The sequence below is a fragment of the Saimiri boliviensis genome, chromosome 10 (genome assembly GCF_048565385.1).
Source record: "Saimiri boliviensis isolate mSaiBol1 chromosome 10, mSaiBol1.pri, whole genome shotgun sequence".
Taxonomy (NCBI): Eukaryota; Metazoa; Chordata; class Mammalia; order Primates; family Cebidae; genus Saimiri; species Saimiri boliviensis.
In genome coordinates this window covers 91,157,321-91,715,022 of record NC_133458.1, presented here as the reverse complement: position 1 = coordinate 91,715,022, position 557,702 = coordinate 91,157,321, and the positions used below count along the sequence as shown (strand labels likewise).

General features: G+C 40.6%; 4 protein-coding genes, 1 non-coding gene and 2 pseudogenes across 21 annotated transcripts; 3 read left to right on the top strand and 4 right to left on the bottom strand.

The window, feature by feature from the left end:
• Window positions 1–5,680: 5,680 nt before the first annotated feature.
• CYCS (cytochrome c, somatic) lies at window positions 5,681–13,582 on the top strand. Its single transcript, XM_039473018.2, has 3 exons — window positions 5,681–5,801; window positions 7,488–7,664; window positions 7,774–13,582. The coding sequence occupies exons 2-3, from the start codon at window positions 7,496–7,498 to the stop codon at window positions 7,920–7,922; spliced, it is 318 nt and encodes a 105-aa protein (XP_039328952.1). The 5' UTR covers window positions 5,681–5,801; window positions 7,488–7,495; the 3' UTR covers window positions 7,923–13,582.
• Window positions 13,583–139,907: 126,325 nt separating this feature from the next.
• OSBPL3 (oxysterol binding protein like 3) lies at window positions 139,908–340,070 on the top strand. Of its 6 annotated transcripts, none has more exons than XM_074379625.1 (23): window positions 139,908–140,000; window positions 236,645–236,881; window positions 258,617–258,733; window positions 258,889–258,942; window positions 259,838–259,951; window positions 263,781–263,948; window positions 264,539–264,662; window positions 266,414–266,517; window positions 266,721–266,813; window positions 267,919–268,075; window positions 277,024–277,154; window positions 280,486–280,593; window positions 287,376–287,510; window positions 289,090–289,183; window positions 295,096–295,346; window positions 298,912–299,049; window positions 310,169–310,232; window positions 313,267–313,345; window positions 314,740–314,884; window positions 320,435–320,579; window positions 323,758–323,884; window positions 326,226–326,348; window positions 329,803–340,070. In XM_074379625.1, exons 2-23 carry the CDS (start codon window positions 236,789–236,791, stop codon window positions 329,897–329,899), a joined length of 2,661 nt encoding a protein of 886 aa, XP_074235726.1. In that variant the 5' UTR covers window positions 139,908–140,000; window positions 236,645–236,788; the 3' UTR covers window positions 329,900–340,070. The 6 variants fall into 6 exon arrangements, with proteins under 6 accessions (XP_074235726.1, XP_003935188.1, XP_003935185.1 ...); XM_003935136.3 differs by lacking the exon at window positions 139,908–140,000 and adding an exon at window positions 142,141–142,470; XM_074379626.1 differs by lacking the exons at window positions 139,908–140,000; window positions 236,645–236,881 and adding an exon at window positions 142,141–142,470.
• On the bottom strand, window positions 197,058–197,803 carry LOC101043986 (large ribosomal subunit protein uL30 pseudogene; annotated as a pseudogene).
• An 11,940-nt stretch (window positions 340,071–352,010) lies between the features above and the next one.
• GSDME (gasdermin E) lies at window positions 352,011–436,654 on the top strand. 7 transcript variants are annotated; one of them, XM_074379624.1, is made up of 11 exons: window positions 363,779–363,863; window positions 372,689–372,918; window positions 387,357–387,549; window positions 413,615–413,786; window positions 415,423–415,543; window positions 422,226–422,390; window positions 423,231–423,358; window positions 425,134–425,323; window positions 428,653–428,726; window positions 432,173–432,421; window positions 433,283–436,654. In XM_074379624.1, the coding sequence occupies exons 2-10, from the start codon at window positions 372,708–372,710 to the stop codon at window positions 432,404–432,406; spliced, it is 1,488 nt and encodes a 495-aa protein (XP_074235725.1). In that variant the 5' UTR covers window positions 363,779–363,863; window positions 372,689–372,707; the 3' UTR covers window positions 432,407–432,421; window positions 433,283–436,654. The 7 variants fall into 7 exon arrangements, with proteins under 7 accessions (XP_074235724.1, XP_003935184.1, XP_010343989.1 ...); XM_074379622.1 differs by lacking the exon at window positions 433,283–436,654 and adding an exon at window positions 371,872–371,993 and having other exon boundaries at window positions 363,806–363,863; window positions 432,173–433,100; XM_074379623.1 differs by lacking the exons at window positions 363,779–363,863; window positions 433,283–436,654 and adding an exon at window positions 352,011–352,168 and having other exon boundaries at window positions 432,173–433,100.
• Window positions 376,349–383,810, bottom strand: LOC141580149 (NADH-ubiquinone oxidoreductase chain 1-like; annotated as a pseudogene).
• LOC141580189 (18S ribosomal RNA) lies at window positions 379,005–379,959 on the bottom strand. Its single transcript, XR_012512274.1, has one exon. It is a non-coding gene; the product is annotated as an 18S ribosomal RNA (ribosomal RNA).
• A 331-nt stretch (window positions 436,655–436,985) lies between the features above and the next one.
• Window positions 436,986–556,088, bottom strand: PALS2 (protein associated with LIN7 2, MAGUK p55 family member). 6 transcript variants are annotated; one of them, XM_074379621.1, is made up of 14 exons: window positions 553,575–554,714; window positions 552,919–553,092; window positions 505,456–505,574; window positions 488,006–488,158; window positions 473,794–473,946; window positions 472,797–473,024; window positions 464,311–464,352; window positions 462,514–462,645; window positions 460,525–460,624; window positions 460,119–460,187; window positions 457,919–458,080; window positions 449,944–450,146; window positions 448,734–448,862; window positions 436,986–441,940 (listed from the first exon to the last, which is right to left on the bottom strand). In XM_074379621.1, the coding sequence occupies exons 3-14, from the start codon at window positions 505,570–505,572 to the stop codon at window positions 441,764–441,766; spliced, it is 1,665 nt and encodes a 554-aa protein (XP_074235722.1). In that variant the 5' UTR covers window positions 505,573–505,574; window positions 552,919–553,092; window positions 553,575–554,714; the 3' UTR covers window positions 436,986–441,763. The 6 variants fall into 6 exon arrangements, with proteins under 6 accessions (XP_074235722.1, XP_039328955.1, XP_039328954.1 ...); XM_039473021.2 differs by lacking the exons at window positions 552,919–553,092; window positions 553,575–554,714 and adding an exon at window positions 555,783–556,088 and having other exon boundaries at window positions 505,456–505,577; XM_039473020.2 differs by lacking the exons at window positions 552,919–553,092; window positions 553,575–554,714 and adding an exon at window positions 555,783–556,088.
• Between the last annotated feature and the right edge of the window lie 1,614 nt (window positions 556,089–557,702).

Sequence of the window (557,702 nt, the reverse complement as noted above, 5' to 3'; positions counted from 1 at the left end):
TGATACAGAGAGTACACTGTTCACAGAGGTGGTTTAACAATTCTGTTATACTTCCAAACCCAATATTTTCCATTAATTTTTTTTTTAAAGATGGTGTTTCTCCATGATGGCCAGGCTGGTCTTGAACTCCTAACCTCAGGTGATCCACCCACCTCGGCCTCCCAAAGTGCTAGGATTACAGGTGTGAGCCACCATGCCTGGCCTCTTTTCCATTAATTTTTAAAAGCTGTTTACAAAAAGTATTATTCTACTTCTACTTTTAAAATATCAGGCATATCTGAAAATCTACAAAGACTAGATATTTTATATCAAAACCTGTCTACTGTATACACAGTAGTTAAATTGAACACACGTTACAAGGGTCACAATCTGAGAGATCTTCTAAATATGACCATTATGGCCTTGAACCATTCCATCCTCATTTCTTTCTCTCTGCCTTCAATCCAGTGGACAAACATAAGGATGTGTAATGCCTAGAGATGGTTGAACAAATTCATATCCAAAAGTCATTTACAGATGACAAGCTTGCCTATGAATTTCAACACAAAGTGTATAAAATGTGCTAATTCTACTAGGTACTTTGCATACACTGACAACCTCTTTAACATCTAGAGATTGAATGTTGCAAAATTCAGACTCATTTGTCCATTATATACACTATATACACAGCAAAACAAAACGCATAAGACATAAAGAAAAAAACAGTTCCTGACAATGTCCAAGTATGAACACACTAGCCATTACCTTTTCTAAACCACTGAACAAGTACAGACAATACTATACTGCTCACAGAAGTGATGTAACAATTCCATTTTCAAAAGGCAATATTTCCTATGAATTTTAGCAAAAACTGATATTTTACTACCTCTACATTTAACATACATAAGGAGTTAATTTGTCCACTATGCACAACAGTCTTGAATAAACTGCACACATGTAAGAATAGTTATAATTTTAAAGAGTCTTTGAAATACGAACATTCTGGCCTAGAACCCTTCCCATCTCCATCAACCCAGTGGTCAATAATGCTCAAATTTTCAGAAGACAATCTTTTCCGGAATTTTAAAACAATGTATAAACACACTCATTTACTAACCCTACTTTTGTCATACACAAGCAACCTCTTTAACATCCAGAAAGACTAGATAATGTAAGTTAGGTATTGTTTATCCTTTACATACACAGATAAAGTAAAAAGAAATGTACAGAAGTAAGGAACAATGGTTAATCTTGCCTCACTGTGTTCGCTGGCATGAGCTCTTTGCACTTCCTTTTCTTCTCTCCTCCCTGAAACAGTGCACAAACACAATGTGTACTACTCAAGAGGTGGTTTGGCCATTCTCCCGGCAAGCAACATTTCATAAGGAATTTTAACAAAAAGATAAAAATTTTAACACTGTATTATTTTACGACCTCTACTTTCACTTTTTTTTTTTTTTTTTTTTTTTTTTTTAGACGGAGTTTCGCTCTTGTTACCCAGGCTGGAGTGCAATGGCGCGATCTCGGCTGACCGCAACCTCCGCCTCCTGGGTTCAAGCAATTCTCTTGCCTCAGCCTCCTGAGGAGCTGGGATTACAGGCACGTGCCACCATGCCCAGCTAATGTTTTGTATTTTTAGTAGAGACGGGGTTTCACCATGTTGACCAGGATGGTCTCGATCTCTCGACCTCGTGATCCACCCGCCTCGGCCTCCCAAAGTGCTGGGATTACAGGCTTGAGCCACTGCGCCCGGCTACTTTCACTTTTAACATATATATCAGGTACTGAATACGAAGCCTAGATACTTCAAAAAAGTACTTAGCATTGTCAATGATATTCATAGTAGTGAGGAATAAAATGCACACAAAAACGATTGTAATATGAAATGTCTTCTAAATACAGCCAGTCTGGCACAGAACCTTCTTCTCTTCCTTCTCAGGTCTTCCACTCCATGTCCTCTAACCCAGCAGTCCCCAACCTTTCTGGTATCAGGAACCAATTTTATGGAAGACAATTTTTCCACAGACCAGGGCACGGAAGAGGATGATTTCAGAATGATTCAAACACATTACATTCATTGTGCACTTTATTTCTATTATTATCACATTATAATATATAGTGAAACAATTATACAACTCACCATAATGTAGAATCGGCTTGTTTTCTTGCATCTAGATGGTCCCATGTGGGGGTGATGGGAGATAGTGACAGATCATCAGGCATTAGATTCTCATATGGAACATGCAGCCTAGATCCCTTGCATGCACAGTTCACAGTAGGCCTAGCGTTCCTATGAGAATCTAATGCCACCATTGATCTGACAGGAGGCGGAGCTCAGGCAGTAATGTGAGAGAAGGGGAGTGGCTGTAAATACAGATGAAGCTTCTTTTGCTCACCCCCACTCACCTCCTCCTATGTGGCCCCGTTCCTAAAAGGTCATAGACTGGGCCACAGACCACTATAGGTCTGTGGCCCAGGGTTTAAGGACCCCTGCTCTAACCCACTGAACAGACATGGATGCATGTTGCTCCCAGTGTCACTGAAACTGCCTTTGCAAAAATTATGAAAGTCTAAGAAATCTGACATAGCTATTTCCATCTTGCTTCTAACTTCACAAGCTGTGGGTTCATTCCTGGGCATAGGCCAAGCTAACTATGAGAGGAATTTATAGTTTAACTATAAGGCAAGGACAATAATAGCTCCTTCCTTCCTGGAACTAACCCCCTACTTGTTCAGGAACCGAAAACCACCCTTGACAAACAATGAAAGGTCACAAGGTTAGGATTATGGGAGGGGCCTGAATTGCTAAGAAGTAGGTGTAGTTAAGTGATAACCAGCCACTGTCCCTAGCTTGCTTTTTTTTTTTTTGAGATAAGGAATCTTGCTCTGTCACCCAGAGTACAGTGGCCTGATCTCAGCCTGCCGCAACCTCCATCTCCCACATTCAAGCGATTCTCCTACTTCAGCCTCCTGAGTAGCTGAGATTACAGGTGTGACTCACCACGCCCAACCTTTTTTCTTTTTAACTGTAACTTTTCTATGTTTAGGTACACAAATACTTGTCAGTGCATTGCAGTTGCCTACAATATTTTGTACAGTATCATGCTGCACAGCTTTCTAGCCTAGAAGCAATAGGCTATATCATATAGACTAAGTGTGTCTGTTTTCACATTGCTATGAAGAAATACCCGAGACTGGGTAATTTATAAAGAAAACAGTTTAATATACTTATAGTTCTGCATGACTGAAGAGGCCTCAGGAAACTAATAATCATGGCAGAAGGGGAAGCAGGCACATCTTACATGGTGGTAGAAGAGAGAACACAGGGGAAATGCCAGACCTTTATCAAAAAACCAGTTCTCGTGAGAACTCCCTCACTATCAGGAGAACAGCATGGAGGAAACCATGCCCATGATCCAATCACCTTCCACCAGGTCCCTCCCTTGACATGTGGGGATTAGAATTCAAGATGAGATTTGAATGGAGACACAAAGCCAAACCATGTGGAGGCTATACCATACAAGATTGTGTAAGTGCACTCTACAATGTTCACAACAACAAAATTAGCTAACATCACATCTGTCAGAATATATCCCTATTGTTAAGTGATGTATGGCTGGACTGTGGTTTTGCCTATATAGTACATATATAACTATGATATAGTTTAATTTATAAGGCACAGTAAAAGACTTACAATAATCATGAAGTAGAGCAGTTATAACAATATACTATAATAAAAGTTATGTGAATATGGTTTTTCTCTTCAAAATATTGTAGTATTTTCTGACTGCAGTTGTCTGCAGGTAACCGAAACTGGAAAGCAAACTGGATAAGGAGGGACTACTGTAGTTATCTGCTATGTTGTTGGAAGGAGAACTCTAAAGCATTTGTTTTATAATAGTTATACCTCTTACCAACGACTATCCATCTTAAGTGATAAGATGAAGGTGGGGGAGTAGATATAACAGAAATGAATATGAAACAAAGCAGCTTGTGGAACGTTATTATTCTTTTCAACTCATTCTCTTAGATACCTCAAGTAAACTGTAAGTATCATGAATCCCTTGAATACATATATAACACAAAGTTTATATTATCTGCTTTACTACAGGAAGATGCTAACTACTCATTTTTGTGGTTGTTCTGTCTCTTCATCTTCCCATTACTGTCAATAACAACTCTTTATCCACAATTTCCTTAGTTTAAAAAAAAAACTTCCTGTTTTCTATTCTTCTTTTCATAAAAATAAATTTTAAATGGCTTCAATCCATTCACTTGGCTAACCTACTTAATTGGCACATCTGTATGATATGCAGTATCAGCACATGAAACCTCATCAGTCAACTCCTTTATGAACAGAGACTAGTAACTTCTGATGATAGAACAGTTATCCAGTTAAGGATAACACTGTCCTTAGAGGGCTATGAGGGGCAATATCAGGACCTGGCTTCTTAAGGATATGCTGAATTTTCAACGTGTTGCTAAGCTTGGTCTTTTTTTTTTTTTTTTTTTTTTTTTTGAGACGGAGTTTCGCTCTTGTTACCCAGGCTGGAGTGCAATGGCGCGATCTCGGCTCACCACAACCTCCGCCTCCTGGGTTCAGGCAATTCTCCTGCCTCAGCCTCCTGAGTGGCTGGGATTACAGGCACACGCCACCATGCCCAGCTAATTTTTTGTATTTTTAGTAGAGACGGGGTTTCACCATGTTGACCAGGATGGTCTCGATCCCTTGACCTCGTGATCCACCCGCCTCAGCCTCCCAAAGTGCTGGGATTACAGGCTTGAGCCACCGCGCCCGGCCTAGTTTTAAATTATAATAACTAAAAGCTGTGGTATTAACACCTTTATTTCTAATAAGACCACATGCATAAGCTTACTTGAACATGACATTTACCTAGGTCAGAAGGGATGCAAATCCTCTAGATTTCCAAGAATTCTCTAATCATCTAAACATGTTTCTTATTAGATGGTGCCAACACACCCGTGTTCTTTCTGCACACGAACGTGAAGGGGAGGAGGGCGTTGGCAAAAAAGTCGCCGACAAGTAAGGGGCCAGAGATAAAATAATTGTCTGCTGCAAATGCAGCACCTTCCCCGTTCTTGGGGCGTCCAACAAGCGGAGAGCTAGAAGATGACTGAAAGTAACACAGCAGAGGTGAACTAGAACAAGGTCACGAGCAAGTGCCCAACTCGTCTAACTCCTGGTTCCAGGCTGTGCCTCTGAGATGCTGCTGGCGCCAGCCATGGTAGTATAACAGAGTCTGGGTAAAGGTCGTCTGCTGACGAGACGGTAGCTGGGGGACCTGTAAGTGAGCCAGAATTAGGGCGTCTTCTCCGGGACGTGCGGAACGCCCTGCCCAAAGCTCATTACGTCACCAAGCCTGTTACTTTAGCAGAGTAACACGCCAAACCACCACCAACTCCGCCCCACCCTCCCCTCCTCTTTAGCACACGCAAGCGCACAAAGGCCTGCGAGTGACGTCACCCCTCCCGGCACCACGCAACGTCGTACTACCAAGGGCCTGTCGTAACGGCCCGGCAAGAGAGGCCTGGAGAGGAAGGGCACGCACGCCGCACATCCTACCCTGCTCGCTGGTATGCGCGCGCAGATCCTTGGCGCAGGCATTGGGACTGGAGCCAATGAAGCGCGGCAACGTCACTGCGTAGCCGCCAGCTCGTCTGTACGTCAGGGCGCGGAAGGGCGGAGCGAGTTTGGTTGCACCTACACTGGTACTTAGGCGCGGACCGGCGTGTCCTTGGATTTAGAGAGCGGGACGTCCGACTTCTGAGAGGTAACGCTTGTTGCGGTAACGACGAAAAAGGTGAGCGCGGGTCGCGGAAGCCGCATCTGGTTAGGGGCAGAGCTGTGGGGGGCACGCATTCTCGAGCGACCGAAACCCACCCGGGGAGCCTTCGAGGGGAGCCCGCGCAGGGTGGCAAGGCCGGGAGTGAGGACCCTGGACTGTGGTCAGACGGGAGCCGCGCGATTAACGGCTTGAGGTGGGGCGGAGGCCTAACTAAGGACAGGTATGGTCTCGGTCAGTTACTGGAGATGGCAAGACGCGCCCTCTTTCGTCGTGGTTGTTGAAGGGCTATGGAAATGATAGGCCAGACTTCGCTCCCTTAAAGCCGAAGAGTAGCGTTTCACGTTCTGCTTCAGAGGGCAAAAGCTGTTGTTGCTCTAATAAGGGGTCGTTTCTTTTCGTGGGCTCATGTTTCTTTTGTCGATCGTTTTCGCATCCTGGAAACGTGGGTTTCATCAGTCACCTTGAAACCGACCTGGATGGGTGACCTCGTGGTCACCTCGCGGGCAGTCACCGGTAGGAGAGTTGGGATGTCTTGGAAGCACCGTGCAGCCTGCGCCTGCGCTCCAGTTCACGAGTCTGAGTGTCAAGCTACTCTTGTGACCTGGACAGGTAGAAACAGTCAGGAGCGTTTATTTTATTTTTATATTTTTGAAGACGGAGTCTAGCTCCGTCACCCAGGCTGGAGTGCTGTGGCACGATCTTCGCTCACTGCAACCTCCGCCTCCCGGGTTCAAGCAATTCTCCTGCTTCAGCCTGCCGAGTAGCTGGGACTACAGGTGTCCACCACCACGCCCGGCTTTTTTTTTTTTTTTTTTTTTGATATGGAGTTTCGCTCTTGTTACCCAGGCTGGAGTGCAATGGCGCGATCTCGGCTCACCGCAACCTCCTCTTCCTGGTTTCTAGCAATTCTCCTGCCTCAGCCTCCTGAGTAGCTGGAACTACAGGCGCACGCCACCATGCCCAGCTAGTTTTTTGTATTTTTAGTAGACACGGGGTTTCACCGTGTTGACCAGGATGGTCTCGATCTCTTGACCTCGTCATCCACCTTCCTGGGGCCTCCCAGAGTGCTGGGATTAAAGGCATGAGCCACCGCGCCTGGTCTTTTTTTTTTTTTTTCTTTTCTGTATTTTAGTAGAATTTCACCGTGTTAGCCAGGGTGGTTTCGATCTTCTGACCTCGTGATGGCACCCCCCTCCCCCGCCAAGCCTCCCAAAGTGCTGGGATTACAGGCGTGAGCCACCGTGCGGGGCCCCAGGACCGCTTTTTAAACATTTGTGCTTTGCATTATCCTCAGGGAGAGGTGGCTTTACATTGTAGTACGATTAAATGATTAGGCTTTCTTAAGAGTTGCAGTTGTGGTGATTTTGACTTAATGTTCGCTGTTCAGCTTCGTATCTGTCGCTGTTTGTGACGATGACCTTATCTTCTGAAACTGAAGTTTGAATTCCGTTCCCACTTTGCTTGCTTGGGTTTTAACCTTCCTTTACGTATACACGCAAAAATAGGTTTTTAAGGAGCTGCTCCTAAAAAATGTTTTTGGTATGAAAGAGTATTTGGTATAAAGAGTATTAAAGCAAAAGAAGATTCATCTTGGTATTTAATAAATTATCAATGGATTGGTAATTAAGTGACCAGAGTGGTCATTAGTTTACACTGCATTTGTTACCTGAAGAAAAATTAAGTTGGGTCTTTCGTTTTTAGAATTAAATATGGGTGATGTTGAGAAAGGCAAGAGGATTTTTATTCAGAAGTGTTCCCAATGTCACACCGTGGAAAAGGGAGGCAAGCACAAGACTGGACCTAATCTCCATGGTCTCTTTGGGCGGAAGACAGGTCAGGCCGCTGGATTCACTTACACTGAAGCCAATAAGAACAAAGGTAAGAGGAGAACACTTGTTAAATGAAACAGCACAAAACTCATGAAAGTAACCTGTGGCAAACTATCAGGAGTGTGAAATACTTAACGGATGCATTCTTTATCTTTTAGGCATCATCTGGGGAGAGGATACACTGATGGAATATTTGGAGAATCCCAAGAAGTATATCCCTGGAACAAAAATGATCTTTGTCGGCATTAAGAAGAAGGGAGAAAGGGAAGACTTAATAGCTTATCTCAAAAAAGCTACTAATGAGTAATAATTGGCCACTGCCTTATTTATTACAAAACAAATGTCTCATGACTTTTTTATGTGTACCATACTTTAATAGATCTCATACACGAGAATTTACATCATGAATGACTGACAGAATATTTTGTTGGGCAGTCCTGATTTAAAACTAAGACTGGCTTGTGGTTAAATGAGTATGTTCAGTTTTTGGATTTTAATAGTAATTCCAATTTAGTAAATTCTATTACTGTTTACCCCTTCTAAAGATATGATTAGACTTCCTTAGTAATGCTAAATTTTTCGCAGAGATGGTGAGTGCCATCTTAAAACTTACTGGAGATTGGTTTTATATTTAGATTTATATAACTGGTTATGTGAATATATTTAAATATGGGGGGAATTCCTTTACTGTCTCAGAACCAAGCAAGATTCACCTGTGTTTTGTGTTCATTTGCCTCTTAAAGGCAAGGGTTGAAGATAAATGGGTAGCAATAGCTAGTTTATATTTTTGGCCTTAACTATGCCAATCTAATTAGAATTCCCTTATTTAAAATGGTTCCTTTTACTTATTGAAAGGCATTTTGTGTGGTTTATGTGTAATATCAAAAATTATTTAACACATCACACATTTTATAGATGATCTATAAGGTCACATGCTTTTAAAATAGTTGCCAATTAAACTTCCCTCTCGGATTCTTTACTATCTAAGTCAAACTAAGTTATAATTTAGGATTGTCTTTAAACAGCCATTCAGAAAAAAAAAACTGTACAACTGCTGTGTATTTGTGATTGGGAATGGTGCTTTTGCCAACTTAAAAGGACTAAAGCAGAGGAGATATACAGAAATTTAAAAATGATGTGTGATCATAAGACTTAAGATAATTAAAAAGAAAACCACAGATCATGATTTTTTGACTGTGCTTGATTTCATGACTGATGACAAAATTTTAATGATTATAAAGTGCAGGAGCCCTGAATATCAATGCAGTGGTGTTAATCATGGTGCTGGACTGTTTACTTGGTCCTCTAGAAATGCCTGAACTAGAGTAACACTTCACTAGTTCATTCTTAGTTTCTTTGCCCAGATTGAGAACTGTACCATTTATGCCAGATATGGACAGAAAATGCTTCTGGTTATAGTTTTGTAATGTGTAACAGTGTATAATTAATTATATACTGAATTATTTCATGCATGATCTGTGCCATACACATTTAGAGTAGTCCTTGGAAATTTTATGGAGATGGTAAGCACAAGGTAAGTCATAAACAGTAATGAGAGAAATAAATATATGCTGGTGGAGATGAGAGCCTTATCTTTGTGGGACAGTGAGAAGACTGGGAAGAGGGTCTCACCATTGGTGTCAGAGGTGATAGGGATGATTAGATAGACCTTTAGGACCTGCAAACAATTTGTAACTTGTGGGTCTTAAATTTGTTTATAGAAGAAATGTGGAAAGTCTGCTGTAATTCAGCTTTGAAGTCCTAGTATGAGTTATGGTGGGTAATTTAAAAATGCATCCTGGAAATCCTTTAAAGGTTTCAGCCTTTGAAAGGCCTTGTAACAGAGGACTTGGTGACTGCATAGTTAGTGGTATTCAGGGACAGTGTAGCAATTAGCTTACAAGGGGACAATTCTGGACTAATGTGAAGGCTATAGATAGTTGTTTTTTGGTTTTTTTGTTTTGTTTTGTTTTTTTGTTTTGTTTTTTTTTTTTTTTGCATCCTGGAAATGACATAGGACATAAACATATTAAGATACAAAGAGAAATTTGGCCTAATCTTTAGAATTGCTCAACCTTTCATCTAGCTTAGTTGTGGGGGTTTTGTTTTGTTTTGTTTGTTGTTTGTTTTCAGACATGGTCACGCCCTGTCACCCAGGCTGGGGTACAGTGGCTCTTATCTCGACAGACTGCAGCTTCCGCCTTCCAGGCTCAAGCAGTTCTCTCACTTTTGCTTCCCAAGTAGCTGGGACTATAGGTGTGCACCACCATGCCCAGCTAATTTTTTTGTAGAGATGGGGATTTGCCATGTGGCCCCAGGCTGGTCTAAAACTCCTGAGCTCAAGCAATCTGTCCACCTACCTCCGCCTCCCAAAGTGCTGAGATTACAGTTGTGAGCCACCACACCCTGTCTGGTTAGATTTCGGGTTCAGAAATCTTATTTAACTCAGAAGTAAACAGCCCAATAGTAACATAGGTTTTTTTTTTTAATTTTTTTATTTTTTTTAATGAGTCTCTCGCTCTGTCGCCCAGGCTGGAATGCAGTGGCGTGAACTTGGCTCACTGTAACATCTGCTTCCTGGGTTCAGGTGTTTCTTTCGCCTCAGCCTCCTGAGTAGCTGAGTTTACAGGTACCCGCCACCACACCCAGCTAATTTGTATGTTTAGTAGAGACAGGGTTTCACCATGTTGGTCAGGCTGGTCTCAAACTCGTGACCCTGGGATCTGCCTACCTTGGCCTCCCAAATTGCTGGGATTACAGGCAGAAGCCACTGCGCCTGGCCTAGGTTTAGTTTTTTTTACAGATTTAAAATTTAAAATTTCTATACGTCCTATGTTAAGGTCTGTGTTGGCACACATGAATAACTGCCGTGTTCTAGGCCAGTATACCCAAGTATTTCTGGTGGTTTATCATGTAAGTGATTCTGTAATTTTTTTTAAAAAGGACATTTCTGTCAGATATATATACTCAGAAATAAAGAAATTGGGAAAAAGAGCTAGCACTATAACCCACATGCGCTTTCATTTCTAATGCTTCTCTGTAGGTGGCGAGGCTGATAGTATCCAAAATAAGGACCAGATGTATTTAGGGGGTATTCAAAGTGCCACCTATACTCGGCATTTTATCTAAAACAGTGCTGCCTAATGGAACTCTCCGTGACGATGGAATCTTCTAGACTTTTGCTGTCCAACATAGTAGCCACTAAACTAGGCGGCCCCCTGAGGCCGTTTCTCCGGCCCCCCGCCGCACTTCAGGAAGGGGCACCTCTTTCATTGGTGGTCAATGAGAGGAGCACAGTATGTGGCGGCCCTCCAAAGGTCTGAGGGACAGTGAACTAACCCCCTGTGTAAAGTTTGGGGATGCCTGCACTAAACAGATGTGGCAGTTAAGCCCTTGAAGTACAGCTGGTGTAACTAGAAAGTATTTTATTTTCAATTTACATAGGCAAAAATGGCTAGTGACTACTGTATTGACAACCTGGGTCTAGGACTAGAAACAGTATGTCTGTAACAAAAGTATTTCCCCTGTACTCTGTTAATCTAGAATTGGCCAGGCGCAGTGGTTCACACCTGTAATCCAGCATTTTGGGAGGCCAAGGCAGGCAGATCACTTGAGGTCAAGAGTTTGAGACCAGCCTGGTGAACATGTTGAAACCCCATCTCCACAAATAATATAAAAATTAGCTGGGTGTGGTGGCAGGCACCTATAATCCCAGCTACTTGGGAGGCTGAGGCACAAGGATCACTTGAATCCGGCAGGTGGAGGCTGCAGTGAGCCAAGATTGTGCCATTGCACTCCAGCCTGGATGACAGTACAGTTGTTTTTAAAAAAATCTAGAATTCTTACAAGTGCAATATATTGCCCTTTAAAACAGATTTCCAGTTCCTGTTGTGCTCACCTTTATACTACTACCATGTTTTACCTGTTTGTAAGTTGGCAGTTTATTTTAGATAGGTAACACTATAGTGTAGCTAGGGATCTACCTTTTGTCATCTTTTTCTTGCACTTTTCTCTAATTTCATTATAGTTGTACATTATTTTTGCTTTAACCACTGAAGATTGCGGTAAATGATAAAGGGTGTGATAGAATCTACATGGCTGTCTAGAAGAAGGCCTTACCAAGGACAGTTGATTGGCTAATCTCAGGCTGTTTCATATCAGTAAAACTGGGGCAAGAGTAAACTACATAGCCGGGCATTGTGGTGCACACCTGTAGTCCCAGCTACTCCAAAGGAGGAGGATTGCTTGTGTCCAGAAGTTCGAGGCTCCAGTGTAGCTGATTGTACTGCTAACACTCCAGCCTGGGCAACAGAGTAAATGAAAGTCTGCCTATTAAAACATGGTCTAGGTGTGGCTCACGCCTGTAATCCCAACACTTGGGGAGGTCGAGGTGGGCAGATAACCTGAGGTCAGGAATTTGAGACCAGCCTGGCCAACATGGTGAAACTCCTGTCTCTACTAAAAATGCAAAAATGAGCTGGGCGTGGTGCTTGTTACCTGCAATCCCAGCTACTTGGGAGACTGAGGCAGAATTGCTTGAATCCAGGATGTGCGGAGGTTGCAATGAGCTGAGACTGCCATCACACTCCAGCCTGGGCAACGAGGGAAACTCCATCTCAAAAAAGTTTAAAAGTAGACCCGCAATCAGTTTTCTTACAATGGACGATAGTCATTCATGAGCTCTTTTTGGCAATCCTTGATTTTAGCAGAATATTCTGAAAACCAAGTAAGATGTTGCCAAGTGTGGGATGAGAGCTTTGTAATTGAAGGCTTATGCTTTACCTAGTCTACAAATACACCTCTGATGATCAGAAACTCTGTCTCCCACATTCTCTTTTAGGCAGTGCTGGGGTACATGCTGAGCTGCTGCTTTGGCTGTATTATCTGTGCCTCTGACTGACCATCATTCTGGTGTTGACATCCTTAAGAGTTTAGTACGAAATATTGGGTTTCCACTTTTAATAGGCTCCAGCTTATCTTAGTCAGAGTTTGGGGTATTTGAAAACTGGTCATACCCTTAGGCTATCATTTCCATCGGAAAGCTAAGTAAACTTTGTTCATTTCTCAGTAAATGAGCAGGTTGTATGTGTCTAAACACTAAATTTAACATTTTAAATTTAATCATTTGTCTATAGCTTGAACAGTGTAGTTTGAAAAAGGACCACTGGACTAGTGTAATGCAAAAGATGCTGGGTCTAGGATTAGGAGAAAATTATGTTTTGTGTGTCAATAAACAGGCCGGGTGTGGTGGCTCACGCCTGTAATCCCAGCACTTTGGGAGGCCGAGGCGGGTGGATCACGAGGTCAAGAGATCGAGACCATCCTGGTCAACACGGTGAAACCCCGTCTCTACTAAAAATACAAAAAGTAGCTGGGCATGGTGGCGCGTGCCTGTAGTCCCAGCTACTAGGGAGGCTGAGGAAGGAGAATTGCCTGAACCCAGGAGGTGGAGGTTGCGGTGAGCCGAGATCACGCCATTGCACTCCAGCCTGGGTAACAAGAGCGAAACTCCGTCTCAAAAAAAAATAATAAATAAACAATAGCCTGTGGACCCAATATGACCAGATTCCTATTTTTATCAAGAAAACTGTATTGGATCACAGTCCCATTCATTAATGTATTGATTGTCTAGGGCTGCTTTGGGGCCACAACATTATAGGTTAGTGGTTGTGACAAAGCCTAAAATATTTAGTGTGATACTTGACAGTTTCTCAGTCCCTTGTTGAGAGCTTTGTTTTGCCAATCTGTGATTAACACAACCTTTTGTTTGCCATTTGGAGAATGGGAATAATCACCTCAAAAGATTCATTGAATGATGTGTGAAAGCCCATAACTGGCAAGCACAGAAAAATTTGTTCATATCCACGTCAAATTCCTTGAAAGTCCTATAGTGAAAAATCACTACTTCCCAAGGTTAGCAATAACCTTTTGTCAGTATTTTCTGTTCTCAATAAATGTGACACCTGACACACTTGACTGCTCTTGTTTTCTCACTTCCCTTAGTTTAAGTTAGTTTCACATTCACATGAAATGAAACAGACATTGAAAATATCCTTATGTATATATAGCTGTGATCTGTTGATAACCCATGTACTACAGCACGACATTTGCCCAAATTCTAGTTGAACTTGAATTGCTCTGTAGCTAACAAGGTGCATTCACATCTCAATTCATCCTCACCACTTCATAAGGTATTGGGGACAGGTGTAGGCTATTTTATAGAAAAGTTAGGCTCAGGTCCTTACTGCTAAAGGTCACACAGACACACTATCTTGTTAGGAGTGCCACATGTAGTGACACCTGCCCTTCCTTGGTGCCTTCTAAAACTCCATGTAAACTGGGTCATTTCTCAGCCTCTTTGCAGAACATACACAGTCAATAGAAACGCTTTCCCCAGGCCCATGCACATCTCAGCCCTCACAAACAGTATGCTCCTTCCACAAGGTACACAAAAAAGGTCATGTAGTCTTGGCATCTTGCAGATCATCACTCTCCTCTCACAGGCAGAACTACTTGTGTGAGATTTCTGACATCTGCATGGATTTTTGAACCTTTTGCTGTCATCTGTGTCCTTGTAGATCATTACATTCACTGAGCACTTTACCTGGCTTCTTATCTCTACCCCAACCCTTACTTTTTTTTAAAAGTTATCCTGATAATAGCCGTATACAATTGAAAAACCTATCCTTAATGCTACTGTAGCCTGAATTTTTTACTTAATTTTAACTCTTCAGAGGGCTTTCCCATCATTTTAACTTAGACTTATGAGTACTCCAGAACTACTACACCTCTGAAATTTGACATCCCAATATACCAGTCTTTGATCACAACCTCATACTGTTACATGTCTCTCTTATTTCTGCTGTATCTCCTTGTACTCGTCAAAACCCCCAGGTCCTGATCATTCTCTTCAACCCGCCTTCCTCAGCCAGCTTCTCAGTGTATCTTTTCCAATCACTGCATTGCCTGCATCCTCTACCTCTGTCACTTGTGTTTTCTTTTGTGGCATCTGTTCTGCAAACAGTCTACGAACAGCCCAGCCATCTTTCTCCACTTCCATAACCTGATCTGAGAACTGTTGGAGAAAATCACACTGCAATCCATTGGCATCACTGTAAACTTGCTGTCTTTGATTCAACTGAACCAGCAGAAACCTTGTGCAGCTGTCCTTGTATGTATCCATTCTTATCCCAGTCTTCATTGTTACTTTAGATGTTCATCCTGCTCCTCAAGATTCTTATCCCACCCCCACAGCCTTTCTTACAGCAGACGGCCTTGCCTTCTGTTTCAGATATGAATTCTCTACTTCCTGACTACAGGGAATGTTTCTATTGTACTCCATCCTTCACTTTGAATGATGTTCTTAATTCAGGTATGGTTTAGAATGGTCAATTATATCAGAACAGTCACTTTACATATTATACCCCAGCATGGTCAATCTAAAATTCCCACTCCTTTGTCCTCTGCCTCCCTCTCATAAAAGTTGGAAGAACTGCATGTCTACTTTCTTTTTAGCACAGGAACTTTTCATAGGGAGCCACACTTAAACAATACAAATAAATTCTGGAAATTAATATTACTAATTCAGCTTAAGTTTAACAAAATTAGAGCTGTCTCTACTTGAATTGGGCATGTGTAGTGCATCTAGACCAAGAGATGACACATATTTGCAGTTTCAGGATGGCAGGGGAAATCTAGATTTTTCAGTCACCTGTACTGAGTTGGGGCATATTGTGTTGTCAGTACGATGAAAACTTCCATACTTTTTTACTGGTGAATGTTAGAGGAAGACAGCCCAAGGATCTGAGACCCACTTACACTGCTTAATAATTAAACCTTAGGCACATTAATCCTTTCTGTACTTTACCTTCCTCATCTGTAAACTGCCACTAATTATTTCAGCCCTTAGGGTTGTTTTAAGGATTAAACGAGAGCATGTACTTGTCATGCTGCCTGGCAGCCAGTAAACAAAGATTAGCTATTTTTGAACTAGATGGGTAACAATTTATCAAATTGTTTAACAATTGGGCATGCTGCCTGGCAGGGAGCGGATGCTCACTGACACGATTCTTCCAAGTAAACAGGATGGTTTAGTGGGAGAGAAGAGCCTGGAATTAGATTTATATTCCTGATTCTGGCCCTTAATTCTAACCATTGACCTATCAAGTGATGTCTCATGTACTTTTAGTGACCTGGACCAAGAATCAATGAACTTCAACCTCCACCAATTGCGTTTACCTTGAAAGCTTTTCTAAGGGGGGGCCAAGGCTTGTAATGAAAAGGTATGTATATACTGATATGTATATACTCTCATCTAAGTGTGCCTAGTTTCTCTAGTAATCTAAGAAAGGTGTAATTTTTTTGTTTGTTTTGTTTTCTTGAAACGGAGTCTTGCTGTGTCACCCAGGCTAGAGTGCAGTGGCACGATCTCAGCTCACTGCAACCTCCCCCTCCGGATTCAAGTGATTCTCCTGCCTCAGCCTCCCAAGTAGCTGGGACTATAGGCACATGCTATCACGCCCGGCTAATTTTTTGTATTTGTTGTAGAGACAAGGTTTTACTGTGTTAGCCAGGATGGTCTCTATCTCCTGACCTTGTGATCTACCTGCCTTGGCCTCCCAAAGTGCTGGGATTACAGGCATGAGCCACTGTGCCCAGCCAAAAGGCACAGTTTTTAATATCCCATTTATTGGGATAATGCTAGCCTTAGTCAATTTCTCCTGAATCTTAAAATCAACAAGAAGGGAAGCAAATTGAGATGGGACTATGTGCATTAGAGGCAGCTTAAAGTGGGAAATGTTTAGGAGGTTGGCTGTAACCGTTCACTGTTACCCCAACCAGGATGATTTATTAGGATGTTGGATCCGGGTCATAGCAAGGTGCCACCTGGAGGGCCCTTACCTGTGAAGAACTAGTGGTTCTGCCTCTCATCCTGTCACAAAGCATTGCTAACTAGTGTTGAGCAATATTCAATAGTTGTTTGATTCTGGAACATTACCTCCTATAATTCTTTTTTTTCTTTTTTTTTTTGAGATGGAATCTTGCTCTGTTGCCCAGGCTGGAGTGCAATGGCACAGTCTCAACTCAGTGGAGACCACCTCGTAGATTTAAGCGATTCTCCTATCTCAGCCTCTTGAGTAGCTGGGATTACAGGCATGTGCCACCACACTCACCTAATCTTGTATTTTTATTAGAGATGGGATTCTGCCATGTTAGCCAGGCTGGTCTCAAACTCCTGACCTCAGGTGATCCACCTGCCTTTGCCTCCTAAAGTTCTGTGATTATAGGCGTGAGCCACCGCACTTGGCCCCGTCTATAATTCTTGAATGGGGCATATGTAATAGTGATAACTAAAAATCACTATGCTAGCCAGATACAGTATGTTGAGTGCACAGATTAGAGATGGTATAGGAAAAGACCCATGGGCGAGATTTTTAATTTGCGAGTCTCCTGAGTCAGACTAGGTTAAGCAATTTATAGAAACAATGCTTACTGGGAAGTGACAGGCAGGGCCTGCCCATTTCACCCCTTTCTAACCTGGTATCTCTCAAGATAAGGTAATGAAGGAGGACTTTTTGTGCTGTACCTCAAGGTCAGGGAAAGATTCATTTAGGCTGAGCATGGTGTCTTATGCCTGTAATCCCAATGCCTTGGGCTGAGAAGGAAAGATCACTTGAGGCAGAAGTTTGAGATAAGCCTGGACAATACAGGATGGATGGTTATGGAACAGTTCAGAGCAGGTGACCCAGGGGTGACTCGGGTCAAAGCAGGTGACCAGGGGAACAGATGTGAACTACTGATTAGAACTGGTGGAAAAGTTGTTTATGGAAACTAAAGGCAAGGGGATGCAGAGAACCAGGAAGTTACGCTTTAAAATGGAGAATTAAAGACTAAGAGAACTGAACATACTGACATACTGATTCTTTGAAGAGAAACTTGGAGTTCACCGTATCTAACAATCCCCCATCTTGACCTTTTACAGTTTTTTTTCTCTTCAAACTTCCTTAACATGTCTTGGCTTAGTTGTTCTGTCATCCCTTTGATAGCATCCCTGGTGTAATTAATAAACTGCTAATCATAATAGATGTATTTAATTTACACATTTATTAATTGTCACCCACAAAAATACTGACTTAAGTCCTGCAGCTATTTGATCTCAGGCTTTAAATTTATTTGGTTACTCCAATAATGTTTATATAAATCTGGGGGTTAAAGGACCCACTGTGAGGCACTTATTTTTTCATGATGTTTCATTTTCTTTTTTATCATGTTGATGGAACGCTAGGGTGAAAGTGATGGCCACTTGGACACAGCATGAGTGCTGCTCTGATTACTTGGCAGAGTACCCAGCAATAGTCCCCTGCAATACCATCACACATCTGCTTGGGGATGAACAAGGGCAGACTGATTGGTAAGCTCTTGAAAAGGCTTGGTTTCACTGCATCCTGTTATGTCTTCAAGGAATGCCAACTTTTCCCCCGGCCCTGAAAGGTACATGGTGATGTTAGCATCAGGGGCTGGAGGCCAGATGACCCTGGTGGCTGAACCTCAGGGAACAGCAGTGAAAGAGTCTTGCATGACTCATTGCCTCAGGCTGTGAGGTTCTGAAGAGAGCTACCATACAGCTCATGCCCAGTCCATGAGAGGACCACCCAGGCAGAAGGGGAACAGTTTGGGTCTCTGGCCTGCCTGTCGCATAAGCATAATAGTCACTCTTGTTTAGTGTGCAAACAGAATATCATCCATTCCAGCCACAAGCATTTGTGTCCTGATACACTGTTTCAATTGCTATAGTTTGTTTTAAATCTTTAACCTCTACAACAACTACTTTGGTTTTATCATTGGGTAGATAATGAGAAAGGTTTGGTTAGCGGAGCCCTTAGGAGAGGGAGAAGGGGGTGCAGTAGGTGAGGAGGCAATGAAGCGCATTTCTTTTTTTTTTTTTTGAGACGGAGGGAGTTTCACCCTTGTTACCCAGGCTGGAGTGCAATGGCGCGATCTCGGCTCACAGCAACCTCCGCCTCAGTTCAAGTGATTCTCCTGCCTCAGACTCCTAAGTAGCTGGGATTACAGGCGCACGCCACCACACCCAGCTGATTTTTGTATTTTTAGTAGAGACAGGGTTTCACCATGTTGACCAGGATGGTCTCCATCTCTTGACCTTGTGATCCACCTGCCTCGGCCTCCCAAAGTGCTGGGATTACAGGCGTGAGCCACCGCGACTGGCCAATGAAGCGCATTTCAAAGGATCCTATGGGGTCCTTCACTGAGACTTCTGCTTCTATACCATAGAAATGGCTTAATGAAGGGGAAGAACTCTGGAAGCAGAGACAGTAATCTGTACTGGATTGCATTGGTTTAGCTGACAATGGGAGGGGTAACTCCTTCAGTAAAATGAATATATAGTTTTAAGAAACTGCAAGTACTACTTGGGGCAGTCCATCCTTGCTCTTTAGTATTTTTAGAGCATTGGACCAACTTTGGCAGAGGAGTTCTGTTCTAAGAGGACAAGATCTCCAGTTTATACTGGAATCTTTGTGAAAGTCTTCTCAAACTAACTTATTCCAGATAACTTTTTTTTTTTTTTTTTTTTTTTGGTCTGAGGAGAGTTAGGAAGGATAAAGATACTTTTCTGAAGTGGAGAGCTGCCTCTGACTTGGCAAGTCTTCACAGGATGTAACAAGGGCAAGCATCAAATGTAATAGTTTGAGGTGAAATTGACTTGGTTATATTAATAACCAGGTGGTCAGCAATAGAATGAGGAAAGAAGAAGGAGTACTAGAATAGATGAATAGATGAAAGAGAGTTAGATTTTTCTTAGCTTTAGTTTGGTAGGGTTTTCCCCCAGGACTATGGCCCATGACTCTGGAGGGGGCGGGGTGTGATGGGTCCATCCTTTTTCTGCTGTCGTTTGGAAACTGCAGTTTCAGTAGTTAGGAACACTAGGTAGGGTCCTTCCCAGGCTGCTTCGAGCTTTTCCTTCTCTCCAAGTTTTGACAAGGACATGGTCCCCAGGCTGATGCTGGTGTGCTGGAAATGCTAGGGGTGGCACCTGTGCTAAAAGACCTTTACTTCTGAGGGAAGGGAAAGTGGAAGATAAACCAAGTATGTGATTTCTAAGTAACTGATTGTTTGTTTCAAATGTAGGGAGACCAGTAGTAGAATGTGGATAAGGCAATCCATAAAGCATCTCATAAAGAGAGATGCTTTATGCCTTTTCAGGGAGCAGTTTGGACTTTTTTTTTTTTTTTTTTTTTAAATTAATAAAGACGGGGTTTCACCATGTTGGTCAGGCTGATATTGAACTCCCAACCTCAGGTGATCCTCCCGCCTTGGCCTCCAAAGTGCCTGGATTACAGACGTGAGCTACCACACCCAGCCGCAGTTTGGACTCTTAACAGGATAATCACCTCCCTACTTTCCCTGGTGAAGGTGGGTGCCAGGGAGTATGATGTTGCAATGTTATATCCATTACCCGGGCTAATTTCTTAATGACATGTGCAGTGAAATGAGTCCTATTATCTGAATCAATGTTCTCTATTAATCTAAACTTGTATATAATATTTTCAACTAATGCCTTGACTACATTATTAGCAGTTGTACTTGAAAAAGAAATAGCTCCTACCCAATGAGTAAGGTGATCTACTATAACTAATAAATACATTAGATGACCAATTGGAGGCATCTCTGTGTAATCAATCTGGATACTTTGGAATGGCCTTAAGCCTGGATTCTTTCCTCTGAGGGGTAATTTTTTTATAGTTCATTTATTAGTTTTTTCATATACTCAGCAACTGTCTATAATGCGTTTGGCCAGCGTATAAATTCCTATGTACCCATAAACTCTGAGGACTGCATCACACATGGCTTGGGGCCCCCAGTGGGTTTCTTGATGCAGTTGGAAGCAGATTCCCCTCATAAGGGGTTTGGATGACATTTCTCTCTGGTCTGGCAATATTCATTTTCCTTCTGAATTCTTTTTAGTACCTATTTTTATTAGTTGTTAGACCAAAGAAAGCCAAACAACATTTTATGTTTGGCAATGCTTCCTGTATGATTTTATACCAGATAAGCCAAATTTCATCTTTATATTAGTGTGCTATTAATATTAAACTCAATTTTAGTAAAACCTTGTAGATGTACTTATTTATCCACATTTAATGTCTGACCATCAGATAAGATTTTTATAGACTCTTTTTAACCCTGTATAATGGCAACCAATTGTTATAAATACATTTTCAGTGCCACAAAAGAAGTAGCACTCAAATATAAATTTTCTTAGCACAGCAATGTGCTTCTATAGAAGGGTGCATCTTACAGATGGAGCAATGGCAAGTGTACATCTGGACAAGAGAAGGGAGGGGATTCTTATTCCTGACTCAGGTAGCTCCTACTGCTGTGTCATTTCCCCTATTGGCTAAGGTTGGACTGCACAGTCCAAACTAATTCCGACTGGCTATTTTAAAGAGAGCAGAGAGGCCGGGCGCGGTGGCTCAAGCCTGTAATCCCAGCACTTTGGGAGGCCGAGGCGGGTGGATCACGAGGTCGAGAGATGGAGACCATCCTGGCAACATAGTGAAACCCCGTCTCTACTAAAAATACAAAAAACTAGCTGGGCGTGGTGGCGCGTGCCTGTAATCCCAGCTACTTAGGAGGCTGAGGCAGGAGAATTGCCTGAGCCCAGGAGGCGGAGGTTGCGGTGAGCCGAGATCGCGCCATTGCACTCCAGCCTAGGTAACGAGAGCGAAACTCCGTCTCAAAAAAAAAAAAAAGAGAGAGCAGAGATACGAGCCGGAGTGTTGGGGTGCGTAGTTTGGCGGGAAGGACAGTTATGGAACGGGTCAGAGCAGGTGACCAGGGGTGACTCAGGTCAAAGCAGGTGACCAGGGGAACAGATGTGAACTACTGATTAGAACTGGTGGGAAAGCTGTTTACTGAAACTAGAGGCAAGGGGGGCACAGGGAACCAGGAAGTTAAACTTTAAAATGGAGAATTAAAGAATAAGAGAACTGAACATACTGACATACTGATTCTTTGAAGAGAAACTTGTAATTCACTATATCTGACAGAATGGATTCTCTTTTCAAATCTCCAGAAGGAACTACCTCTTTTGTCTCCCTGATTTTTAGCCCACTGAGGCCCATTTTGGCCTTATAGCCTCCAAAAGGGATAAAATGTTTTTTAGTAAGTTTTATAATAATAAAGTAAATTTTTATAATAGTGGTGGCAAATTAACACAGACACCTCAAACCTAACATGTCCAAAATTATTAACTTACTCCCCGAATCTGATCCAATTATATTATTTACCTTTACACCATCCAAACCAGAAATTATTCATATATCCTAGATTGTCCCACTCTCTCCTTCTCACTCATCACTGGGTACTTTCATTTCTATGTATTATCTTTCAAATCAGTTCCTGATTCAAGCTTGCATATATTCCATCTGTACTATTACTGTAGCCCAGTGGTTCTCGACTGGGGGCAAATTTGTCACCTAGGGAACATTTGGCAATGTCTGGAGACATTTTTGGTTGTCACAACTGTGTTGGGGGTGCTACTGGCTGGCATTTAGAGGGTAGAGGCCAAAGATGCTACTGAACATCCCACAGTGCACGACAGCCCCCACAACAAAGAATTATCTGGCTCAAACCATCAATAGCACCAAGGATAAGAAACTGCTGTAGTATCCCTACCTCCCATGTTAAGCCACTACAGTCATGTTCATTATAAATTCCAATTCCGGGCCAGGCGCGGTGGCTCACGCCTGTAATCTTAGCACTCTGGGAGGCCGAAGCAGGTGGATCACGAGGTCAGGAGTTCGAGACCAGCCTGACCAACATGGTGAAACCCCATCTCTACTAAACATACAACAAAAATTAGCTGGGCGTGGTGGTGGGTGCCTGTAATCCCAGTTACTTAGGAGGTTGAGGCAGGAGAATCACTTGAACCCAGGAAGCAGAGGTTGCAGTGAGGTGAGATCACACCATTGCATTCCAGCCTGGGTGACAGAGTGAGATGCCATCTCAAAAAAAAAAAAAAAAAAAAAATCCCAATTCCCTGGTGAAATCTATTTTGTTATTAATCATAACTTGAAATCCCTGTTCAATAGTATAAATATCTGGATCATTTGTGAATCCATTGGCTTTTATTTCTTTCAGTTTTCAGTCATTTTGTCCTTTTTTTTGAAATGCTAGGTCATTTTTAATTGAATGCTGACTTGGGGTATGAAAAGTGATAGTGTCTCTGTAGGTTATCTTACTCCAGAGAAAGTTTACCCTTTCTTTTGTTAGATGGAAAGATTTACCTTAATCGTTTAGAGACTGGGCTGAGCTGACTCAAGTCTGGTTGAAAATATGGAAACTTTTACCTCTGGCTCAATTCTTTTTTTTTTTTTAAGATGGGGTGTCGGCCGGGTGTGGTGGCTCAAGCCTGTAATCCCAGCACTTTGGGAGGCCGAGGCGGGTGGATCACGAGGTCGAGAGATCGAGACCATCCTGGTGAACATGGTGAAACCCTGTCTGTACTAAAAATACAAAACATTAGCTGGGCATGGTGGCACGTGCCTGTAATCCCAGCTACTCAGGAGGCTGAGGCAGGAGAATTGCCTGAACCCAGGAGACGGAGGTTGCGGTGAGCCGAGATCGTGCCATTGCATTCCAGCCTGGATAACAAGAGCGAAACTCCGTCTCAAAAAAAAAAATAAATAAAAATAAATAAAAGATGGGGTGCCATTCTACTGTTCTGGTTGCAGTGGCATGACCAGGGCTCACTGCAGCCTCAGCATTCCAGGCTTCAAGCAGTCCTCCTACCTCAGTCTCCTGAGTAGTAGCTGGAACTAAAGTATGTGCCACCATGCTTAGCTTATTTTATTTTATTTTTTTTTTTAGAGATGGGGTCTCGATATTCAACTCCTCTTAAAGTATAGCTTTTTGGAGTTCTAACAGAGCCTAAGGAGTTGACTGAGTTCATCCCAAGGCAAGTCTTTAACCTAGTCTCTTTGACAAAATCTCTGTTCTGCTCTTTAGGGACTTTCTGCTGGGCTTCATAGCCTCTTGCCTTGTTCAGCCTGAAAATGTAGCAAATGTCTTAAGGGCAGGCTGTTGGACACATATTCTGCCTCTTCCTTCTCACTGAGACATTCATCCTTCAAGTCTAAGGTTATTGTTTCTGTATCCCCAAGATGCTGCCAAAACTCTATGGTTTCTCTGCCTTTCTGAAGAGGGCCTCTGCCCAAGCCCTGTCCCTAGATTCTTAGGCTTTTGCCCCACACCCAGAATTGGTAATTGCCCGAAGGAAAAATGCAGCTACAGCATGTCACCTCACCTCTCTGCAATTCTTTCTCCAAGATCTTCTCCTTTCTAGTCCTGATTGCTTCTTCATTATCTTCAAGTAGTTTTTTTGAAAAACAACGAAACAAAAAAATCCTAGCTGGCCAGGCACAGTGGCTCATGCCTGTAATCCCAGCACTATGGGAGGCTGAGGCAGGCGGATCACCTTAGTTCAGGAGTTCCAGACCAGCTTGACCAACATGGAGAAACCCCATCTCTACTGAAAAATTAGCAAGGCATGGTGGTGTGCACCTGTAATCCCAGGTACTCGAGAGGCTGAGGCAGGAGAATTGCTTGAACCCAGGAGGCAGAGGTTGCGGTGAGCTGAGATCGTCCCATTGCACTGCAGCCTGGGCAATAAGGGTGAAACTCTGTCTCAAAAAACAAAACAAAACAAACAAACAAAAAACCCCAATAATAGTGGCTATTTTATAACTACGATATTTTGTGCTTCAACTGCATGGATACCAGGTGTTTTCTATGCCTGGTCTCATTTAGCACTTAATAATCCTGTACATATTGGGGATGGGGATGGCAGCTGTTGACTGCACTTGAATCGGGAAACAGAAGCTAGGAGATGTTAGATTGTTCATTAGTAAGTTATATAACTAAGATTGAAAGTCAAGCCTCTCTGACTGCAAAGTTCTTCCTCTTCCTAATACAGTTCTACCTCCTACCCCTTAATTCTCAGTATCTGATGTTACATAACATTTCAAACTCTGCTCAGTCATTGCAACTACCCATGGGTCCCCAAGAGAGAATGTGGATGTCTCAGAATTGTCCATCACCTTGACTTAACAGTTCAAGTGCAGTGACAACATAGGACATTTTTAGAGGCTGACAATAAAATTTTAAAATATTATGTCTTCCATCAATAGATGATGGATAAAGAAAATGTGGTCTATATACATAATAGAACAGTAGAATACTAGATAGCCTTTAAAAAGGAAATTTTGTTATTTGTGACAACATGGATGAACCTGAAGAACATTATGTCAAGTAAAATAAACTAGGTTCAAAAAGACAAATATTACATGATATCACTTGAATGTAAAATCTGAAAAAGTCAAACTCATAGAAGGAGAGGTAGAATGGTGGTCTCTAGAGGCTGGCTGGTGGGTGGGGAGAGAGTGGAGAAAGGAGAAATGGTCAAAGTATGCAAAGTTTTAGTGGTTTATTGCACAGCAGGGTGACCATAGTTAATAACGTGTGTTTCAAAATTGCTATAAGAGTAGATGTTTAAATGGTTTCACTACAAAAATGATAAGCAGGTGATGCATGTGTTCATTAGCTTGAATCTTTCCATGTGTATGCATATATCAAAACACATTGAACCCCATAAATATATATAAATAATATGCCTAAGTAGTAGTTAGTGACTGAGAACACCCAAAGAAGACTGGAAGCTTTAAGTACCTTATTATCTCTCAAAAGAAAAATAAAAGAGATTATTGGTACAATCATTGGTGACTTGCTGGTGGAGTTAAGGCACTACTGACCTTCTCTGAGCTGTGCAAAGGTGAGGAGCAAAAGATGTAGACAAAGAAGTGGAATCCTGGCCTGTGCAAACACCTAGCTATTCCCTCATTGGGTGACTCTCCAGACTCTATTCCAGGTAGGTCTACATGTGCTGTTAGTTCCCAACCCCAGTTAACATTTGTGTCACTCCTACAGCCGGAACTGATCTTTTCTTCAGCACAATTTGTTTTAAATATATTCTAGTAAGGGCTCCTAGAAAAGAAAAGAGATTTCATCAAGATATCTCAGATAAAGGAAAGTTTTCGAGGTCTGGGCTTTTAAAAAATAAGATATACTGCCGAGCGCGGTGGCTCAAGCCTGTAATCCCAGCACTTTGGGAGGCCAAGGCGGGTGGATCACGAGGTCAAGAGATCGAGACCATCCTGGTCAACATGGTGAAACCCTGTCTCTACTAAAAATACAAAAAATTAGCTAGGCATGGTGGCACGTGCCTGTAATCCCACCTACTCAGGAGGCTGAGGCAGGAGAATTGCTTGAACCCAGGAGGCGGAGGTTGCGGTGAGCTGAGATGGCGCCATTGCACTCCAGCCTGGGTAACAAGCGAAACTCCATCTCAAAAAAAATAAAATAAAATAAAAAATAAGATATACTATCAATAATGAAAAGTCTGAAGGCCAGGTGTGGTGGCTCACACCTGTAATCTCAGAACTTTGGGAAGCTGAGGCAGGAGGATCGTTTGAGCCAGGTGTTCAAGACTGCAGTGAGCTATGATTGCACCATTGGACTCCAGCCTGGGTAACAGAATGAGACTCTGTCTCAAAATATAATAATAATAATAATAATAATAATAATAATAATAATAATAATGAAGATTCTGATGTTTTACTCTACTTGGAAGCTAACAAGTTAGCCTACTAACATCTTGTGGATGCTGGCAAAAGACACAAGACTCTTGGTCAGAGACAAAGGATAATTTATTAATTGCTAGAATAGCAAAAGCCAGAGTCTCAGCATTTCTGTGTCAGTTCCTCAACTCCAAGTCCCACAGGGTGACACAAAGAGGGCCAGATATTACCTGCACCTGCAGTGGGAAAAGTTACACTAGGATCCCAGAGCACAGGGAACCTGAATCTTTTAAAATGAGCCTAAGCCTGAATGACCTTTGCCCCCTTTAGGAGATACTGTCTTTATTTTTCTAGTCAGTCAACAAAACTTGCCTTTTGCTCTAGAGGAACACACTATCTTTATTTCCCAAGGCTGTTCACCCACAACTAAGTCTCTATTCTCCAGAACAGCACATCTGTTCATAAGATAATTGGACGCATGGAGAACTGTCTCCCAACACACCCAACCCATGGAACTTATGGCAATTCAAGGACAAGGCTGGGCCTCACTGAGTCAGGAGCTAGAGGATGGCAGGGTGTGGGGATCTTAACTCTGGAGGACTACTGTTACTGTGATTCAGCTACAATCCACATGTCTTACTGCCCTGCTACCAACTGGAAAATCCTTTTAAAATTTCAGTGCAAAATACAATTGGTACAGATCTTTTTAAATCCCAGACCTTAAGTCATATATTGCTGATTAATTTGTGTTCTAGCTTTGGTCCATTTTTAGCAATGGCTTAGATAATAGTGGTTGGAAGAGTTCATATGGTCTTAAAAACTTCCATGTGGGTGTCCATGCCTCTAGGAGGGTTCTATTAGTAATCTCTCTTCCCCACAGAAATTCTGAATAAAACGACAACTAAAAGAACAAGGCAGATGAAAAACTACCACCTAATCTACTGAAAAAGATGAAGCTGGAAAGTTTAGGGCAAGAGCAAGCAAGCCTACTAGCTGAGCCCCAGTTAGACAGATTTCAGCACCCACTTGCAGGCAGTGCTGGACAGAGGAGTTAGAACATCTGCTTCCCTGAACTGTTAGCTCCCAAAAGGAAGGAGAGATTCAAACCATACATCCCTATTTTAATTCTTCCTAAATTGACAGAGGAAGGGGTAAGGGAGTGAGGAGATGCCATGAGTTCTATTAACTGAGCTTCCTCTACATAGATGGACACATTGGGCTGTATTTTTTTTTTCTAATAGTAGAAAGCAATAGCCACTGATATTAGAAGATCTTCAGTCTCTTACCCATTGCTCCCACCTGCATTGCATGCTGGGCATCCCCTTCACATCATATATTTCCCATCACAGTCTCTGAGGCCCTGGAGGGCAGGGTCAGTATTCTATTTATCTTTGTAAGTAGAACAAAGATTTTTTGTATCCCTAACACTTAATATACTACTTGGCAATAGGAAACTAATAAATATTCCATGAATTAATATGCATGATCTCCCCAAGTATAATTTAAACTCTGCGATGGCAGAGACTACTTTATTTAATTTCTATTTCTCACACTGTTGTTAATCTTACTTGATTGCATGAACCAGAGATCTCAGACTCCTAGAAATGAGGTTGTACTGGAAAAAAACTTACTGTAATGTTGGAAGCTGGAATGACATAGGCCTGTAGGAGTAACTCCATTCACAATCTGAGGCAGCTTTAGGGACCATATTGATAGCTTTGCCCCTTCAGCAGTTGTTGGATCTTTCATATACTTTGCTGCTATTAGAATGGCTCCTCTTTTAGTCTTTGCTTCTCTTTGATGTTTTCTCTATGCCTGTTATTGACTAGCTCACCCTGCACACATTCAACCACCTAAGTGAGAAAATTCAGTTGACTTGATTAACTCTCCTTGATAGGTACAGTGTTTTAAACCAAGCCACTTCATAGGTTGCTTGGTGCCCATCTCTGTCCTGACAGCCTTCTTTTACTCCAAAAACCACCTAGAGCCTGGATCAGTTAATTCAGGACTCTCAGGAAGGTACTTTTCCTAGGAAGAAGTTGGTGGGCCTGACAGACCTCGTGACTGGAATTTCTAATAAGGGTCTTACACGGAGTTCAAAGTAAATGTTTATTTATGTTATCTGAAGAGTGAGTCTGAAGAATTTCATGACTGTGTATAATTTATTCAATCCTATTCAGTAAATTCTAGACATTTGTTTGAGCCTTAACACTGAGCTAGGGTACAAATATTCTATTCTGTGACTAGTATCTGTCAGTCATTTTGAGATTCTGGAAGAGTTTGTGACTCTCTCTCTTCACAGTCATTTCCCTGCCTTTGACTAAAAAGCCAACTTATTTTTTGAAGTTAAACATTTTCCCCAGGGCATTGGAGAGCTATGGCACTTTGTTTTCAAATGATCATTCACCAGAATGATATATTCTTTCCTCTCTCAGATTCAGGACAGCACTTTTACAAAAATAAGCCATTTCAGGGTAGTCTGATTTTGCCTTTTAGTATCACCTTACGTCTTTCTTTAAAATTTAACATGCATTTATTTATTTATCTATTTGTTTTTCTAAAAGGTTTTTGAGATAGAGTCTTGCTCTGTTCTCCAGGCTGGAGTACAGTGGTTCAGTCTCATCTCTGCTTGCTGCAACCTCTGCCTCCCAGGTTCAAGCGATCCTCCTGCCTCAGCCTCCCAATAGCTGGAACTACAGGCATGCACCACCACACCCAGCTAACTTTTGTATCTTTTTTTTAGTGAAGCTAGGTTTCACCACATTGGCCAAGCTGAAATTCCTGACTGCAAGTGATCTACCCACCTCGGCCTCCCCAAGTGCTAGGATTACATGCCCCACTAAGAAGAATTTTTAACACAAAGTTTGGCTGGGCAAGGTGGTTTACACCTGTAATCTCAGCTACTTAGGAGGATGAGGTGGGAAGATCACTTGAGGCCAGGAGTTTGAGACCCTGTCTCTAAAGATGAATAAATAAATATGTATTTTGTATATTCTATTAATAGTTTACATATGTTATCTCATTTAGTCTCTCTTACAGCCCTATGAAGTAAGTGTTTTTAGTGTTTTGCAGATTAGAAAATTAGATCTCAGGGGCCGGCTGTGGTGGTTCATGCCTGTAATCCCAGAACTTCGGGAGGCCGATGTGGGTGGATCACTGGACACTAAGAGTCTGAGACCAGCCTGGCCAACATGGTGAAACCCGGTCTCTACTAAAAATACAAAAATTAGCCCGGTGTGGTGGCTCACACCTGTAATCCCAGCTACACGGGAAGCTGAGACACAAGAATTCCTTGAACCTGAGAGGTGGGGGTTGCAGTGACTGGGGATTGCACCGCTGCACTCCAGCCTGGGCGACACAGCAACACTCCATATCAAAAATAAATAAATAAATGAAAGGAAAGAAAAAGAAAATTAGAGCTCAGGAAGGTTAAGTAATTTGTCCAAGTGTGCACAACTGATGAGTACGGGAATGGAGGTTTAAAACCCAGGGCTGCCAAGGGCTATGGTCTTTACACTCACTTATGTTCAATCACTTTCTAGGCTCTTTCGGAACACAGAGTAGTATGTGGTGGATCGCAGAAAAGTGAAACTGCCTCGCAGTTCTCTTCTTTCTTGCTCCCCACCCCTCCCTCCATAGTTGCATTACGTGATGCAACTAACTGAATTACCTTTGTTCCATCCATCCACCAATATCTATCACATATTTTGATGCTTAATATATAAAAATACCTATTGGAAGCCTAAAAATTAAAAAATTTAAATTTAGATGATTTAATAACACATAAGGTCAGATATGATCTGGGAGCTATCAAAGGACTAAATGAGAAAAGAAATTAAAAATATAACAGAAAATAAGAAAAAAAATAAAATGTTCTTTTAAAGAGTAGGGTGAAAGAAAAAATCAGGAATCTAAAGAACTTTACATTCTTCTCAATTTTTCCTGGAGTTGGCTCTGTGTACACATGATTCTGAGTGTGACAGCAGCTTTTTAAAAATGGTAGCCAAGGCCGGGCCCGGTGGCTCACGCCTGTAATCCCAGCACTTTGGGAGACCGAGGCGGGTGGATCACGAGGTCGAGAGATCGAGACCATCCCGGTCAACATGGTGAAACCCCGTCTCTACTAAAAATACAAAAAATTAGCTGGGCATGGTGGCTCGTGCCTGTAATCCCAGCTACTCAGGAGGCTGAGGCAGGAGAATTGCTTGAACCCAGGAGGCAGAGGTTGCGGTGAGCCGAGATCGCACCATTGCGCTTCAGCCTGGGTAACAAGAGCGAAACTTCGTCTGAAAAAAAAAAAAGAAAAGAAAAAAAAAAAAAAAAAAAGAAAGGTAGCCAAATTCTAACACCTCACATAAAATAAAAGATAAATAAAAGATGGGATGAGAAACACACCTTGGCAAATCAGGGCGAGCTGGCATTGCTTTTCCTTATAGTGAACACAAGAGGGCACTAAAGTCCACAGTGATGCGCAGGCCGCTAAGGCCCACAAGGCCCACAAGTAGCGTTGCAGCATGTATACAAATAGTTGTTTTCAAGTGATATTTCTTAAAAGTTGTACCAAGTGTTAAAAAGACTTATAGCTTCTCTCCTCGTCACATCTACCTCTAGTTTAGCAGATATCTGTCTCAGTTAATTTTATGATTTTACATCCCTGGAAAATTTGCCAGTCACCAGATTGAAGGTCTGAACATTTCTAAAGAAATGGAGAGAAGGTTTGTAAGGCATGGGAGCATAGAAAGAAAGGTTGCAGAAGCCTCAGTAGGGAGCATGAAAGCTTTCTCAGTGAAGGAGGAGCCTTAGCAAAGACTTCAAATATTGCATTCCTATAAGAAGACCTGCACCATCTTAGCTAAAGACCATTCACTTCCCTGAGACCATTAACTCTTCACATCAGCCAACCCCCATGCTCTGGTTCCATACTCACAAAGCAACCTCTGACAATTATTTGGCTTCTTATGAGGGTCTGTGTCCAGGGATGGAGTGCTCAAGAACAAAACAAATGTCAAAAGTTCTCATTTTCCATGGCAAAACAGAACAAAAATGGAAATATTAGAAATAAGTAGTATATTTGGTAGCAGTTATATATATATTATATATATTATATATATATAATATATATTATATATTATATATATATTATATATAATATAATTATGTATATAATATATATAGTATATATATAGTATATATATATAGTATATAGTATAATATATAGTATAATATATATTATATAGTATAATATATAGTATAATATATAATATATAGTATAATATATAGTATATATAGTATTATATAGTATAATATATAGTATTATATAGTATAATATATAGTATTATATAGTATAATATATAGTATTATATAGTATATAATAATATATAGTATTATATAGTATAATATATAGTATTATGTAGTATAATATATAGTATAATATATAATATATAGTATAATATATAGTATACTATATATTATATATATTATATATAATATACTATATATAATATTATATATAATATATATTATATATATTATATACTATATATTATATATAATATATAGTATATAATATATATAATATATATTATATATATATACTATATATTAATATATAGTATATATATAATATATATATACTATATATATATATTTTTTTTTTTTTTAGACGGAGTTTTGCTCTTGTTACCCAGGCTGGAGTGCAATGGCGCCATCTCGGCTCACTGCAACCTCCACCTCCTGGGTTCAGGCAATTCTCCTGCCTCAGCCTCCCGAGTAGCTGGGATTACAGGCACACACCACCATGCCCAGCTAATTTTTTTGTATTTTTAGTAGAGACAGGGTTTCACCATGTTGACCTGGATGGTCTCGATCTCTCGACCTCGTGATCCACCCGCCTCGGCCTCCCAAAGTGCTGGGATTACAGGCTTGAGCCACCGCACCTGGCAGTAGCAGTTATATTTCTTACTTATTTTGGGAGAGTCAAAGGACAAGAAAGATTTTTTTTTTTTTTTTTTTTTTTTTTTTGAGACAGAGTCTTACTCTGTCGCCCAGGCTGAAGTGCAGTGGCATGATCTCGGCTCACTACAACCTCTGCTCCCCAGGTTCAAGTGATTCTCCTGACTCAGCCTCCTGAGTATCTGGGATTACAGGCATATGCCACTGAGCCCAGCTGATTTCTGTATTTTTAGTACAGATGGGAGTTCACCATGTTGGCCAGGCTACTCTTCATCTCCTGACCTCATGATCCACCCTCGTCAGCCTCCCAAAATGCTGGAATTACAGGCGTGAGCCAGCGAACCTGGCCAAGATTTTTAAATGGCACCTAAATTTTAAATCTGTGTGTCAGGGAAAACCACTAACAGGAATAGGAAAGAGTTGGGGAACAATGGGAATTAGGGTTTTGCCATGAATTTGAGGTGCAAGCTGTTTGTGCAGGCAACTAGCAAGGACGTCGGAAACGAGGCATTGGTATTTAAGAGAAATAGGGAGGAAGATACCTGTTTAGGTCTCAATGGCATGGAAAGATTATTGCGTAAATGGGATTACTGGGGAGGAGCACGGAGAAAGAAGAAATGAGGCCCAAGGGGCCAGGCGTGGTGGCTCACGCCTGTAATCCCATCATTTTGGGAGGCTGAGGAGGGTGGATCACCTGAGGTCCGGAGTTCAAGACCAGCTTAGCCAACATGGTGAAACCCCGTTTCTACTAAAAATACAAAAATTAGCCAGATGTGGTGGCAGGTGCCTGTAATCCCAGCTACTCAGGAGGCTGGGGCAGGAGAATTGCTTGAACCCAGGGAGCAGAGGTTGCAGTGAGCTGAGGTCACACCATTGCACTTCAGCCTAGGTGACAAGAGCGAAACTCCATCTCTAAAAAAAAAAAAGAAAAGAAAAGAAAATGAGGCCCAAGGGCAGTTTCAGGGGACTAGGAAGTAAAACTCAAGAAAGACAATGACAGGATACTGTGGTGGTGTCACAGGGAGGACAGATGTCATTTGGAAGAGTAAGAGAGTAGTATCAATGCTGCGGAAAAGACAAAAAGGATAGGGACTGGACTTTTCCATTTAAAAATCACCAATGACATTCTCGAGGACACGTTTCAGCAGAGAAATTGGGTTAGAAATTAAATGCTAACCAGTTAGCCAGTAGGTGGCCCCGGAACATCTTGTCATAGCAGCAGCAAGGAAACCCTCAACTTGCGAGTCAACTGGGAAAGGACAGGCCAAGGATGGATTAATCTAAATGTCAATAAGGATAGTAATAGGATTAGGTCTCTCTTGCTGCTGTAACGAACTGTCACAATGTAGTGGCTTAAAACAGCACAAAGTGGTGCTTCTGTAAGCTCAAAATCCAATCCAGCTCCCACTGACTTCAAATCCAAATGTGGGCAGGGCTGTGTTCCTTCCTGCAGTTATAGGAAAAAAATCTGTTTCCTTACCATTTCCAGCTCCTAGAGGTTGTCGCCTGCATTCCTTGGCTCGTGGACACTTTCCTCCATCTTCAAAGCCAGCAATGATCGTTTCATATTTCATCGCTCTGCCCTCCTCTTTTACCTGCCTTGTCTACTTTTCAGGACCTTTGTGATTACATTGGGCCCACTGAGATAATCCAAGCTAATCTCCCTATTTTAAGATCAGCTGGTAAATAACCTTAATTCTATTTGCAATCTTAATTCCTCTTTGCCACATAACATAGCATACGAGTTCCTGGGATTAGGACATAGATCTCTTTGGGGGAAGCATTTTCTGTCTACCACAGCACTACAACAGACTGACACACATCAAATATGTTTAAATGCATGAATTCAAGATAATATTAAGACAAAACTCACTGCCGGGAAACTGACACAGTGCTTGAAAACTGGTAAATACAGAGAAACGATCAAGTATTAGTCCTGCCTTTCCTGTAAGAACTGTTACCTTGGTAACCAAAAAGTTGATTAAAAGCTTTCATTAGAAAAGTTATTAGCTGGAAAGCTAATAAATGAACAGTAAATGCCACCATTTCCCAATGCTCAATGAATTAATGAATCTGAGCAGTGATTATCAGTGATGGCTAACGTCACAAAAACAAAACAGGTATCTGGATATTCTGTCTTCTGACAGGAGTACAGAATACCACCTGAAACTCCTTCTTGCCAATACACTTGATCCCAAAACTAGTGAAGTCTCCAGTTTCAACTACCAGTTTACGGGAAATACAGGGGACAAAGAAACACTCAAAGTAACCACATAGCAGCAATGAACAAAACTCAGACTGTGGGAAACTCAACGAGACAGGTGACATATTTCTTCAAGAAATTTTAAGAACAACAACAACAAAGATAGAGGGAAACTTATAGTTGGAAGATGTAGAAATGAAACATATTAGCAATGACAATGCATGGATTTTATTTGGATCCTAATTCAAGCCAACTAACTTAAAAATGTATAAAGCAGTTAGGAAAATGTAAATAATGGCTGCATGATTAATTGATGATATTAAGAAAGTGTTTCATTTTCTCAGGTGTTCCAGTGAAATATTTACAGATTAAGTGAAATAATGTCTGGGATTTGCCTCAAAATAACCTAGAAGCAGGGACAGGAGTAGGTTGGGGAACAGATGAAACAAAATTGGACAAGATGAGACGATTACCATAAACTGATAATTGTTGAAACCAGGGAATGGGTTCAGGGAATTCCATTATACTGCTCTCTTTCTCTTTTTAAAAATCCTTACAGTTTTCTACAATTAAGAAAAAAATACCATTTAAAAAGGTGGTTGAGCCCCGGCGCAGTGGCTCAAGCTCGTAATCCCAGCACTTTGGGAGGCCGAGGTGGGTGGATTGCTAGAGGTCAGGAGTTTGAGACCAGCCTGGCCAACATGGTGAAACCCTGTCTCTACTAAAATAAAAATTTAGCTGGACATGGTGGTGTGCTCTGTTGCCCAGGCTGGAGTGCAATGGCATGGTCTTGGCTCACTGCAACCTCCACCTCCCAGGTTCAAGCGATTCTTCTGCCTCAGCCTCCCGAGTAGCTGGGACTACAGGCACGTGCCACCATGCACGGCTAATTTTTTGTATTTTTAGTAGAGACAGGGTTTCATCATGTTAGACAGAATGGTCTTGATGACCTCGTGACCCACCTGCCCCGGCCTCCCAAAGTGCTGGGATTACAGAGTGAGCCACCATGCCCAGCCATGTACTACTTTTTAAAATACTTTGATAAAAAGATGGAGAAGAGATAGCTAAAATGAATGCATGTGTATGTAAAATGATTTTCAGTTATTGAACCACATTAATAAAAAGTGCAAATAATATAGAGAAAAGAAAAAGAAAACAAAATTTTTCTACTCTAATACATATATGGTTACAATTTTGATGTATTTTCTTCCAGTGTTTTTCTCATAATAATACTTACTAGATATTATTTAGCAAGCTCGTATTACCTGAGAAGCATTTTTCTAAATACTTTAAAAGTATTGTGTCAACAGATGAATGAATAAATAAAATGTGGTATGTCCATATGATGAAATATGATTTGGCCTTGAAAAGGAAGAAAATCTTGACATCTGGTACAACATAGATAAACCTTGCAAACATTAACATTATGTTAAGTGAAAAAGCCAGACACAAAAAGATAAACATTGTATGATTCCACTTACACGTTGTACCTAGAGTAGTCAAATCCGTGGAGATTTGACCTCTAATACAATAGAGGTTTGCTTTCTGTTTCTGTGGATTTTGATACTCTAGGTACCAAGGGCCGGGGGAAGGAGGGAGTGGAGAGTTGTTGTTTAATGCGTAGTGTTTGGAATGACGAAAAAGTTCTGGAAATGGATGGTAGTGACAGTTACACGATATTGTGGCTGTATTTAATGCCACCGACTTGTGCACTTGTTGATGGTTTAAATGGTAAATTACAAGTTATGTATATTTTACCACACAAGAATTCTCGTTCAATCCTCCTATTGTAAGATAGATTGCACAACTAATCAATGGATTTGAACCCGCAAAGTCTGACTACAGAGCCCATGCTCTTTGCCTGTACTGCCTATAGGGCATACATGTACACGCGTACAGTACATAAAAGTGTGGATACTGCTCTTCCCACATGGGTTAAGACCCATGCAAAGTGAGAATGTGAGCTGGCAGAAGACCAGTCAGCAAGGGTCTGTGCGCAGTGCAGCAGCTCTCAGCATCCTGAAGGAGGTCTGGAGGAAGAAGACCAAAAGGATGACCACGCCTAGGAGATGAGCTGGGCAGGCTTGCGGGGAAAGCAGGGATTCTGTCTTCTGCCCCCTTCCCCACATCTGCCCTCACTCAACCCAGTGCTCCGGCCGCTCTAAACTGCATGCCATTGATTAAATACCATCATGATCACCACCACTGACATCCTTGTCACCCTCATCTGTAAAATGAGGGAGCTGGGCTGTAGACCCTGAATTTCCTTTCCAGATAGAGCATGCCAGGAGGAAAGCGATCTAAAACTAAAAAACTAGAAACCTACAGGAATAAAAAATCTGAGAGCTGGCCAGCAGGTGTTAGGGGAACTCCTAACTACAGCAGCACCTGCCACCTTTCTGAACCCAGAGCAGAGTTCACAAGTTTGTTGGTGTTGGTGTTTCCACTGTCTCAGCTGCAGGCTGACGGGAGAAAGCGCCGACTCATCTAAGTACTGCATTACATTTTGTGTCCACTGGGTGGCAGTGTCAACATTTTATCCTGCTTGCCACTTTATCCTCGGGAGCAGCCATGCCAGATTACATCTGTGTGAAGTTCCACCTTTCCTGCTTCTGATCATTTTCTTCCCCTATTCTCCACCCTGTTAAAAGTGGAGCTGCCAGAGCCATGGTGACTGGGAAAGAGGAGCAGACGGTACAGGCTAGGCAACTAGCTGAGCTTCCCACCTTTCCTCAAGTTGGGGGAGAGGAAAGGCTTTCGTCTTAAAGATTTGCATTTTGACTAGTGCATGAGATAAAAATATTAACTAGTGGCTTGGCCCAAGGCAAGACCAGAGGATTTTTTTTATATATATATATATATTACCTAAGAGTAGAGCTGATACTGAGCCAGTTCACACTATTATGGCTGGACCCATTGTCAAGATACTCAAATCTTCCTGTTACTAGATGATAAATAGCCCCAGCCTGCACTCTCTGGTGCTCACTCACCACCCGGCTGCCATGCCCTGATGCCGGAACCCTCCATGAGCCCTGCCATGCAGAAACTAAAGAAGTCACACCTGGCCCATCAGGGGGCCCCCAGGAACTGCTCCATTTGGGCCAGTGTGAGTCCAATTGGGGCTGCAGCTGAAACAATTATTAAAATTGGCTAGAGAAATCACGAGACACGGAAGGAGCCAGTCCTACTAAGCGTTTGAGGGAGAGGAATAAGGTTATCTTGATTGTACTTGCTTTTGTTTAAAGCACCGATTACACAATCACTGACTTAGGAAAGTCAACAACCACAATGGCAGAAGGAAGGAAATGAAAAAGAGTTTGCAGGGTATAAGAGAAACCTATACAAATAAATTCCATTTCTACACCAAGTTAAAATAGATAATGACCAAAAAAATCCACTCATAACAGCAAAAAGGCACTAGTAATTCAAGACAGGAGACTTTGTCAAGGAAGCAATTTTTTTTTCTTTTCCTTTCTTTTTTTTTGAGACGGGAATCTCATTCTGTTGTCCAGGCTGGAGTGCAGTGTGGAAATCTTGGCTCACTGCAACCTCAGCCTCCCGGGTTCAAGCAATTTTCCTGCTTTAGCCTCCTGAGTAGCTGGGATTACAGGTGCGTGCCACCACACCTGGCTAATTTTTGTATTTTTGGTAGAGACAAGGTTTCATCCTGTTGGTCAGGCTGGTCTTGAACTCCTGACCTCGTGATCCACCCGCCCTGGCCTCCCAAAGTGCTGGGATTACAAGCATGAGCCACTGCTTCCGGCCGGAAGTAACTTCTAAATCCTGGGAGAAGATAGGAAAAAACAAAACAAAACAAAACAACGACAACAAAAAAACCAAGCCACATGAGTATGAATGGAAGAAAACTAAACATGAGAAGATATTAAAAGGCTCTAGGTCAGTAGTTTTCAAAGCATGTTCCTTGGGCCAGCTACTCTACTAAGAACTTGAATAGGGTATCTCTCTAACCCTTCATAGCAAGCCCATTGGTTGGACATCATCACCCACACCCAATGAGGAATGGAGGTTAGAGGGCTAAAGTGCTCAGCACCTGAAGTCCCTCCCAGAGTTTCTGAGTGGCAGCACCAGGGTTCAAACACAGCTCTGCTTGACTCCAAAGCTATGTTTTTCCTACCAATTGAGGCTGCCTCCCAATTAATAGGATGTGGTAAAAATAATTTCACGCCGGACGTGGTGGCTCAAGCCTGTAATCCTAGCACTTTGGGAGGCCGAGGCGGGTGGATCACGAGGTCGAGAGATAGAGACCATCCTGGTCAACATGGTGAAACCCCGTCTCTACTAAAAATACAAAAAACTAGCTGGGCATGGTGGCGCGTGCCTGTAATCCCAGCTACTCAGGAGGCTGAGGCAGGAGAATTGCCTGAATCCAGGAGGCGGAGGTTGTGGTGAGCCAAGATCGCGCCATTGCACTCCAGCCTGGGTAACAAGAGTGAAACTCCGTCTCAAAAAAAAAAAAAATAATAATAATAATAATAATAATAATAATTTCGCAAATGGTAAAGAGCTATAGAATTAAATCCGGATTAAGTACAGCATGCTCTACCCCCCTGCTCTTGAATGTCCAGAAGCCCTGGGCATTTCCGCACGTTTTATGTGTGTCACTTTCTTTGGGTTTCTATTAGCACACGCTTAGATCACAATGGTTTGAGAGCTGATAAATCAACTGATTTGCTTGCATTTGAGCCGGAAATGCAGGCTGAGTACCTTGTGGTCAATCGGTTCTCACTGCAAAAGGGCAAACCAAATTACATCACTGGCTACACTGGAACCAAAGGAGGAAGACGACTCCAATGAAGAACTAAGACCATGGTCTGTGTGGGCTCACAGGCTGGTTTCGTTCAAACAGACCTGTTCTAGCACAGCTTGAATTGGCCCCTCTCTGTCCTTAGCAAAGCATAGGAGAGAGGATGTATTTCACCTTGGTAGCCACATCAGGTGACAGAATTTAATTCCCTGGGGAAAATGCTCAAGATTAATGTGGCCAGTTGGGTGACGATGCTGAATTACCTCACTCTCAAATTACTCTCACAGATCGGTTGCTGATTAACATGATGTAGACCAGTGACATATTGTAGCTATGGTAATTTCCACAAAAAAGTACATTTCTGCGTGGGTACACATGTACATTTCTATGCGTATATATATGTACATTCTGGCATATATATAAAAGTACATATATAATCTTTTAAAAAATTTACCCTTATAACATTTGTTTTAAAAATTATCTTTTTTTTTTTTTTTTTGAGACGGAGTTTCCCTCTTGTTACCCAGGCTGGAGTGCAATGGCGCGATCTCGGCTCACCGCAACCTCCGCCTCCTGGGCTCAGGCAATTCTCCTGCCTCAGCCTCCTAAGTAGCTGGGATTACAGGCACGCGCCACCACACCCAGCTAGTTTTTTGTATTTTTAGTAGAGACGGGGTTTCACCATGTTGACCAGGATGGTCTCGATCTCTCTACCTCGTGATCCACCCGCCTCGGCCTCCCAAAGTGCTGGGATTACAGGCTTGAGCCACCGCGCCCGGCCTTAAAAATTATCTTAAGCAGAATCGTATGAGTTTACTGACTAATAAGATATTCTTCTGTATTTCAGCTTTTTGAAATCCTGTGTCTTCCCTTTAACAAAATTTGTCAAGATTTGCCACTCTTGCCTTTGTTCACAACTAGTATTCCCTGAAGCCTCTAATTTCACTAACACTAATTATAAATGGGCTTTTGATGGTTCAGCTGTTCCCTGTGGCAGGAAGACGAGAAGGGCTTCCAGAGAGAAAGCAAATCTCAGATTCTTTGTCCTTTTATCCTTTTTCTTCTCTCAGAAGTGCTTTTGCCTGACATCTCAAGACTTAGAAATTCACAACCTAGTAGGAAAAATAACACCCACTACCAGATTAACAATTAATTCAGCACTGCCCACTGCGTGAATCATGGGATTTCCAGTAGTGCACAGAATACTCAATGGGACTTCATTGCTGGCTGCAGCTAATAGCTGGAGAGAAGTCCAGGAACAGAATTAAGAAAAGGAAGAAAGTTCATCTTGTGGGGACAGTCAAGCAGGTTTAATGCATCCTTAAAATTACTCCTTTTTAATGTTTAGTATTTAAAGACAAGATCTATATTATTCTTCCTCTCTTTCGTAATTCAAAGATTTTCAGTCTTCGTTTTTTTTATCCTCCTCCTTTTCGATCTGTAAAAACCACGCTACCCAGAGAAGCCTGGGAGACGGGTCAAAGGTTTGTGGCTTCCCTCAGAAACTGTGAACATCAGCCCACGGTCAGATATGCCAGCAGCTGTTGCACCTTCCACTTGAGTTAGGGGGGTGTCTTCTAAATCACGACTTCCCTAGGGCACAGGAGAAGACAAGGGCAAGAGGAGCTCACTTTTCAGGCATCTTTCTGATCATATTAGAAATGCTTAAAATGAGGATGGGCTCTGATATCATTAGATTTAAGGCCTGAGTGTCATTTCAGTCTCAAGGGAAGTCTTAAAAACAGGCCATTTGGTGGAGAGCACTTGCAAGCCTCCAGAGGAAAAGGCGCTCAGAGTAAAAAGGATTGTGATATTTAACAGGCACGTTCTGCACATTCCAAGAAGTTGGGGTCGAGGGGGAAGCATTACCAAGTCCATCAATGTGCATAAATTACAGCGTATAAATGTTGCCATTGTAATCAAGTTTTCTTCTGTCAAGGTTGAATTAGACACAGGTACATTGCTATCAGGAATGTCTGGAATCCCTTGACAAGAGAAAACAAAACACTCCTGTGCTTATGGATGTTGGTAACAGTGATGGGGGTGAAATCTGTCACAGCCGGGAGTGAATTGAGGAGGAGAGCCCTGGCACTAAGTCAAATATAGTTAAGCTGTGGGTGGCGCACCTGGGAGGGTGTGTTATCCTATCCCACAAAAGAGGAGAGGGCTGACTTGTGTACCTACCATTCAGCAGCTTTGGGGTCTCTTCCTATCACTGCAATTTTCTATACATGATCTTCAGAGTGAGATGGCCCATTTGAATCGAGGTTTCACTAGTAAAGCTTTTCTATCTCTAATTATGGAGCAATCTAGCTTCTTCATGTTTGCGTTGATAGTGTGTTATGTGTACTTGTTCTGGCCTGATTCAGCAAATGAGGTTTGCTAGCTGTCCTCTAGCAAACACACTGAAATGCAACATTCATCTCAAGACCTTTGCTAAATTTTTTTTTCCCCTTTTTTTCCTTGAGGCAGAGTCTCGCTCTGCTCCCCAGGCTAGAGTACAGTGGTGCATTCTCAGCTCACTGCAGCTTCTGCCTCCCACGTTCAAGCTATTCTCCTGCCTCAGCCTCTCCAGTAGCTGGAATTACAGGTGTGCACTACTGCATCTGGCTAATTTTTGTATTTTTAGTGGAGACAAAGTTTCACCATGTTGGCCTGGCTGGTTTTGAACTCCTGACCTCAAGTGATCCACCCACCTCAGCCTCCCAAAGTGCTGGGATTACAGGACAGGCTGAGCCACTGCTCCTGGCCTAAAGATTTGATTTAAAAAAGACACAAAGCTCTGTGACTTTGGTGAACCTTTGAGCCTCTGTTTCCTTATGAGAATGATGTTAATAATATCTACTTCCTATGGTTGTGAGAACACGATAGGACTGTAGTTTGGTTTATTTGTTTTTGTTTGTTTGTTTGTTTTTAAAGCTAGAAAAAAAAGTACTCTAAAAGTTCCTGGCAGTCTTCTGTCTCTAGAAGTAGAAAAGCTATCAATTCACCTTTGGAGGAGTCTTTCTTTATTTTGATTAAACAACAACAACAACAACAACAACAACAACAAACAAACACCAGAAGGGAAAATTTTAGTTTTCAAAAAGACAAATCATCAGTGTAAGTGCATTTGTATATGCAGTCATGCATCACTTAATGATGGGGCTATGTCCTGAGAAATGTGGAGTTCGGTGATTTTGTCATTGTATGAACATCCTAGATAGTGTACACACACCTAGATAGTGTAGGTTTAGTAAAGGCTACTGCGCACCCAGGCTAGAAGCTACAGCCCACTGCTCCTAGGCTACAAACCTGTATGGCATGGTACCCTACTGAATACTGTAGGCAATTGTAACACAACGGCAAGTATTTGTGTATCTAAACATGTCTAAACATAGAAAAAATACAATAAAAATATGGTATTCCGATCTTACAGAACCATAGTTGTATAGGTAGCTCGCCATTGACCAAAACGTCATGCAGCACATGACTGTATTAATGCATTTAATCCTTCCAACATTTAGAACTGTTATATATATATATTTTTAACAAGTATTTAGTTGCACTTACCCACCAGTTATTGGTCTAAGTGCTTTGCAAATTTTAACCCATTCAATCTTCACAGCAACTCGTATTACAGGTATGAAGTAACATCACTTGCTAAAAGTCACACAGCTGATAGGAAACAGGCCAGGATTCACACTCAGTTAGGCTAGCAGCAGAGTACTTTGCCACTCTGCCACACCCCAGACTCTCGGAGTGTAGTGTCTGCCCTGTTTACCACCATATCCCAGCTCCTAGGAAAGGACCTGCACTCAAGTAGGCTCTCCAATATTGATTGAGCCTGGATGCCTGGCACCATTCTAAAACACTTTCTCCTTAACAACTAACCTAATCCTCTTAACAACCCTGTACTACATAGGTGCTGTTATTAGACTGATTATGTCATTATCCCCCAAACCAGGATATTATGAATAATCATACTGGAAGAACAAGGGTAAGTCAGGACTGTCCCAAGCAACCCAGAACATGTAGCAAACTGTATTATTATTACTGCTGCTATACAGATGATGAATTGGAAGCAAAGGAGGGAGGTTAATTAACTTGCCAATATCACATATTAGTAAGTGATGGCATAAGACTGAAAACCAGATAGCCAGACACCAGAGGCTTCAGTGGTGACTCTTCGGTGGGGAAGTAAAACTTAGAGAGGTAGGGTGTCTAATGTTACACAACCAGGTAGCCCCAAATCCCATGCTATTTCTATTATACATACTTCCCGTTCTAAGGCATTTATACTAAAGAGATCATTCATGAACCTCTTTGTCTGCCAAACCACCTTTGAAGAAAGAAGTGCTCTGAAGGGAATAAGCACTCTCCATACCTGGGAATGTGTTTTGCTAAAACCTGTGGGAGGGTATTCAGGCAATATTTGTTAAATATTAACTAACAAATATTTGAGATTTCCAGATATCTTTCTATTAATTGATTACTAGTTTAATTCTCTTATGGCCAGAGAACATACTTTGTGTGATTTCAGTTCTTTTCAATGTGTTAATTGTTTTATGGCCCAGAAAATTGTTTATCTCGGTGAATGTTTCATGTGCACTTAAAAAGAGTGTGTGCTCTGCTAGGGTTAGGTAGAGATAAACAGCAATTAGATCCAGTTGCTTGGCAGTGTTGTTCAGGGATTCTATTTCTTTTCCTTATTTTATTTTATTTTATTTTTTTTTTTTTTGTGAGATGGAGTTTCGCTCTTGTTACCCAGGCTGGAGTGCAATGGCACGATCTCGGCTCACCGCATCCTCCGCCTCCTGGGTTCAGGCAATTCTCTTGCCTCAGCCTCCTGAGTAGCTGGGATTACAGGCACATGCCACCATGCCCAGCTAATTTTTTGTATTTTTTTTAGTAGAGACAGGGTTTCACCATGTTGACCAGGATGGTCTCGATCTCTTGACCTCGTGATCCACCCGCCTCAGCCTCCCAAAGTGCTGGGATTACAGGCTTGAGCCACTGCGCCCGGCTCTTTTCCTTATTTTTTGAGATGGAGTTTCATTCTTATTACCCAGGCTGGAGTGCAATGGCTCGATCTTTGCTCACTGCAACCTCTGCCTCCCAGGTTCAAGCGATTCTCCTGCCTCAGCCTCCTGAGTAGCTAGGATTACAGGAATGTGCCACCATGCCAGACTAATTTTTTGCATTTTTAGTAGAGATGGGATTTCTCCATGTCAGTCAGGCTGGTCTCGAACTCCCGACCTCAGATGATCTGCCCACCTCAGCCTCCCAAAATGCTGGGATTGCAGATGGAGCCACCGTGCCTGGCCCAGGTGTTCTATTTGATCAGTTTCTGTCTACCTATTCTAACAGTTACTGAGAGGAGTGTTGAAGACGATTGTAATTGTGAATTTGTCTCTTTTTCTTTGCTGTTTCATTGGTTTTTGCTTCTGCAATTTGAAACTCTGCTATTAGGTGTGTACACAGTTATGATTGTTATGTGGTCTTGGAGATTTATCCCTTTTATCATGATGTAATCTCACTTTTAACTTTTTAATTTTTAATTTAATTTTACACTTTAGAAACAGGCTCTCATCCTGTTGCCCAGGCTCGAGTTCAGTGGTGCAATCATAGCTCACCGCAGCCTTGAATTGGGCTCATATGTTTCTCCCACCTCAGCCTCTCAATGTGTTGGGAATATAGGCATGAGCCACCATGCCCAGTCTATAACTGGGTCTTGTTTTTCATTCAGTCTGACAATATCTTTTAATTGGCATATTCAGATCATTTATATTCAATGTAATTATTGATGTGGTAGGATTTTTGCCCACGATTTTGTTGTCTGTTGGTTGTCTCTGATTTTCGTTTGTCTCTTCTCCCTGTTCTCTATTCTTCTGCATTATTGGGATACCTTTTTGGTATTTCATTTTAATGTATCTTTTGAATTTTTGCCTATATCTCTTCGTATTCTTTTCCTTTAGTGATTACTCTAGGGATTATAAATAAATTTCTAAGCTTTCATAGTTTATTTAGCATTAATATTTACCAGGCCAGGTAAAATGTAGAAGACTTGCAATTGTATATAGACTTCTTTGAACCAGTTTCCCCTAGAATTTTGTGTTATAGTTGTCACATATGTTACATGCATTACCTTGAAAATCCCACCAGATAATTTTATAATTTTTTTGTTTCCAATAGTCATACATATTTTAAAAGACTTAAGAGGAAAAAAATAATCTTTTATTTATATACATACACATATATACATACATTATACATATACAGATTCATACATATATATATATGATAAAACAGATAGCTCTCATTCCTGCTACTTTGTCTTTGCTCTTGAAGACCCAAATTTCCCTCTGGTATTATTTCCCTTTACCCTGAAGGACTTCCTGTAGTATTTCTTTTACAGTAGGTCTGCTAGAGACACATTTTTCTGTTCCTCCTCTCAGAATGTCTTTATTTCACCTTCATTCTGAAAAGTTATTTTTTCAGGATATAAAATCCTAAGTTGACAATTCTTTTCTCTCATCACTTAAAAAATATGTGTGGTTCCATTGTTTCTGATGAGAATTCTATGATGACTCCCCTGTGTGGAACATGTCATTTTTTCCTTTTTTTTGAGATGAAATTTCAATCTTGTCACCCAGGCTGGAGTGCAATGGCACAATCTCAGCTTATTGCAACCTCTGCCTCCTGGGTTCAAGCAATTCTCCTGCCTCAGCCTCCTGAGTAGCTGGGACTACAGACATGTGCCACCATGCCCGGCTAATTTTTTGTATTTTTGGTAGAGAAGGGGTTTCGCCATTTTGGCCAGGCTGGTCTCAAACTCCTGACCTCATGATCTGCCTGCCTTGGCCTCCCAAAGTGTTGGGATTACAGGCGTGAACCACTGCGCTCAGCGCAGATTTTTTCTTTATTTTTGTCTTTCAGAAATTTGATTATGATGTGTTTAGACATGATTTCCTTTCCATTTAATCTGTTTGGGGAATGACTGAGATATTTGAATCTGTAAACATGTGTTTTTCACCACATTAAGGAGTTTTCAGCCATTTTCTTTTTAATATTTTTTCTCGCTCCCAGTTTTTAACCTCTTCCTGGATCCTAATGATAAGTATTTGACCTTTCAATAGTGCCTGTATTAGTCAGTGTTCTTCAGAAAAACAAAAGCAATAGAATCTATCTATCTACTTTCTATCTAAATATCTATCTATCTATCTATCTATCTATCTATCTATCTATCTGTATCTCATCAGAGACTTAGGACAAGAATTGGCTTACATGGTTATGAAGGCCAAAAAGTCTCATGATCTGTTGTCTGCAAGCTGCAGAACCAGGAAAGCTGGTGGTGTAATTCATCTGAGCACAAAGGCCTGAGAACCAAGAGGGCCAATGGGATAAGTCTCAGTCCAAGTCCAAAGGCCCAAGAATCAGCAGCAATGTGTGAGGGCTGAAGAAGATGGATATTCCAGTTCAAACAGGAGTGAATTCGCCCTTCCTCAGCATTTTTGTTCTATTCATGCCCTCAATGGATTGGATGACGTTCACCCACGTTGATGAGGGTAATCTTCTTTACTCAGTCTACTGATTCAAATGTTAATCTCTTCCATAATCACACCTTCACAGACACATCCAGAAATAATATTTTAGTAACTATCTGGGCATCCATTAATTCAGTCAAGTTGACACATTGAAATTAATCATCACGGTGCATACATATCCCAGAGTCTCTGTTTTTGTTTTTGTTTTTGTTTTTTCCATTCTTTTTACTCTCTGCTTTTTGGGTTAGAAAATTTTCATTAATATATCTTCAAGTTCACTGATTCTTTTCATATTCAGTGAATTTATTTCATAAATTGTAGTTTTCAGTTTTAAAATAATTGGCTCTTTTCCACAGCTTCTGCTTCTTTTCTGAGGAATTCTATCTCTACAGCTAGAACTGTTTCAGGTGTGTTTAATTTTACTACAGATGCGTGCTTGTGGAGCAGAGACACATCGCTGCTTTAAAGTTGTCTTTGGGCCTGGCACAGTGGCTCATACCTGTAATCCCAGCTCTTTGGGAGGCCGAGGTGGGCAGATTACCTAAGGTCAGGAGTTCGAGACCAGCCTGGCCAACAATGGGAAACCCTGTCTCTCCTAAAAATACAAAAATTAGCTGGGTATGGTGGCAGACGCCTGTAATCTCAGCTACTTGGGAAGCTGAGGCAGGGACAATCACTTGAACCCGGGAGGCGGAGGTTGCAGTGAGCTGAGATTATGCCATTGCACTCCAGCCCGGGCAACAGAACAAGATTCTGTCTCAAAATAATTAATTAATTAAATCGTCTTTGGAAATCTTGGTGTTGGCATCTGTTGTCTTTTCTCTTGAGAACTGGTCATATTTACCTGGATCTGTGTCTGTCAAGTAATTTTGTATGCTAGATATTGTTAATGTTGTATTGGGTAGACTCTGAGTCCTGTTATAATCCTCTGGATCCCGGGGCAGAAATATTTTTTAAAAAAGCCAAAAAGAAAAAAATCATTTGGAAACTATTGACTTTTTTTCCTGTTTTAGCAGACAATCTAACTGATTGCTTTCAGAGCGTAAGTTCTGTAGACAATGGCTTCAATGTCAGTTCAGTTGGTTCTTTTTTTTCTTTCCTTTTCTTTTTCAGTCTGATGGATGGCATATGTTAGCCTAAGTTCAGTAGGTTCTAAACCTTTGTTGTTCTTCTGTGGGTATATCTGATTCATCTACAACTCAGGGACAGCCTGGGGTTTGCGCAGATTGATGCACAGATTTGGAGAATTCACATTTCCAATTCTCTCCGCTTCCCTCCCACTCTCTCCATAGCCCACAGAGACCCCTATTTCCCTCTCCTTTGGCCAGAAAGATGAGTTTCCTGTGGGAAGTTTAACCATCCACACTGCTGTTCTGCCATGCGGCTTTATGACTGGACTCTGCTCTCTCTGGGCAAAGCTATGAAAGAAAAGAGAAAAAAACGGGAAACTCATTCCCTTGCAGGTTCCTTCTTCAACTTTTGACTCCTTTTCATAACCTGCTACTGTTGTTCACTTTTCGGAACTTTTGGGTAGTTGCCTTTATGTTTTGGACAGTGTCTTTACTTGTAATCAGCAGAAAAAAGTGACTGTAAAAAAGGGCTTGTGTAGTGGACCAAGCCAGGAGCAGAACACTGTAAAAAATCTTAAAATACATTTACACTTTGACCCACTAATCCCATTTAGGAACTCTGCCACTAAGAGAGAAAATTGCCTGTACAGAAGGATATGTATATATGAATAGTTACTGCGGTATGTTTTGCAATGACAAAATTCAATTAGAAGCAAACTGAATGATCATTAACAGGAATGGTTGAATATACCTGCACTGGGGAATAATTTGTACCTATTGAAATGAATGAGTTGAATCTATATCCACATGGCAGATGATTGCTAGTTGTCCCTCAATATCAATTCTTCTCTGCTTACATAATATTAGATTCCCCCCCACACCTGCCCCCCTGCAGTGAAAGCCTACATTTCTCAGCCTTCCGGATATGATTTAGATTTGTGTCCCCATCCAAATCTCATGTCAAACTGTAATCCCCAGTGTTGGACGAGGGGCCTAATGGGAGATGACTGAATCATGGGGGCAGACTTCCCCCTTGCTGTTCTCATGTTAGAGTTCTCCTAAGATCTGCTTGTTTAGAAGTATGTAGCACTTCCCCCATCTCTCTTCCTCCTGCCTCTTTCCACTTCACCTTCTGCCATGATTGTAAGTTTCCTGAAGCCTTCCCAGCCATGCTGTACAGCCTGTGGAACATAAGCCAATTAAACCTCTATTCTTTGTAAATTATCCAGTCTCAGGTAATTCTTTATACCAATGTGAGAGTAGACTAATACACTTCCTTATAGCTAGGTGGTATTATGTGACTAAGTTCCAGCCAATAGGATGTAAGTGGAAGGAATGTATGAAAATTTTTGTCTTGCTCTTTTTTTTTTTTTCTGTCAAGACACATGGTCTGGCTCTGTCTCCAAGGCTGGAGTGCAGTGCTGTGATCATGGCTTACTGCAGCCTCAAGCTCCTGGGCTCAAGTGATCCTCCTGCCTCGGCCTCCCAAAGTTCTGGGATTATAGGCATGAGCCACAATGCCCAGCCTGCCTTGCTCTTAAAGGGAAGGAGCTTCTCCTCCTTTCCATCTTTCCTCCAACTGACTGAAATGGGACATGACAGAAGGAGTTGGAGTAACTGTCGTGAATCATGAGATGGAAGCTTTTCATTGAGCCACAGTATGAAAGGACATAGGTCTCCAACATAGTCAAACTACTATACAAGTCCTGAATCACTGATCCACATTTTTAACTGCGAGCTATATAAACCTATGTCTCATATAAGTTTCTGTAGTTTGTTGTCTCTTTAATGTAGCAACCAAATTTATATCCTACCAAATGTATCTACTGGCCTGAAAAGACATACATGAAATATCATTGAGAAAAGCAAATTGCTGAGTAATGTGTACATTATGAATCTATATTTGTAAATATCTATATTTATAAATATCAAATGTAACCTGTACATGTGTGTGTGTGTGTGTGTGTATGTGTATATATATATATATATATATATATATATATACACACATACACACATAAGGTTATATATCAACTATTAACTTTGGTTACCTCAAGTGTGAAGAATGGAGTGATGTTGGAGAATATTTAATATTTGCAATTAATATATATAGTTGGATTATTTCATTTATGAGAAAACATTACTTTTTGCACAGTGATTGCAGTCTTTTATTTTACAAAAACGATAGAATAAACGAATGAAATAAGATTTATTTACGATTTCCCTGGTGCCATCTCTGCACTGGTAAGAGTTGTGTTCAGTTAAGAACATTTATATCCCAGTCAGGTGTGGTAACTGATGGCTGTAATCTCAGCACTTTGGGAGGCCAAGGTGGGTAGATCACCTGAGGTCAGGAGTTTGAGATCAGCCTTGGCAACATAGTGAAACCCCATCTCTGAAAAATACAAAAATCAATGGGGAGCAGTGGTGCACACCTATAATCCCAGCTACTCGAGAGGCTGAGGCAGGAGAATTACTTGACCCTGGGAGGCGGAGGTTGCAGTGAGCCACTGCACTCCAGCCTAGGCAACAGAGTGAGACTCCATCTCAAAAGAAAGAAAAAGAGAAAGAGAAAGCAAGAAAGAGAAAGGAACGAAGGAAGGAAGGAAGCAAGGAAGGAAAATTTATATCCCTTCTTTAGATGGAAGAGGGAAAAAGAAAGAACCATTCCTCTGTTTGCTACTTCTTCATTGCTGTTAGCTGAAAATGTTTGTATCAAAGAGGCATAATCTGGAATGTCCCTTCCTGACTCCTTTAACAGCGAGTTTTGCTTAAGTAGCAATTCAAGCATAATTGCTAAAAACAAGTAAATTAGGTGAATGTAAATGGATTCCAAGTTTATAAATCAAGTTTTCAATGATAATTGTTTTATAAACTGTGCCTACTTAAAATTAGGTCCCAAAAAACTTGGGCAGGGGGAAACTTGAAGTCTTAAAATGAAATTATAGATATTCATAAAACAGTTATTTTAGTTGACAAAAATTACATTTACTTACTGTGTACAACATGATGTTTTAAAATATATATACACTGTAGGATGGCTAAATCAAGTCAATTAACATATGTGTTATCTCACATACTTTTTTTTTGTGATGAGAACACTTAAAATCTTCTCTCAGCAATTTTCAAGATATGATATAGTATTATTAACTACAGTAAATATGCTATGGAATAGAGTTCTTGAACTTATTTCTCCTATCCAACTATAATTTTTTATACTTTGGCCGACTTCTCCTTAACTCCCATTCCCTCCAGCCCCACATAACCACCATTCTATTTTTTGCTTCTGTGATTAATATTTGTTTTTATGTACTAATATTTGTGTGTGTGTGTGTATGTATCTGTGTATATATATATTTGGTTTGTTTCACTTATAAGCAAATATTACATTTTATAACTAAATTAAACTTTAAAACTGTATACTTAATTCTAAATTTGTAATTATTCTTTATTATTAATCACCACTTAATAACTAATTTAATTAGGCTGTCAGTGAAGAAGGTCATGGATAATGAGGAGAAAGTGGGTAGAGTCTCTAAAGCTCTAGCATGAGAAACGCAGTCGTGGTTCTTGGAGCCACTGTTCAGGTCTCCAGGCCCTGGACCTAAAAAGTCAGCAGGAAATGCTGCATCTCTGTCAGTGTTTCCCCATTGCCAGGACCTCGGTAGGCAATGAAGCCACCGCAACGATACGAGGCAGCATCCTCAGGAGAGAGCAATCAGCCCCGCTAATGGATGGCCATGTGCTAGTATTTGGTGTGGAAGAAGAGAGAGGAGCCAGTGCAGCTGTGAGGGGCAGCTCTGGTGAAACAGAATTACCTCTGAGCTTGGAAGCGAAAGGTGGAGCATCTAAGCCCAGCCCAACTGCTACTTATTGGCTGTCTAACCTTGGGTAATGGCTTAACCTAGCTGAGTCTCAGCTTTCTTGTCTATTACATAGGAATAATTACACCACTCTATAAAATTGTGAAAATTAAGTGAGGTAAGACTTATGAGAGCCCCCACATTTTGAATCACTTGTCAAGAGGTTGCTGTTTGTTCATGAAAATGTTCCTGCTGAAATTAGTGGCTATTAATAAGATTGTTTCATTTTTTGTTTGATAATAATCCAAATGACTTCATGGACATAGGTTTAATCAGAATGAATTTGGGGACATAGTTTTAATTTGATGTGAAGTTTCATGGACATTTAAAAAACATTATTTACTATTCATGCATTAGTTACATATAGTTACATAGTTTCACCTTGGGCAAGCCATTGACCCTCAGTTTCTTCTGTGTGTTGGGACTAATTATTTCCTGCCCTATGTTTCACACAGGATTGCTGCATTTCTAACTATGATATACAATTTGTGAAAGATATTTATAAAATGAAAGATGCTAAACATTTTTCTTTTGAGACAGAGTCTCGCTCTGTTGCCCAGGCTGGAGTGCAGTGCCACAATCTCAGCTCACTGCAACTTCTGCTTCCTGGATTCAAGTGATTCTCCTGCCTCAGCCTCCTGAGCAGCTGGGACTAAGGTGCACACCACAATACCCAGCTAAGTTTTGTTGTTGTTGTTGTTGTTGTTGTTTTGTATTTTAAGTAGAGATGGGGTTTTGCCATGTTGGGCAGGCTGGTCTCGAACTCCTGACCTCAGGTGATCCACCTGCCTCAGTCTCCCAAGGTGTTAGCCACTGGGCCCAACCAAGATACCATTTTTGAAAACGCTTTGTTTTTATCACAAAACAGAAATAAAGAAGAAAAAACCTTCAATTTCTAGCAAATACAACTGCCATTAATATTTAAATGAATCTCCTTTTGTTTTTTTAATATAGAGTATGTTTTAAAATTAATTTAAATCATACTATATGTATAATTTTATATTCTATTTTTCACTTTTTTATAGTAAGTGCTTCCTATACCATTGTATATAATAGTGAAAACTCTTAATGACTAAATAAGATTCCCTTGAATAGGCAAATTCTACTTTTTACTTAGGCTACAGGAATTTATCTTTCATCAATGACATGGTTTGGCTGTGTTCCCAGACAAAGCTCATCTTGAATTGTAGTTCCCACAATCACCACGTGTGGAGGGAGCGACCCACTGGAAGATAATTGAATCATGAAGGCGGTTCCCCCCATGTTATTCTCATGATAGTGAGTCAGTTCTCACGCGATCTGATGGATTTTAAGGGGCTTTCCCCTGTACTTATCTTTCCTTCTTCTCCTTGCTGCCATCTTTCCTTTAAAAATTACCCAGCCTCAGGTATGTCTTTATTAGCAGCATGAGAACAGACTAATACAATCAATATGGATGATGATGCATAGAACATCTTAGTACAAACGTTTCCATTTTAAAAATTACTTTGGAGTAGAATTCTCATCCTACAGTAATAAAACTGAATCACTAAAAAATGTCATCTTAGGATTGGCGAAATTGACTCTAAAATTTTGTGGGCAGGAAAAATTTATACAGTTTCTGCTTTCTGATTGTTTTAAAGGCATCTTTAATTCCTGGCTACTACTTCAAGAGAAAAACTAGAAATCACAAATGATGCATTATGAAAGTGATTTATGCGAAAGATGGCAGTACACAAGTCAACAGATGACAGTCAAGGAGAAGCTTTGGCTCTGCATCAGATGGTTGGAAAATAAATGTGCATTTATATGTTACATGATACAGTAAGATATTGAAGATATGTACGTATCTATTTTAAGGATCCTCCTCTTTAACTGAAATTTCTTTTTTTTAAAAATTTGAGACTGAGTCTCGCTCTGTCCCCCAGGCTGCAGTGCAATGTCACAATCTCGGCTCACTGCAACCTCTGCCTCCCAGGTTCAAGCGATCCTCTTGCCTTAGCCTCCAGAGTAGCTGGGATTACAGGTGCCCACCACTGTCCCCGTATTTTTAGTAGAGACAGGGTTTCACCATGTTGGCCAGGCTGGTCTCAAACTCCTGACCTTAGGTGACCCGCCTGCTTCGCCTCCCAAAGTGCTGGGATTACAGTCGTGAGCCACCATGCCCGGCCGAACTGAAATTTTTGATCAGCTGATCAACCAGGTCTTATAATATAATTAATATTATATTAATATAATTTAAATAGAAAATATGTTGGATATCAATCACGTAAAAATATAATACATAAAATATAATTAAATATATTAATACGAAATATTACATAATACATATGTAATATATATTATAGCTCAGACAAGAAGTTTCTGCAATACGATGTCATTTTCTCACGGGAAGCATTGCCAGTGTCTGAGTGTATCTTCCCAGAATGCAGATTCTAAGATTGTTGTTACGAAGAAGAGTGCTTGTGATATTTGCAATTTTCCTGTGCAAAATTTATCTGTATACATATTGTGCTTCTCATGAAAAAAATACTTCTATTAAAAAAAATAAGTATGCCCATCATTGTCTCCAAGTGAAATGACTGGACATCTCATTTAGCTCACCTTTTCTGTCCTGAGGAAGCAATAAAAGGAATCAAAACATTCTTCTTTTTTTGGAACAGTCACCTGCTCATATTGGCAGAATCTTAGTGGCCTAGAGTAGGGACAGACCCCCCCCCCCCCACCATCCCATGTGCTCAGTTTCTAGTGCTTTGGGCTGTTTGGGAAATGAAGACTCATTCCTTCAGGCAGAGGGCAGGAGCAGAGCCTGTAACAGCAGGTCATGCTTGACTCTGTGTGTGGTGGGAAAGAAAGGGATTGGAGCCTCCTTTCAGCCAGTCTTTGTCTCGGTGTCCTGACACTTCAGTCCCATCTCATCACTAATAATAACGATGATGACAACAATAACAAGAGGTTCCACCTGGAGAGAGGAAGCTTCTCCCAGTTTTCACAGATCATAAAATAGAGCCTGGGGGTCATATGGCAGTTTCAGTTTTCCACTTAGTTAATTTTATTTGTTACAGCTGTGCTTGCCTCTAAGGAAAGATTATGATTTGAGAAAAAAAATAACAGCAACAAAAACGCTATTACATTTGGCTCTTGACAAGTAAGATTTTATTTTATTAGCAATTTTTACACTGAGAGAAATTTTGGTTGACAGTTTTATTTTGTAAGATCTCCCTCTCTTAGACAGCCACAGATTTCTTCTCTTTGATCGGAAAATCTTTAATCCAATAAACATAAAAGACACACTGCATTATAGCCCCTTGCAAAGTGTTTTGTTTCCTAAGCATCGTATTTCACGTAAAATATTGTGAAATATTTAGCAGAGGTTGCCTTAGAAAATGGCACTTCCTAAAACTGCTCCCTCAAGTCAAATGTTTCTTCCCCTGTTGAGATCTCTGTGGCCTTGGCATTGTGAACATCCTTCTTTAAACATCTTCCCTCGCTTCTTTTTTTTTTCCGCTCATGCTTCTCTAATCATGCCAAAGATTTTTCTGCTGCCTCTCTTTCTCATCCAAATCCCTAGCCATGGAACATCCCTAAAATTCCTTCTCTTGCCTCTTAGTAATCCCCAAACCCTTCTCATCTGTCAACTCAGCTCTCCTGTCTAACTGATGCTTCACACATAGTAAATGCTCATCAAGGTTATACTGAATGAGTAAGCTCTAAACCTCATAACCGATTATTTCCTTTCATTCAATCCCAAGCTCCAGTTCCTCTGCCACTCCACACTCCGGACGTCTGACCTACACCGTAAGTCCTGCTCCTCACTACGTAGTCAGTTTTTTTTTTTTTAATCTCCCAGATCCCATGAAAGACAGAAATATTCTTTGTATTTCCTTTGTTTGGGCTTGTCCAAAGCCACACAACTCATCAGTGCCTGACCTGGGATCTTCTGACTCCAGGTCTGGTGGGGCTCTTGGCTTCTACTTTCCATCATCCAAACGCAGAACTTTAAAGCCAGTGTTGCTTCATCTTCATTCTTCCTCCCTCAGAACCATCTGTTCACCAAGGAATGGTGCTTCTGTTCTTAAAATGTCCCTTATATATCTCTTCTTTCTTCTCTGTTTTTCTGGTCACCGCCTCTGTCCAGTCCTAACCCCATCCCCTCGTACTTGGCTTCCTATGACAATCTTCCGCGTTCCGTAACTCTGGCTATCCTTAATCCATCCTGTACACCACCACGCTCCCTTTGCCACCTCCTTCCTCTTCAACAAATCAAGTTTTAGGCCCAAGAGAGTCTTTATACATTAGAGAGCTCAACTCATTAATTTACAAATGAGAAAGTGAAGGTCCCAGGAATTAAACAACTTGTTCAGGGAGTCACACAGCTAATCACTCATTCCCTACACAAGAGCCTTCCATGGCTCCCTCATTTCTGCTTTGTGGATGTTCAGCTCTATGTTCCATTCCATTCACTTTTTTTTGTTTTGAGAGTCTCACTCTGTCACTGAGGCTGGAGTACAGTGGCGTGATATTGGCTCACTGCAACCTCCACCGCCTGGGTTCAAGTGATTCTCCTGCTTTAACCTCCTGAGTAGCTGGGACTACAGGAATAGGCCACCATGTCTGGCTAATTTTTGTATTTTTAGTAGAGATGGGGTTTTGCCATGTTAACCAGGCTAGATTCAAACTCCTGACTTCAAATGATCTGCCCACCTTGACCTCCCACAGTGCTGGGATTAGAGGCGTGAGCCACTGCTCCCGGCCTATATTCCATTTCTCTTCCCTCTTCTTCCTTATTTGTTCCCCCGGAACAAGCCCACAATGGGGCAGATATAAAGTTCAAAAAATCTGCCCATGTCATTACTAGAAAAAGATTCACTTCTTGGAGAGAAAGTTGCAGGGCCAGATTCTTACTTCCAGGAGACCACATTAAAATGGCCTGGGGAAGGGAAAAGAGAGTAACTCAGAAGCCCAGAGGAGAAATGGGAAATACTCAACACAAAGGTGGAAGGTAGAAGAGACGCTGCTATCACAGGGCAGAAGAGAGGCTAGGAACAAGCTTCCTGCAGTTGCTCCTGTCCTGTTCCCCATATTACACACCTCTGTGCCTCGCTTCACACCAAAAATAAGCCATCTTCCTGCAAGCCTTTGTCTAGGGCTCTGCTTTTTGGAAATTCAGACTAAGACAACGTCTCAGCACAGGCTACTCATCACCTGTGAAAATCTGCAGTATAACGTCTGAACACATACAAATCCCACAGAGGAGTGGGGGCCTAATGACTGGAGGGTGGACAAAGAGAAGCAGAGGAAGGATTTTCTTATGAGTGGGACAGCAGTGTGACCTACCTGGTAAGAGTGTTTTAAAATAGCCAGGCATGGTGGCATGTACCTGTGGTCTCTGCTACTCTGGAGGCTGAGGTGGGAGGATCACTGGAGCTCAGGAGGTGGAGGCTGCAGTGAGCTGAGATCATCCCTCTGCACTCTAGCCTGGGTAACAGAGAGACCCTGTCTCAAATTAAAAATAATTATTGAAAAAGGGTGTTTTTGTTTACCTGGGAGTCTTGGGTCACATCAGAGAGTCTAACAATGTGACTTATGGCAGGGGCTTTAGGCCACCTGGTATCTGTTCTACCTCCAGAGGGGCTGGAAAATAAAGAGGAGCTGTTAGTCTATGTCACACACGTCTATGTGATTGAGCCCCAATGAGAACTCAATCACCTGGACATGAAAACTCAGGTGAGCTTCCCTGGTTGGCAATACTCCGTTATATTTCAAACATCATTGCCAGGAAAGGTGGTGATGTCCATGACTCCACTGAGAGCAGACAACTGGGAGCTCCATGTTTGAAACTTTCTGGGTGATATGGTTTGGCTGTGTCGCCACGCAAATCTCATCTTGAATCATAGCTTCCATATCTCATGTGTCCTGGGAAGGACCCAGGAGGAGGTAATTGAATCATGAGGGTGGGTTTTTCCCATGCTGTTCTCGCGATAGTGAATAAATCTCACGAGAGCTGATGGGTTTATAAAGGGCAGTTCCTCTGCACACGCTCTCTTTCCTGTGCGGTGTAAAATGGGGTTTTGCTCCTTCGCCTTCTTCCAGGATTGTGCGGCCTCCCCAGCCATGTGGAACTGTGAGTCCCTTAAACCTCTTTTTCTTTATAAATTACCCGGTCTTGGGTATTCTTTGTATTCTTTATTAGCAGCATGAGAACACCTCCATGATGCCCCATGTGTCTCTTCTTTTTGCTAGTTCTAATCTATGTTTTTACCATAGTAAATCAAAACAGTGGGCATAACAGTTTTAGATGAGTTCTGTGAGTCCTTCCAGTGAATTGTCAAACTCAAGGTTAGTCTTGGGGACCCCCTGAACTTAACAGTGCTATCAGAAGAAAAAGTGATCCTCAGGGCCGGGTGCAGTGACTCAAGCCTGTAATCCCAGCACTTTGGGAGGCCGAGGCGGGTGGATCACGAGGTTGAGAGATCAAGACCATCCTGGTCAACATGGTGAAACTCTGTCTCTACTAAAAACACAAAACATTAGCTGGGCATGGTGGTGCGTGCCTGTAATCCCAGCTACTCAGGGGGCTGAGGCAGGAGAATTGCCTGAACCCAGGAGGCGGAGGTTGTGGTGAGCTGAGATTGCGCCGTTGCACTCCAGCCTGGGTAACGAGTGAAACTCCATCTGAAAAAAAAAAGAGAGAGAGAAAAAGAAAAAGTGATCCTCTCCACTGCCAAATAGGACAGAGCAGGGAAGCCAATCTATTGTAGGGAAAAGGGGAAGATCAGTAAGCTGTATTCTTCTGTCAGATCCAGTTGTCCATTTCTTTCTGCGTTTGTTCCAGCTGGATCCCACCAGGCTTGTCATGGAATTCAGGGATCTGTTGTACCCATGACAGGGCTAAAGCATTAGAGATAGATCAGGGAGGTCTCTGTCCTCAAGCCAATGTGGGGTGAACCTGGGAATCTCTCTTAGGAAAAGGTGAGTTAGGAGGTAGGTGAGTGCAATGGACACTTTGAAGTTTTGACAACTTTTCTGTATGTGAAAATTGTTTCTCATTAATCAAACTTGAAGAATGTGAGGGAGCTGACAGGTTTCCTTATTAAATTCATTTAGGCTGAGGGAGCTAGCAGGTTTCCTCACTAAACTCATTTAGGCTGATGATCCTAATATTTCCACATCGATAGCAGAAAGTACAATATAAAGCACAGGGTAAGTACATGGTCATCCTAATTTTTAAATTAATCAATTGGTGTATAATTTCTTATAAGGTGAAAAAGAGGACTTTTGAACTTAATCTGAAAAGATGTCTTAAGGTATTCTTACAAGCTCACCTTTTGATGCTAATTTTAATTTTTCTGATTTGATTGGAAAAAGACATTTTGAAGAAAAAAGCACCCATAATATTATCCTCTTATCATGAATGTTTTCTATATTATTATGTAGCCTCCATATTATCTGAAATCCCTGCTGAATATTCTGTATCATTCATAAATATTCTGTATAGTTCATAAATGTTCGGTATCGTTCATAAATATTCTGTATAGTTCATAAAGTATGCCTAAAGAAGATGGCGCTCATGCTGTGCAGAGGACAGTTTAGAGCTGCATTGTTGATCAGCACCTGGTGTTGGAGCCAGCAGACATGAAGAACCTGAGTCCTCTAGTCATCTATGGAGGACCCCCCCACCATCCTGGAATACCTGCTGGATGGATTATATAAGCATCAGAATCTTGATTTTTTTTTTTTTTGAGCTCTTACATTTTGGTTCTATTTATGATAGTAGTTGAATCTACTCTAATAGTGCAAAAACTGATACCGTGTTAGCCGGGTGTGGTACCATGAAGAAGGGTACTGCTCTAAGAAGGACCAAAAATAGGTGGCATTGGCTTCACAGTTGAGCAGCAGGAAGGGAAAAAATAGTATGCTAGAGATCTGAACACTCTAAAGTCTGTGCTCTCAACCACATTGCAGAGCCAAAATAGGGTTCCTGACTCACTTGCTGTGAATGATTACAAGTGTGCTGATAAATGGATGCCCTCTGCCCTCCAAGGGAACTCAGTTCAAGGTGGCCAGTCCCAGCCTGGTTGCCTTCAGCCAAGAACAGCCTTCTGTTTACCACTAGTGGGCTATTTAAATCCTAAATAACTAGAAAGAAAGCAATTTTTTCATCCATTTTGATTGAAAAAGGAAGCAACTTCTGTAAGCTCTCATAAAATCACTCAAGACTTTGGTCTGTCTTGAGATATATAAATGATTAAAAGCCCTAGCCGATTTCAAACTAGTTTCTTCTCCCCCTTTTCTTCCAACTTCCTGGATCAAAGACTATCAAAGTCAGCATATATCGTGAGTCTCTTGTGTTAAGTAGATTACTTTGTTTTTCTGCCCTGGTTAACTATAATCCCACGTAGCATGGGAATTACAAGGAATTTCATTACTGAATTTCCTTTTCAAAAGTTTACTTAAATCAAGAATTTGCAGTTACCAAGAGTGACAGTGGGAAGTGGGGCAGTCCATGCTCTCTATCAGTGGGCATATTATTAATGCACTTTGTTCCAAATTGTGAAAATGGGCTAGCTGGTGCAGAGCCAGCAACAAACTCATGCCCAGGTGAGTCAGATTCCACAGCTGGGACACGGCTCCAACCTCGATGTTTCTTGGGTCAGTTGTGTATTCTCAAGGAGCTCTCATATCTTTTTTAAAAAGTGTATGCCTTAAAAAGGATTAAAATTGTAAATTTTATCATGTATATTTTCGCACACTGTTTTAAAAAGTATATGAGACAAGAAGCTTTACTTCTGACCTGTCTATTGTAAGACAGAATATTGTAGAATATCAACGTGAGAACCTTAGAGATTGCCTAGACATTTTGATTAGTAAGCACTGGATAGTTACTCATTTATACCTCAACTTATTTCAGAAAGTTCAAGGCAACTTAAAAGCTGTATAGAATATAGTGAGGCAAAACAGGTGTGGTGGCTCATGCCTGTAATCCCAGCACTTTGGGAGGCGGAGGCAGGTGGATCATGTGAGGTCAGGAGTTCGAGATAAACCTGGCCAAGATGGTGAAACCCCATCTCTACTAAAAATAAGAAAATTAACTGGGCAGGGTCGTGCCTGCTTGTAATCCCAGCTACTTGAGAGGCTGCAGTAGAAGAATTACTTGAACCTGGAAGGTGGAGATTGCAGTGAGCCGAGATCACACCACTGCACTCCAGCCTGGGTGACAGAGTGAGACTCTGTCTCAAAAAAAACGAAAAAAATTATATATATAGTGATGCAATATAAAAAGTACTAGGTAAGAACTTTAGAATTATTTTGATACTTTCAAAAATCGCCATTTTTAAAAGATAATTTTCAAAATAGGATAGGATCATGACATAAATTCACATGTAAAAATTAAACTGTATATTTATGGGGAAACTGGTACAGCAATTGTAACCAGTTTAAGGGAGAAGTTAGAAAACAGACATATTTACTTATCAGGAATATTGAAATGACTGTTCAGATGGAAGCAAAACTGGCCTCTTCCTCTGTGGAAGAAGGAAGTCAATTGACCCTCTACTATACAGGACAGAATTTGCTTATCTATAAACAAGACTTTTTCTGCGCTGCTCCCAATAATTACAGTGTACAGTTACAAAATGGCTTCCACATACTGGAAATCAGATAACCTTCAGAGGGTTGTCCTGTAGAGTCTAGACAATGCACAGTTTCTAAATGGAGAACAAATTTTTCCCTGTATATTAAAAAAGTCAAGAATAAAGCTAATGGTAAAGTACATACTGGGCTGGGCATGGTAGCTCACACCTGTAATCCCAGCACTTTGAGAAGCCGTGGCAGGCAGATCACCAGGTCAGGAGTTTGAGACCAGACTGACCAACATGGTGAAACCCATCTCTACTAAAAATGCAGAAATTAGCCGGGCATGGTGGTGTGCACCAGTAATCCCAGCCACCTGGGAGGCTGAGGCAGGAGAATCGCTTGAACCCGGGAGGTGGAGGTTGCAGTGAGATGAGATCGCGCCACTGCACTCCAGCCTGCATGACAGAACGAGACTGCATCTCAAAACAAAACAAAACAAAAACTATATACTAGGTTGGGATAGGTTGGAAATAATTCTATTTTCACAAACACAAATCCAAACTATTGCAAATCTAGAAATTTACTGGCACTTGCTTCATTCTGTATTTGTATCATTATCCAACTGGGAAACTGATTTGCAACTCTAACCCATGAACATTACGTGTCTTCTTTGTCTTTTGAGTTAGGATCTCACTCCCATTGCCTAGAATTGGAGTGCAATGGTGCAATCTTGGCTCACTGCAGCCTCAACCTCCTGGGCTCAGGTGATTCTCCTGCCTCAGCCTCCCAAGTAGGTGGGACAACAGGCGCACACCACCTTGTGCAGCTAATTTTTTTGTACTTCTTGTAGAGATGGGATTTTGTCATGTTGCTCGGGCTGGTCTCGAACTCCTGGGCTCAAGCAGTCTGCCTGCCTCAGCCTCTTAAAGTGTTGGGATTACAAGTATGAGCCACCGTGCCCAACCTATTTATCTTCTAACCCCTGTAATATTCCCATATGTATGAAAATGTTGTAGGATATTATTTTGGATAATACATCAAGAAAGAAACATTTTTCCAGCTGTGTGAGCTTCCTCCTCTATTATTTTGGATGTTTTCCTCTATTTGTACAGTTTATTCTTTTCATTTTTTAAAACAAACACTGAGAATAAGATGTGTCCCTGACACTAACGGGATTGGATTAGTTGTCGCATTTGGAGAATTGTAGATTTTTGAAGACCCTTTGTAGCATCAAGCTAGTGTCAGAAAAGATGAAATTTAGAGGTGCCTTTAAAATGTGGCACCTCTTTATGGGTATTAGGAATAGCTATAAATGAAGAGCCAGCCAAAATCATTGGAACTGAACATCTGCTACTGCCCGTTGTTTGAAGCCATAAGGTGAGACTCTGCTGGCCAGCGCTCATTCTGACCTTTGTCTGAGTTCGTATAGCCAAAGGACTGTATGTAACAGCACAAGCCACTCCTCAGAAAATTCAGGTCAGGGTAGAACCCAGCCCTCCAGATGACCAGAAGAGCAATTTAACTCTGAAGATGAATTCAGTTTATCCTTCTGACTCAATTTAAATTATGACTCTGGGCCCACATCCAGTCCAGCAGGAAAATGGTTTTTTCCTCTCTCTGGGGACCTCTTTCCTCAGATGCCTCCAAGCACTATTAGCGATGTTTATTCAGTACGAGAGGGTTAGGACCTGGGTACTATCTCCTGAGGGGAGGGAAAAAAAAATCCAGGCTGTCAGGAATTCAATTCTTTTCAGCGACTGCTGTTTTCTGCCACTAGGTGTCGCTATTGAAAGCTGAGTTATCCACCCATCACCCGACCCAGGTGTAAATTGTTTTATTGCTGTTTTTGATTTTATTTTTTATTTTTTAATTTTTATTATTATTATTTTTTGTAGACCGAGTCTCACTCTGTCACCCAGGCTGAAGTGCAGTGGTACAATCTCAGCTCACTGCAACCTCCATCTCCCAGGTTCAAGCAATTCTCCTGCCTCAGTCCCCCAAGTAGCTGGGATTACAGTCACCAAGCAGCTGGGATTACAGGCGCCCCCAACCATGCCCAGCTAATTTTTGTATTTTTAGTAGAGTCGGCGGTTTCTCCCTGTTGGCCAGGCTGGTCTTGAACTCCCGGCCTAAAGTGATCCACCGCCTCAGCCTCCCAAAGTGCTGGGATTACAGGCATGAGCCACCGCTCCCAGCCCACTTTATTTTTTTTTTAGGGACAGATATTGAAGAACATAAATAAGAGTTAAATCTAAAATCCTGTTACTACATGTCATGATGTAATCAGGTAATAATTTACAAGAGAAAGTTGGACATTTGCGTACATGCTTTGCCTGTTGTGGCCACCTATCTGCTCTAATCTCGGACGCTTACCTACAATTTTGTATATCCTAGGTTTTCATGAAGCAGGTGGGAAAGACTGGGGAGCACCCATGCTGGGATCCAAGCTTTGGCACACTGGGTTATTTGTTCTGAAATTTTCTTTGACTGTCTTGCATCATCAACCCTTTTTTGGATTCTACTGTCTCCTTCCCGTAGGCAAGCAAAACATGCTACAGTATTTCACATTTGTAAAAGGGTCCTCCTTTGACTCCACATCACATTCAGTTTCTGCCTGAGTTCTCAGCCTCTGCTGAAGAGTGCCAAGTATTGACTATTCTCTGCTGAAGAGTGCAAGTATTGACTGTCTCCACATCCGTTCCTCCCATTTGCTTTCCAATCAGGCTTTTATGTCCTTTGAAAAACACTTGTTAGCGGATCCAGTGTTCAGTTGATCTCTGTCCTCATCCATATTGGTTGTCATTTCCACGGTTGACCACACAGATGCTGAAACCCTCTCATCTGGCTGCACTCTGCTGACTTACCTGTGGCCTCACCGGCCTCTCCTTAGTCTTGACTGAATCCTCCTCACCCTCATAATCTCTCACAGTGGGGCACTCCTGGACTGGGCCATTGTCTCTAGGCATGACCACAACCTAAGTGAGCTCATCCAGCCTTGTGCTTTCTACCATCTATATATGCACTGTGACTCCCAAATGAATATCTCATCCCTCACCTCCTCCCCTATTCCAGCCTCCTCATCCAGCTGCATGTTTGACATCTCCACGTGGTTGTCTGAGAAGTGTCTTGAATTTAGCCTGTCAGCAATCTAACTTTGACTTTTGCCCTCAAAACCTATTCCTCCTTGAGTCTCACCCATTTCAGTAAATAGCGTTCCTATTCCTCCAGTTGCTCAGACCAATCACTGTGGAGCCATCCTAGATTCTTCTCTCAACTCCATCCCCAAATCCAATATAACATCAACTCCTATTGGCTACAGCTTCAAAATGTATTAGTGGTTTGTTATTGTTGCTTGAGACAAAGTCTTGCTCTGTCGCTCAGGCTGGAGTGCAGTGGTGCAATCTCAGCTCACTGCAACCTCTGCTTCCTGGGTTCAAGCAATTCTCCTGCTTCAGCCTCCAGAGTAGCTGGGATTAGAGAGGTACACCACCATGCCTGGCTAATTTTTGTATTTTTAGTAGAGATGGGGTTTCGCCGTGTTGGCCAGGCTGGTCTCAAACTCTTGACCTCAGGTGATCTGCCCACCTCAGCCTCCCAAAATGCTGGGATTACAGGAGTGAGCCACAGTGCTTGGCCCAAAGTGTGTATTGAACAGACCTTTCTCACCACTTGCACCATCACAGCTCCACAGTTCAAGTCACCAGTCTTCATTGGTACTGCCCCCAGCTCTGACCCTTGCCACCACTCACAATCCCTTCACATGGCACACAGAGTCAATCTTTAACAAAGTAAATCAGAATGAGTCCCTCCCCTGCTCAGAACACTCCATGTGTCATGAAAATGACTCCACGTGTCTCACTGTGGTCTGCTTAGGCTCCGATTGTCTTCTACTTTATCTTCTATGACTCTGACCCACTCGCTTACTCCAGCCACAGAGGCTTCCTGTTTCCTGAACCACCATGGGGCCTGTCCCTGGCCACTCCCTCTGCTCAGAATTCTCTCTTCCTTCAGGGCCTGGCCCACGTGTGGTCTCATCAGGGGGGCCTCCCTGATCACACTCTCTAAGGTGAAATTTTTCCCTTCCCGTCCCTGCTTTATTTATCTTTATGGCACCTATCACCACCTGACATTAGGCTGTATGTTAACATACTTGTTTTTCTTCTGCTATAAATATGTTTCATGAGGATAAGTCTTTGATGAATGCTGTATCCCCAGCACCTGACCAATAGTAGAGAGAGAGGACAGTCAGTAGAAGTTTACTGAATGAATGAATGAAATGAATGAAATGAAATGCATGAATGAATGAATGAAAAGATAGTATCTCTTTTGGAGATAGCTGGCTGTGGCTGGAGATGGACTCCAGGAACTGGAAGTTAAGGCTTCCTCAGAATATTTTGAACTGCTTTCAGTGTTTCTGAGTGTTAAACAGAGCATTACCTTGTAATGACCAGGAATATCATTCCTGGGCCTCTAAAGCAGCAGTCCCCAAACTTTTTGTCACCAGGAACTGGTTTTGTGGAAGACAATTTTTCTGTGGACTAGGGACGGGAGGATGGTTTGGGGATGATTCAAGGACATTATATTTATTATGTACTTTATTATTAGTACATTATAATACATAGTGACATAATTAGACAATTCACCTTAATGTAGAATCAGTGAGAGCCCTGAGCTTGTTTTCCTGGAACTGGATGGTCCAATCTCAGGCTGACAGTGACAGATCATCAGGCATTAGATTCTAATAAGGAGCTCACAGCCTAGATCCCTTGCATGTGCAGTTCACAATAGGATTTGTGCTCCTATGAGAATCAAATGCTGCTGCTGATCTGGCAGGTGGCGGAGCTTAGGCAGTAATGTGAGCAATGGGGAGTGGCTGTAAATACAAACGAAGCTTCGCTGGCTCACCTGCAGCTTGCCTCCTGCTGTCCAGCCCAGTTCCTAGCAGGCCACAGACCAATTCCAGCCTGCGGCCCCAGGGTGGGGAACCTCTGCTCCAAAGCCAGCCAGTCACTTTCACTTATTTCCTACACACTCTCATCACCAACATGCAGATACTTCCAACATTCCAATCTTCTCGGTCTAACACTTTCAACAATAAGCCAGTTATAACATCATCTTACAAAAGCATTCTCACAAAAATCCATTAAATTTATTGCATTTAAATATTTAGTTCTTGTTACTAGTCAATTGAAAACAATTAAAAATTAATTTCTTAGAAATTTACAACAGCATTGTTATGATTCCCAAGCTCACTAGCCATTTTTCTAAACTATCACCCCAATTATTTTCAAAGCTTCCTTCCAGGGGCAAATTGATCCTTACAGGAGACTTTTCACTATTCTCCCCAGCATCCTCGTGAAGCCATATTGAAATATAGACCATCTGGTATCCTGTTTCTGTCCACTGTCAGATCACCTGTGGTGCCCTGGGCAGATATCTCCACTGATAACTTGTAACCTTGTAATCTAATACGATCTCTGCCCATCCACATAAAGGGTTTGATGACCTAGAACCACTGCTAAGATCACAGTCACTGGTCCGCCATTGATCTTTTACTACTACATCACACAGAAAAGGAACTCTGTCCCTGGGCTCAGGGATGGGTGCTCCAGGCCAACACTATAACCATCTAAGACCATAATTCTTTGAGTATAAACCACTTTAAAGGAGTCCTTTAACCCCAAGAGACCCCCTCAGGGCTAGAGGAGCTGGATGCACAAATGGTTTCTAACTGCACCCCAGGGGGTCCCAAGGAACTGCCCCTCCCCCAACCTATGCATCTGGAGGTTAAGGGTAGGGGGATCCCTTTCTTCTCAGCCTGAGCCGGTCCCATTTCCTATCTCAGGACCTGACATTCTTTGGGTGAGGGAAGACCTGCTTCTTGTTATATAAACATCAGTTGTTTTTAGACAGTATCAAATAAGCCAGAAAACAAAGTGACGGAAAGTGTAAGCTGCCTCTCCTTGTTTAAAGAGAGAGAGTCAACCACTAACTTGCAAATTTGTAACTGTAAGGTAAGGTGGGATTAACTCAGCTACAAGGCAGGCGGCAAAAACCAACTACTGAACCTGGCTTGTTCTTTTGGACAACAGGTAAATAAAAATGTAGGTGGTTTTCAGTCTTTTGGATTATGTGCTAATTATCATCGTTGTTAAAAGGATGGGGGAAAACCTCTTCGGTGCAGTTTCTACCAGGGGGTGAGATGATATGAGATGTGGGGGAAGGGGCCCTCCCCAGGAGAAGCTTGGGTCTGAATATTGGCTAAAAGGTCAAGGAGAAAAACCAGTGTTAAGAAATGACTTTGTGAAGGACTTGGTGCAATTAAATGTTAATATTGCACTCTTTGTTCCTGCCTTAAGAACCTGTTCTAAGCCTTTTCTGTCCACTTGCTTTAAAACCTTTGCTCAGCTCCTTTAAGTTTAGCACAGCAACATTTTTTTAGAGACAACAACTTAGGGGTGGGGGAGACTGCTGCTAACAGATTTTTATGGTGGCTTATTTCTGGAGCAAGCTCTTAAAATCACCTAAGGCTATTTTTCTTTAGAACACTACCAGGATGAATGATGGGTATTTAATTATTTACAAAGCACTTTGCCATTGCTTTTTATTTTTCTTCACAGTCCCCTCATATTGATAGCTTCATATGGGATAATGTATGGGGAAGATTTTAAAGTACATAAAGTCAGATGATATTATCATATTATTATATTATTAGTATACTTCTTTTCCATATCATGGTTATAGCTATTAATCTTTCTAGGGAGCAATATGACTCAAACTATAAAGGAGATTTGCTCCATATCCAAAAAAACCCCTAAGAAATGGGGCATCTTCCTAACACTGCTCTCTGAAAGCACGGTCTAGGACATAAGACCAAAGGATCTCATAGGATCCCCACTGTCTCTGAGCGTGTTTATGCATACACATATGTGGGCACAGCCACACCTTCATCAACTCATAGTCTTGCAAGAAACAGGGAAGAGGGTCTGGAAGGTTTTGCCATTACAGGAATCTCTTTGCTGTTTGCTGAGTTACCACTCACGGCCAGTTGGAAACTTCATCGGTGATGTCTTTGACATTCACTGACCAGCTCATTCCCCATAGACTGCGTTTTTCACAGAAACCATCTCTCTCTGCTGTCACCTGTTCCACCGATCCACGCAGCTGCTAATTGACCTAATGAGCAACTGACAACTTGTTCTCTCTGAGGTGACAGCCTCACCATTCACCAGGTGGCTTGAGCCTCATGGTCTGTGGCTCCCTGCCACACCACACAGGGCAGCCTCCTGGGGGCGGTGACTGACAGTTAAGCTGTTACAGTGCCCCAGCCTGCGTGTTTGAATATTTCACAGCCTTTGCTTAGTGGGACTCAGTCTACAAAGACAGGCGGGCTGGGCATGGTGGCTCATGCCTGTAATCCCAGCACTTTGGGAGGCAGAGGTGGGTGGATCACTTGAGGCCAAGAGTTCAAGACCAGCCTGGTTAACATGGTGAAACCCTGTCTCTACTAAAAATATAAAATTTAGCCAGGCATGGTAGTCCCAGCTACTCAGAAAGTGAGGCGAAAGAAGTGCTTGGACCTGGGAGGGAGAGGTTGCAGTGAGGTAAGATCGCCCCACTTCTCGCCAGCCTGGCCAACAGAGTTAGACTCCATAAAAAACAAACAAACAAAAAAACAGTCTGAACTTTCTCATGCCTTCTGTGTCACTGAGTACATTCCAGGCCATGCAGCAGACACTTGCCTGTTGCTCTCCAAGGCCTGTGAGGCCTCCGCTTGACTGCAGTGCCTTCTGGAGCCGTGGAGCCAGACAAGGAGCTTTTACTACCTGAGAAAATGACACCAACCCCTAACCCCAATCAGCGACAGGGGCAGGATAGGCAGGGAGACTGGGAGGTTTCTTCCCTTATGCAGCCCAGTGAGAGGGAGAACTTCTCCAATCCAGCAGTGCCATGCAAGGGACAAAAAGGAGGGACAGTGACTTTGGGGGAGGGGACAGCACAGCAGGGGCATTTCCTTCCTTCACCAGAGGGATGCCAGGCATCTTTGTGCTCGTCAGTGTTCGCATCTTCTCTCTGGGTCCCTGTGTTTGAGGTGACATCAGGAGTAGACAGAATGGGTCCTCAAGGCTAACTCAGCCTCCCGCATTCCAGGAGAGGGGTAGTAAGCTCTCACACTACCCTCTGTGGCTGTGACCCTGCTGCTAGCCCTGATGGTATCTTTTCATGAATTAGAAAAGGCTCTCCTTCCCCAAGGCTGTAGACTGTCATCTATTGGAAAGTTGTTTTGGTAAATACGCACAATACAGTGACTAGGATGTGAATGGCGCCTTGAGGATTGTGCAGTGTGGTTGGAGCAGGTGGAGGAAGGGACCATCATGAGGCCTGGCTTTGGTGACTTAGGTTGACGTCAGGCCAGGTTGCATAGTCCTGCAGAGCTACCATAGGGGCTGTGGTGGTCAAGATATCACCTGGGGCCCAGAATAGGTAACAGAGGCGGTGGCCTGGACAGGGTTAGGTGTGTAGGGGTCTGATGGTGGCTGGGCTCAGGACTTGGCCACAGTGTCACGGGCTTCTCTGAGGCTGTCGGCACATCGGCAGAGGAGGAAGGAAGCTTCCTTGCATGAGAGGGAGAGCACAGGTGGGGCCGACTTTTGGGGAGCAGCAGCTAGAAATGTGGATTCTGCCGTGCAAGCAGGGATAGCTTGTTCACTGCCCCAGACCCTGCTGGGATCAGAAGGTCCCTGTGGGGGTGGAGTGGGGGTGAGGGAAGGCTAGGGGTCCTGCAAGTCTGCAGGTTGGGCCTTAAGCCAGAGAAAGCTGTTTGGTTGCTACTGCTGTGGTCAGGTGTATCCTCAGGAGGACAGGCTAATGCCTGGGATGCCCTTCACTGCTCGTCATCATGGCCAAGCTAAAAGAGTTTCACTGCTTTTCTCCCCCTGGCCCAGAACTCTGCTACTCCCCATCTGGTCCTCTCTCCTCTGCCAGCACTGCCATACTGATGTAAACAGAGGAAAGACTGGCAAGAAAATAAGATTCAAGAGACCCCTGTTCTCCAGACCCTTCCAAGCGGGGGAAGGGGAGGGAACGGTAGTTTAAGCCTGGAGTGCTGAGCTCTACTCACCGTGTAGTATCAGTTTCTATTTCTTGAACCCTCTCTATGAGCCAGGTCTTTTATATTTCTTTACTTTTAATCCTCATGACAACCTTATAGAGTGGTTCACACAGTAATAAGAATGTTCCCCAAAGGTATCTACATTTTGATCCCCAGAACCTGTGAATATTTTACCTTTCATGACAGAAGGGACTTTGCAGATGTGATTAAGTGAAGGACCTTGAGATGAAAAAAGTTCCTGGATTATCCAGATGGGCCCACAGTCATCACAAGCGCCCTTACAGATGAAAGTGCGAGGCGGGAGAGTCAGGGTCAGACAAAGAACCACGACCGTAGAGGCAGAGTGATGTGTAGTGAGAAAGATTCCACCTGCCACGGCTGGCTTTGAAGATGGAACGGGAAGCTATTAGCCAAGGAGTGTGGGCAGCCTCTGGAAGCCGGAGAAAGCAAGGAAATACAGAAGAAACATAGCCCTGCCACCATCTTGAATTTATCCCAGAGGGACCCATTTTGGACTTTTGACTTTTGGAACTGTGAGACAACACATTTGCTTCTTTTAAGTCAATGGGCTGGTGGTAACTTCTTAGAGCATCAATAGGGAACTAATATAATAGGTAACCTCATCTCCATTTTATAGTCAAGAAAGCCAAAACTTGTAAATTTTTGGTAAGCCAGGACTCAAGTCTGTTTGTCTGTAATTTCAAAGTCCATGCTTTCCCCTAGACTCTATTGCTGGCTCTTTTAAATTTTTATAACTAATGTCCTTACTGAAATCATCAAATATTTATTTATTTATGTTTTTAAAGACAGGATTTCACCATGTTGGTCAGGCTGGTCATGAACTCCCGACCTCAGGTGATCCGCCCGCCTTGGCCTCCAAAGTGCTTGGATTACAGGCGTGAGCCACCACGCCCGGCCAATCATCAAATATTTAATTGCACAACAACTACTTTAGAAAGAAGCACTAATGGCATACTTTTAAATATCTCTGTTGGCACAAGTAATTTGCTGATAGAAAAGAAAGTATCAGTTAAGCTTGGCCTGCAGAGTTATGAAAAGAAAACCAGAATATCCTAATTTCCCTGCAGGAGCGCTTTAAAGCGACTAATAAAACCATCCCTCTTTAGCTTGTTAGTCATTTGGTTAAATTTATAAATTAGCCTGTATGCTTTTAATAAAGCATTGGTCATTAAAACCAATCTGTCTTAATCATCAGGGAAAACTGTCTTAATCACCAGGGAAATATAAATTAAGATCATAGTGAAATAGCACTCCACACCCAATAGGAGGGGCACAATTAAAAAGACTGGGAAAACAAATGTTAGTGAGGATATGGAGAAACTGGACTCTCCTAAATTATTGGTGGGATGTGAAAGAGTACAGCTACTTTGAAAAACCACTTGGCAGTTTTTCGTAAAATTAAATATGCACCTACCCTAATACCAAGAAATTTCATAGATATTTATGTATGATAAATGAAATAGAGGTCCATAAAAAGATTTACACAAAAATGTTCTGACCGACTTTATTTGTAATAACATACTGGAAACAATCCAAGTGTTTATCAACAAGTAAGTGTGATGTAGTCCATGCAATGGAATACTACTCAGCAATGAAAAAGGATAATTGTTTTTAAAAGGAATGAATTACTGATAAATGCAGAAACATGGGTGAATCTTAAAATCATGTTGAGTGAAAGAAAGCCAGGCTCAATGGGCTATATACTGTATGATTCCATTTATATGAAGTTCTACATGGGGACAAAAACCTTTCATGGTAGAAAGCAGGACAGTTACTGCCTCTGGTTAGGTGGGGGAATGGGGAATGACTGCTGCGGAGTCATGGGGGAACTCTCTGAGGCGATGGAAATATTTTATATCTCAATTAAGGTGGTAGTTATATAGGTGTATACATTTGTGACGACTCATTAGCCAGTTTGCTTACAATCTCTGAACATAATTTATATCTCAAGTTCTGAAAAAAGAATCAGGAATGGAAACAAAACAATAGCAACACTGAGGTCCTTCAAATAATTGGCATGTGTCAAATTAGGGCTTGTATAAGGCAGGGGAATGGAGTGGTGGAAAAGAGCACCAGGCAGGACCCAGAGGCTTTCTGGGGTCTCAGTTCCTTCACTGCCTTGGAGATACGTACGACTTTGCAGGATTCACCTCCGCTCTCTGGGTCTCGTGGTGCTCAGCTGCAAAATAAATGAGCTGCATTAGATTTCCTTCTGGCTCTAAAACTCCATTATCTACTATTTTAAGTGGTAAATCAAATGACTTGAAAAGTTTCTAGTTGATGCAGCAGTGCTTTTCCAACATGCTCTTTTCTAATCTATGATTCAATTGATACTGGATCCCCAGTTAGCAACATCGTTCTCAGAGATTGCATTTTTCTATGGGAAACTTGGATCCAGTTTATCAGATAGTTTCCAGGAATACATCTTAGAGAAGAGCAAATGTGGGCTGCATACATTCAGATTATGGGCATTTTCCATATTCAGATAGAGCAGATATGTGCATATTCATGGAGTTATGAAAGTTACTGAGAACATATACTTTAAAAAGCTTTGGGCGAAAGGGTAATGTACTTCAGTAAAAATACCACTGGAAGTATAGACTTTGTGACCTCGGACAAGCCACTTATGTGTTCAGATGGCATAGCAGTCTCCTCACTGTCTGCTTCCCCAGGGTTGTTTAAAGATGAAATGAGGTCTTGTAAAATAGGTGAACACGTTTTACCTTGCAAAATGTTGTGCAAATATCAAGTGATTTGTTTTCAATGTGACTGGGGAGACGGGTGGAGCGGGTATCTGTGAGAAGACCATTCTACAAACAAGGTCTGGTCAGTACCAATGATTAGGGAGAAAACAATCCCTTCTACAAGGTTGGCGGCTCAGATGTAGGAGGCAATAAGAGCGAGGCTGGCTTTTTGGACAGAGAGGTAATAATATTTTAGAAGGATTTCCTAGGTTGTACTGAGCTCATCCAGATTTCTGCTGCTTCCTGTGGTCTCTCAGCTCTTCCCCATACATTGTTCCTGCCCCACCTCATCTGCAAGATGACTGACCTTTAGTTTACCAGACCAGACCAAAAACAACTGATGAGAACCAAATGTCCATGACTAGGGGTAGGGGAGGAGCCATGGAGGGTGCCTGGGGAAACTGATTGCATAAGACTGTGGAGGCTGCCCAGTGTGGAGCCTGGGGGTGGATGGTGCATTCAGAAAGAGAAAGAATCCAAAGAAAGCTTTATGGCAGATGGGGGAGTGTACATTGGAGGAAGCAGAGCCCAGGAGAAGGAGGTATGGGGAATGGCTCTCTTCCAAAGAGCGCAAACTCTCTGAAAGAACTGTGGCTATCTGATGGTGATGTTTCCCCACTGCAACCTTCCCAGGACCTAAAATAGCATTAGCCATGCAGTCAGTGGTTGAATGAACTGAATGAATGGAAAGGAAAAGAGGGTTACAGAGGCAGTATTAGCAGTGCCCACCTACCCCTTCTGTGCCCAGAGGAAGAGCATCCTGGCCCATCCATCTCTCTAGACTTGGAGGCTGGGACAGAGGAGTCAGAAGGTGATTGCCCAGATACCTAAACCATGCAAATCATGTAGCGTTAATATCCTTTTTTTTGAATATCCAAGCCTGAGAGGCATATTTGATCCTTTCCTTCCCTCTACACCCAATCAAGGAGCCCCGTTAGCAGAACCCTCAATATGTTTTTTGAACCTTTTTGTCTTCACTGTGGCTCATTAATGCAAACACTGTCGTTTCCCATCTGGACCACTGCAATAGCCTTCCATATATATATATATATATATATATATATATATATATATATATATATATAAAATTGCTTTTTAGGTTCTGGGGTACATGTGAATAACATGCAGGATTGTTGCATAGGTGCATACATGGCAATGTGGTTTGCTGCCTCCATCCCTATCACCTATATCTGGCATTTCTCCCCATATTATCCCTCCCCAACTCCCTACCCCCCACTGTCCCTTCCCTAGTCCCCATCAACAGACCTCAGTGTGTGATGCTCTCCTCCCTGTGGCCCTGTTTTCTCATTGTTCAATACCCACATATGAGTGAGAACATGTGGTGTCTGATTTTCTGTTCTTGTGTCAGTTTGCTGAGAATGATGGTTTCTAGGTTCATCCACGTCCCTACAAAGGACACAAACTCATTGTTTCTTATGGCTGCATAGTATTCCATGGTGTATATGTGCCACATTTTCCCTGTCCAGTCTATCATCAATGAGCATTTTGGTTGGTTCCAAGTCTTTGCTATTGTAAACAGTGCTGCAATGAACATATGTGTGCGTGTGTCTTTATAATAGAATGATTTATAATCCTTTGGATATATACCCAGTAATGGGATGGCTGGGTCAAATGGAATTTCTATTTCTAGGTCCTTAAGGAATCACCACACTGTCTTCCACAATGGCTGAACTAATTTACAGTCCCACCAACAGTGTAAAAGTGTTCCTATTTCTCCACATCCTCTCCAGCATCTGTTGTCTCCAGATTTTTTAATGATCACCATTCTAACTGGTGTGAGATGGTATCTCAATGTAGTTTTGATTTGCATTTCTCTAATGACCAGTGATGATGAGCATTTTTTCATCTGTTTGTTGGCTTCGTATATGTCTTCTTCTGAAAAGTGTCTGTTCGTATCCTTCACTCACTTTTGAATGGATTTTTTTTTTCTTGTAAATCTGTTTTAGCTCTGTGTAGATTCTGGATATAAGTCCTTTGTCAGATGGGTAAACTGCAAAAGTGTTTTCCCATTCTGTTAGCTGCCAGTTCACTCTAATGATTGTTTCTTTTGCTGTGCAGAAGCTCTGGAATTTAATTAGATCCCATTTATCTATTTTGGCTTTTGTTGCCAATGCTTTTGGTGTTTTAATCATGAAGTCCTTGCCTGTGCCTATGTCCTGAATGGCTTTGCCTAGGTTTTCTTCTAGAGTTTTTATGGTGTTAGGTCTTATGTTTAATTCTTTAATCCATCTGGAGTTAATTTTAGTGTAAGGTGTCAGGAAGGGGTCCAGTTTCTGTTTTCTGCACATGGCTAGCCAGTTTTTCCAAAACCATTTATTAAACAGGGAATCCTTTCTCCACTGCTTGTTTTTGTCAGGTTTGTTAAAGATCAGATAGTTGTAGATGTGTGGCATTGCCTCTGAGGCCTCTGTTCTGTTCCATTGGTCTATATCTCTGTTTTGGTACCAGTACCATGCTGTTTTGATTACTGTAGCCTTGCAGTATAGTTTGAAGTCAGTTAGCGTGATGCCTCCAGCTTTGTTCTTTTTGCTTAGAATTGCCTTGGCTATGCAGACTCTCTTTTGGTTCCATATGAAGTTTAAGGCGGTTTTCTTTCCAGTTCTGTGAAGAAGGTCATTGGTAGCTTGATGGGGATAGCATTGAATCTGTAAATTATTTTGGGCAGTAAGGCCATTTTCACAATATTGATTCTTCCTAACCATGAGCATGGAATGCTTCTCCATCTGTTTGTGTCCTCTCTTATTTCATTGAGCAGTGGTTTGTAGTTCTCCTTGAAGAGGTCCTTCACATCCTTTGTTAGTTTAGTCCTAGGTATTTTATTCCCTTTGTAGCAATTGCTCATTATTGATTTGGCTCTGTTTAAGTCTGTTATTGGTGTATAGCCGGCGTCCCCAAACTTTTTACACAGGGGGCCAGTTCACTGTCCCTCAGACCATTGGAGGGCCGCCACATACCGTGCTCCTCTCACTGACCACCAATGAAAGAGGTGCCCCTTCCTGAAGGGCGGTGGGGGGCCGGATAAATGGCCTAAGGGGGCTGCATGCGGCCCGCGGGCTGTAGTTTGGGGACGCCTGGTGTATAGGAATGCCTGTGATTTTTGCACGTTGATTTTGTATCCTGACACTTTGCTGAAGTTGCTTATCAGTTTCAGGAGATTTTGGGCTGAGACGATGGGGTCTTCTAAATATACAATCATGTCATCTGCAAATAGAGAAAATTTGATTTCCTCTTTTCCTAACTGAATACACTTTATTTCTTTTTCTTGCTCTGGCTAGAACCTCCAATACTATATTGAATAGGAGTGGTGAGAGAGGGCATCCTTGTCTAGTGCCAGATTTCAAAGGGAATGCTTCCAGTTTTTGCCCATTCAGTATGATATTGGCTGTGGGTTTGTCATAAATAGCTGTTATTTTGAGATACGTTCTGTCGATACCTAGTTTATTGAAAGTTTTTAGCATAAAGGGCTGTTGAATTTTGTCAAAGGCCTTCTCTGCATCAGTTGATATAATCATGTGGTTTTTGTCTTTGGTTCTGTTTTTGTGGTGAATTATGTTTATAGACTTGCGTATGTTGAACCTGCCTTGCATCCCCGGGGTGAAGCCTACTTGATCATGATGGATAAGCTTTTTGATGTGCTGTTGCAATCCGTTTGCCAGTATTTTATTGAAGATTTTTGCATCAATGTTCATCACGGATACTGGCCTGAAGTTTTCTTTTCTTGTTGAGTCTCTGTTGGGTTTTGGTAGCAGGATGCTGTTGGTCTCATAAAATGATGTGGGAAGAATTCCCTCTTTTTGGATTGTTTGGAATAGTTTCAGTAAGAGTGGTACTAGCTCCTCTTTTTATGTCTGGTAGAATTTGGCTGTAAAGCCATCTGGACCTGGACTTTTTTTGGTTGGTAGGCTATTAATTGCTGCCTCAACTTCAGCTCTTGTTATTGGTCTCTTCAGGGTTTCAACTTCTTCCTGGTTTAGGCTTGGGATGGTGCAAGTGCCCAGGAATTTATCCATTTCTTCCAGGCTTACTGGTTTATGTGCATAGAGTTATTTGTAGTAATCTCTGATGGTGGTTTGTATTTCTGTGGAATCTGTGGTGATATCCCCTTTATTGTTTTTATTGCATCTATTTAATTCTTCTCTCTTTTCTTTTTTATTAATCTGGCTAGTGGTCTGTCTATTTTGTTGATCTTTTCAAAAAACCAGCTCCTGGATTTATTGATTTTTTGAAGGGTTTTTTATGTCTCTATTTCCTTCAGTTCTGCTCTGAGTTTGGTTATTTTTTGTCTTCCGCGAGCTTTTGAGTTTTTTTGTTTTGTTTTGTTTTTTAATCTTCCTCCTCTAGCTCCTTCAATTTTGATGATAGGGTGTCAATTTTAGATCTTTCCTTGTTTCTCATGTGGGCATTTATTGCTATAAATTTCCCTCTCGACACTGCTTTAAAGGTGTCCCAGAGATTCTTGTAAGTTGTGTCTTTATTCTGATAGGTTTTGAAGAACATCTTTATTTCTACCTTCATTTCATTGTTTATCCAGTTGACACTCAGAAGCAAGTTGTTCAGTTTCCAAGTGGTTGGGTGGGTTTGAGTGTGATTCTTAATCCTGAGTTCTAGTTTGATTGTGCTTTGGTGTGATAGATTGTTTGCTACGATTTCTGTTCTTTGGCACTTGCTAAGGAGTGATTTGCTTCCAACGATGTGGTCAATTTTAGAGTAAGTGCAATGTGGTCCTGAGAAAAATGTATATTCTGTGGATCTGGGGTGGAGCGTTCTGTATATGTCAATTAGATCTGCTTGGTCCAGCTCTGCATTCAAGTCCTGGAGGTCTTAGTTAATTTTTTGTCTCATTGATCTGTCTAATATTGACAATGCAGTGTTGAAGTCTCCCACTATTATTGCATGGGAGTCAAAATGTCATTTTAGGTCGCTAAGAACTTGCTTTATGCATCTGGGTGCTCCTGTATTGGGTGCATATGTATTTAGGATCATTAGCTCTTCTTGTTGCATTGATCCTTTTACCATTATGTAATGTGCTTCTTTGTCGTTTTTGATTTTTGTTGGTTTAAAGTCTATTTTATCAGAGACTAGGATTGCAACTCCTGCTTTTTTTTTTCTGTCTCTCTCCATTTGCTTGGTAAATCTTCCTCTATCCCTTTATTTTGAGCCTATGTGTATCCTTGCATGTGAGATGGGTTTCCTGGATACAGCATACCGATGGTTTTTTATTTTTGATCCAGTTTGCCAGTCTGTGTCTTTTGATTGGGGTATTTAGCCCATTTACATTTAAGGTTAATATTGTTATGTGTGAATTTGATCCTGCCATTTTGATGCTAGCTGGTTGCCCGTTAGTTGATTCAGTTTCTTCATTGTGTCGATGCTCTTTACCATTTGGTATGTTTTTGGAGTGGCTGGTACTGGTCGTTCCTTTCTATGTTCAGTGCTTCTTTCAGGAGCTCTTATACAGCAGGCCTGGTGGTGGTAAAATCAATGAGCAATTGTTTGTTCATAAAGGATTTTATTTCTACTTCACTTCTGAAGCTTGATTTGGCTGGATATGAAATTCTGGGTTGAAAGTTCTTTTCTTTAAGGATGTTGAATATTGGCCCCCACTCTCTTCTGGCCTGTAGGGTTTCAGCTGAGAGATCTGCTGTAAGTCTGATGGGTTTCCCTTTATGGGAAACCCAACCTTTCTCTCTAACTGCCTTTAGCAGTTTTTCGTTCATTTCAACCCTGATGACTCTGATGATTACATGCCTTGGGGTTGCTCTTCTTGAGAAATATCTTTGCAGTGTTGTCTTTATTTCCTGGACTTGAATATTGGCCTGGCTTGCTAGGTTCAGGAAGTTCTCCTGGATAATATCCTGAAGAGTATTTTCCAGCTTGGATTCATTCTCTCCATCACATTCAGGTACACCTATGAAACCTAGATTAGGTCTTTTCACATAATCTCATATTTCTTGAAGGCTTAGTTTATTTCTTTTTACTCTTTTTTGTCTAATCTTGCCTTCTCGTTTTATTTCATTGAGTTGATCTTCAGTCTCTGATATCCTTTCTTCTGCTTGGTCGATTCAGCTATTGAAACTTGCGTATGCTTCATGAAGTTCTCATGTTATGGTTTTCAGCACTATCAATTCATTTGTATTCCTCTCTGAGCTATTTATTCTCATTAGCATTTCATGAATCATCTTTTCAAGGTTCATAGTTTCTTTGCACTGGGTTAGAACATGTTCTTTTAGCTCAGAGAAGTTTGTTATTACCCACCTTCTGAAAGCTGTTTCTGTCCATTCATCAGACTTATTCTCCATCCAGCCTTGTTCCCTTGCTGGTGAGGAGTTGTGATTCCTTGGAGGAATAGAGGCATTCTGGCTTTGGGTATATTAATCCTTTTTGCACTGGTTTCATCTCATCTTTGTGGATTTATCAGCTTGTGGTATTTGTAATTGGTGACTTTCAGATAGTGTCTCTGAGTGGATGTCCAGTTTGTTGATGATGAAGTTATTTCTTTCTGTTTGTTAGTTTTCCTTCTAACAGTCACACCCCTCTGCTGTAGGACTGCTGGAGGTCCACTCCAGGCTCTGCTTGCCTGGGGATCACCTGCAGTGGCTGCAGAACAGTAAGGGTTGCTGCCAGTTTCTTCTTCTGTTATCTTTGTCCCAGAGGGATACGTGCCAGATGTCAGCCTGAGCTCTCCTTTATGAGGTGTCTCTTTGGATATATGGGGGTTGGGGAGCTTCCTGAGGAGACAGTCTGTCCCTTATAGGAGCTCAAGTGTCGAGCTGAGAGCTCCGTTGTTCCGTTCAGAGCTGCTGGGCAGTTACGTTTAAGTCTGCTGCAGCAGAACTCATAACCACCTTTTTTTTAACCCAGGTGCTCTGTCCTGGGAAGGTAGGGCTTCATTTGTAAGTTCTTGTCATGCTGCTGCCTTTTTTCAGAGATGCCTCCCCAGCAAGGAGCTAGCATAGTCTCAGTCAGAGGTGTTGCTCAGCCAGCAGAGGTGTTGCTCAGCTGCCATGGGCTCTGCCCAGCTGCTCTGTGAACTTCCTTGCAGTTTTGTTTCTAGGGGTTTAGTTAGAACTGTGTTGGTAATGGTGGACTGCCTCGGTAATGGCAGACTGCCTTGGTAATGGTGGACACCCTTCCCCCCACAGAGCTGGACTGTCCTGGGTCCAGCTGTGCTTGCTGTGAAACTCTCAATCCAGAGCATTTCAGATTCCTTGTTTTTGTTGGAGTAGGACTGGCCAAGTAAGATCACCTTGCTCCCTGTTTCAGCTCCCTTTTTCTCAGTTGAATGGGAGACTCTGTCTCCTAGGCGTTGCAGTTGCCAGTTGAAATGGTGCTTGGATTTGTGTGAGTTTTTGCATGGAGATCTGCTGCACTGGCTGAAAGAGACCTGACTCGTGGCACTTTTTGGCCTGGGAATCTCCTGGTCTGTGGGCAGTAAAAATTCATTTGGAAATGTGGTAATCACTTACCCTCTGCATTTTTGCTGGGAACTGCAATCCAGAGCTGTTCCTATTCGGCCATCTTGGATCCACCTCTCCTTCAATAGCCTTCTAACCAGTCTACCTGCTTCCAGGCTGCCTTCCCATTCTCTCTCTATGTATCATTTATATATATCTTATATATCATTTAGACATCTATATAATTTACATATATATTCATATATGTCATTTCTATAGTGATTCCTCTGCCCAAAATATCCAATTACTTACAGTTACACACAGAACAGTGTCCTAACTCCAAGTGATAGCCCTGAGGTCCTGTGAGGTCTGACCTACATTTTTCTTCTCTATTTTGTCACCCACCATTCCCCACTTCTCTTACTTTCCCATAACAACTCTGGTCTTCCCTCTTTCCTCAAACACACTAAACTCTGCCTGCCTCAGGACCTTTGACCTGCTGTTTCCCCAGCCCCAGTGAATGTGGAATGAATGATAAGCTTGTCCTAGTCACTCAGGCAGCCTCTCCTCATGAACGTGCCTTGTCCTTGTCACCCATTAGGCCCTGTCTCCTTATCTTACCTTATTTTCTTTATAGAACTTACTCTCTATTTGAAGACCATTTTAATTGTTGTTTACGTATTTCTTGAATTCTTCTTCAGAGATTTGTAAATACTGTTGGCTGCTGAATTCCTTGTTTCCAAATGTTGTTTGATATATAGTAAGCACTAAATAAAAATTTCTGAATGAATACCTGCTTACCAAGTGATGTGATTCAGCCAGAGGACAGGGGTGTCTTGCTTCCCTAACAGCCTCCTACCTCCCTAACAGCTTAATTTCTCATATAAATAAATATATGCATGCTTGAGTTTTTATACTTAAGTGTCTGTGAGTTTGGTTAATGTGAGTCTGTTCCTAAAAGATGGATTCCCTTTTGGGCCACTAACAAATCAGGTATCTGAGCCTGCTCACCTTAAAGCCATATTCCACTGAGGACCGGCACGTTATGATGCCTTCCCTGGGTGAATGCATGACCTTCAGAGCCTTATCATGAATGTCCTGTGGTAGTCTTTATGGAAATTCTCAAGGAACTAGTAGAGAAGAGCTCCTGATGGGAAAATCTCTAAAAAAGAAGGAGAGGCTGTGTAAGCATTCAACGGCTCTTTCATTTTGAGCTTTTATACTTTGTGGAATCTTTCCATTCTGTCTCAACTGCCGTCATCACAGGGTATTCTCCTTTTTCCTATTTTATCTTTGGCATGATTGAGACAAGTTTACACTTTACACAAGTAAAAGGAAAACTCATTAGCTTTTGAGTGCTGGCTGCCAAGCACTAAGGACTTCACAAATATTATCTCACTTAAAGCACTATTTTTAAAAACTAAGGGAAATAGAATATAAACTAACTCGAATAGTCTGGGATTCAACATGAGGTAACATCTATGAGCCAAATCAGACTCACAGGAATCAGAGACCATACCCAGTAAACAGTATTACCGGAAATTTCAAGGATACAGGTAATTGTGGGGTACAGGGGAATCCTGGACACCCTGGTCCATCAAAGCTGCTCCCTGGTCCTTTCTTGCCAAATTAGGATGTGCTGTGGCCCAGATATAACACTTGAGGCCTCTAAGCAATGCATGTCATCACTAAAGCAAAAGAACAACCTAGGTCATAAAACAGCTTATTTTTTTATGGCCATCTTATTTATCTATGTTTATTTATTTTAGTTTTTTTTTTTTTTTTTTTTGAGATGGAGTCCCACTCTCACGCTCAGGCTGAAGTGCAGTGGTGTGATCTTGGTTCACTGCAACCTCTATCTCCCAGGTTTGGATCAAGTGATTCTCTTGCCTCAGCCTCCTGAGTAGCTGGGGTTATAGGCACCTGCCACTACACCTGGCTAGTTTTTTATTTTTAGTAGAGACATGGTTTCATCATGTTGGCCAGGCTAGTCTTGAACTCATGATCTCAAGTGATCCACCTACCTCAGCCTCCCAAAGCGCTAGGATTTATGTATTTATTTTTATTTCAATAGGTTTTCAGTGAATAGGTGGTGTTTGGTTACATGGATAAGTTCTTCAGTGGTGATTTCTGAGATTTTGGTGAACCAATCACACAAGCAGTATACACTGGACCCAATGTGTAGTCTTTTATCCCTCACCCACTTTCATCCATCCCCCCAGGTCACCAGAGTCCACTGTATCATTCTAATGCCTTTGCGTCCTCATAGCTTAGCTCCCAGTATGAGAAACATCTCATTTTTATACTCATATTAATAGTTACATAGTTTATTTGGCATAGTTTATTTAGCTGTGCCCTATAAATTCATAGATTCTAGGTGTTTTATCATAAGCCATCCTAGACTGACCAGGTACATTCTACTAAGTTATTGTTTTGTTTTGTTTTTAATAGATAAAAACTCTTTCACTAGTAAATACCAACAGTTACCTTTCGAGGAGGTCTGTATTAGTATGTTTACAAAGAGACTTGAGCATGTCAACTAACACACACACACACACATTCTCTCTCCCTCTCTTTCTAGTAGCTTCCCAGGAAAGTTTGCCGGCTACTCATTTTTTTCTTCCTCCAAGGAATAAGTTTCCGGCTACTCATTTTTTTCTTCCTCCAAGGAATAAGTTTCCGACTCTAAGAATTCCACTGAAATCAATGTAGTCCTTGTTTTCTTGTGTCTCCAAAGCCTCTCACTTTAGATTCACTCAGCCTCTCTCCTGGAAGAGCAAGCATAAATTTATAAACATAAATTCTCCTTAGCCAGCTTCCCACTAAGTTTTTTTTTTTTTTTTTTTTTTTTTTTTTAGACGGAGTTTCGCTCTCGTTACCCAGGCTGGAGTGCAATGGCGCGATCTCGGCTCAACGCAACCTCCGCCTCCTGGGCTCAGGCAATTCTCCTGCCTCAGCCTCCTAAGTAGCTGAGATTACAGGCACGCGCCACCACGCCCAGCTAGTTTTTTGTATTTTTAGTAGAGACGGGGTTTCACTATGTTGACCAGGATGGTCTCGATCTCTCGACCTCGTGATCCACCCGCCTCGGCCTCCCAAAGTGCTGGGATTACAGGCTGAGCCACTGCGCCCGGCCTCCCACTAAGTTAATGTTGGATTATGTTTATCTTTCCATATAGGTGTTTTTTTTTTTTTTTTTTGAGTCAGGGTCTCATTCCATCACCCAGGCTGGTATGCAGTGGTATGTTCATAGCTCACTGCAGGCTTGAACTCCCTGGGCTCAAGAGATCCTCCTGCGTCAGCCTCCCAAGCAGCTGAGACTACAGGTGTACACCACCACACCCCACTAATTTTTATATTTTATGTAGAGATGGTCTCGCCATGTTGCCCAGGCTGGTCTTGAACTCTAGACTCAAATGATCCTTCTGGCTTGGCCTCCCAAAGTGCTAGGATTACAGGCATGAGCCATGACACCCTGCCAGTTCTACATTATTTAAAAAATAATTTGTCGGCTGAGTACGGTGGCTCATGCCTATAATTGCAGCACTTTGGGAGGCCGAGATGAGTGGATAAACTGAGGTCGGGAGTTCAAGACCAGCCTGACCAACATGGAGAAACCCTGTCTCTACTAAAAATACAAAATTAGGCGGGCATTGTGGCACATACCTGTAATCCCAGCTACTTGGGAGGCTGAGGCAGGAGAATTGCTTGAACTCAGGAGGCAGAGGTCGCAGTGAACCAAGATTGTGGCATTGCACTCCAGCCTGGGCAACAAGAGCAAAACTCCCTCTCAATAATAATAATAATAATTTGTCTTTTAAACAGCTCTTAATAGTAATGTTTTGTTTCTTTTGTTCCACTGACTGGCATCTACCACCACCTACCAGTGTGATTAGGGTGACGTAACAGTGCTAGTACTGGAGTCCAAATTTCATTCAAATTAAAAGCCTACCACATGCCTGCTAGGTATTGAGGATGGAGAAAACATCCCTGCTCCCCGGGAACTCACAGTCCATTACGGAATAAAATTGTGTCTATCCCAAATCCTCCAACGTATGGAGTCACCCTGCCTCCAGTATTTAAATAAAAATGACTTGTAAAAGAGACCATAAACATAGTTATCTTCCTAATGGTGTTCTAGAACCAATTTAAAACAAACATTTTGGTCTTCTCAACACACCAATAAATAAGTAACCGCAATGGCATATGTTCCGTGCTACAACATAAGAACAAATATAAATCACATAGGAAGTAAATAGTAAATTCTTTTTTTTTTTTTTTTTTTTTTTTTGAGACAGAGTTTCGCTCTTGTTACCCAGGCCAGAGTGCAATGGCACGATCTCGGCTCACCACAACCTCCGCCTCCTGAGTTCAAGCAATTCTCCTACCTCAGCCTCCTGAGTAGCTAGGACTACAGGCGCGCACCACCATGCCCAGCTAATTTTTGTATTTTTAGTAGAGACGGGGTTTCACCTTGTTGACCAGGATGGTCTCGATCTCTTGACCTCGTGATCCACCCACCTCGGCTTCCCAAAGTGCTGGGATTATAGGTGTGAGCCACTGCGTCCGGCCCGTAAATAGTAAATTTAGAATAGTAAATTCTAACTGGGGGTGTGAAAGAAGACTCAGGAGTGGCTGGCTAAGCTGGGTCAGATGAAGGACATGGACTCTGTCAAGTGGAGGAAGGCCATTTCAGGCAGTGGATTTGTATAAACACAAAATACAGGCACAAATAAGAGAATATTTAGGGACCTCTGGTGGTTTCGTGTGACTAAAGCATTCAGTGAAAGGGTAAGTGAATAATGGGGAGGAGAGTCTAATATACAAAAGGCAGCTACTATACTCAGCATTTTCCAAACATAAGAGCTAGTCTGAGATAATTATCCTGAACAACCCAGGGGTACCCCAGGCAGGGCCAGTACTATGGTTAGGCAAGTGAGGTGCTTACCTCTGGTACAAAATTTAGCAGGGTGCCAAAAGCTTAGATGGTAAGATACATAACTTTTTTCCCCTGTGGATAAAGCGGAATATAATTATTTTAGTACAAAATTTTAAATAAAGACAGTATCAGTATTATGAAGTTTTCCTTTTGCCTTAGGGTCCAATATGGCTCAGCAAAGCACTGCTATATTTAAAATGTTGGCACTCGTTCATGATGAATTTTTTGTTCTAATTTTGATTTTTAAAAATACTGCATGAAAATATTCCTTATCTTGATGGCTGGGTTTTTTTGGCACCCCTGTACAAATCTTGCACCCAAGAGGAGTGCCTTGCTTGTTGCACCCTAGTCCGGGCCTGATCCTGCCAAGCGTTGTGTGTTAGCAAGTCTAGAAGAACCGTGTGTCACCCTGGCAAGAAGACATAGAAAAAAAAGGATAAAATTCACAGCACTGGTTGCCGATGGGATACAGAGAATTGGAGAAAAGGAGGAGTCAGTACGGCAGTTACTCAAATAATCAAAAATAGGTCTACCATACCATCCAGTAATTCCACTTCTAGGTGATATCCAAAAGAATTGGAAGCGCGGCTTTGAAAATATATTTGCACACCCATGTTCACGGAACGTGGGTCACAGCAGCCAAGAGGTAGAAGCAACCCAACTGTCTATCAACAGAGGACTGGATAAACAAAATGTGATATATACATACAATGGAATATTATTCTGCCTTAGAAAGGGTACCCTGTCATATGTGACAACATGGATGAACCCTGGGACACTATGTTAAGTGAAAAAAGCCCGTCGTCAAAAAACAAATATTGTATGATTTCACTTATATGAGGTACTTAGAGTAGGCAAAATTACAGAGACAGAAAGTCAAATTGTGGTATCAAGGGCTGAGAGAAGAGGGGAGCGGAAGTTATCTAGTGTCGGGTTTGTATTTGGAAGATGAAAATGTTCTGGAGATCTGTTTCACCACAATGCAAATGCTCTTCACACTGCCAAATTGCATTTTAAAATGGTTGATAAAATAGCAACTCAAAGTACTGTAAAATGTAAAAAGATGGTTGAGATGGTCAATTTTATGTTATGTGTGGGTTTTGTTGTTGTCTTTCTGTTTTGTTTTGAGATGGAGTCTCTCTCTGTCGTCCAGGCTGGAGAGCAGTGGCACCATCTCAGCTCATTACAACCTCTGGCTTCTGGGTTCAAATGATTCTTATGCCTCAGCCTCCCAAGTAGCTGGAATTACAGACACATGACACCACGCCTGCTAATTTTTGTTTGTTTGTTTGTTTTTTGGTAGAGACAGGGTTTTGCCGTCTGGAACTCCTGATCTCAGATGATCTGCCTACCTCAGCCTCCCAAAGGGCTAGGAATATAGGCATGAGCCACCACACTAGGCCTGTGTGTGGTTTTAAAAATTCTATCTTGGGTAACTAGACAGTATAATACCAAAGAAACTCCAGTATATCTGGACGGAAGATTGCAGGCTTAGTTTTACACATGAGTTTGGAGTGTTGAGGGACTTCGAAGCAAAGATGGGGGGTGCAATAATCAGTGATTAAGAGCTTGGCCTCTGGAGTCTGCTGCAGATCAGGCCTGGCTCAATCACTCGCTCTCTGTATGAGCTGGGCCTCATCTCCTTCTCTGTAAAATGGGGAATAAAAATACATACCTCAAGTATTGCTATGAGGATTAATGAAACCATCCATGTAAACCATGTCATGTCATGCCTGGACCACAGTAAGTACTTAATAACTTTAGCTATTATTATAATTTTGTGTTTAATAGGCAGTAGGAACCAGTTAGAGGTTGGAAAACAAATATAGATGTGGTATTTATTAAGTGCATTAAGATACGCCATTCAAGCAGCCAAGCAAAGTAAAATGCACCAGTAGTCCCAGCTGCCACCTGGGAAGCTGAGGCTAGGGGATCGCCTGAGCTCAGCAGTTTGAGGCTGTAGTGCACAATAATCTCTCCTGTGAATAGCCACGGCACTCCAGCCTCAGCAACATAGTGAGACCTTGTCTCCAAAAACAAAGATGCACCAAGTAAAATCAGTTTTGACATTGTACATTTTCATGAGCTCAACTCTTCCTGTCATAGTTTAAATACACAAATAGTATAAACACATAGTTTGCATTTCTGTTTTTGGAAGTATTGGAAACTAACTGGAGGACACCCACATCTGGCTCTGTGGATACCCAATAGTCCGGAACAACTGACCTCTTTAACCATGATTGCCATTTCAAGGACAGATGGTAACTTTAGAACAGCTGCTTCTCCCGCATCTTCCCTCTGAGTTTCAGTTTCCAGGCAGAGGGACACAGAACTTATAACTAAGTTTGGGTCATAGTGTTTGATACCTCTTGGTTCCATTGAAAGATCAGGGGCCACCTTGGCTAAGGTTATTAATTTCCCTATTTCTGAAATAGTCTATGAAGACTTACCTAGAACTCATACATCAAAGTCAGCAGCAATATTCTTGGAATAGTAAATTAACAATGTACCAACATATCATTCATAAAACAATCTATTTGTTATAAAATAACATAAATATAGTAATAGAAGGGTTGTTCTCTCATAAAGGTAGTCTTTCTTTCTCTTCCTTCCTTTCTTCTTTCCTTCCTTTCCCTCCCTCCCTCCTCTCTCTCTCTCTCTCTCTCTCTCTCTCTCTCTCTTCCTCTGTTTTTCTTTCTTCTTTTTCTTTCAGACAGAGTCCCGCTCTGTCACCCAGGCTGGAGTGCAGTGGCACAATCTTGACTCACTGCAACCTCTGCCTCCTGGGTTCCAGCAATTCTTCTGCCTCAGCCTCCAGAGTAGCTGGAATTACAGGTGCGCACCACCACGTCTGGCTAATTTTTGGATTTTTAGCAGAGGCAGGGTTTTGCCCATGTTGGTGAGGTTGGTCTCAAACTCCTGACCTCAAGTGATCTGCCCACCTCAGCCTCCCAAAGTGCTGGGATTACAGGTGTGAGCCACCGCCCCTGCCCCATAGAGGTAGTCTTTCTAAAAAGTTTTAATGATGTAGACAGTGAGAGCTAAGTTAGAAATTACAAATACAGAAAAGGAAAAAACCAGAATGAATCCTCTGGTGGTGTGTTGAAACCGGAGGTATCTTGATACAAACCCATAGTTTAAAATGCATACACACATATACAAAGCCATACATAGATATGTAGAGTTGGGAAAATAAATGCAGATGTGTGTACTATACATGGGTTAGTACACACGCTTGGATTTCCTATCTCTGCTGAGACAGTCTAGGAGCAATGACACTTCAGTAAGCAAAAAAGGATGAAGAATCAGTTACTGTCAAGGTTAAGAGCTTTATATAGTTCAATAATTCTTGAGGTCATCATGGTATCACTTCAATAACTGTTAAAGAAATACTGACCCTGAATCATAAGGAGAAGGTTAAAATGTAATCTGCTGTCACCATTTTCTGGTTAAGAAAGCATGCATACTTTGGGAAGCCAAGGCAGGATGATCACTGGAGCCCAGGAATTTGAGGCCAGCCTGAGTAACATGATAAAACATATCTGCAAGAAATACAAAAATTAGCCAGGCGTGGTGGCTCATGCCTGTGGTTCCAGCTACTTGGGAGGCTGCGGTGGGAGGATTGCTTCAGCCCAGGAGATTGAAGCTTCAGTGAGCCATGATCAAGCCACTGTACTCCAGCCTGGGTGACAGAGGGAGACCTGGTCTCAAAAACTAAACAAAAACAAAAATAAATAAATAAGAAAGCATGCAAAACACTTTCATCAGAACTTAGCAACCACGTCTTGGTTTCTCAATAACCATTTTCCAATGTAAGGAGCCAGGGTTTCTTGGAGAAGTGGTTGATTCCAGGGTAGGAAAAATTCAAAATGAGCTTGGAACATTTTCTGATGCGAAAAAATCAAGACGTGCTTGACAAAAAGATGGGGCTGGTCAAAAGAACACAAAAGCCAAAGCGAGGGGGACTCCCAGGAAGCCCAGATGGAACAATTTGAGGAACAAAGTAAATAATGATAGAACTGAGTATACTTAGTAAAACAAAAGAGTATCCATGAGTCCTTGCTAATGAACTGACTAGTTAATTGGTTAACTTTTAAAAGGAAGAGAAGGAACAGTTCTTTCTTAGAGAAGAATTCTAATTTAGAAATGAGGAAAAAATGAGGGAAATAGAAAATTACCACTAGGCAAGTGATGACCACAATACTATAGTATCACTATTGCAAGCAAAAGCCATCAATCAATTCCGAAATCTGTGGGTGAATGCTTGAGGAAAAACAGTTTATAAAGCATAGTCTGAAAGTAACTTACCAGATATTAGATTGATGATGGAGAAAGCCAACCAACACCATCTGAACTAAGCAATCAAGGTTAACATCTGTCACAAGAGACACAGACATCATATGCCCCCAATACTGTACACTGAGAAGATGACAATATCACTTCCATGGTATTCCTCCCCAAAATGGCTTCAATCTAATTACTTTTAAACATCAGACAAACCCAAAAGATGGACACTCTATAAAATCACTGACTACTACTCTTCAAAAACATCAAGGCCATGAAGGCCAAGAAAACATTAAGGAACCATCAGATTGAAAAAGACTAAGGAGACATGAAAATCAAATGCAATGTGAGATCCTGGACTGGATCTTACAACAGGAATAAGACATTAGGAGGGTAAACAGGCAGAATTCAGATACTGTTACTGTGTACTGTTTTTACAACATTTCTGTATGCTTACATTTTGTTCAAAATAAAAAGTTAAAAAAATTTTTTTTTTTTTTAAGACAGGCTAACACATAGTTGTACAACTATGTTCACTACAGCCTTGACCTCCCAGGCTCAAGCAATCCTCCCATCTCAGTCTCCTGAGTAGCTGTCATTATAGGTGCAGACTACTACACCAAGCTAATTTTTAAGTTTTTCTTTGTAGAGATGGAGTCTCACTACGTTGCCAGGGCTGGTCTTGAACTCCTGGGCTTAAGTGATCCTCCTGTCTCAACTTCCGAAAGTGCTGGGATTACAAGCATGAGAAAAATTCTGTGTGTGTATGTGTTTTTTTTTTTTTTTTTTTTTGGCATGGAGTTTCGCTCTTGTTGCCCAGGCTGCAGTGCAATGGCACAATCTCGGCCCACCACAACCTCCGCCTACCAGGTTCCAGTGATTCTCCTGCCTCAGCTTCCCAAGTAGCTGGGATTATAGGCACGTGCCACCACACCCAGCTAATTTTGTATTTTTAGTAGAGACGGGGTTTCTCCATGTTGGTCAGGCTGGTCTTGAACTCCCTACTTTAGGTGATCCACCTGCCTAGGCCTGCCAAAGTGGTGGGATTATAGGCATGAGCTATGGTGCCTGGCCAAGAAATTCTTAATAAATAAACTTTCCTGGGGAAAACCCCACAATGTATTTCATTGTTCATGAATTAACTCCAAATGCACTCTGACATTTTGTTAAAATAGACGTTTCTCAATATATAGTTATAACCGGTATTATGTACATACTGGTGTTCACCTCCCACTTGAATATAATTTCATTTATTCATTGAATAATTCATTTAATTATTTTATTTTTATTATTTATTTTGAGATGAAGACTCACTCTGCCACCCAGGCTGGAGATCAGTGGTATGATCTCGGCTTACTGCAATCTCTGCCTCCCAGGTTGAAACAATTCTCCTGCCTCAGCTTCCCGAGTTACTGGGTTACAGACACATGCCACCATGCCTGGCTAATTTTTTTTTTTTTTTTTTTTAGTAGGGAAGGGCTTTCATCATGTTGGTCAGGCTGGTCTCAAACTCCTGACCTCAGGTGATACGGCTGCCTCAGCCTCCCAAAGTGTTGGGATTACAGGCGTGAATCATTATGCCCGCCGGCCTCATTCATTGAATAATTGGATAGTACTTTGTCCCTGCTCTTGAAAAATTTACAGAACGGTGAAAACACACAAAAAAGAAATCAGTATAACATGATAAGCTTCATAACAGGTAGGTAAGCAAATGGCTGTGGGATATAGAGAAGCTACTGTCTTTCTCTTTTTAAAATGAATTCAGAGTCTAACATATTGCCATAATCTGCATAATTATGTATAAAGAGCATACACTCTTCCATAGTGTAATATACTGCAGCTGACACAGCTATTCTTTAACCAGAACAGAAGCATTGGGTTTTTGAGTTCTTCTCACTTTTGGGATACAAGAACATTTCCCCACATTGGATGTTGGGTCAGCAGCAAGATCAGTTAGAGGAGGTAGAAAGACTTTCCTTTGAAGAGAGGGAAGATGCCTCCCCACTTCCCACCTCTGCAACTGCACATTTGCTGTTGAGAGCCCATCGATTGCAATTTAATCAATTCTCCTGAAACAAGGTAAATTATGGGATGAATAGAGCTCACTTAATGAAGGGTGAGGTAAATCAGATTCTCATAAAAGAGCTTAACTAATTCATCTCATTTCTTAGATACAGCCTCCCCAGAGAACCAACTATCACACCACTTTTCATAATTGCAGGTAATTGAATATTCGGCACAATTCATTTCCCCAGCAAGGCTTCCCTGTCAATTCTGCCCCTAGGTAACTGTGGGGACTGGGGACCCTACTGAGTATTGCTGCTTTAAGCCTCCCATCTCACCCATCCCCCAGCGATGCCTCTCGCCCCAGTATTTTCAACCTCTTCCTCTCTTCCGGCTCCTTCGCTCATGCTGCCAACATGTAGTCATACCAGACCAATCTGGTTCAACTTTTATGTAACAAAATGGTGAGTTGTTTTTCAGTTGCCACGGACTCTCAGGTTACATAACCTAAGTGTGCCCAGACGAGCCAAGCATGCAACCACAGGGGGATCCTAAGTGCTTGGACAGAGGAGGGGGACTGAATTAAGAAGTGAGCACCACAAGGCAGGATTCAGGATCCAATCAGATCACGCCTCATTACCCCATGCCTACAGAATCTGCCTGACCCCCAGCTTGGGGAGGCACTGTATAGGGAAATATCCCAGGTGTTTTCCTTGCTGCGAGCAACAGAATCCCCTTGCTAAATCCTTCTTGGTTGTGATCACTGGGTTGATAGCCACCAAGTAACCTAACCCCCCTCACTGTGTGGGTGACGAACATGTCCAGGTCTCTCTCCCTTACTTCCTGTAACCCATCTGAAGTTGACTCAGCTATCCTTCAACAAAAGACAGATGGCTAGGAGGACTAAAAACAGTATTTGCTCTGCCCAAAGAAATAAATAAAGGTAGTAAATAAACAGAAACACTTCCTTTCTTAGACCCTTACCCATCTATAGCCACTTCCCTATCCATCTCCCTCCCTTCTCCAAGCCTTTGGTGTTTAAAGTCATTGGGTCAAACACTGAGCCCATAGTTTATCTCCATACTTGTGAGCAAACAAACAACCCTCTCAAACCAGTTTCCTTCTCTTCCATCATCTTGGTTGGTGGCTCCTCTAACACCCAAGTCACCCAAGCCAAACCCCGTATGTGGTCCTAGACACTTGCCTATCTCTTTATTCTTAGATGTCAGTGGTCATCAATTTCCACTAGTTCCACCACCTTAAGTCCTTCCAAATTCATTCTTTACCACTGACTCCCAATCCCTACTGCCATTGCCTGGACTCAGGCTTCCTCATTTTTGCCCAGACTATTGAGACAGTTGTTCCTCTGCTCTCCCTGCCCTCTGTCTCACCTGGCCTTTCATCTGTCCTCCACATGCTGCCCAGGTACAGCTGCCTCCCTATGCCCTAGAATGAAACATTTCGGGTTTCTCTTATCTTAGTGTGGGCTGCACAGCATTTCTTAATCTGGCCCTTCGCCACTTCAAATCTTCTTTTTTTTTTTTTTTTTTTTTTTTTTGAGACAGAGTCTCACTCTGTCACCCAGGTTGGAGTGCAATGGCATGATCTCGGCTCACCACAACCTCCACTTCCTAGGTTCAAGTGATTCTCCTGCTTCTGCTTCAGCCTCCTGAGTAGCTGGGATTACAGGTGCCCACCACCATGCCTGGCTAATGTTTGTATTTTTAATAGAGACGGGGTTTCACCATGTTGGTCAGGCTGGTCTCAAAATCCTGACCTTGTCATTTGCCCATCTCAGCCTCCCGAAGTGCCAGTATTACAGGCATGAGCCACCATGCCAGGCCCAAATCTCCATTTTCTACCTTCATAAGAAATTGTATTGAAGGCCTCTCTCATGCTAGAATGTATAACACTGAGAAAGGCAGGAGGCAGACAAATGACTAGGCAGATAGGGGCAGGTTCCCGGTGAAAACAAACCTTCAAGCCCGAAACTGTCCCAGGTAAGTCCTTGGTCCGGATTGAGAACCTGCCTTCCCATTTGGCCCACTTTCCTCTGATTGCCTCCAACCCTTCACCTATTTTACATATACCTACCCTTTCCTAATTGGTTTTCTCTACGGCCATGCCCACCTTTGAGTGGTGTCTTGTCTTTGACCTTTTTTGAATATTCACAAACCAATCAGCACATACTCCCTATTCTGAGATCATATAAAGTCCCAGGCTCAGCCATATTGGGAGAAGTTTCCTGTCTTTGGGTAGGAGAATCACCCACTCCCCCACCCTTGGGGCCCCATATTTTGCTGAGAGCTTTCCTTTCACTTAATAAATTCGACTCCACTCATTCTTTGATGTCCATGTGCCTAATTCTTTCTGGTCATGAGACAAGAACCTGGACCTAGCTGAGCTAAGGAGCAAAAATCCTTTATCAATGCTATGTATTTTATGTGAGTTATTTGATTTAAGATTCATAAAATTCCTTTGGTGATGGTATTATTTTCTCATCCCTTCTCCTCTGTCCTTATAGAAAGACAATTTTTAAAGTGAGGTCAAAAATTGCCTTCAATTATTTCCAAAGGCTTGTGAGAAAAAAATAAAATGTGAAAAGAATTTTGTTTAAATTTACACAGATTATAAGTGGGAATGCTGAGACTTGAACCCAGGTGTTCTGGCATCAGGGTCTGCTTTTGGCCACAAGCAGCCAATCTCCCAAGCTCCCAACCTGAACATGCACACACTAGCAAACCTGAATGGCCATGGTTTGCATATGCAAAATACAGTCTCATTTTCTGACTTTGCACCTGCTGTTTTCTCTCTTGGAATACACTTCTTCCACTTGTTTGCCTGATGAACTCCTATTTAGCCTTCAAAACCCTGCTCACATGAATATAACTTCTTCTATGAAGATTTTCTGATGTCCCCCTTCTCTGTAGATCATTATCCATTTTTGTTTTTGTCATACCTGTTTCCTTACATAGGTATATATTATATAATGCCGAAATTGTTTACTTTTCTTTCTCATCATTTGGTTAAGTCATGTTAACAGTCTTATTTGTCTTATTTCCCAGCAACTGGCAAAAAGGCTGCCACACAAAAGGTACATTTTTAAAACGGTTTTAAACTGAAAGGATCAGTTTCTATGCAGATTTTAGTACCTTTGGGTTTTTTGGCCTTCCTCCAAAAGTAATGTAACAATATTTGACAATTTAAAAATCAATTATATATAATAGCCCAAAGGTGTAAACAATCCAAATGCCTGTCGATGGATGAGTAGGTAAACAAATTGTGGTATATACAAACAATAGATTATTATTCACCTTTAAAAAAAAATAAAATACATGTTACAACACGGATATACCTTGAGAACATTGTGTCAAGTGAATAAGCCAGAGACAGAGGACAAATACTGTATGACTCTTATATGAAGTACCTAGAATAGTCCAATTCAGAGACAGAAAGTCGAATGGCGTCTGCCAGGGTCTTGGGGAAGGGAAGGATGGGGAGTTAGTATTGAAGGGGTAGAGAGTTTCAGTTTGAGATGATAGGAAGGTTCCGGAGATGGATGGTGATGATGGCTGCACAACACTGTGAATGTGCTGATGCTGCTGAACTGTACAACTTAAAATGGCTAAAATTTAAATTTTTTTGTTAAGTATATCTTAACACAATTAAAAAAATGAACAACAACAACAGAAACACACAAAAATTATCAAGGTCATCAAAAACAAGGAAAATTGCCACAGCCAAGAGGGGCCTAAGGAGGCACAAGCACTGACCGTAATGTGGTGTCCTGATGAGATCCTGGGACAGAAAAAAGTCATCAGGAAAACATGGAAGATGGAAAAGTACAGATTTTAGTTAATAACATATCCATACTGGTTCATTCATGATAACAAATGTACTGTACTAAAGTAAGTATAAGGACACTAATTAAGTAATGTTAGTATGGAGACTTGGATGTGAAATATGTAAGAACTCTCTGTACTATCTTCATCATTTTTCTGTAAATTTAAAACTGCCTAAAATTAAAAGTCTATTAAAAAAACAATTAGATTGCCCCTTTATTAGGGTATTCCAGTCCAATTAATCAAGAGTATGTATTTTTTAACAAATAAGAATTCGTATTTAAAAACCCAAATTGCAAATTGATTTTATACATTGTGATCAAGAAAAGATTTAGACATCTGTCTACTCTGCTACCTTTAGCTACTGACAATGAATATTTCATGTAGAAGACATCATTTAAGTGGAAAATGTAGAATGAGTGACTTTTATGACGCATCACAAAGGAGGACTAGATGCATTGGCAGGGAGAAAGAACATTTCCAGAGAAGGGGAACAGCACACTCGAAGACTTGCGTGTGTGCAGGAGCTCGGTTGCGTGTGTGGAGGAGCTTGGTTGGTCCCGGAAGTGGGGAGCAGCTCTCTCAGCTGTAGCTTGGCATCTGTGGACTTTCAGTGGGAAGGATGGGTTTTGGCTCTTGGGTATGGGGCCTTGGGGGCCGTGCTGAGGATCTGGATTCCAACCTAAACACCTCTCACGTGTCATGCATTTCCATCCTCTTCATCCCTGCTGCCTTTGTCACAGTCTGGCTCTTGCCTAGGGTATGACCACAGCTTGCTAATGGCTCTCTCCAACGCATTCTTGCTCTCCTCTGATCTATTGTCCACATTGCAGCCTGACAGATCCTTCAGAGCCCTTTCTTTAAATCTGTAGCAAGCAACAGTTGAATCAGAACAAGCAACAGTGGTTGCCAGGGGCCAGGGACTAACTGCAAAGAAGCAGGAGGGAATTTCGGAGTGATGTGCTGTATCTTGGCTGTGGTGGCTACTCACTGAGCCACACACTCAACAAAAGGGCATTGTATTATTTTTAAATTATACCTCTGTGAAGTTGATTTTAAAGCAACAGCCTTTGTCTTGGGAAGAAGGCCAGTACCCTTGAAGTGACACCACCCCCAGGCTCTGCATGACTGCCCCTTTCTCATACCCACTTCTGGTGGAACCCCCCCACCCCCGCCCATTCAGCACTCTGCACCAGCCTCACCAGGTTTCTTTCTGTTGCAGGACTCCATGTGCCCTGCTTCTCACCAGGAACTGTGCCCACACGGCTCTTTCTGGCCAGGATGCTCGTCTTCTCCCCGCGGCCCACTTCACCAGCTGAGTCCTGCTCATCCTGAAGGTTGCAGCTTAAATCTTAGATCTTGCAGGGGCCATTCCTGGTTCTTCTGACACCTGTTGGCCCTCACTCTCACTGCTGTGCAGCACTGAGCACAGCTGTGAGCAGCTATTCAGCATCTCCCATGCTGTCTGGACAGTGTGCTTCATGAGGATGGCTTATTCACCAACTCTTCTTACTGCCTAGCCCAGTGCCCGACATGGTAAGGGATTAATCAATATTTGTGAATGCATAAACCTATCTGAGGGTTTTAAATAGATTTAAGGGAGTTGATGTGTGTGTGTGTGTGTGTGTGTGTGTGTTCAATAGAGGTTTTCAACTAAGCTGTCTGAAAATGGCTAGGGCATCTCTGTTTCTCACAATGACTGAGGGATGTTATTGCTATCTAGGAGTCCAGGGCCAGGCATGCTAGATGTTCCTCAAGCCTCAAGACAGCTTCCTTGAGAAATGCTGTTTTAGAAAAATTATGCTACCGGTGCCGGGGATACATTTGTGCAGGATGGAGAAAAAGGGAGGGGAAGTTGAAATCAGAGTGACTAGCTAGAAAACTATTACAGTCATCCAAAACCAGGAGTGGCTGGTGACTGGGGAGGAAGTCTGTTTTACAGGGGTAAAATAGAAGCCAGATGGAAAGAGCCGAGGGGGAAAATTAGGAAGTGTTTAGGAAATAGAACCCACAAACCTGGTGATCAATGGACAAGAGAGTCACCCTTTGAGGAAAGAGAAGACATGTAAACACGAAGGTAGGAGAACGGGTGGATAGAAGATGTGTGACCTTAGGCAAGTTACTTAGCCTCCATGTGTCTGGTTTCCTTCCTTGTGAAATGAGAGAATACCCACATCACAGGGCCCTTGTAAGGACTACATGAATCGATTTCATCAACATAAAGCACTTGGAGCACTGCCTAACACATAGTGAGCACTAGATAAGCACTTGATAGTAATTGTTGTAGATATTGGAATAAATAGATAGAGAAATAGCAAGAGATACATGAAGGGAGGGAGGGATGAAGAGATGGATAAATGGCTCCTGGATGTGGGAGATGAAGACGGAGCATGGTTCCCAGAATGTCTTTGCAAAAGCAGTCACACATTTGAGTAAATCTAGCCACACTCTCCCCCTTCTCCAGCCGGTGTCCAGGATAACAGGGGATCTTTGTATCAGAGGACAGAGCCACGATGACTAACCAACCTCCTTCCCCCACAGGAGGCAGACAGCAGGCAAAGGGCTGCTGTGACAAGACTGTGCCACGACACCCCCTGCAGATGGCCCTGTAAGGCCCATTGAGCAGAACAGTCAGAAAGGGCTCTGGAGCCCTTGGTTCAGGGCACTCACAGGGGCTGCCAAACAGCTTCGTACTTTTCAACTCTCTCACCTTTCTTGCTCCCTAAACATTTTGTCACTTGCCCACGTTTTCTATTCTGCTGTAACATTTACCATCACATGATAAACGCAGGAGTCGATGAATATTACTTAAAGCAACACTGACTTGGGAATCAGACCTGTGCTCCAGTGTGGACCACAAAGCTAGTTGTTAAGTCTTGAGCCGGTTATTTAATCTCTCTGGCTTCCGTATTTGCACTTGTAAGCACACAGGGCAATGCCTTTTTGCTGGCAGATTATGCCTGCAGCTCCGTGCAGCCCTAACATACATGGGTCTTTGACTTAGCACCTGCAACCTGGGCAGTGTCTTCTCTCACTGTTCTTGCCCCTTAACTCAACTCTCCAACCCCACTCTCTCATCTTGTGTACCTCTGCCATTTCCTTGGCCTTAAATATTCTCCTCTTGTCTTTGTGCTAATCTCCTAGACAGTTTTCAAGTTTCAGTCTGAGTCATTCCTTGGCTTCCTTGAGTTGAGGCACTCAATCCTCTGTCCTCCCAGTGCACAGCGCACTGGGTGTGTACCTGAATGACAATGTTACCCTCATTGATTTCTTCACATTTCTATCTCCCCAAAAGGCTATAATGCCTTTAATGCAGGAATTATATTTGGTAAGTTTCGGAGAACAGAATCCCCTCTAACTGGTTTAAGCAGAAAGGGATATTAAATGGCTTGTAGCGTCACTGGGAGGGGAAAAGAAAGGCTCAAGATGAAGCTTCCAGGAACCACTCACGGAGCCACACTGCCGAACTGGGCCACTAAAGGAGAGCTGCTAAATCTTGTGGTATCAGGAAGTCTCCAGCTTGACAATAGCCTCACCATTAGCATAATGGGGAATTAAATCCTCTCCACATATGTCTCAGTCAAATTCTCAAAAGGAGCTAGAGTCTCTTTAGCTTCCTCATTCCTTATGGATAGTATTTCTTGCACCAGGCCACTCCCTTAATTTCCAACCAATTTAGAGACTGTTTGCTCTTGGGCTAGGTGCTAAGTGTATCCGAAGAGCTTCAGCCAAAGAAAGTCAAGTTCATCTGGTACAAACATGGTGAAGGGGCCATTGGCGATGAGTATGGCCAACACATTTCCTCTTTCCTAATGTCAAGGAGATTAATTTTGCCTTTATCAATAGTTCTTGGGTGGTGATTGGTGACAAATCAATCATCTGGCTGTATATCAATTAAATTTTTTTTTTTTTTTTTTTTTTTTTTTGAGACAGAGTCTTATTTTGTTGCGCAGGCTGGAGTGCAGTGGCATGATCTCGGCTCACTGCAGTCTCCACCTCCCGGGTTCAGGTGATTCCCCTGCCTCAGCCTCCTCAGTAGCTGGGACTATAGGCGCATGCCACCATGCCTGGCTAATTTTTGTGTTTAGTAGAGACAGGGTTTTACAATGTTGGCCAGGATGGTCTCGATCTCCTGATCTTGTCATCCACCTGCCTCAGCCTCCCAAAGTGCTAGGATTACAGGCATGAGCCACCGTGCCCGGCCAAAATCTGCTCTTAATCCTACCAGTCTCTTCAGCGGATGCCTGACACTGACAACAACTGCTTTAAGAAAACAGCCAGATCATAGAATCTTAGGGCTATGTAAAAATTCAGGGATCATGAAATCCAGTGCTTACCAAATACTGCTTTGTAGCGTACAGAGAAAAATAGGACAACGTAATGAGTTTTATTTTATCTAAATGAATTCAATGTAAAGACCTGGCTTTATTCTGGGATTTTAAAAAATCCTAGGGGGACATAAGTCCTCCTATTTCTTCAGCTATATAGGGCTTTTGTTTGTTTAGGCTTTTCTTGGCAAAATAAAAATTGGGTTGTCCTTTGGGAGTCCTTTCTTCAAGTTGCCTGTTGATTTTTGATCTTATTCTGTTCGTGCCCTCAAAGGCATATACCACAGCTTGACTATGACTTCATGTTACTGTTTCCTTGTCAATTTCATCCTTTATTCCTCATCACCTATCAGGACATGGACTCCAGCCTCTCAGCACACTGAATCTGTGCCTGAGCGTGTGGTAAGATCTCAAGATAAAGGTTTATTTACTGTGATTCTTTGTCACTGCTTCGTCCCATGTCACATCTCACAGGGAATTATTTTGACACTCTCCCCTTATAAATCAGGCCCAACTCATTTGTGACTTGAGCTGTAATTTGTAGTTTGTCACGGCATGTTTTATCTACTTTGACTAGGGTTATTTCTCTCTTTGTCTTATAATTTAACAAGTACATGATCTATTTTTACTTCTCCTAACTCTAGCTTTTATTCCACCTATCCTCCTGCTATGTTTTCCAGGACTTCTTTTTCTGGAATGGTTTCTCATAATCTCACTTCTCTTAAATCCAAACTTAATCTTTAGATACAAGAATCTGTAACTTTGTCTATCCATTCACAAACATTTACTTATTGATGATTTCTTTTTAGGTTGCTTCCCTGGGCCGGTGAGCTCTTGGACCCATTTCTTGCCCTCCTCCAGTTCTGCCCTGTGTCACAGGGCTGTGTGGCCCCATGCAGGCTGGGCTTTTCAGGGCCCTGAGTCCCTTGGTTTCTAGCTGGTTTTGTGCAATGGGAGACTGGCTAGTGGGGCAGGGAGAAGCTCTGTCTCCAGTAGCCATGTCTCTCCCCACTGGCCCCACCACTGCCAGGCAGGCCCATTAAGGTCCCAGCTCTGATGACACCACCTCTCACCCAGGTCCCCTCAGCCTAGCAGCTAGAGGGCTTCTTGGTGGTGCTCAGCTCTGGGGTGCACTCCTTACCCTAGCAACCACTTCCCTGCATTGATCTCTGCTCTGAACACTCAGAGAGCTTTCTCTTTTCCAGGTTAGACCCTAACTGGCATAAAAGTGAATTCTCAGAAGTGGAATTACTGCATCACAAACTTTAGGACTTTTTTTGTTTTTTTTTTTTTGAGACGGAGTTTCGCTCTTGTTACCCAGGCTGGAGTGCAATGGCGCGATCTCGGCTCACCGCAACCTCCGCCTCCTGGGTTCAGGCAATTCTCCTGCCTCAGTCTCCTGAGTAGCTGGGATTACAGGCACGCGCCACCATGCCCAGCTAATTTTTTGTATTTTTTTAGTAGAGACGGGGTTTCACCATGTTGACCAGGATGGTCTCGATCTCTTGACCTCGTGATCCACCCGCCTTGGCCTCCCAGAGTGCTGGGATTATAGGCTTGAGCCACCGCGCCGGGCCAACTTTAGGACTTTTAAACTGAAGGTTAAAGAAGATGACTGCATGCTTTCTTCTACTCCCAAAGGCCTTTCTCCCACCTGTAACTTTCTGAGCTTACTCTGGGCCCTTTCCTTCTACCACCCTCTCTGTTTACACATCTCAGCCTCTGGGGCATTGGAATATCTCTCTGATCACAGTTCATTTTTTAAAATGATAAACAAAGTAAAGAGGTGAGAGGGAGAGGCACCACTTCTTGTGGTAATTGTTATCTAGGCTTTTAGAACACACCCAGGCAAGTGGAAAGAATAAGTAATTATCTGGGTAATTCAAGCAAACATTGACTTCCCTTATCTGATGTGAGTGGCTAGTGGAAGGAAGAGAGAATTGTAATTAATTATTAATGTCTTTGAAATCTCAGGAATTAGCTAGAGAGTTGCTGAACTCACTACGTCATTTTTTCACCATGTCATTTTCTGTTGGAAGTCTGGTGAATAAATGATCTTGCTGGCCATTTCAACAGTTTCACCAAGTTTTGAGTTTTGGCAGGACTAAGTCAAAAAACAAAGTGACTTTTGTGGTTTCTGGAGCACAAAGACCTAGTGACTTTGACTTAGCAAGCCAGATAAGAAGGCTCTAGGCACTGCCTCCCCAGGCATAGAGATGGCTGCCAATAAATCTGAGTTACTGTATTTTTCGCTTGCATTTGACAGGGCCCTCACTAGAAACAAGGCTGCGGTCAAACTTGGGTCAAGGTCTGGCTTCATGTTGTGATTTACCAAATAAACATTATCAACCGTCTTTTTCAGGCTACTGATTTATCTTTAGCTTTCTCTGAATTTGTGACTCTTAAAGACTCTGCTTATTTGGCAATGTAATATAATCACAAAAATGAATTGTATAGTAAGCCAGTCTTTGAATGCAGACATAAGGAGGCAGCTGCTGTGGAAAGAGCCCTGATCTTGCAGTCAAGAGATCTGAGTTTGAGTCCAGACCTTGCCACTCACTAGCCGAACAACCACACTCAGCCACTAAATCATAATGAGTTTCTTATCTATTAAAATTAAGTGCTATGAAAGTGAAGAAGTTAACATGAGTGACATACAAGTGCAAATTAATATGATTATTAAATTTTTCCATTTTTTTTTTCAGTATTGGTTGTGGATTTGTGCTGACTTTTGCATCCTTTCATTAGCCCATTGTTCAAAGTGATGGATTAAACAGCACGTGTGTCAGAGTAGCTAGCCAGGGGCCACCATCGACATGGCTACACAGGGGCCGGGGTCTGAAAGCCACAGCTGAAGTGACCCTCTGTTTGATAGTCTGGTTTCAAAATGATTCACTGAAAAAGCCTACCCAGGCTCAGATGGGAGTACATCCCATTTCCTCTGTCTCCTCCCTCAGCTTGCCCTCCCTGACTTCCTGTGAGCACCACTATTTGGACATTCTGAGGTCCTCGAAGCTGTCCTCCCATGCAGCTGTGGGGATGGGCAACTCTCAACAAGCCAGACCATCTCAGGCCAACTGGACACAGTGAGCAAGAAAACAGTGAACAACCTTTTAAAACACACCCAGGAAATAACATTAAGCCGAGAACAAGGTGGATGTCATTTGCAATTTAATGTGGGGTATCACAGGAAAAAAGTGCTTTGACTGTCAGTGAAGCTTTGTTTTCCCAGGCCAGAGAGACTATGAGAGAACAATTAGAAATGAATGTACACATATTTGGTTTTGTTCTTATAAATGCTGGATCAGAGCATGCTGCCTCAACTGCCTACATCCCTTCATCCAGAAGAATTGCTAGCAGACATCCATCTTCCCTGCAGGATGAGAAACTAGGTTTCATGGATGTTCTTCAGAGATTGTTTTCATTCCTTTTTTTTTTTTCCTTGAGAGAAGGTCCTGCTCTGTCACCCAGGCTGGAGTGCTGTGGCACCATCTTGGCTCATTGCAACCTCCACCTCCCTGGTTCAGGCAATTCTCCTGCCTCAGCCTCCCAAGTAGCTGGGACTACAGGCATGTGCCACCATGCCTGGCTAATTTTTGTATTTTCAGTAGAGATGGGGTTTCCCCATGTTGGCTAGGCTGGTCTTGAACTCCTGGCCTCTACTGATTCACCTGCCTTGGCCTTCTAGACTATTGGGATTACTCCAGTGGGATTTTTTTGAGTGTCCCTAGGATTGTGATAAAATATTATAAGGCCATGAAAATGACATTGATCTAGGCTTAATGAACTGGTAAAACAAACATTTATGGGTATCTTCTATATGTGCAGTTCTAGTCAGTGCACTGAAAATACAGCAATGAATAAGAAAGGTGACCCCAGACCTCAAAGAGTTTATATTTCGGGTGGGCAGGGAGGGAGATAGATAAACAAGTATACAAATAAATATGCCATATCAATTCTAGTATCAATAAGTTTTAGTAAAAATAAATATGTAAAGCCTAGAAACTTATTATTTATAATAAATATACAAGAAAGAAGTTAGAGACAATTTTAAATGAGGTTGTCAGGGTGGGTATCTCTGAGTGACATTTGAATTGAGACCTAAATGAGGTGAGGAAGTGGCCTATAAGGCTGTTTGTGACAGGAGGAGCAAACTCTGGTAGAATCAGCATGAGCTCCTCAGCTCAGTGTATTTGCAAAACAGTGAGGCAGCCAGGGTGAGTGCTCGGAGTGTGATGAAGAGAGTACTAGATGGGTCTGAACCCAGCTCCTACTGCTAAGTAGCCATAGGACTTGGCTCAATTTGTTTAAATTCTAGGTGCCATGGATTCCTTGTAATTATTAAGGTTTTTTGGTAGCTATTAACAGAACCCAGTTTTGAGCTAGGCTTAACTGAAAAAGAGAATGCATAGTAAGTATACAAGAGTGCCTCCCAGAAGACAAGGGCAGGAGACCATCTAGTTCTCAGGACAGAAGTAGCACCAGGACTCGTGGCTAACAAGACATCGCCAGCACCCACAAAGCAAGACTTTCACTCTGTCTCTCACCTTTATTTATCTCTTAATGGCAGATTTCTTCATTTCTCTCTACTGTCCAGCTTTATCTTATAACCCCTGAGTTTGCCCATTTAGCCCAAATGCCAGCCATTCCCCTGTCCAGCCCCTGTTCTTGTCCAACACAAGCGTGGACGCAGGGCTCAGCACCACTCCAGAAACAGACTGCCCTCACCAAAACATAAGAGACCCATCTGACTTTACTGAGGAGTTTGCAGGACTGACAGTGCCAGGGTTACCCAGCATACTCCCAGGCAAATTCTTCAAACTCATCCTCTGCCTCCAAATCTTCCCAACAGCACCTCTAATTAGGGTTCTTCTCTTTTGCCCCTACTCTAAATACATCATTCAGTGTGCTCCTGGGTCACCCTCTTCTGTACCCAACTCCGCCAGGCTTCTCAGTCTCTCAACTCTTCCACTCAGGGGCACTAACTTTCCCCTGGCTTCTACAGCTGAATGTGAACACTCAGCATTGCCTGTCCTATCTTGGGAGTCAGCAAACAAAGATTCTCCATACCAGGACCCACTCTCTCAGAGGGTTAACTCACTCACAAGTTATAGTTCCAGCCCCTGCTGTCACTGAACCTTGATTCCAAACTCCTGGAATAGAATACCTGATTGGCTCACCTCATGCCTAATGTACACTGGAGCAAGCTGACTCTGGTCCAGTTCACTTGGGCCAGAAAGGAAGGTCCAAAGGTGACATTACATTCCTCATGTATGAAACAGAGACAGTAATACATTCCTTTCAACAATGTTCTGCTAGCTAAACAAAATAATATCTGATAGGGGGCATTCCATAGTAACTTGCACTCAGTAAATGTTACTCTCATTTTTTTCAAGAAACAAACCAAAATCAATGTACACATATCAGTAGCACTGCTATAAATCAACAACAGCCAAGCTGATAATCAAATCAAGACTTAATCCCTTTTACAACAGCTGCCAAAAAAAAAAAAAAAATGGAATTACCTAGAAATATACTTAACCAAGGAAGTGAAAGATCTCTGCAAGCAGTACTGCAAAAGACTGCTGAAAGAATACACAGATGACACAAACAAATAGAAACACATCTCATGCTCATGGATTGGAGGAATCAATATGGTAAATGACTACACTGGCCAAAGCAATCTACAGATCCAATGCAATTCCCATCAAAATACCAACATCATTTTTCACGGTATTAGCAAAAACAATCCTAAAATTCATATGGAACTAAAAAAAAAAAAAAAAAAAAAAGCCTGAATAGCCAAAGCAATCTTAAGCAAAAAGAACAAATCTCAAGGCATCACATTACCAGACTTCAAATTATACTACAAGGCTATAGTTGCCAAAACAGCACGGTACTGGAATAAAAGTAGACACATAGACCAAGGTAACAGAATAGAGAACCCAGAAATAAAGCTAAATACTTAGAACCAACTGATCTTTGACAAAGGCATACAAAAAATGTAAATTGGAGAAACGACAGCCTATTTAATAAATGGTGCTGAGAAAACTGGATAGCCACATCTAATATGGCCATGTGTAATATAATATTTAATGTCTGATAGGGGGCATTTCACTGTAATGTGAAGTAATTGCATAACAATGAAACTGAATAGAAGAATGAAACTGAATCCCAATCTCTCACCTTATACAAAAATCAACTCAAGACAGATCAAAGACTTAAATCTAAGACTTGAAACCACAAAAATTCTAAAAGCTAACCTAGGAAAAACTCTTCTAGACATTGGCCTAGGCAAAGAATTCATGACTAACACCCCAAAAGCAAATGCAACTAAAAAAAATAAATAAATGGGGCCTAATTTAAACTGAAAACTTCCTATAGCAAAATAAATAATCATCAGAGTAAACAGACAACCTACAGAATGGGACAAAATATTTGCAAACTATGCATCCAACAAAGAACTAATATCCAGAATCTTCAAGGAGCTAAAAAAAAATCAGAAAAAATAAATAATGCCATCAAAAATTGGGCAAGTAACATGAATAAACATTTCTCAAAAGAAGATATACAAATGACTAATAAACGTCCTCTTGCCTCAGCCCCTTAAGTAGTTGGGATTACAGGAGTGCACCACTACAACCAGCTAAGTTTTGGTATTTTTTGTAGAGAAGAGGTTTCACCATGTTGCTCAGACTGGCATTTAAGTGTTTAAACCTGTATGCCCTAAATGTATACATACACATAGGTATATATGAATATATTATATATTATGTATATTACATATAACAATATATAATATCTGATAGGGGCATTTCACAGTAACTTGTGAAGTAATTGCGTAAGTAATTATATAATATATAACAATATAGGCAGGAGCAAACAAAAGTGCTCAACATCACTAAACATCAGAGAAATACAAATTAAAACCACAATGAGATACCACCTTACTCCTGAAAGAATAGTCATTATTAAAAAAATCAAACAGTAGATATTGGTGTAGATGTGGCAAAGAAAGGAACACTTCTATACTCCTGATAGGAATGTAAATTAGTACAACTTCAATAAGAAACAGTATGATTTCTTAAACAATTAAATGTGGATCTACCTCAATCTAGTGGGATTCCACTACTGGGTACCCACCCAAAGGAAAAGAAGTCACCTTATCAAAAAGACACCTGCAAGCATGTTTATTGCAGCACAATTCACAATTGCAAAGATCTGGAAGCAAACTAAGTGCTCATCAAACAATGAATGGATAAAGAAAATGTGTTGTATATACACTGTGAAATACTACTCAGTCATAAAAAAGGACAAAATAATGTCTTTTGCAGCAACTTGAATGAAGCTGAAGGCCATTATTCTAAATGAAGTAACTCAGGAATGAGTGTTTTGCTTATGTTCTCACTTATAAGTGTGAGCTATGGGTACAATAAAAGCGTACAGAGTGATATAATGGACTTTGGAGACTCAGAAGTGGGAGAGTAGAGGGATGAGGAATAAAAAACCTACATCTTAGGTATAAAGTGCACTAAAATCTTAGACTTCACCACTACGCAATTCATCCATGTAACCAAAAACCCCTTGTACCCCAAAAGCTATTGAAATAAAAAATTTTAAACCAATAAACAACCCTCCAAAAATCTCTCCCTTGATTTTCCAAAATAATTCCAGCTTTACTATGCTGCCCAGTTCTAGGCCTTGTTTATAAAATATTCGTCTGAAAAACATAGTCTCTGAAGACATATTTAACCAATACAAAATATTATGACACAGAAGTGTCTAGATCTTGTTGCATCTCTGGTGCCCTTGTCCCTCGTGCTGAGGAGCTCTTGGTGTCTGATACGATTGTCCCCTTCCACCTCCTGGCCCATCTTTCCCTTTGCCCCCATTCTAGGGTCCTACACTGCAGATCCCAGGTAATCCAGTGGGGGAAGAACAGAGAAGCAAGGATGGGAATTGTCTTTGAAACGGGAGGGACTAGAAACGGGAGAGAGGATCTTGGACAGATTTTTGTGGTGAGGGGCAAGACGAGGAATAAGGAAAGAGCATTTGTTGTCACCACAGGCTATATCCATTGGATCCTCTAATGAGAGATTTGAGACATGCCAGTAAGACTGGGATGACTTCTAACTACCCTTAACTGCTGGGATTAATCTGCAACACCCTGCTGAGACCAAGCCAGGTGAGTGCCTGGGGGGTTATTTTGTCTTGGGGGTGTGTGTGTGTATAAAACCTTTATGTATAAAAATATATTAATATACTGTATATTATATATAACAATAAATATATCATATTATATATGATATATAAATATTCATGTATACCTATGTGTATACATATACTATATTTAGGGTATACAGGTTTAAATACTTAAATATCAGCCTGGACAACGTGGCAAAACCAAAACCCCACTTCTACACAAATTACTGGGCATAGTGGTGTGCACCTGTAATCGCAACTACTTGAGGGGCTGAGGCAGGAGGACGGCTTGAGCCTGGGAGTTCAAGGCTGCAGTGAGTTATGATTGCACCACGGCACTTCAGCCTAGGTGACAAAGTGAGACTTTGTCTCCAAAAAGTAAATCAGTAAATAAATACTTAAACTAATGAGGCATGAGATGATTGGAATATAAAACAACACAGAATATAGTCACGTATGGAGCTGAGCATAACAAGAAGCTTAAGGTATGTCTTGTGGGTAGAGGCAAACCTGACTTACAAAATCTTAAACCAACTGCTGTTTTCTGTGTATGAAAGATATTTATGAAAATTGTTTTGACATTTAGACAATCCATTCTGTGTGAAAAGCAACGTTTCCTCAGGGGAGTTTCTAAGTAATAATTTTGCTTTTCTCCTGTACAAACAGGAGTCTTTATTGATGTAGCATTCAGTATAAGAATGCCTTCCAGATCACCACTGCACCCTTTCACAAACCATCTTTGATGAAAAATTAAACAGAGACTAAGAGACTTCCTGCTTCACAGCTAATGGACAGGCAGGGATACATTCAGGAAACTTGAAGCAAATTGAAAATTTGCATCTAAACCCCTTTAAAATAAACCGTGTACTTTTCAAAATTCTGATTATAAAAGCAATGTGTACTATTGAATATTACATAGAAAAGAATACTATGTCGAAAGGATCTAGATATATCGACATGCAAACATACTTATTATTTGGGATGTGTGGTGGGCGGGGCGGTGGGGTGTTTTTTAAAGCATTTCACAAAATATTGAGGAAATCCAGGTGACAAACACAGATGCCCAGAGGCCAACAGATAGTGAAAATATGAAGGGTCAGACATATGACAGTAGGTGTTAAGCAGTTTATTTTGTAGGAAAGTACTACTTGTGTAGCTGTGCAACTGTTAAATTATTATGTGTGTTAAACAAAACACTATCGTAGGAGTATCTACTCCCCTACGGTTTTTTCTAAGCAATAAATTAAAACTCTGTGTATGCATTTTTCCTTGCCTATGTATGTATGTTTATATATGCAATGTAAAATACTTAGAATATTTACAAAGATAAATCTATGAACTGCTATTGGTGCTTATTTTTGGGAAATCAAACCCACCACCAGGAACGGGTAAGAGAAAATGTTAAAGGAAAATTTTTATGTTTTTCTCTTTTTTAAATTGCTTGACTTTTGCAATGGGGGTGCAGTAATATATTAATGAATAATTTCTGCTTTATAAAGATTAAGATGTAATTCCTACATTTTGTGTTAAATTTGGAAAACAATGAGAAGGATCAACAAAAATCACTCATAATCTTACAAACTGAGACATAGCTAGTGATCAATGTCTTCATCTGCTTGGGCCGCTATAATAAAATATAGATTGTGGTGTAAACAACAAATGTTTGTATCCCACAGTTCTGGAGGCCAGGAAGTTCAAGATCAGAGCGCCAGCAGGGTCTGGTTCTGGTAAAGGCTCTCTTCCAGGCTGGCAGATGACCGTCTTCTTGCTGTGGCTTTACATGGTAAAGAGAGAGCTATCATGCCCCTCTCTCTTACAGGGGTACTTAGTCTATCATGAGGGGTTCACCTGCATGATCTCATCTAAATTTGATAACTTTGCAAAAGCCTCACCCACTAATACCATCATATTGGGGTTTAGAGCTTCAACACAGGAATTTGCAGGAGACCCAAATATTCAGCCCGTCTGAATGCTAAAAGTTTGTTGGATAAACAATCTTTTATGGTATATTTCCTTCCAGTCTTTTTTTTTTTCTAAGTGTATTTAAGATCATTTGGATTGTACTGTATGTACATAGTTTTGTATACTGTCATAATTTCTTTCCTTATTTTCCTTATCATTTTATTAACACCTTAAGATAGATTAATATAGATGGAATTAGTGGGTCAAAGAACATAGACTTTTAAATATTTCTTATGCATATTCCTAATTAGCTTTCCAAGAAGGCTGAATAAATTTATAGTTCTGCCAACAGTACTTGTTTTCTATAAAACAAGTTTTTCTTATTGACTGTTATTGTTTATATATTATAAAAATCTTTGCATATTTGGGCCTAAATATTTTTTGTAACTTGTTTGCCTTATAATTATTTATAATAGCTGTTAAGATAATCCAGTCATATTTTCTTTTGTGATTTTAAAAAATATTTACGTTAGGTTTAACAAGTCTTTTCTTAGCTAGCTGTTGGAAAAAATATATTCTAATTGTTGTGGGTTTTTGTTTTTATTTTGTTTCATTTTTCTTATTCACATTTAGCTCTTTGATTCATGTAGGATTTATTTGGATGATATTGTAAGGCAAGAATCTAAGTTGATTTATTTCCTCCAAATACCTTTGATTAAATTTCCTTTTATTAATTGGATGATTCTTCTCTTTATAATTGATTTATACTGTCACCTTTATAATAAACTGAATTAGTTTATATATTATAACTTGCTTCTTAGCTATATATTCTGATTCCTGATTTGTATGTTAGTTCTCATGTTAGAATTTTGTTTTTAAATAGGTTTTTGGTTTTTCATGGGGCTTTTGTTATTTGAAGTTTTGTTTGTTTGTTTATATTTTTGTTAGGCATGTTTTCCCATAATTTTTTAACCTTTTCAAATATTATTTTGACCATATTAGTCTCTTTACTTTTCTGGATCAACTTTAGAAAAAAAATTTTTTTTTGAGTTCCAAAAAAGTCCCTTGGGATTTTAGATTAGGTTACTTAGAGCTATGAAACAACATGTGAATACATTTCGTTCTTTAATATTTAGTCTTCCATACTAGAACGTATTTTTTTTACATCTCTTCATTTATTCAAAACTTACTTTCTCTTTCTAGATAGGGAGAGAGAAATACACACACACACACACGCACACACACATACACACACACACACCCACACACACACATATACACACACACACACACACACACACACACCATAATACTGGAATTTTGGATATTATTTGATTGTTGATTGGCTCTTGACTCGCCCACTTGTCAAATGTCAGCAAACTGAAGTTTGAGCAGGCAGCTCCTTCTTGGGTAGGGAGAACGCAGTGACTAAGGCTCTGCATTCCCAGTGTTTTCCAGTGTAGACTCCCTGAATAAGATCAATGGAATGCATGCCAACTAATGAGGAGATTTCTGGAAACTTCCCTCTGTCCTGGAGTTCTCAGCCAGTCACAGGACCCAGAATTGTCACCATTAATATTTAAGCTAGAGTGGAATTACTACCAGCCAACATCTATTAAAAGCCAAGGAGTGGAATTAGATTTGAATAAGGCAGCAAGAAAGTCCAAGCCACCTTGCATAGGCTTATTCCAGACACTTTATTAATCTTGCAGTAATTCAACACACATTTTATACAGTTGAAATCATTGAATTCCACTTACTTTCTATGGTAGCATATTACATATATACGATGGTATAGTTGACTTCAAGTCACTACATTGCATGGCCCTTCACTATTCCAAATATTAAATCCACAGATACAACGGATATTCTTTTTTTTTTTGAGACGGAATTTTCGCTCTTGTTACCCAGGCTGGAGTGCAATGGCATGATCTCGACTCACCACCTGGGTTCAGGCAATTCTCCTGCCTCAGCCTCCCGAGTAGCTGGGATTACAGGCACGCACCACCATGCCCAGCTAATTTTTTGTATTTTTAGTAGAGAGGGGGTTTCACCATGTTGACCAGGATGGTCTCGATCTCTTGACCTCGTGATCCGCCCGCCTTGGCCTCCCAAAGTGCTGGGATTACAGGCTTGAGCCACCGCGCCTGGCAGGATATTCTTTAATTGGATTAGGGAGAGACAAATAAAAATACTTACCTGATTGTTTGCACCACAGCTAATTCTAAATTTCGTGCTCTGGAAAAATTATCTGGACACTTGGGTGGTTCATGAGAGCACCCACATAGGACTTGGTCCCAGGAACTGACATAGGATAGCAGCCACTAGCCCTCTACTCCATGAAGGGCAAAGGGCTCCGCTGACCTCTTTGCTACGCCTCCCACAGCCACCTGCTGTGCACATTATTTCCTCCAATATACCAGATACAGAGTAAGGATTCCCACATCTATGCAACTTCCGTGACAGTGCTTTGTAAGAAGGTGGCAAGTACCAGTGGGATAGGTAGTCAACTATTGTGCTCAACTTGAGAGGACTTGGGAAGACCCCTACCCCAGAATATCTCCCCTACTCAGGTGCTACAGTTCTCAAAACCCTGTTAGAAATTAAGTACTTTTGGGCTAAACATTCTTGATTCATTCTCTCTCTCTCTTTCCCTCCCTCCCTCCCTCCCTCTCTTTTTTCTTTTTTTTTTTTTTTTTTTTTTTGAGGCGGAGTCTCGTTCTGTCGCCCAGGCTGGAGTGCAGTGGTGTGTTCTTGGCTCTCTCCAACCTCCGCCTACCAGGTTCAAGCAGTTCTTCTGCCTCAGCCTCCTGAGTAGCTGGAACTACAGGCGTGCACCACCATGCCCGGCTAATTTTTGTAGTTTTAGTAGAAACGGGGTTTCACCTTGTTGGCCAGGCTGGTTTGAACTCCTGATCTCATAATCTGCCCACCTCCCAAAGTGTGGGGATTACAGGCGTGAGCCACCTCGACTAGCCTTGTTTCTCTTTAGATGTCATTTAATATGTAAATTTGGTTTTGGAGGTGCAAAATCATTAACACCTTACTTGAAAATAGTTTCTCAAAATTAAAGGAACTGAGACTATTTTTTTTTTTTTTTTTTTTTTGAGACGGCGTTTCACTCTTGTTACCCAGGCTGGAGTGCAATGGCGCGATCTCGGCTCACCGCAACCTCCGCCTCCTAGGTTTAGGCAATTCTCCTGCCTCAGCCTCCCAAGTAGCTGGGATTACAGGCACGTGCCACCATGCCCAGCTAATTTTTTGTATTTTTAGTAGAGACGGGGTTTCAGCATGTTGACCAGGATGGTCTCGATCTCTCGACCTCGTGATCCACCCGCCTCGGCCTCCCAAAGTGCTGGGATTACAGGCTTGAGCCACCGCGCCCGGCCATGAACTGAGACTATTTTAAAATGTAAACCCTGAGGGGTGGAGAAATCCTCTGAAAGCGGTGTTGGGGAGGAGGAAACGGGAGAAACTTGGAGAAGACAAATAGATGATTTTGTGATTCTGCCAGGCATAAGCCTTAGATACAGAACCATAACTTCGTATAAACCGTTATACATATGTACTGGTGTTATTTCCAGGCATTTTACACTTTCATTAACATTATTAATCCAACTTTCAAAAATTTATCTCCCCTTGTTTTAATCCCCTTCTCACCAAGGATTTATTGGCTGTTCTTGTAAATCCTTTATATTTGAGAAGAATAATGTATTAGTCAGGATTCTCCAGAGGAATAGAACCAATTAGATGTGTGTATATATCTGGAGAAAGAGATTTATTTTAAGAGATTGACTCACACAATAATGGAGGCTGGAAAATCCCAAATCTGTAGGGTGGGTCGGCAAGCTGAGACTCAGGAAGAGGTGATGTTGCAATTCATGTCTGAAGGCTATCTGCTGGCAGAATTCCTTCTTATTTGGGGGCCAGCCTTTATGTTATTAAAGCCTTCAACTTTAGTAAATTGATGAGGCTCACCTACATTTTGGAGGATAATATGCTTTATTCAAAGTTCACCAATTTATATGTTAATCCCACCCACAAAAACACACTCACACATATATCCAGAATAATGTTTGGCCAGGCTGGGCACGGTAGCTCTCGCCTATAATCCTGGCACTTTGGGAGGCCAAGGCAGGGGAGTTGCTTGAGCCTAGGAGTTTGAGACTAGCCTGGGCAATATAGGCTCTGTCTCTACAAAAAATTTTTTTTACATACTAATGATGTTTAGCCAAATATCTGGGCATCGTGTCCCAGCCAAATTGGCATATAAAATTAATTATCACAACAAATTTCCCAAGTCCTTCTCCAATCCTTAAATTTAATATAGTACAGATATAATTTAAATAAAAACTCCAAATCTTGCCTTGAGCTAGGGCTGCTGGTAAAGGCCAGACTCACTCATTGACTAAGTAGAATGATGCTACTTGCTATCAACTCAGAACCACTTGTTTCCCTATTTGTTAGACCAGCAGTTCTCAAAGTTTTTGGTTCCAGGACCACTTCATACTCTAAAAATTATTGAGGACCCCAAAGAACATTTTTTTACTTATTTAGGGTAAATTCTATGATATTTACCCTATTGTACCATAAAACTAATAATTTTTTAAATGTTTACTAATTCATACAAAAAAACTCAATAACAAGCTCAATGTTAACCCAAGAAACATTTTTATGTTCAGTAACTCTATTTCCCAAAACAAAAATAAGTACTGAGAAGAGTGGCGGTTTGTTTTGCATTTTCAGAAATGTGATGCAATATAAAGTAACTGGAACTTACTAGCTGTTTCTGCATTCAATTTGTTACTATCTATTCAAGTATAGGAAACAATCTGGCTTTGCACAAACATGGAATTGGAAAAGGAGAAGTATTTTATTAGCCTTTTTAGATACTTGGATACTGTTCTTCTAAACCATATGTTATTTACTGCCGAATATCCATTGTTTATCTGCCAGTAGTCTTTTTAAGTAAAAAGAATGTTCCACCGGGGAAATAATGAGCAAATAAAAAACACTTAGCTCAACTCACAGCTCAAACAGGTGTAAACCGTCTGGAAGAACAGATGTAGTCCTGGGCACAAAGGAGGGTACAGAACAGTGGCGTGTGACTCTGAAGAGGGGAGTGGATGATACCCAGCCCATCCTCTTTAGAGCTGACAAAGGATGGCTGTTTAAAAGGCTTGTCATGTTGGGGGTAATGAGTACATGTCACCTTTGCTTGACTTGTGACCCCAGAGTGCTCTCTGAGGTCTCCTGACCTTTTTGGCCTTCACCAACTGCTTTGCTCAGATTCTTAGACCTGCTCAGCAGAAGCCTGACTTTGACCTTGGCCTCACCATCTGGTTTTGGAGGCTTTGTCCAAGCTCAGAGCACTACTGTGCTGGGCTCAAGCTTGTCCTGCTTCTAACCCCTGACGTGTTCTCCACAACAGTGTCCCTTTGAGTCTGATGCGCTGATCTGCTCTTTGGTTCTAGAGCTTTTTATTTTTCCTTAGAATGTATGACCCAGCAATTTCAAGACATATGCCTGTCTTTTGAATTGAAAAAAAAGTTCTAAAAATAGATATTTTCTTTTTTAAAAAAAAATCTCTAAGTGGCTAAACAAATATCTACTACATGATGTCCTTGGGAATGAAGAAAAATTGGCATTTGAATAGAAAATATACATTGTCTAGGGCATATCCTTCTCAATGATCAAATCCACATCCTAGCTTGTTCATTGGCCTTTTTTTTTTTTTTTTTAGACAGAGTCTCACTCTCACCCAGGCTGGAGTGCAGTCGTGTGAGCTCAGCTCACTACAACCTCCACCTCCTGGGTTCAAGGGATTCTTGTGTCTCAGCCTTCTGAGTATCTGGAATTACAGGCACATGCCACCACACCCAGCTAGTTTTTGTATTTTTAGTAGAGACAGGGTTTCACCATGTTGGAGGCTGGCCTCACACTCCTGACCTCAAGTAATTTGCCCACCTTGGCCGCCAAAGTGCTGGAATTACAGACATGAGGTACCACACCTGGCTTCATTGTCTTTGAGTCCTGTTCATTGTCTTTGTAAGTTATAAGCAGTATAAATTCTGCCTTGTCCCAGGCAGTGATTTTAATTAACTCCCTCCTTCTGTGGAGAAACCAGTTTTGTCTTTATTTGCAATTATTTTGTGTTGGGTTTTCTATTACTTGCAGTCAAAAGCCTCCTAAATGACAAATCCCCTGTGAATCATGATCAGTATTACTAGCCTGCGGGCCCCCACAGGTTTATTGTATAAAAACTCTGAAAGATGTTTGATGAAACTTATTTTAAATGATGACATATAGTAAGTGGGAAGGATGACACATGTGTGCCCTTAGGTGGCCGGATGCTTTATTTATTTATTTATTTATTTATTTATTTATTTATTTATTTTGAGTCCAAGGATTAGAAAATATATCAGCTCATACAGCTCACTCTAGGCTTTAACATAGTTGCAGTTTTTCATTTTTGATACTAAGTTTCAAAACCAAGTCTTACTCACATTAAACTGGAAGTAGCCACTGGAATTCAAGGAAAAATGGTCAAGTAGAAAGGTCTTTAGTTAATGGAATATTAATAATACAGTGATCAATTCTACAAGGTTTAATTTATTGCCATTGTATTTCATTGTCAGCACTTCATCTGTTGATCATTTGTTTCAGTCCTGCGGGTGGCTGAGTTTGTAGCTCACCACAGAACTGAGTACTAGTTTCTAGCATAATACCCAAGGCCCTTCTGTCGTCTTTAAGCGATGGTACTTAGAGTTTGGATAAGCTCTTAGTACCTATACAAACCATTTGTGAATCCTCTTTGATGATTACAGTTACCATAAAATCTCTCTCCAACTACAGGAACTACCCCTGCCCCCCAATTTATAGTCACTTGTAAATTAGAGCTTGCCTTTTTTTTTTTTTTTCCTATTTGTCTAAGCATGTTCTGAAAATTGGGTTTCCATTTAGGGTGATAAAAATGTTCTGGAACTACATGTTTGCTATGTTTGCACAAAATTGTGAATGTACTGAACATCACTGAATTATACATGGTTGTACATTAGTTGTACACTGTAAATGGTTCAAATGGTAACTTTAATATATGTAAATGGATTTTGTGTAAATGTAACTTTAATGTATGTAAATACAATTTAAAAAATAGCTTGGGCCAGATGCAGTGGTTCTTGCATGTAATCCTAGCAATTTGAGAGGCCAAGGCGAGAGAATTACCTGAGGTCAGGAGTTCAAGACCAGCCTGGCCAACATGGTGAAATCCCCATCTCTACTAAAAATACATAAATTAGCCAGGTGTCCTGGCATGTGCCTGTAATCCCAGCTACCAGGGAGGTTGAGACAGGAGAACTCAGAAGGTGGAGGCTTCAGTGAGCCAAGATGATACCACTGCACTTGGACCTGAGTGACAGAATGAGACTCCATCTCAAAAAAAATGATTGCTTGAAAAGCCTTTAAATACCCACCAGTGAGTTTGATGTGAAGCCAGGTTTGAGAACATCTGCATGAGAAATAGAAGATACACCTAAGTATCCAAGCCTGACCTAAGAACAGTCCTCCAGCTCAGAAGGATGAGTTATAGGCACATTTGGTTTCAATCACCAACCTCTTATAGGTGTGAATCTTAAAGAAAGGTGTCTTCAATAAAAGAGCCAACATTAACTAGAAGACGCAATTCAAAATGGCAGACTGAACAGGCATTGACTTGCCCTTCCTCCTCAATCCCTTTTGACAGAATGAAAATAAAATCTGGGAGACAAAACCAGACAACCAAAATCTAATCAGCAGCAGGACAGAAGAGTGGACTTAACTGAAAATCGAATCAGAGGAAGACTGAGCCGAGGGGTTCCCCAGAATGATGGAAAATAAGAGAAAAAATGAGTTATGAAGGATAGATCTAAAGTTTCTAATAACTTTATTATGGGTCATCCAGAGAGGTTGAAAAGGTAAAAACAATAGAGTATTTCTTTTCTAAATCTCATAGCTGAAGAAACAAGTGTTCAATTTTAAAAGGGCTCACTAAGTACCTAGCAGAATTAGTGAAAAAATAGCCAGTAATTGAAGCATCCTAATGAAAAATCTGAACTACAAAAATAAAAAGTCTTGAGAACTTGTAGTCAGGAAATGGGAACAAATTACTTATTAAATCAGAACCACTGAAAATAGATTGTCAGAGAAAATGGAGTAATTCACTACCCTGCCAAAATATAAATCAAGAATGAGAAAAAACTAAAGATATTTTCAGATATACAAGGACTTAAAAAGTAATCCTTCACAGACTCTACATTAAGAATTACTCAAGATTGAAGGTATCAAAATGAAAAATCCAGGAAAAGAGAAAGACATAGGATACAAGAAAAATGAACAAAGATACTAGTATAACTTAGAGTTCAAATAATTCTTGGTAATACGGATAAAAAATTTAAGGCAATTGTTAAGTAATTATTCCTAAGAAAATATATGCATTACGTTAAAAATAAAAACTGTCACAATCCACAGTAGCACTGCTCAATAAAAATATAATGCAAGCTATAAATATGAGCCATTTATATAATTTTACATTTTCCAGTAGCCATATTAAAAAGTAAAAAGAAACAGGTAAAATTGTTGTTAATAATTTATTTTATATAGCCCAATATATCAGAAGGATTATTTCAAAATATAATCAGTATAAGAATTACTAGCTGAGATCACAACACACTGGCAAAAGAAAAAAGTAAAAAGGAAGACAAAAAAGAATTATTAGCAATAGATTTTACGTGTTTTTCATGCCAAGGTTTTGAAATCTGGTGTATATTTTGTTCTTACAGCATATTTCAATGCAGTCTGGCAACATTTCAAGTGCTCCACAGCCACAAGTGTCTGGACCCATCGTATTGGACAGCACAAATCTTGAGTTAAGAGTTCAGATGATTTTAAGAAAGTGAAGATGTACGTAGGGAATAAAAGCATGTCAAGAGTCTTATTCTCAGAGTAGGCAGCAAGGTAAAAAGGCTGACCAAAAAGTGTTAAGAATTACTATTAACCATTATAAATATGATGTATAAATTCTAAAATATTGAAGAAAAAAGTTTCTTTTGCTGTACAGAAGCTCTGGAATTTAATTAGATCCCATTTGTCCATTTTGGCTTTTGTTGCCAATGCTTTTGGTGTTTTGATCATGAAGTCCTTACCTATGCCTATGTCCTGAATGGCTTTGCCTAGGTTTTCTTCTAGGGTTTTTATGATGTTTGTTTTTTTTTTTTTTTTTTTGAGACGGAGTTTCACTCTTGTTGCCCAGGCTGGAGTGCAATGGCGCAATCTCGGCTCACTGCAACCTCTGCCTCCTGGGTTCAGGCAATTCTCCTGCCTCAGCCTCCTGAGTAGCTGGGATTACAGGCACATGCCACCATGCCCAGCTAATTTTTTTTAGTATTTTTAGTAGAGACAGGGTTTCACCATGTTGACCAGGATGGTCTCGATCTCTTGACCTCATGATCCACCCGCCTCAGCCTCCCAAAGTGCTGGGATTACAGGCTTGAGCCACCGCACCCAGCAATGTTTGTTCTTATGTTTAAGTCTTTAATCTATTTGGAGTTAATTTTAGTGTCAAGTGTCAGGAAGGGGTCCAGTTTCTGCTTTCTGCACATGGCTAGCCAGTTTTCCCAACATCATTTATTAATTAGGGAATCTTTTCCCCGTTGCTTGTTTTTGTCAGATTTGTTAAATATCAGATGGTTGTAGATGTGTGGTATTGCTTCTGAGGCCTTCGTTCTGTTCCATTAGTCTATATCTCTGTTTTGGTACCAGTACCATGCTGTTTTGATTACTGTAGTCTTGTAGTATAGTCTGAAGTCAGGTATCGTGATGCCTCCAGCTTTGTTCTTTTTGCTTAGAATTGCCTTGGCTATGCAGACTCTCTTTTGGTTCCATATGAAGTTTAAGGTGGTTTTTTTCCAGTTCTGTGAAGAAGGTCATTGGTAGCTTGATGGGGATAGCACTGAATCTATAAATTACTTTGGGCAGTATGGCCATTTTAAAATACTAATTCTTCCTAACCATGAGCATGGAATGTTTTTCCATCTTTTTGTGTCCTCTCTTATTTTGTCGAGCAGTGGTTTGTAGTTCTCCTTAAAGAGGTTCTTTACATCCTTTGTTAGTTGTATTCCTAGGTATTTTATTCTCTCTGTAGCAATTGTGAATGGGAGTTTGCTCTTGATTTGGCTCTCTGTTTGTCCATTTTTGGTATATAGGAATGCTTGTGATTTCTGCACATTGATTTTTTTATCCTGAGACTTTGTTGAAGTTGCTTATCTGTTTGAGAATATTTTGGGCTGAGACGATGGGGTCTTCTAGATATACAATCATGTTGTCTGCAGATAGGGACAATTTGACTTCCTTCTTTCCTAATTGAATACCTTTTATAACTTTTCTTGCCTGATTGCTCTGGCTAGAACTTGCAATACTATATTGAATAGTGGTGGTGAGAGACGGCATCCTTGTCTAGTGCCTGATTTCAAAGGGAATGCTTCCAGTTTTTGCCCGTTCAGTATGATATTGGCTGTAAGTCATCAAACAAAGGCAGAAAGTGAAGACAAAGTTTTTAAAAAAGAAGAAATCATGGCTGATATTTTAAAAATTATGGTTCATTGAAATTTTGGAATGCTGTGCTGCAGTTAAAAAGAACGACGTATGCCGTGTATGTGTCATAAGCAGTGTCAGACAGTGCCCAACAATTCCTGCTCGTTGACAGTTATGCCCTTGTGTAACTGCTTTTCGTTGAGAGTGGGCTGAACTTACTGACTCTCTTCTTAAACAGAAGTAATGAGATGTCGCTTCCATGATTAGGTCATTAAAAGGATTTGGTTTCCATCTTAGTGCACTTTCCTTTACTGTCTCAGATCACTTACCCTGGAGGAAGCCAGTTGCTATGTCCCGAGGCAACTCTGTGGGGAGGCCTGGGTAGTGAAGGCCTGGGGTGTGGCAATAGCCATGTGAGTAAGCTTGGGAGAAGATTCTCTCACTCCCAGTCAAGCAGTCAGATGAGACCACAGCCTCAGCCAACCGCTTGCCAGCAATCTCATGAGAGACTTTGAGCCAGGTCACCTAAGTGAGTTATATGTGAAACTTATCCACAGAAATGGTGAAATAATGACTGTTGGTTGCTTTAAACCCTTAAGTTTTGGGGTAATTTTTCTGCAGCAATGGATAACTAATACTTTAGCTGTAATTTAACATTAAGTATAAGAACTCAATTACTGTTTAATACATGTAGTAGGGTCCCATATATATTAAAAACACAAAAATAAAAATGTATAGGAGGTAGACAGAGTAAGATTACTTGACATGTAATTATTCCTGCCTTTCCTCTCTTCCTTATCCTCCCTTCACACACTAAAGTGAGTCTTCACCTCTTCCTACCTTGGCTTTTTTTCTTTTCTTTTCTTTTCTTTTTTTTTTTTTTTTTTTTGAGACAGAGCCTCGCTCTGCTGCCCAGGCTGGTATGCAATGGCACAATCTCCTCTCACTGCAACCTCCACCTCCCAGGTTCAAGCAATTCTCCTGCTTCAGCCTCCTGAGTAGCTGGGATTACAGGTACATGCCACCATGCCCAACTAATTTTTTGTATTTTTAGTAGAGATGGGATTTCACCATGTTGGCCAGGCTGGTCTCAAACTCCTTACCTTGTGATCTGCCTGCCTTGGCCTCCCAAAGTGCTGAGACTACCGTGCCCCACCGCACCCCACTTGTAGATATTGAATCAAGACAATACCTATAAAGGGATATGCCTGAAAGCAGGGTGGATTTTTTGAGACGCTAAGCTAGTTGACCCAGTACAGAGTTAAAGATTAGGGAGAAGATAAAATCTCTGTAAGATGTTGGTGGTATAAGACAGAGTCATCAATTATGACATAATTTGTACCAATAGCAATGACACAGACAGGGATGAGTGTTGGTGGCCCCAGTGGTGATATGAGACAGAACAAGAGAGGAAAATGGTGATACCACCAGTAACTGAGAGGCCTTTGCTATAAACACCTGTGAAACACCCAGAATTTAATAAAACAGTGCCCAAAAGGCAGCGTTTGTGTACTGTGGGAGAGTCAGAGAAATTCTGTTTCCTGACTGACTGGTGATCCAGTGTTAACCACAGGATTGCGAAGCCTGGAGAAATAAGGATGACATTTTCATAAGACTACTGACAGCCCCAATCATCTCCTAAGCAGTGCTCCAAAATATCACTAAATGAGGTCAGCTCCGGAGTGCAGAGAAGTGGGAACTCTCAAATAGTGCTAATGACAGTATAAACTGGGAAGAAACCAACTTAGTAGATGGCAGTTTGTCTTTTAAAATATCTGAAAGAAGGTAATTCTCCATCCATATTCCCATCATTCCCTAAACATCCTAATCATCCTTTGCCTCTGAAAGGCTGCAAGCCCCCAGGGGCATTACACTTACTCAGGTGGAATAACTGTGCTGCGTGTCTCCCTTGTGTTTAGTGCGGGGCTGGACACCATGAGATCCAAACATCCTGCAATGTGTGTCCCTGCCCATCAGTTCGTACAATCTGGTCAAGGAGAAAAAACATACCCAGTGAACAGTCAGTGACTGTGTTGGGCATATAAGACTATCTACTGACTGCCCAAGTACAGAACTAACAATATAGGAAAACCCTTCTTTCTTCCTTCCCTACCTCTAGGCATCTATTCTTTTAACAAACATTTATTAAGCACTTACTATGTGCCAACCTCTGTCCTAAGTGCTGGGGAAGAAGTCTTTAACAAAAAAACCCTGGAGTTCAAATATGTTGATATAGGTTGGTGAGACAGATGAAATACTCATACAAACAAACATGAAATTATATAAAATGAGGAAGAAAAACAATGTAGTGCTATGAAACTGCGTAACAATATGTATGGATGATGACGTGATGTAGTGGAATGACTGTGGACTTTGGAGCCTGAAAGACCTAGCTTAAATCGTTATTTCTCTACCTGGGATAAAGGGCCATTTGTGTTCCCTGGGGACACTGGGCACTGTTGGGTACAGTTTTGGTCATCTCAGTTGGAGGTGGGAGTGGAGTGGGGAGATGCTACCAACACCTATTGGGTAATGATCAGGGATGCCGCTAAACATCCTACCATGCATGCAGTGCTGCACCTCTCGACAAAAATTATCTGTCCCAAAATGACAGTGGTGCTAAGATTGAGAAACTTTGGTTTAGACTCTCGAACATGGTGCTCAAGTCTAGTTTAATTCCAAATTCCCTGCTCCTCTTACCAACTACCCTTTGCCTCCTACTAAGTAGCCAAAAGATGATATTGCTCATCTCGCTTCTCAAATTTCCTTTACTTCCTTGAATCTTTAGGCTAGGTCCCTGGATTCGCATCACAGTTGTCATTGCTGTGGTGTAGTAGCATGATGTCAGACTTCAGATTCCAAGAGCCCCCATTTCAAACTGACTTTGTCACATTCTATCCCTGTAGTACGGAGCAAGTCATTAGACCTCTCTGAGCCTTGGTTTCCTCAACAGTAAAATGAAAATGATGGCACATGTCAAGAATGTGGGCATAATACACACACAAGATATGGCTGCTGTTATGATTCTTTACAGTGGAGAATGTCATTGCCTATAAATATGGACTCCTAGATCCAGGGAAATGGGATAATTTGTCCAGAATTAGAACCATATCTGACACGTAAATTGGAATTTTATACTTTTGTTCATAAAATCTTTTTGAGACATGAAGTAAGAGTTGTAGGTTTGAAGAGAGAAAAGCATTGGAAATAAATATCTGTAAAAGAGAAAGAAACTTTGGTGATTGTATATATAGAGCCATAGTTTTCTCTTAAAGAAATCTGAGTACAAAGCTTCCAGCTAAAGCACTTTAGCTGTAACTTTTGGCAGCAGTGGTGTTGGGACTCAAACACCCTGTGTTTCTGGAAAGCTGGATCAGGATTTTTGTTCCTGGAAATGACATTAGATTGTCCATTTACATCCAGTAAGTCTATTAAGCACTGATTGTAATGCATCACAACACTCAAGATATTTGAGCATCAATTAATTCTATTACATTTCTGCCTCCTGGCTACCATCTTTTTTGACACTTTAGCTTTATCCAGATGAGCAAGTTGTTGTCAATGGATTTGTATAACTCTGATCAGTCCTGTGCAAGGAGGTCATGGAAGTGCCAGTGACCCCTCCAACTGAATGGTCAAGGGAGCGGTATACCCCTCAATCTGGAGTCTTGGAGGCATAAAGGATCATATTTGGATTACATTCTAATCCTGCTCAGCCACTCACTAGTGGTCCCACTTGAGTTCAACAAGCTTTCTGAAGTTTAGCCTCTTTATTTTTGTTTCCTGTGCCTGGCCCATTGAGAATGCTTTTTAAAGAGTTGTAAGTGTTACCACTGTGACATAGGTATTAATCTCCCTATTTTTATGTGGGAATATTGAGTGAGATTCAGAAGGGCAGACTCAAAGCCATATATTTGGTTGGTGATGCGACCAGTTTCTAAACCAAAGTTTCTCAATGTTGATATTATTGACATTTTAAACTGGAATGTCTCATTAATATGTTTTCATTGGTTACATGTTGAAACAACAACATTTTAGGAACACTGTATGAAATAAAATATGGTTTTAAAAGATAAAACCAGGCTGGGCAGGGTGGCTCATGCCTATAATCCCAGCACTTTGGGAGACTGAAGGGGGGTGGATCACCTGAGGTCAGGAGTTCGAGACCAGTCTGGCCAACATGTTGAAACCGCCAACTCTACTAATAATACAAAAATTAACTGGGCATGGTGATGCACGCCTGTAATCCCACCTACTTGGAGGCTGAGGCAGGAGAATCGCTTGAACCTGGAAGGCGAAGTGAGTTGAGATCATGCCATTGCACTCCAGCCTGGGCAGTAAGAATGAAACTCCATCTCCAATAAATAAATAAATAACCAAAAACCATAGTGAATACACGGACTCATTTTTATTTGATTTGGCCAAGGCCTCACTGACATGTTTTTGATACATTTTGAGCAGTCCTAGAAAGGTTTCCACACCAGCTCCCTCAGTCTAACTACACATGTCCCAACGTGTTCTTTCATTCCTGAAAGAAGCCATGTGGGTCTTGCCATGAATACACAGGCAAGACTGTAAAGAGATCCTTGAAAGTGCACCTGCTCAGCCTGCTGCTGAGAAAGAAAGAATGAAATTTGTTATTTCTTTTTTCTTTAGACTGTCACTAGGCTGGAATTCAGTGGCACAATCTCAGTGCACTGCAACCTCTGCCTCCCAGGTTCAAATGATTTCTCTGCCTCAGCTTCCCAGGTAGTTGGGACTACAGGCATGTACCACCATTCCTGGCTAATTTTTTTTATTATTTTAGTAGAGACAGGTTTTTACCATGTGGGGCAGGGTGGTCTTGATCTCCTGACCTCATGATCCACTTGATTCGGCTCCCCAAAGTGCTGGGATTACAGGCATGAGTCACTGTGCCTCGCCCAAAATTTATTTTGGGGTTAGCATGTAGACAAGCCACATTTGGAATGTAGAGAGCAGGTGCAGGAAAGAGTTAATGGCAGACCTGAGTCTGCTGTCCTTAGGAAAGGCCTGCATGCCAGGTTGGCCCTGGGCTGGCATCTGGGAACTCAGAAGTAGGGAGGGTTCCCACAATTCCTTGACTGGTAAAAGTGGCCTGAAGTGTGTGTGCAAACAGCGTGGTTGATGCTGCACACCTGCCTTCTTCTGGAAGTCTGGTATTTTAGTGTATGTTAGGCAAAGGGTGCCTATGTGGCCATCCCCCAACAAAAACTCAGGGACCTTGGCCTTCTTGGTTAATAGCAGTTCATGTGTGATGCTGGAGAAATCAGGCGTGTCCTGTGTGACTCCACTGGGAGAGGACTCTTAGATGCTTGTGCCTGGTTTCCTTGAGACAATACCCTATGTGTATTTTCTCTTTACTGGTTTTGCTTTGTGGTGTTTTGCTGAAATAAACCACAGCCATGCAGATGACTGTATACTGAGTCCTGTGATTCCTCCTAGCAAATCCTCCAACCTGGGAATGGTCTAGGAGATCCTTGATGCAGAAAAGCAGCTGTTGGCAGAAATAAAAGACCTTTTAAGCTAAATACTTACAAAAACTGGATACTTGACATCATTGGTACTTTTAAATTATTCAAGTAATAGCACTCCAGTTGGGATTACGATAGCATACACTTGAGTGCATAAATAATAATTTTCCGGATTAGAAGTGGGCCGAGGTAATCAAACAAGTGGCAGACTGTTTTTACCTTTTATGTAAAACTCTCCTGAGGAAACCGTGGGAGAGTTGGAAGCAGGGCCCAACCAGCTGAAAATTAATTGGAAACTTTTTTCTTCCTCTAAACTGTTAAAAGTCACTTAATCTCAGGTTATAACTTACTTGGAGAATTAGAATTTCTCTTGAAGATTTAGACTCAGCTCTTCTTTACTGGAGTAACAGCTACTGAAGAAATATATACAAATGTTGTTATCTGAAGCTAGAATGCAGTCTCTAGAAAAACTTTAGAATAATATCATTTTAAAGAACAGTCCAAAAGCACTTTACAAAAGGAAAATAAAAATGAATAGTGAATAATGGCTATGCAGGAAACTGAGGACGACTGTCCTAGGGGAATTATTTACTGAATCTTTGATTTTTAATGTGTGGTTCTCAGAGATTCTTTAGAATTGAGTGTCTGATCCAGCCTTGGTGCTTTAGGACTTGGAACTCTGCCCCAAACCTTGGAATTTCTCAGTGCACTTTGCCTCCAGTTAGACCATACTCAAGAGGGATGCAGGAGCCAAAGGGTCTGTGGTCAGATATGTTAGTGGAGTGCTCCACACTTCTCCCATTTCCCCTCTTCTTTGGGTAGCCACACTACACAGAACGTGTCAGCTACAGGCACCAAGGATCATCCTCTACTATCCAACTTTGGGCATGAAAAGTTCAGGATGTTTCTGATGACTCTGATGGAGCTGGAATACATGGCTGACAGTTTTGGTGTGCCCCATTTACTTTCTCTGTAGAACGGAGAGCTGTCTGGAGTTGCACTGGCTAGGACACAGAGCCACCTATAAGCAATGGGACCACGTTGCTGAGAGCGTTTGGTGTACACAGCATCACCTGGGGAAGCAGGAACTGATGAAGATAGAGGAACCATTCTTGGGCTTCAGCTGTGTGCAATCTGACATGTGTATCATACCAACAGATAAAAGGAATTAATCCAGTAGCATGAACTCCTTGAAAGATTGGTTATCCAACAATCTCAATTTTCTGAAACCCAGATAAAACTTAGACACAAAATACTTTGTTATGGCCAGAAAGAATGTCAAAAGTTCATATGCTTTCATCAAAAGCGTTGCTGCTTTGGTCCTCACCTAGAGTGTATTTATTATTTTATGGAAAAAAAATCTGAACTTCAGCCTCCACTAACACTGCTCTCAGTAGACATCAATACCTTCCTTGAGAAAATAATGTTCTTTCATTTATGAATTGATTCTCTTGTTAGCATTTTTAATGTTGAATCCTTTCTCCCTTTCTTATGACTTTTAATCAAATAATTGCATAAAGAAAATGTGATATATATATACCACAGAATACTAAGCTGCCATAAGAAAAGAATGAAATCATCCCAAAGGAGCAACATGGGTGGAGCTGGAGGCCATTCTCCTAAGTGAACAAACTCGGAAACAGAAAATCAAATGCTGCATGTCCTCACTTACATGTGGGAGCTAAACAGTGAGTACAGATGGACATAAAGATGGATATAATAGACACTGATGGATATAATAGACACCGGGGACTCCAAAAGGCAGGAGAGTAGCAAGGGGGCAAGGGTTGAAAAATTACCTGTTGGCTACAAAGTTCACTATTTGGGTGATAGGTGTGATGGGTATAGTGGAAGCCCAGACCTCACCATATCTCATTTGATATGTCCATGTAATAAACAAAAGAAAATCAGTTAAAGTAAAATTAAATAAAATTAGACTGGGTGCAGTGGCTCACACCTGCAATCCCAGCACTTTGAGAGGCTGAGGCAGGCGAATTGCCTGAGGTGGAGTTTGAGACCAGCCTGGTCAACATGGTGAAACCCTGTCTCTACTGAAAATACAAAAATTAGCCTGGCGTGGTGGTGCATGCCTGTAGTCCCAGCTATTCAGGAGGCTGAGGTAGGAGAATCACTTGAAAATCTGGGAGGTGGAAGTTGCAGTGAGCCAAGATTGTGCCACTGCATTCCAGTCTGCCTGACCAGAATGAGACTCCATCTCAAAAAACCAAAACCAAACCAAAACAAAAACCAATAAATAAAGTTAACCATTTAAAAGTGTACAGTTCAGTGGCATTTAGTACATTCACAGTGTCGTGCAGTGACCACCCCTATCTAGTTCTTAACCACTGCTGTCACTCCAAAGTCAAATCCCGAACCCATTATGCAGTTTCCCCCATTCTTAGCCCGACACAGTCACAAATCTCCACTTATTCCTATGGATTTATTTATTCTGAACATTTTGTATAAATGGATCATATACTATGTGGTCTTTTGTATCTGGCTTCTTTCACTTAGCATAAAATTTTAAGGTTCATCACGTTGTAGCATGCATCAGTACTTCATTTTATGGCTATATTTTGTGCACTATTATTCCATTTTGTGGATATGCCAAATTTTGTTTATTCAGTCTTCACTTGATATATGTTTGGGTGTTCCCACTTTTTTGCTGTTATGAGCAATGCTGTTATGCACATTTGTGGGGTTCCTGATCTTTTCCATCTGTTTTCTGATCTCTAAAACTGAGTTGGTAATGGTAATTACCTCATGAAATTATAGGATTAAATGAGGCTTAAGCACTTAGAATCGTGCCCAGAACATGGGAAAGGCTGAATAAATCTTTGTTTTATTATTTTCTTAATATATAAGCACTCAAAAATATCAGAAATTGGCTTGTGGTAGGACAAATGACTTTATACATCTCAATAATTCTTGAAGTCATATTATCTTAATTTAATAATTAATGTAAGAAATAGTGACCCTGAATTATAAGTGAAAGCTTAAAATGTCAACTATGGTCAGCATTTTTTGCGGGTAAAAAGGCAGGGATGAGTATGATACTATCTTGATGAATTTCCATCAAAACATAGCATTAGACAGGGAAAATAAATGAGGCCTCGTAGAGTCAAATGCCTTTCTAAAAGTAATAAGCTATGAGTTTGAAGAAGTGGCATGAAGATCAGCTCATGTACTAAGGGCCTTTGAATGCCGTATCTCAAGCAATATAATTATGTGATAAAAATTATAAATGAAGAGCACCCTGGAACTTCTGAGCCAAGCAGATATGAGATGTGAGTGGAAGCAGAGGACCAGAATGGATAATTGTACAGAGGTTGGGGGATTGTCCTGGAGAGGTGACTGGGCATATGAAGAAGAAGCAATGTACCCAGGAGCCACCTTGTATGAAAACTTGATAGAAAATGGGAAGAGACCAGCAGGAGAAGAGAGGATTGAGAACAAATGTTCTAAGCTTATGTGAGGAAGGGCAGGAATGTCGCACATGGGAAGTAGAGAGTTGGAAAGGGCAGGAAGGACTGCTTTGCCACCTCTATCTTCCCATATGTCTTACTTTCTATTTAGGGATCAAAGGAGATACAGCAACACATTTGGCTGCATTCTCAACATCCATTTCCCATTTCTCCCTTGCTGTATCAGTCAGAAAGGGTTGAGGCCTCACTGACATGGTTTCAGCACACTTTCAGCAGCCTTGGAAAGGTTTCCACACCAGCTCCCTCAGTCTAACGTGCATTTCCCAACGAATCATTATTTAATTTCCTAAAAGAAGCCATGTGGGTCTTGCCATGAATATACAGCCAAGACCAAAACGAAATACTTGAAAATGCTCTAGATCAGCCTTCTCTTGAGAAGGGAAAAATGAAGTTCTTTCCTTCTTCAAGGGGGCTCAAGGGACGAGCTACATTTCAAGTGCAGAAATGTGCAGAAAAAAATTAGTGGCAGGCCTAAGACGCCTTCCTTAGAAAGGCCTGCTTGCAAGCCTGGCCCTTGACTGGCATCTGGGAATCTAGATGTAGGGAGGGTTCCCACAATTCCTTAGCTCATGAGAGTGGTTTGAAGTGTCTGTGCAAACTGTGGTTTATGCTGCATACCTGCCTGCCTTCTATATTTACTAATTGAACTCCAGTTGTTTTTTCTTTTATTTTGTTTTTCAGGTATGAACCCTATGGTCTAAATCATAGCAGAAATTTTGTCTTGCCTAATGACTGCTTTAAGTATGAAGGAGCATGTGCCCCAATTCAGACCAATGATACACAAAGGTAACTCAGCTGGGGGCTTCTGGGAGAGGTTTTCAAACTTACAGAATGTGCTCAAGGAAGGGATGTTGTTTTCTGCCTCTGGACTGAGTATTTCTGGGCATGACATTGATAACTGCTGTGTACATCCAGACCGAGGAGGAAATCCTCATGGTAAACTTGGCAAAGCAGAAATACAGAAAGAACATGAGTCTTTTGCTGACATGTTTGAACTACTGAATGAACCCAGGCTGAAGTCACCATGTCTCCAGACTTCTTGCTGTGCGTGATAATAATACATTTTGTTTAAATGATCTTTGATTGAATTTCTCTTATTAAGTATCCTAGCAGACAATTAAAATATAATTTCACTACCTCGTTAAGTGAATTTAGATTGTAGTGTTTCCTTGTTGTTATTGTTCTGTAGAGAAGGAGCTCTTCCTGTGTTGCCTAGGCTAATCTGAAACTCCTAGGCTCAAGCAATCTGCCCGCGTCGGCCTCCCAAAGTGCTGGGATTATAGATGTGAGCCACTGATCCTGGCCTAGATTGTAGTTTTTGAAGAAAATGTATTTATGCAGTTGTTTAACCAACAATGTATAGAATGTCTTTTATATGTTATGTGAATGGAGGACATCCAAGAAGAATCAGAGAAAGGGCTTATAATTTCAAATATAAATAAATATATAATTGTTTACCCAAATAAATATATAATAAATATAACATGAGGCATCTTAAGTCACATGAGATACTACAACATAACGCTGGTGTTCTGTAGGTTGTTTTATACCAATGTTGTTCTAGGTTCATGTTATTTAGGACACAAGTTACTCCAAGCCCTGAGCAGAGCTATCTTCATGTCTTGTTGTCCAGAATTGGGGCAGAAACCCATTCATGCTTAGAGCAGTCACTGACAAGTGAATGCCCACCATGACAGATTGAGCCTCTGGGTCAGGACAGAGCTTGTAAAGTTTAGGTCTTTTTGATCTCCTCTTTGTACCCCTCCCCCTGCCCAGTGAGAGGAGTACTCACATGAGGGACTCCCCTAGCTTCAAGCTCCTTAAAGTGACAGTTGCTTGTGGTTCAAGCACACGCTAGCCTTCAGCTAAACACAAATGGTCAATCCACGGTAGAATGTTCAGCCTCCCAGAGCTCAGGCTCCTTTACCATATGGAGCTATTATGATTTTCTATTTCTCTTAGTTGGGAAGACGTTCCCCAGGTACCATCCTATTCAAGGAATACGTGGTTCAGCTCACTGGATAAACAACCAGGCTTTCTGACTCTTATCTGTTCAATGTATACTTATTGTCCACTTCCCTTAGAAATGTGACTCTATAATGTGGGAGAGAATGGGATGAGACCAATAGGCTCCAGTATCAACACAGCAACACCAGCTACCACAGGCTTGAGGAAAATAATTTTCAGACCCATATTCATGGGATGTCTTTTAACCAAGTAATTCAACTCTAGAAATTTCCCTAAGAAGGAACTTAGTGGGCAAATAGATACTTCATTGTAACATGATTGAAATAGAGATCAAGTAGATTTCTTTGTGAAATTACTAAAAAATAAATTTTTATAAATATCTTCCTTTCCTTAAGGACCTGCCTCAGCTGATCACATTATTACTTTCAATCTCTATAATAAACTATGAGGCACCTATTAGGAACTTCATTCTTTTTTTAAATTTCACTTTTTAAAAAAATTTATTTATTTTACTTTAGGTGCATACTATATCTGGCATTTCTCCCCATATTATCCCTCCCCACCCTCCCTTTCCTCCCCACCTCCTGCTGTCTCTCCCCTACCCCCCAACAGCTGTTCCCTGTGTGTGATGCTCCTCTCCCTGAGTCCATGTGTTCCCATTGTTCAACACCCACCTATGAGTGAGAACATACGGTGCTTGGCTTTCTGTTCTTGTGTTAGTTTGCTGAGAATGACGGTTTCCAGATTTATCCAAGTCCCCACAAAGGACACGAACTCATCGTTATTTATGGCTGCGTAGTATTCCATGGTGTATATGTACCACATTTTCTTTATCCAGTCTATCACTGATGGGCATTTGGGTTGGTTCCAGATCTTTGCTATTGTACACAGGGCTACAATGAACATACGTGCGCATGTGTCTTTATAGTAGATGCTGGAAAGAATGTGGAGAAATAGGAACACTCTTACACAGTTAGTGGGAGTGTAAATTAGTTCAACCATTGTGGAAGACAGTGCGGCGATTCCTCAGGGATCTAGAAATAGAAATTCCATTTGACCCAATAATTCCATTACTGGGTATATACCCAAAGAACTATAAATTGTTCTACTATAAAGGAACTTCATTTTTAAAATGAAGAGGCAAAAATTGAGAAAGGTTAAATTACTTGCCCAAGATAAAAGAACTACTAAGCTGAAAAAGTAGTAATGAAACCTAGTTTTTTATATGCAAACTTCAGTTATTTCTGTTGTGGTACAAGTTAAGTTGATATTATACATATATTTCAGGTCTTTTTGTAGTCTTCATAATGATCATACGAATGAATTAATATTTCATTGATAATTATGATATAACAATTAGGAAAACAGTATCAAATCAAAAATGTAATTTAAGTGTGTATTCACCCTAAAAAAAGGGTCTTGTTATATTGCCCAGACTTGTGTGCGGTGGCTTTTCACAGGCATGATCATAGCCTACTCTAGCCTTGAACTCCTAGGCTCAAGTGATCCTCCTACCTCAGACTCCCAAGAAGCTGGGACTGCAGGTGTGTGCCACCATGCTTGTCTAATTTCTTTTATTATTATTATTATTATTTTGCTATTGTTTTGCTGTTATTTTGTACACAGTTGCTTTTGCAAGAAATACTGGGGTAAAGCAAACACTGAAAGTTCATTCTTTTGGAATCATCAGACTTTCTTCCCCATCTCATAGTCCCAGCAAGTTGCACTCACTTCAAGGAAGGAAAAATAAGGATTATATGTGTATTGATATGCCTAATTCTAACCGTATACTCTTCACAGACAAGTTTATTTGTGGTTCCAGGAAATCAGTTTATTATCTTAACAGCCTGTAAGAGCCAGAGCAAGATAGTCACAGTTTCTTCCCTGAGTGCTAATTTCATCTGAGTGTGATATTCCAATTGCTGTGAATCAGTGGGGAATAGTGTGTAAGAAATAAGCATCAGGGAACAAGGAACTTTCTTTTGATGAAACCGCGAGTTGAAATAAGTTTTTTCATCTTTGTGTTAGCGTCTTCATATCTCCACAGCGTTGTTTAAACAGCAATTTATGGAATGTCTTTTATGTGCTATGTGAAGGGAGGACACCCAAGAATAAGAAAAAGAGCTTATAATTTAGAAGGGAATATAGAATGGGCACCCAAATAAATATATAATAAATATAATATGAGGCATCTTTAGTCACATGAGATACCACAACATAATATGAAAACACAATTTTCACCTTTGTGAAATAGTCTCAAGAGTTATTGTGAAATAACTCTTACACTCAATTCCCTACTGATCGACAGCAATTGGAATATCACACTCCAGTGTTGTAGAGTTAAGAAGAGGCTGACACAAAGGTGAAGAACTTACTTCAAGTAAAGGTAAGACTATACACAGACATGGGGGATTCCTAGTTTTAATTTCTGTAAAGAGGAAAAGATCTACAGGAACCCAGCTATGGCAGGATGGAGGCAGCCAAACCAAGCGCACTTCTGCCATTTCTTTTGATACATTTGGCAGAGTTGATGTAGACGTTGTAAGGAATAGGGAAATATATTGAAGAGGAAAGGGATAAAATAAAAATCAATTATCTTATGACCCTGGGAAAATAATAACTTTAAAGGGGGCAGCATCTTTCTGTTGTCAAGTTGCTATGAAATCATCTCTGACCTGAGCACGAGCCCATTATCTCTAATAACATCTCTGCTCACTGGGTCTGGGGTGGGCGTCCACCTCCCATCCCCCTAACTGTAGCCACCATTAAAGTTTATTCTTTGGGATTCAGTTTATTCATCCAACAAATATTTGAATGCTTACTAGGTGCTAGGTATTGAGACAGGCACTGAGAGAGTGAAAGTTGTCAGAATAAAAATGGAGTCATTTGTGTTAAAAACTCCGACAAATAGAGCTGGGGAAAGCCCTGAAGGGAGAGTTCCTAGGCTTGTATGCCTGATAACCAGACCTGTCCCCAAAGACTCTGCATAAACCATAACCTTGCACAAAGAGGCCCCCATAACCTTACACACAAAAATACTTCTGCAAGGGCATCAACCTAGCAACTGCCTGTCCAACCTCAGACTGGTGCTACCTTTGTTATTGATCCTTGAAGCCAAGGATAATTATCTCATAGATAATTAATATAATTCTCTACTTTTCTCCTAAAAGCCTTTACCTCCCTCAATACACACATGGGTGACTATGGCACACATACTCACATTGGAATGCCCTGTCCATGAATAAATACCATTTTATTTTAGAGAGCCTCTCTCTGTTTGTTATTTAGGTTGTCAGGAGACTAAAAATATATGTGATTTTCACCTTGTGGAGCCTACAGTCCAGCTAGCAGACAGAAATTAATCAGAACAACTACAAAAAGTTAACTTAATTTCAGCTGTGATCGGCGCTACCAAAACAAACAACTCCCCCACAACTCTCCAAAAACCACACAACTTAGTTTTAACCTGAGCAATGATAGGCTGAGTTGACCTGATTGTGAACGTGAAGGAGGACTCTTGAGGAACAGATGACTGAAGGAGCTCTAAAGGAAGTCTGCATTAACTAAATGAAGAGAAAGGAACAGCATATTCCAGCAGACAGTGGGAGAAGTTTGTGCAAATGCCCCATGCCAGGAAAGAACAAAGTCCCGGAAGCAGACCAGTGTGGAGAAACGGAAAGGCAGGAGGGGCAACTTGGCACAGGGTGAAGCTGGTTGGACGTCAGACCACATGGAATTTTGAGAACCATGTAAGTAGTTTTGTCTTTAACCTAAGAGCAATGGGAAACTGTGGAAGATGTTCATGATCAGATTTGGGTTTAAAAAAAAATGTGGGTCAGGCATGGTGGCTCATGTCTGTAATCCCAGCACTTTGGGAGGCTGATGTGGGCTGACAGCTTGAGCCCTGGAGTTCGAATCCAGCCTAAGCAACATGGCAAAACCTTGTCTCTACCAAAAAAATACAAAAATTAGCTGGGCGTGGTAGTATATATGCCTGTAGTCCTAGCTACTTGGGAGGCTGAGGCAGGAGTATTGCTTGAGCCTGGGAGTTTGAGGCTGCAGTGAGCTATGATTCTACCTGCCACTTCACTCTAGCCTGGGGGTAGAGTGAGACGCAGCTTAAAAAAAATCACTCTGGCTTCAGAGTAGAGAAGGGCTTATAGTAAGAGCAATGGAAGTTCCTGGTCTGTTGCAATTTTCCAGGCAAGAAATGATGGTGGCTTGTACTACAGTGGTGATGTCAGTGGTTATGGAGCTGGGAGATGAGGGGAAATTCACAAAGATGTTCTAAGTCATTCTATAATTATGGAAACATACCAGAAATTATAACATACAACAACTTTTTCAGCCAACATATTTGTTGGCGATTTGGAAGAAATGATACGGTGAATGTTGTGGCTTGGGCCACTCAAATTCTAACCCAATTTCCTTCTAATATGCTTTTCTATAGTGCAGAGGCCAGAAAGATAAAATTGCATTGCAAATCCCCTGCTGTTAGATTTGCAGATGTAGTTCAGAATGTACCAACCCAAGGTACTTACATAAAATATGAATTCAGGAAAGAGGTAAAAGGGAAGAAGCAGGATTCAAGGCATACTTTGTGTTGGTGTGGCTGGTAACAGAAAGGGTAGGGTTCTGGCAATTCTTTCTGATTTGACAGGTGGCCTCCTGATGGTGGCAGGAGCTATGACAATCAGCAGCCCAGTTTAGCAGTGCCTGGCCCCTAAATGCTTAAAACTCATGGGCTATTATGATTATATTTGGGCTATACAGCAGATAATAATATAGGATGTCTATGTGCTACAGAGACAGTGACTAAAGGATAATGAAATGCTCACCCCAACTTCTTTTTTTTTTTTTTTTTGAGATGGAGTTTCGCTCTTGTTACCCAGGCTGGAGTGCAATGGTGCGATCTTGGCTCACCGCAACCTCTGCCTCCTGGGTTCAGGCAATTCTCCTGCCTCAGCCTCCTGAGTAGCTGGGATTACAGGCATGAGCCACCATGCCCAGCTAATTTTTTGTATTTTTATTAGAGACGGGGTTTCACCACGTTGACCAGGATGGTCTTGATCGCTCGACCTCGTGATCCACCCATCTCGGTCTCCCAAAGTGCTGGGATTACAGGCTTGAGCCACCGCGCCCGGCCGCTCACCCCAACTTCTAAGGTAGTTTAGTCCTGAAGGGAATATTGTTTCATGGTTTAATGCGTATGACATTGGTGTTCCAAAGCCCCTGTTATATTCCTTTTTACAAGTAGCCTATGCTCCGCAGTATAACATGCTAAAACACCTGATTGTGTCAAATGCTTGGGAGAAAGCTAGTCTGTTGAAACTAAAGGTGGGCTGGGTGCAGTGGCTCATGTTTGTAATCCCAGCACTTTGGGAGGCCAAGGCAGGCAGATTGTTTGAGCTCTGGAGTTTAAGACCAGCCTGGGCAACATGGCGAAATCTCATCACTACAAAAAATACAAAAGTTAGCTGGGTGTTGTGGTGTGTGCTTATAGTGCTAGCTACTGGGGAGGTTGAGGCAGGAGGCTTGCTTGAGCCCAGGAGTCAGAGGTTATGGTGAACCAAGTTCATTCTGTGGCAGGCCAGGTCTCACTAATGCAGGCCTCCATAACAACTGTTTCAGTACTGACCGAGTGGTTAAGTTAAATATTAAAAGCCAGTGCCCTCATACAAAGACTGGGATGTAATAAAAACACACCAAGAGTTTTACCTAAGCCTTTCCTGAGCCTTAAAGCATGACAAAATAATGAAGGAGTTCTTAACAGGACCCATTTAGGATTAAGTAAGTTTTATTGTGGGTCTGAAGAAACTCCACAGGCTTCCATAAACAAGTTTATTGGGGGTCAAAAGGAATGCCCCAAACCTCCATGATTTAGCAGGAGACAAGGTAAGGGTAGCCATCCCAGCAACTGGACCCATTTAGATTACGTAAATTTACTGAGGCTCCAAAGGAAGGTCTTCAGGACTCAGACCTTAGTTATAGATTAAAAGAAGTTAATCACTTATGTCTTAAATGAAATGCACGCTTACATGTAGACATATAACTTAGAAAGTATACAAGCTCTGGAAAACTTTGTAATTTGGAGTTGGTCTGGTGATAATTTCCAGGCCTTCTCCCTGTAACCAGTTGCAGAAATAAAAACTCTCTTCCTTCCCGGTTCATCTGCACCTCCTTATTGGGCCACGAGAAATAGCAGCTCAACCCTCAGGCTGGTCTAGGAACACCACCATTGCACACCAGCCTAGGCAACAGTGAAATCTTGTCTCAAAAAAAAAAAAAAAAAAAAAAGGAAACTAAAGCTGAGCAATCTTCCTCTAGAATATCCGAGAAATCCCAGAAATTTTAAACAGCTGATGAAAAACAATTTAGAATTAGGATAGTCTGTGACCTTTAGTTGCATTGATAGTATTGACTTAAACTAAGCAGGAACTGTATCTGAACCAGGAAAACAATGTTTCAACTTTCTCAACAAGGATAACTTTACTGCAATAAATAAAAATTTTTGTTGAAAAGTTAAAAACGTTAACAAAGACATGCAGGAAATGGCTCTCTGCTCCTAATTCCCAAAATAATTTCTCTCTTCTTTGAACACATTTTTGGTACCTCTTAGGATGTTTTCCATTTTTTAGCTTGTGTTGTAGTTATTTATGTCCAAATCTGATCTGCCCAACATAGAAAACTATAAAAGCACTGAAGGGACGCTTACTGATTCATTTTTATTCACTTTAAAGGGCTTGCTAAGAATGATGCCTTATACAAAGGAGGCAATCTATATTTAATAAAGGAATTGGTGAATTCTTGAACAATCCTTGTGAGGAATTACACTAACAGTTGTAAAAGAATGCTAACAAGGTGTTCATATGCAACTAAATACTTTGATTCATTTATCAGATAAAAGTGAAGGAGGAAGAAGATGAGTAGGACTGTACAGGGTGGAGAGGGTGGCAACTCTGCTTTAGACAAGTGTTTTTCCACCTTCCCATAGGCAGTAGATGTGGCAAAAAGATGGCTAAGAGGGCTGGAGACTTAGCCTCTGACCATTTGTAGGCTGTATGATTATGGTCAAGATCCTGGGAACTTCCTGGGCCTTGGTCTGCCACCCCTTCATAAAAGAGGTTGATGAAGTGTTAAACAACAGTTCCTCCTCACTTGTAATTGTATCAGAAGACTGAAGCTATTAGGGATCTTAAAGGTCATCTAGCCCCAGAATGGCAATCCAGCATCATCATAGATGCCTATGAATGGCAGCTTTTTGCAGTGCTGAGAACTATTCACAGGCTCTATTTGCATTCAGTGGAAAAGGCAGCCTTGACTTAATAATGATGTCTGCCTAAGGTGGGAGGAGAGGTGGCAGCAAATAAGTGAAGATGTGCCATCCCTAATCTAGACCAATGCCTTCTCTTCACAGGTGAAAAAATGAGACCACAGCCCATATTTTGAGTTTACCATGTGCCAGGCACTGTGCAAATTACTTTTACATGCACAATTGTATTTAATCCTTAGATAACTTTAAGAAGTTAGCATTATTATCATTCTGATTTTACAGATGAGGCTTAAGGAAGCAAAATTTGCCTGAGTTTCACACCATAGAAACCCATATCCATAAACATTTCCCTATATTGCCTCCTGCAGGTTCTTACTATATGTTATGCCAGTGGTTCTCAACAGAGGGGATTTTGCCCTCCAGAGGACTTCTGACAAAAGTCTGGAGACTTTTTGTTAAGACTGGGGAGGACAGGGTGTTCCTTTCATCTAGTAGGTGGAGGCCAGAGATACTGCTAAATGCACAAGACAGCATTCCCCCAACCCCTCACCTCCAGCAGGAAACAATTATTTACCTAAAATGTTAATAGTGCTGAGCTTGAGAACTGTGCACTAGGCTATGCAGCAATTGTTTGCAAATGGATGGTCAAACTTTTCCTGCAGTCCAGCAGGTACATAAATATCTCCATTTTACAGACAAGGAAAGGTGATCTCGGAATCAGGTGGTCATCACAAGAGAGGAACTGAGGTAGTCTCATTCTAGAGGCTCCCAGTGTTCCCTTCCACTATACCCCATTATGATCAGTTTCCTTTACTATCAAAACATGCAGACTCAAGTAGCACCTGCTTACCTATTACCAATTTCAGAAGCTAAGAACACTGTGCCATCTGTGAAAAATTCCCACTGTGGTGTGTGTGTTTCCAAAGAGAAAAAGCACTTGTTCAACAGTTCAAAGCAGAGGGTCTCTAGGAACTCTTACTATGGAACCACTGACCTTTATTAACCATTCAAATCGTTGCTTTAAAATAAGACTCTGAGGAGAAAGCTAATTTTAGAACATTAACAAGCTTCTTCAAGAATAATTAGCTCTGCGTGGGTTTCAGCTTTAACTTTTTTTCCTTTTGATTTTAGGAGCTGGAAAGCCTGGAAGCTTATTTAGGAGTAGAAGAGGAAATGAAACTATGAAAAGCCACGGTACGATTCCTCCTTTTCTTGGAGGTAAGGCACAATCTGAATAATTCTCTCATCCTGTCTAATTAACTGCCTCAGGTACACACACACACACACACACACACACACACACACACACAGAGAGAGAGAGAGAGAGAGAGAGAGAGAGAGAGAGAGAGAGAGAGACAGAGAATGTACACTCTATTATGACTTGATTTGGAAGACATTAATGAAAAAGCCCAAAACGGGATGCTAGTTTAAACAGTAAAGCCCTATGCAAATAACATACTTTCGGATTGAAAGCTTGTCTCCTACAGAAAAACCAATGCTAAAGAAACAGGCAGAGAGATTCTGAAGGTGGAGAGCAAAAGAAAAAGAAATAAAATAGCTTGACCAAGGGCGGGGACTGGCAGGAGGAGGAGAGAGCAAGCTTCTCTCAAGAGGAATTACAGAAAAATGACAGGAGGCTTGGGAAAACCCAGTCTAAGTTGCTCCGGTGGCAGGGATGGGCGTGGGCAAGGTGCCTTCTTGGACCGTCAGCGCGCCTCCCAGACACGTCCATCCACCTGGCGCTGGTCGGGCTTCGCGAGGTGATTTAGGAACTGCAGAGTCATTCGATTTGAAATCTTCTCCAATAAGCTTCTCCGTGTGCCGACGCGGGCAGCGTGACAGTCGGTTTCTCGGCAGCAACTCTGGCGCCTCTCGCCCTCGCCCGCCGCCTGCCAGATCCGAAACAGACAGTCCCAGACATTCCGCGATGGGGATGGTTCCAGAAAGCAGAGATCTGAGCGTGGTGAATGATATGTGAACAGAATAGGTCCGGAAAGAGTCTCGGAAACCTTGAATTGAGGTCTGTTTGGAGACTGGAAATGCGTCGAGCGCCGCAGGTGGCAGGGGGATGTAACACTGTGGAATCCTTACTCTGTGCCAGGCGCCGAGCCCAGCGAGCCACGCGCGGCGCTCAGCTCGGGGAGGTCGGCCAGTTGGGTCTTCAGGGAGGCGAAATACCTTGCATTTACCATTCCTTTCGCCTGGAACGCTCTTCGCGAGACTGGGTGTGGCAGCTCCTTTCCTAGGCTCAGGAGTCTGGGTAAAAGCCAACCCCTCCTAGAGACCCTCAGGGTGAGCGCCCCATCACGCACTTCACCACTTTTGAAAGCTGGGCTTAGCCCTTCTCTCAGTACTAACAGTCTGTCAGTCTTTTGTTTTGTGCATAGATATGTATATTCTCTTCTTTATTGTCTTCCTTTCCACAAAAATGTAAGCCCCGTGAATCCTGGAGCCTGGTGCGCCTTTCTCACAGTTGCAAGCTCGCAACTGCTCCCGGCACAAAGCAGGTGCTCAGTAAATGCTCATGGCCTTCCCACCCCGCCACCTGAGGCACTCGACACATTTGCAGCCTGTAAACTGACCCCAAATCATCAGCTGCTTGCATTTGTGCTAGGATCAAAGAGGGCCATTCAGTTAGAGGAAAGTCAGGTCGGGTGGACTTTCCCGTCTTTCAGGGAGATTTAATAGTAATGACGGTGCTCTCCCCACCTCCTAGCCCCTTGCACGAGAACTGCACAGAACAAAACCACCCGGGCACGAATTTGCACAGCTGCCTCTGGAGGTGGGGTCACGGTCTGCGAGCCCGGGGTCTCACACTGAGGTTCTCCTTTGTCATCCTGTGCCTAGAGTCTTCCCTCCCTATGTTATTTCCTCCGTTCTTAGCTCCTCTGCCTCAGTCTGACTTCTTCAGGACGTCGAGTTCTCCTAGCCCGTGCTACCGTAAGAGTTCCCTGGAGCTTTCTCGGTAAACCTGCCCCTCCCGTGCCCCCGTCACTTCTTCCTCCTTCCCCAGCCCGGAAACGCCACTCGAGGAACATTTACGAACGCCTGCTACGTGCAGACACCTAGCTGGGCCGCCGGGAGCCCCACCCCGGGCCCCGTCGTCGCCGCCGCCGCCGCCGCCGCCGCCGCCGCCGCCGCTCTCGCCTCCCTCTGCGATCCCCACCCGTCCGGAATCCGAAGTCCCTAGTCCCCCGCTGCGTCATGGAATCCGCGGGCTTCTTCCGAGGGCATCGCCCCACCTCCTTCCCCGAAGGCGACTCCTGATTGGTGAGACTGTGCGTCACTCTGACGGCCTCTCGCGCCTCAGGGCCCCGCCCCCGGGCCTCGCAGGCCCCTCCCCTGCGCTCCCGCCCCTGCGCTGCTCCTCCGGCTAATCGCCTGGCGGCGCGCGTGGAGAAGTTCTGGGCAAAGTATTGAGAACTGGCCGCGTGGTCGCGGCGCCCGCCAGCCAGCCCGGGAGAGGGGAACCTAGCGCGACGCAGCCGGTGTGCAGCGCGGCTCCGGCCCGGCCGTCTGTCCGCGCGTGGCCGTCCCCGCCCCCGACTCCTGCGGCCGGTGCGGGAGCTGTCAGCTGCACGTTCCAGGGGTCGGGAGAAGCCCGGGTTGTCTTCTCTTGGGTCTCTGCGCGAACCCCAGAGCCCGGCACCGGGGAACTAGGAGGCGTCTCCGGCGGCACAGCGCTCAGGTGAGCGGCGGGTCGCCAGCCTAAATGCGGCCGGGGTGTCGAGGGGCCTGGCGGGCGGGCTTGGAAGGGCTGCGGTTTTGGTGGGCGCCGCTAGTCTCTGCAGGACCGGGGTCTCTGCCCCTGTCGCCCGGGGAGGAGCCGGCCCTGGGGCAGCCCCAAGCCAGGAGCTCATCCTCAGTGCCGGCTGCAGCTCCCGGGGAGGGAGGACCCAGGTTTCACCCACCCTAGGGCTCCGTCCTTCGAGGGACCGCTGTGGGGACTGACGGTCGGGAGGAGCCGAGCGCAGGGGCCCGGGGCGCAGGTGCAGGAGGATGCAGCGTGCGGAGCTGCCTTGGGCAGCCGGGAGGCGCTGCGCCGGTGCGGAAGGCGCAGGAAGCCTGGTTAATTGGGCCGAGCGCGACGCTTTACCACATCCGCGGGATGGGGCGCGCCAGGGAGACTGGGACAATGGTCCGTGGGGCAGGCGCTCCGCTCGCCCGCCTTCCCAAACCAGGCATGCTCGCCCATTAGCGCTGCCAGGTTCCCCGGGGAGCGTTTGTAGCTTGCGGAGTCGCTGATGGACACTGTCGTAGGTCGTCCAGATACTTCTTGAGCCGGGGCCGCCGCCCCTCCTTTGGCAACGCAACTTGCTTGCTGCCTTCTGCCCACTTGTGCTCGCCCTTTGCCCTCTCACAAGCCACCAGTCTCTTCAGTCGGGACTCTTGGAGCTGAGGGGACTGTGAAGTTGTCTCTTTCCATGTGTCTGCATACTGCGCAGAGGTGCTTGAGGCCCCCTAGGTGTTGCTCTGACCCTCAGAGTTTGAGTATTGGGCTGAGGGCATTCAAAAATATTTTAAACTACAGCTGCAGAATAGATACTTCCACAGGTAGATGAAAGCGAAGGCCTGTCTTCTGATCATCCACACTGTACCATCATACAAGGTGAGGTCTTTCTCCTGCCTAAGGATCAGTCAAGCAGACCTGGGCTCCTATGCATCCACCCTAAATGACCATCCCCTCCAGCCAAGTCACATCACCTTGTTTGTTGTTCCTCTCTCTCTCTGAAATTGCCTCCTCAGGTTATCTGCCTTCCCCGGCAAGAATGTAAATACCAGGAAAGCAGAGACCTTGTCTGTCTTGTTTGATCACTGATCCCGTGTGTCAAGAACATACAATAAGTTTGCAATAAACATTTATAGAATGAATAGATGAAACCTCTGTAAACATGAGGAATGGTGATTTTATATATCTGATTTTGCTTTTTATCCTTATCATTTTTTTACTTTTGGGAAAATTAACAAATAGCAATGCTAGGAACTTTTGTAGATTACCTCATTAAGCTTACAGAAGTCTGTTAGCTAGGTATTTTTAACCAGATGGGAATTGAGGGTCCAGCAGCTTGGCCAGTGTTGCCAGGGTTATCCTGGCAGAACTAGGATTCCAGCCCATTTTGTCTCTATTGTGCTGGACCTCTTCCAAGAAACTAAAATGTGGTTTCCACCAGTACAGCTAATAGACATTTAGCTTTATTTGTATCAAAAGCTGTGGCTTAGCCAAAAGATTTACTGTTTTATAATTGAGATATATTTTCAATAATCACTAATAGTTACATCATAACCCAGATACTACCAGGCTGCCATAAGCTGTATTATCTCATTTAATTTCCACTATCTTGCTGGGCAGTGTTGCGAGGTTATCTCCATTTTTGTGGTGAAGAAATGGAAACCAAGGTTTAGAAACTTGCCTAAGGTCACCAGTAAATTGCTGCTAGATTTTTTTTAATGGTCTGACTTCAAACCCTTAACTCCTTCTACTCCGTAAAGATTCTTGTCCCATTCTTTAATTAGATGTTAACTCATGGTAGAGTCCAGTGACACAGATATTAAAACCATCTGAGATTGGGTTATAAACTTTCTGGTGCCCGTATCAAGTGTCTAGTTGTACTGTTTTCGGAATCCTTAAGACTCTTACTGCCATTGATTTTTGTGGCTGAGTTTGTGGTTTGTGGGCCTGGTGGATTGGGAACTTTTAATATAGAAGGAAAGGAAATCCTCCTTTCATTTAAATCTAAAGAGAAATCTGATTGGTTTTATCCGCTGTGGTAAATGAACTTGGAACAGTGATGCTTTATACCTCTTAAAGAAAGTGCTGGAAAACCAACTAGTTCTTCTGTTCTCTAATGCAGAGTGGAGAGTTAGAAACCACTGCTAATTCCGAAAGCTTCTGCAGTAGGTTTTCAGTGAAACAACTACATTTCAACTTTGTCCTCTTGCACTGACACTGAGGGTGGAAAGTTGGGGAAGAGTGGCATGGGTGCCACCTAAAGGGCTCATGGCAAAAAGGGGATGGGTAAGGAATTAGTGATACCTTCTTTCTTCTACTTTATTCCAATTTGGGGGCCAATATAACATTTCCTCTTGCATGAGGGTCTGGATAATGCAGTTTTATTTATAATGTGCTTCTCAGCAGTACTATATTTTTCAATTTGTTAATTACATTTCAGGAATACTCCAGAGAGGGTTGGAGAACCCTGCAACCTACAATGCCTGAGGAAGAGCTTGAGCTGTAGGATACCAGGGTAGATGCAAACTGTTAGGTAGAAAAAGTCTTCCAAGCATAATTGAGAGTTATTTATGGTTTTCTACACATTCCTTTCCTAAATTTACATATTCATCAGTTTTCTGGCCCCTTTTGGATTTTTTTTTTTTTTTTTTTTTTAACTTTCAAATTGCTACAGTTGGGATCACCTTCAGGCCCACTGTAACTCTTGCCTCAGTGTCTCTCATGTTGGTCCTTTCCTGGAGGCCCTGTAGCATCTCAGTTCAGGATCTTAGGGACTTCTGCACTCTGTCTTTTTTTTTTTTTTTTTTTTTTTTTTTGAGACAGAGTTTCGCTCTTGTTACCCAGGCTGGAGTGCAATGGCATGATCTCGGCTCACTGCAACCTCCACTTCCTGGGTTCAGGCAATTCTCCTGCCTCAGCCTCCTGAGTAGCTGGGATTACAGGCACGCGCCACCATGCCCAGCTAATTTTTTGTATTTCTAGTAGAGACGGGGTTTCAACATGTTGGCCAGGATGGTCTCGATCTCTTGACCTCGTGATCCACCCGCCTTGGCCTCCCAAAGTACTGGGATTACAGGCGTGAGCCACCGCACCCAGCCTGCACTCTGTCTTAACATTGTCTGCAGGTGGGTTTTCCTGTCTCTATTTATTCCACAGTAGGTAAATTCTTTATGTACTATCATGGTGTTAAAAATTCTTGGGTGGCTTAAATAATTAACAGTAACATTAATAACAGCAGTAATAGCTGCTGAACTTTTATGTACCGGGTGCTGTCATAACATGCTGTACCTTCATTATTGCATTTAATTCTCAGGGCAGCATTGAAACAGGCACTGTTTTATACCTCCAATCTCCAGGTGAGGCTAGGAAAAGTTAAGTTCACAACTGCTTTGCAACCAACATATGGTGGAGCTCCGACTCAGTCTCCAAGTTATTTTCTCTACTTATTCGCCCATAGGTTCCTTACGTAGGGCTAAGGGCCCCATGGGGTCATGGGGTGTCCCTTATGCTGTGCTGAGGCGCACGTTCCGAGAAATAAAGAGACAGGACACGAAGTACAAGAAAAATGCAGCTGGGCTCAGGGGGTCCACGCCGCGTATAAGCAAAGATAGTCAAGGCCCCTAATGTACAGAAGCGTCTGTATTTATTGTGTATAGGTTAGGGGGCAGGGTAGTGAGTAAAGTCATCTTTCAGGATAGTGATAGGGTCATGAGCAATAAAACAAGGGGTCCACCCCCATTAGGTCACCTAGGCTAGGAGGTGGACAGTGTGCAGCATGGGGTCCATTCCCATTAGGTCATCGAGGCAAGGAAGTGGGCCATGTGCAGTAAGGGGTCCACCCCTATTAGGTCACCAAGGCATGGAGGTGGGCTGTGTGCAGTGATGAAGAGGGTGCAGTGTGCAATACCTCTATCTATGGGCATGCTACTTCTAGGAAGATTTATAGGAGGGTGCTTAAGTCCCATATCAGTGACTGAGCTGTCAGGGTCTACCACCACCTGCTGGCAGCTTCCAATGATTTCTACAGGAGAATGCTTTTTGAGCAAGCACAGTACAGAGCTGGTAAAGTTCACAGTCACCAAGGTGCGATTATCTGGAGGGGTTTTGAGCCCTCGGATGCTTGAGGGTTTGCTGGTCTGAGGGCAGCCTTCCACAAGAACTGGAGCAAGATCCTACAACTCCTTTATCAGGAGGAGCGGCTCTTGCTCTAAGCCTACCATACAGCGGGTGTCTTTACGATACAGAACGCTGCTGCCTGGGCCATGGATTCTTGTCCTGGTATAACTGTTTTCCCTTAAATCATGCTCTGCACTGTGTCTGCTCCAGACCTTCCTCCGACTATAAGCTGCTTATTCCTTAATTCATGCTCTGTACCATGTCTGCTCTAGGCATTCCTCTGATTATGAACTAAGATATAGTTTTATATATACATATATATATATGTGTAGAAATAACTGAATGGTAAGATATTCTTTAGGCACTCATTCTATGAACTAATATAAGATTAAATATAGAGGATTATATAAAAGGAAATAATTGAGTAGTAACATTGTAAACTGAGATATTCTTCAAACCCTAATTCTATAAACTAATATATGATGATATATAAAGGATTATATACAAGGAAATAACTGAGTAGTAACACTGTAAACTGAGATATACTTCAGGCCTTAATTATGCCCGGATTCTGCTTAGCTCTCCTTCCTTGATACCTGTTTGGGGTGGTTACCCACACCTTAGCGTAAAGTCAGGATCCAGCAGCCTGGGCTCAGCCTTGGCCTTCATCCCATCATTCCCCAACCCTGCGAGCTTTATTAATCAACCAAGTGTTTTGCCTTTTTCCGTCACTCCTGTTGCCTAGAAAGCTCTTTGGTATCTCCGTGTGAAAACCTAAGTCTTTCAAAGCTGAACTCATAAACTGCTTTTGTCAGCATAATCTCTCTAAACCCAATTTCCCAGAGCATTTGTTTTTTTAAAATATGAGAAACTTCCCAATTCAGTTTCTGATCATGAAGTATGTTGCTGGTGCCCTTCCTTCCTTCAGCACTTCTTTTAGCTTCCCCTATTCCTCTCACCCTGTTGTTTCCTGGCCTAGTAATTTATTCGAATATATTGCCTCCCTTACTGGATTTTAAATGCCTTGAAGAGGGGAGGGTGAGTGTGTGTTCCTTAGGTTTCTATTCCTTTATGTCACTAAACATGGTGTCCTGTCTATAGTAAGTGCTCAATTGAAAAAAAGAATATTAAACAATTATATTTGCTTGCTTTTTGTTAGAATATTCTGTGAAAAAGTAATTGGAATGTGACACTTTGTTTTCTAGTTTTCTAATTTGTTTTGATCCACAATATTTTAATGCCCTCATTAATTTATGATGAAGCAATAGAACTCTGGGTTAAATCCATGAAAAGCACCTGTTCTGGTTGCTCTCATTTTTGGACCAAGGAGATATTTGCAAGATCTTGAATTCACACATATAATAATCATTGTCTGTAGATAAATATCTTGCCTATGTTATGTACTATTTTTTCATATCTATGGTAATGCTGCCACTAAAAATGTACTAAAATTGTTATGGAATTCAAATGGAATTTTTGTCAATATTTTATGAATCAATTAATATTCCACATTTTAAAGCAGATTTGCAAGACCCTCTGAATCAACTCCTTCTTTCCTGTCTAGACTCATAGCTCACGACTCACCATTTATTCTGTGTGTTCTAGTTGCACTGAACTAAGTAAAGCCTCCACCCTTACCCCCAGGGCCCGTGCATGATGTGCTTGCCCAGTTTTTGCCTAATCTTCTGTCATCTTCATTATGTTTTCCTCCTCAACCATATTCATTCACCTGGCTCATTTCCATTCATCCGTAAGTTTCAGCATAGATACACCTTCTAGGAACCTTTCCTCTGCTCCTCCAAGTTGCAGTTGGAGAATGCTCACAGCACGCTGTGCCCACCCATTTTCTATGGAGTATTATCATACTGCTGTGTATCTAACTGGCAGTCACTTGTCTGAATCTTGCTCTGAACCACTGTTTGTCATTTGGCTTACACATTAGAATTACTTTACTTAGAGATCTTTAAACAATGTTCTCTACCCAGGCCCTATTATCAAAGTTTCTGGATCAAGTGGCTTGGCATGAGGAGGATTGGTCACTGGAATATTTTAAGAATATTTTTCTAAAGCTTTCTCATTCTGTATTACAGCTGGATAAAATTCCATTGTGTGAATGTTGTATACTTTAGTTACTTTAAAAAATAACAGCAGGGTAGGCATGGTGGCTCATGCCTGTAATCCCAACACTTTGGGAGGCCAAGGTGGGGGTGGATCACGAGGTCAGGTTTTCGAGACCAGACTGACCAATGTGGCGAAACCCAGTCTCTACTAAAAATACAAAAATTATCTGGGTGTGGTGATGCGTGCCTGTAATCCCAGGTATGGGGGTGAGGGGATGCGGGGGTAGGGGAGTGGGTGTGGTGGGGCTGAGGCAGGAGAATCACTTGAACCAGGAGGCGGAGGTTGCAGTGAGCTGAGATTGTGCCACTGGACTCTATCCTGGGTGACAGAGTGAGACTCTGTCTCAAAAAAAAAAAAGCCCCCCAAAATAAAAAAGACCCCCCAAAACAGCAATATTGAGATAAAATTCACATATCATACAATTCACATTTAAGGTCGAAAATTTAATGGTTTTTACTATATTCAGAGTTGTGCAACCATCACCATAATTAATTTTGAAACCTTTATCACCCCCCAAAAAAATTTGTACCCATTAGCAGTCATTCCTCATACTGTCCATCCATTCCCTCAGTCCCCATCCACTAATCTACTTTATGCCTGTATAGATTTGCCTATTCTGGACATTTCATATGAGGGGAGTTTGTGTGGCCTTTTGTGTCTGGCTTCTTTCACTTAGTATGTTGTTTTCTTTTTTTTTTTTTTTTTGAGACGGAGTTTCGCTCGTTACCCAGGCTGGAGTGCAATGGCGCGATCTCGGCTCACCGCAACCTCCGCCTCCTGGGTTCAGGCAATTCTCCTGCCTCAGCCTCCTGAGTAGCTGGGATCACAGGCACGTGCCTCCATGCCCAGCTAATTTTTTGTATCTTTAGTAGAGATGGGGTTTCACCATGTTGACCAGGATGGTCTCGATCTCTTGACCTCGTGATCCACCCGCCTTGGCCTCCCAAAGTGCTGGGATTACAGGCTTGAGCCACCGCGCCCGGCTAGAGTTTACATCTTATAAAACAAATATTTCTCCCTCCCCTAGTTATTTGTAGTAGACAGTGATCTGAAATGTTTAGAAGCTAAAGCTAATATGTATATTTTAATCTACACATAAGTATGTGTGTATATTTGTATATGTATATATTTTTAAATCTCAGCAACTCTTACTAAATTTGAAGTTGATGCCTCCTAGAATTAAAGCACGCACTAAGATTTTTGCTCATACATTTCATAAATATTTATTAAGCACATACCATGTGCCAGACACCAGGCTGGGTGCAGGGGATGTGGTGGTGAATTGAACAGATGTGGAACCTCCCTTCGAGGAGCTTACAGACTAGAAAGGGATGTAGACATTAAAGAGTAGGGGGAGAGAGAGAGTTCATTAATTACCGTGGGGAGATGTGGCTCAGAGGGAATGAGTCTGGCTTTTAATTGGGACCTTGGAGAGAAAAGTTCCATTTTTCTGTAGGTTGTGATTCAGGCTGCTGAAGGAAGAGAAGAGAGAATGTGGCTGGGGAATCCTCAAAGGAGAATGAGATGAGCAGAGTCCTGCCCTTTTGTGTTTTTCTGCCATTGCTGGAGGCCACAGGGAACTGAGTGGGAAGAAGCCTTAGCTCCTCTTTTGAGGTTTTGAATTTCTTTCTCTGATGAGACACACAGGTTTGTTTATTTGCTAATGGGAGTTGAATCCAAAGTTGAGTTTTTAACATCTTTGTAGCAGAAACAGAATGAGATCTAACGACCTATCCTCCAGCATAGCCCTTTATGTAGCTTAAAATAGCTTGCTGGCTGGATCCTGGTGTAGCTTAGTTGTCTAGCATCTGAGGCAAAATGGGTTAGAGGTATGTGAAATCTAAAAGAATACAAGGAAGCCCACTTGGATTTTTCTCACAGGTTTAGGGCTGCTTCATGCAAATCCCTGGTGTATATAGAATTAACTGAGGTTGCCTTTGGAGCTTGTTGGAGTTATCAGGGAATGGGAAACCAACCATCCTTCCTTTGAAGGTGGAGGCAATTATGAATAACAACAATAGCAGTACAGCCAGTAGCTAAGTGCCAGGCTAAAAGGTTTTTCTAATATCCTTTTACCCTTCCTGATTTTCATTTGAGAAATCACTTCTTGCCTTTGAATGTAGTCTGCTGGAACCAGAAGGAGGGGCCCTGTTCCCCTAAGCTGTGGCCCTGTGAGCCACAGTCATCTGACCTGTGAGGTCAGTCAGATGCCTCTCTCTGGACTGTGGGTGTGGGAGGGTCGTGGAGAGTGTGCTGCGAGGTGTGTCATGGCCAGGCCATCTGTGCATACAGCTGTTTTGATGTAGCTTTCCATCCCTCGGAGCTGTGCCTGGGCTTGCTTCTCCAGCCCCCTCGTAGTTCCTTGAACCGATTTTTTTATAATACATTTTCTCTGGCTTCATTTACCAAATTGTCTTCTGTTGCTTCCACCCAAAGAACCCTGCCTATCCAGGCCTAGAGAGGGTGAAATAGTTTACCTGTGGCCACCCAGAGAGCAAGCGGCGGAACTGGGGTACAGTCAGGTCATTTGGCCTCTGTTGCCAGGCCCTTGACCAGAGACCCCCTCTGTGTGCTGACCATCACTGGCCTGGGAGTCTGAGGATCAGAAGAAGGATGCAGTTCCAGTGGTATCCGCCTCTGGGGCCTTGGGCCACTACCTCTTTGAGCTGAACAACAGGGTAGACAGGGTGAAATCTGTACATATCTAAGTGACACCCAGCTTGAGAGGAATGTTCTTGTCCATGAGACTTTTGGACACATTTTGCCCCAGTTTTCTAAAGCATTTACTTTGAGGTTTGAGGAACAGTCTGAGGCAGTGGTTTTCAAAGTGTGACTCCAGAAGATGTATCAATGTCACCTAGGAACTTGTTCACCAAGTGGGTGGGGCCCAAACCCATAGATTGGAAACTCTGGAGGTGGAGTCCAGCAAACCGGTTTTAGCCCTTCAGGTGATTATGATGCACACTAACATTTTGAGCCCCAGACATTTTCATTTTATTAAAAACAGTTTATTATGTTCAGGGTGCTAACCTAGAAGCAGAGAGCAGGCAAATGTTAATTAGCCACAGCCCCTGACCTCAAAGAAAATTCACTTCAGTTGGAGAAATACACACACACACGTATATGTTTATAGCACTCCTCCTTTTCCCTACAATTGTGTTTTTTATATCTATATATCTGTCTATATCTATATCTCTATATAACGATAGATCTATCTCTCTACTTCTATAAACAAGATATTGAAATGCTATAGGAGCTCAGGAGGAGTGAGGGAGATGTTTTTGCAGAGAAGTGGGTGTTTGAGCCACGTCTTGACGGGCATATGGGATTGAGATAAAGGGATGAAGGGGCTGAGCATGATGGCTCATGTCTATAATCCCAGCACTTTGAGAGGCTGAGGTGGGCAGATCACCTGAGGTCAGGCATTTGAGACTAGTCGGACCAATATGGTGAAACCCCATCTCTACTAAAAATACAAAAATTAGCTGGATGTGGCGGTGGGCACCTATAATTCCAGCTTCTTGGAGGCTGAGGCAGGAAAATCGCTTGAACTTGGGATGTTGAGGTTGCAGTTAGCTGAATTCTTGCCACTGCACTCCAGCCTGGACGACAAGAGCGAGAGACTGTCTCAAAAAAAGAGAAAGGGATGAAGGGAAAGGTAGGAAGGACATTCTAGGCAGAGGTGCTAGGTAGGATGAGCCCAAGGCATAACATTTTAAAGAGTTGATGGACCAGCCAACTTGATAAAGAGAAGGACTGTATAATGGGAAAAGTAAGAGCATACAGGTAGATCGAGGCCCACGTGGTGTAAGTCCTGAATCCCATAGTAAATCCAAAGACTATTCTGTAAACAGCAAACATGGAGGTGAGATGGTAAGAGCTATCTTAGAAGAAAGTGTTCTGGTGGTGGCGGAGAAGGGCAGAAGCCGGGAGTATAGGCACAAAGTGAGGAGACCTGAACTGGGATGGTCACAGTGAGAGGAGAAAGAAGACAGATAACACCAAAATACTGGAAAGTTAGAATGAGAGCCCCTAGGAACTAGGCGTTGGGAATTGGGTAAGGGAGAAGATAAAGATGATTCCATAAGTGATACTAAATGGTGTTGGTACATTCAGGCAAAAAATAAAATAAATTTCACATTCATCAAAACTTTAAAACAAATAGGAATACTAAAAATAGAATACCCTATTTTAGTAATAAGATGAAAAATTCTTTTCTAGATAGGACACAAAAGCCAGAAGCTGTAAAATAAAAGATTGGTTTATTTGATTACATATCGTTTTTGCAGGCCCAATTTTTAAAAACTGTGTCAAAAGGCAATCAACATATTTATCAAAACAATTGTAATTGATATCACAAAGATCTACTTTTACCAATATATAAAGAAGTCCAAAAAATCAGTACAAGAAAGGCCAGTTACTGTAAAGGCAAAGAGTTTGAACACATAGTTTACAAAATGGCATACAAATGACTCTTAAATATATGAAAATTTTAACCTCACTCATAAAAAGAAAAATGCAAATAAAAACTTCAGTGCAATGGTATTTTTCACCTATCAGATTGGCAAACATCAAAAAATGTAATGGTGCTGGCAAAGGTTTGAAGAAACAGGTATTCATATATTGTGGATGGAAATGTAAATCGGTCCAAACTGTAGAGAGCCATTGGCAGTATCTGTCAAAATTGCAAATGCATGTACTCTTTGAATCAGCAATAACAGTCCTAGGAACTTTATCCTATAGATACGCAAATGCACAAAATTATATATATGCAAAATTTTTTCTTAACAGTATTTGTATAAATACAAGATTGCAGATAACTTAATTTTCATCAATAAGTACTGGTTAAAAATGAGGCAGTTCTACATCTGATAAGGAATGATCTGTGAGATTTATTGTAAAGTTAAGAAAGCAAAGTACAGAATATCCATATATAATATATATATATTTTATATGTATATATGCATATACACATGGACATATATTCATGCATATATGCACACATGCATAAAACTGGTGGGCTGAGGCCAGCACCGTGGCTCACACCTGTAATCCTAGTACTTTGGGATGCCGAGGTAGGTGATCACCTGAGGTCAGAAGTTCAAGACCAGCCTGGTCACCATGGTGAAACCTCATCTCGACTGAAAATACAAAAATTAGCCAGATGTGGTAATCCCAGCTACTCGGGAGGCTGAGGCAGGAGAATTGTTGGAAACCGGGAGGCAGAGACTGCAGTGAGCTGAGATTGTGCCACTGCACTCCGGTCTGGGCGACAGGGGAAGACTCTGTCTCAAAAAAAACAAAAAACAAAAAATCGGTGGGCTGAAGCCAGTTTGCACTGGCACATAGGAACCAACTGTGTGCATGGCTTACCAAGCCCTTGGCTGATTACTTCACGTTGGTAGTTTGAAATCAGACACAGTGGGAGTGTTTACACCGTGGAAATCAGGAAATAGAACACATCAGGACATTTTTGTTTTTGTTTTTCCAGAGAGTTGGTTGATAAACATTTCATTGTACTTACTGTATATATATAAACATAAAATATCTTTTGAAGGCTGTACAAGAGTTGCTGTAACATCAGACTCTCCCAGGAATGGGAGGCAGGATAGGTGTGAAGTTGAAATTGTACCTTTTGAATATTGTTCCAAGTAAATGTATTACTTGTTTGGAAGTAAATAGATAAAACAAACCAAAAGTAACAGCAGAGTTTCACGCTTATGTGACTTTGTTATTTATGGTGCCATTGACTACTGCTGGGGAAAATAGGAAGGTGAGTAGATCTTAGAGAAAGAGAATGTTTTTGATTTTGAATATGCTGAGCTTGAAGTGTATGGGTGGTATTGGTTCAGACATGTCCAGCAATAGCGCAAGAGAGAGGGCAGAGCTGTTGGTCAGTTCTGGGAGTCAGCAGTTTAGTTAAAATTGTGACAGTTAAGGGGCCCTTACCTGTACAACCTTTGGAGCAGGTCCCAGGAGAGAAAGGGGGAAGCATGTGGTACTTTGGGGAATGTAAGCCAAGAGGTAGGTAGGGGAAGAGTAACTGGTCACAAAGTTCGAAGGACCATAAAATAATAGTAATGGTAGTTTTTTAAATGAAGTATTTGCTGGAAATGAGATATTATTCTCTGTACTTTTTGAAAGAACATCATCTGATTTAATTCTCACAGTTATTCTCTGGGGTGAGTACTTTTTTCAAGATATCCTTGAGTTGGGGAGGATAATTTCAAAGAACAAAGCAGAAGAGATCTCTTGGGAAGGGTGTTAATAGAGCAAGACCTTGAAGTATGGTAGTATTTCAAATGGTAGAGAAATGAGAGAGAAAGACATGTTAAGTAGAGGGGAATGATGAGCAAAAGTGGAAACAGGGTTATCCCTTGCAGCTGAAGGGCAGGAATTCATGGGAACCCAAGGGTGGTGCATGACTACTTCATCCTCTGGCCATTGGAGAGCCACAGAATGTTTTGAGCTAGGGAATATATGTTAATCAGTTCAACTGGTAGTCAAATGCAAAAATTAAATGTTGTATGATTGGAAGACTTCTGTGTGTACCTTGTGGGAAGGAGGGATGATAGAAAACAGGAAAAATTACCATAAAAATTTGAGATATGGCTGGGAGCAGTGGCTCATGCCTGTAATCTCAGTACTTTGGGAGGCCGAGGCAGGCGAATCATGAGGTCAGAAGTTTGAGACCAGCCTGGCCAATATGGTGAAACCCCGTCTCTACTAAAAATACAAAAATTAGCCAGGCATGGTGGCATGTGCCTATAATCCCAGCTCCTGAGGAGGCTGAGGCAAAAGAATTGCTTGAACCCAGGAGGTGGAGGTTGCAGTGAGCCAGGATCGCACCACTGTACTCCAGCCTGGATGACAGAGCAAGACTCTGTCTAAAAATAAAATAAAAAAATAAAAAAAATTTGAGATAATGTAGATGACCTGTGAATACACATATTTAGAGTGTCTGCAAACAGGCAGTGTGATTGCTCGTGCAAATTCAGTTTCTTAAGCTGAATTTGGCGTGTGGCAGTGTATTGCTAATCTTATGTATTAGTCACTTAGGGGATATTTTTCCTATGTTTTCCAGAAGACTGTGAATGGGGAATAAGCAAAGTGGAGGTAAATAAAGAAATGATTATTTGTGATGCGCATTTGTATGTATGTGATTTATAAATGAATTCTGCCTGGGAAGTATTGATCAGCCTCACGAGGTACACACAGGCTCAGCCTCTTTAGAGAAGCGCTGTGTTTGTACTGGCAGTTCTTTTACCTTATAAACATGTATATACAAATATAGTGGAAAAACTCCACCCTGATTAGGTTTCCAGCTCAGTTTTTCTCTGGCTCAGTGTCTTCTTTAAGTGTGTTTTTTATGTGTATCATTAAGGAATGATACCAATAATAGGGTGTCAAAAAGGAAAGGCTTTGGCCTAAACATGGCTCAGAAAAAGGACTGCCTGGCCTTCTTCATGCAAACCTGCCCGTTGATCATACTTCTGACTTGTAATTCCTGTTTTTCTAGTCTTTGATCCTGTGGGGCAAAATAACATTCCAGCTTGTTTGTTACTTTCAGTTCTGCATCATTTGTTCCTTAATTAAGGGCCTGGAAGCCTCTCTTGTTTGTGACATCCAGAGGTCTTATTTTCCTGGGTGTTTGTAGATAGGTGTAGATAGATCTTGTATTAGATGACTGCCTTTTCTGACCCACAGATAAGACACCTTTGTCTGACAGATGGTAGGGATCAGAAGGACAAGATGTAGGAATTTTGGTTCCTTTTGTAAAATGTGCAGTGTGTGGTCTCCCCAGGTGCTAGATTTCCCTTCGTGGCTAAGAACTTCCCAGTCTGGGGAAAATACCCATGTTGTAGGAAGTGAAATCCCTGGGTCTTGCTGTAGCTAGTTAATTCAGACTGAGATTTAGCAAGTCATGGACCTCCCACATCCTTGTGAGCAGTACCGTTTCTCCTTCTCTCTCTCAGAGGACTTGTGTGAGACTTAGCCAGGTGTCAATGGATGTGAAGGAGGAAACAGGGGCAAGGCAACATTCCAGCTGGGCAGGGAGCCAGCTGGAGGGGTGGGGCCGCATGAATGGCACACACTCTTGAGGGCAGTGGTTCTAAACCTCGGCAGTGCCAGTGTGTCCTGGAGGGACTGGTAAAACACAGATTTGAGTCAGTTTCAGCGGCTCACACCTATAATCCCAACACTTTGGGAGGCCAAGGTGGGAGGATCGCTTGAGGTTAGGAGTTCAAAACCAGCCTGATCAGAACAACGAGACTCAGTCTCTACAAAAACAAACAAATTAATTAATTAATAAAGCAGATTGCAGGGGCCCACCCCCACAGTTTCCGATTTACGGGATTTGTAGTGGGACCTGACATTCTGTAATTCTAACAAGTTATTAGGAGATACTGACTCTGGTTCACAGACCTCTTAGCAAATCCAAGCATTGGTTCAGTAGATAAAAGACCGAGTCTTAACCAGCTGCAGTCCATTCTGATTCAGAGAAGAACCAGAGAATTCTGGTTATCATTAGCTTTTCCTAACCCTCTTATTTTATATAACATTTCCACATTTGTAAAGCACTTTGACATGTGTTGCTTCTCACAACAAAATAAGCCTGTTAGGTAGGCAGGGCAGGTATTAACCTTGTTGGGAGATTAAGGAAAATCAGATTGAAGATAGATGACTGACTTACTGTAGGGGTAAATGTGGTTGAACTCATACTTGTATCTGGATTTTCTTACATAGATTTATTGCTTCTTCTATATTACCTTTTCTTCCTTGAAAAATACTACATTTTTTTCAAATGATTTTTAGATAAAACAAAATTAGGGAGATGTAGAATCCTTTCTCTCATGCATTCACAATAAGTATTTTTTGAAGATATAATACAGAACACATACTTATTGTTGAATAAATGAATGGTTTCCATAACTCCCTAACTCTACTTCTGAACTCATGCACTTTTGTGGCCCAGTAGTATCAATTACAAATAAAAAGAAAAACAATAATTAATTATTACACCATGCTTATTAAAAATACTACCCAAAGCATTGCCTTTAAAGCTAATTAAAAGCTTAGCTCATCTGGTTGTGTAATGCTCAAAGTTTGTCCAACTTTACTTGTTTTAATCACAGCCCCTAACACAAAATTGAATTTAGAATAGTTTTAGAGATAGAGAAAAGATGTGAAGATAGTACAAAGAATTCCCGGTCGGGTGCAGTGGCTCCACACCTATAATCCAAGCACTTTGGGAGGCTAGGGTGGGCAGATCATGAGGTCAAGAGATCAAGACCATCCTGGCCAACATGGTAAAACCCTGTCTCTACTAAAAAATACAAAAATTAGCTGGGTGTGGTGGTGTGCACTTGTAGTCCCAGCTACTTGAGATGCTGAGGCAGGAGAATTGCTTGAACCCGGGAGGTGGAGGTTGCAGTGAGCCGAGATCGCATCGCTGCATTCCATCCTGGTACCTGGAGACAGAACGAGACTCTTGTCTCAAAAAAAAAAAAAAAAAAAAAAAAAAAATTCGCATATGCCCCAAGTGGTTTCCCCATTGTCAATATCTTACTGTGATACATTCGTGACAATTAATAAACCAGTACTGTGGCAGTATTATTAACCAAAGTCTATACTTTATTCAGATTTCCTTAGCTTTTCCCTAGAGTCTTTTTGCCATTCCAAGACTCCATCTGGGGTTCTATATTATGTTAGTTGCTATGTCTCCTTAAGGCTTCTCTTGGCTGTAATAGTTTCTCAGGCCTTCCTTGTGTTTGATGACCTCGAGAGCTTTGAGGAGCAGTGGTAAAATGTTTTGTAGAGTACAGTCTCCATTGGGATTTGTCTGATGATTTTCTCATAATTGGACTGAGGTTATCGGTTTTGGGGAAGAAGATCACAGAGGTAAAATGCCATTCTCATCATATCATATCAAGAATATATGTTTTCAGCATGATTTATAGTTTGGTTATGTTGACCTTGCTCATCTGGCTGAGGTAGTGTTTGTCAGGTTTCTCCACCATAACGTTATTTTTTCTTTCCCTTTCCGTACTATACTCTTTGGAAGTAAGTTATTAGGCACAGCTCATACTTAAGGACTGGGGAGTTACTCTGCACTTCCTTGAGGGTGGTGTAGCTACATACATTATTCGACATTCTTCTGTGAGTCGGATTAGTTTCTTCGCTTGCATTTATTTATTTCTTTATTTATTCATTCAATCTGTATTTTTTAATCAACGTGAATCCATTGATATTTATTGTATATGTTGAATTATAATCCAGTAGTACTCTGCTTTGTTGCTCAAGTTCTTCCAGCTTTAGCTATTAGGAGCTATTTCAGTTGACTCCTGTTTCCTTTGACATAAGTCTGTCATTGCAGATTTTTTTTTTTTTTTTTTTTTTTAGCATATCCTTACTTTCTGGTACTACAGGGTACTCAGGCTCATCTTGTATATTCCCTGTCCCTGGTCTAGAATCTTTTTTTGTGTGTGTGGGTGATGTTGGTCTTGATCCACTAAATTGATTTCATCACCCACTGCATGGTTTACTACCGCCGGTGAAATACACTGATCCATTTCCACTCCTCACATGTTAAAGATAAGAAAATAGACACCTCGAAAGGTAAAATGGTTTATCTAAGGTTATGCCTCTTTGGTAGCAAATCTCAGGTTAGGATCAGGTTAGATCAAACCTTCCGAACTTTTAGTCCTGTCGCTTTTCTGCTGCTCCATGCTGGCAAATTCCACCGCTCAGAGCCTGCTTCAGTGTACTCCCACCTCGCCAAGGTCCTTGTGCATAGGCAGTCAGATGTGCGCTCAGCGAGATGTGCTACCGTCTGCCCAGGGCAGATATCTGCAAAAAGGGGAAAGTGGGCTGGCTGGATTCTTTGTGGAGGCTGCTGTGGTGAGTCTGTGTTGCCTGGTTGAAATGGAGTTTTGTCATGGTGAACCTATTACAGACCCACGGAGCGGCACTGCAGACATCAGCACTTTGCGGCTGTGGTTTGACCTCATGACTGGCCTCTGTGTGGTGGGGAAGTGGGCAGAAGAGAGGCTTGTAAAATCCAACACTCCCTTCTTTGGGTTCTCTTCCTTTGCATGGGAGAGGATGAATTCAAGAAAGAAGTGAATTCAAGCAGCAAACCCCTCGGATTTCACTTTACCCTGTGAACTCCTGACATCCACAAAAATAGAACTGAGCAGACAGGTTTTTGGTGTTCTAAAAGCCCAGACAACCTGGTATTAGAATCGGGTGTGAAAAATCAGTTATGCCAAGAAGCTTATTTTCCTTTGTGAGTGGAAATAATTCAGTCATCAAAAGGTTCTGAAGATGCAGGGAGGAAGGGACAATCTTATTTTGTATTCATTTCTCAGAATGTTCCATTTCAAAAATATTTGAAAACTCTTTATTATAAATTGAGGGTAGGCACACTGGCTGAAGAACTATTCCTGTAAAGAGTTTTAAAAGAATTCAGCAATAGTGCTGTATTAGGGCATTTGTTTGCATGACAGTAACTCATCCAGCATAAGGACAATGTAAATGAATTTTTTGGCTTATGTTGCTAAAACGTCCAAGAGTAGGACTAGATTTAGGCACAGCTGGACCTAGGTAGGGCTTAAGTCATGCCATTAAAGCCCTGTTTTTTGCCATGTCTTAGCCTGTTTTTATGTGACTTCCTTCTCAGGCACGCTTTCTCTGTGTGTTTCTTAGCAGCCACAGGCTTGTTTCCTATCTGCCCAGCAACTGTTAGTTCTACAGATGCTTCTTGGCTCTGGTTATTCTTGCCTGGGTCAAGTGCCTAACCCTGAACTGGTTGCTGGGGCCAGAGTTGTCAGGGCTGTCACTGGCCAGGCATGGGCCAAGTGTCTATTTATTTATATTTATTTATTTCTTGGAGGCAGAATTTCGCCCTTGTTGCCCAGGCTAGAGTACAATGGCAATATCTCAGCTCACTGCAACCTCTGCCTCCCGGGTTAAAACGATTCTCCTGCCTCAGCCTCCCAAGTAGCTGAGATTACAGGTGTGTGCCACCATGCCTGGCTAATTTTTGTATTAGTAGACATGGGGTTTCACCATGTTGGCCAGGCTGGTCTTGAACTCCTGACCTCTACTGATTCACCCACTTCATTAAACCATAGAAAGATTGGTGTTCTGGTACCAAAATGGAGAGTTGACTGGGCAGACCAAAATAATGGATGTCTAGTTTTTTTTTTTGATGTTGTTAACACTGAGGATAAATGCTTGATGAATGAGTAAATGGCCAGCTCAATGCTATCCATGCATTTGTTTATCTAGTCTTTTACCAAGTTTTACTCATTTATTGTATGGACTTTTGAACCCTTCTAGAGAGAGCTCCTTGTTTAATGCACTTTGCTGACTGCCAGTATTTGTTGGGCCCTGTCTTAGTTTGTTCAGACTGCTATAGTAAAATACCAGAAACAAAGAAGTTTTTAAACAACAGAAATTTGTTTCTTTCAGTTCTGGAGGCTGGGAAGTCTATCATCAAGGCACCAGCAGATTTGGTGTCTGGTGAGGGCCTGTGTTCTCATCAATGACACCTTCTAGATATGCCCTCTAAATGGTGGATGGGGCAAGGCAGCTCTCTGGGAGCTTTTTTGTGAGAGCGCCAATGCCATACTGGAGGGCTCCATTCTCAAATCACCTCTCAAAGGCCCCACTTCTGAATACCATCACCTTGCTGCTGAGGATCTCAACATATGGATTTTGGGGGGACATAAACATTCAGACCATAGCAGGACCTCAGCAAATGCAACTTTTGTTAATTTGCTATGGTCTGAATGTAAATGTCTTTTGTTAATTTCAAGGTTGTTCAGCTAGACTTGGCTAGATGATAACGAGCCTGTCTTCTCTGAACCTGGTCAGATGCTGGTCTAATACTAACCAAGTCAGTATTAGATAGTTTATGATTGGTTTTGGCTGAATGGTCAGCCAAAAGACTATTTTTATTAAAGACATGAATGTCTTTAATAAATCTGCTTTGCTGTTGCTGAAAAGAATATATCTTCCTTTTTCCCGTCATGCCATTCTTAGTTCAGGTTATTAGTGGCTAATTCTAATCTTCCCTCTGTAAGGGGGAGAATAATTTTTTTAAAATCATTACATGAACAAAGAATTGTCCCAGGTTTAAAAAATTATTTCAAAGTTTAATTATTCAGATCCCTTGCTGGTTTTCATTGTTGCTACCTGCTTTCTGCAAATTTTGCTGCCCACCCAAAGGTAGGCAAGGAAAGACTGAGGGGTGTAATTTAAACCTTGATAGCAGCCTATCTTTTTTCTTATTTCTTTTTGGAAGGACTGTGTACTTGATGATATTTCTGTGCAAAACCAGTTTTGTCCATTGACCAACAAGAACTGTGATGGATTATTTGTGAAATTCAGTTAATCATCTTTTCATGTCTCCTTTTACAACAGGAAGTTTAAAGTTAACTGTGAAGTCACCCCTGGCCACTGGTGGTCACCTAGACTTCACATCCTTTTCTTTTTCTTTCCTCTTAAGTCCTGTTGGGATCAAATTAAAAATGAATTAATGCTAGGTTCAGAAGAGGGTAAATGTTTGGGGCTGTTCATCCATCTCAGAGTACCAGTTCTATATTTCACAGCCTAATAGAAAAGATTTTTAAAAATCTGCCTCCATTAGCACAGATAATTGAATATACTATATATATTGATTTTGTGTTGTCTAGCTTCTGCATTTATTTCTGCTCTGCTTGACTAGCTTAGCACCATCAATTTCTTTTCCTATTTTTAATCTGCAAAGTATTTGTATGTGGGTTGTGGTCAAGATTCATAAAAACCATTTTGATTAGGTTTCTCATTCATTTATGTACCACACAGGCGGGGTATGCCTTTGTATTTTGAGAATATTTTTAGAAGACTAATGAGGTGGAAGGATCTGTGTTTCATTTCCCTTAGTTTCCCTCTATTCAGACACCTGCAGTTGCCATTAATTGCTCCTCCTGTGCTACTCTCATGCTCTCTTTGTCTGTTGTGCAATGTTTTAAAATAATATTGGGAGGAAAGCTGGGTGCTGATGTATATCTGCCCTGGAATAAATAATCATTTTTTTTCTTGGTAGTTCAACAGAAGGTTCATTTAAGAGTAATAGCTATTTTGGTACCATTTTAAGGAAATTCCGTTGTCTTTCTCTGAAATCTTTGCCTGCTTTCAGTAGCTGATCTCCTTTGGTCACCTCACTTTATTCTTAATCAAAAAATGTGAATATCGTTTGTGACTCATGCGTTGTTTCGGGAACAGAAAATTTTTTGGTCCAAGTTATCTTTGCTAGGCTCTTTGGTCAAACTAGTGCAAGTCAATTGGATTTTACAAGTGGCTGATAATCACGTCAGCATTTAGATAAACATTTATTCATGAAAGGTGTTTTAAAAGGAATATATTTTCTTTTGGAAGTTTCACCTCTTGATTTATTTTAGGAACATTTTTGTTAAAGTATAAAATGCCTGCAGAAAAGTATAGAAAGCATCCATGTATAAACTAATGAGTTTTCAGAAAACAAATAACCTGTACATCTAGTATCCAGAACAAGAAACAGATTGTTACTAGCTCCTCCAAAGTCCCTTTAATATAGCCCCAGTCCCCATCCCTACCTGTAATGGGTAATTTCCATCCTGATTTGTAACACCATCAGATTAGGTATGCTTGTTTTTGTAACTTATGTAAATGGGCTCATGTAGATGCTTTAGGTCAGGCGTCCCCAAACTATGGCCTGCGGGCCGCATGCGGCCTCCTGAGGCCATTTATCTGCCCCCCCACCACACACTTCAGGAAGGGGCACCTCTTTCATTGGTGGTCAGTGAGAGGAGCACAGTATGTGGCGGCCCTCCAATGGTCTGAGGGACAGTGAACTGGCCCCCTGTGCAAAAAGTTTGGGGACGCCTGCTTTAGGTCTGTGAGAGTCACTCATATTTTGATGTGTGATTTTTAGTTTGTTTATTCTTATTGCTGTTAGAATTGCATTGTGTTAATATACCAAAATTTATCTGTTCTATTGATAAAGATTTGGTTTTTTTCTATTGGGAATTTTTATGAGTAATGCTGCTGTGAATACTCTCATATACAACTTTTGGTGAACATACATCTGCATTTTTATTGAATATATACCAAGGAGTAGAATTGCTGGGTCCCAGAGTTAATTTATGTTTAGCTTCCATTGATTCCCCCAGACAGTTTTCGAAAATGGTTGTGCCCATTTACACTTCTTCCAGCAGTGTATGAGAGTTCTAGTTGCTCTACATCTGTACTTGTTCTTTTCTTTTTCTTTTAGCCATTCTAGTGAATGTTTATTACAATTCATGGATTATAGAAAAGTCTGTAAGCCCCTTTAATACTTTTATCTTAGTTATGTTCTTCAGTCATTCAAGTCACAGCCAAGATTTCATGTCAAAACAAACATTAAACAAAAAACTTAGAGAAAAGATAATCAGCATTTAAGTTGTGATATGAATGTCTAGGCCAAAGAACAAGTCTGCGGATCCTCACTTTATTTATTATCCCCATCACTAGATTTACAACATTGCTTTGGAAGTTTAAAACCACATATACAGTTAGAAATGCACGGTCTTTTAAATTCAGTCTTCCATGCTGCGTTAATTGAGTGAATGTGCTGACATCACAGGGAATGCTAAGATGAAGAATATAGTCTGGACCTTCAAAAATTTCTTATGGGTACGTGGCAGAGTGAAGTGATGTTATTATGAAGCATTAAAAATGCACCCTGGGCACTCTGAGGGAGGAGGGATTAAGTCCTATGAGAGGAATACAGGAACACTTCATAAACATTGAAATGCCTTTGAACTTGACTGTAAAGAAATTTTGTAAGTGAAGGGGGAAATAATGGGCATTTTCCAAAATGTAGGCCATTTGCAAATAGTTCAGAGTGGCTGGATCATAGAATGTGCAGAGCAATACAAAGGAAGAAAGTTAGAGTGAAATAAATTTTCTTAAAATTTATGATTATATTATATGATTAATATATTAATGATTAATAATAGATAATTATAATAATATATATTATCTAGATTTATTTGATTATATTAATTGCTTCCTGAGAGAACGAGATCATCGACGACTTTGAATTCCAGTCTAACAGTTATATTTTGTAGGTTTTATAAAATTCATCCACGTGTACTCCCCTCTTTAGTTTTCACAGTAACCAAGTGAGGAAGCAGTTTTTATGTGTGTTTTACAGATGAGAAAGTTGAGACTCAGGAATTTAAGCAAAACCATTCAGTGGTTGATACTAGATTTGAGAACATTAAGTGTATTATTTAAGAAATAACTTAGATTTACTGTATTTTGTTACTAAAAGGACAAAAAGCAAAATACTAGAGTATTTTGAGGATGAATGTGTACTGAATAACAGCAGTTGAAGCTTAGTGATTTGAGATGTGTTTATTAGCAATTTTATCTGGATCCTTACCTGAGTACCCTATTACCACTGTGATCAAATTTCAGCTGTTCGACCTAGATTAAAGCTTGGTTTCATACTTTCTGTCCCTGGGTGGAAAAATGGGAATTGATTAGGAAAGAGGTAATTGAAGGCTCAATAAGTTTTTGCCTAATGCAACCTGAGGATTTGTTTGTTTGGGACATGTAGAACTGTAATCCTGTTTTTTGTTTTTTTAATTGACTGGAAGGCAGGTATTGGATTTGTTGGTAAATATTTTTTTCTTTTTTTGTCTGTTTTGCCATGTCTTAGCAAAGCATGGGTGACTTTAATAGGATTGGCCCCCTTTTTTTAAAGGGTTAAATTTTTCTCTTATTGGAAGCAATGGGTCCATTCAGGTACAGAGACTGAAGCTTTCTAGAGTGGCTTAAATAGCAGATCTACCTACTTAGTCTTACTTGACCTGTATAGCACCAGGCAAGGCAGACAGCGTGAGTTATTCTAGTTAGACTGATGAGCAGACAGAACTCATGGTTGCAAAGGGGTGTGCCCAAAATCTTACCACTTTAATTGATGGAACAGACAATGAATAAAAAAATCTAGAAATTCAGTAGAACAAAGAGAACACATTTTAAAAAAGAATTTCAACAGAACTCCTTGAGAAGAAGGTAATAATGGTTGAAGGGTAAAAGAGTTTAAAAAAGAAAAAATCCTGAATTTTCTTATAAAGAAACAAAACAGTATATCCCCATTGAAAAATAAAATTTTAATTATTAAGATAACGCAAGTATCTAAAAGACAGATGGGAAAACCACAAAATGTAGAAAAAGGCCCGTTTTACAAGGAAGAATACAAAGAATTCAGAAGGTTTGGTTCTAACAATGAGACTAACTTTATAAACAGAAAACCTTCCTTGATAAATGTATGCCTCATGTACATAAGGCAAAAGAAGATGGCCTTCGGATAGTGAAGTTGTGAAAATGGTAATACTAGTGCTTTACTCTTCAGTTCTTCCTAACAACAAATACACTGAAAGGGCAGGTGCGACAACCTAAAGCCAGAGTAGAGAAAACTAATGCAGGATTGGTTTTTAAAAATCAACTGTGTTCTCCTCTGAGTTGTCTCATCCATTAATGAATAAAACCATTCTATCCACTGGCATTCCTTTGCAGATGTGGAAATAGAACAGGGAAGGGTTGGTTAACTGGGAACCATCTGGCACCTTTGAGACTGAGTCCAGGTCAGGCTTTGCAGTATTTCAGTAACAGAAGCCTTTATAGCTAAGTGGTTTCATGCATGATGGGAAGCAGCACTGAGTTCACATCCAGATGACCACATCAGGTCATTTTCATCCTGGGAGGAATCAGTGAATATTTTCCATGGAGACTGATCCAGGCCCTGATGGAAATGGACATTTTCATTAGTGACCTGGAGTGGAAATTATACTATTAGGGTTTACATAATCTTATAGCTACAAATGCAGGGTTTTCTCAGCAGGACCAATAACTAGTTTGAGTGGAAATGATCTGAAAGATCTAATAGTAATTAGATCTAATTACTAATGCATCAAGACCCTTTGTGGGTCCAGGGGATACGACAGCAAACAAAGTCCCTGCCCTTCTGGAGTTTGCCTTATAAGCAAATAAATGTATGTTAGGTGATAGTAAGTGCTATGGAGAACATTAAAGCAGGGATAAGCAGGTTAGAGTGTACAGGAGATGGGACGCTCCTATTTGATTTTACATAGAAATGGCCAAAGACTTCTCTGATTAGATGACTTTTGAGCAGAAACTTGAAGAAATAGGAGAAGCACAGACTGCACAAATATCTACTTAGAGAAAACAGGAAGTGCAAAGGCTCTGAGGTCACCCTAGTAGCCGCTTCTCCACAGAGCAGGCAGGGAGAATCACTAGAATGGAAGCTCTAGGAGGGCAGGAACAACATGTATCTTGTCTACCACTGTATTTCCAGCGCTGGAAAAATTCCCAGGACGTTGTAAATGCTCAGTATATTTTTGTTGTTGCAATGGATTAATTGCTAAATGATACAGTAGCCCCCAAACTCATTATGGGAAAGTTTGCATTTTGCCTTATTGGTGGGGAATTAACTGGCAAATTAACCTGCCACTGGCTTTCAACAAATTCATGAATGATTGAACTGCAGCAGTTTATTAATTCAAAAATAATTTTTTGGAAGTCTATTATGTGATACTGTTCAAGTGTTGGCAATATGCATAGTAGTGAACAAAATAAAATCCCTGCTTCGTGAAACTTGAGATATGGCTAACTCCCTGGCAGAGCTGACAAATGGTCAGATACTGAGAATCAAGAAGTAACCAAGGCACATTACGGATCTTTGAGGCTATGAATATGGAGGGCATGATCACATTTCCCTTGTCTGCCCTGTTGCCTCACCCTCTACTTATCCTTAGATCTATTCCTTTAGCACTGTCAGCAAGAACCCTTGGCCAGAAGGACCACTTATCAGACCCCATGTGATACTTTTTATGCTCTTTCCAAAAAACCTTGTCAAAGTGTCTTCCACCTTTATAATTTCTAGGTAATATGGTTTAGTCATCATCTTCCTGCTAAAAATTTCCAGGTTTGAAATTAAAGAGAGTGTTGATGCAAGATGAATTTTTGTTTGTTTGTTTAGGGTCCACATCTTTAATTCCTTTCAATGTACTGTTGGAAGAACTCAAATTTTTGTAGGAAATGGGGTAAGGATTGCAGACTTGACTTTTTACATTTTGGCCCCCTCTCTTCCCCCCTCAACATTCTTTTTTTTTCCTGATTTGTGTGAGAGAATTGACCAGGCAGCAGTGAGTAACATGGGATAGAGAGAGTGCTGTTTGTCTAAACACTTTCTTTGCAGTAGAAATGCCAAGGTTAACTGGGTCTCTCATGGATATGTTCATATGAATTCAAGTAGTGTAGATGATTCTTGGCATAAGAGTAGCTGTAACAACATTCATAATTATATAAAACTTCTAAAGCTATTTTGGTCTGATACCTTTCCTTGGGACTGAAAGATTTTGACATCCTTATAGAGAAAGGATTAAAAAGTTAAGTCTCTCTGGGTACAGAGAATAAATAACTTCATGTCTAAAAATATCTTAATGTGCAAAAAAAAAATTAATCCAATGTGTTTGGACAGATTTTTCAGCACCACCAGATGATTTCTGCTGCTCAGGACAGTATTTTGGCTTAAGTGAGTCTGTGTTGGGACTTTATCACTACTTTGTTTGCCTACATGAAAATGATAGTTTTGGGAGAAAGTAGAAGAGTGGTATACCATGAAAGAGGAAGGAAGGTCTTGGTTGGAGAAGAGCTTCACAGGGCCTGTTGGGAGCTGCCACCTTCAGTGTACCCAGACCCTTTATCTGAGTTTGTTCTAAGATTCATCTGGTGACTGAGGAAAAGTTCCAGACTGTTGAATATCATTGTGATGATTACCATGAAGATTATTTTCTTCATGAGCTGTTTTGTCTCACATTTTGTAGCTTTCGAAAGCTATTGCTGGGGTACATCCTGCCTCCTTGTAGTTCATGCTGTTGAACATTTAATGGAAAGTCAGATGGTATTGACCATTTGTTAATTGGAGCTCCAACTGTGCCTTGATCTAAGTGACTTGGAGTTTTATTTTCATTCATTTATTGAGCACCTACTGTACCAGGATCTGAAACAGGTAGTGGGCACAAATCTGCAGCTTCTGTTTAGAGTAAGCTTCCTTCCCTGGCTGTGAAGTGTTTGATAAGTGATACAGTCTGACTGCTTTCTAATGTGCCTAATTATTTTTCTGATAATTTGTTTAGTTTTCATACTGAGAGTAGTAATGAATGCTCAATTAATAAACTTTTATTTAAGATGAATATTCAAGTCTGGTTACAATTCAGCAGACATGCAACACTTTTTTTTTTTTTTTTTTTTTTAACAATACTTTAATAAGACACGTTTAAACCCAACTTCTGACCAGCCTTTCTGGGAGGAATAGGAAATTAAAACCTGCTGGCATAATTTTTTTTTTGAAAGAAACCCCAGGGATTAATTGCTTGGTTGGGAAAGATACGGGCTTACTCGTTGGCAGAGCTGACAAATGATAGCATATTGAGAATTGAGCTGTAGTTGGATCGCCAGAGTAATCAAAGTGATGAAGCAAAACTACTCAAGTGAAGGCTTTAATCTTTTTATCTTTTACGATAGTATTATGTTAGCAAAAGCCCAGAGTATTTATTTACTTTTTAGAGACAGGGTCTCACTCTGTCGTCCAGGCTGGAGTGCAGTGGTGTGATCATGGCTCACTACAACCTTGAAATCCTGGGCTCAAGTGATCCTTCTGCCCCAGTCTCTCAAGTAGGTGGGACTACAAGCATGCACCACCATGCCTGGCTACTTTTTATTTTTATTTTTTGTAGAGACAGTGTCTTGCTGTGTTGCCCAGGCTGGTCTTGAACTCCTGGGCTCCAAAGATCCTACCACCTCTGCCTCCCAAATCTGCCTCTGAGATTTTAGTCATTTGTCATCCCAGAGTTATTTTAAATAAGATTGGGAAGAGGAGGCGGGTTGGTAGGGAATTGAATGGGGAAATATTTTATATCTGGGAACCTTGATGGTTCTCTTGTTTATAGATTCAGCTGATAGTTTGCATATTGGTAGGGCGGGCCTAGAATCCTGGAAATAACCTTACTATAATCTCCTTGAGTTGATGTAATGCACAGAGTTAAGAGTGTTACAGGATTTTGCCTGTGAATATACATATGCCTGGCATGACCTGTACTGAGATACATGGAAAATTTCAGTACCTAGTCTCCAAAGGTGGCTCATTGGAGGATCTTTCCTTATTTATAGAACAGCATCTAAAATTTCATCCAATTTCAGGATATTCCTTAAGGCTATTAAAAATAACATTTTATACATGGAAGATTAGACATACCTTCTGAGGTTTCTGAGGTTTCACTTTGCTGCAGGGCTTTGTATTGAATGTCAGGAGACTTAAGAAAACCAGGTATAATATGGCTAGTGATTACATGACGTTGGGCAAAACTTGAGCCTTGTGGGCCTGTTTCTCTGTCCTTAAAATAAAAAGTTGGACTACTTATGTTTTGCTTAGCATCTTAATTGTTTTTCTTAATTCTGTTTAGATTACATATCCTAACCCACATGAAATATTAGCCTATTGAACAGAATTTTGGGCATTGTTTCAGTGTCTGGGTAGTTCAAGTGCCTCCTGCCTATGGCATTCTAAGACTTGAGTCAAAGTCTGAGCTTCCTTTTTGAAGCTTGAAAGAATGGCTAGGGGGAGGCCTTTCTACATTCATCCCTGTCTTTCTTTTAAGTTATTAGCTGTTGTAATCCAGTTAATAATATCCCCAAGAAGTGTTGCTGTCAACAGTACTAGAGCTCTCTACAGTCTCATTCATGTCGGAATAGATAGATTCCTTTTTATGTTTCAAAAAATGAAAACATTTGAGGTCTCACTGGAAGTGTTTATTCATTCAAGCTGAAAGATGTACTGTGGGGGTTGTGGTTTTGGAGAGCTTCTGCAGCAGGTTTATGTCTAGAGTGTTTTGTCCCTGTTTGTGTTTGTTTAGACTGAAATTAATAGAGTTTTCTTTGCAAGCCGTGAGGATCATTAATACGGGTTTCTCCCCCGTGGTGTGTTTGTCAGCCTTTACATGGAAGAACAAAATGAAAGAACATTTTTTCTTTTAAGCTCAAAGTTTATGTCTTTATCATTAAATTGGGAAACTTGGGGAAAGAAGAAAACAACATCCTGTGTGTGTGAGGAGAGGGAAGGCATTTGTGTGTATGCCTAATAATAAAGTATAAGTCATAAATACTAATAGTCTTCTGGCTTTTGCAAACCAGATTTCTTTCCTGGCTCTAAAAGTGTTTTTATTTTTTGTGTCCACATCTGTAGTCATGAACTTGATGCACATATTTAATAATATTCAGTGATTTTTTTGGTTCACCGTTATTTTTCATTTTTCCCCTTTCTTTTTACCAGAAGGGATATGAAGTTAAATATAAATTCTCTATGCATAATTGAAAAAGTGATTTTGATTTACTTTTTACTTGAGCAAGGAGTTGCTTTTATTTAAAGGCATTTATATTGTTAAGAAGCTTGGGAAAAAAAACCCACTTAAGGATTTACTTACATAAGGCCACTAACAAATATTTTTAGATAAGATTTTGATTGATTTCTTTCACAGTCTAATTCCATAATCTCAAATTTCTTCATTTCTTTCCTCCCACTTTCCATTCTCTTGATGCCACAATCATCAAATAATTTGTATTAGGAGATTCTTTCTTTTTGTTGGGGCTGGTGAGGGGGAGAGAGATTGTTGTTTTGAATATTAAATGATCATTTAATGGGGGCTTTGATACCATAGCATGTAAATGCAACTTTAATCCATTAATTCAAATTTAAGGCTTAGCTTTATATAGTATGAAACTTAATTTTTTTTTTCTTTCAGCTCAAGTACAGTCTCCCTGATTTTGTAACGGACTTTTAACTGTTGAGCATTGACTTTAAACGTTCCGCTGTGGTGACTTGAGTTCCAAATTACATAACCACTTTAATTCTGCATAAATTTGTTCTGAATGATCCTTTTTCTTTCATTTTACCCTTATCATCTTTGGCTAAGAAATTTTACATGTTCTGTGTATTGAACTAAATAGTTTCTGCCTTTCTCTTTTGAGAACTTTGATGAGTTTGACTTCTTCTATATTTTTTGGATTTCAAGTTGTAAGTCCTAGTTATAAGGACTTAAATGAATATTGATATAGGCATATTGATTCTGTAGAAATCTGCTTTCACCAGTATGTGTGTGTGTTTGTGTGTATTTTTGTATGTACCTGTCAAGGTGCATGGATATGTGTTCCTAGAGCCTTAATTGCATTACTAATGTTTTTTTTCTGATAACGAAAGGCAGTGTGGCAAAATTTCACATTTCCTTAGGAACTTTTGTGCTGGTACTTCGTGCTGCTACAAATTATTTTTTACAACCCAGCTTGCTAATCCAATCATTTATAATGGCATTTAAATGATTAGATTAGCAATTATTTATTTTTGAAAATAATTGAAAGAAAATGTTCCACTAAAGAAGGAAAGAAAATACGCTGCCAGGTAAACTATGATGGCTGTTAAATGTGAGGCACACCTAATATCAGAGATATTAAAATGTGGGAAAGGGTGTGTTCCAGAATTGGTGGAACACAGGGATGTGAAGCTATGCTGTAGGTCTATATGACCTGTTATGGAAAGATGTTAGGAATACATTGTTAAATGAAAATGGCAAGTTATACAGCAGTGTGTAAAATGTGGTTCCATTAATGTGAATAAGCGGATTGATAAATTCTAGGTGAATTTACACTCAACTACTGACACAAATTCTCCCCAGTATGGTGAGATTACTCACAAAGTTTTCATGGCGAGGATGCACATGGTATGACGCAATTCACAAAGAAAATAAAGTAAAAGTCCAGAGAAATCACGATTTGCAGACTCTTTTGATAAGTCATTAACATAATAAAAGCCAGATCTGAAACCTCCTCCTGGAAATTGTTTTAATTAATTTCTGTTTCTGTTGACTAGGAGCAGCATAGTCATTAGGAACAACTGATTTCCTGTGATGACTCATAATTCAGCCGTATACTTTGTATCCATACCTCTGAAAAGGTTGTCCTGAGGGACCTCCATCTACCCTCTGAGTTAAGATACTTCTGATCCCTTTCTTCACTCTTGATGACAGAGGGCTTAGTGAGATTAGCTGGCTTTAATATTAGTGTAGGTAGACAAACATCAAATAAAGATGTAGAATTAAGGATCCTGAGATCTTTAATAGATGATTTGGGAATTATGTACTCAAAGAAAAGATGGAGACCTCCTTTTCCATAGAATGGAGAATAGAATCTTAGGGCTGGAAGAAAGTATTATAATATCACCCAGTGCATTACATCATCTGATTCTGTAATCTATAGAGCTTTGTGGATGGACATCATTTAGCCTCTAAAAGTTTTTTCAGTGACTCAGTATTATTGCCTGAAACCCATTCCAGCTCTCAAATTGTTAGAAGGGTCTTTTTTTTTTTTTTTTTTTTTTTAAGGATGAGGTAAATCTGCTTGCTTTGACTTCTACCCATAAGCTGTAGGTCTACCTTCTGAAGTATTAAAAGTCTAATGTCTTTTGTATAGAAATATTTCAACTATTTCCTCTGAAGTAAAATAAGCCTGATGTCTTCTGTACAACAATACTTCAAATATTTGAAAATACATATCTGTCTTCTCCTAAGATTTTCCTTTATAGGCTGTCATTCTCAGACTTGAAACCACTTGAGAATCTTCTCTCTTTCTCTTCTGTAGCCAAGGGAGACTGTTTCTCTGTGATCTGTCTTTGTTTTCTCCAGCTCAAGGGATTTATTTCTGTATAGATCTGCAAGCTTGCTGTATGGCATGTGATAGGTTGTCTTAGTTTGATTTTTTATTTCTAGTAAAAGATTTACAAATGAACATTGGATTAAAGAAATCATTCTTATTTTTATTTTTTTTTCAGATGGAGTCTTACTTTGTTGCCCAGGCTGGAGTGCAGTGGTGCTCTCTTGGCTAACTGCAACGTCCATCTCCTGGGTTCAAGTGATTCTTCTGCCTCAGCTTCCCAGGTAGCTGGGATTACAGGTGCACGCCACCATGCCCAGCTTACTTTTGTATTTTTAGTAGAGACAGGGTTTCATCATGTTAGTCAGGCTGATCTTGAACTCCTGACCTCTTGATCCACCTGCCTCCACCTCCCAAAGTGCTGGGGTTACAGGCTTGAGCCACCGGGCCCAGCAAAAAATCATTATTCTTAAAGTTTAATCTGTGATACAATTCTTGCATCTTTGGCACACAGTGAATGGATGGAGTTTTGGGGGACATTACAGTGTCTGCCTATACAGTGTCAAATCACCAACACCAGTCACAGAATCTGCTGCATTGGTAGTATGCAACGAGTGAGTGAGTGAGTGTGGTGTGTGTGATTTAATTAGCTATGTATGTATACATATGTAAATACACACATATTACTGGTGTTCAGATTATAGTTTAGTTTGTAGAATATTTTCAATGTTCAAATTTCAATAAATACTGTGCTGTCTGCTCAGAAATAGTGATTCCTAGATATTTTTGGCAATATTTGGCTTCCTCCCTCCCCATATAGATAAGTTGCTGGTATGGCTAGGGATTAAACATTATACTAAAAACGTGACTGAAATCCATTTCTTGACAGGGACTAAGGAAAGGTAGTTTCTGTGAAATAAAAATATGCAGCTTTCAGAAGTCACCAGGGGAGCCAAAGTAGCAGTTGGGAGTGATGCTCTGGAGGTTTCTGTTGCCTAGGTAAAGCCAGGCTCCATACATGCTGTGGGCTGATTCCTTCTGTAGCCATTGAACTATACCTGGAAGAGCTTTGTTCAGAGAATTTCCTAGCTGTCTTTTTCTCTATGTTAGTACATTTTTGGAAGGAGATAGTGAATACTGACATCCCACACATTTATAGGAATTCAGTTTTGCTTTTATTTTCTAAATCCTTTTTTTATGGAATTGTAGAAGTCTTTCTCAGAAGGGACCTTAGAATCTTAGAACTTCCATCTGATGTTTTACTCCTCTCTGCAACATCTTGACTTGACATTAAGGACAGGGCATATTGAGTTTACTTTTAGACAGCTCCACGCCTTGCTAGAACTCAGCAGTCCAGCTTCCTGTGGTACAGATTGTTTTCTTTCTTTTAAAATTTAAAGACATGAAAGGGGCAAGAATAATGAACAATAACGCTTATCCTTTTCATTTCGAGCACAAGCCAAACAGCAAAGCTTTGTTGGGTGCCTACTGGGTGTTGGGAAGAAAAAGAGTTAAGACTGTTCTTTCTCTCTCCTCCCTCTTCTCGTTGTCTCTCTGTCACACACACATCCCTGCTACTTCAGCTCATGAATCCAAAGTATATGATTTAAAAATGATTTCAGCAGAGGAGGGAGAAATGTTTGCCACATGGAGTGGATAAGGCACACCTGAGCCTGCCTGTCTTACTGGGTAGGATTCTATGGTTGTGTGATCTTCAGCTGCTTAAGAGTCCAACGTGCAGAAGCAGCTCTATAACTAATCATTCAGTTAAGCTTAGTGAATTCAACAAAACAAGATACTTGTACTGAGCAAAATAACAGATAATGTGTTACTTCCCTCTTAATGTCTCATATCTAGAATACTGTCTTCTACCTAAACACATTTAGTAACTAATGGAAACTCACCCCTTTAAGTTCTGTGGAAGTTTTAAAAACTGACCAGAAGTTCTTTCATTGATAAGTGGGGTCTGTGTACCCTCCTCTTAAATAAGAGTCGGTTTGTGTTTGCTCCAACCGAGAAAAGTACGGCAAAAAATAACACTATATGACAATCTAGTATTGTAGATTGTAAAAGGCTGTGCAATTTCTGCTTGCCTCTCTTGGGACATTAGTTCTGACCATGCGTACTGCCAGGTAGTAGTATGGCTACTGTGAGATTCCATGCTGGAGAAACCATGTGTAGGTTGTCCAGCCAACAACCCCAGCTGAGCTCGCAGCTGACAGCCAGCATTGACTACCAGCCTTGAAAGGGAGTCACCTAGGACACCCACCCAGCTGGGTCTTCAGATGACTCTAGCCCCACCCAGCTCCAGCCCCAGCTGGAATCTGATTGCCATCATCTGAGATAATGCGTGAGAGCTGCTGAGCCTAGCCTTTCCTGAATGCTTGACCATTTAAATTATGAGCCAGATGAAACCCTTGTTTGAAGCTGCTAAGTTTTGGGGTACTTTGTTACTTAACAATACTAACTGGACCAAGTACTAAGAAATAAAAATATTTAAAATCACATCTCTCTAAATTGTATTCTCCACTGTACTCTTCCTTTGAACAGAGTCTTGACATAACTCGAACCTCTTAGGAACAATAAGCATCTTCCCTCTTACATTGTGATTAATATGATTATGTCCTCAAGCTATAAATTGAGTTGCAAAGGGACTCTAGGCTGCTCAGCTTATCAGAGTCTTATGTGTACTTCTAGTTTTTTTTTTCTCCTTGCTGCCAGTAATCATTTCACCATATCAGAGTGTGCCACTTTCAACATCTTGAACCACGCCTGGAATCATTGTGTTCAAATTTAGATACTGCCCTTCATGCCAGATGTTTTCAACAAATATTTAATGAGTGCTTACCTTGTGTCTGGCCTTGTTCTAGGTGCTAGATGAGATGTTTAGCGTTAAGATAGCAGTGATTTTTGTCACTGATGTATCTCCAGTTTCTTGAATAATATTAATACTTGGTGTCACTAAGTCTTTGTTGAATGAAAAAATATACAGGACACTGTGTTTGGTGGTCAGAGAACATACTCATGATGGATTCTGCCCTTAGAAGAGTGAATAAGTTGGAGAAGGAACCAGAAACCATGTTGTGGGAGAATGAGTGAATTAAATGGAGCTGTTGCCTGGAAAAAGGAAGGGTTGATTGAAGGAGGGAAGTTTATCATGTGGAAGAGAAATGATACTAGATTTGAAATGAAGTGTTTTTCTTTTTTATTTGTTACTTTATTATCAAGTGATAATATTATTTAAGATAATACAGGTGATAAACTCTACCCAAGACTTCATAATCAAGTAATCAAGTCTTGATTGGGGCTTGCCACCAAATGACCTGGCAGTGGCAGTTTTGGTTTAAGAATGCTGCTTTCTCAAATGCGAGAAAACACCTAGTCACGGAATCCATCAGGAAAAGAAAATTAGATGTTGACACCATTGGCCAGAATTATTGTTTTCTGTTTTGTGTTTTCTAAAATATTTCTTGACAATGATGTGGTTGTTCATTCATTTAAAATGTCACTATTAAAGCAAATGAGAAGGGCCTTATAGAGGAGTTATGCACTCTGCTAGGTAAGAAAAATACAAATACCATTTTGTGGCACAAACCTTTGGATAAAATAGTGCATACAGAAGAACGTTTGGCATTCCTTTTGAAAGAGAGAGGATGATTGGGTTTATTGAGATTTTAAATTCTTCAATATCACCAGGGCATTTTTAATACTTGAAGTTGTTTGCTAGTTTCACCACCATAGTTCCAGTAATGATCAGGTAAGTTTAATGCAAATGAGAAAATAGAGGTCTTGCTGAAAGTCTCACAATAAGTTTAGGAGGTGTAAACAGCCATAATTGTAACCAGACATCTTAATTTAGAATACAAAGAATCCAATGATCTCTTCAAGTCAAGATAACTTTTTAATCTTTGGTTTCTCCCTAATAAAAATGTTTTCTTAAGTAATTATTTTTTTACTTTAGACTGGAAAATTTTAAATTTCTTTCTTGGTTATTCTTTACTTATGAAAGGAAATTATTGACTTCTTATAGTCTCCTATCCACGCTAGGAAGACTGATTAAATAAAAGATTCTTAATTCAATTTTTATTGTCTCTTCCAGTTTGTGTTTAATCTGAAACATAAGGTACATTTCAGAAATTGATTTATCTGGTGGAGTACAATTACAAATATCAAGATTCAAAATGGACCAACCAAAGGCACATCTGTTTATGATATTTATTCTGGATAGTGGCATCTTCAGCAGTCCATTCCAATTTAGTTGTGTCATAGTGAAGATATAGTCAGCACCAGGGAACATGAAAGCTTTTCTTAGAGTCACATTTCCATTTTAGTAAATTCCACTTGCCTGATCTGTTTCAAAATTGAATCTGTTTTTTAGCATGACTCTAATAGGACATGGGTTTCCTTGGAGATATGTAGAGATACAGAATTATAGCGTTAACTTTGATCTTCTCTCTAGTTTAATGGAACTGTTCTTAGAAGAGTTTCCATTTTTTCTGCATACCTTTCTTAGAAAGGTATGCCATTATTTCAGTCATTAAAATATCCCACCAAAGCAAATACAGAAACTATGCAGGTAAGATTTGAGGTGATAAATCTCAGGTTATGAACATGGTGCTTGATTGCAGGGATGATTTCGGAGGTCAGGATGGGGATTAGGGGAAATGACTGCTTTTTCAAGTATCGCTCCAGATAGACTTTTTAGAAGGAAAGACTGTGGATCAGTGTACCTGGCAAATACCAATCCTAGTGCCAGCAATTTAAGTTCATATGACTGTGGAAGGAGACCTAGCATGTACCTGATATTTTCCTGCTCGTTAATAAAATAAGAGAAAAAGGATTCTGCATTCTCAACTGTAAAATTCTGCATTCTCAACAGAGATGTATAGAGGGAGCCTAGGAGGGAATTCATGACACCTTGTTCAGAATTGAGCCTATTTGTTTTTTAAAATATTGTGTCACTTGTCCTCTAGGTGATGACAAATACAGGCATGCCTTGCTATGCTGAAACTTAATCCATGGAAATGAAACCAGTGTTCATCATTCATACATAATGGGACTAATCTGACATAAATACTTGATAACTATGTTCGCAGTCTTCAGGCTGTTTTCTTTAGTCGTGCATTTCAGCAAACATGTACTCAGACTATTTACATCTGTGGGGATCCATAGGCCCCCTTTCTTCTGCTTCATTTTTGTCTGCCTTGTGTTTTTTAAATGTCATATCAGTGAATCTGTTGATAACACCAGCTTAGGCTTCACAGAGGGCCAAGAACCTGGGACCTAGGAATATCATGAATGGGTGTGTCATCCTGCACCAGAATCTTTGGAGGAGGCCCAGCCTAGAAGCTAGAAACCATATTTGTTATTTTTGTATTGGAATGAAATAACTAAATGAACAGACTGAAATGTTTTTTGTCCTTCCTTTAAACCTCTAAGGTACAAGCAGATGTATACAGTCTGTCTCACAGCTTGAGTATCCTTGTCTCATTCACTGTGTCATGACTGGCTGTGATGTGACCTAGAGTATTGCGGAATGAGAGGGTCAGATTCTTCAGCATGAATCTAGCTAGTGTGCTGGGCATGGCACTGCACCAGGACAACCATGGAAGGGATGTAAATTAGTTAATTCATGAACCCCTGGGTTGCTGTAGCCAGGAGAGACTATAGTAAGGACTTGATGATCTATGGCATAACAACATGGGAAAACTTTCTGAGGTTCCATTTTACCTGGGCATTTCTTCTAGCCCTGGGCTGGTGTTCTGTTTGAAGCCAGAGTGAGATCGGCCTTTGCAGGTGGACATTGCCATAGCATCTTACCTTTGCAGAAAAAGCAATAGTACTACTCAGCTCTTTAATTTACGGTGTCACACAGTTGTTTGTAATGTAGTCTCTTAATCACAGTTGTGAAATCTGAATAGTGACAGGTTTTGGGCTTTTTGTGGAGCTCATTTGATGACAGAGTTTGCCCTGCCCTGCCATGAGGCTATTCATGATTATTATCGCACTTGACAGGGATGTTCATACATGCAAAAATATCAGTGTGTTTGACTGTGAGGTGCTGCTCTAAGCTCTGCTGGAAGTGTTATAAAATATATGACATGTGTATCATATTACCTTCAAAAAGCCATTTTGAATATTCCTGGCCTTGAAGGTTTCAGAAAAGGAACTGAAGACTTGCACCTAACAAGAAAAATGGCCATCACCATAGAAACACAGAAGCTTTCATACTTTGCATTTATCCTAAGTTAATATTTTAGGGACTAAATTCTCTACGGTTGAGTAGATGAGACCTGATACCAGGATATCCATATTCTGTTGGTGATCAGTGTGGAGCGCATGGATTATCATGGGACAGAGAAGAGGCCTGTGAAGGATCTAAATCCAGGAAACAACAGAAGCAAAGTGTCTGGAAAGGTGCCAGACAGACATGCTTCAGGCACTCCTGGCTCTAAGTGCACTTAGTGCCGTGGTCAGACGTTGGGGTTCTTAGCTGTATTTAGAACTACAGGTTCATTATATTAGTTGTATAAAAGAATACCTATGCTTAGGTTGACTATTAAGTAAATTTGGTTTAGTTCATTCCATATTGTATGAATTCCAGTTTTCAAGTAACCCCCCCCCCCGTTTCCTTATAAAGTTCTGAGGTTAAAAAAAAAAGCATCTTGAGATATTTTTAAGGGAAGACTTCTTGAGTGAGTCAGACACAACATTTCTGGTGGTGCCCAAAGTATTGGAGCCGATAGGCAGTAAGCGTTACAGAACAAAACTTCTGCTGGATTATATGTTACAAAGAGAGATGTGAGCAAAACACAGCCCTGGGTCCTTAGAAAGACACTGAAGTTTGGATACGGATAACTATGCAGCCTGTCTGCCCTGGCTTGAATTGCATTTAGGATAAGTGGAGTAAAATGTGAGAGAGAGAGGGGGAAAGGAAGGTTGGGTTGGTGCTTGGTGTATAGTTGGGCTTCATGTTGTACATCATTTGTTCACAAGTTTGGCATTTAGAATTCCATGCAATGATGTATTATACTTCAGATAACTAAATATGTTATTTTATGCTAAGTTAGAGAGCTCTTTTACTAGGTGTGATTATGGTCAAGTGGAGAACGGATTGCCATTTCTTGATTTTTGTGGCAGGAATACTCTGACCCATCTTACGGGATGCAGGTGCTATAAGAGCTTGAAAGTTAGTGCTCTGGGTGAGGAGTCACTGCAGGTCTTTGCATAGAGAGGAGTAATCAAAGAGATGCTTCAGGAGGATTCAGTTGGCAACTGTGTGTGGCATGGTTTGTGGAGAGAGCCCACTATACCTTAGAAAGCTAGGTAGGAGCTATTGTAGTCATGTAGGCAAGAGATGATAATTGCTACCTAAACCTGGCAAGTAGCAGTGGGAGTAGAAAGGGGGGAAATGTTGGGAGCAGAGACTTTAAGGAATATCCTAAATGCATTGGATTCATCTCCACTTTTCTCATTTTATTCCTCCAGGGCTCTTCTAAATTGATAAGAAGAAAGACCCAATTAGGAGGAGTTGTCTGATAATAGACTGGAATTTTTAGGAGTTTTCCCATGGTTCAGGGCAACATTTTTAATGCATATGTGAAAGGTCATCTCCCTGAAACTACTGCTAAGGCGAATGGAATTCTCCTTAAAAGAAAGAAATGTTAAGAAGATGATGTGGGAGGTGTGAGCTTTGGTATGATTTTATGATTTTAATATTTACAGAACCTTTTGCTGTTTTGACACACCTTTTCCCATTTTTTTTTTTTGTAGCAGCTATTCCAAACCTTTATTATTCTCTTCAAGCGTACAACTTTCTTTCACAATCTCGTTCTCACCATTTGAACTTGTTTTAATTTCATCTGGAAATAGAAGTCATGAGGAAGAAATTCTCCCAACTTTATTTTTATTTATTTATTTTTATTTTACTTTAAGTTCTGGGATACATGTGCAGAACATGCAGGTTTGTTAGATAGGTACACATGTGCTACAGTGATTTGCTGCACCTGTCAACCCATCATTTAGGTTTTAAGACCTGCATGCATTAGGTATTGATCCTAATGCTCTTCGTCCCCTTGTCGCCCACCCTCCTAACTTTAGTTACAGCCTCCTGTTACTGATTTTTTTCCCCCTTCTCAGTGAGTGAACTAGGCTATTTCATTCTAAATCTTCACTGTCTCCCAAGGCCTTTGATGACATTTTGGCCTGTCTGTTAATGTTTAATACTGTTGACTATTAGGATGATTTTGGCTGCAAGTAATGGAAAACCCAAATAGATGAAACTACATTTAAAAAGTCTGAAATAGGGGCAATTTCAGAGTTGCTTAATTCAGTGGTTTGATAGTGTCCTCAAGGACCCAGTTTCTTTAGTCTTTTCTCCCTGCATGGAACATGTTAACTTTTTGTCTCCTGAACTTTCCCTAGGGTTCCATTGGCCAGGATTGTTTCAGATGCACTTGCCTAAGCCAATCAATAGCAAGGGGAAATGAGGTTACCTGATAGGTTTAGAATTATTAAGATTTACAGCTAGGGTTGGGGAGGGGCCCAGGCTCTCCTCAAGCACATAGCTTCCTAACAGCTGAACAAAATTGGAATTCTTGTTAGCCAAAAAGCAGCACAGGAGAATGGCTGCTGGGCAGACAATTACCAGTAGCTTCCACCTCCTCCATCCTGAAAGACTTTGCTCCTTTGGATTATGGACAATGATTTTCTTTCTTCTTTGAATATTCTTGACGTCTTAGTTTCCTTCATTGACCTTTTCTCTTTCTTTCTCTTAAATATTACGTTTCCTGGGATACTTAACTCACCATCTCTTTTTGTTCAATGCTGGTTCCTTGGGCTGTCTTAACTGTTCCTATGATTTAATCTGGTATCTCTTTGCCAAAAATTCTTAAATCTTTATTTCTACACCAAGTCCTACTCCTTGCGCTCCTTCCTTTTGTTCTTGTGTTCTGCATCTTAATTAATCACATCATTTACTATGTCAAATAATATTGTCTTCCATTGTGTACTTTTTCCTTAGTAACAATCTTATTTTTCTTTCTTAGCCACATCACAGTTTTTCTGTCAAAAAACGAAACATATCAAACAAAAATTTTTCCTTGCAGCTTGTTATGGCCGTGTGACTGAGGTCTTGCCTGTGTATGTTACATAGGAGTATTGTATAGAACTTCTAGGAAGCCTAACAAAAAGAAAACTGTTCAGCTGGGAGGTATACCCTTTTACCCATCAACTTTTCCTTCTTCTGCCCTTCAAATTTGAGAGATAACTAGAGTTTCAGAAGCCATCTTGGACCTTAAGGAGACCTTGAAAATTGAAACTGGGTTAGAAGGATGTTGGGTCATTATAACCATGCAGCTGCCGTACCTACCTGTGGATTTTTATATGGCAATGTATTAGTTCAGGCTGCTATAACAAATACAATGAACTGGGTAATTTATAAACAATAGAAATGTGTTGCTTACAGTTCTGGAGACTGTGAAGTCCACCATCAGGGCTCTGGCAGATTCAATGTCTGGTGAGGGCTCTTTGCATCACAGATGATGCCTTCTATATGTCCTCATGTCGTGGAAGGCAAGACAGCTCTCTGGGCTCTTTTTCATAAGGTCATTAATTCCATGCAAGTGGGGAGGCCTCATGACCTAATCACCACCCAAGGACTCCACCTCCTAATACTATCATCAGGTTGGTGATTAGATTTCAGCATACCAGTTTTAGCGGGACAAAAACATTCAGCTCATAGCAGCAAATAAGCCCTTGTTTACTTAGACCACCATTTGGAGATGAAGAGGAAGCATCTTATTGGTTGCAATTAAATGTAGTTCCTAACAGATATTTCTACTTTTGTTACTCAAGCAGAACACTCCATAGTTTTCTTCTCTGTCCTTCACTGTCCACATCCTAATTCATGGATTATACTTTGGAAATAGCTCTTGATTCTGGAAACATAATCTAAAACCAGAACAAGAATATCATTTCTACACTCATAGATTTGTTCAAATTAAATAGTTTGATTATAGCAAGTATGGGCAAAGTCATGTAAAATGAAAACTCATGTTTTATTAATGGGAATATCATTTGGAACAACCAGTTTGGAGAATGATTTGGTAATAAGTAATTATTTAGTTTTAAGGTGTTTCATGGTTTATGCCTTATAGCACTATAAGCCTGCAGTTCTATTTCCAGGTATGTAAAAGTGTGGCACAGGTATTGGGACGTATTATATATGTTCTGTTCAGTGCTGTATTGTTTGTTAGAGCAAAAAAATTGGAAGCAAACTAAATGTCCATGAGTGAGATGGACAAATAACTATAGTGGATTCATTAAATTAAATTCTGTAGAGCAGAAAGAACTGAAACTATATGTATCCTTATGGGTAAATCTTAAGAATAATGTTGAACAAAAGAGTCAAGTTGGGGATTATATACAGAATGATACCGTTTATAATAGTTAAATAATTGAAATAAAAATTTACTGATATGGTTTGGCTGTGTCCCCACCCAAATCTCAGCTTGAACTGTTGTTCCCATAATCCCCACATGATGTGAGAGGGACCTGGTGGGAGATAACTGAATTATGGGGGAGGTTCCTCTTATCTTGTTCCTGTGATAGTTCTCAGTAGATCTGATGATTTTATAATGTAAGGGCATTTCCCCCTTTTGCTTGGCATTTCTCTCTCCCGCTACCATGTGAAGAAGGACATGTTTGCTTCCCCTTCTGCAATGATTGTAAGTTTCCTGAGGCTTCCCCAGCCATGCTGAACTGTGAGTCAGTTAAACCTCTTTTCTTTTATGTCTTGGATATGTCTTTATTAGCATCATGAGAACAGATTAATACAGTATCCTTTTCTGTGACAAATGCTGTTGCTGCCTCTACTCAGGACCTTATCGTTTTTCACCTGGTATATAGCATTAAGAGCTCAGTAATTGATTTTCCTATTCCATTCTTTCCATTCCAACTCACTTTTGATACTGATAGCAATCTAGTCCTCTGTTTAAAAGCCTTTGAGTTTCCTACTGCATGTAGGATAATGCAGGCAAACTTTTATCACGGTATTCACGATTGTTTCCAGGATCATGTCCCTTCACACCTTCCCTAATTTGTACATACCTGTTCTCCAGCAGGTCCTCAAAGTCTTTGTGCCTGCAGGCAGTCTCTGTGACTGGAGTGACTCTTTCCCTTATTTTCATTTTCTCTTTGTCACCCAGCAAAGGCCCACATAGAAGGTTTCAAGGCCCACAGCCAGGGTCCTTCCTTTCTCAGAGTTATTCTGCTTTCCCACTTCTAAACAGAATCGGCTGTTTTCTTCTCCATATACTTTGAGGATATTATTCTCATTGGTGGTATAAGAACTTGGCTTACCATATAGCGTTGCAGTTTTGACTTTGTTAAGAGCAACGATCTTTGTCTTGTGCATGTTAAGGTCTTGGAGAACCTTTGCATAATTTCAGCACATAGTCTGTGGTCATTAAAGTTTATATTTGAAGAATATATTCATGTTTGTGGATTGTGAGAGGAAAAGCTCGCCCTAAGTGACAGCCTGTATTCAGTGTCTCAGTTTCCTTTGAAATACTCACATATGTTCTTACATACTCACTGAGCTTCATGGGGAAGGACTTTTTAAGTTTATCTTTTACTGGAACCAGTAACTTAAGATCCCTTCATTATGAAGTTGATATAGTTGTGTTTTAGAGGAGTGATACACAGGATCGTACTTTTCAACCAGAAGAAATCTTAAGAATGAATTCTTTTTTTTTTTTTTTTTTTTTTTCCCAGGAAACAGCTGGAGTAAGGAATGAATTCTTGATAAAAGTGGTTATAAAAAAAGATTCCTGGCCGGGCGCGGTGGCTCAAGCCTGTAATCCCAGCACTTTGGGAGGCCGAGGCGGGTGGATCACGAGGTCGAGAGATCGAAACCATCCTGGTCAACATAGTGAAACCCCATCTCTACTAAAAATACAAAAAACTAGCTGGGCGTGGTGGCGCGTGCCTGTAATCCCAGCTACTTAGGAGGCTGAGGCAGGAGAATTGCCTGAGCCCAGGAGGCGGAGGTTGCGGTGAGCCGTGATCGCACCATTGCGCTCCAGCCTGGGTAACAAGAGCGAAACTCCGTCTCAAAAAAAAGAAAAAAAAAAAAAAGATTCCTTCTTTGAGAATACACAGTACATATCTTTTTTGGGTCTTTTTTTCTGCTTTATTAAAGTAACTCATACTCATTGCCAAATAAATGCCAGAATACATAAAATAGAATTTTTAGAAGAAAATTAAATGTTGGTGTTCCCTCCACTCCACCCATGGGGACATAGAGACATATTATGTGAGAATTGAATCACTCTATAAATTTTGTTTTGTAACTTAAAAAAAATGTGTCATCAATCAATAGATCTTTATCATCATTCTTTTAAAATATAAGCATACTTTATAATCTAAATTGTATACATCTGAAGTATATGGCCTAATCACCACCCAGGTCAAGATATAGACCATTTCAAGTACTGCAAAAAGTTCCCATGTAGTTTTCTCTGTGGTGATGGACAGTTCTGTATCTTGTTTGTGGTGGCAATTACATAAACATATATGAGATAAAATTTTATGGAAATATATACAATACATATATATACACATACACACAAAATGAGTACATGTAAAAATTGGTGAGTTTCTGAGTAAGTTCTGTAGCTTACTATAATCTGCGTAAACTTTGTAGCCTAATTAATTGTATTATTGTGCCAATATTAATTTCCTGGTTTAGTTTTTTTTTTTTTTTTTTTTTTTTTGAGACAGAGTTTCACTCTTATTGCCCAGGCTGGAGTGCAGTGGTGTGGTCTCGGCTCACTGCAACCTCCGCCTCACAGGTTCAGATGATTCTACTGCCTCCATTTCCCAAGTAACTGGGATTAAAGGCATGCACCCCCATGCGCAGCTAATTTTTTTTTTTTTTTTTCATTTTTAGTAGAGACGAACTTTCACCATCTTGGCCAGGCTGGTCTTGAACTTCTGACCTTGTAATCCACCTGCCTCAGCCTCCCAAAGTGCTGGGACTACAGGTGTGAGCCACCGTGCCTGACAATTTCCTGTTTTGGACTGTACTTATATATAAAATATTACTATTGGTGGGTGCTGAGTGAAGAGTACACTGGACCACTCTGCACTATTTTTGCAACTTCTAGTGACTCTATAATTATTTCTTTAATTAAAAAACCTCCCTCGTGCTTGTTTTATCATTTTAATGGACGTCTTATAGTTGTACTATACATTATTTATCCAGTTTTCTCTCCATTGAGATGTTTTCCTGTTCTTTGACTAGTACAAACAACCTTGTGATGAGCAACCTTGTATATATGTCTTGAAAGGGGCTTAAAAAAGGAAAAGCCACTAAAGGTTCGTGTGAGTATTTTAAATGGCTACATACAATTTTTAAGAAAATGCATTACATAAAATGAAACAAATCCATGTGGTAGAAATAATTAAGTATATTGAAGAAATAAATGCCCCCAGAAAGAAGGCATTTCAGCAAAATTATGATTTCTGGCTTTTCCATCTGCCTGTTGCCAAAAGTCCAAGGGTGTTGAATCTCAAGCCAAGGAATAGAAGACATAACTGAAAGCTGGCCTAATTCGAACCCATGTCATTACATTGCTTCTGAAGGGTGAAATATTTCTTGAAAAGATCCTTTGAAAAGTAATGTGTATGGCAAACTCTATTTTACAGTCTTTATTTAAACGATAAAGCTGTCTAAGTAGTTATGCTAAGTTTCCTTGATATGGTTCTTCCTGATTTCTAATCCGATTTCGAGAAGACCAGCTTGCATGTCAGGCTTCTTGAAAGCCTGATGTACTTTGTGCTACTCCCTAGTGGTTGGCCAAAAGATAGATGTGTTTTTGGTAACACATGCATTATATGAGAGTTATTTTCCATCTGTGCACAGCAGGTACTCTCTTCTCTAACAGTAAATGAAGGTGTTTTGTTTGGTGGTGTTGACAGTGTTCAATTCACTTATGTTCTATTCCTGGCTATTATTGTGTCTTTGATCCGAGGAGCTCAGCTATCTGTGATTAAAGCTTAAAACTCAGACACAAGAAAGGATTATAATGAAAAGGTTATTGCTTCTGAGACATCCAGCAAAGCAGTCTTACACTTGTCAATAAGATCAGTGTTGAACATGCCATATCTGTGTAATATTTGAATAAAAATTTGTTGAGATGATTGATACTGGTGTTTTTCAAATGAGGCCTGTATTGAAGTGGTGAGATTTAATTTTACACGTAAAAGACTGCTCCAATATAACCTTATTTTCCATCGTTTACAAGCTTTAACTCTTGGCTCCAGCTGAGAAAATTAACTTTCTCTCAGATTCTCATTTTAGAGCTATTACACACATGGCCTGTCTGTATTCTTAAACTTTACTTTTCTCATTTCATCTGTGGAGGTATTCATAGACTAAACTGATTTAATGCCAACAAATCTTAGTATTTTTTGTTTTACTCTTTCTATTTATGTATACTAAGTGATATAGCTCTTGTGTATCTATGTTTCACCGTATATTTGACTGAAATTCCAAATTTTGATAGCAAAAGCGGATAGTAACTTTGGGAATTACCCATTGGTTTGCTTTTCTCATAATTATTTAAATATAAATTTCTGATCAGAACTGAGAGCATAGGCAAATACTTGCCTCAGCTGGAGTTTAAGATAAATAAATAATAGAAATGCAAAATTTACACAAGCTTAAAGTTTTGCTCAGTTACTAGTTTTTCTTGGGAATGGAATCATAATCAGAAATATTAATGATTTAAGTGTTTTGCACAGTAGGGTGAATCTTGTTTGAGTTTTAGACTAGCTTGTGACTGTTAGTAAAGTTTTCTGGATATTTTTGTTCTCCTGATGTTGGGTTTCTTTTTACATATTCATAAACTTAAGATATTGTTATGCACATGAAATTATTCAGTAAAATTTGGGGACCAAATCAGAGTCCACTAAGAGAGAAAATGTTTTAAAGGGTGTTTGTTGGCAAGATTGCTTTTTACTTTCATGGACTGGTTCTTTTTTTTTTTTTGACTCCAGAACATGGTTAATAAATTGTCAAGCTGAAATGCCTCATATTTGACTGCCTTTTTGGGAGTTTGCAGGTGTCATTAATGATCTTTTCTCCCTTGAACACGTGTAATTGAATATCCCTGTCCTCTTTATTCCCTGTTTTAACCTTGAGCAGTGAACCCCCCTCTCAGCTGGGTCCCAGTTCTGCAGGCGTCTGTGTGCGTGGCCTGTTATTACTCTCTGAATCACTGCTGGCCTTATTAAACTATTTTGGGCAGCAGCCTTTCCATTCTCTGCCTGTGAACCATGAAGACTGGAGTTGTTGCAGCAGCATCAGGTCTGGTGTGGAATTTGAATACGGAGGAAAGACAGTTCACTGGTTTGTAACATGGCATTCTGCCTTACAGAACAGTGGGGGTCTGCCCACAGGGACCACTTTGAGTCTTGAAAGTTTTTGTTTGTTTTAAAAAGTGATCTTAGAAAGATTGTTTCTGAATGCTCAACATTTAAAATGCTTGAACATAAGGCAGTTTGGTCTTTTCCCCTGTCTTAGTCCATTTGGGCTGCTATAACAAAATGGCATAAACTGGAAGTTTACTTCTCATAGTTCTGGATGCTGGAAAATGCTAGATGGAAGTGCTGTTGGCTTTGGTGTCTTGGAGGCTCATTTTCTGGTTGGTTAGACAATGCCTTTTTGCTGTCCTCACAGGGTGGAAGGGACAAGGTAGCTCTGTGGGGCCTCTTTAAAAGGGTGTGTGTTAGTCTCATTCATAAGGGCTCTGCCTTCATGACCTAATCATCTCCCAAAGACCCCACATCACAGTGCCATCAAATTGGTGACTAGGTTTTAATGTATGAATTTCATGGGGACTTAAACACTCTCACCAGAACACCCCCTTTTCCCTTTCATTTTCTCTAGCAGTTTATGATCCTGGGTTGTGTTGGTGGTATTCTCTTGCTCTTGCACTCTAGCCTAACTCAGACCCCAGGGCCCACAGCTTGAACCTTGACTGGGAAAAGCGGCAAGTACACTGGATAAAGAGGTGACTTCCAGTCCGAAATGCCAGCATTCAGATCCCAATGATGGTGGACAAATATGACCTTGTTAAGCCTCAGTTGCCGAAGCTTTAAACTGGGACAAATGTGCCCATTCAGTTCTTATTAATTAAATGAGACATGGTTTATGGGAAAACTGACCACTGATTTAGACCGGTCTGTTAGGGAAGGCCCTCTGGCCTTTGTTAAGGAGACATTATCATTCATCTAGTCTACATGTTTTATAGTTCAGTCACTGAGACCCAAAGGTTATGTTTTCCCAATGACACATAGTCGATGTGGGAGGAAGAGAGCCCAGGTTTTCTTACTCCTAATGTTTTTCCATTAAACCTTAGCTTCCCCATATATTGCTGGCTCAGGACCACATTTGAGTCAGTCTCAGTCTTGTTGATGGACATGTTTGTTGTTCGTCAGAAAATGCTTTTTTCGTATGCTATTGCTTACTTCTCTTTATTTCCTTACATCCCCTTCCTTTGTCTTTAAGGGAAGACTATATTCGTCGTTGCCTGTTACTGCTATAGCAAATTAAGTTGCTTTACGCTTAAGTTGTTTAGGTTTATAGTTTGAGCCAACACAATTTTATTTTCTTACCGATCTGAAGGTCAGAAAACTAAAATCAGGTGTCAACAGGCATTGTTCCTTTGGGAGGCCCTTGTGGAGAATTCATTTCCTTGCTTTTTCTGTCTTTTAGAGGCCACTTGTTTTCCTTGGCTCATGGCCTCACATCACAACTCCTTGTCTTCCTCTGCTTCCATCATCACATTGCTTTCTACATCTCCTGCCACCCTCTTATAAGGGTCCTTGTGGTTAGATCGGACCTCCCAGAACAATCCAGGATAATCTCATCATCATATCTGCAAAGTCCCTTTTGCCATGTAAGGTACATTCAGTGCTTCTAGGGATTAGAATATGGATGTATTTGGGGACCATTATTCTGCCTACCACAGATAGACACCTGCCTTATAACCCAGAGTTCCCAGATTATCTCTTTTCACCTGTTGTTCTGAATTTTTTCCAAATTATGTCACATTTATCAGTCTGCTCGCAAACATTTTTGCTAGCCATTCACACTCCTCCCTCTGTGCCCCACAGTAAATACCTCCTTTTAGAAAAGACTTATTCTAGAGAGGGAAGGAACTGACACCACCCCCTCAAATGACTGTTCAGACTTTTTGGCTTACCTTGATGTTCAGGAAGCAATGGTTGGGAAATGGATGTCTGGGAGCATCTGTCTTCCCACAGCTTACTTTTTGCCTCTGAATATGTACTTCCTGTGAGAATGTTAAATAATTTTTGGAATTAAAAATATCATCTTCACATTCTGCCACGTATATGTATTTGACATTTGGATTGGAGAGAGGTTTGCCTTCTTGTTTTTGGATAGGTCAAGTTTGAATGAGGAAATCCCATTGATGAATTCATTTAATCAGAAGTCCTTCATCTCAACCTAGGTTCTTAAACCCTTAAAGGCTCCACAGAAGATTTTCAGAGCACTGGTCCTTGGGACCATGCAAAACCATATAATCATTTCTGGAAAGAATGGACCATAACTTTCATTAAATTTTTTAAGAGGTTAACCTGGAAAGGTTAATGACCAACTGAATTGATGGCTTTATTCTTCATTTCTCCCTTAGGTAAGAAGCCCTTGGAAGTACACTGCATATGTATTTTTAATCTGTGTTCTTTTTTTTTTAGAACACTGCAACTCAGTGTCCCCCATTCATACTGAAACAGACCTCCCAGTGAAATCCATGTCCTTTTTGCTGTCAGCAATACAGTTTCATGGGTTTTTAACTTTTGGGGGTGGGGCATGTTTTGAGATATCTTTAAAACAAGAGATGGGAAACCTTTGTTAACTGTAATCTGAATTTTTGGATAGGCAGTATATAATTAGTTTGTTTAGACAGGAATTGAAGATAAAAAGTGTTGCCTTTTTTCCCCCATATTCCCGCAAACACCAGATGTTTTATTTGTACATTTTTTTTCTTTTAGTGCGTATTTCTTTGGAACTGAAAAAACTAATTTCCTTCAGTTTTGCCATGCATTTCTCTCTCACCTTTGATCATTAGTTACCCTTCTTCTAACTCCTAAAGTTTCCTCATAAAGAATGTATGATGTTTTCCTTCCTTTATCATTAACTATGCCTTCACCTTTACTTTACCCTTACCTTGCTTTTTGAGAACCCAGAGAGGTGAAGACTAACTTTGGGGATTTGGTTGGTTTTCTTACATTGCTAGATATACAAGGCTGAGCAATTGTAAAGAGATATTGTATAAGCATAAGGCAGACTGTCAAATGAAATCCAAAGATTTGCCAGTTGAGTCACTCAGCAATTTAAAGCTTAGTGAGCAAAACACACATGACCAAGGATGATTACTTATGCTTTTTGAATCAGAAACATTTTACAAACAGATGCAACTTGGAATTAAGCTCAGATGACTATGAAAAGGATGCATTAATGTTCACATTAAAGATCATGATTTGGCAAATTAGCTTGCAAGCAACAGGCAAGAAGGGAGCCTTCCATTGAATGGAACTCCTTTCTTGATGGATTCTTATTCCTTAAAAAAAAGTGTGGTATTTTGGAGAGAATTATGGCATGAAATAGAATATATTATCATACAAATTCTCTTTGAAAACTGTGGGACAGTCTGTAAAAAATGCTTAACTATTATGAAAGTACTGAAAGTAATTTCAGTAAAACTCATTTATGTCCATTTTTATTTAATACATGAATTTAAGCCTTATATGGCCCAATTAACTGTTTTATCAATAGGGAAGAAATGAGGTGGGATAGTCTCTATAGCATTATGCAACTATTTAGTGACAAAGTTGGTGATAAAATTTAGGACAGTGACCCTGATACAGCAACCTTTTGGTATGCCACATTGCCTGTATTCCTTAGAATGAGGAAAAGGTTAATCACGGAATGAAACAGATTTCATACCTAAATTAAACTACAGTGAGGCACACCTGCATACCCATCAGCATGACTAAAATGTAAAAGACCGACAATAGCAAATGTTGGCTAAGATGTGGAGCAACTAGAGCTGCCAGGCATGGCTGGTGGGAGTATAAAGAGGTGCAGCCACTTTGGAGAGCAGTTTGGCAATTTCTAAAGCTAAACATACTTACCCTGCTCCTTTGGATTTACCCAAGAGAAAGGACTGTAATACAAATGTTAATAGCAGCTTGATTGTAACGACTAAAAACTGGAAACAACTCATATATTCATCAGCTGGTGAACAGATAAATTGTGGTATATTTTATACAAAAAAATGCTACTCAGAGCAAAAAAGAAGGTACCACTGATGTTAGCAAAAACATGGCTGAAACTCAAAAACACTACATCGAGGCAAAGAAGCCATAAACGAAAAGAGCATATTCTCTAATATTATTCCATTAATATGATGTCCTAGAACAGGTAAAACCAGATGATTTTGATAGAAATCAGAGGCATCAGGTTAGAGTTGACTGTAGAAGGCCGTGGGGGAGCTTTTTGGGTGAGGGAATGTTCTTTGAGGTGTTGACTGCAGGAGTGGTTACATAGGCGTATACATTTGTTCCAGACTTATCAAACTGTACACTTAAAAGGGGTGCTGTATTATCCCCTTCTGTTACTGCTATAAAGAAGTTAACAGAGTAATTTATAAAGAAAAGAGTTTTAATTGGCTCATGGTTCTGCAGGCTGTACAGGATGCATGATTGGGGAGGCCTTAGGACACTTACAATCATGGCAGAAGGCGAAGGGGAAGCAGGTACGTCTTAAATGGCCTGAGCAGGAGGAAGGGAGAGAAGGGGAGATACTACACACTTTTAAACAACCAAATCTCACAATAACTCACTCACTATCATGAGAACAGCACCGAAGGGGAAATTTATCCCCATGGTTCAATCACCTCCCACCAGGCCCACCTCCAACATTGGAGGTTACAATTTGGCATAATATTTGAGTGGGGATACAGACCCAAACCATATCAGGTGGATTTTATTTTATATAAATTACACCTCAGGAAGCATTTTTTTTTCTCTTTCTAGAAAGAAATAAGGTAGTGAGGAGCTAAGGTGTTGAACAGCAGAACACAGTTCGTATAAAGTGTAAAATATTTTTAGCATGCCATTGAATTTTCTGTGGTCCTATTTTCTCTCTCAAAACGGTAAACCTTCTATTACTATGCCCTTACCACTTGTCTGAGAACACAGACATAACTACAAGCAAGTGTATCACTGTGAAAAAAACTGAACAATCCTCCCATACACATTTTCATCAGCAAGTTTCTTCTGTGCCTGAGGATATTTTGCCAACTTCAGCAGTAATCATGAGAATCATTGAGAGCTTCAGTTATTAATTCTTCTTTAGTCACCAAAATTTTACTAGCCTAAGTATATATGCAAGTAAAATAATACCAAAATAATACCGCAAGAAATGCCAAGTGCTATTCTTTTCTCTAGGAGGAAGTTTAGAGGATTTGTAGACTGAGTAGCTTGGATTTATTGCCATATTCTCTGCTAAAAAGTCTAAAAATAAAAACGTTGGCATTAAAGTTGGTGTTCTGAGTCATATTTTAAGTCCTGCAAGCCTGTAGCTTAGAAAAATGCTATTCAGAAAACTCTAAACTGCACATAAAATATATCTTCGTTTTTGTCAATTCCCCTGCTGGCTTCTTTCTTTTGGATTTTCTGTCAGAGATAACTAGGACTAGAATTGAAGACATATGAATCCCCTTGAAATGAGTTCTAGATATAAGATGGAAGCAGCATTGCTTCTAACTGAGTCAGAGATCCCCAAGCACTTTCTCTTGTAGCATGCTTGAGGATGATTAAGTAACTCTTGGAACCCAACGCTCAGTACAAAAAATCTATTTGAATAAAAACTAGTGATTATGTCCATTCAAATTTTCTTCTGTTCAGTTCAAAATAATGCCAGCAATCTGTTTCTTAACGTATTGACCACATTGGTTTTACATGGATGCAATTATTAGTTCATCAAACATTTTTCAGTACCTATCATATGATGGGTATTTTGCTAGACAGCAGGATATAAAAATCACAGAGATGAGGTCCTGTCCTCCAGGAGCTTACAGTTCAGATAGGAAAGAAGCATGCGAGTATCTTTATTGTAATGGTGTTGCAATGTATATGCAAAGTATATACAAGGGCAGCTGGTGCATGCCAGCCTGGGAATGTTAGGCAGAAATTGACAAGAAGGCCTCATTTGAGCTACGACCTTACACAGTGGCCACTCTGCTGTGCCCACAGTGAGGGTGGGCATGGCTGCTACAAAGGTTTAGAGATAGTCTATAGAGAACTGCAAGTTTATTTGTGTGGCTGGATGATGAAATGTCAGGTGAAAAGTGGTGGGAATTGAGCCTTGTATATAACATAGAGACTTCCTCTTGCAAGCCTGTAGTCCTCAATCCTGTGCGTTTCAATAATTGGAACACTTTTTTTAAAAGTTTTTACCTGGATCCTGGGAACATTGAATTAAAATTTTCAGGGAGAGTATGTCCTGAGCATGTATTTTTCTTTAAATTGTCCATGGGTGATTCTGAGTTGCAGGTAGATGACCTCTTATTTGTAGGTAATGAATATCCACTGAATAAACTTGTAGGGGCATGACATGACCCTACATATTCAAACTGAAAACTGGAAAACTTTGTATGAAAGAGTCCATCTTATAAACACTGCTTCTATAAGTACAAAGATGTCATTATCGTTATCCTCAATTCAGTACACCTAAGGGGTCATTGTTCTAGACATAGAGAAACAATAGGATCCAGTTACCACGGCATACCAAGCCCTGTTATGGGAACTGCCTGATTGGAGTGTCCGCCTCTTCATCACACCATTGCAAAACTTAAGGCTGTTAAGATTTCAATTTCTAGCTAGGATCCTTTTCATGAAACAGGATGGACTTTATATTTCTAATTCCAGTTGTATCATCTTGTCTTAGTAGTGATCCATGGAAACTAACACTGCTATTCTGTTCAACCTTTTCCATATCACAGATCTGGGTGACATAAATATAGCTAGCCAGCCAACTCTCTTCACTCTAGCAACATTGAAATATAAAGGAGAAAGCTTGCTTTAAATGCACCATCAGTGAACCTGTCTCTATTCCTGCTTTTCTCTTGTATACAATTCAGTGATTCTGTCTGCTGCAGTGATCGAGAAAAGCAGTGAAATGTTCCAATCAAAATTGGAACTGCTGAATGCATGTTTAGCCCTGATAAACTAGAGAATACTTTTGCAGGGAAAGATTTATTCCTTAGGAGTTAAACTTGAAAGGAAAGCCGTCTTTGTAGAGTTCCTCTGAGACATTTCAGTGCCTCTTGCTTCAAGCAGGTCTGTCAACTGACTGCTTAGAAGAAAGACAGATTTTATTATTAAGTAAGTACCAGCAAGGAAAGATAGGGAAACTGTACTGGGTCTTTGAGTATTCAGGCTGGAATTGGGATATTTCTTCTTTGCGTGAAAAGGCATGTGGCTATATATTATTATAGGCAGACATCATTCCCCAGTGTTCCAAAAACTCAGACAACAATAACAAAGTCAGATGAGCATGCCCATGTCAGCCCAGAAGGCTAACCACCCACCCTCTACATGTGCTTCTGGGGTTGATATTGAAGGGGCTGACGGAGGTTTGTTGTCACAGCTATAGGTCTGTAAACAGTCTGCCAGGATAATTTCTTTTTCAGCTGTTGGCTTTTTAAATCCAACTCTGTGCTCATATACATGGTTTTTGAAACACCTAATTCTGTGGTCGTGTCATTTAGAAATCTTCAGTAAAATTTTTTGAATGTTAATTGTATGTGTAGTTCTATTGGGCTCTTACAAAGAACAGAAAGACTTACACAGATGATGAATTGCTATGCCTTCTCCCTTGTCTCCCTCGTGTATAAACACACAGAAAGAAGTGAAAAAGAGTAACAGCTAGATATAGTTGACTCTTACTATCTCTAAAGAAGGGAAAACAAGCACAACACCTGAGCTGGGACAAATCAGACTGCGAGGCAGAACCATGAGCCACTCTAGGTCTAGGTATCTTCAGAAAAGGGGAAACTTTTTGGGCATCTAACAGCCCTCTGATTACTATCAGAGTGGTGAGCTGGTAGACAGGCCTCAGGATGGCTAATTAAGTTGGAGATAATCGATGTCACCCAAACATTTAAAAATGAAATTGGCTGTCTTAGGAAGTAGTGAGTTGCCCATCAGAGTATCAGCAGCCATTACTCAACCTTGTACGAAGTGGACAGGCATTGAGGAAATGTTCACTGAGTCAATGTCACCATGACAATACTGGGAAAAAGCTTAGCCAGATGATGGCAATGATTTTTCTATTTTTATTTTTAATTCAGTTTGAGAGCAGATATTGCTTATTAACTGACCGGCTTAGAAAAATAATCATGGCAGACACCTTAGTTCATTCTTCTAATAAGCCTATTGATCTGGTCCGTTCTGTTGCCAGCATCTCCACCTTCTACAAAATAGGTGCTCTTTTTCTTCATTTCACCTCATGGAGAAGATAATTTGAGGGGCCAGAAGTTATTTGCTTCTTTGAAGTGTTTTCCAACAGTATAGATCTCATGAATCAGATCCTCCATGCAGGTGATGCCATATTTACCAAGAGATCGAGCAATCAAAGTGTTACCTGTCAAAGCAATTTGCTTCTTAGCAATTTTGCCATTACCAGACTTACAGATGAGTTCATTTACTGACTTCACTTTTGGAACCCCCATGCAATATATGGCTCCACAATCCTCAGCATGTTATTTGAAGCCTTGTTGAGTTTCACAAAGGTTCCATTGAAGATGTGACGAAGGGAAAGAAGCTACAACACCTTTCAGACCTTCGGGCTCACACCGTTGATACCTTTGATCCTGATGACAAGCACCAATTTGGGTTCTTTAGGTGTTTAGAAGTTGCTGGCTTTTCTTGACATCCTTGCCATTCCTATTTCAGTTCTGTACATCTGCCTGTATTCCTTGTGATAGTGCTTCATTTCGTCATCGATAAGCTTCCTCCTTGCCTTTCGTAGCATCTTTTGGGCAAACTTCTTTCTCAGGCGCTTGATCTTCAGCCCTGCAAAATTCCTTCACTTTTTCTTAAGGGTTTCTGGCACAGCAGGAGCCTTCTTTTTCTCTCCACCTTCTACACCCTCCATGGTTCCAGCTGGAAAAAGAGGGTTGGTAATTTTTAGAGCCAGTTCTGTGTAGGAATCCATACTGGGTGTTATAGCAATAGGAAAGTCACAAGTACAAAAGTGTATTGGGGATAGACTCTTACTAATTTTTCCCTCTTTATTCTATTTTTTAAGTAATTAAATATATCATTTTGAATATATTCTCATTATGAAAATGTTGAAAATACAGAGAATGTATAGTGGAAGAAAAAATCTCTGCGTTGCTACCCAAATGTAGCCTCCTGTCATCTCTATTTCCTTGTGATCTTTATTTTCAATGTACATTTTTATATAGTTCTAGGTACTTTTATAGTTAGCATTTTTCTCTTAACCATAAATATTTTTAGAGGTGATATTATTCACCACATGAAATAAATGTATTCTGGTCTAAATTTGCTGAACTTTTCTTCTACTATTGGACATTGTGGTTGTATATACTTTTTTCCTATATACAACCAATGATTGAGTCCAAAGATAGAATATTTTATAGAATTTTGATAGTGATAGCTAAGTAGGTTTCCCAGATATTTTTATTTGTTTATCCACAGTACGTGTCAACATTGCCAGTCCTTCTCCTCTCACTGGGTGTTGATATTTAAAATTGTTTTTCTAGATTTCTTAAGTGAGAAACAGACTGGATCAGGTAAGAGAGGGTTTATTGAGTGATGCACGGGGCAGCTCTCAGAGCCCCTGGCAGGCAGCAGGAAGCACCGCTGTGACGTGGGAGGGCATCCCACTCTGAGGACAGAGCCCTATGAGGATCTCCCTTCTCCCAACCCAGGCGCCTGCCCCACTCAAGCTCCCTATCTTACTGGTCTCCTTTGGGTTTGCGTTACTTTGCCTGCCTCTGTCTCATTGCATGCGCATGCTGTCTGTCCGCCTGTCTCTGTGCCTCACACTGTGCATTTATCTGGGACTCTTGTCTGTCAGTCTCTCTTCTTCTCTTTTAGTCTCTCCATCTCTCTTTCTGCCCCGCCGTCCCATTCTCATCCCTGCTTGCCCCACTTATGGTTAAAAATAGCAGCCCTGGTAGTCCTGCTCATCTACTGAGTTAGTTCATTGGTCTTCAGAGTCTGTCTAGGTCACTGTGTGTCTAGCTTCCAAATTCTTCCACATTCTAAGGAAGGGAATCTGGTTGTCTTAGCTAGGTCAGCACAGTGGCAGCCCTTGGTTGGGGTTACTCCAGTGGCCTGGGAGACATGAGGCACAGACCTGGATGCTGATTCCCACCCTGAGAGTGGAAGATGCTGGTTTTAGGAATAGGTTGCTGAGGAGTGGAGATACTCTTCTAGCTCTGACTTCACAATTCCTGAGGAGTTCCACTCTGTAGGGAGAGGTCAGCAGGCATGCTTGGGCTCCTCTGTGGGCCTAGGGATGGCCCTTTCTAGTTAGATAACCTATCGTGATTGATGGAAACTATTTTCTAGGATTAGATTTACTGTTCTGAACTTGAGGAAGATTTGCTTCATTTGTTCCATCTCTGATTCTGTGTGTGTGTTGGGGTTGGGGAGGTATGTGGTAGTTACAGTGTAGAGTGTCTCTGATGGTAATGCTTGTATGTTTTATTCTTATTCTTTTCCTTTATTTTTTCTCCCAAAACTGTAAGCAAATGTGCTTTTTTGTTTGTTTGCTGCATCAACTCTAAGGTGATAGCTTGCTTTGGAATCAGAATTAGCCCTGTGGTTCTCCCTGAGAGAGTGATCCCACTTTTGCCAAGAGAGAGGGGATGGGGGGACAGGGTTGGACAGAGATCCTTGACCTGGAAACCTGAAGCAAGACTTGGTTTCCAAGGCAAACAGCAGGGTTCATAGCAAGACTGTGAGTCAGAAGCAGGTGGTCAGGCTAGAATGAGGTTAGACTGAGGACCAGGGCAGAGCTGGCCACTCTGTGGAAGTCACAGGACAACCAAGAGAGGGCACAGGGAAATAAGGGAAGGGCTAGGGAGAGCAGCCTGTCATTTTTATGCACTTCCCAGCTCTCACTTGCGGTTTACTGTAATGATGAATTACATAGTGCCTTTTATGTAATTGTTGAACGAGAAAGGCATGTTTGTAGAACCAAACTCTAAAAGCACCACGGTATCCACTGAAAACTTAATTTCCCTCCCACCCTGGTTATTCAGCCGTACAATTCTCTTGAGAGGGAATTGTTCCCTGGTTGAGAATATCTAGGCACAAGAAGCAGATTTGCTCAAAGTCACATTGCTGGCAACGACAAGCCACCTTTCTAACACCAAAGTTTGTGCTCTCCCCAGTCCACCTCACTGCGCTCTATTAGGACTTCTTGAAACATAGTCCAGACAATGCAGTGTTTGTGGATAGTTTGTATTTTTAAACTTATTTCCTATTTCTCACCTAAATGATGTCTTTTCTGAGGCCAGGTCAATCCTGTGAATCCCCATCACACTGTATGTAAATTACTTTACTGTATTTAAAAAGTAAGTTGCAGTCACAATACTAACAATGTTAGAAGTCCAGAGATTCCACAAGTGATTCTGAGGTAGCTGCTGTGTGCCAGCCTCTTGGCTGGATGTGGGACATAAAGGTGGTGAAAAATTGAATTTGTATTGGTTGTAGATGTTGAGAAGCTGCCAAAAGTAATGAATCTAGTTTTCCTAATCTACTTTTCATGCGTCTTCCCTATAAAATGTGTTTTTAAAAAATCTAGCAATTTGGCTTTTTGTGAGAATGTAGTACTTCATTGGAAAGTTCTTAAAAATCCCATAATGTGAGCTCTTGTTTGTTTTCTTTTCCAAATTAGCAGAATTGTACTGAGATTAGAACTTTGGGAGAGTAGCAGGAAGCCACAGGTCCTTCCAGGCTTAGAGATCCTTTGTGAAGGATTTGTATGTCTCAGTGGGAGTAGGATGGGATTCCCAGTGTGGACCATGCCCTGTATTTGCTCATCAGTTTAGAGTACCTGAGAGGTACCACAGAGGGTAGAGAGTCTTGCTATTTCCTGCTGCTGCAGCTAGGATGCTGCCATTTCTGAGGTGCATTCTGGAGTTGACCTTGGAAGGTGTGTTTAGCTTCAAGGGCATTGCATGGCCCTGTCTGGGCTGGCCGGGGCACATGACCAAACTTCTGTGAAAAAATGTGTTTTGAATAGTGTCAGAGAGCTGATAACAATTACCTTTTGGAACAGAGCCTCTCAAAAGTTGGGATTATCTGTGCTGCTCTATTCATGTTGTTTTTTTTTTTTTTTTTTTTTACTGTAGACAATGCAATTCAGGCTTTTCATTAACCTGTGTCATTCTTTGGATTCATGATGGGTTGGTTTGTGTGAATATGGGTGTACATATGTGTATTTATTTTAGCCTACATTGTGGTATTTCTGAGAATTAGAGTTGTAAATTTTTTTTTTTTTAATGTCACTGCTAAATGTAAAGAAAGTATATAGAGCAAAGATCAACCAATTGTTTCAGAGTTTGAGAGTCATTTTCATATGACATCCAGATCAGGCTTTTAGTCATTCTGTAAAGATTTTCATTAGACCTTGGATTTACACATAAATAGATGCTCAGATATCTAAGCTGGTGCTGCCTTCTGGGATAGAAGAAAGTCTTTAAGATCTTAGAAGGCCCCACATTCATTACTAGATACAATTGTCACCAGTCTCTCAAGTGAGTTCTAGGATAACTCGTGTGGCAGCAGGATTGACAAGTCTTGTCATAATTTGTACAGGTGTTTCCATGTGTTGAAGTTGGATTTGACCTCTGCTGTTTCATTCTTTCATTTCCATGAGTTCACTAGATAGTATAGATTCAGTAGGCTTTATGTAGACTGATCCTAAATCACAAGGTCCCATGTTGATTTTATTTGGTCATTTGTTTTCAGCTGAGCTGGCTATTTTAAAGCAGTCTTGGTGGGGTTTTCAAAACTTTCTTGTTGGAGTTTTCAAGGGATTTTTACATTTAGATATAATTAGCATACCACAAAATTTACTCTACTAGAACATATGCCAGTAATATTTTTTGGTATATTCACAAAATCATGTAACCATCACCACTATCTAATGAATTTCTCTCACCTCAAAAAGAAACTCCATATTACTTTATTTCCTTCTGCCTCTACCCCTTGGCAAACATCAATCTATTTTCTGTCTCTATAAATTTGTTTATTCCGGATATTTTATATAAATGAAATAATACAATATATGGCCTTTTAGAAATCTGCCCTCATTCACTTAGCATAACGTTTTCCAGGTTCATACATGTTGTAGCATGACTCACTGTTTAATTCCTTATTATTATTATTTTTTTTGGCTAAAATAATATTTCATTTTGTGGATATTCTACTTTTATGCATTCAGTTAATAGACATTTAGCTTTTTCTACTTTTTGACTATTGTAAATAATGCTACTATGGACATGCCTGTATAAGATTTTGTGTAGACATACATTTTCATATGTCTGGAACTGCCAGAAGGTTATTCAAAGTTTACATTCCCACCAAACTGTATAAAGTTGCAATTTCTCCATATCCTTAGTAACTTGTTACTGTCTATTAGTTAATTAACTAATTTTATGTAGACATTTTAGTGATATCTCTATTTAGTGGTATCTCTATAAAATACCATTTTAGTGGTATTGTGGTTTTGATGTGCATTTTCTCATGGTTAATGACATTGAGCATCTTTTCATGTGCTTATTGGCCATTTGTATGTCTTCTTCGAAGGAGAAATGTCGTTGTAGTTATTTGCCCATTTAAAATATTGGGTTGTCTGTTTTTTATTCTTGAGTTGTAAGCGTTCTTTATTCTGCATACTAGACCCATATTAGATGATTGGCAAATATTATCTCTCATTTTTTGGACTGTGTTTTTATTTTCTTGATATTACCCTTTGAAGTGCAAAATGTTTTAATTTTGATGAAGTTCAATTTATCACTTTTTCCCCCCTGTGTTTTAAGTGCCATATATCAGAAACCATCACCTAATCCAAGGTCAGGAAGAGTTATCTCTGTGTTTTCTTCTAAGAGTTTTGTAGATTTAGCTCTTACATTTTTGTCTTTGGTCCATTTTGAGTTAATTTTTGTACATAGTATGAGGTAGGGAGCCCAACTTTATTCTTTTGCCTGTAGATATCAAGTTCTAGTACCAGCATCATTTGCTTTAAAGACTGTTATTTCGCCATTGGATTATCTAGGCCCTTTTATCAAAAATGAATTGACTATAAATGTGAGAGCTTGCTGTCTACATTCTCATTCTTATTCCACTGATCTGTATGTCTGTCTTTATGCTAGGACACATTGTTTTGATGCCTGTAGCTTTGTAGTAACTTGAAATCAGAAAGTGTGACTCCTCCAAGTTTGGAAAGATTATTTTTCGATACAATACTGATGTCTGTCCTTCTCCCACACGTATTTTGAGATGTCTTTTCTTTGTCATCATGAAGTCATATTGGAAATGTTATTTTGAAGTGGCCATGAATTCAGTTTCAGATCTAGTCTCACTATTTATATAAAAGGCGTGGACTTGGATGGAATTGGACATATTCCAAAAATTTGGCCACTGGCTCTGTCTATTCCTTAACTATAAAATAAAACTTTATCAAATCAAAGAATAATTTTGGGAATAAAATAATATGACATATGTAGGAGCTTCTAGCATTGTACCTGAGAAATGTTAGGTACAAAATTTATGTCTTTTGCCTTTTCTGTCCTTTTCTCATGGATTCAAAAGCTTGCTTGGTACCTTGTAATATGATTCTAAATTCTTCCTTAAAGTAATTTGTCTTCCATTTAGAAACTGTTTTCTCCAGGGTCATAAGAATTGGAGTTACTGAATTTTCTAGTCTATGCTGTGATATTTGTGAAATGTTTCAGACCAAGTTCACTGCTCTGTCTCCAATGTCTAGAACGGTGCCTGACCAATCGTAAGTGATCAGTGAACATTTGTGAAGTGAGTACTAAATGTTGCTCCCATTTTCTTATTTACTTGGGTAAATATAAAGTTAATTGCTTGCACATATTTTTCTATGTAAGCCCACATAACAGTTGTGTGAAGGTTTATTACTGAGGTATTTTCCACAAGATTTTTATGAGTAGTTTATCCAGCTGACTTAGTGTTTTAATTCTCTCTTGCTTGGCACTTCTTTCTTCCAAATACTCATGTACTTCCATCTAGATGTTTTCTCTCTAGGGTAATTCCAGATTGAAATAGGAAGGATTGAGTCTGAGTAGTAAAGTTTAAACAGCAAGTAGAGAGCAGAGTGGGACGTTGGGGATGGCAAAGGTATGTGGTCATCAGAACCAAGGAGGGAAACTTAGGGAGGATAGGGTCAGGTAGGAAAGCACGCTGCCAGCTTCTGAATGTTGCCATGGTGTTTATGTGATGGTCAGTTTCTCATGACTCTCTTGACCTCTCAGGTCTATACATGAAATGATAAAGAGTATCCAGGTGTTACTACTGCTGCTGTGAGCCTGATACACACTGAGAAATGGCACCTATGCTTGTTATTATGTGCGAGGGTAAGCCAACCTTTATAGGTAAGAGTTCAAGTCATTTTGTGGACTCATAGGGTTACTAAGTTTGAAAGCTAGACAGGATCATCAGGCTGAAGGAATGTTGGTAACTGGGTAAGTTTTGCCTCAGAGAATGGATTCCATAATCAAATAGGTTTGGAATGAGTTCAACCAAGTTAACAGGTTTGGGTTTTGTTGTTGTCGTTGCTGCTTAACTTCAGGATTTCTCAGTCTTTAATGTGCCAACATATGTTACATGGTGTCATTAAGAGTGAACGTAAGAGCAGGACTTCCCAAAGATGACTAGTCTCTGGAGTCTCCCCCAGCCCACAGAGAGCCTTCTGGGACTGGTATTTGCCGAGACATATTTTGCATAGTTAGGATTCAGGGTAATGCCTTTATTTCTTATTTTTTAGTCTTTCTGAGTTGCTGTTTCTAAGAAAGGTCATGTCTGCTGGTACATAACATAGAAGCTGACTGTGTCTGTTCTGTAAGAACCGTCACAAAATGAGAGCTTAAATTAGGAGTTACAACCAAATTGATGAAACTCTGTGTATGTGTGTGTGTGTGTGTGTGTGTGTGTGTGTGTATATATATATATATATATATATATATATATACACATACATGTATGTATGTTACAAAATATCTTATGCTCCAGGATATCAATATTTGGGTTTTTAAAAATTGTTACTTGTATTACTCGGTTTGTGTGGTGTCTGATAATCCTTGGTACAGTGAACTTGAACATGCGATTTCTGCAGATTTTGCTCTGATACACACTCCTTAAGATGGAGAACAGGGAGAGACAGGAGAAGGACCTGTGGTAAACATGACCACTGACTTCTGCTACAGAATAAACAAAATATGGACTACTATCATGGTGCTGGGGTTGTAGATAAGCTTGTCATCACTGGAACACATTTCGTGGAGTTCTGTGGTAGAGCAAATCATGTATAGTTACAAAGTGAGTGCAGGCCCCTCCACTCCCAGGAATTCTTTTTCCTTCCCTTCCTCTACCCACACACTCATCCTTCCTTCCATCTTCTAAGTCATCAAATAGGAGTTACTTAATTTTCTAAAAAAAAAAAAAGAGAGAGAGAGCGAGCAATGGGGGAAAATGGAAGACGTCTTAGTGGCATGGCTGCCAGTAAACCTGGTTTGTGTGTGTTGGTGTATGTCACCATTGTGGTGTAACAGCAGCACAGCTGGGATTCCCAGCATGGGTAGTTTCCATTTCACATCTCTAGTGAAAATATCCAGACACCACGTTTTTCTTATCTATATTCTCGGGAGGTTTCTACAGTTCCCTACTTGATGTTGATGTCAGGAGGAGTGATGTCAGGCAGATTCTTTTACCTTAGAGCGTGACACATAAGGTTTCTCCAACAACTGAGACACAACCAGAGAAGAGGGTCAGGGAATGAAGAAGACTGATGGAAGTATATGAGTCAGAATCTGAGGTTGGTGAGTGTTGGGGAAATAAGAGAAACACAGATCAGGTGAACAAATGGAAAAAGAACCATGCAAACCAGAAAAGTCATAGCTGCTTTATTTTTACTTTAGTAATATTTTCCTAATTTTAAAAAATCAGGCAAAAGAAAAAAAAGTTCAAAAGAGAAAGTAAAATATTACCCAAAAAAGCTCAAGCAGAAGATAACAAATGTTAACATTTATTTCAGCCATGCGTCTGCTCATATAGTGAGAGAGGAACACCAGAGGATAGGGAGATAAATGACGGGCAGAAATAATTGCATAAAATTGAGTTCAAACAAAACATGACTTTAAAAGTAAAACATTCAGTTTGGTCTTACTTGAATTTAACAAAAGAGAAAAATATTGATCTTCTGAAAAGTAATTCTTTAGCATAAGATCATTTGTTCTTTTAGGTTCAAAAAAGAGATGAAAACTGCCAAGAGGTCGGGAGGCAGTATGGACTGAGAATAACAGGACAACGTGATAAACATCGAGTGCCTCCTCCCTCTGTCCATGCCTGGCTTTCTGATGTGTGCTGCTTGTTTTATTTTTGTTTTGTTAGGCTTTATACTTTTAATACTCCGTAGCTCTAATTTCCCCTAGGTATCCTTTCACCTATGTATTCCTAATCAATGTACTGTTAACCATTGGTCTTTTTACCATGGATTTTCTTTCTTAAAAATGTAGTATTTGGTGAACTTCATGGTCAATTTTTTTTTTTTTTTTTTAAAGAAACAGGTTTTAGATGCTGTATTCCTTGAGTTTGGAAATATTTCATGTTTGAGGATTACCATGTTTGGGAATCATCTGTTGCCTTTATTTTTGAAAGACTTTTTTTTTTTTTTTAAATTGCCAAACTGTCTTCTGAAGAGGTTGTTTGCATTTCTAGTCTACTAGCAATTTGCCAGAATGCCTACCTTCAATGGGGAAGCTTTAAAAACTGTTTGCCTGAAATGGTGAATGCTATTGGGTAGTGGCTGAAGTAAGTTTGAGTTGGTAAATCGGGGGTCAGATTATGGAAAAAGTTACATACTGGAGAACCAGCTGTTTTCTTGGCGAGTTTCTCCTTTCTCTGACAGATTAACAACTTTCCAGCAAGCCAAATGAGAGCTATTGGGCTGCTTTGTGGAGCTGTTTACAGCATTTTGTAGACTGTATGGGAACCCTCTTAAAATATTTCTCATTCTCCCTCCCCACTCGGCACCTGGCTGGCTGACGGTAGGTTTTAGTTACCATCTGAAGATATTAGAAAGTGGTAAATACTTTCATCTACCAAAAAAATTGGCATCTGATTTTTTTTTAACTAATAACTTTTTTGGTTATGAAGTATGATCTTTTGCTCTGTCTGACAGCCTGTTGCCTTGATGCTGAGCAGGAGGATTATGAGCCATTCCTAAACAGTTTCTAGTTGAAGCTGTATGAGCTGGAGGGTCTGGTCCTTACAGGGCAGCTCATCTCTTGTGACAGATACACAGTTTGAAGTACCTGTCAGTTTATATTGGGCTTTTTACTTAAAAACCCTGCAGATCTCATGTAGAAAACCAGTAGGCTGTTTTATTTTTCATTTCGTTTTATCCAGACAATGGAGGAAATGAGAAAGAAAATTGCCTGGATATGACTTAATACAGTTAAGTTTTGGCCTCATACTTTGTCGTGAGTCAGGTGTACACCAGCCACCTACCTTTTCAGAGGAGGTGGAGCAGGACACACCTGGAAGATTTCAGGAAGCAGCAGTGTGTCTAGGTTTGCCCATTTTGTGCTATAGAAAAAGGGGAGAAGGTTAACCAGTTTAGAGTAATATGGTCTAAAACTGGGTTCTCCAGTATGGTAGATGCCAGCCATCTGTGGCTACGTAAATTTCAATAATTTGAAATTTAGTTTCTTAGTTGCACTGGCCACATTTCATGCTCTCACTAGGGCATGTGGCCAGAAGCTACAGTATTGGACAGCATCAAGTTCTACCTGCTAGTGGATGCTACTGGGTGGTAGAACTTGATGCTGTCCAATACTGGCTCTGCTGTCCAGTGGTTGGCTGTGGTCTGCAGGCTGATCTTTTCTTTCCATGATCCTACGGGGTTCATCCCAGCCTTAAGAGTTGGGCTCTTGTCTCTTCTCTCTTGTTACCTCTACTTTCAATCTTTTTTTGACTCCTACTCAGTTGATGAACTGCTTTCCATATTGCCTTGTTGGTATTCTTTGTGGTTTCTGGGCACAGATAGCTTTCAGGGAAGCCCATGTATTGTGGGAACTAGATCTTTGCTCTGCAATATTGAAAGAACAGCCCTCTGGCCAACACCCAAGAGTCTACATGTTTTTACCAAAGGATTGAATGGTGCTCGGGATTTTGACTGTTTCATAATAAATCTTCTCCTTAGGAAAGCTACAGTGCATACACGTGCAACTTTTACTTTAGCTGCCTTTTCCTTTTTTTGGATGTATGTTCTTGACAGGATATGGTGTTTGATGCTTGGCCCTGTCCTAGTTGTAACCCCACTGACTGACCCTGTGACCTTAGTGAGCTACTTAATTTTTCTGCGGCTCAGGTACCACATGACAGTGCACTCCCAACGACAGCTTCAACTACTATGAAAATAAATGCCAAGTGGTAAGGGAGAAATTTTGAGGTCTGGGCTGAAAGGTATTTTTACAGGGTTTTTAAGGAGTTCTTATGTCTTATCTTTGTGCCCAGTCGTACGTTCCCAACGTCACTTTGTGATCTGTCTGTCACTCTCAGACACATATAGACCTTGGTCAGCTGACTGGCCCCCACACTAGACAATGTCTGCTTCTTGTAAGTGACTTTATAAGGGAGTCAGCGTTTGTTGGTCAAGGAGCCTCCTTCTAAGTCTGACCTACATGGCAGGAGCAGGTTGCTCTGGTAGAAGGAGGCTGCTGGCCTGAGGGTCAGGAGAAGAAAGCATTGCCACTGACTTAACTGGGAGACTTTTTCACCCCACATTCATACTTCCCACCTGCCCAGCCTGGAGGTCAGCCAGGGCTTCCTGCCTAGGGTTTCAGTGGTCTAATGCTATGTAACAACCCCAAAACTTGGTAAATTGAGACAATGACAATGAATTGGAGGGTTAATGACAATGTTTTTGTATCCCTGAGAGCTTTAATTTGGGTGGCACTTGATGAAGAGACATAGTTTCTGCTCTATTCAGTGGCAGCTGGGACAGCAGGAGGGATGGAGGCTGCTCAGTAACATGTCTGCGTGTTGATGCTGGTTATCGGCCTAGGTGGCAGGGGTCACCATTCTTTTCCAAGTGGATCTCTCCATGTGTTCTTTCCACACTGGCTAGCCAGAGCTTACTCACATCGTGGTGGTGGAGTTGAAGGGCAAACACCCTGAGACAAGAGGGCATCAAGTGGAATTTACATCGTCATATCTAACGCAGCCTCAGAAGTCACAGGCATCATTTCTGCCATACTTAGAAGCCACTCAAATTAAAAGGATGGGAATATAGAAGCCACCTAATGACAAAGAAATGTTGCTCTCACATCATTCGAGGAGCGTCTGGGATGGGATGTACATTGCTGTGGTCATCTTTGAAAAATATGCCTTCCACACTCAGTAATGGTGAATCAGAACTGGCATCAGCTTGCTCTAAGCCGTAAATAAGCCTTGACGTCTGCCTTGGGTCTGAGACTGGGTGCTTCTCATTTTCAGGAGCTATGATTGTCATTGTTCTGTGCTGGGCTGTTCTGTCTTTAGGTGTGAGGATGGGGGAGTTGCCTTTTGCATAGTACTTGGAGTTCTTTGATGAAAACTGGTAAGCACAGAATGGTTTATTAGAACACCCTTAATGTGCTAAACTCCCTAATCAATGGATGTCTGCAATGATTGTGCAACATAGGGGAATATGCAAAGGAAGACCAGGGTCCTGGTTGCTGAATTTGATTTTTAAAATTAACGTGATGGAATCAGAGTTTTAACACATTACTTATATCCCACATTTTGACATAGATTTTCTTATTTATAATTCCTGTGAACTGTTATTTTTTGGTAACGTTCTCATTAGATGTAAACTCCTAAAGAATTAGGATCCATCTTTCTACAATTTTTTTAAAGTTTGATAAATGGGTACTTGAGAATATTTTCTTCTGAGTTATAAAATAAGTTTAATAAAAATCTTCTAGCAGCTAATGTGAAGGGGAGGAACACAGGTTATCAATTTTATAAACAACCTACCACCTACCAGGTCAATTAAGACAAAACAAAAACAAGAATGAGACAGAGTCTTCAAGTTGTTTCTGATCTATGCACTCTACTGGAGAGAATAACTGTGTCATTGTTAGCACTGGGAACAGAGGTGCTTTTAGATTTTTCTTGTCTTTTTAGCTTTAGTCTGCCAGTAACGACCCCACCTTTAAAAAATCTGTTTTCTCTGCCTTTTCCGTTTATGTCTCTCTTTTTTTCCAGTTTGTACTAGTTTAAAAGTGTCTCAGGTTAAGTTTTTTGCAGTAATCTTTTTTTCCCATGAAAATGAGTAAAACTTCCTGTATCCCTTTTTCTCCCCACCTACGTACCCTAAATTAGTGATTCTCTTACAAGGAATTGTTTATTGTTGCCCCTGCAGTTTTGGAAGGATACCTCCAAAATATATCTTGGGGACTTAGATTTATAGAATTTGGTTTAAGTTTAGATTTTTAGTCCCAACGTTATTTTTAGTTACGTAGACAAACAAACCTGAAGTGTGTACATCTGATACATGACCCACTAGGGTATTTTGTTTCTTGTTATTTGAGTGTTCAGTTAGCACTTACAGAGCATTACCCATTGTTAGCTGGCTGTTCACATTTCTGAAAAGATGGTAAGTAGATTTTTATAGGAAATAGGGAAGTTTTAAAAATTCACACTCAGATTTTATAGTAACTCAATTGATAGTCTTTTTAGATAGGTAATGAAATGCTGTCTGTGGTTGCCAATTGCTAAAACTCTACCATGCTTCCACAAGCAGTTGTCAGTTAAGGGAACGTAACAACACCCACTGATAAAATTCAAACCACCAGATGTTATTTTAAGTTCTTGGGTGGTGCTATCTTTTCTTACCCTTTAAACTGCTAAGTCACATCCTGCTTTGCATTTCAATTTGGTGTAAATTGGATGCAGCAGACATAGGTCTGGCTTAAGATGCTCAAACAAAATTAAATACCAAAATTAAAGAAGGCAGTTCTGTGGAGTAAATCTGTCATTTCTGGATGCAAGATTATGTTAGAGCAGTGGCTCAACCCTTTCTGTGTATCCAAATCACCTGGGAGTATCTCAAGATGCCCTTTCCCTGGCCTCATCACCAGTGTCTGGACCAGTTTGTACGAAATGGCACCAGTCTTTGGGATTTTGTAGAAGCTTCCCAGTGTGATCCTGTCATGCAGCTAGAATTGAGAAATGTTGCAGGAGGTGCCCCTTGCTGCCCAGCTCACGGCTTTGTCTTCCATGCTTCTCTCTACCCAGTCAGGTCCTACCCACATCTTTATGGCTCCCTGCAGGCCATCTCTTCCAAGCTTTTTCTCACAAGTCCAGCCTCACTGACACTGAGCTCTTCCCTTGTGACTGCCCACAGCACCTACCAGATGGCTCCCCCTGGGATGTGTTCTGGCTTATTTCATTTGTGACATCTTATCTCCTTGATCACAGTGGTTTTCTCCTTGGATTAAGCTTCTGTCACTTAGTTTCCATCACTGAAGGGTTAGCACAGCAGTGGACACATAGTAGTTACTTTATGGCATAGATATTGAATTGAGTTTTCATCAGTGTGCCTGTCTTCTTTTGGCCACCTGTCCATTGTAGCTTCCTTTATTAGCTTACATTTGTTCTTAAGTATTTCTTCCTTGTAAGGTGTGGAAGGACAAGTAAGAGTAGCTAAACTGTAGAAAGAGGAAAACACAGCCCCTTTCTGATTTCAGCATTTAGGAGTAGATGAGTTGTCAGAGGACTTATGGACTCATCTCTCTCCCTTCAGAACATTGATTCATCCTGATCTGTGGTGACTCTTGGGACCACGTGGGTGACAAATGCAGTGTGAAAGGGGCTGTCCTGCTGGAGAAGGTGAAAGTGATTTGAGCATTGGATCTCTACCATCTTTTTGAGAAGTTGGGATTATTTCAGGCCGGGATAATATATACATTCAAATTGAAAATAGTAGCTTTTGGCTGGAAGTGGTGGCTCACACCTGTAATACCAGCACTTTGGGAGGCGGAAGTGGGCGGATCACCTGAGGTCAGGAGGTTGAGACCAGCCTGGCCAATATAGTGAAATCTCATCTCTACTAAAAGTACAAAAATTAGCCAGATGTGGTGGTCGGCACCTGTAATCCCAGCTACTCAGGAGACTGAGGCAGAAGAATTGCTTGAACCCAGGAGGCGGAGGTTGTAGTGAGCCAAGATCACGCCACTGCACTCCAGCCTGGGTGACAAGAGCAAGACTCTATTTTAAAAAAAGTGTAGCTTTTCTTATTTTGTCAGATAATGCAAAGGATTCTCATTGTCAGAGGTTGAGGTTCCTGTTTCTGGCACAGGAAGCTGGCCAAGACAGAGGTGATTGGCAGCTTTCTGTTAAGATGTACAGAGGTGACCTAAGTTTCCTAATTTTAAGGCATGCCAGCTTCTTAGGGCCAACATTATTTGCACTAAAACTGTGTAACTGAGAGATCCAAAAATTAAGTGACTTTAACAAGGTTAAAGTTTATTTTTCTCTCATGTAACTGTCCAGATGTCGTTATTCCTTGGCTGGCATGGTGACACTACGGTCTTCAACTAGTGGTTTTCATTTCTGGGTCCAGCTATCACCATCTTCCATTTCTCAGGAATGAGGGAAAAGGCAGGGAACATGTGCATCTCTTTTTAGGATCATGACCTGGAAGACAAACCGCTCTGCTCACATCTCATTGGCAACCCTTAGTCACGAACCCCCACCAAGCTGCAAAGAATGCTAGAAGTGTAGCTTCTTATTAGGTGCCCATGAACCCAACTAAAACTCTAGAGTTCTATTGCTAAAGACTATGCATACAGTTCTATGCTAAACAACAAGCATGCATTCTAACTTACCAAAATACCAGATCTATCAGTTATCACCCCTGTTCACTGCTTTGGATAAAAATACGCTAAATGTCAAAAGAAACCTCAAATGTATCGTGAGTTCTATGAAATCATGGTAGGAAACTAAAGAACTCGAGGGGGATGTGTGGTGTCTCTACCTTTTGGGGAAAGGTAGACCATGAGCTTGAAGAGGACATGGAAAGTGTACACGTAACTACAGCACAAACAGTGTTGACAAGCATAGTTTGATTTGTGGAGTAGGTTCTTGCCATCTTTTGAGGACAAGCATGTTTGCCAAGAGATTTGTTAACCTGTTTAAGCGAGTTGAACTGATATTTCATGGGAAGGAAAAAACATTAAAACTTGATTGGCTGGAGAACAACAGCCAGAGCAAAGATAAGAAGACCAATAACAGAGGTGGAGAACTTCAGTAATTTCTTTTTTAAAAAGCCTGAGCAGCTGGTTGGTAATAATACCTGCAGCTATTTGCCACTGCGCAGCCTATGAGAATGAAGCAAAATAAAGCTGAAACATTAAAACTTGGATATAGATAGCATCACTGAATCTGTCTCTCCACAGTTAGGGTGGTTCTTGTGACCAGAATATGATTTTAGAAGGGGATGTTTTGCTGTAAAGAAGCAGTCTTGGGGAAATCTAGACCCTAATGATGAATCCCTGGGTAAGGGGGAATTTTAGGGAAGAAAGACTATAAATAGGATCAGTATCATGGATGGCCAGACAGAGGCTATGGCGGGTGCTTTCTTCTCAGAAACTGTAATTTTAGAATGAATACCACATGTGCTGATAAAAAAAAGAGATTGAATCAGATAATCACCCATTGGATGTGTCATTCTGCTAACTTCTGATAAACTCTTGACTTGTCTTGCTGATCATTTAATTTTTAAGAAGATTGAGGGCCGGGTGCGGTGGCTCAAGCCTGTAATCCCAGCACTTTGGGAGGCCGACGCGGGTGGATCACGAGGTCAAGAGATCGAGACCATCCCGGTCAACATAGTGAAACCCCGTCTCTACTAAAAATACAAAAAATCAGCTGGGCATGGTGGCGCATGCCTGTAATCCCAGCTACTCAGGAGGCTGAGGCAGGAGAATTGCCTGAACCCAGGAGGCGGAGGTTGCGGTGAGCCGAGATTGCGCCATTGCACTCCAGCCTGGGTAACAAGAGCGAAACTCCGTCTCAAAAAAAAAAAAAAGAAGATTGAAAAAATAATGCAGAGAATGATAGCTCTAGGTTTCTTTCTGAGCCAACAAAGAAGTATTAGCCAGTGATGGAAAGTGGCAGAAACCAGGAAATAAAATCCCCCAAGAAGGATGCTTTGGTCATAACATCTCTATGATACTAGAAATATTTGAGACAAGTCAGAGAAAAGAAAAATGATGTCTCTTGTGGCCAAAGATTTAAAATGACACGGAGAACTCACAAGGAAAGACTAGCCAAACTATTCTGAAATACATAAGTAATCCCAAATGATTCCAGTGAACAGTAAAGGAGGAAGTTGCCTACAGGAATAAATAAATGTGCTCACACAGAGAACTCTTTCTCTGGCTCACCAATCTTTGTAAGTTACCTTTCCACAGAATGTAGAGATGAATAAAATGCAGTCCCTGAGTGAATTGCAGACCCAACATCTAGCAGTCAGGATATGAAGAGTGAGTCAGAGTGCAGGAAATGTGACTAATACTTTCAGGTAGTGCAACAATGAAGGAGAGTCCAAGAAGAAGCAAACCATTTGGGGTGGGAGAGGGGCTGAGAAAAGGCTTCATGGAAAAGGCAGTGTTGAAAGTGGTCTTCAGAAGATGGAGAACTTTGCCTCAGACGGAAGAGGGAAAGTGGGTTAGGAAGAGGGAAAGTAGGTCCATGAAGAAGGACTCACTAGGACAGAGGGAGAGGGTAGAATGCAAGGTGTGTATATGTGACTTGTTAGAGATGAAGTTTGAGTAATAACAGCCAAAGTGTAACTGAGTGATGTCTGGCAAGGACTGTGCTGAGTGTTTTACATGCATTATTTTAGTCAGTCTTGACAAAACCCTGTGAGGTGGGTATGGTTATTCATGCCTGCTTTCAGATGACGAAGCAACTCAGACATTCAGCAACAGAGTAAGTGAGAGGTAAAGCTGGAATCCAAAGCCAGTGAAATGTAACTGTATCGTGGAGGGTTTTGCCTGCCAGGCCTTGCTATTTTACTCAAGCCTATAGGCATTGGGAATTTGGAGCAGGGGAGAGCCTGGCAATGAATTGGACTAGGGATTGAATATAGGGATTGAAGTGCTGGGAGAGAAAATATGGAGTCAATTGCAGGGTCTGATGGTGGTCTAAAATGGATTGGTGGTTTTGAGAATAGAAGAATGTAAAACACATTGGCGGGTGATGAAGTCAGTGTCAGGGAGAGCTGGAGTACTGAGGGCTCTGGGAGAGGGATTTTGGTTGGATTAGTAGAGGGTTGGTGTCTTAATCAGAGTCAGGGAAGCCAGTGGCAGGTATTAATATAGCATGAGGGAGTGATGAGCGTAGGCTTGCTGTTCCAGTGATGAATTCCAGGGCCAACACCAGGCTGGGGACTGGAGGGAGGGTAAGGAGCAGTGTGGCGGCTTTGCTAAAGTCACAGGCCTGTAAGATGACTAAGAACTGAAGTGCATAGAAAGAAGTGGATGGGGAACAAAACTTTGGTGATTGTTTATGGAAATGGGTGAGAAAAAGAGGAGCCAGTAAGCAACATTTTAAAGTTAAGAGATGTCAGCACTCCTGTGTTCACAGAAGCACTGTTTACGATCGGCAAAATGTGGAAACAGCCTAAAAGTCCATCAACAGATGAATGTGTGAAGACACTGTGGTAGAAACAGAGGGGCCAGTGGCCTGCAGGGCAGCTGCCCCATGTGTGATTGTGATTACTGCAATACATACCTCACTCATGACTCTTCTGTGCAAAAGACACTCTACAGTGGTATCTCCAAAGAGAATATGAAAGACTACTGTCAGAACAGGGTTAAAGAGCAGGCTCAGAGCCTGATGGACAAAGCAATGGCTGTATTTCAACAAGGAAAGCTTGCTCCTACTTCATTCTCTGCCCCTCTCCAGCAGGGGCAATGATCCCACCTCCTCCCAAGTCTCCTGGCTTCTCTTTGCTGTGTTATGATGCCAGCAGCTCTTATAAGGGGCCCTCCCATGATGTCAGTGATGGGTTCTCCTCCTCCTGGGATGAGAGACCTGCTCCTGGAATGAGGCTGCCATAGGAAGCCACATGTCAATGATGCCTATGCTCCCAGTGATGCTCCCCCCACCCACCCCGCGCTCCATGATGATGCCTGCTCAGCCTGGAATGACTCGACTATGCAGATGAGGACAGCAGGAAAGCCTCTTTATATGTGTTTTCTATTACTTATTCTGCTTCACCAGGAGATCATGGTGCTGTGTCTTTGGGCATTTCCTTTTTTTTTTTTGAGATTGAGTCTGGCCCAGGCTGGTGTGCAGTGGCGCAATCTTGGCTCATTGCAATGTCCTCCTCCCAGGTTCAAGCAATTCTTCTGCCTCAGCCTCCTGAGTAGCTGGGATTACAGGTGCCTGCAACCATGCTTGGTTAACTCTTGTATTTTTAGTAGAGACAGGGTTTAGCCATGTTGGCCAGGCTGGTCTTGAATTCCTGATCTCAAGCGATCTGCCCACCTCAGCCTTCCAAAGTGCTGAGATTACAGATGTGAGCCACCGTGCCTGGCCACTGGATGTTTTCTTAATAGCATGGCAAGGAAGACTTATGCCCTCTTCCTATCAAAGAGAATAGTTTTGGAGTCCATACTTATCAGTATGGAGTCATGACTCTTAGCCCTGGACACCTGTCAGAATGTCCTAAGGAACTTATTCCACTTCAGTCATAGACATGGGGTTGGGGCCTGGGCAGCAGTATTTTGTAAAACTACTTCAGTAGTTTGCAGCCAGTTGAGAATAATTGGTCTAGATTTTTCAGAAATTTCCTGTTTCTAATAATCTTTACAGGATCTACCCAATTTTCATTTTTTGATACCTATCTCCCTTTCCCTCATCCGGCATAGTTTACTGTCAGGTCCCATGAATACTGAAGTCATTGAGTCCCCTCATCTGTTTGGGCTAAATTGGTATCCGGAACTCATCTAGCAGAGCTGGGTACACATTTCCTATCTCTTATCTGTCCTTTCAAGTCTCTCTTCTCTGTGGTTATTCTATTCTTTCCCTTTAGTACCTCTCCTTTAAGAAAAAAGATGGAAAACAAGTGCGATTGCAACAATACTCTTGACCCCTGATGCTTTTTGAAGGGAGTTTCCATACCCAGAAGCTTATCTTCTATTTGTGCATCTGGTTCTGGCTATGTGTCCACAAAGCTGTTTAGTTTTCACCACTGCTGTTTGTGAGCCTTGGCTTGCTCCTGATACTGGTCCTGCAGGCATTATTCCAGCATGTTGTGCAAGTCTTGATTGTGAGCCTGGCCATGCAGTGTTCTAAAACACACACACACACACACACACACACACACACACACACACACACAGAGTCTCTCTTTCTCTCTCTCTCTCTCTCTCTCTCTCTCTTACTTATTATGGCGAGAAAACACTTAACTGAAACTCTGTATCCATTAAACAATAACTGGCATTCTCCCCTCCCCCCAGCACCTGACAGCCACCAATCTCCTTTCTGTTTCTATGAATTTGGTTATTTTAAATATCTCATATAAGTGGAATCATGCAGTATTTGTCCTTCTGTGACTGGCTTTTTTCACTTAGCATAATGTCTTCCAGAGTTATCCATGTTATTGCCCCTTGTAAGATTTCTTTAGGTTTTATGGCTGAAAATATTCTGTTGTATGTACAGTTGTCACCCAGTATCTATGGGGAACTGGTTCTTTGATCACCACAGATACTAAAATTCACGGATGTTCAAGTTCCTGATATAAAATGGCAAAGTATTTGCATGTAACCTATGTACATTCTCCTGTATATTTAAATCATTTCTAGATTACTTACAATACCTAACACAGTATAAATGCTATGTAAATAGTTGCTATACTGTATTGTTTTAAAATCTGTATTATTTTTATTGTTGTATTGTTACTGCTTTTTCCTCCTGAAATACTATTGCTCTGTGATTGGCTAAATCCATGGATGTAAAACCTGCAGATACAGAGGGCTGACTCCATATACCACATTTTCTTTTAATTAAAAGAGTTGGCAGTTATATTTTGACATTTCAACTGTACTTTTTCTGTTCCACGTTCTCCTCCAAAACTATTCTCTTTGCTAGGAAGGGGGAGTAAGTCCTCCTTGTCATGCTGCTAAGAAAACATCCAGTGGCCAGGTGCAGTGGCTCATGCCTGTAATCCCAGCACTTTCAGAAGCTGAGGAGGTCTGATCACTTGAGGTCAGGAGTTTGAGACCAGCCTGGCCAACCTGGTGAAACTTCATCTCTACTAAAACTACAAAAATCAGCCAGCCGTGGTGGTGCATACTTGAAATCCTAGGTACTCGGGGGCTGAGACAAGAGAATTGCTTGAACCTGGGAGGCGAAGGTTGCAGTGCACCAAGATCTCACCACTGCACTTCAGCCTGGGTGACAGGGTGAGACTCTGTCTCAAAACAAAACAAAACAAAATGGTGAGAACATGGTAGCCATTGGGTAGGACACAACCTGATGAAGTCAATCCTACAGCAAAATCCACTATCCCAAGTGATGTCTGTGATCAGGGGTCAGGAGATATGTGCCAATAGTGAAGCCCATGTGACCAGGAGGAGGGACTCAGCATTGGAGCAAAGTCCTGGGCATTCAGGTATTGAGTGTTGACAGACACAGGGGTGGATGTGTAGCAAATATCTTTCTCTCTCTCTCTCTCTCTCTTTTTTTTTTTTTCTGAGACAGAGTCTTACTTTGTCACCCAGGCTGGACTGCAGTGGCATGATCTTGGCTCACTGCAACCTTTGTATCCCAGGTTCAAGCAACTCTCTGCCTCAGCCCCCCAAGTAGCTGGGATTACAGGCACCCACCATCAGTCCTGGCTAATTTTTGCATTTTTAGTAGAGACAGGGTTTCACCATATTGGCCAGGCTGGTTTTGAACTCCTGACCTCATGATCCACCTGTCTCGGCCTCCCAAAGTCCTGGGGTTACAGGTGTGAGCCACCATGGCCTGCCGTCTTTCTCTTCTTTTAAGGAGGATGTCAGACTTCTGAAAAGTCAACTTGAGGTATTCATCAACATATCTATCTGGTGATACCCTTGTGAACAAGGTAGAAAACCAAGATCTGAGTAAGTAGCTTTTCTTCTGGTGAAGGATAGGATTACATTTGCATAAAAATCATTTGGAAATTATTTTTCCCTCCTTCCAATCTGCCTGCAAGTGCCGTCTCCCAGGAATCCTGCCAGCTTTGAATTGTCCATCTGTGAACTTCATAAGGCTAGTAGTAAGCAATCTTGGACATTGGGTCTCTCTTAATCTCTTCCTTTCTTCACCGGCAAGTACCTTTGATATGTGGCTTTCTGATTCTGTGAACTAGAGGCTATTATTTGTGAGTCTGCTCTTTCCTCATTTTTCACTTGTTCTAAGGATGTTTGTGGCCATAGGAACTGTCAAGCTGAGGCTGGGAGCCATAGGGCTCACCCAGAAGATGAAATGGAAGGCATCCTAGCGTTGGAAGCCAAGTATTAGGCTGGTGTAAAAGTTGCTGTGGCTTTTGCCAATTAGAAAACCACCAGTACCAGAACATCTTGCCAACAGCACAGCAGCACTTTGCCGTACTTTCCAACTTAAGAATAAAAGGCAATTTATTTATTTATTTTTAACCTGGTGATAGGCATTTTTATTTTTATTTTTTTATTTTACTTTAGGTGCATACTATATCTGGCATTTCTCCCCATGTTATCCCTCCCCACCCCCCTCTGTCTCTTCCCCTACCCACCCCAACTGCCCCAGTGTGTGATGCTCCGCTCCCTGAGTCCATGTGTTCTCATTGTTCAACACCCACCTACGATTGAGAACATACAGTGTTTGGCTTTCTGTTCCTGTGTCATTTTGCTGAGAATGATGGTTTCCAGATTCATCCAAGTCGCTACAAAGGACACAAACTCATCGTTTTTTATGGCTGCATAGTATTCCATGGTGTGTATGTACCACATTTTCTTTGTCCAATCTATCATTGACAGGCATTTGGGTTGGTTTCAGGTCTTTGCTATTGTACACAGGGCTGCAGTGAACATACGTGTACATGTGTCTTTATAGTAGAACAATTTATAGTTCTTTGGGTATATACCCAGTAATGGGATTGCTGGGTGAAATGGAATTTTTATTTCTAGGTCCTTGAGAAATCGCCACACTGTCTTCCACAATGGTTGAACTAATTTACACTCCCACCAACTGTGTAAGAGTGTTCCTATTTCTCCACATCCTCTCCAGCATCTGTTGTTTCCAGATGTTTTAATGATCACCAGTCTAACTGGCGTGAGATGGTATCTTAGTGTGGTTTTGATTTGCATTTCTCTAATGACTAGTGATGATGAGCATTTTTTCATGTTTGTTGGCCTCATGTATGTCTTCTTTTGTAAAGTGTCTGTTCATATCCTTTGCCCACTTTTGAATGGGGTTGTTTGTTTTTTTTTCTTGTATATCTTTTTTAGTTCTTTGTAGATTCTGGATATAAGTCCTTTGTTAGATGGGTAGATTGCAAACATTTTTTCCCATTCTGTTGGTTGCCAGTTTGCTCTAATGATGGTTTCTTTTGCTGTACAGAGGCTCTGGAGTTTAATTAGATCCCATTTGTCTATCTTGGCTTTTATTGCCATTGCTTTTGGTGTTTTAGTCATGAAGTCCTTGCCTATGCCTATGTCCTGAATGGTTTTGCCTACATTTTCTTCTAGTGTTTTTATGGTGTTAGGTTGTATGCTTAAATCTTTAATCCATCTGGAGTTAATTTTAGTGTAAGGTGACAGGTAGGGATCCAGTTTCTGCTTTCTGCGCATTGCTAGCCAGTTTTTCCAACACCATTTATTAAACATGGAGTCCTTTCCCCATTGCTTGTTTTTGTCAGGTTTGTCAAAGATTAGATGGTTGTAGATGTGTGATGTTGCTTCTGGGGCCTCTGTTCAGTTCCATTGGTCTACTTCTCTTTTTTGGTACCAGTACCATGCTGTTTTGATTACTGTAGACTTGTAGTATAGTTTGAAGTTTGGCAGTGTGATGCCTCTGGCTTTGTTCTTTTTGCTTAGGATTGTCTTGGTTATGCGGGTTCTCTTGTGATTTCATATGAAGTTTAAAGTCGTTTTTTCCAGTTCTGTGAAGAAGGTCATTGGTAGCTTGATGGGGATAGTGTTGAATCTATAGATTACTTTGTGGAGTAGGGCCATTTTCACGATATTAATTCTTCCTAACCATGAGCATGGAGTGTTTTTCCATCTGTTTGTGTCCTCTCTTATTTTGTCGAGCAGTGGTTTGTAGTTCTCCTTAAAGAGGTTCTTTACATCCTTTGTTAGTTGTATTCCTAGGTATTTTATTCTCTCTGTAGCAATTGTGAATAGGATTTTGCTCTTGATTTGGCTCTCTGTTTGTCTGTTATTGGTATATTGGTATATAGGAATGCTTGTGATTTCTGCACATTGATTTTTTTATCCCGAGACTTTGTTGAAGTTGCTTATCTGTTTGAGAAGATTTTGGGCTGAGATGATGGGGTCTTCTAGATATACAATCATGTTGTCTGCAAATAGAAACAGTTTGACTTCCTCCTTTCCTAATTGAATACCCTTTATTTCTTTTTTTGCCTGATTGCTCTGGCTAGAACTTCCAATACTATATTGAATAGGAGTGGTGGGAGAGAGCATCCTTGTCTAGTGCCTGATTTCAAAGCTTTTGTCTGTTTAGTATGATATTGGCTGTAGGTTTGTCATATATAGCTTTTTATGTTTTATGATACATTCTGTTGATACCTAGTTTATTGAGAGCTTTTAACATGAAGGGCTGTTGAATTTTGTCAAAGGCCTTCTTTGCAGCTATTGAGATAATCATGTGGTTTTTGTCTTTGGTTCTGTTTATGTGATGGATTATATTTATGGATTTGCATATGTTGAACCAGCCTTGCATCCCTGGGATGAAGCCTACTTGATTGTGATGGATAAGCTTTTTGATGTACTGTTGCAATCTGTTTGCCAGTATTTTATTGAAAATTTTTGCGTCGATGTTCATCATGGATATTGGCCTGAAGTTTTCTTTTTCTGTTGAGTCTCTGTCTGGTTTTGGTATCAGGATGTTGTTGGTTTCATAAAATAAGTTAGGGAGATTCCTTCCTTTTGTATTGTTTGCACAGTTTCAGAAGGAATGGGACCAGCTCCTTTTTGTACATCTGGTAGAATTCAGCTGTCAGCCCATCTGGACCTGGACTTTTTTTGGTTGGTAGGCTATTGATTGCTGCCTCTACTTCAGCCCTTGTTATTGATTTATTCAGGGTTTCAACTTCCTCCTGGTTTAGTCTTGATAGAGTACAAGTGTCTAGGAATTTATCCATTTCTTCCTAGTTTACTGGTTTATGTGCATAGAGCTGTTTATAGTAATCTCTGATGATAGTTTGTATTTCTGTGGAATCAGCGGTGATATTCCCTTGATTGTTTTTTATCGCATCTATTTGATTCTTCTCCCTTTTCTTTTTTTTATTAATCTGGCTAGTGGTCTGTCTATTTTGTTGATCTTTTCAAAAAACCAGCTCCTGGATTTATTGATTTTTTGAAGGGTTTTTTTTGTGTCTCTGTTTCCTTCAGTTCTGTTATGTTCTTATTTATTTCTTGTCTTCTGCTAGCTTTTGGGTTTTTTTTTTTTTTCCTTCCTCCTCTAGCTCTTTCAATTTGATGATAGGGTGTCAATTTTAGATCTTTCCTTGTTTCTCATATGGGCATTTATTGCTATAAATTTCCCTCTTGACACTGCTTTAAAGATGTCCCAGAGATTCTGGTAAGTTGTGTGTTCATTCTAATTGGTTTTGAAGAACATCTTTATTTCTGCCTTCATTTCATTGTTTATTCAGTCAACACTCAGAAGCAAGTTGTTCAGTTTCCAAGTGGTTATGCGGGTTTGAGTGTGATTCTTAATCCTGAGTTCTAGTTTGATTGCGCTGTGGTCTGAGAGACTTTGTTATGATTTCCATTCTTTTGCATTTGCTGAGGGGTGATTTGCTTCCAATGATATGATCAATTTTAGAGTAAGTGCAATCTGATGCTGAGAAAAATGTGCATTCTGTGGATCTGGGGTGGAGTGTTCTGTATATGTCTATTAGGTCTGCTTGGTTCAGCTCTGCATTCAAGTCCTGGATGTCCTTGGTAATTTTCCATCTCATTGATCTGTCTAATATTGACAGTGGAGTGTTGAAGTCTCCCACTGTTATTATGTGGGAGTCTAAATATCGTTTTAGGTCGTTATGAACTTGCTTTATATATGTGGGTGCATCTGTGTTGGGTGCGTATGTATTTAGGATAGTTAGCTCTTCTTGTTGGATTGATCCTTTTACCATTAGGTAGTGTCCTTCTTTGTCGCTTTTGATCTTTGTTGGTTTGAAGTTCATTTTATCAGAGATTAGGATTGCAACCCCTGCTTTATTTGTTCTCCATTTGCTTGGTAAATCTTCTTCCATCCCTTTATATTGAGTCTCTGTGTATCTTTGTATGTGAGATGGGTTTCCTGAATACATCATACTGATGGGTCTTGAATTTTTATCCAGGTTGCCAGTCTGTGTCTTTTGATTGTGGCATTTAGGCCGTTTACATTCAATGTTAATATTGTTATGTGTGAATTTGATCATGCCATTTTGTTACTGGCTGGTTTTCTTTCCCATTAGTTGACTCATTTTCTTCATTGCATTTTTGGTCTTTGCCAACTGGTTTGCTTTTGCAGTGACTGGTACTTGTTCCCTTCCATGATTAGTGTTTCTTTCGGGGGCTCTTGTAGGGCAGGTCTGGTGGTGATGAAATCTCTCAGTAATTGCTTGTCAGTAAAGGATTTTTATTTCTCCTTCACTTATGAAGCTTAGTTTGGCTGGATATGAGATTCTGTTTTGAAAATTCTTCTCTTTAAGGATGTTGAATATTGGCCCCACTCTCTTCTGGCTTGTAGGGTTTCTGCTGAGAGATCTGCTGTGAGTCTGATTGGCTTACCTCTGTGGGTGACCTGACCTTTCTCTCTGGCTTTTTCCTTCATTTCAACCCTGGTGAATCTAACAGTTATGTGCCTTGGGGTTGCTCTTCTCGAGGAATATCTTTGTGGAGCTCTGTGTATTTCTTGAATTTGAATGTTGGACTGCCGTCCTAGGCTTGGGAAGTTCTCCTGGATAATATCCTGGAGCGTGTTTTCCAGCTTGGATTCATTCTCCCCATCGTATTCAGGTACACCGATCAAGCATAGGTTAGGTCTTTTCACATAATCCCATATTTCTTGGAGGCTTTGTTCATTTATTTTCACTCTTTTTTCTCTTGTCTTGCCTTCTCTTTTCATTTCGTTGAGTTGACCTTCAATCTCTGATATCCTCTCTTCTGCTTGATGGATTCGTTTATTAAAGATTGTGTTTGCTTCACGTAGTTCTTGTGCTGTGTTTTTCAACTCCGTCAAGTCATTTATGTTCTTCTCTAAGCTGGTTATTCTAGTTAGCATTTTGTCTAACCTTTTTTCAAGGTTTTTGGTTTTTTTTGCATTGGGTTAGAATGTGTACCTTTACCTCAGAAAAGTTTGTTATTATGCACCTTCTGAAGCCTGTTTCTGTCAATTTGTCGCGCTCCTTCTTGTTCATATTGTGTTCCTGTGTTGAGGAGTTGTGATCCCTTGAAGGAGAAGAGGTGTTCTGGTCTTTGATGTTTCATCTTTTTTGCACTGATTTTTTCCATCTTTGTGGATTTACCTGGCTGTGGTGTCAGAGAGCTGCTTGATGAGCTCCCTTGACTGCCTGTGGAGGCGCTTCTGGGTTTCTAGGGACTCCTTCAGGTTACTAGGGAAGCTTCCTGTGTCTTTTTTGTTTACACTGGGGGTTTAGGCCTGTCTTTTCAGCTGACCTGGCGGTGCTGCTGGGTGGTCAAGAATGCAGTCCTGTTGCTACCTAGGCTTCCTGTGTTTTTTGTTAAAACATGTAGCCTAGTCCCACCACTCTAATGGTGGGTTGTGCCCTTCCTCCACTGGGCTGGATCATTCAGGGTTAAGCTCAGACTGTGGCACTGGCTGCTCAACCTGCTAAGAGTCAGAGCTTCAGCCCCCTGGGGTTTGTGGGGAAGGGTAGGGACGTGCCCAGCTGCACCCAGCTGTCTCCCCCTTTCAGCTTCCTGTCTCTCTAGTCTTGGGGTAGGGGCCTGCCCAGCTGCTTCTGCTTACAGCTCCCTCTCTCTCTCCGGGCAGGCTCTCCCAGCTGCCTTTTGGGCTTATGCATCTGTTTAGGTCTGTGCACCAATATGGGACATACCGTCCTGGATTATTATTCAACTCCGCGCTTATAATTCCCAGCACTTGACTGGCAAAGATCCCCTGTTCTGTGTATTGCTGAGGCTTTGGGGGAAGCCCTGTATCTGGACCAGGGTGCCAGAGGGGGAGCCACCAGCTTGCCAGTCAGATGCACTTTCTGGATGAAGCAGCACCCTTCCCTGCCTCGGTCTGCACTGTGTGGGCTTTGCTCGCCTTCGGACCAGACCCATTGAAATGCACCTGGTACCTTGGTTGGAGCTAGGAGATCTTTGGATTTCGGCATCTCTCTCGCTGGGTGTTGTGTGCCAGAGTTGTGTCTATTCAGCCATCTTGGAGACTTCCCCATAAAAGTAATTTATTTACACATTGTCTTATTCCACAGAGTTTTTGAAGTCGTCTCCAATAATACACACGGCGCACATGGAAATTAGTCTATAGTTGAGAGAATTGGAGCACAGTGACAATAAAAGGAAGCCAAACTTGGAGAAAGACACATCTCCTGCTATGGAAGGTTATCAGTGGTGACTCATCAATTTGACCCCCTTTCCTTCCTAGTACCTCAGACAAAGAGGGAAAAGCTCTGTTCTCAGTCTCTAAAAGTTAAGAAGAATAAGCCAGTCTTTTAGGTGTGGCATTCAAGAATCCCTTCTTTATTATATATTTTTTCTTTTTTCTTGTAAGTGACCATAGAAGAGACTTTTAAAAGAAGCCTCGGCACAGTGTAAGTTGGTGAGGCCATTTTGAATAGCAATTTGGAATAGTAAAACAAAAACTAGCCCTACTTTTAGATGCAGCAGTTTTACTTACTTTAGAAAATTACCATCACAGCCTCACAAGAAGCAGATACAAGGTTGTTCATTGCATCACTATATTTAACAGCAAAGAATCAGAAACATCTGAATGAATAAGTATAGTAAGGCATAGTCATGTTGCAGGAGTGGAACAAATGTTTATTTTTGTATGTGTAATAATTTTCAGTGAAAATGAGCCAGTTGCAGAAAGAAATGTGTGGTATGATGCCACTTATTATGCAACGTTTAAAAAGCCCCAGAAAAATGTGTGGAAACCTATTAATATTGGATGACAATAATATGGATATTTTTATATATCCTTTGTGCTTTTCTGATTAAAAGAGTACAGTACCCATTGTGATGTTGTACAGGATAACGACCAGTATCCTACACTGCCTAACTCCTAGCAGTGTGATTGCCTTCTGCTAAATGGTCTTGTATGGATTAGCTCATCTAATCACCTCAACAACCCCTTGCAGGGAGATCCTTTAATTATTCCCATTTTGGAAATGAAAAATTGAGATCTAGAGAAACTAAAAGCTACTAAAGCAACTTAGTAAGGCTGGCTGTGAACCTGGGTAGTTTGAGTGCACAGTTTTTAGTCTTTATGTACTACTCTACGAAATTTCCCACTATCGTACAGTGGGTTGGTTATTTATTTACTGACAGTGATTATGTCATTGTAGGCCACCCCCATACTCCTAGAAGACAATGCAAGGAAAGCAGTTCTTAGAGATCAGAATAGGATAGTTCCATCAACTCAGCCATCAGACGACATGGCATGAGCTAGGTGTATACGTTGTCTTATCTTTTTCGATCATTTAACAGTGGCTCACAGTTATCAACGGAGCACCTTATCAACCCTGGTTCTATACGTACCAGAAAAACCTGTGGAGGTTTAGGAATACCAAAGCCTGGCCACGCCAGAGATTTCAACATAATAGACTTAGGATAGGCCTGTTGATCAGCATTTTTAAAAGTTTCTCACATAGTTTCATTATGCACTCAGGAGTGTGATCCACTGAATAATAAAGTCTGGACAGTACATAGTTCAAAGTTACAAAGTTTGGCAAGAGCCTGGTGCATGGGAGTTTTGTGTTGAGGATCAGGGACAGGTATATGTTGACTTTTATGTGTTGACTTTTATGACCAGATTGCAACTAATGTCCTGTGAAATCATGGCTGTTAATCAGGATAAAGGAATGTATCTTAGCAGGATAGATCTGTCTTACCAACTCTCTTTTTGTTCCCCCACCAAGATGGAGTTGGACTCCGTCACCAAGGCTGGAGTGTAGTGGCATGATCTCAGCTCACTGCAACCTCCGCCTCCCAGTTTCAAGCAAATCTCCTGCCTCAGCCTCCCGAGTAGCTGGGATTATAAGCGCCTGCCACTGTGCCCGGCTACTTTTTGTATTTTTAGTAGAGATGGGATTTCACCATGTTGGCAGGCTGGTCTTGAACTCCTGACCTCATGATCTGCCCATCTTGGCTTCCCAAAATGCTGGGATTACAGGCATGAGCCATGGCACCAGGCTGTCCTTTTTTTTTTTTTTTCCTTTGAGACAAGGTCTGGCCCTGTCACCCAGGCTGGAGTGCAGTGGCAAAATCTTGGCTCACTGCAACCTCTGCCTCCCAGGCTCAAGTCATCCTCCCACTTCGGCCTCCCCAGTAGCTGGGACTACAGGTGTGCACTAGCACACCTAGCTAATTTTTGTATTAGATTGGTGCCAGTGTGCAAAAACTGCACTTTTGCACCAACTTAATATTTTTCATAAACACAGGGGTTTTGCCACGTTGCTCAGGCTGGTCTTGAACTTGTGAGCTTAAGCGATCCACCCACCTCGGCCTCCCAAAGTGCTGGGATCACAGGCATGAGCCACCATGCCCGACTGGTCAACTCTGTGTTCTAGTTTTCTCGAGAGCTGTTTGAGGAAATTTGCCATGATGACAAAACATAGGAGTGGAGACTGGAAGCACATATATCTGGTATTTGCCATCCCTTGACTAAGGAGTGGCTAAACAGTGGGACAAAATCTTTCTCAAAAAGAACTCAGGGTCTACTCCAGTCCGTGACAGTAAGTCCTCATGTATCTTCATTGATAAGTTCTCAGAAACGATGACTTTAAGTGAAATGATGTATAAAGCTAATTTTACCATAGGCTAATTGATAAAAACAATGGAATATTTCCTGTGGCATATTTCTGGTCGCAAAAAACATCACCAAACTTCTTTTTTTTTTCCATTAATCAATCTCAAGTTAAAAACATCACCAAACTTCTAAATAATGAAGTTAAATAAAACAACATTATTTGTGGACCTGCTGTATACCAGAGGCCTAAAGATTCTATGCCATGGATGTGATACTAATCTGTGACCGTGGTTCCTGGATATCTTGTGAAAAATAGATCCGTGGTTCTGACTCTCAGGTCCTGATTTTGTAGGTCTGTGTTCCGAGATTTTGCATTCCTAACAATGTCCCAGGTGACAGTGATGCTGCAAGTCTGAGGGCCACTCTTTAAAAACCACAGGACTAAGATAATGAAAGAGGGTTTTAGCTTCCTACCCTCTGTCACATCACACATACACAAATAGAAGGATTGGCTCAGAGTCAGATAAGAGGGTTAAAAGCTATAGGCTAAGTCAGTTATGTTCTCAAACTTTCATGTAGGCAAAAATCACCCAGGGCACGTGTTAAACATGTAGATTATCAGGCCCATCCCTAGATAGAAATTCTGAATCAACTCATCTAAAGTGGAGCAAAATCTGCATTTTCAATAAGGATCCAGAAGACTTTGAAGAAGGTAGGTCTAGACACTTTGACGAATTGTAGGAGACTGTACAGTTAGGGGTATTTACAGTGGGTTGGCAAATTTGTATGCAGAAATGCTAATTAACAAACAAATTAATGTTAGGCTGCAGAGACCTCCATGCCCTGGGTGCTCTTCTCCTTACTAAATCTCCAAGTACAGTTTACTTGGGTGAGTACAGAATTCATATGCCTGTGCAATCTGTGTATGCTGTGACAAAGAAGTCAGCCAATGACCATTGGTCCCCAGAAATATCTTGACATGGGTCAAAATTAACATGAGATAATTTAATCATGAGTATAATGATGGTAATAATAATACAACAGTCAAGTCCTGAATTTTAGTTAAAGCAAATAAAGGAGCCCTGTTCAGAAAGAAGGAAGCCCTACCTCTGAGAAATCCCTATGACCTGACAGTCCCAGTAAGAACACTGAGGGCTGGAAAGAAATGTGGCTTCCCCAAAAGCTAAGGCAAATCCAGCAGTATTAACAATTGCAGTGTGTTTGAGGCCGGGAAGGTTGTCATTGCCTTCTCTTTTGCTCTGTCCAGACCCCCCCTGGAGCTTGTCTTTAAATCTGGGCATAAATTGAAGTGCGATTAGAGTTGAACATCTGGGATCCCAAGGGCTCTTGATCCATGTCCCATAAGAAATGGATGTTGGTGACAATGAGGCTGTTTAGTCTGGAGAAGAAAAGATTTGCTGGGCGGAATGTGGGGATGGTGGTTTCAGTGCAGCTTACGGTTTTTAAAAAAAATGGTCTGTCTTGTTCTGTGTAGCTGCCAAAGGCAAATCTAGGAGCAGTGTGTGAAATTATAGTGAGTAATTATTTCAACCCTAAATAATGACAAACTATCTAGAATAGATTTTTAAAAAAACAAACAAAAATTGAAATGGAGTGCCTTGTTCCTATCGCAAGAAGTGATCAAGCAGTGATGATCTAGCCATGTGGTAGAAGGAGTTATTGCTTTGTTTAAGGAAGAGCTTGGGCTAGAATTCATTCTTAGGCTGCACGATTCTGTCTAATGACTGGTGTTAAACACTTGTTTTGTTTACTCAGCGATGACAAATAAATGATTCCAGCATAAACTGACAGCCAGATACACTGTCCAGCTTTTTGTCTCATGAAAGCTGCACACTTCAAATATGCTTCCGGGTGCATTTCTGTTGCTAGATTAAGCTCTGAGCAATCTGATCTTCCCTGAAGAACTGAATTGTGAAGGTCATGGATGGCACAGGGAATAGAAATGGATACTCTGAATGTGCCAGAGTAAGCATTTGAGTCTTTAGGTCTCTTGACTCCTGTCTAGCCAAAAGTGAGAATAAGATAAAAAAAGTCATTTCATTGTTTGACTTTAAGGAAGTGACTTCTGTGCACGCTGAGCCTTGGTACTCATCTTCCAGAATCAGGCAGATATTGTGCCTTTGGATCAGGCCAGCAGTTCAGATACTTTGGATGCGTGGACAGCAGTTCAGACAGAGGTCCAGGATCACCAGTCAGTATCTGAAGCTGTTGTGATTAGAACTTGCTTCCAGAAACTTTGGATGCTGAATCTCTGGTCTGTGGTGCTTAAAGCCAAATAACCAAAGTGCTGCTTTTGACCATGTAACATTTTTGAAATCAGGATGTTTCCAAGGGCACCATTTGTAAAAAGATGCATATCTAGGATTTGAATAATTTTATTTTACCGAAGACCAGAAATAGATATCCCAGTTTAAAATTTTTTAGTATCAATTCAGGACATAATTTCTTTATACGTTTTACTGGGAAATTACAAACTATTTAGAATTATATGCCATATGGCCTTCATAAAAGTTGTTTCCAACTGTGGAAGCAAAATCTGTTTCTCAAGCAAAACGTGACCAAGTGTCTGAGTGCAGATCCCCAGGCCTAATGGGTTAATAAGTAGCTGTGTTATATGCCACTCTTTGCAACCTGCCTGATAATATTTTGGAGAGCTGGTGGTGATGAATTCTGTGGCTTTTATCTTTCTGCATTTGTATCTTCTTCAAAAGCAGGCATACTGCTTTAATTATTTAACACTAGTCTATTCACATTCATGTTACAGATTTTGGGAGGTGTTAATATGTTGAAGGACATACACATTTTAAGATTCTGTCGTCTTTATTTGTTTGTAGTTGAAGGAGGGTTAGAACTTCTTATCTTGTGCTGCACCTACCACTTTCAGGAAGCCAGGAGAGAGGAGGCAATGGGCCTTTGCATCTGTTGAGTGTCTATTCTATTCCAAAGCCAGACACTGTATTCTCATTTTCTCATTTAATCCTTCTAATTTGCCTCCCTCCCTCCCATCCATCTGTCTCACTCTGTCACCCAGGCTGGAGTGCAGTGGTGCAATCTCAGTTCACTGCAACCTATGCCTCCCAGGTTCAAGCAATTCTCCTGCCTCAGGCTCCCAAGTAGCCAGGACTACAGACACGTGCCACCACGCTCGGCTTATTTTGGTATTTTTTAGTGAAGATGGGGTTTTACCACGTTGGCCAGGCTGGTCTCAAACTGCTGACCTCAAGTTATCCACTTGCCTTCACCTCCCAAATTGCTGAGATTATAGGCATGAGCCACTGCACCTGGCCAAATCCTTCTAATTTTCTGAGGTGGCTATTATTATTCCCCATTTTATGCAGGAAAAAATAGAAATCAAAGCTTAATACATTTGTCAATGTGCACAGAGTTTGTAATAAGGAAGCACCAATTCAAACCTAGGTCTGACTCCTTCCAGCACACGTATTATGTCTCCTTTACATCTTTTCCCAAATTGTGTCATCTTTTCTAAGTGAAACCTACTAAAATGAGTCTTAAAGTCAGCCTTTGTTGCCAAAATACTTGACAGTGCATTGGTCATTTATTTTTCCCCATTGTGGGTAGAAATCAGGGTTCTCTTTTCCTAATGGAAACCCCAGTACAGCTTACATTTGGATGTCATATGCCCATTTGACTTTTAACCAAAACACTACCTTTTCACACAGTGACCCATCATCTTCTGCGGCAATTGTAAGAGACGATGAAAGTCATCTCAGAGGCACAGACAACCTTTTTTTTTTTTTTTTTTTTTTTTTTTTTTTTTTTTTGAGACGGAGTTTCGCTCTTGTTACCCAGGCTGGAGTGCAATGGCGCGATCTCGGCTCACCGCAACCTCCGTCTCCTGGGTTCAGGCAATTCTCCTGCCTCAGCCTCCTGAGTAGCTGGGATTACAGGCACAAGCCACCATGCCCAGCTAATTTTTTGTATTTTTAATAGAGACGGGGTTTCACCATGTTGACCAGGATGGTCTCGATCTCTCGACCTCGTGATCCACCCGCCTCGTCCTCCCAAAGTGCTGGGATTACAGGCTTGAGCCACCGCGCCCGGCCCCAGACAGCATTTTTGAACTGACACAAGTCTATCTGGTGTTTGCACCTGTTGGATTTGGTGGCCTCAGTGATTTAGAGGAAGGGGAGGGCCATAAGTTCTTTGCTCCTGAACCTCACCGCCAGATGGTTTGTTGAAACAAAAGCCAAGCCCAAACTGAATTCTGTCACACAGAAAACACGGACACGAGTCATAATGCACCAAAGTAGCCATAAAACCTGTCTCATAGCTGGGGGAAGTCCTATCTCTCCATCCTTAAGGCATGTTGACAAGTCCTTGCAGGAGAGATTTACTCAGGACAGCAATCTGCAAAAAGATCAGCTCCAGGGGACCAAGAAGCCTTCTTGGCAGGCTGTACATGTTCTATTTTTTGATCCAGCTGATGATTATATGAGTACTTGCCAGTGTAACATTCTGTATATGCACTTAAGATTTGTGCACTTCAGTATATCTGTCATTTCTCAGTAAAAAAAATAAGGTGTAAATAAATGATCACCTTAAGTTATTCGTAGTCTGTGAGTTGGGTAATTATTATATATTGTTCAAGCTCACAAACCCTTTGAATTAGAGGTTTTCCGTGGAAGGATCTCCAGGTGGAGTAAAAGCACTCAGGGCCTCCTGTGGAGGCCTCCTCTCTACTGACCCCAGTCCATCCCTGTGGTGTCCCCTAGAGTGGACACAGTAGTTGCCTCCATCCAAGTGACCGTCTTGGCACCTGGGATGTCTTAGTCTTGGGCTACTGTTGCCTTCGTTCTTTATTCTTCCCCATTTTAAGTAGAGTCATACATCGCTTAAGATGGGAGACATTGTGAGAAATGTGACATTAGGTAATTTCATCGTTATTGTGAGAACATGATAGAGTGCACCTAGCAAAGCTGGATAGCAGAACCTGCTACACAGTCAGCCTATGTGGTGTGGCCTGTTGCTCCCAGGCCACAAACCTGTATAGCATGATACTGTCCCGAATACTGTAGGCAGCTGTAACACAGTGCAAGGACTTGTGCATCTAAACATAGAAAAAGCACGGTGAAAATACAGAATCATGGTCTTATGGGAACACCAGTGTATAGGTGGGCTGTCACTGACCAAAACACCATGATGTGGCATGTGACTATATACCCTTCTTTTGGAACTTGACTTCTTTCACTTTTTAGGCTGCTTTTGGTGGTTTTAACCAAGTTCCTGATAAGGCTAGGCAAGAAGTTCTGGGGGATGAAACAGATTTATTTCCCTGGGCAACAATCCCAGACTCCACTGTGGGGCTGGGCATGGGAGGGGCTGTGGGTCCCCCTCTCTTGCTTTCCCAGAAGGGGAAAGGAGGCAGGGGTGAGGATTGCCAGGGAGTCGTGCTGGAAGAGGCCTTAGCTCTAAGCGTCAACTTTGATAGCTGTTGGATGTAGCCTGCTAAGCCCTGGCTGTTGCCTCCCAAGTGAAATTCCACAGAGCGAAGAGATAAGGGTGACTCTGTATCAGCTGCCTCTAGGACAGGGTTGTGATATTTCTGCTTTGTCGGTTTTAGAATTCCTGTGACTTTCATTTATAGCCCACATTTCTCTCCATTTACATTGCACACACCCCCGTCTCATCCCAGACTCTTGTTCGACAGAACCTCAGCCTTGAAGAAGAAACAAAAGCAAAACTTGCATACACAAACAAACCCACCACTAGTATTCCTAATCCACTGTGGAATCCGTTGACATACCAGTGGCTGCCCCCTCTCCACCATAAGCAGAGACACACACTGCATCATTTGGGGCTCTCATCATGTTTTTTTTGTTGTCGTTTTTTGTTTTCTCGTTCTCAAACAGCCACAGCCAACACTGTTATTAAATAAACTATTAATGTATCTTTACAGCCTCTCTTGGTGCTTTTTGAACTGCATTTGCTTCTAACTTTAAGTACACCCCCGTCAGGCTGACTTTATGAAGAGTCTGGTGCTGGTTTGCTTTTAGTATTACTTGTTGGATCCAATACTAAATGAATAAAGAGATCTGGGGAGTTACCTAAGAGTAACATGGGAGTTAAGCTCTATGGCTCTCGGCACCTTAATTTCATTTTCTGAGATTTTGATATTTTCATTGTTTTGATTTTAGCTTATTGCTTTAACATACTCTTTTTTTTTTTTTAAAGAACTAAGTGTTAATGAAGGCATAGGAGATGAGTATTTGATAATTAGCCAAGTTTGATATCATATTTAACTAGCTAGTTCTTAGACAAATATATTATACTCTTCTTTTTACAATTAGACTATGTGAACATTAGTAACTGAATGGGTTGGATATGATTTTTTTTTAGTGTTGTTAACATGCTTGGGAAAGTTGTAGAATTTACTTGAACTTAGTGTGTTAAATAAAGTCCTGGTTTTCTGAAGCCAAAACCAAACATGTTAGTTACTCTTAACCCAGGGCTGTAGAAGAAGCCAGTGATTCTAAACACACATTTCTCCTCTTTGAAAACTAGAATCTCCTCCATCAGGGCAAGACCCCCAAAAAGCTGCAGGTGGCAGTCCAGCTGACTGCTTGTAGGGGGCACCCCACCTTTGCCCTTCTCGGTCTCCTTCCCCACCACAGACACTGTGCCATCTTGGAAATGTGAACCACACTGTAGGAGGAAATGAGATGTTGCCTTTTCAGAGCTTGATACCTCCCTCCTGATTCTTTCTAGTTCAGCTCTCAGGTCTCTTGGGTCTCAGAGATGGGGCAACAGCTGTTATCATCAGACCTGGCCACCAGGGAGGGGTGTGCTCATTTCCGGCAACATAGTTAAAAGGCTGGAAAAAAACTCCTAGTTCAGCCTCTTGGCAGCTATGCAATAGGGCAAATTCCCTAACTTCTCAGAGACTCAGTTTTCTTCTCCATAAAATAATGATACTCCACTCCATCAGGCTGTTGATTAAATGAGACAATGCTTGTGGGAATCCTTAATAGAGTGCTGGGCAGTGATTAGTGTATACTCAATGAATGATCATAACTTTTCTTTAAATATGCTCATAGATGATATGGAAAATTCTACTTTACCCGCTGTGGTTATTTGTCACATCAGGTTGTAGTTTTTAAAGATTTTTTTTCAAAAACCTTTGGGAGAACAAATTCTCTACCGTACTCCCAGAAAACCAGAAAGAACTTTAAAAAAGTTATAATAAAATTCACCTTTTTAACTATCTTCAAATGTACAATTCAGTGACATTTAATACATCCACAATGTTGTGCACCCATCACTACTATCTAGTTCCAGAACATTCTTTTTTTTGAAACAGAGTCTCGCTCTGTCACCCAGGCTGGAGTGCAGTGGCATGATTTTGGCTCACTGCAGCCTTCACCTCCTGGGTTCAAGTGATTCTCCCGCCTCAGCCTCCTGAGCAGCTGGGATTACAAGGGGCCCACCACCACATCCAGCTATTTTTGTATTTTCAGTAGAGACAGATTTTGCCATGTTGGCCAGGCTGGTTTCAAACTCCTGACCTCAGGTAATCCACCCACCTCAGCCTCCCAAAGCATTGGGATTATAGGCACGAGTCACTGAGCCTGGCCTAGTTCCAGAACATTCTTATCACACTAGAAAGAAACTCTGTGGCCATTAAGTAGTTGCCCTATTCTCCCCCAGTAACCACTAATTATTGGCCTTCTGTCTCTATAGATTTGCCAACTCTGAATATTTCATATGGAAACATACAATGTTTGTTTTTTGTGTGTCTGGGTTCTTTGACTTCGCCTAATGTTGTCAAGGTTCATTGATGTTATAGCATGTATCATTCATTCCTTTTAATATCTGAATAATATTCCATTGTATGTATATACCAGATTTTGTTCATCCATTCATCAATTGATGGACATTTGAGTTCTTTCCATCTTTATTATTAATAACATTGCTATGAACATTGATCTATAGCTTTTTGTTTGAGTACCTGTTTTCAATTCTTTTGGATCCATACCTAGGATTGGAATTTCTTGATCATATGATAATTCTGTGTTTAAATTTTTGAGAAATAGAATAGCTACCAAACTATTTTCCACCATGGCTGTGCCATTTTACATTTCCACCAGCATGTCTGAGGGTTCCAATTTCTCTACACTCTTTCTAACACTAGTTATTTACCATTAAAAAATTATTATAGCTATCATAGTGGATGTGAAGTGGTGTCTTACTGTGTTTTAAGATTTTTTTATAGTACTAATTTTGTATGTGTCTGGACTCAAATTCTTCTATTAATGTTCTTAAGCCTCCCATATTGCAAAGCTACATGCGAAATAACCTATACAAAATTCCCAATAAGAGAATGGTGTAAAGCTTCTTTTCCTTCTCAGCCCCTGCTATAGCTAAACATCGTGGGTCTGTAGTCAATCTGTAGTATGTTTAAGCTACTTGCAGATGATTTGTGGCAAATTAGAGATGATATCTGATGCCTCTGACCTTCTCTCTAATTTCTGTTTTTTAGGTTTTAGGGTTTCCTTTTGGCCACCCAAAATGCTTTTTAAACACATTGGATAAGAGCTGAACCACCTACCTCTCAATACTCTCAGCTCCCTTGTGGTCGGACGGCATTTTGACTGTCTCGAGGCCAAGTGACTTGCTGTCCACAATGAGTGATGAGAAGAACCTTGGTGTGTCCCAGAAATTGGTATCACCCTCAAGGAGCACAAGTAGCTGCTCTTCCAAGCAAGGAAGTCGACAGGTAAAGTTTAGCTCATGTGAATTTTAATATGCAAAGTTAAGCCATCAAGTTTGCTGGCTAAAATGCACACATTTGATTGGGATCTCCTACTTCCCAGTTTAAGAGCATTTGCTTTTGGTTATCTCTGGGCTGTATGAGGAAAGCAAATTCTGTATAATTTTAAGAATGTAGCTTGAATGCCTACCAGGTGGGAAGCACTGCATTTGGTTCTTCGTCTAATTTTATTTAATTCTTGCAGCTGCCCCTCAGTGTAGATATTCCCAGCTCCTTTTTTTTCCATGAGGAAGCTGACTCAGACTGACCAGGTTACTTGCCCAAGGACACACAGCTAGTAAATAGCAGAGCAAGAACTAAAGCTCAGTCTGTTTGGCTTCAGAGCCCACACTTTCCTTTATATCCTGCTAACTAAAACAAAAAACCAGTCAATCGTTTTTTCCAGTAATTATAATATCCATCCTGACTTCCTTCCCTTTATCAAACCTTTTATGGCAGCTTGTAAACACAGATTGCCCTGTTAGTAGCTTGGAGTCTCACCTGCTTTATATCTGTAATGAATGAGGGAAACTAATCTACATGGTCTAAAGAAATTAAGTGGGAGGGAGAAAGAACTGAAACAAAGGATTGAATAATTAACTCCTAAATAACTGTGGGTTAATTATATTTTGTTTCTTGGTTTCCTTTCTAATAAATCTTGGTTGGCAGAATTTGCTGGTTTTAGATCAGTGGCAGTAAATGCGCATTAATCATTATAATTCTTCCTCCAGCAGTTAGGTGGAGAGAGAATGAGCTGTCAGAAAGCTGAATTTATGACCAAAGTGGTCTCTGAACTGAGCCTTTTCAGCACCTGCTGGCTCTGTTGGCATTTTCTTTTCGTCATGGGAAGTGCTGGCCTGAGAAATCACCCAGGGTCTTTAGTTCCAGAATTCGAAGCAACAATTAAGCAACTCCCACCTCAGTCACTTCCACACATTTATGACACATCATCAGGGGTCTCTCCATCTGAGCGTTGCCTGGGATAAGGAGCTTTGCCACCCATGGATCTGTGATTCCAGGAAAATTAGATTTTGCTGCAGGCCTGACATTTGGGAAGCCCTCCAGCATCTCCCCTGAGGGATTAAGGAGGAGAATTTTGTCAGCATTGTCATCGGTTCCTTCTGGGATTAAAAAAAAGAAAAGATTAAAATTAGTCATTAGCTAATGCATCATGGCTCCCTGGAGTTCTGTTTTCATGAGGGTCACTGTGCTTGTCTTCTTTGTCAGCTTTCCACAGGAGTAATTTTCTCCCTAAGCCAAAATTCTGGTTGGGATTAAACAGCATGTGGTATATTTCCTACCCACACCATCTTTCTTACACCCAGGGATTGTTATGTCCTTCTTTGATCAAGGGGGAGAACATGATTCATTTAAATAGCAAGTGGTGATTACACCATAGGAATTGGAACAGGACAATGAAATTCTCAGATCAAATACTACAGAAACTTTTTTTAGGGTGTTATTTGGAATTGATTTAGTTTTCACAAAGCTTTTTTGGAGGTTATATTATAAAGGGTAAGCAGAATGTGCTTGGTCCCTCAACTTATTTCTGACTTGGAATGCTTGGTCAATCAGTCACTCATTCATCAAATGGTCATTTTTTTTATATTTAGGGTCTCCCACTTTAATATGCATATGATGTGGCTTTGTAATGGAAAACTCTGTGGCAGACAGAGAAGGTGGAGAATTTAATAAGTGTATTTCAACTTCAGCCTGAAGTTACTTACAAAGCCCACGTTTGATTTCCAGAAGTTGTTTTCTTGGTCCATCTGCTTTCTCAACCATCTGTCAAAGAAAGGTGTTCTGTGCCAGGGTATGCTTAGGGATTCCATCCACGTGATCCACCTTGACCACCCATACCGCTTCCGCCTTTGCAAACTGGCCCAAGATTGTGCTTTAGCCTTTAAAGTACTGCAGAGATGTAGGAACCTTTGAAGCTCTCCTCACTTAGGGCACACAGGCATCTCTGATGGTCTGTTGGCTGCTAAATATAAGGATGAAGCTGTGTTTTCAGTCACATCACTGAAGAGTAAAAGTTAAATACTAAAAGCTTCAAGATTTACATAGTAAGCAATTTAATGAGAGGAATATGAAAGTGTAACTGAAGATAATCTATGCAAATACCTAGTTGTATTTCAACCAGTTTAAAGTCATTTTGAAATTGCTCTCTTCCTTTCATCTGGAGGGAATATATCTGATGTTGATTTTATTGATCATTTTTCTTAGTGCTAGCTTTTCTCATGTGTTCTGGAATTGCAGCTCAGAGCTTCATCTAGGGATGGTTTCTCATGTGTTCGTTCTCTGAACTCGTCCTGACCTGTCTAGGCATTTGCCGTTGCCAACTTCCTACCTTCCAGGTCCCCATGGCAGAGTCAAGTCTAATATTTCAGCAAGGGCCTTCTGTTCCATGATGATGATGGAATATCTGAGACCCAGCACCAGGCCCCAGACAGCATAGCCCAGCACCTGGCTGTGAGGCTATGTCTCCCCCCTCCCCTTTCCCTGGCAGATTTTTTTTTTAATATATATTTTATTGCATTTTGGGTTTTGGGGGTACCTGTGAAGATCATGTAAGATAGCTGCATAGGTACATACACGGCAATGTGGTTTGTTACCTTCCTCCCTATCACCTGTATCTGGCATTTCTCCCCATATTATCCTTCCCTAACTCCCCATCCCATACTGTCCCTCTCCTAGTTCCCCCCAACAGACCCCAGTGTGTGATGCTCCGCTCCCTGTGTCCATGTGTTCTCATTGTTCAATACCTGCCTATGAGTGAGAACATGCAGTGTTTGATTTTCTGTTCTTGTGTCAGTTTGCTGAGAATGATGGTTTCCAGGTTTATCCATGTCCCTACAAAGGAAACAATCTCATGTTTTTTTATGGCTGCATAGTATTCCATGGTGTATATGTGCCACATTTTCCCTGTCCAGTCTATCATCGATGGGCATTTGGGTTGGTTCCAGGTCTTTGCTATTGTAAACTGTGCTGCAATGAACATTCATGTGCATGTGTCCTTATAATAGAACGATTTATAATCCTTTGGATATATACCCAGTAATGGGATGGCTGGGTCAAATGGAATTTCTATTTCTAGGTCCTTGAGGAATCGCCACACTGTCTTCCACAATGGTTGAACTAATTTACAGTCCCACCAACAGTGTAAAAGTGTTCCTGTTTCTCCACATTCTCTCCAGCATCTGTTGTCTCCAGATTTTTTAATGATCACCATTCTAACTGGTGTGAGATGGTATCTCAATGTAGTTTTAATTTGCGTTTCTCTAATGACCAGCGATGATGAGCATTTTTTCATGTTTGTTGGCCTCATGTATGTCTTCTTTTGTAAAGTGTCTGTTCATATCCTTCGCCCACTTTTGAATGGGCTTGTTTTTTTCTTGTAAATCTGTTTTAGTTTCTTTGTAGATTCTGGATATAAGTCCTTTGTTAGATGGGTAGATTGCAAAAATGTTTTCCCATTCTGTTGGTTGCCGATTCACTCTAATGACTGTTTCTTTTGCTGTGCAGAAGCTCTGGAGTTTAATTAGGTCCCATTTGTCTATTTTGGCTTTTGTTGCCAATGCTTTTGGTGTTTTAGTCATGAAGTCCTTGCCTATGACTGTGTCCTCCTGGCATATTTTTAAAGCTCTCTTTCATTGCGGTGTGGGGGCTTCCCCCTCCACAGTTTCAGATTTCCAACAGTGAGCCTGGCCTAGGTCCTAGCCTTTTCCTGATAAGATTTTATCACCCCATTAGCCCACAGAAATAGGCGAAGGGACACCTCTATCTACAGTATACTTTACATTTCTATTTGGGTCTGATCCATGGAGATACTTAATCTTTTTTTGCCACATTATTCATTTTATTTATTTATTTATTTATTTATTTATTTTTTCAGATTTGTTGAGGTAATAAATGACAAACAAAAGTTGTATGTATTTATGGTATATAATGTGATGTTTTGATATACGTATGCATTGGGAAGTGATTACCCATTATCAAGCATACCCGTGACCCCCCATAGTTATCTTTTTTGTGCATGTGTGGTAAGAACATTTAAGATTATAGCCAATTTCAAGTATATAATGCAGTTGTATTAACTACTGTCACCATGCTGTTACATTAGATCTCCAGAATTTATCAGTCTCTGGTAACTATCATTCTACCCTCTGTTTCTAAAAGTTTGACTTTTTTAGATTCCACATGTAGGTGAAATCGTGCAGTACTTTTCTTTCTGGGCTTGGTTTATTTCACTTAGCATAATGTCCTCCAGGTTCATCCATGTGATTGCAAATGACAATATTTCTTTCTTTTTTAAGGCTGAATAGTAGTTCACTGCATAAGTATATGTACCACATTTTTCTTTGGAAATATTTCATTTTGGTTTTTATCACACAGACACAGAAGAGCCCTGTGTGTTTATAACTTTGTATATTTTTGCCATATTTGGCGTGAGGGTAGCATTTTATATATTTTTGCCTTATTTGGTATGAGAGTGGCAATAGGAAAGGGACACTAAATGCATGAACTTGAAATGCCATCTTAGCTGGAATACATAGTTTTCTTAAGTCCTTTTTACTTAAATTCTTATCCAATATTGCCAAGTGACCTTGAGAGTCTCTGTATTCCAGCCACACTGGCTTTCTTTCACTTTCTGGAACTGAGTTTTCTTTTGTCATTGTTTCTTGAACTGAACTTAAATTTGAACCTGGTCTTCCTATCTCAGACCTGTTCATATAAAATCTCAAGGAACTATGCGTGTATGTATAGATACTCCCCTGCCTATATATCTTTGTTAAAAGAGCTTGCTTCCTTGAAGGAGAAAATGATTGAGATCTAGGTGTTAATTACAGTCTGTGTTTTCATTTTCACATCCGACCTAAGACAAAATGTACAACTTAGTGCCATGAAAATCCTAGGAGGAGGGCTCTATCATCTTTTAACTTAAAGACTGGGGCTCCTGAGATTTTAAAAACATATGCCTCACTTTGCCAGTATGAAAACTGCCTGTCTATAAAATCTCATCAAAATAATTTGAGGAGGAAGGTATGCATAGTGATTAGAACATTAATTCTCCAATCTTGGGTCCACCCATTAATTGGTTCTATATCCTTAAACTCTCCAAGCCTCAGTTTTTTCATCAACAAAATTGAAATAATAATAGTTCTTTTCTCGCAGCGTTATGGTGAGGATTAAAAATAAAGCACTTATTCCAGGGTCAGACTCAGGATAGGTGTGGAGTAAATATAAACATAAGTTTTTATCATTATAGTTAACATTAATTCGACCTTCATTCTTATCTGTGAAAGTCCTGAATGTGCATAGTGAATAGTTCCAGCTTTTTTTCTCCCAGAGACTTTTACAGTATGATACATTGACCTACTCATACCTTTCTAGTGTTGTGCAAAAGCCCACTACAGTACACACTGTACATGTGAATATATATCTTTAAAGTAAAAATTACCTTACTCTACACATTAACAAAATACTTTTTTAAAGAATACAATAGAATGTTTAATAACTGAGCTACATTTGACATCTTTAGGCATAACCTATACCTTAAACAAGTGAAAATAGTTGATAAATTCTTACTCCATTCTGTAGGCCTTGCCCTTGCTTGGGTGGTAAATGGTTTTCCCCTCTCGCCCTGTATGCCAGCATCCATCTCTTGGTAGTAGCTGCACAGAGCATTGTGTTAAGAAGGACTTTGCAGCTGAGTCTGCCTTCAGGGGAAAGATTGCCCTGTTTTTTGCTGTGACTTGTGGGCACAAGGCAGGGAGAGCACAGCATGGACACTGTGTTTGTCTCCGCTTTGTGACAGAGAGTTGTCGAAATCAAGAGCTCTCTGTTGTAGTTTTTATATTATGTTATTGGATGAACTTCAGGCAAGCATAAGTTGTCTCAGTTCTCCATTCATAAAATGGAGGAAAAACTCATCTTCTGCTTTTCCCTCTGGAATGCGGTAAGAGAAAATTTAGAATTTTAAAAGACATTGAAAGCCTTTGGAGAAAAGTCCTCTGTAAATTTAAGAAACTGGTATAATTACAGAAGAGCTGCCTCTACTTTGGCCAGTTCTGGAAGCAGGAGACACATGGCCTTGTTTCAAGAAAGCTGACACTCTGCAGAATTAGTTCTTTTTGGAGTAGATCACTTTTCAGATACTTGCCTTCCCCATAGAGGAATCTACTTTTCTTGTAGGAACTAAAGGGACCCTGCTTATTAAAAAAAAAAATAGGTTGTTGGTCCCTCCTGACTGTCTTAATCATAGCGTGTTATTTGTAGAGTTCTAAGTGGACCTTCAATGTTCTTCCTTATCCCAGGTTTTGGCTGAGCTATTCCTTAAGCTAGAATGATCCATATGAAACCCCACTGCCCTTTTGAGTTATGTCATTTCCTTAGCAATAATTTTTTTTATTGCTTTAAGCTTTTAAAATGATTTTTATAAAAATCAGATTTGCTCATTGTAGGTTATTTATAAAGTAAATGGGAATTGCTTTCCTTTAATGAATTTGTTTTTAAATGGCTGCTGACAGGTCAAATAAAATGCCTGAAAATGACCATGGGTTGTGGAGGTCATTGGTGTCATGTCATTGTCATATGGTTTCCTTGCAGTCCTGAGGGTGAAAGACTAATCAGAATTGATTGATGAGAGACTAGGAACAGAGATTAGAATTATTCAGTTCTGTTAGATCCCCTGACAGGATTTGAGAGAGGCCTTCACAAATGTTGTGGTTTGGAACGTTGAGCTTGGCTAATCGCATCCTTAACACTGCCATCATCTCTCCTCTTGTGGTCAACTCTTTCAGTTGCTTCATTGGTTAAAAAAGTATATGGTTCTTTAAATTTATTGAACATCAGCAACAAATGTCCTTCTATTGGGGCAGGTGAGAATGTATGGCCAGCTATACGTGGAGAACATGTGTGAGCAAAAAGCCCACAGATTATTAAGCTCCCCTACTCCAGTGGCAGTTGTGAGGATCTATAATAAAATGAAGAAGGGCTTCCCCATTGAGTTTATTCTGCCAAATGATGGCATCCATAAATGTTCTTCTATACCTGCAGTCTGTGAAGGAACCACTCTGTGAAAGTCGGGAACAAAAGTAAAGACAGTGGCTGTAGAAACGGATGTGTGTTCTCACTGACTTTGCTTTTTGCCTGCTGAATAACCTTGCCATGTTATTTAACACATTCTGAGTCTAAGCTTTTTAGCTGTGAAATTTGGATAATTTTGCTTACTTTTGAGAACTAAATGAAATAGTAAATAAGCACCTAGACTAGCATATGGGAAACATTCAGTAAGTGTAGATTAAATTAATGAATGAATGAGCATGCAGTTGCTCAGTAGAAAGATTACCATTCTCAAAGTTTTGTAGCTACATTAAGTGGGTTAAGGAATATCTCAGTGGGAGGGAGAATTGCTATTTTAAAATGTGTAAAATATGAGTAATTGCAATTTCCTCTTGTCTTTTTCCCACTGCCCCCTTACATTTGCTTCCTAGAACTTTCAAAGTAATACATTTCAGAGGCCAGATTAGCTCAATAAAGATGGTTGAATATGTTTTGTCTTTATCAAAAGAGTTCTATAGCCTTGAGTTTTATTTCTTCAACCAGTATCTATTGAGAGCCTGCTATTTAAAGGCCCTGAGCAGAGATACACAAAGTTTTGAAGGACAGGACAGCTGAACAGTTCATCATAAATAAGAAATAAATTCTGATTGGAAAGACTATGGGTTGTAAAGAGAGCACAGTTTCTATTCATTTTTAAAAATGTATTGTTAGCATTTAGCATAAAAGTTAGAAACAGAGAGTAAATCCTGTCAAAATAATTGTCAAGTGCTTCACTCATGATTGCGGGGGTTTTGAAATGGAGAGATCTATTGCTAGGTAAGTTTCTATACAATTATGCAATTCACTCTTGTCACCCTGCTGTTTCTGGGCTAATCTACAGTGGCCTGAACTCTCCCAGGGTCACCTGATGAGAGCTTATTTATGCAGGGTATCAGAGTGTGCTGCACTCCAGAGAGCCCAACCTGGCTGAGCTCAGGGCCAGAACTCATAAAACAGGTGAGTGGAATGGGGAAGAATTTGCCAAGAAGAGAAAAGTGAATTAACACTTTAATGTCTGGGTGTTTATAATTTTAGCTGTCTGGGTATTGAAAATGTGTGGTCCCATTTCTTTCTTGGCTTTTTGTTTGTTTGGTTGGTTGGTTTTTCGTTTTTTGAGACAGAGTCTCACTCTGTCACCCAGGCTGGAGTGCAGTGGGACAATCTCGGCTCACTGCAAACTCTGCCTCCCAGGTTCAAGTGATTCTCCTGCCTCATCAGGCTCCCCAGTAACTGAGATTATAGGTGCTTGCCTGTAGCACCACCATACCCTCAGGTGATCTACCTGCTTCAGCCTCCTAAAGTGCTAGGATTACAGATGTGAGCCACTGCACCTGGCCCCATGTATTTCTTTTAATTCATAATGTCTTTAGAGATACTAAGATTTATTATCTCCACATTTATTTCAGTATTCAGTATAGGCTGAATAAACACCACAGGAAAGTCCAGCCAAGGAGGAAGGAACTTGGAAACATCGTGATTGTCTCACATTGTTTTTTGATGATCATAGAAGAGGAGAGGCAGCAAGTGTGAACTCTGGAGCCAGATGGCCTGTGTTTGAATATTGGGCTGTTTATAAGCTGTTTGATCTTGGACCAGTTAATACCCTCTCTATGCCTTGTTTTCTTATGAGGTGTAAATTGCTTAGTTCGAAGAGATCCTATAGTAGGAAGGGCTTTGTAAGTATTTGACAAGTAAACATTCACCTTTTGTGAGCAGGAGAGTCTCAGGAGCCCTTAAGCAGTGTCACGGCTGCTTCCCTGCTTCATCTTTCCGGCTGGGAGGGGTGGGCACAGTGTAGAGGCAGGCAGCTTGGCTTGTGTCTAGGCTGCTCTCAGAGGGAGACTCAGCATGGGATGCTCAAAGTTAAAACTCTCCAATAGCATCTTCACAGCTCATAACATCCGTTCGTGCTACCCTTTGGAGTTTCATCACAACTCCGTGAGGTCTGTGATGTTTTCCCCACTGTGGAAAGGAAATAAGGCCCAGAGATATTCACTGATTTGTTTGGAGTCCCATGGCTAATAAGTGGTAGGGGACCAGGCAACCAAATACATGGAGAGTACTGGCTTTCTGTAGATGCTGGAAGCCTTCTTCAGAAGTTAATTCAAGTTCCATGGCTTATGTACAAATGGTTGTTATTTAAACAAGCCTCCATCAGCTCATGGTTCTGTGAATGGAGGGCCAAGAAGAACGTGGATGATTGAAGCAGCCTTAGGATCCCTATATTTCTGATGCTGTTTTTTTTTTTTTTTTCTTCCCCTGGTGGACCCCACTGAGAAAAGTAATTAATTACATATTTCTTATGGTTTTCTAGATTCTCTTTTTCTGGGCCTTTTACTTCTCATCTTTACTGCTGACCTTTTAGCCACCCCTATGGTTATGACATACCTTAAAGGCAGGAAGGCCAAAGAAATAAGACAGAATTCTCAATATATGTCCACTCTGAGTAAGTCTTAAAAGAAATAAACAAACATTTGATATCAGAAAAGGTTAAAAGTATCAGCTCGAATGACATATTCAAGTTGTCAAGACTTCTTTGTTCCTCTTCACGTTTGCAGATGACAGACTGTCAGCTGCATTTCAAACTCTGAAGATCAGGAGAAACTGAACTCTTAAAACACTTCCGGAAAGTTGCTGAACTGTCTGTATTGTTCCGCAATTCTGGAATAATAATCACAGCAAATGTATTTGGGTGAGTTTTAGAAATATTACTTTGATGAAAACTACTTGGGATGCTTTAAGAGAATAAATATATTTATTCATGGTTGGCAGTGGGCACAGTTTAAGATGCAGGAAGGCAGAACCCTGGCCTAGATGCTTCGGTTGAGAGCACAGCGTAGCAGCTGTACAAGGTAATGGAATGCTCTCAAGAAGCTGTTGTTGCAAATGCGAGCTGAACTGACCGATTCAACAGTTCTTTCCTGGAAGGAAAGTCTACTTCAGTAATTTGATAATATGAAAATACTAAAGGTCCAGAAGTAACAGTGTCAGAAGTAGGACAGAGGCACAACAGAAGACTTTTCTGGTGTCATCTGACATTCCTCTAAAACCTGCACCCTGGCCTTACCGTCGAGTCCAGCTGTGTTTCCTGCTGCATCTGTACACAAGCCCACATTACCACCTAGATCAGCCCCTCTCTGTTCCTACTCCAGATGAATCACATTCCTGGCACATCTTGGCCTAGTGGTCCCTGGTGCCCTGTGTAGTGAGCTGAATCATCAAAAGACATGTTCACTTCCTACTTAATTAAACTAAATAGTTTCTGCACAGCAAAAGAAATAATAAACAGAGTGAACAGGCAACCTGCAAAATGGGAGGAAATATTTGCCAACTCTGCATCCAACTGGGGACTGATATCCAGAATATACAAGGAACTAAAAGAGCTCAACAACAGCAACAACAACAACAACAACAAACACATAATCTCATTAAAAAACAAGCAAAGGACACGAATAGACATTTTTTAAAAGAAGACATACAAGTGGCCAACAGGTATGTGAAAAAATGTTCAACATAATTAATCATCAGGGAAACGCAAATCAAAACCGCAATGAGATATTATCTTATGTCAGTTATAATGACTATTCATACAAAGACAAAGAACAACCTGTCGGTGAGGATGCAGAAGAAAGGGAGCTCTTTCACACTGTCAATGAGAATGTAAATTAGTACAGCCTCATCAGAAAACAGTATGGAGATTTCTCAAAGAACTAAAAGAAGAACTACCATATGATCAACTACTAGGGAGCTAACCAAAGGAAAAGAAAGAAATATATCTAAAATGTTCCTGCACTCATATGTTTATTGAAGCCATATTCACAATATCACAGATATAAAATCAACCTGTTTCCATCAACAATTGAATGGATAAGGAAAATACGATATATACACACAATGGAATTACTATTCAGCCATCAAAAAGAGTGAAGTCATGTATTTTTCAGCAACATGGATGGAACTGGACCAGGTCATTATCTTAAGTGAAACAAGCCAGGCACAGAAAGACAAATACCAAATATTCTCACTCATAAGTCAGTGCTAAAAAATGTGTTCAGGTGGACATAGAGAGCGGAAAGATCTAGGTAATGGAGACTCAGAGGGTGAGTGTGAGGGAGGAAGGAGGAGGATAAAGACGAGAAATTAGGTAATGGATACAATATACATAGTGATGGGTACCCTAAAAGCCCTTACTTGACCAGTATGCAAACTATGTGTTAACAAAATTGCACATGTACCCTATAAATATACACTCTTTTTTTTAAAAAAGAAGAAGATGTGTCCATATCCCAGTCTTAGAATTTGTGAATGTTACCACATTTGGAAGAAGGACCTTGTAGATGTAATTAATTTAAGGATTTGAGATGAGGAGGTATCTGAGATAATCCAAGTGGGCCCTGAATTCACTGACAAATGTCCTTATAAGAAACACATGGGGGAGAAGACAGACATAGAGGAAAAGGTGATGTAATGGTGGCGGCAGAGATTGGAGTGTTGCAGCTACAAGCGAAGGCATGCCGTGGAATGCTGGCAGCCACCAGAAACTGGGAGAGGCAAGGAATGAATCCCCTTGAGGTCCCTCAGAGGGAATGTGGATCTGTTAACGCTTTGATTTTGGACCTCTGGCCTCAAGAACTGGTAGAGAATAAATACCTGTTTATTTAAGCCACCAAAGTTTGCGACTGTTCATCAAGGTGGCCTCAAGAATCTAAGGCACCCTGCTTCTTACTGTGTGTCATTTTTTTCTGGGTGTCCCAGCTGAGGTGGATCTAGGCCTTGGAGATTATGCCTGTCTGCGCCGCTGTAGTGGGTTTGTGTGAATCTGCCATTCATCATTTACAAGTTTTCAACCTTGTGGTATCTCTTTTATTAACATTTGTAATGTATGTTAGCTTCTTGAAAGCCAGCACTTGATTTTACATCTTCGCATCTCTGTTTCCCAATAATGAGCTTTGGACCTTTGAGTAGGGACCATCTATTAAAGAGAAGCTCAGTTACAAACTGGACTCTAACATTCTAAGCACTAAAGTCATTCCTTCTTTGACTTGTAAAGTTCTCAGAAATCTTAACGTTGTCGCTATGTTTTCATTATGAGAACCAGTTATTCTTGCATAGCACTGTGAAAAAAACTCACTTCTGATTTGGATCCAGATAAAGAAGTTTACTGTGCTAAACTTCTGCCACCTACTCCTGTGATTCTAAATCATGCATGTGTTGATTAGTCAGAATATATCTCTACTTTGATTGCAAATTTCAATTAGCTTTAAAAAAAATAGTTTTGAGCACCCTGTAAGAGAGAACACTGTTCTCAGCTGGTGCTGTCCAGTAAAGCAGAGGGACTCCTTGAAGAGTCGTGAATGCCATGTAGTTGGCATACAAAAGTATTATATCTGAGTGCAGAGTCTGTGATTCTCTTCTGTGTGCAGACACCAAAGGTCAGGGCTCTGCAACGTGCCACTGAAAGGTTTCTTTTTTAATTAAAAGATAATAAAGGTAAATATTACAATAGTGCTGGATGATATAAAAAGCAAAAATGTCTTACCTTAGGCCGGAATCCCATTCACACAGGAGCCTGTTTTGGAGTTTTTCTTCCCTTCACACATGATATATGCTCATGAGGTGGAGTCAAAAGACCTGAGTCTTGGTCCTCAGAGGCCCCTCACCCATTTTTGTGGCCTTAAACAAATTACTCAGCATAGATTCCTCATCTCTAAATGAAAGAGCTGGGTAAATGAACTCCCCGTTCTCTGTCACACACTGAGACTTAAAACAAATGTTCCATGATGGTGCAGGAAAGCCAATCATTATAGTATACTTGTAAGGAAAAAGAAAACCCAGAAGATACCCTTGAGTTACTTGGGTGGACAGTGCCATCTTGTCTTTATTGACTAAGCCACAAGCATATAGAGGGCAGAAACGTGCCCCAGGAACAAAAGGCAGACTTGTTGCGCTGGGGGAGAGAGTATTGCGGGGTGAGAGGCAGGACTGGTAGGTGAGGGTCAGTAGGTGGTCCTGGCTGGACTCAGCTGACTGCTAGTGTGCTTCTAGGTGATCTCGTCCAGAGTGGATGTTCAGTTGTGAGATTCTGCGTGGGATCTCCAGACTCAGTCCGCAGATGGGTTCTACCTCTTAATAGTTTGTGATCTTGTCCAAACTGATTTGGAGCTTCAATTTTCTCATCTGTAAAATGAGGATAATAATAGTTTCGTTATAGAATCACTGCAAGGCACACCATTAAAAAAATAGTAGTCGTCACTTTTATAACTGTAATCACTACCGCAATAGCAACCATAAAAACCCCATCTCCACCCCAGGGGGCTGCGTGGTCAGAGAGGAATGACATTTATCGGCTGGGTGTTTTCATATTTAACGGTAGCCTAAGAGACCCTGCTTACAGAACAGAGCATTAGGAGGAGAGGAAAATGCATAGAAGATGCTGTTTGTGGCTTTAAGGAGCTTGATACAATTAGGGGAATATTTAACAAATATTAATGACTTCCAAATGTATCTGAGGGGCCTAAAAACATGCCAAAGTAATTGTAGCCATAAATGCTGAATGAGTGATCAGCAGTGTGGAAATTGTCATATGTGCATTGAAGTGTTTTTATTAATGCTGTTTTAATTATAAATCCATCTGTGGTCAATAGAGTTGGAAAGCGTTTTTCTCTTCTTTAGAAACTCAGGATGGGAATGACCTCAGATGGAACCACTGACAGAGCTGGCAGTCCATAGGTTTTTGTCTCCCCATTGTCACTATCAGCTGCTGGCAATGGCTGCTTTTCCTTCCCTTTCTCAGGGGTTCACCACAAAAACTGCTTGAATATTCTCCCATTATCTAAGTCATGAAGGCACCAGTGTTTTTGTTCTTTGGCTAGTCGAGTAATAAGACTTGAAACATTCTGGGGTCTGAATCATCTGGATATTCACTTTCTGAGCATGAGGTTGGAGAGCTACATGCCTGTGTGAAGGGAAAGATGGGATGGTGATGGTGGTGGGTGGTGATTGCTACTCTCATATAGCCTCAGAATCCAATTGGGTGCTTCACTCTCAGTCTTTTTTTTTCTTTAATCTTCTCACTTAGATCCCAAAGTCAGGGATTTTACCCAAGATTATAGGGCTAATGTGAATGCTGCTATTGAGAATCACATGAGTTTATGGTAGAATATTTAGAAAGGATCTCATAGCTCACTTGTTCTAAACTCCCCACCAGTCTTGGAATCTCTGTGGTGCCTCTGCCAGGTGGCCACCAGCCTCTAAGGGAACACTCCAGAGATTTTCATAGAGCAGCCATGTCATTTTTGTCATTTTTCATGACACTCGTTAGATTGTGAGACAAACCATACTTCAGGGGCCCTGTAGCTCCCACTGATTAGTCCTGGTTTTGCCCTTCGTCTGTCAAGTCGTATCCCAATTTTTCAAGGCAGCCTGTTCTGGAATGTGGCTACTCGAGTTGGGCTTGTGGTCCCGCAGCGGTGACAGCCTCATCTGTGCAGGTGCAGAATCTCAGGCCTCCCCCAGACCTACTGAACTTAAATCTGTATTTTTGAAAGATCTCCAGGTGATTAACATGCAAATTACAGTTTGAGAGGTACTGAGTGAAAACTCATACACCACCTTTCCCCCAACTAATTTTTTTTAAATTGCCATTGCTATCAGGCCTGCTGGTGCTAAAAACAAACAAAAACTGATAGTTGAGAAACATTTAACAAGAAACAACAACTCTAGCTGTCAGTGATTGAAATGTGAGTACAGTTTTGGTCTGGCATCAGTTAAAGCTGTCATTCTATTTAATTGAAAATCTATTGCCAAGTATTGCCAGTGTTCACAGAACAATCATAAAAGGTAATATTGATGATCGTTAGCCTTTCTTTATAGGCTGTAGAAGATCCTGAATGCCTTTAAAATCATTAAAGACAGATTAAATTATGTGAATTAATGCTGGATATTGCCTTGTAATTTTTAAAAAATCTGATAGACTAAATAATCAGGACACCCATTCTCCAGCCATGCCTGATAGAGGCAACCACAAGACTTCCTTCCTGAACACTCTTCAGCTGCACAAAGAATAAAAGTTTAAATCGTTTTCTATTTCTGACATCACTGCAAGGGTAGTGACTGAGGATTCAGCATTTGAAAGGTGCCTGTGGAAACAGCTGTGCTGGAGGGAAGTGCTTTCAATTCGTGCACTCAGCAATATGGAAATTAACTTGGCCAGCACATGAGCATGAATAAATGCTTAGCTGCCTTTGCAACCACAAAGCAGCTTTCTATATTTGGCACTTTTCAGACATTCAGTAAAACAGACTAAATTTAGTGCCAGATGACAGCATAGGACTGTCTTTGGTGAAACTCAAGCAAAAACCTTAAGAAGCCACACCCCCCAACCCTTCCTGTGTTTCTCTCTCCATCTGGTATTCATGGTGACTTTTAAACTTGACACCCTACAGAATGAGACATCAGTGCAGCCATGTTGGGCTAAGTCAGCAGGGCCTTGATTTCCCCAAGGGCCCAAGTCTATCCTTTACGGTGTCTCAGGATATGCAGCTCAAGGTGTGTGCCCTACTCCTGGGTCACCAGATATATGGAGGACAGCAGGAGTCACTCTTAAGTCCTGGTTCCTTTAGCCAAGAGAAACCAACATTCCTCTCGTTTTCTGTCCTGAGTACCAATCCACTTGAATCCAGCACACATTATTAAAGTTCCATGTCCTGAAGGTTCTGGGGGACTCTTTTGATATCCCCCTTGCTTTGCAGACTCATTCAGTAAATATTTATTTTGGCTCCTATTTCCCAGGCAGTAGGATTATAATAAGTAAGTCACAGTCCCTGTCCTCCCTGAACCCATGTTCTAGCTAGGGAGGCTGACAGTGCAAGGTGACTGTCATCGAGGGAGGAGGTTTGGGCCTAAATGAGAATTTACCAGGCTAAGAGGTAGATGGGGCCGATTTGAAATAAACGAATGATGAAGATTCAGCAGCCTTAAAACGCACAGGCTAATTTCCCTTCCTGTTTGGTGGGACTACAGGATAAGGAAAACACTGGCTCCGAGGGGGTTGAAGGCCTTACTTGCCTCCATCCATACTGCACTGTTTCTTAGCTCCTTCCAACTATCTCAGGGCCTCGGCCCACCACTATTCCTCTACCCCATGGGATTTACTCCTTTTTCTTCATCAGAATTTACATATTTAAACTACAGTAAAAATGTAGTATGCTATAATGTGTAACAGGATGATTAAAAATGTAAGTTCTGCAGTCAGGTGGCCTTGTCACTTGGCTTTATAACATAGTTATCTAATTCTCTCTTCCTCAGTTTCCACATGCAAAAATGTAAAGAATACTAATAAATCCAATCTCAAAGGTTGTGCAGGAATTAAACATGATCTTCTAAGTATGGTGTTTACCACATTATCTGACATATAGAAGATGCTTAATAAGTGTTAGCTGTTACAATTGCTCTATTAATTCTTTCAACATATTTACTGATACCTTCTATGCACTATTTTAAGTAGTGAACAAGACAGAAACGTTTCCTGCTTTCGTGGAGCTAGAAAGTGTTCTCCAATTATATTATTATTACTTATATTGTTATATTTATGTATTATTTCAGTTGACTCCACTGGGTAGTATTTCCTGAGGCACCATTCTTTTGTGTTTTAAATGGCATGCTGTACAGAATTGTGGATTCTTTGTAAGCCAGCTACTCAGTGCCATTTACTTGGTTTGAGAACTTGTTTTCTTGGTTTGAGAACCCAACAATAAATAAACCAGGGAAATCTCTTAGTTCCTACTAAATATATACTTAGTACTTTACTAGGATTTTAAGCAAGTTGAAAAGATGGTCACTGTGATAGTTTGGGAAGAAAAGACCAAAGCACTGGAGGTAAAAATAAAAGGAAAAAAAAAAAAAAACTTACAGGTTAATTAAATGCTAAATTATTTGGTAATGGACAGTAATAATAATGTAATTTATAGGAATATGTGACTGATGTGGTTTGGATAATTTAGGAATTTCATGGAAGGAGGTAGAAACCGAACTAAAATCCTGAAGAGTTTACGTGGTTGGAAAAGATCAAGAGAAGATTCTGTGAGGCCAAAATACAAGTAAATTACCAACGTAGAATAAAAACAACCGTTTTGTCATACTCATTTTTATATTGCATGAAGAACAGGACATAATGAGGCACCATAAATGGTTGTTGACTTTAGTACAAGTGGGGAGCTAATGGAATGAATGAAAGCCGAGGTGAGAGAGGTGGCTGGGGAATAGAGAAGAAGGGGAGTAGGAAATACACATTTTAAAGCTTGAACCAACAGGACTTACAAGAAAATATTAAAGCCTGTACAGTTTTCAAAGTGATTTTACATATCCTGTGTCCTGGCCTAGTATTCTTTCTCACAATGGTACACAAAATTTGTGCTAAGTTGATTAGTGGTTCTTACCCTGTCATCTACTTAACCAGTGTCCTCTTATTATGACCAGTATTTTAATGATTGCTTTACTCTCCTACAAAATTTACTCTCCTACAAAATTTATATATATATATATAATTTATATATGTAAATATGATATATATTACATAATTTTTTACATATTAAAAATTATATATATAACTTAAGAAGGTCTCTTTCACCCAGGCTGGAGTGCAGTGGTGTGATCATAGCTCTCTGTAGCCTTACACTTCTGGGGTGAAGCATTCCTCCTGCTTCAGCCTCCCAAAATCCTGGGATTATAGGCACGAGCCACTCTGTCCAACTGAAATTCTTTATATTTTATTTTATTTTGAGACGGAGTCTTGCTCTGTTGCCAGGCTGGAATACAGCGGTGCAATCTCGGCTTACTGCAACCTCCACCTCCCAGGTTCAAGCGATTCTCTTGCCTCAGCCTTTGGAGTAGCTGAGAATACAGGTGTGCGCCACCATACCCAGCTAATTTTTTGTGTGTGTTTAGTTGAGATGGGTTTCATCATGTTGGCCAGGATAGTCTTGATCTTTTGACCTCATGATCCACCTGTCTCGGCCTCCCAAAGTGCTGGTTTACAGGTGTGAGCCACCATGCCCAGCCCTGAAATTCATTATTAATGTGACCTCCTTGAATACATAATTTTGAAAGCGTCAAGATCATGCTTTACTGTAGTATAAAGGAAAATTCAAAGAATGTGGTTATTGTTAAAACATGTTATTTCCATATGTAAAAGCCCAGTCACGACTACACCAGAAGACATAATGAAGTGGTCAGATATACCTAAACATAGAAAATGACAACTGCAAATGCAGAAGATACAGGTGTGTGGTATTAATAACTCAGATGGCATGGCATTCAGCAACACTCTTCTCTAAAATAGTGGGAGACACTGGATAAAGTTGCAGAAAGAACAAAATACAGTCTTCCTTCAGTTACTCAGCAGTTACATCCCAAGAGTGTATAAAAACCATGCCAAAATACTTTGATGTATGTGTGAAACAGAGTTCTATTCCATGCTCAAGTGATTTTAAGCACATTTTATGGAAGTGGCTAATGGCACTTTGGGAAGTCTTTGGGGCGTGGGACAGCTTTGTCTTGGTGCAAGACCAAGGCATTGCAGGACATCTAACACTCCTAGCTCCCAGCCACTCCATGTCGGAGGCATCCCCCTATCATTCATTGTCACAACCAAAAGTGGCTCCAGGATTCCATAGGGGCCTTGAGGGAACAGTCGCAACCTCACTGAGAACTACCAGGTCGAATGCTGGCCTTGTGACTCCTGGACGGTGACAGACAGGGAAGTTGGCAATGGGGTGGGGTGGTGGATTTGGATGTCAAGTCCAGAAAAAGAGTTGGTTGCACTGCTCTTTCAGACAGAGAGCCTTCACTTTCTTAAATACTTCAAATCTGGCTTCCAACCTGGTAACAGTTTCAAGTTCTGAGCCCAGGTGAAAGACAAATGAAGAAAACAGTATTTTGTAGGAAAAAAAAAATGCAACCCTTTTTTGTTTGTTTGTTTATGTGAAGGGCCAACAGATGCACTTTAATTCCCTGCCCTCCATGATTGCTCACTGATAGGAATGCATGCTGTCTCTGGAGGAGGAGAAATCCAGTTCTAACAGGAATTTTTGAAATAGTTCTGATATTTAATTCTTGTTTCCCTTTAAACTTTTAGGTATGATCTTACCTATGTGTTTTTTTCAGTTTTGTAAAGGATGCAATAACATCTGATTCCTCTTGGTATTTGCGTTGTGCACAATGGAATGTTTTGAGCAGATGTGCCTGATTGTTTAGTGTTAGTGCCCTACAGGTCGCTTTTGCCTGAGAGTCTTAAAACAAACAAATCAAAAGGGCTTGATCCACTTAGAGTACTTTCCAGAGGATTTTAAGTCTTGGATTTTTATTTAACAGTGACAACAACACTCATACCCCAGTCTTTCGCAAATGTGGTTGCATTGTATCTAATTTGTAAATAGTCATTTGACTCAAAGATACTGAGCACACTTCAAATGCATGCTGATTTATGACATTCCAAGAAGATAAATCTGTTTGCAGACTTATTCCAAGACTAAGTTTATGTATTTGCTAATCAGATGCTTACCATCCACAGGACAGCAGTTAGGCATTGTGGGAAAATCAGAAATACACTGGACCCTTTAAGCCCTCAAAGAGCCTGCTGTCCAGCAGGGATGATGAAACCTTGTGTACACATCATCATAAGAAAGTGGTGAACCTCTGGAAAAGTAAGATGGAGTACTTAGGGAGTCCCTAGGGACGAAATGGTATTTTCCACCGGAGGAGATGAAATTTTTAACTTGACAACCTTAAAGATTCATTAACATTTAGACAGGTAAAATGTGTTAAATTTCGAGGAATGGCTTTCTGAGCTAAAACAAATTTAAGTAAGGTTTTTGTGTGTGTGTGTTGTTAAGTAATAGGAAATCTGGCTTCCCACCACTTAGTAGTATGCATTTATCGTCTGAGTGTAATTAAGTGGCCTGGAATAGCTGTTAATAGTTCCCATGAAGAAATCTCATTCAACATTGCTACTTTCCTAAAAAGAAAAAAAAAAATCCTCTAATTTAAAAGCTGGAATTTTTTTTCTTTGCTTTTTTTCCCCAACCTTTTCTTTTTTCCATTAAAGAAGTTTCTTTCACAACTCCAGATTTTGGGATACCACTGTGATATTTTAAAACTCTGGTATATACCTTTAACTGGATTCACAGTAAAGTGCCATCAGATAGAAGGCAGGCCCATCATGATCATTAAGTAAAGAGTTCAGTTGCTAACACAGGAAAGGGTTCTCATTACCAGGTGGGTCCCATGTATTGAACTTGACAACACAGAAACTGAGCCAGAGCCAAATCAGGACCCTATGTGATTTCTGTGCCCTCCCTATTAGACCATTTGTGTCCCAGGACTTGAATCTAACTGCCTCCTGCTCCCTGGTGCTGGTGCAGACTCACTGTCCATCTTCCAGTGCTTCTGGCTTCTGCCTGTACCACCTGCCTGTGGCCTGGAGATTTGACTTAGAGGAAGTTAGTCCAGGTGAAATCTTGGCCAAAGTGTCATGCTTGTTAAAACTTAATTACTCTGTGTTGGAAATGTTTTCTGTCTTATCTGCCTGGCAGTTACTGAGTATATGGATAAATATATAAATTTATTGAGGCATACTCAATATGTGTGCATTTCATGTATATTATATCCCAATAAAAAATATAAAAAATAATAACAATTAAAATAAACTCCCAGTCACTGATGTATTGGCACTTTTGGTTTATCTTGGGGTGATTTAGCAATGATTTGTGCATTTTAAAATATTTAAAAGTAACTTTTCAGAACGTTTAGTGTTTTTGTTTTTTATTTCTTTTAAAATTCTTTTTCAATTAGTTGAAATAACCTAAATAACCAATAGTGGAAGAAGTAACAACTCTTTGTAATAATTGGCCAAAGAAAGAAAAGTTTTTGAAACAAAAAAAGATGAAAAACAAATTTCTGGGAAAGGCAGTGAAAATTCTTGTTGCAAATACATACTTTTGATGCTTCCAGATTTCTAATACATTTAAATACCTAGAATTTGTGGATGTTGATTTTCAACAAAATCATTATTTCTACCAAGTTGTCATATTTACTAATTTGCATTGTCTCATACTTTTCAGCCAATTCTTAAACCAACTTCCTTCCCTCAACACCACACACACACACACACACACACACACACACACACACACACACACACACACAGAGCTTCCATCCTGATGTCTATAGCTTTTGGTTAAAATTCAGACTGAAGTCTAGTGGTGAACAAACAGTAATTGCATGGTAATGTCAAAGTGAACAAAAATAGAACTTACAGGAAAATCTTTACATTTAGCTCTGCCTATTAAGTTTCAAACACAAAAAGAAACATTCCCTTCTAAAAAAGAACTTTAGAAAAACTGAAATTTGATGCTGCTAAATTATAGAATTAAATCTGTGAAGCCCAGGGACTGTATGGAAATTAAATTTGGATTTCTTCTCCCCAACAAACCCAGCCAGCCTCCCCATCTTGAATAAATTTACTGATAGGACGCAGTGCTGTGTAACATTATTATTTTTCAAAAAGATAAACATTTAATATGAACTCTTTTGTTGGAACAGGACAGCTGGGAAGTGGTGGAAGGACTGAGGGGGGAGATGAATTACACCCAGGAGCCACCGGTTCAGAAAGGATTTTTGCTGAAAAAGAGGAAATGGCCCTTAAAAGGCTGGCACAAGGTAAGGTTGGTCTTGGCCTCCCCGTTATTTGCACTCACACTGCCTTCTACTCACCTGGTTCTTAGGCACTGATATTTAATTTGTAGTTGGAATTTGAGACCAAGGAAAGGGCACCTAAATGGAATGTCTTAATTAATAATCTTTCTTCCCCACAGAGATTCTTCTATCTTGACAAAGGAATCTTGAAATATGCCAAGAGCCAAGCTGATGTAAGTCTTTTCGTGGGCCCAGTGTGGTTCTGGAGAATTCTGAAGGGGTAACTGTCGGCTCAGAGATGAGTGTGTGTATAGTTGCGGATAGCTCTTCTTGAAACTGGAAACCATGAGAGGAATCACTTCTCTCTTAGCTCTGGGTCCCAGGCAGGCTCCGTTCCTCTACCAGGTAAAGGTGCAGGGGCTCCCCCAACACTCTCTGGGCATCCAAAGGTCTCTTCTGGTCTTAGGGTTGTGCTAAGGAGTTCTCTGGGTGGGAGAATACATCCTTGCAGCTAGATAACAGGAACAAAACCTAGGACAAGTATCACTCCCGCTCATACTGTGACTGAGGGGTACAGGGGAGAAGGCGCTGGGTGAGGAAGTTCCTTTTCAGATTAATCCCAGGCAGTTGGTGTGTGAGGGCTGTGAATGACCATTTGTCCTGCCCCCAGTAGGAGTCCTTCTCTCCCCCCTTCTTCCTCTCCTGTCCTCTCTTAGTCTTCTTTTCTCACTTTTTAAAAAAATTAGTAACATTACTTCTAAATGAATTTAGACACCAGAAACTAATGCAGTGGGAGGTGGTGCAGTTGACAGGTGAATTCACTGCTATGGAAGTCAGCCCATAGTGTTTACTTTTTTGCTTCCTCATGTCCTGGCTGTGTAAACTGCTTGTTACTTAACCCCTCTGTACCCCAGTTTCTGCATCTGTAAAATGGGGAGAATACTTCCTACCTCAGAGATTGTAGAAGACAGTGCATGCCCAGCATGTAACTCAGCACTGGCTCACGCTAAGTGCTTGATGATCCTCAGTGTTTGTGTTTACTATTAGTGGATGTGGAAGGGTGTGTCAGGGATGTGACTACTGCTTTTAACACCATGGTTCTCAAGTGGCCTTCTTGGTGCCTCTCAGATAGAAAGAGAGAAGCTGCATGGCTGCATTGACGTCGGGCTGTCAGTGATGTCTGTAAAGAAGTCATCAAAATGCATAGACCTTGACACCGAGGAGCACATCTACCATCTGAAGGTGAGGCTGCTTCCTGTTGTGCAGAGTTCACTTATGCTGGGGAAGGATTGTCAGTTATTATACTATTGGTGATGCCTTTTGGGCATTCAGCCAACATGTAAACGACCTTCATTACCAAAGCGTTTCTCACGGACAGCACTGCTATTTGAATAAGATGTCATTGTGCAGGACTCTGTCAGATTGCTTGAAGGTTTAGCATCCTGGTCGCCTCATCCCCTAGATACCATCCTGCCCACAGTGATTGTGACAGCAGTCAGCAATGAAAAACTTTGTTTCCAAACCACCTCCACCCAGACAGTGACAGCTTTAGTGAAGAACCATTTACCATAGGTTAAAATGTGTTCCTGAAATGTACATAACATTTAGGCAATGGAGCCCTGTTTTACAACTTTGGCGAACTTTATAGGACTTCCACTAAAATTCTCATATTGTAGTGAAATGTCAGGGATTTTTCCCCTAAAGTGTGTGTTCCCAAATAGAACTTCGAAGTTGCTTACCCTCTTGTGCTGTCTCTCCTCAGGTGGTAGGGATAGTCAAAGCGTGAAGTGCGAGATCTAGATCGGGTTCAGATTTTGATGTGGCTCCTCACTAGCCATTGAACTTCGACAAATTACTTAATCGCTGAAAGTCTCAGTTTTTCCACCTAAGACAAAATGAAAATTATTGTAACACTCTTGTTTTTGGGTTGAATGTAGGAAACTTGGCATAGTGCCTGGCCCAGTGTAAACTCAGGAAGTTTAGCTATTGTATGTGCATGTGGGATGGTACCCGAATGTTAGAAATTAATTGAGAAAATGCTAAGACTGTTTTCTTATTTGGGCAGATTACTTGAGATATTGGGAATGGGGCACGAGGATTAGGAAAACCAAAGCATGAGATCATGAACTCCTTATCTTAATGTGTCCCTGCCTTCTCCATGGCATGTATGTGGTGATTGAGCATTGTGGACCTAACATACCTGTGGTTGGTTGAATGGGCAAGGCAGTCAAATCTTCACTATTTCCTAGCCTAACTGTATCTCTGAGTATAGGTGATGGTGTAAAGCAGAGTTTCTCAGCCTCAGCACCATTAACATTGTGAGCTGGATAATGCTTTGTTATGGGAGGCTGACTTTGTATAGCAGGATGTTGAGCAGTATCCCTGTCTGTGCCCTCTTTCTAGATGCCAGTAGCATCCTTCTCCAGTTATGACAACCAAAAATGTCTCCAGATATTGCCAGGTGTTCCCTAGAGGTTAAAGTCACCCCTGGTTGCAAATGACTGGTGTGAAGAATGGGAGAGAAAAAACAAATTTAAGAAAGCATATTATCCTTTATTCTGTTTCAGTGATAGGTCTCCATTAGAAGAGTTTAGGTTATTTCTTCAGGTACTTCCAATGAGTGTTAGTTCTGTATTTTGACATGGTCGGAATTAATAGGTCCTTATTTATCCACTATTGTGGTTAACAGAATAAAAGTAGTTATTCATAATTTTTAAAGGATTAGAATACCTTAAAATAGATTGAATGCTAATACTGTGATAGACACAGTGATTTAATTCTGTGATTTAAGTGATTTAAGTTCTGCTTGGTTTCTCGTTCATTCTTTTGAACATCAGCTATGACTGTTAGTGTAGGTAAGTGTAGTTATCTGGGGGTTCTAGTTAATAGCCTAAGAGTCAGGCAGTTTTTAATTGTGGGCCATTTGGTCCCATTTATTTTATAGATGAGGGATCCTGGGTAGCAGAGAGATTAAGCGGCTGTTCACCCATGGCCCTAGATCTACTTGAGGGACAGGAACAGGATCCTGGGCAGTTATTTAATGAAGTGTTCTTATTCTTCCACCTTGTTTAACTGATGAAAAAGTGAGTCCAGATGAGTGCTTGGGCACTGACTTATAAGGGCCTCTCAGAATAGATCAGTGGAAAGGATAACACAAGATTCCTGTAAAATTCCTCTTAACCACATCTGGGAAATGAAATACATTTCAAGAACATAAATTAGGGGAGACAAATAGATGTGAGCCTGTTTGTATTGCTTCTTCCTGTAAATGACACATTAAAAAGCCCCTGCAGGAGCTTCCAGCTTCTAATAATCAGCACCAGAGTCAACCTAACTGTTCCTCCATGAGTGATATTGCTGGCATTTAATGTGCATATCCTGGCTCTCATCTCTGACATTAGTAAAGATTTTCACAGATTGACCTGAATTTTTCATCTTAGAAATTATCCTACCATGCATCCTCTTGGATCATCTTAAATTACAGCTTCATAAGTCTCGGTATCCTAATATATGGGTATCTATCATTTTTTACTTTTAAAATATCAATACACTGTCATACACACACATAAAAATTAACTTCTAAGAAATGTCCATAGTATATAGATGCTTGTTATATTCTTTTTATATATATAAACATTTCAAATATCTTTAAATAAAAACTACTTGTTGCAAACAGTATTCTTCATGGAAATTAGAAATTGATAATTGCTGATTTATGGAGAGAATGGCTAAGTGTGAGTGTGATTGTAATAAAAATTGGAAAAATAATAACATTGCTGTATAGTACTTTATTTCTGAGAGTGGGAGAAATGTTTTTTGAAATAACCTTCACATTTATTAGCATATTGTATTAGTTTGTTTTCACACTGCTGATAAAGACATATCCAAGACTGGGGAATTTACAAAAGAAAGAGGTGTAATGGACTTACAGTTTCACATGGCTGGGGAGGTCTCACAATCATGGCAGAGGGCAAGGTAGAGCAAGTCACATCTTCTGTGGCTGGCAGCAGGTGAAGAGAAAGAGCTTGTGCAGGGAAACTCCACCTTCTCATACCAGCAGAGGTAACTGGATCAGGTCTTTCCCATGGTGTTCTCATCTCACCACCACGAGAACACCATGGGAAAGACCTGCCCCCATGATTCACTTATCTGTCACTGACCAGGTCCCTCCCACAACACATGGAATTCAAGATGAGATTTGGGTGGAGACATGGGGCACAGCCAAACCATATCACATAGACTCCTCAGCAATATGTTCTTTGTTGGAGAGATGAACAAAGTTAAATATTTTGGGAAGAATTTACTAATTCATTCCAGTTCAGAAAGATTGATCTGAAAAGTCTGAATTATAAAAGAGTTTAAAAAGAAACATGGTGCTAGTATTTTCAGTAGACATGGAGAAGCTGGGATTAGAGAACTTGGAAATGCTTTAAGAGGCAGATAAATATAAATTTCAGTTTATTTGTTGCTTAATATAATTGGTACTGTTCTGTTTTCCTAAAAATGGCGTCACAGTTGGACTCACTCACAGAAAGCCAAAATACATGCTTACCCTGCATTTTTACCCTGCACTTCCTTCTCAAACTTATTCCCATAGATCACATCAATATAAACAGTCAATAAGAGGCTATTTCTCCATTCCTTTTCTTTCTTATTTAGTTTTTTGAGATAAGTCTCTCTCTACCACCCAGGCTGGAGTGCAGTGGCTCAATCTTGGTTCACTGCAGCCTCAGCCTCCCAGACCCAAGTGATCCTCCCATCTCAGCCTCTTGAGTAGCTCAGATCACTGGCATGCACTACCATGTCTGGCTAATTTTTTTAAATTTTATTTTATGTAGAGATAGAGTTTTACCATGTTTCCCAGGCTGGTCTTGAACTTCTAGGTTCAAGTGATCCTCCCTCCTTGGCCTTCCAAAGTGCTAGGATCACAGGCATCAGCCACTGTGCCAGGCTATTGAAATTATGTGCCAACTGAAAAAGAGGATTTTGGGAGTGGTGTCAATTTGATAAGTAATTGTTTCTTCCAGTAAATGATTCTCTTCTTTCCTTTTTTCAATTGAATACATTATAGGTCAAGTCAGAAGAAATCTTTGATGAGTGGGTATCGAAACTTCGCCACCACAGAATGTATCGTCAGAATGAAATTGCCATGTTTCCACATGAAGTTAACCACTTTTTCTCAGGGTCCACCATCACAGACTCTGCATCTGTGGTGTTTGACTCCATTTCAAGTAGAAAGGTAATGAATGTTTTGCCAATAATGAATCTTAGAACAGGGTGGCTTTGTTTAATGGAGTACCATCTTGGGAGCTGAGTCTAAGGAAGGAGAGGTTTTCAGGGACAGGCAAGGTGGGCTTGGGCTGTGTTTAATTAGTCTCTTTGCCAATTGAGTCAGAACCAAGACCAGACAAGTATCTATTAGTTGAGGGGGACAGTGACTGACATGGAGGAATTTAGCATTCCTGAATCAACTACCTTTCTCCTGACTGGTTTGAGTTTGGTTTCCTTTTCTGGTTGTAAACTATAGTAAGGATGCATATAGCCATGCAGGATTGCAAAATATTTCCAAACATTTATATTATTATTTTGATGTTAATATTTGATAAAAGAAGAAAATAAGGTCCACCATTCAAGGCATGTCATATCATAGCATGATATGGCCAAGCTGGGGTGATAGCCAGAGATCTTAGTGCTTTGCTAGAAGCTTCTTTCTCATTATAAGCAGGTGGTATCCATTGGTGACTAGCCCACTCTGCTATTCTTTACCCTAACGTGTCCCCACTGGGCTCTGTTTCTGTTTACAATGTGCTTTTGTCATCTGTGGAACAGCGTAGCAGTATATCAAAGCAGAATTTATTTCAAGCTGGAAGCAATTTATCATTTTCTTGTGGCGGTGAGACACGAGTTCCATTATGGTTGCAGTCTTCAGAAGACATGGAAAAATGCTCCAAAGGTAGAGTGACTTGAAACTTCTGCTTTCTCTTGTAGCCATTAGATGATGCTGGTTTGATGTTTACACTTCAGGTGCATTTCTGTCCTTCCCCTTCACTTGTCCACATTCCCTTCTATATTTTGCTTGTAAAGATTGTGCCCATCATCAACAAAAGACACTCTCCTTGCAGATCTTTACGTCTTCGCCTGGCTGTACATGCAGGCACGTTTCTTCTTCTGTTCCTGAGTATTGGTGCCTGATACTGATGCCTGATTTCCACATGGGCCTTGGGTTGGTCTCCAAGGGCCAAGTCTGACACACATCCAAGACTGAGAATCATTTTGCTAGAGGCAAAGGGGTGGTCAGATGGACATTTTCACAATGTAGGTGTTCTCTACCCTGACTACACATCAGCATCACCCAGAGAGCTTTTAAAATGCAGGAATACCCATTCCCAACCCTCTGTCTCAAATAATCTCTTTAAATTGGTCTGAAGTAGGGCTATGGTATCACTAATTTTCCAAAGTTCCCCAAGTGATTTTGATAAGGCGCTTGCCAGAAGGAAGCTCAGCATTCTCAACCTTAATTAGCTAAGACTGACTTAGGGAACTAAAAACCAAAAAGATCCATAGCGGGATTGGGAGTGTTCTGATTGAATTGTCTTGGGGTAGGATTTAGGCATATATGATTTAAAAGATTTATCCAATTGATTTAAATATGTAGCCATGATTGAGAACCGCTATTACAGAAAGATATTGGGTGGCAGCCTTGAAAATTGCATTATCTCTTGTTGAATACAGGTAGTATCACCCTTGGGACCATGTAGGCTTTGCCCTTCCAATACATATGACTTGTGAGCTTTACTGAGTGACATCATGTCAAAGCAGTCCCTGAAGCCTTGTCTCTGGAGCAGCAGCATCAGCCCAGCCTGAGAACTTAATCAGAAATGCACATTTTCAGGCTCACGCCAGATGCATAGAATCAAAAACTAGGGGTGGAGCCCAATGAACTGTGGTTTAAGAAGGTCTCCAGGTGATTCTGATAATATCAAAGTGTGAGAGCCTCTAGCCTAAGGCATTTGGGCCTCTATTCTTCCACAGAAACATCCTTCATCATCCAGTGAACAGCAAATTATGGACTATCTTTTGAGTTAGCAACTGGAATCTGGTCAGAGAGTCCTCTTGCGTTCTCTCAGCTCCATCTGCAGAGGCTCGTTATGGTCCTCAGGCAGGTCCATGATTGACAAAGTTTTCCTTAGAGAGCAGTACCACTTTCATTTTAGTTTTATTAATTTAATGTGCTTTGGGTCTTGACAAGTGGATAGTGGCAGCATATTACTACAGGATTAGACATACTGGTGATGATGATGATGATGATGATGGCTAATTTATTTAGTTCTTACTTTTAGTGCCAGACATTCTTCTAAGGACTGTGCAGTGTCAACTCATTTAATTCTCACAGCTCTCTTGTGATCTAGATGTATAATGATCCCCATCTTTCTGCTGAGGAAGCGGAGGCATGGAGTTTTGTAATTTTCTCAATAGTCAAAGTTCATTAAGTAGATTCAACCTGAGGCAGCCTGGTTCTCAGGATTTATGGCCTTAACCACTAGAGTCTGTAGCCTTTCCTGTAAAAAAGGAAGTAATATTTCTAATCAATGCAGATGAAAAATCAAATATAGCTAAATAACGAAAAGTAGCTGGCATGGTGGCAGCACAGTGATCCCTCTTGCTAGTGGAGCATTGTGAGCACTGCCGTCTTTTCCCCCACAGACCTGGCGCACTGTCACACTTACCTGGTAGAAATGAGCCAGCTCCTGCAAAGCATGGATGTCCTGCATCGGACATACTCAGCACCTGCTATCAACGCCATCCAGGTGAGCCTGACTCCTCTTCTGTTGACATTCTGGCCCTCTTCTGCTTTCCTTTCTCCTCCCAGCCTTTCACTAACAGTGGGATGCTGTGGTCAGTTGCTTCAGCCAAAATTAAGGGGATGGAGGTGGTCACCTTGCTATGCATTTATCCCTTTCGGTTTGGTGGACTTTACTGTCTGTGCTCTCTTTCCTGTTTTGAAACAAAGGGTGGAGCTTTTGAAAGTCCCAAAAAGGAAAAAAGATCGCACAGGAGGTGGCGGTCCAGAGCTATTGGCAAAGACGCTAAAGGAACACTGCAGGTAACCATTGCTTTCCCTGACAGGCTGGTTTCTTCATTGGCCCTGCTCTGCATGCCATGTGCCGGGAGCTACCTTGACTTAGCTAGAATAGACGAATGAATGTTCTGTAGTTGTTCTTTCCAGTACCCTCTGTAGAGAGATGAATTGAATCACTTAGATTATCTGGATGCTAGGATAAGCACATAGTGGATCACGGGCAAGGGAAAGAATATTTTCTAAGGGAGAAGGATGTGAGGTTGCAGGACTGCTGCCATTTCTAGGACTTCTGGTTTCCCCTTCTTTGCTGTTGAACCTGCCTGTGCTCTTCCTGCTTGTGTTTATGCCTTGTTTTGCGGCTGCAGTTGCCGTGTGCTCTGACGTACATCTTCTGCTGGTGCTCCATGGATTCTCATTCCTCTAAGCCCACAGGCCTGATTCTCTGGGCACAGGACATTGTGCAGATTCTCCTTGGCCTCTTATCTCCAAAGTCCCAATCCCTCATCCAAGATTCACTGTGCTAGGAGCTTTCCCAATACACAGCTAAGCCACAGGCCAAGATTTGCAGCTTGACTGATGCATATTAAATCGTGACATTTTTAGAATCAGCATAAATTTCACGCAAGCTTTTGGTTAGGTGACCTGATACGCTCTTGTACACTCTGGTTCAAAGTATTTTATGGACTGAAGATAAGCACTTTGAAAGCAAAGAATGTTCCATGTGCAAATGAGGTTCGTTTGTTTTTTAGAAGCCCTAGGTGCAAAGGATAGCATTTTAAATGTATCCATTACTAACTGCCTGGCTACATGGATGATTATTGCCAGGAAGAAGGAATTGAGCATAAATGAGAAAGTCTGGCAGTTTTAGCTGTCATTTTCAACCTATGGTTTTAAGGCTTCTATCATTTCTAAAAGAATATGTCATTTCTCACCCATTTTTAGCTCACAAGAAGCAAATTGCTGTGGAAAGTGTTGTCTGGAGTTCTCATTTTAAAAAATAAGTTATCAAGCAGTAGAAAGACCTACCTATAAAGTGTTTTCTATTACTGTGTTTCAGTCTTAGAATCAAGTAAATATTCTAGGCAATCTGCATCTGAAAACAAATTATCTCCCTTTGGTGTTACTTCAGGTCCCCAAACCTTTTTCTGGCCCAGTAAGACTACACTCCTCCAATCCTAATTTGTCAACACTAGATTTTGGAGAAGAGAAAAATTATTCTGATGGCTCTGAAACCTCATCAGAGTTTTCTAAAATGCAAGAAGATCTGTGTCATATTGCCCATAAAGGTAAATGAGTTTTCTTTCTTCCTAATGTGTTTGATAAAAATGTTAAATGCATGTCTGAATGTGGGATGTCCTTAGAGAGAGTATCTTAGTCGGTTCATTTTCTGCTCTATTAAGATTTAGGGAAATCTAATTTTTATTTTATTTCCCTGGTAGTGGAGAATGTATTGGCAAGTACTTTCTTATTAACCTTGTGGGGGAGACCAAGAGAGAGTTAGTACTTTAAAGGCTGAGCAATTCATGTGATGCTGATGGGAGTGTAAATTGGTAATCTTCTGGACGGCAATCTGATATTATGTTCCCACTATTTTTTAAATCTGCCCATCCAGCAGTTCCACTTTGAGAATTCATTGTAGGAATTAATTTAAAATTTATCCAAACAAAGGTATTCATTTTTTCATTGTTTGTCAAATCAAAAATTAGAAATAGGTATTCAACATCATTAGCCATTAAGAAAATGCAAATTAAAGCCATGATGAGATTACTATACACCTATTAGAAGAGCTAAAGTTAAAAGAAAATATAGTATCAAATGCTGGTGAGAATGCATATACATGTAATCTATCATACATTGTGGCTATGGTGTAGCCACTCTGGAAAAGGTTTGACAGTGTTGTATAAAACTAAACATGCACTTACTATGCAACCCAACACTCATTTCTGAGCCTTTGTTCCTGATAAATGAAAATTTATGTCCACAAATCTATACATGTGTTCAGAGTAAGTTTATTTGTATTAGCCAAAGACTGGAAACAAACTCAAATGGTTTTCAACAGATGAATAGTTAAACAAACTGCAGTACATCCACACAGTGGGATACTACTCAGCAATACCAAGGAACAAACTATTGATATACATAGCAACTTGGATGGATCCCAAGGACATGATGCTGAGAGAAAATAGCCAATCTCAAAACATTACATAGTATTGGTGTATAAGTCCATTTTCATGCTGCTGATAAAGACATACCCAAGACTGGGTAATTTATAAAGAAAAAGAGGTTTAATGGACTCACAGTTCTAAGTGGCTGCAGAGGCTTCACAATTGTGGTGGAAGACAAAAGTCAGTCTTACATGGTGGCAGGCAAGAGAGAATTAAAGCTAAATGAAAAGGTAAACTCCTTAGAAAACCATCAGATCTTGTGAGACCTATTCACTATCACAAGAATAGTATGGGAGAAACCACCCTCCGTGATTCAATTATCTTTCACTGAGTCCCTCCCATACACATGGGAATTATAGGAGCTACAATTCAAGATAAGATTTGAGTGGCGACACAGCCAAACCGTATCAGTAGGGTTCCACTTACATAACTGTTTTGAAATGGTATAATTATGGAGATGGAGGAAGGAAAGAGGAGTGTGATTATAAACAGGTAGCACAAGGGATGCTGTAGTGATGCAAAGTTCTGTATCCTGATTGTGATGCTGGTTACAGGACTATGGACATGTGATAAAATTGCATTTACTCATACCCACGCATATATAAACAGAAAAGTGCATGGAAATCTGGTCAAATCTGAATCAAATCTGTAGATTATACTAATGTCAGTTCCTACATTTTTATATTGTACCATGGATACGTAAGATATAACTACTGGGAGAAACTGGGTATAGGGTATGTGGGACTTTACTTGTTTTGCAACTTCCTGTAAGTTGATAATGACTTTAAAATAAAAAGTTAAAAAATTAGAAGTAATCTAAATGCCAAACAATAGAGGATTGAATTTTTTCTAAAACCTAATATAATCATAATAGAATGCTAATAATAATAATGATAGCTACTTAACATCAAGCACATAACTGTCATGTCAGGCATTTGCTAAGTACCTTACATGCATTGTTTTATTTAATTCTAGCTGCAGCCCATGAAGTAGGTATCATTGTGATCTCTATTGCTTAATTAAGAAACTTGAGACTTAGAGAAAATAACAGCTTCCTGAGGGTCGAGTGGTTACAAAGCAGCCAACATGAGACTCGAATTCTCACCTGTTTGACCCCAGAGTCCATATTCCTTACCTGGTGTTTTCATTGCTCTTACGATGGAGTGCCAGGGTTATTTTTTATAGACATAGAAAGATGTCCACAGCATATCATTGAGTAAAAATGTAAGGTTACAAAACAATATATAGATATGATCCTATTTCTGGCATATGTAGGTATACTAAAAAGTCTGGAAGTGATGGGTGCTAGAGTTATAAGTGCATATTTATCTTTCTGCTTAACTTTTTTTCAGTTCTCATATATTATTCCTAAAAGAGAAAACGGATTTGAAATTTTTCACTGGAGGGCAGTGCATACTGTGGGAAGAGAGAAGATAGAGGGAACTCTATTGCCTTCCTTTCCTACTTCATATTTTTCTTTCATATATTACAGATTTCTTCAGCTCTCTCTTCCCTTACCCTCTAAATTTAAAACATGTTGGATATGAGGTGGGTTATAGGGAAACCATTTCATCCTTTATACAGATTGCTACCTTGAACGCTTGTCCTAATTACCATTAGAATGTTGTCAGTGTTTTGCTATGCTGTTGTACGGTCCATCTGTAAAATGGCAAGAGTTACCTGGCCTACCCTTAAAGCCTCTTCAAATACCCTCTTGGGCATTCCCTAATATTAAAAGAACCAGTTGCAATTAGGGCATTTTAAGTTTTGTGGGAGGAAATTCCAATAAAAACTTTGTTACTTTTTAATAATATGAACTTTTTTAAAATGAGAAAATAATGCTAGAGGAAATGTCCTGAGTTTCACCTACATTGAAGAAGCTGCCGTCTCAGCAGGACAGAGGTTGCCATGTTCAGTGGATTCATTGATGCAGTCCTCCTGCAGAGGCCTCCACCTTGTCAAAAGTCTGTAATGGGCCCCAGCCAGCGGTTCTCTTTCCCACTTTGTGAAAACCCACTTGCTGCAGAGCCGCCACATACCTAGACTGGGCCAAGATTCGTCCTGGAGAAAGGTCCAATGCACTTATTCAGCAGTTGCCTGAGCCCTGTGGGCGTACAGACAACAAATTCCACAGGCAGCCTAACAAACTGTTTCATTCCTGTGGTTTTACAGTACACTTGCAGAGATGGAAAGATCTTCCTTTTTCCTGGTTCAGGGAGTCTTTTACACAGATTGTAATTTGGGGGCCTCAGAGAATAAAGACAGCTTTCAGGTTTGTGCTGAGTCCTGTGACCTTGAATGCCTCTCACTTCCATATATTCAAAGTGGAAGCATCTTGACTTTTCTTCCTGTGTAAACCACGTTTTGTTATTAACAGTGACTATTGTGCTTTCTCCACTGCATCACTATTCTGCTGACTACAGTTCCAAAACAGCTAAACTAAAGGCAGGAATTCCAGTGATGTCGCATAGCCTGTGTGACCTGAAACTTGTTAAATGCATTGGAATTCTCCTGGTTTTGTAGATCATATGGCAGGCAACCAATATATACCCCTCCTGGTATTAAAAGTCCTTATTCTATATTGCAGACTGTGAATTTGTTTTTTGCGGCATATTGTTGAGCCAGTTCTTGTTGGCTTATGTTTCTGGCTTTGTGTGTATGTTTCTCACACATAAACAAAGAATGAAATGTACTGAAATCAAAAAGTCTTAAGTAATTTTTTTTTGCATATATTAGCGTTTACATTTCCCAAAATATATTTTAGGAAACGCTTCACCCATAAAGTACTTTTAAAAATGAAACAAAAACTGCATGACTAAAAATGTTTGGAAGACACAACTGACTCGGTCTCCTTGGATTTCCATAAGAACAGTAAATAGTAAAGGCCCGGCGGAGTCCTGCAGCAAAAAAACAAAAACGAAAAAACATCTGTTGACTTTGTTTAACTCAGTGACTTTCAGCCTTATTTGAGAATCTTACCCCCTATTCCCAACAGCTATTAACATCCTGGAATTTAAGTTCTCAGGAACATACTTTAGGAAACGATGTAAATAATAAGCCTTTTTGGAGCTCCCTCTGTAGTGGCTAAGTAGGCCACCTCTGTTACTGACTAGCTGTGGGACTTTGACTTCATCTGTTAACTCTCTGGCCCTTGGTTGCCTGTTAACTGTCCTATAGTAGTTGTCCTGACTCTTTTGGTTCTCAAATTGTGCAGTTATTTTCTTTGATTATTTTACACTGAATAGAAAGATTCCATACTGTTGCTTACTGTTACAAGAAGGTTTTCTGACAGAGTGTTCTGTTAGCAGAAACAGAAATGACCAAACTTGGTAAGCAGATTTAGGATGGCAAAGCAAGGAACAAGATAGGACTAGGGTCAGGTGTTCTGAATGGAAGCAGATATCTGTGTTTTTCTGCCTTGGAAGGGAAACAAATGATGTTTTAGGGACACTTTTCCTTCAAGTGAAGGAAATTCCTATTCACAAATGTGAAAGCTAAATAGAACGAAATCAAAACTGTATTTACCTATTCTTTTGTTTCTGGATTCTTTCCCTGTGTTGAGTAGTAATTATTGAATGGTCATTTTCTGAACTGTGTTGAACTTATGGAAGCATTGAATAAAAAGCCAAGAGTGTTACAGTGATACCTCTTTCATAGATTAAAAAGAGATATATGACTCAACAAAAAGCCACATCATTTATTGTTCATAAATCAGAATTCAGCATAAATGTGCTGAGCAATTAGATTCATAAGCAGGACCGTTTAGTAAAGTTACCTAGTTTATCTAAGTTAATTTGGATGGAATATGGGTTTTAAAGTATTTTAAAATCATGGGCATCCTATGAGGTTTGAAATTTCTGCAGATTACGGAAGATCAGAATGTCCCAGATATTTTAGGAATGCTAACATTTTAAAGAAAATTCACCTAAAATTTGGTTTTTCAATTAAAAGCGGGGGAAAAATGAGTCTCACTGTTTGATTAGGTGCTCTGTGATAGTAGATTTTCTCATTGCTTAAAGCACTCTTCAGATGCGCCCATTATCCACATGTACAGATCTGGAAACCAAGGATTTGTCCAAAATACAAATGGTAACTGCAACTGAGTGTTGGAGGTAGGATTTAGGTTCGGGCTGGCCTTATTAGAGAATGTCTTTCTTCTGTACCACGCTGCTTTCTAGCGTGTTGCCCGTGGCATTCATAACTACGTTTTTCAAGGTCTTATTCTTTCCTGATGTTGAAAAACTGCTAAAGAAGGAGCATATTAATAAGTAGAGCTCAGATAAATTGAGTCCAACTATCCTTCAATATCAACTTTCATCGTCCAAACATTCCGTCTATTACAGTCTCACCATCCTAACTCAATAAAAGAACAGCAAAAAGACCACCAAGAGTCACTTGTATGATGCTTATGATGTTCCATTCTGTAGATGCAACTTAAGACTTCTTACAGTCACAAACTCAACCTGTACCCCCCTCTCATAGTCCAGGAAGGGTATCTGAGAAATGGCTAATGACAGTTTGAGAAAGAAATGAATAAACATAGATGCTGCAGTTGCCTTCCGATATTTGAACAGCCATTGAAAGAGGAAATACTCCTGTTTGACAGTGAAGAGACACTGAGGAAAATGTTGTCTTAGCAACAGGAATGACTTTCGAAGTCCCAGAGCAGAATGTACCATTTTAGGAGATAGCAAGTACTCTGACAAGCACGGGCCAACAGACCATTTGGCAGGGAAGCTGGAGGCGTGACGATTTGGTCATGCTGTGGGGTAGGTGGCTGTGGTGATCTTTGAGGTCCTTCATAGCTCTGAGCATGTAGGATTTTCGGTGTGGCTTTATTTATTGTCAGGTAACCATAGGTGTGATATACTCATTTGAACCTTCTATTTTTTTAAACTTTTAATTTGTCTCTAGTAAACTTTAATTCGTGTTAGAAATAAGTAAGAAAACACTTCTGTCACAGAGAGCGTTCCTGACTTTTGGGATCCTGTATCTTTAACAATTAATATAAATGTGGTCTCTCATGAGCAGCTTCTGATCATTGCTGTGTGTGTGCATGATCTTTAGGTGGCTGTGAATGACTATTTTTCGTTCTAAGTGGATCTTAGTAGTCATTTAAAAAATTGAGTACATGGGGATCTAGTCTTCTAAATCCTTTTTTCCAGATGATTTAGGAAGCATTTTACACCTTATAGTAAAACATGATGACTTTATAAGCTTCTTTCTGCTTATCTTATGCCTATTGCAAACTTCTCAGCTATACATTTTGAACCAAATATTATATATCCTGCCGGTTTTTAAAATTTTTATAGGAATCTTCTCATTTGGTGGAAAGCCTTGCTTTTCTGTGGGTCATCTGGAAGCCAGAGGAATTGATTTGGGAAAGTGGCAGCCAGCTGAGTGCCATTCATTTTATTGGGAGCAACAGTAGAGAGGTAGCTCCCCTAGGGACCCACTGAGATGGCCATGGGCATCCTGTGTGTGTGGCAGGCAGGGCAGGGGAGTAGTGCCTGTCTAACAGGCATAGGATGCAGTCCGTTAATTGTGTGGCTCACGGCTGTCTTCCCAAGGCTGTTCTCCTACGGCTCCCTAGATTCTGGCCAACCCCTCAATAGAATTTCTACCCTGTGTGCAGTTATTTACAAGCATTGTCTGGCAAAAGATTAAAGCATCCTCTCTGCAGCTGCTCCCCACATTTCAGAAGACTACAGTCACCGTCACTCTCATCCTCAGGTGTCTCCTTCATCGGCATCACTATGATTATTGCAGTAACATCTGTTATTAATTACATACCATGCATTGGGTTACGCGCTTCAACTGTGTTCTTTCTCTCATTCAATCCTCACGACAGCCTTATAAAGTAATAGTTATCCTCATTTACAAATGAGGAAACTGGGGTTCAGGCACATCATTTACTCATCCAAGGTCATGGAACAAATAGGTGATGGAGTAGGGAAGAATCTGGGGCTGATGGTGGAGCCCCAGCTGTTGGTCCCTCTATTGTGCTGCCAATTATTTTGCTCAATTAAATTGTTTAAAGCAAAGAGCTAATTGTGTTTCATAGGCATTGTTAGAAAATTTTAGTTTCATTTGACTCCCGTCTTCTGTTGGCAGAGGCAGCACCAGTGTGTGTGTGTGTGTGTGTGTGAACAAATTGTTGTGACTTTGTTAAGATGTTCTAGGTCCATCACTAAATGTTGCAACCTCAGACAAGTTCAGCGACAACGTATAAAGAGGTTTAGTTGGAAATGAAGTAAGCCAATAATGCCTATTTAGTTTCTGTGTTACTAAATAGGCCGCTCTTGAATAACAATACCTCTAAAACTGCAGCCCTGTGGAATTCAGGAATGTGCCAGGTCATTTGAGAAGACATGTGTCTGAGTCTCTTCCTTCTTCCTGCTCTTCTAAAACTAAATATAATAAAGGAGATTGGAAAGATAATATTCAAATGTGATATCCACTGTAAGTAATTCAGATAACAGCTTCCTTATTCCTAGGAAGTAATTTGTACATGATGTGATCAAAACCTAATGAATAATGTATTTTTTTTCTTTGCTCTGTGTGTTAATGTTTTTTAACTTCAGTTCAGGCATTGGAGGCCTAATAGTGGCTAAGCTGTTGTAGTACCTAAGTGCTCACTAGGGAACAGAGTAGCTGAATGCTATAGACCTTAGACAATAAGACCTTGTTTTGAAACAATCACAAATTACAGAAAAGTTGCAAGAATTAAACAGAGAACTTTCTGTATACCCTTTACCCAAATACATAATTTTAAATAGTTTGCCACATTTGTTTTACTGCGCTCTCTCTCTGCGCGCGCGCGCGCACACGCACACACACTCATTTTTCTGAGCCATTTGAGAGTGAGATACACACACGCATTTTTCTGAGCCATTTGAGAGTGAGATTCACACACACACTCATTTTTCTGAACCATTTGAGAGTGAGATACACACACACACTCATTTTTCTGAACCATTTGAGAGTGAGATTCATACATCATGTTGCTCTTTATGGCTTTATATTTTAGTACATAAAATAGGAATATTCTGTTATATAGCCACAGTATAGTAATCAAATTGAGGAAATACAGCATTGAAACAACTTTTATCTGTTCTACCTTCCAAATTCAAACGCTGTTAGTTATCCCAATAATGCCTTTAGTACCATGTTGCCCCTTGAGTCGATTTCATTGTCATGCCTTTTTTGTCTCCTTTAACTGGGAACAGTTTTTCAGCCTTTCTTTCTCTTTCATAAAATTGACGCTTTTGAGTAATGCAGGTCAACTTTTAAAAATAAAATGTTTCACATTCTGGGGTTTTCTGATGTTTCCTCATGATCAAATTCAGATTACATAGCCCTGGCTGGCATACACCAAAGAAGATGTGTCTTTTTCAGTGTATTGTACCTAGAGGCACACGGTCCACCTGTCTCTCACTGATAGTTAATTTTGATCACCTGGTTAAGGTGTTGTCTAATTTTTCTGCTGCAGTGTTAACATTTTTCCCTTGAAAACCAATAAGCTTTGTTTTTGATCCTTTCCAGTCTTTGGGGATACAACCAAAACAAAACACTGATCATTGAGGATCCAGAAGCAAAGTTCAAGTGTCAAAAAATCCTGATGAAAAGTCATAAAGTCATGAGATATTATAGTGCATAGGAGACTTAGAATTAGCAAATGTGAGTGTATGGGAGTTAATTTTAATAGACTTTATTTTTTTGAGCAGTTTTAGGTTCATAAGCAAAATTGAACCAAAAGTGCAGAGTTTCTATAAGTGCCTTACTCCTATGTAGGCACAGTACCCCTACCACCAGCATTTCAAGCAAGAGTAATGCATCTCTTACAGTTGGTGGACCTACCTGGACACATCATCATCCAGGGGCCTTAATTTACATTAGTGTTCACATGGCAGATGTGTCTTTTAAAAGTCCAGGCAGAGTGTACGTTTGCTATACTCAAAATACTTAGAACTGTTACTTTGCTTAATTATTTTAGAGAGATATTTTTTGTGTATTTTGTTTTTAATTATGCCTCTTTATTCCTTTTTATAATGATTATATCTCTATAGTTTACTTCACTTTAAGGTCAGCTCTTAATATCATGTCAATGGAGAGAGAGAAACTGAGGCAGCTGATGGAGCAGGATGCCTCCTCCACCCCATCTGCTCAGGTCATTGGTCTGAAGAATGCCCTGTCATCCGTAAGTTACATGTCTGCGTCCTGAAATGCCTGAGGTGTGTCCAGGCTCATGAATGTTTTGTAATTTCTATTTCCATGGTTGTGTTGAAAATTCACGATTTTCATGGTTGTGTTGAAATTTCAGGAGAAAACCAAATTATCCGAATTATATTCTAAGCTTTCATCAAATCTGCTTATTTGAAACACCAAAACTTACCTGTACAAACCTTAGTAGCTACTATTTTATTAAGTGATACCTTAAGTTTGGTTTCCTCTGATTTATCTTAATTTTTTTGTTTCTCAAAAATTTTTATTGTACATTTTTGTGTGTATGTATGTGCATCTTACAGACATTTTTCTGTTAATGCTTATACAATCCGACAGTTTGGAGGAGATTTTATGGGCATGAGACACCACAAGCTTAGCCTTGCTTTCCAAATGACAGGTGGCTGAGTGAAATTTCCAATTCATGCTCTTATCTTCTCTATTGCAAAGTACTGATCCTGTTTATCACTGTTTCAAAGACATGAGAGTTATTTTGTTTGACTGGATAGTACCAGACATTTAGCTTCCCCGGCCCGCCCCACCCCACCTCCCTACTGTGGCTACAAAGAGATAAGTCACAAGGAAGTGCCTGTCAGGCAATCTCTGTACCTTCATAATAACAGGAAAATCACTGTCAGGGTCCCAAATGATTCTCAGCCGTTCTGTCACTCATTCTTTCTCTCTTTTTTTTTTTCATCTATTTAAATTCATTCCTCAGAATAGTTGGGCTCCATTAAAGTTCCATGTCCCACGTCTATTTGAATAGTTACCTGTTTTTTTTTTTTTTTTTTTTTTTTTTTTTACTCTGTATCTATCAGGAGGCTCGAGAACTTTTGAAATAGCATACTGATTTGCTTTTACTCTTTTTTTGTACTTTGGAATTCCTTCTTTAGAAAGAGAAAGAGTGTGTGCACATATGAAATTACCATCTGAAGCAATACTGAATTTTCTATTTCAAGTCAGGTAGGGGAGGTGAATTTTAGGATCTTGTAACCAGAAGCCAACACAGGCACTGAGAGAACTAGAAAATACTGATTCATATTTTCTATTCATCGTATTGCTAAGAAAAGTGATGCTCTTGGTGTAATGTTAGTGATAAATCTTTTGCCAGTAGCACAGATAGTTGTTGTAGAATACGTAAGGAGTATTTGCTCATGGACCATTCCAAGTATGCTATCTTCAAAAGAAACTAAAAGTAACATTGCCTTGCTCCATATATAAAGAAGAGTCTTAACTTTGTCTTAATTAAGGTCACAGATAGAATTGTCCCCCCTTTTTATTGTAGCAGACAGCCTCACACTGGGTGCTATTTTGCTTTGAGAGAAGCAGAAGCAAAGTGTTTTTGGTTTTTATTTCCTAAGTTTCTTATTGTTACCATTAGGCTAGCTTTTAGTGCATTTACAAACCGCACCTCTGATGGGCTTCCAAGGTCCCTCTCCCTAGGATCTTCCTCTCCCTGCCGTCTCCTGCAAACGTCTGGCTACTGAGACCTATTTGGCTGTGGTATCCTAGGCCAGGGTTGTTCTTACCTTCACTAAGGAATTCATTCTCACCCATATTCATGATTTTGGAAACTTCAGATAAAACCAAATGATCCTTTCTTTCCTTTTTGGCTTGGATTGATGATAGGGTTTAGGACTTGTTTTTTGAAAATAAAATTTTTAGAACCATGTCAGAGCTATCAGAATGGCTATGTTGGTGCTGTATGCACAATGTTGCTGTCTTCTACTTCTGCCTGTGGCTTACGAAGGAAAGAAAAACTAATAAAATAGCACAATTTCCAAGCTCTACTTAGATTCTAGTCTCCGTACCATGACATGCAGAAAATAAAGTGAATGCTCCAAAGAGATTGTTATATGTGGTTGCCTGATCTTAGCTCTTGTGCAGTGTTTCTTAAGTAGTTCTCTAGGATTTTCAAATAAGCCATACGCTCTGTGGGGACTGAAAAATAAAGCCAGCATTCCTGTTGGAGATCCAGGTAGAGGATTAAGCAGTGCCACGTCCTTCTGTGCTTTCAGCAGGTCGGTCCTGTAGGCCCTGGTAGATGGAAAAGACTCAGAGCTTCTTAGAAAAGAGTCAGGAAGACAGACAGGCTGAATCTGCATGCAAGCACTGGTGGAGCTGATCGCGGGAGTGTCTGGGAAGACAATAGGAGAACTTGTCCCCTTCCGCAGACAGACCATTGGAGGACAGCTGGTCATGAAGTGCACAGAGTGAAGGAAACAGCTTCCTTTACCTTTCAGCCACTTTCCTCATAGTTGAGAGGTTGAGATAAGGAATGGGTCCTGCCGAGGGAAATAGAAAAGAAGCCTAGGGTAATCTCAGATTTGCTCTTTATCTCACATTTACCCTTTCCTAGAGCCATGGTCCTTAAGTCCTTATGCAGGTAAGTAAGGTTTACTGATTTCTTTTTAAAAATAAATTGCCTTAGTCCTGAAGAATGAATAGAACAATCAATACCTACATCGTCACCTGCAGCATGAGCACCTAAACATTACCAAGTTTGTCTTTCACAAAGTTCTACTTCCTGGCCCACTTTCTTTTGTTTTGAGACAGGGTCTCTCTCTGTTACCCAGGCCACGATCTCAGCTCTCTGCAACCTCTGTCAGCCTCCCAGGTTCAAGCAATTCTCCCACCTCAGCTTTCCCAGTAGCTGGGCCTACAGGCATGTACCATCATGCCTAGCTAATTTTTGTATTTTTTGGTAGAGATGGAGTTTTGCCGTGTTGGCCAGGCTGGTCTCGAACTCTTGATGTCAACTAATCTGCCTTCCTCCGCCTCCCAAAGTGCTGGGATTACAGGTGTGAGCCACCACGGCCAGCCTCCAGCATACTTTCTAAAATCTGAGTCAATGAGTATGGTAATTAAGTAACACTGAAGTATACCCAGTCATAAGGGTTGGGGGCAGCATATTCTTCAGAGCTCATAGAAGCCTGGATTCCATAGGAAGGGATTTGGCCAAAGAGAATCCAGACAACTGGGGAGGCGGAGGAGATGCTGTGGAACCACTGGTCTTAACAGAAGCCGACAGTGTCTGTGACTTCCCTCCTTATCATCCTTACCAACCCTCCTTCCATGTCTGGAATGAGAAAAGAGAAGGAGCGTCGTTTCCAGAGCCTCCAGTTTGTCATCTCCCAGGCATCTCAGAACCAGTTTCCTCTTGGAGAGTATTTAAGGAAAAAAAGTCCAGGAAGTGTCCTCTGAGAGTGTCATCAGGCTCTTAGAGATCACTCCTGTGGGGCACACTGCTGTGCTTTTCTGAAACATCCATTTATTAACAGAGTCCCACTATTTTTAACATATTCTAGGCCCTAGCACAAAACACAGATCTTAAAGAACGTTTACGCAGAATCCATGCCGAGTCTCTGCTCCTCGACCCCCCCGCTGTTGCCAAGTCGGGTGACAATCTGGCAGAGGTGGGTAGGTTTATCTTCTGGTTATGTCTCCTCGACCGCCACCTGCTCCTGTGATACCATCTGTCCCGTTGCACGGCCTCTCTGCTTCCCCTCGTGGGTACTGTCCACCTCTCTGCCCTCCTTCTCTGGGTGCTGGCCGCAGCTGCCTTATGGACTGGGGTCTGGGACTCAAATACTTTGTTGAGCATATGCTGCTAATTGCATTTTTAAGCTGCTCCCTGCCCCTGAACTCTTCTTCCTTTTGTATCCACCCTGTTTTCCTCCTGAATGTCACCCCTTTCACCAGGGTGGTACTGGAGTGGGAACTATAGACCGGGAAACATTTTCTCTTGTTACTACTATAGAAACCTACATTTCTCTGACCTGCAGTATTTTGGTTCCCTGCCAGCTTCCTTCCCCTCTTACCCTTTCTCGGTGGTTGTTCCCTTGTCCCTTTTCTGTGATTTTCTTTTTCTTTTATAGAACACAACTGTACACGCTGAGGGGAAAAAAAAAATGTATGACAATTAAAGTGTCTTGGTCAGTTAAAAGCACATTAAAAAGGTCTTTCCTCAAGACTAGGCATGTTTATCCAAAATAGTCTTTGCATGTTTAAAATGAGAAATTTCAGAAAAATACAAGTAGATTACTCAAAAAACAAGTAGGAAAGAGTAATGAAAGTAAAAACTTTTAAAGCTATTTTTTATATTATATTCCTGCTTCAGATATGCTAAATGTTTATTAACAAATGAGTTAGACTGAGTACACTTGATAAAAAATATAAGGCAGGTAGTAGATAAGAGGTGTATGTTGATATAAATTTTTAAAAGAAGTTTATAATGTTTAATCATAATCCTTCATCCTTCTTTTCCTGTCCTCAAAGAAAACAAACCCCCCATACACCTTCACTCCTTGGGAAGTCATTGTGCTGGGCAGTGAGGTGAGTTGAGGCTGAAGTCAGTCTGTACGTGGACTGTAGGGCCGCGGGCACTGACCCCATCTGGAGACCAGATGGTGCCATGTGCCGGCAGGCCCATCTGCTCTCATGAACCTTAGCCTCGGTCTGACAGAAGCTTGTGAGGCACATTCTAGTGGTTAAGTATGACGTTCCTTTATAGAAGCACTACCCGCAAGACGTCACTTTTCAGATATTTTAGCTCAGACCTAAACTGTCACCTGCAGCATTGAGCACCTAAGCATTACTTATGGCGCCTTGACTTTAGGCCTGGGCAGACCCTCTTTTGAATCTGTCAATTTGCTAAAAGCAGGGCCCAGTCCTGGCCATGATCAGCCATTACCAGCTGCCACATACCGTGGCATTCTCTGGAGTTTGTTCATGTTTTCAGACAGTATTTACCTTTTAAATAGTATTATCATGTTATTATGTAATAGGTAGTTAAATATATAACCTTTATTTATGCTTTTTATGAAATTATGCTTGGCATGTCTACTTGGAACTATTTGTTTTGGAAAGGGAACCAAAATCACAAGTCTTTTAAAATGTGTGTTTTTGAACTACTTATTTCAAACACATATTTTAAAACTGATCTCAAAAGGAGCATACCTGAAAGCTGAAATACTGTACACTGTCCTTGAGAGGTAACGATATCACCCTTCAAACACACACCTTCCAAAACACCCTTCTTGAGTCTTGTATACTGTCCTTGAGAGGTAATGATAACATCCTTCAAACACACACCTTCCAAAACACCTTCTTGAGTCTTGATTCAGTGATGCAGTTGTCACCTTTATCTGTTTCCTCTTTCAGAAATTTTCTGTTTCTTGTATTTTATCCCTTTTATCATGGAGTGACTCAGGCTAAGTTTCCCACAAAGGTAAAGTTGTTGTTGCCTTCGAGACATAAGTAGGAAAGTAAGTGAAAATGGCCTTCCAGACTGAAAACTTGACTCCAGTTAATTTATTTTAGGTAACTCCCGGGCACCTCTGATATTCTATTGGGGAGTGACAGTCTCCAACTATGGGGTCAGCTCAGGGTGCTCTCTTTTTTAGAACTCTCACTTTCTTTGCTTACTTTGTTACCTTTTCTTTAGCTGCATATATTACCCATCTCTGGTGTTGGGCCTGGCTAATTGAATTCTAAAATCCTCCCTTTCGTTAAATCAGAAATGACCCGCAACCTACCAACTTCTCCTGTTTTATATTCCTGAATGTGAAGATTTAATATTATCAAGTCATCAGTTCTTAGATTATTTTAGATTCCAAATGAAAGGGCAAGTGACTTTGGGAGGTAACACCATACTGCATCCAATGTCCATTTAAGAGGCTGAAAAAAGGCCAAAACTTTTAAAGAAAAGTCTGAAAGAGAAGGGAACGTAATTCTTTTGTCTGTTGGCTATATCAGTATGCATTGGAATGCATTACCTCACAAAATCCTAACCACAGCTCTGTGAGGTAGGTGGTGATAGTTTCAAAAAAACTAAAGTTCAGAGAGGTTAAATAACTTCCGGCAGATACACAGCTTGTAACAGATGGAGCTGGGATTTAAATTCACAGCTAATGAGGCCAAAGCAATTCTTTTCTCAATAGTATACACTGCTATATAATGAAGAACGGTATGCCAGAAAATGAAACACTCATTCAAGCTCCCACAGTTAAAATAAGGTGATGATGGTTAAGCATGCATAAACATTATTTTGTATATGAAAGAAATAAAGATTATGGTTGGAAAAGGCATCAAAAACCAATGGGCAAGAGATGGATTATTCAATAAATTAGGTTGGCACAGCTCAAAGAAGTGTATTACATTATTATTATTTACTATTATTTTGGAGACAGAGTCTTGCTCTGTTGCCCAGCTTGACCTTGAATTCTTGGGCTCAAGCAATCCTCCTGCCTTCGCCTCCCAAGTAGCTGGGATTATAGGCACTCACCACCCACCATGCCCTGCCCAAAGCAATTTAAAAAGAAGTTTACATCTTTTCGTTGCATGCTAAAATGAATCAAAAGCAAATTTAAGTTAAATATACAAATTCAAACTGAAAAATATTAATATAAATATTTATCAAACTGCTAGAGTAGGAAAGATTTTCTAAATTGGGGTGCAATAGAAAAAATTGCAAAAGGAATGTTGATTAGATCTGACTATATTTGTTTTTAGTAAAAAGTGATCGGCCAGGCACGGTGGCTTACACCTATAATCCCAGCATTTTGGGAGACCGAGGTGGGCGGATCACGAGGTCAAGAGTTCAAAACCAGCCAGCCAACATGGTGAAACCCCGTCTCTACTAAAAATTCAAAAATTAGCTGGGCATGATTGCACATGCTTGTAATTCCAGCTACTCTGGAGGCTGAGGCAGGAGAATTGTTTGAACCGGGACCTGAGAGGTGGAGGTTGCAGTGAGCTGAGATCGTGCCATTGCAGTCCAGCACTACATTGCCATTGTAGTCCAGCACTCCAGCCTGGGCTACAGAGCAAGACTCCATTTCAAAATAAATAAATAAATAAATAAATAATAAAAAAAAATAAAAAGTGATGTATGTAAAAAAAAATAAGGCAAATAATAGACTGGGAAAAATATTCTCAGTGAAATTGACAGACTGAGATAATGCTAAATTAATGATAATGTTTTTAATATGTAACCAATGAACAAATCATATCAAGTAACTTAAAACTTTAACAAGTAAATGGAAAAAGGCCATAATTCATACACAAATACAGATATTTATGAGTGTGGTTTTTTTTTTTTTTTTTTTTTTACTTATTTTGCAATATTTGTAAATTCACAGGAAAGTACAAAAAAAATGCAGAGGTAGTTCCCATGCATGTTTCATCCATCCTTTCCCTACATTAACATCTCTACAAGCTTGTTTGTTAAAAAGGAAAAATTCTTCAGCCTAGTGAAAACTAAAACAATTAGATTAGCACAAACATTTTCTAAATTATGGTATGCAGTGCCCTCAATATAGAAAAAACAGGTTTCCTTATTTGTTGGTATGATTAGGTAATATATATTTTGCCTTAAATGTTATTAATAATTCTACTCCCAATAATTGATTTAAGAAATAACCAGATACAAGCAAAGACTTATTTACAAACATACTAAACCATTTTAGCACATCTGTAAATGTCCTTAATTTTATTATTACTCCATGACACAAATATGTAATAAAATATTTATCAGTGAAAGTCCATTGTCTCAAATAATTTTGAATGGTCAGGGAAAATGTTCACAATATAATGTTTAGTGAATGGAGCAGACAATATGTAAGCTATGTATATCTCAGTTTTTCAAAATAAAATTTATACACAGATATTTTAATATGAAAATACCAGCAAGTTAATCGGGGCCACATCCACTTCCACATTCATATCCACTTCAGCAGGACTTGAAGTGATATTTTATTTACACTTTTTAATATTTTCTATTTTGAATACATATTTTTCAGAATGCATTTTAATTTTGAAAAAGACTATCTTGCAATGTTGTTTGGGGGAACTTTATAAAATTGCATATATAGAGATATAAAAATAGCATGTTTACGATTATTTCAGAACAAAGCAAAACAACATGTATAAAAAAGATTAGAAGAAATGTGTTAAAAATGCCTGTAGTGGTTGTTATAGTGTGAACTATGAATGTTCCTTTTCCTCCTTTTTCTCTGTTTATTTGACTTAGGGGTGTCCAATCTTTTGGCTTCTCTAGGCCATACTGGAAGAAGAGGAATTGTCATGGGCTACACATAAAATACACTAACACTAATGATAGCTGATGAGCCAGGAAAAAAAAAAAAAGTCATAAAAAAAAATCTCATAATGTTTTAACAAAGTTTATGAATTTGTGTTGGGCCGCATTCAAAGTCATCCTGGGCCATACGTGGCCCACGAGCTGTGGATTGGACACACTTGATTTAACTTTCTGTAACATAAAAAATAGATAACCGATCATGCATTACAGATGTGAAAGGAAATTATTGAATTGAACCGATTGGGTTAATATTTTAACAAATGAGGTCCTGAGTTGTTTAAGACACTATGCTGGAGACTTGGGGCTGCAGCAGTGCTGGTGAGTTTTTAGTACATATAGGAAGACACCACCAGAAAGGACTGGGGGCTAGGACTATTATTTTCAGTGTTGGTCAGCCGAGAAATTCTTCTGACCCATCAGTCTACGAGGAGGAAGATACAGAGAGAGCAAGAGTGACTAGTAATAAATTAATGAGTAGAACAAGTAAATAAATCATGAGCATCTCTTGTGACAGGAGCACACAGAAGACACAGGACAATTCTATTGTTTGAGTGAGTGTTACAGAAGCTATTCCTTACGATATTTTTTAACTCAGTAGCTTTATGCCTGGCTCTTTTAAGGACAAAGACCTTTTCCTTAAAGTTAACAGCTGTGATACTTACAGATTCTACAGTGATCTCTGTTAAGGTAGAGAAGAGGCTTGCTTTACAGAAGGCTGCATGGTATTAAAATGGGTAGGATCGTTAATACCTTGGGCAGATGCCTTATTTAGGGAAGGGATATATATTTCAACAATTTATAGATACATATTTACAAATGGAAGCAACCAATTTGTAAAGGGATCACTGCTTTTTATTAATTATGAAAATCTGCTGTGGCCCTCTTTCATAGCATTCCCTCCCTTTGAGAATGAGGGCTGTATCCCGTATTCAGACAATTTCTGGGCAAGATGTAATCTGCCTTTTCCCCAAATTATTTTGGATGATATGGAAGCAACTCCTTTGTCAGCCCAATAAAAAATGTGAGTGGCTTTACTACTATCTGTCTACTCTGATTCAAAGAAATCAAATCAGCCTGTCCTGAATCTGTTCTTTTTCCTCAAGTGCCACCTCTGTGAAGCCCTCCCCAAACCAGATCTCCTTAATCAGAATCAATCCCTCCACTTTGCCTGCACTTGGTCTCTTCCACAGTCCTGGTCTGATTCGTGATGGATGCATTCTCTCACCACACTTTCAGGCCACAAAGCTTGCCTGGTTCATTGTGATACCCTGTCATGGCCAGCTCAGGACCATATATAAATCATTCACTCAGTTTGTTGAGTTGAATCGAATTGCCACTTCCAAACAGAATAAAAAACACACTACCCAATACTTTTAAGTCCTCCCCAGAGGGAAAGTCCAGACACAGCGGAGTGGAGAATGGAAGGTCATGCAAGGTTAGAAAATAATGAAGTTCTGTTGTATTATTTGTACCGAGGATTATAAAGGGGACTGGGGACTTCCTTACCTTTCACAGTCATTGTGGGTAGAAAGAGACAAAGAGAACTTATATCATTCATCAATGAATAATAAATAATCTGCCACCAGGGTGCTTCTGGACCAAAATGCACTGTGTATTTGTCAAGGGACACCTCAAAAGCAACTTATTGTTCCCTCAGAGAGCATGGGGCAGAAGAAAGCTATGTTGCTCTGAACCAGCCATGCAAGAACATGCATCAGTGCAATGCAGAGGAAATTTTAGTATAAAAAGAAACATCCAGCAGTCTTAGCGAATAAGAGGATATGATTCAGAGAGCACTGGAATTTTTCCCCTTTTAAATGAAACAAAGAGTGACCTAGACAGTTGTGTTTTTTTGCCTTGTGATTTGTTGCATGTGTGTGAGATATGATAGTGCCTGGAAGTGAGGTGACCATTTGCAGGAAGAACTTTCTGTTTTGCATGAGGCTTGCTTCTTAGTGTGGGAGCTGACCTCTGCTTCGAGTTGCTTATTTGCATGGGCCTGTGACCTCGTGTATTGTGCAACTAAATCATTTGTTTATTTTCTTTCTCTTGAGTATATTTCTAAATTACGCATTTTTGATTTTGTTTTTCACATAGGAAAACTCCAGAGATGAAAATCGAGCCCTGGTTCATCAGCTTTCTAATGAAAGTAGACTCTCCATCACTGACTCCCTGTCTGAGTTTTTTGATGCTCAGGAAGTTCTGTTATCTCCAAGCTCTTCAGAAAATGAGGTTTGAGCACTGTTTTCAGTTAGGTGCCTCAAAAATCTCTCGTTGCTTTACTGATTAATCTGTTCAGTAAATAATCCATAATTTATCCATAATGATATAAGTTCTCTTTGTCTCTTTCCACCCACAATGACTGCGCAAGGGAAGGAAGTCCCCAGTCCTCTTTATAATCAAATTATGAAACACCAAACTCAGTGACCTTTTTCAGTCATTATATTCTGAGAGTTCTCTCATAGCTCATACCCCAAAAGTACACTATAAGTTAGAAGAAAAAGTAAAAGTAGAGAGCATTGGATGTTTGCTCATTTCTATAACTTGATTTGTTAAATTTGTTATGCTTTTTTTTTAAAACAAAGTCTCACTCTGTTGCCCAGGCTGGAGTACAGTAGTGTAATCTCAGCTCACTGCAACCTCTGCCTCCCAGGTTCAAGTGATTCTCCAGCCTCAGCCTCCCAAGTAGCTGGGACTACGGCACACGCCACTATGTCCGGTTAATTTTTGTATTTTTAGTAGAGACCAGGGTTTCACCATGTTGGCCAGGCTGGTCTCAAACTCCTGATCTCAGGTGTTCCTCCTGCCTCGGCCACCCAAAATGCTGGGATTACAGGTATGAGCTACCATGCCCAGCCTGTTTTCTCTCTTTTTTTTTTTTTTTTTGAGAAAAAGACTCACTCTGTTGCCTTGGCTAGAGTCCAGTGGTGTGATTTCTGTTAACTGCAACTTCTGCCTCCCAGGTTCAAGCAATTCTTGCACCTCAGCCTCCCAAGTAGCTGGGGTTACAGGCATGTACCCCATGCCCAGCCAATTTTTTTATTTTTAGTAGAGACGAGTTTCCCCATGTTGGCCAGGCTGGTCTCGAATTCCTAGCCTCAATTGATCCACCTGTCTTAGTCTCTCAAAGTGGTATATATCTCTTCAAGTACAGGTTAATAATTTTGACTTCTGCCTACTTAATAATGTAATGTATCTACTACAGAGAAGGAAATTAGCATCCTGTATATTTTTTAGTCATGAGATTTGACCTATATTGATTTATAATATATAATTATTTTTATCATAATATGATTATTATAATATTGGTTTATAGCATTATTTGTCTTAAATTGATGCATAAAAATTATACTTTTCTGAATAGCAGTTATCATAGTTAACATTGCTTTGTGTTAGTGTGTACTAATAATGTTATTTCTTAAATATAAACATAGTCATCTTGTTTATGTATTCCCATAGAAGATACTTTTTACACAAATAGCTTAAAGACAAATTGTAACTCCTTCTACTCAAACACTAATAAATTCTGAAAATGCAGTCTGAATTAATAAGAAGCTTTATAATAACAGTCTTGAGCTTGCTTGCTGTTTTCCTTGTGAGAACTAATTCAGAATGTAGAAGAATTTTAAGAACACATATTTGTTTTGAACACCTCCTTGGCAGATTGGTGCATGGACCTTTATGAGAACAGTGCCCAGTAGTATTTGTAGTGTGGGTCTCAACATGTTTGATGATATGGAGTAAGAGTTTTGTGAAAATCTGGCTTTTGTTTATTCTAACTCTAATGAATGTTATTTCTTCTTTCCCGTAGATTTCTGATGATGACTCATACGTCAGTGACATAAGTGATAACCTTTCTTTAGATAATCTCAGTAACGATTTAGATAATGAGAGACAGACCTTGGGTAAGATTTACATTATTTAAACTCTGAAAAGTTTGGGTTTTCATAGAATACTAATAAGTTGTATAGTTGACTCTTAAACAATATGGGGGTTCAGGGCATTGACACCCCACACAGCTGAAAATCCATGTATAACTTTTGACTCCCCAAAGATTTAACTACTAACAGTCTTTTAACATATATTTTGTATGTTATGTGTATTTGCAACTGTATTCTTACAATAAAGTAAGCCAGAGGAAAGAAAATGTTACAAAAAAGTCATTAGGAACAGAAAAGATATTTACTATTCATTAAAGGGATCATCATAAAGTCATCATCCTGGTCATCTTCATGTTGAGTAGGCTGAGGAGGAGGAAGAAGAAAAGGGTTTGTCTTACTATCTCACAGGTAGCAGGGGCAGAAGAAAACCTGCATACAAGTGGACTCGTGTAGTTCAAACCTGTGTTGTTCAAGGGTGGACTGTGTAGAGGACCTGCTATAAGCAAAGAGCTCTAGCAAGTACTATGTAAGACAGCTAAGAACTCTAGCAAGTACTATATAAGAAAACTAAGACACAGACACCACCCCCAAGGATTTTATAATCTGGGAGAGGAGACAGCAGCCACATGTAAAAGATGTGTTAATTCAAATAAATGTCTGCTTGTGCAAATTTTTATTTTTATAAAGTGAATGTATGCCAATTATATGAATGCAAAAAATTTAACGATATCTTTTGTTGTTTTGTTTTGTTTTCTTTTTTGAGACGGAGTCTTGCTCTGTCGTCCAGGCTAGAGTGCAGTGCCACAATCTCAGCTCACTGCAACCTCTGCCTCCTGGGTTAAAGCAATTCTCCTGCCTCAGCCTCTAGAATAGCTGGGGAATACAGGCACGTACTACCACATCCAACAAATTTTTGTATTTTTTGGTGGAGACTCGATTTCATTATGTTGCCCAGGCTGGTCTTGAACTCCTGACCTCAAGTGATATACCCACCTTGGCCTCCCAAAGTGTTAGGATTACAGGCATGAGCCACTGTGCCTGGCCCAGATATCCCTTTTACAGTCTAATGTTCTCTCTGCGTACATGTTAGAATATGGCTTTTTGTCCTTAGATATCTAGGGGTTTTTATAATTTAGGAATGTGATAGGGGTATAATAAAACATATGATCCAAGTGGTTATTTAGCTTCAGATGCTTCAAAACAACACATTTGAAAGTAACAAATGGCTATTTCCTAGGATGGACCCCTCCAGGTATCTCCTAAGATGGTCTTTTATTACTGGTTGATCCCAAGAAGGGAAACGATGGGCAGAAAAGATATTTCATAATGCTAGTTTGAACTGTGGAGTATCTGGAGTGTCTGGCTAGCCCCCAAAACAGCTCTGATATAGGACTTCAATAAGCAGATTGGCCTGTTTAGGAAGGTGCCCTTAAAAAGAATTTGTCCACCCGGACAGTTCTCTGGATGGGTGCTTGTGGCATCAAACGTTTATCAGTCTTGGTATTCATTCTGCCTTGGCGTCCCTAGGTTTGTCTACACTGTGCATTGGATACTCAAACTACCACCTATTTTCATGTCTACCCGGAAGAGAGGGACCGTGTCACGCACCTTTTTGATATTTCAGTATTTCTCAGCTCAATATTATATGTGAACTGATGAATTGTTATCTGAATGCTAAAGAGCCACCTTTTGGGGGACCACACTATAGGGGAAGAAAGTGGTAATTTTACCCTGCTCTGGAAGAGTATTCTTGCAGCATCACTCCTGCTGTGCATAGTGGTCTGTATTTTGTTTGAAATGTTTCTGGGGTGATAAACCCCTTCATGGAAAATCTGAGAACCAGTGGGTTTGAAAAAGAAGGTCAAAAACACTGAAGAAAGTTTCTGTGCTGCTTATTTTTCTAGAAAAGCAAGGAGGCAAATTGAAAGAGAAAAGAAGCAACCTCACTCCCTTGGCAAACAGCGCACACACTAAAGTGGCGCACCCACTGTAGTTGAGGAGGATCGACAAAGTGAAAGTCATCCATCTCTTTGAGACTATAGAGAGGGAGCCGCAGGGAGCACAGACTGAATGGAGAGTTCAGAGGTCAAAGGTGAAGAGAGGGCATGGTCCACAATGTAAGACCACAGCTGTGCTGTGTTGACACCAGCCAGGAAAAGCTTAGAGGTTAGAGCTGGTTCTGTCTCACTCCATAGCCATGTTGCTAGAATGCCAGCTAACATTGCCTTTTTTTATGCGTGAAGACAGAGTCTCACTCTGTCGCCCAGGCTGGAGTGCAGTGGTTCGATCTCAGTTTACTGCAACCTCTGTCTCCCTGGTTTGTGCCTCAGCCTCCTGAGTAGCTAGGATTACAGGCATGCACTGCCATACCCAGCTAATTTTTTTGTATTTTTATAGAAACAGGGTTTCACCATGTTGGCCAGGCTGATCTTGAACTCCTGGCCTCAAATGATCTGTTGCCTCAGCCTCCAGAATTGCTGGGATTATAGGCATGAGCCACCATGCCTGGCCTACCTTGCCTTTTTTGAATAAGCCCTGGGTAAAACCCAACTTTCTTCTTTGTCAGTATTTGAATAGTAGAAATGTGGGTTCTCTAGTTCTTTACACACATTCCCAGGGGTGGAGGGAGATTGTATTTCTAAGCATCAATACTCTACTGAAAAGATTGGATACAGAAGTAATGTTTATATTTTATAGCATCATTTTGCCTGTGTTAGGCAACAGGAGAGGACCAGGGTCTTGATACACTTACTATACTTTGAGTTTATAGTAAACATGGGGTTTTTAAAGTGTTTCCTGTTAATTTCTCCCTAGAAATGTTGCTGGGCTCATATTAGGGCCTAATGTGGATTAAGGGACCAGACTTCCTTGGCTAGCCCCAGCTCTACCGCTCAGTGGTTGTGTGTTCTAGGATCAGATACTTACCTTCTGTGTGCCTCATTTTCTTCATCTGTTAAATGAGGATAACAATACCGTTTACCACAAGTGATAGTTACAAAGGATAAGTGGGAATAATGCATGTAAAATGCTTAGAAGACTGCCCGTCACAGAGTAAAATGCAAGATATATATTAGCTGTTAGTAGTACTGGTGGTGATGATGGCGATGGAGTAGCACTCTTTCAAAAACTTAGATCAGCGTAATTGAACATTTTTTGAGACTACATGAAAAGCTGTTTTCAAAAATGAGTGCAGGCAAGGCACAGTGGCTCATGCCTATAACTCCGACACTTTTGGAGGCTGAGGCAGAAGGATTGCTTTGGGTGAGGAGTTTGGGACTAGCGTGAGCAACACAGCAAGACTCTATCTCTAAAAAAATATACAAAAACTAGCCAGGCGTGGTGTAGCATGTCTGTAGTATGAGCTACTCAGGAGACTGAGGTGGGAGGATTGTTTAGGCCCAGGAGTTCAAGGTTACAGTGAGCTATGATCACACCACTGCACTCCAGCCTGAGTGACCCTGTTGAGAAAGACCCTATCTCAATAATTAATTAATTTTAAAACTGCCATTTGCAGCTATTTACCTATGCTGTATTTACCCATATTAAGCAACGAAAACAGGCTGGACATGGTAGCTCACACCTGTAATCCCAGGACTTCGGGAGGCGGAGGTGGGCTGATCGCTTGCGCTCAGGAGTTTGAGATCAGCCTTGGCAACATAGTAAAACACCATCTCTACAAAAATACGAAAGAATTAGCTGGGCATGGTGGTGTGCATCTGTGGTCACAGCTACTTGGGAGGCTGAGGCAAGAGGATTACTTGAGCCATTGAGGCGGAGGTTGCAGTGAGCTGAGATTGTGCCACTGTACTCCAGCATGGGAAACAGACCAAGACTCTGTCTCAAAAAAAAAAAAAATTAATTTAATTTTAAAAAAGCAAAACAAATTAAAAAGTTAATTGGATTATTAGATTAACATGAGGCGCACGGTGTGACCCTGTTTTCATATGTTTCTGGTCATCAGAGCAGCCTCTTTATTCAGTGATTGGCTTTATAATAAGTAAATGTTATGTATATATGTGTTTAATAAATATATATCAATAAAGTATGTTGGTAAAATGCGAGAGATTTCCTTTGAAAACAGGCACAGTGTGGGATAGGAATTTCAGAGCATAAAATGAAGGAAAAGATTGTTAGATTGACATACCTAAAATGTGTTTCATTCATCAAAATACTCCATGGACCAAATTTAAAGGTAAATGCCAAATGGGGATTAAACCGTAAAACAAATATAGAAACCAAAGAGTATGGTCTTAATACACACATAGGAAGGCAGACAATTCAGCAAAGAAGTACTCATGAAAGCACTCCAGACTGCACAGGAAATGTTTAAAATGTAAGCTAAAACAAGGAGAATGTACTATCCACCTGACAATTTGACAGAATTTGAAAATGAAAAATGACAAGCCCGAAGAGGCCTCAGAAGATGGATGCTCACATCTGTGGCTGATGAATGGGGAGGCTGGGACTGCCTTTTTGAAAAGCAGTCGATCATGTGAATCAAAAGTGTAACAACATTCATAGTTGTTGACATAGTAATTCCACTTCTATGTATCCTAAGAAAATAAAGATAGAGGCAAAAAATATTTTTGCGGTCATTAAAAATGATTTTAAAAAAAAACTCTTAGGTTCAGGGGTACATGCACAGGTTTGTAAATTGCATGTCACAGTAGTTTACTTTACAGATGATTTCATCATCAAGGTAACAAGCGTAGCACCCAAATAGGTAAGTTTTTAATCCTCACCCTCTACCTACCTACACGTTCCAGTAGGCCCTGGTGTCTTTCATTCCCTTTTTAGGTTCATGTGAACCCAATGCTTACACCCCTTTATAAGTGAGAACATGCACTGTGGTTTTCTTTTCCTGTGTTAGTTTGCTGAGGATAAACGGCCTCCAGCTCCATCAATGTTGCTGCAAAGGATATGATCCCATTCTTTTTTATGCCTGCACAGTATTCCATGGTATATATGTACCACATTTTCTTGATCTAGTCTACTGTGGATAGGCATTTAAACTGATTCCATGTCTTTGTGATTGGGACTAGTACTGTGATGAACATACATGTGCATGTGTCTTTACAGTAGAACAAAATATATTCCTTTGGATCTATAGTCAATAATGGGATGGCTGAGTTGAATAGCAGCTCTGTTTTAAGATCTTTGAGAAATCACCAAACTGCTTTCCCCAGTGGCTGAGCTAATTTACATTCCCACCAGCAGCATTAAGTGTTGCCTTTCTCTGCAACCTCACCGGCATGTTATTTTTGACTTTTTATTAATTGCCATTTTGACTGGTATGAGATGATATCTCATTGTGGTTTTGATTTGCATTCCTCTAATAATTAGTGATATTGAGCAAAAACTGATGTTTTAGAAAAATTTTAAGTAGCATGGAAAAGTACTCATGTTAGCTGAACAAGCAGAATATAAAATATGCATACAGTTTGAACAACCCAGATGGAGAAAACACAAAATGAAGATACCCTAATATATAAATGGCTGCTATTTTGGGGTAGTGGAGCAATGAAATGACCATTATTTCCTTTATAATTTTCCTGTACTCAACACAATTGTTTTTACCAAAATTTAAAGTGATTTTTTTTAAGTTTATAAGTTGTTTATAAACAATAAGCAACTGTAGGCATAAAAATCCAATTTCCAGTTTTATTGTAAACGTGTATGAGCTATAAGGAACTAGGTTTTGAGAAACAACTCAAGGTCTTTCCTGTGAATGAAGTCAATGGGTTTTAGTGTGTGTAATTTTTGGTATTTAATTGCTCAGAATTCTTTTGCTGATTTTCTGACTTCCACTCATACTCTGGACAACTGAGTTTAATAGTAACATAGAGTACTTGCTGGGTAAGGTTTTATTCATGGATTAAAAATAATAGAATAAAATGAAAGCTTTATAGAGACAACCAGGCCTCTTTTCCTCTCAGGGCCTGCCCTTGAAAGTGGTGCAGAAACAAAGTCCCGGAGAAGAACGTGCCTGCCAGCACCCTGCCCGGGCAGCAGTAACATCAGCCTGTGGAACATCCTGAGGAACAACATCGGGAAGGACCTGTCCAAGGTGGCCATGCCTGTGGAGCTCAACGAGCCCCTCAACACGCTGCAGAGGCTCTGCGAGGAGCTGGAGTACAGCGAGCTCCTGGACAAGGCTGCGCAGATTCCCAGCCCCCTGGAAAGGATGGTGAGGACTCAGCCTTCCTGTGTCACTGTCCAGCCTCTGCCCCTGAGCCACGAGGCCAGTCACGGGGCCCATCAGAGACACAGCCCTGTTCTCTCTGGTTTCATTTTGATTGCTCCGTAGATAGGTTCATCCCTCAGAGCTGTCTGGCTTCCTCCGCCTGCCTGTTTCCAGTCCCCTTGTCAGGATTTGGCGGCAGGGTTGGGTGCTTCTGTGGTGCTTGGTGCCTGGGGTAGTTCTCTTCGGTGGGTTTGTGCTTCCTCTTTCTCTGGAAGCCTTCTATCTGATGTTCTGATGTGCCTGGCTGGAAAACATGTCTTTAGGGCTGTCTGCGTGTTTATTTTTACTACCCTGGCAGGACAGAATTTAATTTCTTGAGCTGTTTTTCTCATCCAGGGTAAATTTCCCCTGAGAATGTTTTTGTTTGTTTCTGGAATTGTCCTATCAGCCCCCAGGTTTTTGGAAAATAGAGTTCACAAGAAGAGGTTTCAACTTCAGAAATAGTCTTTTTTTCTCTCTCCCTCTTACAGAGTACTTAAAAAAATCTTAGAAAACCCTCCTTCTCTTTTCTACTTGGCATCAACTCTAATCACTGTGTGCTGGCTTTTAAAAGGGCTTCCAAGTATTTCTCATCTTTCCTGTCTCATGGCTAGGGAGATTGGGAAGGGGCTACTCAAAGGGCAAGGCTCTGGGCAGATCAGCCCTCACTGTGACTGTGACTGACTTTGTTCCTGAACTTGGGGTGTCTGTACCTCTTTTTGCTTCCTCATATTCAGTGACCTTAGAGCAGTAAGGTCATGGTCTCTATGGGTTGCTGGGACATTAGTGTCCCCCAAATGCAAAGTCTCTCTCCTGGATATTTGCCAGTTGGCTACACTGGAATTGGAATGCCCCCTTGGCTTCAGAGACCTAGCCATGCTAATACCCCGCACTGACAGAGGATGCCATTCTTTTCTACATTTTAAGCATTCTTCAATTTTAGTGCTCATTAAAACATCATTACTTCCGTGATTTTAAGATTAAGGGGAAATCCTAACTGTTGGCTGAGAGGGATATCCCACTGTCATTCTGCCCAGTCTCCAGGCCCTCCCCTATCAAAGAGACTTTCTCTTTCTTTGAGTCAGGGTCTTTGTTGCCCAGGCTGGAGTACAGTGGTGCAGTCCTACCCCACTGCAGCATCAAACTCCTGGGCTCAAGCAGCCCTCCTGCCACGGCCTCCCAGAGTGCTGAGATTACAGGCATGAGTCATCGTACCTGGCCCAAGAGACTTTCTTTCTTGTTACTGATAATCAGGGTAGGAGACAAAAGCAAGCTGTGTTTTTTAAACTCTTCTTTGTTACTTTTCCCCAGATAATTTTTGCTGAATAAAAGGAAGGCAAAGCTTCTAGAAATAGCTTTTAAGGCAAGTGTTGGCAGAGTACGGTGCCTCATACCTGTAATCCCAGCATTTTGGGAGGCTGAGACAGGTGGATCAAGAGATCACGACTATCCTGGCCAACACGGTGAAACCCTGTCTCTACTACAAATACAAAAATTAGCTGGGCGTGGTGGCGCGTGCCTGTAGTCCCAGCTACTAGGAAGACTGAGGCAGGAGAATCACTTGAACCTGGGAGGTGGAGGTTGCAGTGACCTAACATCGCGCCACTGCACACCAGCCTGGCGACAGATCAAGACTCTGTCTCAAAAAAGAAGAAAAAAATAGCTTCTAAGGCAAGTGTTATAAAAGTCAGCTTTTGTGGATAGCTCTTTTCTTTAAAGGAAATGATTGGCTTTGAGGATGAAAGTTTCTTAAAGATGTTTCTTGCTGTGGCAATTCAGAGACCCTTAGGGTATTCAGCTGATTGATTGTGGTAATTGACCTTGAGCAGAGGTTTCAGGAGAGGCTTCTCGTCCCCAGCATAACCACTAAGCAGGAATCTTGTGTCATGGGTTTTGTTTACTGTTCTGCAGGTCTCCTTATGCCCCTGCCTGGACTCTCCCTCATGCCACCAACCCACAGGGAGAGTGCTTCCTTCTGCCTCTCCCTCCCTCTTTCTTCCCCACAGTATCATGAATGGCACTAGGTTCTTTCATTGACTGTGTTATATTTTACATGGTCAAGGTGATTTAGGGTGGATTCAGCGTTCCATACACAGTGTAGCTGTACCGTTTCACAGGTCACCAACGTAGGGAAGCAGGGAGAGGAACAGACATGCAGGTTTCAGGAACACAGTCAGTCACAAGTAGGACTGACTTGAGTGTTGTCATTGATTTCTTCTTCTTCTTTTTTTTTTTTTTTTGAAACAGGGTCTTGCTCTGTCACCCAGGCTGGAGTGCAGTGGTGCAATCACGGCTCACTGCAGCCTCGACCTCCTGGGCTCAGTCAGTCCTCTCACTTACCACTTCCCGAGTAGTCGTGACCACAAGCGTGTGCCACCACACCCAGCTATGTTTTTTGTATTTTTTATAGAGAAGAGGTTTCGCCATGTTGCCCTGGCTGGTCTTGAACTCCTGGGCTCAAGCAATCCGCCTGCCTAGGTCTCCCAAAGTGCTGGGATTACACAGGCGTGAGCCCCTGCACCCAGCCAAGTATAGCTGCTTTTTATAAGCCATTCAGCTTCTCTAGAGAATTCTATAGTGTGAGGTGGTGAGGCGGCCCTGTTACAGGCAACACCAAACATTTAGCAGAAGGTTAAAAAGGAAGGTTATGTGATTAGTGAGCCTTACGAAGAGCACTCAGCTCGTCCTCAGCATAAGAAACTGCATAAAATGTTCTGGGAAGAAATCTTGAGATTGTTACTACCCGACATTAGAAAGGAAAATTTGCCATCACTGCTTAGGCTTAACTGTTTTCACACACATGGAAAAAAAGACAAAGAAGGTAATGTGCCTCTTTGGTGCCCTGAAGGTGAGCTGCTAAAGACGCCAAGACCTCACAGGGAGGACCCCCAGAGAGTCTACTCACTTTGTGTTCATATAAAGTTTTTCTTCCTTCCTCTATTATTATTATTATTATTATTTAATGTTTCATTTTTCTTCACAGAAAAGCAGAACTTTAAAGTCACTGTATCCTGTGGCAAGTTTCCCAGGCTTAGGAAATGACTCACAGATTTTCTTTGGTCAAAATGAATGTTTTGGTTTCTATCATATGACATTTTGAACGGTTAAATTTATGATGCTTATTCCTGAGTTTTGGAGGGATTTTTTAATACTCTTTTCCTACTCCACCCTTAAAGCCTTAGCACCGTATCAGGATCCTCAGATAATGTCAGGCTTAAAAGTACTGGACTCAGCTTAACAGTTTCCAAAAACGGTGTATTCCATTTTGGAAACGTCACTATTTTGATAGCATCTCCCAACTTTTAGGCATTAAGATAAATGGACAGCTTTAAAACATTGGGTTAATTTGTTTTGTGGCCCAAACAAACATTGTTTAAACCTATAATTTGAAACCTATTTTTAAATAAGCAAAGACAATCTTTGGCTTTCTGAAAGTAAATCATAGAGGTTTTATTTTGTTTCGTTCTTTGTGGACAGTAAAGCTCTTGGTGACACAGAAATGACAAAGTTCTTTCCTTCTTGTACTTAGGTGTACGTGGCAGCCTTTGCCATATCAGCGTATGCATCTAGCTACTACCGAGCTGGGAGCAAGCCGTTTAACCCGGTTCTGGGAGAAACGTACGAATGTATCCGGGAGGACAAGGGCTTCCAGTTTTTTTCAGAACAGGTAGACGCATACCTTTTTTTGTTTGTTGGGAGGGGTTGCTTATGTCTCCTATTAAATGTGCTTCTGAAATACTTATTTTCCACCTTTTACTGGCTTCAAAGCAACCGAGATAATTGCAGTGCTTTTCAACATGAAGGGAAGGATTGATTTCCCTTCCACCAAAGCCAAGCCACCACCTGGGGGCTTAAAGCTACCAGTAATTCTGCACACTTGCTTGGCTACATACATTGCCAGTGTCCTTTCTCTTTAAAATTCTTAGCAAAAGGAATTTTGAAGGGACAAACGTTGGCCCAAACTTCAATTAAGAGATTTAACACGTGCTCCCTAACACACTAACATCATCATTCCAGAGCCAAATGCCCCCAGCAGAATGGATAGCACTAGATAAATGTGTTATTCTCAACTTTGATTTGAGAGGAATCATTCATTCATGTATTTATTCATTCACATCCATACGTTATTTCTAGAATGTATACCATGTGCCTGCCGCTGTTCCAGGTGCTAGGATACTGCAGTAGGGGCGGGGTGAGGGGTCCGGACAGGAGTCCCTGCCCTCATGTAATGGATGTGCAGCCCTGTACTCATGCAGCCTAAGTCTCCATCAGACTCTTGCCACGGAAGTAGCATAGAGGCGTACTCAGGCATCAGACAGCCTGGGTTTCATCCTATCTCCGTTCCACCTCTTACTTGCTTTGTAACCTAGGACAAATTACAGAGCTTCTCTGTACTTTAGTTTCCTCTTGAGAGTGGAGATGATGACAGTTGTATGTACCTCATGTGGTTTTGTGATGATTCAGTGAGACACTGTCTGCAAAGCACTTGGAGCAGCATCTGAGACATGAAGAGACAGGTTGTATGAGCGTTGGCTGTCGTTACTGCTGCATGCCAACATAGCTTGTAATGGTGGGTGTTGGGAACATCTGAAATACTTGTCAATAGGGAGTTATTTACTTAAAATAGAATGTATACATATTGAAATTAAAAAAAAAAACCCTTCTCTTACTAAGATAATGCAGAAATAAATTTTATTAAAATTATAACAAATTAATAAAATAAACCCTTCTCCCGCCTTGTTAAGGTAGCAATCAAACACATTCACTCTCTGTATATCCTTAAATGTCAGCCTAGGGGACATTAAACATCATTGCTTCTATACGCTTCTCACCCCCCAGTTCTTAGAGAACTGAGGAGAAAGGGGGGTGGATTGCTAAAATATTCCTTTATCTTGCTGCTCTCTTTATCAATGGATTTGCACTACAGAGAAAGGAAGGGAAGTGTGGGTTGGCTGAGAAACTTATGATGATAGTGCTTATCTTCACTGTAAATGATAAGCAGTGTTCTCTGGAACCCAAAGGAAATTGAATGTACAGTAACCCAAAGCACACTGTCAGTAGCTTGCCAGTTAGAAGCTAAAAGAAATTAAACACGGGTTGCTGCTGGGGAGGTAGGGGGTTAAATCAGTAGTTAAAGAGGATATGATAATCTGTCTGATTCAAAATTCATCTGGGTTATTTAAATACTGAACCTAAAATAGTATGAGAATAAATGAAAATATAATTTGGTTTCCATGGTATCATATGCACTCTCTTGAAAAAATAAAGGCCAAAAATAGCCCCAAACTACAGCAGACAATCGGGACAGGATGAATAGTTATAAGAAAAGAATAGTAACGTGAGCTGTAAAGTTGAGCTTCAGTCCTCTGAGCCCTGGTGGGACAGGGCCAAATTCAAGGTCTGTTTGTGTATTTCCCATGGTGGCACAAGGGGAGAAATCAGAGCTCCTGGGCACATATGCACAAAGACAGAAAGAGGGTTACATAACTTAGCATTTAGTTCTGTGAAATAAGCAAGAAAGAGATATTGTTAGTAGTTTAGGACACACTGGGTGTAGGATGTGCAGACCTGCCTGCTTCCAATCTTGACTCCACAATTTGCTCCATGTGTGACCTTATTTAACCTCCTTCAACTTTGTGAGACTCCCTTGCTTTTTTTTTAATCTGTAAGTTAGGAATGATAATTCTTGACTAGTAGGTTGTAGTAAGGCTTAAACAAAATAACATATTGATGGAAATATTCAGCAAATGGCTGTTGTTCTTATTATTTAGTGGGAACTTCTACAGGGGCTTTTTGTTTGTTTTTTGAGATAGAGTCTCACTCTGTCACCCAGGCTGGAGTGCAGTGGCATGATCTTGGCTTACTGTAATTTCTGCCTCCCATATTCAAGTGATCCTCCCGCCTCAGCCTCCTGAGGAGCTGGGACTACAGACTTGTACCACCATACCTAGTAAGTTTTGTGTTTTTAATAGAGATGGATGGGGTTTTACCACGTTGGCCAGGCTGGTCTCGAACTCCTGACCTCAGGTTATCCCCTGACCTTGGCCTCCCAAAGTGCTGGGATTACAGGATTGAGCTACCATGCCTGGCCTACAATGCCTTTTAATATAAAGTGTTAAGCATAGTAAGAGTTTGGGAGGCCAAGCTAGGTGAATCACTTGAGGTCAAGAGTTCAAGACAAGCCTGACCAACATGGTAAAACGCCATCTCTGCTAAGAATAGAAAAAGTTAGCCAGGTTTGTTGTTGTGTGCCTGTAATCCCAGTGCTTATATACTCAGGAGGCTGAGGCAGGAGAATCATGAACCCAGGAGGCAGAGGTTGCAGTGAGCTGAGATCACACCACTGCACTCCAGGCAGGGCAACAGAGTGAGACTCTGTTTTAAAAAAGAAGAAAAAGAATAGTAAGAGGAGTGTTGACAAGGCAGTGCGGAGCCTCAGGAATGACTCTGATGAGAGAAAACTGGAAAGGCATGTATCCATTATAATATATACTTTGTTATGTTCAGATAAGATATGCTATATCTCCCCTTCCAGAACAAGTGGTTTGAAGGGGACTTAGGTTGCTGGTGAGTCTCTGACAGAAAATAACTATCAGGTAGCCAGGAGTTCTCACACCTGGCTTCACCATGGTCATACCACCAGTCCTGTCTGTAATTTAGCCTGATGGCCACAGATAGTTGGTTATTTTAATATACCTATTAAATAAGAATGGAGTGAGTCTCTCAGGGATAGATTCACAGTAACTAAGCTTACAAGAGACTGATGTATAAACTAGAATGCTACTATATGCATTGACTGTGAAAAATAGACCTACTATGGGCATCAGAAAGCATTGTCCAGTGTGACTAGGTATGATTTTCTCATAGGCAGATTACCCGGAAGCCCAATGAGAATCCTAAGTGAGTGTACAGTGTTGAAGATGCAGCTGAGTGATTCAGTATGCCAAGCAGCCCTCTGCCCTAGGAGTGGGAGGGGTGTCAGGCCAGGGCCTTCCTTTCCCTGGCCATCAGGAATGTATCAATACAGTGCCCCTCTTTTGCCTCTCCCGACCTTATCTATTCTAATTTAACGCATCTAAAGAGAGGGCCAGAGCATATTTTCTGTTTCCCGCTGGTACCTGGTAAGTCTCTTTCTGCTTCCAGCCCAGGAGACCGTCTACCTTGATGGAGACAGCATGACTCTGCCCTTGTCCGTCGTGTGTCATTGATATACTTAAGCCCTCCTGGCTTAGAGGTTTGTTTTCTGTGCCTCTCTACAGTGAGTACAGGTTTCTGAATGACTAATATAATAAACTGAGCAAGGCCCCCAAAGTAATATTTTTGGGTGGAATTTTTTTTCTAAGGAGGATGTTGATAGAAGTTATATCTCTAAGCTTAAGGACCTGGCAAGGAACAACTTGGCTTTTCTTGTGAGTTTTCTAGACAACAGTCTGATTTGGAAAGCGATGGCTGTCTTGTCCACCAAGCCCCCTGATTTTGTTGCCTTGTGGGTTTGCTGGGTGTGTGGATGTTCGAGGTAGTGAGTGGCCAGGCGAGTGGAAGTCATTGCTGCTTGAGAGCTCGACTCCATGGAAGCTTGCCTGTCTGTATTGTTTCTTGTCTAAAAACCCCCAAACCACAACATCGAAATGACTCATGTGGTCAGAAACCAGAGAAAGCATTTCTTGTTAAAAATTTTTCTTATAACAAGTATTAGGTTTGTGGAGTGCTCTGTGCATTCATGAACGTGCTTGATCTCCAAAACAAGCCGTCTGTGGAAGGTGAGGCAGGATCAGTTCCAGGTGAGCCAACGGAGGCCTAGAGGAGCCGAGCTTCCCAGTGTCGCTCAGCAAATGCTAGAACCCAGCCCCTCTGTTTCCTTCCCTGCGTCCTTTTCCCCCACCCTTTGTGGGGTCTGTTGTATGGACTCAGAGCTACTGGAGTCTACGGTGGGTGGATGTGAAAGCAGCCCTTTGTGTATGCTGTTCATTCTCGCCATGCAAAATCTCTCCAGACTCACCGAGGACTTTGTTCTCAGCTCCCGTGGTAGGCTGGGGTGTGGCCTTTAGAAAGGAACTATCAGGAGTGAATCATAGCCATTCCTTACCTAGGTTCTGACCCTCTGGCTACTCCACCTTCTCAGAGGTTTCCTTTGTGCCGAAAAATCTGATTCAGCCTTGGCTTTCTAAATAAACCCACAAAAGGAGGAATTCAGAGAGAAAGGACCTCCCTTCTTTCCTTACTGGTCAGAGACTGAGTGTCCTCTGGCAGGTGATTCTCTGCTTGCTGCGCCCTCCTGCTGGCGGGCAGAGCTAACACTGGTTTTGAGCTGAATCAAGGGAATAGATGGATCAGAAAACTCAATTTCGGTTGGCTACGTTCCTTTTTTCATACCTTTGGGAAAGGTTTGGTGTTGAAAGGATATGCAATTGAGCTATAATCTAAAACAGGCGTCCCCAAACTACGGCCTGCGGGCTGCATGCGGCCCCCTGAGGCCATTTATCCGGCCCCCCTGCCGCACTTCAGGAAGGGGCACCTCTTTCATTGGTGGTCAGTGAAAGGAGCACAGTATGTGGCGGCCCTCCAACGGTCTGAGGGACAGTGAACTGGCCCCCTGTGTAAAAAGTCTGGGGACGCCTGTCTAAAAGTAGCTTTTCCTAATTACATGAAACTTTAGTTGTCCAGATCGTTGTTCAAGTCATTTTAACTGTTTACCCACCCCCCTGCATACTCTGGAGAGTGTCAGAAAAGCTGAGTGCAGTTATTAAAAGTTACTAAAATGTAAGAGATTGAAATGAAGACCTTTTCCTCTTCTCTATAGGCTCAGCCCTTCTTTCTTTTCTGTTTGTTACTCTGAGTACATACATTCTTAGACAGACTTATACATGCCACACCCATCACTTCCTCCTTGCATATTCATGTCACCTCTCTGAATAGTCCTTATATCTACTAGTAAGCAGAGTTATTTATTACTGATTAAATAAGTAAATAGCATCTTAAAGACAGTATCAAAAGGTAAATTCAAGCCGTTCACATAAAACCAGCAGTAAATCAAATGTAAGACAACTAAACCATTGCTTTGGGGCTTTCTGCAGTTCTGGCTCTGGAAAAGAGGAGACCAGTAATGAGTCCTCCTGCAATAATCCCAATCATTTCTAGGTCAAGTCAGCACTTAATGTGTTTCTGTTTTTAAAAAAAATTTTTTTTTTTTGCAAGAAGCCATGTATTTATGAGAGGATTCACTCTGAACATAGGAGCAGAGAAAATAATTGGCATCTGCATTCTCCCCAAAATCAGGCCAGATTTCTTGGCATCATCCTTACCAGCTCTTTCTCTCATAATTCACATCCTCTCATTAAATCCTGGGGTCTCCCTTCAGAAGCCTTCCTTCCTCAGCTGGCCATTTTCACACTCTCTCCCATTTGGTGCTGGTCACCTAGCTCAGGCCACTAAAATCTGATTGGAATTGTTGCAGTAGGACTCACTACTGGTCTCCTTTTTCCAGCGCCACTCAATTCCTCATCCAGGAGCCAGAGTGACTGCTTAAAACAGAAGCAGCTGCTCCAAACCCTCCACCAACTTCCCAAGTCACTTGGTATAAAATCCACAGTCCTGGCGTCCTGGCCATGGCCCACAGAGCCCTCGAAAACCCCATCCTCAGACACTTCTGCTTTCCCCATCCCCTCACTCATCTCTGCCCCGCTGGCCTTGCTTCTCCTGCTTCCTACCAAGCATTTTTCAGCCATTGGCCTTTGCTGTGTCCTCTGCCTGGGACGTGCTTCTCTCAGTTAGCTGCATGGTTAACTTCGGAACTTCCCTCAGCCCCACAGGTTACCATTATTAGAGTCCTGCCCCTGTCACCCTGCCTGACTGGCACTCCTACCCACCGTCCCCACATCCTCATGCCCTGCTTTTTTTCCTTAACACACACTGCTGCTGACAAATTATGTGCTTCTGATGTGTCGTTTGTCTTACCCACTTCTATACTAAAATAGAAACTCCATCAGGGTAAGAATTTTTGTTTCTTTAGCTTTTATCCCTGGTGACTAGGAGAGTGCTTGACACATCAGAGGCAATCAGTAAGTGCTTGATGAGTGACTGGAAAGACTGGCCACTTGGTCCCCTCTCTGGATGACTTCTTTACCGGCACCTGCCCTCTTTTCCACTATTGCCCTATGTTGCTGCAGGGAAGTCAGGACCTGGGAGGAGTAGATAGTTATGCCTTGGAGCAGTTGCGGGGTGGAACGGATGTATTTAAGGGCTACTTTTCTAAATCTGAAAATAAAAACTTACAAACTACACAAATACTGAAAATACATCCTTTGCCTATCTGCTTCTCCCTTGATCTCTTATATAAAGTGCATTCCAAGCATAAATTAAAAATGATTAGGTCAAGATAAAGAAAGGCCTCAGATATATAAATGAATTGTAAATTACCAGAATTCTTAACTGCCAGGGGAACTGTATTGGGACTTGTAGAAATAAAGATAGATACATGTGTTATTATATAAATACTTGCATAATAAAAACCATGTGTACTAATTTTTAGAATGCTTGGGCATCCTTACTAATCAAGAATTGCTCTTTTTTGATGGGATAGGAAGTGATAGGGAAGAATACAAAAAAAAAGTCTAAATTGGGTTTATTCAACAGATTAACATACAGCATCTCTTCCAGGGCTGGGTCAATTCAGACAAATGCATCTACTGCTCTTTTTACCTGAGTTGAGATGTAAGAAGAATACAGACTCAACCAAAATCCTGCAATAATAAAGACAGGCTAGATTCCACTCATTATTCACTACTCTAGCAGATTTTAGAAAGATTATCATCAATAAAGATTAAGTGATTAACTATGAATTACCCCCTTCCATGGGCATTCAAGTTAATCAACGCCTTAGTACAGGCGTCCCCAAACTACGGCCCACTGGCCGCATGCGGCCCCCTGAGGCCATTTATGTGGCCCCCTGCGGCACTTCAGGAAAGGGCATCTCTTTCATTGGTGGTCATTGAGAGGAGCACAGTATGTGGTAGCCCTCCAACGGTCTGAGGGACAGTGAACTGGCCCCCCCGTGTAAAAAGTTTGGGGACACCTGCCTTAGTATAATATTTTCAAATTGGCTATCATCTGCCACCACCTCTGATGCTAAGATTTGAAGAAGATATTAACAGCAGATGTTAGAATTGGAGCATTGTGAAGCCAAGAGGGATCCTCACACCTCATTTTGCAAAGCAATATGCGAGACTCAGGTTGGAAAGGTCAAATTCAAAAGGATTTTTCTCTAAATGTCCATCAGAAGGGACCTTAATGATGTGTCCTGGCTTTGGGGAGGGACAAGAGCCCTGGATCTGGAAGAGGATGCCCTAAGTTTGGAATGCTCCCTTTATCACTCATTGATGTTGTGGCACAGGGGAAGCTCTCTGCTAGGCAGATCCCCTGTTTCCCAATTTATAAAACAAGGCTAATGAAGATACAAGGCTGCTGCAAGAACTAAGTGAGCATACACTCATTAAAAAATCAAAATTTAGTCTCTGTCTAATCCACATCAGCATCGGATCCTGGACAGTTTGCATGTGTTATCTTTTTTTGGTTGGCCGAGTCAGTGGAATCAGCCTTTGTAAGACTCTTAAAAGCAATGTGGACCAAATAAACCGTTCCCAAAGTCCTTTGTAAGCCATAAAGAAAAAAGGAAAGTTACTGATATTTAAAGGTTGAAACTTATTCAGAAAACATGTGTTGAACCCATCTAAACGTTGTCTGCTAAACATTCATTCATTAGCACAATAGTTTAAAAAAAACAAGGTTGGGTTTTTAGGAGATATGTGTATACAGTAGGGGTTTTTAAATAATTCATATGGACAGTATATTTATCCCTGTTTTTTTTTTTTTTTTTTTTTCTGAGACCGAGTTTCGCTCTTGTTACCCAGGCTGGAGTGCAATGGCGCGATCTCGGCTCACCGCAACCTCCGCCTCCTGGGTTCAGGCAATTCTCCTGCCTCAGCCTCCGGAGTAGCTGGGATTACAGGAACGCGCCACCACGCCCAGCTAATTTTTTGTATTTTTTTTAGTAGAGACGGGGTTTCACCATGTTGACCAGGATGGTCTCGATCTCTTGACCTCGTGATCCACCCACCTCGGCCTCCCAGAGTGCTGGGATTATAGGCTTGAGCCACCGCGCCTGGCCTATCCCTGTTTTATGGTGTTTAAAATTATTACAGAAGAGGTGTATTGTTTTTATACACTGTGTTTGGCTTTAATGTTTACATTCGGCCACACCTGTAAAGATGCCAAATTCTTCATCAACGCTGTAGTACTCTTTTCCCACGTCCTCCATTGTTTTCGTGGGAAGAATATAATCTACTTCATAATAATCCACTTAAAAATAAGTCTACATTATGAGGAAGAGGAACATTTCATAGCTCTCCTTCCACGCTACCTTGGGTCATGCCAGGTGGGGTGGAGAAGTGGGGAGTGGGAATTGCCTTGAGCTGATTTAAGGTGGTGGTGGTGGTGGTTGTTGTTGTTATTATTATTATTATTACTATCATTATTATTGATAGGGTCTCACTCTGTTGCCCAGGCTGGTCCTGAACTCCTGGAACCTGGGCTCAAGGGATCCTTCAGTTTCGGCCTCCCAAGTAGCTGGGATTACAGGGCTGTGATGCTGCACCCTGATTTTGTTTCATATGATCCCATGGTTTGAAAGCTAAGCTCCATTGTTTTCACTGAGAGACAGCTAGTGAAGAAAAGGAGAAGAATGTAGGATTTTTTTGATATAAAGTATCTCCAAGTGGTAGGATTTTTTTTTTTTTTAAAGACAACTGGATATGGTGGCTCACGCCTGTAATCCCAGCACTTTGGGAGGCTGAGGTGGGAAGATCACTTGAAGCCAGGAGTTCAAGACCAGTCTGGGCAACATAGCAAGACCCCATCCCTACAAAAAGTAAAAAAAATAGCCAGGCATGGTACATACACCATTAGTACCAGCAACTTGAGAGGCTGAGACCAGGGAATCACTTGAGCCCTGGAGGTCGAGGCTGTAGTACACTGTGATTGTGCCACTGCAATCCAGCCTAGGTGGCAAAGGGAGACCCTGTCTCAAAAAGAAAAAAAAAAAAAAAAGAAAAAGAAAAAAACGACAACATCAAAGGAAATCAGAGAGTTACATTATGGGATTAGGTTTCTAAGTGGGTGCTTGAGTGAAAATTGCCCTTGAAAATCCACAGGCACAGCGAAGGGCCCACATTCTTAGGAGGCACACGGGAACTAAGGCAAACCAAAGAGCAGCCAATTTGAGTCTCCTGCTTTGTATTGCGGCTGGTGTTTATGTTCGTTGAGTAATCTGAGAGACACTGACATGGTTTACTACATCTTTGTTGCTTTCTTTGGCCCACACTGGTATGGCTGTAATCCCATGAGGGTGTGGCATGTGTGACTGCATCCTCCCATCCCTGCAGTCCTGCAGCTGGACGTGGCCTGGCACACAGAGGCAGTTTCAAACCATATTCCTCAGGCGAGGGTCCCAAGGAAGGTGAACAGCTATGGATTTGTCACCCACTGCCCTCCCTTCCTCCCACGTGTTTATCTCAAGCAAGGGCTCAGTATTCTGGGTTCTTGATAAGATGGGTTTGAAAACTATGCAGTTGCTTCAACATTCTTTTTCTTTTTTTGGAAAGTTTGAAAACCCATGAGGTAAACCAAAACTTCTGGGACTTACTGCTGCCTCTTCCCCCATGATCGATGTGGCTTGGGAAATGTCACTTAATCTTTCTGGTTTCCGTCTCTTCGTTCATGAGGTGCAGGATTTGAGCTAGATACTCTCAATGTAAGATACCTCTGCTAAGAACCAGCTACATGAGAGAACTTTCTGGAAAAACCCCTGGCAGCGTTACTGGGGTTTCACCAGTACTGAATTAGAATAACAGCATGTACACCTCTCAACATTCCTTGAGTGCAATTGAGATAATGAGCAAATAGACGGAGGAGCCATTTTCTCTTCAGCATCTTCATTACTGAATAAAATGAGTAATGATCTTTTGCCAAAAGGCAGTCTCTGCTCCAGGGGATTCTCTTTTCTGGAATGAGATTACTTATTTGCTCAAGATAGTTTTTATCTTGACAAAAAATAAATAAAATTTTCTTAACAGTTGACTAACATTTCCTCAACAATTGTGTGTTTAGTTTGTTTTGTTTTTGTTTTTGTTTTTGTTTTTGTTTTTTAATAGAAACATTCTTTTTTAAAAAATTACCTTGCATCGGTCTCTTGTAGGTGATTTGAAAGAGGCTGGACTTTATGATTCAGAGTTTTCAAGAGTTAAATCTGCTGAGCCCAAGGAAGAGCATTTTTGTGTTGCATGTTAGAATACTTGCTATTTGACATCCTAATTAAAACGTCTGCAGCTACTTTCAGAACAGCTGATAGAGATGTTGACCTTGGTAGCCAGCGTCAGATTATATGGTTTATGGGTGAGCTGTCCTCATGTGTCCCTGTTTTCTTTTTATGTCTTTCGAAATGCGCTTCTGTCCTCATCACTCGCCGCCACACCACCTGGCCCCCCTCCCACGGAGGCTTCTGGAGGCTTCCATTCAAGGGCCTTCCCCTCGCCCTTGTCCAACCCGAGCAAGTCAGAGCTGACTGTATCAGGAGCGCCCTCTTGAGGACAGACTTGTTGAGGGAAACTAAAGAGGTTTTTTCTTCGGTTCGGCACCGCACGCTGTGTTACATCTCAGTGCAGAGGTGAAACAATAGATTTCATGAGACACAAAAAATCGTTCATTTTTGTTTTTTTGGCCTTTGTTTCCATCAGGTCAGCCACCATCCGCCTATCTCTGCGTGTCACGCTGAGTCTGGAAATTTTGTTTTCTGGCAAGGTAATGTGCTAATATGTTTGACTTCCATGATACTATGTAATATGTTACTGATTTATTTAAGAGTTGCTATCAGTTCTTACTAAGATCAAAAGTGGTCCCTGGATTTGGGTCTGGTTAGAAGGATCCGCCCCACTTGCTTTGTTTCTCATCTCTCACTTAGTTTTTCCTTTTTAAAAAATCCTCAATCTTTATCTGTGCCATCTCCGTTTAATTCTGTAACCTTATCTTATTTAAAAATCATTTGAAATGCCTCACATATTTCAAGAGACACTAAATATTTACAGTTGTTTATCAGAGTGTAGACAGCAGAGAGATTTTCTGCTTTTGTGAAACTTAAATTTTATTTCTGAAGTTGCATTTTACATTGCTTACTTCTTTTCATTATTGAGGTGATTGTTCCTAAAATTTTGTTCCATTTATATTTTGAGTTGGGGGTGGGTGGGTAAATCTTCTAAAGAATAAATAAGGCTGTAGATATTTCCTAAATGGATTAATTTTGTTAGTTATCTCCATAGAAGAAAAATACAAGCATCCTAGGTTTTTAGACATTGAGCACATATACATTTTAAAAATATTTTTCTCTGCTACCAGTGATATCACATGTTGCCGTTACACACACTGCTCTCTCACTAAAACCTTCTGTAAATATTCTTATATGGGTCCTAGCCTCCTAATTGCTAAATCTAACTCATGCTATAAGCACCTCTTCTTTGTTTCTTCAAAATTGGATTTTTTTAACAAGTGGGGTCTTCTCGAAGAAGATCTGTGTGCTCCCTACGTTACATGCTCCCCTTCTCAGCCCTTCCTGAGCATCCTTCTCCTGGGCCATCCTTCCCCAAAAGCCTTTTCCTGAGCAATCCACCTATTTCCATGGGCCTAGGAATCCCACATCTTGCTTTGTAACCCAGCCTGACATTTCTCTGCCTTTTATGTAGGTCATGTAAACCAGTTTCGTTTGTTGCGACTGTAGGTGTAGTTGGACTTAAATCTGCCCTCTTGATATTTCTTTTCCATTTGTCACATCTGTTCTTTGCTTTCCTTTTCCTCTTTCTCTCCCTTTTGTATTAAATAATTTCTATCATTCTCTTTCATCTCCTCTGTTAGCTTTTAGCTATTCTTACCTGTTTTGTTTCTTGTTAAAGTTGTTACTTTAGGATTTATGTTATATATTTTTAATATCATCAAATACTATTATGCCAGTTTCACATATAGTGAGATTTACAGAAGTATACTTCCATTTTTCCCTCCCAACCTCTCTACTATTTTTGACATGTATCTTATATATATCATAAACCACGTAGTACATTGTTACTACTTTTGCTTTAAACAGCCAGCTGTCTTTTTTTTCTCTTGGTAACAGTTTTATGAACATATAACTCACATACCATATCATTCACCCAGGCAAAGTGTACAATTCGATGGTTTTTATTATATTCACAGAATTGTGAATTTAATAAACTTTGCAGTTATCAGCACAGTTAATTTTAGAACATTTTCATCACTCCAAAAAGAATCCTCTTTCGCAAATATTACCCTCCCCGTCTGCCACCTGCCCCATTTCTCTCAACAGTTCCCAGCCTATACATTTGCCTGTTTGGGCATTTTATATAAATAAGATTATACAATATGAGACCTACCATGCTTGCTGGTCCCAGCCCCACCTGTCTCACCTGGACTCCAGCCAGGACTCCCCACTGTCCCCGCTGCTCCCACCCTTACTTCCCCGTGGTCTGTATACCCTCAGTACAGCAGCCAGACGGGACCCTCTCACTGTTCTTTTCTTATTCCCTGGCTTCTCTGTTGGCACCACCATTCATGCAAGTTAGAGAAACTGACATTGTTTATAAATTCTCCCTTTTTCAATCTGTATCTAATTTGTCACGTGTTCTGCCTATTTCTCCTTCCTTGGTATTTCAGGGCTCACTGACTTCCCCATGTCTGTTGTCATGGTTCCCTTCAACCCTGTTTGTTATCCTCTGGGCAATTGCAGTAGCCTCTTGTCACCTTGCTTCTCTTCTCTCCTACTCCTGTTCCATTCTCCATATGGCTTCCAATTGCCTTTGTAAGGTCCACGTCTAATCCCATCAGAGGCCTGATTATTTCCACTCAGTGCACACAAACCAGACTTCTTAGCCAGGCTTGGAGAGCCCACTGTTTTTCGTTTTTAGTCTTTTTTTTTTTTTTTTTTTTTTTTTTTTGAGACAGAGTGTCACTCCATCACCCAGGCTGGAGTGCTGTGGCGTGGTCTCAGCGCACTGCAACCTCCAGCTCTCCGGTTCAAGTGATTCTTCTGCCTGAGCCTCCCAAGCAGCTGGGACTACAGACGCCCACCACAATGCCCAGCTAATTTTTATATTTTTAGTAGAGATAGGACTTTGCCATATCAACCAGGCTGGTGTCGAAGTCCTGACCTTAGGTGATCCACCTGCCTTGGCCTCCCAAAGTGCTGGGATTACAGACGTGAGTCACTGCACCTGGTCTTATTTTCAGTCTTTCTACTCTTCTCTCCAGACAAGACAACCTGAGACCTATAGGACAGAAGCACACTGTGTTTTCCTATACTTCTGTCGCCTTGGACAAGCTGTTTATTTGATCTTAAATTGCTTTTTCTCTGCCTAGTGAACTCCTGTGTATTCCTCAAAGCCCCATTTAGATGGCCCTTTCTGACAAGCCTCTTCTGATGCTTTCTCCAAGCAGATTCATCACTCCTTCTCTGGTTTCATTTTACCTTATAAAACAAGTTATAGCCTGGACTTCTCTGTATGCTTACTACTTGTTTTCACTTCTCTCTGCCTTTCATGCTGTTAACGCATTCATGGGAAGGACTTTATCTTATTATTTTAGTTTCCATGGTTCTGCTCCAAGGGCCTATGTGTTTGGTACTTAACATTTTATGAAAAGTAATCCTAACCAATAATTGACTTAATTGTGAAGAGGTTCTACTTTATAGTGATTGAACATTTATCTAGCCTACGAACGATCTGATCTACCTACCTCTCCTGCTAAAAATGTAATATTTGATGTTTCATTTCAGATGTGAGATGGAAAAACAAATTCTGGGGCAAATCCATGGAAATTGTTCCAATTGGCACAACCCATGTGACTCTGCCAGCGTAAGTTCTGTGATTAAGGAGCTTTATAAAATTTAGGGCCAAGATTTTGCTTTGAAGACAGGATGCCCACCCTCCCCCACCTTTGCCAATTGCATTGAGTGCCTGTTTTTTCTTTAATCTGTCTGGCAGTAGGTTTAAATGTTCCTCCTTTTGGCAAGCTCACTTTTTAAAAATGTTTCTCTTTCAAATGCAAATGCCTCTTGGAGAGCAAAGTGCCCTGAATAAACACTTATTAAAACTCATTTTCTCTTCCTAACAAGATTAAGAATGGTGGTTTGGGCTAGGCGTGGTGGCTCACACCTGTAATCCCAGCACTTTGGGAGGCACAAGGCAGGTGGATTGCTTAAGCCCACAGTTTAAGACCAGTATGGCAAACTGGCAAGACCCTGTCTCTAGAAAAAATACAAAAATTAGGCATAGTGGTAGCATGCACCAGTCCCAGCTACTCAGGAGGCTGAGGTGGGAGGATCAGTTGAGTCCAGGGAGGTTGAGGCTGCGGTGAGCTGTGATCATGCCGCTGCATTACAGCCTGGGTGATGGAGTCAGACCTCGTCTCAATTTTTAAAAAAGTGTTTTTCCCTTATTGTGCTGCTTTGCTGTCAAAATCCCTTTTAAGAAAGGTATGGCCTTGATCTGATAGGGTTGATCAATACTTATTTATAAAGCAAGGTGCTTCTGAGCAGGGACTCTGGAATTGGACTGCTGAGATTCACTGCTCACTCTGGCACATACTAACAGCGAATCCCTGGCCAGGTTACTTCACCTTTCTGATCACCAGTTTCCCCATCTGGAAAATGAAAATAATAAACCACCTACTTCCTATAGCTGTTATGAAGATTAAACAGATGATATACATAAAACACCTAAAATAGTACTTAGCACATTGCATATGTTTTGTAAGTATTTGGTCTTACTAGTAATACCATTTTCCGCATAATTATTATTGAACTCCATAACTAATACCTGAATACTTTCTCACTATAAAGGATGCAGGCAATGTATATTTAGCAAATTATATAAAACCTTCATCCCTTCCTCAAGCTTCCCTTTCCTACTTTGGCAACATTAGACAAGCCCCTCTCGCTCTGAATTGCCTCCTCTGTCAAAGGAGGGAGTGGGCTCTTGCAGGAGACCACCAGTTTCTAATGAAGCCTCTGGTAGCCTCCAGAGTGCAGAGTCTGGATGCTGTCATCCTCTGTGGCGTGCACGCCTCCTTGGAGAGTGGAAGCTCCTGGAAAACCCAGCCCGGTATAGACACTCAGCCAGTGTTGCTTCTGTGAATAAAGGGATGGGTAATGCATTACATGACTTTTTTTTATAGAATAGCAGTGTGTGTTTGTATTTGCTGCTGGCTCTTCTGGAAATTGGTACTTCTGCTTTTTCCTTCTTTTTAGTTTTGGGGATCATTTTGAGTGGAACAAAGTGACTTCTTGCATCCATAACATCTTAAGTGGGCAGAGGTGGATTGAGCACTATGGAGAGATTATCATCAAGAACCTGAATGATGATTCCTGCTACTGCAAAGTGAATTTTATAAAGGTAACTCCAGTGGCTCTCTGAGCTCTGACACTGGAAGGTCTGTGGCAGAGCCAGGGCCCCGGAGCAGAGGGCATTTGAGAGCTTTTTCACCTTCACCTTTATGTCAGCAGGCAAACAGTGCTGCAGCTCCCTGGTCCCAGCTGCACCTCTGTCACCTAGACCAGGGCAGTGGCCCCTCCTGGCCTCTTACTTCTGTAGGGTCTGTCCTCAGTACAGCAGCCAGAGAGACCCTTTTAAAACATAAATCACTATGATGCAGTGTGGATGCACCTTGACAGCATTGTGTTGAGTGAAATAAGTCAGCCCCAAAAGGACGAATATTACATGATTCCGCTTCTGCAAGATCCACAGAGAAAGAAAGCAGAATGGGGCTCCAGGAAGGAGGAAGGGGAAAGTAGTGTTGAATGGGTACAGACTTCAGTTTGGGAAGATGAAACCGTTCTAGAAATAGATAGTGGTGATAGTTACACAGCACTGTGAATGCATTTAATGCCACTGAATTGTACCCTTAGAAATGGTTAAAATGGTCAATGTTACATTACGTATGGTTTACCACAACTTTTTAAGAAAAAGTCATGCTGTACCACTTTGAGCAAAATCCCCCAAAGTTTCCGTCTTTCTCGGAGTGCAGCCTTCATCCTTATGGTTTCCTACCAGGCCCTGCACAGGCTGCGCTCCCCATCCCCACCCTTTCACGCACATGCCTGCACACTTGCAGATACACACAGGTACGCACAGGCCACCTCATTCCTCTCCAACCTGAGCTTCTCTTATTTTTTCCTCCTCTCTTTTTCCCACTGTCCTCTGGCCACACTGGCCTTCTTTCTCTTTCTTCATTTCCTTCTGCTTGGGCCGCTGTCCCCAGATCCTTCCATCACCAGCCCCATCCTGTCCTTTACTCCCTGTCCTGTCTGTCCCATTTTCTCCAGAGTGCTTATCACCATCGGAAGTCAGCCTGCTCGTCGTTGTGTGCTGATTTTCTGCTCTCCATACCCTCTCATCATCCCTGACTCCAGAAGAGCAAAACCTAGTCTATCCTGCTCTCTTCTGTAGCCCTGATGCCTGAAATGGTGCCTGACACACATCAGAGGCTCATAAACATTCAGAGAATAAATGGAAAGGTTGGCCAGAGGCAAAAACTATGGAATAGTCTCTTTATCATTGTAACCATTTTAACAGCCTTGCTGGGCAGCCCTCCCTGCTTTCTCTCCTTCCTAGATTCCTTCTTGCTCTTAAAAATTGTGTATCATTAAAACAGCTTTAAAACATTACCCTCCTCAAGGAATATTTGTATTTAACAGAGATTGAAATAATAAGCAGAGAGATGAGATTTTATCGTGGAACTTCATGCAATTCCTCTCTGCACCATCTGTAACCTATAGGGAATGATTAGGAAGAGGTGGATTGGGATCTTTATTACATCCTCAAACTGTGTTATCGACAGACATAAAGCCCATAATGACCTTAATGTGGGACAAAATAAAAATGACCCTGCCTCGAAAGCTTTGTCTAAGTTTTCTGCAAACAGAAACAAAAGGCAACCCGAGGCAGGGAAATGTGACCTGTGACCCAGGTGAAAGCCACATAGCTCTCAACATTTCCCCCAGGATGTGTGCTCCACTCCGGTATCTACCATATACCTACTTCTCATCCGCTTACAAGCAAGAGAATTGGTTTTGAAGTCATGAGAGAGGAACCCTGGGCGTGTCTAGTGTTGGAAGAGAAGCTGCAAGTGAATGCCACACTCACCTGTAGAAGTTGACAATGTCCCTTGGTGGCTTCCAGCAAATTCTCAGCACTGGGTTTGTTGGCAGATATCGCTAAGGGAAAATCTGATACCTGCTTCAGAATATACTTAAGAAGCCAGGTGCCATGGCTGACACTGTAATCCCAGCACTTTGAGAGGCTGAGGCAGGAGGCTCACTTGAGGCCTGGAATTTGGGACCAGCCTGGGCAACATGGCAAGACCTCATCTCTACAGAACATCTGAAAATTAGCCAGACATGGTGGCATGCACCTGTAAGTCCCAACTGCTGGAGAGGCTGAGGCCAAAGGAGCACCTAAGCCCAGAAGCTTGAGATTATAGTGAGCTATGATTGCCTCACTGCACTCCACCCTGCACCCTGGGGAACAGAGTAAGACCCTGTATTTTTAAAAAAAAAAAAAAAAAAGAGTCTCAATAGTCTTTTTTTTTTTTTTTTTGGTGTGTTGGGGGGTGCTTTTCCCTCATTCTTACATGGCTGGAAAACTCAACTTTAAATTTCTAATTCAGCTGAGACACTTCAGTTTCCCACCCTTACATTTTTACCACAGCCCTGAAATGGAGAAGCTGAACAACCAGAATCTGACCTGAACATGCCATTCAAATTTATTGGTTTCCAAATATGGATTCTGTTTCAGCTGAAAATAGTATTAGGGTTTTTTGATTTATGGAGAAATGCCTTCCCTTTGCTGTTCTTTCATAGAGATTTTTAGGGCAGCCAGGTAAATTGGGGGAAAAAAAAAAAATCAACTCTAGGGACTTAGAGCTCCCTCTGCTGGCTGCATTGTGGTACTATATAAAATCCTCTGCACTGGGCTGGCCTGAGCTGAGCTGAACTGAGCCGAATAGAGTGCAAGATTGCCTTGCAGACTAGGACCAGTACATAGAGAGAATATCCACACTACTCACCTGATGTATGGAGACTGAACCTTTTCTTTTTCCTTTCCTTTTTTTTGAGATGGAATCTTACTCTCTCGCCCAGTCAGAAGTGCAGTGGTGTGATCTCGGCTCACTGAAACCTCCGCCTCCCAGGTTCAAGTGATTCTTGTGTCTCAGCCTCCCAAGTAGCTGGGATTACAGGTGCCCACTACCACAGCTGGCTTATTTTTTTATTTTTAGTAGAGATGGGGTTTCACCATGTTGGACAGGCTGGTCTTGAACTCCTGACCTCAGGTGATCCACCCACCTTGATTTTCAAAAGTGCTGGGATTACAGGAGTAAGGCCTGCACCTGGCCAAGAACTGAGCCTTCTCTTGCATTGCATGTAGCAAAGCTAGAAATAAAAATGTATCTTACACAAATATTAGTTGAGTTACAAACTGCAGATAGTTAACCGTTTATTTTTATTCAATAACCAAAGGTATGATTTTTTTTAAAGCCAAAATCCAGGCATAAAAACAGATATATAGAACAATGGAACAGAATAGAGAGCTCAGAACTAAATCCATGCATTTATAATTGATTGTTTTTTGACAAAGGTGCCAAAAACACGCAATGGGGAAACGACAGTCTCTTCAGTAAATGGTGTTGGAGAACCTGGATATTCACATGCTGAAGAATGAAATTAGAACTTCGTACCATATACAAAAATCACTCCAAAAGGGCTAAAGACTTACAATAAGACCTGAAACTGTAGAACTACTAAAACAAAAACAGAAGGGGAAAAGCTTCATAATGTTGGTCAGGGCAGTTATTATTTTTGGATATGACTGCAAAAGCACAGATAACAAAAGCAAACGTAGACAAATGGGATTATATCAAACTAAACAGCAAATTAAACAATGAATACAGTAAAGAAACAACCTACAGAATGGGAGAAAATATTTGTAAGCTATACATTCGATAAGAGGTTAATACAAAAAAATGTATAGGGAACTTAATAGCAAGAAAACAATCTAATTTTAAAATGGACAAAAGACCTGAAGAGACATTTCTCAGAAGAAGACATACAAGTGGACAACAGATACATGAGGAAAAAATGATGAACACCAATAATCATCAGGGAAATGCAAATTAAAAGCACAGTGAGATACCACCTTATATCTGTTAGAATGGCTATTATCAAAAAGCCGAAAACATGTTCAGGAGGATATGGAGAAGAGGAATCACACACCATTCATTGAAATGTAAATTAGCACAGCCAATATAGAAAACAGAATGGAGATTTCTTAAAAAATTAGAATTGGAATTACCCTATGAGCTAGCAATCCCACTACTGTGTGTATGTCCAAAGGAAATGATATCAGTTTGTTGAAGAGATACCTGCATCTCCATGTTCATTGCAGCACTATTCATAATGGCCAAGATAGGGAAACAACCTCTGTATCCAACAATGGATGAATGAATAAAGAAAATGTGGCACATGTAACACAGTGGAAAACTGTTTGGCCTTTAAAAAGAAGGAAATCCTGTCATTTGCAACCACAGGGGTGAACCTGTAGGATGTTAAGTGAAATAAGCCAGACACAGAAAGATAGATACCACCTAGTCTTCTATTTGGAATCTTAAGAGTTGATCTCACAGAAGCAGAGGGTAGAATGATGGCTAACGTGGGTTTGCTGAGGGTCAAGGGAAGGATTGGGAAATATTGGCCAAAGGATCCAAAATTTCAGTTAGACGGGAAGAATTAGTTCAAGAAATTGATTGTACAACATGCTGACTATCGTTAATAACAACGTGTTGTATACTTGCAAATTGCTGAGAGTTTTTCTTTTCTTTTCTTTTCTTTTTTTTTTGAGACGGAGTTTCGCTCTTGTTACCCAGGCTGGAGTGCAATGGCGCGATCTCGGCTCACCGCAACCTCCGCCTCCTGGGTTCAGGCAATTCTCCTGCCTCAGCCTCCTGAGTAGCTGGGATAACAGGCACGCGCCACCACGCCCAGCTAGTTTTTTGTATTTTTAGTAGAGACGGGGTTTCACCACGTTGACCAGAATGGTCTCGATCTCTTGACCTCGTGATCCACCTGCTTCGGCCTCCCCAAGTGCTGGGATTACAGGCTTGAGCCACCACGCCTGGCCTTCTTTTTTTTTTTTTTGAGATGGAGTTTCGCTCTTGTTGCCCAGGCTGTAGTGCAGTGGCGCGATCTCAGCTCATCACAACCTCTGCCTCCCGGGTTGAAGTGTTTCTCCTGCCTTAGCCTCCCAAGTAGCTGGGATTACAGGCATGCACTGCCATGCCTGGCTGATTCTGTATTTTTAGTACAGATGGGTTTTTTCTGTGTTGATCAGGCTGGTCTTGAACTCCCGACCTCAGGTAATTTACCCACTTCGGCTCCCAAACTGGTGGGCTTACAGGCATCAGCCACCATGCCTGGCCGCTGAGACAGTTTTATTTTTGGGTATGACCCCAAAAACACAGACAAAAAAGCAAACATAAACAAATGGGATTATATCAAACTAAACAGCAATGAAAACAATCAGTACAGTAAAGAAACAACCAGCGGAATGGTAGAAAATATTTGTAAACTATACATCCAATAAGAGATCAATATAAAAAATGTGTAGAGAACTCAATAGCAAGTATTATCATCATAAGTAAGTATGTAAGGTAATACCTATGTTAATTAGCTTGATTTAGCCATTCCACAATGTATACATGTTTCAAGACATTCTGTTGTACATAATAAATATATAAAATTTTTGTCAATTAAACAGAACTCAGAACTAGCAAACTAATATGCAGTGTAGAACCACTGGTACAGTTCTTTCTCTAGCTTTTCCTTCTTTCCTCAGCATCTGTAATAAGCCGATGCTGAAGAACTAAGCCAACAACTCTCCTTTGGATCCTAGGCGAAATACTGGAGCACTAACGCCCATGAGATTGAAGGCACGGTGTTTGACAGGAGCGGAAAAGCGGTTCATCGGCTGTTTGGGAAATGGCATGAAAGCATCTACTGCGGCGGCGCCTCTTCTTCTGCTTGTGTTTGGAGAGCAAGTGAGTGTCTAGGTTTGTGGACCCCAGGCTGCGAGTGGGTGGATGGGCAGGCATGGCCAGAGAAGCCGCACAGGACAGGACCGGTGTCTGTTCAGCGTCTCCAGCCTCTTCTGCTTTTAACTAGGCTAGAGGTGCTGGCTCTCTTCCTTCATCCAGTCTTCATCTCTTTGTCATGCTTACTTATAGCAACACCTTGTTGGGCTGCTGGGTCCCGGTTCTTAACCCCAGAACAAGCATTGCTAATCAGTGGGCATTCTCCGAGGGAATCTTCCAGTCCACGTGCATAACTGTACTGGGCACGATGAAAGAATATCAGTGAAATGCAAGAAGTCATTCTACAGCACAGGCAAAGAGGAAATGTTCTTGGAAAAGCAGTGAGCCAGGAGATCTATAAAAGTTAGCTATCCCCAGGCTGACCTAACCTCAGAAACCATCCTCGTCAGTCCTGTGATTCCAGAAGGGTGCCGAGCTCTTGGAGCAGATGGGGACAGAACAGCTAGGGAACCCCAGCTTTCATCAGGATGTCCCCACCACATTTTAACGTTTTATTCCATCTTCTAAGTCAGAAAATTATGTTGTTTCTGAGTCACAGCCATATTGTAAAGCCAGTGTTCTGAGATAGACCTGTTAGGATGCTATAGGCAGGTAAAAACCAAACAGAAAGCCTTCGACTTGTGGCTTAAACCATTAGGCTGTGTGCTATTACATAACAGTAAGTGAGGCAGCTGGTGGCCCCAGGGGTATGATGTAGGCAACTTACCTGTGTCAGGGACACACACAGCAGTGAGGATACATTCTGCTACCCACAGTGTGCTGTGATGTGTCCCCGATGGATGAAGAATGGTTGTTACCATTCGGTGTCATACCCGTGCGTGACAGCATACCAACCATGTAACAAGAGGACAAAAGAGCTTTTTTCTCCTGTGCCTCTTTTTTCTCAGGAATATTTTCTAAGATCCCCCAGCAAATGGAACTTTATATCACATCAGCCTGCAGTGGGTTCAGACCCATCTATGAACCAGTCATGGGCAACAGGGTAGACAGGAGAGATTCAGATGTCTTAGATTCATCCGCAGTAAGGGCACAATGCCACTTGAACAGAATCAGTATTCTGTTAGCAAGCAGGAAAGAGAAATGATGGTCAGGTAGGCAACCAACAGTGGCTCTTTCAATGGGTAGCTGCCACATCTCCCACCGTTGTAGAGGTTGCCATGAAGCTAGAAGGAATTGGCACTGGTGGAAGCCTTGCTAGCTTCAGAGGCACCATGAGTTTTTGCAAATGGCGCAGTCTCTCTCCTTTGCTTAAAATGTGCATCACAGATGAGAACTACCATCCTGTCTCAGTGTTAAAGTACTACCTTGATAAAGCAATGCTGTTTAAATTTTTGTTCCTGTCATTATTCCTTGACTTTATGTCTCTCTGTTGGCGGTGAGCATCCCTGGCCAATCTTTAAGTAGAAGCACCATCTTCACTCCCTGGTGGCTGGGGAGTGACCAAGATCCATAGGAAACTTTGCTACTGTTTTTATGCTTAGGATACACAGAGAATTAGACTAGTTACATGGAGGACTTCTAAAGATTCAAAAAATGGATCCCGGCCAGACATAGCGGCTCGTGCTTGTAATCCCAGCACTTTGTGAGGCAAAGTGGGCAGATTGCTTAAGGCCAGGAGTTCAAGACCACCCTGGACAATATGGCAAAATCTTGTCTCTACTAAAAATACAAAAATCAGCCAGGCATGGTGATATGCAGCTCCTGTAGTCCCAGCTACACGAGAGGCTGAGGCATGAGATTCACTTGAACTCTGGAAGTAGAGTTGCAGTGAGCTGAGATCATGTCACTGCACTCCAACCTGGGTGACAGAGTAAGACCCTTTTGAGAAAAAAAAGCGCGGGGGAGAGTGGTCTGCCGAAGAGTTCTTGGAAAGCATTTAGGCTATGAGCAGATTTCCGTCTACATTCGATTTACACAAGATATAAATTTCGGTATGTTTAGCTTGAAACGCTGGAATTCCAGTTAGGGCAATGCACCTAATGTTTTAAAGATGTAAGATTGCGGGGAGGCAAGAATTGGTAAAAAGGTCAGGAACGAAAGAAAAGAATAACATTGATTAACTACTTGCTGTGTGTTCAGCACCATTCTAGATACTAAACAGAGTCAGGATAATTTGACATCACTTAAATAAAATCAGATTCTCTAGAGTGAGAATCAGGAAATATGGACCCAGAGCTTATATTTGCATGTTTGTTTTTTATTATCATTTATTTGTTTGTTTGTTTTTGAGATGGAATTTCACTCTGTTGCCCAGGCTGGAGTACAGTGGCATGATCTCAGCTCACTGCAACCTCTGCCTCCCAGGTTCAAGTGATTCTCCTGCCTCAGCCTCCCTAGTAGCTGGGATTATAGGCACCTGCTACCACGCCTGGCTATTTTTTGTTTTTTTAGTAGAGACAGGATTTCACCATGTTAGCCAGGATGGTCTCGAATTCCTGATCTCAGGTGATCTGCCTACCTCGGCCTCCCAAAGTGCTGAGAGTACAGGTGAGCCACCATGCCTGGCCTATTTATTATTAATATTATTATTACTATTATTATTTTTTGAGATGGAGGTTCACTGTTGTCACCCAGGCTAGAATGCAGTGGTGCGATCTTGACTCACTGCAACCTCTGCCTCCCAGGTTCAAGTGATTCTCCTGCCTCAGTCTGATTATAGGCAACTGCTACCACGCCTGTCTAGTTTTTGTATTTTTAGTAGAGACAGGGTTTTGCCATGTTGGCCAGCCTGGTCTCGAACTCCTAACCTCAGGTGATCCACCCACCTCAGTCTCCCAAAATGCTGGGATTATAGGCATGAGCCACCATGCTTGGTCTAGCATGTTTATTTTAAAATAAAATTATTTTCATAGTTTAAGCACTACCGAAACTTCAAAGCATTGTATAAATTGGCCATCTGACTACATATAGAAGGCCACATCCCTGTAGACAGAAGAAAAATTATAGAGAAGAAAATTTGTAGAGAAATTTTCAGCACCTGTTCATTAGTCAGACTATTTTAACAGAAATGGAGAGGAGCTGAGAGATAAAAACTGTAGCTAGCCCGAGGTGAACAAGGTGAAGGAATTAAAATGTAACATAAATGACATGCAAGTTAGGGGTAAATGATTTATTTTCTTCTTAGATCCCATGCCGAAAGGCTACGAGCAATACTACGGCTTCACACAGTTCGCACTGGAATTAAATGAAATGGATCCATCGTCAAAGTCCTTATTGCCACCTACTGACACTCGATTTAGGCCAGACCAGAGGTAAGGATTCTTTAAAGATTTTTCTCTCCAGAGATTTAAAACCCTTTACAAAATGTCTTATTAACAACCTTCAGGCCACCAGAGGCACCTGAGAAAGATGGAAAATGCCATCAGGAGTTGAGAGGTAGGGGCGCTTTAAACAATTGTATCACGGAGGAGATGGGGCCCAGCGAGGATCCAGGTGTGGCATGGCCTTTATTATCCATAAAGCCCCATTTCTACTGAAACACCAAAAAAGGTGTTTATATTGAAGAGTTTTACGACATGTAATAATAAAGAACTTAGTGTGTATTTGAAAGGGTAAAAAGCATCCCGCTGCCCTGAGCCCTCAAATTTAAACTATTTTAGTGCACTCAGATCTAACTGCCGATCCTAGGTTGCTGCTCACAAGCTGTGTGATACATGATAGGTCTTTTAATCTTTCCCAGCCTCAATTTCATACTCTGGAAAATGGAAATAATAATGTCTCTCTTAAGGCCTTTCTAATTAAGGCTCAAAATCTAGAAGCCCAAGGAAAGAAAAGATTGCTACATTTGACTTTATTAAAAATAACACATTGGGAGGGCCAGGCAGGCGGATCACTTGAAGTCAGGAATTCGAGACCAGCCTGGCCAGTATGGTGAAACTGCATCCCTACTGAAAATACAAAAATTAGCCAGGCCTGGTGGCACATGCCTATAGTTCCAGCTATGTGGGAGACTGAGGCACGAGAATCACTTAAACCCAGGAGGAAGTGGTTGCAGTGAGCCGAGATCACGCCATTGTACTCCAGCCTGGGTGTTGCAGTGAGACTCTGTCCCCACAAAAAACAAACAAACATAAGCTCTTTGTGGCAAAATAAATAAAACTATATAAGGTTAGAAGATAAATGACAAATGGAGAAGTCCGTATCTGCAACTTGTATCATGAATTGCCTCTAGAAATTTAGTAATAGCGAGATCAACCCCTTAGAAAAAAATGAACATATGATGTAAATTTGTTTTGCAGGGCTTGAACACTGTTGTTAGCAAGTACATAAAAAAGATGTGAAACAGTTTATATATGTCAACTCTAACAGTATGTCCCAAACAGGCACATCCCCCTAATAATTTTATTTTAAAGAAAGCCATACATAGAATGCTTCAAGCTATCTTGCTGTACACATTATACTTGTACTGTTCTGTGCAGTTTGTCTGCTTTTTTAGGGAGTTTTTTTTTTTTTTTTGTATAAAATCTATTACAGTTGTGTTTCTTAAATTGAGCCTAAGGATGGATTTAACTGGAAATATACAGTATGTATTAATAATGTATGTGGTGCTCAAAGAATGGTAAGCATTGTTAATTTCTGTAATGAATGTTTTCACTTAAATTATCTTAAGTTTGTGTTTAAAAGAAAAAGAGAAAATAAACAGTCCACAAAATGGGAAATGCGGATATCCCTTAAACATGTGAAAAGATGCTCAGCCTTAGTCATAATAAGAAAAATGCAAATTTAAAAAGTCATGTCAACATCCCATTTTTTAGCCTATCTAATTGGCAAAAATTCAGAAGTTTTATACACTCTGAGGTTATGGGAGAAAAGGGCACTCTCAATATTGCTGATGGGAATGTAAATTGCTCTAATCCCCATAAAGGGCAGTTTAGTAATATATAAATTACACACTCACCCTTTCACCCAGCAATTTCACTTCTAGAAATTTCTCCTACAGATTTTTCCTGCTTACTCATGTAGTATGATGGATATACAGGGTCATTTATTGCAGCATTAATTGTCACATTAAAAAAAATTGGGAACGATTCAAATGTCTATTCATAGGGAATTGTCTAAATAAATTCAGATACATCCACACAACTGGATATTATGTGGCTATTAAAAAATGAAGATGTCTGTGTATATCCATGGAAAGATCTTTAAGATAAATTGTTAAAAGTAAAGCAAAACAGGAAATCAAAGGAAAGATAGCATGCTACCATTTATGTTTTAAATGGAGGGAGGGGTAAGAATATGTATCAGTATTTGTTGGTATACACATGAAGAATCTCTAGAAGGATGCAAAGGAAACTAGTAACTGGGTTTCCTCGGGTGCGAGGGTGAAGGTGGCTGGCATTAGAGACAAGGAAGAAAGGAAGACTTTGCTTTAAATTCTTTTTCGTTGATAGAATTTTTGAATCATGTAAATATCGCCAATTCAAAAAATCTCTTCTCTACTTCAAAATACTAATTAAAGGGTTGGGGGCAGGGTCTTACATATAGGAGAGGTTTTTGAATATCCGGTCGTGGACACATGCAAGTTGAGTAGTAATGATTATTTTCGTTTTCTTGAATTCATATCCTTTAATTTTTTTACCCTCAATGCCTCAGGTGTCTAGAAGAAGGGAACTTAGAAGAAGCTGAAATACAGAAGCAGAGGGTGGAACAGCTGCAGAGAGAAAGGCGGCGGGTCTTAGAAGAAAATCATGTGGAGCACCAGCCTCGGTTTTTCAGGTTTGTGCCTGGATTGAGTAGGTTTTTGGTTGATAGGTGGTGCCAACACATTATGCTTCTGGTTTGCAGAAAGTGAACAATACTGTGCCTTCCCCAGATGAGAGCATTCTCCTTGCTTTTCCTGCTTCTGCCTGGGGAGACTGCTCCTCTGTGCCAGGGCCGACTTCCCTGGCACTTCCCTTCAGGCTCTCCGTCTTGCTGACCTCAGGCAGGAACAGGGCCTGCGTTTTTGCATTCTTTGAGCTTTCCCAGTGCCTCAACCAGTGAGTTTACAGAGGAGGTTCTCAGTACAGGGAGCCTGCCAGAGCTGGGTCCCAGCGCCAGGCCAGCTTATTGAATTCACAGCTAAGGCTGGTCACTTGCATAGGCACAGTTTACACTATGACAGAGATCATTCAGGATCACTCCACAGTTAAGCAGTATGGAAATCCCAAGCAGTCTGTTTCTTGCATTGTAGAAGTCCCAATACACACTGGGCTTGCATTCGGAACATTTACAGTTATTTTTAAAATAACTTGCCAAGAAGGTCTTGTTAAGATAGATTGAAATTTTTAAAGAAGGTATGAGAGATCCACCTTTCACCTCCCTATCTCCTCTTTTAACTGAGTGGAAGCGAAAGCCCAAGGCACTAAGGGGATCTATTGAAGGACTCCGTGGAATGTCCCGGGCTGGGGCCTGACTCTCCTCACTACCACGCCAGGACCTAAATGGTTTTAGTTTTTCTGTTTGTTCTTCTTTTAAAAAAGTTAAATAGGCATATGTAGAAAGCAGCAGGTTCCTGCTCTGCTCCACCACCCAGGTCCTGCTTCCAGGGCCATCACCTCTTCATTGTTTTAGGACGCTTTTTTGTTTGTGTTTGTGTTTGTTTTTGGTGGACGACAGAAGTACTTCGGGGGGGATTCAGTTACTAGTAACAGCAGCAGTAATACCATACGTATTCCGAAACATCAAGATAGTAACAAGTAAGGGTTTGTCTTGACAATATCCTGCTCTTTTCCCTGAAGTTGGTGTAGATTCTACTAGGTGCCTTCGGATCATTTCCACAAATTCAGGTTATTAGTGATTGAAAATCAGCTGGCCAAAATTTCATCCTGAAATTTTCAAACTTCATTTAAACATTTAAAGAATAAGATGGAAGTGTTATGTGCTTTTTTGAAAAAGGCAAGAAATAGAAAAACGGATGGATTAACAGACTAATCCATTGATTTACTGATCAGTTGATAGGTAAGCACATAACATACACCTGTAAGTAGGTTGGTTCTTTTCTCCCATACATTGTCCAGTTTCATTTTTTAAAGAAGTTGAAAAACCTACAATGATAAAACTGTTCATTACGGTACTTTCTAGGATCATTAAAAATGGTAGGTAGCTAAAGTATCTCAAGGACTCATTAAGGAGATTCAACAGCTTGATCCGACGTGAGGCGTTAAGGATGACCTTACAAAGCCTGCGGCGCTCTACAGGCTAAATGCAAGATACAGAACGTGGTTATGCTGTCATTGCAGTCAGGAAGGAATTCTGTCTGGAATGGAAAAGGATGGAAAAGCCGCTTCAGCGGGGGCAGCCATCACTTTTTCTTATTGACTGTCTATAAAATAATGCTAGCATTAAATGGGGAAATTTTTTAAAATCAGAGAAGAAGCGAGAGTTGTTCAGCAGTAGCGGTCCTCCTTGGGACTGTTGAAATGAGACACCTGGCAAAGAGATTTTGGAGAGGAATATGGGGACTTGGATGTTGTCATTAACAGCTAATGAGGAACGACAATAAAATCACTATTCTGAGTGGAAGCTGGAGCTCAGACCAAATTGAGCCTCTTTATTTTAAAATAGTGAACTGTCTGATACACAAATTGACTCATTTTTAAACACGTCCCATTACTGGAACAGGGAAACAAGTGTGATAAAAAGCCTATATTCCTGAGAGCGTGGGAAAACAGGCACTCTCCACTTTTGCTTCTAAAACATATGCTAATAATATCAGTCACCATCACAAATGCACATACTTTTTGACCCAGCCATGCTAATTACAGAGATCTCTAATGTAACTATACTCACATACATACAAAATAACATATGCTGAGCTACACTTTAAAAATAACCTAAGTACCCATTAAGAGGGTACCTGTTAGGTAAATTGTGGTCCATCTATACGATGGAATATCATACAACTGTATAAAAAGAAAATGAGGAATCCCTTATTGCTGGAGTCACCAAACTTTTCCTATGAATAACAAATGATAAATACTGTTGGTTTTGTGGGCCTTCAGGTTTTAGTAGCAGTTATGCAGCCCAGCTGTTCAGCATTGAAAGCAGCCATAAACAGCATTTAAACAAATGGGCATGTGTATGTTCCAATAAAACAGTATTTCAGAGCTAGGCAGAAGGCTGGATTTGACCCTTGGGCCATAGTTTGCCGACCCTTGCCTAATCGTACTAATCGGAAATGATCTCCAATATATTTCATTATGTCAAAGCTGGAAGGATAGAACAGTGTCCGGTACAATATTATGTCACAATGAGAGGGGATTGAGTATGTGTGTTCCTGCACACATGGACACACACACATACGGAATTTCCCGGAAAGAATGAAGCTGACAACATCCCTACCTCTGAGGAGAAGAATCAGGAGTCCAGGAGAGATGGGGAAGAGGAAAACTTGAAGCAGTATATCCTTTTGTACTCTTTGAATTTTGGTCTATGTCATATATTCTCTATTCAAAGAATAGAAAATCAGGACTAATCTCTCCAGACTGTGGCTTCCATTCCTTTTTGTTTTGTTTTGTGTAATGTTAACCACTTCCTATGCACAGCCTTGTTGATGTGTAGCTTTTGTGCAGTCATTCCCAAGGTGCTGACAGTCATGCAAGTCATGTTTTGTATCCGACAGACTCTCCCCGCATCCTCCTTCTCTCAGAAGCACCACTTTTCACAGACTCTAAGTTTGAGAAGTCAAAGTCAAGAGTAACAAAATAGGCCAGGCACGGGGGCTCATGCTTGTAATCCCAGCTCTTTGGGAGTCCAAGGCCGGTGGATCACCTGAGGTTAGGAGTTCAAAACCAGCCTACCCAACATGTTGAAACTCTGATTCTACTAAAAATACAAAATTAGTTAGGCATGGTTACGCATTCTTGTAGTTCCAGCTACTCGGGAGGCGGAGGCAGGGGAATCTCTTGAACCTGGGAAGCAGAGGTTGCAGTGAGCCGAGATCACACCACTACACTCCAGCCTGGGCGACAGAGCCAGACTCCGTCTCAAAAAAAAAAAAAAAAAAAAAAGTAGGGGGATTAACAAAATGATTTCCAGACTTTCATTTCCCAGAATTTCCAGTCCCAATACTGGGATGCCGAATGCATGTGGGAATGAGGATGGGGAGAGCAGGGAGGTTAGGAAAGAAAGAGACTTGAGAATATGATGCTGGTTTTGAGTCTGCAAGAAATTGTTTCCTCTTTGACAGGAAATCCATCGATGACTCTTGGGTGAGCAACGGCACCTATTTGGAACTTAGAAAAGATCTTGGTTTTTCCAAACTGGACCATCCTGTCTTGTGGTGAAAAAGTAAAGAAGAAAGATAACATTAGTGTATTTCTCCTGTGTTTGCTTCCTGAAGCAGCACAAACCTGTGTTTATATATTTAAAAGATACTCTAGGATGATCACTTGTGCTTAGCTTAGCGTTGTAACTATTTAAGTCTATATTTTCCTCAATGGGTTTCTTTACAATTTCAAATGTTACCCTGATTGTTTATATGAATGTAGAACACCTTGATATTTCTTTTTATATGTAAACTAATAAAAATGAAAGATTGAATGTTCATGTGTGGGTTAAAAAAAAAGAAGCTTTAACACTAATTTTCCAAAGGTTAGGGAAAATTCCAACTAAATTTATGCCTTATAAAATTATGTTGTAGAAAAAAAAAATCAACCTCTCCCAGGTGCATTAAGAAATAAGAATACCCATGGTTACTCAACCACGCATAAGCTACCGAAGTTTAATTCGGTAGCTGAGATATCTTTTTGCCTCAGACAGCTCTTGAATTGCTCATACAGAACAATTCTGCTGGTGCTGGAGTCTGAAGAATATTTTCATTTGCATTTTAGTGGTTAGGGAGAGGATATAAGATTAATGGAATGTATATTTTTGTATAAGACGAAAATGGCACCTTCTTGAAGAGGAAGCATTTGAACTTGTTTCTCCCTATAGTTCTGTTGCCTTATATGCAAAAGTGTACTCTCTTGCTCAGAGAAACTGTCGTTATTAAGAGAAAAAAATTCCAATTAATTAAATATTGTAATAGCATCCCAGAGAGGCAGTAGGAAATTTCTCCTCAGTGAGAGCTGAATCCTTGAGAAGTTAAGAGACTGTTTCCTGCTTCCCACCCCAACCCTAGTTTCTTGACCCTCTGTTTGATCACATCCCTGCTGAGTATAGAATGTCCCAGTTTAATATAAAACGTGTAGTTTATTCCACACAGCAGTTTGATTTTGTAAAAGTTTAGCAAAATAATTGATTGTTTTGAATAACGCAACATGTTTTTCTTAAATGCTGTTTCAGTATTTTCTACCTCTTAATAAGCACCATATTTTAGATCTTGTATAAAAAGTTTGCCATCTGCCTTATAGACAAATGTAGAGAATTGATGTTCTTGCTTTGTGTTGTGTTCTGGCAAAGCTTTAAGTAAGTGTCTTACCCCTTTCCTGTACTTTCTTGTTATCCATATCACTCTTTTGTGAGTTTTGCAGCAGTCTTGAATAATACAAATTATAACTACTGAAAGGGGAAACTTTGTCATCTTAAATGTGTTATTTCAATTTACAATAATATAATTTGTGTAGTAGTTGAATTGTGTTATCAAAGCAATTTCACCTTCTGCCCTGATGACATTAAAACCAAAGCCTAATTGTTAAGCCTTTTATTCTCAAGTCCATAGCAGTCCTATGGAATATCAAGTATAATGATGTGGCATAAAAATTTCTCCAGAAAACACTTTTAGATACTTACATGCAGACCATATCAAATGTTATGAATGAAGAGTAAAATAATTACAGGAAAAGAATGCATGATTTTTCATTGTCACACCAAATAACCAATATTGTCCAATATTGCATTTTCAAAATGGAGTTATTTAAAGTGGATCTGTAGCCTTCTGGAATCCACGCGTGACTGGCATTTTAAAACAACTCATTAAATATGGGATTCATTTTATCGGGATGCCAAGATGAACACAATGTGAGTATCATTTCCATTTCTAAACAGTTGAATGACACAGTCAGATTCTTTGGCGTGTGCTTTGTTCCTTTCATTGCAAGCATTTATTCAAATTCTGCTCACAGACATGAGGAAGCAGGCTGTAGATTTGAGGGTACTCAAGGGGAAAACAAATGTAGTTTCCACAATGTGTGGGTAAATGTAGAATCTTAGTAATATTGGCTGTTAAATTGGCCTGCTCCAGAGACTGGCCCAAAAAAGCAAGAAGCAACAAAAACAAAATGTACAGCCTGCAGGGATGTAGCATTGTCATGTGGCATTTGGAAATTCTTTAATTATCCTAATGTTATTCTTTCAGTTGCCCTTATGCTTTATTTTAGCGTCCCAAGAACAACAGAACTAAATATCACCTCCCTAGTCATCTTATTTGAGATGAGGGTGGGGATGAATTAAAACATGATACAGAACTATGTGCGGATTTTAAAATCTAACTAGTCAGTACTAGCATCTACAAACGGCTTTTCTGAAATTTAAACAGGTTGGTGATGCATTCTGATATTATAAGCTTAAAACTGTCTTGAGGGGGAAATGGCTTCTTTTTTCCTTCTGTCCCTTTTCTGAAAATCATCTTTCCACCAAATTTGTGTCTGTAGGACATTTTATGGTTTTAAAAGAAAGAAACAGAAACGTGGCATCATTTGGGAAGAACCAACGTACGATTTAGTTTTCTGGAATTTAAATCTCCTGGTTAAATAATACTAATCACTGTCCCATTTGAGTTACATGTTTTAACCTCTTTTTTTTTTTCCCTACTTATTCCATCCAAAATTTCTGGTGAAATACACAGAAATTCTTGGAAATGGGATTTTGTGCAGGTAACCACCACCCTGCACTTCAGGTGATGTTCCTGTCATAGCTATCTACTACCCCACACTGCAGGAAATCCACTCAGAAATGAGCTAACAGTCTCCAGTGTAGCAGGAGAGCCAATCAGTTCCCTCCCCAGGCCCCTGAGCACCCCACGGCTGGTATCCCCTTGAGTCATAGGTATGTATTAATAATAGAAGCCTCAGTGCAGCTTCTCCATGTAGTTCCTTTCCTAAAGCCAGGTGGATTCTGGTCCTAACTAAAGAGATGGGAGTTCACTTGAAGGCGAGAAGTACCCAGGGTGCCCTAACAGCCCCACAGTTGTCTTGTGCTTCCTGTGAGACTCCCTGGGGGGGAATATTCAGACTAATATTTTGTAAATGTTTACTTCATTTAGGCCGCTGTTCTTCTCATGTTCTGCTTTAATTACTTGCAGTAAGTCATTTGCTTGGGCTTCAAGCACTGTCCTCATTCTCCATCTCCAGATTTATCATGAGTGATCTTGTTCTATTGTTAATGATGTCAAGCCTAAAATAAAAATAATAAATTACTTGGCTGTTGAACTTTGATGTAGGCCCACTACACACACTGTAAGTTATGCCTTCTGGCTATCATAGAATCTCCACAGACCTTTTAGTTATAAGTAGAAGCAATAAGAAGTTGGCCTTATGATCTTAGGAATAATGGTTCCAATGTATTGGCATAATTTGTTTGAATGTCTTTGATTTTGATATTAACATCGGCATAAATCTATTTTTGCTACCAGATGATAGCTATTTTCATTTGCTCAGTTTTCCTCTGCATTGTTCTAATTATCTGTTATGAGTGTTGGTCTCCACTTTTCTGTGTTGGAAACCCGTGTCATGTAAATATCTGCAAATCATGGCAGTCCAGAGTGCAAACCATTTTCAGAGACTTTGGTTTGGGGAATGCAATGATCAGAAGTGGCTAATTTATTTTATTTCTGATTATTTAATCCAGAGGATACTTTTTAAATGGATATTTGTAAATCTTCCACTTAACCATTGAAAATTATTTTCTGTTTTAATCCCACCCTTCTATCCATACCTATGTGCCTCCCAGAAAGCTCCTATTAATTTGCTTATCCCCCTCATGTAGCTAGTTGAATGTGAATAAATAACATGGAAAAAAGGCTACTTTTGTCTTTGTTTTTCCAGGTTAGTGGGTTTATGTGGCTGCTGAAAGGGAACAGAATAGGACCCTTGCCGGGACTCTTTGAAGGAGGATCACACCAGGTTACTGAAAGTGATGGGGGTTGGAGATAAGAATACCCCAGGCTACAAAATACTTGGAAACCATAATGTCACCAGACTTTTCTCCTAACATTCCAAGGCACACCACAATTGTAGATCCCCCTCAGCCCTTGGAAGAGAGAACTGAGGCAGCTGGAGCCCCAGGCAGGACACCTCCGCCCCAGGAGACCCTCTGTTGATTCCAGTGTGCTATGCAAATATTACAGTTGACTCTTGAACAATACAGGGGCTAGGGTGCCAATACCCCATGCAATTGAAATCCATGTATAGCTTTTGACTCCTCCAAATCTTCCCTACTGTTGGCTCACTGTTGACCAGAAGCCTTCTCAATGACGCAATTAACACATCTGTTGTATGATATGTGTATTATAGACTGTATCTTACAGTAAATTAACCTAGAGAAAAAAATGTTATGAAGGAAATCATTAAGAAGATAAAATACATATACTGATACTAAGTGGAAGTGGGTGACAGTAAAGGTCTTAGCCTACTCAACGTGATGACGATGAGGACAAAGGAGGAGAAGGAAGAGGAGGAGTCGCTCTTGTTTTTCACGGGTGGCACAGGCAGGAGAAAATTTGAGTACAATTGGACCCATACACCTCAAACCCATGTTGTTCACGGGTGTGTCTGTGTGTGTATGTGTGTGTGTGTGTGTGTGCGTGTGTGTCCTATTGTGAAACAGGAAAATGCTGACGACTAAACCAACATGATCGTCCTTATGAATAATTAACTCATCTCTCATACCTGAGTTGTGCCTTTTGCAATACCAGGAACACCCTTAGCACTCTCTAAAATTCTGTTTGCTTCCCTTGATATATTAATGGTATTACACAATGCACTAGACTGCAGAGTTACTGACATAAAGTCACGTCTCTGCATCCCTGAAAACAAAGAGACATCCGAAAGCAATTCATGAACCTTGATTGGGTCCTGGCTTAAAAGGAAAAATAAGCTATAAAAGACATTTGGATAACAATTAGTAGAATTTGCATATGAAATTATTGCCAATTGGCAATGAAATTATTGCCAATTTCCCTATGCATACTGTGATATTGCCTGTTGAACTGAATCAACTCTGCCCTTAAAGGAGGATCGTTTTTCACCATTATTTAAAATAATGTGTTAGGGGCACTAAAGAATATCTTTAAAGGCAGCCTCAGAATATTTTAACATGTTGGTATTGAAACATCCTAAGCTGTCAGCTTTGAGAAGGCAATACAATTTGGAGGCATAAGTTCCAAGCCATTAGTTTAAAAATTTAGTCAGATTATTTTCTAATCATACCAGTGAAGTACCAACATTATCACAGTTCATGTCCGTCAGTGATTAGCACATCAGGACATCACCGACAGCAGTAAAGCATTTCTTTTTATGGGCTTATTAGTTGGGGCCCCTGCAGAAAACAGAATCCAACTCAGATGGTTTGAGTCTTATATGAAGGGACTACTTACAGGGCTGTGAGCAGGCTGAAGTCACCAAGAGATCAGCAACATGGGAAGCGAGCGCTGCCCCAGCAGTAGCTGGAGCTCCTGAGGAGTGACATGAGGCATCTGCCAGAAAACTTCAGCCCAGGGTAAGGAAGAACTATCCCAGCCTCTGTCTCCTCAGGGCACTGCTCTCCTCGCAGTGCCCCCTAGTGGCTGAACCTGTGAGAGCCCCAGGGTGCAGTTCTTGGGGCTCAGTGCATGGGGCAGGGGTAGAGCCAGGGCAAATAGAAAAATAAGCCCCTTATATTTATCAGAATAGTTCATGTCTGAGTATTTGGAGGCATTTTTAGTAAATAGATAACAATTTGTTCGGTGTTTTCGGCTCCCATTTATTTTACCAAGGTCAAATTATGATCAGCTGTGCTTTAAAAAAAAAAAAAAAAAAAAAACAACTCCTTGGGCCGGGTGTGGTGGCTCACGCCTGTAATCCCAGCATTTTGGGAGGTCAAGGTGGGTGGATCACGAGGTCAGGAATTCGAGACCAGCCTGGCTAACATGGTGAGACCCCATCTCTACTAAAAATACAAAAATTAGCCGGGTGTGGTGGTATGCGCCTGTATTCCCAGCTACTCAGTAGGCTGAGGCAGGAAAATCGCTTGAACCCAGGAGGCACAAGTTGCAGTGAGCCGAGATGCTACTGCACCCCAGCTTTGGCAACAATGCGAGACTTGGTCTGGAAAAAAAAAAAGTTCTTTGGTTCTCCATGATATTGTTACTTTTGTAATGGCTTTAATGAGCCAAGAGCATGCTGTCTTCTTTATTAACTGCTGTAATTTAAACAAATATCAGACTGGAAAGGTATATTGATGTAAGCAGTGATTCTCAGATTTGACTAATGTCCTGGTAGTAATTTACACCCACCCACCACTGCCACCACTACCACCAAGTCCTGCCAGGTAGTTCAGACTCAGATAGCCCCACACAGTTTGTGGATCGGCGTCTGATCAGCACATAGCTGGGACACCACCTTCTAATTTCATGACTGTTCTAGGGCCTCAAAAATGGCATGTGGTTTACAATGATGGGCCCATTTTCATTGAGTTTCATTTATTGCTTTTGTACTGTCTTTGAAATTTATGGGTAGGGGCCATGTTTCCTCCTTCCCCTGTGATGCCTGGTGGATACACATGAGAGGACTTGGCAGCCAGCATGACTCATGGTTCCTCTCCATTCTAAATAAGCCACAAGGCAGCTGCCCAACTTAAGTCACAATGAAATTTTTGATGTGTCAAAATATCTGGTGTTTCCTCAGCCCAGAGGCATGAGACAAAGGTCAGAGAGTAGATGCCAGCAGCAGTTAGCGGTTAAGGGGAGCAGAGGAGGCCAAGGAAACCATGCCCAAGGACCTCAGCTCTTCCCTGTGCCACAGATCGCATAAGCCACCACCTCCAGCGCCCCCGCCACATCCAAATGCAATCTTAGGGAGGAACGGTGAGGCCAAAGCCCAAGGAATTAAGAGAGAGGTCATCTCTCCAAAAGTGACTGTGCAGTACCACAGCAGACTGCCTACATGATCACATTAGGCTGCTTTTTTATTATGATGAAATACACATAAATGCATAGCAATTTTTAAGTATACAGTTCAGCAGATTCAACATTGTTGCGCATCCATCACCACTGTCCACCTCCAAAACTTTTTTCACCATCCCAAACGGAAACCTCATACCCATTTAGACTAAAGTTTAAAGTTCCAACTTCAGTTAACTTTTTCTTGCTCACCAATATGTGACGGTGTCATGAGGACCAGGTCAGTTATTGACAAGATGACAGAATATTTTTCTCATTTGAGTTGTAGTGTGAGTTGCAGTTTTGCAATCCCACTCCAAAAGCCTCACAACAACCGCATTTAGGCAATCCCGTTTGTCAGAAGCATGCACTAAGGACTGGAAGTGAAGCAACTTGACCGAACTCTCACAACTCCTTGACTGTGTGTCTGCTGTGTTTCCAAGGGCACCTTCTTGTGCCACAACATGAGATGCCAACAGTGTGATTCCAATACCCCTTTCCCTTGCAAGTTTAAGTGTTTGTTCTTTAATCTTAATTCCAAAGTTTTCCTCAAGTCTTTGAAGTAGACACAGGCAACCCGGGGCACAAAAACACCCTGGGATGGGACTTGGGGAACCTGCCTCTAGTAAGTGGGGAGACTTTGGGTGGGCCACTTACCCTCTGCAAACCTCACGTGCCCCAACAACAGATGGACAGATGATCATGAAAGCTCTCCACTGCCATTCTGTGATCTCAAGAATAGGTAGAAATGTTTTGCAGTCAATCAACAGCCATTCTTGAACACCAGACATGTGACAGACACAGCCCTGCCCTCATGGAGCTTACCTATAGATTGCAGGATCTGCCCTCAATTATTCTTTTCTTTTTAATCCTAAAAGTGGAAGTTATTTGGCCATCTGGAAGAATGATATTGCATATGTGTGTTCAGGGACTGTGAGATGGTAGAATCAATAGATTGCAGATAGCCATGGGGCTGAAGAATTGCTGGAAAGACAGCAAGTGGCAGCCCAAGACTGGGGTGCTTCACATGTTTAAAACAAGCGAATTATGGACTAAATAAATATTGAAACCCCTTTGTGTTAAAAGAGAGATTGTGATCTTTATTTAGTTGGTATTTCTTTAGCATTTTCTGGTCAGGAACTCTGCTATTGGCACATTATAAAACAAATAGTGAAACTGCAACTCAAGGTACAGTTCTGTATCCCAAGGATCTGCCATTTTTTTTAGGTCAGGTAGTACCTGTCTTAGGCTTTGCAGACCACGTGGTCTGTGTTACACTGAACTCTGCTGTTGTAGCCCAAACCTGCCAGAGACAGTAAGTACATGAATGGGCATAGCTGTGTTCCAACAAAAGTCTGTTTTTAAAAAGCAGGTGGCAGGCAGGGCTCGAACTGCAGGCTACAGTTTGCTGACACCTACTCTACCCGAGGCACCGTCTATAGATGGCTGTGATGGTTAATATTAAGTGTTAACTTGATTGGATGGAAGGGTGCAAAGTATTGTGTTTCTGGGTATGTCTGTGAGGGTGTTGCCAGAGGAGATTAACATTTGAGTCAGTGGACTGGGAGAGGAAGACTCACCCTCAGGGGGGCACCGTCCAATCAGCTGCCAGCGTGGCTAGAAAAGGCGCGGTGGCCCACACCTGTAATCCCAGCACTTTTGGAGGCCAAGGCAGGTGGATCACTTGAGGTTGGGAGTTCGAGACCAGCCTGGTCAACCTGCTGAAACGCAATCTGTACTGAAAATAAAAAATTAGCTGGGAGTGGTGGCAGGCACCTGTAGTCCCAGCTACTAGGGAGGCTGAGGCAGGAGAATCGCTTGAGTCTCTGTTTCAAAAAAAAGAAAAAGCAGGGGGAAGAAGGTAGGAACAGCCAGCTTGCTGATTCTTCTGTGCTTTCATCTTTCTCTCTTGCTGGATGCTTCCTGCTCTTGAACATCACGGTCCAGGTTCTGCGGCCTCTGGACTCTTGGACTTAGACCAGTGGTTTGCCAGGGTATCAGGTCTTCAGCCAGAAGGCTGCACTATTGGCTTCCCTACTTTTGAGGCCTTGGGACTCAGACTGAGTCCCTACTGGCTTCCTTGCTCCTCAGTTTGCAGGTGGCCTATCATGGGACTTCACCTTGTGATCATGTGAGTAAATTCTTAATAAGCTCCCTTTTATATATATCCTATTAGTTCTTTTTACATATATCCTATTAGTTCTGCCCCTCCAGAGAACCCTGACGAATACAGTGCCCATGGATAAGTCCTCTCTGGACCCATCGTAGAAGAAAGTCAAGTTTCCAAGAAACACACACCTGAACTGTAACTAAAGTAGAGAAAGGCAAACTAGTCTTTGGATCTCAGGCCCATAGAACCTTAGCAATGAGAGCATTGGAAATGCAAACACCTTGGCCAGGCTTATCCAAAACTGTGGCTTCTCCTCCAGAGAGAACGCATGTCAGTGTCTGCTGCAGCGTCGCCTGACCTCTCCTGACTGTGCCATCCACATTTCACTGCCCGTGGAAATCCCCTGGGACATCTCAAACTCAACACATCCAAGAATGAAATCATCTTCCTCATGCCCAACCCATTCCTCTCTTCTCTGTCTCAGTAAATGTCTCCACCACCCATAATCTCACACAAGGAGCTGGGAGTAATTCTAGACTCCTTCCCTCCCTCATCCCCACGGGCATGGGGACTAAGTCCTGCCCACCCTACCTGTGAAGTTCCTTGCCTGCAGACTTAACTTCCACCCATTCATTCTCTTAGCTGCCACCAGAGTGATTTTTCTAAATCAGGTCATATCATTAATCTGCTTATAATCTTTCTCTGCTCTAAACACCTCAGTGTGATGTGTGTATAACACTGCAGTCACAAACTTGGCCTTTGAGAGAAATTGCATTTGAATCCTAGCTCAGCTGTTCCGAGCCTCCGTGTCTTCAGTTCTAAACTGGAGTAAACCCCCAAGGGTAGTTGTGGGGATCGCTGGTGGCTGCCATTTCTGCAGCATTCACTCCATAAATGTGTGAGACACTGTTCTAAGGCTGCCTTACTGTCCCCATTTTATACTGGAAGAAATTGAGACGTAGGGTAGGTAACTTGCTTACAGCTACAATCTTGTACCTGATACAGCCAGGTTGTGAATTCTCTGAGCCTCTAAGCCAGCAGTTCTCAGGGTGTGGTCTTGGGAATCTCAAGACCGATGTAAGAGGTATGCAAGGCCTCAACTGTTTTCATAAAAATATTAAGACACTGTTTACCTCTTCCTCTTTCCTTCTCCATGAGAGTACAGTGGAGTTTTCCAGAAGCTGCATGACATGTGGGAGTATAACAGGTTAATGCAGAAGCAACTAAGAGAATCCCACTGTCTTCTTTTAAGCTAGACATCAATTGGATTTGCGACAATATAAAGCAAAGCTATTCTTTACTCTTTGTTTTGTTTTGGTGACTCTCTCTATATATGTATATATAAAACATATATATGTATAGCATTTATATAGATCAGATATATATATATATATATATATATATATATATATATATATATATGTATGTATTTGAGATGGAGTTTTGCTCTGTTGCCAGGCTGGAGTTCAATGGCACAATCTCGGCTCACTGCAACTTCTGCCTCCCGGGTTCAAGCAATTCTCCTGCCTCAGCCTCCCAAGTAGCTGGGATTACAGGCATCTGTCACCATGCCCAGCTAATTTTTGTGTTTTTAATGGAGACGGGGTTTCACCATGTTGACCAGGATGGTCTCAATCTCTTGACCTTGTGATCCACCAGCTTCAGCCTCCCAGCATGCTGGTATTACAGGTGTGAGCCACCATGCCCGGCTGCTGTATTTCATTAAAAGTATGTTTTTGGGCTGGGTGCAGTGGCTCATTTCCATAATTCCAGCAGTTTGGATGGCAAAGATGGGAAGTTTGCTTGAGACCAGGAGTTTCAGACCAGCCTGGGCAACATAGCAAGACCCCATTTCTACAGAAAACAAAAATAATTAGCCAGGTGTGTTGGCACATACCTGCAGTCCCAACTACTTGGTAGGCTGAGGTGATTGGATTGCTTGAGCCCAGGAATTCAAGACCATGAGCTTTGAACAAATCACTGAACTCAGCCTGGATAATAGAGTGAAAGCTTGACCCCACCCTCCACCTCCCAAAAGAGTGTTTTCATTAACATATAATAGGTTATTATTGGTATTTTGAATGAATTAATATTTTTAAATTTCTGTTTGAATTTCTAATATGGTAAATATCAATAGATTTAACCCACATAAACAGACGCTCTGTGGGGTTCTTAATTTATGGAACTGGAGGATTATTCAGGAACCCTCCCACTTCTATCAATAAGATGATCTTTTCCTTCTCAAGGTGAGGTAAATCCTCTCCACAGGGCCTCTGCTTTTGCCATTCTGCAATTACTAACTACTCGTTTTCGAAAGCATGAAGGTCCCTTGAGATTAAATCGTTTGAGAAAGACAGACATAACCTATACATACTATACATAATGTATAGCCCTCAGCTGTACATAATATATACAAATTGTTTATTATTGTGCCTAGTGGAGAATGAGGTGGCTTTTTACTATTTTTAGGGTGCTGTGTCATGAATATAAACTCACTGGCCATGACTACCGTAAGCTGCGCATCTCATGGCTTCCCCTCGTGCGCTTCTCTCCTGTGTAGATGGAACTACTCTCGGCCCAGATCGCCTTGCCTTTGTGCATGCTGTTCCTCTTTGAGAAGTGTCTCCTCCCACATCTGCTCCCCCTTAAGACTCAGCTCCAGCACCCACAGCTCCTAGAAGCTCTCTGGAGTTAGGCTCTCCTCCTCTCCTGCCTGTCTGTGGTCACACTGACTTGGGCAGGAGGTCATGTTGGTCTCTTTGAAAGGGACCAGAGAGGAAGATTTTTTCACTATCCATACAGTACATCTGAGAAAGATGCCTTTTTCCTGGTACATAGCAGTTTCCCCATTGCTAGATCAATATGTGCAAGAGCTGAAGAAACGTCATGGGCCGGGCCAGTGTTTCCCAAAATGTGGCCTAAGTCCCTGTGTCAGGGTCACTGGGGTGCATGTTAAAATGCAGAGTCCTTCCAGGGTCCATATCCTGGGTGAGTGAGGCCTTCTGAGGGTAGGCGCTGGGAATATGATTTTTTAAACCAAATTCTTGAGGTGATTCGGCGATTCTTCACACCCAACTCAGAACCACTCTTCTAGATTCTGCTGGGCTCCAGAAGCAGCAGCGTGCCACCACCGGGTAGCAGACAAAGATGGCTGAGATCCTGCTCTGCCCCTTGCGGAGTTCATGCTCGCTGGGAGAATTGCACTGCAGGGAGAGAGGGCGTAACGCCCAAGAGTATTTACAATACACAGAAGCGTAACCAGGGGAGGAGTTAGTTCCATTTCAGGGAAGGTTTCACAGAAAACATGACATTCAGTTTTGAATGGGCCTTTTTCAGGCAGAGCAAGGCCACAAAGATATCCAGGCAAGAAGGATGTGTGTTAAGGGGTAGGAGTGTGTGGCACCAACAGGGAAGGGCAGAAAACAGCCGGCATCCTTTGCTTGGATGTTATGTTTCTTGGTTATGCTCAACCAATAAACTTCCTGAGTATTAATATTGTTTTCTAGCTTCTGTGTGTGTGCCACATGATAAACATGAGTTTTCTAGCCATTAGAGAGACATTTGCACATCCTACGTTACAAGTCAATAAACAAATACCCTGGTTTATAAGCTGACCTTTGGCGAGGGTGTATCAATGCCCCAGCACTTAATCAATGTATCAGGTGGCAAAATTAAGTTTCTAATATGTAACACTAGGCCCTGACTGTGATTTCTCAAGGCGGGAACTTTGCATGGGACCTGCCAGAAGGGCCAGCCGACTTTTCGGATGTCCTGCCGGGAATGCTAGAGACAGCCTCAGCCACTTAGGCATGCATCCTTCTTACTTACTTATTAGCAGAACTTTAATTCTCTTTTGATGTAGGCAGCCTTGTGCTTGAAGAAAAGCAAAGCCCCTTCCCAGCCCCAGGACCCTGATCAGGCTGAGCCTAGATGGCATTCCTGCTTCTGCCAACGGCTGCCTTTGGAATGGGCATGGGATACAGTTCTGGCCCACGAGATGAGGGAGAAATGTGCTGGCAGCTTTGGAAATGTTTTCCACAGTCTCAGAAAGGGACAGAAGAGAAAAGCATCTCCTTTTAAGCCTTGGGATGCTGTTTGTGTGGACTGTTTCTGCAGTCATCTTGAGGCCAAGAAGGGGTAAGCCTGAGGAGGGTGCCAGGGCACTGAGGATGGCAGCAAGAGATGGTGGCAAGAGCCCGGGCCACTAGCCACATCGCTGAGTCTCCAAATCCACCCGCCCCAGAACTCCTCTTCCGCTGCACGTCTTGGTAAATGACAGCTGTATGTCTTTTCTGGTTAGGTCATTTTTAGTTGGTTTTCTGGTTTGTTTTTTCCAGCTGAAAGCCCATTGATGGCACAACGCACACACACACACACACACACACACACACAAACCCCCTGTGTATCACTTCCCCACCCTGTGAACTAAGATTAAGATGTAGGAATGGAGGAACAGCCATACTCCCGGGTCTCCAGAGACTTTAATACATCTACGAAACCGGAGGATTACTCAAGAACCCACCCACTTCTCTTAATAAGATGATCTTTTCATGGCTTCTACTTGCTCATAGCTTCTGCTGCCTAATTTCTTTCTGGATTTTTTTTCAGCTTCTGCAACTGACTCACTGACTTCCCGTATCTGCCTTTCAGTTCTTTTAGGAAAGGGTCATATCCTTGTGCGTGAAGGCTGTTGCATCAGCCTGTCTCATCGGCTGCTGGAAGTTGGCTGCACTTGGGTCATGGGATGAGCCTGAGTCCACTCAGCTGAGGCTTAGGTGGAGGTCACATGGTACCAGCCTGACAATGTATCCAGGAAGACCCATTTAGGAGGGAGTAGTGGGGTATGGCAGGTGTTGTGAGGGCGATCTGTTCAGTACCATGGCAGCTTGCTAGGTGCCCCCCAAATGTATTTTCCCCTTAATCCAAAACAATAGATAGAGAAGCTTTGGCTGGGTACATGGTTATCCAGCTAATGACAGCATTTCCCAGGTTCCCACTAGGAGTGAGCACGTAACTGGATTCTGATTAGAAAGTCATGAACAGCAGCAGTACGCACAGCTTCTGTGTTGTCCCTTTAAAATGAAAGAGGCCAGCCCTCCGTGCTCACTCCGCTTTCCTGCTGGCTGGCCCATGGGGGTAAGGATGGAAGGTGGAGCAGCTGCCTCATGCCCCAAGATGGACCCTGCACGTTGGCCAGCCAACAAGGTCAATGGGCCCTGGATCCCAACACTAGGGGCAACCAGCTTGTCCCAGACTTTCCTGATTCTAGCGCTGGTAGTCCTGTGAACCAGGTACCCCCTCAGCCTTGGATAAACTGGGACAAGTTGGTCAACCCGCACCACTGAGCTGCTACTTTAGATCTGGCCACTTGAACTCTTATGAATGAGAGAGAGAGAGAGAGAGAGAGAGAGAGAGAGAGACAGACAGACAGAGAGAGAGAGAGAGAGAGAGAAACAAAACAAATAAAGCAAAGTCTTCCATTTGTGATTTTATTGTTTACTTCACACTCTCCTGCCTCTTAATACAAATACATTTGGTCTAAAGATCTTTGATGAGCACTTTTTGTTGCTCAGCCTCAGGTCTGATGCTGAGGTCTCAAGCTCCCTGGCCAGGCTTCTAGCCTCCATTGTCTGGTCTATGCATGTCTGGCTTCCAGCCTTTTCTTACAAAGGCCCCTGGGAAGGCTGAGATCTGATTGCTAGCTCTAACCTGGTCCTTCTGCATGGATTTCTCCTTCCCTTTCTGAATGAGAAGGGACTTTCTGAAACCTGTTGATAATCCATTCTGACACCACTACAAACACACATTCTTTCTCTGTCTCCCCCTCCCCGCGCCATTCTCTCTCCTTCCATCTTTTTTTTTTTCATTCCCAGCCTTTTAGAGGGAGCCTTTATGGGAAACAGATGGGAAGCTGGAGTGGATCCAAGGGCACGATATATTTGTTTTTCATTTTTTAAATCACACAATATATGTTCTTAGCAGAAAAATGGGAAAATGGAGTATGGTTTTATAAAGTTTGTTTTTGTTTTTGTCTTAGAGATGGGATCTCTCTATGTTGCCCAGGCTGGCCACAAACTCCTGGGCTCAAGTGATCCTCTTGCCTCTGACTTCTGAGTAACTGGGACTGGGACTACAGGTGCGTGCCACTGTGCCTGGTTTTCATAAACTTTTTTAAAAAGCAAAATAGGCTGGGCATGGTGGCTCACACCTGTAATCCCAGCACTTTGGGAGGCTGAGGTGGGCAGATCATGAGGTCAGAAGTTCAAGACCAGCCTGGCCAACATGATAAAACCCTGTCTCTACTAAAAATACAAAGTTAGCCAGTGCAGTGGTGCATGCCTGTAATCCTAACTACTCAGGAGGAGGTTGCAGTGAGCTGAGATGACACCACTGCACTCCAGCCTGGGCAACAGAGCGAGACAGTGTCTCAAAAAAAAAAAAAGCAAAATAAATGGGACCAACACAGGACATTAGGATTTAATCTCCTTTTGTCATACCAAGAGACAGCTTGGAAGAACACTTGAGCTGAGCCAATGATCTGGGTTTAGGTGAGGGATGCTTCTTGGAAGCAGAGGAATTCTGGCTCAGTAGTAGGTGTCGCCTTGCTGTTCAATGACATCACCTGCAAGATTAGCTCCAAAAAGAGCCAGTGGCTCACTGTATGTCTGCATTTTTTTAGAGGAGCTCTACTGTCAAATATCCTATCTTTCTTTCCCTAGGAGCCATCTGTAAAACCCCAAACCTCCAGTGCTTCGATTCCTGAACTTCTTTTCCTACACCTCTTCTTGCTCCCCAGAGCAGCCTTCACAGCCTTGGTCAGCCCATGGGTGTGGTTTCTGGTTGGGCTAATAGGGCCAGATTTCGATTGATCCACAGGCACACTAGAGGATTGCCCACGTGGACAATTTCAAGGTGTCCCAGTTGTGTTGCTTGATTAAAATATTTCTCCCATTTTAGATTTTTACTGAAGAGTTCAACCCATTTAAGGAAGCCAAGTTCTTATTTTCTATGCAAGCTTTTTTTGAATTCATATATTCTTCATGGTGAGCGTTTTTGTTCATTTTTTTTAATCATAAAAGTAATTCATTACTTCTGAAAGTAGAGAAAATATAAATGATTATTAAAATAGAATACAGTGAATGTAACAATTGTATTCGTTTTTTAATAGAGCTATAAACATTTAAAATAATTATAAGCTAAAAGGAAAGAATAAACTGAAATTTTTCTGAGTTCACACCACCACAAGAAAACACTGTGAATATTTTGGTGTACTGTTTTTCACTTTTTGGCACCATTTCTATGACTATAGGCACACACACATATAAATGAGTTTACAGTCTTTTAAGAAATGAAAGGATGGAATTTGCATTCAATTGATTCAGAAAGCAAATCACCTTTAGAGCAGGAGGTGGGAATAGTGACCTAAGAAGGAAGAGAATGAGGCTGACAGAGTGCCCTTTTGATTTTCATATCACCAGGCTCATTTGCTTAGTAGAACTTATATCTGCTGCAAAAAGTTTTAATTACGGTAATCCATTAAGGATTTTATTTTAATTGAATTTTTAAATGACATAAAAACAAACTCTGGTGACATATTGAAGACCTGGTTATAAGATGAAACCTAGGATTTGCTTCAAAATAAAATAGTTGGGGGTGGGGAGCTGGGTACAAATGAAACAAGATCGCCCATATGTTGATAATTATCGAGCGGGATGGTAGACACATTATTTTTAGGCAAATTAGTTAACATCTCTGAGCTGTAGCTTCCAAATTAGTTAAATGGAGATCATCACACCGATTTTATAGTACAGAAATTAATAAAATAACATATATCCAAAGATTATCTAGCAGTGTGCTGCTGGGCATAGCAGATGATCCACATTTATCGCCTTCCTGTTTCCTGAGTTACTAAGAAATCTGAAATAAGGTCTTTGCTTTCCTCTGTTAAGAAGATAATGTGTTCATATAATGTTTTGTAACAGCAAGAGGATAAATGTACCATTAGACTTGGTATTGGAATTCCTCTGGGGAAAGGAACTGTTCTTGTTGGGAAAATTAATTTGATGAAGCACTCCAGGTGAAATATGACACCCCAAAGGTATAAATAAGCAGAAGACAAAGAAACCACAGACATGGCAAAATCCCTGGGCCACCGATTATGCATTATTTAGTGGCTTGTTTTGCTTCCTTGCAAACTCCATTTCCTCTAGCATTCAGAAACATCCCCCCCAACACACATGCCTTGTGTGGGTAGTATTTGTGTAAATGAAAGACAGGGGCTGCGTTCCACATCTGGATCAGCTCTAAAGAAAGGAAGGAGTTGGTAAGCATGAGTGAGTTTGCAGACCCGGGATCTTAAAGCCAGAAGTGGGTACAAAATTGAAGTTCTGGGAAAAGCATGAAGTCTTTGGGGAGGTCCTGGTTCTGCTTTGAGGGCTTAAGGTAAAAGATGGACAGGAAGGAAGGAAGGAAGGGAAGGAGGGAGGGAAGGAGGGAGGGAAGAGAAGAGACGACAGATGAAGGAAAGGAGGAAGAGAGGAAGGGAGGGAGGGAAGACAGATCAAGAAAGTGGATATGATACTGTTTGTGTTAAGGGGCAAATGAGTGATACCAACAGGAAATGATGTGGAAAGAGAGAACTTCTTTGGAGCAGCCATGATGGAATTAGGAAAGAGTCGGAGGATGAGCAGGGCCGGGGAGTCCCTCATTGCTCAGACCGTACTGATGCAGGAGTCTCTCAAAAATACAGCATTTTTTCCTCCTAAAGGAAGCAGGATACTTTTCTAATATTCTAGATTTCACATACCTTCAAAAGATATTTGTGCATCTAAGAGACATACCTCTATGTAAGCACAGGAAAATATAAAAGAGATTGGAAATGATGAAAAAGCAAGATGTGGTTGTGCTGGGAACTAGGAAAGATGTGGTCACAGCATTTGAGCTTTCTGGTAACCTCGGGAAGGGGGGTCAAGAGCTTTCCATAGCAGACAATGGAGTTACACTAAGTCAGAAGGAGAGTACCAGATTCTAGAAAGAATTCTTCCAGGGGATGTGTTCATCTATATATATTAAAGCTCCCTCACTCGACAAAACCTAAGAGGCCATGCCATCACTATTTCAAAAGACACAGGCTCTTAGAAAGGTAGGGGAGAGAGGGAGCTCTACTGAGAAGATACAACATGACTGTGATTGTTAATTAGCCTTAAAAATTGGTTAGATCTGCATAATATATCTGAAGCTGAGCGTCTCCATAAAACATACCAAAATAAGAACCGATGACAAATCAGTAGATGGAAGAATAATATGAATTGCCATCAAATAGGAATGCAATTCAAACGAATTAGTCATAAACCATGTTAAAATGAAGGCTACAAATATTTGGATTTATGATTTACACCAAAGTGTAAAAGAGTAATGATAGCACTTTATCCTAAGCTATCAAATAATGTTTTTCAGTGTGCTTCAGAAGATGATCTATATAACTTGAGATGTCTATATCATAAAACATAATTATAGCCCAAATGATCTCAACAGCCATGTAAGAGTAAACACTGAATTGGTTTACATGCAAGGGCTTATAAGTGCCTAATGGAATTGAGTTTATAAAGAAAAGAAGATGGAAAATTTTTTTTTTATTGTCACTGAAGAGTATCCAGGAGACCAAAGGCAGACTTTTCAGGGATGCAGGTGAGAAGAACAAGTTTACCTGTTGTCGAGTTTTGGCTTGCATAGCCCCTTGGGTTAAGAGCATGGAATTCCATAACAATGCAATTCGCATTGTTTGTAACCAGCAACTACTATGTCAACCTCACCCCAACCCGGAAGGTCCTTGAATGCTATTGGGTGTCTCATTGGCTGTCATTGCCAAGTGGCTAGCAATTCGATTCTTTATCTGTTAAGATCAAATCTCATGTAATAGCATCTTTTATAAATAAAAGATGTATTAGCACAGAGGGAGAGGCAACCAGCAGAAACTCCTTAGGGCTATAGCTTAGATTTCTGAAAAGTTACTCAACTACATGGAAATCCATTCCTATAATCCCAACAGTCTTTGCAAAGATATAAAATCAAGTTAGTCACAGAAACTACTAGAATCTGACAAGAAATATGCCCATGAAATCAACAGCTATTAGGCACCAAATGTATGCAGGCAATGTGCCAATGACTAAACCAAGAGTTATCTCTAACCCACAGCCACAGGTGATTGTTCATTCTTTATGCATTCAGCAGGTATCTGTGGAGTGCTGACTCGGTGCTAGACTTTGTGTGAGACACCGAGGACACAGCGGTGAGCAAAGACAGGCATGACTCTACCCTTTATGGAGCCTACATAAAATGACAGTACACAAACACACCATCAGTTCATTAATCACAATTAAGAAAATTACTATGAGGAAAGTCGTGAGAATAAATGAGTGAGACCTTAAATCTGTAGGTCGAAGAATGCTGCCTAGAGAAAGTGAAGTTTAAGCTGAGATGTGAAGATAAGCAAGAGGCACCGACATGAAGAGTTGGGAACAGAAATGGTCCCTGCGGATTCAGTCCCTATAGAAGGCTCTCAGCACTTTCGAGGGACTAAGGGCGGGCCAGCGAGGCACCTTCCTCACAGAGTGAAGGGAGAGGTGGGCAGGGGCCGGAGGATGCAGGGACTTGGGATTCTGTGTTTAGGAGCAATGGGAGAGTTCCCATCCCAGGCGTGGAATACCCAAAGCTCGTGTCACCAGCTCATTCTATTTCCATTGGCAGCCCTCATGAACAAGGGGCTGTTGCACGTGAACTGAAGACAAGGGGATGCAGCAGGTAAAGTTTTTCACGTGGGATGGCAATAGCTAGCCACTACCTCCATCCGAGTCTCCATGTCAGGGATGCCCTCAGGCTCTCTCAGTGGAGCTGGAACAGGATTGACTGGGGCAGGACTCAGAGATTCTTCTTAGGAGTCCCTTGCCTCCCTTCCTCTTGGCCTTTCCTTTCTTTAGAGATGTTCCCGCAGCCAGACGGGCTCCGGAGCAGTTTTGCAGCCATCTGGGACCTTTGCACATCAGGTGAGTGTGGAGCATCCAAGTAAGCCCTCCCAGGACGGTCTTAGCACTGTTTTCCAAGCTCTCTTGGGTACCCTTCTGTAACCTATAAATACCAACGAGGGGTACAATCTATAGAAGTAGAATAGAGGCCCCAAAACTCAGGCAACTTGCTCAGCTCACACAACCAGTAAGTGGCAGAACCAGGATGCAAGCCTGGTTACACTCCTTCCACTGCACCAAAGGCCGCATTTCAGACTCTAAATACACAAAAGCATTAATGTGTCCACGAATTCAAGAGCATAATAATCTGACTGAAAGGTCTGCTTTCCAGGGAGGCTTTCCTTGGCCTCCGTATCAAAAATTCCAAACGTTGTCCCATGTAACTCTTGGGCCTTTTCTTTATATTTTTCCTTTGGGCATTTACAGTTACCTAATATGCCTTTTATTTGATTTTTTCAAGATGTTTTCTTTATCTTTGGCTTTCTGCAGTTTGAATACGATATGCCTAGCTTTAGCTTTTTGTCATTTATCCTGCTTGGTATTCTCTGAGATTCTTGGGTCTGTGGTTTGCTGTCTGATGTTAATTTGGGGAAATTCTGTCATTGTTGCCCTAAATACTGCTTCTGGTTCTCTCTCTCTCTTATAGTCCCATTACACTAATGTTACACCTTTTGCAGTTGTCCCAGTTTGGGGGTATTCAGTTCTTTTTTTTTTTTCCAGCCTTTCTTCTTTTTGCTTTTAGGTTTTGAAGTTCCTAGTGACTCAAGTTCCTAATACTCAAGCTCAGAGGATTTCTTCTTTTCTCAGCCATGTCCAGTCTACAAATGAGTCCAACAAAGGCATTCTTTATTTCTGTCTCAGTATTTTTGATCTCTAGCATTTTTTGGCTCTTTCTTAGAATTCTCATCTCTCTGCTTATATTACTCTCAGGTTCTTTCTGGGTGTTTTCTGGCACCAACCAGTTCTCCGATTTTGCAATTCTCTGACACCGGCTGGGTGTCCAACAATTCAATCGCATTCTGACGTCAACTCCCAGAGTTAGCACAGACTCTGCAGGTGAAGAGCTGGGCCTTACAAGCTGCAAGTGTCAGGTTTCCAGGTAACGCACACTTCTGTGTAACTGAGCTGTGAATGTGGGGATTCTCACGACTTTCTCCTCAGGTTCAATAATCCTCTAGAGTGACTCACAGAACTCAAGAAAGGGCTGTACTTACTATTACCAGTTTATCATAAAGGTTACCACTCAGGAACAGTCAAGCAAAAGAGATGCATAAGGCAAGATATCGGCAGAGGGAGGAAGAAAAAGCTTCCCTGCCCTCTCCAGGCACACCCAGTACCTCAGAGTGCTCACCAACATGGAAGCTCTGTGAACCTCCATGATGTAGGCATGGTTGATTATCAGCCATTGGTGATTGAATTGGATCTCCAGCCCCTTTTCCCTCCCTGGGGCTTGGAGGTAAGGCTGAAATTTCTAACCCTCTAATCACATGGTTTGGTCTTTGTGGGACAAGTCCCATTCTGAAGTCATCTATGGACCCTCAGCCAAGAGCCATGCCATTAAACACCAAAACAAACTTATGCAGGAGTTCCAAGGGTTTTAGGAGTTCTGTGCCAGGAACCTGGGACACAGACCAAGTCTGTTTCATTATGCCAGAATTACCCATCTGTTCTTGCATGTTGTCTACTCTTCCCATATTAATTGTAGTGAATTTTAAATTCCTGGTCTGATAATTCCAACATCCCTGCCATATCTGTGCCTGGTGCTGATACTTGTTTGTCTTTTCAAATTGTGTGTGTGTGTGTGTGTGTTTATTTTACTTTTCAGCATGCCTCATAATTTTTTTGTTGAAAGCTGAACATGATGTACTGAGAAAGAGGAACTGTGGAAAATAAGCTTTTAGTGAAGTGGTATAGGGCCGGGGGAAGTGTTCCATAGTCGTATTAGTCAGTCTTAGAGTCTGTGTCCTGGGCTGTGAAATTCACAGGTGCGTCTCAGTTCCTTCCACCCCTTATGTGGGGCAGAATGGCTAGAGAGGACTGGAGCTGAGTTAGGCTCTGATAAAACGCCAGTCGTTTAGGCTTTGGTGAAACCGTTTCTCTTTAACACAGGCCTCGTTAAGAACGGAAAGCTGTGGCACGTTTCAAAATGGCTACTTCCCCGCCTCCTGCTGCAAGAGTGAGGGGAGGTTTCTCTGATATTCCCTGTGAGAACCTGGTTAGATCTCCTGTAGGTAAAACTCACAGAAGTATGGAGAGTTTCTAACTCTCAAACTCGTCCACTCTGAGCTTCCAGCAGTTTAGTTCAGGGTTTCCCACTCGAGTGATGGTTCGTGTGGTTTCTGCTCTGGTAAGTTGTGATTCAGTGAATCTGTCTCTGCCTCTCCAAGACAGTGGCTTGTCTTATGATCTCATTTCTCTGACAATTCTGAGTTGTTGACTTTGAGTTTGTTCAGCTTTTTAGCTTGTTGTTAGGATAGAATGACAACTTCTAGGTCCCTTTCAGGTTGTACCCGGAACCAGAAGTATATTTTCTTTGCTTGTTCTGCTTGTCGTCATTTTGCGCATTAGAGCATGAGCTCTATGACAGCAGTCACTTAAGTCTGTTTTGGTCTGTTGTTCCCAGCTGTATCTCCAGTGCCTAGGACAGTGCCAAGCATATACCAGGGGCTCAATGAGTATGTTGAATGAGTTTTCTCTGTTTATCTTCACTCATTCACTTAACTAACATAACACAGTGTAATACAATGTAATGTAAATGCTGTTTATGCTGGAACTGCTGATGAAAGCCATTTCATAAGTAAATTAATTTGCTGAACCAGATTGCTTTAAGGTGGTGCTCCCAATCTTTGTCATAGCATGGCACACCTAGAAAATAAAGGCGTTTGTTCCGCAAGCAGCCAGAGGCTCCTGTTTCAAGGGTCGAAGACCTCAGTTTCTAGTTCCGCTTACACTTGCATGCTGTACCACTTGGGAAACTCTGCTTTAAGAGTAACGCTTAACTGAAGATCCCAATCTGTTTGGCTAGGCCCATTCGAATGGGTCCCAAGCACTAAAGAGACCTTAAGGCAAGAAGGAGGAAAATGGTGTAGATAAAAGATCTAAATAACACTTTACCATTGCCATGCAAGGCCCGCCTCAGTCTGGTCTCAGCTGATCCTTACAATCTGAGTTCCCTTCCCTCCCCTACAGCTCACCTGGCTCCCCTTATGCTGTTCCCTCTCCCTCTATGCTAAATCTTACTGTTCTTCTATTAGAGCCAGGCACAGCTCAGCAGGTGTTTCTTGGTCATCCTAAGCAGAATCACCTGAGTTTTTGGTCCACAGCACTGCAATTGAGTTTGAGGTTTTTTGCTCCAAATTTTAAACTTTGAGTAACTTCAGAGGCTGGGTTTAACCTTTGATTTTCAGATGAATGCGGGGGACCAGAGGGGACTGCACTGACCACAAAACCAGGTTGGGATGTGGGTGTCCTGCCCCTCTGCTCTGTGTTCTACTCAATTTAATTTCTTTTGCTAATGATGAAACTTGATAATTTATTAATGGGTAAAAACTGATTCATTGCAGAGTCTATATGATTGGTAGCAACAACCAGATGGCCCCTAATAAAACATTAATAAAGCAAAGGCAGATGGCATTTAACGGAGTATTGCGTAAACATGCCTGAGAGCCATCAAAAGCTTTTTTTCCCCTGTACTTTCTAATAATGGAGAATTACTAGACAAGATATAAAAGGGGAAATTGGCCTCTAAATTGTGATCTAAGAAAATGTCTTTAAGTTTTTTGTAGATACTTTGGATAATACAAAACTTTTAATTTAACTTCATCCTAGATTTCTTAGCCCTGCAACAACTGTGGTTTGTAACAAGTTTATAAGAAATGACAAAAACCTTAGTAGAAGCAAAAATAAGGCTCTACAACTCCATTCTCCTTTAAAAATCCAGCCAAAGCCATACTGCCCAACTCTTCCCACTTTTTTAGAAAAACAAAAATTTCTAGAATTCATTAAAATAATGTAAACATTCTAGATAGAGGTTTTCTCTTGCAGTGATGGGGTAGGGGGAGAGAGGAGAATGAGACTGGACATGAATATACAGAAACTTACATTGATAGTTATATTTCATTGTATTTTTTTTGAGACAGAGTCTTGCTCTGTTGCCAGTCTGGAGTGCATTGGCACGATCTTGGCTCACTGCCACCTCCGCTTTCCGGGTTCAAGTGATTCTCCTGCCTCAGCCTCCTGAGTAGCTGGGACTACAGGCACGTGCCACTACACCTAGCTAATTTTTTTGTATTTTAGTAGAGACGGGGTTTCACTGTGTTGGCCAGGATGGTCTCGATCTTCTGACCTTGTGATCCACCCACCTTGGCTTCCCAAAGTGCTGGGATTACAGGCGTAAGCCACTGAGCCTGGCCTACAGTTTTATTTTTTAACTAGGTAGTGGTTACATGAATTCATTATGTTATTTTTATATACCTTTATATGAGACAAATATTTCATTATATATGTATGTATATATATATATACATATATATATGTATATATATATATTTGAGATGGAGTCTAACTTTGTCACCCAGGCCAGAGTGCAATGGCTCGATCTTGGCTCACTGCAACCTCTGCTTCCCAGGTTCAAATGATTCTCCTGCCTCAACCTCCCAATTAGCTGGGATTACAGGTGTTCACCAACACGCCTGGCTAATTTTTGTATTTTTAAGTAGAGATGGGGTTTCATGATGTTAGTCAGCCTGATTTGGAACTCCTGACCTCAAGCAATTCGCCTGCCTTAGCCTCCCGAAGTGCTGGGATTACAGCGTGAGCCACCATGCCTGGCCCATAATTTTTTAAATGTTAAAAATAGAGCGTTGTGCAGGATCTGGATTTTATTAAAAACAAAGCGAATGAGTATAGGTTGACTGTGCAAACATGCAAACACACACACACACACACATACAAATAATGTGATTTAATATCGTGGCCATAGAAATCACTAGACTGAACTTCATGAGCTGTTTTAGGAGTCACTAACCTAGAGAACTTTTAAGAACAGAAGAAATAATTTGTTTTTGGTGAATGAATATTCATGTACCTCAAGGTAAAAATACGGACTTTAAGGTTTATGTTTTGTTTGACATTTTCCCCAGATTTACTCATTAGGCAGTAGTCAAAAGGGCATGAACTCAAATCTGAGTTCAAATCCTCATATACCGTGCCAGATTTATAGGATTCAGATTTTTTTTCCATCTATAAAATAGGAACAATAATAATTTATAGAGTTGTACAAAGATTCAATGAAATGATGTATATAAAGGACCATGCTGGACAAAAATAAGCAATCCAAAAAATGTGGGTATTATAGATAACTAACTTGGTGCTATTAAAAGAAAATCTTTAGATAAATTAACGTTAACAGAGTTTAATTGAATAAAGAATGATTCTTGGATCAGGCAGCTCCCAGAAGCAGAATAGGTTCAGAGCAACCCTGGAACTGCCACATGTCTGGATAACATTGAAGGACAGAAAAAGGGAAGTGACTTACAGAAAAGGAAAGTGAGGTTCAGAAGCAGCTGAATTGGGCGCAGCTCTACATTCACCTTATTTCAACACTGGGTTGAGCAGTTGGCCCTGTGATTGGCTGAGCTGTAACCTAACACATCCACTGAGGTGGCAGTTTACTATGCCCGGAGAAACCTTTAGGCGGAACTTGGAATATGTAAGGAGGCAGCTTTAGGCTGAACCATTTAATAGTGCCCATTATTCTCACTAAACTAAAAATAGCGAAGTTGTAGAATAATTTCCTATTCATTTCGTTTTTGTAAGCCTTTTGTGTATTTTCAACAAAAAAGGATCCGTATTGACATTTATAACGTAATGGGATTGTTTGTTGCACTGTGACTTCTCTAGGGGCTATTTATATCTCAAGTCTATTTCTAATTATGGATGGTAAGGCTAATCATTCCTAGAGAGGAGGTCCAGCGTTAGCCGGGGCAAGGATTTTTGGTGAGGAGGGGGAGGTGAGAAATGGATTCTTGGGAACTCTGAAGCTTGCTTACTTGGCCTTCTCTGTAAGGCCCTAATTAAAGGCTGGTCTTTCCATGACATATTTCCCCAAGACTCCCTCTCACAAGTCAGAATTGCTGGAACCTTTTTAAGCTTTTTCAGTAGGTCACTCCTCTAGTGGTTGTAAGCTTCTTAAAGGCAGGAATCCAGATATATTCAGGTACACAGTAGGCACTCAAAAATATTTGTAAAATGGAGTGGAATTCCAGGGAATCAGAAAATAATAATCAGAGCTACCATGTATCAAGTATCTAGGGATATACCTAATCACAGTAATTCGGTGACCTGGGCGTGCTTTTTCCCACTTTTTGGATAAGGAAATGGAGGCTTGCAAGAGTGGTGACCGCAAGTAGAAGGCAGAGATGGAACTCAAACGTAGTATTTGAACCAACTCCAAAATCAGCAAATAGCCACGTCTTGGCTGCCCGCACTGACATTGGGATTTGCTTGGTTTGGGGTGGTGTTGATTTTTTTTTTTTTTTTTTTTTAAGATGGAGTCTTGCTCTGTCACCCAGGCTAGAGTGCAATGGCGTGGTCTTGGCTCACCGCAACCTCTGCCACCTGGGTTCAAGCGATTCTCCTGCCTCAGCCTCCCAAGTAGCTGGGATTACAGGCACCTGCCACCACACCCAGCTAATTTTCGTATTTTTAGTGGAGATGGGGTTTCACCAGTAGGCCAGGCTGGTCTGGAACTCCTGATCTCATGATCTGCCCACCTCGGTCTCCCACAGTGCTGGGATTACAGGCGTGAGCCACCGTGCTCAGCCGATTTTTTAATTGATTTTTAATATAAGAAAGTTAGCAAAGGAAGATGGATTTACTTGCAGAAAGCAAGCCTACTTGATTTGTGAAGTCCCTGTGTGCTCATTTCCTACTGGATGTCTAGATTCCTTACAGAGGTGGAGCCTCAGAGTGAAATGACAGATACAGTTCTTTGGGGGAGAAAAAAAGGAAGCTTGAAGATTTCAACATACAGTATTAGAAAAAAATGTTCATTTCTATCAACAGTTTGAAACAAAAGCTTTCATGATGTCAGAGGCGTCCAAGGTGGCAGAAGCTCTACTTCCAGAGCTGTTTTCTTTTCCATCATTCAGACCAACAAATTTATTACACCGGTGCTTTTAGCAATCAGTCAAGATTGAGTCAGATGCCAGGGTAATTTTCCTTGTCAAATTGCTTTTTCCATCACAATTAGCCTTTTAAAGGACCCTACCAAACAACAAATGTGTATACAATTCCCATACTCCCCCTCCAATTATAACTCAGCTAAGAAGTTGTATCAGTAATGAATTGTTATAGATGAAAACATCAACCTCACCCACTCTATCACCAGTTTCTCTCTGTATTCTTAGATGACTCTTGGAATCAGACTTAGGAAGAAAGCCTCATTTTTTTTTTTTTTTTTTTTTTTTGGAGACAGAGTCTTGCTCTGTCACCAGGCACCAGGCTGGAGTGTGGTGGTGTGATCTCCGCTGACTGCAACCTCCACCTCCTGGGTTCAAGCAGTTCTCCTGCCTCAGCCTCCCAAGTAGCTGGGACTACAGGCATGTGCCACCACACCCAGCTTAATTTTTGTATTTTTTAGTAGAGATGGGGTTTCACCATGTTGGCTAGGATGGTCTCAATCTCTTGACCTCGTGATCTGCCCGTCTTCGCCTCCCAAAGTGCTGGGATTATAGGCGTGAGCCACCGCACCCAGCCAAGAAAGGCTCATTTTAAAAAATAGAATGTGTTACATAATCCAAAAATATATTATTTAAACTAAATCAGTTCAGCTATCTGGTTTACCCTAGTTGGGATTCTTTATAAAAGCTCTGAGCTCCATCACCTATATGCCCTCTAAAATCATTTGTACAAACCTGAGTCGGCCACTGCTCTCAAAACCCTTTTTCTCTGGAGCACAAAGACTACATTTTCCAGGCTGTCTTGCAATTAGGAGAGACTCTGTGACTGATTTCTGGCCAAAGGAAGGTACAGTAGGTTCTTCCCCCCCGACACTTATCTGCAGTTTCACTTTTTGTGGTTTCAGTTACCCACGATCAACCTCCATCCAAAAATATTAGATGGAAATTTTCAGAAATAAACAATTCATAAGTTTTAAATTGGTGCCATTCTGAGTAGCATGATGAAGTCTTGTGCTGTGCTACCCTGTCTTCCCCAGAGACACGAATCATCGCTTGTCCAGCATATCCACGCTGTCTACACCCCTGCCTGCTAGTCAGTCACTTTGTAGCTCCCTAGGTTATCAGATTGACTGTCATAACATCGCAGTGCTTGAGCTGGATAACCCTTATTTTACTTAGTAATGGCCCCTCTGTGCAAGGGTAATGATGCAGGCAATTGGGATATTCCAAAGAGAAGCTGTGAAGTATTTCCTTTAAGTGAAAAAGTGAAAGTTCTCAACTTAATATGGGAGGAAAAAAATTGTATGCTGAAGTCGCTAAGATCTAAGGCAAGAACAAATCTTCTCTCTGTGAAACTAAAGAACGGAAAAGAAATCTGTGCTAGTTTTGCTATCGCACCTCTGCGAATGTTATGGCCACCGTGTGTGACAAGTGCTTACTTAAGATGAAAAAGGCATTGAATTTGTGGTTGGAAGACATGAGCAGAAATGTGTTCCAGTTGATTGAAGGTGGCCGGGTTTGGTACCATCCTTAATTTCAGGCATTCATTGGGACTGTTGGAGTGTATCCTGTACCTGAAAATGTCGCTCCCATAAAAACCTCCCATGAGGGAGTCTCCAGCTTCTTTCCTTGTCTACCTGCGGGAGGTGTCCATGCTCAGGGCAACCTCGGCAACCTGGAGCTGGAAATGGCAGAGCCTCCGCTCGCCCGGTACCTGAAGGAACGAGGACTATGGTTTCTCCTCTCCTCCCACCCCACCTAAAACCTAGAATTACCTCAGTCAGATTGTTTACCAAGTAGGAAATGAGGTACTATTGTATTTGAGCCATTATAATTTGGGGGTTTGTTTTAGCAGTTAGCTTACCCTAACAATGACAGCTGATCATAGTACTTTTCTCGCCCTCTGTCCTTCTTTGTTTATCTGTCTGCCTTTCCTACAAAGCCCACAGATAGGAGGGGCATGAAGCACATTCTCCTTGGTCACCTTATATCCTCAGTACCTAATATAGTGCCCAGCACTAATAAATATTTGTTGAATTTTTAAAAAATGCTGAGTGCATGGACTTTGCTTCTCTATGTTTGGTATAGCATACCTGGATGCTACACAATATTTATAAAGATAATGAGATGAAAAAAGTTTGTATATCTCTGGATTGCATTATTTTGAATATTTCTGTATATTAGATATCTGGTGGCTGACTACTGGTCTTCACAATTTTCCTTAATGCTGATAATAATGTATGTTTCTCCATGAACAATGGAGAAACAATATAGAAGTTTTTACTAACTTTGTTTATGTAATGCCACTTTCTGGTTTGTTTGTTTGTTTGTTTGTTTGTTTTTGGCACACAGTTTCTGTCACCCAGGCTGGAGTACCATGGCATGATCACAGCTCACTGCAGCCTCAACTTCCCGGGCTCAGGTGATTCTGCATCAACCTCCAGATTAGCTGGGACTGCAGGCGTGCACAACCATGCCTGGCTAATTTTTTGTATTTTTTAGTACAGCTGGGGTTTTACCACGTTGGCCAGTGTTCACCGACCTCAGCCTCCCAAAGTGTTGGGAATACAGGCAGAAGTCACTGCATGTGTCCTGTAATGCCACTTTCTTTCCTGAAAACGAGTGGGGCAGATAGAAGATGTCTGGAAATTCTTTGCTGTTTCTCCCACTGAGAGGTGGAATATACCACCCCTATCTTTGAATCTGGGCTTGTTGTGGAAGTCGTTCTGGGTGTTTAAAGACTAAGTCAAAAGACTTGGAGTTTCTGCCTTGTTTCTTTTTCTTGAACACTTGCTTTTGGAACCCTGAACCTCCATTATAAGAAGTCTGACTCCCCAAAAACCACCATGATGAAGAGGCCACATGTAGGGCTCTGGTTGATAACCCTCAAGTTCAGCCCCACCCTCAAGGCATCCCTGCCAATGCACTAGGCGTGAGATGCTATGTTCTGAATGTTTGCGTTCCCTTAAAGCCGTATGTTGAAACTATCACCCGTGTGATAGTATCAGGAGGTGGGGCCTTTGGGATGTGATTAGGTCAAGAGGTAGAGCCCTCATCAGTGGGATTAGTGCCCTTATAAGAGACCTAGGGAGCTTGTTTTGTTTGTTCTTTCCTTCCACCGGGTGAGGACACATTGAGAAATCATAGTATCTATAAACTAGGAAGCAGGCTGTCACCAGATAGTGAATCTGCTGATGCCTTCATCTTGGACTTCTCAGCCTCCAGACCTGTGAGAAATAAAGGTCTGTTGCTTAAAAGCCACCCGACTGGGTATTTATAGACTATGGTATTTTACTACAGCATCCCAGATGGACAAAAACATGGGTGAAGTTGTCCAAGTCCCTCCAAACCAGGCCATTTACCTTCACCAGCTAAATTTCACTGAGGGACCCCAGTCAGTGTCACATGGAACAGAAGAGTCACTCAGCTGAGCCCCGCTCAAAGCCCTAACCTACAGAATTGTGAGATACAGTAAAGTGGTTGTTTCAAGCTACTAAGTTTTAGGGTAGTTTGTCATACAGCAGTTGATAATTGGGACAGTAAATTATTTCACATTTCCTTGTTTGTCCAATAATATTTGCATCGAGACTTTCGACTTTGACAATATTGGTTGATCATTTGCTAGCTGCCAAGTAATTTCAGTTCTTTTCCTGTCTGTATGTGTGCTCTGCAATTGAATAAGAGAAGGTTGGGACACCCAGAGAAATATTTAATTCTGGACCATATTTCACCCTCTATAAAGCGTTTTATTTTAAAGCAGTAATTGGTAATATGCATTGGTAATGCAGTCTCCAGTTTAAAAAGCACTTTTGGGATTTAGGGAGGTAAATGAAATCAGTTTTAAAATATATATCAATGTATGCCAAATTTTATTTTAATTTATGTTAGTAGCTGTGTTCCTCTGGGAAGCAATCAATATGGTAAAAGGCAAAATTATACATATGTGAAAAATGTGGGCTTAAAGTTAACTTTAGCTGAAAAGTATTTAATAAAGGAATGGAAACTAATTTTTATTGAGTGCCACTATGGGCTGAGTACTTTATATAATCTTATGACAATGCTATAAGTAATTTTTAAATGGGAAGTTGTACAAGTTGCCTAAGGTCACTTAGCTGGTAAGTGGTAGGCTGGATTCTACCCAAATCTGAAGGATCCAAAGCCTGTGTTTTTCTCCTTTGCAGAGGTTATTCATCTGAAAGAGACCAGGTCTTGAAACATGGTTCTCAAAGAACTAGGGAGCAATCATGGCAGCCATGCAGAGCTGGTTTATTAGTGTGTTCATTTACGAAATAAGTCCCAGTAATGAGCTTTATTGACTTTTTCTGCCCTTTGCATATTGTTTCCTCAGCAAGAATCTAGGGATAGGGTAGGAAATACACAACACCCGACCGATGTGTTTCAGAAGTTCTGTAAGTTGAAACATAGTGCATATAGTGAATCTCTTTGAAAGCAGATGCTTGCTGTCATCACTATGACCACTCCAATTTAATCATCATTTTGACCACTCCAAAGATTTTCTTTCCACATTGCTCCATTTTCTCAAAGGGAATATATCTATATGGAGTAAGAAGATTGGAGTTCCATGTTTTCTTTTTATTTACTTTCTTCTAGTTGGATTAAAAGTTTTCATCTTGTATATGTTCGTCTGAAATCTTCAAATACTCCATTTAACAGCAATAATAAGCACAACTATTTTTAAAAAGTTACGGCTGTGCCAGAATCCTTTTCATCTCCTTACCGTTGGACAGGGAGAGTAGCAGGCTGAGGTCAGGTGAGGTCTTGAACACAAGTCATCCCTCTGTCCAACACAGACCATGCTCCTACGCTGCATGGTGGGGGAACCCCTACTGTGTTTCCTGTTTTCTGTTCTGGAGAGTCTGTGCCCTGTGGTGGGTTAAAACTCAGATGGTGCTGAACAGTCTGGGTTAAAATTGTGGCTCTGTCTCTTCCGAGCTCTGTAGCATTCTAGTTTGTGTCTCAATTCCCTTATTTGTAACTTGAACCGCCAAATAGTTGTAAGGATTTAATGAGCCAGTCATTGCATATAATGTACTCAGAAGCATGCTTGGTGACAGTAGAAAGTGCTACACAAATAATAGCAGCTGATATTATTACTGTCTTCCTCGGGCATTTAATTAAACAACACTGGGCAGGACAAAAAAAGAATAAGGAATTTGAAGCCACTTAGTAACTGTTGCATCAAAAAGCTGACCCACTCTGAAACACAAGCAGTAACCTATCTAGCTAGCTAGAGGACGGGGGCTTTTTGGGTGGGAACCTGATGAGCATGCTGTTTATGAGGATGTTCTTAAGGTCAGTGCCCTAGGTGGGGAGGCAATAATCTCTGATAACAAGCCAGAGTCATCACTATATAATTTTATGACGATAGAGAACCAATAGCATAGATGAAGTCTCTTGACAGGGCTGGGATTCTGTCTTTCTTCCAACATTTCATCACATTAGCAAACTAGGGGCTCATGACCATGGACCATTTCTAACCACTCCTTCATCCAGCAACCATTCCCTGCGCACCTGTCTTGTGCTGGGTCCCGCAAGGATGTGTGTATAGCCCCGCAGTCTAGGTGGAGAAACAAAGGGATTCATTCCTTAAATCAACAATTATTTACTGGATAGCTATCATGTGTCAAACCCTAAGCTAGGTGCTGGGCATAGGGAACCAAACAGACAAGCTGCCCTTATGCTGCTGACATCTTACAGGACAGAAGGATAATACATGAAATAAGTAGGATGCATTCAGTTTTTTCAGATGGGGGTGAATGCAAAGGAGAAAAATAAAGCAGGGGAGGAACTAGGTGTTCCCGTGGGTGGGTGGGTGAGCGGGAGGCACTTTTAATTAGGGTAGTCAGGAAAGGCTTTACAGTGAGGTGAGTAACTGCAGTCTAGAGATATGTTTAAAGTGTAGGGGGGCCCAAAGGAAAGCGCTGCCCGGCTTCTCTACCCGCCCTCCCTGACCAGCCCTGAAGACAGCCACACAACTCCATACTGTGTGTGAGCCTCTCACAGGGCAGAAATTTCATTTTCTCTTACTCATTGCTTTCAGCCTAGTAGAGAGCATGGCACAGTGAAGATGATCTACTGACTGAAAGTCTTGCTGAGCAATGGACTCGTTACCTGAGGCACACAGAAGGCAATACTGTGGCACAGGCTTTTGAAAAAAGAAAAAGCTCTATTGCCAGTCAGCTTGCAAGGAGACGGGAGGCAAAGCTCAAATCTGTCTTCTGGACCTGGGGGTGGGCCAGGCGTCTTTGGGATCGCTAACCAGTCCCAGGTGATGCCAATGCAGCCTTCCGCGGGGCGCGTGGGTTCAGTTAGAAAGCTTTCCCTCTTGCACGTGCCCGGGGGATTTTGGCTCCGCCTCACTTTAACAACTTAAGCAATGGTTAATCGGTTTGAGCTGGTCTTAATGTTACAAAAAGATCTAATTAAGTCAGTCCATCAGAAAGCAATGCTTGAGCACGAGCTTTGCTCAGATTGCCTCGTTTAGCATTCCTTGAGCACCCACTGTGTGAGAGCGCCTGGTTTTGCCCTCAAGGAGCTTAAAGTGGAGTTTACAAGAATGAACCACTGATTAGCGTCGGGCAAGTGTGGGCACAGTCACACCACACATCCGGATACTACTCCAGGCACGGACATTAGGGGCGCCCACAGGCTGGACAGGCCTGGGACTTCCCTGGTTGGACAGTGAAGCCGCGGTGCCAGTCCACACCCCACCGTTGGTGGCGAGTCCGGCCCCGCGAGGAGGCGCCGCTGTCAAACCCCACGGTCCCGCGCAGCCAAGAGGCGAGGCGACCGCGGAAGGCAGGCGTAGCCCACTCTTCCCGAGAGGCCTGACATCTCCCGGTGAGTCCCGAAAAGTGCGCGGAGACTGTGGCCGAGCCCTGGGCAGTCAGCAATCCGGCTCCCAGGGAGTCGCACGAAGGAGTGGAAGCGGCTTTCTCCCGGCCTTCTGGGCGGTCTGGCTCGGCCCCGCAGTTAACTGCAGCTGCAACCCCCGCCCCGCGCCCCTCTCCCCTCTCCCCTCTCCCGTCTCCCCTCTCCCCTCTCCCCTCTCCTCCCCGCTTCCCGCCTCTGGCGGCCAGTCCCGCGGCTCCGGGGCACTGGGACAGAGCAAAGGTCCCGGCCGGCTGGCCCTCCCTCCGCCCTCCCCCCAGCCCGCCCAGCACAGGCTCTTCCGACTCCGCTGGCACGTGGCGCGCGGCTGCCCGGGACCCAGCGGCGGGCGCGCGGGTAAGTGCGCGGCGGGCGCGGGCTGCGGGCTGCGGGCTCCGCTCTGGCTCCTTTTCGGGTGTCCCGGGCCTGGGGCAGCTGAGGCCGCGCGGCGCTTTGGGACCCCCGCCCCTTCGCTCCTTCCTAGGGGAGACGAATCCTTTGGCTGCCCGGCCTCTGGAATGGCGGGTCCCGTCGCGCCCCTCGCTTCCCGCATTCCCGGCCCGGTCCCCCTCCCATCCCTGCGTCCCGCCCTCACTCGCACTAGCATCCCCTCCCCGCCGCCACTTCCTTCCTTGGGTGTTGCAAGCGCAGCTGGTACTTTGGTTCTCCCACCCGCTCCCAGGCCACCCCCTCCCCACTCGTCCATCCTTTGTCTTGCGGTCGGTCTCTTCTCTGGGTGCTGCGGAGGCTCTCCCGCCTCCGGGGCGAGTGTGCGGGGAAGCGGGCCTTGGAGCAGATACGGAGTTTAGTCTCTCTGGAGGGAAAAGAGTCCCTAGTCGCCTTGCTCTGGTATCTAGAGGGCCCCGAGCTTGGGGAGGAGGCCAAGCCCCCCTTGGTGTACCCGGCAAGCGCTGGGATGGCTCTCCACGCTGCCCGCGTGGCTTCCTTTGGACCCCTGACCCGTTCCAGAGCCGCTTGCCATCTGCACCCCAGAGAGGAAAGACGAGAGAAAAGCGTCGGTTGTTGACTGAACACACCACCCACTCTTCCAGACTCAACTCTGTCCAGTATAGTCAATGGGGTTGTGAAAGGGGTGGATGCCCTGGAGTCGCTGTCCTCCAGAGGCAGGCAGGCGGCCGGGCAGACAGATGGCCAAGTCCAAGTGGAATGAAAGGAGTGCTATGGGGTTGGAGAAGAAGCTGAAGAGTGCAATTAATTGTCTTCGCAATCCACCACCACCAAGCTTTATTCCTAAAGGAAAGGGGCTGGGAGAAGCTGAGGGAAAGGGCCCAGCCCCTCATCCACTGTCCCTTAGCTAGGCTCTTTGTTGTTGTTGCTGTTGAGAGAAGGTTGGCTCTGTCTTGGAGGCTGAAGTGCAATGGCGCTGTCCTCGCTTACTGCGGCCGTGAATTCCTGGGCTCAAGAGATCCTCCCATCCACACGTAGCTGAGGCCACAGGTTCCTGCTACCACACCGCATCTTCTCTATTCTTACCCAGGCTGTCTTCTGTTACCCACTTCCCCAGAGCCTTTGCTGCCTCACTCTCCTCTCTCTTCAAGCTCATGCCTGCCTTCTGACCATCACTGAGTTCACATACTATTGTTACTTTAGAAAGAAATGATGAAATATTAATTTCTTATTAAAAATGAGCTCAGGTACTGGGCTGTAGGCATCAGAAGATATGAAAAGATACCTCTGCTTTAGTTTAATAGACCTAATTGCACTTTGCTACCTAGAAAACTAAAACTAATTCAAAGTGTGCTGAAATTGTTAACAGTGAGACAAGTAGACAAGTACAGCCATGTTTCATCTCCGCACATAGAGAGGAGATGACACATGTTCCATAGCAATGATTTTTGTTTCCACCATAACTCAGGTTCACCCTTTCAAGGACACTTTCTTATGCTACAGAATGAATCATGTGAGGCCACATTAGAACAGAGAAAAGCTGAACAGGGAGCCAGCAGAGCAGAGTGGCCAAGATCACAGGCTTTGGAGTCACGCAGAGCTGGGATGGAATCTTGGCTGAGCACTAATTCTCTATGTGGTGTTCAATGCCCTCCAGACAAAGACTACCAGGAACACACTGACAGGTCCGTGGGTTGGTTTATTTCTCCTTGCAGTGAGCTCCCTCCCGGGGAACCCTGAGATGTCTCAGTAAGAGGTGTAGAACGGACTGAGGGTTTGGGCATGTAGTAGGTGAATTGAGGAAAGAGGGCTTTGCTCTGAATTGGATGTGGTCAGGAGGCAGGGGAAATTCTGTGATTGAGTATCCTCATAAATCTGGTCAAAAAGGAGAGAAGGCCAGAGCGAGGGTATGCCTGTGATTGGTCAAGAAGCAGCCGTCACTCATTAGGACTGCTAATGATTGGAAGGGGGATGGTATTAGATTATTTTTGTGCTTTGAGCATGTTCATGCTTTGTCTGTTTTCAGGTGTGATTACAGAGCAGCCTTGTTTTCATGTTGATTCATCATGACAGGAGTGGACCTGCCTGATATTGATGCTCTGTGACACTATTCATAGTCAGCAACACCAGGGCCTAATAGTACCAGGCCAGCTCCCAGATGCCTCTCTTTCTTGTGATCTTGGGCAGCTTACTTAACATCTTTGAAGTTCAGCTTCGTCATCTATAAAATGTGGACAATGCCTAATTCATGGAGTTATTGTGAAGATTAAATAAGGAAATGTGTGTAAAGCAGTAAGCCGCAGGCACGCTGCAGTTGCCCCTCTCTTTGTCTAGCGTATTTTGATGTTGAGGTTTCCTCTGTAGAACTGTTCCAGCAGAGGCCCAGGGTTCAACCAGAGCTGCTCTCAAGAATCCTGAAAGGAGTGTGAGAAAGAATGAGGTCTCTCTTCTAATTCAAAAACTGGATAATTCCATGGCTGTGAATCAGTCTTCAGAGGCAGTAGTGAATATGGTTATCTTCTCCTGAGGTTATTACATTGGCAACTATTTTTACGGTTCTTTGTTCCCAGTGGCTCCACGTAGCTGTGTGCTTTGCTAACTTTGTGTCGCTGCCTTGCTTTCTTGGTGTTTTCCCCCTTGGTTTCTTATCCAGGAGTCTGACTCGAGCTAGGATATCCTTACTGCATTCACTTTCGCTTTTTGAGTGCTCATCTGCTTTGAGCTGGGAAGCCAGACAGACAAGTGAATAAGTACTGTTTGCTAATACAACTTTTTATTTTATTTTTCTTTGAGATGGAGTTTCATTCTTGTTGTGGAGGTTGGAGTGCGGTGGCACGATCTCAGCTCACTGCAACCTCCGCCTTCCGGGTTCAAGTCATTCTCCTGCCTCAGCCTCCCAAGTAGCTGGGATTACAGTTACCCACCACCATGCCCAGATAATTTTTGTATTTTTAGTAGAGAAGGGGTTTCACCATGTTGGCCAGGCTGATCTTGGACTCCTGACCTCAGGTGATCCGCCTGCCTCAGCCTCCTGAAGTGCTGGGATTACAGGCATAATCCACCGCACCCGGCTGCTAATAATACTTTTAAGGTTTTCTGTGAGAGCCGGTGATCTGCGTAACAACTTTGAAGTGCAGTGAGTGTTTCGGCCGTGAGCTATTTGAGCATGATGTCTCCTAAGGCAATTTTCATCTTCTCCCAAATGGGAGTGTCGTGGAAATTTGAATCCAAAGTCTGACTTTTGGCTGAGATATGACCATACTGGTCTGTGTCAGGCAACTTGGGTTCTAGATCCTTCATTCCTTTGGACCTGGCCATATTGTTTAATCTTCCCTGGCTAACCAGTTACCTTAGGTGTTTGAGAAAGATGGTGGCAGTGTATTCTCCCCTAATGCTGCGTGAAGAACTCTTGTGTTACATTCCTAGCCTATATTTTTGTTAATTTATTATTTCAAAAGTTTCTGGAAATAAAGCCAAAAGCAAGAATGGAAAATGAGCAAAGGATATAACAGTTAAAAAAAAGAAATCCAGAAAACCTTTCAACAAAATAAAAGATGCTTGATTTTATTTGTATTAAAAGAACCTAAAACTAGGCTGAGATTCCATTTCTCACCTCTCAGAACTGGCAAAAATCCAGAAATGTAATGATACACTGTTGCTAAGATGGATACTTTTGTACATTATTGGTCAGAGTACAGAATAGTGCAACTCCTAAAATTACAGATGCATTGACCCGTTGTTCTAGCAGTCCCTCTTCTAGGGATCTACCCTTCAGATACCCTTGTTTATGAAGAGGATATCTGTATGGGGTATTCACGGGGGACATATCTTTTTTCTTTTGAGACAGTTTTACTCTTGTCTACCAGGCTGGAGTGCAGTGGCATGATCGTGGCTCACTGCAACCTCTGCCTCCCTGGTTCAAGTGATTCTTCTGCCTCAGCCTCCCAAGTGGCTGGGATTACAGATGCCTGCCACCATGCCCAGCTAATTTTTATATTTTTGGTAGAGACTGGGTTTCACCATGTTGGCCAGGCTGGTCACTAACTCCTGATCTCAGGTGATCTGCCTGCCTTAGCCTCCCAAAGTGCTGGGATTACAGGGATGATCCACCACACCTGGCTGACATCTTTAATATAACAAAAATTTAAAAATAACTAAAGTGGTCAGCAACATGGGACAAGTCAAGCGCATGATGGTAGCTCTGCCTGAGGGAGTATGTGGCAGAAAGAAAGGTGCTGAGTCATGTGCAGACTCCTCCTAACTACACCTATATAAAGAACAGTGGGGCCGGGCGCGGTGGCTCAAGCCTGTAATCCCAGCACTTTGGGAGGCCGAGGCAGGTGGATCACGAGGTCGAGAGATCAAGACCATCCTGGTCAACATGGTGAAACCCCGTCTCTACTAAAAATACAAAAAATTAGCTGGGCATGGTGGCGCGTGCCTGTAATCCCAGCTACGCAGGAGGCTGAGGCAGGGGAATTGCTTGAACCCAGGAGGCGGAGGTTGCGGTGAGTCGAGATCGCGCCATTGCACTCCAGCCTGGGTGACAAGAGCGAAACTCCATCTCAAAAAGAACAGTGAAGGAAATGTGACTGAAGGGGAGAGGGGTGAGAGCGTTGCTGGGACATGGGCAGGAATGGAATTTCTCAGTGTGTCCTTTTACATAATTTAGATTTTTGAGCCATGTAAGTATAATTCACACATAATCGTAATAAAGAAACCTCTAACTTTAGTTCACTAGGAGAGTATTCTCCGAGTCTCATGATTGGAAAGTCTGAGTCTAATAAAAACCTACAAAGCAATAAATAACCACCTCCAGTCGCTCTCCTTAAAGTACCCTACCCTGCCAAGAGGGCAAATTAGCTGTTTAATGTTAGCTGGAAAAAAAAAAATTAAAAGTCAATTTAGGAATTTCCTCTCTTTACCATATAAACCCTGTCGGGGAGGACTGGTGTCTTAACTAAAGTTTTCCCACCCACAGCAGGTGGGTTCTATTTTGTTTAATGGCAAGCCTGATTTGGTTTCTACAGAAACCTGTTGGATTTGAAGGCAATTGAGTGAACTCTCAGCTTGCCCCAGAAAAGAACAGAAGCCATAACAGTGGAGATCCTGACAACAGTGGTCAACTAAAGCAGATCCTTCTCTGGCTCTTCTCCTGGGCTAGCAGGACGAGCTCTCACAGGCCGCCAGGGAGACCCAGTCCCGTGTTTGGCAAAGTGAATCTGTTCCTTTTGAAGTCCTTCTATTGGTAACTGCCTTTTTCTCTCATCTCCTAGCCCGCACCTGAGATAACTGGAATATGCCCCAGGAGCCTTCTTTCTTTCATTACCACTGCCCACCAAACCAGTGTCTTCTTTTTTTTTTTTTTTTTTGAGATGGAGTTTCAGTCTTGTTGCCCAGGCTGGAGTGCAATGGTGCTACCTAGGCTCACTGCAACCTCCGCCTCCCAGGTTCAAGCGATTCTCCTGCCTCAGCCTCTGGAGTAGGTGGGATTACAGGCATGTACCACCACACCTGGCTAATTTTACATCTTTAGTAGAGACAGGGTTTCTCCATGTTGGTCTGGCTGGTCTTGAATTCCCAACCTCAGGTGATCCACCCACCTTGACCTCCCAAAGTGCTGGGATTACAGGTGTGAGCCACCGCTCCTGGCCACCAATGTCTTTTCTGTCCTCATGCCACTGACCTACTCCAGAGCATAGTCACTTTTTTATCTGTCTCTAATCTTGCTCCTCTGCAGTTCCTTTCCTATTTTGCTTCTAGAAGATTTTTTCTAAGGGGCCAATCTGATCTCACACCCTCCAATGGCTCCCGATTCCCTGGTTCCCCTGCAGGAGATGCAGGACACAGATCTGGGGCCTCCCTGGCCTTGTCCCTGGTCCTTCTCCACTCTGGAATGCTGCATTCCAGTGCAGGAGTCAAGCTCAGAGCTTGACCAGTCATTCCAGTTTATCAAATTGGCGGATGGCAGATCAATGCTACACAAGGTCTCCTGGGCCATCTCAAGCTCTCCAGTAACCCATTTGCCTGGCACTGTCTTCCCCATCCCTCTACCACCTCCCCAAAATTCTGTGCTTTCATAATGACTGCTCCTCAGCTGCAGCATCCATACTGGGCTCCTTTACCAGGCTTGCTCCTACTTAGCCTACAAAATGCGACTTGGATGTCAGCTCCTTCAGGAGGACTTCTGTGGCCCTATGCCTCTCTCCAATGAGATTCAGATGCCTTTTGTTGTTGTTGTTCTTTCCCTGGAACAATCTCTGCCAGTAGTTAACATAAAACTAAGCTGTTTATTTTTCCATCTGGCCACAAAAGTAGTAGCTCATTGAGGAGAAAGATTATTTTTTTGTCTCTGTATCCTAAGTACTTAAACACAGTATCTAGTATAGTTGGTACTCAAGAAAAATTAGTGATTCAGTTAATTATTTGGTAGGTAAATAAGTGAGCATTCCATTGAATACAAGATTCTTAAGCATAGCATAGTGACAGACTAAAGAGAGATGACAGCCTGAGCATCCTTAGCTATGCGGCTTTGCAGTTCACCTTATCCAAAAGGAGCTTCCTTGCATGTTTTAGAATTTCTTCCTTCAATGTTCGTTCCTAGTGTTGATATACAAGAACAGGGTCGGGTAGCTACTGCTTCATAATAATCTAAGAAAAGATACTTTAGAAAAGAACTTGTGATCCATAAGACAAATGGTTTCCCATGCCCTGGAGGAGACTCATGTTAAAGTGGATTGAACTGAAGTCTGAGCTTACTCTCATCTCTTAAATCCGGAGAGAGCTATGTGACTCTGCAACTGTGTCAGGCGCCAGGGTGCAAGTGAAAATAAAGCACAGTTCTTGTCCATTAGAGCTTTTCATTTTGACCATGGATAGTTTTTAAAAATGTTACTTTCTTTTTGTGCGGTAATGTTTTATTATATATGTGAGTGTTTGTGTATTGGGCTGTGTGCAGTTTGTATATTGTGAATGGCTTAGAACTGTTGCCTGTGTTTCCCTTGGAGTACAGTATTTGAAAACTTGATTTATAAAAGTTTTAAAAATATATATTAAGAATTTTTGTTCCCTGTCACAAATATTGCAGGTATTTTCTCAGTTTGCCCTTTGTCTTTTTAAAGGCCCTTCTCATCCTGTGATGTACAAATATTTCTCTATTTTTTCTAGTACTTTCAGTTTCATTTTTCCTCAAATAAACCTCGATTTCATTGAGAATCTGCTTTATATATGGTATGAGAGAGGAATTCAGTTTTTTTCCTTTCCAGATGGTTAGCCCATTGTTCCAACAGCATTTATTAAATACTCTGCTGCTTCCACTGAATTTAGTATTTTCCTATTTATATCTTCCAATGTGTCTCTTCTTTTCCCCTCATGCTAAAGTATGACAGTGCCTTTATTTTCTGGGTTAAAAAGCCATAGCTAGTTACTTTTTATTTCTGAATATGAGAAATCACAGTGTAGAGAAAAAGCACCTTTGACCTTTCAAAGAAGTAGTCATTAGTAAGCTATCTATTGTAGTAGTCAGTATGTTGTTGTTCAACAAATATTCCCAGCTCTCTGCCTTTTTAAGACAGGATCTTGCACTGTCGTCCAGGCTGGAGTGTGCTGACATGATCATGGTTCACTGCAGTTTTGAACTCCTGGGCTCAAACAATCCTCCCACCTTAGCCTCCTGAGTAGCTGGGACTACAGGTATGTGCCAACACACCCAGCTAATTTTTTAATTTTTAATTTGCAGTTTTGCTATGTTGCCCAGGCTGGTCTCCAACTCCTGGGCTCAAGCAGTCCTGCCACCTCAGCCTCCCAAAATGCTGGGATTACAGGTATCACCCACCATTCCCAGCCTACCTTGCAGATTCTTGATAAAATTGTACTTTCTGGCCCTTATTGTTGGCTGAGGCCATGTGACTTGTTCTGATAAGTTGTAAGGGACCTGCCTTGTGTCACTTTTGGGCCGGGTCATTTAATTGCTGGTGTGAAACCTTCCAGAACTCTCTTTCCTGTTGGATAATGATTGATAATGTTCAAGATGCTGGCTTTCCCTTCAGTCTGGATCCCTGAATAACCCTAATAAACAAAACTCTCTTTTACTGCTGTATGGAGCATGTATTATGAGTGAAAAGCCCTTATTTTTATAAACCACTAAGATTTAGGGATCGTTTGTTTCTGAAGCATACCCTAGCATATCCTGACTGGTATATGTATGTTCTTTCAGTATCTATTTGAGTTCTTTATTATCAGCTAAAGTCAAACTAGAGGGTCTTCTAAGAAGAAGATACTGTTTCATGTGAACTGTTGTGAATAGGGAGAGATACAATAATTCTAGGGAAAAAAGCCACGAAATAGTAACTTCTCACTTGATTTTTAGAATAACTTTACTTTTTCAGGTAATCTGGAGCTTTCAAAATGTTTGCCAAAGCGACAAAGAATTTTCTTAGAGAAGTTGATGCTGATGGTGACCTGATTGCAGTATCAAATTTGAATGACTCTGATAAGGTACAGCTTCTAGGTCTGGTGACAAAAAAGAAGAGATTCTGGTGCTGGCAGAGACCCAAGTACCAGTTTTTATCCATCACCCTTGGCGATGTACTCAAAGAAGACCAATTTCTAAGTCCAGGTATGTTTCCTTGGATATATTCTATGGTTAGTCCCAGAACAGATGATGATTTTTTTTTTTTTTTTTTTTTTTTTTTTTGACACGGAGTCTCTGTTGTCCAGGCTGGAGTGCAGTGGCAAAATCTTGGCTCACTGCAACCTCCGCCTCCCAGGTACAAGTGGTTCTCCTGCCTCAGCCTCCTGAGCAGCTGGGATTGCAAGTACCCACCACCACACCCAGCTAATTTTTGTATTTTTAGTGAAGACAGGGTTTCACCATGTTGGCCAGCCTGGTCTCAAACTCCTGATCTCAAGTGACTCACGCACTTTGGTCTCCCACAGTGCTAGGTTTACTCAATCTCGGCTCACTGTAACCTCCGCCTCCCGTTTTTAAGTGATTCTCCTGCCTCAGCCTCCCGAAGTGCTGGGACTGTAGGCATTCACCATCACACCCAGCTAAGTTTTGTATTTTTAGTAAAGACGGGGTTTCACCATGTTGGCCAGGTTGGTCTTGATCTCTTGACCATGTGATCCGCCCGCCTCAGGCTCCCGAAGTGCTGGGATTACAGATGTGAGCCACCGCGCCCAGCAATGATTCTTTTATGCACATGTTGCCTTGAGTCTCAATACTTAATAATGAATTCTCCTGTTTGTCTGTCATCTTAAAAACATATCCTTTCTTAAAATGACCAAAATTCTGCAACCACACCCAGCTAATTTTTTCATTTTTAATTTGGAGTTTTGCTATGTTGCCCAGGCTGGCCTCCAGCTCCTGGGCTCAAGTAATCCTCCCACCTTGGCCTCCCAGTATGCTGGGATTACAGGTATCACCCACCATCCCCAGGTTTTATAATAGTGGTTTTAGTATAAAAGTAAGACATGCTTACTGTACGTGTTGTGGCCGCTCAGCAGAAGTGGGGTGGATCACCCACCCCAAATGTGGTTTGGTGTTGAACTGATGATGCCATATGCCCATCAAGAAGGTGTGAAAATTTTTAGTATTCACATAATGATACTTCCTGGGGAAAGCAGGACAGGCTCTAAAGCTGGTCCAAAAATGGCTACAGAGAAGGGGATGAGGATGGGCTCAGCTTTTATTGTGATTAGAGAGTGCACATGGGCACTGGTGTCTGCATGCGGGATGAACTGATGTGGTTTGAGGTTTCACTGACACCATGGACAGAGCACCTGGAAGCTCTTAACACCTTGTCCAGATGTGCAAAAGAAAGAGAAGAAGGAATGGGGCCTCAGAAGCTGACAGCAGTCAGACATCAAAAATGGGGTCAGATGTATTGTTACAGTACAGTATAAAATATAGAAAGGGATGAAGAAGAAATTTTAAAAATGAACAATTCTACCATTGTGTGTTAATTCCCATTAACACTTGGTTTGTAGCCTTTTATTTCTCTGCATCTAATTTTTAATAACAAAATTAAAAATACACTGTAGGCCGGGTGGAGTGGCTCATGCCTGTAATCCCAGCACTTTGGGAGGCCGAGTTGGATCTATCATGAGGTCAGGAGTTCAAGACCAGCCTGGCCAACATGGTGAAACCCCATCTCTACTAATAATACAAAAGGTAGCTGGGTGTTGTGACAGGCACCTGTAATCCCAGCTACTAGGGAGACTGAAGCAGGAGAATCACTGGGTGGCAGAGGTTGTAGTGAGCTGAGATCACACCACTGCACTCCAGCCTGGGTGATACAATGAGACTCCATCTCAAAAACAAATGCTGTATATAATTTTTACATACTCCTTATTTTTTACTTAATATTGTTTCCTCCCCCATAGGTTTAAATACAATTTTTTAATACCATTTTTAAAATACAATTTAAAGTTGTATTTTTAAAAATACAACTCTTACTTGTATTTTTTAAAAAATACAACTCTTAGTTGTATTTAAAAGAAATACAACTCTTACAAAAAAAATACAACTCTTAGTTGTATTTTTGAAAATAATACAAATACACCTCCTAGTTGTATTATTTTCAAAAATACAAAATACAACTCTTAGTTGTATTTTTGAAAATAATACAAATACACCTCCTAGTTGTATTATTTTCAAAAATACAAGTTGTATTATTTTCAAAAATACAACTAAGAGTTGTTGTATACAAATACACCTCCTAGTTGTATTATTTTCAAAAATACAAGTTGTATTATTTTATAATACAACTAAGAGTTGTATATTATAATACAACTAAGAGTTGTATTTTGTATTTTTGAAAATAATACAACTAGGAGGTGTGTTTGTTTGTATTTTCAAAAATACAACTAAGAGTTGCATTTTGTATTTTTGAAAATACGACTAGGAGGTGTGTTTGTTTGTATTTTCAAAAATACAACTAAGAGTTGCATTTTGTATTTTTGAAAATAATACGACTAGGAGGTGTGTTTGTTTGTATTATTTTCAAAAATACAACTAAGAGTTGCATTTTGTATTTTTGAAAATAATACGACTAGGAGGTGTGTTTGTTTGTATTATTTTCAAAAATACAACTAAGAGTTGCATTTTGTATTTTTGAAAATAATACGACTAGGAGGTGTGTGTGTTTGTATTATTTTCAAAACAACTAAGAGTTGCAGTTGTATTTTTGAAAATAATACGACTAGGAGGTGTGTTTGTTTGTATTATTTTCAAAAATACAACTAAGAGTTGCATTTTGTATTTTTGAAAATAATACGACTAGGAGGTGTGTTTGTTTTTTCAAAAATACAACTAAGAGTTGCATTTTGTATTTTTGAAAATAATACAACTAGGAGGTGTGTTTGTTTGTATTATTTTCAAAAATACAACTAAGAGTTGCATTTTGTATTTTTGAAAATAATACAACTAGGATGTGTATTTGAGTAGTTGTAGAAATACAACTAAGCTAGGGGAATGCCTTGGGTTACTTCTGGAAGTCAGAAATGGAGGGGGGCTATTCCTAGCGTTATTATTAGGGCGATTAGTATTGTTGTAGATAGGGTTTGGTGGAGAAGGGGGTTGATTGTCCATTGTCCTGAGGAGAGATAGTTGAGAAGGGTGGTTATTAAGAAGATTATGGATGCGGTTGCTTGTACTAGGAAGTATTTGGTGGATGCTTCTGTGGATCGGGGATTTGTGTTCTTAGCTAGTGTTGGTACAATAGCTAGTATGTTTAGTTCCAGGCCTATTCAAATTAGGAATCAGTGGGAGCTGAGTATTGCAATTATTGTCCCTATTAAGATTGTGAGGGAGATAAAGAGGTGGGCGAGGGGATTAATGTTAGTACGGGAAGGGTTTAACCAACATTTTCGGGGTATGGGCCCGATAGCTTATTTAGCTGACCTTACTGATTAGGATATGGTGTAATAGGTAGCACGGAGAATTTTGATTTCTCAGGCACAGGTTCGATTCCTGTAGTTCTAGAAATAAGAGGGTTAGGACCTCTATAATTTACTCTATCAAAGTAACTCTTTTATCAGACATATTTCTTATGTTTGGGGTGGGATGCTGGATGTTAGGGTAGGTAGTGAGATGTACCATATACATAGGGCTAGTGTAAGTGGTAGAAACTTTTTTCATAGAAGATGTATTAGTTGATCGTAGCGAAGTCGTGGGTATGCGGTACGGATTCATAGGAATAGGGTGGTTAATAGGAGAGTTTTGATTATAAAGTTTGTTGTGTAAGATTCTGGTAGAGTTATATTATGGGGAGTTGCTATGAAGATAGTAGTAGTTAGGGCATTTATTATAATGATATTTATATATTCTGCTATGAAGAATAAGGCGAAAGAACCAGCAGCATACTCAATATTAAATCCTGAGACTAGCTCAGATTCGCCCTCTGTCAGGTCAAAAGGGGCTCGGTTGGTTTCTGCTAGTGTGGAGATAAATCATATTATGGTGAGGGGTCATGTTGGAAGTAAAAGTCAGGAGTGTTCTTGTGTTGTAATTAATGAGTGAATATTAAATGAACCACTTATTAGTAGAGTTGATAGTAGGATAATGGCTAGGGTGACTTCGTAGGAGATTGTTTGGGCTACGGCTCGCAGTGCACCGATTAATGCGTAGTTTGAATTGGATGCTCACCCAGATCATAGGATTGAGTAAATAGCTAAGCTTGATGTTGCGAGTACAAATAGAGGGCCTAGGTTAAAGTTGATAAGGGGGTATGGTATGGGTAGCGGGGTTCATAGGATAAGGGCGACTGAAAGGGCTAGGATAGGGGCAATTACGTATAGAGTTGTGGTGGATGTTGTGGGTAGTAGGGGTTCTTTGGTGAAAAGTTTTATTGCATCGGCGATTGGCTGGAGTATCCCGTACGGGCCGATCGTGTTAGGGCCTTTGCGAAGTTGTATGTGGCCTAAAATTTTTCGCTCTGTAAGCGTTAAGAAGGCCATGGCGATCAGGGCGGGTACGACTAGTAGTAGCAGATTGATTATGAACACGTTGTTAAGAAGAGGAGTTGAACCTCTGGTTATAAAGTTTAAAGTTTTATGCAATTACTGGGCTCTGCCATCTTAACTAGCCCTTATTCTTGGGCAGGGATAGTAGTTTGTTGATTGAGATAGGAGTCATTTGATTTATGAGGGTGCTTTGTTAAGTGGGCCCTATTTCTCTTGTCCTTTCGTACTGGGAGGAATATTTAATAGATAGAAACCGACCTGGATTTCTCCGGTCTGAACTCAGATCACGTAAGACTTTAATCGTTGAACGAACGAACCATTAATAGTGGCTGCACCATTGGGATGTCTTGATCCAACATTGAGGTCGTAAACCCTATTGTCGATATGGACTCTAAAATAGGATTGCGCTGTTATCCCTAGGGTAACTTAGTCCATTGATCAAGTTATTGGGTCAATAGGGGCAGGTTTACTTAGACTAGTGAGGTCTTGGTGTGTGTTTTTCGGGGGTTGTGCTGTACTCCGAGGTCACCCCAACCGAAATCTATAGTACATTAATGATAGGTTAATGCCCGTAGGTTTTTAGGATATTGATTTGTACCATTAAATTGAAGCTCCATAGGGTCTTCTCGTCTTATTTGTACATATCCGCCTCTTCACGGATAGGTCAATTTCACTGATTGAAAGTAAGAGACAGTTAAACCCTCGTGTGGCCATTCATACAAGTCCTTATTTAGAGAACAAGTGATTATGCTACCTTTGCACGGTTAGGGTACCGCAGCCGTTGAACATGAGTCACTGGGCAGGCAGTGCCTCTAATACTGGTAATGCTAGAGGTGATGTTTTTGGTAAACAGGCGGGGGTAGAGTTTGCCGAGTTCCTTTTACTTTTTTTAATCTTTCCTTAGTGCATGCCTGTGTTGGGTTAACAGTTAGGGTAATAGTGTGTTAAGTTGTAGGATCTTGTGGTTTAGCTGTTAACTAACGGTTATTGTTTTGGTCTGAGATAAGCTCATGCAAGGAGAATAATTTCATGTTACTCATACTAACATTATTGCTTCTATTAGCCAATAGATTAGTCCAATGTGTATTAGGAGTTCGGTGGTATGCATAGAATTAAGAATTATTGTATGTTGAGCTTAAACGCTTTCTTAATTGATGGCTGCTTCTAGGCCAACTGTAGTGGTGGAGTGTCTTACTCTCTATGTTAAGGTTGTTCCCTTTGGTCTGAAGAGCTGTTCCTCTTTAGACGAACAATTAAACTTACGAGGGGATTGAGTATTTCTATAGGTAAGTTTAAGGCTGCACTAAAATTCTGTCTTGGACAACCAGCTATCACCAGGCTCGGTAGGTTTGTCGCTCCTACCCGTAGATTTTCCCACTATTTTGCCACATAGTTGGGTGTGCTCTTTCAGCTATCTTTGGGTAGCTCGTCTGGTTTCGGGGGGCGTTGTTGACGTTCTCTATATAAGGCCATATCTAGTTAATTCATTATGCAGAAGGTAGAAGGGCTTATCTTTGCTTTTTTATGCCTGTGGGGTTGTCTTTCCCTTGCGGTACTGTGTCTATTGCTCCTAGGGTGAAATTTCTATCGCCTATACTTTTATAAGGGGTAAATGGTTTAATTATTGTGTTTGTATAGTAAAGTTGAATAGGATTTGGGCTAGGGTTGGCTCAAAGTGATCAGTTATTTTGAGATCTTCCGGGTGTAGGCGGGGTGCTTTGCTTTAAGCTACACTTTGATTAATCCAAGCGCACTTTCAAGTACGCTTACCATGTTACGACTTATCCCCTCTACATCAGTATTTAGTGGCTTAGTTGTTAATGTACTTTGTGTGATGGTTGAGGAGGGTGACGGGAGGTGTGTGCGTGCTTAATGGCCTTGCTTCAATCAAGCTCTCTATTCTTGGTTTACTGCTAAATCCACCTTGTGTCCTTAGGTTTCATAAGGGTTGTCGTGTAATTTTCTAGTTTAGAAAATGTAGCCCATTTCTTCCCACTTCATTGGCTGCACCTTGATCTAACGTTTTTATGATGATACTCTTGCTTACTCTGCGATCTTTAGGGAGTTTGCTGAAGGTGGCGGTATACAGGCTGGGGGCAAGAGGTGGTAAGGTTTATCGGGGTTTATCGATTATAGAACAGGCTCCTCTAGACGGATGTAAAGCACCGCCAGGTCCTTTGAGTTTCAAGCTGTTGCTTGTAGTGTTCTGGCGAATAATTTTGTTGTTTAAATTATTAAGGTTTAGGGCTAAGCATAGTGGGGTATCTAATCCCAGTTTGTACCTTAGCTATGGTGTATTCAGGTTGTTAAAGCCACTTTCGTAGGGTATTTCACTGTAACCGGGGTTTTTTACAACTTGGTTATAGGTCAGCTTTATTGGCATGAAATCTTAAACACTCTTTACGCCGGGCTTTATTAACTTGAGTCAATCGTATGGCCGCGGTGGCTGGCACGAAATTGACCGACTCTGATCATCAGCGTAGCTTAGTTGAACTTTTTTTCGTTGCTAAAAGTTTGTCACTGCTGTCTCCCGTGGGGGCGTGGCTAAGCAAAGCGTCTTGAGCTGCGTATGTGCGTGCTTGATGCTCACTCCTCATGTTCTGGCGTTCTAGAGGGCGTTTTCACAGGACTGTGGATGCTTGCATGTGTAATCTTGCTGAGAGCTAATAGAAAGGCTAGGACCAAACCTTTGTGTTTATGGGGCGGTAGTCACCCTTCTAGACATTTTCAGTGTCTTGCTTTAAATATTAAGCTACATAAGCTTGGCTTATTTGAGGCGGTTAGCAGCGGGCTAATTAGTTTTAGGGCTTAGTCTGCTGTATATGGGCGCTAACACATTTTCTGAAGGGTAGGGACTGGTTGATGCTATTTATCTTGAAGGGCAGGTTTTTGGGGTTTTATTTATCTGCTCGGATTAGCTTATGGGTGGGACGGTTTAATATTAATACTAAAATCCTACTTCATCGTTATGTGCATCAGAAAATGGAGGTGGTAGAAATGGGAATGGAGGTTAAATTGTGTAAAGTTGATTGGGCAAATTCTAGTTAATTACTTACTATGTCCTGAAACCATTGACTGAATAACACCTTGGTGGGTGGGTTGGGGGCCAAGACATTCAATTTAGGTGCGATGATAGCATAAAGTCTGGCAAGACACAGACAGGTCCCACAGGACGGGTAGGGGGACTCCTACCGGAGCCTACGGAAATGCTGAGGATTTCCCTCCCCCCCCACTTCCCCACACAGGCACTACATGCATCCAGTGACGCGGTTAAGACGGTGATAGCGCTACACCATCGTGATGTCTTATTTAAGAGGAACGTATGCACGATCTTGATGGGATGGCCCTGAGATAGGAACCAAATGCCAGATATAGTTTCAGTATAACCAAGCCCTGTCTATATGGGCCCGGAGCGAGAAGAGCCGCAGATGTAGGCGGGTTGCTGGCTTCACGGAGGTTGGTAGATTAAGAGACCAAATAGGGAAGGGGATATCCATGGTTACAAGGACTGTAGAATTAAAATGCGCTATGTCCGATCAATGGCTAGATGTATAAATGTACAATTAATGAATTACATTACTGGACAATATCCATGAGGGGTACGGTTGAATGGAGGGTTAAGTTGTTATGTGCTATGGTCCTCTGTGGAATTAGAGTTCTTGCTTGTAAGCATGTTGTAAATGAATTACGCATGCTTTGGTGTAATGTGCTATGTATGATTAAGCATTTCCAGTACTGTACATTATTCATGGGGCTAAACATTAATGCACTAATTACATAGGGTGGTGGTGTTATGTATGCTTAAAAGACACATTACTGCTAGTCCGTCAATGATATAAATTAACGTAGTTTGTTACTCAGAGAGTAGTTTAGGATTAGAACTTCAGCTTTGGGTGTTGGCAGCAGAACTAAGTGTTCTCTCTCTGATGTCCTGGGGAGCGGGTGTGTCTCCTTTTCTGGTTTACAAGACCAGGGTAATTAGGTTATACTACAAGGACTTTATCACTTAAGTAGTTTGTTTTCGATTAGGGCTGAGAGGGGTATTAGGGCAGTGATGATAAGAAAATATATGATGGATGCAGTTGGACCAATAACTGTAAATGGGTGTTCAACTGGTTGGCCTCCAATTCATGTAAGTGTGAACAGGTCGGCTGTTAATGTTCAGAATATGATTTGGGTAATTGGTCGGAATGTTATACTTTGTTGCTTTGATAGGTGTGTGGTTGGAATAATTGTAAGGACTAAGATGGAGAGTAGGAGGGCTAGTACGCCTCCAAGCTTGTTAGGGATAGATGGCAGGATTGCGTATGCGAATAGAAAGTACCATTCTGGTTTAATATGCGGAGGGGTGCTGAGAGGGTTAGCTAGTGTGTAATTGTCTGGATCGGTTAAAAGGTCTGGTATAAATAGTGTTAGACTTATTAGAAGTAGAAGGAGAAGAATTAGCCCTAAAATGTCTTTAATTGTGTAATATGGGTGGAATGTGATTTTTTCAGGGTTAGATGTTATTCTTGATGGGTTGCTTGAGCCTGCTTCATGTAGGAACAGTAGGTGAATAGTTGCTAGGGCTGCGATGATGAAGGGTAGGATAGAGTGGAAGGTAAAGAATCGTGTGAGAGTAGCCTTATCTACTGAGAAGCCGCCTCATACTCACTGCACGAGGTTGGATCCGATATATGGGATGGCTGATAGGAGGTTTGTAGTTACTGTGGCCCCTCATAATGATATTTGGCCTCATGGGAGAACGTAGCCCATGAATGCTGTGGCTATGGTTGTGAGGAGTAGAATTGTGCCGATGTTTCAAGTTTCTCGAGAAAGGAAGGATCCGTAGTAGAGGCCTCGGCCAATGTGGAGGAAGAGACATGTGAAGAATATGGAGGCGACGTTGGCGTGCATGTAGCGGATTGTTCACCCGTAGTTTATGTCTCGAGTGATGTGGGCTACTGAGGAGAAGGCGGTCTCGGTGTCTGGAGTGTAGTGTATGGCTAAGAATAGGCCCGTGGTAATTTGAATAATTAGGCAGGCTCCTAAGAGTGAGCCTAAGTTCCATCAGAAAGAAATGTTGGATGGTGTGGGAAGGTCAGTAAATGAGCTATTAATGATTTTTGTTAAAGGATGTGTTTTGCGGGGTGAAGTCATTATGGTTCTTACAGTTGAAGTACAACGATGGTTTTTCATATCATTAGTCATGGTTATAACCCATGTGAGAATAATGACATACGCTTTATTTTCATTGAGTGTGACTTTAGTCATAGGGTTTGTAGGGTTTTGTTCTAAGCCCTCTCCTATTTATGGGGGGTTGGTGTTGATTTTTAGTGGTGCTGTTGGTTGTGTGATTACATTATATTTTGGTGGGTCTTATATGGGACTTACAGTTTTTTAAATTTATTTGGGCGGTATAATGGTTGTTTTTGGTTATACTGCAGCTATAGCGATTGATGAGCATCCTGAGTCGTGGGTATCAAGCATTGATATTTTAGGAATATTTGTGTTGGGTGTAGCGATAGAGACAATAATGCTTATGGCATTGGGTGGTGATTATAAGCAAACGGTGGAGGTTACTGTAAATTATAAGACTGTGGCTAGTTGAATAATTCATGAGGGAGAAGGGCCAGGGTTGATCCGTGAGGATCCGACAGGTGCCGGTGCTTTATATAATTATGGTGTTTGAGTTGTTTTAGTCACTTGTTGGGCATTGTTTATGGGTATACATATTGCAATTGAGTTGACTCGAGGTGGGGGTTAGATGGTTAGTAGTAATGCTAGGATAGGTATTATTAGGAATGATAGAAAGTATAGTTTGATTAGACCCTTTTGGGTGGAAGTAGTTGTAGAGATTGAGGTTTGAGTTTGTGCAGTTATTTTTGGTATGGATTTTTCCAGTCAGAGTAGATCTAATCAGATGGAGGCAAAGTTTTGGCTTGTTGTTAAGCTTGAGTGAGGTTTTAGGCGATGAGTAGTGGTTGAGTAAAAGCCTAGTATGTTAGAAAAGTAGTAAGTTTTTACTGGGGTGCTTAATTTTACATTGTTAGTCATAAGGCTAAGTTCTATTGCTAGAAGGAGCCCTAAAGTGGTTGTGCCCAAGGCTATAAGTTTAATATAGTAGGGCATAGTGATTTGGGGGTATGAGGCAGGAAGAGCGCAGTTAGAAATAAGAAACCCAGCGAAGATACTACCCACTGCCAGGCGACTGATTGGGTTTTTTAATAGTGGGTTATTTTCATTGATTGAGATTAGAGTTGTAAAGCGAGGGTATCCTGTTAGGGTGTAGAAGATAATACGGATACTGTATATAGCTGTGAGAGAGGTGGCTACAAGGGTAGTCGTTAGGGCTCAGGCGTTGGCATACGACGTGTTGGCGGCTTCGATGATTAGGTCTTTTGAGTAGAAGCCTGCGAGGAAGGGTGTTCCTATAAGTGCAAGGCTGCCGATAGCAAGTGATGAGGTGGTGAAAGGTAAAGTTTTGAGCAGTCCGCCTATTTTTCGGATATCTTGTTCATTATTAAGGCTGTGGATGATGGATCCTGCGCATAGGAATATCATGGCTTTAAAGAAGGCGTGGGTGCAGATGTGAAAAAAGGCTAAGTGTGGTTGATTAATCCCAATGGTTACTATTATAAGGCCTAGTTGGCTTGAGGTTGAAAAGGCTACAATCTTTTTTATATCATTTTGTGTTAGAGCACAGATTGCTGTGAATAAGGTGGTGATAGCCCCTATGGATAGGGCAAGTGTTTGAATAAGTGAGTTATTTTCAGTTATAGGGTGGAAGCGAATAATTAAGAAAATGCCGGCGACAGCTATGGTGCTGGAGTGGAGAAGTGCTGAGACAGGGGTTGGTCCTTCTATGGCAGAGGGTAGCCATGGGTGAAGGCCAAATTGAGCTGATTTTCCTGTTGCTGCTAGGAGGAGGCTTATTAGGGGGAAGGTGTTTGCGGTGGAATTTAGGACAAATATTTGCTGGAAGTCTCATGAGTTGGAGTATAAAATAAATCATGTTACTGCCAGGATAAAGCCCATGTCCCCGATGCGATTGTATAGGATTGCTTGCAGGGCTGCTGTGTTGGCATCTGTTCGCCCGTACCATCAGCTGATTAATAGGAAGGATATAATTCCTATTCCTTCCCATCCGATGAAAAGTTGAAATAGATTGTTAGAGGAGATCAAGATTAGTATTGTAATGAGAAAAATGAGTAGATATTTAAGGAATTGGTTTATATTTGGGTCTGAGCTTATATATCATATTGAGAATTCTACAATTGATCAGGTGATAAATAGTGCTACAGGGGTGAATATGATGGAGAAGAAATCTAGTTTGTAGCTTAGTGATAGTTTGATGGTTTGGATAGTTACTCAGTGTCAGTTTGAAATTATTGATTCTTGGCCTGTAAGGATGAATAATATTATGGACAGGGTGCTGGTAGTGAGAACATAGATGATGGCTAGTTTTACGTAGTGCGGGTATAATATGTTTTTGTTAGGATTAATGAGGGTAGCTAGGATTGGCGCTAGTAGAGTAATTAGTGTTATTAGAGTGATGGAGAAGTGTATTATTACTTTTATTTGGAGTTGCACCAATGTTTTTGGTTCCTAAGACCAATGGATGACTACTATCCTTTAAAAGTTGAGGAAGCCAAGTTATTAGACTTGGAAGCATGAATTAGCAGTTCTCGCGCACTTTCTCGGTCATTAAGAAGTTATATTCTTCTATTGTTAGATTCACAATCTAATGTGTTAGCTAAACTATAATTACAGGGTGAGGGCCCCATGATTACCTTGGGGTTCAAGGTGAGAAGGAGGATTGGCGTTATATGTATCAATATTAGCACATTTTCTCGTGTAAATATTGGTTTTACATTGCCGGTGCCATATGTAAGTGGGCCTCGTTGTGTGGAGGTATACATATGAAGTGAGTAGAGTGCTGTGATTAGTATGTTAAGTCCTGTGAATATAATAGTAAAGTTCGATCAAGAGAAGGAAGATACGATTGTGAGTAGTTCTCCCACTAGGTTAATGGCTGGCGGTAAGGCCAGGTTAGCAAGATTTGCTAGGAGTCATCAGAGGCCCAGAAGTGGGAATAGTGTTTGGAGTCCTTGGGTAAATGTTATAGTTCGGCTATGAATTCGTTCGTAATTTGAGTTTGCCAGGCAGAATAGCATGGATGAAGTAAATCCATGGGCGACTATTAGGATTATTGCGCCAGGAAGCTTCAGGGAGTTTGGATAAGGATGGCCAGGATGACCAGTGCTATGTGGCTGACAGAGGAGTAGGCAATAAGTGATTTTAGGTCTACTTGTCGTAAGCAGATTGAGCTTGTTATAATTATGCCTCAGAAGGATAGGATGAGAAAGGGGTAGCTTATTTTTTCTGTTAGGGAGCTTAGAATAGGGATAATTCGTATTATGCCATAGCCGCCTAGTTTGAGTAGGATTGCTGCGAGTACTATTGAGCCGGCAATTGGGGCTTCAACGTGGGCTTTAGGTAGCCGTAGGTGAAGTCCATATAGGGGCATTTTGACTATAAAGGCCATCATGCAGCCCAACCATATAATATTGTTAGTTCAAGAGGGTAGGAGCTCCTTAGTTTTGATTATTATTGTTAGTATATTTAGTGAGCCTAGGTTGTCTAGGTGAAACAGTAGTGTGATGAGAAGTGGAAGGGATCCTATTAGTGTGTAGAATAGGAAGTATGGGCTAGCGTGGAGGCGTTCAGGCTGGTATCCTCAGCGGGAAATAATAATTAGGATTGGAACTAAGGTAGTTTCAAATAGAATGTAGAACAAGATTAGTTCTGAAGCTGTGAATGTTATGATTAGGGAGATTTGTAGTAGAATTAATATTGAGATGTATACTTTTTTCCGTGGGGAAGAATTATGGTAGAGGTGTTGCTGGGTGGCTATGGTTATTAGTGGTAGTAGTCAGGTTGTTAGGGCCAGAAGGGGCGCTGTTAGTGAGTCTGAGAAGGAGGTTAGTGACAGACTATACAGGTTGTAGGGTGTATATAGGAGTATGAGGGTGAGGGTGCTAATTAGTAGACTTCAGAGTATTATGTTGACCCGTAGTATGTGGTCTTTTGATAGCCATGTTATCGGGAATAATATAGTTGTTGGTAAAATAATTTTTAACATTGTTAGAGTTTAAGAGTTGTATTTTGTATTTTGGAAAATAACGCAACTAGGAGGTGTATCTGCATTATTTTCAAAAATACAACCAAGAGTGGTATTTTGTATTTTGGAAAATAACGCAACTAGGAGGTGTATCTGCATTATTTTCAAAAATACAACCAAGAGTGGTATTTTGTATTTTGGAAAATAACGCAACTAGGAGGTGTATCTGCATTATTTTCAAAAATACAACCAAGAGTGGTATTTTGTATTTTGGAAAATAACGCAACTAGGAGGTGTATCTGCATTATTTTCAAAAATACAACCAAGAGTGGTATTTTGTATTTTGGAAAATAACGCAACTAGGAGGTGTATCTGCATTATTTTCAAAAATACAACCAAGAGTGGTATTTTGTATTTTGGAAAATAACGCAACTAGGAGGTGTATCTGCATTATTTTCAAAAATACAACCAAGAGTGGTATTTTGTATTTTGGAAAATAACGCAACTAGGAGGTGTATTTGTATTGTATTTTGTATTTTCAAAAATGAGTTGTGGCACATCCAGGATAGGGGCTGCTGTTCTCCCTCTGTGTAGTGTCATCCTTGTCTAGTTCCTTTTCAGTCTTCACACTGGAAAAGTCCACACTTGAAATGGTCTATTGATCCACCTGGATAGTGGTTAAACATGTGCTCACTTTATTCAGTAGGGCTTTCTGTGCACCTTTCTATAGTATTGGAATTGAAAACCAGCGGAAGAGAAAAGCATCTAATGGAGCCCTGGCTGCTGGTCCACGGCGTGCCCGCAGTCCACACACACACACACGTGCTGCCTTGTTTTCTTAAACACACAGCGTGACTGCTGGCTTTCCATCTGAGTGCCAGCCCGCTGTTTCCCAGGGCGCTCTGCACAGGCTGGGAAAGCTAAATGACCTAAGACACCGAGGTGACCTTATCATCAGCTTCCTTTGCTTGTCTCCTCCGTTCCAGTGGTCGTGGAGTCAGACTTTGTAAATTATGAGAGCAAGTTTGCAAACCATGTGAGCGGAACCCTGGATACCGCCCTGGGGAAGGTCAAGCTGAACGTGGCCGGCAGCAGCCGTGTAGAGAGCCAGTCTTCGTTTGGAACCCTGAGGAAGCAGGAGGTGGACCTGCAGCAGCTCATCAGAGACTCTGCGGAGAGGTAAGGAGGCTTCTGTTTGGCATTTTGGATTTTGACACATCTCACATTTAAAGGTCATTCAGTTGGACCTTTGTTAAAAGGGCGACAGATTCGATCTCTGCCTATCGATAAACGTGTCTTGAATGCACTTGTGCTGAAACGTCATGAGAAGCACATTCTTTAGTCTGAAATTGCTTGACTGTTCTCAGCCTGAGGCAGGGAGGCTTGGGAGGCATTTTCAAAGGACGTTACTTCAGGCATATAGGTACTTCCTTCAATCGCATGATTTATAAAACGCCATCGGTGAAAATGCTGTCCTGCATTTTTGAATATTAATTTTAGAAGCCGGAAAGTCATGACCCCCCTCAGGCTCGTTATAATTTTCTGATGAAAAAAAGAAAGCAAGTGAGAGGCTTATAAAAAAAAGCTCTAAAACAAGAGCTGTTTTTAGTCTTTGAAGTCTTGAAGAAAACCGCACATTTATTCATGGTTTGGCTTTTGGTAAATACATTTTACCACAGTATAGCTCATCATTATTCTCATGTTTATTCAACATTCAAAAAAATAATTGTATTAAGTGGCTCCTGTGTGCCATGTACTGTTCTACATTTTGGGGAAACTGCAGAGAACAAAATGTCAAAATGCCTGCCCTGTATTCTAGTGAGGAGAGTAGTGTGCAGTAGGTCGATGGGAATCAGTGGTGGGGAGAGGGTCTAGGGCATGCTAGGAATGGGGGCTATGGATTTAGAAAGTATGGCCAGAGAAGGTGTCATGGAGAAGCTGGCATGAGGGCAAAGCCCTGCAGGAGGAGAGGGAAGGCACAGGGACATCTGGGCAGGATGTTGTGGGCAGTGGCCTGTGCTCAGGGTGGCCTGGGCCCAGTGGGCAAGGGGAGGGCAGGAGGGCAGAGTTGGAGAGACTGAAAGGAGTTGGGCACCAAGTCCCACAGGACCTAAGGGCAGTGGAGAGGCTCGATGGAAAGGCTCATTGAGAGCCAGTGGAGGATTCTGGGCAGGGAAGCGGCGTGATCTGACGCACTTTTTTAGAAGGATCATTCTGGCTGCTGAGTTGAGAAGAGCCTGGATGGGTGGCAGCCAGGAGTCTAGTTGAGAAGTTACTGCGGTAATTCAGCAGGGATATTTCAGTTTGTATAGTAATGGGTGCATTTTCCTGTGTAATTCTATTGCCCTTCATTCTTTTAAGGCATCCATTCAAATTCAAATAAATTAAGAGAAAATTCACTTGTATTTCAGTATGGCTGGCTTATTTTATCTTTAGCAACATTTTAAAGATTATATGGAATATTAAATAGGTGCTCATCCGACAAAATTAAGCTTAAAAATTAATGAATAAAAAAATACGGTAAGACTCACATAGCATTACCTGGGTGGATTTTGTACAGACATTGAGAGTGCCTGGGCAGCTGCTGACTTCAAGTCCCAAGCCCCTCTCCAGTCACCGCCCGTACTTACTGAGCTGAAGTACCACGGCCGTGTGTTGACTGCCTACTGACACTTTCTAGAACTCCACAACCACACAAAGCTCTGACTCTGCCAGGGGTTCCCTTTTGCCCAGAGAACTTGAAGTTCTCTCTGGTAGCAGCAGGTAGAAGGGACAGCTGCCTCCATCTCTGGTGGTCATGATCTTTATTTTCCTTTCTCTACAGCTGATCTTTGCTAGAGTCCCATTTTCCTTCTCACCTACAATTGTTGGGACACACTAGAAAAGTATTTGATATTTATCGGAAATGAAGATGTAACTGCGTGTCCTACATTTTCATTTGCTAAATCTGGTGGCACTGGAGAAGGGGAAAGGGAAGCTGGGCGATCCAGAGCCTCTTCTCTGCTCCCTCAGTCTCACGCAGCCCTCTCTAGCTTAGCTGTGTTTTGCAGTCTTGTTATTTCTATTTCAAGAAACACAGTTTGGCCATGCTCTATAATCACGTTTCCCGATGTAGGTTTTCAAACACTTCATGATTCAGGTGTAGAAGCTCTTGCTGAAAGAAAGCGTACGATGAGGGTCAGTGAGAAGAGATGGGAGGAAACACTCGAGAGAAAGAAGCCAGAGCCAACAGTTGTTAAGTGGAGGAAGAGGGAGGAGAGGAGGGGAAGGAAAGGGGCATCCGCAGAGCACCTACTGTGTGCCAGGCACTTTATTTGCAGCCTCTCCTTAACTCTGCACAGCCTCTCCTTTTATACTTAATGGCACCAAGGCTCAGGAAGGAGAAATAACTTGTTCCCAGACACAGAGCTCAAGTTGGATGCTGGAACTGGGATTCAACCCAGGATTTCCTAGCTCCAAAGCTCTTGTTCTTTCCTGTAAATCATGTAAAAGTCATTAAAATGATGGCACAGAATGTAATGGCAGAGGCATGAATCCGAATCCAAGTTTCTAGGGAGGATCCCTAGCGGGTGAATCGTGGGATAGAAACTGTCCTGAGCAGGCACATGTGCATAACCAGGCCTGCTCACCTGGAGGTGTCTGCACACAGGGATGAGATCACTTGGATTCAGGGGTCCTATTACTTGTAGAGATGATGGGGGAAGGGATGCCCGGGGAGTGGTGCCACCAGAAGCATGATAAAGAATAAATAAAAGGACTAGAAACCAAAGAAGAGTCAGCACAGAATCACCTTGCCCTTTTTAGGCTGCTAGGAGGAAAGAGTGAGCTACAGGGGAGAGGAGGGGAGGACAGGGGTGGGAAGGAAAGACTTCTGCTCCTGGCGTGAACGTCAGTAAAGCTAACATTCTTGTGCCTTCATGCTGGAGTAATACATTCTTACCCACCTTGTTTGCCTGTCTTTGGACTCCGATAACATCATGGGGATTGATAAGGCGTTGTTGATACATGCCTGGCCTAGGGCGTGGCGATTTGTGATGCTTAAGTACTGTTCCTTCCGAGGGCTTAGTTACAGTCATTTTTATTTCAGGTCATTTAGATAAGTTGTCATCTACAAGTTGTTTTAGGCTTCAAAGATCAGAATATTAGCTTTATTGTTTATGAAATGTGTGCACATAACAAAAACAAACTTGGTTCTTGAAAAAACAAGCCTGTGCTGGCCAGGAAGGCATCCCACAGACTTAACCTTCCGGATACCTGGAGCCGACCCCTTTGAATGCCATGTCTGTCAGATCTTAAGCATGCTTAATGGAAACCATTCTAAGATACATCACGCACTTTTTTTTTTGGATGGAGAATAACAAATTTATTGAGGCTTTTTTAGAGGGACTCAGATTCATGCGATAAGCTCTTTAATTTTTGTGTTTAATAGGCTCTTTCATCATGATTCTGTAATACACTCTTTTTGTTTGTCTGCCTTGTCTTCTGTGGTCAGCTGCCATTTGTCATTACCTTAAGTATAAAAGCCACAGCCCATCCCACCCCTGCCACCAGTTTGTTGCTTCTGGTAAGTTTATTCCTGGTCAATAACTTAGGTGGACCTGTAAGCCACATCTGCCCTTGCCCTCAGTTTCCCCAGCTGTAGGTGAGATAGTTGGACTAGATGATCTCTAAAGGCTTTCTCCTGGCTGAGAGTCTGGAAGTGAGTGGACTCTGGAGCGTATGCTCAGCTCCTTCCCCTGAGTTCTGGGCCTTGGTCCCAGCTGTTTTCCAGAGACCATGCTGTTTCACTTTCCTGGCTATTTGAGGATTGAGGAAGGCGTTACCATAATGGCACATCCCACTGTTATTCTTTGTCATATTGTAAAGGGAATTTTAGTAAAGCAGATGACACTTTTCTGTGCATGTGCAGTAATGAGAGGTTTGGTTCTTTATTCGACTTCCAATTTAAATAAATTATATGAAACCAGTATATTAAAGCAGTGTTATGACAATGACAACAATTATTTAAAATGTTTTAAAATTACACTGAATATACATATACATACATTTACATAAATATATATATGCATATATTTATAGCATATATGGCATATTTTTTAGAGGAATTTTTTAATAGGAAAATATGTTCCATGAGATGTTTTGATATAGGCTTACAATGTATAATAATCACATCACATAAAATGGGATATCCATTACTTCAGACATTTGTCCCTTGTGTTACAAACAATCCAATGATATACTTTTAGTTATTTTTAAATGTACAGTTATTGACGTTAGGTACCCTGTTACACTATTAAATACTAGATCTTATTCATTCTGTACCCATTAACCATCCTTATACCCCACCACCACTGTCCCACCACCCCTCCCAGCCTCTGGTAACATCTGTCTACTCTCTATCTCCATGAGGTCAATTGTTTTCATTTTTAGTTCAACAAATAAGAGCATATGAAGTTTATCTTTCTGTGCCTATTTTATTTCACTTAACATAGTGACCTGCGGTTCCATTTCTGTTGTTGCCGATGACAGGATCTTATTCTTTTTTATGGCTAAATAATACTCCATCGTGTATATGTACCACATTTTCTTTATCCATTCATCTGTTGACGATTAGGTTGCTTCCAAATTTTGACCATGGTGACTAGTGCTGCAATAAATGTAGGAATGCAGATATCTCCTCAATATACTGATTTCCTTTCTTTTGGGTATATATCCAGCAGTTGGATTGCTGGATAGTATGGTAGCTCTATTTTTAGTTAGTTTTTTGAGGAATCTCCAAACTATTCTTCATAGTGTACTAATTTACATTACATTCCCATCAACAGTGTACAAGATTCCCCTTTTTTTCACATTCTTGTCAGCAGTTTTATTGTCTGTCTGTTGGATAAGAGCCATTTTAACCAGAATGAGATGATAACCCATTGTGGTTTTGATTTGCATTTCCCTGATGATCATTGATGTTGAGAACCTTTTCATATGCCTGTATGCCATTTGTATGTCTTCTTTTGGGAAATATATGTTTAGATCTTTTGCCCATTTTTAATATAATTATTAGATTTTTTTCCCTACAGAGTTGTTTGAGCCCCTTTTACATTCTCGTTATTAATCCCTTGTCACATGAATAGTGTACACATATTTTCTCCCATTCTGTTGTCTCTTCATTTTGTTGATTGTTTCATTGCTGTACAGAAGTTTTTAACTTGATATGATTCCATTTGCCCGTTTTTGCTTTGGAGGCCTGCACTCGTGGGATGTCACTCAGTACATCTTTGCCCACTTCAATGTCCTAGAGAGCTTCCCCCATGTTTTCCTGTAGTAGTTTCATAGTTTGAGGTCTTAGATTTAAGTCATTAATCAATTTTGATTTGATTTGTATATATGGTGAGAGATGGGGTCTAGTTTTTTTCTTCTGCGTATGGATATCCAGTTTGCCCAGCGCCATTTTTTGAAGAGGCTCTCCTTTCCCCTATGTATGTTCTTGGTACCTTTATTGAAAATGAATTCACCGTAGACATACGGATTTGTTTCTGGATTCTCCATCCCATTCCATTGGTCTAAATTTCTGTTTCTATGCCATTGCCATTCTATTTTAATGACTAAAGCTCTGCAGTATAATTTGAAAGTCAGGTAATGTGATTCATCCAGCTTTGTTCTTTTTGCTCAGAATAGCTTTGGCTATTCTGTGTCTTTTGTGGTTAAACATAAATTTTAGGGTAGCTTTTTTTTTTCTATTGCTGTGAAGAACATCATTGGTATTTTGTAGGAATTGCATTGAATCTCTACAAAGTATAGATTATTTTGAGTAGTATGGAAATGTTAACAATATTAATTATTCTGATCAAGGAACATGGAATATCTTTCCATTTTTTTTTTGGCCTCTTCAATTTGTTTTATCAGTGTTTTATAGTTTTCATTGTAGAGATTTTTCACTTCTTTGGTTAAGTTAATTTGTAGATATTTAATTTTATTTGTAGCTATTAAAAATGGGATTCGTTCCTTGATTTCTTTTTCAGATTGTTCCCTTTTGGCATATAGACATATCACTGATGTTTGTATGTTAATTTTGTATCCTTGAATTTGTTTATTGGTTCTATAGTTTTTTTTTGCTGGAGTCTTCAAGTTTTTCCAAATATAAGATCATGTTTTCTGCAAACAAGGATTATTTGACTTTTTCCTTTCCAATTTGGATGCCTTTTATTCTTTTGTCTGATTGCCCCAGCTAGGACTTCTAGTACTATGGTGAATAACAGTGGTGAAAGTGGGTATCCTTGTCATCTTCCAAATCGTGGAGGAAAGGGTTTCAGTTTTCCCCCATTCAGTATGATACTGTCTGGTGGGTCTATCATATATGGCTCTTATTGTGGAGGTATGTTCCTTCTATGTGCAGTTTTTTTTTTATCTTGAAGGGATATTAAATTTTATCAGATGCTTTTCAGCATTAATTGAAATAATTATATGGTTTTTGTCCTTCATTTTGGTGATATGATGTACCATACTGATTGATTTGCATATGTTGAACCATCCTTGCATCCCTGGGATAAATCTCAGTTGGTCATGATAAATGATCCTTTTAATGTATTGTTAAATTGATTTTTGTCAGTATTTTGTTGAGGATTTTTGCATCAATGTTCATCAGGGATATTGGCCTGTAGTTATCTCTTTTTTTTTTGATGCGTCTTGGGTTTTGGTATCAAGGTAATACTGTCTTTATAGAATGAGTTTGAAAGTATTCCCTCCTCCTCTGGTTTTGGAATAGTTTGAGTAGGATTGGTATTCATTCTTTTTTTTTTTTTTTTTTTTTTTGAGACGGAGTTTCGCTCTTGTTACCCAGGCTGGGGTGCAATGGCGGGATCTCAGCTCACAACAACCTCTGCCTCCTGGGTTCAGGCAATTCTCCTGCCTCAGCCTCCTGAGTAGCTGGGATTACAGGCACGTGCCACCATGCCCAGCTAATTTTTTTGTATTTTGAGTAGAGACAGGGTTTCACCATGTTGACCAGGATGGTCTCGATCTCTTGACCTCGTGATCCACCCGCCTCAGCCTCCCAAAGTGCTGGGATTACAGGCTTGAGCCACCGCGCCCGGCGGTATTCATTCTTTTTTAAATGCTAACATTCGGCAGTGAAGCAATCAGGTTTTCCTTGCCTTTTCTTTTCTAGGAGACTTTATTTTGACTTTGATCCCATTACTTATTACTGATTTGTTCAGGTTTTGGATTTCTTCAGGGTTCAATCTTGGTAGGTTTTATGTCTAGGAATTTATTCATTTCATCTAGGTTTTCCAATTTATTGATGTATAGTTGCTCATAGTAGCGTCTAATGATCCTTTGAAATTCTGTAGTATTGATTGTGATGTCTTGTAGGGTCCAGCCCCGCTGGAGTTCTTTTGCGTGCAGAGAGGATAGATAGTAGGAAAGAAAGACAGAAGGACACAGAGATAAGAGAATTCAGCTGGGCCTGCGGGAACACTGCTACCAAGTCACGGAGTCCGGAAGTGGCCCCGAATGCCTGGACACACTGATATTTATGTATACAAGGCAGAGGAGCAGGGTCAGGAGAGTGACTCATGTAACATGATTGGTAGGAGTCAAGCAAATTACATTTTTATAATACCACATGGGTTCAGTTTACGGGGTCACGTGGGCAGAGTATAGGGGGTCACGTGGGTACAGTACAAAGGGCCCCTCTCAGCCGCTGTGAGGAGGGGAGGCACATACGTCAGTATCTTTCCATGCACTTACTAGAGCGATCAAAGACTTTTAGGATTTCTCTATTTTTCTAAGAATTTACAAAGGAGCATCAGGTGGGAAAGTGGGACATGAAAGTGGACAAGGATGGTGACCATTGGAGCACAGCACCACGGAGAGGTGTTTAAAGCCCTGGATGTCTGCAGGCCCACCTGGCTAGTGTCAGACCTTCCTTGAGAGTCGGATGGAGCAGTGTTCTCTGAACTCCCCAGTGAACGGGAAACGCCCTCTCGTGGCCTGCTAAGCAACTGGCGCCTCCCCAGGCTCTGGCCTTACTGCAAGGCCGGCCTGCTAAGCAGTGGGTGCCTTCCCAGGTGCTGGCACTATCGCAAACCATTTACTCTCGCCTCCTGATCACTTCTCGCAATGTCCCTTCGTTTCCAAAATATATTTCACACTATTATTTCTGTACTGTAAGGGTAAAAATGTTCCTACACTGCAATACTAAAGCAAAGATTAATAATAGAGAATCATAATGTAATAAGAGTATATAATCGATTATGTGATTGTATCTAAGTCTAATTTGTATCATTGCTGTAACTAAGTAATCAGTAAATATATTCGGTATCATTACTATATCTAAATAATCAGTTATTTATTATACTGGGAAAGATTCTGCCTTCAGTCTCTTGCCGTGGCACCTGGGCAACTTTCTTTCCACAATGTCTCTTCTGATTTCTGATTTTATTTATTTGGGTCTTCTCTTTTTTTCTTAGTCTGGTTAAAGGTTTGCCAATTTCATTTATCTTTAAAAAACCCTGTTGTTTCATTAATCTCTTGTTTTGTTTTCTTCATTTTAATTTATTTCTGTTCTAATCTTTACTATTTCTTTTTTTCCACTAACTTTGGGTTTGGTTTGATTTTGATTTTCTAATTCTTTAAGATGTATTGTTAGATTTTATATTTGAACTTTTTCTACTTTTTTGATATATGTGCAGCTAAAAACTTCCTCTTAGTACTGCTTTTGCTGTATCCCATAGATGTTGCTGTTGGGTTTCTGTGATTTGTTTTAATAAATTTTTCAGTTTGTTTCTTAGTGTCTCCATTGACTCACTGGTCATTCAGGAGCACATTGTTTAATTTCCATGTGTTTGTATAGTTTCACAAATTCTCCCTTGTTATTGCTATGTAGTTTTCCTTTGTGGTCAGAGAAGATACTTGATATTATTTCAGTTTTTAAAAATGTTTTGAAACTTGTTTTGTGGCCTACCATATGGTCATTCGTTGCTAATGATCCGTGTGCTGAGGAAAAGAATGTGTGTTCTTCAGTTGTTGGATGAAATGTTCTGTAAATATCTATTAGATCCATTTGGTCTAGTACAGATGAAGTCTGATGTTGATTTTCTGTCTGGATGATCTGTCAGATGCTGAAAATTAGGTGTTGATGTCTCCAGGTGTTACTATATTGGGGGCCTGTCTCTCTCTTTTTGGCTTTAATAATATTTCCTTTGTATATCTGGGTGTTCCAGTGTTGGGTACATAAATACTTATAATTGTTATATCCTCTTGCTGAATTGACCCCTTATCATTATGTAGTAACCTTCTTTGTCTCTTCTTACAGCTTTTTGTCTTGAAATCTATTTTGTCTGATATAGATACAGTTACTCCTGCTATTTTTTGACTTCAATTTGCATGTGATATCTTTTTCTATCCCTTATTTTTCAGTCTATATTTGTCTTTATAGGTGAAGTGTATTTCTTGTAGACAACAGATCATTGGGTCTATTTTTTTCAATCCATTTAGCCAGTGTATGTCTTTTGACTGAAGAATATAGTCTAATTACATTCAATTATTATTGATAAGTAAGGACTTCTGCCATTTTGTTATTTGTTTTGTGGTCTTCTTTCTTTTCTTCCTGTCTTCCTTTTAGTGAAGGTGATTTTCTCTGGTGGTATGATTTAATTTCTTGCTTTGTTTTTTGTATATGTTTTACATTTGTCTGTTATATATATGAGGTTACCATGAGGTTTGCAAATACTATCCCATTATTGTAAACCCATTATTTTAAGCTGATCAAACTTAATGCTGCTGGCATAAACAAACAAGCAAATAGAAAACTAATACAAACTCCACACCTTAATTTTGTCCCCCTGCTTTTTACCTTTTTTTTTCTGTTTATATCTTATTGTACAGTCTATGTCTTGAGAAGTTTTGGTAGTGTTTTTTTTTTTTTTTTTTGAGACAGAGTTTTGCTTTTGTCACCCAGGCTGGAGTGCAGTGGCCTGATCTCACTGCAACCTCCACCTCCTGGGATCAAGCAATTCTCCTGCCTCAGCCTGCTCAATAGCTGGGATTACAGGCACCTGTCACCAAACCTGGCCGATTTTTTGTATTTTTAGTTGAGATGGGATTTTGCCATCTTGGGCAGGCTGGTCTGAAAGTCCTGACCTCAGGTGATCCACCCACCTCAGCCTCCCAAAGTGCTGGGATTGCAGACATGAGCTACCGCCCCCGGCATTGTACTTACTATTTTTAATTGGTTCATCTTTTTGTCTTTCTGCTTAAGATATGAGTCGTTTACATACCACAGTTACAGTGTTATAATACTGTGTTTTTTCTGTGTACTTACTCTTGCAAGCAAATTTTGGACTTTCAGATGATTTCTTATTGCTCATTCATGTCCTTTGTGATAGAAGTACTCTCTTTAGCATTGCTTGCAGGACAGTTCTGGTGTTGATAAAGTCCTTCAGCTTCTGTTTGTCTGAGAAAGTCTATATTCTCCTTCATGTTTGTTGGATATTTTTGCTGAATACACTATTCTAGTTTAAATATTTTTTCCTTCACTTTAAATATGCCATGCCCCTCTCTCCTGGCCTTTAAGACTTCTGCTGAAAGGTCTGCTGCCAGACATATTGGAGCTCCATTGTATGCAGTTAGTTTCTTGCTGCTTTTAGGATCCTTTCTTTATCCTTGATTGTTGGGAGCTTGATTATTAAATGCCTTGAGATAGTCATCTTTGAGGTAAATCTGCTTGCTGTCTATAACCTTCTGGTACTTAGATATTGATATCTTGCTCTAGGTTTGGGAAATTCTCACTATTACCCTTTGAATGAACTTTCTACTCCTATTTTTTCTCTTCTTCCTCTTTAAGGCCAATTAACTCTTAGATTTGCCCTTTTGAGACTATTTTCTAGGTCTTGTCAGTGTGTTTGATTCTTTATTATTCTTTGGTTTCCTCTGATGTATTTTCAAAAACCCTGTCTTCACGCTCATCAGTTACTCCTTCTGCTTAATCAATTCTGCTATTAAGAGACTCTGATGTGGTCTTCAGTATGTCAATTGTGTTTTTCAACTCGGGAAATTTTGTGTGAATCTTTTAAATTATTTCAAACTCTGTTAAATTTATCTGATAGAATGCTGAATTTCTTCTCTGTGTTATCTTGAATTTCTTTGAGTTTCCTCAAAACAGCTATTTTGAATTCTCTGTTTGAAAGGTCACACATTTCTGTCTCTCCAGCATTGGTCTGTGGTGCCTTATATAGTTTGTTTGGTGAATTCATGTTTTCCTGAATTGTCTTGATGCTTGTGGATGTTTGTCAGTATCTGAGCTTTGAAGAGTTAAGTATTTATTGTAGTCGTTGCAGTCTGGGCTTGTATGTACCCGTCCTCCTTAGGAAGACTTTCCAGATACTCAAAGGTACTTGGGTGTTGTCATGTAAGTGTTTTGGCACTGCAGCTGTATCCGCATTAGAGGATACCCAAAGCCCAGTAACTCTGTGGTTCTTAGAAACTTGGAGCGGTACCACCTTGGAGGTCTTGTATAACATCCAGAAGAATTCTCTGGATCACAGGCAGAGACTCTGGTTCTCTTACCTTACTTTCTCCAAAACAAACTGAGTCTCTCTCTATGCTAAGCTGCCTGGAGCTGGGGGAGAGGTAACACAAGCAACTGTGTGGCCACCACCGCTGGGACTGCACTGGTCAGAACCGAAGCCAGCACAGCTCTGGGTCTTGCCCACGGCCTGTTGTAACTACTGCCTGGCTCTTGCCTCTGTTTGCTCAAGGCCCTAGGACTGTATAATCAGCAGGTGGTGAAGCCGCCAGACTTGTGTCTGTCTTTCTCACCAGACACAAGGTGAGTTCTCTGGAGGCCCAGGCAGGTCCAGAGATGCTGTCTAGGAGTCAGGGCCTGGAGTTGGAAACCTTAGAAACCTGTGTGCTGCTCTATTCTACTGTGGCTGAATGGGCTGTCAAATCACAGGACAAAGGCCCTTCACTTTTCCTTCTCCTTTACCCAGGCAGAGGACTCTCACCCCAGGTCCACTGCCACCACAGGCCCACGTGGAACACTGCCAGCCCACCGCTGATACTCATTTAATAAGGCCAGGGGCTCTTCAGTCAGCTTGTGTTGAATGCTGGCGATTTGAGACTCGCCCTTCAGGGCAGTGAGTATTCCTCTAGGCCTGGGCAGGTCCAGAAATGCCATCCAAGAGCCACAACCTGGAATTGGAGACTTGAAGGGCCCGCTTGGGGCCCTTTCCCACTGCACTTAGCTGGTACGTAAACCACAAGACAAAGTCCTCTTTGCTCTTCTCTCTGCTTTTCTGAAGCAGAAGGAATCTCTCCTGGTAGCCACCACAGCTGTGAAAGTGCTGGGTCACACCTGACCACAGGTGGGTAGGCATGTCTCATCCAAGACCTGTGGCACGTATTGCCTGGTTACAACTTTGATTATGCAGGGCACAGGGCTCTTTAGTCAGAAGGTTAAGAATCCTGTCACAACTGTGTCCTGCCCTTAAGGCAGAAGTTTCCTTTCTGGGCCAGGATGTGTCTAGAAGTGTCTGGCAGCTAGGGCTGCAGCGGGGCCCTGACAACTCTGCCTGGTGCCCTGTCCTACTGTGGCTGAGCTGGTATTCGAGTTGCAGGACCAAGTCCTTTCCCTCTTCCCTCCTCTCTCCTCAAGGGGAAGGAAGGGATCTCTGTTGGAGCTGCGTGTGGTGCTGCTTGGAGTTGAGGGAGGGTCGGGGCCGGCACTCCCTTGGCCACCCTGGCTGGTGTCTCAGCAGGTCATGTACCCAGGCCCCAAATCCACTGGCTCTGAGCCCAGCACAACTCCGGGACTTGCCTGGGAGCTGCAGTCCTTGTGGCCTAGACTGCATTTCCAGTTTATTTAGAAACACTGGAGCACTTTAGCCCACGGTGGCGAGGCTTGCCAAAACTCAGGTTCTGATCACTGGGATGGGGGATTCTCCTCTGGGTAGGGCTCCTCTAATGCCCCCGGAGTGGGCACTGGCTGACTTCTGCCTGGTATTGGCAGCACTGAGTTCCAGTGCAAAGCCCACAGTTGCTGTGCCCTCCCTCCCACAAGCACACAGGTTCTCTCTGTGCCACGGGGCTGCTGCCCAGAGATAGGGGAGGGGTGGTGCTGGCAACTCAAGACTGCCTTCCTACTGTCTTCAGTGACTCTTTCAGCAAAACGAAGCTAAAACCAGGTACAGCGATAGTTCAGCTGATTTTTGGCTCTGATGATGGTGCTTTTTAGTATAGATAGTTGTTGAATTTGGTGTTCCTGTCAGGACAACAATCACAGGAGGCTTCTGTGCAGCCATCTTGCTCTGCTCCTGGCCCTTTAACTTTTTTGTAAGAGTTTTTTAAGGTGAAAGATTGCAGGCCCATGTCTTTCTTGAAAAAAACTAAGTTTGAACTGAGCTTCCTTCCTACCTGATCAGTTTCCCCATGGCCAGCAGACGGTTCGGAAACGATCCCCTTTGTCTTTGTGCTTTACTCCACACTGGCATCATTATTTTTAGTAAACAGCTTGTGCCTAACAATGAAGACTTCTGTCCAGGTGTACTTGGAGGTGGGAGTTTCCTGATTCTGGTCCTCTCCTTGATTCTCTTTTTGCTGTGTTTCTCCTTCCAGAGTGGATGTAAGTGGTCAGAATAAACCAGGGCATCCCAAGGTCTGGGGTGGGAAGGGCTGGCAGTACCTCTTTATGCTGGTCTCCTGGTATTGGCAGGTGGAGATATTTTTAGACCGACTTCAGGGTGGTAAACTTCAGGCCTATTTTAAAAATCAACACAATTGGCTGGGCACAGTGGCTCACACCTGTAATCCCAGCACTTTGGAAGGCCAAGGCGGATGGATCACGAGGTCAAGAGATCGAAACCATCCTGGCCAACATAGTAAAATTCCATCTCTACCAAAATAAAAATATTAGCTGGGCATGGTGGCACGTGCCTGTAGTCTCAGCTACTTGGGAGGCTGAGGTAGGAGAATTGCCTGAACCCAGGAGGCAGAGGTTGCAGTGAGCCGAGATGGTGCCACGGCACTCCAGCCTGGTGACAGCACAAGACTCTGTCTCAAAAAAAAAATAAATAAATAAGTAAATAAAATGAAAACAATTGGTGGTGGAAACAGAGGGAAAGTTTAACGCATAACATAATAAATGCTGCTCTGCCACCTCCTAACCAGCTTACCCAAAGATCTTTTTCTTTAAACCAAGACATAGGCGGCATCTTTTTCTACCTTCGTGACCCAGAATTTCATTTATCAGCAAAACGGGGTTGATGTTACTGTGAGAAGTCAGAGAATATGAACAGGGCATGCAGAGGAGTGCCTGGCATGTGGCAAGTCCTCATTAATTGTGGCTATTAATGTTACCACTAGCAATAAGTATAGAGCCTGGGTAGCAAGCCTGGCAAACATCAGAGAGCTCTCGGGGAGGGAAGGTGTGATGCAGCTTGCTGAGAGCCAGACCGGCAGCCATGGAGCTGCAGGAGTGAGTTGAAGTCCTTGGACTTTGCAGCGTGCAGCATGATGCTCCCTCTGAGCTCTTGTTTTCCTCTGCGCAGTCACCATTCTGAACTCCACCATGGAGCGACTGACCACCTTCAGTGAACGTTGGCAGGGCTCTGGTTTTTGCATGTAGCAGCAGCCTGTGTTTCCCAAAATACGTGCTGATCCAGATGTGTAGCTGGGCTACGGAGAAGTCTGCCAAGCACACAGGCTGTACTTTGTACATGTTTTGTTTGTGGCGGGAGATGTTGATTTGATTTTGAAGTAAAGATGTACGGAGCCCTTGAGCAATATCAGTAAGACCTTCATGGGCCTCGTCCTGGTCACCATATTCGCTGTGAGAAGCAAAGCTGTGAAGCTCAAGGCCCCACCAAATCCACTCTCTTTAAAAGATGTCTTTCCTGAGACCTCCAGGCCGCACTCATCTCTGTGCTATCTGAAATTCTGCCAATTTATTATTATTTTTTCTAAGTTATTCTGTCTCCTGGTCCTGGTGTTAGTGGGCCCCTGGCAGCTTGTCTGACTTCTGTTTCCTTTCACAGTGTAAATGTGGCTCCCTGTAGAGAAGGATGTGCTGGGGGCCCTCTAATACTTGTTCTTGGGAATGGTTTTTGTCTTTTTACAGAAATCACCTTGTCCGATGAGCTTTAAAGGTTACTTGACATCTTTTTGGAACTAGGTAGGATTTAAGTCCTAAGAAGAGTCATTCAGGTACTATTTTCTTTTAAGATTGATAGGTATTATTGTATTTCTTCAAATCCAAGATGCCATCTATTGAAAGAGGCACCATTATTCTGTGTACCACTGAGAAAGAACACTGCCAATTAAACCGTGTCCCCTAACAATTTTAAAGCATCCTGAGTTCAGAGATGTTAAAATGTAAAGAAAAAAATGTGTGCCTCAGAGTTGATGAGCTGCAGTGTCTACAATCAGGATGCTGGGATGGGTCAGGAGCTAGAATTCAGGCGAGGAGATGTTCATTCTGCTTGGGCTTTTCATGCAGTGTCTGACGTCGAGACTCAGCCTTCACAGCACTTCTCATTTCTAAACCTCCAACGAGCTGCTGGGTGAGGCATGAGTCCAGTGGGTTCAGCCAGGAATCTGAGTATCAGACATGGATCCTCCTTAACCTTCTCTCCCATACCTTGTCCCTCACCGGTGGATTCTGCCTCTTAAATATCAGCCTTACCTCTTTCCAGTCGCATGACAGTTTCTCTGGGAAATGGTGCAGGCCTCCACCAACCATCTCTTACCTGCTCTCATCCCTCCCCTTCCATTTGATTCTCCACAGGGAAGCCGGTGGATCCCCTCACTGCGCAGTCATGCCTCTGTGCTCTCCCCTGTCCTAGCAGGACGCCCACAGGCTCCTCTGTGCACCAGAGCCATGCTTTCAGTCTTTAGCCTCATCTCTCATCAGTTCCCCTCAGGTCAGGCAGTGGAGCTTATTTCAGTTCCTGGGAGTAAAAGTCCAGGCTCTTTCTACCTCCAATCCTCCTGTCTGCACAGACACACGAAGGACATACAGAGACTCACTCCTGCATCACCCGCCCAGTTCCTCAGTCTTCCTCAGGTCAGACCCCACTTCCTTCAGGAGCCACATCACCCCTGCTGGGATACTAACCACGCTGTAGGGTAGAGCGTGTCAGAAGTGCCTGTGTCTGTGTCTGTGTCTGTGTACCTCCTGGAGCATGCCTGCCTCCTTTACTGTGGGGACTGGCGTGGTGCCTTTGGCACAGTGAGCCCTGTGTACTTGAAAGGATAGTTGGTTTATCTTTATTCTGCAACTGAGGAGCCTGAATGTGAAAATTAGTTTGTCTGGATTCAGGATTTAAAACCAGGTTCACAAAACACATGATTTTTCCAATCCAATTTCTGTGCACAGACCTTGAAAAGAGACAAACGTTCCCAAGGCTTTAGTGTGAAGTTAGCTGCATTTGGTTCATCATCTTCCAGGCTTGCTGCGTCTCATCCACTGGAAGCAGTTAATTAATGACTCGTCTAAAGGGTTGAACGTCTACGGTTGCTCAGTCGTTTTTCCCTTTTTCTTTCCACGGGTCGTCGTGTGTGAGTAAGATAAGGTATGAGAGACTATAACATGGATGGGGCAGAGCAGTCACGGTGTGCGGGTGGCTTGGTCACTTTGGCACCAATGTGCAGCAAGCATTCTACCCCAGTTTTGATTTTCCCAGCAATTTACAATCCTGAAGTCATCTTCATTACAGACAAGCAAGCGGGAGAGACAGAGTAAGAGAGAGCAGGGCTTATCTCACTGATTTGGAAGGGGAGGCCCAGGGCACAGGAGTTGAGGTTTCTAGAGATTTCCTGCCACCCGGCTGTGGGCTGAGCATCTCTGATGTGTGGGAAGTTTCTGTTACGAAACGTGGTTGAAGTGGGGATTGCTGGTAGCTGCTGGGGAGCCAGTGGGCGGCTGCTTTGGTTTCCAAAAGGATCCACTGCCCATCTCTGGGAAGCTCTCATGGGTTCAACAGAAAGACTGCCAGTTCTTTAAGAGTCATGCATACATTAAGTGCCTTCTGTATGCAGGGCCCAGGAAGGTTCGGCAGGGAGAGGCAGATGGGCACAGAGTGTCAGGGGTGGACGGTGCTGAGTGGCACTCTGACCCAGCCCCTTGGCCTCTAAGTTCTTCGTGCTTCGTGCCTCTCTGTGAAACGAGGATGATGGTTGTTTCATACACCAGTTAGGGTGTCTGGTTGCAAAGAACATTTGTTGTTAGCTCATTTAGAGAAACAGCTGAAAGAGGGCGTGTCTGGTTGACTGAATGGTTAACAGCAGAAGGTCTGTTCAGTGGCTCCATGGGCCGCTGTGGCAGCCGCCACCTGTTGCTTGTCCTGGCAGCTCAAGTTCTCTTGGTCCGTAAATTGCAGCCATGTTGCAGACAAAAGGGCCAGAGGCAGAAAAGTGGCCTCTTTTTTGTGTTGTTTTTTTGTTTTTGTTTTGCTTTCGCTTCCTTGATTTTGAGATGGAGTCTTGCTCTGTCGCCCAGGCTGGAGTGCAGTGGTTCGATCTCGGCTCTCTGCAATCTCTGCCACCCGAGTTCAAGCGATTCCCCTGCCCCAGCCTCCCAAGTAGCTGGGGCTACTGGAGTGTGCCACCATGCCTGGCGAGGATTTTTGTATTTTAGCAAAGAAAGGGTTTCACCGTGTTGGCCAGGATGGTCTAGATCTCCTGACCTTGTGATCCGTCCGCCTCGGCCTCCCAAAGTACTGGGATTACAGATGTGAGCCACTGTGCCCGGCCCTTTGTGTCCCTTTTTAAGACGGAGAAAAACCTGAGAACTCCTAACACACTTTCCTCAGGTCTCATTGGCCAGAATTGCCCCTGATTCCTGATAAGAACAATGGAGTAACCAAGAATGGCCAAGAGACAAGTGAAGACTCACTGGCAGGGCTGGGTGCACCGTCTCTTCACAGGCCCCCTGGTTCCTGAACGGTGCTGCAGATGGCAACCAGTGGCACCCCCGCTCGTAGTGTGGGAGGGTTTTGGAGCCTTCCAGGTACAGGATGCTCAGGACTCTGCCTGTAGAAGCAGCCCAGTTGTTTGAGTGCTGCGCTCCTGCCCTTCATTGTGAAAAAGCTTACAGACTTTAAAAGGGTAGATGGAGCCTCCCTTGGAGGGGAAATCCGCAGCTGCAGGAGGCAGTGGCATGTGTGTTGCAGGACTGTAGGAGGCAGTTACTGAAAAAAACCTCTTTGCCACCTCTGTAGACTGGAGGGGGTTGGTTATCAAGAGAGACATAGACTTTCCCACTTAGTGAAATGTCACAGGGCAAAGCCAAGGAGTTGACAGGCGACATCTGTGGACCTGACTTTCCTACTCTACTGCTGGTCTATTAACACAGCTGTGCTCCTCTGTAAATTGTAGCTTTAAATCAAAACCCTTGGGAGAAATTCCGGAATTATTAAAGCCTTTATCATCAGTACATCTCTCCGTTTCTGGGGGTCAGTAATTCTTGCTTAATACTCTTGCAGTAGCTGGCTGGCCACCATCTTCTGACTCTGTCACGTCCCCACCTCTCTACCTGGGAAGATGTGGAAAGCTGCTCTGCCAGGATGGCGCCATTTCCTCAGTCTGCATTTGTACCTTTTGCTTCCTGTTGGTTTTTAGAAGAGTGTAGTGGAAAAAGCACTGGTCTCAGAGTCAAGATGCAGGTCCTGGTTTTGGCACTGCCACTAACAGGCTATGTGGCTCAGGTGGGCCTGTCACCTCTCTTGGGTGCATTTTCCACTAATGAGCAGAGACCCTGGGTGAACTCCAGGTGACCAGGGCCATCCCCTCCCCTGTCCATCAACACTGCCACTTAATCACAGCCTTGCTCCTTACCGTCCTCCAGCCCACACTCAGCCTTAGAATGCTTTTCCTGCAGCCGGGCAGTAATAACTGATGGATTGATCAAGGTGAAAATGAGGATGAAATTGCTTTTCTGCCCAGAGCTAGATAATCCCCTTGAGTCCCTTCTAGTTTTATAATTTCTCCACTGCAGACTCAACAAAAACTCCTGCTCTGACGTCCCCTAGAGTTTGGAGAGCCTTACCAGGCTCCCTGGAGTTCCCATTGGAAAGCCTTCCTCGAGGCCACTGTTAGTATCAAGGGTTTTGTGTAAGAGGACCCTGCTGGTCCTCTTGGCCTGTTCCCTGAGAAGCTAGCATCTGGCCTGCTGCCTGGAGCGTAGCAGGACTCAGGTATTTGAGGAGATGAATGAAGGAGAGTTGAGCTGTGAGGTCTGCCTGACAAAGCTTGCCCTCCCACGTCTCTGCAGGAAGCATCCTGGGGACCTCCTTTATGCTTTGGAAAAGAAAGCTGCTTCTCTCCTTTTGAATATTGTCAGGCTTTTACAAGTTGTCTATGGGTTTCTTCTCTGCGAGTTTGCATTTTGGCTCTTGAAAGCCTTAGAGGCAGAGAAAATGGAAATTAAAGCTTCAGGCTGGGAGAGGAGGTGGCTTCATTAGGGCTGGGCCTAGGGAGCTGATGGATGCTGGAGGAGCTGCAGCCTCCCTTCCTGCTGGGCTCTGAGCCTCACGTCCCTCCCTCCATCACTGCCTGCCGCCTCCCAGCAGCTCCTGCCTTCCAGCCACCTCCCATCCTGTAGCATGTAGCTGATGCATTGAGTGTACCCAACGTCCTGTATCCAACTTCCGTCCTGTGTCCATGGAGTTGCGCTCTTAATTGCTTTGAGGGTGCCCTCCCTGGCTCAGGGCTCACCTTATAAAGCATCCGGAAAATTCTGGCCATTTATTTGACCATCCTAGAAAAGGGATATTGACTGGGCTTCCCTGCCTATGGTGGAAGGAAAAAAAATTTACGAAGCGTCTGCCATCTGCTGGGTAGAGTGTGGGTCACTTTATGCAAGAACTCACTGAACGTAACCCTCACAGCAAATTCTCAGTTGACAGATGTGGAAACTGAGCTTCAGGACTGGAGCAGTAACCCAGCTAGGAGGAGACTGTGCTACTCTGTTGGCATTATTGTAAGGAAATACTTGAGACTGGGAATTTATAAAGAAAGGAGGTATATTTGGTTCATGGCTCTGTAGGCTATACAGGAAGCATGGTGCCAGCATCAGCTCTCGGTGAGGCCTCCAGAAACTTCCAGTCATGGCAAAAGGTGAAAGAGGAGCAAGCATGTCACATGGCAAGAGCAGGAGCAAGAAAGAGTGAGGGGGAGGGTACCACACGCTTTTAAACAACCAGTGTGAACTCAGAGTGAAAAGTCACTCATTACTGCAAGGCAGCCGGGCATCAAGCCATTCATGAGGATCCACCCCCGTGATCCAGACACTTCCCACCTCTAGCACTGGGGATCACGTTTCACCATGAGACTTAGAGGGGATGAATGTTAAACCTTATTGGAGATAGAGCGGAGAACTGACTCCGGGCTGATTCCAGGTGTTTGTGCTACACCGACCCGCCAGGTACGGGCAGAAGGGTGACCTCTCAGTAGAACTGGGTGGGCGGGGTTCAGCAAGCCCCTGAGTGAGGAAAAGGTGCTCTTTTCTTGGTGAGTGTGAACCCTTTCCTCTACCTCCAGACCTGTATCTTTTGGGGCTGTTCCTTTGTGTTGATGATAGACACCTCTGCCTCGGTGGCCTCCTGTTCTTGATTTCATATTGCCACCCCCCAGCAAGAGCATGGAGGCTGCCCTTAGAAAGATGTGTGAAGGGAGGGCCGGGCGGGGTGGCTCAAGCCTATAATCCCAGCACTCTGGGAGGCCAAGGCGGGTGGATCACGAGGTCAAGAGATCGAGACCATCCTGGTCAACATGGTGAAACCCCGTCTCTACTAAAAAAAATACAAAAAATTAGCTGGGCATGGTGGCGCGTGCCTGTAATCCCAGCTACTCAGGAGGCTGAGGCAGGAGAATTGCCTGAACCCAGGAGGTGGAGGTTGCGGTGAGCCGAGATCGCGCCATTGCACTCCAGGCTGGGTAACAAGAGCGAAACTCCGTCTCAAAGGAGAGAAGAAAAAAAAAAACCAAAAAACAACAAAAAAAAATGTGTGAAGGGAATGAAGGACACCTGCTTGCTCATTTCCTCACGAAAGAGCTTCTGCTGCATTTTCCCTGTCTCTGGGCCTTGGCTCCTGGCTAGACCTGGGGAGAAGGTCTCATTTCAACCCTGCCTGGCTTTAACTGAGAAATTACTCATTTATCCCCCAGCTAGTTGGATAGCACAGGGCTAAGCGCCAATAAAAGGAGCAAGGTACTTTTTCCTTTAGGAGCTTACAGTCTGTCCAGAAGGCCTTTTTTTTAAAATACAATTTTTTCTTGGACTGGGTAATCTATTCACATGGTTTAAATGTCAAAAGGTCAAAAGAGAAAAGGTGAAAAGCTTCTCCCAGCCTCTAGTCTCCCACCCAAGAAATGACCACTGCGAACAGTTTTCTGTGTCTCTAAACAATTCTGTTTGTGTTCAATGGCCCTTACTGGGCTCAGGAGAGGGCAGAAGTCAGGACAAGTCGGGGAAGAACTGTCAGAGGACGCAGGGCAGCAGCCATGAGGACAGCAAGATGGGCTCGGGGACGACAGGCAGGCAGGGATATTCTTTTTATATATATATATTTTTGAGACAGAGTCTCACTCTGTTGCTCAGGTTGGAGTGCAGTGGTGTGATCTCGGCTCACTGCTGTCTCTACCTCCTGGGTTCAAGTGATTCTCCCGCCTCAGCCTCCTGAGTAGCTGGGACTACAGGTGCCCACCACCACACCTGGCTAATTTTTGTATTTTTAGTAGAGATGGGTTTTTGCCATGTTGGCCAGGCTGGTCTCAAACTCCTGACCTCAGGTAATCCACCCACCTCAGTCTTCCAAAGCACTGGGATCACAGGCATGAGCCACCGCGCCTGGCCAAGCATATGAATATTCTGATAAGGATTCCCAGAGGACTTGGGTATAACTTGCGTTTCCAGCCTCCATCCTCTGATCTCGTTACGCAGGATATTTACACGCAGAAATGAACATAGCAATACGAGTAAATAGAGATGAAGATTCAGTACAGCCCAAGGGTGCCCTCACCCAGGGAAGAGACAGCAGTGATGGGTGCTGTGGCCATGTGGGCCATTGTAAAAGAACTGGGCTTCCCAGCTGTGTGACTTTGGTTACTGCCATCAACCTCTCTGAACCTCTTTTTAAAAGTTTTTTTTTTAACTCTTCAGAAACGTCATTTGAGTGTTTTAAATGTTTTTGTTTCATGAACTCCATTGCAGTTGAAGAAACCTATGGACCTCTTTAAATGCACATACTAAAATATCTAAGGTCATAAAGTATACAGATTGCATTGAGATTTGGCTGGTTTCCTCGCTTGGTGCAGGGGAGCCCTGTGGCATGGTGATTCCTGTTGGAAGAAGGGCCAGAGCCAGGGGCTGGCGACCTTGAGCTATTCAGGATGTACACCTGAGAACACTGTCCCTAGGAGGATACCAGCTCTCCTTCGTGCTTGGGGCCCTGATGGAGTTGACTTAGGGAGGAGATGGGGAAGAATTCCCTTTCGAGATTGCTTTTCAGAAAGTCAAACGAACAATCCATTTTCCCTGATACGTAATGTAGCTTCCCCGCTGTCCCCTTGGGGCCTCTCCTAACTAAAGATTAGATTTGTCCAGCATTTGGTTTCCAAAAGGTGGCAGCACTGTCCTGGGAAACAGAATCCCGGTGTCTTGGGCGGAAGTGTTTGCTGCTAGGTGGATGCCGCCTGCTGGTCCTCACAGCCCTGTCTTGGTAGCCCAGGGAAGGAATCCCAGCGGCCTGCATGAGCTGTGCCTGTGTGACACCTAGCTCTCTGGTCACCTGAATCCTAGTCTCGGAGACTGTCTCTATCCCTGGGCGAGCTTCTGTCCTGCGCTGCAGTGGGGCCGCCCTGCAGAGATCTTTTGAGGGCAGCGACTCAGCCAGCATCTCGGAACTGCCCTGTCATGGGATGCAGGAGGCAGTTGCCTGCCTGCCAGCGTAGACAGCTTCCCTTCTCTTTTGGTGTTTGAAGTGGGGGTACTGGAGGGAGGTGGGCATTTTAAGCAATGGAGTCTTGAGTGGTCTAGGCTGAGCTTTTTATTTGCAAACAATTTCACATTGGCTGGGAGCCGTGTCCAGTGTTTGGTGGATTGTGTTTAGGGCAGGTGTAGGAGGGCTGCGATTTCCAATCCAGCAGAGTCACATCAGACTCCTACAGGTGGCAGATGTGGGGTTGTCACCAGGCGGTGCTGCATCTGACGTGTGTCTAGCTGGGAGGAGCCCATACCTTAGCTGTAAGTGAGGGTATATATAGACATTCAGGAATCTGCTAGAAGACAGAATTTTGAACAATAGAAGGAAGAGAACACTGGAAAGGGAACATTTGAATATATGTGCTGACTGGTGGCTACGGTGGCTTTTATCCTTAAAATCTTTACCTACGGGACCAAGACATGCCATCCCTGAGGAAGACTGCATCTGCTGTACACCATTCTTGAACCCAAGCTGCTGATCCTTCATTTCCCGCACCTTCTGTGTTTTCTGTCTTTCACACGTGGATGCACAAATACATATGTACAGATTCATTCAAACAAATGTAAAAACGGCAAAACCTCACAAGTTTTTACTCACTTATTTAAAAAAAAATTTGCTGAGCTCTTCCTACGGACTAGGCACTGATCCTGGTCCTGAGATACACAGTTAAGAGGCTGTGTAAACCCCCTCCATGGGGTTTATATTCTTGATGTGGGAGTCAAGCCATGAGCAGATAAAGGAATGAGCTACAAAAATATCCTCTGGAAATGTGCTCCCCAGATAAGCGATCTTAGGGTGTGATAGCATGTTGGGGGTGCAGGGAATGCTTCCCCGAGGAGGCGACCAATGAGTCAGTGAACTGTGGCCATTAAGGAATGCGTGCCGAGGCCTTGGAGTGGGCCTGCACCTGGCATTTTTAAGGCATACTGAGAAGGCTGGAAGGTAAACTCAATAGGGGGCCGAGCAGATCACGTGGGGCCTCAGCCTGGGAGAGCACTGGACATGGGATATAGCCATTGAAGGCTTTCAGGAAGGGACTGATGTGGAAAAGTACACGTGCCTCAGTGCAGTGTCCCGTAATTCCCATGCAGTGCACGTACCGTGGCTTAGTTTTGTGAGCCTCACAGAGGGACACGGGAAGGTGGGTGGAGCCAGCTCGTGTGTGCGTGGCATTGAACTCTGCGCCAGGCACACCCCAATGGCTTACTGCATGCATGTCATCGAAACCCTGACATAACCCCATGAGGAAGGGGGCCCTGTTACCAACAGTTTCTCCACGAGAAAACCTAGGTGCAGAGGTGCTCCTTCACTCCAGCTTGCACAGTGAAAGGGCAGAGCTGAGATCTGAACCCCAGCCGTGCGGACTCCGAGCTCCATTTTCTATTCCTTCCTGGAAGTGGAGTCTCTCGGCAGCTTTGTGGTTGTTAATAGATTTTTATTAGGTGTGAGACACTGTGATAATTTGAGTTTCCTTAACCAGTACGAAGATTGAACCAGTTTTTCCTATGTCTTACCTATTTTTTATTGTGGTAAAATAGATAAGACACACGTTTACCGTTTTAACCATTTTTAAGCGTGTAATTCAGTGGTGTCCATTACATTCGCCCTGTTGTGCCATCATCTCCACTCTCCATTCCTAGAACTTGTCATCACCTCTAGTAGGAACTCTGCAGCCCTCAAGCAGTGACTCCCCGTTCTCCCACGCTGCAGCCCTGGTAACCTCCAGTCTGCTTTCTGTCATTATGAATTTCCCATTCCAGATATTTCGTATGAGAAGAACCATATAATACTGTCCTTTTGTCCCTGGCACTTGTCACTTGGCATGATGTCTTCAGGGTTCACCCACGTTGCAGCAGGTGTCAGAACATCGCTTGTTTTTATGGGTATCTCATGACACAACTGGAATACATTGTGTTTCTCCATTCGTCTGCTGGTGGACACCCGCGTTGTTTCTATTCTGGGCAGGTGATCACCCTGAGATGGGACTTTGCTAGCTACTCAGTCCAGTTCCAGGGCTACTTTCTGAAGCCCAGAGAATCAGAGTCTGCCTAGGATGGGTGTCCTAGCACGTGTGTGGTCAGGGATAGGTGCTGAGCTTTTCAAGGTAACTACCCTGTTAAAAAAGACCAGAATGGATACTGTGATCTTTCTTGGGCTGTCACCCACTCTAATTTGGTTCTTGTCCTGTCCATTTTAAAGACACGTAGCATTGAATGAGATCCCTAGAGAGGTTATTTCATCATTGGCTTCTAAGCATGAAATCCTCTCCGGTAAATAAAAATTTAGTCTGTTCCTGAAATTTGGCAGAATTTCAAGTGGCTGAGTGGGAGCTCTAATCTCTGCTGAGTGACTCTGGACAGGCCATGCACAATCGGCCTCAGTTTTCATATGTGTAAAATGATATCACGTCCCTTCTAAGAGATGAAACATCTTTCCTAGATGGGTTAAGAAGTTTCCTTTCAGTTCAAATCTAATTTCCTCCTTGCTCCTTGTACTTTAGGGCTATTCCTTTCTCAGTGAGAAGCAATTGGTCATCATTCCTCCCGTCATAACCCTGTGTTTCCTGGGCCACGGCTGTGACATCTGACATCCCTTAGCTCTGATTAAATAACAAAGTAGAGTTTCAAGGTCTAAGGCAGATAGATTGCAGTTTCTTTCCTGGTTAGTTTTCTTTTCTTTTCTTTTTTCTTTTTTTTTTTTTTTTTGACACAGAGTCTTGCTCTGTCGCCCAGGCTGGAGTGCAGCGGCAAAATCTTAGCTCACCACAATGTCCGCCTCCTGGGTTCAAGTGATTCTCCTGCCTCAGCCTCGCAGTAGCTGGGATCACAGGCGTGCGCCACCATGCCTGGCTAATTTTTGTAATTTTGGTAGAGACAGGGTTTCACTATGTTGGTCAGGCTGGTCTCGAACTCCTGATCTCAAGTGATCTGCCTGCCTCAGCCTCCCAAAGTGCTGGGATTACAGATGTGAGCCACCGCACCTAGCCCTGGTTGGTTTTCTTTTCTCCTTGACAACCAGTGCTGTTGTTCGACTGAAAGCCCCCTTCCCTCTGGCATCTAGCCTAGCCCCCAGAGGCCTGGCAGCTCTGAGGTGGCCTCAAGAGAGTTTGGTTTATGCCTTTCCGGGTAACCTACCCCCTCTCTCATCAGGAAATCAACAAAGTCTGGCTGTCACCTGCTCACTCCTCAGCTGCCTGCTGTGCAAAAGGAAGTTCATGCTACACCAATGTCCCCTGAGGCACTAGGCCACTCACAGCCATTTTTCTTTTTCAGAACAATGAATCTGAGAAACCCTGTGCTCCAGCAGGTGCTGGAGGAAAGGAATGAGGTCCTGTGTGTTTTGACACAGAAGATCACGACGATGCAGAAGTGTGTGATCTCCGAGCACACGCAGGTGGAGGAGAAGTGTGGCGGCATGGTGGGCATCCAGACCAAGACGGTGCAGGTGCGTGCGGCCGGGCTGCCCTGTGCTCATGGCTGGGCAGTCATGGAGACCTTGGTTGGGGGCCTCTTTGGGTCGTGTCTTCATTCATCAGGGCTCTTTCTGTAGCAAGTTAACAGAAACCCAACTCACATTGGCTTCAATGAGCAAGAGTGTATTGGCTTATGTAGCTGAAACACTTGGGGTAATAGGCTCCAGTCACTGCTGGATCCAGGCCTTGGGGATATAGGGAGCCGCCTTCCCTGGGTTGATCCCGTTTTGGATGGGCTCTCCCTGAGGTGCTGGCAGCTCCAGGCTTCTCCTGATTTGCTGGGTCTCACCAGCCCATCCCGGGATGTGTGTGTTCCTGAAGCAGGGCAGGGCCACAGGCACTTGAATGGGCCAGGCGGGCTGGTGTCAGGTGTTCTTCCTTGTGGGCAGCAGATGTTTCCCCCAAGAAAAACGGATACACAGGCACAGACCAGGCCAAATGCAAGAGAATCCCTAGAGCCTCTCAGAGCCGGGGCTGTCACAGTGATTACTTGGAATTAGCTGTTGCAAATCCTTTGTGGGTTGAGTTAAGGCAGGTAAGATCTAGCTATCTCTACATAGTTTTCTCTGGACTAAGTTATCGACTTAAGTCTTACCAAGCTGACCCATCATGAGCCAGTACTAAACTTCAGCGGACAAGGTGGCCGTCAACTCCCAAGTGTTTCCCTCCAGCTTGCCATGGTGGCGGATAGTTTCTTAGAAATTTACTTCTTGGGATAACTTTCGGCTTTGTCTAGAAGAACTAGGAAAGTTGTATTTGGAAGGAGCTGGAGGTAGAGGTCTGGGGCCAGCCCTCTTGCTGGGATGGGCAGGGAGGGTGGGCTGGATAGCGCAGTGAGGGAGGTGCTCATGGGAGACAGCTTAGGCTGGCCCTGCCGCTGCTTCTGCCCGTCACCACATGCCAACGTTTTGGAGCCTTTGGGCATCAGGAGGCTGGCTGCCATTTGTTGACCCAAAGCAACACACTCTGACCAGGATAAAGTTGCTATAAAAAACATTCTCTGAGTGCCAGTGTTTGGAAAACAAATAGATGATCATCTTCCTCTCACCAGGACATCGTGGGAAGGGGTCCTGTTTGTAAGAGGGTTTGAAGGTGAGAGCTTCCGTGCCTGACTTCTTGGCATTTCCTGCGTCTCCTCCCTCTGCCCTCTCCCCACTTCCCTCGTTGTTCGTGGTTTTCTCAGCACCATGCACCATCCACAGGGGGCTGGAGTGAGGTGCAGGGGGCAGGGTTCTCCCAGTCCAGCTTTGTTACTGTTTACGGTTCTCATTTCGGCTGTTTCAATAACTCGTGATGGAGGGAATTGGGAGATGATCTTATGTGTCGTATGATCTTTGCACAGCACTGTAGACCAAACTTCACTGTATCCCACACTCTAGAATCCCACTTTGATACCACGAGGTTGGCCATTTTTTTAGGAATGTGTGTAGTGATGCCAAGAAGGGTTGAGCCGCCCCATTCCCCATGCTGGCTCCTCCGTTCCGCTCGGTTCTGTGGACATTTCTCAGCATCTATTACATGTACAAGGCATCAGGCTGGCTGCAGTGGGGAACAGAGCAGCTGGGAGAGCCCGAGTGCACGAGTGGGAATGTGTGTTTTTGCCTACAGGTGTCAGCGACGGAGGATGGGAACGTCACGAAGGACTCCAACGTGGTGCTGGAGATCCCAGCTGCCACCACCATCGCCTACGGTGTCATTGAGTTGTATGTGAAACTGGACGGCCATTTCGGTGAGTGCCGCCTCCTAAGGGTGTTGAGGGATCCCCCAGCACACGCTGAGCAGGTTCCCTGAGGCACATGCTTACTGCTTTGGAGACTGTGGGAAGAGAGGGAAGGAGGTCTGAAGAGTGTAGACTGTCTCACGGCAATGTTCCTGGACACGCGGGCTGTACTGCGGGACGGGTGTGGTGAGGGATGCCTGGAGCAATGCCTCCCTCTCTCCCAAAGTTGGTGCGGGGTGAGGTTCCACCAGCACAGCAGGGGCTGGGCTGTGCCCTCTGGGCATCAACCTGGGCTCTGCGTCAGACAGACTGGGCATCAACCCTGGTGCCACGATGTCCTGTGAGGTCTCAGACAAGTTACTGAATCTTGCCGAGTCTTGGTTCCCCGTCTCTGGAAGGTGAAGGGCATTTCTTCACGGGGCTATGTGAGGATTTAATGAGATGGGGCCTATGAAGCGCCTGGCATAGTGGTCATTTATTAACTCCTCCGCCTTTGCTTTTAATAGCGTTATCACCATCATTGTACCCCACCTTCCCTCCCCAAGTATGAAGCCAGACATGCTGAACTTGACCTTTCTCTGCTGATCACAAGTGTGTTGAAAGCGCAGAGACCCTGCCGCTGTCACGGAAGAAAACCCAGGCTTTGGTTCAGGGAGTGTCTGCTCATTTTAGGTGCCTCACAGCCCCTTCCCTCATGTTGCCAATGAGAAGAGGCTGGTTCACTCAAGAAAACTCTGTGACTGCTCCTTAGGGACATGAGTGGGTAAATGTAACATCATAAATTAAGATTTTTAGGTATGACAATGTTACTATATTTATAAAAGTGAGTCATTCTATCTTTGAGAGATATACACTGAAACATTCACGGATGAAATGGTAACATGTCTGTGGTTTGCTTCAAAAATAATATGGGTGGAGCATAAAGGGCGTGTGCGTGGGCGGCTGCCGTGGGAAGGGGCGTGGCCGAAAGGTGACAGTGGTGGCAGCTGGCCAGTGGGCACATGCAGGTTCTTTCTCCTCTCTCTATTCTTGTACAGTTTGACATTTTCTGTAACAGCATTTTTCAAAAGTGCTGTGACAGACCATGCACGTGCCTGCTGCTGCTGCCTCCTGCTTCTCCCCCATTTGTGGAAGGGGGACAGTCTCCCGTGAGACAGCTCCTCCTGCCCTCGATAAGCCCACACGAGTCACCACACCATTCAGCGACCACTACAGGGACTCAAACAGAACGCTCAGTGTCCTCGTGTGCTGCCGTCAACAAGCCGAAGGGTGTTTGAGGATCCCTGGGAGAAACAGGCGAGGCACAGAAGGAGGGCACTGAGCCTCCCTCTCTCTGCAGATGGAGCAGCCTGCATTTCAGGGCGGTGAAATGATATATCTGAGGTGGCATAAAGAGAAAGTGTCAGTTTGAAGACACTGGTCAAGGAGGTGGGTCAGGGACCAAGAAATGCTGAGAATACCAGGTGTCTTGACTTCCTTGAGGCCCGTGCTTCCAACTTTGTGTCCTCCAGGGCATTTTTGTTATTATTACTCTTTCTCTCTGAAAGACTTTGTCTTCCAAAATACTGCATTATGAAGATGATCATATTCCAGTCTCTGACATTCATATATGGTAAGTAGGGTCACCAGCCGCACTTAAGGGGTTCCAGCCCCCATATGTCAGCCTTGGTGGTCCTGTCCAGTCTTACTGATGGCCAGTGGACAAGTGATGATTCACAGACATTACGACGTGATTGCTACAGAGTCAAGCTAATGAACACATCTGTCATCCAGCACAGTTAGCATTTGCACATGTGTAGTGAGAACACTTACTATCCACCCTCTCAGCAAGTCTCAAGTAAACACTGCAGTACTATTATCTCCAGTCACCATGCTGGACGCCTCAGAAGTTAACATCTCACAGCTGGAGGTTGGCATGCTTTGACAACATCTACCCGTTTCTCCCAGTGCCTGGCAACCACCATTCTACCCTCTGCTTCTGTGAGTTCAGCTTTTTTCAGTTCCACGCATAAGGAAGACCATGTGGTATGCGTCTTTCTGTGCCTGGATGATTTTACTTAGCATGATGTTCTCTGGGTCCATCATGCTGGCACAAATGGCAGGCTTTCCTTTTTTTTCATGGCTGAAAAGCATTCCATTGTATAAAGGCATCACTTTTTTTTTTTTTTTTTTTTTTTGTCTGTTTGAGATGGAGTCTAGCTCTGTCGCTCAGGCTGGAGTGCAGTGGTGTGATCTCGACTCACTGCAACCTCTCCTCCTGGGTTCAAGCAGTTCTCCTGCCTCATCCTCCCAAGTAGCTGGGACTACAGCCACGCACCACCACGCCCAGCTACTTTTTGTATTTTTAGTAGAGATGGGGCTTCACTGTGTTAGCTAGGATGGTCTGGATCTCCTGACCGTGTGATCCGCCCACGTTGGCCTCCCAAAGTGCTGGGATTGCCCACGCCTGGTCACGTTTTTTTTTAATCCACTCATCCATCAGCAGACATTTACCTTATTTCCATATCTTGGCCGTATTGAAGGATGTGTCACTTCTGTTAGGCGTTCTGAAATCTTGGCACATACTGTAGAATGTCCATGAGTGCTCTGCGGACCCTTCGATGGCGGGGACCCAGGCCTGGCCTGCCACTCTAGGTGGTGGTCCCCATGCGAGCTTCTTCCTGTTTGTCCCAGGAGGTGTCCAGACCCTCCCCTGCTGCAGCTCTGTCGGGGAGGCCCCCCTCTTCAGATGGGGTTTGAAGGAGCCTTGTCTGGCAGGGCTCTCCTGTTTGCATTTCAATTTCAAGGCTTTTATCTTTTCTGGCTCCTGCTGTCTTTGAAAATAAACTCCTCTTTGTGCTGCTAAGAAGAGGTACCCTGGGGGATATCTTGGCCTTCCCTTGGCTTTTCCCCGCCTGGCCTAGGATGCAGTTCCGTGGTGGTCAAGCCGTCATTCCGGGTGACTCACTGCCTGCTTTTAAACCAGTTCTGCTATTTCTTTTCTTTTTTTTGCCCATCTGTTTTCTGTTGCTCTTGCTACAGAACGTTCTGATATAGCTTCATAGACATAAACCTGCAGTGGCTGGAAGGGCCCTTGAGAAGACATGCCTGCCCTCTCTCCCTGCCTTCCTGGTGGGATTGCATTTGACAGGGATCCTGGTCGTCCTTTGAAAGCTTGAAGGGAGGCAGACTCCATCTGCATCCCAGCCAGGTGCTTCAGCCATGCCAGCTGCAGTGAGACCCCTTTCTTCACCCACAGCTCCCCTCTCAAGAGGCACTTAGGGCCATTCGGAAGCACCCTGCCATCTTCTTGACCTTCTGCCTTGCACTTTTAGACAGCTCAGCCTTTGCTAGCATCCTTCAGTACCAACTTCCAGTTGGATTCCTTGTGGATGTGAACCTGTGTTTCCCACGCTGCACCTGAATCTGCATATCTCCCCACTGGCCCTAACACCGTTTCCCTGCTTCACCACCTTGCTTTCCTTAAAAACGGGGTCTCACTCTGTGACCTAGGCTGGAGTGCAGTGGCGCCATCATAACTCACTGCAACCTTGATCTCTGGGCTGAAGCAATCCTCCCGCCTTCGCCTCCCAGGCAGCTGGGACTACAGGGGTGTGCTGCTGCGCCCAGCTCTGCCACAGACTCATAACTGGCTACTCTGATTCTTTCCTGTCTGTTCCTTCCTAGCAGGGTAACTAATGGGACTGTTTTAAATTAAAATCTGATCACTTCATTCAACTGCTCAGACACCCTTCCGTGGCTCTCTTTGTCCCCAGAATGCAGTTTGCACCGTGTCACGCCTCATGGGCTAGCCCCAGCATGGGTCTCCCGCCTTCCCTCTGCTCACCAGTGCCACTTGCCCTATGATCTTGCTGCGTTCTGGGGCATGCCATGCCCCGTCTCCCCCCCAGGCCTGCTGTGCCTCTCTCTGGGCGTGCTCCTGCCTCTTTCACTGCTGTGCCACCATCAGATGGCTGCTTAGATGCTGCTTCAGCTGAGAAGCCTTTTCTGGTTCTCCTTCCCTGTAATGGGGTTCAGGACATGCAACCCTGAGATATTTTAAAGTGAAGGTATTTGAAAAGATGACCAAAGCAGAAAGGTCACTGTGACCTTTCCCTCATGCTTCTCTGTGTAGCAGGTCATAAAACCTCACAAGGATCTTCCAGTTTTCCCCTGATGCAGGTTACAGACCCTCAAGGGAGAGGTGCCTTCCCTCTACCTGGAGGAAAGGAGCAGTCTTCTCTCCTGGCACAGGACACAGAGAGGCAAAAAGACAGGCCGTGCTGAGTTCCTGGATGAATGGCCATTCCATCGTATGCTCTGTCCTGCCATATTTCTCCAGCACTGTTCATCAAACTTAGCATAAAAGTACTCAGGTTTAACTATTTTTTTCACATGTTCATTTTCTTATGAAGGCTTCCATGTCATGTAAAACTGCTATTCAGTAAACCCGCATGCTTTTTCTCTTGTTAATCTGTCTGTTGTGATAGGGGCTTCAGCCATGAACCTAGGATAAGCAGAAGGAGAGATGTTTTTCCTTCCCTCCATCCACTGGCCACTCTGGCCTCAGCCTGGTCAGGCCCCATCCCCACTCTCGGCATGCTCATCATCAACGCCTGGCTGTAGTCCTTTGTATCTGTGAGCATGGGGTCTCGTGTAGGGAGGCATCGTTGCGTATTTACTGGCTGGCTGGTGACGGATGGATGGAAGGAATGCAGGAATTTAATTGGTAGTGTCCTTGGGGAGCTGTGCATGGGTGAAGGCGAGAGTGTGGTTGACGCTGAGGATTCCTAAAATGCCAGTTGGTTCCACATTATTTTGGGGACCTCGTGGGGCTTCTGGCAGGATTTGAGGCTGTGTGAATGGTCAAGGCTCCTGTCCTCAGGAAACAAAGTCAAGACCTACATGCTGGTTTACACTTCTGCACCCCACTGGCTAAGCACAAAGTATGGAGGAGCAGGGGCACCCTGAATGCTGATGAGTGTGGGCCAGTTGGGTAGAGCCAGGGATTGTTCCTTTTGTCTCTAGACAGCCATTCTTCTTTTCTTTTCCATTCTGTCTTTATGAGCACCATTAAGGCCCACAAGCAAATGAAAATGTGTGCTGATATCATGCCTTCCACATTGCAGCACGTACTGGACCCAGCCACATTTTTATTCCATAGCCTTTGCTTATGTACACAAGTTAGTGAATAGATGCATAAGGAGAACCCTAATTCTTGAGCTTACCACTGTTTCTGTTTAGCAAGGACATAAAAACTTTCATTTTTATCTACACCTTAGATACCTTAGTTGGGTTCTCAAATGCAGAAGTGTCTGAGAAAACATTTTTTTTTTTTTTGAGACAGGGTCTTGCTCTGTTGCCCAGGATGGAGTGCAGCGGTGCGATCTTGGCTCACTGCAACCTCTGCCTCCAGGGCTCAACGGATCCTCCTACCTTAGCCTCCAGAGTAGCTGGGATTACAGGCACTCATGACCATGCCAACCTCCTTTTAAAATACTTTGTAGAGGCAGGATCTCGATATGTTGCTGGTCTCAAACTCCTGAGCTCAAGCAATCTGCCTGCCTCAGCCTCTCAAAGTGTTGGCATTACAGGTGTGAGCCACCATGCCTGGCCCTTTTCATTATTTAAAAGACTTTTTGTTGCCTGGTGTGGTGGCTCATACCTGTAATCCCAGCACTTGGGCAGGCTGAGGCAGGTGGATCAGTTGAGGTCAGCCTGGACAACATGGTGAAACTGTGTCTCTACTAAAAATAAAAATAGGTGTGGCAACATGTGCCTGTAATCCCAGCTACTTGGGAGGCTGAGACAGAAGAATCACTTGAACCCTGAAAATGGACGTTGCAGTGAGCCGAGATTGTATCACTGGACTCCAGCCTAGATGATAGAGCGAGACTCCGTCTCGAAAAACAAAAACAAAAAACGTTTCGCTACGGACATTTCACACATGTTCAGAAGCAGAGATGATGATACAGTGAACTCCCGTGTGCCCACCCATCCAGCTTCAGTGACTAGGGCAGTTCATGTTCAGCCACAACTTCACCATCTCCTTCCTCTCCCACTGGATTATTTGGAAGCAAATCCTAGGCATTAACATGGTTTCATCTATAAATATTTCAGTAGCTTGAAATGGTAAGGCTTTTGAAAAACTACTAGTTTTGCCTTTACAGAAAAAGATTCATTGAGAATGTATTCTTTTGTGTCTGCCATTTTTCACTCAACATGTTTGTGAAATTCATTAATTGCACACATCAGTATTTCATTTTTTATTGCTGTGTATTATTCTGAATATTAACACAGAAACGTTAAGATTCCTTAAACATATAATCACATAACTACTTGGCCACCTGAATATACTGGCACAACTTTTTAGATACCAGTATTCAGATTTCCCTAGTTGTTTTATGCATTTCAGGTTTCATTTGTTTGGAAGCAGTTCAAATCGGGGTAAAATAATACTTCCAGTGTTTTAAAGATGGCATCTTTCTGTTCAGAGAATACATATTAAGAGAGCTTTAGGTAATAACAGCCATTTCTTTATTTGTTGGAAGTGGCTGGACTTTTGGTCAAGCAATATAATGTGTGTAGGAATGAAATTTTCTGAAGAAGATGGCTGGGTCTCCTGTCTCACTCTGAGTTAGGTCTAACATGTGCCCTCAAGGCTGGGCTGACATTGTCTTGAACCTAACTTGTCCTTTCTCCTGCACTACAGAATTCTGCCTTCTCCAAGGGAAGGAAAGTGGCTTCGAGAACAAGAGGAGAATTGACTCTGTCTACCTGGACCCCCTGGCCTTTCGAGAGTTTGCATTCATAGACATGCCAGATGCTGGGCATGGGATATCTTCCCAGGATGGGCCATTAAGTGTTTTAAAGCAAGGTAATGCAGGCAGGGCAGGCATAGGAAGTTGAGGGCCAACTGAGCCCTGTATCCCAAGAGGTGGTGTGGCCTTCGGCACCAGTGACCCCTCAGTGACTCATGGAAAACCTATGAGAAGAGGTGATGCTGCCGAGGCCCAGTCCACTCAGCAGGACTCACCGCGGTTGGATCTTAGGGAGCCCCAGGTTGTGGGTGCTGTATTTTGGGAACGGTGGGGAGAATAAGCCTCCATGGGGCAGGGGTCAGAGACTAAGGAGTGAGGCAGTCAGGGGCTTGGCATTTTTCTTTCATTGTAAGCACAGAAGCCCTTTTGACTACTAAGAATAGCTCATCAGTCATGAGGATGGAGAACCCAAGTTTTGCATCTGTTTCGTTATATTCTGGGCTTCATTGCCAAGACAAGCAATGCTTTATCAGCCTTGCAAAATGCCCTCTTGGAGGCTCTTTATCCATATGGCAGGGGCCACATGGTGCCCAAGAGGAAGAGGGGCCATGCCCAGGATGTGCCTGTAGCAATTCCTTTTGCTCCTCACAGCATACTGTGCTTTAAAGAGCTTATTTTGTGTGTGTGTGTGTGTGTGTGTGTGTGTGTGTGTGTGTGTGTGTGTGTGTCTCTCTCTCTCTCTCTCTCTCTCTCTTTCCCCTCACCCTTTGGTTATTGAAAAATATGCAGGGTGTCGTGTAATTTGATGTTTATTTCTGAGTTCCATGACTGACTGCAGCTGGGAATTTCCGTGAAAGAACTGATGACTGGTTAGCTATAAAAAGCAGGAGTTGTGGTGGGACGTCGTGAGATGCGCATCGCGGGTCATGAGACTTGGGTGTGCTTTGTTTTCACAGCGACCGCGCTCCTGGAGAGGAATTTCCATCCCTTTGTGGAGCTGCCAGAGCCACAACAGACAGCTCTGAGCGACATCTTCCAGGCGGTCCTGTTTGATGATGAACTACTCATGGTCCTGGAACCAGTGGTGAGACCTGAGACGTCTCAAGGCAGTCAGTGTTTTCTAGGGTCTCCTGGAACAGGAGGCAGGCCAGACCTCCTGGGGCAAGGCTTTGAGGCAGGATGGAATTGTGTTAAAGGTTTCCCCACCTCTTTTTCACTCTACCACTGTCTCTTTTCTTTCTGACTCTTGGGTCCTGGGTTTTCTAAGTGCAGACAAGTAGGTGGCATCAGGGGCAGAGGGAAGTGGTAGTTTCCTAGGGCTGCCTCAACAAATTACCACAAACCTGAGGGCTTAAAAAACCAAAAATTTATTTTCTCATAGTTTTGGAGGCCAGAAGTCCAAAATCTAGGTGGCTGTAGGGCCACGCTCCCTGCAGAGGATCTAGGAGAGAATTCTGCCTTGTCTCCTCCAGCTGCCAACAGCTCCTCGTGCTCCTTGGCTTGTGGCAGCAGCACTCCAGCCTCTGCTCCACATGGGCTTCCCCTCTGTGTCTCTGCGTCTCTTCCTTTACTGTCTCTTATAAAGAGACCATCATTGGGTTTGGGCGCAGCTGGATCTAGGATGGTCTCATTTTGATTTCCTTACTTTACATCTGCAAAGATGAAGGTCACATTCCTGGGTTCCAGGTGACACACGTGTTGGGAGGCTACTATGCAGACTAATGCAAGGGGGCCGTGTGGCAGAATCTAGCAAGTCAACCTGTTCCATTCAGAAGAGAAACAAATAGGCTTTGCATTCTTCTGTTTTGCAGCAGCAGGATTTCCTGGGGAGGTCAAGTTCCATAGCTCTTAGTTGTGAAAACGGTGAGCCGCACAAGCTGCCAACCCTCCCGCCACCCAGATTGTGTGTCCTCCTTCCCTGACGGCTGAGGCTTTATAAGCCTGATTTTGACTATAGTTTTGTTTTCTGTTCTTTTGTTTTTCTATTATATCATGCAGTGAGTTTGAATAACTGATTCAATGCTTCATGGTTTCCAGGGAAGTGCTCATATTATTTTTCCCTCTTGAAATTAGATTGTACTGAAAGAGCCTGGGTGTCAGTGATGGAACCTGTTATTGAAATAGTCCCACAGCCCAGGACATGTGCATTCTAGCTCAGCCCCAGGGAGAACACAGTGTTTCAAAAAGCCCATTGACTTCTACTTCCGAAAATAACTTCTTCCAAGAGGAAAATGTCAGGCCAGCACCCTGTGGAGAGAGCCTCAGCTGCCTTGTCAGATGCTGGAGAAGCAAGCTGCCCGGATGGGGACGGGGGTGGGGTCAGGCTGTCAGATGACTGGATCTGGACACCAAGGCTGTGGGTGGTGCAGAATTGGCGGGTTGGTCCAACCTGGCTCTCGAGCAGGGTCACCTCACTCCACAGCGGGCCCTGGGGGACAGACACAGCTGCCCAGTGCGCGGTGGGAACATGGCTGGGGGCTGGAGCACCAAGTTTAACACTTGAGAACCAAGACGGGATGATGCCTGTACATCACCCTCCCCAGTTCTGTGTATAACCACCTGTTGTTTCTGGTCCCTGGCCCTGCCCGACAGACCCTGCCCTGCCCTGGAAGGTTCTATGCCACAGTTCCAGCGAGTACGTCCCCCACCCTCATGGGCCAGGGTCAGCTTACTGTCCCTTCAGTGAAATGTAGCCCCATGGATTAGCAATTTCTGAACGTAGAAAAAAGCTGTGTGTAGTGTTTTCCTTAAGGGAAGGGCAAGGGCCTGGGCTTGCGTGTCTGGTGAGGTGAGGCCCAGGCTGTGGCGCTTGACTACAACTGTGTCTTGACCATCCCCCTTCTTCTCCCTGCCCTACAGTGTGATGACCTGGTCAGCGGCCTCTCGCCCCAACTGGTGTTCGTGGAGCTGATGCCCCGGCAGCAGCAGGACCTCATGGCCTTCCTGCAACTGGTGGGGTGCAGCTTACAGGGTGGGTGTCCAGGCCCTGAGGATGCGGGCAGCAAGCGGCTCTTTACAATGGCCTACTTCTTGGTCAGTGCCCTCGCAGGTAAGGAGAAAAGAAAAGGAAATGGTTGCTGCCACTTTAAAACTGCTTTGCCTACTGTCTATGCTTCTGGGGACATGCAGACGGTAACTGTGGAAGATTTGGTACATACAGGTCCCTCCCTTTTGGAACAGGAAGGGTAAGAGGTGGAAGGCTGATGGGAAACCACAGATTTGAGAGTGAAGGAGGCCTTTCCGTCCAGCACAAGCTTCCCACTCTCACGAAGGGCCACAGCAGGTGCCCCGTTGCCAGCAAAAGCAAGCATCTCCCCGACAGCCTGTGATTCACATGGGAGCCCTGGCAGAGCTGAGTGGCAGCGACTTTCATTTGGCAAGTGGTCTACCCCCGCCTTTCAGTCCTTCTGATCTTCTTTGCAAACTTTTTATTCCCCACCCTGCAAGCCCCTGTCTGGGGCAAGGGGGCCCCAGAGAGTATCCAACCATCTAAGGTACAAGGCGGGGAGGCAGAGCTGTGGCTGGGCCCAGTTCCACAGCTTCTTCACTGGTCCTGAAATGGCCTCCCAGCGGAGTGGCCATCCAGTTACTGTGGAGCAGTCTCTGTCACCTCTGTACCACTCCCATTTGGAACTCACCATGCCAGAGCGCCTGTCAGAGATGGGCATCCTTCACGAGGAAGCTGGGCTTCCCGATACCTCTCAGAAAAGCCAGCTGTGGCAAATCAGTCCCCACAGGTTCCCTGTGTGGTGATATTAGTCAAGACACTTAGTTTCTGATACATTCAGGGTTCCTCCCCGGCATCACATAGAAACAGACCCAGTAAGCTTTAGTGTTTAAACAATCTGAGAAAATGCCTCTCCCAACTCTACGTGCTGATAAATATATGCTGTCTTGTTCCAACTCATGGATAAAAGTTTTGACAGGTAAGCTGGAACAGGACATAAGATAGAGCCCTGTGGAACTCCAGTAGAAACTTTTTCCCAGTGTTAACATCAGAGCATGAGAGTCTTTCCGTATAGGCATTCTGTCAGGAGCTAATACACAGGCCAGAGTTCTCCAACTTGTGAGACACCTTTTCCTCAAATACCCCATTACTTCAGCATTTCTGTCAGTAGGCTAGATGAGTGATATCAAATAGGTAACACAGGGCCAGCATCTTGAATGCACCACAGTCGTCTTCTCCCTGAGCCTAGACACAGCATCAAATTCTCTGCAATTGGCTGGGGGTGGTGGCCTACATCTGTGATCCTAGTGCTTTGGGAGGCGGAGGTGGGACGATCACTTGAGTCCAGGAGTTCAAGACCAGCCTAGGCAACCTTGCAAGACCTCATCTGTACAAAAAATAAATTAGCCAGGCATGGTGGTGTGTACTTGTAGTCCCAGCTACGTAAGAGGCTGTGGAGAATCGTTTGAACTCAGGAATTCAAGGCTGCAGTGAACTTTGATCATGCCACTGCAGTCCAGCTTGGATGACAGAGTAAAATCCTGTCTCTGAAAAAAAGAAAAAATCTCTCCAAGCTTGCACACAGGCAGCAGGCCACTCACAGTTGACACATGATGTGAAACTGACTTGCTGTTTCTGATTTGGAAGCTTAGAAGTAGTGAAATCTTGAGACTGCCAGCTGCACCTAAAGTTTTCAACCAATCCCGCCCTTCTTTATTTTTCTGAACTGTGATCTCATTTGTATGTCAGTCCCAGTGGAGGCCAGGCTGGCGTAAAGCCCTTCTATTTGTGCTCTTGATAATCCTCAGCCCTTCTGAGTTGATTTTGTTTCCTCTTAGACAGTATAATCTTCTCTCCTTAGAATCGGGGGAAAAGTGCTTGGAATAGAAAATGGGGTCTTTTTAGGTCCTCACACTAGTTTTTGGTTTTCTAATAGCTGTTTTCAGCACTTCAGTCCCACATGTGACCTGTCTCCTGGGACATTTCCTCCACCACCTTGTAACCTTAAGCAAGTCCCAAGCTCTGAACTCCTTAGATTCCATTAGTAAAATAGAATTGGCATATGGAAGAGCAATCAAAATAATTCTTTTCAGTTCAAGAAACATTTAACAAGCTTATACCATGTTGTAGGCACTGCTAGGTACTGAGGTAGGAGAAAATATCAAGTCCTGGCCCTCCAATAAATCAGTCAAGTAGTAAAATTAGTGGGTAAGCTCAGTAACTTAGATGCTGTCCTTTCATTTCTGTGTCTGTGGCAACTAGTATATCATGTTCAAGATAGCAGCTAAATGAGTAATATGGGACTCGGGAATTTCCAAGAATAAGGGATGAGGATTATGGTTTCCTGGCACCCAGGAGCCACCCTGGAAAGTGAAGGCAGGACAGCAATAGCAGATGAGATGGCTGTGGACAGGGGCTCAGCTGGATACGCTAGGCCACTTATACTGAGTCTTCCTGCGTCGGGGGTAAGAGCCTACTTGAGAAGCTGTAGATCTTCTCCAGACAAATGCACATACATTCAAATATCACATCAGGTTCTCTGGCAGGATCATCCTCCTGCGTGCTGCCCCCACCCCCTTAACACCCTACACCCTCTCTTGGGAATGAGCAGTTCTCTGTTGCACTCTCTGGGTCACACCTTAGCAACACACTGCCTTTCACAAATAAGGCTGCTAAAGCATGGCAGGAGCAACTCAGTTCCTCAGCAGTCCCTCGGCTACCTGATTGAGCAGGTGACTCATTTTTGCCTCACTGTGGTCCTTTTAGGAATTGTATCTGGTTTTCCCTGGTTGGTGTTTAATATCCACTTTGAACAACACTGACCTGGCTTTCCTTTCCCCGGGGCTTGGCAAGGGCCTTTCTGGTGCAGCCCCTGCCCTGGCACAGCTCTGCTCCAATGTCTCTCTGCTGTTGCTGCCCTTGGCCTCAGGCCACACTGCATTGATCAAGCTAAACAGCATTTTCCTCCCCAAAATGATTAGTGACATAGTATATTATAGTTTACATAATTGGACATATGCAAAAAAGAAAACAACTATGGCAAATGAGGAAACTGAGGTTCAGAGAGGTATGCCTAAGGCTGCAGCCTTAATGTGTGGAGGGGCTCAAATGTCACTCTCTGTCACCAGATTGCAGGGTCTACTTTTCCACACTGATTCTTTCCCCCTGGAGTCTGTGCATTTCTTTCCATTTGGTAAGCTGATTATGAAGGAGTATCCTCTGGTGGAATGCAGAGCTGGCAGCTGGGTTCCTACATCTGTCTTCTCCAAGGTCTTTTCTGCCCATTTAGCACCATTCACTCAACTGCTGAATACCTCCCCTGCCTGGCTGGCGGGAAAGTACTAAAATATAAGTTAGGTGCCAACAGAGGCTGGCTCTGTTCTCATGGACTTGTTTTTATGGACGGTGACTGTGACTTTTGTCTCCTGTAGAAATGCCAGATAATGCAGCAGCTCTGCTGGGCACGTGCTACAAACTCCAGATCATTCCCACACTGTGCCACTTGGTAAGTAACCTCCCAGATGGGACCTTAGAATGGATAGGAATGGGGAAATGATGAGGGGGTAAACATCCCACAGCTGATAAAACACCTCTAGGACTTCTCGTCCCCAACAGCTCTTCAAGGTAGATTAAGTAAGTACTGTTATTAACTCCACTTTTATACACATCCCACCCCATGGGAAGACTGAGACCCAGAGGGACATGATTTGTCCACACTACTTGTTAGCAGGGCCAGGACTCCATCCTTGTCTTCAGACTCTAAATCTTTTACTTTTTCCATTGGAGATAATTTTGGCCAAGGCTTGGTGTTACATTGCAAGAAAGGGACCTGACACCATGTTATTTGCAGTGGCAGTTCTGTGCTGAGACTGGCTTGATTTAGCTCTGCAGCAGATTCGCCAGGAAGGTATCCAAAACTGATTTGTCCCAGGGAGCGACAGATTCTTTAATCCTCTTTTAGAAATATCATTAGCTTGGTGCCCTCTGGAAATGTCACTGTAAGAGGAAGAGTCAGGTAACGATGAGCTTGGCCTTTGAGAGTCAAGGTTAAGCTTTTCCTTTTTAAATTATAGCTTGGGCCATTAGAGTGAAGAACCACCAAGAGATTGACCTGAAACCATCCTGATGGGGCAGCCAGTTTTATGTAGCTTCCGCAGGTGCTGCTCAGCCTGGGGCAGAGGAGCTGAGCACACATGGTCTGATTATTGTAAGGCCTCATTACTAAAGTCCAAGGCCCAAGCTCTCTCAGAGCTCTGTTCTCAGATTTGGAAAGCAGGTATTGGGATAGAAGACTGCCTAGATAGGACCCTGACATTTGGTATACATCTACTCTGGGGACTCTGTGCAATGTGGTTGGTGCCTTAACGCACAGCAAAGACATTAGAAGACCATGCAGCATGGCGTCATTCCAAGGAGCAGATCAGGTATCACTCACAACTAAAAGATTCCACAGGCCCAGAGGAACCTGCGTTCTTATACACTGACTGCAAAAATGGGACTTGAAAATGTGCCAGCATGTGTCCTGGGACAGCTGAGGGTAAAGGCTGGTGGCTCAGTCTGGTTATGGAAATAATACTTATTATTCTAATTGTATGCAATGATGAGCAAGACAGCAGCTCTGCTTTCAGATCTTAGCTCCTCTTGCAGCAACTGAGTGCTCAGCATTTACTAAGTTAGTCCTTCCCAAGTATTTACAGACTCGCCAACTGCAGCTGAAGCAGAGAAAAAGGAAAATCCTGCCAAGCTCATGTTATCTAACCCCTTCTCTGACAAACTCACTTAGCTGTTGTCCTCCTTGCTGATCAGCTCTAGGACCTTTGTGTTACCCAAAAGTTCTGCTCTGTTGGCGTTCTAAGAGCAGTAGCTAGAACCCATTTAGAGTTCAGAATGGAAGGAATTCTGCTTCTGCTCAAAACCGCACCACGGGCACTTGTTTTCCTTTCGGCAGCTGCTCAATGTAGAGACCTCCTTTTTCTGTAAAGACCTTCCTGGGGGGTCTTCACCTATCTCTCCTCAGATTTGCAAGAGCTGTATTTAAGACATCGAGGCACCTGCCTCCTGAAGGGATTTTAGCGTCATGTTTAAGGGATTTACTTAAAACAGGCCACAAAATCCATCTGCAGCCCTGTCTTGTCTAGTAGCCAGGGTAACTTTGAGAGGCTTTCTGAAGGGCTTTTGGGAGTACAGTGCCAGATACACTAACACATTTCCAGAACTGGTGAAAGAGCGTTAGAATCCATAGAGAATGTTAGCTTCACTGCACCACCCTTTGGGTCACTGTTTCCCCTTTATACCTGGAAATACCTATGGGCAAAGGGGCTGGTGGAGATTTAGAGGAGGAAGCTGGATGCTGTGCAGCTCTTCCCGGCCAGGCGGTAAGGACAGGGAGCCTGCCAGACTGCTGACAGTCTCCAGCCTGCACCAGTGGGGCTCCTCCTTAAATCACCAGGATGTGATGCTGTGCTTAAAAAGCAGGTCTAATCTACTCTCTAAAGCACAATCAATCGTTGGCAGTCTGAGCCTAATGGTAACACTATGAGTTGTATTTGGCGAATCTACAAGGTTCATGAGGCTGATTTTGGTAATAAACACAGAAGTACTTTTACATTCCAGTGAGTGCTACCCTTCAGTCACCTGGACAAGCTGCATGACTTTCAGCATCGTCACCACTACTTAGGACATTTCTGGAATTTTTTCTTTTGGATTCCCTTCAGATTTCTTAAAATTGAGGCATACTTTCTAGGCTTATTTCATTTTTAATTTAAAATTTTACTCCTGTATTAATCAGATCTTGAGTGCCTGTTTCAAAATGAAATCTACTGGCATATATGTAATTGCTTAAGATTTCTGAAAAAGTATTACAGGCACAGATCAAGACCCTAAAAACAAATCAAATATTTCAAGTATGTGTTGAGCTGGTAGAACTAGAGCGGTATCCAAAGTGACCTCTGTGAAGAACACAGTGAGTATCCGCATTGTAGGCAAGGCAAGTGGCGAGCATGACAGACAAGGTCCCTGGTCTCAGGAGCAGCTTAGGGTTTTAATAAGGTAAGCGGAGCAAACACTATCAAGCACATTAAGATTTAGGAAGTTTGTGGATACAACATAATGGAGTAACATAAGGCTGAGTTCTGGGGCTGGGAGTAGATAGATGGAAAGGGATTGTGAAAGGCCCTCCATGTGGCATTTCAGCTGATAACTGAGTGACAAGAAGGGGAGATCAATACCGAAATTTGGAAGAAGGGAGTAGCAAGGGAAAAGGCAGGAAGCATAATTAAACTATGGTACCTACCTTTGAGGAATTCATGCAAATATATAAGAAATTCTAGTATCATTAAAATAAAAACCAGACATACTATTTTATATGAGCAAGATACACTCTGACCTTTCTAATGTGCTGGACTTAATGGGACTAGTAGAAAGAGTTCAGAGTAGACATTCAGACAGTGGACACTAGGCAAATTTAACAGAATCCAGCCTGAGGTCCTTCCCTGGATCAAATATATTGTATGTTATACCTCAAGGGTTTTCCTGCTCTATTTGGGGAATTTTTAAAATGACATAGTGGGCCAGTCATGATGGCTTACAACTGTAATCTCAGCACTTGGGGAGTCTGAGGCCGGTCGATCACGAGGTACAGAGTTTGAGACCAGCCTGGCCAATATTGTGAAACCCTGTCTCTACGAAAAACATAAAACTTAGCTGGGTGTGGTGGTATGAACCTGTAGTCCCAGCTACTTGGGAGGCTTCGGCAAAAGAATCACTTGAACCTGGGAGGTAGAGGTTGCAGTGATCCAAGATTGCACCACTGCACTCCAGCCTGGGCTACAGAGCGCGACTCTGTTTCAGTAACAACAAAAAAAAGGACATAGATTTTTTTTCCTCCCAGAATTACCTAGAAGTGCATTACTGTCCACAATGTAGATTTTTAAAGTGAATTTGTTATTTCAGCTTCGTGCTCTGTCTGATGATGGAGTATCTGATCTTGAAGACCCAACTTTGGCTCCCCTGAAAGATACAGAAAGGTTTGGGATCGTGCAGCGCTTGTTTGCCTCAGCTGACATTAGCCTGGAGAGACTGAAGTCATCTGTGAAAGCCGTCATTCTGAAGGACTCTAAAATCTTCCCACTGCTGCTCTGTATAACCCTGAATGGACTCTGTGCTTTAGGCAGAGAACATTCATGATGTCACATATGAACTGTAAGTACATGTTATTGGCCAAAGCTGAGTATTTTTCAGAATTATTAGAGGTCAGACGCATGTTAAAAGTTGACCAATAAAACAAATTTACAAAACAGTTTAAGAAGTGATGACATTTTGCATTATAAATGACCTCATTTTTAGCCACCAGGTACTCTTTAAACAGTTTTTCTTATCAGAGGCCCTCCTGCGCTGGTAACCCAGCATCTGATTTAGTTAGGTTCCGGCACCAAAGAGCTGGGAGGGAGAGCTGGGAGGGCTGAGAATTCTTAGCATCCATTCAGACTTTTTTTCTGCCCAGTAATATGTTCATCTGTCACTTGCATTCCACTTTCTTTTTGATATACAGAAAGAGTTCACTCTTTAATCAAAAGTTCTTTTTACATTGTGAATGCTGTGGGAAGGCAATTTCTCTGCACACAAGAGGCTACGTTTTAGATGTGCTGGTATGTTACTTGATGATGGAAAATGAATTGTAAATGCTCTTTAAGAGTATATTCCTCTGCTAACCAAAATCATACTTTAAAAAATCTAATAGCAACCCATCCCTGCCTGGGACCCTAGCTATATGCATTTATTTGACCTTGCCATGCTTTGGTGAACATACTAATTCTATGTCTGGCACATGCTGATTTCCTATGTATTCTGGGTATTCTATTAAAGGAAACTTTGAACTTTGTCTGTTTTGCTTTTGATTCTGTTTGTTTTGATGTCCTTCTATAAACAGCTTGGACTGGCTCCCTCTGTCCATGGACAGGATCTGAGCCTCTGGGGATGAGGGGTAGCAGTTGCTGGAAACATGTAATCACCTATTCTTTTTTCCTTGCAACATCACCCACTTATTCCCTTTCTTCCCTTCAGATTTTAATGAATGTTAACAAGGAAGAATAAAGGAAATAACCCTTTCATCACCGCTATTAAAAATAAAACTCTTCATGGAAATGCTTATAGAGGCTATAAAGTGGCAACCGCTATAAAGAAATGTCTTATATACAAACTGGAAAGGAATATGCAAAAGTGAAAGCAGTTGTGTTAAAATGGTGGCCCTCTACCTACCTTTTGTCCGGTTTTCTAAGTACAGCTAAATTACAAACAGAAGATGTAATATGAATCTACTTACGTAAAAAGATGGATGTATACATGTTATCAATATGCACGAAAATTTTCATTTAAAGAGTTTACATGAAATCTAACAGTGGCTCCTTTAGGGAGAGAGTGACTTAGAGGTTAGGAGAAGAGGCAGAGAAGATTTTTTATCTTTCTATTCCTGATAGAATTCTGTATGTCTTATCCTCCAAATCAAAAACCAGATGAAAATAAAAAACTTAAGATTGAAAGATGCCATCCCAGCAAGCACCAAAAGTCCGGGTTACATCACACAGTAATCTCGGGGATCTCGCTGTTGCACAACTGCTCTAAGACCAGCCAGTTGACATGCTGGATTGTTTTAAGAACTAGCTATTAAAAAGAAGGTAGCTTTATGCTACTACAGTTGTTCCCAGCCTCCAGTTACTACCAGGCATCTTGGCAGACACCTGTAGAGATGTGGGCGTGGCAGGGCTAGGTGTGCTTACAGCGAGATGGAATTGGGCCTCCAAAGGTTTCTTCTAACTAGATATCTCCAACTTCCTCATTAAATCTTTAAAAAGTGCCACTGTTCACTGACACCGAAACCAACTGCAACAAAAGCAAAAATTGACAAGTGGGATCTAATTAAGAGCTGCTCCACAGCAAAAGAAACCATTAACAGAATAAAGAACCTACAGAATGGGAGAAAATATTTGCAGACTATGCATCTGACAAAGGTCTAATACTCAGCATCTATAAGGAACTTAATTTTACAAGAGAAAAGCAAGCTCCCTTCATTAAAAAGTGGGCAAAGGACACAAACAGACACTTCTCAAAAGACATGCGTGTGGCCAAGCAGCATACGTAGAATAGCTCAATATCACTAATGATTAGAGAAATGCAAATCAAAACCACAATGAGATACCGTCTCACATCAGTCAGAATGGCTATTAAAAAGTCAAAAACTATCAGATGCTGGTAAGGTTGCAGCACTCCTGTTGGTAGGAGTGTGTATTAGTTCAACCGCTACGGAAAGCAGTATGAGATTCATCAAAGAGCTAAAAGCAGAACTACCATTTGACCCAGCAATCCCATTACTGGGTATATACCCAGAGAAATATAAATCATTCTACCATAAAGACGTGCATGCAAATGTTCCCTGCAGCACTATTCACAATAGCAAAGACATTGAATCAACCTAAATGCCTGTCAATGACAGACTGGGTAAAAAAAAATGTAATATATATATATATATATATATATATATACATACACCATGAAATACTATGCAGCCATAAAAAATGAGATATTTTTTACAAGAATATGGATGGAGCTGGAGGCCATTATCCTTAGCAAACTAATGCAAAAACAGAAAACCAAATACTGCATGTTCACACTTGTAAGTGGGTCTATTTGGGGAGGGTGGGAGGAGGGAGAGGAGCAGAAAGGATTAACTTTTGGGTACTGAGCTCAGTACCTGGATGATAAAATAACATGTACAATAAACCTCTGTGACAAGTTTACCTGTGTAACAAAACCTTCACATGTATCCCCAAACCTAAAAGTTAAAAAAAGCAAACCGTAAAATTACCAAAGCTAATCAGATAGTCTCCGTTATCTCTAAACCTTAGTTCTACCTATACATGAAACACATTTTTCTAAGAGTAAATATTTATTTCTTTATATATACAAAAATATCTTACCAGGAGTATGTAATCTCATGGATTAGACATTTCAATTATTTTTGTTTTGGACAGCACATGGAATTATGTGAAAAGGTTTATAGGGTCAGTTTCTGAAAAATCAATACTTAATTGTACTGCAGGAAAATTTTATTTATACAACAACAGCAATAATGTTTCTTTTATACAGAAACCAGTTATACAATTACCTGGAAAGCAGTAGCAATTAGTTTTTATTTTTAAACTTCTTAATCAGAAACTTAATCAGCTTGTTCAGCTTTGATTTTCAGATTGCTAACAAGCATTCTGCCCTCCTTTTTAAAAATTCTCTTCTACAGTCACTTCAAAGACTAGAGGTTAAAAAAAGCATGCATCTGTGTTCAAAGAAAAGATTTACCAAAATGAACTGGCGGGGGTGGAGGAGGAATAACAAATTCCCACAGCAAGGTTTCACCTCAAATACTCATCATAGGCTCTAACAGAGCTCAACATAACATGGAGAAGTTGCACTTGTTGCTCAAAGCTAGTGCTCATTCTTTTACAACACTGTCCAAGATACTACTTCTTTTTAAAGAAAAAATCAATGTTACTGAAGAAACAGGAGCCAGTCAGCAGTTCTTTTTAAAAGAGGATACAGAGACATAAGAAATATTTATGTTGCATTTCAAATACAGATGTAGCTAAGCTTATGGCTGAAATCTGATTCTACCTGAAACGATGGAGGCATTTCTCATTTGGACCATGTTTACCAGGACAAGCCTCATGCTTTAAAGCAATGTTACTTACACTACTGTCCACCTCTGCTATTCAAGGGTAAGATGAAAACCACATATATCTGGTAATGACTTCTGATTTAACATTGGTAATTTACAGCTGATGAGTTTCTACATACATCAGATGAGTATACTTTTTTCCTGTTTAAGGCTTCCTCCAAGCTCCCAGGACACTTTGATAGGAGGAGAGCCAAATTTCATATATGGCCTGTCACATTTATACCTGTTCCTACCGCTGGCTTGCTGTTGGCTGAAGTACAATAAAGACAGCTATTTCTAGTTTTAAGACCTTTTTGGCTTCTGTTCTGTGTTAGCAATACCACCTATTTCATGGGATTCAAAAACAGTTGTTTTACAAGCAGTAAATCACTCAATCTTCTGATTTTATAAGGGGCATTTACTTTAACTAAAGATGTGTTCATTCTATTTAAAGAGCCAGGAGGGGAAAAATGAAAGGAAGAGAACTATCCCTTCTGACCAACTTTTGTATGTGACAATAAGTCAAATTTATCACACCACTCCCTTATTAGCCAATGACTGAGAAGCAATTAGAAAGTAATAACTAAAGTGGATTAATATCTGGATTTTGAGGTTCACTAACTAGACCTTACTGTGAATGTTTCTTTCTATAAAGAAATAGAGGCTTTTTAAAATTAATGGTATGGGTCAAAAAAAAAAAAAAAAAAAAAAAAATAGGCCTGCAGTGATTTCAGACATAAGGACAATAAAGTAGGGCAGTTTTTCGGGGCAAAGCTCAGAGTCTTCTGGTGTAACCAAGTACTGGATTGCTTGCTTACATTTTGTTTGATTTGTGAGTGATCTGCTTGGCGGCACAGATCTGCTGAGGGTTTGGCTTTAATATGGGATCATAAGCTAAAAGGGACTTCCTGATTAGGACTAAGAAAGCAGAACAGACCCTCTCTCTTCTGGCTGAAACTGTATCTTTGGGGTTATTTTAAAACTGGAAGAATTCCTGAGTGGTATTCACCATTCACTACATTACTTTAGAAAAAGGTACACTTTGAAATAAAAGAGAACAGATAAAGTAATTCAATAAAGATTTTTCAGTTCAGCATTTGCCACATCACAGTTACAAATTTAAGGCGAAGACAAATATTAACTTAGCCTCACTTAACAAGTAGAATAGTAATGATAAATGGAAATATAAATTTCATCAAAGATCACACAGACATCAGAATTAGCATCTTGGCCAGTACCCTGTCTTTAATTTTATCACTAGAGAATACTTCTTTTTTAAAGTACTGCAGTGTATTCCCAAAGTGGTGTGAACCATGCTTCTTACTTTAGAAATATCATTCTTTCACCGTTTAGTATATTAAGGACTCATGATACGCATTTGAATTTGTATATTTTTCAAAAAACATTCCAAGAACACAGAATGTAGCATGATGAATTATGAAAAATATTTTTTAAAGACCATAAATTGCAAAGGGCTAGAACAAAAATGCAATTTAAAAATAACCTTACCTTAAAAAAATTACAGAACTGTCGTCTTCCTCAGGTACATACCTGCATAAAAACTGACAGATGCTGAATTATTATTCAAATGTATTCTTAAATTTTGTGAGTATTCATTTGTATTATATACTATAATTCCATTATTTAAAAGAATGATTTCTCCCAGAACTCTAGATACATTACAGATGTTATTACAGGAATTCTCACAGCAAACCTCTTGAAATAAGACAAAGGCAGGTACCATAATCTCAGCCCAAATCATATTACAGATTCATTCCAAAGTTTTAGAATTTCCCAAGAGGTTTCTATCCAGAACCCTCCCCTTTTTCCTTAAGAAAATTAAATTATGATAATCACTACTTTCTGAGCTTAACTTCTCATATTTTTCAAAAAGATTATCAGCTTCAAGGTGGAACCAGAGCCTTTTAAAATAAACTAAAAAAATTTTCAGAATGTTTAAGAAATGAGAGTAATTTAAAATTTTAGAATGCTAGTTAAAATTACATGAACGAATACATTCAGTTTTATATCCATGTATTTTGGGAGAATTTTACATATTATACACAGAGCTGTATATATATATGTATATATATACACACATACATAATATATGGCAACTCAAACATTTAAAAAATGAACTATGTACATAAAACTTCAGGATTGCCTTTTTCATGTTTAGTTAAGGTTCACTGATAACGAAATTATTGGCTGTCTAGCATCTGATTTCTGGATAATGGAGTGCTGTTTCAGAAGTTATAAAAGTAAAATGTAAGTAGATTATTATTTTGAGCAATTTGCAAAATTTTTATCTTTAGTTTGCCAATTTAAAATAATTTTACCTAACTCTATGGCTATCCACCTTGAAAATCAACTCCAATCACTGGGATCGTGACACTTCTTATACATAAAAATAAGTACCATTTAATAATTTTTAAAGCAAGGATCATTTTTTATTGTCATTGGGATATTATGGTCAAAGCAGTTAGTAACTGGACATAATCTATAATGTCACATGGTTGTATTTTATTGCTAACTTGGGATTTTATCTAAATTTGCCTTAATAATCTATTTGTTGCTTCAAAGGAAACTTCTTAAAGACAACTATAAATTTATTAGAGTCTAGAATCTAGGGATTAGGCTACTACTGCTCTAGGTATACTGGGTTTCTAACACAATTTCTATTTCAGAAAGCTATGTTCAGCAATTGTATAAAGTTAGCCAAAATAAACAAAGTCCTGATCTATTTGATATATGATATCCAAATATTACACAGAAATGGAGACTGTGTAATAAAGGCATGGCTGTAATGAAAGTGAAAATTCTACTTTCTAGGGCCATCACATTTATTTCTCTGTTACAGTTAAGTGACTTATCTAGGAACATCACCTCTATGGATATTTGTACATTTGAAAATGAAAATATATATATATAGTCTTAGGTTGTGTACAGCCATGCCCTGAGTGCTGAAATGTGGACACTCATCTGTCCACAAGGAACCCTCAGGCACATTAATGTGTTGGCACATCATGCTTCCCAAAAGCACATGAATGTGTATTTCAATCCTTACCAATTGCTCAACGTCACTCTAAGCCATTTTCTTTTATAATGCTAATTACCTCAGATCTTCCCAAAAGAGAAGTTCATATTTCCTTGATCACAGCTATACTCTCATTACCTAGGAAGAACCCGGAACCTTTGGAGCTTCTTGCCCCAGCAGAGCACTGCTTGTTCCTGCAGATTCATATGGGACTTGGGTTTCAAGTTCGATGATTCTTCATTGAGATACAATGAACTTATCCAAATATATTATTGTTAGCACTGGCATCTAGACTGAAACGAACTAAACTGCATCATTTCATTTTATATTAGGAGAAATCTAATGAGCATTAATTAAGTAGTTAATCATGAATACCATTTATAATAGAAATAATTCCTTTAAATATATTTTCTAAGTAATACATTTTATATCACATAAGGCTAGCAATATACATGATGTAAAAGTCATCTACTGTACCAAGATAATTGAAATATTTTGCAGATAAACTTCTTGTGCTGCTATAATTATCCCAAAGCTGTTTAAAGGGGCTCCATGCTGCGGCATGAAAGTACATTAGACAATACAGCACGATTCCTGAGACTGCAGAACTGAAATTTCTCTTAAAATTTCCAGTGTGTGTTGAAACACTAAGTCATAGGGCCTCACCTTGATACTGTGGCTTTGATTCATGTTGCTTTGAGAAGCCAATAATTTGGTGTAAATACATGTAATTTAAAAGCTTCCACAGTTATTAAAATAGTACAATCCATTTTGTTACCCATTTCCTGTCCAGGGACAAGAAATGTGAATTTGTGTTCTGGCCATGAAATCTACAGTTAGAAAAACCTATAGCTTTCCAACTTTAACAATATGACAACTTGGGTGTTTTATTTTATTGTGAAAAATATTTTAAACAATGTGTGAATACTGCTTTTTGTCATATATTTTCTTTTCCCTCAAAGTCCTCCCAGCTGGCATTCCATATGACAACTTTGGTGAAGGGAAAAACAAATTCAGCAGTCACGTGTCTGGCACCTAACACCAGACAAAGATAAACATCAATATTTAAGTACCTAAGCCTTTAAAGTATGAATAGTGTTTAATGGAAAGCTAGCAACAATATAGAATATGGTTACTGTAATTTAATAATGAACTGCATCTCTGAATATGTTTTACAAAGAATTTCTATTATCCAAGAATCCTAAAGGAAGATATTAACTGAGGTTTATGTGGGAATTTATGTAAGTCAATGCATCTAAAGGAGAACTTCTTTCCACAATCATTAAACAAAAAGTACACTTCTTGTCCAGGCGCAATGGCTCATGCCTGTAATCCCAGCACTTTGGGAGGCCAAGGTGGGTGGATCACTCGAGGTCAGGAGTTCCAAGACCAGCCTGGCCAACATGGTGAAACCCTGTCTCTACTAAAAATACAAAATTATCCGGGAATGGTGGTGCGCACCTGTAATCCCAGCTACTTGGGAGGCTGAGGCACAAGAATCTCATGAATCCAGGAGGTGGAGGCTGCAGAGAGCCAAGATCACACCATTGCACTCCAGCCTGGACAATGGAGAGAGACTCCATCTCAAAAAACAAAAAAGTACATTTCTTAACAGATATGTAAACAATATACAAAACATTATTTAATATATATTATATAATACATAAATACATATTATATAATGTATATATTTTGTGTGTATGTATACAAAATAGCTGACAATTATTTCCAAATTTTTTAAGTTGTTCAATGGATTTGGTTCTCAACACGACAGAACAGGCACCCTAAGGATCACATCACATTTCTAAAAGCACATTGATTATTCACAAAAACCTCCAACTGCAAACTTAGAGGCATCTTCAAACATAACAAAAATTTGCAGAGGCATGACACATTTGCTGAGCATGTTCTAATAAAAACACTGTTTAAAGTAGTAGGTTCCTTTTCTCAGTTAAAATTTTACATGTGAAAATAAATAAACTTTCTTCAAGTGTCATTTTGCTGTAAGGTTTTACAGGATAAGGCACTCTCTCAGTCTGCATGACCTTGCTTCCAGCCCCAGAGCTTATTGTGTACATGTTAAATTAGTTAGCATCAGCATATCACTGCAACAAATAAAAAGAAAAACTTCATAAGAGAGTGCAAGGTATTGCTCTTCAATTTTTCAGTAAAGATAGAAATGAAGAGACAAAACTAATGTATCTATTTAAATTAGAATGGATAGCCATACATCTCTGAAATAATGAAAATATGTAAACTGATCAGACTTTTGATATCAGATTTAGATGGTAGTAGACTATAACACGGACATTAAAATTCTGCTTATGTAAGAAATTTATAAGGAAGGTCAGTAACTATTTTCTTTTGATAAGACTAACCCTTCACTATTTGAATACTGAACTAAATGACAGCTTTACAAAACTATTTCAAGTAATATTCATTATCACAGTGAAAATGTGAGACCAATGTTAGAGTGAATGATTTGAAAATTCCTTTGATGAAAAAGGCAAGGGTACTAAATCAAAACATATACAAAATGCTTCAACGCATTTCTTTATGTGATATGAATAGAAAGATTATCCATACAAAGTTAGAAAAATTAAGGTAAATTATATATTAGTACACCTTCCCAATCACATTTTATATAAAAATTCAGAACAGTGTACTGTTATTTCAATCTACACCATAAAAATGCCTGGACTTGGCAGATATCTTCTATCTGTGATGTATTTTCTCAGTAGAAGGTTTATTTGTTGCAGTCACTTTTTAAAAGTTTAATTTCATTGTTAACCTTACTGAATCATCAGTAAACCCAGCTGATTGGGACCCACTGTGGTTCCATTCTCAGTTTCTCTATGGCAGTCTGTAGTTTTTCAAAGGCTTTGTCTAAATTGTCATTTATGATGATCAAATCAAAATAGTGATTGTATGCTCTCTGAATCCGTGCACTTTCATCCACTGTTTTCTTCAAGTCAGAGTCCTGTTGAAGAGTTTTAAAAGGAAATGTTTGTATTACAATGCATATTCACTTGCTCAAACTCCAACTAGAAGTGGATATAATAGGTTAGATATATTTCTTGTAATTCTGGTATTAATCTTCAAAATCTAATCCATAAAGAGTGTTAAAGATGACACTGCCATCTGTTCACGTCTTAGTCTTTCCAACACCACTCATGTTTACATTTATGAGTGTTTTGCATCTTCTGTTTCACTGACATTAGGATAAAGTTTCTAATGAAAAGACTATGAATCTACGGTAACAGAATTACTGCAGGTGACCGGTTTCCAGCTCAACTGTATCATCCTTTTCAAAAGATTTTTTTTATCTTATGGTCTAGGTACAGAAAATTATGGAACTCAATTTGCAGTGGTTGTTAAGATCAAAGCCAAATTTTCCATCTCTCTTTTAAGATAAGGTCAGAGAATCTTAGAAGTGTTTTTCGAAGATTAATCTTACATGCTGCCCATCCTCCACCAAAACACACACTCACATACTTTTATTTACGTTTTTGTCCAGACCCTGTTTATATTTCATAAAGTAGTTTTAGTCATTTTGAAATCATGTGGGGAATACATAAGCAATGGGTTTACCTAAGTAAGTAAAGCTTTTCGTAAGATGGTGTTTTGAATTTTACTGTACTTCTACATATTCTACAGATATTTATTGAGTTCCTATTAAGATATCTACTATGTTTCAGAATCAGTGGATATGACAGTGAATGAGACAGAGGATTTCTATCCTTTAGTGAAGGAAATAAAGAGGAAATAAACATAAAAAAAATTGCAAGTTATGATAATTACCATGAAGGAAACAAAACAGGCACAAAGCATTTTAAGACATCTACTTTAGATAAAGTGATTGGAAAGAGACTGAGTAGTAAATGACAGTTAAGCTGAGAACTAAATGAAAATAAGGAGATCAGCATCCAGGTAGAGCGAATAGCAGAGAAAAATCCAGAGGAAGGAAACAACCGTGGCATGTTTAAGGTACTGAAAGAAGACCAGAATGGGTGAAGGGCTGGGGAACAAGGGAGGTGATAAAGGACCCCTATGAGATGAAAAAACCCCAAGGAACAATGTGACATGACTTGAGTGGAAGCAGGGAGACTGATGGCAGGAATCCAGGTCAGAGAGAAGGTGATGGTGGTAACAGAGGAGATGAAAACGACACCAGAATGGAAATTTATTTTGGTGATACAATCATCAGGATTAGCTTTTTACATCATCCAGGACTTGAAAAGGGAGGAAAAGGAATGAGTCAAGAACTGCTTTTAGGTTTCTAACTTAGGTAAATGGGTGGCTGTGTAAGATGTAGAGTTGAGGGGTGAGGAGAGCATAATTTCTGTAGGAAACAAAGTGTGCTACTTTGTAATATGGTAAGCTTAAGATATCTGTGAGACATCCAAGTGGAGATATACAGCAGGTGACCGTTATAAAATCAGAGCTCTGAGGTCTGGGCTCACTGCATATAAATCATTAGCAGAACTATGGCATAAATGTAAATAATGTTGATGGAAGCACCCAAGAATGTTATTTGTGTAGAAAGTGTAGAGAGAGAACTGGATTCACCGCTAGACCTGAAGAACCCTAATACTTACACTTCAGCTAATACTGAGATTCCTAAATGAGTTTGAAACAACTAAAATATATTTGATTATAGATGGATAAACAAGCCACAATTCAACTTGAAAGCAATCCTTGCCAATTAAAGACATTAGCAATTTGATTTGTTAAAAAACAAAGCCTGTTAACAATAATGGAGTACCATATACCAGACAGATGGAACAGGAATAAAGATTCTCTCTCTGGCTACAGAGTGGTCTCCAGGATATAGTGGTATGGAAAAATGCAGATACATTTTGTATAGAAGCTACTGTTTGTGCATAGAGCAGAGGGAAGGCGGATACACAGGCACGCTTGCTTATATTAGAAACTAATATGGTAAAATGGCCACCAACAATGGCAGCCTATGCGGGTGGAAGGAAACAAAGTGTAGAGAGCACAGAAAAGCTAGATTTGTTTTAAGATTGATGTTGGAGTGGTACAAATGTTGTATAGAGTTATACAACAAAATTTAAATTCAAATTTAAAAAAGCAATTCTTTAAAATCAGAAGCAAAGTAAAACAAATAAACCTGTGTTTCAAGTTGGTGGTTTAACTATACAACAAGGAATTATTTCAGTGACTTTAAAAGAAAAGAATATCTAGTGGGGTATAAGTGAGAGATGAACGATAAGAACACATGGACACATGGCGGGAAATAATACACACTGGGGCCTGTCAGGGTAGGAGCATGGAGGAGGGAGATCATCAGGAAGAATAGCTAATAGATGCTGGGCTTAATACCTAGGTGATGGGTTGATCTGTGCCACAAACCAACACGGCACACATCTACCTATGTAACAAACCTGTACATCCCACACATGAACCCCAGAACTTAAAAGATGAAGGAAAAAAAAAGTCTAGTGAGATATATCCTAAGAACAATTAATAAAAGCCTGAAACTTAAAACTTTTCAATAATCATATTAATACAGATATTACTCAGAAATTACATGTGTACATGAACTTAGTTTATATTTACATACATGTAAGAGATGATGTTAGTATCATCAGGAACCAGGGTTTTCAGGATAAGAGGGGAAAAAGGCAAACAAGCCAAAAAAGTAAGAATAATGTAAAATTTCATTTGAAGCTATCAAACTGAACTAATGCTGTAAGTTTTCTAAAAAAAAAAAAAAAATATTTCCTACCTCTGGCTACTGAAAAGGTTTAAAAACAATGTCCAACTAAGTTTAATGTACACCGTTATTGACTGAATTATCTTTACATACTGTCTCCCACTAAAAAAAAACAAGGACTTCTAATGGCTGGTTCCAGGTCTGGAACGTAGAATAATCTGGAACATACTGTCATATGAGAAAGCAAGGAATCATCAAACACTACTAGAATTGTGTTAAAAAGACTCAGAAGCCAAGTTGAATAGACCCCCAGTAGCTGAAAACATAGCAATTTAGACATTAAAAAGAGTAACTTGAGCTAAATACACAGAGTGGAGTTACTTTAAGTGACTTTAAAACATAGTGACCTGACTGTATACTTAGTTGGATATACAATAAAGAGAGAAAGAACTAGGTGGGGGGTTTGGGGGTGTTCACAGTAACCATACTGGTGGTGGTTGTGTTGATATACTTATTCCCATAATGTTGTGTTTGTACTGTGGAATAAAGCAAATTAGCAATTACTTGATAGTCTAATTCCAACATTTCCAGTGTTTTTGAGAACTGGGATATTCAGGATAAGAGAAAGGAATTAGACATATAAAATAAAAATCCTGTAATCTTGAATTTGATTGGAAAATATCAGCATGAATTCATGATATATTTTCCTTCAAACATACAAAGAGAAAAGCATATATGCTACTGTCTACATAAAAAGGTCTAGCAAGAAGCAATGATCAACTCTCTGATAATGGGCACTGTTAGTATTATGGTCTTAAAACACCATTTACCCTAAAAGAAACCAAAGTGTCTTGGAAAAATGGCTGATTCCCGGCCTAGAATAGAAAATGTACAAGATGAGCCTGGAACATTTGTTCTACCAGATAGCAAGGAAGCTATCCAAGACTATCAGAGTCATGAAAAAAAAGGTCTCAAGGACCAACTAGAATAAGCTCCTATTGGTCAAAGATGGGACAATCTGAGCATCAATAAGAATAATCATCGCACAGAGTAAAGCACATCAAGTAAGTCTGAACTTACATGCTCATGAAACTAAAAACAAAGCCAACCGCAGCTGGTCGCCTGATGCCTATAGAGGCTCTTGGGCAATAAACTCATTATTCTGAAAGCTGACCCACAAAGGGACAGTATCAAACATGTATCCTGCCTTTCCTGTATGAACCATACCTCAGAAAAATCAACTACTTGATGACCAAAAGTTCTTTTTAAGAATTCTAGTTTCTAAATGTAGAAGGAATGACAAATGCAGAATACTACCACTTTGCTATCTCTAAAAAAATAATTTGTCCAAGGCAAAGATCACTAAAGTTCGCTAAAACCAGTAGGTAAATAGTTACTGGGGAACTTTATAGATCAGGCTAACAACTTCTGACCCCCCACTGATTAAACTTATAACAAAAGAGACAGCCTGACATATGCCTCATGATGTAATAAAAGAAGTACCACTTATGAATTTTTCTTTCAAAAAACCACGAAACCAACCAAAAACCTGAATAACCTGAATCTGTCTGACCAACCCTATAGAGCAGGTGTCCCCAAACTACGACCCAAGGGCCGCATGTGGCCCCCTGAGGCCACTGTCCGGCCCCCCGCCGCACTTCAGGAAGGGGCACCTCTTTCATTGGTGGTCAGTGAGAGGAGCACAGTATGTGGCGGTCCTCCAACAGTCTGAGGGACAGTGAACTGGCCCCCTGTGTAAAAAGTGTGGAGACGCCTGCTATAGAGCAACCTATCAGTTTACAGGAAATAGAAGGGATAGAGGAAACTGGTACAATGCGGACAGAATGGGTAAAATCCAGACTATGGAACATGCTGTAGGATAAATGACCTAATTTTGTTTTAACAACTAAATTGCAATGTGAAAACAGGGGAGAGGAAGGGTGGATTAAGAGGTACTAAAGGGATGTTTGCTTCTAGCCAAGGTGAAGTAACAGGCACCAGACTAACTCTCCCACCTAACAATTTGTGGACAAAATGTATGAAACAGTTTTTAAGACACCATATATCAAAATATTAAGAACAGAGATCCAAGAAATAGAAAACAATTGAAGTGAGTCTTAGGATTACCCCAGTTTACTGGCTTGAAAGAGTTTCTGGGCAGTTGATTGGGGCGAATGAGCCCAAAGGAGCCTACAGGACTCTGAGTTGAGGACAGAGCTGAGTCCATGGAGACTCAGGTGGCAAGAGTTTGCATGACAGAATGCGGGAGGGGAAGAGCAGCACAGACAGCCTTTCGAGATTTGCAGAAGGTCTCCTTCCAGCATTCAGCTGAGCACCAACCTGCACACAGGTACAATGACCTGAAGCTGAAAAGGAACCCCCAGAAAGGATTAGAGGTACTCATACACAGCCAGGAATGGTACCTATTCCCTCTTAGCCAGAATAGAAAACCTCATGACTGACAGGCCCTGTGGCAGGAGTACCAAATGGGACTTGCCTTATTTGCGGGGAATAACTGGCCCTAAAATGAGAACTGCTTGGGTCCTACCTAACTAATTTTAAAAGTGAGACCTGAAAAAAGCAAACTGTTTCCAAATAACTGCATCCTAGAGAAAAGCTCACAACGTATGGCATCCAAAAAGAGTTAGCAGGATTGCAAAGCAGCAGGAAGACACACCCATAATAAAGAGAAAAATAATCAAAAGCAACCCAGAACTGACTCAAATGTTACAATCTGCAAAGACATTGAACACTTATTATGAGAATGCTGCATATATTCAGAAAGTAGAGACTACATCAACTTGAAAAAGAACACCAATACTACCTGATTTCATGGCATATGATCAAGTACACTTGAGTGAAAGTGGTGGAGGTAAGGGTTCAGGGAGCAGGTTACAAGGGAGCACAAGGAAATGTGTGGAGATGATGGAGATGTTCAAATTTTGGTTGTAATGGCGTTCATGAGTACAAATATATGGCAAAACTGATGAAGCTGGACACGTTAGGTAGGTGCAGCTTATTGTGTGTCAATTATACCTGAATTAGGCTGGAAAAAAGATTTAGATGACATCAAACAAATTCGATGTGTTGATCTTGTTTGAATCCTGATTTCAACAAATCCACTTAAAAAAAAAAAAAATCTTGGGGAAATTCAAATAACAGACTGCATGTAGGGAATAGTAAGATATTTAATGGTATATTAATGGTATTATGTTTTAAAAGTCTATCTTTTAGATATAAATACTGAAGTATTTATGGATGACATGGTATTAAAAATTTGCTTCAAAATAATTCAAGGTGAGGAGGAAGTAGGGAGGGGTCTAATTAAAACAAGAAATTGCCATGTTTATTGAAGCCAGGGGATGGGCATATGGGGCTCATTTTTTCCCTCTTTTGTATATATTTTTAAATTTCCATAAATAAAAAAGGAAAAAAAAAAAGGGAGAAAACATGTAATAGAAACTAAACATCAGAATACCTGACTCTACTAATGATAAACCATATAATAAACATGACTGCTAATGGTCTTGGAGCCCACTTACCTCACTAGCAAAATAAAGGGGTTCAATTAATATGTATATTTTAATATTGGTCCATTTTACTTTACAAAGGAGAGCTAAACTTTTGATTTAAATAAAGTGAACAATAATTTTCAATTAATCTAATGAATTTTTATTCTGTAGCGCCTTATACAGTAGGTTTATTTCATAAGCATAATTAGATAAGAGATGGCCAGGCATGGTGGCTCAAGACTGTAATTGCAGCTCTTTGAGATGCCAAGGTGGGCAGTTTACCTGAGGTCAAAATGAGACCAGCTTGGTCAACATTGTGAAACCCCATCTCTACTAAAAATACACAAATTTTTACTGTATTGGTGCACACCTGCAATCTCAGCTACCTAGGGGACTGAGGCAGGAGAACTGCTTGAACCTGGGAGGTGGAGGTTGCAGTGAGCCAAGACTGCACCACTGTGTTCCAGCCCAGGTGACAAAGGGAGACTCTACCTCAAAAACCAAAACAAAAAAAAGATAAGAGTTAAACATGCTCAAAAGAAAAGGAAAAATTTAAAAGGAAAATCACATGGCTAGCTCACCGTCAGAAGCTTGGTAGTGATTCCTGCATCCACCACAGCTTTGTGCATGGCACGTAACGTCTCTAACTCCGGAGCAGCAATAAAGACCACATAGGGCATGAACTCTGATGTCCTCAATACTTTCAGTGCCTGTGTAAAAGAATAATTATAAGCCAATTTATATAATAATAGAGAACCAGAATTCTACTACCTTTAGTACAAATCAAAGACTATTTGCAGTTGTCCTGTGGATTAAAGGACATAATTTAATACCTATCCCCGTTCTGTCGTTCTCATTCCTTATAGTACTTTCTTAAAATAATGATCCATTTATTTTGTTCTGAACTCAGTCTGTTCCTCTTGAACAAAGGAAAGTATAAAACAATGATCCAAAAATCAAGAGTGATGTAAACTTTTTTTATGTTAAATTGTAGAATTCTGTTAACATTGAAAAATTAGAAATAACCTCAACGTCGATTAATTGGAGAGTGGTTAAATAAATGAATATATATTCATACTATAAAGTATTATATAGCAATTACAAAGAAAAAAGCTCTATAATAACTACCATAAAAATATCTTCAAGAAATAGTACTATACAATAAAACCCCTGAAGAATCTATATAAAATTTTTCCATTTATGTAAAAAGAAACAACAACAAAAAAAACAGAAAACCCATTACCTTATGTATATTTGTATTTAAGGCATAGTAAAATGACTAGAAAGATACACAAGAAACTATTAACAATTCTTATCTCTGAGTATGGAAGTGAGGTTGGGCTGAGTGCAGCGGAGTGGGAAGGGGTAGATGAGAGAGAAACACAGAGTGAGAATAAAATAGTGTAGAGGTTATGTGTGTGTGTCAGGTAGGAGGGGGAGTGATTTTTATTTTTTATATTGCAGACTTGAGTTTTAAACTTAACATTTCTTAACACAAGCATTTATGCATTATCTAAACAGGTAAATAAATACGTACTAAGCTTCCACCATAGATCTAATCACACAGTTTCTACCGCCACCCAAGCCTCTGTTGGCTAATTGTTCAGAGATTTATTTAACTAGCTATGTACACATAATAACATTCTCTATTACCCAAAGGTAATAGAAAGAAAGAGCCACCTTTCCACCCTGACAAAACAAACAACCCCAACCCACCATCCCCTGACACACATGAAAAAACTCCATGGAAAACAAAATATAAAAAACAGCTTTGGAATCAAAGCAGCTTACCTGTGGGTTGACATCCAGAATGCAAGTCCGTCCAGTTTGGACAACCTCAAGAATAGAATCAATTTTGGTTCCATAGAGATTTCCTTCATATTCCCCATGTTCCAAATACTTTCCAGCTTTAATATCTGCTTCCATCTCAGATCGTGACACAAACTTGTATGCCTGGCCATCTTTTTCATCTTCCCTTGGTTTCCGTGAAGTAACTAATGTTGAGATTTTTGTACAAAGAAATTGTAAGGCATAAAAAATAAAGTACACAGGGTAGCTTAACATTTTTCTACCTGGTGCAGCAAACTAGAGCCTATGGCCGAATCTGATCTGTTTCTTATTTTTGTAAATAAAGTTTTATTGAACCACAGTCATACTCATGTTTACGTATCATAGATGGTTTCTTTCCCATTAAAATGATGTTAGTAATTGTGACAGACTGTATGGACTGAAAAGCCTAAAACTTAATTATTATGTGGCCCTTTAATAGAAAAAGTTTCTTGATATCTTAGAGGAATATTTTAAGAGGTAATCCCCAATATAAAATTTGTATCCAAAAATATGATTCTTAAAATCACTTTGAAACTAAAAATATATTTACCTAGCAGCAGAGCCTTCAACAAAGTTCTTAATTATGCTAAGTGTTAATAAGTGTGAGGCATGTTGCAAGTACCTTTTCAATTGACCATCACTCTAGATCTTAGGAATCTATTACATCCTTTCTTTCCACTTTAACACTTCCTAAGTGCCCCAAAAGGTGAGCAAAGTCCACCTATTCTTAGTTGTGATACCAATTTTTTAAAGTGCAGTTTTACTCATAAATTATCTATCCTATAACTTACCTCAAAACCAACCCTTTCTTTTAGCTTTCTGTTTGTCGATATTCTCAATTATTAATTGTTCTATTTTACAATTCAGGGGTAGAGCTAGCCACCTCATTATTATCATAGTTTATTAACCTAACTCTACTCTGACCCGACCTATTATTTCTGGGAGAATGAGAGACTAAATAGCTCAAGTCAAAATTTAGAAATAGGAGATCCTTTTGTCTGATATTTTAGAGCTTTGAATACTTGCAGAGACACAACCCTTTGCAAGTTGGTCTGTGCTAGGAATGGTTATCATTTTTTAAACTGTTGCAAAGGTGTACTTTCTGACAACTTTGTTGACATTAGCTTTGAAGAAGAAAAGTAATTTTTGAGTGTGTTATTTCAAGTTTAGCCTTCCCCTGGGCTTGGAAGGATCAGATATAAGATGTATCCTACTTCTATTAGCTAAGTAGTTGCAGAATAACTGATGGAATTATTAAGTACACCAAATTAAACTCAGAAAGTAATCCAAATAAAAGATGACAGTGTTCTGACTACTTTCAGTAAGCATAAGACAGAGAAAACTTTTTAAAGAACAAAATAAACTTCAAACTCATGCTCAAAAATAAGTCAAATGAGATCATTAGGTGTAATAGGACTCCCCTTCTCCCCTTGTTTTCTGGCTCAACCTAGAGAGTAGTCATCTTAGACTACTGTGATGAGTGTTAATATATTAAGTATCTTCGAGAATCTTCAAGATGCTATGATAGTCATCAAATTCATATTCAAAAATGTGTGATGTTTAAGGTTGCTGGAATTATTCACCAAAGGTGTACAGTAAAACTTCTAAGGCAACTTTTGACTCCCCAAATAAATGCATAATAGGACTTGGCTAAACATTGTGCACATTAATTTTAAAAAGTAGTGGGCTTTTTTTTTTTTGACGGGGCGGGGGTGAGTCCTATTGTGGAACCATACAGGGGGATGTGCTGCTTGAAATAAATACATATATGTGCATGTGTTATCCCACCTCCATGCTGAGGGAATTTTAATTTTTAGAGAAATGTTAGTTTTCACGTGAATTTTAACTATAATCCTATTCTCTACCGACACTCCAAAAAAAACTACGTTGCCACATATTCAAACTGCTTAATATTTCAGAACAGAGAAATTAGAACATGAAGGTCTGACTGCAACTGATTCCTTAGACTTCTACACTGAGCAACTACATGATGTGATTTTTTTAGAAGTAATTTTTTCGTGATAGGCAAAATTCTTAATTTAAGCTGCTTTTCAAATAATGAAGAAACAATCAACAAAGTAATATTTCATTTAATTAAGCTCAAGATCCCAATGTTAAAGAGAAAACAGGGTTTATAACATAACCTATCTACCTAAAATATCAATGTTTTTCTATTTTATTTTAGGATCATTTTGTAATATATAAAGAAAGTTAAATTGTCTTAATATAGTAACAGAGAAAATTTTAGAAATTTGAAAATAAGCAATGTACTCCCAAACAGCCAATGGATCAAATAAGCAATCACAAGTCAAAGAAAATACTTTGAGAGTAGATGGTGCTGTCAAAGAGCACAGTTACAAGACAGTGCTCACCAGGCTCTTCCAGAGCGCCAACTGTCCAGCAGCATGTTCATTACCTTGAAAATATATGATGGGTGAAGTAAACCCATTCTAAGAAAAGGTTCTGTGGAGGGCTTTAAGCCCTCGACAATTGTCTTAAAAGCTACTGATGGGAAAAAGATCAGCGCTGTGGTGAACTCTAAAGAGCTGAATCATGTGGCTAATTCAAACGTATTAAGAGCTAACATGGATACGCTGAGAACAGGGACAAAACGAGTAAGACGAAGCAGCACAGTGAAGGGCACTGCATTTCTTGGATTCACCAACTAACCAATGAATTGCTATTTCTTCTTTGGTTTTTTTTTACTTTGGGTCACAAAGATAGGTCTCAGTTCTGCCATAGTAACTGTTTTCATGTAAGATTTAGGGTCATTGTGGAGGGAAAAAGGATTGGAACAGAATAGTTGTGGTAAGAAGCCAGTTTATTATTTTAGATCTGGCTAACTGGTGTGTTGCATAGCTGTATATTCAGGATTACAGTTTTAAAGTCTCTGTAGCCATCTACAGAGAAATGTACCACTGAACCTATTTATTAAAAAAAAACAAAAAAAAAAACCCATGCAAATCTAAAGTACTTTGAGATGAGTAACAACAAAAACACAGCAAACCGAAAACTTTTGGACACAACTAAAACATTACTTAAAGGGAAATTTATAGCTGTGAATGCCTATGTTAATAAAGAAGATCTCAAATCAATAACTTAATTTTCTACCTAAAAAAAACCAACAACAACAGAAAGAGAGTAAAATAAATCCAAAGTACAAACAGAAAGGAGGAAATAATAAAGATTATAGAAAAAAATTAGAAAGCAGAAAAAACACAGAAAATCAGCAAAGGCAAAATTTGGTTGTCTGAAAAGATCAACAAAACTGACAAATCTTTACAAAGACTAAGAATAAAAGATGGAAGACTGAAATTTCTAAAATCAGAAATGAAAAAAAAGTATTACTATGAATCTTGCAGAAATCCTGAAACTGATTAAAAAATAAAAATCCAAGTTGACCTATAACAAGTGGAGACTGAATTAATAATCAAAACTTCCTACAAACAAAAGCTCAGGGTCAAATGGCTTCATGGGTGAATTTCATCAAACATTGAAAAAATTATAACTAAGCCTTCGCATACTCTTCCAAAACAATGAAAAAGGACAGAATATTTCACAACTAATTCTATAAGTCCTGTATTATATCAAAGCTAGACAATGACATCACAAGGAATGAAAACTATAGACCAACATCCCTTATAAATATAGATGCAAAAATCCTTACAAACTACAAGCAACTGAATCCAGAAGTATATAAAAAAGATGGCACATCATGACCAAACGGAGTTTACCACATGATACAATGTTGGTTCAATATATGAAAATCAATGAATCATTATCAATAGAAAACAATAAAAACCAAAAATCATATGACCCATCAACAAAGAAAAGGCATTTGGCAAGATCTAGCACCCTTTCTTGATAAAAACCCACAAAGTAGGAACAGAAGGGAACTTCTCCAATCTGATGAAAGGCCTCTATGAAAAACCCACAGCTAAAATGGAAAGATTGAATGCTTTCTCCTTTCTCCCTAAAATCATGAACAAGACAAAAATGTCCACTTTTGCCACTTCTATTACACTATTATACATTATTCTGCAGGTTCTAGTTGAGGCAATTAGACAATGCAAAGATATAAACAGCACCCAGACTGGAACAAGTAAAACTATATTTGCAGATGACATGATTTTGTATATAGAAAATCCTGAGGAACCCACACAAAAAAATCATCATTAGAATCAATGAAGTGAATAAGGCTAAAAGACAAAGCCAATACACAAAAATCAGTTGTATTTCTATACACTAGCAAGGAACGATCCAAAAATAAATAAATAAGAAAATACTTTTTGCTATATAATAAAAAAGAATGAAATAGGAATAAATGTGACAAAGAAGCATAAAATTTGTACAATGAAAACCACAAATAGCATTAAAATAAAGACCTAAATAAATGGAAAGACATCCATGCTTATAGACCAAAAGAATTAACATTGTTAAGACGGCAATAGTCCTCAAGTTGGTCTAGAGAGTCCATATAATTCTTAAAATTCTAGTTACCTTTTCTGCAGAAATTAGAAGTTTACCTTACAATTTATATAGAAATGTCAGGAACCCAGAAGAGCCAAAGCAAGCTTAAAAAGAAAGAACAAGTTGGGAAGATTCTCAATTCCTGGTTTTGAAACTTAATACAAATATACAGTAATCAAGACAATGTGGGACAGGCATAAGGACCGATATCTAGGTTAATGGAACAGAACTGAAAGTTCGTAAATAAATCTTCACATTTACAATCAATTGACTTTCAAAAAGAGTGGCAAGACAAATCACTGGAGGAAAGGACTATTCTTTTTGACAATTTGTGTTGTGACAACTGGATATGTGCAAGCAAAAGAATAAAGTTGGAACCCTCTCTTCACATATGACACAAAACTGATCCTATAATCTGCATGTAACAGCTAGTAGTATAAAGCTCTTAAAATAAAATATGGGCATAAAATTTTGTGGCCTTGGATTAGGGAAAGCTTTGATAGTATCATATTTGATATGATACAAAAAGCATGAGCAACAAAAGATATGTAAAACTGGACTTCATCAAAATGAAAAACTTTTGTCTATCAAAGGACACCATCAAAAACATGAGAAGTCACCAAAGAATGAGAGAAAATATCAATATTTGCAAATCATGTACCTAGTAAGGAACCCGTACCCAGAATATGACCTCCTCTTACAGCTTAAGAAAAAGACCACCTAATTGAAAAATGGGCAACCAGTTTGAAGAGACATTTCTCCAAAGAAAATACATAAATGGCAAATATGTCCATGAAAAGTTGTTTGACATTACCAGCTGTTGAGGAAATGCAAATGAGAACCAAAATGAGATACAACTTTACACCCACTAGGATGACTATAAAGCCAGATGACAAATGTTGGGGAGGATGTGCAGAAACTGGAAACTTCATACACTGCTGGGATTGTGAAAGGATACATGTACAGCCACTATGGAAAACAGTGTGGAAGCTATTCTAAAGGTTAAACATATAGTCACTATATAACCCACAAATTCCATTCCTAGGTATATGCCCAAAAGAAATAGGCATATGTCCACACAAATACCTGTATACAAATGCTGACTGCAGCATTATTCACAATAGCTTCACTGCAGCGTTATTCACAATAGCTTAAAAAAAAAAAAAAAAAAAAAAAAAAAAAATCCAGATGTCCATCAACTGATGAATATATAAGTAAAATGTGGTATTGTCCTATAATAGAATATCACTTAGCAAGGAAAAAAAACTAAGTACTGATACATGCTACAACACAGATGAGACTGGACATTATTCTAAGAAGCCAGTCACAAAATATCACATATTGTTTAACTCTAGCATAGAAAATGTCCACAATAAGTAAATCTATTGTGACAGAAAGATTCATGATTGCTCGTGGCAGCAGTGGGTGAGGAGGTTGGCGGGAAATGGGTACAGAGAATCTTTCGGGGATGATGCAAACATTTTAACAGCTTTTAAATTTTATAATCCAGAATTCTATTCTCAGCTAATTAATCAAATAAAGGGCAGAAAACATACATTTTTAAATACAAAGATGCATGCATTGTATTCCACGTACAAGAGGATGTGCCCCAGCAAAACAAGGTGATAAAACAAGAAAGAGAGAGAATGGGATCTCGGAACTGCTTCAACCCAGGATAACAACAAAGGGAACTAACTACTCCAGTATTAAGAGCTGGGCAGTCAGAGAGACAGCATGTCGTCCTCATCGAAGCAGAAAGACAGAGGTTTCTGAGACAGAGATCTCCAGAGGAAAACAAACAAACAAACAAACAAACACACAACTTACTGGATAAACAAGTCTTTGGTTTAAAAAACAACAAAACACTGTATGCACACACATGCATATAAAACCAGGTAGTATAAGGAAAAACAGAACTCCAGAGATCCCCGGGTCACACATGGGGAAAAGGCTGTGTAAGAAAGTAAAATTGAACTAACTGAAAATAGAGCTATCTTTATATTGGGAAGGATAGTCAGGAAATAAACAGATAAGGCCTAAACTGGCTAAAGCAGGGAAGAGCAGACTAAAGACATTACTAAGAAATATGGAACACTACCAAAAGAAATAGCAAAAAGAATGAAAAGTGATTGTTTCTCATAAGTAAGCCAGTGGTGAGGCAGGGGAAGAGAAGGGGTTATTTTTCCCCCATTATATGTCTTTAAGAACTACTTGCTGAAAATATTGGGCACATATTAATTTGATAAAAGCAAAAAACTTTTTCTTTTTTTCACAACTGCAACTTTAACATACTTTAATTACAGTGAAGGTTTTGTTTTGTTAACTACTAAACTAGGAGTTGCCTAAATTTAGTAGAATCTGAAGACTTACCTTGAAGGGATTGTAAGCAGCACATGGGGGCAATGACAAGGTTATCTCCCTAACTTTTAAGAATTTTAGTAATAAAAGTACTCACTGAGAATTAGTCCCAAAATATGCTGGACAAAACCTAAAATTCAATTAAGAGAGGGGGCGAACTTAGGCTAGGATATGACTCAAAGCAGCTTAAAGGCATTAAAATACCTAAAGGAATGCTGTGTTAAAAGGGGACTTGGTCACAAACAGAAGGAAAAAAAGGGAGTTATGAAAGCAATGTTAGCTTGTCTCCTGCTTTATTCAAGGGAGAGAACATCTAAGTTCACAAGTAAAGGCTCACATATTTCAAAAAAAAAGACAAGCGTGTATTAGTCACTAAAGTTAGACACAAATGTGTATTAGTCACTACAGTAAGTCACTATCACCCAACTCCTTGATCTAATTCCATTCTCATCAAGCATAGTTCTGACATGATTATTTAACCTTCTACGTAAGTATGCAAATAGAGAAATGAATGCAAAGACCTAAACTGAGTGTTTAGTTACCTTAATGGTTGTACTTCTCATCAGTATTATTTTATTCTATACATCAGACTTTGTAACCTTAATGCTGCCTGCAGTAAAAGGTGAATCACTCTTGATGCGTTATCAAAAATCAGGTTTATAACCTTGTACGACTGAGAGCTACAAGCCATACCACGTACATTCACACAGCTGTTGCCACACTGGGTATGTCTGAGGATCAGAAACTTTCCCTTTTTCTTTACACTAAAATGGTTGAAAAATCCAGCTTTTCAGATATACATCAGTACAAGAAAATCCTAAATGTCTATCTTGCCACAATTCTAATATATGCATTTAATGCTAAAATTTCTGAACTGAATAGCTTAGAGAAGCAACTGCCACCAGACAGCAAGCCAACAGCACTGCAGCACTATTTCAAGACAGCTGTAGAATTACTAAATTTTTCAATGTCTTTCACTTGTTCTTTTTCATTGTCGTAAAGAAAACTTATTTGGGAATAGCAATAATTAATGATAATAATCCCCCTCCTCCATACGCCCATATTCTTTCCTGCCAACTGCAAAGCAAGGAAAACACAGAAAACTTACATGGCACCGTAGTTCCAAATCTAGTGGGATTCAATACTATGAACCTGTTTTTCAAGCTTCTTCGCCCTACACCTTGAGCTCCTATCAATACTAATGTTTTTCTCTGGAAGGGAGGCATTTTGGCTACCTCCTCATATATCTGGATTTCATGACGATCAAATTCTAAACATAAAGGGAAATTGGAAAACATATTCAGTCATCTTTTATACACATGAAAATAATCTCTGCAATTCTGTCTAGTAATGGCTTAGCTGTCTTAATAGTTAAATATCACTTGACTTTGTTTTCACAAATTTGGCAAAGGACAGTAAATAATAATTATTTTATTACTGTTTATAAGACAGGGTCTCACTGACACCCAAGGTGGAGTATAGTGGTGCAATCTTAGCTCACAGTACCTTTGAACTCCTGGGCTCAAAGGAGTCTCCCATTAGATGAAACCACAGGGATGAGCCACCATACCTAGCTGATTTTAAACTGTTTTTGTACAGATGGGGTCTTGCTATGTTGCCCAGGCTGGTCTCAAACTGTTGGCCTCAAGTGATCCTCCTGCCTCAGCCTCCCAAAGTGTTGGGATTATAGGCATAAGCCACTGCATCTGGCCCATAAATTATTTTATATATTGCTTTAAACATCTACTTTCATCCATTTGCCCTTAAAAATTTGTCTAACCAAGCTAGGAAAACGGTATGTTTTATCCTTATTTATCAGAGATTGTATCCACTGAAACCTTTTATCAATTTGTCAGTAAAAATCCTTTAATATAAATAATCAAATTATAGACCAGTTTATATAAAAAGTATGTATCAAATATGGAGGACAGGAGTAAACTTACTGTAGTTGCTTAAATAAGTTCCACAGAACGAGTGACCTCCAAATTATATAAATGAATAAATATTGTATGGCAAATCTACAATTATCAGTTTGATTAGAAAATTCAACATGCTGACATTTACTGACAACATACATTTAAATATTAAGATTTTGAAATGTACATATAAATTTTAGATCCAAACGTTTTCACTAGAAACATAACCCAAAATTATAATCTTAGTGGGAAAATTACAAATTTTCTATTTTACAAAAAAGCCTTATGGGCATATATTTAATGAATAATACGGCCAAAGTAATTTGAAATATTATGACTTGTTATTACTATAACTCTCAATCTGTAATAATAACACTCCTTCCTTAGCTTATTATACTAATAGCAACTCTTTCTTTGCACAGTTTCCCCACAGTAGATTAAACCAATATTAAGAGAAAACAAGCCCACTTCTTCCTTCTATATTATTTCTTATATGGTTTGCTATTTAGTTTATTACCAACATAGAGGTAGCTCTGAAGTCAAGTAAGTACTTTTAAAATTGCCAGCTGCTTTGATTAAGCCTCGTTCTGATTTATAGAGCTGTTTTTTCTCTTGTCATCCTCTGTAACTGGGAATAAATATAGTAGTTTCCATTCTTTCCCTTCCTTCCTTTTTATTTATTTTTAATAGCAAAGGAGTAGCCAATCCAGGTCTGAGGTCTTATTTTACATTGTTTTTAAAAACATTTTCAGCTTTACTGAGGTATAACTGACAAATAGGAATTGTATTTAAAGTGTACAACTTGATGGTTTCATGAATGGGTACAATGTGAATGATTACCTCAATTAAGCTATTAAACATATCAGTCACCTCATATAGTTACCATTTCTTTCTTTTTAAAAAGATTTCTTCATGACTAATATATTTAAGAAGTAATTCTACTAGAGCAGACTAAGATTTATTTGGTCCAGTGCTATTTTTCTAAAAGTATCATGGTTAGTGTTACAACAGGATACCCATTGCCCTTAAATGTAATTTTTGTAACATCCTGATAAAGGCATTCTACCCCTTAGAAATGGCACACAAATTACTATTTCAAAATTCTCTGGAAGTTTCAATTATACTATTGCGTCTTCATTAAGACAAGCAAAAATCCTAACCAATTTGTTTTGCTGTAAACTATACTCACAAAATAAAGCACATGGTAGTATACATAATATCAAGATTTAAATAATTTATATTATATTGCACCATGTCTTCATATGCCAGCCCCTTGCAACTAGGTACTAATCTGAATTACCTTCACTTTAAACTGTATATTCAGAGTTTCCGCCACACAAAATGATACACAGTTACTTCACTTGGACTTCTCAAAAAGTATTTAAAACCTACCTGCATTTCTGGTTGTGAGATACATCATCTTTTTCTTTTTTTTGCTACTTATAGTTCCACAAAAAGGTCCTGAAGGATGATAAAACAAATATAACTTAAACAGCACGTCAGAATATGAAAAAATTGTCCTATAGTATTTTATAGGGGTGGGAGAATTATCTTCCCAATGTTGCATTCTAGGAAGCAAATGAGGATGGGGGTGAGTTAAGGCACTGAATTTTGATACTCTACCAGCAGGTGGCAGAAAGGGATTAAAAAGATTACTTATGAGAGAGAGAAAATAAAGCAGAGGGAGGGATTCATTCTAGATATATTTTAAATAAATTCATTTGCTTATTCAGACAAAAGAGACAAAGAAAGGTGGCCACAAAGGACTGCTTGTTACTTATTGTGTCGAGCTCATCACCTGAATTGTCCCAGTCTCTTCTAACAAATGCCTTTCTCTTCTCTTCCAGGAACTGGCTTGGAATGAGACCAGCACTTCCTCCCTCTTTTACATGGCTAGCCTAGAATCAAATTAATGAATTGTATATCTCAGTGACTAAAATTTGAGACCATATTCTATTACGTAGGACAAGCAGTGGTAGGTAAAAATAAGTCACATTTGCTCTTAAAAACAACCTTGTGATTTAAAACCATAGCATTGTCAGTTAAGATATTTAAACAATTCAGCACTGAGGAATCAACTGGCACCTAAAATTCTTCATATCTGTCATCTGGTAATGAAATTTGGGAATCAAAATACATATTAAGTTACAAAAACTTTTTATTTATAATACTAAGTTAGAAAAAGAAAATAAATAAATGCTATTCTATACGATGTGTGAACAGGATGTTTTATCTAGCACCCTTTAGTAAGTCTTTTACTGTCAACCTTAATCCTACTATGTCAGTATTCCAGTCCAAATCGTATGAAAAGGAGACACTATTTGGAATATAAAGTGTAGATTTTAACTTACGCTACCAGGAATCTGAATATCTCAAGAGTTTGTAAATTTAAACTAAGCGAAAGTTTACCTAATGTAAAATAGCTAACTTTTAAAGTAAGCTCCAAAGAGAAATATTTTAAAATAGTGGCTAGAGAACTGGCTGTTAGTGGTTTATCTCACAAAGTTAGTATTTCTATCCTTATAACTAGCATAGAAAATCTGGTTATCACTTTTAGCAATTAAAAATCCTGAAAAACAGAATTAAAGTAACTGACCATCAAAATGCAGGGAGACTGAGAAAATGGTGACAGGTAAGAAGATAAAACTAAGAGATCATATTCATAGGAAAAAAAAAAAGAACAAAAATAGGAATAATTTGATAAAGGAAACAGCGAGAGAGATTTTTTCTAAATGACGGATCTAAAAAATTCAGTGGAGACCTCTCAAAATCATGGATTCTGTTTAATCTACCCATTTCTTAGCTGTCTCAACACATAGTGCACTTATACATAATAATGTCTTAATTTACATTTAAGGACACATTAGTAAGATTGTTCTCATTCTGTGATTTGTTTCCCCTCAGAAGTAGATACATTTTTTAGATCTAATGTGAGTTACCAATATCTCAGTTAATTTTGGAATTCGCTGCTAAGTTCTGGATCCCTTCCTCCTACTCCTTGTTCTTTAGTAAGACTCTCATTTGCTTTGATAGTTTAAGGCACTTCAGACTTCCTGACTTGCCAGTTTCTCTAGTTATGAATATTGTGGTTGTTAGCTAATACAAACAATTACAAAAACAGACTGCTGCTAGGGGTTTCTGAAAGCTACAACATTAGGAGAAGAAAAAAAGAATACCATTACACAGATCTTCTGAAAAAAGGAGGGAAAAATGCAGTGATAATACACATCTCTTCCCATATACACAGATTTTAATCCAAACCCAAACCAAACTGATAGAGCAAACCTTCATTTCCTAGTATCTGAGAAGAAGTGAGCAAATAATACACATTAAGACCTTAAGAAATTATGCTTTACTTGCCATGACAAACAAGTGGGAGAGGAGACAAGAGAAAGACTACTTCATAGTAAAAGACTCCTCTTAAAACAACAAAACCCAAATATCTTTTGAAAAGGGATGTCCCATTTGAGTTCTTGCCGAACAGCATATTTTAAGGCAATTACCCATGTGAAAAAACCAATTGGTCTAATCCCTAAACCAATGAGTTAGTGCAAATGCTGGTTAATTCTGCATTTATTAAGAGATACTCGCAAATTCCCTCCCAATCTGATCTCACGTCTACAAAATTAGTAGCCATGAAGCAGGAGCTGTTCATGTGAGAAAAATCTTTGTAACAAATGCTAATACTAATACAAATACTAAGATTCTTCCTGAATATTCAGATATTGGCCAGATATAAGATTAAAAATAGAAAAGTAGTTGAGGAAATTCTGAGAAGCATACTAACCTGCCACCAATTTGGATCTTCTCTATTTACAATCTGAAGAATTTCTCCTTTGGAAAACTTCAATCCTGCTTCTTTGCAAGGTATTAGGTTATCATTGTATGGATTATAATCAAAATGACACTTCACAAATACCTAAAACACATAGCAGAATTAAAAATACTATAGTTATATCATTTGCCACTGATTTTTAAAAATCCTTGTCAAACCACTCTGATTTAATTATAACTGACAATGTATTTAGTACTTCTGATAATGAACTTACCTCTCATAAATGGAAGTCAAGTTATCAGAATATTAACAGATTTTGGTACCAGAAATATAAAACTTCATTTCTATTTTAACATCTAACCTTAAATCAACAAGAGTTTGCTAATCATTCTATCCCACCATTCTTCCACTTTGCTTCCATTTTTTCACTTGATTTTCCAAACAACGCTGCATAATTTTTAACGCAAGTAAATGCTACAATCCAATTAACATCCTGAAATAATACAGTTGTTGATTTAAGGTATATATTTAAGATGTATTAGAACTTTGTGAAAAGGCCCTGTAACCAAAATTAAACAATAAAAGTTCATGTTGAAGTTATACATGAAATATATTTCATCACCTTACTTTTTTTTAAATCATCTTGCTCTGATTTATATGCTCATCTTAAATTTAAATGAACATTAAATCCATTGTAAGATAAATACTGAAAAAGTATTGAAACTATTTTAAATTCATTTGTGTATACAGATTTCTTTTACATGTGTTTTATTAATAAAAGCATGTCAGTTACCACTGTTAATTATGATCTCCAAAACTTGGATTATTTTGTTTATTCATGTTAATTTAAATTCTAATTAAATTATGTATTTTTAGTATTTGATGGAAAGTTCAGACCAATTGCTTTCTTTTTTTTTTTTTTTGAGATGGAGTCTCACTGTTTCAGCCAGGCTGGAGTGCAGTGGCACGATCTCAGCTCACTGCAACCTCCACCTCCAAGGTTCAAGTGATCCTCCTGCCTCAGCCTCCCAAATAGCTGGGATTACAGGCAGGTGCCACCAGCCTGGCTAATTTTTGTATTTTTAGTAGAGACTGGGTTTCGCTATGTTGGCCAGGCTGGTCTCAAACTCCTGATCTCAAGTGATCTACCTGCCTTGGCCTCCCAAAGTATGGGGATTACAGGCATGAGCCACTGTGCCCAGCCCAACTGCTTTCTTAAAACAGAATTGTTTATAATACATATTTACAGAAATTCAAATTTTATCTTCTAAAGAACTGCCTTAGCATTAATCAGCATGTAAACTTTAATAAGCAAGAAAGTGCATAGTCAAAATAACAATGTTATTTTTCTATTTATCATACTTTTCTAACCAAACAAGATTCAAATAACACAAGTAGATAGATTATTAGTGTAGTAAAAAGTACTGTAATTGATGCATACAAGCAATTTTAAAATAACAAAGTCTGGGAACATATAATAAAATCGTAGTTAGTTATAATTAGATGATTTTCATAGAAAGCATTCAGAACATTTTCAACTATTCTAGAAAAGCTAAATATTAATCCTTAAAAAAATCAGTAGGTCAATAATTGTTTTCCTGATATAATTTTAAATCTAAAAAGCAAGCATACAAACAACAGTAAGATTACTAAAGTGCAACAAGTGGATAACCTGATGATGTCATGCAGCTCCATGTTTTGACAATGGGGGCAAAAAACCAAAATAATTAAATTTAATCACGGGAAATTTAGTTGGCTGATAAGACAGAAAAATGAAGTACCAAAGAATGTTCTGGAATGACATCATACCTGATGGATGTCTGCTGGATGCCTCTCCATACTGATGTAACTCTAAAAATATATTTGTAATGCACTTTTAATTTATAATAAATTAAGAAAATATAAACAAACTACTAGCCCATTTTATTACTTCACTCATTTGGTAAAGCAACTACTTTCCTAATTAATTGTCCACAAAGTATAATACCTGCAAGCCATAAATGATAGAACAAAAAGTTAAAGGTACTGGAGATCAGGCAGAGAAAAAGAGTTGGTATTTAAAGTTATAAAAATACCTGCATACTCCTTACTTCTCAAGAAAGATGCACTGATTGAAGAATAGCAAGAGAATACTGTCATCTAACCACGAAGATGATTATCATTCTTACGTGTGGAACAGAATATATGTTGGACTTCACAAGATAGTCCAAATTTCAAATATTCATTTCTCCAACATCCATCAAATTGTTCTGGAAATGCCATTTTTTGTGGAAAACAAACCATACCCCTCAAAGGTAAAATATTTTTAGAACAATTTCTATTTTTCTTCATTTATTAAAGTAGTTTTACAACATTACTCTTACGGTCAAAAACTCAGATTAACCTGACTTTACTGTGAACTTTAAAAATTTGTCTGAAAAACTAACCCAACCTCTGATCCAACCATTTTATAATGACTCTAAAACCATTAAAGATATGCTAGATTTAGTATGATTATACTTTATTAAATGCAATTTAAAGTGTTGCACTTATAGGCTATGGATGTTAACTGTTCATTCATCATTAAGAAATGACTAAACACTATCTAATAAAATATTTCTATTTCACATTCTTATTACTATAAAGAACTGAATGACCAAAACAATATAAAGTACAAAGACAAGGAAGTAGAAATGGCTTTTAAGCATAGGAGATGTTCAACAACCTCACTTAGAAATACAAATTAAAACTATTTTATAACATTTTTTCCCTATCAGATTAGCAGAAATCCTTGTATTTCATAACATTCCTATAAATAGAACTGTGGGTTAATAGGCATTTTCCTAATAGGCTTGTGGAAGAATGGTTCCACCTCTTGGGAGAACAATTTGGCAACACAAATGCATAAACCCTCTGACCTAGTAATCTATGTCTGCGAATGTATCGAACAGCTATGTTATGCAGATACATGCAAAATGAGTTATGCACAAGATGATTAACTCCAATGTTATTCCTAATAGCAAAAGATTGAAAGCAACCTAATTGTTTAACAAAAGGGAACTTTTAAACAAATGATGGTATGTCTACATGATGTGGACACTATACATAGTCATTAAAAAGGGGTGTGTGTGTGGGGGGGGGGGTGTAGCAAGTCTACGCACCAATAAGAAAATATCCTCAAGATACATGGCTAAGTGAAAAAAATAAGGTTCAGAATAGCATGTATACTATGCAAACTTTCTATGAAAAAGGAGGTAGAAGGTGAAAAAGGATATGTAATTTTTATTTACTTGCATATGAAGAAATTCTGGAAAGATAAACTAATAACATGTTGGCAAAGAAGGTTTTTACTTGCTGGGGGATGAGGAGTAGCTTGGTAGTGGGAGGATTTGGAGGGAGATTTCGACTGAATACATACTTACATTTTTTGATTTTTGAATCATGGGAATGATTCACTTATACAGAAATTAAAATTTTAAGGTAATAAAAATAAATGACTCCCATTTTGCTTCAGATGAAATAACAAGGACCCTCCAACCTGAAACAACTAAAAACTGTATTAACAAAATATATGAAACAACGTCTTTCAAGATGTGAGAGATCAGGCAATGAAGACAGTGACCCCAAAAGATGGAAGAAACGAGATGAGCTGCACAAATGCCCCAGCTAACTGCACAGAGAGCTTCCAGGCTGCAACTCAGGAAGAGAGAAAGGTGAAGCCTGGTAGTCTCCAAGTTGAGGAGATGAACTGGGAGACCTGGGAGATCAAGGTGGTTACAGTGCATGGAACACAGTATCAGTGAGCAAAGACTGCACAGAAGAGCATTGTGAGGGACTCCCTGTTTCCAGCTGAGTACTTAACCAATGCATGTGTAAGAAGCAGCTACCTGCATCCTCTGTGTAGCTCTTTCCTCAATGGTGGTAAAGAGTCATTTGAAAGCATTATAGGGAACAACATACGGAGGTTGTATGTAGTCAAGAACAGTTTCTGTTCTCGCCAGGCCAAGTAGAAAAACCTTCATAATTCATAAGACATGGGGTACAATACTTAGAAGGGTTATGAGCTAAGCTACATCCTGTAATCTTACCTAATAAATCTTAGAAAGCAAGATCTAAAAGAAAATGCAAAATAATTTAAAGTGAGAAAAAGCAGAGCAGTAGTTTCCTGGAGTTGGGGGGTGGGCAGAGCAAAAGGGAGCAGGAGGGAAAGATAAGTGGACACAAACAAAGAAGCCGGAAGGTCAGGCGTAGTGGCTCATGCCAGTAATCCTAGCACTTTAGGAGGCTAAGGCAGGCAGACAGCTTGAGCACAAAACTTCAAGACAGCTTGAACATGGTGAAACCCTGTCTCTACCAAAAAAATACAAATATTAGCCAGGCATGATGTTGCATGCCTGTCCTGAAGTCCCAACTACTCAGGAGGCTGAGGTAGTAAGATTATCTGAACCCTGGGAGGTTAAGGCTGCAGTGAGCTGTGATCATGTCACTGTACTTCCAGCCTGGGTGACAGAGTGAGGTGCTGTCTCAAAAAAAAAAAAGAAAAAAAGAGACACAAATAAATTTCTGGGAGTGTTCATCATCTCAACTGTGATTTATGGGTCCATTATGTATATCCAAACGTATCAAATTGTACATTTTACATGTTACGTATATAAACTTTATCTCAAGGGTATTTTTAAAAAGTAAAAGGAGTAAAATTATTGAGAATATAAATATCGCACAGCAATACACTATGCTTATGCAAATGATAATAATTAACAGAAGAAAAGAAATTAAATGGATGAAATGGCTAGAAAAACAGCTCCACCTTGGCCCTGATGTTAAATCAGAAGGTGGCTAGTAATTCTTTGTGAATGTGTTGGCTAAACATGGTGCAAATGCTGCTTACAGAACCTAGTTCTTAAACCACAGTTCCAGGCCCATCTGAATCTGCATTTCAGACTGAGTGACAAAATGGTGAACAAGGTGATCATCATTGCTGAGAGATTTTCTATTTCTAAACTTTTCTAAACTTTTTCAGTATATGAACTTGGTCTACTGGGTTAAATACAGATGTACACACACATTTTTGAGTAGCAAGATAAGAATATATGTTTGGGTTAAAAAATTTTGAAGTGCAATTCACATTCCTTTTTGATAAATATCTGAGAGCCATAAATTCAAGCCTCAAATAAAAAATTTTATTTAAAAAAAATCATACAAAAATTAGCCAGGTGTGGTGGTGCACACCTGTAGTCCCAACTACTTGGGAGGCCAAGGCAGGAAAATTGCTTGAACCCGGGCGACGGAGGTTGCAGTGAGCCAAGACTGCGCCACTGCACTACAGGCTGAGTCACAGTGCTAGACTCTGTCTCAAAAAACAAAAACATAAAAACAAAAACGTACTAACCTAGGCCTGAATTATACTAATCATAATTCTTAAGCTTTTATCACTGGTTCATGCAAGGACTGCTTTTATTGATTTAATTAGTTTTAATAATACAATAGCTATGCACTGGCCACCTAAAACCAACATTAAAATCCTACTTGATTCCCGTGCCCTCATTCCATCCCATCCCATCATTCTGGTTTCCCCAACCAAGGCACACTTCACCCTGATTCTTCGGTTCAAAAACTCCTTACTTTTCATTTTGTGCATAGTTTTACTGCATTTATATGTACTCTTTAAAATTACCTATTTAGTTATTTTAAACTTAAAAAATAGCATCATGCTATCTGCATGTAATCTTTGGAGGTTTACATGCTTATTAACATGTTTCCAGCTGAACATACATAAGAATTGCTCTAGCGAATTATTGCCGCTTGATATAGGTGAATGTTGAACTCTAAGAGATACTGAACATTTTCCCCCAATGTGTTTATACCAATATACACTGCCACCAGTGTAGAAAAAATGCTGTAGATTCACAGCTATAATTTTTACCAACTTAATGGTATAAATGATATATCATGTTATCATTTTTAATTTTTTTATGTTTACTGAACATATGTCCTCTTTTACTTGATTTTTCTATGTAGAGTGAAACACAATTTCAAACAGTATCCCTAAGTGTAACCAGGTTTCTCCCATTCATTGAATCATCTCTCCTTTCCACACTGAAAGACATATCTCTTTCATATATCAAAGTAGTATGCAAGTATAGGTCTCTTTCCGAGCTCTCTGAAAGTCCATTGACCATGCTTTCTACTCCTATGCCACCAACACAATATCTTAATTCCTACACATTAATAATAATCAAACCCCATTCCTGCTTTTTGGACTCGAGAGTGTCTTGGCTATTCATCTTACTGAATTCTATGAAAAACTCTGATGAAATTTTGACTGGAATTCCATTAAATCTACAAGTAAATGTGTGGAAACTACATCTTCACAATATTGTCTTCTTATCCATGACATAATATACCTGCTTATTTAGATACTCTTTATAATTCTTTTGTGAAGAGGTCTTGATTTTTTTTGGTTAGATTTATTCATAGACATAAATGTGGCATTCTCTGACTCTACTGTAAATGACGTCATAGTTACATTTCTAGACGTTTGCTGAGGCATACAGAAATGCAACTGAGTTTTGTGTCTTAATCTTATTTTCAGGTACTTGGTAAACTCTATTATTTCTAATAAGTCGTAGTTTTGAGGGGTTTTTACGCAAAAACTCATATTTGTAAATAAGAAGTTTTACTGCCTCCTTTCTAAACATTTTGCTTTTATAATTTATTTTTATCATACTGTACTTATGGACCTTTCAAGAAAATATGAAATAGAAGTGGTGCTAGTGAGCACCCTTTCCTAGTTTCTTTCTTTTTTAACTAGGCAAAAGCTTATTTATCATTGTTTTAAACTATTTCTGGCTTCTTTGGCTAAGTAATTGCAAATAAATAACTATGTATAATCAATAATTTAAAAGTAGCAGTGTCCAAGGGCCTTGGAATTTAAAGTATCATAAACTTACATCTTATCATATATGAAACAAAAATTTTAAAAGCAGTTAAAATTCTTGAAATTTTATTATTTTTTAGAAGCCAAATCAATTCAGTTTGCCTCACTGTTGAAAGCTTCATCAAAATTCTGAACAAGATCACCCCTTCCCCAATAGTAAGTGGTACTTTTCCATCCAGTTTCTGCCAGTTTCCTTAAGCTTGTTGACATTAAGCTGTTTTAAGACACTGGGTGGCATTTCTGTTAGATGCTTTGTCTCAGCATGGCTGACAATGGTAAAAGTGTTTGCTGCTAGACATGTCTGAACAGTGAAATTGTTCATGTGGATCACCATTCCCTGGTTTGCAAACACACCTCTTTAATATCAGAGATATTGCTTATTCCTACTTTCTTTAAGGAGAACTAAAGATTTTTTTTAAATCATCCATTGTAAGAGATGTTTGCTGTATCATCTGAGGGCAGTTCCTTTTTACCAATATGCAATTGTGCTTGAAGTTTGGCAAGGTTTTCTTGGTTTATGAAAGTTTTTTGTTCTATAATGAAAACCAAAGCGGAATTTCTTGAGAGGAAATCAAAGTTCATGGGGTACTGGGGTTGGCACTAGAGGTCTCAGGCAGACCAGCTGAAAGGCCAGTTTCTGACTTTAAAGGGAAAGCTTCTAACATTAGTTAATTCAGAATAATGTTTGTTCTATTTTTTTTTTTTTTTTTTGGTTATAAAATTAAAGAGTTTCCCTTCTGTTCCTAATTTACTAATCACTTTTTAAATGATTAGTATTTTATCACTTAAATACTTTGAATTTTATCAAATTCTCCATTGACGTTATTCTCTTTTCACCTATTAGTATGCTTAGTTACATATGGATTTTCTAATATGAGACTTTCCTAGCATACCTGGGATAATAAATCCCACTTGGATATGTTGTCTTATCTTTGTTATATACATAATCAAATCTGATTTGCCATTATTTCATTGAGAATTTTTAATGTATATTTTCTTACATATAAAAAATATATTACAGGACTGTTGTCCAGGTCATGGTGGTCCCAAAGATTAAGAGAGAATTCCATCAGCTGGCCTTAAACAAATAGAATTATGAATAGCCTCTGGGAGTGTAAGCTATATGTAATTTGAAGAACTTCAGAACTGGTTACTTCTAACTCACTCTGGTCCTCAAAATATAAAACATAGATACTTATGTCCCATAGGAGATTCTGGAATTTTAGCAAGCACCTCAAATGATTCTGATAAAGATAATATACTGACCATGCTTTTGAAAAACATTACCGTGATAGGGAAGAGTTCTTGGCTTGCATTTGCTTTCACAGCAATCCAGAGCTGAGACACGCTCCACAGCACTACACAGTGGAGCTTTTAGTAACAGCTGAAGAGGCAAAATGCCCTTGCTTCCCTGAAGCATCTTACTAGGATGCCCATGGTTTGCAGATGCCCTGGTTTATGCCTATTACTCCAGCATATGAGTAATATTCCCCTTTTCATTTTTTTTTTTTTAATTAAAGTCTCAATTTGGATGTTCTTTTGAAAGCCTTCATGTTATAGTTCCTTTTCTTCTTTATGGAAGGACAGGCCTGAGACTGCCCCAGGCTTGTATGACTCCTCCTCTCCTACTTTAATTCCTTCCTCCAGCTCTAAATACTAAGTGAAAAGCAGAGTCTGATAGGGTACAGAATGAGGAAAACCTATGTTTAAACCAAGTCTAAATATCCTTGCATTTCATGATATTCAGTTAGTTCACCAGATGCAAAATCTATGTAGGAATTTGGGCCAAAGCTCTAGTTATTAATATTACAAAGTTTTATTTTGCATGTAAGTCTATTACAGCCATGGTGAACTAGAGGAATTCTGGAGTTTGGACCAAAGAAGGAAAAGAAAATCTTCCTACTTTAAAATACATAAATACTTGATTTTACTCTTCCAATCTATGCAGGTTACAAGATAAGGCCTCAGGCTGTCACAAACGGAAATGTGCCAACTGAGGAACAAAGGTAGCTTGAGAGGTGCTAGTGATATGAAATGTCTAAGTACCAATATCATTTATTTTTCACAATTCTTTTCCTTAAGGACAACAAAACTACCTTTATTTCAATCAAAGTTAATTACAAGCCTATCTATTTTCAGAAGTTCAATTTACAGGCTAATATTCATGACTAAATAATCTATCCTTACCTTTGAAAAAAAAAAACAGTTTAAAATAGGCATTCGATGAAATGTTATTTCAAATAACTGTATGGAAATGTAAAAACTAGACTTTTAAACTCTCATTTTAACAATATGAAATAAAATACACTGGCAGTAATTTATGTAAGAAAACTTACAATTTCATTCATACATCAAACACATTTCTGGAATAAAACTGAACATTAGAGGTATTTAATTCCACATTATTTAGGTTTGAAAACCCTCTCTTTGGTTCCAACACTCCTTTCATAATTTTCAATTCTTCCTCTGCAATTATGTTTTTACTCTTTATTCCTTTACAGTTCCATGTTACCACCATTGCCTCATCACCAGAGTACAGCCACTTCTTGAGAGCTCACTATGTGGCAGGTGTTGCTGTGAGAGCATTACATGAATTAACTCATTTAATCCTCATAACAACCTTTTGAGAAAATAAATTTTATCCCAAACTATATAGATGAGAAAAATGAAGCACAGAGCAAGTTAAGCTGATAACCGGCAGCACTGGTATTTGAATCTAAGTGGTCATCTTAACCATTCATCAGAGCTGTTGTTCAATAATCACCTCACATCTTCAAAAATCTGCCATCTGGTTACATAATCTAATTTCTCTTTTTGAAATCACTTAACATACCAAGGCCAGACAATCTCTATCACTAAAACATTTTCTTGTTCAATTACTTATTTTACCTAAGATTAGTTTTAAAATACAGGCCAAATGTGTGCAAACCAGGGGTCCAAGATTTCCTTTATACTCATTCTCTTTTCTGGCCTCATCAGTCATTTCACTCTTCACAAACACTAAGCTGGAGGTGATCTGGACTGGATTTTTATCCTCTCCCAGGGCCTAATACAATGCCTGAACATAACAGCTGTCAGAAATGTTTGCTAGATTCATAATTAAAAGACTTTATGGTTTGTCTGACACCTAGATGTAGGTTTCTGCTATGCCAAGGTTCCTGGTGTTCACAAAGGAATTTTCTTACTACTTCCTTTATAATAGTAAACTACTACTGTTTAAAACTTCAAAAATTCACCCACAACAAAATCAGGCATTTTAGAACAAATCAATTGTTTTTCTCTTTCCTTTAGCAAAATAGTAGCAAATGACAGTTATAGCCAACACTGCCATTAAAAACATTAAAGTATTTTTAATACTATCAAAAATTTGATTACTAACCTGCTGAGGAGTAACGGTATCTCTGTAACTTGGTAAGATTTTTAGGGTGACACTTCCACTAATATTTTTCAGTAATTCTTGTAATTCCTTTGGATTGTTTCCAACCTCATGACCATTGACTTCTTTAATTATATCTCCCACATGAAGCAGACCTTGTCGATCTATCATTCCCCCATGAAGGATTCGGGCGATCACCAGATCATTATTTTCAACCCTAAATGTCACACCCTGCAAGAAATAAGAAAGAGATTTCTCATTTATTAGGAAGAAATGCTTAAGTATTCATGAACATATGTAAGAAAATAATCCTAAAACTAGGCAAAATGAATCATTCTTACTTTTCCCATGTTCTCTCCTGTCTCAATATTTTATTCCCTTTAAACTGATAATTAGTTATTATACTAGTGGATAGGATGTATCTTACAGGCTAAAAGGAAACTCAAGAGAGCAAGAAAAGGTATTTGTGCATTCTGATGGACTTATTCCTGGCTTTTCCTTTTTGGAACTCATTTTTTTTTTGTTTTTTTTTTTGTTTTGTTTTTTTTTAAACTTAAGACTTCAGGAGCTTATAGTTCTTATAGTCACGACCCAGAAGTAATAATTTTACCAGGAAATTGTAAACTTCATACTACTTAGAGAGTCCTAATATGGCTTCAATTTTTAATAACAACTTCCTTCTATATTTTGATACTATCAGTATTTCTTTAAAGAGTAGTTCATATCTTCAAAGCGTAGAAACAAATGTAGTAGTCATCTTCTGAAATTTTTTGCTACCCATTGCCATACTTCTAGCTCCATTTAACTTTTCATTTTGGTTTAATTTTGCAGGTTAAACCAAGTCAAGAGAGCATCAGTTGTGTCTATAAACACAGGCCAAACAAGAATACAATTTTCATAACATTATGAAAAAAAAAAAAACAACGAAATAGAGTAGTGACTGAACCACAAATTGTATCATATTTCAGATTTAATAGAGCAGTGATTTTTCTATACTCACCAATGGTTCCCCAGCTCTTTTGTGAATACCAAGAATACGAATGGCATCTACTGGTAATAACTGATTATTGACAGAAGAATTATTCATTTCTGGGCTTGATGGAGGTGAATCATAACACTTTGATGCCACAATATCATGGGCCTCCAACAGTGACTAAAGCAAGTCAAAACAGCCTGTGGTTATTTATAATATGTTGATAAAACATGTTACTGAAAGTACTTTGTTAGTTCATTATCCCAATGGGGTACTACAAATTTCTAAGGCACATAGTATTAATTCCCAAATATCAGGTTAATCAAAAAAATACATAATTTCTAAGAGATATAAAAATAGTTTTATTATCATCAACTAATATTATATTCCTTGTTTGGGATGTGCAGAGTGTGACAGAGTTTAGCAATGCTTTTTAAAAGCTGGCAAGTTCACTGGAAACTGAACCTAGGTTTCCAGTCGGATGCAATGAAAGCACTGGATTTCATTGCCACTACTGTCATCATATCATTCAATATTCACCATCAATTCTACTTACTAAAATATCATAAAAATTCAAGTTCAAATGACACTTTAACCTAGTATTGCTGTTAGTAATATACTTTTTATACATACAAAATGTCTGTTAAAAGATGCCCAATAGAAAATGGATAAATATTAGCATATCAGTAACAAAAAATTTTATATTACCAATGAAGGTTTTAGTTTAGAAAAGGAGCTTTTTTTGTTTGTTTGTTTGTTTTAAGGAAAAAAGCAAGTCAGTAATAGTCCCAAATATATTTTTTACCTCTTTACTATGTATGTACTATTAGCATGGACAGTTTTGATCTAGCTTTCTGGGAATTTCTTAATACTAAAATATTATATTTGTTTCTTATTCTAAAATAATAATTTTTAGGCAGGGCACAGTGGCTCACACCTGTAATCCCAGCACTTTGGGAGGCTGAGGAGGCTAGATCACTTGACGTCAGGAGTTTGAGATCAGCCTGGCCCACATGGTGAAAGCTCGTCTCTACTAAAAATACAAAGTATTAGCTCAGTGTAGTAGCGCATGCCTGTAAACCCAGCTGCTCAGGAGGCTGAGGCAGGAGAATTGCGTGAACCCAGGAGGCAGAGAATGGAGTGAGCTGAGATCATGCCACTGCACTCCATCCAGGGCAACAAGAGTAAAACTGTGTCTCAAAAAAAAAAAAAAAAAAGTAATTTTTACTGCAACTATGCATATTCAACAGAAAGCTAAGTTAAACATTCTTGGGGGGCTGGATGGAATGCAAGTTCAAAAACAGTAAATCAAAATAGAAACAAATATTAACAGGTTCAGAATAAAAGCAATCAGGATAATTGGTCATTTCATAAGACAATTTGTGAAAGACTGAGAAAAAATTCAATAAAAACAACTCACAAATCCCTATGTAGAGATTCTTCCTATAAATGCTGGAAGTTACTCAAAGCTCCAACCTGGGCTGCTTAGTTTTCCACCCTATATCCTCCTTAGGGAGTATTATTTACTCCTGTGACTTGAGCCACTACTTACACATTGACACACTGAATTTTATGCCTCTAGTTCAGAACTCACATGTGCTTCAGATTTTACTAGTAAAAACTTTGCCCATAACTGGTCAAAGTCATGGCAATTTGAAAATCAAAAGTAAGAATTGTAAAGGATTTAAACATTGAATAAAAAATCCATAGATCCACAATGCTATTTTAAAACATAGAATGAAAAAACACGTTACCACTTGAAACGGAAATTTAACTATTCACTGTGAAACTTAGTAAAAGGATGAAGTACATTCCTGCCTCTTTAGTAGGAAATGCATTATAGGGTAACTGAGCAGCCCAGTTGATGAGAAGCTCAACATTACGGAAGAATACTAGCTAATAATATAGAATAGAAAAATGTCATTTTGCAAGCTCTAATGAAAATGCTGATTTGCAACCTAAAAGCTACAAAAAGATGAGAAATAACAAAAATCAGAGCTGAAATGGAGAAAACTGAGGCACAAAAAAACCTTTCAAAAAAGATCAATGAGGCTGGGCACAATGGCTCATGCCTGTAATCCCAGCACTTTGGGAGGCAGAGGTGGGTAGATCACTTGAGGTCAGGAGTTCCAGCCGGGCCAACATAGTGAAACCCTGCCTCTACTAAAAACACAAAAATTAGCTGGGCATCGTGGCATGCACCTGTAGTCCCAGCTACTTGGGAGGCTGAGGCAGAAGAATTGCTTAAACCTGGGAGGTGGAGGTTGCAGTGAGCCAAGATTACACCACTGCACTCCAGCTTAGGCAACACAGTGACTCTGTCAGGGGGGGAAAAAAAAATCAAGGAATCCAGGAGTTGGTTTTTTGAAAAAAATTAATAAAATAGGCAACTAGCTAGACTAATAAAGAAGAAAAGAGAGGAGAGCCAAATAAACACAATTAGAAATGATGAAGGGCATGTTACTACTGACCCTACAGAAATAAAAACAACTATCAGAAACTACTACAAACACTTCCATGCACACAAACCAGAAAACCTAGAAGAGATAGAGATAAATTCCTAGACATAATACAACCTCCCAAGACTGAGCCAGGAATAAACTGATTCCCTCAACATACCAGTAACAACCTCTGAAATTGAATCAGTAATAGCCTACCAACCAAAAAAGGCCTGAGACCTGATGGATTCACAGCTGAATGCTACCGGATGTACAAATAAGAGCTGGTACCATTCCTATAGAAAAGCTATTCCAAAAAACTGAGGAAGAGACTGCTAACCAACTAATTCTATGAGGTCAGCCTCATCTTTATATCAAAACTTGGCAGACACAGAAAAAAAGAAAACTTCAGACTAATATCCTTGGCAAACATTAATGTAAAAATCCTCAAGCCAGGCATGGTGGCTCACGCCTGTAATCCCAGCACTTTTAGAGGCTGCCTGAGCTCAGGAGCTCAAGATCAGCCTGGGCAACATGGCGAAACCTCATCTCTACTAAAATACAAAAAAATTAGCTGGTCATGGTGGTGTGTGCCTATAGTCCCCGCTACCTGGGAGGGTGAGGCAGGAGGACTGCTTGAACCCAGGAGGCGGAGGTTGCAGTGAGCCGAGATTGTGCCACTGCACTCTAGCCTGGGCGACAGAGTGAGACTCTATCTCCAAAAAAAAATAAAAAAATAAAAAATCCTCGATAAAATACCTCCAAACCAAATCAATCAGCACATCAAAAAGCTAATTAACCATGATCAAGTAAGCATTATCCCCAGAATGCAAGGTTTGTTCAACACTTGCAAATCAATAAATGTGATTCATCACATAAACAGAACTAAAGACAAAAATTACATAATTAGTAGAGCAGAAAAGGCTTTCAACAAAATTCAACAACCCTTCATGTTAAAAACTGTCAATAAACTAGGTATTGAAGGAACATACCTCAAAATAATACAAGTCATCTATGACAAACCCACAGCCAAAATTATACTGAACGGGCAAAAGCTCGAAGCATTTCCCTTGAAAACCAGCACAAGACAAGGATGCATTCTCTGACCACTTCTATTCAACATAGTATTAGAAGTCCCAGCCACAGCAATCAGGCAAGAGGAAGATATAAAGAGCATGCAAATAGGATGAAAGGAAGTCAAACTATCTCTGTTTGCAGACAACATAATTCTGTATATAGAAAACCTCATAGTCTCAGCCCAAAAGCTCTTCCAGCTGATAACTTCAGCAAGGATACAAATTTTGCAGGATACAACAATCAATGTACAAAAATCACTAGCATTCCTATACACCAACAACAGCCAAATGAAGGGCCAAATCAGAAAGGCAATCCCATTCACAACTGCCACAAAAAGAACACCTAGGAATATAGCTAACCAGGGAGGTGAAAGATCTCTTCAATGAGAATTACAAAACACTGCTCAAAGAAATCAGAGAAGACACAAACAAATGGAGAAACATCCCATGCTCGTAAATAGAAAGAATCAATATTATTTAAATGACTACACTGCCCAATTTAGAGATTCAATGCTATTCTTATAAAACTACCAAGGGCATTCCTACGGGAACTAGAAAAAACGATTTTAAAAGTCATATGGAACCAAAAAGAGCCTGAATAGCCAAGGCAATCCTAAGCAAAAAGAACAAAGCAGGCAGCATCAAATTACCCAACTTCAACCTATACTACAAGGCTAGAGTAAACAAAATAGCATGACAGTGGTACAAAAACAGCAACATAGACCCATGGACCAAATAGAAAGCCCAGAAATAAGGTGGCACATCGACCACCATCTGATCTTTGACAAAGCTGACAAAAACAAACAATGGGGAAAAGCCTCCCAATCCAATAACTGGTGCTAGGAAAACCATCTAGCCATATGCAGCAGCTCAGCCCCTTCTTTACACTGTACACAAAAATCAACTCAAGATGGACTAAAGACTTAAATGTAAAACCCAAAACTATAAAAACCCTGGAAGACAACCTAGTCAATACCATCCTGGACATAGGAATGGACAAAGATTTCAGGACAAAGAAACCAAAGGCAATCACAACAAAAGCAAAAATTGACAAATGAGATCTAATTAAACTGAAGAGCTTCTGCACAGTAAAACAAACTATCAACAGAGTAAAGGACCTACAGAATGGGGAGAAAATATTTGCAAACTATGAATCTGACAAATGTCTAATATACAGCACCTATAAGGAACTTCAACAAATTTACAAGTTCTTTGCCCATTAAAAAGTGGGCAAAGAACATGAACAGACATTTCTCAAAAGAAGACATATATGTGGCCAACAAGCATATGAATAAAGCTCAATATCACTGATCATTAGAGAAATGCAAATCAAAACCACAATGAGACACCGTCTCATACCAGTCAGAATGGCTACTATTAAAAAGTCAAAAAATACCAGATGCTGTTAAGGTTGCAGAGAAAAGGGAACACTCATACCCTGTTGGTGGGAAGTATATTAGTTCAACCATTGTGGAAAACAGTATGGAGATTCATCAAACAGCTGAAAGCAGAACTCCCATTTGACACAGCAATCCCATTACTGGGTATATACCCAGAGGAATATAAATCTTCCTACCATAAAGACATGCACTCAAATGTTCATTGCAGCACTATTTACAATAGCAAAGAGACAAAATCAACCTAAATGCCTGTCAATGACAGACTGGATCAAGAAAAAGTAATATATATACACCATGGAATACTATACAGTCATAAAAAAGAATGAGATGCTTTCTTTTGCAGGAACATGGATGGAACCAGAGGCCATTATCTTTAGCAAACTAACGCAGACACAGAAAACCAAATACTGAATGTTCTCACTTATAAGTGGGAGCTAAATGGTAAGAACATATGAACATAAAGAAGAAAACAACACTGGGGTCTACCTGAGGGAGGAGGATAGGAGAAGGGAGAGGAATGGAAAAGATAACTATTGGGTACTGGGCTTAATACCTGGGTAGTAAAATAATATGTACAACAAATCCCTGTTGCACATGTTTACCTATGTAACAAATCTTTCATGAATCCCCAATCCTAAAATGAAAGTTAAAAAAAAGAAAATACTGATTTAGGCAAAGATGATTAATTTTTGTTCATCAATAGGTACATGGTTGATAGAAAACAGAATCTGCGTAATGTTAGGATAATAACAAAATTGATTACTTCCTAGCAATCAAAGAAAGAATTAGGCCATCACCATCTTTAATCAAAGGACCAATCTCAGCCCTGTGATGGGCCAACAGGTATTACAGCTTCCAATATAGTTTAATTCATGTTGCACTGTATCGTGTAAGATGCACTCTAGTTCCAAATAATCAACTTGCATCATCAACCTTTTAGACAGAACTTCTGTTTATAGAAAGGTAACATCAACACCACCGGAAAGTAACTAAACAAATCTAGGGAGTGGAACATTCTGCAGGACAACAGCCTGGTCTTTTCAATAGGTCAATGTCATAATCAATAGGAAAACGGATGGTGCAACCAGCTGCCACACATGGACCTAGACTGGACACTCATATGTAGAAACCACCTATAAATAATATTTTGGTATCAAATGGAGAAGTCTGAATATGGCATGTGTATTATATAAAATGGAAGTTCAGTGAAACGGAAAATTAGAAATCAATAACTAAAAAAAGGTTAAACAGCTTGTGGAGAAAATTATCTCACAATTATTATAATTAGTAAAAAAATTACATATGTGTATTTGTGCACAGAAAAATATGGATGAATATGCACTAAGACCATAGAATAGTAATCTGGGTAGAAGAAAGGCAATGTCTTAATTTTTGTATTTTTGTTTGCTGTATTTAAAATTTTTCACGTTAAACTTCATATGTTTATGTTTATATATTTATTAAATTATAAATATTAATACATAGCATTCCTGAAAACTTAACTTAGATGCTTCCAACGTATCACAAATCTAAGATGGCCAGTTTCCTTAACATAAATGCGTCCAAAACATTCTCTTCTACAGTGTTACTTATTTCAATTGTGTAAGTCATAAATCGTGCCGTCAACTTCTCACATCTCTCTTCCACCAACTGTCATATACAACCAATTACTAAGTCCTGTTGATTTTACTAATTAAAACTAGAAAGTCTTTAAGTTTCTTTTATTATCTATATGTACTGCCATCATAATTTCTTGCCTTGAAACTTATCTTGTGGAACTGTTCCACAAACCTGACCTTTCCCTAGTTAATACCCAACCCATCCTCCTTTCCTATTCATTGCCCTCTCCATACCTTAAGCTTCCCACTGCCCTCAAGATAAAGTCCAAATAACTTTGTATGCCTTTAAAAGAACTCAATCCACTGCAACCTGCACAAGAGATGTCTCTGACATGTGTTCATATTTCTGTTGTACCTAAGATACTAATTTATATAGAAACCATCTCACTATAAACCTTCATATGGAGGACGGATCCAAGATGGTTGGTTTGGAGCAGCTCAGGATTGCAGCTCCCAGCGAAAGTGCAGATGGTGAGTGGACACCGCATTTCCAGACGGATTTTTATTGCCCACAGACCAGGAGATTCCCAGGCAGAGGAGCCCCATGGTTTGCCAGTGCAGCTGTTTTGGCTGGTGCAGTTGTTTTGGCCCGTGCCCTGATGTGGCGGTTCTCCGTACAAAATAAATGGGTCTGGGCGCCGTTTTAGCTGGCGACTGGAGCTCCTGGGAGACAGAGTTGCCCATTCAACTGATAAAAAAAGGGGACTGAAATAGGGAGCCAGGCCAGGAAATTCTTGGGCAAAAAAGCGCCACAAATATCAGCGTGGCTGTGTCAGCCAGTGCAGTGGGTTGCCACATGGGAAATCACACAGATCCTGGTGCCTTTCCAACAGGCGACTGGAACATCTGGGAGACAGAGGTGACTGTTTAACTAAAAAAAAAAATAAATAAAAAGGGCTCTGAGGCAGGGAGGCAGGTGATAAGGCTCTGCTGGTCCCACCGTCACAAGAAAACAGCAATCTGAAATCCTCTGGATTGAGAGTTTCACAGCAAGCACAGCTGAACCCAGGACAATCCAGCTCTGTGGGGAAGGGGTGTCCACCATTACTGAGGCAGTTCTAACTATACCTGTATAAACAGGACTGCAGGGACGTTCACACAGCAGCTGGGCAGAGCCCACAGCAGCTCAGCAAAACCTCTGCAGGCAGACAGTGATTAGGCCGCCTCCTCACTGGGCAGGGCAGCCCTGAAAAAAGGCAGCAGAACAACAGAAATTCTTAAGTAAAGCCCTAACTCCCCGGGACAGAGCACCTGGGGAAAAAAAAAGGTGGAGGGGTTTATGAGTTCTGCTGCAGCAGACTTAAACGTACCTGCCCAGTAGCTCTGAATGAACAACGGAGCTCACAGCTCGGTAATTGAGCTCCTATAAAGGACAGTCTGTCTCCTCAAGCAGCTCCCTGACCCACATATATCCAAAGAGTCACCTCATAAAGGAGAGCTCAGACTGACATCTGGCAGGTATCCTTCTGGGACAAAGATAGCAGAAGAACAAACTGGCAGCAACCCTTACTGTTCTACAGCTGCTGCAGGTGATCCCCAAGCAAGCAGGGCCTGGAGTAGACCTCTAGCAGTCCTACAGCAGAGGGTCCTGAATGTTAGAAGGAAAACTAAGAAACAGAAAGAAATAACTTCATCATCAACAAACTGGACATCCACTCAGAGACTCAATCTGAAAGTCAACAACTGCAAAGACAACAGGTGGATAAATCCACAAAGGTGGGAAGAAATCAGTGCAAAAAGGATGAAAACACCCGAAACCAGAATGCCTCTCCACCTACAAGGGATCACAACTCCTCACCAGCAAGGGAACAAGGCTGGATGGAGAATGAGTGTGATGAAATGACAGAATCAGGCTTCAGAAGGTGGATAATAAGAAACTTTTCTGAGCTAAAAGAACATGTTCTAACCCAATGCAAAGAAACTAAGAACCCTGAAAAAAGATTTGACAAAATGCTAACAAGAATAAACAACTTAGAGAGGAATATAAGTGAATTGATGGAGCTGAAAAACACAACACGAGAACTTCACGAAGCATACAAAAGTTTCAACAGCCAAACTGACCAAGCAGAAGAAAGGGTATCAGAGATTGAAGATCAACTCAATGAAAGAAAATGAGAAGGCAAGATTAGAGGAAAAAGGGTAAAAAGGAATGAACAGTCTTCAAGAAATACAGAACTATGTAAAAAGACCTAATCTATGTTTGACAGGTGTACCTGAATGTGACAGAGTTTGAATCCAAGCTGGAAAATACTCTTCAGGATATTATTCAGGAAAACTTCCCCAACCTAGCAAGGCAGGCCAATATTCAAGTCCAGAAAATACAGAGAACACCGCAAAAATACTCCTAAAGAAGAGTAACCCCAAGGCACATAATCATCAGATTCATCAGGTTTGAAATGAAGGAGAAAATGCTAAGGGCAGCCCAAGAGAAAGGTCGGGTTACCCACAAAGGGAAGCCCATCAGACTCAAAGCAGATCTCTCAACAGAAAGCCTACAAGCCAGAAGAGAGTGGGGGCCAATATTCAACATCCTTAAAGAAAAGAACTTTCAAGCCAGAATTTCATATCCAGCCACATAAGTGAAGAAAAAATAAAATTCTTTACGAACAAGCAAGTACTCAGAGATTTCATCACCACCAGGCCTGCTTTACAAGAGCTTCTGAAAGAGGCACTAAACATAGAAAGGAACAACCAGTACCAGCCACTCCAAAAACATACCAAATGGTAAAGAGCAACAACATAATGAAGAAACTGCATTAACAGGCAAAACAGCCAGCTAGCATCAAAATGGCAGGATCAAATTCACACACAATATTAACCCTAACTGTAAATGGGCTAAATGCCCCAATCAAAAGACACAGACTGGCAAATTGGATAAAAAGCCAAAGCTCATCGGTGTGCTGTATCCAGGAAACCCATCTCACATGCAAGGATACATAAAGGCTCAAAATAAAGGGATGGAGGAAGATTTACTAAGCAAATGGAGAGCAAAAAAACCAGGAGTTGCAATTCTCGTCTCTGATAAAATAGACTTTAAAGCAACAAAGATCAAAACAGAGAAAGAAGGACATTACATAATGGTAAAAGGAGCAATGCAACAAGAAGAGCTAACAGTCCTAAATACATACGGACCCAATACAGGAGCACCCAGATACATAAAGCAAGTTCTTAATGACTTTCAAAGAGACTTAGACTCCCATAAAATAATAGTGGGAGACTTTAACACCCCACTGTCAGTATTAAGACAGATCAATGAGACAGAAAATTAACAATGATATCCAGGACTTGAACTCAGACCTGGAACAAGCAAACCTAATAGACATTTACAGAACTCTCCAAACCAAATCCACAGAATATACATCCTTCTCAGCACCACATCACACCTACTCTAAAACTGACCACATAATTCAAAGTAAATCACTCCTCAGCAAATGCAAAAGAATGGAAATCATAACAAACAGTCTCTCAGATCACAGTGCAATCAAGTTAGAATTTAGAATTCAGAAACTCACTCACAACTGCACAGCTTCATGGAAACTGAACAACTGGCTCTTGAATGTTGACTGGATAAACAATGAAATGAAGGTAGAAATAAAGATGTTCTTTGAAACCAACGAGAACCAACACACAACATGCCAGAATCTCCGGGACACATTTAAAGCAGTGTCTAGAGGAAAATATATAGCAATAAATACCCACATAAGAAGCAAGGAAAGACCTAAAATCAACATCCTATCTTCAAAATTGAAAAAGCTAGAGGAGCAAGATCAAAAAAATCTCAAAACCTAGCAGAAGATAAGAAATAACTAAGATCAGAGCAGAACTGAAGAAGACAGAGACACAAAAAACCCTTCAAAATATCAAGAAATCCAGGAGCTGGTATTTCGAAAAGATCAACAAAAGAGACCACTAGACAGATTAACAAAAAAGAAAAGAGAGAATAATCAAATAGATGCAATAAAAAACGATAAAAGGGATATCACCACAGATACCACAGAAATACAAATCATCAGAGATTATTACAAACAACTCTATGCACATAAACTAGCAAACCTGGAAGAAACGTATAAATTCCTGGACACTTGCATCCTCTCAAGCCTAAACCAGGAAGAAGTTGAAACCCTGAATAGACCAATAACAAGGTCTGAAGTTGAGGCAGCAATTAAGAGCCTACCACCCAAAAAAAGCCCAGGTCCAGATGGGTTCACAGCCAAATTCTACCAAACATACAAAGAGAAGCTGGTACTACTCCTTCTGAAACTATTCCAAACAATCCAAAAAGACGAAATCCTTCCCAAATCATTTTATGAGATCAACATCATCCTGAAACCAAAACCTGGCAGAGACTCAACAAGAAAAGAAAACTTCAGGTCAATATTCATGATGAACATAGATGCAGAAATCTTCAATAAAACACTGGCAAACCGACTGCAAATGCACATCAAAAAGCTTACCCACCATGACCAAGCAGGCTTCATCCCTGGGATGCAAAGCTGGTTCAACAGATGCAAGTCTATAAATGCAATTCACCATATAAACAGAACCAAAGACAAAAACCACACGATTATCTCAATTGATGCAGAGAAGGCCTTTCAAAATTCAACAGCCCTTTATGCTAAAAACCCTCAATAAACTAGGTATTGATGGAATGTATCTCAAAATAATAAAAGCTATTTACAACAAACAAATAGCCAATATCATACTGAATGGGCAAAAACTGGAAGCATTCCCTTTGAAATCTGGCACTAGACAAGGATGCCCTCTCTCACCAATCCTATTCAATATAGTACTGGAAGTTCTAGCCAAAGCAATCAGGCAAGAAAAAGAAATAAAGGGTATTCAAATAGGAAAGGAGAAAGTCAAACTGTCTCTATTTGCAAATGACATGACTGTATATCTAGAAGACCTCATCGTCTCAGCCCAAAATCCCCTGAAATTGACAAGCAACTTCAGCAAAATCTCAGGACACAAAATTAATGTGCAAAAATCACAAGTATTCCTATACACCAATAACAGACTTAAAGACTGCCAAATCAAGAACGAACTGCCATTTACAATTGCTATAAAGAGAATAAAATACCTAGGAAAACAAAAAAGGATGTTAAGGACCTCTTCAAGGAGAACTACAAACCACTGCTCAAGGTAGTAAGAGAGGACAGAAACAGATGGAGAAGCATTCCATGCTCATGGTTAGAAAGAATCAATACTGTGAAAATGGCCTTACTGCCCAAAATAATTTACAGATTCAATGCTATCCCCATCAAGCTACCAATGACCTTCTTCACAAAACTGAAAAAAAAAAAAAAAACTTAAATTTCATATGGATCCAAAAGAGAGCCTGCATAGCCAAGGCAACCCTAAGCAAAAAGAACAAAGCTGGAGTCATCACACTACCGGACTTCAAACTATATTACCAGGCTACAGTAATCAACACAGCATGGCATTGGTACCAAAACAGAGATATAGACCAAAGGAACAGAACAGAGGCCTTGGAGGCAATGTGACACATCTACAATCATCTGATCTTTGACAAACGTGACAAAAACAAGCAATGGGGAAAGGATTCCCTGTTCAATAAATGATGTTGGGAAAATTGGCTAGCCATGTGCAGAAAGCAGAAACTAGTCCCCTTCCTGACACCTTACACTAAAATTAACTCCAGATGGATTAAAGACTTAAACGTAAGACCTAACACCATAAAAACCCTAGAAGAAAATCTAGGCAAAACCATTCAGGACATAGGTGTAGGCAAGGAGTTCATGACTAAAACACCAAAAGCATTGGCAACAAAAGCCAAAATAGACAAATGGGACCTAATCAAACTCCACAGCTTCTGCATGGCAAAAGAAACAGTCATTAGAATGAATCGGCAACCACTAGAATGGGAAAAAAATTTCGCAATCTACCCATCTGACAAAGGGCTGATATCCAGAATCTATAAAGAACTAAAACAGATTTACAAGAAAAAAACAAACAAGCCCATTCAAAAGTGGGTGAAGGATATGAACAGATACTTTACAGAAGAAGACATACATGCGGCCAACAAACATTATGGAAAAATGCTCATCATCCCTGGTCATTAGAGAAATGCAAATCAAAACCACACTGAGACACCATCTCATGCCAGTTAGAATGGTGATCATTAAAAAATCTGGAGACAACAGATGCTGAGGAGGATGTGGAGAAATAGGAACACTTTTACACTGTAGGGGGGAATGTAAATTAGTTCAACCATTGTGGAAGACAGTGTGGCGATTCCTCAAGGACCTAGAAATAGAAATTCCATTTGACCCAGCAATCCCATTACTGGGTATATATCCAAAGGATTATAAATCATTCTACTAATAAGGACACATGCACACGAATGTTCACTGCAGCACTGTTTACAATAGCTAAGACGTGGAACAAACCCAAATGTCCATCAATGATAGACTGGACAGGGAAAATGTGGCACATATACACCATGGAATATTATGCAGCCATCAAAAACGATGAGTTCGTGTCCTTTGTAGGGACATGGAGGAAGCTGGAAACCAACATTCTCAGCAAACCGACACAAGAACAGAAAACCACACACCACATGTTCTCACTTGTAGGTGGGTGATGAACAATGAGAACACATAGACACAGGGAGGGGAGCATCACACACTGGGGTCTGTCAGGGGGAAATAAGGGAAGGACAGTGTGGGGTGGGGAGTTGTGGAGAGAAGGCATGGGGAAAAATGCCAGATATAGGTGACGGGGAGGAAGGCAGCAAATTACACTGCCATGTGTGCACCTATGCAACAATCTTGCATGTTCTTCACATGTACCCCAAAACCCAAAATGCAATTAAAAAAAAAAAAAACCTTCATATTTTGCAGTAACATTGTTGAACAGTCACATAAAGTCATTGGCTGAGAAAGACCAAAAGGCTGTTACCATTTGATTTTCAGTGCTAAGATTTGCAGGGGAAAGCAGGTGACATTTATTTCTTCTATCCCAGCACCATTCTTTTTCCACTAAAATGCAGTGTCCCAGTCATAAATCAAGTTGCCATATCTGGCTGGATGTACTTATGGGGGATTTCTATTCTTTTAAATGAGTTAATTTTTCTAACACGTTCCCCAATATCACATTGTCTTAATTATAACAAATTTACAAGAAATCTTTCCTGCCTTTTCTCTTCTGAAATGCATTCTTCTTCCTAAAACAGAAGAACTCTTCACTGGTACATACCATTGCTAAAATGATACTCAGTACCTGTGGAGATTATGTTATATAACAGTTTCTATACATTCACAGCTCTCTTATGTTCCGTGGTCACTGACTGCACAACAATCTTGAGAAGTAATACTCAAAAGTATTGACTGAGAAACAGAATCGTAGTGAGGAAGAAAAAAATCCATTATCATAGTGAGGAAAATGGCTGCAGCATATGATCTGATGGTGAATTAAGGTTGTTTTCTTTAATGGCACAAAGGAAAATCCACTGTGATGTATTTCTGTGACAGTGTACATTTTTGTAGTAATTATAGTTACATATACCTGTTGATGTATTCTCAGCATATCAGGACATTAAGATACCAAGGTTGGAATTTACATACTTACCAATTATAGCCCTACATGATATTTGAAGAAAACATCACCTTAAACTGGAACTTAAATGTTAACGGGAAATACTTTGGGCATATAGGGAACTTGGGAGTGGAGTGACAGGGAGTTACCTGGAAGTGAGGCTCTTTGAGGATACCAACCAGTTCTGCCACATTTTCATCCACATTTATTAGAGGAGTGATGTCTTCAAGAATTTCATTGACTAATTCCAAATTATTGTCACTGACAGCTTCTAGTTTGGAATCTTCTAGTCTCTCATGAGCCTGAAAAGATAACAGTGCATAAAGTAATAATACTTACTTATTTTGCACCAGACAATGGTTTATTTCTTGATTTCTTTTTCATAAAGTTTTAAAATATATTACTTGGAGGTTTAATACATGTAAACCAAATTTAGTATTTCAATCACAGGCAATATAGAGATTTAACAGTAAGTATATAATGCAATATAATAAACCTGGGCCTCTAGTTCTATCTTGAGTCATGAAAAACTCACTTTTATAGCTAAACCATAAAAAAAAACTGCACAGGCCAGCTGACTATTTACAAGACCTATTACAGTCCCTTACCACCAAGAGAATTTCCTAATGACTTCCTAGAGTCAAGGCTCAAACTCTAGATGCTATTTACATGTCATTAAAATAAATGATTAAGAATAATAAAAACAAGAAATAGGAATGTAATCATTATATTTGTTAATATTTTTTAAACGATAAAAATAATTTTGGAAACTCCAGAGTCCTGAAGCTTCTATCTTTCAATTTTGAAAATCAGCAGAAACGAAATGTCAATTTAGAGCAGGTGGCCCTTAAACTGGATTTTTGAAATACAATATAATTTAATTACGGAAATGATCCTCTCCTGTCATTTATAACTAAAGTTGTTCTTTTCTTAATCTCACAATCTTTTCCACAGAAAATGGACCTGAACCACACTGTCGCAGAAAGTAGGTAATTCTAATCATCATTTCATGTTAGGAGTAAAGCAGAGTTTTAAGTTTAAACTCAGAATGGACACTACGCAGGATACATCTTTTAACCATTCCTTGAAGAAAACAAGGTTGCTACATAATTTTGAAGACAGGAAAAGTATAATTATTAAGATTTAATTAATAAATAACACCATGTAAAATGGCAAATCTTGTAAGATTCATTTCAAGAATTGCTAAAGAAAAATCCACATTTCAAGTGGTAACCGTATCAACTAAACCTTTTCAGATACCTAAACTATAATACTTTAGATGTTATTTCTACCATTTGGAGTGGACCCTTCAGAGTCCAAATAAAACATTCTAATTTTTAAAAGACAATTTTTCTTGTTTAAATCTATTTTTCTAGGTAATATGTAAGAGTAAAATAATTTAAGTGGAAAGGAGAGCTATATTTAAGCAAGATTTTAAAGAAAGACCTTAAAACAAGAAATTCTAAAAGTCATATGAAATACTGAGAAGAAAAAACTCTTACTAAACAAGAAGAAAAACATCAAAAGACCGAATGTAATTTAAATAAAAGAAAAAGTTTTATGAGATTTAGATTTAAAAAAATAGACTAGAAAATGTCACAAGAACTGAAAATGGGTAAATTTGTAATTTTCTCAACATATAAGCCAGCTAAGGATGGGAAAACGAAGATACTCAATATTTATCATAAAAAGATTATCACAACTAGAAAAAAACATACAGAAAATAATCTACAAAATTAGTTAACTCTTATGAAATAAGCTAGAACTGCCAATTGTTCCGACAGAAATATTTGCTGGCGTAAACAACCACTACCTGATTTAGCACCTTTAACCTTGTGATATTCCAATACTCTTATGTTAGTATAAGAAGAAAGCTTCAAAGGAAAAAAAAAAAAAGGAGGTAAAGAAGCTTAACATATATTGAGCGGCTTTTTTTGTGTGTTGGATACTATATTCAAGTAGTATGTGTGCATGTGTGTGTATTCAGGAAAGATCAGTGTATTATACTCACGCTATAGATGGAAAAAGCGATGCAAAAAAAGGTGAAGTGATTTGCTTGAGTTCACATTACTGGTGAATGAACAGCAGAGTCAGGTACTAATAACAAGAGTTGAACTCCTATGTACTGAAGCTTATTTTACTTCATCTTTATATAGAGAGTCACTCTAACATTAACTTGCAGTTAATTATTGAATCCAATAAATGATGCATTATCCTCATTCACTTAAATGTATGACATACATTCTAGTTAATTTAGTTGTTATTTATTAGTTTGTCTCTTCCAGTCTAGATACGTTAATTCCGTTACACCATATCTATCCTCATAGTTGTTTTATACTTCTGTGGTTCAGAATACTATCTGTCCCTTAAGACTTTCACTCCTTTCCTCCAAGAGGTAAGAAGACCATTTATTTCTTCAGGAAAATGTTATATGATCAGCATCAGTACTTTAGACATCAGCAGTACTTGGTTTAATTCAGGACTTTGGGACAAGTAAAGGAACAGAAACGATCACCTTGAAAACTCTAATATATCTCCATTCCTTAGCATGTGTATTAACCTAACGCTCCCAAATTGGGTGAGGAAAAGTAGGAATGTGGAAGACTAATGGCAACAAAGAGAGAGGGAGTTTGGGGGAGTCATGTGAGAGGGCAGAATCATGTTAGAAAAAGATCCCCGAAATATCTGAAGATTTTGTCATATTAGCCTCACAGTCTGGTTCTACGGAAGAAGAGAATCTCACTAAGAGATACAGAAATTGGAGGAAGAAAGGGTTTTTTTTTTTTTTTTATAAACTGCAGCTATAAATACATTAACATGGAAAAACAACATACTTGGGTTCAACAAAGATCAATTTTACTTTTTCTAAGAAAGCAAATGCCAATCCACATTTATTAATATACAGTTTTTTAAGCTATGAGATACTGTCAAAAACTTGAAACCTCTAATTCACTTTAAGGGCAGAATTTTTTTTTAATTAGCTTTCAAGAGGCAAGTACCAACTTGAATTTATCAAACTAAAAAAGACAAAGAAAACACACACACACACACACACACACACACACAGAGAGCGAGAGCGAGAGCGAGAGCGAGAGAGAGAGAGAGAAACCAGAGGAGCAAGTGAGCCATATGCTATTTAAATAAATAAATCGTTTCCTTTTTTTTTTTTTAAGAGCATTACTGGAACACTAGCATAACTCAGTAAAAATATATTTTACTTGTCACAAGTGGTTGGAAGAACATTCTATGACTGGTATTGAATATTTGCAGCTGGTACAAATATGGCCTAGCCTTCCTATAGATCCAGTTCTGAGAATTTTATTAGCCACTGCACCTTTGAAAAATGAACTTCAGAGAAGAAAATGTTCTTTCAGAACATCTAGGTATTTCACTCAAACACAATCCAACCATGTTTGCAAAGAGAAGTTATGGGCTATATCTAAAGTGACAAAAATTATTCTCTAATAATAATCATATTATGTGGAGAAACCTGGTCTTTCTAAAACACAAGGGCATTATCATAAGTTTTGTTACTATCTTTTTAGAAAAGGGCTAAGTAGGTAGTAGTTACTTACTAAATATTTCTTGAAAAAGCTAAATAAATTGGAAATAAGTCTGGCTGTGATCAAGAGTCACCCTCTTCTTTTAGAGACCTAAAACATGAAAGATGAACACATGTTCTCAGATACTCAAAAATAAAGAATTTTTGAAAAGAAAGTAGAAATGAGACAGAGAATGGAGAACTTATTTTCTATTTTGCTTCGGCATACATTATATCAAAAAGAATGAGCTTTGCTCAGAAAAAAAAAAGATGAGTCAATATAAGTAAATCAGAATGAAATTCTCTACTGAGTAAGGAACGTATCAGAAATTTCCTAGTTAACCAAAATATAAGTTCCAGAATTAGATGAGTTACATGTCACAATAGTCAGGAAACTTCTAAATAACACCGCTGAGCTACTCTTAGAGATAGCTGTAGGGAGGACCACACAGATGACAAAAAACTAGAAAAGGGAATATGTTAAATTTTTAAAAGAAAAAAGAACATTTAAAAACCTTGGCTTTAATAGTATTCAGAGGAAATACCAAATAATCTTTTTATAACCTTTGAGAGGGAAAGATATTTCTAACTCTAATACAAAATCTGAAAGCTATACACATTATTTCAAAAAAGGCCCAATAAAATTAACTTCATGAACATTTTAAATTTCTCATCAAAAATCGACAAAGTCAAAATACAAATAAAAAACTAGGGTCAAAACACAATTCATACTCAAGACAGAAACCTAATTTCCCTACTTATAAAGGACTTCTACAAATCAATAAGAAAAAGATCAACAACTCAAGAGAACTGGGTAAAAAGTTTGAACACAAAATTAACAGAAAAATTCAAGAACCTGTCTTTAAAATTTTAATTTTATATTTCTAATTAACACATAATATTGTATATATTTATGGTGTACAATGTGATATTTCAATACATGTATATACATAGTATAATAATCAAGTGGGGTAGTTACCATATCCATTATTTGAAATATTTATTTCTTTGGGGTGACAACATTCAAAACCTTCTCTTCTAGCTATCTTGAAATACTTATTACATTGTCATTTGCAATAGTCACCCTACTGTGTAACAAGTATGTCTTAAACATGAAAAGCCACACAACTTCACTCATAAGAGAAGTGCAAACTCAAACTTTATGAAATACCTTTTCTCTTTATCAGATTGGCAAGGATAAAAATTCTGATAACACATCATGTTAGTGAGATGTGGGAGAAGACAGGCACTCTGACATATTTTTTCTAGTGGGAACATACACTGGTAAGCAAATTGATCATATCTACCAAAATTACAGTGATTTTTCTCAGATCTAACCTAAAGAGAGGGTGTGTGTGTGTGTGTGTGTGTGTGTGTATACAAAATAACATGTAGCAAAATTATACACCACAGCATAACTGGTAAGAGAAAGGCCATCTAAATATCAGAAGGCTGACTCAAAAAACCTGACATATCCATACAATAAAATATTATGAAACATTTACAAAGAATGAAGTATGTTACATAGGTACTGATATAAAATCTTATGCCAAAAAAAAAATCAAGGTTTAGGATAGCAGTATAAATCTACAACTTCCATTATATTTACTAGTGAAAGATTAGATACTTTCCCTTCAGATCAGAAACAAGACAAAGATGTCCACTCTCATCACTTCTATTTAACATTTGTACTGGCGGTTATAGCCAGGACAATAAGGCAAGAAAAAAAAAAGCCATTCAGGTTGAAAAGAAATAACTGTCTATATTCAGATGCCATGACCTTGTATTTAAAAAATCCTAAAGAGTCCACTAAAAGATTATTTGAATAAAAAAATAAGTTCAGCAATAAGATCAATGTACAAAAATCAATTACATTTCTATTCACTAGCAAATAGAAATATGAAAAACCTGAAAATGAAATTTAAAACCAAGTCCATTCATAACAGCACCAAAAAGAATAAAATACTTAGGCTTAACAAAATAAGTGTAAAACTTACACTCTGAAAATTACAAAACACTGTTGAAAGAAATTAAATATTTACATAAATGTTCACGGATTAGAAGACTTATCACTGTTAAAATGGCAGTACTCCCCAGAATGAACTAAGGATTCAATGCAATGCCTACTGGAATCCCAGGTGACATATTCATAGAAATTGACAAACTGAATTACTCAGTTATATACCCAGGAGAAATAAAAACTGTCTACATAAAAGTGTGTCCAAGAATGTTTATGGCAGCACTATTCATAATATAGGCTGAGTATCCCTAATCCAAAAATCTAAAATCCAAAATGCTATAAAATCTAAAACTGAGAATTTTCTTAAATTAATGATGGACACCAAACCACAGATCCAGGAAGCTCACAGAAGGAGCAAGATTAAAACCCAAAATTCTAAGTCTAGGTATATAATATTCAAACTGCAGAAAATTTAAAACAAAATACTGAAAGAACTGGGTGTGTGTGGGGGAAACCTTACCTGTAGAGCAGCAAGCCTAAGAATTATATTGAACTTCTCCTCAGGAAACATGCAAGCAGCAAGCAGAGAATAGAGTGAAATATTAAAAATGTTCAAAGGAAAAAAAAAAACTCAACTCCACCAACTTGGAATTATCTAACCAGTGAAGTTATCATTCAAAAGTTAGAAAAAAAAAGACTTTTTCAAACAAATAAAAATCGAGCAAATTTGTTACTAGTACACCTGTCTTGCAAGAAACGTTAAAAGACATTCATCAGAAAGAAGGAAATGACGTTAAGTCCAAAACTCAGGTCTACATAAAGAGTGCTAGAGAAAAATATAAAGGTAAAATAAAATCTTTTTTCTTCTAATTGATTTAATGGATTATAGTTTTATTCATAGTAATAATGTACTCGATTATGATAGCTTATGGATAAATGAAATGAATGACAGCCATATTATATGGGACAGGAAGGAGAAACTGGAAACTTATTTATAAGGTGGTTGCACTATGCATGAAGTGGTACAGTGTTATTCAAAAGTAGATTAGATTGCAAACGTATGCTGCGAAATAAAGGAGGAATGCTAAACAGTTTTTTTAGAAGTCTAATTAATATGCTGAGAGGAGAAAAAGATGAAATCATATAAAATGTTTAGTTAAAGCAAGAAAACAGAAAATGAGAGACACAAGGAAAAAAAGGAAGACAGTCAAGCAGGCAACAAATAGAAAACATTAACAGTACAAAAGATATTAAATCAAATTACATCAATAATCATGTTAAACATTAATGACCTAAAGCACTTAAAAGAGACTGTCAGAGTAAATAAAAGAAGATCAAATTATATGTTGTCTACAAGAAACTTTAAATACAAAGATACAGAGAGATTAAACTAAAGGTATGGAGAAAGATGTATATACAGGCTAACATTAACTAAAAGAAAACTGCAGAAGCTATATTAATTTCAGACAGGGCAGACTTCAAAGCAAGAAAAATTATTGAGAACAAAGAGTGGTATTACATAATGATAAGAGTTAATTCTCTCAGAAGAAAGAACGATCTTAACGAATGTGTGTTTAACAAAAGAGCATTAAAATACGGGAGGTAAAGTCTGACAGAACTGCAAGAAGAGATAGGTTTGGAAGGCCTCAACATCCTACTAGCAGTATAAGCATAGCTTAGATACTGCAGTTTCTCTTCCAGGTAACCACAATAAAGCAAAAACTACAACAAAGTAAGTCACACAAATTTTTTTGTTTCCCTGAGCATATAAAAGTTATGTTTACATGATAAAGTGGTCTATTAAGTGTGCAACTGCAATATGTCTAAAAGACAATGTGCACATATTAATTTAAAAATACTTTAAAGGTTAAAATGCTAATGATCGGAGCCTTCAGAGAGCTGAAATCTTTTTGCCAGTGGAAGGTCTTGCCTTGATGCTGATAGTTGCTGAACGATCAAGGTGGTGGTTGCTGAAGGCTTGGGTGGCTGTTGCGATTTCTTTTTTTTTTTTTTTTGAGACTGAGTTTTGCTCGTTACCCAGGCTGGAGTGCAATGGCGCAGTCTCAGCTCACCGCAACCTCCACCTCCTGGGTTCAGGCGATTCTCCTGCCTCAACCTCCTGAGTAGCTGGGATTACAGGTACGCACCACCATGCCCAGCGAATTTTTTGAATTTTTAGTAGAGAGGGGGTTTCACCATGTTGACCAGGATGGTCTCTATCTCCTGACTTTGTGATCCATCTGCCTTTGCCTCCCTAAGTGCTGCGATTACAGGCCTGAGCCACCAGCGATTTCTTAAAAGACAACAATAAGGTTTGCCACATCGATGGACACTCTTTTCATGAAAGATTTCTCCACAACACACAAGGCTGTTTGAAAGCATTTTATCCAAGCACAACTTCTTTCAAAATCGGAGTCAATTCTTTCAAGTCCTGCTGTTGCTTTATCAACTAAAATTCATGTATTCATGATCCTTTGTCATTTCAACAATTTTCACAGCATCTTCAAGAGTATACTCCATTTCTAGAAACCACTTTATTTGCTCATTCATAAGAAGCAGCTCCTCACCTGTTCAAATTTTATCATGACATTGCAGCAATGTAATCACATCTTCACGTTCCACTTCTATTTCTTGTTCTCTTGTTGTTTCCAACACATCGAAAAGTGACTGAACCCCTCAAAGACATCCATGAGAACTGGACTCAACTTCTCCCAAACTCATGTAAATGTCGATATTCTGACCTCTCATGCATCATAAATGTTCTTAAAGGCATCTAGAATAGTAAACACTTTCTGGAAGCTTTTCGATTTACTGTATCCAGATCTATTAGAGGAAATCGAAATCTATGGCAGCTGTAGTTCTATGAAATGCATTTAAGTACAACCCAAAAGTCAAAACTACCCCTTAGTCCATGAGCTGCAGAAGAGATGTTGTATTTGCAGGAATGAGAACATTGCTCTCCTTGTACATTTCCATCAGAGTGTTGTCAATAAACAGTAGTATTTTGAAAGAAATTTTTCCTGAGCAGTAATTCCCAACAGTGGGGTTAAAATATGCAGCACACCATGCTGTGAACAGATGTACTGTCGTCTAGGCTTTGTTATTCCAGTTAGAGGGCACAGGCAGAGTAGACTTAGCATAATTCTTAAGAGCTCTAGGATCTTCAGAATGGTAAATAAGGACTGGCTTCCACTTAAAGCCATCAACTACATAAGCTCCTAACCAAAGAGTCAACCTGTCCCTTTGAAGGCAGGTATTGACTTCTCTCTTGCTGTGAAAGCCCTAGATGTATCTTCTTCCAATACAAGGCTGTTTTGTCTGCATTGAAAATCTGTTCTTTAGCATAGCCACCTGCATCAATGATCTTAGCTAGATCTAGATAACTTGTTGCAGCTTTTTTTTTTTTTTAAAATCATTATACTTTAAGTTCTGGGATACATGTGCAAAACGTGCGGGTTTGTTTGTGCCATGGTGGTTTGCTGTACCCATCAACCCGTCATCTACATTAGGTATTTCTCCTAATGCTATCCCTCCCCTTGCCCCTCATCCCTCAACAGACCCGTGTGCGATGTTTCCCTCCCTGTGCCCATGTTTTCACTGTTCAACTTCTCAATTACGAGTGAGAACATGCAGTGTTTGGTTTTCTGTTCCTGTGTTAGTTTGCTGAGAATGATGGTTTCCAGTTTCATCCACGTCCCTGCAAAGGGCATAAACTCATTCTTTTTTACAGCTGCATAGTATTCAATGGTGCATATGTGCCACATTTTCTTTATCCAGTCTATCATTAATGGGTATTTGGGTTGGTTCCAAGTCTTTGCTATTGTGAACAGTGCTGCAATAAACATACATGTACGTATGTCTTTGCAGAATGATTTACAATCCTTTATACTGGGTATATACCCAGTAATGGGACTGCTGGGTTAAATGGTTTCTAATTCCAGATCCTTGAGGAATTGCCACACTGTCTTCCACAATGGTTGAACTAATTTACACTTCCACCAACAATGTAAAAGTATTCCTATTTCTCCACATACTCTCCAGCATCTGTTTCCTGACTTTTTTTTTTTTTTTTTTTTTTTTTTTGAGACGGAGTTTCGCTCTTGTTACCCAGGCTGGAGTGCAATGGCGCGATCTCGGCTCACCGCAACCTCCGCCTCCTGGGTTCAGGCAATTCTCCTGCCTCAGCCTCCTGAGTAGCTGGGATTACAGGCACGCACCACCATGCCCCGCTAATTTTTTGTATTTTTAGTAGAGACGGGGTTTCACCGTGTTGGCCAGGATGGTCTCGATCTCTTGACCTCGTGATCCACCCGCCTCAGCCTCCCAAAGTGCTGGGATTACAGGCTTGAGGCACCGCGCCCGGCTCTGACTTTTTAATAATCGCCATTCTAACTGGCATGAAATGGTATCTCATTATGGTTTTGATTTGCATTTCTCTAATGACCAGGGATGATGTGCTTTTTTTCATATGTGTGTTGGCTGCATAAATGTCTTTTTTTGAGAAATGTCTGTTCATATCCTTTGCCCACTTTTTGGTGGGGTTGTTTTATTCTTATAAATTTGTTCAAGTTACTTCCTGGATATTAGCCCTTTGTCAGATAGATGGATTGCAAAAATTTTCTCCCATTCTGTTGGTTGCCTGTTCACTCTGATGTTAGTTTCTTTTGCTGTGTAGAAGCTCTTTCGTTTAATTATATCCGATTTGTCAATTTTTGCTTTTGCTGCAATTGTTTCTGGTGATCTAATCATGAAGTCTTTGCCCATGACTATGTCCCAAATAGTACTGCCTAGGTTTTCTTCTAGGGTTTTTATGGTTTTAGGTCTTACATTGAAATCTTTAATCCATCTTGAGTTAATTTTTGTGTCAGGTGTAAGGAAGGGGTTTAGTTTCAGTTTTCTGCATATGACTAGCCAGTTTTCCCAACACCATTTATTAAATAGGGAATCATTTCCTCATTGCTTTTGTCGTATTTGTCAAAGATCAGACGGTTGCGGATGTGTGACATTATTTCTGAGGTCTCTGTTCTGTTCCATTGGTCTATGTATCTGTTTTGGTACCAGTACCATGCCATTTTGGTTACTGTAGCCTTGAGTATAGTTTGAAGTCAGGTAGCATGATGCCTCCAGCTTTGCTCTTTTTTGCTTAGGATTGTCTTGGCTATACAGGCTCTTTTTTGGTTCCATATGAAATTTAAAGTATTTTTTTCTAATTCTGTGAAGAAAGTCCATGGTAGCTTAATGGGAATAGCACTGAACCTATAAATTACTTTGGGCATCAAGGCCATTTTCATTATATCGATTCTTCCTATCCATGAGCATGGAATGGTTTTCCACCATTTCTTTGTGTCCTATCTTATTTCCTTAAGGAGTTGTTTGTAGTTTTTCTTGAAGAGGTCCTTCACATCTCTTCTAAGTTGCATTCCTAGGTATTTTATTCTCTTTGTAGCAATTGTGAATGCGAGTTTACTCATGCTTTGGCTTTCTATTATTGGTATATAGGAATGCTGGTGATTTTTGTACATGGATTTTGTATCCTGAGACTTTGCTAAAGTTGCTTATCAGCTTAAGGAGATTTTGAGCTGAGACGATGGGGTTTTATCAGAGACTAGGATTGCAACCCCCGCTTTTTTTTTTGTTTTGTTTTTCATTTGTTTGGTAAATATTTCTCCATCCCTTTATTTTGAGCCTATGTGTGTCACTGTACATGAGATGGGTCTCCTGAATATAGCAGACTGATGAGTCTTGACTCTTTATCCAATTTGCTTTTTTTTTTTTTTTTGAGATGATGTCTTGCTGTCACCCCAGCTAGTGTGCAGTAGCAGAATCTCAGCTCACTGCAATCTCCACCTGCCAGGTTCAAGTAATTCTCCTGCCTCAGCCTCTGGAGTAGCTGGGATTACATGCACCTGCCACTGTGCCCAGCTAATTTTTGTATTTTTAGTAGATATGGGGTTTCACCATCGTGGCCAGGCTGGTCTCAAATTCCTGACCTCATAATCCACCTGCCTCAGCCTCCCGAAGTGCTGGAATTACAGGTGTGAGTCACCATTCCTGGCCAGTCTCTTTTTTTTGTTTGGTTTTGAGGCAGAGTCTCACTCTGTCACCAGGCTGGAGTGCAGTGGTGCAATCTCGGCTCACTGCAACCTCCACATCCTGGGTTCAAGTGATTCTCCTGCCTCGGCCTCCCAAGTAGCTGCGACTACAGGTGTGTACTGTTATGCCCAGCTAATTTTTATATTTTTAGTAGAGATAGGGTTTCACCATGTTGGCCAGGATGGTCTCAATCTCTTGACCTCGTGATCTGCCCACCTTGGCCTCCCAAAGTACTGGGATTACAGACACGAGCCACCATGCCCAGCCCGGTCTGTGTCTTTTAACTGGGGCGTTTAGCTTATTTACACTTAAGGTTAATATTGTTATGTGATCCTGTTATTATAATGCTAGCTGGTTATTTTTCCCATTAGTTGATGGCAGTTTCTTCATAGTGTCAATGGTCTTTACATTATGGTATGTTTTTGAAGTGGCTGGGACCAGTTTTTCTTTTCCATATTTAGTGCTTCCTTCAGGAGCTCTTATAAGGCAGGCCTGGTGGTGACAAAATCCCTCAGTATTTGCTTGTCTGTAAAGGATTTTATTTCTCCTTCACTTATGAAGCTTAGTTTGGCTGGATACGAAATTCTGAGTTGAAATTCTTTTAAGAATGTTGAATATTGGCCCCCACTCTCTTCTGGCTTGTTGGGTTTCTGCAGAAAGATCTGCTGTTAGTCTGATAGGCTTCCCTTTGTGGTAACCCCATCTTTCTCTCTGGCTGTCCTTAACATTTTTTTCTTTCATTTCAACCTTAGTTAATCTGATGATTACGTGTCTTAAGGCTGACTCTTCTCAAGGAGTATCTTTTTGGTGTTCTCTGTATTTCCAGAATTTCAATATTGGCTGTCTTGCTATGCAGGGGAAGTTCTCCTGGATAATATCCTGAAGTGTGCTTTCCAACTTGGTTCCATTCTCCCTGTCACTTTCAGGTATATCAATCAAACATAGTTTTGGTCTTTCCACATAGTCCCGTATTTCTTGGAGGTTTTGTTAGTTCCGTTTCATTCTTTTTTCTCTAATCTTGTCTTCAAGCTTTATTTCATTAAGTTGATGTTCAATCTCTGATATCCTTTCTTCCACCTGATCGATTTGACTATTGATACTTGAGTATGCTAAGTTCTCATGCTGTTTTTTTCAGCTCCATCAGGTCATTTATGTTTTTCTCTAAACTGGTTATTCTATTCAGTATTTCGTCTAACTTTTCTTTAAGATTCTTAGCTTCTTTGCATTAGGATAGAACATACTCCTTTAGCTCGGAGGAGTTTGTTATTATGACCCATCTTCTCAAGCCTACTTCTGTCAATTTATTAAACTCATTCTCTGTCCAGCTGTTCCCTTGCTGGTGAGGAGTTCTGATCCTTTGGAGAACAGGCATTCTGATTTTTGGAATTTTCAGACTTTTTGCACTGCTTTTTCCTCATCTTTGCAGATTTATCTACCTTTGGTCTTTGCTGTTGGTTACCTTTGGATGGGGTTTTTGTGTGGTGGTTCTTTTTGTTGATGTTGATGCTATTGGTTTCTGTTTGTTAGTTTTCCTTTTAGCAGTCAGGCCTCTCTTCTGCAGGTCTGCTGGAGTTTGCTGGAAGTTCACTCCAAACGCTGTTTGCCTGGGTTTCACCAGTGGAGGCTGCAGAATAGCAAAGAGAGCTGCCTGTTCCTTCCTCTGGAAGTTTTGTCCCAGAGGGACACCTGCCCGATGCCAGGCACAGCTCTCCTGTATGAGGTATCTGTCGACCCCCGCTGGAATGTGTTTCCCTGTCAGGAGGCATGGGAGTCAGGGATCTACTTCAGGAGACACTCTGTCCCTTAGCAGAACTCAAGTGCTGTGCAGGGAAAACTGCTGCTCTCCTCAGAGCCAGCAGGCAGGAACATTTAAGTCTGCTGAAACTGTGCCCACAGTTGCCCCTTACCACAGGTGCTCTGTCCTAAGGAGACAGGAGTTTCATCTATAAGACCCTGACTAGAGCTGCTGCCTTTCTTTCAGAGATGCCCTGCCTAGAGATGAGGAATCTAGAGAAGCAGTCTGGCTACAGTGGCTTTGAGGTGCTGTGGTGGGCTCCACCCAGTCCAAATTTCAGGGCAGTTTTGTTTACACTGTGAGGGAAAAACTGCCTACTCAAGCCTCAGTAATGGCAGATGCCTCTCCTCTCACCAAACTCGTGTCCCAGGTTGACTTCAGACTGCTGCGCTGGCAGTGAGAATTTCAAGCCAGTTGATCTTAGCTTGCTGGGCTGCATGGAGGTGGGATTTGCTGAGCTAGAACACTTGGCTTCCTGCCTTCAGCCTCCTTTCCAAGGGAGTAAACAGTTCTTTCTTGCTGATGTTCTACGAACCACTGGGGTACAGATAAAAAATTCCTGCAGAAAGCTCGATGTCTGCTCAAATGGCCTCCCAGTTTTGTCCTTGAAACCCTTGTGGTATTAGGTACTAGAGGGAATCTCCTGGCTTGCAGGATCATGAAGACCCTGGGCAAAGTGTAGTACCTGAGCTGGATAACACTGTACCTCACGGCATGGTCTCTCATGGCTTCCCTTGGCAAGGGGAGGTGGTTCCCCAACCTCGTGTGCTTCCTGGATGAGGTGACACCCTACCCTGCTTCTGCTCACCCTCCATGGGCTATACCCACTTGTCTAACCAGTCCCACTGAGATGAACTGGGTACCTCAGTTGGCAATGCAGAAATCATCCACCTTTTGCAATGGTCTCACTGGGAGCCGCAGACTGGAGCTGTTCCTATTCAGTCACCTTGCCTGGGAATCCCTGTTGCAGATTCTACATTGGCACTTGCTGCTTCACTTTGTACTTTTATGTTACAGAGATGGCTTCTTTCTGTAACCCTAATGAACTAACTTCTGCTTGCTTCAAACTCTTCTTTTGTAGCTTTCTCCCCTCTCACAGTCTTCATTGAATTGAGAAGAGTTAAGAGCTTTCCTCTGAATTAGGCTTTGGTTCAAAGGAATACTGTGGCTGTCTTGATTTTCTATCCAGACTACTCAGTCAGACTATTTTGCATCAGCAAATGAGAGAGAGAGAGAGGAGAGAGGAGAGAGGAGGAGAGGAGATGGGGCGGGGGGGGGGGGGGGGGGAGAGAGAGAGAGAGAGAGAGAGAGAGAGATGGAAGAATGACTGGTAGGTGGAGCAGTCAGAACACACAACATTAAGTTTACGATTTTATATGGGCATGGTTTATGGCACCCCAAATAACTATAAGTAACATCAATGATCACTGATCACAGATCAACATAAGAGATATAATGAAAAAGTTTTAAATATTGCAAGAAGTAAAAAAAATGACACAAAAAATGAGCACATGCTGTTGGAAAAATGGTGCTAACAGACGATGGCAGAGTTGTCATAACTTTTCAATTTATTAAAAAGGCAGTATCTAAAAAGGGCAATAACGTGAAATGCACAAAGTACAGAGTCTGCTTACATTTCTTCTTCCCTCTTTCCTTTCCTTCTGGAATACAAACTACATATATAGTACATATTTCACTACGTTTTACCTATTCTGTTTTTTTTATTCTTTCTTCTCTATCAGTTTTTGTTTGAAAATTTTCTATTAATCTATCTTTAAATTCACTTATTCCTTCTTCTGTTGTGTCTAGTCTTCCATAAGTGAACTAATTTCGGATACTGTATTTTTTATCCTAAAATGCCAATTTGATTATCTTTTATTCTGATTTTCTAATAAAATTTTATGTTATTTTTCTCCCTTTTCTTCTATTAAAAATACATTAAGTTATTTTCAAATTCTTGGGTATAAATGCTAATAAAAGAATCATTTATGGGACTGCCTCTGTTGTTTCTCTCATGATTAGCAGCCAGATATTCCTGCCTCTCTGCCTATTTAGCAATGTATGTCTCTTTTTTCCCTCTACCTGTTATACTGAGAGTGGTGACCTGCTGTGACTTACTATTTCTTTCCTGGAAGCAGAATTCCTCCTCTATTCCTGGGATTTTTTTTTAACCTATATTGCAGGAATATTGAACTACCGTTGTTTTTCCTTATTAAAAATTTGCTTCCATGTTGCATATTATTGGGTAATTATTTGCTTTATTTCATTTTTATTATCAAAAGAGTACAGTAGCACCTTACCTGCTCAAAAGTCATCCAGCCATTGCAATTGTTAAGCATAAGAACAAGATGATCCTCTGAAAGGCCAACATCAATGGTACAAAACCAATGAATTTTTACTCACACCAGTTCTTAAGAATAAGTATACACACACATACACATATCCCATCAACCTGTGCTGTAGTAGGCAGAACACAGAATTTGATGACAGAAGACATGGCCTACACCTTATCTGCCATTTACCAGCAGAGAGACCTTAGGTACAACATTGACTTACTTTGAGTCTTAGTTTTCAATTCAAAAGTTGTTGAAAGATAAAATAGTATATTTTAAATTCACAGATGTTGTGAAGACAAAACAGTGTATTTTAAAGACTTTTGTAAACTGTAAGCATGTTGTAAATGCCTTATTACATAGCTTTTAAATCTATAGATCAAAAGCTGTAAATTAAATAAACACGGAGCTAACAGTGTAACAGACACATGGACAGGAACTGACAATCAACAGAATAACATCAAGAGAAGAGTAAAAAACTATTTTAAAAGTACAATAAGAACTCTGGTAAGCTATTTAATATAAACTGAAACAATTCCTACTAATTTCAACAGACCCTGGAGCTATTACTTTAACACAACAGGAATTAATGTTTATGGCAAGTTTAAATCTGAAACAATACCCTGTATATTATTATTAAAATAGAAAAATATCTAATGAACGCTGGAAAAAGTATAATAAAAAATGACTAAAATAAAAATTCCACTTGAATTATCTGCAAGTAGATTTGTTTCTACTTAAGGGCCTTTATACCATATGATTTTGGCATGAGTAAATATGCAAAAAAAAAAAAAAAAAAAGAAGAATCTGCATCATTGGCCAGGTGTAGTGGCTCACACCTGTAATCCCAGCACTTTGGGAGGCCAAGGTGGGTGGATCATCTGGCCAAAATGATGAAACCCCTCCTATACTAACAATACAAAAATTAGCCAGGAGTGATGGCACACACCTCTAGTCTCAGCTACTCTGGAGGCTGACATAAGAGAATCACCTGAAGCCAGGAGGCAGAGGTTACAGTGAGCCAGGATCATGCCACTGCACTCCAGCCTAGGCAACAAAGCAAGACTCCGTTTAAAAAAAAAAAAAAAAAAAAAAAATCTGCATCATTAACTCACTCACTAGTAGAAAACTTTGTAAAAGGTATTTTTCAGAAGTCTTTGAAGAAAACAAGTAATAGACTGTGGCTAAGAAACAGAAGAGAGTGAAATCAACATTCTCATAGAGCAAAAAGTAAAAGAACAATATGGCCTATATGAAGAAATGGTCAAAGAAGGCAAGTGGCATAGATTCTTAAAAGCAAGAATCATTTGGGGAACTCTAAAGAATACTATAGCACGGTTGTAAAGTAGGCAATACATTAAGTTTTAGAACATAATAATTTCACAAAAATGGTTGTAAAGTATATTTATCAATGAGTTAAAGAGATAACTCCAGAGTTGACTAGGCAAACACACGTAAAATATTAGGCTTATGCCACAAATACAAAATTTCAAAAAAGCACTAGATAAAGGAAGTCAAGAATTTAAATGAAAAATAGGTACACAGTCTAATGTAAAAGAAGAAAATCAGTACCTTGCCATTGTTGAAAATGGAAATAGGATAAGGATTTTTTTCACAGGCCCTGTTAAAAGACATCTGTGCAGGTATGATTTCTCTAAAGCTTAAAGGCATTATGCCAAAACTAAGAGTCAGAATAGAAAAGGCAAAAATAGTCTAATTTTTGCGTATGTTAGGATTTCATTATGTGCTAAGTGTTTTTATTTGGTAACTAAACTTAATAATATGTCATCCAAATTCTAAAATAGCAATATCTGAAAATATCTCTGTAAAAACTATGTCCAAAATAATTCAGTAATCTTATGAATAAATCTATATACCTTAGCAAGTGATTTTACAATAGGATTCTCCATAATTCCCTTGAGGAAAATTAGGTCTATTTCTTCTGCTCCAGTAGATGAAGGCAGCTCTGTAAGGTTTTCCAAGACTTGCTGCATTGCTGCTGAGATAAAAGCAACATTAAAACAAACAAACAAACAAACAAACAAACTTAAATTTCAAACCATTATGGAGTAAGATTATTTTAATAACACAAATAGACATTTAGAATATTCTTTTAAAAAATAACATTTTCAAAAATGAAATTGTTACAGTATGAGTTTCAAATTGACTTCCCAGGAATTAGTAGCAGAATAGATTTTTAGATGCAATTTGGACTTTATCAGACTACTTTATACATACTTACATCATTTCGCTTGCTTTTTATTTTTCAAATTTAAAAACATTACTCAAGGAAAAATACAAAATTCAAATAGGCTTACAAGTAAAAAGTCTAATTTAGAAATAATAAAATTCCTACAAGCCGAGAACCAGCCTTTGCTGCTGAATTCTATGAAACTATTTAAAAAGAATTAAGATAAATACTTCACAAACTTTTCCAATTAAAAAAAAAAAAAAAGAGGAAGAAACACCTTCCAACTCATTCTATGGGACCAATCACCCTGATACTAAACCCAACAACATCACACACACACACACACAGAAATAGTACAGCCAATGTCTCCTAGAAATACAGATGCAAAAATCTTAAAATATTGGCAAACTGAATCCAGTGACATATAAAAAGAATTGTACATAATGGGCAAGTTCACTTTATCCTAGGAATGCAAGAGTAGTTCAATGTATTAAAAAAAAAATCAATATAATATTCTCAATAGAACAAAGAACAAAATTAAATGATATTTCAAAGAAAATCATTAGAGAAAACCTAAAACCCTTTCATAATAAAAATTCACTAAACTAAAAACAGGAGGAAAATATTTCACTCTGATAAATGGCTTCTATGAAAAACCCACAGCTAACATCATACTTAATGGTGCTTTTACTCTTAATATGGAATAAAACAAGGCTGTATACTTTTGGCATTTTTATTCAACTTTGTTTTGAAGGTTCTACACAGGGCAGTTAAGCAAAAAAAAGAAAAGAAAAAGAAGACAAGTAAAAGGCATCCAGATTTGAAAGCAAGAAGTAAAACAATTTCTATCTGCAGATCATTTGATTTTATATATGGAAAATTCCAATATACAAAAATTTATAATTAATAAGTGAGTTCACCAAGACTTCAGGATACAAGATCAATATAAAACAACCAATACGTTGTTACATATAGTGTATTTCTATACACTAGTGACAAACAATCCAAGAATGAAATTAAGAAAACCGTTTAATAGTAGCATCAAAAAAAAAAAAATGCTGAGAAATAGATGTAACAGAAGTAGTACAAAATTTGTACAATGAAACTATAAAACATCACTGAAAGAATGAAGACGGCCTAAATAAAGGCAATGACATCCCATGTTCATGGATCAGAGAACTTATTATTAAAATGGCAAAAGTTCCCAAATTAATCTACAGGTTTAATACAATCCCTATCGAAATCTCTACTGCCTTTCCTTTTTTGTAGAAATTGACAAACTCATTCCATTCATGTGGAGACTCAAAAAAAAAAAAAAAAAAAAATCCAGAATAGCCAAGAGTCTTCAAAAAGAACAACAAAGTTGCAAACCTCACACTCTCAACTTCAAAACTTACTAAAAAGCTACAGTAATCAACACTATGTGGAACTAGCATATAGACAGACATACAATTAAACAAGAGCATAATAACAAATCCATGAATTTATGGTCAGTTGATTCTGAATGTGCCAAGATAATTAAATAAAGAAAAAATAGTTTTTTCAACAACTGGTACTGGGATGACATGTACATGTAAGAGAGTGAAGCTAGACCCTTCCCCTCGTTCAATATTATAACCTTATCAGTTTTATCTCTATTTGATGTTTCTGATAACAAATCAACAATAAATGCAGAAGTTGTTATTAATATTAACTTTTATTTTTATTAAAACAAAATACAGACACTGTTAAAAATCAGATTGTACTACTAAATGGCTTATAAAATACAGTTTTCTGTTCCATGCTGTTTACCCTTCTCCCAACTTAACCTACTCCCAGAACTAATTATTAGGAACTTAATGGTTTCTTCTAATCAGATGTGTTTGTAGTTTCTCTTCTTTCTTGATAATATGCTAATGTTGCTACTTTGTGATTGACTCATTTTGGACATTACCTACTTTCTGTTATAATACTAGAGGTTTCAGCTTTTACCTTCCTTATCTTCACACTCTCAATTTTTAAAAAATAAAATAGTGTTTTTCATATTAAACTCTCAAAACTTTTTTCCAAATGTTTCAACAAGCTTTTCACATTTTTATCAGCACTTTTCCAAATGTTCAAATCTTTTTCTAATACTCTATCAGACCTATTTCTTGTTTTCTATCCCTGATCTCCTTCACAAAGCATTCTTCTCTTGTATGTTAACTTGGACAGGTTCATCTGCCAGGGTTTCTTGAATGACAATTTTTGAAGATAAAGAGGCAAACAACAGCACAATGTGCACTTGACAAAGGAGAAGGGAAACAAGTATTGGACTAAGAAGAAGAAAGATGACACAGGAAATAAAGAATATAAACTACACCTACTTCATAGTTTTGCTTAAGGTCAACAGATTATCTTTAATCTGGGCAGGAAACAATTTTTAAAAGCAGTTTTGTCCTGTGGCTATAAATGTGGTTAGCAGTATATCTCATTACTTACTATTCATTTGTTTGACATTGTACATTTGTCTTTATTTTTCATTTTTATTATGGAAAACTTCAAACATATATGAAGGAAACAGAATAATAGTTTCTTTAAAGGTTAATTTACTTTAAAGCTTTTGCTAATAATCTTAAAGTAACTGTTAGTCATAATAAAGAAATAAGTGCATCCCATGTTCTTAATTCTTACACTTTAACCTAGATATTTCCCCAGACATGCCTGGACAAGCCCAGGCAAATCTTAGGTCATAGCTTATTCCCCTTCCTTGTTTGGAAATGTTATCACTTCTCTAAGCATTCCTCAAGTTACTTCCTCTTTTCCTTTGTTCTCCTCTGCCTTTACTTCTTTAGAAAATTTCCAAGTTTTCAGCCAATCCGGTCAAGCATAGAATGTGAGCTACCATTCTGGCTAATGGAAACTGGACACAGTAGTAGGGTCCTTGCATCAGGTTATCAAAGTTATAAATGTCCCTGTCTCCTTTGTTTAGGGGTGCTCTCGGGGCAAGACTACCAGCAAGTTGCACCCTTTCTGCAGGGAGTAAACTAGCCTTGCTGAGTTATCCATTGTCTCGGTGTGGATTTTTTCCAATGTCATAAACCTGTTTCCAATAATTATCAAATTAGCAATACCTAAAAAATGAAAAGTAATTCATTAATGTTATCAAATGTCTTGTCTGTGTTCATAACCTTAGTTGTACTGAAGTTTTTTTTTTTAATGTACCTTCTATATTGATTCTTGAGGTGCTTGTTTTTTTTAAATTGGTGTTTAGGTCAGTAGAGAAGTGATAGAAATTGTGAAATAGATCTTTTATTAAAGATCTTCATAAGTTGTTACTGATTATTAATCATATGGAATTTAATCTAGAAATCGATAAACTTGAAAACATCCCTTGTCTTGGAAAACAAATCTCAAATATTATAATGCTGTCAATCATTCCCATATTCATTTATATATTTGGGGGATTTATAGTCAAAATATAATACATAGTTATTTTTAACTATATAATCCTAAAAGCATGTGAAATGATAAAGAAAAAAACATGTGAGAAAATTACAACAAGTAATGGGAGATGGGCCTACTCCCAATTTAGTAAAAGTGATTCTGCAGAGTCCCTCACCAAAATTATGAACAATGGAATCTGAGCTGCTACTGCTACCTTCTTACAGAAATCTCTCCTGCTGTTTCTCTGCTTAAAATGGAAATAGCTGTCCTGTGTTACCAAAGTCTTTCTTCCCCAAACTTCAAATAAAATACCTCCATGATTTTTTTTAAAGTAACAAAATGATTTAGTCCTATAAAACATTAAAACATAAATCTATAATAATTAGTCAGATATCAAAAAACACAAGACAACTCTAGTATGTGTAAAAACATAATATATAACATAAGAGCCTCTCAGTAATGAGAGCCTTACAAAGCTAAGATAGGAGCCAGAGAAAAAGAGAAGTTTTTCCCATTTACTTAGAGATCCCAGGAAGAAAGGGCAGAGTCCAAACTCAAAAGGTAAGTTATCTACAAGTTTCACTCCTTCTCCGTAATCACTAGAGGAGATGAAGACTTTAATCACTAGATTCAAGAACATATAAATGGGATTTTTTACATGAGCTTGAGAAAAATTAATAGATTTAATCTCACTCTTCAGTTACCAATAAGAATAAATCATGAATCACCAATTGCTTATGAAAACTAGCAGCATGAATTAGACTAACCAAATTCAACAAACAAAAGCATGAACCTCCAGGGAAATAGAATTACTAGGAAATAAAGAAAGAGGAAAAAAAAGATAAACTGTAATACACACAAAGATCAAGCTGAAGAAAGACTACCACCATTAAAAAGGGCAAAGAGAGGTAAAGTATGAGTAAACTGTTATGGATCATGAAAGACAAAAATTTACAAGGTAATTAAATGCAGAAATGAATAAAAGAAAAGCAAAAGTCAACCAATCAAAAGACATGGATTTGATCAGTAAGTCAATAAATAGCTGCCTCTTTTAAATGACCAATTAAAATACACAAATACTTAGCTAGTCTAATTAAGAAAAAAATAAGACACAAAGAGTGATGTCAGTAAGATGGCTGACGATAAGTGTCTGGTGCACATTCCTCTGCTTCAAGAAAGGATCAAGGCAATCAACAAACAGCTAAGATTTGACTGGAGTGTTGAAGGAGAGTGCTGAAGTACAGCAGGGAAGTGGGGAGGTACCTGTGATGGCTGGAAGCCTACAAGGCCAGCATGGAGGCATCCTGCCTCTGCCATCCCATCCTTCCAACCTGCAATGGCCCAGAGTGAGGAGCAACTTCCTCTTGTGGGGGCAGGGTAAGGGGCTTGGTAGTGGGGGTGGGGTCAGGGGCTTGGTAGTTGGGGAAGGTAATCAGAGGAGCCTCAGCAGCCTCCACTCCCACTGCAAACACCCGCAGTCCTTACTATGGAGAATCCAGTAGTCGCAAGCCCTGAATTCAGTTTGGGGAGCTGCTGTGAATTCACACAGCTGTATTCCCCAGATTGGGAGCCAAGAATTGCACTCCTCACTCACAACTTCCTCCTTGTGAGCCAAGCTGCTGCAGCATGTCACCCATCATCTTGAGAAGAGAAGCACTTCTGAAGTACACCCTGCACTTTTCCAGCCTAGGGGCTCCGTTTTTATTCCACTAAACCCACACAGGCATCTGAATGCCACAACCCCAGCTACATAGAGCATGAGTCCAGGATTGCTGTGACTCTGGTCCTGCAGAGCAAGGAAACCAATCTCTGCTGCTAGCACTTCTGGCCAAACAGTCTGGTGGACATACCCAGGGCAAACCCACCCTTGAGCCAGCCAAACTACTGTATGCCCTCCTCTGAGCAGCAGAGGTCCGTGAGCAACGGAGCAGCTGACATGTCCCCATGGTAGCCAAGTGGTTGCACACCCATGTCCTGAGCCTGAAAAACAGCCTGGCAGAATAGCCTCTGGAGAGGATGTCCTTGGACTGGCCGCACATTGGCACCTAGGGCCTAAGATACTCCAGGAGGCCTGAACTCACAGACATGCCCACAGACTGGCTGAGCAGCTGTGCACCCAGCCCCAGAACCTAAAAAAATGACTAGTGGGTTCTCTGGTAAACATGTCCCCAGACTGGTCAAGAGGCAGCACACCAACCCTCAGAACTTGAGAAATAGCCCAATGGCCCCAACCCAGGCATCATATCTCCAAGCCTGCTGAGCAGGCATGTGCCCATGCCACAAGCCAGAGTAACAGCCTCATGGCCATAATCCCAGCAAGCCAGACACCAATTTAGTTGCCTCACCACAGCATTCACTCATGCACCCCCGACCTGAGAAACAGCCCAGTGAGCCCACCCCTGGCAAAATTGTACCATCGCTGCCACAAACTCTTGCAGCCTAGAGTTTGAAACACAAACATCACTAAAATTGATTACTGCTGAAGAATCTGCAACCAGACTACACTACTGGGTCGACCTAGAAACAAAGTGAATGTACCCAACCCAACCAATACTCCAAGTTTTTTCCTGTGAAACAACTCCATGAAACAGAAAAGGCAACTTTTCTACCATAAGTGTAGAAATAAATGTAGAGCTACAGCGAACACGAAAATACAAAGAAACATGACATTTCAAAAGGAATACAGTAATTCTCCAATAACAGATCCTAATATACAAAATATCAGAAAAAGAATTCAAAATAATAATCTTAAGGAAACTCGGGAATACAAAATACTGATACACAATTCAACAAAATTAGGAAAAATGATTCATTATTTGAATGAGAAATTCAGTGAAGAGATACTAGAAAACAAACAGAAATTTTAGACCTGAAGAATTCAATGAATGAAATTAAAATACAACGAAGAGCTTCAACAAAAGACTAGATCAAGCAGAAGAAAGAATTTCTTAACTTAGGACAGGTCTTTTGAAATAACTAGGCAGAAAGAAAAAAACAAAAGGAAAAAAAAAATAAGCAAGAAGAAAGCCTACAGGATTCAAAGAACACCGTTAAGTGAACAAATACACTGTAAGAGTTCCAGAAGAAGAATAAAAGGGAAACGTCATTGAAAAAAATTTAAAGAACTAGTTGTAAAATAACTTCCGAAGTCTTGGGAGATAATGGACATCCAGATCCAGGAAGCACAAAAGTCCTCAAATCGATAAAAATCTAAACAGCCCCTTTGGGGACATTATTTTCAAATTGTCAGAAGTCAAACACAAAGAATTCTAAAAACAGCAAAAGAAAAGCATCAAGTCATAGACAAGGAAATCAAAATATCACTACAGAGAACCACTCATCCACAAAAATAAACAGTAAGAGAATGTAAGAAACAAGGAATCTTTTTTAAAAAGAAAAGAAAACAACAAAATGACAGGAGAAAGTCCTTACTTACAGTAATACCCTTGGCTGTAAATGGACTGAATTCCCCAATTAAAAAATATAAAATGGCTGAATGGATTAAAAAAAAAAAAAAAACCAGTCAACTACATGTTGCCTACTCACTTAAACTGTGAAGACACACATAGGGAAAGTAGAGATGCAAAAAGATATTCCATGCAAATGAAAACGAAAAGCTGCACTTATTTCATTTCAGAAAAAGCAGACTAAAAGCTGTAAAAAGAGAGAAAGAAGGACAGTGTAGTAAAAGGGTCAATTAAGCAACAGGCTATAACAATTATAAATGCACATAACCCTGGAACACCAGATAAATAAAGCAAATATTATTACATCTAAAAGGAGAGACAGACCCCAATCAATAATAGTTGGAAACTTCAACATCCCACTCTCAGCATTGGAAAGATCACCTAGACAGAAAATCAACAATGACCTATCAGATTTAAACTCCACCACAGGCCAAACAGACCTAACAAACTTTTGCAGAACATTTCACCTAATAGTTGCGGAATACACATTCTTTTTTTTTTTTTTTTTTTTTGAGACGGAGTTTCGCTCGTTACCCAGGCTGGAGTGCAATGGTGCAATCTTGGCTCACTGCAACCTCCGCCTCCTGGGTTCAGGCAATTCTCCTGCCTCAGCCTCCTGAGTAGCTGGGATTACAGGCACGCGCCACCATGCCCAGCTAATTTTTAGTATTTTTAGTAGAGACGGGGTTTCACCATGTTGACCAGGATGGTCTTGATCTTTTGACCTCGTGATCCACCCATCTCGGCCTCCCAAAGTGCTGGGATTACAGGCTTGAGCAACCACGCCCGGCCACGTTCTCTTCATCAGCACATGAAACATTTTCTAGGACTGATCCTATGTTAGGGAACAAAAGTCACAAAATTTTTTTTAAAAAATCAAAATAGTATCAAGTATCTTATCTGACCACAATGAAATAAAACTAGAAACCAATAACAAGAGAAACACACAAAACTATACAAAAACATGGAATTTCAACCACATGATCCTGAATAACTAATGAGTAAATAAAGAAATTTAAAAGGAAATTTAAAAATTCCTTGAAGCAAATAAAAATAGAAACACAACATTAACAAAATCTGTGAGATACAGCAAAAGCAGTAGGAGACTAGTTCATAGCAGTAAATGTCTGCATCAAAAAAGTAGAAAGGTGTCAAGTAACATAATGATGCATCTGAAGGAACTAGAAAAGAACAAACCAAACTCAATGGTAATAAAAGGAAGAAAATAATAAGGATCAGAGCAGAAGTTAAAGACTAAAGGCTGGGTGCGCTGGCTCCTGCCTATAATCCCAGCACTTTGGGAGGCCAAGACGGACAGATCACGAGGTCAAGAGATCGAGACCATCCTGGCCAACATAGTTAAACTCCGTCTCTACTAAAAATACAAAAAAATGAGCTGGGTGTGGTGGCACACGCCTGCAGTCCCAGCTACTCGGGAGGCTGAGGCGGGAGAACTGCTTGAACTCGGGAGGTGGAGGTTGCAGCGAGCCGAGATCACGCCACTGCACTCCAGCCTGGTGCCTGGCGACAAAGCAAGACTCATATTTAAAAAAACAAAAAACAAAAAACAAAAAACAAAGTCAAAGACTAAAATAATACAGTCAATAAAACAAAAAGGTGGTTTTTTGAAAAGATAAAATCAACAAGCTATTAAGTAGACTAAGAAAAAGAAGTCAGCAAATCCAAATAAAATCAGAAACAAAAATGTCACAACTGATATTACTGATATTAAAGAAATACAAAAGATCACTGAAGACTATTATGAACAACTATATGCCAATACATTTGAAAATCTAGAAAAAATAGATAATAAACTCCTGGACATATAAAACCTACCAAGGTTGAATCAAGAAAAAATAGAAAACCTGAACAGACCAACAATGTGAAATATGACTGAATCAGTCATAAAAAAAAGTCTCCAAACGAAGTCCAGAAATGGATGGCTTCACCACTAAATTATCTTCTCAAACTATTCCAAAAATTGAAGGGGAGGGAATTCTTCTAAACTCATTCTACAAGGCCAGCATAACCCTGATACTGAAACCGGAAAAGGACATCACAAAAAAAGAAAACTATAGACCAATATCCCTACTGAACATAAATTCAAAAATCTTCAACAATATTATAAAACCATATCCAACTACGTATCAAAAAGACCATACAACATGATCAAGTGAGATTTACAGATGCAATGATGGTTCAATATACACAAATCAATAAATGTGACACATGAACAGAATGAAAAATAAAAACCACATAATAATCTCAATAGATGCAGAAAAAGCATTTCATAAAATTCAACATTCCTTCCTGATAAAAACTCAATAAATTAGGTATAGAAGAAAAGTATCTTAACAAAATAATGGCATATATGGCAAACCCACAGCTAATATTACATTGAAAGCTGAAAAGCTTTCAGCTTTTCCTCTAAGAACTGGAACAAGACAAGAGTATCCACTCTCATCAGTCTTATTCAACATAGTACTGGAAATTCCAGTAAAAGTAACAGAGAAGAGAAAAAAATAAAGGGCATCCAAATTGGAAACGGGGAAGTCGAATTGTTACTGTTTACATATGACATGATCTTAGAATTGATAAATTCAGTAAAGTTTCAGAATACAGAATCAACGCACAAAAATCAGTAGTGTTTCCATACACAAACAACACACATTAAAAATCAAGAAAGCCATCATATTTACAATAACTGGAAAAAAAAAAAGCCCTAAGAATAAATTTAACCAACGATGTGGAGAAAAGGGAACTCTGATACGCTACTGGTAGAAATGTAAACTAGTACAGCCACAATGGAGAACAGTAGGGAGATTTCTCAAAAATCTACAAATAGAACTACCACATGATCCAGCAACACCACTACTCGGCATTTATTCAAAGTACAAGAAATCAGTATATTAATGAGATATCTGTACCACCTCCATATTTACTGCAGCATTCATAATAGTCAACATACAGAATCAAAGTGCCCAATAACAGATAAATGGATAAAGCAAATGTGATATCTATCTATCTATCTATATAAAATGGAATGCTACTATTCAGCCATAAAAAGGAATAAAATTCTATCATCTGCAGCAACCTGGATGGAACTGGAGGACATTAAGTGAAATAAATCAGAAACAGAAAGTTAAACATCACATATTCTCACTCACACATGGAAGCTAAAAAAGTTGATCTTACAGAAGCAGAAAGTAGAACAGAAGTCACTAAAGGGGGGGAAGAATAGGGGGAAAGATAGGTTAGATAGAGATGTGTTGAAGGACAAAAAATTACAGCTAGATGGGAGGAATAAGTTCTTGTGTTTTGTAGCACCATGAGGTGACGACAGTTGACAATACTATACATTTTCAAATAGCTGAAGAGAGGATGTTCGAATGTCCCCAAAACAAATAAATGAAAAATGTTTGAGACAGTGGATATGCTAATTATCCTAATCTGATCACTAAATATTGTATGTACTGAAACATCACTAAGTATCCCGTAAATACGTACAACTATCATGTGTCGATTAAAAAAAAAAAAAAAAAGGCTAGACACAAATAACATTAGAAATGAGATGAGAAAATAACTATAGGTATGGAGATTTTAACATCTCTTTTAAAGAATACAATGAACAACTTTATTTTAAAAATCTAGTCAAGCAGATGATTTTCTTAAAAAATGTCAAATATCAAAGAAAGAAGTAAAAAATGGAAATAGATCAAACAGAAGAAACTGAAAGGTTTCCCAGGGTCCTCTCTTAAAAGGCATGAGGTCTGGATAGATTTAAGAATAAATTCTACCAAACCTTGAAGGTAGAGGTAATTCACATTTTTAAAACAAAAAGATTAAAAGCTTTCCAATTTCTACAAAGACTTCAAAACTCAGTTAAAAAATTATGTAATTTAATATATTATCATAGAATAAGGAAATAACCCAAACTCATCTCAGTGCCTAAGATATATAAGATAAAATTCAAATCCCAATTCTGATGGAAAAAATCTTACCTTAGTAAAAAGAGAAGGAAATCAGAGTCATTTCATACCACGTTCTATGAGAAGCATCACATTTAATGGAGAAATGTTGGAAGCTTTCCTATTAAAGGGGCTAGACAAGAATGCCCACTATGATGATTACTTTTCAAACTTGTAGTTTCAGTTTTAACTAATGTAGTAAGATATAGCATTTTAAGAAATGTAGATGATATAATTGCAGTCTCAAGGAACTGCAGAAAGAGCTGAATAAATCAGTGAAAAAAATTAGTAAAGTTATTTATGAGAGTTTGGCTGAGTATGCCTAAGAGCAATACAGAAAAATCAACAGTTTTCCTAAATAACAGTAATAACCAAATAAGGCTAAAATTAAAATGTTCATACAGATATGAAAATCATTAAAATTATGCTGAAATTTAAAATAAATTGAATACATGGAGAGGCCAAGTTCTGAGATAAGAAGATTCAATACTGTAAAAATGACAATTCTCTAAAAATTGTTCTTTAAAAAAATGAATAAATCCTAATAGAAATCCCAAAAGTGTTTTGGGTAAATGTATCCTAAAATTTACCTGAAAAAGAAAGTACTGTATGTAAAACTAGCCAATATGGCTTTTTAAGAAAGCAATAAACATAAAGGAAGTACTTGCTACCAACTGTAAAAAGACTGTTTACTGATATAGTGCAGTATTGTCATAGGAACAGACAAATCTTCAGAGTAGCTGGATGAAACAATATACAATAAAGGTGACATTTCAAATCAGTGGGGTACGCTTCAGTAAATTATGTTAGATTGACTACCTGAGTTTATATTCTTTCTCTTCACAATCTCTATTAAAACAGTTGCAAAGTATTAACAAAGGCAAAAAACCACATAAACCAAGAGAACAGCTAAAGAGAAACACCGGACAAAAATATTCAAAAGTATTTCCAAGCTTAAAAGTGGTAGGAGTAGAAACAAATACGGCAAAGGAAGCAGTAAATTCTACCTCGTATATATTTCTAGAATCTACAATCTATCAGTTTCTTTCCATCACCCCCTAATGAGTTCTTGCCATCATTGTATCTTATCCAGAGTACCCCAACAGCCTGGTATCTATATATATCCCACGAGGAATTAATTAAATGTGATTTTATGGCCATAAGCATTTTAACATACTGCTAGTTTCAATGTGCACCACCCCTCATAGCTTTAGACAAACCAGTATTTCCCCAGCCCTGATGCAAAGCCCTCCCTGTACTTACCACCACCTATGCACAACCACCTTTGCATACCTAATTCACACTCACCCTTTAAGAGAAAAATATCAGTGTTCCTAACTGCCATAATTAGGATAAATTCTCCTACTACATACTTTCATAGTACTCTATACTTCATAATTCTGATAAACCTACATAAATATTTTGTTATTTGTTTAATGCATAATTTCCTTTCTAAATTCTAAGTGATGAGTGCAGAAACCATCTTTGCATCCCCAACAACTAGGCCACATCTGGTACATAATTAGTTCTTGATAGCATAGATCTACAGTCACAAAAATGTTACATTTTTCTGTAACCAAAATCAAGAATAGCTTTAAATTTATATATTATGATTTATAAGTAAAACTGTGTAATGCTTAGAAGCAAAAGGTGATATCGTTTATAGAGTAGTACTCTTTTTTTTCCTTATTTTTACTTTTATTTTTGTCTTACAGAGTAGTAATCTTAAAGCTATTAACTTTCCATGAATAGTGCAAGGCATAAGGACAGAAGCGGTGTCTTTAATCTATGAAAATTGACAAGCTTTTACAGTAATACTTCCTGCCTACAAATGCATTTCTATCTCTTGACAATACAGTTCATTATGTAAAGCAAATGTAATAAATGTGGTATTTATTCACCTATATTCTGTCTCAGAAGTTTTCTGTAACAATTGTTTTACAAAAGCACTTCTACCCAGGTTTAGAACTGTAAGTAAATAAGGTATTATTACACTAGGTCATGCCTATTTTAATATTTAAAAATCCTTTTGTAACCACATTAGGTGATAGGTTACACCCATTTAACTCAACGAACTGAATTTCCACTGACAATATGACAGCTAAATTAGGCATTCATAAAAATGTTAAAAATTAGTTCAGCTCTTATATTTTACAGATAAAATAATTATTTCACCAGATCCATGTTGCCTAACTTACAGTATCCATGAAATAAAAAATGAAATCTCATTTTTCTATGCATTAGTTGGAAAGATGTAAGCACAATCTTAAAGGAAGCACTTATAAGTCATCTGCCCTATTTCTAATGTTTCTGCAGTACAGCACCAACATTCTTTTGTAAATTACATTTGCAAGAGATGATACAGAAAAAAGAACTAATTGAAATTTCATTTTCTTAAGATTAAACTTTGAAACACCTATTTCCATATACTGATTTGACCATGACCACTGAGTTCATTTAAAACATTATTAGTTAAATCAAGAAAAACAATTTTCTATAAAATGGCAATATGCTGTCCATACCTTCCCTCTCTAAGTAATATCTTACAACTGTAATTTAGTAATAATATACTGAAACAAAGAAAAACAGTAGAACTTTGTAACCAGCTAATTCAGTCAGATACTCAGAGCTGGATGCTAGGCATGTGGTTAGATGTTGAAGAAAATATATAGACAAACTATCCGTTCTCCAAAAACTCAATTTATTAGAGTAGACCAAAATGTATAAACACAAGTATTAAACCGGTGATAAGAACACCATGAGGTAATCACAGAAAAAAGATGTTACAGTACAGTGGTTAAGAACTGGTTTTCTACCACTTAAATAGTCCTGAATACCTGGGTAAATGACTTAACCCCTAAAGTAGGTTTCTTTCACCTGTTAAGTGGGAGAATGACAATGGTATCTAACTCACAGGTTGTTGTTGTTAAATAATACATGGAAAACTCTTAGAATACCTCCTACTGCATTATTAATATCATGGAAATATGGGAAAGCAGTTAATTCTTTATTGATGGGTGTGGCAGGGTGTTAAGAAGATGAGAAACCAGAGGAGACACCAGTGGAAGTACCCTAGTAGAAAAAACTAAACTGAATTTATGATCAGTATTTAAAGCCTTAAAACAAATGTAGAGCTGAATTTCCTAAAGCATTCCTAGAGAAAATCCAAGCTTGGAGTAAACCACAACAAAGTGCAAGCACAGTGGAGACGCAGTCATTCCGGGCAATTAAGGAATCCCATATAGAAGAGCCCACATTTTGACCTGACTAAATACCACAAACTTCTTTTCAAAGACAGTGGGTGTTTGTTCTGTTTGGGGAGGGCTCTGAATGGGGAGGTGGGAGCCTGAAAAAAAAAAGAGAGCAGGGGCTGAGGTAAATCTGGTTCTTTGTAAGGGACACTAGAGGAGGGGGGGGGATGAAGGAAGAGAGAGTTTAGGAGTGAATGCACTAAAGCAGGGGTTTTTAAACAAGAAACTACTGGCATTTAGGGTGAAAAAAATTCCCTTTTCCAGCAAATGCCTGTTGTTTTCCACAGGCGTTGTAACAAACAAAAGGTCCCAATAACTATAGGGGCGGTGCCACTTTCTTCCCTTCTGTTCTGCCACTTAAAGACTTGCCCTAATATGTCCTATATCCAGAGTATTCTCCTTAACTTAGTTATTTTAAGAGCTCCCACCTGCTCTCTGCCTGTAAATCTGAAGCAGGAGTCGGCTTGAGAACAAACCCACCACTTACTCAGTGCCTGTCCATGGCCTCCCATTCCAGGTAGAAGGCTGGTGGGGGAGAGGGGAGGAGCAGCCTACACAAATACAGAGGAAATCCTGGTCACATATATATTCTGAATCATCAGCCTAGTCCTTCATTTATAAATATAAACCAGCAATTATATCACCAGGCATCTGAAGAAAACATCAGTGATGCAGGCAAAGCTAAACAAACTAAACTGGGGTAAAAACAGATGGTGCTGAAAATAGAAGAGAACTTTAAAATTTTATTTTTGTTAGCATTCTCAGAGATGCATGAGAGGCTACTGCGTTCATAAAAGAAGAAGTCACTAAATGGGAGCAAATGGAGCAACCAAAAAATAAAGTTCCTGGCACTTAAAAACATTACTGTCAAATTTAAATCTAAGGTTGGCCCTACTGGCTCACACCTGTAATGTCAGCACTTCAGGAGGCTGAGTTGGGGAGGACAGCTCAAGGCCAGAAATTTGAGACCAGCCTAGGCCACACAGCCAGACCTGGTCTCTACAAAAAAATATAAATAAATTAGCTGGGCATGGTGACACACGCCTGTAGTCCCAGCTACTTGGGAGGCTGAGACAGTAGAATGTCTTGAGCCAAGGAGTTCAAGGTTATAGTGAGTTGTGATTGCACTTCTGGATAACAGAGCAAGAGACAGCGTTTTAAAAAAAAAATTAAAATTAAAATGTAACAGCAGACTAAATCATAGAATGATAAGGTTGAAACTGCTAAACCAGAAAATCAAGTCAAGTTAGTCTTCCAAATGCAAAACAAAGATGATGAAAATGAGAGTAAAGTTAGAACACAGAAGTAAATCCAATACTACCTTTTAAGAGTTTCGTAAGAACAGAAAAAGTGTGAGTAAATAGTTGGAGAATAAAAAAAAATGTATCTGAGTTTCGATGACATAGAAAACTTTAGAATGAAGAAGTCTACTAAGTACAGAGCAGATGGAACGAAAATGGCCCAAATCTAGAAACACTAAGTAAAATTGCAGAATATTTAAAACATAAAAAAGTGGGGATTTCCAGAAAAAAAGTGTTCATGTAAAAGGAACAATAATCAAACCTGCATGACATTTATTACTGATAGTACTGAATACCAGGAGATAATGGAGTAGACTCCAAAGTTCTGATGAAGAACAAGTTAAAAAAAAAACAAAAGGGCCGGGCGCGGTGGCTCAAGCCTGTAATCCCAGCACTTTGGGAGGCCGAGGCGGGTGGATCACGAGGTCAAGAGATCGAGACCATCCTGGTCAACATGGTGAAACCCCGTCTCTACTAAAAATACTAAAAATTAGCTGGGCATGGTGGCGCGTGCCTGTAATCCCAGCTACTCAGGAGGCTGAGACAGGAGAATTGCCTGAACCCAGGAGGCAGAGGTTGCGGTGAGCCGAGATCGCGCCATTGCACTCCAGCCTGGGTAACAAGAGCGAAACTCCGTCTCAAAAAAAAAAAAAAAAAAAACAACTTTATAACACTTTAAAAAAAATCCATTATAGGTTCACTCATATATGTATATAAATATGGGTAAGTACATGTATATAAACACACATGTATGTAGTAAAAGATGCAGTCTAATTATATTGAAATATTTAAAAATCAAAAAACAAAAACTGTCTTCTCCCCCAGAGATCTTTCTAGTCTTTTAAATTCTCACAAATTTTCTGACAAAACTGAATATATCCATTTTTATTTACATGAATGCAACTGTTTTATTTAATACAATCTTAGTGATATTTCCATACTGAAGCTCATTCTTTTAGAGATACCTAGTACTTCTTTGTACAAATGCATCAAAATTTATCTAGTCTGTCCTCTCCTGAAAAACAGTTTGCTTCCATTTTTGCAGTTGTAGTGTTGAAATCAGCATCCAAAAACAAATACACATACACACACATATGAGATCTATCTATCTATATTTATATCTATATATCTGAACACATATTAGCAAGTAAACACTAAGAGCTAAAAGTAGAACTGCTAGATCAAAGAACATGTAATTTTTCAATTGTCAGATATTGTCATACTGTCTTTTAAACAGGTTGTAGCAATGACATTTTCATTAAGAGGGCTTCATTTCATTATATGTTATGATAATAATAATGAATTGCCTCATAAAACACTCCAGTATAAATGCTAAGGACATGTGTGGCAAAAAGAGTGAGTAAAATAGAGTAAAAACTAAATTCTGAATTCTAATCTCATTTTCCTCAAATGCAGTATTTTTTAAAAATCTAACCACACATTTATCTCCTTATATGAAAAATAAAAATGACATTGATACAATTCATAAGTTTACACAGGTTGAACATCTCTAACCCAAAAATCTGAACTGCTCCAAATACCAAAATGTCTTGAGCAGCAAAATGATGCCACAAGCAGAAAATTCCACACCTGACCTCACGTGACAGGTCGTAGTCAAAACTCTGTTTCATGCACAAAATTAACGATACTATATAAAAATACTTTCATGCTATATACATAAGGTACATGAAGCATAAATAAATTTTATGTTTAGACTTGGGTCCTCTCCCCAGACAACTTATGTATTTGCAAATATTCCAAAATCCAGAAAAATCTGAAACACTTCTGGTCCCAAGCATTTCAGATTAGGGATACTCAAGCTGAATATTAAAACTAAATAGGCTAGGAGCAGTGATTCTTTCCAATAACCCCAGAACTTTGGGAGGCTGAGAAAGGAGGATTGCTTAAACCCAAATTCAAGACCAGTCTGGGCAATATGGCATGACCCTGTTTCAAAAAACAAAAACAAACAAAAAAAAAAACAACACCGAATTAAATGGCTACTAAAAACATAAATGCTATTCCATTTTACCTATATTCTACAACTCAATCTCTTCAACCATCTCTTTGTGACTATACTAATTGTTCAAAAAATTCGCTTTTACAAAACTAATCTCAACAGCCAATACTAGAATATGAAAATCCAGAGCTCAAAATATAAAGATAGAACTTAAATTCACTTTGACATAGCATCTCAAGGCCCTCATCTATCACCTGTAAAATCATTCCGTTCTTAAAACAACTGTGGAAGATAAATTATTTCCATTTATTGCCACAGTGTCTTGAAGTCTGTCTCCTTTTTAAAATCTATGAAGGTTGTGACTAAAGTATTTCTGGCAGAAAATATTTGGCTCATAAGATGACAATTTAAAAAATTAAGAGTAATTGTTAATAAGCTTCATTCATTGTATTTCTTAACTGTAGAGATTAAAGAAATCTTGTAACTTAAAGTATACCTGTTAAAGTTATTAAAAGATATTATTTAATGTGTCAGACTGAAATGGCTTACTAGGAAAGAAATCCAAGATAAAAAAAAGTACAAACTAATATACAAGGCATGGGATTTTAAAAGATGAAATGTTCTATATAAGAAGATTATCTTTGGGTTGACAAATCCATGACTTGGAAATGATGTCAAGCAAGTTTTGCCTAATAAAATCTTTCATATAAGGGTGCTTTATCTGGTAAAATGGTTTTCTTTAATCCTTGTGAATTTGTTTAGAAACCTCTAGGAAACTTCATGATGTTTACTTTCCAAACATATAGTGGATAGCTTGGACAATCCATATGTTAAATTATTATTTTATTACACAGATATACAAAGATTTAGTAAAAAATTTCAGGTATTACCTTAATTAAGAGACAAGAGCCTTTTTAACTTGGCCAGCTTTCAATCTCTGCTCTTTCCCTAGGGGTAATGCCTGTTATACTTTGTTTTTATGTTTTAATAGACCTATTCCTATGTATTTACATATTTGTAACTGTAGAAAATATGAAGTATTGTTTTCTGTTTCATTTCTATATTTATATAAATATATATAAGATATGTGTTATAAGTAATATCTTACTATATTAGTAATATATGAAACTTGCTTATTTTCCCACCAAAAAAAATGTGTTTTGGAGAACTTTTCATGTTAGTACATATGAAACCATGTTATTCTTTTAGCTGTTGTACATTCATAGGATGAGTGTAGTTTACTTAGCTTCTGTTGAGGACATCGCAGTTGTTTCTATTTTTCCCATGTCTTCAAGAAATGCTGCAGTGAACATCCTAATTAATTGCACTATTAGAAACAATATTGCCCATATTGCAATGATTTATTTCACTTGATAATAAAGTTGTGACCATGAAAGTTTAGTAAAATTACAACTTTAAAAATCTTTTATTAAAAACACATTACTCAAGTTCTGATAATGTTAGCATGAAGAAGCTGGCAGTTCCCCTCTGCAAAAAGCCAGTATAAAACTGGACATCATCATCAAAACAGCTTTTTAAGGGTGCTGAAAATTGCCCAAAGGCCATTAAAAAATTGAGGAGCATTTATGCTTGCAAAACTGCTAGACTAGAGCTTGAGGTAAGAACAGTGTGACTCTGTGGCCTTCTTGTCTGAGGCTATCCCCAGGTAACTCCCCAGGGCTCAGTTGGTGATAACCAAAGCTTTATCAGTGCTATGGCCTAGGCATTTGTGTCCCTCCCAAATTCATATGCTTTAATCCTAGGTTTTAACCCTCATTCCCAGTGGGATGGTATTTGAGGGTGGAGTCTTTGGGGAGGTGATTAGGGTTAGACTAAGTCATGAGGGTGGAGACCCAAGGTAGCAGGAATGCCCTTGTAAGAAGCAAAAGGGACCAACGCTCACTCTCTGCCTAACTCTCTGTTAGGGTATAGTGTGCTTACTTCATCTCGCTGAAACCCTTTTTAAGTTTTATTTTCTACCAAAATTTGGTAATAAATAAAATTTTTTATTTTATCCCTTTGGGATGGATTACGTCAATTTTTTTTTTTTTTTTGGGGTCTCTCCTTCCTGTCTGAAACTCTCATTACATGTATGTTGGAATGTTTGACATTGTCCCACAGATCTCCAAAGCTTTGTTCACTATTCTTACAAATCTCTTTCCTTTCTCTTCTTGGAATGAATACTTTATATTGATCTTCACATTTTCTCTGCCATCTTAAATCTGCTGAGCCTATCCAATAAAATTTTCATTTCAAATACTGTGCTTTTCAAATCTAAAAACCTCTACTTGGTTCTTTTTGACTTTGCTTCTTTACTGAGGTTCTCTATTTATTGTGTCCTGTTAACATCTTGTTCACAGATTTTTTTTTCTTTTTGAAAGAAAACAGGGTCTTTGCTTCCCAGTGTAGACTGTGTGGCTATTCAAAGCCTTGAACTACTGGGCTCAAGTGATCCTCCTGCTGCCTCAGCCTCCAGCGTAGCTGGGACTACAACAAATGCCACCATGCCTAGACTATATTTTCCTTTAATTCTTTCAATGTATTTTAAATGACCAATTTGAAGTCTTTATTAAATCTAACACTGAGCCCAGTCAGTCTGCTTCATTGACTATTTTTCCCGATGATGGCTCACATTTTCCTGGTGTTTCTTTTCTTTGCATGTCTAGCAATTTGGGGTTGAATATGGAATCCTTAACAGTAACTCTAGATTTATTCTGTTTTCAGAGTTACTGAGTTTTTAAATAATTGGTCTGGACTTAAACTGCAGAATTGGTTTCCCTCCAACATATGCTGTCAGGACATCTGTTTGTTTATCTACTTATTTATTTATTTTTGAGATGGAGTTTCGCTCTTTCACCCAGGCTGGAGTGCAGTGGCATGATCTTGGCTCACTGCAACCTCTACCTTCCGGTTTCAAGCAATTATCCTGTCAGAGCCTCCAGAGTAGCAGAGATTGCAGGTGCTCACCACCAGGCCCGGCTAATTTTTGTACTTTTACTAGAGATAGATTTTTACCATGTTAGCCAGGCTGGTCTCCAACTCCTAACCTTGTGATCTGCCTGCCTCAGCCTCTCAAAGTGCTGGGATAACAGGCATGAGCCATGGCACCTGGCCCCTGTTTAATGTTTTAATTCTTATACATGTATTGTAGTCTGATTCTCTTGGGGTTGCACCTATGTCTGTAGAGCTTAATGATGGACCAATATTGTGCTCCAACAGCAATCTGAGCCAATGTTGTGGTCAAATCAGCAAAGGCTGTGTTCAAAAATCTCAAGCCCGTAAGCCTTCACCCTCAGTGAGTAGATCTGTGATAGACTGGGAAATGCATTCAAAGTTGCAGCCAGTTCTCAAGTGCCCCCTCAGCTTTCACTTTTTTCCAGGCTTTCTCGGGTCTCCCTGTGTGAAGAGCTCATCTCAGCCCTTTCACAGCTCTCTTACTTCTAGGATTTCCCTATTAAATTTCTCCTGGGCCGCAGTGTCAAATTAGCAGCAGGTATTTTCCATTTGTTTCCAACCAAACCCAGCACTTTTCACTAGCTAAGTCACAGGTTTGGTTTGTGTGTCCTCTCTCTCTGTCCTAGACTGAATCAAGTCACTCCTCCACTCTAGGGGAGCAAAGCTGCTGGTTTTCTCAGCTAGTCCTAAGCTCACTGTCTTAGTTAATTCAGGCTGCTATGACAAAAATATCACAGCCTGGGTAGCCAAAATGACAGAAATTTATTTCTCACAGTTCTGAAGGCTGGCAAGTACAGGATCAAGGTGCTGGCTCACTTCCTGGTTTGCAGAGGAATAATTTCTTACTTTATTAGTCTGTTCTCATGTTGCTATGGAGAAATACCCAAGACTGGGTAATTTATGAAGAAAACAGGTTTAATTAACTCACAGTTCCACATGGCTCCCCAGTCTCAGGAAACTTACAATCACGGCGGAAGGCATGTCTTCATAGGGTGGCAGGAGAGAGAATGAGTGCCAAAAGGGAAAATACCAGATGCTTACGTAACCATCAAATCTTGTGAGAGCTCACTCACTATTCAATAACCTCCCACCAGGTCCCTCCCATGACAAGTAGGAATTATGGGATTCAAGAAGAGATTTGGGTAGGGACACAAAGCCAAACCATATCACCCACCTTCTTCCACCACACAAGACTGAAAACTAGGGGCTTATTTTCTGGAAAGAGTAAGATAAGAGGTACCTCTCAACCACGGACAATGAAATAATATGGAAGACAGGATTATTAAATGCTGATACAAACCCCTCCACCTGATTCTCCCTCTTGACTATCTGAAACCTTGGTCTTTACCTTCAAGGTAGCTGTGAAGTCTTCTTCGTATTCTACAGAACATGACCAGTCAACAGGAAAGACACAGACATGAAGATCAGGTATTACCCCCAAATAATCCAGCTACAAACTGGCTACAGTGACATTCTACATGAAATGAGAGCATCAAGTTTTTAGCCACCCATTCTTAATAAGCTAATGATCTTGAGATAACTGAATAACTGAGAAAAGCCTAGTACATAAAAGAGATGAAAATAAATAGGTTAAAACTACTCAGGCTGAAAAAAGCAACAGTCATAAAAATTAACAAAGAAAAAGACGAATATCATACTCATAAAACTAGGACAAGATAGTTACAGAGAAAACAAAAGAGCTCTTAGAAAATAAAAATACAAAAGCAGAAAGAAAAAATTCAATAGAACTCATGGAAGATCAATGTGGGGAAATACCACAAAAAGTAGAAAAGGACAGGAATAGAAAAATAGAAGAAAATCAAAGAACCTGATTAGAGGGCATCTAAACCAGATGGGTTTTGGAAAGAAAGGAGAGACAAAATGGAGGGAGAAAAACAGTAATAAAATATTTAACATTTTCCAGAACTGGAAAATTAAAGTTCCCGGAGTAAATGGCACATCGAGCACCTAGCAAAACAGATGAAAACAGACTGATATTAAGGTATTTTGTTGTGATATATCAGAATACTGCGGCAAAAAAAATCACGTCAAGAATCAGGAATTATTTTGAACTGCTCAGTGTTGACATCTAAAGATAGAAGATGATGCAATGATGCCTTTAAAAACATTTTCTCCCAAGAATTCTTTACCTTGCCCTACTGTCAATCAAGTTTGAGAAGGATAGTTAAAAATAATTTTCAGATTTGCTCATTAGGTTTCACAAAATTAACCTACCACAAGCACTTTTCCTAAGAAGGATTTTTAAAAAAAGACAAGACATGCTGCTCTCCAAGCATGAAAAAAGCAAAACACAAAGAGAGAGATACAGAATACAGGATCTAGAAGGCCCAACTCAGGAAAAAGGCAAAGGTAATTTCTGAGAAAGTGGTGACATATATACACCAACTATAAAGAATAAGGAGTCCGTATTCAGTTTAGAAGTCTCCAGGAGTGACATCTTCAAGACAATGAAGCTGACAAACTTGAATGAACACACTGAAGGTTGATTTTGAAAACAAGCACAGATTTGGGAGTTGCCAAGTAACATATACAAAAAAAAAAAAAATGAAGCGAATAATTATTAAGTCTGAGAAAATGAAAATACAGGAATAGAGAATAGCAACTATAATTTACTAATAATCTTCTAACAAATACTAATCTAATCAAAATTACTAATATATTATGTTGAAAGAACTGAGAGACTGAAGAGTATATGATACGTACATGTGGTAAAGGAGAATGAAAAAAAGAGCTAAATCCTCATCCTCCATAATGGTTAAAAAAAGAAAAAAAAAATCAAGAATCAGCAACATACGCACACCACTTACTGATATGGAGCTAAATACCAAAAGAATCTGCTAAAAATGTTCAATGCAGTAGCCTCCTGGGAGGAAGAAACAGAAACAGAGTTGGGATCACCTCTGATCTTTCATCCATATGTGCATTCATAGTTTTAATGAAAATTAAAAACCTATAAAAAGAATATATCAAATGTAAATATTAACTAGTTTGCGTGTTGAAAAAAATAGAATAATTATAACCACTTTTCTAGAACTAAAAACAGGCAAGATTTTTTTCCCTTCAGGACAGAAACCTGGAGAAGACAAAGTTACCCTTAGATGACATTGTTTTTTAAATTATTTTTTCATGTATACTATGACATGAAATATATTTCAGTAAAACATTCAACTAAAATGTAAGATATAACAAGTAAAATTTAAAAACCTATAAAGAATAGTCGCAATTTTTTAAAGGACTGTTCTTTACATTTGTAAATGTAAAGATTTAACTTACACAAAATGAACTCCATCTACTTACTGCCATGATTATGTAGTGTCACTCTAAATCATTTTCCTTAACTAGTAAACTACCAATTCCATTCTCAAAAGAAACTGGGGCTCAAAAACCATAATCAAACACAATTCATAATTGAATATTGTATGTTTTACTTAAAATAACAGATCTTTTTTCTTCTTCTTCTTTGATTCAGGGGGAAATGACATGGATCTTGATATGTAAGATATTTTATAAGCTACTAGAATTACCTCATCAATTGGGACAGTCTTGTGCCACATAACATTGTTTCAGTTAACCACAGACCACATACACAACAGTGGTTTCAAAAGATTATAATGCAGCTGGAAAATTCTCTCAAGAAAATGTACAGTGAAGGATTTAGCAGAATTTTTTGCAGACTTCAACAAGCTCCTTAAGAAGTTTGAAAACATGAACCCCAACAATCAAAGGTTTTCATTACTAGAGGGGAATGTTCATAGATCTGTTTACAAGCAAATCCATGATTTAAAAAAAAGAAGAAACAAACCTAAGGACACCACCATAAACAGAGTTCTGAAAAGAGTGATACCGCCTCAAGAATATCTTCCATCAAGTTCTTCAGGAGATTTCAGAAGAAGGCACTATTATCATAGAAGATAGCTCCTTGGGTGTTACTGCCCCTGAAGACCTTCCAGTGGGACAGGATGTGAAGGTAGAAGACACTCATATTGATGATCCTGACTCTGTGTAGGCAAAGGCTAATGTGTTCATGTCTTAGTTTTTAATAAAAATGATTAAAAGGTTAAAAAAAAATTTATAGAAGAAAACTTAAAGAGCTGGGAGCAGTGGCTCATGCCTGTAATCCCAACACTTTGAGAAGCCAAGGTGGGTGGATCACTTGAGGTCAGGAGTTTGAGACCAACCTGGCCAACATGCTGAAACTCCACCTCTACTAAAAATACAAAAATTAGCTGGGCTTGGTGGCGCACACCTGTAATCCCAGCTACTCAGGAGGCTGAGGCAGGAAAATCACTTGAACCTGGGAGGTGGAGGTTGCAGTAAGCCGAGACTGCGCCACTACACTCCAGCCTGGGCAACAGGGCAAGACATTGTCTCAAAACAAAAACAAAACAGCTGTACAGTGTACAGCTGTACAATGCATTTGTATTTTAAGCTAAGTGTTATCACAAAAGTGTTGCAGTTTATAAAGTAAAAAGGCTACTTTAGTAAGATAAGGTTAATATTGAAGAAAAAATTTTAAAAAATAAATTTAGTAGGCTGCGCACGGTGGCTCATGCCTGTAATCCCAGCACTTTGGGAGGCTGAGGCGGGCAGATCACCTGAGGTCGGGAGTTCAAGACCAGCCTGGGCAACATGGTGAAACCCCGTCTCTACTAAAAACACAAAATTAGCCAGTCGTAGTGGCACACGTCTGTGATCCCAGCTACTTGGGAGGCTGAGGCAGGGGAATTGCTTGAACCCGGGAGGCAGAGGTTGCGGTGAGCCAAGATCGCACCATTGCAGTCCAACCTGGGCAAGAAGGGCGAAACTCTGTCTCCAAACAAATAAATTTAGTGTAACATAAGTGTACAGTGCTTATAGTCTACAGTAGTGTACAATAATGACCTAGGCTTTCACATTCACTCACCACTCACTCGCCCAGAGCAACTTCCAATTCTGCAAGCTCCATTCATGGTAAGCCAGAGGTGTAGAATGTTTTACAGATTTGTAGCCTATGAACAATAGGCCATAACAGCCTGCATGCATATAGACTTTACCATCTAAGTGTGTGTTAGTACAATCTATGCTTGTGTTAGTACACTCTGTTTGCACGATCATGAAATCACCCAATGATTCATTTCTCAGAATGTATCCCCTTCATTAAGGGATGCACAACTGTATTTTATTCCTACCTCATTCAACACTCAGTGTGTTGTTTACTTTTGCTTATATCACCCTCTAAAGTACCGGGAAAAGTATTTCATAAAAGTATATACAAAGCACTGCATTAAAAATAAGCACAAAAAATATTCTTGACAGTTAAATATAAGCTGGAAACAAATTATCTTCTTCAAAGGTATAATGCCTCCCAGTCATCCCTTCTGGGCACGAATGCTCACATTAACAAGACAGTGAAACACAGGCACAATGCACACAGAATCCTTGCATGGGACATTAAAAGACAGTCCAAATATTAGAAAACTTTGATTCCGTGTGTCCAATTAAAACCTTGCAAATAATAGCCTTACTTAAGCACAGTTTCAGAAATTTGCAAAGTCCAAAGAGGTCCTAAATCAGTAAGATGGTAGATTATTATCCAGTCTAAGACTAACAGATTATTTAAGTTTTAACCTTGCATTGCTTACATCAAAGACTTCTGGTTATAAGAAACTTAGGCAATCTGATAATTTGTTCAATATAGTGAAAAAAAAAACACTTTTTTTTTTTGAGATAGAGTCTTGCTCTGTCACCCAGACTGGACAGTGGCACTAACTCGGTTCACTGCAACCTCTGCCTTCCAGGTTCAAACAATTCTCCTACCTCAGCCTCCGAGTAGCTGGGACTACAGGTGAAAGAACACTTTAAATAGATGAAATTACAATTCAACAATGGTACTATTTTAATAATTTTTCTCACTGCAAGTTTCCCTATGGCAAGCATCAACACTACAGACAACTTGGTATCATTCCTAGCCCTTTACTTCTGGCAATTAAAGATTGAGCTGGGTACACTTCGAAAAACACTGATTAAATGAACTAAAAAGAGAAATAACTTGTCCCTCATAAATTTAAGTTATATGAAGGTATCTGTTCCAAATGTTGTAGAATTTTTCACAAGTCCTTTTCCATAATAATTTTCTGCTTGAACTTCCTTTATATATTTTGGTTTGATAAAACAGCATTAATCATGTAGTTCACATTTGGACTCACTGAAAAGATCTGCCCAGTGGCCTGGCTATAGTTTGCCTGCACATATTTCAGTGTAGGTAGCCCGAGGCAAACCATGAGGTAATCATCTCCCTTCACCTCTTATTTCTCACAGCTCTTTCTTCCATTTCAGGGCCTTCCTTCCTATTCTTATCCCCAAGTATTGCAATATTCTCAAATTGCCCTGGTCCTACAAAAAGAACCAAGCTCCCAAATACTGCTGTACAATTCTATTACTTGCCCCTTCTCAAGTTCTACCATATTCTCTATTTCAAACATTACCACTTTAAATTGTCAAAAGATTATTTTGTCAGAAGAAAAAGAGTAAAAAGATTCTATCACCTATGATTTACTGAAATTCCTGTTCACTTGCAGAATCAAATACAATACCACTATTCCTTACCTCCATTCCTTAAATCTCAGGATAAAGTATGCCCTTTCTCCTCTACAAGGCTACTACCTGTCAATGAATCAACTCCTTCCTACCCATTGTGGAACCATGATTCATGGGTTATTCCTCTAAAACTTCGATATTTTTTCATTTGATATTTCTGCTTCTATAAATGTTTTGACATATTCTCCATCCTTATTAACTTTTTAAAATCCTTATATGGAACCCCACTTCTCTTTTAAGTCACAGCCTTATCTCCCTCCTTTTCCCCACCACACCCTTCAAAGAGTAGTCTGCTCTCTGCGTTTTATTTCCAGTTCTCCACCCATGCCATCTCAGCCACTGCTCTCCTCAAACTTCTTGGAAAAGATCAGGAATGACAACTGACAACCAATCGCATATTCTGTTCTCATCCTATTTAAGGACAGACTATCACTGCTGATGGTATCTCTCATGTTTTCATTTTTTCCTTGAGTGATCTCATTTATTTCTGAAGCTTCAACTAGTTTATATACGATGATAATTTCCAAGTATTAGTTATAGCACTCACCTTTCTCCAACTGTTATCTTCGTGTTTTTCCCCTGGGAGTCCCAAAGACAGTGCCTTTAATTTACCATTTTCAAAACTACCCACTGACTCTAACCAAGCCTACCCTGACTATAGATTCTACTTCTCATTTATATTATGACATCACTAACTACCCATAACTACTGGTAATTTCAGTATCATCCATTTTTTTCTCCCTAAGCCCCTGACATCTTAATTCTTCCTCAAATCTTTTCATTCTACTTCATAAAAGTCTCAAAGTAATCTTTCATCACAATTTCACTCTAAAAATTTCACTGTCTGGTTTAGAGTTTTTAATCTTCTCTTGTCTAGACTACTTTAAAAACCTCTTAACTGGTCTACTAATCCACAATCTCTCCCCACCACAGTCCATGCTTCCTACTATGTCCAGAAGTATCCTTGTTAAAGTGCAGTGCTCACACAGGAGAAAGCTAGATATATGGAGATTCCTTTTTTTGTTTTTAAACAGAGCTGAAATAAATAGCACTGTTGCCAATTTACTCTCACAATGTAGTAGTCCTGCTTTCAATACATTTTTATTCACCCAACCACTAATTAACAAAGCAAGTTAAAACGTCATTATAAGAAAATATATAGTATAATGAATCAAAATTCTATGAAAATGTTTTACATACCAATAAACATCCATAAACGTGAAATAGGACTATAGGATCACTGAGATATTTTATCATATATTCTAATTTGAATCTCAAAACTATGTAATTTTAGAATAAGTATCATTGATAGGTCTGTTTTCAAAATAATACTTTACATATGTACTTACAAAAATACCTAAAATGCATTAACAGATCAAATGAAAAACTGGTTCTTCAATTCAGTCATGACGGAGCTGGCTGAAGAAAAGCCATCTGATTCCCTTGCCTGTTCACTGTTATACCCCTACTCTAAGCCACCATCATCTCTTGCCTGTCTGCTGCAGTAGTCACTCAATCAGTTCCCTTACTTTCACTCTCTCAACAATATTCTCCCCAGAGTGGCTAGAGCCATCATCTTAAAACATAAAACAGATTTTGTTACTCTCCTGCTAAAACTATCCAAAGGCTTCCCACCATACTTAGAAAACCAGCCACATTCTTGACCATGGCCACTGAAGGCCTTCATGATTTGGTACCCACTATACCTCTCTGTGTTCAACTTCGCCAACTCTTTTCCTTTGTATGCTTGTCTCCAGTCACACTGGGCTCCTTTCTGTTTTCAAACTAGACCAGTTCATCTCTCATTTCCCATCTTTACCATCTTCTGTTCTCTCTCCTTGAAATACTCTTCCCAGAGATCCACACGCTCATCAATATTCTTTTCATTTTGTCAGTGTAACTATTACGTCACCAGAAAGTGAAACCGAACACCCAATCTAAACGATGCTACCACCCTTACATACTCTTCATCCTATTAATTTCATTTTCATGACAGTACTCATCTGAAATTATTTTTTGCTTGTTATGTTTCCCCTCACTGAAAATTCACTCATTGTTCTGTCTCCTCTGGCACTATGACAGTGCTTTGACACACAGTAGACATTCAAATACATATCAATATCTGATGTCTCTCAAAGCTATAACACCCGAGCTTAAGATCCATATTTCCTTGCCTATCTCTCCACAAAAATCTCCCATGGGCACCATAAAAATGAGCATGTCCAGAAATTATGTTACTTACTAAATCTGGTCCTCCTCCTGTATTACCTATCTTAATAGCACCCATGAATAGCTTTTTCAGTCTTTTATTCCATCTAATCTGTCATGAAAAACTTTCAATTTAAATCTTGCATATTTCTCAATATCCTGTTTTCTCTATCTCCACTATCACTGCCTTAGTTCACTCTCTCATCATCTCTCACCTGAACATCTAAAACCTTCTACAGGCATACCTCATTTTACTACACTTCATTTTATTGTGCTTTGCAGATATTTTGTTTTTTTTAAAAAACTGTTTGTGGCAACCCCGCAAAATCAAATCTATTAAAGTCATTTTTCCAACAGCATGTGCTCACTTCATGTCTTCGTGTCACATGTTTGTAATTTTCACAATATTTCAAACTATTTCATTATTATTATATCAGTTATGGTGATCTAGGATAAGTACTCTTTTTTTAAATCGACAATCACACATATTCATGGGGTAACAGTTCAATACATATATGGTGATCGGGTCAAGGTAATTAGCATATTTATCACATCAGTGCTCTTTGATGTTACTACTGTAACTGTTTTGGGGCACCAAGAATCATCCCCATACAAGACAGTTGATAAATGTATGTGTTATGACTGGTCTACCAACTGGCCATTCCTCATCTCCCTCTCCTCAGATCTCCTTAAAAGCTGAAACATAGTGATATTGAAATTAAGCTAATAATTCTACAATAATCTCTAAGTGTTCAAGTGAAAGGAAGAGTCACATGTCTCTCACTTTAAATCAAAAGCTAGAAATGATTAATTTTAATAAGGAAGGCAAGTTGAAAGCAGAGGCTGAAAAGACCTCCTGAGCTAAACAGCCAAGCTGTGAATGCAAAGGAAAAGTTCTTGAAGGAAATTAAGAGTGCTATTCCAGTGAACACAGGAATGATGAGAAAGCAAAACAGCATTATTGATGACATGGATAAAGTGTGAGTGGTCTGGAGATCAAACCAGTCACAGCATTCTCTTAAATCGAAGCCTAATCCAGAGTAAGGCCCTAACTCCCTTCAATTCTGTGAAGGCTAAGAAGTCAAGAGCTACAGGAGAAGAGCCTGAAGATAGCACAGGTTGTTCATGAGGTTTATGGAAAGATGCTACCTCCTAACACAGAAGTGCAAGGTGAAGAAGCAAGAGCCGAGGCAGAAGCTGCAACAAGTTACCCAGAAGCTGCAACAAGTTACCCGAAAGACCTAGCTAAGATCACTGATGAAGGTGGTGGCTATACTACACAACAGACAGATGTTCAATGCAGACAAAATAGCCTTTTATTAGTCACACAGGATTCCATAGTTAGTGAAAAGCCAATGCTTGGCCTCAATACTTAAAAAGACAGTCTCTCTTTAGTTAGGGGCTAATATAGCTGGTGACTTTAAGCTGAAGCCAGTGTTCATTTACTATCTTGAAAGATCCTATGTCCTGTAAAAATTATTCTAAATCTACTCTAACTGTGCACTATAAATGGAACAAACCCTTGATGAAAGCACATCAGTTTACAACAAGGTTTACTGAATATTACTGCTCACTGATAACTCAACCTTGTCACCCAAGAGCTCTGACAGACATGCACAGGAGATGAATACACGCTTGCTAACACAACATCTCTTTTGCAGCCCATGGATCAAGGAGTAATTCTGACTTTCAAATCTTATTTAAGAAATACATATAATAAGATGATAGCGGCCATAGATAGTAATTCCTCTGAAGGATGTGGGCAAATTGAAAATCTTCTGGAAAGGATTCACCAGTTATGTCATTGAGAACACTTGTGATTCATGTGAGAAGGACAAAACATGCTTCAAAATGTTGATTCATAGGAGTTTGAAAGAAGTTGAGTCCAACTCTCATCAATGACTTTGAGGGATTCAAGACTTAAGTGGGTAAGTCACTGGAGATGTGGTGGAAATAGTAAAGGAATGACAAGTAAAAGTGGAGCCTTAAGATGTGGCTGAATTGCTGCAATCTCATGATAAAATTCCAACAGAAGAGGAGTTGGTTTTTATACGCGGGCAAAAAAAAAGTGTTTCATGAGCTGGAGTCTACTCCTGGTGAAGATGCTGTGAATATTGTTGAAATCACAGCAAGAATTTAGAATATTACATAAGTTTAGCTAGTAAAGTAGCAGCAGGGTTTGAGAGGATGTATTCCAATTTTGAATGAAGTTCTATTATACATAAAATGTTCTCAAACAGCATCACATGTTACCAATAAAGGACAGTTCATCAATGTAGCAAACTTTATTTCTGTCTTATTTTATAAGAAATTACCACAGCCACTCCAACCTTCAGTAACCACCACCCTGTTAAGTCAGCTGCCACTGGCATTAAGGTTAAGACCCTCCACCAGCAAAAAGATTTCAACTCTCTGAAGGCTCTGATGACTGTTAGCATTTTTAAGCTTTAAAATATTTTTAAATCAAGGTTTGTACACTTTTTAGACATAATGCTATTGTATACTTAGTAATCTACGGTATACTGTAACCATACTTTTATATGGGAAACCAAAAATTTGTGTGATTTGCTTGTGATATATTTTATTGTGGCAGTCCAAAACTGAACCCATGATACCTCTGAGGCATGACTGTATTTATTTTCCTTACTTCATCTATACAATACCACTAGCAGTGTGAGCTTTCTGAAATACAAACACGACCATGTTTCTCCCCTGGCTAAAATCTCTCAATAGTTTCCCATCACCTATAGAATCAAAATTCCTTAATACAGCATAAGGGACTTCACATTCTCCTCTGGTAGCTGGCCATTCCAAACATCCCCACTTGCCTCTTCTTATAGGGGCCCTTTTATTCCAACCACATTGGATCATTTGCCATTCCGAAGATTCATTGCTTCCTACTGCTGTAACTTCACCTTAATTGTCTCAAATGAAACCTTCCCTGACCTATCCTAGCAGATTTACAATACAGAGTACTTACCACATTATGTAGTACAGTTGATCCTCATTATTCTGTCAATAGATTCAATAATCACCATATCAAACTGAAAACATAAGCTTTTTTTGTGTGTGTGGCAAATTTGCCTACTTGCTAAAATTTACTTTTAATCCAATAATCAATATTCATAGAGCTTTTGTGGTCATTAGTAGATATGCTCTGAGTGGTGAAAAATCTGAGTCACTCAACATTGCAAGTCCCAGCTGAAGGGGAACAAAGCAACAGTCTGCTTTCTTGTTTTAGCTCTCATACTAAAAACAAGTATCCTTTTCATAGTTTATTTTGTGCCACATTTTTTTTTTTTTTTTTCATTTTTCTGTTGGTTATTTGTGATTTCACAAAATGGTCCCCAATCATAGCACTGAAGTGCTATCCATTGTTTCTTTACCATGAGAAGGCTCTGGTGTGCCTTACAGAAAATATATATGTATTAGATAAGCTTTGTTTAGGCATGACTTACAAGTGAACTTGGCTGAGGACAATGTTAATGAATCAATAATATATAATAAGGTATCTTTAAAGAGAAATACACACAAAAGGCGGCTATATATTGACCAGTTGGTGACCAAAGGCTTGCAGGAACCTAACCCCTCATTTCCCCTAAAAGCAACACCTCAGTACTTGCAGAGACTATAAACCGTAACTATCTTGAATAATGAGAACTGTATTTTAATGTACATGTCTGTCTCCAATACAAAATTATTGGGCTCACTGAGGATATGGCATCTTATTTATTTTTATACTCTAATTCTTAATATTATTCTAGACACACCACATTTAATATTCATTGAATGAAATTTTAAAATTCTGGTTTCTCATCATTGTAATATGATTTGCTCTATATAGTTAGACTATATGGTAAGAGTCCATGTCAAGTTAAGCTACACACTGCCCCCCACCTCAATGAGGCCTTGCTCAACTGCATAATGGTCTAAATGTCATCCTCCATTCCTGATCCTGTCCCTCTTTTACAGCCAAAGACTATGCTTTTTAAGTTCAAACACAAAATGACAGCTACATCGAAAGGCATTTATATTGACAATTCCTCAGATCAGCTGGCCTAACAGGCATTGTAGACCTCAAAACTATTAGACACACTTCCAGTTAAAGTGGAAGACTAAACACACATTCCTATGTTCTCTCCCTCCTGAGTTCCCACCGAAATGACAAAACAGGTATATAATTTTTATAAAGAATAAAACAGCAATAATATTGGCGGAGAGGTGAGACAGAAATAAAAGAGAAACAGATTAGCAAACCAGAAGTGTTAGAAACTGCTTTGAAGTTAGAAAACAGGTAAGAAAGGTTTGGCGGTTTGGCAAGAAGGTACATTTGTTAACCTGAAACCAATTCTCTCACAAAACATCTAAAAATACTAAATAAAATACTGAAAATATCCTCTCCAAAAAAAAAAAAAAAAAAAAAAAAAAAAAATGTCCCCAAGAATATCCCTGTGGGCCAAGATGAAGGGAAAAAAACAAACTAGTAAGTAGGTACTGAAGTTATGACTGCCCTGGAGTGTTTACTGATTTCAGTAACCAGGATTCAGAGGTTGCCATTTAGGCCCTGGCTTGTTCAAAATGAAGAATGCAACTTAGACCTACCTACATGAAGTTGAGACCTTACAGGACTAACCCCTACTTTGTAAGAGCAGTCCAATAAAAACATGTCTGTTGGCAAAGGAAGACAATAAGGAGTTGCCTGTCTCAGATTGGACTCCACATTAGTAGAAAAAATATCACCTGAGAATTAGTAATCACAGCTTATTCTCAAGGATTCAGGGTTCCAAATATACCTAGCCAGTTCAGAACACCCCAAGCAGAGAAATTACAAAGTAGTCTTGGGCCAGTAGCTTCCACAGGTGCCAAAGAAAAGTCTTGGCAAACCTTGGAAGGAATGTGTCCTCTAACCTGGTTGCACAGAATTTCCTTCAATAAAACCCAGCCAAGCAAGAGGACATAATTCAAAAATCAAAAAAACACAATAAGACAGGTAGCTGAAAACACAAGAAAATAATACTATCAAGAAAGAAAGCAAGTAAGATTGAAAAATCTTATAATCTAAGACTTTAGAAGTAAGCACCATTCCACCTAAGTGGATTTTCTCTGGGCCTCCCTCAAGAAGTCTATTTGCGCTTAAATATTCTTTTATACTAGAGTCAACAGTTACTGTGTAAAATTGAAAACATATGCTTTCTAAGACATATAGTGTATTTTTTTAAATTACCATACCACCTCTCCCCAGTGAGTATTTGAAAATGTGCTAGGGCATTTTTGATGGTCTCAGTGACTGCAGTAGAAAACTAAGTATTAAGGGACACTAAACCCCGAGTACTGTTTAGGTTAGGACAATCCGGCACTGCAAAGCATAGTACTGCCAAAAATGCCAGTAATGCATTGTTGAGAACAACTTTACTAATATAACTAAATGTGAAACTATTAACCATGATTAACTAACTCTATGAAGAGTAGGGATAGAAACCTTTAACTTTCATGGTACATTCATTCTTCCATGCTGATTTAACTTTGCATGTCTTGTAGCATTAATAATGTTAAAAGCTTAATTAAAAATAAATTGATCATAAATAAGTAATGGGATGGGAGAACTATGTTACTCATTAACCAACATAAATTCCTCCTTCCAGGTAAACTAGCTTGTTCAGAGCACAAAGGATACAGAAATGCATTTGACTGCCCTGAAATTCCTATGCTCAGAAAAGTAGTCTTTTCATACACTTAAAATGTTTCTTAGGTAACATATCTCCAGAATTAAAACAGATTTACTAATGCTGGTTGTGTGCACATACATGAGGTACAGGATACTTCTTTGGTGAGGCAGCAGCTTCAGTATTAACACTTTCTGTGGCTGACAGAAAGCCCAAGAAAGGAGTCAAGACTCAAAAAATTAACAATGTAGAGTTGTAGTGGTTGGGTGGAACTGTTCCATGGTACAGCTCAAGAGTATATTACTTAGCAAACTAATGAAAGCCCATTGTTAACAACTGATTTATCAATAAGGCAACTCAGTTTTCCATGTGATGAGAGGCCAGTTAATGTTAACACCTGTAAAAATGAAAATGGAAGAAGATATAACTGATGTGCATAAAAAGCAGAAAGTGTCTACTAAAAGAAGATCTGCACTTAACTCGAGAATTTTGTCTCCCAAATTTTCCAAGCACACATACACACCCCTGAACACACAATTTGGATCTACAAATCACATACTGACCACTACAGCATAGAAATACTTTGGCTTTCCATCTCTTTTTATTGTATAGTATAGTTGTTATACACAGGCAAAACGCAATTATATTTTATGTTAAATGGCCAATATGTTTACATCAACATCAAATGGAGGTGGGATAAGGAAAAAAATATTTTTCTAAAAACATACCCCTTTCTCAATTATGGATACATTGATTCAACTTTTATCTTCATATTATGAGTTATTTTGCGCTGCTTAACAAAAACAATAAAGCCAAATAGAAGTTCTTGTAAACTTTGTTTCATTCTAGAATTTCAGTGTTTTCCATTTACTACTACAAACCACTTATAAAGGCTTTCCAAATGCAGCTGTTATATAGATGGCAATCTTTATCTGTAAGCAAGAATAAAATTATTCAAAAAGAACTCCAAGACAGTTTTTCCCTTAAGCATCTTGTTTAAACTTTTTACATATTAAAAAATCAGAACAGGTTCAAACATCATACAAAAAAAACCTGGACTCAAGAACTAGCTCAACCTAGACCTGGGACTTGAAGCACATGAAAAACGTAAAAGAGAATGCCTAAAACAATCATCACGAGGCCATCAAGAATTTAAAAATGGAGTGATCCCTCAAGAGTTAATTTGGTAAAAGAGAAAAATTAACAGCCCAAAATAGCAACCCTAAATGAAGATGGGTAAAAATATTTAAAAGTATTTGTCTAATTGAAGTGTCTAAGATACACCCTTAAGAATGCAATGTAAGAATCTATATGTTATTGTAAGCTGTTGGTAGGATGGTATCTGGTCAAGTCTAGGAGAAAAAGCAGTAAAAAAATTGACCTATGTCTCTAAAAGTGTCCAGGGAAGAACGTGCTTACTCTATATTCCAGGGTTTTTCAATCTTGGCACTAGTGTCATTTGGGGCCAGATAATTCTTTGTTGTGGAGTCTGTCCCAGTTAATTGCTTAGTTAACAACCCTGGCCTCTACCCACAAGATGTCAGTAGCATCCCACCCCCAGATGTGACAACCAAGTATTACCAAGTAAAACTTGAAGATGGCTTCAAGTATTACCAAATGTGCCACAGGGGGCAAAAGTGCCCCCTTAAAGAATCACTGGTATATTCTAAATAACAAATAGATCAAACTGTATTAGCTCTATGCTATTTCTGGCATCAGAATCACTCCACTTTTCTTGCTCACCTACTAAACGTCTCATAATATTTTGGCTTTTTACAGACAGTATGATCGTGGTTCTAAGATGTATTTGCTATAGTTATTTTATGAAATTGAAAAGAAGATGTCAGAGAGGAAGGCCCAGGCCAAAAGTAAAGAGAAAGCTTTCTTTCAAGAATCAAGCCACATACTTTCCACATTTCCCCACAAAATTTAGCATGATGTCTCAAGCTTGTAATCTCAGCACTAATGGGAGGCCAAGAAGGGAGGAGGGCTTGAAACCAGGAGTTCTGATATCAGGCTGGGCAATACAGTGAGACCTAGACTCTACAAAAATTAAAAACAAAAATTTAGCTGGCCATAGTGGTGTGGACCTGTAGTCCCAGCTATTTGGGAGGTTGAGCTGGGAGGATCACTAGAACCCAGAAATTCAAGACTTCAGTGAGCTATGATCAGGCCACTGCACTCAACTGAGTCAGAGGGAGATGCTGTATATAAAAAAAAAAAAAGAAAGAAAGAAAAGGAAAAAAGTTGTTTATTCTTTACTACTATCAGTATCTTTATTTTGTTCTTTTTTCTCTATTTTTTTACAGTTCCTCTGCTGATTCCCCTCCCCTATATGATAGTACCCACACTCATCCATCATCTTTCTAGGTAATGTCCTTCCATTGTTTTTAACAGAATATAATGCAGGGATAAATGATTTTTGACTAAGTAATACCCAAGTAGGTAGTCTCTAAAGAACTTTTGCATCCTTTAGTCAAATATGAGAACAACCTGCTCAAATTTAGGGAGTATTAACAACTTATTTAAAAAGAAAATAACCTTAAAAAACCACCTTTAAAACAAGAACAGGGTTTATTTTGGTGAAGAGACTAGAATCTTGGGGGATGGGGGCAGGGAATCTCCAAACCCTGAAAATCCAGAGACTGCCTTTTCGTAGAAATCCCTTGAAAACCTCAAGATACCCTATGTCATTTGGTTTGCCATGGTGAATTATACTTACCTTTAACTCTTCCTTCCCTCTGCCACCACTGTCTTTCAGGCTTTCCTTAATTCACTTTTAAATTTTCACCACAAGCCTCTTTCCACCATTCTCTTCTTCACTATAATCCACTCATAAGACTATCACATCAATCTCATTAAAAAAGCATTTTAATGACCAGATTGCATTAGAAAAACATGATTTTCTGTCATCTGTGATGTTTAAATTTCTCTTAATATCTTAGCTTTCCATCTGTTCAACTTAACACACTCTTATTCCTTAATATAAACTCTTTTCTAAACACATTGATGGTTTTACTTCCTAAATGTACAACCACGTATCTAATTCCCACGTAAATGCCTTCACTCATGTTACTCATTCCAACTAAGGAATATTTTTTTCCTTGGTTAATCCATACTTACCCAGCTTATGACCTACTTACTGCTTTTGTAGAATCAAAATTGTAGCGCTAAAATGAGTCGCTTAACTCACCTCAAAATTAACTCAAATCAAGTAAGTAGCAAGTCTCTCCCCAGAGGTGAACATTTCTTCTTCTGAATTCTTTCAGAACTTACAGTCTGCCACACATGATAAAACACTACTTATACAGCTAAACTGTGTTTTCCCCTAACATCTTCAATTAAAAAAATAGTAATAATAAGCAAAGCCTATCTGTGGTTCATGATGATCCTTGATTGGGGAAATACAAAGAAACTGTTTCTTCCTTCAAATAAACTATATAAAATAATCATTTTATTTTGTGTAATGCCAGTATATACATAAACAGATTTGCTTTTAGCAAACAATTGACGAGTCATAAACATTAGAAATCTAGACTTTCTATGCAGATTGCTTCACAAATTTCTACTGCAGAATAACAAATTCTAAGTTGCTCTTTTTGGAGATATTTTGCAAAAGAGGGAACTCCAGGTATGGATGATAAAAGAGAAGGGAACTAGATAAATGGCAGAGTAGGAGCACAGATTATTAGCGGTACATACTCCTTAGAAGAGATAACAGAGGAAGAGACAAAATAAATTTGCAGCCTTCAATCTAGAATTGCACAGTCTGTTGGGAAGGAGGGAATGGAGATGAGAATAAGGACAGAGAGAGCCAAGTCAGTGTTCCATGGTTACATTCTGATGAGTACTGGCATGAAATAATCAAGGGTGGAAACAAACTATAAATACCGACTTGGCTATAGCAAGCTGAGCAAGTTAAATAAAGGTTACTAAAGGCTTTTTTTTTTTTTAATCTCAAATATCCAAGTTATGCTATCTCTAGGACAGAAGTTGGAATCTGTAACTTTTAAGTGAACATAAGAAAAGATCTCAATAAAATACCCTCAAAAATACCTCCTAGGATTTATAAACACTTTTTTTTTTCAGGGGCAGGGGGCCTTGTTGGAAGTACTGAAAAGTCTCTTTCAACAAAGTAATGGTGAATGGAAACCAATTGAATAGTATCTGGTTTTTCCAAGTTGAAGAGCATAAAATGGTAATCTGACACATTTAACATTTTAATTGGGTGAATACTAAAACTTTACAAAATTTTTGCAGGTTAACTGACAACTCAGTCTCCTTAACCTTATTTACTCTGTGACATTTTAAATACCTTCATGAAAAATTTCTCTACCTAGTGGTTTTCAAGAACTTAATGCTAAGGATTGGTGAGGGCATACTGAGACTAGTTTGTTTCACAAGATATTCTGACCTTTTAAAAACATGGCTTACATCTTTTTTTCCATTTACCCCCATTTCAAAAGATTACTAGGTAAAAAATAAAAAGCATTTAAATTGATTTGTATAAAAATATGCACGGCTGCCAGGTGCAGTGGCTCACACCTGTAATCCCAGTACTTTGGGAGGCTGAGGCAGGTGGATCTCCAGGTCAGGAGTTCAAGACAAGCCTGGCTAACATGGCGAAACTCCATCTCTACTAGAAATACAGAAATTAGCTGGGTGTGCTGGCACATGTCTGTAATCCCAGCTACTTGGGAGGCTGAGGCAGGAGAATCGCTTGAACTCGGGAAATAGAGGTTGCACTGAGCCAGGATCATGAGAGCACACCACTGCACTCCAGCCTGAGGGACAGAGCAAGACTCCACGTCAGGGGGAGAAAAAACGGCATGATTATTTCATTTCAAAAACAAGCAACTTTAATAAACTAAACTTCTTTACTCAATTATCTGAGTTTCTTATGTCAAAGCTGTTTATAAGAAACCCAATTGTCTGAGTTTCTTATCTGAGCAGCTTCTTATATAAGGAGCTAGAAGGATATTAAAGAGGAATAAAAAAGGCAAATAATTTTTTATTTATGTAACTAAAGTTAAATTTCCCATTAACATTTTATTATGTGCATACAGACATACATATTCTAGTAAATAAAAGACACATCCACTTGAAGATAGTCACATTCAAACTTCAAATAGTATTTATTACAGTTACTGAAAAAAAGCAATGTTTCTTTCAGAAAAGTAACTCAAGTACTAAGCTGCTAATACCAATAAAGTATTTATAATATTCTACAGATTTATAAATTCTGCCATTAGAGAACGAAAGCAGAATTTCCTGAAACATCCAAGAATTTGTAAACAACTGACATTCACCCTCACCATATCACCAGATTGGATGCTGTTCAAATGAGCTGTGACTAGAATTAGTACTCCCAATTCCTTAGTAAGCCATTATTACTAAATAGAGTTTCATTTTCTTCATATGCATCATATATTGTGTTTGATATAAGATAATGGGAGTTATATTTTTTATATGAAAACTAAGTTGGGCAGGACACCGTGGCTCATGCCTGTAATCCCAGCACTTTGGGAGGCTGAAGTGGACGGATCAAGGGGTCAGGAGTTCAAGACCATTCTGACCAAGATGGTGAAACCCTGTCTCTACTAAAAAATACAAAAATTAGCTGGGCATGGTGGCACATGCCTATAATCCCAGCTACTTGGAAGGCTGAGGTAGAGAAATGCTTGAACCCAGGAGGTTGCGGTGAGCCGAGATTGTGCCACTGCACTCAAGCCTGGGTGACAGTGAGACTCCAGTCTCAAAACAAAAACAAAACAACAACAACAAAACAAGTAGATGCTTTGGAAAGACCCCCAAAAAAGCAAGTGACAAAACAACAAAACAAAACAAAATAAACTGCTATAAAATTAAGGGTAAAGAAGTATAAACAATTGAGGAGTCGTAAAACATTAGAAATCTAGATTTTACATGCAGATTGCTTTATAATCTTTCAAGTTCTCACTCCAAAGCTGGTAATCAGTGATAATGCATTGGCTTATAGGAGAATGATGACCCACAGCGCTGGCAAAAGATGCACACGCAAAGAAAAGACTGACACATGAATGTACATTTTTAAGTAATATATTAAGATATGTGTGAATAGTTTTTTATGACTCTTCACTTAATTCACTTTCAGTTAACCAAAACTACCACCAGTTCTGATCGAAAGAGATTAAAAGCTTTTTCTCATAATAGAAGCAGCAGAATTTTTTTCTGGATATCCCACAAAAAGCTGTCAGTAACAGATGTCTTTAGAATAATGTTTCTCAGCCTCAGCAATATTGACATTTTGGGCTGGATGATTCCTTGTTGAGGGGGTTGTCCTGTGCACTGTCTGCAGCATCCCTGACCTATGTTATACATAGCAGTAGCAACACCTGTCACGATATTTTTGACAGCCAAATATTCCCAAGTTCAGCAAAATCACCCCGATTGAGAAACACTGACAAAGGGATGAAGATGGGACAAAAACACTTATCAGCTCGTCCTCCCTTTTCTGAACCATTAAAATTACCACTGTGGTAATTTCTTTTCTTTTCTTTTTTTTTTTTTTTTTTTTTTTTTGAGACAGTTTTGCTCGTTACCCAGGCTGGAGTGCAATGACGTGATCTCAGCTCACCGCAACCTCCCCCTCCTGGGTTCAGGCAATTCTCCTACCTCAGCCTCCCTGAGTAGCTGGGATTACAGGCATGTGCCACCATGCCCAGCTAATTTTTTGTATTTTTAGTAGAGACAGGGTTTCATCATGTTGACCAGGATGGTCTCGATCTCTTAACCTCGTGATCCACCCGCCTCGGCCTCCCAAAGTGCTGGGATTACAGGTAATTTCAATATAACCCCCCACCACCACAAGATAGCTATGTCTTAATTCCTGACGCCTGGGAATGTCAAGGCATTTGGAAAGTTTCACAGGTGTGATTAAATTAAAGCTCTTGTGATGGGGAGGTTATTCCAGAGGACACTAAATGCCCTCACAAAGTGGGATATCGATCTCTCTCTCGCGCTCGCTCTCTCTCTCTCTCTCTCTCTCTCTCACACTCTCTCTCTCTCACACACACACACACACACACACACACACACACACACACAGAGGGAGATGAAAAACAAAGCTGAGAGAGATTTGAAATGCTGGCCTTAAAGACTGCAGTGTGCAGCCACAAGCCAAGGAATGCCAGAAGCCACCAGAAACTATGGAAAAGGCAACAAATGGGTTCTCCCTTAGATTTTCTGGAGGAAAAATGTCCCTGCTGACACCCTGATTTTGGCCCAATTATACTGATTTCAGATGTCTGGACTCCAGAATTGTAAGAGAATAAATTTATTTATAAGCCACTAAGTCTGTGGCAATTTGTCACAACAGTCATGGAAAACTAATAAAATCATAAAAAGATTTTACTAACTTAAAAAATATAATTTTTAAATCTGCAATAAGCAAATGAGCGGAGAGCATTTGTGCTCTCCAATGTGTGGAGAGTATTTAGCACACATTGAAACATGGTGGTATTAATAATATTGCCAAATGCTTACATCAGCATTAACTATGACTAAACATCAACCTCTTGATAGCAAGAAGAAAAAACAAAAAAGCTCAAATAGTAAAACTGGATATGTATGTCCAAAGCTCATATGAATGAAAACATATAAATCATCTACTCATGTGATGAATATACTTGCCAGTTACATAAGCACTATGTTATAATTTGTTCTGTACTGAAAAGACAGATTATGGATGAGGCTACCTAATGATGGCTATCTTGGAGAACCATGCCTGAACATTCAGTAGTAGAAAAGAAACAAGAAGGCAGAGGGAAGAATATGTAAGAAAGTAAAGCAATGGGAATTAATGAGACATATGCAAATGTACTGACCTGGTGAGACAGACTCAAGTTTCAGCATTAGAGTTATCTAAATGATATATAACCTCAAAAGCTATGTTGAACCATTTCATTATTAAAACAGAATATTCCACAGGATGTATTTACCCAAATAGTGGCTCTTGGAGATTTTAACAATATAATCATTCTCCTGCCCCATATTAGAACTACTAAATTAGAATCCTTTAGTGTAGGATAGCTCCAAAGGATTCTGATGCTCACGTAGGTAAAGAACTGCCCGCCAGAGTCACTTCATGGTAAAATGACCTACAGAACAACATACAAAGTATGTACCTATCCTTCAAGTATGCATTTAACTAAACCATCTTAGTATTTTCCTAAGTTAAAATTTCTCCCAAAATGTACCCCTCTGAGTTCCACTATAGAATTTCTCTAAAAGAATCTCTCACCCTTCCCTTTTCCTTTCCTAAGCATATGGCCCCTAGTCTGCTCAGAGAATCATTTTCCTCACATTTTCTCACAAATTTTTCTTTAAAAGTCCCACATATCTCCAGCTGCCCTATTCTATCTTCTAACAACATTAATCCTACCCAACTAATAGCTAACAATATCCTACAGAACAAAGGAACTATGAAAAAGTTCTGCTAATAAGCTATACAATAAGCCAAGATTTTTTAAAATGCTCTATTGCCTACTCTAATAAATATTCTAAGTACATTTATCAAATGAAATTCAAAATCATTTTTTATAAAATATTTCTTCCAAAAGCATAAAATCATGAACTGGGTCTATAAAAAGGCAATAAGCTAAGCTCCTTCAATTAAATCTTCACTTAGTGCTACTAAGCAGCTAACAAAGTGCTGGGCTGTGTGAAGGATACAAAGTGCCTGAAAATCTCAGTGATTTATAAACAACTTTACCAGTATTGGAGTAGAAGAAAGGGGAATAGAGAAGGGTAACTAAATACCACCCAAAAGGTATCTCTCTTTTTGGGGAAGAGGCCTGCTGTTTTAGTTTGTTTATGACTAAAGCCAAAAACAAAGCAATGCAAGTTAGTGGTCAAATAAGTTGTGTATTAACTTTTTACCCTCCCACAAACATCTCTATATCAATTAATGCACATTTCCAGCCTTTTCTGTTTACCTTAATGCTCTTCAGAAATTTCAATCACATCAAATTTTGATTTGTGCTTCCACCAATAACGTGAGAACCCCTGTTAACCTCTAGCCTCTTCAGAAGTATTATCAAACATTTTTCATCTGTTAATTGGTGAAACAGTATCATATAGTTTTTATTTATAATATTTGTATGTGAAAAAATTAGCTAGGCATGGTGGCACGTGCCTGTAATCCCAGCTACTCAGGAGGCTGAGGCAGGAGAATTGCCTGACCCCAGGAGGCGGAGGTTGCGATGAGCCGAGATCGCGCCATTGCACTCCAGCCTGGGCAACAAGAGCGAAACTCCGTCTCAAAAAAAAAAAAAAAAAAATTGTATGTGTGAAGTTGAATACATTTACATATGCTTACAAAACACTTGCATTTCCTTTTTTGAGAATTACTCTGGTTCATGATCTTTGCCTACTTGATGATTAGTCTTTTCCTAACTGGTTGGTAGGTACTTTATATATTGACGACGTTAGACTCTTATTTATCATACAAATTGCAAATACTTCTACCAGTTCCTCCATTATCATCATGCTATTTTTATTTTCTTTCCTTTTTGTATATATTTTGTCTTCCTCAATCAAACTGCAAATCATCCCCATGAAAGATAACCACATTTCTTTTGTATATCTCCAGGAGAATGCTTTTTAGATACTTCAGATTTCAAGATCAAATTTAAAAAGAGAAGAGTTGGATGTTTTGCAGCTGCTGATAGGTACAAACATTAATTATTACAGGGGCACCTACCTGGATTGTCTGTTTAATCCCATTACGTGTGGTTACAGCAAGTAAAACCAAGTTCTAATAATGAGATACAATTTACTGAACAGGGAAGAATTAGACGAACCTTTCTCCAGTTTCCTAGGCTGGTACCATGACAATTCAGAAGCTCCTGGTGGCCATATTTTCCACTAAGAGGACTATGAAGTGGTCTTCTGCAGCCAGAGAAGGAATGAAGCAAATGCACAGAGAAGAACAGAGGAAAAAAAAAAAACAAAAACAGGCCCTGCAGGCACTGGAGTCCTAGTCCTTGCATTCCACTGGACATTGGCTGCCTCTTAACAATAAATCCCCCTTACCTAAAACAGCAAGAATGGATTTCTATCACTTATGGCCAAAAGAGACCTGTTTACTATAACTATCATTTTATAAAGGGGCATTTTAACATCAAAACCTCAGGAAGAACATGACCTCAGAATTTTTTAAAGGATGATTTATTTAATGACAGCTATGTGCCAGAAGGGGTCTAAGTTCTTGAAACATAATGTTAATCAAAAGAGACAAGATCAGTGGGGTGTGGTTGTTCACTTAAGATTCCAGAGCTTTGAGGCACTGAGGCGAGAGAATCCCTTGAGGTTAGGAGTTTGAGAGCAGCCTGGGCAATACAGTGAGACTCCATCTCCACACAAAAAAAAGTTTTTTTAATTAGCTGGGCATGGTGGTTGTTGCCTGTAGTCCTACCTACCAGGAGACTGAGGTGGAAGGATCACTTGAGCCTAGGAGTTCCGGGCTACAGTGAGCTGTGATCACACCACTGCACTCCAGCCTGGGTGACAGAGTAAGACTCTATCTCAAAAACAAAAACAAAAAGAGACAAGATCAGTGATATCATGGGGCTTATATTCTAGTGAGTATGCAGATTATAAAAAATACAAAAATATAATATCAGATAGCGATAAATGGTTTGCAGATTTTTTTTTTTCCTGAGACATAGTTTCACTCGTTTCCCAGGCAATGGCATGATCTCGGCTCACTGCAACCTCCGCCTCCTGGGTTCAAGCAATTCTCCTGCCTCAGACTCCTGAGTAGCTGGAATTACAGGCATGGGCCACCACACCCAGTTAATTTTGCATTTAGAGACAGGGTGTTTCCATGCTGGTAAGGATGGTCTCCAAATCCCGACCTCAGGTGATCTACCTGCCTTGACCTCCCAAAGTGCTGGGATTACAGGCGTGAAGAAATTTTTAAATTAAAAAGGTAATGGGATAGAGGGAGATGAGCCTAGTGTCATTCTGGAAAGACGGTTAGGTAGTAATGCTTGTCTGCAAAGGTGATACTTGAACTACAACATGAAATGACGAAAAGGAGTCACTCATGTAATAACCTAGGAAAAGAGTTCCAGACAGACGAACAGAGTGCAAAAGCCCTAAGTTAGGAGCAAGTCATGGCATTGATGAGGAAAAAATGAAGGGCAATGTAGATGAAATATAGTAAAAAGTGGAGGAAGAGTGTATAGAAATGATAGATTTAAGAGGAAAAGATGTAAACTAGCAAAGGATGGATTCGATCACGTACAAAACTAGCAAGCAGTAGAAAGGATTTTAAAATAACTTGAGCTTTACGAAATACTCATTATATTATCTTTAATTCTCATTTTGCCTTGGGTCAGTGATAACTTTGACAGGCCTTTAGAAACTTCCATTTCCAAGTCCTTATAACACAGTCCTAAAGTTGGCCGGAAATGAACATATTCCGAAGCAGAAAGTATCTTTTCTAGTACACTATATTTAAAGGAAAAAAAGAATTTTCGGATGAAAGCAGTCATCTTAAAGGAAAGAAGGAAAATAACCTAGGATGAAGGAATAATAGAAACGACTTCAAATTTTGTTCTGTTCATTACTCTGTGAATAAATTTACCATATAAAGATTACAGAAAGGTCTTTGAATTAGTCTATCATAATTAAGGAAGGTCATAAAACTTAAGTTCTTTCTAAACTACCATAAATGTGACAGCCTGTTTACTGAGTTCATTATTATTGAACTGAACATTAACAAAGTTAAATACCATCAGAAAAGAAAAAGTAGAAACCAGGCTTCTGACTTTATTGCCCCTGGTAAGAATGGTCACAGCTTAATGGTCAACAAAGTTGTGGGCTTTAATGTTATCTCTGTGACTATGATAAATGTGGGCTTTAATCTTATCTCTATGACTATGATACAGGACGAACTTCCCCTCTGTGGTGAAATGAACACTAAAATTAGGTACATGGGATGCTTCAATATCTTCTCCAAAAGCTTTTTACAAGAAGACACCAATTTGTTTAAAAAGGTTTGGATATAGTTACACATCACGCAAGAGTGATGACCTTTCCAGATCCTTCCAAACAACTTATATCTGTGTACACTAACCAAGTAATTAAACCTACACTGCTTCTAAGTTGAATGCAAGTCAAGTCAGATCTTTAAAAGCTATAATGTATTCAGAAATCTTATCTTTCATCATGTTAGATGTATACTTAGACCACTTAACAGGAGACTGTTAATAACAGAGTCTATGAAGAATGATACTTTGTGAGCGTGGTGTAAGTTAAAGAAAGTCAAGTCATTAAACACCTTGATTGAGCCTTGCTTCTGAGTGCATCCTCCTCAGCACACTTACCAGCAGTTTGGCAAAGTGCCCAGGATGATTAGCAGCCAAGGTATATGTAAGGAGGAATATGGTTAAGCCCGATTGTAAAGTCTCCCCCCAGTGGTCAGATACAAGTAACAGAAAAGGAGGAAAATCATTGCAGCTTCTGTGAGACTCAACAGGAACACTAAGCAAAACTGGTCCCTACAAGAAAAAAATAAAATATTTAATTCAATAATGGTACCGTATCAGAGATCTCTTGTACTTATCTGCTCTTATATTTATAAACGTGAAGACCACTTTTCTAAAGAAGGAACCTAGAGTTAAAACAAAACTAGCATAGTTTTTCTCAATATCATTTTTAAGGAATAACTGACATATTTCCAAACAGTTTAGTATTTGTTTTATCAAATGGGTAAGTGTTCATTCTTCCTGAAATAAATATCGGCACATCGCTTACATGGTTAACTATACTTATGTGAAATAGAGTTCTGATTAAAAAAAAAAAAAAAAAAAAAAAAAAAAAAAATTAGTCACTGACTAAATGAATCACTCTGGAAAGAAAAAATATTAACTATTATATACCTAATGAGAGATTTACAAGATACTCTTTTTCAAAAGTCAACTAGCAATAGGTAATTTACAGTAGAGTAAGCGATGTCAAAAGTATAAATGGATTCTCTTACCTCTTATTTTCTTGCTGTCTTGTACAACTCATCTTTGACCAGCACTAATCCTGTATGACTTGTAACTCTCTCAGCAATAATTTGCTGATGCTACTCAATTTTAACAAAGCTCGGACGTCAAAAATATGAAAGGCATTTAATTAAAAACATCTGTTGTCTTCTGCTAATCCATTATTAAGTAGTAAAGTATGTAATGGGATAGTAAATATTCAAACAAGCAACTTGAATTTTAAAACAACTTTTTAAAAAGATAACACATAATCACAATTATGTCTTCTTGGTTATCTCAAGCTAAAAAGAGGGGAGTGGGAGAGAAAGAAGCAGGCTATGTAGTCTTCTGGAACAATTTCAGCCTAAAATGAGACTGAGAAAGAAGCAAACTGCTCCCTCAAATGTTTAAAAATATGATTCATTTTTAAAAATCCAACAGTTGGTCTAAAGAAAAAAAAAAAGATCCTGTCTTATATAGAGCTACTAGACTTGCTTAAGCACCTTCATTTTTCCAGTGTTGATTTAACCTAGAATGTAAAATGATTCATTTTGACATTTCAGATGGAAAAGAATTCGGTGACATCAGTAAGAACACATAGACACCTCTTCCATAAAGATGGTGTGCAGCCTCCATAGGACAAAACTGAGCAATTAAAAGTGTTACCATTTGTGTATTATGTAACCGTAGTCTAGAATTTAAGAAACATGGATCTTAAAGGGTAACACATCGTGTGAACGCGTATATAAACACCTATTTAAATAGATGATATATTAAAGGTACAAATCACCTCAAAATGACACAATCCACAAAAGTTCTTTGTTTACTCTTAATAAGGCCTCAGAAGACAGAACTATAATCAGGCCTACCACTCTGTCATCACTGCACAGTAGATACCTACAATAAGCAATATTACTTGAGGTCCACTGCTATACCTATATAAGGAAACTACCGCATTACTAACGTTACTTCGCTTGATATATTCGACCAACATAAGTTTACAAATGATTTGCAAGATTTCATGGGACGAAATGGCTGCTCCAATTGAAGAGCATTTTCACGCACCCCAAACGTCCTCAGCTACATTACAAGAGCACTTGAAGCACAAAGTAAAATTCCAGCACTCTCCAAAGGCACAGGAAAGAGTAAAATGTGGCTAGCCTGACCTTAACCGGCTGTTTATAAGTAATGAGGAGAATTTTCTGAGCTTCCCCGTCAGTCTTCAGTTCTCTTCTTCGCTTCACCCCCCAACCCCCTACACAGACGCACACCCAGCTGATGGAAGTTTAACCAATGTAATCTCGAGCTGCAATCCCAGAAACTGGTTAAGCCTGAGAATAAACTCCCAATAAACTGTTAAAAAGTCCTTCTGCAAAAAACATTTACCAACCAATCCACATTCCGTCACCACACGGTCAGATCCCTCAATCGACTCCCCTGCTGACCCTCCACACAGCTCCCCCCCCCCAAAAAAAAAAAAAAAAAAAAAACGCCCCGACACCTATCCGGTTTCAGATAAATGTACCCAGGACCCGGGAGCACGACCTCAGCTGCGAACGCCCCCGGAGCAGCGTGTGCTCGGCCCACAGCCACTTTGGCCAAACAACTGGAGTCTTCTACCTCGGAAGTAGCGGCGGTAGTTGGAGAAAGCCTCCCCCCACCCCCGCCAGGAACTCCGAGCTCGGGAAAGAACCGAGTGCAGGAGGAATCGCCCCCTCTCGGAACCGACCCCGGAGGTGTCAGTCACAGCAACACCGCCCCCATGCCGGCTCTCCATTCAGGCTCCACCACGACTCCCGCCGCAGAGGTGTCGGCGCCCGAGCCCCGAGCCGAGAGGGGCCCCGCGCGTCTGCGGCCCTAGCCCAAGCCGGGGCCGCGCCAGGGAGCGCGTGGGGAGCGGCGGCCAGCAGCATGGGCCAGACACGTTGCCGCGCTCCGGCCCGGCCCGGCCCGCCCCGCGGCCCGCAGCCCGAGAGCCAGGAGCACGGTCGAGCGCCCCTTCCGCGCGGGCTGGGCCGGGGGCGATGAACAGCCTCCCTGCCCGCGCCGCCTCCGGCTCCCGGGTCCCTTTCCCGTCGCCCGCCGAAGCCCAGGTGCCGAGGGGCGGGGCGGGCCAGGGTCCTCGCGTGGCGCGCCGCGGCGAGCAACAGGGCGCCCCCGGCCGGCCCGGCGCGCGGCGCGACCGTTACCAGAGCGGGGTGGGGGACCCGACAACTCACCGGCTCGCACGGCTCGCACCTCCGCCGCCTCCGCGCCGCCGCCGCCGCTCTCGGTCGCTCTCCGCCGCCACTGCTCTCCCTCAGCCACAGGCACCGCTGAGCAGCCCCATCTGCAAACTCGGGGCTCGTAGTTGGGAATTGGAAATGCGTCTCTCACTGCCCTCCGTCTCCCTCTCCCTCCTCTCCTTCCCTCGCTCCCCACTCCGCCCCAGCTCCGGTCGCCCCCGCCGCTGCCTCCGCGCACGCGGCCAGCCTCCCCTCAGCCGCCCTCCTCCTCCTCCACCTCCAGCCGCCGCCGCCGCCCGCCGCCGGGGCGCGCTCCCTGCTGGCCTCGCGCGTGCGCCGGACGCCGGGGCGCGCGCGCTCGGGCGCGAGGAGGCGCCACCGCCTCCGGGAAGCCGGGCCCCGCCCCTCCGGCCGCGGCGCGGCGTCCAGGTGGAGCCCCCTCCCAGCCTCCGCGCGCCTCGCCTGATTGCGCTCCGCGCCCGGCCGCCTCGCTGCGGGGCTCCCAGCCCTGCGCCAGCCCGGGGGCCGCTGCCGCGCCCGCGAGAGAGCGTTTGTTGGACCCAGTCCCCGCCGGGTCTCCCGAACCGAAGTCGCCGCTGTCACTCAGCGTTGACCGCTGGGCGAGATACTCCGCGGGCATAAAAGAGGCTCCGCCCTGCCCTTTCTGAGAGTTTTACATTCAAGAACCCGGTCCTGAGGCACAAAAGAGAAATGGAACTGGAAGAAAAGCCTCTGGAAAAATCTCCCCCTCCCCCTTCACACACACCCCTAGTTCTGATGTGTATTTGGCAGGTTCTACGGCGCTGACTGTGTCCTTCATGAATTTTCTCCCAAAGGCTCTACCGGGCAGGGTGATTCACACCCGAGGAGATGGATGGACGCTGACTCTTTTCGTAGCACCGAGGCTGCCGTAGAACTCCCGGGGCCGGCTTTGCCAGACACTCCCTGGACACAGTTGTTCAGCCCCTCCCCAGCATCTGGGCTTCCCAGACCTCGAAAGGGTGGGGTTGGGGAGGGCATGCCATCCTTTCAACCTGGACTCTGTGTAGAGCCTGGTGAACTATGATGAGTGTCCGGGTGTGTAGATGACACATTTTGACAAGAGTGCAGATTTAATTTTTCACTTGAAAGGAACTGAGCAATGCACTGCAGCAGAGACTTCTGATTAGAAAAACACAGCAAGTCAGCCAGAGAACTTCCGATCCCCTTAAAAGACCTCTGTGAACCCTCAGACCCGTGACGGGAGGCTTTTGGAAAAACTGTGTTCTTCCTAAAATTGAATCATGTAATTTACATCTTACAAGATGCTTACTGCAGTCTTTTCAAACCATGATTGCATAAAGTGCAAGTCAAACTTCGCATGTGAGGCGTGTATCAGGTGGCCTCCTCTGTGCAGCCTTTCCTGGCTTCTCGGGCACCTTGCACAAACCAGACCATTGATAAATGTTTGCAGAATAAGCGCGTGCATCATGGCCCTTTGAATTCAGAGATGGAGTTATAATTTGTATTGTCTCCTCTCTTTGTGAATGCGGCAGTCACAGAAGGGAGAGAGAAAATACTATTGATGAGATGTATTAAGAAGGCCCAGTGTCCAAAACAGTGATTTTTGTCTTTATCCTCAAGCAAGCATCAAAGATTAATTTCCTTTTCCATTAGGATCATTAATTTTGCAAACCAACATTCAGGGGGGCCTTGTACAGTGTTAATTTAGAACGTTCTTTCCTGGAACAGCAAACCCAAGCAAAGGTAATTGGAAGCATTTACGGAGACTCAAACGTGCCCAGAGCACAGAGTAGCTTTGGGTCCCCTGTAGTCAGGCTGGCTGGATGAAATGAAGCAGAGTGGGCTCAGAGCCCAAGGCAGAGACAAAGTGAAAGGATGAGGTTTGTCTTCTCAGGGTGTCAGCAAGACCTT

Excerpts from the sequence above, each read along its gene's own strand:
- CYCS (XM_039473018.2), top strand. The coding sequence starts at position 7,496 with ATGGGTGATGTTGAGAAAGGCAAGAGGATTTTTATTCAGAAGTGTTCC. Across the intron at positions 7,665-7,773 it reads TGAAGCCAATAAGAACAAAG|GCATCATCTGGGGAGAGGAT; the intron begins GTAAGAGGAGAA and ends TTTATCTTTTAG.
- OSBPL3 (XM_074379625.1), top strand. The coding sequence starts at position 236,789 with ATGAGTGATGAGAAGAACCTTGGTGTGTCCCAGAAATTGGTATCACCC. Across the intron at positions 259,952-263,780 it reads AGCACATCTACCATCTGAAG|GTCAAGTCAGAAGAAATCTT; the intron begins GTGAGGCTGCTT and ends AATACATTATAG. Across the intron at positions 295,347-298,911 it reads CCAGCCCCCTGGAAAGGATG|GTGTACGTGGCAGCCTTTGC; the intron begins GTGAGGACTCAG and ends TCTTGTACTTAG.
- PALS2 (XM_039473021.2), bottom strand. The coding sequence starts at position 505,572 with ATGCAGCAAGTCTTGGAAAACCTTACAGAGCTGCCTTCATCTACTGGA. Across the intron at positions 462,646-464,310 it reads ATCCAGCAGACATCCATCAG|GTATTTGTGAAGTGTCATTT; the intron begins GTATGATGTCAT and ends TATGTGTTTTAG. Across the intron at positions 450,147-457,918 it reads ATTTGGAACTACGGTGCCAT|TTACTTCACGGAAACCAAGG; the intron begins GTAAGTTTTCTG and ends TCTCAACATTAG.
- GSDME (XM_074379624.1), top strand. The coding sequence starts at position 372,708 with ATGTTTGCCAAAGCGACAAAGAATTTTCTTAGAGAAGTTGATGCTGAT. Across the intron at positions 413,787-415,422 it reads TCCAGACCAAGACGGTGCAG|GTGTCAGCGACGGAGGATGG; the intron begins GTGCGTGCGGCC and ends TTTTGCCTACAG. Across the intron at positions 428,727-432,172 it reads TTCCCACACTGTGCCACTTG|CTTCGTGCTCTGTCTGATGA; the intron begins GTAAGTAACCTC and ends TTGTTATTTCAG.